At 36.4% G+C, this 576,716-nt stretch overlaps 1 long non-coding RNA gene across 1 annotated transcript in view; it reads left to right on the forward strand.

Moving 5' to 3' along the window:
• Positions 1-3,871, forward strand: part of LOC115525988 — a 16,675-nt gene extending 12,804 nt beyond the window's left edge. Inside the window, exon 3 of the long non-coding RNA XR_003972506.1 lies at positions 3,772-3,871. This is a non-coding gene — a long non-coding RNA (uncharacterized LOC115525988). The remainder of the gene's footprint in view (positions 1-3,771) is intronic.
• The last annotated feature ends 572,845 nt before the right edge of the window (positions 3,872-576,716 follow it).

Below are 576,716 nucleotides of genomic sequence, written 5' to 3' on the forward strand. Positions count from 1 at the left end.
CCATGCATACTTTCAGACCACAATGCTATGAAACTTGAAATCAACCACAGGAAAAAGTCTGGAAAACCTCCAAAAGCATGGAGGTTAAAGAAAACCTACTAAAGAATGAGTGGGTCAACCAGGCAATTACAGAAGAAATTAAAAAATATATGGAAACAAATGAAAATGAAAATACAACAATCCAAACGCTTTGGGACGCAGCGAAGGCAGTCCTGAGAGGAAAATACATTGCAATCCAGGCCTATCTCAAGAAACAAGAAAAATCCCAAATACGAAATCTAACAGAACACCTAAAGGAAATAGAAGCAGAACAGCAAAGACAGCCTAAATCCAGCAGAAGAAGAGAAATAATAATGATCAGACAGAAATGAACAATATAGAATCTAAAAAAACTATAGAGCAGATCAACGAAACCAAGAGTTGGTTTTTTGAAAAAATAAACAAAATTGATAAACCTCTAGCCAGGCTTCTCAAAAAGAAAAGGGAGATGACCCAAATAGATAAAATCATGAATGAAAATGGAATTATTACAACCAATCCCTCAGAGATACAAGCAATTATCAGGGAACACTATGAAAAATTATATGCCAACAAACTGGACAGCCTGGAAGAAATGGAAAAATTCCTAAACACCCACACACTTCCGAAACTCAATCAGGAGGAAATAGAAAGCTTGAACAGACCCATAACCAGCGAAGAAATTGAATCAGTCATCAAAAATCTCCCAACAAATAAGAGTCCACGACCAGATGGCTTCCCAGGGGAGTTCTACCAGATGTTTAAAGCAGAGATAATACCTATCCTTCTCAAGCTATTCCAAAAAATAGAAAGGAAAGGAAAACTTCCAGACTCATTCTATGGAGCCAGTATTACTTTGATTCCTAAACCAGACAGAGACCCAGTAAAAAAAGAGAACTACAGGCCAATATCCCTGATGAATATGGATGCAAAAATTCTCAATAAGATACTAGCAAATCGAATTCAACAGCTTATAAAAAGAATTATTCACCATGATCAAGTGGGATTCATTCCTGGGATGCAGGGCTGGTTCAGCATTCATAAATCAATCAATGTGATACATCACATTAATAAAAGAAAAGATAAGAACCATATGATCTTGTCAATCGATGCAGAAAAGGCCTTTGACAAAATCCAGCACCCTTTCTTAATAAAACCCTCGAGAAAGTCGGGATAGAAGGAACATACTTAAAGATCATAAAAGCCATTGCTTTTGTGGGCATGAAAAGCCCACAGCTAACATCATCCTCAATGGGGAAAAACTGAGAGCTTTCTCCCTGAGATCAGGAACACAACAGGGATGTCCACTCTCACCACTATTGTTTAACATAGTGTTGGAAGTTCTAGCATCAGCAGTCAGACAACAAAAGGAAATCAAAGGCATCAAAATTGGCAAAGATGAAGTTAAGCTTTCATTTTTTGCAGATGACATGATATTATACATGGAAAATCCGATAGACTCCACCAGAAGTCTGCTACAACTGATACATGAATTTAGCAAAGTTGCAGATACAAAATCAATGTACAGAAATCAGTTGCATTCTTATACACTAATAATGAAGCAACAGAAAGACAAAGAAATCCCATTCACAATTGCACCAAGAAGCATAAAATACCTCGGAATAAATCTAACCAATGATGTAAAAGATCTGTATGCTGAAAACTATAGAAAGCTTATGAAGGACATTGAAGAAGATATAAAGAAATGGAAAAACATTCTGTGCTCATGGATTGGAAGAATAAATATTGTCAAAATGTCAATACTACCCAAAGCTATCTACACATTCAATACAATCCCAATCCAAATTGCACCAGCATTCTTCTTGAAACTAGAACAAGCAATCCTAAAATTCATATGGAACCACAAAAGGCCCCAAATAGCCAAAGTAATTTTGAAGAAGAAGACCAAAGCAGGAGGCATCACAATCCCAGACTTTAGCCTCCACTACAAAGCTGTCATCATCAAGACAGCATGGTATTGGCACAAAAACAGACACATAGACCAATGGAATAGAACAGAAACCCCAGAACTAGATCCACAAACGTATGGCCCACTCATCTTTGACAAAGCAGGAAAGAACATCCAATGGAAAAAAGACAGTCTCTTTAACAAATGGTGCTGGGAGAACTGGACAGCAACATGCAGAAGGTTGAAACTAGACCACTTTCTCACACCATTCACAAAAATAAACTCAAAATGGATAAAGGACCTGAATGTGAGACAGGAAACCATCAAAACCCTAGAGGAAAAAGCAGGAAAAGACCTCTCTGACCTCAGTCGTAGCAATTTCTTACTTGACACATCCCCAAAGGCAAGGGAATTAAAAGCAAAAATGAACTACTGGGACCTTATGAAGATAAAAAGCTTCTGCACAGCAAAGGAAACAACCAACGAAACTAAACGGCAACCAACGGAATGGGAAAAGATATTTGCAAATGACATATCAGACAAAGGGCTAGTATCCAAAATCTGTAAAGAGCTCACCAAACTCCACACCCGAAAAACAAATAACCCAGTGAAGAAATGGGCAGAAAACATGAATAGACACTTCTCTAAAGAAGACATCCGGATGGCCAACAGGCACATGAAAAGATGCTCAACGTCGCTCTTCATCAGGGAACTACAAATCAAAACCACACTCAGGTATCACCTCACGCCAGTCAGAGTGGCCAAAATGAACAAATCAGGAGACTATAGATGCTGGGAACCCTCTTGCACCATTGGTGGGAATGCAAACTGGTGCAGCCACTCTGGAAGACAGTGTGGAGGTTCCACAAAAAATTAAAAATAGACCTACCCTATGACCCAGCAATAGCACTGCTAGGAATTTACCCAAGGGATATAGGAGTACTGATGCATAGGGGCACTTGTACCCCAATGTTTATAGCAGCACTCTCAACAATAGCCAAATTATGTAAGGAGCCTAAATATCCATCAACTGATGAATGGATAAAAAAATTGTGGTTTATATACACAATGGAGTATTATGTGGCAATAAGAATGAAATATGGCCCTTTGTAGCAACATGGATGGAACTGGAGTGTGTGATGCTAAGTGAAATAAGCCATACAGAGAAAGACAGGTACCATATGGTTTCACTCTTATGTGGATCCTGAGAAACTTAACAGAGACCCATGGGGGAGGGGAAGGAAAAAAAAAAGAGGTTAGAGTGGAAAAGAGCCAAAGCATAGGAGACTCTTAAAAACTGAGAACAAACTGAGGGTTGATGGGGGGTAGGAGTGAGGGGAGGGTAGGTGATGGGTATTGAGGAGGGCACCTTTTGGGATGAGCACTGGGTGTTGTATGGAAACCAATTTGACAATAAACTTCATATATTGAAAAAAAAATAAAAAAAATAAAAAAGAACTACCATTCTGGCTTAATGTGGGGATTAGGGAGCATTGAGGGGTTTGGCTGAGGTACATTGTCTGGATCTTCTAGAAGGTTGGATGCAAATAGGACTAAAATTGATGGCACTAAAATTAGGAATGAGGGTCCTAGGATATCTTTCACTGTATGATACAGGAGGATTAGAATTTTATCCATGTCAGATGAGAGTCCTGATGGATTCTTGGATCCTGTTTCATGAAGAAATAATAGATGAATAATCACTAGGGCTGAGATAATGAATGGGAGGATAAAGTCCTAAAAGGTAAAGAATCTGACAAATAGCCTTTGTGAACTGAAAGTCCCCTTCAGATTCATTCCACCAGGCTGGTGCTGATGAGAGCCATAGCTGAAAAATTTATAAGGACTGTTGAACCTCAGAAGGATATTTGGCCTCACGATAGGACAAATCCTGTGAAAGCTGTGGCTATTGCCATGAATAATAGAATGATTCTCATAATTCATGTTTCTAGGAAGATACAAGCTCCAAAGTGTAGGCCACATTCTACACGAATGAATAAACAGATAAAAAAAATATGGTAGCTGCATTCGTGTGGAGATACTAGATAATTCATCCATAATTTACATCTTTGCAGATATAAGTTTTAGATAAAAGACAGTTATGTCTGATATATAATGTTTAGTTAGGAATAGTCTGTTGGCATTCATAAAATTAAGCAGGTTCCTAAAAGGGTGCCAAAATATCATCATGATGAGATGCTTAGGAATGGTAAATGAGATAATTTAATAATCTGGAGTAGTGGGTAGGATAGTTGGATGTTGGTCATTTAATGTTCTTAGAGTTGAAATACAGTGGTGATTTTTAATTCAGTGGTCATGGTTAAAAATCCATGTGAGAATAATAATGACCTATATTGTATTTTAAGAACTACTTTTGTGATTAATTTTATTGGTTTTTCTTTAAAACCTTCACCTATTTATGGTGGGTTAGGGTTAATTGTTTAAGTGGTAGATTGGTTGTGGTATTGTAACACATTTTGGTGGATCTTTTTTACACTTAATTTTTGTTTTTGTTTTTCATTTAATTGGGGAGATATTGGTGGATTTTTTATTATAGAATGCTATGGCCACTGAGCAATGCCCTGAGGTTTGGGTTTGTATTATAATTGTCTTGGGGATTTTCTTTCAGGGTGTTGTGGGAAAAGTTATGGTAGTTTCAGGTCTTAAAAAATGAGGTGTATATTTTGTTTTAGTTTATTGGTTAGGGGACTGAGTCATTTGTGACACTGGGGATTCTGGGTGTGTTTATTTTTATTTATTTTTAGTGAAGAGGCTATAGAAATCATTGCATTATACAGTTGTGGTACTTGACTAGTAGTTGTGATTGGTTGATTGTTGCTAATTGGTGATTGTTGTTCTGGCTGTTCTAGAAGTTACTCATGGAAATTTAAGTAGGGATAGGTTTAAGACTAATGTGATGAGAAACATATAATTTAGTTTCTGACCAAAAAGGTCTAATTGGTGTGGAAATCTTTATTTGCAAATGGGAAATGGATTTTGGTAATACATTTTGTAGTCAAGTCTAGTAGTAATGATACTGGGTTTTTTGACTTGCCAATAAATTTCCTGAATGGTGAGAAGCAGCATATACCAGTTGGAAAATAGCTGAGAAGATTTGGGAATTGGGATATGTATGAAGGATGATCAAAGTTTAGAATTTATGTTGTAAAGTTCAGTTAAAGTGTCAGAATAAAACTTAAGATAGTCATGGCAAGGACTGTTAATTTTAGATAGTAAGTAAGGCAGGATTATTTGTGGGATAGTTGGAGTATTCTTGGAAATTAAGAATCTTGCCAAGATACTCCTGGTTAAAAGATATTTAATAGAATTGATTAGGAAGGGGTTGTTTTCACTAATTACAATTAAAGTAGAATAATGGGACTGTCCTAGGAGTGTGAAGAAAATAATTTGGGTGCTATAGACAGCTATTAGGGAAGTGGCAATGAGTAATTAGTAGGGCTCAGGCGCATTGGTATACAATGTGTCGACGGTTTGATAATTAAGTCTTGGGAATAAAATCCCGTGAGGAAGGGTAGTCCTGTTAATGCTTAGCTTTCGAGTGAGGTCGTGGTGAAAGTTGGTGTTTTAAATTTTCCTTCTATTTTCAGATGTCTTGTTCATTGTTTATATGTTCCAGATCCATTATTTATAATCTAGACAGTTTGGCTTTGAAGAATGCAAATGTGGAGAAATATTAAATGTGGTTGACTAATACCAATAGTTACTATTATGTCTAATTGCTCTGAAATGGAGAAAGCAATATTTTTTAAAATATCATTTTGGGTAAGAGCAAAGATTGTCGTGTATAATGTAGTGATAACGCCTAGCAAAAGTTGTTAATGTTTGGTTTTATTTTCTATCAGTGAGTGAAAATGTGTTAGTAGGAAGACACCTGCTACAACTATGGTACTTGAATGAAGTAGGGCTTAGACTGGGTTCGGGCTTTCTATGCCTAGGGAAGTCATGGGTGAAGGTCATATGGGCAAATTTGCCAAATGAGTCTAAAAGAAGTCTGATTAAAGAAGGATTATGATTGAGGTTGAGTATAAAAATTTGAGAATCTCAAGAGTTTATGGTAAATAGGAAGCTTGCTATTAATACAGTGACTCTACTCCCTCCTGTGTGGTTTGTACAATTACTTGGAGGGTGGCAATGTTAAATCTGCTTGTCTGTGTCTTCACCCAAACGGTAGGAATGATGTAATTCCCATTCCCTCTCATCCAAGTTGAAGAAGGTTGTTGGTGATAACTAAAATTAGCATAGTAATAAGGAATATAAATATTTGAAAAATTGGTTACTGTTGGTGAGAATTCAGTAATTGACCATGTAATGAAAAGTGCTACTGGTAAAAATATTATTGAGAAATAGTCAAATCTAAAGCTAAGGGAAAGTTTTAAGATTTGAGTGGTAATTAAGTATCCATTTGAAACAATTCTCTTGGTCTGAATAAATTAATATTGTTGGGATTAGACTGGGGATGAAGGCATAGGAGAGAATATTGTTTACACAGTGTGGATATAGATCACTTTTGTAGATGTTAAAGGTGGTTATTATAATTGGTAATGTTACCATAAATAGTGAAATTAGTATGGAAGTGATGTATAGATTTATTACTTTTATTTGGAGTTGTACCAATTTTTTGGTTTCTAAGGTAAATGGGTTGGTTCTATCATTTTTAAAAGTTTGAAAAAGCCATATTATATATGGAGGCATGAATTAGCAGTCGTTTTATATTTTCTTGGTGAATAAGAAGTTGAGTTTTTATTATGTTCACATTCTGTTTTTATTAAACTATTTATAGTAGATGCGTCCCCAAGTAATTTAAAGGATAAGTGTTATATTTGGGATATTTACATGGAAGTAAGATTTCATTTGAGCTGCATATTTCTTACTTTCTCTTCTGAGGACATGATTTCTACAGCTCTGAGATTTCAAACCGAGGCCTATTTCTTTAAGTAGATAACCATGCAATAAACACTTATATTTTTATAGTATTTATTGCAAGATAAGGTTTCTCTGTAATCTTTTATCCTACTATTTAAAGAAGGGATAGTTGTGCGGACAGTTGGAGGAAGGCTTTATCTTTTTTTTTTTTTTTTTTTTTTTTTTTTTAGCTAAAGTGCTATTGTAATTGTTATAGGCATGTTTTCCAGTATCTAAGGCATTTAAAGTTTTCTGGGTTTCAGACACAGGAAGAACCCTATGTTTCCATCTTACAGATTGAGTTTACAGTGCGTGTTTTCTCAAATGATTCACTACCTTGTAGCTTGTTGATTGTGTTTGTGTGTCTGGGCAATAGTCTCCAGCTCCACAAATGTAATGATTCATAGCCAATTTCACTTTTCCCTCTGATAACATTCCCCAAGTCCCTATTTCAACAAATTTAAAGGATATTTACTGATGTGTTTCAAGTTATTGGTTTCCTTGAATGTTGTACATTTGACTTTTGCACACTTCCTACTCTTTACTGAAACTTCTTTTGGTTCCAGTTTGACTTCATACTGGCTCATGCAAGATGGCAATAACTATGGAATCAATTTTTTAGTTTTGGTGGTGTTGGTTAGATTTTATTGATTATTGCATCTTGACTTTGTTTTATGAAAGTGAGAGGAAAATGGAAATGATAATCTAATAGCTAATATTGATGAAGTACGATTGAAATACAGAAGGAAGACATGTGGAATGATGAACGTGGTGGATTTTAGCCTCAACCTTATTCTGTTATGAAGACACATAAAACTGAAGAAGGTATTTGAGATGCTGGCTATCTATCATGAAAGACTGTGCCCAAAATGATAGAACTCTGTGGCACAGAGTCCTTCCTACCTACCTCTAACCATGCAGGTTTTTTTAGACATTTGTACTTTTGATTTGTGCATTTTCATGAAAAAACACCTAGAATGGAGTTCAACTCCTAATGTCTATTGAATTTAGTGGACTGTTGCCCAGTAACCTGTCTTTAAGGAAAAGCCTTAGAATTGTGCAGAACAACTCAATGGGTATTCAGCAACAACTATGTGTCCCAAACCATGATCTCCAGGCTCCAAAGTATGAATAGGAAGGTTAAGAGTGGCCAGGTAGTTTGCTGGTCAGTTTAGATTAAGGATCTCTCTCTTTCAAAGCTGTCACTTCAGTATTGTTTGTCACCATTCCACACTACCTTTCATTTGCTCCAGTGAGGATGCTATAAAGACAAAATATTTCCTTTAGTGAAACAAATGTTATCATTTTCTACCAGAATCTTTCCATAGTACCTGGGTAAAGGAAACGATGAGAAATATTTTTATCAATGTAACAAACTAACTTCATAGGTCACTATAAATTTTACCTATCAAAGTGACATAGGGTTATCATAAAGAAAATTCAGCCCTACACAAAATTATAAAGTAACAAATTATCCAAAATCCCACAGGTATTAATATTTGTTCCATATCCTTCCAGACATCTCTTTGTATGTATTTGTATAAAAACATAGAGATGTATAGAGATAGATAAATAAACTTTAATTATATTTGTTTACTTGAATTTTGCAAAGAAAAAAATAGCATTTGAAATGGAAAAATTAATAAAACTTACATTTGTTTTCCTTCAAAAAAAGGTTACTTTAGGGGTGCCTGGGTGGCTCAATTGGTTAAGCCTCTGATTTTGGCTCAGGTCATGATCTCCCAGTTCTTGGATTCAAGCCCCTCGTCGGTCTCAGTGCTAACAACTCAGAGCCTTGAGCCTGCTTCAGATTCTGTGTCTCCCTCTCTCTTTGCCCCTCCCCCGCTCACACTCTGTCTCTGTCTCTCTCAAAAATAAATGAACATTAAAAAAAAAGATTACTGTAAGTTTCCTAAATGAGTAAGAAAAAAGAATATTAAGTGTGATTTTTTAAAATACATCTTTCAGTTTTAGCTAGCATCAGTATATTCCTGAGCCTGAAGGAAAAGTGATTAGCATTCTTAACCTTTCCTTACTTCCCCACCCTTTATCTTTCAGTATTTGTTAGTTAGAATATTTTAAACTGTTATTATAAAATGTACCATCTCTTCTGCAAACAACATTCCCCAGATGTTCAGTCATAGCAAAGCAGTTAGTAGATTTAATGTCCACTGCTAGTCCTATACTGACCCCTTTGTCTTCATTATAGATCTCCTGGTTTGCTGCATTTTATCAAGCTTTCCCCCCTAGAATTCATGGATACTGTATTTTGGAATTCTAGAGTGTTTGATGTGTCTTTCTGCTATCACTGTATTTGTCAAGTTGAATGGGTAGAATATTCCTGGGTGAGACTGTTTTCTCCTTTGAGAAGTTTATGTCCATAACTTCCTTATGATCTGTTCTTGAATGTGGTTGTAGAAAAATCTGAGGCTGATTTCCCTTCTTGCTAGTGATTTGCTTTCCTCGATTGTACAGTGAAAGAATCTTGTCCATTATTCATGAAGTTGGAAAACTTACCTGTACATACCTGTGTTGCTCATTACCTGTGTGTGTGTGTGTATACATATACATATACATATACATATACATATACATATACTTATACAATACATATACATACATATATATATTTATATGCATATGTATATTTTCTGTTGTATCACATACTCTTTTGATGTGTTTACTACATTCTTCATTTTAGGGGATATTTTCCTGTAAAATGTACAAACCTAGGTCTTTTCTCCCCATTTACATTCTCTTTAATTGCTTTCAACTTTGTCTTTTTTCTCTTCATATACTATGTTCATCGCAGCCTTTTATCCGTAACAATGATTACGTTTTCATACTTACTGATCTTAAAAACATTTTTTTCTGATTTATTCTGTAATGGAGTTACTTTGAACATTTCCTTAGCTTTGCTATCTGTTTAGTGTAATTCCGTCATAAGTCACCTTTGTCTTCTTAAATTTCATAAACCTGTTCTTGAAATCTTATTTTTTTTAAAGTTCTAGAATTTTAAACCCTTACTGAAATATGTTTCTTTTTCTTGGGCTATATCTTTCCTCCAAATTGAGCTTTCCATCTGTATTTTTTGCACTTAATATTTCTCTTCCTTCTCCCTTTCCTTATCTCTCTTTTCTCTACTTCTCCTCATTCTTATTTTCTTATATTTCTCCTATTTTCCTCCCTCCCTCCCTCCCTCACCAACCCCAACCAAACCTCATTTTTCATCTCTACGTCTAGATCTTGTGTGGTTGTCGTATTATATCTTATCCAACTTTACCAAGAACATCTCCAGATCCTCAGTTTTACCTGACAGTCTGACTAAATTTTCCTTAAATGCTTTTTTTAAAACCTTTTTAAGGATCAATTTGTCTTTGGCCCTTTGAGTGCTATGTCTGTTCCTGTCTCCTTTTCACACAAAAGAGGGGAAAAAAACCCTTATTGGATTCCACATAGCTAACACTACTTTTGCTAATTGGCAGCTGACCTACTTTCCTCAAATATTGTGTGTGTTTCTCTCCAAGCTGAAGATAAGTTCAAGGCAAAACCAGGAATAGTCTTAAGGGCAATCAAGCTAGAAAAGTATGAACAATTTTTGCCAAGGAGTTAATCAACTTAGTGTGGCTGGTAGATAATAAGATGAGATGTAAAAACCATGCTTTCTTACACACATCTAAACAAAATGTGTTGCTATCACATTAATTATGCACTTGTATTCCTCAGGGAGCAGGGATGTCAAGAGAGTGTATTTGAATTAGTAATAACCATTTACAAGCCACTTGACCCCTTCTTCATAAAGTTAAGTACATATTTAGATGTCAAATGTAATCCCTTCCATTTTGTAGAATCAAAAGTCAGTTTGGTTCGCTAGGCTATTAGTTCTGGCACAATCAGTGCTGCTGATTTGATGCTATTGCTTTGCCTTTCCCCTCCCAAAGAGCTAAATGATTAGTTGTCACAATGATCTATTTTCTGTTACTTTTCTAAATCATCACAGAAATACCTTTTGCCAAATATTTAGGCATTACAGAATTTACTGTATTTACAGAGATAGTCTCTTAACAGTAAAATGCGTACATCAGCAAACTATTTATCAGATGTGCTTGAAAAAATTCTAGTCTAGCTATAGTCAGATTTAAGGAGATAACTCAGTAGACCTTAATGTAAAAGAGGAAGTTAAGTAACAGTAAGAAAAATCTGAGTGTGAAGGTTGGAAAAGAAAACTAAATCTAAAAATTAAATAATGTGTGATATTTGTGGAATCTCTTCTCTCATTCCTAGAGGAAGCGCTTTTGTGTTGGAATTTTAAAATGGCCTTTCGACACGCAGAGCTATCATGGAAGTAATCCCGAAAATTTTTGGTAGAAAGGAAAATGGCGCAATTATGTTCATGTTCACTGCTTTATTAGTGAAATTAATAAATGACAATAAATCTAAAAAGAGATTACGTGCACTAAAGCAGCTTGTCAAATAGAGCAGCAGATTTTTTTTTTGAAAAGAAGAAATTTTATCATCAGAATTTTTTTTTTAATAAAAACATATTTTAAGATCTCTTGTTGCATTTGGAAATAGGGGAACCTTTTCTACATTCACTCTATGAGAGCCTGTTGAAATCTAATTCATACTGAGTACTGATCATCCCTCGTACTGCATTGAACTGGTAGAGTGTATTCCCAGCCACAGTGCATCTTCCATTTAACACACTCCAAAACTGAATCTTTCTTCATTACTTAGTAGGATTACTTATAATTGCAGAGGGGCTCTCAGTCATTTTATGGAGAGCTGAAGAAGAAACCATTCATCTAATTAAATTAAGCAAAATATGCAGTGGCAAGAAAATGAGAAGAATTAAACCGAAAATGGATAGAACATTTTATTAATGCTGTGCATGCACTCTGGGTTGAGGTCACTTTATGAATGACACACTTATGGAGCAAGACATCATAAGTATGGGAAAACAGAATAATTGATTGCTTGAACACAGCTTTCATGGTACACATCCATGCCTTTGGGCTAAAAAGTAAAATTTTCTAGGGAAGGCTGGATCTTCAAGTGAAAGCAACATCTGGATCATTTAGCGCATAAGATGTCACATTCTGTGCATGGAATTCTAGGAGTCTGTTGGGGGTCAAGACTGGACTCTATAGCCTAAGTTTGAGCAGTCAGTCTTGAACAGTCCCTTTCTTGTGATTGCTGTGATCTGCCTTCAGTGGTAAGGTGTTGTGCAACTTTCTTTAATTCTTACAAACCTAAAAATGAAGTGAAGTTTTTATTTGTTTATTTTTTATTATTTTTAAAAAATGTTTATTTTGGAGAGAGAGAAACACAGAATGTGAGCAGGGGAGGGGCAAAGAGAGAGGGAGACACAGAATCCAAAGCAGGCTCCGGGCTCTGTGCTGACAGCACAGAGCCCGACATGGGGCTCAAACCCACAGACAGAGCGAGATCATGATCTGAGCCAAAGTCGGACACTTAACCAACTGAGCCACCCAGGTGCCCCCAAAATGAGGCTTTTTAACCAGTCTATTTTCTTAAAGGCACAAATGGAATGAGTATTTCTTTGACTTGTTTATTTCGCATATGCTTATTGACATCTACTATGTACTAAGTACTGTGCTGGGGACTAGGGGCACACACGTGAAGATTTGCTCTCCAGTTGCTCACAGTCTGTAAGGATACCTAAATTCTGGATTGCAAATCGTGTAACAGAGGCAAACTTAAGGCCTACAAGAGTGCAAAGGAACCTCACGGAACCAGCTTCAACCTGGACTGCTGCTCTGGTCTGCTTAGTCAAGGCCAAATGATTATGCAGTAATTTGACTTTATTTTTATACTCTTGTTTCTTGAATAAAACTTTGTTTAACCCCATTTTTGTGGAATAGCCTCTTCAAGGCTAAACTGAAGTCACCAAGGAGTGTAAGACTGCATACTCTAGACAGATAAAATGCACAATATGAGAAGTCCAATATAAGTCAGGAATGCATGTGAAGATACCTGCCCTGGCTCAGTGCTGATGCAGATGTTCCATTCTTTTTTCTACTTATTTTACAAGCAATCAGAATGGCATATTTAACTGAGTTCATATTTTTTCAGTTAAATAGAAGCCAGTTTAATCCTAAGCATAATTGAATAACCGTATTAGATTTGCCTTGTTTTTCCAGTAAAAAAGAAACTGCAAATGAGAGAGAATATAAGGTAATTCTTTTTTTTAAGAAGGATGGTTTTGGTTTTTTTTTACTTGAAGTTTAACATATAAGAGTAGACTTTATCCCAAAGTTAAAGTAACCATTGGAACGTGCAGTTACAAGTAGTTACAACATGGTGGGTGATTTTAAAATGTCTAGCTATATTATAATCAAACAACTAAGACATACTGCAAGTATCATGGGAATAAAGATGCATATCTAAGAAGCTGTAAGGTAATTCATAGTAAGCATTGGTCGGTAGGACACAAGGAAATGTGATCTTTGAGGGAAGGCAAATGTTAAATAATGTAACATTTGCTTGTGCTCTGCTTGGGGGCAGCCCTAGACCTGTGCTGTCCAATGTGGTACCCACCAGCCACCTGTGATAATTAAAGAAAATTAAGAACATGAGTCCAGTTCTGCAGTCAAACAAGCCACACACAGTCCTAGTGCTCAATAGTCACATATGGCTAGTGGTTTCCATATTGAATAACATCACAAAGTTCTTTCTGGCAGTGCTTTTCTAGCCATTGGTACAGGGAGTTGGAGTCTAAGCAGAGCACAGGGTGTACTTGGAGAAAAGTTCAAAGGTGGAGAGTTCTAGAGTAGAGAAGCAGCTGGCATTTGTGGGGCCTTGTACAGAGAGAAGAGAACTGTGTAGAGAAGGATCCTAAGACCTCTGCAGGGGAGAGAACTGCTTGAGTAATGAGCTGTGGGGAACGTAGATTGTGCAAGATACCATAAAGAGTGGTGTGTGTCTGTGATCTGAACAGAGACTACAGATTCCTACAATGCTGGGTGACCTTAGAGCTATATCTCAGCCAGAGTGATCTTGCTGAGAACCTCAGGCATTCAATTCAGGCTGTAGAAATTCCCCACTTTGAGAATAAGGACGACTGCCTAGAGTAGGGTCTATGCTTTCTTGATAAAGGGACAAAATCAATATGGATCCACTTAATAAAGAATAAAAATGCCTGACATGCTAAAACTTTGTAGGTGTGAAGGGTAGTGGTATTTGCCACTCAGTTTGAACAGCATCAACATGTAAGATGGATGGACAGATGAATATATATATATACATAATATAATCAAATGAATATAGCAGAGTGCTGACAATTATGAACGTAGGCTGTGGCTTATGGATTTTCATTGTACAGTTCTTTCAAGCTTTATGTTTGAAAATTCCATCATAAAATGCTGAGGAAAACTGAAAACAACATTGAAAGAATAGGAAAGATTTGTTGATACTATAACTGTATCAGACTAAAATACAATATCCTTTAAATGAAGACGGTATAATCCAGATGCCCCCAATGTATTATTCGTATTATTTAAGTATACTCTAAAAATTAAGAATGTGAAGCAGGAAAACAGAACAAAAAACATGAGACAAGAAAAATCATCATCAATATAAATAGACCAGCTGGAGAAATTAGAAGACTAGGAATTTAAAACACTGTAAGTATGTTTAAGGAATTCAGGGAGAAGAAACTAGAAAAAGTGTCCATCAATAGGGGAATGAATAAACAAGTTGTGGTATATTAATATAATGAAATACTATTACCTGTAACGAAAAGGATAAACTATTGATAGGCATGACACCATTAGTAAGTCTCAAGACCATGTTGACAGGAATAAATCATTTAAAAAGGAGTACATAATGTGTGAACTCATTTATACTAAATTCATGGACAGGGAAACTAAGCCATTGTGGTAGGTATCAAAATAATGATTATCTTTGTAGGGTGGAGATTGATGGGAGAGGGCTATGAAGAAACTTTCTGGGATGATGGAAAAATATTCTATATCTTCACTGCAGTATTATGGTTATGTGTTTGTCAACACTCAATCAAATTGTGAACGTAATATCTGATTGTCATATGTATACACATTTTATCACAGTGGGGTAAAACAAAAGCGCATGCATGCATACGTTGTCAGGTAGAGAATTGGCTTGGTTTATTAAGATGTTTTCAACCTTCACATTCAAACGCAATGGTATTTTCCTTGTTTAATACTTCCAGTCAAGCACTATGTTATAACTGACAAAGTGAGCTATGTAGGGAGATTCATATTGGTTGGCATAATAGTAATTATGACATTACTCTGCCCTTACTATGGGAAGTACTAGTAATGTTAAATGAGTTATCTCATTTAATCCCTCATGACAACTTTATAAAACTCTCATTTTACAGATTCAGAGATTGAGGTAGAGGTAAATTATGTTGCTCAACCTCACATAGTGATAAGCAGTGGAGCCAAAGTGAAATCCCAGATTTTCTGATCTTCAAATTTATACCCCTAACCTAATAATTTCACACTTTATAGAGGGTTATATTTAGCCCTCTACTAAGGCTAGATTTATTTTGATGTATGGAGTGAAATAAGGAGACTTTATATTCTTCAGATAAGGGAACTAGATTCATCATCCAAATTTTACATCACATTAATTTCATACCTGCTGAGGACTCCAGGTGACTTTCTTCTTTGACATCTATGTAGCAGGACTAAAACTAGTATCTAAACTGAGAGAAAATAGCATAATAAAAATTCAGTTAAAGATTGATTATAGTGATAATAGTGATATAAAACAATATCCATAATAACAGTAGGCTTTTAGAGGAAGGTAAGCATATACATTTACTCAGTGGCTATTTTTCTGTTGCTAAGAGCTATCGCAAGGTAATAAGATCTGTACATCTTATTAATCGATTCAACCAGATTAAATTATAGTCAAATTGTTATTTTTAAATTAATTGGGGGTCAATTTTCTTTAAATATTACAATATTTAGAAAAGATAAGCTCTGCACTACTGCTCTGACATTTCCCCTCCATTTTCTCTGAAAAAAAAGTTATACTTATAAGTTGGAATATCTTTGTGTAAAAAATGAGTCTCATTTTCTTCCAAGATCTGATGGAAAGTAAACATTTCTAATGACAGTCTTCAAGCTCTTTGAGATTTAGTTTATCTAGAAAATGTTTTAAGAACATGTAGCTGGTGAAATAAAACCCAAAACCAACAGAAGACAGGAAATAATAAAGATTAGAGCAGAAATTAATGCTATCGAAACAAAAAAAAAAAACAGAACAGATCAATGAAACCAGAAGCTGGTTCTTTGAAAGAATTAACAAAATTGATGAGCCACTAGCCAGTTTGTTAAGAAGAAAAAGGAAAGGACCCAGATAAATAAAATCAAGAATGAAAGAGGAGAGATCACAACCAACACAGCAGAAATAAAAACAATAATAAGAGAATTTATGAGCAATTATATGCCAATAAAATGGGCAATCTGGAAGAAATGGAAAAATTCCTAGAAACATATACACTACCAAAACTGAAACAGGAAGAAACAGGAAGAAATGGGCTAAATGGGTAAGGGGCATTAAGGAATCTACTCCTTAAATCATTGTTTCACTATGTGCTAACTAATTTGGATGTAAATTTAAAAAAAAAAAAATAAAATTAAAAAAATAAAGAACACTAGCTGGTGTTTAAGCATTCTGGTATCTGATTTCTTCTAGTTCCCGATATTGGTGTATACAAAGTAAGTAAATATTTGTTTAAAAATACAAATGCTTAAGTTATAGAAGTATCTTTAAATAGTAGGAAGGTTTTTGAGAATTTTTCTCAAGGAACCCTGTTTCCAAATCCTGTAAGTTTCTTTACTGATGTTAACTTGGGAAAATTATTTCCTCTTTTGGAGCCTATTTTCATATTTGAAACATAGGGAGCCAACATTATAGGGTCTTGTGAGGAGACAATCAAATAAAGTATGTGATGTAGTTGATGGTGAAGAATTTGTTACCATATATTAAAATATGCTATGACATTGTGTTCCCACTAAGGAAGCAGAGGGAATACAGTGTCTAAGGATGTAAAATTCACCCTGGAAACACAGGGTGTTATAAACATGTTATAATTTGTGCCCCCAAAAATCTAATGTCAACTTCTGTATTTTCTCATGTGCCAAGTGTCAAATTATTGGCTTGGGTTTCAAAGCTCATTGTACTTTACTCCTATCCCTCTATGTATTGACCTTAATTTTTCCTGTACACCGCCCCCCCCCCCAAAAAAAAAAGACTAGGCTACCCACCATTCTGTTCAAACCCAATGTTTTCCCCAGGTTTCTTGTATTTGTTCGTTTATTTATTCAAAATGTATGGACTTATTCACCAAAGCATCTGATTTAATCCAACTCTACTAAGCACTCTGGATAAAAATGGTAAAAAATATAAAACCTCTTTTTTATTTCTGTGCAACTTACACTGTTAAGACTGAAAAGAGATAGTCAATAATTATATGCAGCCATGCTGCAAAGAGGAAATACAGGATATAAGGAGTAGATCCACCAAAGAGAATTAGCATAGTATCAGGACCAGCTGTATAATTTGCAGGGTCCCTTACAAAATGAAAATGCAGGGCAACTTCAAATTAAGGCTTTGAAGGTTGTGACAGCAGAGCAAGCACAGGACTCTGCAGAGGCCACATGCCCTTGAAAACAGTTTTGCATACTATGGAGGACAGGGGAAGGCTTTGTTAAGGAGTGTAATTTTACTGGAGATCTGAAGGATGGGTGTGTGTTAGGTAAGCAACTTCAGACTTGCATTTTCATTTGCTATTCCCCTTTGGGCCTAATACTGTTAATTCCTCAACATTTATCAGCCTTCTGTGTTAATACCAAGAGATAATGCAGCTTTTTCAGTCTTGGTTAGGGTGTTGGTGAAAGAGGGATACAGATGTGTATTGCCAGGTCAGTTTCATCTCCATCTGAATCAAAAAGAAAAAAAAAAGGCCCAATTTTTATGACTCACAAGTTTTAAAAATCAAAATTTGTAAATTTCAGTCATTCTTTCTTAACTACTTATAGGAGTATACAGGCCTTGGAGTTTGTAGTCTTGGATCTACCATTACAAAGGTGCTCTTGGATGGAAGCTTTCTAGTCTGGGAAAAATATATTTAAGATGCCTTTTAGTTTGACGGTTTTAAACTACCAACAATAATACTTCCTAATTTTCTTTAGTAAAAAACACAATACATTTTATCTCAGTCTACTTTTTTGGAACATAAAGTCACAATGTTGGCTGAATTGCTGACAGCATAAATACACCAATAGCTGCCAAAGGCCACCTTCAACAGGCAATCTCTTTTCTTAAACAACCATATTAAATCCCTAAGGTGACCAGTGCTATTCCACTCCTCTGTTAGTTAAAGGTCACCTCTACTAGGAACCAATTTTTGTACCTCCCTGGGGTAGATGCTTAAGACTACATTCATTGTCTATATTAACTTCTCTACTGCATCTGCTAAATATCAAAGTAATTAAAGACTTTTATAGACACTGAGTCACTTTATTCTCAAGAGACTTTTTTTTAGACCAAGAAACATCAAACAGCATAGTCTCAGAAAGGTGAAACTAGAGTACATTCATATTTCTGAAGACTTTCTGCCTTATAAAATTATCTATCTATGCTATCTATCTATTATCTATCTAAGCTATCTATGCATTATCCACAGTTTTTGAAACCATACGCACACCATCAATAATTTGAAAGTGGCTATAGGGGTTAATAATGTACCTCCTCTCTGTTCTTTCATTTTGTATCTTTTGAATACCTACCATGGAGCAGGCACTCTGACAGGAATTCAGTAGATAATGGAAAATAAAACACAATTTCTAACTTTGGGGAACTTTTGGTCTGTTGGAAGAAATAAAACACAGCGTGGTAAATTCTATGCTAGAGCTAATAGAAGCTGCTACAGGAGCTCAGAACAGGAAGTGGAAGTGTGGGTGTATGTGTATGTATTTTGTGTAAGGGATAGTCATGGAATTTATAGAAGTCAGGCAAATTAATGAGACAGGAAGAAAGTGTCCATAAAAAGAAACTCATGAGAAGACCTTGATACATGCCAGAGTATGATATGGTCAGAAACGAAGAGAAATTCAGCAAAAAGTATAAAAAGTGAATGGGGAGGACTACAAAATGAGAACATGGGGAGAGACAGAGGCAAAAATCCCAAAGGTTTTAAGTCATTTGTAGTTAAATCCAAAAAGCAGTGGCCCTGACGATTACCTGAAAGTGCTGGAGGAGGAGGGTTACACAATCAACTGGGTTTTGGAAACCATGTTCTGGGTATGGCAGATTGGAGGACAGCAAGTTAAGAAAAGGAAATCAGTTGATGCACATTTATCCAAGAAGAGAATGATTACCCTGGAGGAGAATAGATGCTGCAGACAGAGAGAGTGAATGAATCAAAGAGTCCTTCGGGAGACAGAATGGGGAGCACTTAGTGACTGATTTCATGCAGGGGTAAGAGGAAAGAAAGGTAGAATTAAAGAAGGCTCCCAGATTCCTAATACCAGCAACTGGGTAATGGTAATGTGATTTACCCATGTGGGGATGATAGAAGTATACGGGGGTATGAGAAAGGGTGGGTAGATATAAGTTTTGTTTATTTTTAAGTTTTGTTTTTAATTCCCTCACCCAATGTTCACAAGTGTACTCCTTAATCCCTATCAGGTATTTCACATCCCCCAGCTCTAGTCTGGTAACCTCTATAGTTAACAATCTGTTTCTTTGCCTCTTTTTTCCCCTTTGTTCATTTGTTTTCTTTCTTAAATTGCACATATAAGTGAAATAATATGGTATTTGTCTTTGACTTATTTTACTTAGCATTATACTTTCTGGGCCCATCCATGTGGTTGCAAATGGAAAGATTTCATTCTTTTTCATGGCTGGGTAATGTTCTATTATGTATATATATCAGCTCTTTTTCATCCACTCACCAATTGATGGACACTTGAGCTGTTTCCATCTACTGTAAATAATGCTACTATAAATAATAAGTAGAATAAAGTAAAATAAGCCTTACTGTAAAATAAGGCTACTGTAAATAATGCTGCTATAAACATAGGGCTGCATGTATCCCTTTGAATTAGTGTTTGTGTAGTCTTTGGGTAAATACCCAGTAGTGCAATTGCTGGATTGTAGGGTAGTTCTATTTTTTTTTTTTTTTTTTTTATTTTTTCAACGTTTATTTATTTTGGGGACAGAGAGAGACAGAGCATGAACGGGGGAGGGGCAGAGAGAGAGGGAGACACAGAATCGGAAACAGGCTCCAGGCTCTGAGCCATCAGCCCAGAGCCCGACGCGGGGCTCGAACTCACGGACCGCGAGATCGTGACCTGGCTGAAGTCGGACGCTTAACCGACTGCGCCACCCAGGCGCCCCGGGTAGTTCTATTTTTAACTTCTAGAGGAACCTTCATACTGTGGCTATACCAGTTTACATTACCACCAAGAGTGCGTGAATGTTACCTTTTCTTCATATCCTTGCTAATACCTGTTGTTTCTTGTGTTGTTGATTTTAGCCATCTGACAGGTATGAGGTGACATCTCACTGTGGTTTTGATGTGCATTTCCCTGAAGAGTGATGATGAGCATCTACATGTGTCTCTTGGCCATCTGTACATCTTCTTTGAATAAATGTCTGTTATGTCTTCTCTCCATTTTTTTTATAATTGTTTGTATTTCTGTGATGTTGGTTGTTATTTTCCTCTCCCATTTGTGATTTTATTTATTTGAGTCCTTTATCTTTTTTTCTTGATATGTCTGGCTAGAAGTCTATAAATTTTACTGATTTTTTTTATTTTTAAGAAATAGCTCCTGGTTTCATTGATTTTTTTTTTTTTTTTAGTTTCTACATCATTTATTTTTGTTCTAATCTTTATTATTTCCTTCCTTCTGCTGGTTTTAGGTTTGGAGATTGTTTTTTATAGCTCCTTTAGGTTTTTTTTTGTTTTTTTTTTTTTTTTTTTTTTTCAACGTTTATTTATTTTTGGGACAGAGAGAGACAGAGCATGAACGGGGGAGGGGCAGAGAGAGAGGGAGACACAGAATCGGAAACAGGCTCCAGGCTCTGAGCCATCAGCCCAGAGCCCGACGCGGGGCTCGAACTCACGGACGGCGAGATCGTGACCTGGCTGAAGTCGGACGCTTAACCGACTGCGCCACCCAGGCGCCCCTAGCTCCTTTAGGTTTAAGGTTAAGTTGTTTGAGATTTTTCTTGCTTCTTGAGGTAGGCCTATATTGCTATGAACTTCTCTCTTAGAACCACTTTTGCTGCATCCCAAAGGTTTGGAACTCTTGTGTTTTCATTTTCCTTTGTTTTATGTACTTTTTTTATTCTTTTATTTCCTGGTTGACCCATTTATTCATTTTTTAGTATCATGTTATTTAACCTCCATGTATTTGTGGTCTTTCCAGACTTTTTCTTGTGATTGACTTCTAGTCTCATAGCACTGTGATCAGAAAAAAATGCATGGTATGATTTCAATCTTTTTTGAGGCTTGTTTTGTGGCCTAATATGTGATATATTCTGAAGAATGATCCATGTACACTTGAAATAATGTGTATTCTGCTGTTTTAGGATGGACTGTTCTGAATATAACTGTTAAGTCCATCTGGTCCAGTGTGTCATTCAAAGCCATTGTTTCCTTCTTGACTTTCTGTTTGTATGATCTATCAATATAAGTGGGGTGTTAAAGTCCCCTTATTATTGTTTTATTATTATCAAATAGTTCCTTTGTTATTAACTGTTTTATGTATTTGGGTGCTCTCATGTTGACTGCATAAATATTTACAATTGTTAGTTCTTGTTGGATTGTCCCTTTATTATATAGTGTCTTTGTCTCTTGTTATAGTCTGTTTTAGAAAATTTTTTAATGTTTATTTAGTTTTGAGAGAGACAGAACAGAGAGTGGGGAAGGAGCAGAGAGAGAGAGATACACAGAATCCAAAACAGGCTCCAGGCTCTGAGCTGTCAGCACAGAGCCTGACTTGGGGCTCGAACTCACAAACTGTGAGATCATGACCTGAGCAGAAGCCAGCCGCTCAACTGACTGAGCCACCCACGCACCCCACAGTCTTTGTTTTAAAGTCTAGTTTGTCTGATATAAATATTGCTACTCCACCTTTCTTTTAACATCCATTTGCATGATAAATGTTTCTCTATCTTTCACTTTCAATCTGTAGGTGTCTTAGGTCTAAAAATAGTCTCTTGTAGGCAGCATAAGATGGATCTTGTTTTTTTTCCCTCCATACTGCCACCCTATGTTTTTTAATTGGAGTGTTTATTCCACCTACATTTAAACTAATTATTTATAGATATGTATTTATTGCTGTTGTATTACTTGTTTTGTGGTTGTTTCTGAAGATTTCTCTGATCCTTTCTTGTCTTTCTCCCTTTCATGGTTTGCTTGTTTTCTTTAATGGTATATTTAGATTTCTTTCTCTTTCTTCTTTGCATATTTATTAGTGGTTTTTGATTTGTGGTTACCATTAGGTTTCTTCTGCTTATAGCAGTCTATATTAAATTGATGGTTGTTTTAGGTTTGAACCCATTCTTTACTCCTCTTCCCCTCATGTTTTAGGTATATGGTATCATATTTTGCCTACTTTTATTGTGTGAGTTCCTTGATTGATATTTTATAAAAATATTCATTTTCACTGCTTTTGTGTTTTCTACCTTATAATGTCACTTTTGGTCTTTCCTTTCCACTCAGAGTGCTGTTTGATATTTCATGCAGGGCTGGTTTAGTGGTCATGAACTCATTCTGTTTTTGTTTGTCTGGGAAGCTATTTATCCAGGAAGGCTATCATTCATAATAGAATGAGAGAGAGAGAGTATTCTTGGCTGCGGATTTTTCCCATTCAGTACTTTGAATAGATCATGCACTCCCTTCTGACTTGGAAAGTTTCTGTTTAAAAAAATCCCCTGATAGTTTTATGGGGTTTCCCTTGTATGTACCTATCTTTTTTTTTTTTTTTTTGTCTTGTTGCTTTTAAATTTTTTTCTTTATCACTATAGTTTGCCATTTTAATTATAATATGTCTTGGTATGGGTCTGTCTTTGGTGATTTTTGTCAAGGGTTCTCTGTGAATCCTAGATCTGGATATTTGTTTCCTTCCCCACTTTGGAAAGTTTTCAGCTACAATCTCTTCTAATAAATTTTCTGCCCCTTTTGTCTCTTCTTCTGGGACTCCTATAATGTGAATTTTTATTAAATTTGATGGAGTCACTTAGTTCCCTAAATCATTTCTCATTTTGTGTAATTCTTTTTTCTCTCTTTTGTTTAGCTTGATTACTTTCGTTTACTTTGTCTCTAGGTCATTAATTCGTTCCTCTGTTTCTTTCAGTCGATTCATTCTATCAAGCATGTTTCTCATTTTGTTTATTAAGTCCTTTATCTCTGCTATGTTATTTCTATTGTCTCTCTTATGGTCCTCACCCCTGTCTTCTACTCTTTTCAAGTTCAGTGAGTATCTTTATGGCAATTACTTTGAATTGTGTATCAAGCATGTTACTTATTTCTGTTTCACTTAGATTTCTGGCTGAGAGCTTGTCCTTTTATTTGGGACCAATTCCTCCGTCTTCTCATTTTGTCTAGTCACTGCCTGCTTCTCTGTGTTCAGAAAGTTAGATTGTTTTTGAGGACAATGCCTTATGAAAAAGATGTCCTGTAGTGCCCTGTAGTATGTGGTACCCCTTATTCCCCAAGGCCTGGCACTTTAGGGAATGTCTCCAGTGTGTGCTGTGTATGTTCTCCTGTTGTGTCCTGGCCACTTCATCCTTCAGGCCAGTCATCTGCAGAAGCTCTCTTTGCCTGTTGTGGGAGGTGCTTGGTCCCTGGCCTGAATGTGGTGAATTTTAACTAAGTGAGCTCTAGGCTGCTTATGCGATGGGACCTGTCATCACTGCCACAGCAATTGAGGCCCTGCAAAACTCTCTGGTTGGGAGATGCAATGTGGGAAGGTTCTTCTGGAGAAGGGAGCCCATTGCAACTGGGACTGAGGCAAACATGACTGGGTAGGGTGGATCCACTAGATGGCAGGAGCTGGGGGGGGGGATTCGGGGGGGGGTTGGTGTAAGCAAATTAGATAGTGAATGTAGGCCCTACACTGGTTCCCACAGATGGCCCGGTGCTTATGCTGAGGGGTGAGGGGAAGGAAATGGTGCATGCGGATTCCTTTATTCCTGGAGGGGTTTCTCCGTGAACACTGCATCTCTGGGATATACTCTGAGATGAGCAAATAACTTCCCCACTGTGTGCCTCATGTGCTCTTCAGATCACTGTTTCCATGCTATATGTCTGTAGGCTGTTGGCCCTGGCCTCTCTCCAAGAACAGCCCAAGTGCCCTCCAGGCTTTCTCCAGGCCAAGCCAGCTGACCTTTAGAACTCTAGGCTTTAAAGCCCCACTGGTCACTAGAAGTCATGAGATTCAGGCCTTCTCCCTTTCTAAGCCAATTGCTATAGGGATTATTTTTTCCTAAGCGCTCTCCTATGTATTGGTTTGTCTCTCACTCTTCTCTGTGACTGCTAAGATTTGGTAATCTTCAGAATGGTTCTAAAGTCTACCTAACATAAATTCCCACTTAAAATAAGTTTCCATTCCTGGTTGTTTTACAATTTTAGTACCATTTTCAATTACCATTTTATATTTTAATAACATTAAATATAAAAGTGGTATCTCTGTTTAGAAAACCAGATTAACCATCACAATAAATCTGCAGCCAGTAAAAATACATGAGCTATTCATAACTTACGAAGGTGTTTCTGAGTGGTATTCAGAAAAACCTTAAACTGGTAAGTGTTTTTCTTAGGGCAACATTGTCATTTGGACTCCTAAAATGAACTTTAAAAAGGTGATAATAACATAACCCTAGTACAACTGATTGTTACTTTCTACCAAATCTGTCAAAGAGCCAGAGGTTATTACTCTTTGCTGATTTAAAATTTTTTTTAGTTATTCCAATGGACCTAATCCTTGATGTCTCCAATATAAAAATTCTGAACAAAGTATTACAATTGACTGTTAATCGTAAATGTCAATCATAGAAATTTTGTAGGAATCACAATATCTTCTGAAAGAAATCTAGGAATAATGTCATAATAAATACACTAAAATGAGAAAATAAAACTTCTTTAAGCTTAATTGTCCTTGTCAGAATAAAATCTGGATTTCCTATATGGCAGAGTTCTGAACTATAGACAAGATCAGATACATTTTCCGTCAAAAATGTAACCAGAGAAAGACAAAAGGGGTCATTACCTAGTGATCCAATCTAACAGGACTTGTACATATGCTCAAAAGATATATTGAGCAACTGGTTTGATAGAGAGGTTTATTCAGTTATGTAATTTACATTTAGAGGAATTATTATCTTTCCCATTGGTCTCTGTTTGTTTGAAAAAAAATGTCTCTTCATGTTAATTTATGAAGGTTTTCAACAAGGTATGAGAATCTTTTAAAAACATGTTTTTAATGTTTTTTATTTTTGAGAGAGAGAGAGAGAGAGAGAGAGAGAGAGAGAGAGTGAGTGGGGGAGAGGCAGAGAGAGAGGGAGACACAGAATCCGAAGCAGGTTCCAGGCTCCACGCTATCAGCGTCAGAGCCGAATGTGGGGCTTGAACGCAGAAGCTGTGAGATCATGACCTAAGCTGAGGTCGGATGCTTAACTGACTGAGCCACCCAGGCGCCCCAATATGAGAATCTTTTTAAAGATGGCTATAGTTGGGGCACCTGGGTGGCTCAGTCGGTTAAGCGGCCGACTTCAGCTCAGGTCATGATCTCGTGGTCCGTGAGTTCTAGCCCCGCGTCGGGCTCTCTGCTGACAGCTCAGAGCCTGGAGCCTGTTTCAGATTCTGTGTCTCCCTCTCTCTGCCCCTCCCCCGTTCATGCTCTGCTCTCTCTGTCTCAAAAATAAATAAATGTTTACAAAAATAAAAAAAAAAGATGGCTATAGTTGATTTGGTAAGGAAAAATAAGTACATGTGCAACGATGGGTCCAAGTCTCTGACATGGAAAAATACAGGAATGAAAGGCCAGCAGAATCCAGGCTTGAGGGTTCCAGAATGCTCTAGCAGCTGCTGTCTCATTCACTGAAAATACATCATCTCAAATAACTTGTCTTTTGATCTTCCTGATCTCGTTATCAAGTTCTGTTTGGTGGTTAAAGTACATTTTGTAAAGAAACAGATTTAAATACTTGTGTTGATAGATATATTAAAATTAAATGCCATATAACTTTAAAGCCTGACCTGGCTGGTTGGGTAGGTTCTAGCTGGTTTTAAATTTAAGGTAGAATTTCATTTTTTTCATGACAGAAAGTGAAATTTGGATGAGTTGAATGCACTTCTTGTTCTCTTCCTAATGAAAAGTATAGCTCATAAATTAACCTATTCAGTGTGTTCTTTTTTAATAGTAGTTTCCTTTAATCAGTAACTGCAAGCTCAGACTGAACATTTTATAGCATATGACAAGACCCTTGCAGTACAAATTAGCTTTGAGGACTGAATCAAGACAGATGCTTAGGTACATTATTTAATAGTCTTGCTGTAGAGGGTTATGGTAATTGCACAATTCTTGATAAAAGAAGAGACTGATTCAATATCCTGTATAAATTAACCTTTTCTACATAAACTGTATCAAGAACATAGGACTTTAAATAACGACTATCTGCTCTTGATTCATTGAGTCAGCAGTTTGATCAGGACCATTCTTTTGCTGGTCTTTTTTGCCTTGCCTACTCCTGTGGCTTCAGTCTGCTGGCAGCCTGGGAGGAGGTAGGTTACTCTTGGATGGCCTCACTCACATGCCTGGGGTGGATGCTGGCTGCTAGTTAATGCTAGTTGTTGGCTATAGTGCTATTAGTGGTTCAACATCCTGTTTTTGCCTAATCCAGGCTTCATTACACAGTAGATGTTACAAAGTTCCTTTAGAGGAGCAAAACAATAATAGCCCTCATGTGTAATTGTTTTCAAGCCTGTGCCTTAGACCCTTTTTCTTAAATGTCAAATTTGACAAAGCAAGTCAAGGAGTGGAGAGACTCCAACTTTTGATGGGAAGAGCTTCAAGTTAACATTGCAAAAGGGCACCGCTACTGGGTGGGAAGACTTTGTGGACATTCTTATACTCTACCCTAGTCCCTGTTAGGGACTTGGGACTCTCCATACTCTCATACTTTGCTGACATACTGTTATTCCCCATCTTTTCCAGCACTCTATATTATTTATCTTTTAATTTCAGTCATTGTAGTGGCAGTTTAATGATATTTCACTGTGGTTTTCATTTACCTTTTTTCTGAGTTGAGAAACTAATGTTGAGACTCTTTTATATGTCTGTTTACCATTTGTCATGCTTTTAATTTTTTTATGTGTATGATACCTACCTACATACACATGCGTAATTCTGATGTATTGCAAATGTATTCATCCAGTTTGTGTACTGCCCATTTTCTAATTGCCTTTTAATAAACATAGGTTCTTAATTATAATGAAGTAAAATTTTTCAATCTTTTCCTTTATTATATTCCAGTTATAAAATCTTTGCCTACCCCAAAGTCACAAAGATACGTATAGTCCTGTTTTCTACAAATTTTCTACAAATTTTTCTAATTAACCTTAGGTATTTTGGCCTATAATTCATCATGAATTATTTGTTTTGAATACCAGGGATCATGAGTCATTACTTTTGGCCATAGTTATCTGTCTGATACAGTATTGAACAGGACATCTTTGCCATAGAATTGAAAAATTGCTGTGTCTGTAAATAGCATGTGTATATACATACATGGAACATTTTGATAAATTAAACACTTTAAAATAGGAAATGCAGATATTTTTGAATTGACAATGAAATTAGCATTATATTTTAAGATGATAATAATAGAAATTAATACAAAGCAGGATACATCAAACTTCAAGAAATATATTCACCATGAATATATTTGGATTTTTCTGCCAGACCCTGTAATGTGATGTTTCTCAAAGTGAGGCACAAAGACCATCTGCATCAGAATTATCTGAGACACATGTTAAGCTGTAAATATATATGCTATGGACATGTGTGCTCATTGTCAGGACTGTAGAACCTGTCAGAATCTTTGTGGATGAGACCTAGATGCCTGCATTTTAAACCTGTCCTATTGGTGATACCCATAAATTAAAAAAAAATTTTTTTTAACATTTATTTTATTTTTGGGAGACAGAGAGAAACAGAGCATAAGCCTGGGAGGGACAGAGAGAGGAGACACAGAATCTGAAGCAGGCAGACTCCAGGCTCTGAGCTGTCAGCACAGAGTCTGACATGGGGCTCCAATTCACGAACCACAAGATCATGACCTGAGCCAAAGCTGAACACTCAGCCAAGCCACCCAGATGCCCTGATACCCATAAATTTAAAAAAGAAGCCCACCCTTATGTTTTAACACTTCCCTGCTGTTGTGATACAGAGGCTGACACTTTCAAGAAACATTGGCTTCCCTATTACGTTCTTTAATGCACCATGTACACTACTGCCCATTCTGTGTACTCTTTTTTCTTTTATGGCTCAATGTTTAATAGCGTATGACTTATACTTTATGGCTTAGCAATCCTGGGCTATATGGGATTCCCACTCTCCACCACATGCCACAGTGCAGGATGACCTCTCTAACTACCTCCTCTGATTCCCTCCCATAGTTCTAGTCTCCCCACCCTGCCCCTTGCAGCTACTACTATTATCAATTTGCTACACATTTTTGTTTCCCAGGGCTGCTATGCCAAAAAAAAAAAAAAAAAAGGCTGACTTAAAACAATGAAATCTTTTGTCTCCCGTGTTTGGAGGCTTGCAGTACAAAATCAAGGTGTCACTAGGACCATGCTTCCTCTGAGACCGATGGGCGAACCCTCTCTTGCCTCTTGAATAATTTTGGTCATTTTATGGCATGTTTGGCACTCGTTGGCTATAGATGCATCGCTTCTATGCTTCTAGTGCTCATCTCTTTACGTAGTATTCTTTTCATAACAACACCAATTCTGTTGGATTAAGGGCCTACCTATCCAGTGTGATCTTCTTAAGTAATTATATGTGTAAAGGTTTTTTCCTAAATAAGTTTATATTCAGAGATATTTAAATTTAGGATTTCAACATACCTTTTCTTGGGGGACACAATTCAATCCATGATAGTCTCCTTCAAAATTTTTCTCATGGTTTGTTATGAATTCTTTAAATGACTAAAAATAAAAATAAATATAAAGCATGATGACATTATGGTTATTGTTGGGGAAAAGGAATTTTCTTTTGAATAAGAAAAAAGTCAAAATAAAAAGATTGATAAATTCGTATCAAAATTAAAATTTCAGTATGAAAGAAATTTTGTAAGTTTCATATGGAGTATGCTCTTTTCCAGGAAAAGACTGCCAACGATTCAATACAAATTAAGACAATTGGAAGACATGAGGGCAAAAATATTCAGAGAGGGGGAAATACAAGTGGTTAAAACAATGTGCTTTCTTTATAGTCCTGATTGTGTAGTCTTCCCTTGGCCTCAATGTCCATGTCCCAGCTTGTCCCTTCCTTGCTCTGACACCTGCAACCAATTCGTACTATCCTTAACTACATCTTTTTGATTTCTTTCAGACACCACTTCGTGAAGCTTCTTACTCCCCTGTCTTCTGCCTGCATGATGCCCTGTGCATATCTTTCTCATGCTTTTCTTGTTGTAACATGGTGTTTGCCTGCCCCCTTAGATTCCTAGTTCCATGAGAACAATGTAATTTGTACTTTAATGACCAGAACAGAAATTATACATAGATGAATTTAGAGGACCTTGTGCTAAGTGAAATAAGTCAGACACAGAAGAACAAATACTGTATGATCTCATACGTGGGAACTAAAAAAGCAGAACTCATAGAACCAAAGAGTGGAACGGCCGTTGCCAGGGGCTGAGGAATATGGAAAATGGAGAGATGTTGGTCAGATTTGCAAAGTTTCAGTTATAAGCTGAGTAAGTTCCGGGAGATGTAATGTTTAGCATGGTGACAATAGTTAATACTGTATTACATGCTTGAAATTTGGTAAGGGAGACGGTACATGTTCTTACCACACACAGAAAAGGTAACTATGAGAGGTGATAGATATGTTAATTAGCTTGATTATGGTAATCACCTGACAACATACACCTATAATTTTCATGCTATACACCTTTAAATATATACTACTTTTATTTGTCACTGATACATCATAAAGCTGGAAATAAGAAACAAAGTGCACAAATGAAGTAGGAAAAGACAACAGCACTTACACTCTTTAATACAATGTTTGGACTTATAAATCATTCACCGTGGTACTCAAAGTCTGATATAAGAATAAGTTTTATTCAGTGCCAGAAGAATATATAAGTTATTTATTGGACACTGAGAACTGGAGCATCTAGCTACCTATTTCCCCCCTATTTGCCAAGAACCTTCTGAATTAAACATGATACTGTATGCAGTAGTAACTACTAGATATATTTTAGGAACATCCTAAAGGAAGTGTATAAAAATATTAATTCGGATCTTCCTTCTTAAATTCAGTATAGAGTATAATTGTAATACACATGCCAGAATCCACATCTTCTTGTGTTCTGAGAAGGCTTCTTCTGAAAATAGGAATGAGAGAATTCATTAGTATCACCATGCATGAGTAACTGTGAGTCACTGCAGTAGCAATGTAGGTTAGTATCAGAACAATAAAATCAGAACATCAAAATGTAATTAATATTTCAGGTAAAGAGAATAACAAAAGCAAACACAGATGTGTTTTGCTTTTTTTCCCAATGAATTAAGCTGAAAAATATTATGATTATGAACTCCTTGTTCTGTGCTCCAAAAAGAAATGCTTCACAGACAACTTCTCTGTCCTGAAATTCTTTCTCTCCTATTCTGAATCTTGCATTCTAGTTTTGACAAGTTGGGCATAACTCCTGGTGCACACATAGGTGGGAAGTTGATCTCCTCACAAGTCTGTTAACCCTCTTGAAGTCATATTAGTGTCATGGATATTTATTCCCCTCTTTTTAAACAAAATAAGTTCCAGCTTGAGACTACTGGGAAATTAAGTTTTGTATTTTATAGTTGCTTTGAACATAAGTTGATAATTAATACAGAAGAAATACCTACCTAAAGAGATTTCTTCGTGATGGTGTTTCAGAAGGACTGTCAATACTCAAAGTGATACTACCAAATGTTAAACATTCCAAAAGAATTGAAGAAATGTATTTCATCCTAGCATGCACCAAGCCATGAAAAAAGTGAGGTGTATCATTTAGGGTCAGGTATGATAGTTACTGTTCCTGTGGTTGTTAATCACGGGCACTACTGCAGTTTAAGAATTTCCGTCCTCCATGGTTGTTCCTCAGGACTTTTTCTTTCTTTCTTCCTTCTTTTTTGGTGGATTTTTTATATCTAAGGGAAAAAATAATGTACATTTCTTATCACTAAGCTTCTTAATTTCAAGAACTCATTCCGGCTAAGGTATCCAGCTGGGCTACATGGATGATAAGGCTCACACTAATTCACCTGCAGCATCTTGATAAACAATCTTTAATGATGGATGAAGGAAATTTAGTTTTCACCTGACAGGGAAGCAAGTCTTCAGGCTGTTAATAAGTGCTATACAAACTAAAGTGCAGTTAAATAGAACTGTGAAAAATAACATTTGGTAATTTGCGTAAGAGCCAGCGTTTTCCTGGAGGCCTATAGAAAAAAATTCTCTTAATTCAGTCATTGCATCTGACTAAATATCTCATTAATTTGCACCAAGCAGGCAATAAATTTGTGAAAATAAAACTGATTGGTATGAAACTAAGAAAACCATCTTGTAGTATTCTAGTAGTATACAATAACTCAAAATAGACTAACAAAATATCAAGTATGTGTCTTCTAGAGATCCTGCTTTAATCAAATGAAACATTTGTAGCTAACATATGAAATACTTATGAAAGACAAGAAAGTTAGAGATAAATAACCTATCTCCTGATCACTTTTACCCTTTTATTTTGCTCGCTAAAAGCCTTTGTTAAGGAGAATGCAAAGGTAAACCTCATCTAAAACAGGACTTAATTATTTTTTTGAATCCAAAGTGATTATTCTTCATTTTTTGGGAGACTATGTAAAATTTTAATGTCATTTATTATAAACTAACACTCCTAAATAGTGTTTGAGATGGTTGACAAAAAAGGAAAGGAAAAGAAGAAAAGAAAAAAGAAAAGAAAAGAAGAAAAGAAAAGAAAAGAAAAGAAAAGAAAAGAAAAGAAAAGAAAAGAAAAGAAAAGAAAAGAAAAGAAAAGAAAAAAGAAAAGAAAAGAAGAAAACGCTGGCAACAAAGAGTTTTTGCTAGCATTGTAGTTTAAATACAAAAAACCAGATGCTGTGACCACAGGAGTATATAACTGCTACTGATTGACCTTAACACCTTTATTGACTTTGGTAGTTCAAGGAGATTCAGAAACTGTGATGAGTTGTAGAATAAATTGTAAGCAAAAACACACTGGTGGTATAATAAAGATAAATGCTTTTCTGAAGTAGGAAATAGGCTTCTAACAAGCAGCACTGTTGTCTAGGGCTTAGTAAGTAATAAAAGGAACATGCTGTTAGTTATACAACAAGTAGAGATAGAGATGTAGAAATGAGCATTCAGTGTATTTACCACTTATTGGATATCTCTCTGGGTCAGGCATATGTACACATATTACATTCTTGCTGGAACACCCTACATGGAACAATTTTGCCTTTATGGTTGCAGAAAGCAAGGTTCACAGAGGTTGACCTTTTCAGCTAGTGAAGGTTTTTTTTTTTGTTTTGTGTGTGTGTGTGTGGTGTGTGTGTGTGTGTGTGTCCTCCCACTGTCTTCCAAAGTTCACAATGATCCTCTGTGTTTAGAGACCCAGTATGGTGGAAAACAAAATGAAACAAACAAATTCTTTTATCATACCACTTGCACTTGTTTCCAGAAAAGTGCATCCTTGAGTCACCAGATAAGCTCTCATGGGGCTGGGGAGGCAGCTGTTGTGTGCAGAGAAGAATCAGATTGTGAAGTTGGAAAGATGATTCTATCTTGTACAGATGAGGGTAGCAAGTAAAAGGGAAGTAAAAGGCAACTAGAGAGATCTATGAGGGTAAATGGGGTTATTGGATGTCACTTAAACACCAAAGAAGGTACCTAATTTGTCAGCTTATCTTATAATTGGATCTTATTTGAATTGTACCATTGTTGCTTCTATGATACACAATGGTAATACTTTACCTTGATCTGTATATTTTAAGTTTCTTACTAAGCCAACATGCCAATTCATTGTAAAAATCTGTTTTTTCTACTATAAATTAAGCAATACTTTTCCCTAAAAACAAAACATCACCAATAAGCAAAAACAAGCAAAGAAAAGTAAACGCTAGATACCAATTTAGCATTTCAAATATTTCCATTAAATAGGGAAATGGACCTATGAGCATATAAAAAAATAGACACAATTTTAGTCATGTATGCAAAGACGTTCTTTGGCTATCTTAATAAAAATTACAAGTGAAATCTGTTACTCTTTCTTTGAACTAATTGTGATTGTTGAGAATTTTTCTCTTGAAAATTTAGGGGCGCCTGGGTGGCGCAGTCGGTTAAGCGTCCGACTTCAGCCAGGTCACAATCTCGCGGTCCATGAGTTTGAGCCCGCGTCGGGCTCTGGGCTGATGGCTCAGAGCCTGGAGCCTGGTTCCGATTCTGTGTCTCCCTCTCTCTCTGCCCCTCGCCCGTTCATGCTCTGTCTCTCTCTGTCCCAAAAATAAAATAAACGTTGAAAAAAAATTAAAAAAAGAAAAAAGAAAATTTAAATAAATGACTTTGTTGATTATGGGCTATTTCAAACTGGACCTTAAACTTTTTACAAAGAGTACCCAACTATTCATCATTCTAACTTAATAAAGGGAAGAGATATATTTTGAGTATCTTCTGTGTATTATATATATAGGCTTTCCATATGTTTGGACTTAACTACCATAAAATTATTTGTGTGATCCTTATAGATCCTAGTCACAAAAGATTATTTGTTTTGTATCTACTTTCAATTTAAATTCACAACTATTTATGTAGAAATAATTACATAAACACACACTTCCTAAAATATGAGCCTTCTCAAAACAATTGGATACAAGTCAGATTAAGAGCATATAGAAGATAAGATCATGTCCAACAAATATGACAAAGCTCCAGTTTTTTTCATGGAGCTGATGTTCTAGCAAGGTGGAACAGAAAATAACAAAAATTATAATATAATTTGCATATGTGTTACACAGAGGTAATATAGAACAATATAAAATGTAGAACAAGATGAGGTAGGAAGCTTTGAACTGTGAGAAATGGAGATGAGTCAACAATGATTTGGGGACTAGAGGTGGCACAACTACACAGATAGTTTGCATCAGCAGAGAGGAGGAAGGCTACAGCAATAGGAGAGAGAAGGTTAAAGTTCAGCATTAGGCATTTTATATTTTACCATGTCCATCAGAAATCAAAATGGAGAGAAGGTCACCAATTGGGCATATGAGATTGTAGTTGAGTGTCTTTGTTTTATCCCAGAAATAACCCCAAGTGTATTTGATTTATTTTCGGAAGTGAATCCAGGAAGCATTGGAAAAGAAGTGGGGAAGTGAGACTGAAAAGGAAAGATTGCCAATAAAGTATAAGTCATCAAGGAAATTAATGATGGTGGGGAATTAGGACTAAATGCCACTAGGGAACAATGGGAGCCTCTGTAAATCAAATACCCAACAGAAGAATGAGACAGATATTCCTATATTAATTCCTGGGAGTAATTTGTTGAGACTGGCTTTTAGGAAACATTTATTCTTAGGCAACTCTGGCCTGCTATATGTGCCGGCAGAATAGGATCAGAGGCCAGAGAACTTCCTTTGGTGAACAAATGCAGATTTGGGCCATTGAAGTTCTTAGGCAGTTGAATGTCCTAAAATAATAATACCTGAGTTGGTATGGTTACAGTGCAGACATCATCTTCAGGGAGGGAGAAAAGTCTGGGGGCTACCAGCAATCAGCATTTCATGTCATAAGACTGGATTACATCCATGAAATAGGGAATAAGAATGGAGACAAGGACTGGCATAGGAAGTATTTCAACCTTAAGGAATCAGGCAGATAGGTAGAACTTCAGAGGAATCCTGGAAGGAATGATCAATGAGGTAGGAAGGAACCAAGAAGAGGGTGCCTGTCCAGGAAACAAAATGAATAAAATATATGAGAGACATGGAGTTATCAGCTGCATCACTTGAACTGGATAGATAAAGGGAAAATGGAAAAGACTGGGAATTAACATGAAAGTCATTAGGGACCTTGAAAAAAGCAATGTCAAGTAGTAGGGGAAGCCAGAACAAATTGGTCTTAAAAAAGAATGTAAGCAAGAAGGGAGAGAGTCTCGCCAACTGATTTGAGGATGCTGATTACAAAAAAAGGAAATGAGGCTGTAGTTGGTGGTATTATGAGAAGGCAGTTGTAGTATCTGGCTACACTGGCTAGTGTTTTGGTGAATATATGGAGTAATAAATGGTGAGTTAAGTGATGACCTCTTTGCTAGATGCTTTCAAGAATACAGAGACAATATGGACACATTTATTCCTCCTGAGATACCTCCTCCCTTTTGCACAGTGAAGCTCAAGATAGAGGTGTATCATTGAGGGGTAGTTGAATGTGCAGTCTCTCAGGGATCAGAGGAGATGAGTGTAGAAAGGAATGGGAATGTAGGCATAAGCACAGCTTAGGTTCCTATGGAGGTTTGGGGTGACCATTATGGATACATGCCAGTGTCAAGACAATGAGGACTGAGGCCTGGAGATGGGAGTGTGTTTAAGTGGATAAGTCAATGAGGGAGTTGTTTCTAAAGGAAAGGAAGACACACAGTTTTGGTTGGGAGAGCCGTAGCTTTGTACCTGGCCAAGAGGAGTTTCCAGTGTCAAGCTCAGAAACAGATGCCCAGTTCTCTACTCATAGAGAACAAAGCCCCTTACTCCCAAATCTGCATACTGGACACATCCTGGCTGAGTGAGAGGCTGGCCTCTGTTTTTAGAGAAATCTAATAGTTGAATCAGAAAATCTCATCACATGGAAGCCAGGAATGCACAAATAGAATTAAAAAATGGAGTACTTTGGCATTTATATCTGGTCAAGAAGAGAATAGGCTTTGCAAGAAGGAGTGAAGATGAGTAGAAGAGGTAATTTTATCAGGTAGTCCTGTCCTGTTGTGTTGTTTTATTTTTAGAGTTAAAAAAAGAACTCCAGGGCAAAGAGACCCAGTTCTGGTGTTTAGTCTTCACCTAATCTTGTGTGGCCTTGGGAAGTCTTGTAACTTCTTTAATCTTTTAAGACAGAGGAGAGGGAGGAAGAGAGTTTTCTCTTTAATATGAGAGCTATAACAATATGCTTATATGGTGATGGAAATGATCTCATAAATATGACACTTGTTTTAAATTATCACCCCAAAGTGGTTACCCTGAGGAGGCAAGTTTAGAAAAATTGTATTAGATTGTTTCTTTTTTTTTTTAAGTTTTAATGTTTATTTTTGAGAGAGAGAGAGAGACAGACAGAGCACAAGTGGGGAAGGGGCAGAGAGAGAGGGAGACACAGAATCAGAAACAGGGTCCAGGCTCTAAGCTGTCAGCACAGAGCAGGACGCAGGTCTCAAACCCACGAACTGTGAGATCATGACCTGAGCCAAAGTCGCATGCTTAACTGACTGAGCCACCTAGGCGCCCCTGTATTAGATTCTTTCTTGAACTAAACATTTGTATTATCAAATTAGGCTGGTTAAACCTTGATTTTTCCAATTTTCTCCTTTTCCATCCTATCTTCCTTTCTTCTATCCCTCCTTCCTTCTGTAATAATGTATTGAGTACATACCATGAGGCAGGACCTTTACTAAGGACTAGTGCATAAAAAGATAGCTATACCATTTCCTTAAAGAGCTTTTGACATTCAAGAACAAGAATAAAACAAACAATTGAAATAAGTAATTTGTGGTCTGAAAGCCAGAGGAGGAAAAACAAGTCTAAAGACTACAGAATTTGTTCCTGGAGGCTATTACTTTTTAAACAATAATATTTAACACTAGATGAGAATTACTATTGATCATCTATCAAACCAGATTTCTTTCTGTAGTGTGTCTGGATAAATGGAACGTAGCTAATATAGGTTTTGCTTCAACGCATCTGCTGATCTCCCATTGTAATTTGTATCCAAGTTTAATGAAATAATCTGATTTGAATGACCTCAGCTTGCAAAAGGCTAATTTATCATCTTCCTGTGCAGCCTTGACTATAATGCCATCCTCTCAGGATGTGAAAGCATTCTAAGTAAAAGGATCAAATCACAACCAAACAACTCTTACAGAAGTCAGTCAAGAGACTGCACAGTGTCAATTTAAGAAAACCTTCAAACCCCTAGGTGTTTTCAAAAAACTTCCCAAATAGCACTTTTGTGGAGTGGGGATGATCTAAATGAACATTGTTTCACACCCAATTTGTTGTGCATAGTTCATCCTGCCTTCCATGCCTATTAGACTCCAAAAATGCTTCGTGTGCAGCCTGAGAGAGGTATAAACAAACTAAGTACAGGCTTGATTGTGCTATATGGTAATTGGAGCTTTGCACCTCACACAGCCTCGTTGTGGTGTGCATATTTTCTAAAAATTTAGTTTGAATGGAACTTTTCCTTTAGAGTTGGTATATACATGTACTTTAGTTTTAGATGTGAAATATGTTGTTTCGAAGAGAAGTAAGTTCAGAAAAAGATTTTTCAGAAATTCAATTGCATATGTAGGACAAATTGGTGATGTAGAAGGCTTGTGATCATGGCATAGATCATAACTATTGAATATTTTTCAGTTCCCACTTGTAATGATGTGGCCAGGAAATCAACATGTTGTTTTAGTTGGTGACATATTTGCATTTATGTCAAATGATAAGAAGTAATCTATCCAGGCATCACCTTAACTACATACAGTGATTAGTTAAGTTCTAGTACTTCTAATGAAAGTCCTATTTTATTACTCGTTATCAAAGCATCTAAATTTTTTGAGCGATAGGTCTTGTTCAATGCTATTTACTGCTGCTTTCCCAATACCTAGTACAATGTTGAATAGTCAAAAGAGTAGAATTACTTGCCTTTGGGCAAAAGCTTTCAATCCTTCAACCTAATATTAATATTAGGTTTTTCATAGATGTCCATGATCAGTGAAGGACATTTTCTTCTATTGCTATGTGCTGAGAATTGTTTTTATGAATAAATGTTGAATTATTTCAAATACTTTACTATAGCTATTGAAAAGATCATATGGCTTTTCTGCCTTACTCTATCAATATGGAAATGACATTGAGTGATTTTCAACTTATAGACAAATCTTGTATTGCTGGAATAAGCTTCCAAATGGTTATGTCTTTGTACAAATTGCCAGATTCATTTGCTACATTTCATTAAGGGTTTTGTGTGTATGTTCATGAGGTATATTGGAATGTAACTTTCTTATAATATATTTATGAAGTTGCCAAGTTTTGATATCAGAGATTTAAGGATAAGCTATCCTCTCTTTTCTGAGAGTTTTTATAAGATAGATGTTATTTCCTCCTTAAACATTGGGTGAAATTCACTGCTAAAGATATCTCGGCCTAGAGATTTTTTGCATGAAAATTTTTAATTACAAATTCAAATTCTTTAATAATTATAAGGACGTTTGGATTTTCTACTTCTTCTTGTGTCAGTTTTGGTAATGTCTTTTTCAAAGAATTTGTACATTTCCATGAAAGTTGTAAAATGTATTGGTATGAAGTTCACAATATTCTCTTATATTCTTTTAATGATTATAGAATCCATAGAAGTAAATATTCATTGAAAGTTGAATAAATGAGTAAACCGTAGAAATTTAGCCAACTTTTTTCCAACTTGTCCACTGTTTTAAAACTTTTTTTAAAGCAAAACAAAACAAAGAAACTTTTGATCAGACAGAAAACTTCCTCAGAAACTTTAAAACATTTAAAAAAGGAATATGTAAATATGGATGAAAGGAAAAGAATTTTGAGAAAACATGAGCTTCTTTAACTGGCTCCTCTTCCCTCCCCCCCTCTATTCCTAGTGTGACAACTCAGAAGATGGTCCCCCATTTATGAAAACCTAAGAGTTCAGCTGAATATGTTTTCATAAATCACTGAAGTGTACTGTAAGCTTTTTAACTGCAGAATGAAATATTATTCATCTTTGCATTCTTCATAGTACTTAATACAGTGCTTTGCATCTAGTGTTCAGTAAATGTTTCATTCATGAACTGAGACAAGTGTCTTTGACCCAGGTCAAAGAAATCAAAATAATCAATTAATCAAATAAACCATGCTTTCTGGCTTACATAAAATCTAAGTTAGATTTTTTTAATATAATTTCTAGAACTAAAAGACAGCCCAGCATGGTAAATCTACTTTGATATTTATATCTATATGAAGAATATTTGATCGGGTACAATATTTCCACCTTGAGGTATGACCCATATCCATGCTAATTTCAGACTCTATAACCAAGCAGTAATTAGACAGGGAGGGGGCCATTAGGAGGTAAATTTCTTCTTGTAAATTTCTGATGTGATCAGTTTGTTTATTGAATGGGAAGCCAGGGTTTGTTGCATTATTAATATCCTGACTTATGTTTTGTATCTCAGCATGAACCTTCTTTCCGTTAGATATTTGACAATGACTGAATAAAGGGCTTCCAGTTGTAATGGATACAATATTTTATGCTTACCTTTCAACATGGCCAGAAGTTTGGCTGTGTTCTTCAAGAGGGTTCATAAAAGTATTTCCAGCTCTAAAATGTTATAATTTCATTTGCATGGGGACTAATCAACTTTCCTTCAGTCTCTTGTCACCTTCTATAATTACAAAGAATTATTCTCTTTGAGCTCCAAAACCAGAGTCAAAGATCCTCAAAAATCATTCCCTTTCTTTTTCTTTTGAGTGTATTTTCACAATCAAAGGTGCAGAGAGATTTTCAAGTTTTTGTAAGTCACACAAATAAGCAGTTTAAGTCTACAAAATGTGTAGTTCTCTGAATTAATATATAAGGGAGATGTCCCCTCTGACTATTCTTTTATTTTAAGTTTATTTATATATTTTGAAAGAGAGAGAAAAGGCATATGAGGGAGAGAGAGGGAGAGAAAAAAGGAGAAAGAGGAGAAAGAGAGGAATAGAGAGAACCCTCAAGACAATCCTGACACAGGGTCAGTCTCAGGAACTGAGAGATCATGACCTGAGCTGAAATTAAGAGTCAGATGTGTAACTGACTGAGCCACCCAGGTACCCCTCCTCTACCTATTCTTTATTTTCCAGCTGTAGCCCTATTGCAATTCAAATATGTTGGAAAGAACTTGCTGACTCAACATTTAAAAACTGAACTCCAGAAAATATGTTGCTAGATTTTCTTATCCTTTCAACACATTTCTTTAAGAATACTAAATGTGAGGGAGGAATTAAAACATCTAGAGAAGACTTTTCCTTCTCTTTTTTCTTTCTTTTCTCTTTCTTTCTTTCTTTCTTTCTTTCTTTCTTTCTTTCTTTCTTTCTTTCTTTCTTTCTTTTTTTTTTTTTTTTTTGTCATCCTGGCAATAAATTGCTTCCATTAGACCAGTAGAAACAAAACTTTAAACAAGATCCATAAGCAGTGACAGAGTGGATTTGTTACAGATCTTAATCAATGTTATTAATGTCATGATTGACCTCATAATTCATGTAAATACAACTGTAGTAGAAATAGAATTTGCTACGTATCTCTACTCCTAACGAACCCCTGCCCTTCCTTTTTCATTCTCCTTCCTTGCTCTTGTCCCTCTTGTTTTCTCTTTTCCCTCCTTTCATTCCCATCCCCATTTTGGGAAACAGATGCTAATCACTGGAAAGAAATGCAAGTTCTTTAGAAATGCCAACAAGACTTTTGTCTTTGTAAACTGGAATCTTTACCTGGCTGGGAAATATCATGTTACTGGAAGCTGTGTTAATTGGTTTTACTTTGGCTGTTGATCATGGTTCTCTAATAGTCTTCCAAGTTCTATGAGTTTTCTCCAAAGAAAATCTGATTAACCTGAACCAGAGGAGTGCTACTGCATTTTTTAGCTCATATCAATAGGTGTTATCTGCACTATTACCTGGATTCAAACTTTTCTCATTTCTATTCCCCTAAAATATGAATCTCCTTAAAGGAGGTTTCTTGTTGCAGAGTCCTTGCTTCCTAACACAGCACTTCCAGAAAGGGAAGGTAAAGCTTTACTCAAGAGGTTGGTGATGAAATGTTTTAAGAAGAGTTAAACTCGTGTAATCATTACATTGTATATTAATTAAGGATTCACATTTTGTGACTAGTCATGTTCTTGCTGTAGGTCCTTGTGCAAGGTACTTAAACTTTCTGACCTTTAGTGTTTTCATCTGAAAAGGGATTACAGTTAACACTTCACAAGGGTGATGTAAGGAATAAATAACATGGTGTTGGTTCATAAGTGAATGCTAAAAAAATGCTCCCTATAATTACAATTTGCATCATTACTATTATAAATTACCTGCTGAGGTAATTTTTTCTGAGGAAACAGACCCTGAAATGGAAATTTACATGGAGAAAGTTTACTATGGAGTGCTTTCAGTAACACCTGTGAGAGAGTAAGGACTGAATGAGTGGACAGAAGGAGGATTTGCATTGAGATGCAGGTGCCCCTTGCTTCAGGTGAATACCTGGGGAGGTCTGGCACTGAGACAGTCCTTCAAAGTTGACCTCCAATGAGAAAGGGAAATTGGTAGATGTGCTTTCACATTGGGCAGTCATGGATGTAGGCTGCCCCAAGCTGGGTGAATGAAAACTGGGGTATGATAGCTTTCTTCACCTGAACACAAATCCTGGGGTGGCACTCATTTGGGTTGTGAGCAGCTGATACTCCATGCATCCAGGAATGACATCCATGACACTGAAGGGAGAGATTGGGTAGACCATCACAGAGTCAGTTACAGCTGTCCAACCAAGAATTTATCACATGTATGAATCCATGAAACTTCTGAAAAATAATGTTAGGCAATATATAAATGAATGAAATGATGAAAGTTTTGTAAAAGTCAAAAAGTTGTTATGTAAGGAGTTTGTAGTAGTTATGTTCACCCTTAAGGAAAGGTAAAGATTTAAGACATACCTTTAAGAGGTATGGAGAAAAGGCCTGGGAAGAAAGTTCAGATCAGCAGGTGATAAGAACAAGGTGTAGGGATGGGAGTAAGGTGGGCTAGTGGAATAGTTATTTTTAAATAAACATTTGCAGTTTTAATTTTTTTTAATGTTTATTTATTTTTGAGAGAGACAGAGACAGAATGCAAGTGGGTTAGGGGCAGAGAGAGAGGGAGACACAAAATCGGAAGCAGGCTCCAGGCTCTGAGCTGTCAGCACAGAGCCCGACGTGGGGCTCGAACTGACCAGCCGGGAGATCCTGACCTGAGCCGAAGTGGGATGCTCAACCGACCGAGCCACCCAGGTGCCCCAAACATTTGCAGCTTTATTGTGCACATTTAGTGACAAATATTTTGTTGATGGTAAGTTTCTAGATTCCCTGAAACTAACAGCTAACAATAACAATAACAAACACAACAACTAAATGAAAAGTTATGGCATGTCCAATTACATAGTAACTGAAGCCAGAGGCTGTAGGTCATTCTCTCTTCAGTGACGAGTAAAATGTCTTTTCTATAGATGGTAGTCAGGAAAAAAAGTTTAATAAAATAGGAGGAACTGATCCCTGCTTCGTACTTAGCATTGTAAGTGCTCAGAAGCTATGTGTCAAGTAATTAGAGTAATCAAGATGCAGTCACTGACTTTAATTAAACTTTACAGCACTGAGTAAGGAGTAATAAATTTATATGAAATAAAAGTGGAGAGGATTTAGGGCCAATCTGAATTGTATATTGATTCAGATGATAGTAAAATATATGTGTATGGACACATCAGTAATTAGCTAGTGTAAATCATTTCCAATGAGTCTTTTCTTTCAAATGCATATTCACAAAGAATATAGTGAAAAAAGTGCTCAAACATTTTGTTAGTCTCAGCCATGACACTAGACATCTGCATACCTCTGAATAGCTACAGGTGTAGCATTGTATGGCCATGCTCAGTCAGCTTAATGAATGATCAGAATACTTAATTAATTTTGACTTTGAATTAGAATTAGAAGTCTGAATCCAGGTAATAGGGGGCCAAGCAGACTCAGGATAAAGAAATTCCCTGGGAAAGGAATCAAGAGCTTTGTTCCAAGAGGACTGAGTTGTCTACTCATGTACTGGTCTACCATTTATCTACTGTCTGTTATATGCTAAACCTAGGAAACCAACAGCTAGGGAAATAGGAAGTGTTTATTCTTATGACCCAGAGTTTAACGGAGGGCCCAAAGCAGGGGAGGGAAACAAGTAAACATACATGCAGTTGTAAAGTGTTTAGTACCATGATGGAGTAAAAAAGTGTGCGTATGTGGAGGGCAGGGAGATGCTTACTTAGGGTAATGAGGGAAGACACCTCTAGAAAAATTACCTTTAAAAGATACTTAAAGATTAAGAACTTAGCTAATAAAGACAAGGAAACTGGTAGGAAGAGGATGTAGGTAGGAGAATGTTCCAGGAAGAGGGAACAACATGTGAGAAGGCCCTGATATAGGAAAGAGTTTGGCATATTTGTCACATGGCAAGCGTCCACAGGTTTGTAGTGATGTAGGCAAGAGAGAGATACAAGATGAAGTGGGAAGGAGGAAGGATACACAGCCTTGGCCAGGCATTTAGATTTTAATTTATGACATGGAAGCCAATAAGGTATTTTCACCAAAGGAGTGACATTAATTAATTCACAAATATTTTTTTCCTTGTATCCTTTTATTTATTGCATGAAAATTACCATAATATAAATGTTCTTTTTGTATTTTGATTCACAAATATTTACTGAAACTCTTAATATATGCCCGGTAAGGTCCTAGGTCCTTGGCATACATTAGTGAGATAAAACATATATTCTAGCTTGTGTTGGAAATAAGCTTATATCTTAGTTTGTGTATGAGGGGTGAAGACAGACAACAAACAATAGGCATAATAAATAATTTTTATGATGTATCAAAAAACAACAAATTCTACTAATAAAATGAAATTCAGGGCCACGTAAATTCTGGAATACCAGGGGTAGAATGTGGAATTTATCTTTGATTTTAAATAAAGCAGTCAGGGCTGTCTTCAGTGATTAGATTATTATTTGAAAAGATGTCTTTGCTTCGGATACTTGGGTTTTCTTTAAGGCTGTGACTCTGAACTAATGGAAATACATTTTGTTATCCTTATATGATACAAACTCTGCCTCTGTATCAAGCTTTTACGTAAGCATGACTGTAACTGTGACCATTGCTTTATGCTCAGGATCCTGTTGGATTCAGTATTGCTATGTTTCATTCACTGAGCCAGTGTTACGATTCTGTGTTTGTGTTTGACTCTTGTCACATTGTTTGAATGTGAGATGATTTAGAAAAATACACTTTCCATGTCTTTGTAGAGGGGAAAAATTTTGTTTTTATATCCACTGGGTTAAAAAAAACCAGATTTTTTTAAACAATTGGCTAATTCAGGGGCACTTGGGTGTCTCAGTCAGTTAAATATCCGACTCTTGATTTCAGTTCAGGTCATGATCTCATAGTCATGAGATTGAGCCCTGCATGGGGTTCTGCACTGATGGCTCAGAGCCTGCTTGGGATTCTCTCTCTTTCTCCCTCTCTGCCTCTTCCTTGCTCTCTCTCTCTCTTAAAATAAATAAATAAACATTATTTTTTAAAATTGGCTAATTCAGTGAAATAGCAGCAGAAAGGAAGTCAGTTGTCTGGACATTTCAGAATCTTTTCTTACCCTACATTAGCTGTATAGTCAAGAATTCAAGCCTGGATAAGAAATAGTAAGACTGCTCCACAGAAACTTTTAAGATGGAGCTAATTAATTATTTAAGTTAAGATCAACTATTGGCTTGATGTCTATGTCTGATTAAGAACTTAATTTTCCATATCATTCGGTTCCTCCTCCCCAATTACATGTGCTTATGATGATTTTTAGGATATAGCATGATTCTATGGATCTATTTAAAATATTTATATTGTCATAGTATTAGAGATGTTTAAAGTGAAATTCTTGCTAACAAGATTTGTCAGTTTAAGCCTATCTTAAATTTTAAGTCAAAGTGGCACACAGTCTTTCTTATTAATTCTTATTTTCATTTATTCAACAAACATTTATTGAATTTACCTTTACCTTATAGGCTAGGTGCTCTGGAATCAGATAAAAAAAGACAAAAATCTTACCTTGGGACCCCTACTTCAAAGAAGATGCAGAAAATTTTCTCTTCTAGAGATCATTTTCAATTGATCTGGTGAAACCCAGCTGATCCCAAAATTTTTAAAGTAATGAAGGAAGGAAAAAAGAAAAAAAAATGCAATCTGGGGTAGAGAGTAAGAACACAAGATCAACTCCAGGTCTAAAGCATTTGGTTAGACAAGTTTTACCCTGTACAAGCATTGTCAATTAAGAGGATGCCTGCATGCTGAATTACAGTTCATGCAATATAGAGAGTTCGTAGAGTTCTACATTTTGTAACAGGATTGCTTCTTCTGCAACAAAGGGTGCCTTTTGCTAATTTTCAAAAAGCTGTGAATGGATTAGTGGCAACAGTGATCAGCTCTTATATTTGATAATGTTGATAGCTAATATTTATAGCCTTAACATGTGTCCAGCATCATACTTTGTGCATAATATCTCATTTTATTTGAACCACCTAATGAGGGAGACATTTTACAAGTGAGAAAACTATGGCTTAGGAAGAATGTTAACTCTTCTAAATATACCCAGCTAGTGGAGCCAAGATTTGAATCTAACCTGTGTATCTCTCTCCATGACTCACTGATTTTAACAACCATGTTGAAGCATGATATATACAAACATACTTGTATACACACACATGCACACACTTGAATTTGATTATCATTTGAAGCTAAAGAGTATGCAATATCTATAGACTAGCAGAGAATTCAAATGTAAAGGAATCTTGTGTTTAGAATTCAGTAATACAGAGCAGGGATAAATTGCTGTTATGGGATTCTTGGTTATACTGTTCTATTAATTTAACAGCAGACTCTGACTTTATTACAGCAAATAACATATTCATTAAAATGTTTAAACACTCATGAATGAAGAGAAGAGGCATTAGAAATGCATTCTGGTAGCATAACAAAGCAGTGGAATCATTTCACTGCATTAGGGAATTCTGGGGAGGTGATCTGCATGTTCTCAGTTTCTGACTCTTTCAGTCTGCTTTATGTTTGGCATTCAAGCCTTTTCATATATACCACAGAGGCTAACTAAAGAGAGCTATTTATTTGGAGAGAAAAATCAGCAGTCTCTCAGTGGAATCAAGCAATTAAGAAGTAATGGAAGCCTTCACGAAGAAAAAGTCTGTTCTGGGTTGGTTTAGGCTAATCCACCCAGGGAAGAATTGAGCAGTCCTTCCTTCATTCACGTGGCATGGGAAAGACAATTGCATTTTGAGCAGGGGAATGAAAATGCAGGTGCTTTATGAATGTCAAGTAAGACTGGTTCTGCAGACAATTTTGTTTGGGATTCTACCTTCATCGATTTAAGATAATCTGCTCTGCGTGTTCCTGACATCAGCATTTGGGGAATTTATAAATACTGGTAATTTAAAATTTACAACGGAGTGATTTTAAGAAATAAAATTCTTGGGCACCTGGGTGGCTCAGTTGGTTAAGCATCCAACTTCAGCTCAGGTCATGATCTCACAGTTCACATGTTCGAGACCTGGTTCAGGCTCTGTTCTGACAGCTTGGAGCCTGGAGCCTGCCTGCTTTGAATTCTGCCTCACTTTCTGCCTCTGCCCCGTGCTCTCTCTCTCTCTCTCTCTCTCTCTGTCTCAGAAATAAACATTTAAAAAAAGAAATAAAATATCTGTAGCTAATTTTTAGTCACCCTTGAGGTCTTTGAACAAGATGGCTGTAGGTGCACAATGTGTTATATGTGGCAGAGAACGTTGAGGTTGTTGTAATGATGTGGACTATAAGAGCTCAGGTGATGACAGTGGTAACAAAGAGGAAAAGACAGATGGAGAGAAAGAACATTTCATATTGATAGGGCTTGACTACTCTTAATTGAATATAAGAGGCAATGAAGAGGAAAGAGTTGGTCTTTTTCTGCTACATCCATTCACTTATTTAAGCAGTAAGTCTCTGGCACAGGGCAGTGCTGAGGTTACAATGATGAAAAAATAAGACCTTGCTCATATGATGATGGCATCCTAGGTAGAGGGACACAGACTACACAGGACTAAGAGTCTATGATGGAGATATGAAACTAACTCATGCAATAAAGGAAGGTTTTCTTCAAATAAGTAATCATGAGCTGAGGTCTTAAATACGATGAAGAGTTAACTTGGTGAATAAGAGGAAGGCTGTTTTAGACTGGGAGAAGGTCCCATATCAGGAGAGAGGATGACATGTGGAACCAAGAGAATGGGCAGAGAAAACAACAGCAGTGTATAGGCATGGGTAGGAAGAAATGGTAGGTAGAAGCTCTTGGTAGTCATTAATACTCAAATACATCCCAGTTCTTCAACGCACCATGTATAATTTCCCCTGCTTTCCTTCAGTGTGGTGTGATAACTGCTTTATAAATAAAAATCGTACCAGAAAAGATTGAGGAATTCTTAGAAGAAAATGAGGCTAGAAGTCAGCATTGTGGCAAAGATCAAATCAAGCCATTATACCTCTCGTTAAAACTTCCAAAAAGATTGCAATTTCTCTGACTAAAAGTTTAACTGAGAGTGTGAGCCCTAGCAAATTCTTCCACTTGGATTAAAAATGGCTCAGAGCGAAGGAACCAAGGATGTTGTTCTTCCAGCTAAATCCTGATAGTTGCAAAACAATTACAACTAAATTAAAATGGTGTGTAAAAGAGGGAGTGAGAGAGGAGGAGGAATAGGCAGAGCTGAGAAAACAGAAGACTTACAGAATATTTAGAAAATATAATAGGTTTGTGGAGAAAGAACTACAGAATTTATTGGAATTAAAGAAATAAAAAGGTGGCACAAAAACCGACACACAGACCAATGGAATAGAATAGAAACCCCAGAACTAGACCCACAAACGTATGGCCAACACATCTTTGACAAAGCAGGAAAGAACATCCAATGGAAAAAAGACAGCCTCTTTAACAAATGGTGCTGGGAGAACTGGACAGCAACATGCAGAAGGTTGAAACTAGACCACTTTCTCACACCATTTACAAAAATAAACTCAAAATGGATAAAGGACCTAAATGTGAGACAGGAAACCATCAGAACCTTAGAGGAGAAAGCAGGAAAAGACCTCTCTGACCTCAGCCGTAGCAATCTCTTACTCAACACATCCCCAAAGGCAAGGGAATTAAAAGCAAAAGTGAATTACTGGGACCTTATGAAGATAAAAAGCTTCTGCACAGCAAAGGAAACAACCAACAAAACTAAAAGACAACCAACGGAATGGGAAAAGATATTTGCAAATGACATATCGGACAAAGGGCTAGTATCTAAAATCTATAAAGAGCTCACCAAACTCCACACCCGAAAAACAAATAACCCAGTGAAGAAATGGGCAGAAAACATGAATAGACACTTCTCTAAAGAAGACATCCAGATGGCCAACAGGCACAGGAAAAGATGTTCAGCGTCGCTCCTTATCAGGGAAATACAAATCAAAACCACACTCAGGTATCACCTCACGCCAGTCAGAGTGGCCAAAATGAACAAATCAGGAGACTATAGATGCTGGAGAGGATGTGGAGAAACGGGAACCCTCTTGCACTGTTGGTGGGAATGCAAATTGGTGCAGCCGCTCTGGAAAGCAGTGTGGAGGTTCCTCAGAAAATTAAAAATAGACCTACCCTATGACCCAGCAATAGCACTGCTAGGAATTTATCCAAGGGATACAGGAGTACTGATGCATAGGGGCACTTGTACCCCAATGTTCATAGCAGCACTCTCAACAATAGCCAAATTATGGAAAGAGCCTAAATGTCCATCAACTGATGAATGGATAAAGAAATTGTGGTATATATACACAATGGAATACTACGTGGCAATGAGAAAAAATGAAATATGGCCTTTTGTAGCAACGTGGATGGAACTGGAGAGTGTAATGCTAAGTGAAATAAGCCATACAGAGAAAGACAGATACCATATGGTTTCACTCTTATGTGGATCCTGAGAAACTTAACAGGAACCCATGGGGGAGGGGAAGGAAAAAAAAAAAAAGAGGTTAGAGTGGGAGAGAGCCAAAGCATAAGAGACTGTTAAAAACTGAGAGCAAACTGAGGGTTGATGGGGGGTGGGAGGGAGGGGAGGGTGGGTGATGGGTATTGAGGAGGGCACCTTTTGGGATGAGCACTGGGTGTTGTATGGAAACCAATTTGTCAATAAATTTCATATATAAAAAAAAAAAAAAAAAATAAATAAATAAATAAATAAGAAATAAAAAGGTTTTGAGAGTGTGACTGCCAAAGAAATCATGAATCTGAACAGCAAGAGCAACAACAACAAAACAAAAGCAAATAGCCCGTTACTGTTGGTCCTAAATTTTGTGGAAGGAAATGTGCTAGGAAAACAATTCCATGGCTAACATGAGTTTATCCAATTCCTTTGAGTGTGAAACAATGGAAAAAGAGAGTTCCAATAGTCAGGGCCAAGGCAATAAATAATTGTGTGCTTAATAGTTTCTCCTTGTGTTTAATCAAGGAATATTTCTATCACCAGGATAAAATTCCTTGCATTTTCTCAGCAGCAGATTTCAGAATTGCTACGAACCAGTGATTTCCACATAACTCGCATTCTTCTACCTTCTAAATGGGACTGTTTACTGTGATTATTTTGTCTGTCTTGCCATTGCATTTTAGGTGTGTGTAGGTCAAATAACTTTTCAGTTCATAGGTCTTTGGACTAAAAGGACCCATGTCCAAACATAATGAGAGAATACTGGACAAGAGTGCAAGGTATTTGAGTCTGAACTGGAGGCAGTGATTGTACGGGATTCTTGGGTTATATTCTCTGGGAAGTGGGTTTATACAGATGCAGGAAAGAGAATGAATTGAATATCTGATGATTAAAACAGTGTACTGTAGTAATTGTTAGTGCTATCCATTAAGTATTTCCAGTTCTGTTGGTCACATGGTGTGATTATATTTCTTTGTGAAATTAGGTCTGACCACGTGGTGTACCTTGGTTAATGAATTGGGAGTGATTCACTGTACTCTTCCTTTGAAGCAACCAGATGGTTGCTGATCCATCAGCCGAGGTCCTTCAAATCAGATTATGTGGAACCTGAGCCAGCCCTCAGTGAACCTGTATCATGAGGGAGAAAGAAAGCATTTTTTATTTTAAGCCTAAGAGGAGATTGATGGGATGCTTGATACTTCAGTGTTAACTAGATTACTCTGATTGATATAGGGCTACATTATGTAGGACATTTTAATCAATATTAATTACTGTTATCTTGGGGCACCTGGGTGGCTCAATCGGCTGAGCCTCCGACTTTGGCTCAGGTCGTGATCTCATGGTTCATGAGCTCGAGCCCCGCGTCGGGCTCTGTGCTGACAGCTCAGAGCCTGGAGCCTGCTTCCGATCCTGTGTCTCTCCCTGTCTCTGCCCCTCCCCACTCTCAATTTGTCTCACTCTGTCTCTCAAAAATAAATATATGTAAAATTTTTTTTTAAATTACTGTTATCTTTATCCTAAGAGCAATGGAAAACTATTAAAGAATTTTGGATAGGGTAATCAATATTATCACTGCCATCTTGTTGGCTAGCTTATCCTTGGTAAAGTCAAGTTTATGTATTACCTTCATACTTAATGCTCTGGATAGTTTGTATACAAGCTCACTGAACAAGTCTTAGGTGATGGAGAGAAGATATCCACAAAATTGATTTGCATTCTTTTCCCCCAGATTATTGATATCCATCCTTACAGCATGAGACCTCAGAAGAATATTTGTATTGGATGTTAATACCCTCACATAGTGCCCATTCTTAATACATTCTTATTCCCTAGACCTCCAGTTTTCTAATCTTGTCATTTTCAAATGCCTAGCCCTCCAATCATACCATAAACTGCTACCCATAGACTACCAACATTCTGTTTTCACTCACACTGAGGTAACCACTGTGCTTAAGCATAGCCAAGTTTGATATTTCATTCCAGATTTCCACTTTTGAGGAAAATCTCATTGTACCAAGTATTATATTGGTCATAGTGCTGTCAGGAAGAGGTAAACCATTTTGTATATTTCAAACTGAAGGAGAGTAAACTTAGTCAGTGTTCAGAAAGGTATTGGATGGGCTGGAGTAATAAATTGGAGAAGAATATTATTCCCCAAAGATCAAAAAATTGCAACTGTCCTTGATAAGAAAACCATTAAGGGGTACTTTTAGAAAAATATGCACAACTGATGTGGCTAGGAAGCTTGATGTTGCTGCTGAGGAGGAATGCAGAAGTATGTTCCCCTACTGAACTTTTTGAAACTTCCATAGACACAGCTGGAGACCATTCTGTGCTATTGTACACAATTTCTTTACTGATACTGCAGCTGCTGTTTTAATTGCCCCCAGAATCAGAATAAAATGGCTCTTCCTTTTCTATCACCTTCTAGTCATTCAGTGCATCTCATTAGAAGAATCCAACAAAAACCTAGATGACTAGGGAGTTTGGCATATAGCTTGTAGGTGTTTAGCCCTGGTGATGCAAAAGATATAGAAGAGAGAATATGAAATTAAAGTACAACATAATGTTCAACACAATGTCACCCTGTATCAATCAGTGGGCAGTGTTGGGCAAAAAGGGATTGTGATCACACTTCAAGTAAGTAGAGATCACCACTCTCTTAATTTTCTCCTACCTTGTTAATTATTCCTCCTTAATTCTCTTCATTAATTTTTTCCTCATACTCCTAACCTCCCACTATTATAGTGTCCTACATTTTAGGCCTCAGATCGTTATCTTCTTGAGAAACACTTATGCTTGAGGGCATCCTCTCCAATCTCATCATCTGTAGACTGACCATCTATATATCTTTAGTTCCAAATCTTCCTCTAAATTCCAAACTTCTACATCCAGTCAGTTCCTTGAACATTTTTCGCGACAGACTAGTTACTACTTAAAACTAGCATATACCACGACAGAACCTTTGATTGTTTTCCCTCATTTCCTCCCATAGCACCTCCAAAAACAAGGAACAATAACAACACAACAACAACAACAACAACAACAACAACAACAACAACTCTGATCCTCCCCCCGTCTCATACAGTGTTATTGACCGATAGTGTCTTCCTTCGGTTGCTAAGTCCAAATATCTGGTGGTTACTTCTGATCCCTCTATTACCCTAACACAGTGCATGTCTTAACATAGCACATGCTGCCTGCTCCATCTTCAAGATAGATAAAAAATCTGTTCTTGACCTCTCCACCATGAGCACTCTAGTCTCTACCATCCTCTTTTCTGGACTATTTTAATAGATCCACAAATGGTCTGTTTTCTTTCACCCTGAATTCCCCCTACAGAGTCTGTGCCATGAAACAACCAGAGTGACCTTCCAAAAATTTAAAGAAGTTAAGTAACTTTTCTGCTCAGCTTCCTGTAAAGGATTCCCATCTCACCAAAATAAATTCCTATGATTGATAATGAGGCCTATAAAGTTTTACACATTACCTTTCTGACTTAATGTCTTACCACTCTGTCTAATCACTCATGCTGAGATATCCCAACATGCTACTTTTTTTTCTGTTCCTCAACATAATAAACGTATTTAGAGTTTTTGCATTTACTCTTCCCTTTCCATGGAATGCTGTTCCCCTAGGTATCTATAAATCTTGTTCCATCAATTTTGTCTCTGCTCAAATACCATTTTAGAGAAACTTTTCCTGATTATCAAAAATACTTTCTTCCATATTGTTCTGTTTCCTTCCCCTGATTTACTTTTTCTATAGCCCTTACCACCCTGTCCTTTGTCTGTATAATTCTTTGTTTCTATAACTGTGTACAACTGTATTTATTGCCCATTTCCTGCTACTAAAATGTTTAGCTTCATGAGAGCAGTAGGTACTTCGTTTTATTCCCTGATGTTTTCCTAGTGTCTAGAAGAGTACTTGGCCCTAGGTAGGTACTCACCACATACCTGTTGAGTGGATGGATGGATAAATGACGAAGTGAATACAGTATGAAGAATGGATTGGTATGATTCTAAAATTGTTGTAGCTCGGGTTGGAAAGTTATTGATGCATGATGGTAGCTTGAACTAGGGTAGTAATGGTAATGGAGGGAGGGAAGTATATGCTTTTAATAGGTACTTACATAATAATATATAATAATTTATATAATAATAGCATTTGGTAGGTGACAAGGAAGAGTTCAATGTTAAGGATGCCATTTAGATTCCTACATTGTGCAACTGAATTAATGATGGTGCTATTTTCTTGAGAAAAAGGAATAGAAGAGGAGCTGATTTTAAGGGGGGAAATCCTGAATTAATTTTGAGTGTTTAATTTTAACCATGTACATCCAGACTGACCCTTTGTATCTGAGGAACAATTCTCTGAATAATTCAAATCCCTAGATTAATCTCAAAATACTTATAATGAAGAATTTATTTTGGAGACAGAGAGACAGAGAGAGAGCATAAGTAGGAAAGGTGCAAAGAGAGAGGGAGACAGAGAATCCCAAGCAGGCTCTGTGCTGTCAGTGCAGAGCCCCATGCGGGGCTTGAACTCATGAGTTGTGAGATCATGACCTGAGCCAAAACCAAGAGTCAGGATGCTTAACCGGCTGAGCCACCCAGGCACACCATGAAGAAGCTACTTACGTTGTTGGTCTCCAGGGTTCGTGAAGAAAGTTTGTTTAGTTACTAGAGATATCTTCTTTACCCCTACTCATAGAAACTATTTTTCTTTTAAGTCACCTAAAACCCCTTCTGCTCTCAAAGTCTGCTGCAAGAAAGTATCTAACACAAATCACTTATACCATAAAGTGAGTTTGAGTCCATGAGACATGCTAATGAAGTTACCTCATTTCTGACTATACAATTAAAGTCTCTGCTTCTGTCCTCACTCAGATTTCAAGCAAGCATAAGCAGGTAGGCAAGATCATCGTAGGAATAGTAACCCATCTGTTTTATGTGATATTATACTTATCAAATAATAACTTAAACCTATTTTTTATATATAAGGTAAATTCTGGATTTATTTTGATCATGTCAGAGAGATGACTAGCTGAAGCATTTTTAGCCTTCTTTCCAGTTGTGAAATAAATGGATCGTCAGCTCCAAGAATTCCAAGTCAGAATAAGCAGGTAGGGAAAATCATTGTAGAAATAAAGACCTATCTACTATCCAGGAGATTATATCGATCTCAGGGTAATTTAAACTCACTCTTTCTACATAGGATAAACTTTAGGTTTATTTTAATAATCTCAGCGATGTAAATGGATGGTTGCCTAGGAGACATATGATGGCTTCTTCTGTAGGCATGTCAAGAAAAGAAATCGCTTGGTGATAAAAATTTGAAAAGGATGAGGACTGGTATAGTAAACCTTTTATGATAAATCTACTTTTGCAATGTCTTTCTGAAATGAGGAGTTGCATCCCAAAAGAGGTATTTATGTTCAATATAAAAACTACCACTCTGATTAAAATAGCAGATTAGAGAAAATTGAGTTATTTACATGTTAATTATGTCCAAACTGAAGAAATGTTCACATGACAAAAAGCAAAGAATCTCCCCCTCCACTCTCAGCCAAAGTGTTTATTTATGTATTATAGTAATATTCCTCATCATTTACTCATTTGACAAGTTTGGGGCTGATGCTATGGGCTATAAAGAATGCAAATATACTATGTTGCTTCACTTGAGAGCCTCTTAGTTTACTATATGATGGAATATATTTCTGTAACTTCAGTGTGATATGTAATAGAATACATGTCAAGGGAGTTAGATTCTTGAAGGAATTCAGAAGAGAGAAATTACTTCTGACTCGGTGGGGGAAATTGAGGTGAATTCTTAGAGAAGGCAGCACTAGGGTTGTGCTTTGAAAAATAGACAATACCACAGGCAAGCAGTCATGGAAAAGACACAGAACTCCTGATGAGAGTAATATAAACAAAGGTCTTAATGCAGGAAGTCATTGCACACATATAGACTTATGCAAGCGGTTCAGTTTGGCCAGAGCACAGAGCACGTGAAGAAGAATGCCAGAGAAAAGACTGCAAACAGAGATTAGGGTGGAATCAGTTGCCTTGCATTGCAGTTTAGACATTTGGGCTAATTTCTGTGATGACTGGAACTGAACAGAGAACTTAGATACCAGGTTATAATCTAGACCTACTGTTAACTATTTGTGGGCAAGTTGGTAAGACCTCATCCTTTCCAGACATCAGATTATTTTTCTACAAAATGAAGAAGCTGATGTAAATATCTAAAGTTTCTTCCAGTTCTAAGAATCCTTCAAAAATTCAAATTCAGGGATGCCTGGGTGGCTCAGTCCGTTAAGCGTCCAACTTCGGCTCAGGTCATGATCTTGCAGTCCATGAGTTTGAGCCCCTCATCAGGCTCTGTGCTGACAGCTCAGAGCCTGGAGCCTGCTTCACATTCTGTGTCTCCCTCTCTCTTTGCCCCTCTCCAACTCACACACACACACTCTCTCTCTCTCTCTCAAAAATAAATAAACATTAAAAAATTGCCCAAAATGCAATGGTAACAGAACACCTGCCTTGCGTATTCATGCTTTTATAGCAATGCTCATACTATTTCTGCTTAGAATGCCCTCTCTGTCAGTCTCCTATGCTTGAGGAAGTCCTTATCTACTTTCATAGATCAGTTCAAATATTATTATTTCCCTGAAGTCTTTCCCCCTGACTTTTGCCTTTTTTGGGGGGGGGGGTGTTTCTTCCCAGAACACTTTATTTTACAACTACCATGTTTAGCTTTGCCTTATAAATGCTTGTGTTTTCCACTAAATTATAAATTGTTCATAAATTTATCCCTCAAAGTACCCAGTTCAGTAATGTGCATGAAGGAGGTGCTCAAGCCAATGCTTGAGTGCATAAAGAAACGGCAAATAATACAGATTGTCAACATTGAGACTTTACAACCACGACACAGAATTGGCTTATAGTATGTACTAAGCAAGTCTATCCAGCCGGTAACAATACTCTTTTAGGGGTCGCTCTGCACTTACAGCCCAAGAAACCAGAATTGTAAAGGGTGTGATCTTTCAAGTCACAAATGATTTGGACTAGAGTTACACACGAAACTCAAGCTGAGCCAGTCTCTTTTCACTCTTAGGTTTTAAAGTAAAAACATCAAGAGAAATGGATAAAGACGTAAGCCTGGAAGCACAGAGCTGAGTCAGATTTTTGGCAAAATGATAAAGTGCAGATGTGGAAAGTTCTGCTGAAGATTCCGGAACCATTCTACCACTTGCTTTTCCCTAACGCCCATTTCTTCCGTTTCATCTTGAATTTCATGATATCTGTAATAAAATTCTGTCTTGAGGCAGTTTGAATGAGATTTTATTACTTGAAATCAACTGTGTCTTCCTGTTAACACTGCTTAATCCTCTGGCACCTCTTCTAATCCAATGAGAATTTCTTGAAATTGAGTAATAGATGTCAGGTTTCACTAAATAGTGACTTGCTAAAAAAAAAATCCATATGGGGCACCTGGGTGGCTCAGTCAGTTAAGCATCCGACCTCGGCTCAGGACATGATCTCATGGTTCATGAGTTTAAGCCCCACATCGGGCTCTGTGTTGACAGCTCGGAGCCTGGAGCCTGCTTCAGATTCTGTGTCTCCCTCTCTGGCCCTTCCCTGTTCACGGTCTGTCTCTCTCTGTCTCAAAAGTAAATAAACATTTAAAAAAATCCGTATCTGATTTATTTTTTCTAAATGTCTGTTTGTTTGTTTAGAGTGCAAGAGTGTGCCCGAGAGGGCCAGAGACAGAGAAAGAGAGAGAATCCCAAGCAGGCTCCTCACTGTCAGTGCAGAGTCCCATGCAGGGCTCAATCCCACAAACCATGAGATAATGACCTGAGCCAAAATCAAGAGTTGGAATCTTAACTGACTGAGCCACCCAGGTGCCCCCATATCTGATTTATTATATCTCACTCGACTGGTGGTTAATGGGTCCAATTTAGCAATTTGGCAAATATAGATTAAAATACAAGGACATTGAGGTGACATGATGAACATGGCAGGGTTCAAGTCAGTCTGCCAGGAACTAGTGTGTGGGGTTCTGGGTGGCTCATTGAGCCAGTTATTCAGTGGGGTTTTACTAGTTGTTGACTTGAGCTAGAATTCTTGAGGTAGAGCTGAGAATCCAGAGTAATAAAGACCAGATACAAATGCCCATGTAAAAAGAACTACAAACAGAATAATATTTCAGGGCATGCTGGCTAACATATGGAGTTGTACTGGTGATACCCAAGTAGGATATGTTTTCATTGTAAAAAACACATAATAGGAAATCTATTCTCTTTCTGTTCTCTTAATATATGTTTAAATGTACAGTATGGCATTAACTATATGCATGTTATCATAAGCAGATCTCTAGAATTTTTTATCCTCTATGAGTAAAACTCTATACCCACCCAACAGCAACTTCCCATTTTCTTCTCCCCCTAACCACTTGCAACCAACATTCCACTTTCTGTTTTGGACACTGACTGATTTAGATGTCTCATATAACTGGCATCATGAAGTATTAGTCCTTCTGTAACTAACTTATTTCCCATAATAAGTGTCCCTTCAAGATTCATCCATGTTGTAGTATATAACAGAATATCCTTTGTAAAACTTTGAAATGTAGTTGATATATGGTATTAGTTTCAGGTGTACAACATAGTGCTTCAACAGTTATATACGTTATGAAATGATCACCACAATATAGGTAGTTATCATCTATCATTATACAAAGGTGTTACAATATTAACTATATTCCCTAGGCTGTATATTACATCCCTGTGACTTATTTTAAAACTGGAATTCTGTACCTTTTAATCCTATTCCCCTATTTTTACCATTTCCTCGCCATTCCTCTCCTCTGGCAACCACCATGTTCTCTGTACCTATGTGTCTAGTTCTGTTTTGTTCATTTGGTTGGCATTTTATATTCCACATATGAGTTAAATAGTACAGTATTTATCTTTCTGACTTAATTAACTTAGCATAATACCCTCTACATCTATCCATGTTGTCACATATAGCTAGATTTCATTCTTTTTTTATGGGTAAGTAATATTCCATTGTATATTAACGCTGAATGATATGCCTTTCTGTGTACTTACCACATTTTCTTTATCTTCTCGTCTATGAACATTTAGGTCGTTTCCACCTCTTTACTATTGTGAATAATGATGTAATAAACATGGGAGTGTAAATAACTCTTCAAAATACTGTTTTGAAATCTTTTGGATAAATACCCAGCAGAGGAATTATCGGATCATATGGTAGTTCTGTTTTTAATTTTTTTGACGAACTTCCAAACTAGTTTCCATAGTAGCTACGCCATTTTACATTCCCACCAAAAGTGTACAAGCATTTCAATTTCTTTACATCTTCACCAAAACTTGTTATTTTTTGTTTTGTTGATCATGGCCATCGTAATAGGTGTGAGATGATATATCATTGTGGTTTGGATTTGGATTTTCTTGTTAAACAATGGTCTTGAGCTCATGTAAAAAATCTTGCCTTCTGTGGCCATTTGTATATCTTCTTTGGAGAAATGTCTATTGAAGTCTTTAGGCAAGTTTTTAATTGGGATATTGTTTTTTCTATTGAGTTGTAGTGGGAGTGTCTTCTATATATCATAAATTAGCTCTCTATCAGACATATGATTTTCAAATATTCTCTGCAATTCCATAGGCTGCCTTTCCACTCTGCTATTCATTTTCCTTGCTGGGAGCATGTTAGTTTGATACAGTCCCACTTGGTTGTTTTCACTTTTGTTACCTGTGTTTTTGGTGTTGTAACCAAGAAATTATTAAAGACTAATATTATGAAGCTTTTCTCTGTGTTTTCTTTGAGGAGGTTTATAGCACTGAGTCTTAAGCATAAGTCTTTAATGTATTTTGAATTTATTTTTTATGTATGGTGTAAGATAAGGGTCCAATTCCATTCTTTTACATGTGGATATCTAATTTTCCTAACATGCTTTATTGATGAGACTATCTTTTTCTCATTGTGTATTCTTGACATCCTTGTGGAAGATCAGTCGACCTTATATGCATTTATTTTGGAGCTCTCTATTCTATTCCACTGGTCTATAACTCTGTCTTTAGGCCAGTTCCATACTGATTTAATTACTGTAGCTTTGTAATGTGTTCTGAAGTCAGGATGTGTTAGGCCTCCAACTTTGTTCTTTTTTCTCAAGATTGTTTTGGCCGTTTGGGGTCCTTTGTGGTTCCATATGAATTTTAAAATTAAACTGAGGGTTGATGGGGGGTGGGAGGGAGGGGAGGGTGGGTGATGGGTATTGAGGAGGGCACCTTTTGGGATGAGCACTGGGTGTTGTATGGAAACCAATTTGACAATAAATTTCATATATTAAAAAATAAATAAATAAATAAAATTGTTCTGTCTATTTCTTCAAAAAATGCCATTGGGATGTTGTAGGGATTACACTGAATCTGTAGATTGCTTTGGATATATTAGGCATTTTAACAATATTATGCCTTCCTATCCATGAACACCAAATATTTTCCCATTTATTTTTGGCATCTTTAATTTCTTTCAGTGATGTTTTATAGTTTTTAGTATACAAATCTTCTGATTTCTTGTATAAGTTTAGTCCTTAGTTTTTTGTATTTTTGTTTTTGTGTTTATTTTGGTTTGGATGCTAATGTAAGTGGGATTGTTTCCTTAATTGCCTTTCCAGGTATTGTTTCTTATTAGTTCATAAAAATGCAACCGATTTTCGTATGTTCATTTTGTATTCTGAGATTTGTTGAATTTGTTTAGTACAAACGTTTTTGTATGGAATCACCAGGGTATTCTGCATGGGATCATGTCATCTGTGAACAGAAATCATTTCACTTCTTCCTTTCCTATTTGGATGCCTTTTATTATTTTTCTTGCCTAATTGCTGTAGGTAGGATGTCTCATACTATGTTAAACAGAAGTGGTAAGAGTATCCCTGCCATGTTCTTGATGTTAGAGAAAAACCTGTCTTTTTTTTTTTCCCAGTTAGTATAATGTTAGCTGTGGCTTGTCATAGATGGCCTTTATTATGTTATGTCCTTTTAATACCCAATTTGTTGAGTTTTTATCATGAAAGGATGTTGAATTTTGTCAAATGCTTTTTCTGCATTTATTGAGATGACCATAGGATAGTCATGTGACTTATTATGTTGAGCATGCTGGAGTCCTCTTAAGGACCTCCTACATGTGAGTGGAGAGACTTTGGAGTGGAAGCATCATGAGGTAGGAAATATGGGGGAAATAAGCAAAGTCTATGCAATAATCTCTCTAACCTCGTAATCACAAAATGCTGTGACCTAGATTTAATTGGTATGTATAAACACAACACAGAGCCAAGAATAAGATGAGGATCATATCAAATGTAGAACAGGTACAAAGAAGAAGGGTCAATGATAATTCTTCAAACCCTGGTGGATATACTTGCATGGTCTTTATTGGTCAACAGATATATAAACTGAAGGTTATTTTGATGACTTCAAGACAAATATAGAGAAGTAGAAATTTAAATTCAAGAATCTTGGTAGGAAATGCTCAGATATGTTCCTTCTAGGTTTGTAAGCTGAATTGAATATCCCCAAAAGATGTTAAAGTTCTAACTCCCAGGACCTCAGCACTTAAGCCTATCTGGAAATAGTGTTGTTGCAGATATAATTAGTTAATAGGATGTCATACAGGAGTATGGTGTGCCTTTAATCCAATATGACCATTACTCTTAGAAGAGGAAGATAGATACAAAGAGACCCAAAGCAGAAGATGAGAATGTGATATTGGAGGTAGAGACTGGAGTGATGAATCTCTAAGCCAATGAATGTCAAGGATTGCCTGAAAATCCAGAATCTAAGAAAAAAAGCAGACCCTAGACCCTTCGTAGAAAACATGGCCCCATGGGCACCTTGGTTTTGGACTTCGAGCCTCCAGAACTGTCAGATATTAAATTTCTGCTGTTTTAACCTTTGCTGGTTAGTGGTTCTTTGTTGGAGCAGACTTAGGAAGCTAATAGAGGATGGCTGGCTGTGAATTAGGCAAACAAGGTGTAAAGCAGTTTAGGGAGGAGAAGTCAGAAAAGAAGTGCCATGGACAAAACTTACAGGACAACTGGTCACAAACTATTTTCAGTGAAATGAATTCTATCCCAATAGACTAGTCACTAAAAACACAGTGCGTGTCACTCTGTGGGCTGCTGAACACAAACCAGCTTGTGAAGTCATCAGTCACTCTCAAATGTGCAGTAATGGAAGCAAAACGCAACGTGTTATTTACTCAAAAATGCTCACTTTAAACTGAACAATGGAAGAGTGAAATAACGGCTTATGTGTTCCTGCTTCCCACTCTTCTGCCTGAGTTCTCATCTTATGTGACTGTAAGATAAAGAGCCTCCTGGACGCCATCAATGGTGGTAAAATGGCTCAGGGAAAAATGCCCAACTATGAAATAGGAACAGAAAAAAGGTAAAAGCACTGATACAAAATAAGCTCCAGTGGAATTTATCTGAGTTTGTGATCACTAAGTCTGTTAAAACCTCTCGTTAAATAGCCCAAAACCAACTGGAAGAAAAATAAAATATGCCACCGTAAGATGGGAGTATTTTTTCTCTGCAACACCAGGTATGAGTGTCTGATGGTATCTATTAAGTTTTTTGTACTCTTCATTTATTAAGCTGGCGTCACTAAATCAAGTCCTAAAAAGTTAATTCCTTAAATATAATTTCTAAATGTATAGCAGGGCTGCTTATGTAACTATGTATATATGAATACACCCATTATATGTGTACGTAGTGCAGCATATTTCTGTCTCTGTTTCTCTCTGTCTCTGTCTCTCTCACACACACACACACACACACACACACACACACACACACATACACATATGTAGGGATTGTAATTCGGGAATCTTGGCAGGAAATTCTCAGATGTGTTCTTCCTGGGCATGTGCTGCGGGTTGCATTATGCTGGCTGCTTCATACATGTATCAGTCTTAATGCTGACCATACCATTTTGGTCAGATTTCCAAACATCTCCTAGACCTGTGTGGCATTTGTTCAGATTACAGCTCCTGGCCATTCTTTTTGGCCTTGCTTTATAGAGACTCCCTGTTAATGCACAGGCAAGAATTCAGGTAAAGTTTCAATGTGACACTTGTGCAGATCTCTGTAGTTTTTTCTCTATATATCTCCATTTGCTCTGCTACCCTGCTCTTCAAATTCTAGCCATTCTTATCCATCCTGGACTTTGAGCTCTGTGTCCCTAACTCAGTGAGAGCACCTGTCTTGCTTTGCCTATACCTTGGTCAAGATATTGTCTTCAGGGAGAAAGGTTAGGTGGTCGGAAGTCTCCATTGTTTGTTTGTTTTCATTTTGTTTTGGTTTTGTTGATATTATTTGTAGGGAGCACAGTCATGCTCCTTAATGTCCAAAAGACTGAAAATTGTTATTTCACATATTTTACCCAGTGTTCTGGTTATTTATGGCGAGAGGTCAAATTCCCACCAGTAATTTCCTTGTTTCCGAAGTAGAACTCTGTAAGCTTCTTATTTGTATAAAATGTATCTATTCTCTTCTCAACTTTCTTAAAATACTAATATTTTGTTTCTTTGTAACCTCCAAATTCATGCACAATGTTTATTTTAATCTTCCTCCTGTTTTGTTTCATTTTTTTTCAGAAGTCAGGCTCATATTAAAAACAATAGTGTACTTGATATAAATGGCTGTTAGAGTTGTTGCTGGTTCATACCTGTTTTTTCCCTGGGTCTTTTGAGTGTGATGGCTGCATTTCCCTGATGGTATCTAGGCGGGAATTTGAAAATAGAATTGCGTATAAATGACACTCACACTATAATTAAAGAGGGCATTATTCTGTGACAAGATCCACACCAACAGTTCTAGTTCTTCTAAGACAGCTTTTTTCCATTTCTTTAGGGAGCAGCTTTCGTGTTTTGGCCTGAGGATAAACATTCTGCTGCCAACTCAAAATTTTAGAAGAGGTGGAAGGGTCATTTGAACAGCTTTTCTGTTAAATTAATAAAGGAAGGAAGAAAAGAAAAGAAGAGGAGAGTGGGGAGAGTCAGAGAGAGAGTTTGGGTGGTGTTTTGTGTAACCTCACGGAGCTAACATAGTAGAGCGTGGTCTTTAATCCATGCCATTGAGCACAATCACTTTGGGTATTCACTAGTGAGTGGTTGACTGCTATCCTGGAAATTCTGGAAGGGCTCTTCTCTCTCCTGCTTCCTGATGGTCTCTTGAACATGATTGTGTCATTTTTGGCAACATTTTCATATGAACCTGGCATAGGAGATAAGATAACTCTTCTCAAGAAAAGAAGAGCTAGGGAGTTTGTCTTTGTTTAAAAGTTAAGGTAGCTTAGCTTCTAAGGAAAACAATTCCTATTTAGATGAGCCCCTGTTTTATTTAAGTAGGTTACTGGTAAGGAAAAGTTTCCAGCTTCCACTTACGTTTCCTTGCAGTTACTGTCATGATTTCCAGCTATCAAAAAGCACCATATCGTTTGTACAAGCTCTGTAATTTTATGACACCAAAAATCATCATCACCAGTGAAGCGAGTTGCCTTTGGTTTAAGGTTTTTTGTTTGTTTGTTTGTTTGTTTTTGTTTTGTTTTACCTCACAGTCCAACTCCAGAGTTCAATTTCATGTGGAATGTTTCAAAACTCACTGAACCTTTAGGCCAGAATTCATGTTGGAAATGGTAATTTCTCATAACTTGTGAATTCATTTTTCAAACTTTCATGCTTTATCTGATTTTATTTTGTATGTTATATTTCTTAATATCCTATGAGAAATATTTAGTGTTTTTTTTTAAATGGAAGGATAGTTGACATGCAATATTACATTAGTTTCATGAGTACAACATAGTGATTCAACAGCATTATGTGTTACACTGTGTTCACAAGTGTGGCTACCACTTGTCACCCTACAACACTGTTACAAATTCCATCGACTATTCTGGGTGCTATACATTTTACTCTGTGCCATTGTTGATTTTAAATTAGTTGGCAAAAATACTGTTATATGCTATATGCACGTCATCCTCAAGATCCTTGCCTATCTTTATATGTTACAAATTCTGAACTCCTGGGGTGCTTGGGTGGCTCGGTCGCGACGTTAAGCATCCGACTTTGACCTGGGTCAAGGTCTCAAAGCTTCTGAGCTGTCAGCTTAGAGCCTGGAGCCTTCTTTGGATTCTGTGTCTCATTCTCTCTCTGCCCCTCCCCCACTTGTGCTCTGTCTTTCTCTGTCTCTCAAAAATAAATGTTAAATTTGTTTTTAAAGTTACAAAAGAAAAAAAATGTCAACTTCCTTCCATATGGCTTTCGAAAACTTTCAAGCTTAGAGAATTATAGAAAGGATAATTATTAACAAGCATATAGTCTCCAAGTTTCATGTTCTTCTCCTAGTAGTAGTGATTCCCCCCTTCTCACATCTCATCACAATACTTCTAAAAAGAATTTCAAATTAAAATCATGATATCATATATCTGTTACAGAACCTACTGTCAGGAAATTGAATGGTTTATATTCTGTTTAAAGAAAATGATTAAAAGGTACTAGCCAAGATGAATGCAAACTTGATTGGTAGTACTCTCCTCACCCAAGACTATTTTTGTCTATTTTGTCTATGTTTGTGACCCATTTCATTATTGGTGTCCTAGCATCTCAAGACCCTATTTGCAATGATGAGGAATTGTCATTGTGTCTGCAAAGGCTAGGAAATTCTCACCCCTCATTTTGACCACTAGAATGTAAAAATGGGACTAATCTTGTCTAGTTAGATCATTCCAAAGGAGTGTAGAACTTTTTATATTTTTATATTTGAAATATAGTATGCCGTTATAGAAGAGCATAAAATAAATGGTTTAATAGTAAGAATACCTGGGCAAACACCACTAAGGTTAAGAAATAGTAACATTGAGATATTTTAGAAGCCCCCCCATGGTCCTGCAGAATCGTTATCTCCTTCATCCTTACCAAAGGTAAATACTATCTTGATTATATTATCCCCTTGCTCTGAGGAACAGAGAGAGGGAGAGAGAGACAATCACAGTTAGGCTCCATGCCCAGCATAGACCCTGATGTTGGGTTCGATCTCATGAATCCTGAGATCATAAACTGAGGCAAAATCAAGAGTCAGATGCTTAACTGACTGAGTCACCCAGGCACCCCTAGAAATTTTTTTTTTAATTTTTTCATGATTATTTATTTTTGAGAGAGAGAGAGAGAGAGCACAAGAGGGGAAGGGGAAGAGAGAGAGGGACACACAGAATCCAAAGCAGGCTCTTGGCTCTGAACTGTCAGCACAGAGCCTGACATGGGGCTTGAACTCAGGAACCGGGAGATCACTACATGAGCTGAAGTCAGATGCTTAACTGACTGAGCCACCCAGGATCCTCCCCTAGAAATGTTTTGAAGTCAAATTCCTATTTAAGTCTTTTGACCTTTTTCAGATTGGATTCTTTGTATTTTCGGAATTGATTCATAGGAGTACGTTATATTCTTTGGAGGTAAATTGTTTTCAGGTATGTGTTTTAACATACTTGTCCCACTGTATGAACTGACTTGTTACTATTAATCGAAAAATTAATTTTAAAGAAAATGAGTTTATCTTTGCCTTTATGTTCGATAATTTTGTGTCTATTTCAAGGCAGTTTACCTCTTTGATTACAGCCGTCTCTGTCCTTTCTAGAGGTAACACTGGCTATTATGGTAATTATATTCCAGACTTTAAAATATATTTTTACAATCTCTTTATGTACCCCTACATAATTTTTTAAATTTTTACTTGTACATAATATAGTGCCATCCTTTTTTTTTCATATTTATGGATTACTTCTTTTGATCAGTATTTTGTATGTATTCATATATTTTCATTGATTGAGAGTATTCCAATATATGTACATGACCCTTTTCCTCTTACTTATAGCTAAAAAGGTCTCTTTCTATAATTTATTTTATTGACCTATTTGTCTACCTTTGCATCAATATCCCAGTTTTAATTCTTTTAACTTACAATATAGATTGATATCTGCGAATGCATGTCCTCTGACTTCATTGTTCTACTTCAGTATTACCTAGACTATTTATAGGCCTTTGCTAGTTTAGTTCAGATTGGCAATTTCCATGAAAAGTGTGGCCATATTTTGATTGACATTGCTTTGGTTCTGTTAATCAATTTTGGGAAATGGGCATCCTTTACCCATTTAGTTTTTTTAATTTGTAGACATTGATATTGCTCAATTTATTTTAACCTTTTAAAATTGCTTTAGGTTGGGGCATCTGGGTGTGTCAGTTGGTTAAGCCTCCGACTTCAGCTCAGGTCATGAAATCACAGTTCGTGAGTTTGAGCCCAGCATTGGGTAAGCTCGAGCCCTGCTTCAGGCTCCATACTCTTTCTCCCTCTCTCCCAAGCAGGCTCTGTGCTTCAGCACAGAGCTGGACATGGAGCTTGAACTTGGGAGCCATGAATCATAACCTGAGCTGAAATCAAGACTCGGACACTCAACTGACCGAGCCACCCAGGTGCGCTGTGTTTACTGATTTTGACCCTACTAATTGAGTTTCCAGCCTTCTCTATTCAGGTTCTGCAACTCTACCTTCTTCACATGATTTCTGAATTTTTCTCTTATGTTTAACATTTAAATGGAAAGGAAACAAGAGGGCTCATAACTATATCCAGTGAACATTCCCTGACTTATGAAGAAATGGATATGGGACAGACTTGGCAAGTTACTCAGATAAATGTTAGGCTGGAACTATTGTCTGATTTATTAAGATTTTTCTAACAGTGCTCGAGTTATTTCTCATGCCTTTTGTTCTTTTAAATGGAAAGTCAAAGTTTATATAAACTCTTCTTTTATAATTTAAAGGTTTTTCGGAGATCAGTTCCATCATAAAGAGCCATATTCTCAAATAAAATCAATGCCTTAATCTATTAAAATGAATAAAACAAAAAACTCCTTTATTGATTCTGAAAAGGACTTAAAATACATCATTCTGTACCTCCTTATATTCAGACCCTCACTAGTGAGAACTGCCAAAGTGATTCTGAGCAGACAGTAGGTCATTTTTCACAACAATATTTAAGAAGTAGAATATGCCTCTAGCCCTGGGAGCAGAGAAATTTCAGAATGTACAACTTGGAATTCTATCACTACTGGTGCAGTCATATCCTCTAGGTCTGAAGAAAAATCTAGAACTCCATAGTTACATGCAAGCATGTTTGTCACTTTCAGCAGCCCTTCCCCCCCCAAAAGAAGAGAAAGAAGAGCCAGAAAATTAAGGCTCGTACCAATAGAAGCAGTAATATCTGAGAACAAAAAATTGCGATACCATATAGTTGAATGAACGTTCTTTTATTCTGACGCTTTAAGATATTTTATAATGGGGCCGTGCTTCAAACACCAGACTTCTCTGTCATTAATGTCACCGGGTATAATGATGATTCCCAAATAAGTCTCAATCAGTAAAGTGAAAAATAAGGAGACGTTTCTGTTGTTTTGAAACAACGTAATGAAAAAAATCAGAAGAATCTTAATCCAAAACTTAGCATGCCAGATCTTATCAGGTTGATTGCCTGACCTGATTTTCCGTCTCTGCTATGAAATGCTGCTTGCTCCTTGGTTCACTGGGGCTGCACCTGATTCAGTCTTCTGCTGAGTCTTTTGCTACCAAAAGTGAAAAGTAGTTAATACAGTTTAATAAGTGCCATTATAACGAACAAGCAGTCTCCAGATCCTGTGCTTGAAAAATCCAATAGGCTGACTTTGCACTATTTTAACTCTCTGTTAATTCAAGTAAGCACTATTGGAGGGAAATGAGAGGTGGATGATGGAAGTAACTGTGTCTTTGTGTTCTTTTTCCCTCTCTCATTCACACCCTGACCTGTGTGAAAGGAAGGGAGGCCGCAGCTGTAACAGGGATGCAGGCCACTTAATAAATGTTTAATTACATTCAGATCTGTTCACTTAGCTTAGGAGCTATTGTCAGCTAGTTAATGGGACATTAATTAAAAAGCATATTCAATGAGGTAAGGGTCATTTACACCTGGAAGGTCTCTACCTGCCTTTGGAGCCCTGATGGAATCTCAGCTAATTAGCTACATTTCACAGAAGACCAAACCTTTGTGTCATTTAGTAAGATATATTTCATGACAGCAGCATAATGTATGAAGGTACAAAACTGTAGGGGCAGCCACCATATTGGCAGTGTGGATGAAAGTTAAAAAAGAAGGTATATAAGAAAGCTTTAAAACTCTAAGTGCAAGGGGAAATGTGCAAGCTCAAATGTTTTTTTTTTTTTTTGTATTTTTAATGTATTTTATAGAAAGTGAGGCTGTAAATACTAAGCAGTTTTTTTATTTGGTTGGTAGAACAATTCCTCTTCCTTTATATTAATTTCCCAAGACATTCTATTTTACTATATATGTGATTTCAGAAATTCAACAAAAATGTTACTTGCTACATTTTTTAAGGTTCTGATATTGAAAGGATAATACATTTCAGTAATGTTTTTAAAGCTTATTTATTTACTTTGAAAGAGAGAGAGAGAGAAAGCACAGGCAGGGGAGGAACTGAGAGAGGGATAGAGAGAGAATCCCAAACAGGCTCCTTACTGTCAGAGTAGAGCCTGATCAATGCTGGGCTAGAACTCACGAATCTCCAGATCATGATCTGAGCTGAAATCAAGACTCAGATGCTTAACCGACTGAGCTACCCAGGAGCCCCTGCATTTCAATAATTTTTTTAAATATTTTGCATGCCTACCAAGGGACGATCACTGTTCCAGGGACTAAATTTTAATTTTGTTTATGAAATTGTGCAGCTTGCTTATTGCAGAAATAGAACAAGATCCTCCATTTTGTAGTGATTTATACTCAGTGTTGTGGAACATACACATTTCATACAGGTGCACTAAGTTAATAGCAATGTTAACAACTCTTAGTTTTTTAAGAAAAATATGCTTTTAGTAGTTCATCCCTATTCAAGGTACTATACATTTTTAAGAGTGATTAATACTCATGGTAAAAATAAATGCTAAAATTTAGCTGTACATATATATCAGATAGTTATTATGTTTAATATGTGCCTGACACTGTTTCAGTGCTTTATAATCATTGCCTCTTTTGGCCTTCACAATGTCCCCCATGATGCTAATTTGCACATAGTTACATAACTCGTCCAAGGTCACAAAGGTGGCGCATGTCTCAGCCTGAATTCAGATCTAGACCTGTCTTTATTCTAAGCACACACTTTTAGTGACCCCACTGTATTACTTTAAAATAAAATAGAAATGAACACTTTTCTACAAAGGAACATTTTTTTTATAACCACTCTCTGACCAGTTACTGTTCTTTGCATTCCAAAAATTGGTGTAAAATGATGAAATACTTTTTTATAAGAAAGTGGAAGAACTTGAAACGGGTATGAGAAGAAAGCTATTCTAGAGTCAGATGTCAAAATCCTAGTGAGAGATTGTCAAACTGGAATATACGTCTTTGAAAGATGGAAGACAAGAAACACTACAAAACATGCAATTGACTGTTGCTCTACAAATAACCCAGAGATTTAAGTTCACTGCATACATATACTAGATTTAAAGCTCAGGTCTGTGTGGATTTAGAAGGCTCAGAGCTCTGTGTTCCTGGGTGGGCTCACCTCTCTCTTCCCTCTGGCTTTTAGAGCATCATCAGACCATCTGACTTGACCATATGGGCACCAATCCCATCATGCCCTTCAACCTTTCCTACATCAATCTAAGACACCAATGTCATGCACACCCCCAGATTTTCATATTCTGTACACTTCCTCTTATGACTCCATAGCAAAATCCTTTGTATCACCAGGCTCCTGTTTCCTGCACCTTCTTGCTCTAAGGGGATTCTGACTCTTTTCCAAGGTTATGGTTTCCCTTGTAGCTCTCTCAAGGTGTGACTATTGATCTGACATACTCCTTATACCTGGAATTAAAGTAAGTGTCTCATTGCTGTTTCTTCTTCCTTCCCAGATCTCTAGTTTTTAATCTCATAATCTTGTGCCCTCAGAGATTTCTAGCAACTTCCTTCCTCACTGCAGTCACCTTTAGATCCTTGGATTACCTAGCTTCGCTCCTTAGAGATTTTAGTTCCAGGCTCACAGTCACCCTCTCCAATACCATTCCAATATTGATTTAGGTGATTTCAATACATATGTAGATGACCCTTCCAATACCATGGTTTACCACGTCTTTATCTTTCTTTCCTTTGATTATCTTTGCTATCCCCACCTTACTTAACCATTCATTTCCATGGTGATAAACTAGACTTATCATTGACAAAACTTCAATTCCTCTGCAATCTTAATTCCAATCTCAATTTCACCTCACTCAATTTCAAATTACTACTTCCTGACTCTCTACTCCTTCAGGAAATCTAATTCTAACATTTCTTTACCAGAACCAGGGTTTACAATTCATTATTGCTATCTACCTTTCATGTTTCTTTCCACAACATCCTAATTTTTAAACCAGTTTAGATCCATGCTCCAGCATCACACACTTGTCCCTCTTGTCATTCATCATATTCACCTGCAAAATTCCAACCCTAATGAAAATCCCTACTTACATGCACCTGTTTCAAGTGGCTGATTGTTGGAGAGGAAGAAGTCACAAATGTGCTGACAGGTTTAGATTTATGACACTAACCAGAAATTGTCCGTTCATGAGCCCCATAATTCCGTTAAAATTTCCTACTTCATTCACTTTTCCATTATCTTAAATAACTATTTTATACTTTCTCCTCTCTCCTCAAACTTCCAAATCTTCCTACACTCTAATCCTTCTAAGAGTTTGTTTTTCCATTATACTGAGGGGGAAAAAAACATTTAAGCCCTTCCTTCTGCTCCCACTGTCACATCTACGTTCCTTTCTGCATCTGTAACCAAAATTCATGTCTTCTTTCTCATTACTAGAAACGGACTCTGTACTCCTAAGGAAGCCTCTTTACTTGAACATTTCTTTCTTTCCTTTTTCAACTACTCATGGCCATAGATCCAATAGTAAATCTGTTCCTTGTGTGATCAATTTCCTTTTTCAACTGGAAAATAGGATTACAGTTTCTAAATAAGCTGTTAATTTCCATCACAAAATCAAATGAAAACCCTAAAATATCTTGGCCATACCTTGCATTCCAGCTACCACTCCACATCTTGGTTCTCTTTTAGAACAAAATGACATAGAGATGAATATAATTATTATTTCCAATTCCTATCCTCTTTCTCTCTTGAACCTACTCCAGTCAGGTTTTTTTGCCACTACCATCCCACTGAAATGCCCCTTGTGAATATAAGCAGTGAATTTTCAGTTACTGAATCTGAGGACCAATTCTCAGATTTATCAGCGTTTGACACTTAATCATTCCCTGCTCCCACTCGAAAAGCCTTCCTCATATGGGTTCAGGGATACCCTAATTCTTTTTGGTTCTGGCTTCCATCTGGCCATGCCTTTGGCTTCCATTGCTAGATCCTCATCACGATTCTATGCTAGTAGTGTTGGGTTGCTCCATTTCCTATAGTCCTATGACTTTAACTATGATTGCTTTTATTTCTGAAATCAATGTTTGCAGTTTGAGCACCTACACTCAACTCTAGATTTGAACAGTGAAATTCCCAGTGTGGGTCCATCTCACTGCCCTTTCATACTTGACATATTTAAAACCAGATTTCTAATCCCTCACCCATCTCAGTAAATGGCACTGCCGACTGTCTAATAACGCAGGCCAAAGACTTTGAAGTAGCATCTGAAATCTGTAAAACTCTACTCTAAAAGCAACCCGTAGGTCTTCCTTTATCCACCATAAAAATGTATCCTTTACCTTCTCCCTTAATGTCTCCTCCATTAATATTCTTGTCTCAGCCACCACTATCTCTGTATTAGATTAACGTAGTAGCCCCCAACTGGCTTGCCTGATGGCTGCCATTTCCCTTCCCCAGTCCACCAATCAGCCAAGATACTATTTGTAAAATTTAAGCTCAGCGTATTTCCATGCTTAAAACTTTTTTTCTTGGTTTCATGTATCATTCAGTAAATAAAATAATATCCTTCCATGGCCTACTGAGCTCTGCATGACCAGGCCCTATGCTACCTCTCTGACCTCCCTCATTCCACACTCCTCCTGGATCAGTCCACACCAGCCACAATCCCTGATGCTCTTCAAATGGGCAAGTGTTTTGTTTTGTTTTGTTTTGTTTTGTTTTACTTTAGGGCCTTTCCACCTGCTGTTCCTTGGCTTAAAATGATTTTTTTTTTCCATATAATCTCAGGGCTTTATCCCTCATCTCCTTTAGGTATTTGTTCAAATATTTTCACATTAGGGAAGCATTTCCTGAACAGCATATTTAAACTTGCATTCCTCTTCCCATATCATTTTCTATCTCCTTTCCATATTTTAATTTTTATTGTACTCTACCAGTTCACTATCTGATATTCCATATATACTTTAGATTGTTGGTCTCCCTTCTACTGGAATTTGTAATAGGTAAGTCAGGTATCTTTGTTTTAAATTTTTAAAAATTAATTAATTAATTATTTTCTTAGGGAGAGAGTGCAAACAGGGGAGAGGGGGAGAGGTTCAGAGGGATAGAGACAGAGAGAGAGAGAATCTTAAGCATGCTTCACACACAGCACAGAGCCTGATGCAGGACTTGATCCCATGACCCTTGGATCATGACCTGAGCCGGAATCAACAGTCAGACACTCAACTAATTGAGCCACCCAGGTGCCCTTCTGTTGTTGTTGTTGTTTTAACTGTTCCATTCCCAGCAGATAAAATGAGTCCTGATATATAGTAGGTGTTTGGTAAGAATTTATTAAATAAATGCAATACACAAAGTGCAATTGTACCAGTCATTTAAAAATTCCTGTCTGGGTCTATCAATGACAGTACACATGGAGACGGGAATAGAAAAAAGTCTCTGACAGTAGAGAAATTGTCTCTTGCTAATGTTACCTAGAAAGAGAAATGAGTATTTACACACAAAAACACAGCTTTGTGGAACTGTGTTTTAATAGGTTTAATCACACAGAAATGATCAATAGAAAAAAAAAGTATTCCTTTTAACAAACTAGTTTTGGACCATCAGCAGTGTTTCCCAAGGAATATTCCATTTGAAGCTGTTTATAGGAGCTATTACCAGGTATAATCTATGAGAGGGATTCTATAACACACAGGCTTAAGAAAAGCCATAGCACATTTAAATAGGTTTTTCCATTACACGACTTCTTAAATTTTTTTAAAACTCAAATTTGTATTGCATATTCTATAAGAGCAATAATTTAGATACTGTTTTCAAAACTTGTTTGAATAAATAACACTTTTGTTATGAAGCTATTTATGGAGTTTCCTTAAACATATTGAACAATATTTAACACCTACTATAATTATTATTCTAGACACTGAGAATATAGGAGGAACTGAGTCCTTATTCTAATGGAGATTACATTTTACTTCCCATTAATAAAACCAAGAAGGTGCAACAATACACCAATAGATACAGAAGCCCAGATAATATAGGCTATTTCTCAAATATATGAGAGTGTGTTTTGCTGTTTAATTATTATATAATAGTACTTTTACTATTTTAAATTATATATCATGTTACTATTGTATAATAAGAATATCTATAACTTTTCAAATTGCTGATAGTCTAATACCAGCCTGTAGTGTGGTATCACACTTATTGTGAACTTTGTTAAAAAATGTATTTTTTCCACTACACACACATAAAAATGGACTAGGTATTAAGAAATTGAAATTCTCATGCAGAGCTTTGAATTTACTAAGTCCTGTGCCCTTTGGCAAGTCACTAAATGTCTTTAAACCTCACATCTTTTAGCTTTACATTGATGGAAGAAACCTTTGGAACACCTGCTTTATGCAGTGGTGATTCTTATCCCTGCATCATGTTCCTTCATGTATACAACATTCCAGGTGTAGAAAATTACACACACACACACACACACACACTTGTAATCACCATCACTGTTTTCTAGAGCTAGCCACTGTGCTATAATATAAAATATGTTATGGAAAAACATACGGAAAAGATGGCACTCCATAGTGGGGTTTGGGAGATATTTCCTAAAATATTTATCTTCTCACCAGTTCTTTTCTACCAGCCCTTCCATGAAGGAGAATTATACTTCTTTCCCTACTGATGTCATTCTTGGCCACATGACTTACTTTGTAGAGGGAAATATGAGAGAAAGTCATGTTACACTTCTCAGCAAAAGCCTTAGGGGCCATTATATGGTTCTGCCATCTCTCTTTTAACACTTCCATGAGATCGGCATGAACCAGGTAAGAGGTATTCCTTTGGTATTGGTCTTCGACTATGAAGCTGAGCCATAGTGAACCCACAGTCAACCTATGATGGACACAAACATGAGCACAAAATAAAGTTTTGCTATAAAACCCTAACCTGCGGGTTCGTTACCGCAGCAATACACAGATAAGCTCGCTGCTACAAAACACTTTAGAGATGTACTTACATTTTAGACATGATTTGATGTGTAGGGTGTTCACTATGTAGGCCTGGGGTATGCAGAAGAAGAGCTGGATTTCCAGGTAAAGAGTGCAAATGTGCAAATGTCTGCACACAAGATAAAGAGCGGTGGTTTTGAGGAATTGCAGGTACTTTATCACATCCACATTTGACTTAATATACATTTTTTAAAGTTTATTTATTTTGAGAGAGAGAGAGAGAGAGAGAGAGAGAGAAAACATGGGGGAGGGGCAGACAGAAAGGAAGAGAGAATCCTAAGCAGGCTCAGTGCTGTGAGCACGGAGCCTGACCCAGGGCTATATCAGGGTCAATTTTATATATTAAGGTCTTTGGACTTTATCATATAGATGTTAAGGATTTAAACAGTGCTGGTAGCAAAATTGGTTTTGTCAGTTAAAAAAGACCATTCTAGGGGCGCCTGGGTGGCGCAGTCGGTTGGGCGTCCGACTTCAGCCAGGTCACGATCTCGCGGTCCGGGAGTTCGAGCCCCGCGTCAGGCTCTGGACTGATGGCTCGTAGCCTGGAGCCTGTTTCCGATTCTGTGTCTCCCTCTCTCTCTGCCCCTCCCCCGTTCATGCTCTGTCTCTCTCTGTCCCAAAAACGTTGGAAAAAAAAAATAAAAAAAAAAAAAAAAAGACCATTCTAGCTCCAGGACAGGTGGTGTGCTGGGATATGGTGAAAGACTATTTGGGAAACAATTGCATTAATTCCATAGTGAAGTTTGAAAACTTGAATCATGGGGGTGACAGTGCTAGAGATAAAAGTATAAATTCCAGTGGCATTTGGGTGGTAGAAGCAGGAACGTAATGAACTACTGGGACCAAGAGGAATAGTAGAAATAGAAATAGAGGAGCAGAAGGAGGAAGATGATGTCTGTTGAAGGGCTCTAACAGCTCTTTATAAATGTGAGAGAATATCCTTTCTACCACACTACTAATGAGGAAGCACGAGGACGGGGCAGGTTGAGTGAAATGTGGATTTGATTCTTCTTTAGGCGAAGCTGTTTGCTGGCAGGAGCAATGTGCTGGCTGAGTGTCAGTAAATGTATCATCTTCAGAGTTCTACAAGTCTTTGTTTATGCTGATAGTACTTACCTGAAAAACCAGTATTCACAGTAGGCTGTGCCTAAAAGCACAATCCAGGATGGGTAATAGTCTTACTAGTTGCTTGCTTCCATTTTACCTCATTGTGTGGTAAATAAGTTTCTCTGCACGACTGGAATAATAAAAACAGGATGAGTGTCACTGCTCTCCTGACAGCCAGCCAGCCCTAGGGAAACAGCAGCCTGCCCTGGAGAACGTGGTTGTTGGAGTTACGCAGACAAATGCAACACTTTTGAATGACACGCTTTCATATATCATTTAAGCTCTTTCTCTAAAAAAGAACTTCTGCCAGAAAATAATCAGAAGAAAATTTATTGCCCTAAACTCCTCCTCCCAACGTTTGTTATCAAAGACATTGCACTAAGGCTTCTGGAGCATTCAAAGTTGTTTTGTTAATATCAAACTTTGGGAGCTCACCATTTTTCTGGACCTCATTTTTTTAAATTGTCACAATTATGGGTACTGGAAGAATTTTAGTTCCTTTGTTTTGGGCAGTGTCAAGAGCAGAATAGTACCTGATACTTCTATTTACTTTCAAACTGGAGGGACAAATTTAAAGCATCCCAATGAGGGGAAATGCTCTGCTTTTTTGATGAATAGATATGGATTTATTTTTTAAAAAATTCATGGTTGTTTACTTGAGACTGAACATGAGCAGGGGAGGGACAGACAGACAGGGAGGGAACCTCAAGCAGGCTTCCGTGCTGTCAGTGCAGAGCCCCTTGTGGGGCTTGAGCCCGCAAACCATGAGATCATGACATTAGCCGAAATCAATACTTGGATGCTCAACTGACTGAGCCAGTCAGGTGACCAATATGGATTTATTTTCAACGTGAAGCATTCATGAGAGGGAAAATCCCCAAATGGTGGTTGTGGGCTGTCAGAAGGGGATTTTCATATATATCTGAAGCAAGAAAGGATACGAGATCTCAAAAGTTATTTGATTTGACATTTAACTTTGAAAAGGGATTTTACCAGCAGAGAAATCACAGGAGGGATGAAAAGAAAAGGTAAGGGTTATCTGGGGTTACATGGTGAGTGTCAGAGGAATGGGAGAAAAGGGAAAAGGTGTTTTTAAAAAGGATCTAATTAACAGTGTGAAACAGGGGAAACCGGAGCAAGAATTGAGCAGGAAATACTATAGGGGACAGTGAGAGTAAAGAACTGTGATTTCCTCTGTTTGAGCATCTAGACAAAAATTCCAAAGTTGGCAGTCACATACCCTAGTCAATTGGGTCTGTTCATACCGTCTCTCCTTCTGTAACCAATCCTCTTTTCCTTTTAAGCTCTACCCCATTCTGCAGTTAAGACCGGCTCACTTTTCCTTCCAGCTACTACTTTTGCCCTCAGCAGATACCTAGTTTATTACCACTCCTGGGATGGAATCAACTTTATCTTCTCTTCTCTGACCTAGAATTGGGGACCAGTATCTGGGGGTTTTAATAGAATTCTTCTATCCCCATAATTTCTTCCAATAAAACATACTCATACCAACTTAGGAATTAACTCAGAAAAGGACACCTTTGTAATACGAATATACCTGGCCTTGTCTGTACTCTTATTCTTTAGCTAGCTCCAATTTTATCAGATTGGGTAACCTTCCCTGTGCAGGCTGCTGCAGTGGATTCTAGCACTTTCTTTATATTCTTATGTTCCTCTGGGTATAGATCACATTCTCTACCTAATTGCCAGAATGTGGTTTCTGGGGTTTGGACTATCCGACGTGTTAGTTTAAGCAGTGGAGGTAATCAATAGTTTAATCAGTCACTCCTTTTCTAATTCTGTTTGCATTACTTACATTATTCATCACGTGCACAACTAATGCCTTTCCTCCGGCTAAAGTCAAAATCGGGTCAAGTTGAACAATATGAACAAATGTGGAAAACATCAATATATACATCTTCATTCTTTTGTAAAAATTCTTTAAAGTTTTATTTTTTTTTTGAGAGAGAGAGAGAGAGAGAGAGAGAGAGAGCGAGCGAGCAGGGGAAGGACAGAGAGAGGGAGAGAGAGAACCTCAAGCAGGCTCCGTGCTGTCAGTGCAGAGTCTGACATGGGGCTCAAAATCAAGAACTGTGAGATCATGACCTGAGCTGAAATCAAGAGTCAGATGCTTAATCCACTGAGCCACCCAGGTGCTCCACATCTTCATTCTTCTTATGTGGATTTGGATGGTATAGTGCAGTGTAAACTCGCGTGAAAATGTATTTACATGGAAGTATCTGACTTCTGCATACGAATTTTTGGATTCTACTTGTTTGCTACTAAAATAGGCAAAATCAAACTAAAGTTATGCAGAGTTTGAATGACAAGTGTGTAAAGATACTAACATCAAGCTCACAGGGTTATTTTGAGTGTTAAATGTAAGGCATATGAAACAAAATAATTGTTAAATTCATAGCAGTAAAACGAACTCAGAGGAAGCTTGAGTGTCTTTGCAAAATGAAGAGTTCTTCATGACAGAGGTAGATTCTGTAGATAGGAGTTCCTGCTAAGTCAAAGCTGGAATTCAGAACTTGGGTTTCCTTTTGAGTGTTGACCTTTTGAGGCAGCTGTGTATCTCCTAACATGGGTAGATAACCATGAATTTTTTTGTTTCTTTTCTGGCTTTGTTGTGTTTGTGGCTACTATTACTGTGTAGTTTATTTTTTTTTCAACAAAGGGAAGATATATATTTTTTCTATTGGACAGGGAGTTATGCATGAGACAGAGAGACTTGTTCCTCTTTCATGGACCCAGGAATTATTGCTCAGTCCTTCCAAGAAGAAGGGTAGAGTCAGAAAGTAAAGAAATGGGTCTCATAAAGGACTTTGTGAGAACTCAAAGAAAATGAGTGCTGGCTTTGGTGCCTGGAAAACACCAACACTCATCACCCCAGGCAGAGCATTGCTTTTCTAGGTAATTAGGGTGACCAATGCAGCAGAACCTTTGCAGGTGACTGCAGATAGTCTAGGAGCACTGTACTACCCAATGGGGACAGCAGATCTCCAGTGGAGATGTGGCAGGACAACATAGTACCCAGATGGCATAGATCCATCATGGCCGGATGTACAATGTCCCCTGGGGCCTATGGGAAATATTAGAGAGCTGAGACTGTAGAGTGTGGCATTTTGGGTGAGAAAATGAGATCCAGGGCTGAACCAGGGCAGTCTGAGATGTCTGTCTAGCTGTATAACCTCATAGAAGTTAACTCTAGTGACAAGAACTAATTTTCTGTTACTTATTTTGCCCAAAGGTCATCACAAAAATCATTACCAATAAGTGTCATGTTAGTCCCTACAAGAACATTGCATTCGGATGTATCATTACAGGCACAGGTGCATAAATGTGCATAGGTTTATACAGAATTAACATTTTGTCTGAACTCCACAGCTTGAGAACTAAGAAAGAGCCTTTTGGTAAAATAATCCAAATATTTTCACATATATTTGGGCTGTAGAACTTTTTGTCAAAAAAGCTTTTCTAGGGGCACCTGGGTGGCTCAGATGGTTAAACATCCAACTTTGGCTTAGGTCATGATCTCAAAGCATGAGTTTGAGCCCCATATCGGGCTTTGCTGCTATCAGCACAGGGACCACTTTGGATCCTCTGTCCTCCTCTCTCTCTGTCCCTCCCCTGCTCTCTCTCCCTTTCTAAAAAAATAAACATTAAAAATGCTTTTCTATTCAATATACATTTACTGAGCATACCTGCATGTATAAATACAAACATCAGTAAGATAGAGTGCTTGTCTCAGAAATGTTTCTGTTTACTAGAGCGATCTCTCTCTACTCTTTCACTCTTGCACAACACAATGTTCCACAAATTTATAAATAGGAGGACATGATACAATGGACAGAGGGGCAAGGCTGGGAAAGAATGGGAGCATGTAGGAAAATGGGAAAGGGGAATGTTTCATTGGAACAAATATTTTTTGACTTGGGGCTTACTTGGGGGATGGAGAAAATCTTCTAAGTCAGAAATTATCAAATAAGTTATTCTTGACACAATTATAATATGAGCTAAGGCAGAGGTTTAAAACACTTGAGAAGTCTGGGCCATGATATACAGGCCTCAAGTCCCACCTTATTTTAAGAAGAGTGTGGGTCCAGGGGCACCTATATGGCTCAGTTGGTTAAGTGTCCGACCTTAGCTCGGGTCATGATTTCACTGTTAGTGAGTCTGAGCCCTGCATGGGGCTCTGCACTGCTTGGGATTCTCTGTCTCCCTCTCTCTCTGCCTCTTCCCTATGTGCTCTCTCTCTCTCTCTCTCAAGTAAATAAAATAAAATAAAAACATTAAAAAAAAAAAAGAAGAGTGTGTGTCCATTTTGTGAAGGCTGTTGATAATGAAAGCTGTGCTTTGGAGAGATTGTTCCTGCATCTGAAGAGGCCCTTTCCCTGGGAAGGATAGTGGGGTGGGGAGGGGGTGGGGTGGGCGAGACAAGGGACAGGACAGTGACTGGGGCCTCACCCAATGGCTCCTTCTCCACAGCCCTGCAGTGACCCTTAAGATGACTTTACAGGAACTAGAGGGCTCCACAAACAGAATTTGAAGGCTTTTGTTGAGTCCATCTTCTAGTTTTTACAACTGAAGACACTTAGGATTAAAGTTCATGAATGATTTGGGCAAGATGATATAGTAATCTGTTCCTGGGCTTTGTGCTCCCCAGCCCTCAGCTATAGATTGGTGACTGGAAAAGTCCCCAAGATATTTTCTCCTGGTTCACTTCACACCTTCACAATCTGCTTTTCCTGCAGATATTCTCAGTTTTCCATGAAATTAAAAGTCCTTTTGGGAAATCAGCATTCCTAGGCAAGAACATTGGCAGACCACTGGCTGTTGCAATCTCTGGACATTCTTTTTTATTTTTATTTTTTAAACTTTATTTATTTATTTTTGAGAGAGAGCACACAAGCAGGGAGAGGCAGAGAGAGAGAGAGAGAGGGAGACACAGAATCTGAAGCAGGCTCCAGGCTCTGAGCTGTCAGCACAGAGCCTGACATGGGGATCAAACTCACAAACTGGGAGATCATGACGTGGGCCAAAGTCGGAAGCTTAACTGACTGAGCAACCCAGGTGCCCCAAGCTCTAGATATTCTCGACCATTATTATATGTATTGTCATTGTTGTTCTTATTTGGGGGAATAGTGGCTGTGACAGAGTTTTCAGAGTCATGAAGGGGCTTGGCATTTAATACTTTTTAAGATTCAGAGGTTGGAATTGTACAGTTGAGGAGACATTTGGATTTTCACAACTCCTTTCAGAATGAAGTACACAGTAATATCCTATTTATATCCAAAGCAAATGCTACATTGCACTATGATGTATCTTTATAAGCATGTTAAATTCTCTAAAGATCAGACCGTCATGTGGTTTTCTTCATGCACACCTAACCCACAGATGATCCATGGATTGGAATTGTCTATAATCATTGGCATTGCAAGCTACAGAATCCTACATTGATTTGAATGAGAGACGTGGAATGTATGGGAGACTGAAAAAAATGGGAAGATCCCTGATCTTGCTGGCTTTTGCTTCAGTCTTGGAGGAGAAGGTTTTTTCTTGATCCTGTTAGTGTCCTTGGCAGGTCTGTTTTATTTACGCACGCACACACACACACACACACACACACACACACACACAACATATACTTATATATAGACACCTATTTCTTGAATATATACCTTTTTCCCAGTTTTATTGAGAAATAATTGACATATGTCATTGTATAAATTTAAGGCATACAGTATGATGGTTTGCTTTATATATATTATGAAATATATATATATATATATACATATATTTATATATATTATGAAATGATCACCACAGTAGGTTCAACTAACATCCATCTTATCGCATTTTTCTTTCAAAAGGAAAAATAAAAAATGAAAATATGGGTAGATTTTCCCTATTATGAGAACTCTTAGCATTCACTCTCTTAACCACTTTCCTCTATGTCACACAACAGTGTTAGCTGTAGTCATCATGTTGTACATTGAATCCTTAATATTATTTATTTTATAGCTGGAACTTTGTACCTTTTGACTACCTTCCTCTAAATTCCCCTCCCTCCATCCTCTTGTAACCCCAAGTGTGGTCTCTTTTTCTTCTTCAGTGAGTTTTGTACTTTATTGTTTTTGTTTGTTTTAGAGTCTACATATAAATGAGATCATACAGTATTTATCTTTCTCTGACCTACTTCACTTAGCATAATGCCTTCAAGGTCTATCCATGTTGTTGCAAATGGCAAATGGCAGTATTTCCTCCTCTTGGTGGCTGAATGATTCTTTATATATATATATACACACATATATACATATATATGTATATACATATACATATGTATACATATACATATATATGTATATACGTGTGTATATACGTGTATATATATGTGTATATACACGTATATACACACATATATACACATGTATATACATATATATGCATATATATACACATATACATATATATACATATATATGCATATATATGTATATATATGTATATATATGTGTATATATGTATACATATATATGCATATACACATATACATACATATACATATGTATGTATATATGTATATATATGCATATGTATGTATATATATGTATATATGTATATATGTGTGTATATATGTATATATACATATATATGCATATATATGTATATATATGTATATATGTGTGTATATATATGTATACATATATATGTATATACACAATTACATACATATACATATGTATATATATGTATATATATGCATATATATGTATATATGTATATATATGTGTGTATATATACGTATATATATACGTATTATATATACGTATATATATACGTATATATATACCACAACTTCTTTATCCATTCATCAATCAGGGGACACTTAAGATCGTTTCCGTGTCTTGGCTATTGTAAATCATGGAGGTGCAGAAGTGTTAGTGTTTTCAGTTCCTCTGGCTGTATTCCCAAAAGTAGAAATGCTGGATCATATGGTAGTTCTATTTTTAATTGTTTTGAGAATCCACCATAGTGTTTTCCTTAGTGGCTGTACTGATTTACGGTCCAAACAACAGTGCCCAAGTGTTCCTTTTCCTCCACATCCATGTCAGCATTTGTTATCTCTTATCTTTTTGGTGATGACTATTCTAAGAGGTGTGAAGTGATATCTATCTCATTGTGGTTTTCATTTGCTCTCCCCTAAGGACTAGTGATGTTGAGTACTTTTCATGTACCTGTAGGCCTTTTGTATATCTTCTTTGGAGAAATGTCTATTTAGGTCCTTTGCTCATTTTAAAATTGGGTTTTATTTTATTTTATTTTATTTTATTTTATTTTATTTTATTTTATTATTTTATTTTTTGCTATTTAGTTGTAGGAGTTCCTTATATATTTTGTACATTAATCCCTTATCAGATACATGGTGCAAAACATGTAGTTTTTCCCATTCTGTAGGTTGTCTTTATACTTTGTTGGGTTTTTTGGCTTTGCAGAAGCTTTTAGTTGGATGTAGTCCCACTTACTGGTCATTTCATTTTGTAGCTTGTGCTTTAGGTGGCATATCCCAAAAGCCATCACCAAGACTGTCATCCAGGAGCTGTATTCCTTTTTTACTTCAGAGGTTTCATAGCTTCAGGTTTTACACTTAAGTCTTTAATCCATTTTGAGTTAATTTTTGTGAGTGGTGTAAGATATGGGTCCAGTTTTGTTCTTTTACATGTGAATATCCAGTTATCCCAGCACCATTTATTGAAAAGACTGTCTTTTCTCCATTGAGTATTCTTAACTCCTTTGTCAAATATTAGTTGATGGTATGTGCTTGGATTTATTTCTGGGCTCTTAATTCTGTTCCATTGATCTGTTTGATGATCTGTTTGTTTGTTTTGCCAGGACCATACTGTTTAATGACAATAGCTTTATAATATGCTTTGGAATCAGGAAGTATGATGCTTCTTGCTTTATTCTTGTTTCTTAGGATTTTTTTATTCAGAGTCTTTGTGTTTCTATATCAATTATATAAGTTTTTTCTACTTCTATTTTTTAAAATGACATTTGACTCTAGATAGGGATTGCATTGAGTTTATAAATGGTTTTGGTACTACAACATTTTAATAATATTCTTCTGCTCTATGAATGTGGGATGCCTTTTCATTTATTTGTGTCTTTGGTTTTTTTCATCAGTGTCTTCTAGTTTTCAGAGTAGAAATATTTCACCCCCTTAAATTTATTCCCAAGTATTTTATAGTTTTTGATGCCATTGTAAATCTTTACCTCTTTTGCAGAAAATTCATCACTGTGTAGAAATGCTACTGATTTTTGTGTGTTAATTTTGTGTCCTGCAACTTTACTAATTTATTGATTAGATCTAACAGATGTTTGGTTGAGTCTTTAGGATTTTCTGTATAGAAAGTCATGTCATCTGCAAACAGAAACAATTTTACTTCTTCCTTTCTGATTCAGATACCTTTTATTGCTTTTTCTTGCCCGAATGCTCTAGCTATTATAGTAGTATGTTGAGTAGAGTAGTGAGAGTGGACACTTGTCTTGTTCCTGATCTTAAATGAAAAGCTTTCAGTCTTTCACCATTAGGTATGTGTTAGCTGTAGACTTGTCATATATAGCCTTTATTATGTTGAGATAGGTTCCTTCTATACCTAATTTATTAAGAGTTTTTTTTTTTATCATGAACGCATGTTGAATTTTGTGTAATGCTTTTTCTGCATCTATTGAGATGATTATATGATTCTTTTCTTCTGTTAATGTGATATGTCATATTGATTGATTTCTGTATGTTGAACCATCTTGCATCCCAAGGGTAAATTTCACTTGATCATGTGAATGTTCTTTTTAGTGTGCTGCTGAATTCGGTTTACTGGTTTTTTATTGAGAATTTTTACATCTGCATTTATCAGAGATATCGGTCTATAGTTTTCTTTTGTAGTAGAAAACTCCACAGCAGGTAGGGCTATGATTTAGCTCCTTGCCTGAACATGAGCAAACTAGGTCCTTTAGTAGCAGGAGAGTCGTGACCCCAAGGCTTTTCCTTCCAGGAAGCAACTTTATTCATGCCTGCACTGCTCAGTTGGGTTTATACCTGAAGAACTGAGACCCAAATGCCATGTGGTGTAGTTTTTTTATATATTTTCTACTTCTTTGTCTCCCATATATGGTAACACACAAACATGTAGTCTGATTAAGTGGTTTCATGTTACAAGGTCGTGAGGGATGTTGTCACGTACCTGTATAGCCAAGTTGCCCTGAGGTGTTTTTTTTTTTCTTTCCTTTGGGAGGGGACCCTACCACACTTTGGATGTCAAAACAAAACTACTCATTTGAGGATCTGAATCAGGCGGATGTGCATCCCACCAGGATCACTGGTCAGAGGGTACTTTTGACATGGTTCTGCAAATGAGCAGAACCGCTGGTTGAGATTCCTACTTGGGCACTGCAGATATCAACTAGGTCTGCCAAGATCAGTGTGTGGGTTGTTGCAAGCCTCCCCACTTTTCCATCAGTCAGATTCCCAGTAGTTGAGACCCGCAGATTCCCTTGTAATCTCTGTGGTGCGGGATTAGAGTAGGGGCTCCTCCAAAGGAACCCATGGCACTGGCGGTGAGCTAGATATCCCCTCTTTTCTCACTGGAGGCTCTGGAGGCTCAGGAGAGAGCTCTGAATGTAGTGCTGCACTGGCCTTGGGGAGAGGCAATGTGGTCAAGGTGGGGGTGCCTCTCTTACCCTTTCTAATGAGTCTGTCTTGGTCTCTGTGATGCAGGGGGTGTCTTGTATTGAGGAGTTGTTTGTTATTCTTGTGATGGCGTGCAAAGTGAGGAACAATTTATGTCACCTTCTTGGTGACCTGTTAGATCCTGGCTGGGTCTGACAATTAAGCTGACAAAGGTGGATTAATAGGAGAAAAGCATGCAAATTTATTTAATGTAAGTTTTATGTGACATGAGAAACTTCATAAGGAAATAAAGACCCAGAGAGACGAATCTGTGTGTGTTTATGCAAGTTTTATGAAGAGTGGATAGTTGTGGAAGAATGTGATAGGTTGAGAAGCATGAAGTAATCTATAGTAAACGGCGAGAGACTTAGAAAGGCCTATTTGTTAAAATTTGTCTTGGTGTCCCTGTGCCTCTCCTTCTCAGATAGGGAGGTGCCTTTCACATGAGGACTTTATGACCTGTTTCAGGGAAGAATGGCCTTGTGGGAAGGAGGCCAGAGTTGTCTCCCTGCTTTTGCCATTTTCTCAGACTCCTTCAAAGTATTCAATGTGCCAATATTTGAAGGTAGTGTGCCCTGAAAGCTATCAGTCTCCTCTCTATTTTTTTGATTCTCCTCCTTCTAACCGTGTTGCCCAAATGGGACTATGACTACAACTCCCCGGGAGTGTTCTGGTGCTTAACTGGGAGGGTAGTGGAAACATTCTTATGCCCATGCAAATCTTAAAGGGCTTCTCCTGTTAGACACATTGAATTTAATAGTGGTTACTGGTAGGCAGGAAAAAAAAAAGACAACTTTCAGCATATTCATTGTAATTAATTGCATTAGGAAAAACTGTAAGCTAGGTAGACATCTGTTGCATGGATAAGGAATAAAAGTGCTTTTGAGATTGTCTTTAATTTCTACCCCTCAGTGAGATCCTAAGAATCTACCTTGGGTTTTTGGTGACTCACTGGTAGCCTCTCAGCTCTGTTTATTTATCTTGGGCTCCTACTCCCCCCAACCTAGAAAACTATTTAAACCTATGTTTCAACAGTTTCCGTCCTGGCCAGCCAACATGTTGAGACAATTAAATGAAATTTAACCCTGCAGAAGTATCATCTAAGGACGACACTTATAATTTAAAAGTGGGGTTTTAGTAATTAAGATGCTTTCGAGACCTCAAGGAATAATTCCTGGAGGGGCACTTTGGGACTGTGCAGGTGGGAGAAAGAGATTTTATGGAGGGACCTTAATGGCATGCCTCATCCCACACACAGTCATCTTCCTGTCTAGAAGGTTAATTGTACAGGAGAGAATGAGGCTGAACCATGACTTCCTCTTGGTGCCTCCTTACATATTTTTCTCTTAGGCTGAGTCTTCAATTTTATGCAGAGCCAGGTGTTGTAGAATGGGGTGAAGTAACAAATCAACCCATTTGAGCTTTTGAAGATACTAATTTTCCTTTGCATATCTTTAATCTGGGTGTATATATCCCCCTTTCAAAGCATTTCTGAACTTAAACACTATCCAAAACAACATGTGGCAGTTTCTCTAATTACTTATGATTAAGAAAAAAGCAAAGTCAGGCCCTCAAGGCATCAACGCTTTGCCATTTTACTGGAGAAATGAATGCTGCAGAGCAAAGCAGCTTGAAAATTAATGTGCAGCACAACCAGGCAGTTCAAGATCGCATTTCTTTTCTGCGCTGTATTTCAAAAATGTTTTACACAACGAGAATAGGGTGGGGGAAGAGCAGATGGTTTGAGTTATAAAAGCCATTGAAAACAATGGTGCAAAGACATTTTTGTGCAGTAAAAACTTCATCAAAAGTGTCAGTCACTGAGTCCGTCTGTGGCAGAGTGAAGGAGAGAATAGAGGAAGACCAGAAATGGAAAACAGAGCTATGTGGATGTGGGCCTTAGAAAATGACAGAAATATGGTTGAAAAAATTAAGAAGGATATGTTAACTTTAGAAGGATAGTGTGGAATGTCTCCTTGAGTTAACAACAACAACAAAACAACAACAACAACAACAACAACAACAAAAGGTGGTAGACAAACACATTTATTTGGAAAAGATATAGTAATATTTTTCCAGATCTTTCCTTAGGAAGTAATTTGTAATTTATTCTCCCCTTAATGAACTAATTTATTCTTACTGAATGTAGAGAAACAAAGTATTTCTCCTACTTGGCGGGAAGAAGCTTATCTCATTAGTCTATCAAAAGCTGAAGGTATAGAAGTTAATGCCAAAAATCAGCCTGGCAGCTGATCCAGAGCAAAATGTAACAAGAGGCTTAAAATGGATGCTTAGTAGTTTTACCATCCCTAGATTGAGGGCTTTTGATTATTTTTTACTGTATAATTTCTCCAAATTCTACAAGATTGCTTTTGTAATTCTAGAAATTCTCTGTGTTGACCAGCAAGTTATTCCCCCTACCTTAGGTCTAAATTTTCTCTTTCTTTCTTTCTTTCTTTCTTTCTTTCTTTCTTTCTTTCTTTCTTTCTTTCTTTCTTTTTCTTTTCTTTCTTTCCTTTCCCCCCATTCCCCAATCACTTAGGAAAATTTTGTCCTTACATCCACAAAGGACCACACTCTGTCTTCAATGTGTATACTGCTATATGGATACCAATGGAAGACGTACCCCCAGAAACACTCTTCTCTAAGATATTATTTGCCTTCTGAATACTTTCATGGTCATCATAAGTTATGAGCCATTACTTAAACCATGGGTCAGAACCTTTGACTACGTTCAGCCACATTTTATATGATGGAAGGAAACAAAGTTTAGAGACAGAAAGTTCTCATAGTGTAATCAGATAAGAAATGGTAGAGATAAAGAAAAATCCCAGTGGCAGCAGCTAAACAGGTTTAGTTATATACTCAGGTATTATGTAATGGCTTCCATGCTTTTTCCCCCCCAATATTCTTATCTTTTTTTAAGGGGGGGGTGAGCCCCCACAGAGAGATAAATGTGACACAAGAAATGGTATGGATTATAATCTTCTGAATGTAAAATAGTGTTGATTGAGGTGGAAAAGGGGGTCCTTGACGTTAAGCATAAATATTGCCAAGAAATTTAAGTCCAAACAAATTGACCATGGTTGTTCTTAAGTTGCAAAGTGAAGAAGACTGAGGAGAGTATCTCAGAGAGATAAAAGAAATTGATTAAACTAGCACCTAAAGTAACCTTTGAGTCAAGGCTAGTGTAAAAATAAGATTTTCCTCAAATAGAATATCACTCTGAAATAAGGAAGGGTACAACCTGGCATGGATACTCTGAAAAAAATAATGGATTAGGACCATGTATAGCTGTAGGACTATTCTAGTGTGGGACACAGCAGATCAGCACCTGGAAGAAAAACTCAAAGGAGACCACAGGTTTTCCTTTGACCATCCTGACTGCAAGGCTGTATGTGACTGCATCGTATAACAGTTTGTGGTATGTTCATATGCAGACCAAACTGTACATTTGGTTTCATTTTACTGAGTCAGTTGGACAGTTTTTAAAGATCCCTTGCAGGCCTCAAACAGCACTAAATTAAAGAATTCATTAAGGTACTATTCTGTCTAATAAAAATAGCATTACCTAACATTTATATAGTACTTACTTGGCATTTCAGGGACTCTATAATCATAAACTCTCATCACAAAAACCCTTTTAGTATTCGATAAGCCATGTTTTGAAGATGGGAATATTGAGGTACAACCCCTGTATCTCGGTGTTTTAACAAAATAAAAGATTTTCACATGTCCCAGGTAGATTGGCAGGGTGCTCTGCTCATTATGGTCACTCAAGATTCAGGCTGATCAACACGCCTGTCTCATAGGAGGCAGGGAATTTGGGGAGTGGAATCATACCAATTGCCCAGAAGGTGGCTAACAAGAAACATTTGGTGAATAGCACTAATTAATACTCCAGGGAATAATGATAGTATGTATTCTATAGGGTTATTTTGTATATTTAATGAGATGGTGCTTAGAAAGTACTAGCCACCTAGTAAGTGTTGGCCATTAATGGTAATAATAAGCAGCCCTAATTTTTTTTTACAAGTTTTTTTTTTTGTTGTTGTTGTTCCTTAAAGAGGAAAAATAGAACACATTACACACAGCATGTCAAATTGGAGCTGTGGCGGATCAAATTTAATTTCTGATTGGAAGAATTAACCCCAGGCCTATTAACACAATTATAAATTGATTCTTGGCACCTGAAGACATTGTTTAGACAGTCTAAAGAATATAGGAATGAATGGACCATATTTACTTGATTTAAGGCTCTTTGTAATTTTAACATTTCTTAGTCTGTACTGTATTTTATAGCCAATTGAATGTAAATATGACATGCCTTTTTTCCATTTAAAAATTTTTTGTTCCCAAAAAGCTGCTAATAAATTATGTATCTTAAAATTTTTGGTGTTCTTAAGAAAAAAAAAGGCGAGTTGAAAAAAGAAATGAAGTGTCGTATCAAAAATGAAAGAGCTTTCACCACAACGCTTTTTAGGAAATGGTCAGCCCATACAGAATTTGGACTTGAGATGGATAACTCTTTGTGTTTGATCATTGTTCCCTCTCATATTAGGCTAAGTTTCTTTGCTTCACGAGAAGTGTGATGCAGAGATGGTTATTTTTGCCATACTAAGAAATGTCTCTTGGTGGGATTTTTTGTAAAAGGTAGCTGTTGCGTTCTGAATCATTAGCCGACAGCAATACAGCTTTGAATGCAGCAAGAAAACAGCTTCCTCTCACTGGTGTGCAAAAGGGAAACAGCAGGGATTTCATATGGGATGTCAGTCTAGGTAAATGACATCTGTTATAACATTGTAGCTGTGACCGAGACATCCATTAATGGATGCAGGCATACCTCAACTACAGAAGGCAGCTGCCTTCTATAGCAGCGGGGTTCACTAGCAACAACACAATAACAGCAATTTATAAATCACATCGAATTAAAATGGCAAACGTTGTGGCTGGCTTAGAAGCACTCTTCAACATCCCCTAGTCCAAGTTTCCTCACTGTCAGTTGATTGAGAAAATACTGAAGGGGCTGCCGTGCCCAAAGACATTCCAAATGCATGACAATGCATTGTGCTTGCACAGCCTTTCATGGAACCTGAAAGAGTCCAAAGTAGCTGATCTGCCCTGTGGGCACCTGGGTGGCTCAGTTGATTAAGCACCCTACTCTTGATTTTGGCTCAGGTCATGATCTCACAGTTCGTGAGTTCGAGCCCTGTATCCAGCTCTGTGCTTGTGGTGGGGAGCCTGCTTGGGATTCTCTCTCTCTTTTCCTCTCACTGCCCCTCCCCCTGCTTGTGTGCTCTCTCTCTCTCTCAAAATGAATAAAATACAACTTTAAAAAATAAAAGAAGAAAAATGCAAAGATTCTGACAAATGCCATACAAGAGATAATTATTAACAATCTTAAGATTAGCAATGTTAGTACCAAGTTAAAGGAGATAATTAAAGAAAGATCATTAAAGGGATGCATTATATGATATGAATAACTACAGGACAAGTCAGAAGACCAGCTAATATCACGGAGGCCTTACTGTTTAAAGGTTGGCAGCATAATGCAGTCACTGAAAGCCCTGGTGTTGGGGAACCTGATTTCCCAGGTTTGCATGCTGGCCCCGTAACTTTGTAGCTATGTGAAACTGACCAAGGAACTTCTCTGCTTTGCTTTCCTCATGTATAAAATGGGTATCACAGGGTCACTGTATTAAAAGTGTTAACCAAGAAAAGCAATTAGAACATATCTGTCCCAGGGCAGATGGTCAGTAATAGATGTTGTCATTACTACATGCAAGACACTTGAATATATCATTAAATGCACACAACTGTATAATATAGAAACTATTATCTCTCTCTTACAGATGAGGAAATTGAAACACAGAGAGATGTCACTGATCCAAAATCACACTATCAGTAGTACTGTGGGTTCTGTGCCCACAGCCGCTGCTCTAAATGTAGAGCTGAAGAGAATCATAGGGTTTCTTAAATCTATCCCACATCTTTTTCAACCCACCTTCAGTGGGTTGGTGGAGGTTGCAGGCAATGGTTGATAGTTGGAGGTGACTGTATATGGTTTTAGAGTAAGACAGGAGGCCCTCTTATCTATTAATAGTGTGACTGTGGGCAAGTTACTTGGTATTTCTGTGACTCAGTATATAAATATGCAAGAATTTTAGGATGATAATATTTGCCCCATGAGTTTTTTCTGTGGATTAAATAACAATGTGTGAATTTCCTAGTAGGTGCCCAATACATATTGATGTATTTCTATTTCTGCCAGCAGGGTTAGGAAAAAAAGCGATCATTATGTATACAGTTCTGTGCTAGGTGAAATAGAGAATATAAAAATGATGAGCGCTTATTTGTAAAACATAACATCAAATACAGTTCTTGCTTTACACCCATCAATTTGTATTAAGCACAGGGGTGGATTCTGGTGCTTCTGATACTTCACAGTTGGACAGTTGAATCAGTGCCAGGCAACAGGTACAACGGGTGTCAGATCCTCTCCCCTAGAATTTGGAATCAGACTCTGTATGGATTTTGAGGAAGTATCAATGTAAAAATTTGGGCCAGTCACATAAAATTGACCCTTGCACCACGAGCCAACCCCTGTGCAGTTGAAAATCTGCGCATAATTTTTGATTCCTCAAAAACATAACTATTGGGGCGACTCGGTGGCTCAGTCAGTTCAGCATCTGACTCCTGATTTCAGCTCAGGTCATGATCTCACGGTTGTGAGATTGAGCCCCACCTCAGGCTCTGAGCTGAGCATGGAGCCTGCTTAGAATTCTCTCTCTCCCTCTCCCCCTTTCCCTCCCCCATGCACTCTCTCTCTCTCTCTCTCTCCCTCAAAAAAAAAAAAAAGAAATAAAAACAAAACAAAACAAAACAAAAACTTGTTAACTACAAACCTTACTGATAACATAGTCAATTAACATATATTTTGGATGTCACATGTATTTTTTACTATTCTTATAATACAGTAATCCAGAGAAAAATGATATTAAGAAAATCATAAGGGAGAGAAAATACATTTACAGTGTTTAAGTGGACCCATGTAGTGCAAATCCATGTTGTTCTGAGTAAGATGTATATGGAAAGGCGAATAGATGAACTATACAGATAAAAGAAAACGAGGTAGACAGAAGCAGTTTGAGAACCTACTTGGCATCCATCAGAGAGAGACAATTTAAAAGTATCTGCTTAGGTTCCTGGTAGCCTGCTGTTTACTCTTCCCACTTGTCTTGAGACCTGGTTTATTATCTTTTACTTGGGTTGTTTGAGTTTGTAGAATGTTTTTCCAGTAACTTCCATTTCATGCTTAAACTAGTTTGAAGTGAGTTTCTGTACTTTTGACTAAGGCACTGAGGTAGGAAAAAGAGCAGGAAACTAATACCTGTTAAGCACTTCATTTAACTCCCAAACAGCCATGAATTATAGGTATTATTATTCACGTTTTAGTGGTGAGAAAATTGGGATGGAGATTATGTAACTCGCTTAAGACCAAATGTCTATAAGTGATAGAAACATAAGTCTGCATGACACCATATCCCATTTTCATTGCCACCTTACTATGCAGGAAAAATCCTATTCCATATAGATGATGATGCACTAAAATGAATAATTCAAGGTCATTTGGGGGAGCTGAGAGTTGACAAACTTCATGTACGTAGGAATGGTACAGTAAGGATCTTATTAGACAATAAAGAATATTTTGTAATGTAAGGTTTCTAATTAAAGAAGATGTCTAAAAAGTAAAACCATTTAACAAGTATATAAAGACAGTTTAGAGACCTACAATGACAGTTCCTGAACCTCATGTTGTTCCTGCCAACATGTTCCCTCATGTTGTTTTACTTTGTCTTCCTGTGAGGAATATGAATACCTGAAGATTTAATACTTAGGCAGCTTAAAAGTTCTTTTCTTTTTCTTTTATTCTTTTAAATGACAAATAATTACAAAGCACTATTTTGTTTGTTTGTTTGTTTGTTTTGAATTTAGAAGATATGTCTTTAAAACCAGCTATTTGGAGCTCTGGAATTATGGGTTGATTCAAAATATTTACTACCATGTAATAGTTATGAACATTTTCCTTTGAGATCATATTGCTCGTTTTTTGAAAAGAGCTTTATATATAATGCATGACACATGCTGCTAGGGTGTTAGCATGATCAGAAGTGAAAACGAATCTAGTCTAAATCTTCATTCTACTAAATAACTTTTAGATAAAAGTTGAGCCTCAGATTCTTTATGTGAATAATATAGAAGATATAGCCAGCAGTTGTACTTAATTCACAGGAGGTATGCTAGTTTATTAGATAATTCAGGTGAAGTGGTTACTAGGCAATGCAGGCTATCATTGTAATGGTTAAGCATCCAAGGCTTATAGTCAGAATGACTGGATTCACACGTAGCTCTGCACTTAATAGAAGGTCAGACCTTGAGCGAGCTATGTAACCTTGCATAGATAACTTTGCAAGCTATGAACCACGGCTTGCTGAAATGCAGGATCTTAATATCTGTATTACAGTACTGTTTTGAGGATTAAATGATTCTATCTATGGAGAATACTTAATGATTGGCACCAAGTAAATACTCAATAGTTACAGGCTATTTTTATTAAAACAATGTATTTGTGATCTCTACTACAAATGGAGTTAGATCTGTATCTGATGCCATAAAGGAGCCCATAGGTATGACTGCCTCTATGTGACATAGTGATTCACTGTGCAGGAGTGGAGAAATGAAGATGGGGGAAATATGAAAGGTTAAGACTATGGTCACAACTAAGATAACATCTTAGTAGGTCAGCCCTTGGAAATGGAAAGCAACAAATTGAGTAGAAGGAGTTTCCTACCATAACAAAAGCTGTTATTGATGTTAAACATCTACAAGGGGACGTGGGATTTCTAGGGTTAGTACTCCTGAGATACCTACAGAGAATGATCCTGACGTTCTGCTGCTCTTCTAGAACATAAGGAATAAAGCCTTAGGTGAGCATGGATCTCACCCAGTTTCTAAATGTCATTATAGCTGCTTAACTTAAAAGCAACAAGAGGAAAACCTTTGGAAAATATTGATTGTGAAATATGGCCAAATTACAGAAAATTACTTACTTTATATTTCTTTGTAAGTATGTCAAGTTTCCAAAACATGGTGAGAAATCAGTTTCACCTTCTAAGAAGTGGTAGGAAGAAGATAGCTGAGGAGATTCAGGGAGATAAAACAAACAAAAAGACAAATAATTAGGAAAATGCAATTTTTAAATCATGAGATAAACTAATATAATAGAAAAAACAAATTAATGCTAAATAGTTGTAGGTTCAAATTCTGGGTAAATTACCTCAGGTAAATTACCTCAGCTTTCTGATCTGTAGTTTATCTATAACATATGGATATATATATATATATATATATATATATATATATTCAGATATGATTACATGTATCACTATGTATACTTTTTTTTTTTTTAATTTTTTTTTTTCCAACGTTTATTTATTTTTGGGACAGAGAGAGACAGAGCATGAACGGGGGAGGGGCAGAGAGAGAGGGAGACACAGAATTGGAAACAGGCTCCAGGCTCTGAGCCATCAGCCCAGAGCCTGACGCGGGGCTCGAACTCCCGGACCGCGAGATCGTGACCTGGCTGAAGTCGGACGCTTAACCGACTGCGCCACCCAGGCGCCCCTTGTATACTTTAAATTATAATTTGAGGGGCGCCTGGGTGGCTCAGTTGGTTAAGTGGCTGACTTCGGCTCAGGTCATGATCTCACAGTCTGTGAGTTAGAGCCCCGCGTTGGGCTCTGTGCTGACAGCTCAGAGCCTGGGGCCTGTTTCAGAGTGTGTGTCTCCCGCTCTCTGACCCTCCCCTGTTCATGCTCTGTCTCTCCCTGTCTCAAAAATAAATAAAATGTTAAAAAAATTAAAAAAAATTATAATTTGATATCATAAAATTAAATGTATACAGATATATGGTTAAATATATTAATATGTATAAAGTATTGATCCCAGTGCCTGAAACATAGTTGGTCTTAAATACATTAGTTTCTTCCATCCCTCTCAAGGACTTTAAATACTGCAGTACTAAATGAAGGGAAAGAAACTCCTGTTAACTAAAAAAGGGAAAACACCTCTCTCTCTCTTATCTCAGGAGTTTATTTTATGAGTCTGTCAAGTCCCTGGCTTTATCATGAGGCAGCTATACAAGTCGTCATGGCTGATGCCAGAAAAGAGGTGGTGGTGCCTGTGGAGCTTGGCTAAGATACACGTCAACCAACTTGGATTGCCACAGTCTCTGTCAGCTTTGGCGTGGCAGCTAGAAGAAGTCTTTTCTCCTCACCTGGGTTCTTCTAACAGTGCTGCTCTCGGGAAAGTCTCTCCTCCCTTTTCACCACTGGGCTGAAAATTTCTTACTCGCTTTAACTCGTGTTAGTCACATTTCCATAATGTTCGATAATTGCAAACCACATAAAAACGTTTTGATGTACAGCCAGATATATATGGTAATCTCGCTGAGTGACATTTGTGTGGCGGTACTAAACTGCTGTTGATAAATAATACATGGTATTATTACATTTTATACACTGAGGCAGAAGAATTAGAAATGGGGAAAGAAAAGGCCCTCTTCACTTATTTCCATTCCAATCATGGCTCGCTATGATGTTCTGCTGAGTATTGCACACGTTTTAAAATGAATACACAAAACGTAGATATTTTGTATTTCTTTCAGATTATTATACAGAATGTATTCATAAAAATGCCATTACTGACTGTAGGGTGTATCTTGATGTATTGACGGAGGACAATGTAATGTTAAGATTAGTTGCCAGGCAGAGAATCTGCTTATCCTCATACATGAATGAGGATACATTGAATGAATATTACTTTCATTGCAGTACCTATGGTGGCCTCACTGAGTGACTGTAGCATGCTTTCAGACTGAATCTAGAGGTAGCTGTGGCAGAAAAAAGCCATCTTAATACGCAAAACCTCTCAAGTCACCAGGATTATGATGTGCTGGCACATCGATGTAAATTTGTACCTGAGTAAATTACTCTGTGCGTGTGTGTGTGTGTGTGTGTGTGTGTGTGTGTGTGTGTTTTAAGTAGGCTTCACTCTTAATTTCAGCTCAGGTCATGATCTCACAGTTTGTGAGATTGAGCCCCACGTAGGGATTTCTACTGACAGCGTGGAGTCTGCTTGGGATTCTCTCTCCTTTTCTCTCTGCCCCTTCCTCCTCTGCACTCTTTGTCTCTCTGTCTCTCAAAATAAATAAATAAACATGAAAAACAATAAAAAAAAATATCTGAGCTGAGATCAAGTCAGATGCTTAACCAACTGAACCACCTAGGCACCGCAAATTATCATATGGTTAAATCAACTCTCACAATTGATTATTACATTATATCATGTTCCAGAGTCCAGGAAGAGTTAGATGTGCACAAATAGGTAGGAATTTAGAGGGAGGAGTTGGTAAGAGAAAGATAAAGATTGGTATCCACCCTTGAATAAATTAAGTCATTTTAGTCTTTGCTTTAAACACTTTACAAATATGTCTCTCAATCTTATACAATATGGGAGCCATTTTTCAAAATAAAATAAAATTTAAATTTGCAAATAGGTATAGGATTTGAAAGGCACCCATGCAACTAAACAGACCTGAATCTTAAGCATCATTAACTTTATTATAAATCTGTCTCTTATTCTAGCAAACTAGAAGCAAAAATATTTATTTGCATACACATGAGTAATGGAATAAAAGGTGAGATCCTTGTAGTTGTCCTGGGGTTTTAGGTTCTGTCCCCCCAATTGGATAAATTGAAAGTATTTATACATTTTAACAAGAGAGGCTACAAACATCTCTGTTGGGCTAATTGAAGAGGAAACTAAATTTATCATATAGAAAACATCTGCCTTCTACATATGAGTAAAATGGAGAGTTTTCCAAATAAATTTCCTTGAAAAGGATACATGAGACAGGAGTTTTGTACATTTCCTTCCCATTCCTATTAGTGAACGGCTGTGTTTCCTTTTGTTTCAGGCCAAGTGATTAGGCCCAAGTGATAAACATTCATAGATACTGGATTGTCTACAAGCAGGGAGACTAGCGACTCACATCATGGCCACACTGGCAAAATTACCAAGACTTCTACTAGAGTTAAGTGCCAGAAAATTCTTGAGAGTATGCAAAAGAATGCTTTCCTCTTGCATGAAAAAGCCTAAAGGAATTAAAGCTAGTTGACACAATGGCTGATGGCAGGGAAGGAGAGAAAGCTGTACTGGAAACGGTCTGCCCTTTGAGATTTTGGCAAGATGCAGGATGGGTGTGTGTTTCTCCTGTAAGCTCAGGTGATGGGTTTGCCATATTGAAAGTGTTGAGGTGAGGATAACATGGGGGAAGGGACTGGGGATTTTGAGTGAAGTCAGCCATATAGTGCATCACCCATATCAGAATGGTGCAGAGTGAAGGCTCCAGTGAAAAGTCTCCAAGAATCCTCCAATGCACATTCACAGAAAAGCCAACATTGGGATCTCTGGCTCTGCAGTCACCAAAGGACTACAACCGGTATTAACTAAGTAGAAAGGTTTTGTTCATTTCCTTCTCATCCCTTTCTCTCCTCTTGTCTACTTCATAAAATCTGTCGAGTGGAGAGACACCATGCTAAAATCTTTCTTTCTCTTTGCCAGCTCCCAAACATTTGGTCAATCTTGAATGGGGGTGGGGGAAAAATATTTGAATTGTGTGAGAGGTTTAGTTTTGATTCAGATTAAACTAGACTTTTTAAATGCTGAAAAGTAATGCTCTTCTGACACCCACAAATTATCAGAAAAACAATCTATCTGTCAAAGATATCCAAGAGAGATAATGAAGACCTCAGGGCATATTTGAAGGTCCTGGTGGAAAAAAAATAGTATTCTCTGTTTATTCTCTGTATCCTACCAAGTTTGGTATGTTTATTAAACGTGTTAGACATCCTTATTTACTTTTTAAAATGTTTTTGCCATATAGCATTGAATTGCAACCAGTTTTCTTCTCCAATAGAGCTATGCTCTATTGTCATGCTGTTATGATAAAAACTCATTTTATAAATATAGCCTTATAAGAGCCACCTTTGAAACTAAAATATGTGAAATTTTAAATGGTTTTATTCACTGTGTGAAGCAAATCTTCTAAAAATTCCTCTATTAAGGAACTGAAGAAGAACCCTTTTCCTATAGTGTATTAAGAAATGATTAAATTTTCTGACAACACCAAGTTTCGTTTCTTTTCTTCACCTTCACTTGTACAAGTTTTGCCATTTTTGCTGGAATTATATTGCTGTGAGCCCCCAGAGATTACAGATATACTGTAGTGTAGTCTTAAACATATAAAGCTGTGTAGGAAGGGGTATATTAACAACAACAGAAGAATCTATTTTATGACAAAGGTTACAAAAATATTTACTACTGTATATTATTCTTGTATGTGAGCAGCATTATAGAAATGTTGCCTTTTATCAGTTGATATATTTGCTTCTTCATTCATTCAAGGAAAACAGATTATTCAACATTTCTGTTTTCTATTTGAAGGTTCAATTTTTTATAACATGAAAAGCAAAGTGGAATTTATTTTAGTAGTAACCATTATCCTTTAGTGTCATGAATTTTTTGTGCATTTAAATATTCCAAGGATAAAAATTTTATTGCCATTTTTAAAAAACCTTAAAATGTTGTCTTATGAGGAATTAGGATGATTATAATTACAAAGATGATGTTGATTCACCCGCAGTACTTTAACTGATAGTTTTATGGACCTTTTATTCATTAAAATTTCATTCATGTATATTATCTCACTTTACCCCCATGGGAACTTGATATATAGAAGTAGTTAGTCTTAGGTACCTATTATACATTTGAGATTTGATGAAAGGTTAGATAAATTTCTAAAGGTTTAATTTTTTTAATGCTTATTTATTTTGATAGAGAGAGAGAGAGAGAGAGAGGGAGAGAGTGAGCATGAGCTGGGGAGAGGAGCAGAAAAAGAGGGAGAGAGAATCTTAAGCAGGCTCCATGTCAGCACAGAGCCTGATGTGGGGCTTGATCCCATAACTGTGAGACCATAATCTGAGCTGAAATCAAGAGTTGGATGCTTAACTGACTGAGGCACCCAGGCACCCCAGGTTAGATAAATTTCTAAAAAACATGTAAGCTATATGTAAGTAGGAAATATGTAAGCTATATGTAGCTCAAAAATAATAGAGCTATTTCTTTTTTTAAAAATGTGTATTTGTTTTGAGAGAGAGAGAGAGAGAATAGGGGAGGGGCAAAGGGAGAGGTGGGGAGAGAATCCCAAGAAGGCTCCACGCTTATCATGGAGCCTGACATGGGGCTTGATCTATCTCACAATCGTGAGATCATGACCTGAGCTGAAATCAAGAGTCAGATGCTTAATGGACTGAGCCACCCAGGTGCCCCAGCTATTTCTAATACTAAATCTCATGAGCTCCCAAAACTTAATCCCATGTTCCCTCCATTTCACAATCACAAATACACCTGCCCTTGAGGAACTTGCTTTAAATGAGGAATATTAAGCAAGAACACACAGCCATGGCAAGCTACTAACTAAAGGGTATTGAGATTTAGGGAAAAAAAATCTGGGTGGGTGCTGGTGATAAAAGTTTTGTAGCATTTAAACTAAGCCTTGACAAATATGTTGATTTCTTAAAAGTGAAGGATCAACTAGTAACATTTTCCTGCTACAGAACAGTGAGATAAAGGCTAAAAAACCTTGTTTTCCCAAGCTGAGGATAAAACATTGGAATCGTGGACTGTTTAAGTACTTGGCATTTGCAGGGCATACATTGAAAAACAGCACTTCAAGAGTGAGCACTCTTAGAAAGAGTGAGCACTTCAGAAGTCTGTAAGGTCATTCATTGTGGATTCTTGGCCATGAGCTAAGCTACACATGGACAAGGTAAGATTTCTTTCAGGCTGCAGACCAGTAGAGATCTCCTGCTATGAGACTGAAAGTTGAATTATGACACCAAAGGTCTTGCAAGGCTGGGACTAGATGTACAGTTCTAAAAGACATTGGAATTCCAGCCCAACCAGAATGGAAAAACCTCACTGAGCACCTTGGACATACAGTGTAGGTCTTAGAAAGGTGCTTAGTAGTGAGGATCCCTTTCTACAGTAAGGGAATTCTTTAAGGCCAAGTTCTAAATGGCAAGAGATATCTCCTAACAGAATATAAGCAAGCCTAGCAAGTTTAACTGCCTGTGCAAAGAGTCTAAATACTTTTTAAAAGGTGGCATAAGTGAGGCTCCCTTCAATATATGACATGATGTGAAGCATAAAAATTTGAAAAATTAGTGTGTAACCAAAGAGGTAGGGAAATGTAACCCTTTGCCAATTTTTAAAAAAGGTAATAAACATGAATTATAGAATTAGCATACAAAGACTTTAAAGCAGTTATTATTAATATATTTAAAAACCTGAAATAAAAAGTAATTGGTCACAAAGAGTGAACAGATGGCAAGGGTCTGAATAGTAATAGAAGATAATAAAGAACCAAACAGAAATTTTAGAAGTGAAAGTATATCTGGAAAAAAAATTAAATGATGAACTTATTAGAACCAGAATCAGGAATAGGAAGGGATATTAAACTTGAGATAGATTCAATACAAATTATTCAATCTGAAGAATACTGCAGAAAATGTTAGAAAAAAAAATAAACCAACCGAACATTGACTCACTAACTTGTAGTCAATCTCAAACAATGTAAGCTAGTGTATTTTAAGTACCAGAAAGAGATGAGAAAGAGAATGCCTGTGAAAATATTTGAAAGTCTAATGCTGAATTTTCCCAAATTCATAAGAAACATCAAGTTATATATGAAGACCTATTGATTCCTAATCCCAAGAAGGGTAAATAAAAAGAAAATCATGTCATAGAACACCATACTTAAACTGCTGAAAACTGAAAATAGAAAATCTTAAAAGCAGAGAAAAAGAAACATATATAGAAAAGAACAATATTCTGAAGGATTACTGACTTCGCTTTGGAAACAAAGGAAGTAGAAGCCAATGAACCAACATCTTTAAAGTGCTGAATGTAAATCAATAGTCAACCTACTATTCTACAAACAATGAAGATACTCCTTAAAAATTGAGAAAGACATTTCAGCTCAATGACAGCTGAGAAAAAATGTCATTAGCATACCTGCTTTTCAGAAAATGAGGAAGTTTTTGAGACTGAAGAGAAATAATAGCAAATGGAAACTTAGATCTTCCAGAAGGAAAGAAGAACACAAGATGATAAATATGCATATAGATATAAAATACATTTTTTCTTTTTAATTTTTATGTAGAAAACTATATAATCAAATGTGTAACCTTATATTACAAGATTTATTTTAGAAGCAGATGTAAAGCATATTAAAACCATAGTACCAAGAATGGGAGTTTAATGGAATTTCACTATGATTCTAACATTTTACTCGTAATTTCACAATACCAAATCTAGGAAAACTTGGTAAGTTAAGATACATATCATAACCTCTAGACAAACTACTAAAAAATAGTATAAAGGGATACAGCTACAAAAGCTACCAAGAAGGTTAAATAATAAAACTTCTTTTATTAACTCTAAAGAATTCAGGAAAGGAGAAAGGGAACAAGAAAAACATGTAGTACCACTATAGGACACATTGCAAGTAGTTGAATTAAACCAAACCATATAAATAACAACATTAAATACAAACAGATTAACTATTCTAAGTAAAAGGCAGAGATGGTTAGACTAGATAACAAAAAGCAAGACCTAACTATCTTGTGGTCTCAAGAGTTAGTATATACTTTATACACAAAGACACAACTAGCTCGAATATAAAAGGATAGAGCTACATACTAAGCATAAGAATATGATATGGTTGTATTAGTATCAGACAAAGCTGACTTGGAGAGTATAGCAAGAGATAAATAGGAACCTATCAGAATCATAAAATAGTTAATTCTTCAGGAAATATGTAGATCCTAAATGTCTATAAATCTAATAACAGAACTGTAATATACATTATATACTATAAGATATATCTGGACACAACTAGATGGATAATAAAACCAATGCCGATTTTAACACCCTTTAATTAGTAATTAATAGAGAACATAGATAAAAATATCAGTAGTGATATGTATATAGAAGATATAGTGAGACATAGTGACATAGACAAATTGAACATGAAATTACATAACTTGGTTCAGTTTACTTATACAAAATTAAGCTCAATAATTATAAAACACATGTACTTTTCAAGTATAAATGCAAAACAGCAGGATGGACCACACAGTGGACCATAACATGAGTCAAAATATAGTCCAAAGTTATCTAGTCTGCCTAGATATTTCTGTGAACAAAACATTAGTCCGCTATAAATATATCAGGTCAATCAGACTGAGAAAAATATGGCAAGTATGCTAGGTCTTGATAAGACATGTATAATCTTTAGAATAGAACATAGGGGTGCCTGGGTGGCTCAGTTTCTTAAACGTCTGACTTCAGCTCAGGTCATGATCTCATGGTTCATGGGTTCAAGCCCTGCTTCAGGCTCTGTGCTGACAGCTCAGAGCCTGGAGCCTGCTTTATATTCTGTATCTCTCTCTCTCTTTCTCTTTCTCTCTCTCTCTCTGCCCTTCCCCTAGTCACTTTCTCTTTCTCTGCCCCTCCCCCAGTCACTCTCTGTCTCTCAAAAAAAAATTAAAAAAAAAAAAGGAATAGCAAATAAACCATGAAGATTCAATAACTTACACATAAGTCAATTTTTCTAGAGGCCCAGTGGTATGGGACATATTAGGATGTCTCCTTCAAAGTAAAGGGATACCTTTCACTGGCCTACAGAGTTGGAGCTAAATTTACCAGTAAGCAAAATGAGCTACCCAGTTGATATCAGCTAGTTTCTTTCATTGATCGCCTCAGTGCTACCACAATGGGTATATGAAAGAAACAGTCATGATGGCAGGAATGGATGCTATAGAAGGCCCAGTAGCATGGGCTTCAAGCCTGAGTTAGCTATTGCTGCTGCTAAATGTCTAACTGCCATTAAGAGAAACTTGCATTTAGCTTCCAATATGATACCACCCTTTAAGGGATGGTCACTTGATTCCTTTGGAGAGGATAGTGATTCATCTTGATTAGAATCAACACATATTCTAGGATTAGGTTTTTCTTTTTTTTTCATGGAGTTTTCCCTAGCTCCATTTTCTGAGGATTTATGGTTGGTTCACACATGAGATTACACATAAAATTGTATTAGTCTAATGTACCTGCCTTACAGCTTTATGAATTATCTATTGCTGAATAAAAATGCCCCCAAATTAAAATATCTAGTGATAAATGAAAGCAGAAATACAACATACCAAAACCTATAGGATGCAGCAAAGTGGTTTCAAGAGGAAAGTTCATAGCAATACAGGCCTATCTCAAGAAACAAGAAAACTCTCAATTTAAGTTCACACCTAAAGGAACTACAGAAAGAACATACAAAGCTTAAGACAATAAATATTTATTATACAATTTCTTTGGGTCAAGAATCTGGGAGTGGCTTAGCTGGATAGTTATACAAGCTACAGTTATACTCAACATGTCAGCTGGGGCTATAGTCACCTGAAGGATTGATTGCTTCTGGATATCCATTGCCAATTTCTCTCACTCACAGACCTGGCAAGTAAGTGTTGATTCTTTGTAGGGGATTCCAATTCCTTGTCACTTGGAGCCTATATAAGCCTGCTGGAGCTTTCTTAGAACTTAACAAATGCTTCCCCTGGAGCAAATGGTCTCGTGGGGAACAAGGTGGCTGATGTATGTTATGTGGAATAGCTCTGAAAGTCATACAACATCGCTTCTGCGATATCCTATTGTTTATAGAAATTAGGCACATTTGGTGTGACAGAAGACTGCACAAAAGGATGTGCACATGGAAATAAAAATGAATAGGCACCCTTTTGGAAGTTGGCCTTCATATAGGAGCCAATATGGTGATGAAGTTGCCACATGACCATGGGAGCCATTGGTCTGTCACTTACAATATTCTATAGAAATATAGGTCCACAGCAGTAGAGTGGTGGATGGAATGGTCTTTTGTAGGCACAGGTGAGGTTCCCACTTTGAGATTTTATGCTACCAGAATGGTGCTCCATCCAGCCATGATGCAGTGTATACCTTAATTCTGTGGTCTTATATGGTGTTTCCCAAATAAGTATAATCCATGGGTATAATTACCAAAGTATGAAGTGGTAGTAGCCCCATTTGTCATCTTTCTCAGTGTTTAGTGAATTTGTACTTCATGCTTCCACAAATGCAGCTTTAATGCATTTAGATTGTCTCTGTTGGGGAGATTTTCCTTTCCTCTGAATTGCTTTGTTTAAAAGTCATGTGTGGTTCTCTTTCTCATCTCTGCAATCCATTCAACTGGTCGGTGTGTCTATCCTTATAACAGTACCACCATATCTTGATTGCTGGCTTATGGAGTAAAACCTGAAATCAAGTAGTGTAAGTTCTCCATCTTTTTCTTCCCCAAATTGGCCATTCTAAAAAATTTTTTTTAATGTTTGTTTATTTTTGAGAGACAGAGACAGAGCATGAGTGGGGGACGAGCAGAGACACACACACAATCCGAAGCAGGCTCCAGGCTCCGAGCTGTTAGCACGGAGCCCGACGAAGGGCTCAAACTCACAAACCGTGAGATAATGACCTGAGCCTAAGTCAGACACTCAACCGACTGAGCCAGCCAGGCACCCCTGGCCATTATAAATCATATGCCTTTTTTTTTTTTTTTAATTTTTTTTTTCAACGTTTATTTATTTTTGGGACAGAGAGAGACAGAGCATGAATGGGGGAGGGACAGAGAGAGAGGGAGACACAGAATCGGAAACAGGCTCCAGGCTCTGAGCCATCAGCCCAGAGCCCGACACGGGGCTCGAACTCACGGACTGCGAGATCGTGACCTGGCTGAAGTCGGACGCTTAACCGACTGCGCCACCCAGGCGCCCCTCATATGCCTTTTCATACAAATTTTTAGAGTCAACTCGTCAATTTCATCAAGAATCAATTTGGATTGTATTAGAATTTTATTGAATCTACAGATCAACCTAGAGAATATGGACATCTGTCTCAGGTTGGATTCTCTGTGATATTGGGCCCTGACACTGATATTCGCACCCATGAGGATATTAGTGAGTCCTTGAGAATAACAGTTCTTCAGGGATAGAGAAGCAGGTCTGGACAATGAAATACATTCACCCATGATACTTCTTCAACAGAGACCCAAGTCAATTGCATGGGGAGCTCTAAAACAGGAACAGATATTCAGAATTTGCCTGTGATGGCATGATATCATACCAGGTCCACATTATTTCCAAACAAACATTGAGGAAGTTGTCAGAGTAATAAATACAAAATAAAATAATATGAACTAGAGCTAATAGATAGTATATATTTGTAACTACAATTAAAAAAAAACCTATACTTCCATATTTGTAAAAAGATAATTAACTGTTAAGGACTAAGCATCATTTCACCAGCCTTGTAATATATGTATTTTTTTCAAAATTCTTTCTATTTCTTTTCTCAGTTATCAGTCCTCTTTGTAGTTAGTTAAGAACTGACTAGTGACACATAAGTTTGCAGCTGTTTATGAGAACGTGCAATCTTCATTTTCAATGTAAATTTTCTTGTTCTATTTTATCAAGCTTCCAGGAGAATAAAACATACCATTACTCTTCCAAACTAGATAAAAATGTGTTGAGTTCAAACAGTTTGGAAAGGATTTACTAGGGAGATGATCACATAGTGTGTATTATGTTTTGCCATAAATTCTGTACTCACAGCATATTAGGGCAAAGTGCTTACTCAGCATTAGTAAAAGTTTGATGTAGTCACTTTGCCCGTTATTATAGAATCTAGTAGATAGAATGGTATTTCCCCATAGAGCAATCCATCCCAAGGATTGCATCATTGCTGATTTATTTCCATTTATGGTGGTGTTGTTTGTACCCAGGGCCTGCTTATTTTCACTTGTCAGAGTAGGAGGGGAGGCATTTTCTTTGCTATCTGTAATTGGAAAATATCCTGTCACTCATTCTTAAATGCTGAGCTCAGATATTACATCCTTCATGAAGTTGTCACTTTATCTCTTTTCCTCCAGTCTTTCTCTCTTGTGAATTCCAATACATTTATTTATAAATTGCCTTATTCCCTGTAAACCAGGAATATTGTTTTCTAATTATTATTCTTCCTGATGCCCAGGAAAAATACTACAGTGTGTCAATGAATTAATCTTATCCAAGGAAGCTAAATGAAGACAATATAAAAGAAGAAAAATGTAAATGAGTTTGATAGAGTATAGTTTTCTCCCCCCAAACAATGTGAAAAATGTTGGGGTAGATATTTTTAAATTGAGTATATTAAGATATTAAAATTATTTCCAAATATGTGACACAGGTGGCAGAGAGTCCTGGTTGAAGATTACAGAAGACATTAGTATTTTATGAAATAACAAATCCACGATGTATTTTGGTGCAGAATATAGCAAACAATATGTATTTATCGCAATATGTTCAAATGTACTCTAATCAAATGATGTAGGCCATTTGGTTAAAATATTAAAATATTGTCAGATGACTAAAAATGCAGCATCAGTTTTTTTTTCTTTCTTCTTTTTTTTTTTTTTTACAGGCAAAGATCTTGTTTATAGCCATTTTATTAAATGCCTAAAGAATAGTTAAGTCTTATCAGATTGCCACGCTTTTTCTAGAAGGTTGAATCACTAGCAGTTGCTGTATCCCTCCATGAGTAGAACTTCTGGACCCTGAGCTTCCTCCATAGTCTCAGCCTCATTGAATTGTAGAAACTATTTTGTCCACCCTCCCCTTCAGTCCTCAGCATAAAAGCAGCTTCTTGCTTTTGGCTAACCATGCCTTGTGTGTTCTCTTAATCTTCTCCATACCTTTGTAATTATTCGGTAAGTTAATGTCTTTCCAATATTTCCCTTGTATATCCTTCCGAGATCCTAAATCAGAAACCAATTTTACCTTACCTTCATAGATTGTATTTCTTGTTGAAAACTTTCTCCACCCTGGAGGGGGTATATTTCCACATTCCATGTTTTCTTTCCAATTTCTCTTTCCTTGTAAATACCAACATGGGAGCTACTTTTTATACAGTTTCATCTCCTATGCAAATAGACCTAAGGGCCAGAATTTGAATCAGTGAGTCATTTAAAGTTGGAAGACTGGTAGATTCACTACAGTTTCCAAATTAGCAATATATCTCAAATATTGAAACACACTGGAATAAAAGTTGTAGTTACATGAGAAAATTTCCAAGGAGAAGGTAATAGCTCATGGAAGCTCCAGAATATGACAGCTGAATGTCAGCAGTTTCTTAATCTTTGCAAAGATTGCAGATCTGAGCATAAACACTATTGTCTCTCAGTTACTTATTATTGTCAATGCTTACCTATGAAATATAAAGGTTTCACTGAATTAGGTATTTATTAAGCATTAAATTTTAGATAAATATGGGGTCTCCTTTCAAAAAGTTCATTTCTGGGGCGCCTGGGTGGCGCAGTCGGTTAAGCGTCCGACTTCAGCCAGGTCACGATCTCGCGGTCCGTGAGTTCGAGCCCCGCGTCGGGCTCTGGGCTGATGGCTCAGAGCCTGGAGCCTGTTTCCGATTCTGTGTCTCCCTCTCTGCCCCTCCCCCGTTCATGCTCTGTCTCTCTCTGTCCCAAAAATAAATAAACGTTGAAAAAAAAAATTAAAAAAAAATAAAAAAAAAGTTCATTTCTAAATTTGTTTTTAACATTTTATTTATTTATTTATTTATTTATTTATTTATTTTTAATTTTTTTTCAATGTTTTTTTATTTATTTTTGGGACAGAGAGAGACAGAGCATGAACGGGGGAGGGGCAGAGAGAGAGGGAGACACAGAATCAGAAGCAGGCTCCAGGCTCTGAGCCATCAGCCCAGAGCCCGACGCGGGGCTCGAACTCACGGACCCTGAGATCGTGACCTGAGCTGAAGTCGGACGCTTAACCGACTGCGCCACCCAGGCGCCCCAACATTTTATTTATTTTTGAGAAACAGAGAGAGACAGAGCCCAAGTGGAGGGAGGGGCAGAGAGAGACACACACAGAAACCAAAGCAGACTCCAGGCTCTGAGCTGTCAGCACACAGCCTGATGTGGGGCTGGAACCCACCAACCATGAGATCATGACCTAAGCAGAAGTAGGACACTTAACCATCTGAGCCACCCAGGTGCCCCCCAAAAGTTCATTTCTAAAAGGAAGCCAGAGCTTCTATTCTGCCTCCTACTTAAGCACCTGTAACTTGCTTTTCATACTAACCTTTCTGTGGTGATTCTTCTTTTCAAAACTCATTGTTGATGTACTTAGTTGCTAAAGGGAGACAGGATTTTCCTTGTCCTCTTGGATTTGTTATTAGCTCTGCTCCTTCTCTTTCATGAAACTAACTCCTTCCCTATTTCCTATCACTTTGCTCATCTTGGTTCTATCCTTTTCACTACTATCTCCATACACAAGTCACTTTGTCTTGCTCCTTTCTCCCCTTCCACTGCATAGTTCTGGCTGTTTCCAAACTCACATTTTCTTTTTTATTTTTTTTTAACATTTATTTATTTTTGAGACAGAGAGAGACAGAGCATGAACGGGGGAGGGGCAGAGAGAGAAGGAGACACAGAATCGGAAGTAGGTTCCAGGCTCCGAGCCAGCAGCCCAGAGCCTGACGCGGGGCTCGAGCTCACGGACCGTGAGATCGTGACCTGAGCTGAAGTCGGAAGCCTAACCCACTGAGCCACCCAGGCGCCCCTAAACTCACATTTTCAACTACTAGCTCAGTCTGAGTTATAGCATCATGGAAATGACTTTCAAAAAATATTTACCATTATTAAATCTTGAACTCTGGTTTTGCATTTCTATCTCTCTGCTGGGCAACTATTTTTGATGCCATAAAATAACCTCAGTGTACATTCATAAAGTAAAATGATTTCATTGCAGGATCTTGCTACTGAAATACAAGTTTCCTTTCTGACTGCTTGTTTCACACAGTTTAGTGTAGAGGTTGAAAAATTACAGCCCCTAGACCAAACCCAGCCTGCCACCTGTTTTTGTATAGCATATAAGCAAAGGATATTTGTTATATTTCAAATAGCTGGAAAAAAATTGAGGGGAGAATAATATATCATGACACGTGAAATTTTATGAAATTAAAAATTATGTCTACAAATAATGGGTTTTTTTTTTTTTTTTTTTTTTTTTTTTGGAATACAGCCATGCTTATTTGTTTGCATGTTGTCTATGGCTCCTTGGGTCCTATGATGACAGAGCTTAACAGTTGCATCAGAGAGAATGTGGGCTGCAAAGCTTAAAATATTTAATATTTGGCCCTTTCTAGAAAAAGTCTCCTGACCCCTGGTTTAATGGATGAAGCCTGAGTGTAAGACTATACTAGTGGAGCTGGATACAAATCCTAGATACTCTCTTCACCAGCTGGGATTTCAGAGAAAGCTACTTAGCACAAATAGGCTCAGTTTTCCTCTCTATGAAATAGATATGGCAACAGCCAAGTCCTTCCATGAGGTTTATTTCACCACAATATAAGACTTTTACTATAGGCATTAAATTATTTTTCTAGTTTCTTCTTTCAAATCATTCTGATGAAACAATGACAGACAAATCTGTATCATGGTATCATCTCAGGAATATTTCATAACATCTCTGTTGTTCAAGACTGTTTCAGACTCAAGTGAAAGAATCTCAGCTTGAATTCATTTAGCCAGGCAAACATTATATTATTTAATTGTATATAACTTTAGCACTTCCTTTCTAAATGTTATATATACACACACATGCAGTACATAAATAAGCAGACATGGTATATGATGCATTATCTATATAAAGTGTATTACACATATGGTGTTATAAAAATGGGTCCTATGAAGTGATGTTAGAAAAATTGCCTTACCCTCTATACTACTTACAAAAATAGACTTCAGTTTATTTAAAGGCCTAAATGTGAAAGTTACAACTACATGATAATAGAATAATGTAGGAGAACCTCTTCTCTTGCTAGTTTTTCTGTTTTTCATCCTCCTGAATCTCTTTCTGTATGAACACACATGTGCACACACACATATATATCTCTTTATATTATATATAATATATATAGATGCATATGTTAGCCATACTATAAAATAACTTACAGTAGCAAGAGACAACCAGTAATAAATTATGTAAGTGGCAACATAGATCTTAAAATAATATTCGAGTTAAAAAAGTAAGATGCCTCTCTTTCTAACTCAAAAAAAAATATTGCTTTGTGATCTCTTCATGTTGCCAATTATCTAATTGGTTGCTTCTTGCCATAAGGTATTCCATAGTATATATCTAAAATATTTATTTACCCATGTCCTTAAGATAGACATTAAGGGTGCCACCAAAATTTTTTTTTATTACAGAGTGCTACAGTGACCACATTTGACTTACCAATTTTTGTAAGTGTATGAATGTATGTATTTTTGTGATCCACCCTAAAATTCATATGGCATCTCAAGGGACTCCAAATAGCAAAATAATCTTAAAATAGAAACAAATTGGACATCTCACACTTCATGATTTCAAATTTACTACAAAGCTATGATAATCAAAACAGTGCGGTACTGGCACAAAGACATATAGATAAATGAAATAGAAGAGAAATCCCAGAAATAAACCCTCATATATAAGGTCAAATGATTTTTGACAAGGGGGCCATGACCATTCAATGTGGAAAGGACAGTCTTTTCAACAAACAGTGCTGGGAACACTGGATATCAATATACAGAAAATGAAGTTGAATCTTTATATCATGTGTGAAAGTTAACTCAAAATGGATCTAATATTTAAACAATTAGGTTTCTCAAATTAATATACTTAGTTTATGAAACTATTTTATATTTATTCTACATTTATAGAATGTTCACAATGTTTACTATATATAACTTGGTATACACAGGTTGATAACTCACTCTCTTTGTCCTCAAAGAGTTTATAGTCCAATAGGGAAGATGAGGGTAAAAACCAAATCAATAATAGTATTTGTATGTCTATTTATCACATATAGGATACATGAGGATAACAATGGATTTACGTCTGCAGGTGCTATGAATCACAACCAAAAGGCAGTTTCTTTAACAGAATTCAGAAAAAGCACATAGATATATTACTAGTGGTTCTGCCATGATATGTTTGAATTAAAAATAAATATGGAGTTAACATAGTTCATGTCAACTACATACATTGCGTGGTTTTAGGTTGGTGTTGAGTCCCCTGACTATCATTTTACCAGTTGACTTTTGACAACGTCTATGAAATTCATGCATTCAGAGGATGCAGAATTAATCTTTGGAAAAATTGAATAATATGAGATTATAGGAAAAAGATTTAGCTTTTAAATTGTCTTAAATTAGATGTTTATTTATAGCTTGCTTATTAGGTTTTTTTAAAGTTTATTTTTATTTAAAAATTTTTTTTAAGTTATTTATTTATTTATTTTGAGAGAGAGTGAGACAGAGAGAGAGAGTGCACAAGCAGGGGAGGGGCAGAAAGAGGGAGAGAGAGAATCCTAAACAGAGTCCATGCTATCAGTGCAAAGCCCGATGTTGGGCTCAAACTTAAGTACCCTGAGATCATGACCTGAGCCAAAATCAAGAGTCTGATGTTTAATTGACTGAGCCACCCAGGCACCCCCTTAGGTTTTTTTTTTTTAATTAATGTCCTTTCTTTTGTCCATTTAACTTCTTTGCTATAAGAAATGACCACTCTCTCCAGCCCCTTTCCCCAACCAAAAATGGCTATTTCTACCTGTGCCCACTTTTAACTGAATCTATTATTGACTTACCCTGCACTTATGTGATTTCTTTTTTGTGTGATTGGAAATCGTGTTTTATTCAATTACTATCAAAGGAATGATTTAAAGATGCAGGTTTTATGAAGGATACGTGTTTTAAGGGGCAACAATCTTTGTATTTAAGGTTCCTTTTAATATACTAAAATTCAAGATCTGTTATTTATTTATTTATTTATTTATTTAACAATTTTTTAATGTTTATTTATCTTTTTGAGAGAGAGAGAGAGAGAGAGAGAGAGACAGAGTGTGAGTGGGGGAGGGGCAGAGAGAGAGAGGGAGACACAGAATCCAAAGCAGGCTCCAGGTTCTGAGCTGTCAGCACACAGCCCGATGTGGGGCTCGAACTCACAAGCTGTGAGATCATGACCTGAGCCAAAGTCAGATGCTTAACCAACTGAGTCACCCAGGCGCCCCTCAAGATCTGTTATTTATTTATTTATTTATTTATTTATTTATTTATTTATTTATTTTTATTTATTTATTTTTCTCCTGTGATTTTTTAATTTGACTTTTGCTGATTATTTTATTATTTTTTAATATATGAAATTTATTGTCAAATTGGTTTCCATACAGCACCCAGTGCTCATCCCAAAAGATGCCCTCTTCAATACCCATCACCCACCCTCCCCTCCCTCCCACCCCCCCCTCCCCTCCCTCCCACCCCCCCCTCCCTCCCACCCCCCATCAGCCCTTGGTTTGTTCTCAGTTTTTAAGAGTCTCTTATGCAAGATCTGTTATTTAAATGAAGTTGAAGGACAACCGATTCAATGGCTGGTAATCACAGACTGAGAATTTGGAATTCTTGTGGCTTGATCTCATTGGATACTTTTTGAATAGAACACATTAAATGAAATATGGGGAAGTGCAAAAGAAGTAAAATTGCATACAGAATTCAAATACAAAGGTGATGTTTGCATCTTTTGCTTTCTTAAAACCTATCTTGTTTCTAATATGTTACAAATGTATTGAAGAATATGTTCAAACTATTCAGTAGTTTACGAATAATTGAGTGAATCAGAATAAAAGAAATGTTCCTCTCTAAGATAGTATCACTAACTTCATAAAAGGAAATTTCAGCACTTATAGAACTTTTACTAATAAAATATTGTTTCAGCTATATACCTTTGGATTATATACATTTTCTTGATGAGTGTAACCAGTGCTTTTCTGTGCATTATGAAGCAAGGTGTGGGGGTGGGTAAAGGCATTAAATTCCCTTCATGTTTTATAAAATGCTATTATATACATTTACCAACCATCTTACGTGGGTGTCTGGGCAGGTATTGTTAGTCTTCTGACTCCCAGTTAAAATTTCTTGCAGACACTAAATTATCAATCCTTTGCTTCTAAAAAATATAACCAAATGTGGTAGAATCATTGGAATTATCAAATGATCTGTAAATATAGGCCCATTCAACCCCCTAGTTTGTGATTAAAAATACTTCAAAGGGAAAAGAGAACAAATTATGTTACTCAGCTGCTAAATATATTTATTGAAAAAATGGTATATACAGCGATCAGGTGAACACTTCTGATATTAACCCAATTTCTGATTATGCCAGTTCTGTTTGAGAAGGAAAACAACTGATGTCATTTTCCAAGATGGAGTGTGGGTAGATAAGTTGCCACATAGATGTCCCCACAAAGAAATTTACCAGATAAAGACCATGAAAGGAAAGAGGAGACACAATGTTAATGGGTTCTTTAAAGTTAATGGGTAAGAGCTGGAATAAATTCTCCTTCACAGTTCAAACTAAACCATTCCGAGAGAGTGAGGCAAGACCAGCACTTTCTCAGAGCACTTAAAAATGTCAAAGGCAAGATGTGGAGATGGAGGTGGGAAAGGGTGTGAGACAGTGTACTTGCGTTTGGGGACATTTACAAGAGCAGGGGACTTTTGAGTCATATCTAGGTTTAAATCCTAGATCCACCACTTTTCAATGACGTGAATATAATAGCAGGTCAGTGTTAAACCAAGACTAAATCATACCAAACATAAAATTCTGAAGTGGTATGCCAGAGCAATGGGAAGTTTTCAAGGGAAATATTAAAAACAAGTTCAGAGTTCTAGAAAGTCACCAAGAACATAAATACATTGAGAGAGAGAGAGGATGGAGAGAGGATACCTGGGGGCTTTTTCTTTGGGGAGAGTTGTGTGTGTGCTGTGAGTCTCTGCCACTGCAAAGCAGAAGGTGCCTGTCCCCAACCTCAATTCTACTGAAAAGGGCTTCTATGGGACCCTTAGGAGTGCTTGATATACGTTTCTTATAATAGTAGGGGAGTAACACAGTCGAGTCTTACTAAGGAATATAAAGGCAAGAGGTTGTAGCTGTCAGCTTGAGATGAGAGAGAGAGAGAGAGAGAGAGAGAGAGAGAGAGAGATACTTAAAGTGATGAGTGGGGCCAGGGACAAGGAGTGGAAATGTTTCACCAGTACCAGATGTGTGTGACTTGGAGAAAGAGCCAACTGAAGTCATTTAAAATACTGACCAAGAGAACACATAGATGCATGATGGGACAGGAAGACAGAGATCCTGAGTGGATAAGCTGCTAAAGGTCAGGGTTTGCAGGAGTGGCAATCTAAGGAAAATCCTTGCTAGCATGCAGCACTGTATCATCGGCGGTATGGGGCAAGGTGGAGATGTGTTGATTCTGAGTAACATGCGAAGGTAATCAGGAAGGAAAGCATTCCGCTCGAATCCCAGGGGAAGGTATTATCAAGCCTCCCATAAGAAATGCCTTTTTTTTTTTTAATTTTTAAAGTTTATTTATTTATTTAGAGAGAGACAGCATGAGCAGGGGAGGAGCAGAGATGGAGAAAGAATCCCAAGCAGGTTCTGCACTGTCAGCGCAGAGCCCAATGTGGGGCTCGAACTCATGAAATCATGAGATCATGACCTGAGCCTAAATTAAGAGTCAGATGCTTAACTGACTGAGCCACCCAGGCGCCACAATGCCTTAACAAGAACTTGACTCCGCTTTTACCTGTCTCCCCCAACATACCCCATCCTGTGCACCACTCAGGAAACAAGTGTCTGTTTCCTGAGATTTTTAAAGTCGTATGTGTATGTAACAGCAGGCTGGCCCCTACTCGTTACTGGCACCAGAAGAGAGCAGCCCAGCCCAGGCAGTAGCGGCACAGCAGCCCTCTTGACTTAGAGGGCTGTACCCTGAATGGGCGTGTCTATACCAGCAGTGCGTGCCTAAGTGCAGCTCCGCCCCCTGGAGGTCTGGGCAGCGCAGCCGCAGTCCTTCATGTTCCTTTGGCGCGCAGCAGTTTGGGGAGTGTCTCTGCTCTGCCCGGTGAGTTACTGAGCCGCTCACCGCGGCCTGTCTATAGGTTCCAAAGAAAAACTCTCTGAATAATTTTGTGGCAGTAGTTGGGCCCCTCAGAGTCACGCACTTCCTAATCTTGAGTTAAACGGGGAGCAATATTTACTTTAAGCCCATGCAGCTTCCACAAAGCCTCACCTTGACTTTCTGAATCAACAAGTACGCGGTGGTTGGTGATGTCTCCTCGCCGCCGCCGCAGTGGCGCCGCATGCATGAGCAGCTGTTCGCCCGCCTGTCCCTCCTGGTGCTCAACAGTTTTGGCCTCCAGGGCATGCGCCTGAAGCTCATGGCCACCATGTGCCAGAGTCGGTTCCCCTCCATGAGCGCGTACTAGGGGAACCACAACGCCATGAAGCATCGCCTTCTCATCAGCTGCAACTCCACTCCCAGGAGCTGGATTTCCACCTTCATAGCATCAAAGTCCTTCCTGTGGGTACAAGTCGTGGGATGGTTATGAAGGGTCCCCAGCATGAGCCACCCGCAGGACATGGGTGATCTGCTGGCCACAGGCGCGGGGCTTCCAGAGAGTGAGGCAGAGCCCCAAGGTAAGCATATATCATGACTGAGCTGCCCCAAGCGGCCATGGTAGTGGCTGAGTGTGGCTCACTGAGGTCTGGTCTCCGATGGGGTTGCTGCTCATCAAGATCCAGAAGGGTGTCAGTTTCTTTCTTTCTGTTTTTGTTGTTGTTGTTTTGTTTTGTTTAAATTAACTTAATTCTTTTTATTTATTTTTTAAGTTTACGTCCAAATTAGCATATAGTGCATAATGATTTCAGGAGCAGAATCCAGTGATTCCTCCCCTACATTTAACACCCAGTGTCAGCTTCTGCACAAGAGGTTGGAGGAGCACCAGGTCACCCTCACAGCTGAGGAAGAGAAGCTGCTGCTCAAGGCCAGAGGCAGGCCCAGCAGGCCCAGCAGGCCCAAAACATCCAGTGCAAGCAGGAATGGGTGAGAGGCCTTCATGAGGAAGAGCCTGGTGGGCATGAAGAGGGCATGGGCAGAGGCCAGTGGGACAGTGATACCCAGGACCCTAGGGGCCCGTTCAGGAAGCAGAGGGGACTTGGCAGCAGCAGCAAGGGGAGGAAGAGGAGAAGGAGAAGGAAATGGTTGGGGGTGTAGATGAATATTTCCACCAGGTGGTGGGCAAGGAGCATGATGAGGATATATTCTTAAAAGATGGCCAAGAGGACACAGCCTGCTGGGCCCCCCAGTTCAGACGCAGCTGGTAAAGAAGTAGAGGCCTTCAAAGATACTACTAAGAGCATTTTTATATTTTTGTGAGGGTTTTTTGTTGTTGTTTGTTTAGTTTTGTTTTTAACTGGTGTCTATCTCCATTTGGTGACAGTGCACTTGGAGTGGGAGGTAAAATGACAGGTATGTAATTTATTTACATTCCACAAATTCTAATCCTACCTTGGAAAACATTTGTGAGACTAAAACAGATTTGAGCAAAAGCCTCTTTAATATAAATTAAGGTACAGTTTGGTGATTGTTTCTCATCCTCCTCCTTAACCAAGGTGTATAAATATTTGTGGAGGATAGTGGGATAAGAGGGGGAGAGGATGGCAAGTCCAGATGGAAACAAACACAAAAAGTAACCCCACTTTGGTGAGCACAGAGGTTAGGTGTGGGTCCTAATGGCCCTCTGTTTGCCCAGTGAATTATCCTGGGATGGAACCAATTAAAAAGATAACTTTCCAGGTGAACCTGTCTAACCATGGGACCTAGAATTATCACTGTGGTTATTTAAGTTATCAACTCTCACTTAATGGCTCCAAAAGTCAGCTGAATCTTAAGAGGATTTAAATCCTGTACCCCAGACTAGGATCTCTACCAACAGATGCTGCTTTTTTGCTCCCATAGAACTTTGTAGACTTGAGTTTTGAGGTCATACTTTGTGATTTATGGAAGGATTTTACTGTAGTTACAAAATAAATATGAAATAGAAAAGTCAGGTTTCAAACAGTTAAACTTTATAAGAAGGTAATTTACAAGGAAATAGATAAATAGCTGTAGGATGATTGGGTCTGTAAAGCATTTCCAGGAAGCTATGATTAATTGTGTGTAGGTATAAATTCCTGTTCTCTTAACAGAGTAGTAGTAGTATGTGTAGAGGTCTTAAAATATATACACACTCCCTAAGGGGGATAAATTATACTGTTCAATATTGAAACAGAAATAGAAAGTAGTAAGTCAATAGTGAATTTATATAGATAATTATTTTGTTTCCCATTTAATTTTTATAGAAGTGTTTGTATGATCTGTGAACATGTTATCCAGTGAATGACAAGTTGTTTTTTTTTTTTTTGCATGTGTGTGTTGTGTTGTTTTTATTTATTTTTTTAATGTTTATTCATTTTTCAAAGAAAGAGTGCGAGCAGGGGAGGGGCAGAGAGAGAGGGAGACAGAGGATCTGAAGTGGGCTCTGCACTGACAGCGAAAAGCCCAGTGTGAGGCTTGAACTCACGAATCATGAGGTCATGACCTGAGCCAAAGTTGGTCACTGACTGAGGCACCTGGCGCCCCTGTTTTAAGAGACAAGAGGATTTTAATACAGTCACCTGAGTGTGATTAGGAAATTGATTGCAATGTTATGTGTAGTTGCTAATGTTGAGTCAAATCATCTAAGGTCTTTATTCAATTTTAATGATATTTAATTATATTGAGGTATTGCCATCTATCATTCCTTCATTTATCAGACATTTATTGAGAGCCTACTATGTACTTGGCACTGTTGTAGATCCTAAGAAAACAAGAGTAAAGATACAAAGGACCTTCCTTCATGTTACTTATATTCTAGAAGGGGCAAAAATTATAAGCTGCCAGAAAAATTAATAGGTGTATTATTCAATAGTAAGAATAAAGTAAGTTTAAAGGTACATAGAGTGGTAGAGTTTGCTCTGTTAGAGGACTCAGGAAAAGTGTCCTTGAGAAGGTGTCATCTGTCTTGAGTAAAGTGAAGGAATAAATTATTTGATTATCTGGGGGAAGAATATTTCAGAAAAGTAAACAGGAGGGGCAAATACTTCAAGGTACAATTTGTTCTATAGTTTAGGGAGTTGTAAGGTCAGGTTATTCAGTGATCAAGGAGGATATTGGTAGGAGTGAAGCCAGAGACGTAAGGGGAGCCAGATTATCTAGGGATTTATAGGAGACCACTGAAGGATTTTAGAGCAAGAGAGGAACATAATCTTATTTACATTTTAGAAACTTCTGCCTTGTGAATAGTAGTTCATAGGAGAAAAAAGGCAGAAGCAGAGAGACCAATTCAACAGCTATTTTTATAGTTCTATAGGAGAGAATGATGCTATCAGGGCTAGGGGAATTATAGTGGAAGAGGTGAGAAGTGGTCCTTTTTCATATATATTTTGAAGCGTCAAAAACTATTCTAAGTTCTTTATATGTAACATCTCACTTAATCCTCAAAACAATTGAATAAGGAAGACATCCATTATTTTCATTTCTAGAGGCAGAATCTGTGGATGAAAGATGTCAAGTAATTTTCTCAATGTCGCTGCACTAGTAACTGGCAGGATTAAAAATGATTAAACTTGAACTTGGCTGTCTCTATAACTTGAGTTTTTGCCTATAACATTATGCTGCCTTTTATTTAACCTCATCTACAAAGTAGACCGTGACAGTAGGGCAACAATAGAAAAATAGACTCAAATGTCAGGCATCCTTGCAATGAAACAGAACTTTTCTGTTGATGTGGTTACTTTGTTGCTCACTGTCAAAGATGGATTTCCTGCATCATCTTTGAATAAAAGGTTTAGTCCCAAACTGGAGAAGAAAAGATTCTAGGAATTGCAGACAACAAGCCTATAGATAGAGAAGGAAAAAGATAATATTCTTCCTGCCCCCAACACTCCACCATGAGAACAAGGAGAAATTAGGTTTTATAAATTAATTAATTAATTAATGATCAGTTTGTAAGTCTAAATGCACCAAACTTAACAGTAGATTCTGCCAACTAACTTTATTGATTATTTATTTATTTATTAATGTTTGTTTATTTTTGAGAGAGAGACAGAGTGCAAACAGGGAAGAGGCAGAGAGAGAGGGAGACACAGAATCTGAAGCGGGCTCCAGGCTCTGAATTGTCAGCACAGAGCCCGACGCAGGGCTTGAACTCACAAACTGTAAGATCATTATCTGAGCTGAAGTCAGGTGCTTAACCAACTGAGCCACCCTGGCGCCCCCTCAACTAACTTTAAAAGTAATAAATTACAATTTAAACAAATTTAGAGTTGTACAACCTTTGCCCTAATCCAGATTTAGAACGTTCCATCATCCCCCAAAGTTAATCCCTGCTCCCACATCTAGCCTTAAGAAGCTATTGATTTTCTTTGATTTCTTATAAATCTGCCTTCTCTAGAAAATGCATAGAAATAACATCATACATTTTATTTTGTACATTTAGTTTGTGTCATTTATTCTCCTGGCTTTGAGGTCATCCAAGTGGTAGCATACATTGGTAGTTCATTACTTTTTATGGCTGAATATTATTATGTTGTATAGGTCTACCACATTTTATTTATTTTTGTAGGTTGATACACATTTGGGTCGTCTCCATTTTGGGGCTATTAGGAATAATGATGCTATGATCATTCACACACATGTGCATCTATCTTTTCATTTTTCTTGGATAGATTCCTAGAAGTGAAATTGCTGGGATGTATGGTAAATAAATGTTTATATATTTTAAGAAACATTTTCCAAACTGGCTGTATCATTTTAATCATCCCATAAACAGTCCTGATGGTTTTCGCTTTTTCAGCATTCTAAGACATAATATCTGAATTTTTTATTATAGCCATTTTAATGGGTGTTTAGTTGTATCTCTTTTTGAGTTTGGCGTTTTTCTTTTTTTTTTTTTTTTTTTTTTTTTTATTAAATTTTTTTTTTTTTTCAACGTTTATTCATTTTTGGGACAGAGAGAGACAGAGCATGAACGGGGGAGGGGCAGAGAGAGAAGGAGACACAGAATCGGAAACAGGCTCCAGGCTCTGAGCCATCAGCCCACAGCCTGACGCGGGGCTCGAACTCACAGACCGCGAGATCGTGACCTGGCTGAAGTCGGACGCTTAACCGACTACGCCACCCAGGCGCCCCAAGTTTGGCGTTTTTCTAATGATTAATAATGTAAGCATATTTTCAAGTGCTTATTATTCATATATCTTTTGTTAAATGTCTATTCAGATCTTTTGCTGATTTTTAAATTGGTTGTTTGTCTTCTTATCATTGAGTTGTTTTTTGTTTTCAAATATTTTCTTCCAGTATGTGGCTTGACTTTTTATTTTCATAATAATATTTTTTAAGCACAAAAATTTTAATTTTGATGAAGTTCAGTTTATCAATTGATTATTTTATGAATCACGTTTGAAGTATAAGAATTTTTTTTTGGCAAACTCAAGGTTACAGTGACTTTCTCTTATTTCTAGAAGTTTTATAGTTTAATTCTTAACATAAAGACCTATGAGAATACTAGGTCCATTAACATGGTTCTATTTAGATTTATTTAGATCTTCTTAAATTCCATTCCGTAATGCTATATATATATTTTTTTAATTTACTTATTTTGAGAGAGAGAGAGAGAGAGAGAGAACAAATAGGGGAGGGGCAGAGAGAGAGGGAGAGGGAAGATCCCAAGCAGGCTCCTTACTGTCAGTGCAGAGCCAGATATAGGGCTTGAACTCATGAACTGCGAGATCATGACCTGAAAAGAAATAAAGAGTTAAGCTTCTGCTTAACCAACTGAACCACCCAGGCACCCCAGTAATGCTATATACTTTTAAGTGTAGAAGTTATGCTCTTCTTTGAATAGTAAATATATTCCTAGGTATTTTATTCTTTGATGCTATCATAAATGGAATTATTTTCTTAATTTCATTTTTGTAATGTTCACTGCTACAATTGGCTTTAATATATTTATCAGCAATAATGAGTCTTGCAATCTTTAAAAAAAAATTTTTTTTTTAACGTTTTATTTATTTTTGAGACAGGAAGAGACAGAGCATGAACAGGGGAGGGTCAGAGAGAGGGAGACACAGAATCTGAAACAGGCTCCAGGCTCTGAGCTGTCAGCACAGAGTCCGGCGCGGGACTCGAACTCATGGACCGCGAGATCATGACCTGAGCTGAAGTCGGCTGCTCAACCGACTGAGCCACCCAGGCACCCCTGAGTCTTGCAATCTTGATGAACTAATTAGTTTTAATAATATTAGTGGATTCCATAGTATTTTCTAGAAGAAGATCATGTCATCTGCAAATAAGATAATTTTACTTTTAATTTTTCTTGTCATCCATGGTGGGAACCTCCAGTACAAGGTTAATAGATGTGGCAAGAATGCACATATTTGACTTGTTCCTTATTTTTGGAGGAAAGCTCATATTCACCACTAAGGGTTATGTTAGGTATGGGGAATGCATAGAGATTAAATCAGCTTCAAGATGTTGTTTCCTATTATTCATAGTCAGTTGGTATTCTTCATCCTTTTTTTTTTGTTGTTGTTTTTTTTAACTCATGGGTCCTTGGGGTGTGGCGCCTTGGTGGCTCAGTCGGTTAAGCGTCCAACCTTGGCTCAGGTCATGATCTCACAGTTCATGAGTTCGAGCACTGCATCAGGCTCTGTGCTAACAGCTCAGAGCCTGGAGTCTGCTTCAGATTCTGTGTCTTCCTTTCTGTCTGCCCCTCCCCTGCTTATGCTTTGTCTCTCCTTTTTTTTTCTCTGTCTCTCTCAAAAATAAATAAATATTAAAAAAATATTTTGTTAAAAATCATTGATCCTTGCTTTGAATTTTTCCAGTGCTTTTTCTGTGTTTAATGAGATGGTCATCTGTTTTTGTATTTCATTCTATTATTATGGTATATGACATTATTTCATTTTAATATGTTAAACCAATTTTACATTCCTAAGTAGCATCTGGTTAATTGTTATAGACTGCATGTTTGTGTCAACTCCAAATTCATATCTTGAAATCCTAACCCCCAACATGATGGTATTTAGAGATGGAGTCTTTGGAAGGTAAGTAGGTCATGAGATTGGAGCCCTCATGATAACATTAGTGTCCTCATAAGAAGAGACAGGAGAGATCATTTTTTCTTTCTCTGCTTTCTACCATGTCAGGATATAAGGAGAAAAATGCCGTCTGCAAACCAAATAAAAAGTGCTCTCATCAGGAACCAAATGGACTAACACCTTGATTTTGGACTTCCCAACCTCCAGAACCGTGAGTAATAAATTTCTGTTGTTTAAGCCACTTAGTCTGTGGTATCTTGTTATAACAACCTGAGCTAACTAAAACAATTCTAGTGCATAATGTTTTATTTATTTTACTAACACTTTATCAAGGATTTTGTATATATATTCAAGGTGGGTATTGTTTTGTACTATTTTGTTGAGTTATCCTTGTTTGTATTGAGTAACAAAGTAATGCCAGTCTTAGAAAATGGGTTGGTAAGTGTTTCTTCTTCTTACATTAGAAAAAAGTTTGTAAAAAAAATTATAATAATTCTGTCCTTTGATAGAATTCACCCAGACCTGAGCTTTTCTTTGTGGGAATGTTTTCAATTACCAATTTCTTTTTTTTTTTTTTTTTTTTTTTTTTTAAAATCAACGTTTATTTATTTTGGGACAGAGAGAGACAGCATGAACGGGGGAGGGGCAGAGAGAGAGGGAGACACAGAATCTGAAACAGGCTCCAGGCTCTGAGCCGTCAGCCCAGAGCCTGATGCGGGGCTCGAACTCCCGGACCGCGAGATCGTGACCTGGCTGAAGTCGGACGCTTAACCGACTGCGCCACCCAGGCGCCCCTCAATTACCAATTTCTTTACATTTATTTATATTTTATAAGTATATTAAGACTTGCTTTTTCTTCCTAAATCAGTTTTGGTCATTTCTTTCTGAATTTTCTGCTTCATCTCAGTTATATAATTTGTTGGTACAAAGTTATTTATCATAATGCCTTACAGGTTTTTATTTTGGTAGGGTCATTAATGATGCCTCCTGTTTTCTTTCTGGATTTTGATAATTTGTGTTTTTTTTAACTCTTCAAAGAACAAACTTTAGGTTTCACTGACTTCTCAATTATTTATCTGCTTTCTCTTTCACTCATACCTCCTCTAATAGATTTTAGTTCTTTGTGTCCAATTGTTTAGGGTTTAGTTTGCTCATGGGTATCTAGTTTCATAAGATGGAAGCTTAGGTCATTATTGAGACCTTTCTTTTTTTCTGATACAGGCCATATGGCTACAAATTTCTATTTGAAGTTTTAGCTGCATCACATAAATTACGGTGTATTGTGTTTTCATTTTCATTCATTTCAGGGTGTTTTCTATTTTGCCTGTTATTTCTCCTTTGGTCAATGAGTTAGTGAGAATAGTGTTTAAATTAATAATACTAGGAGATTACCCATATTTCTTCCTGTTGTTGGCTTCTAATGTATTATTGTGGTCAGATCCCCTGCCAACTCTTTTTGGGGTCCCAGATCCAATTCCCATATGTGTATGACTAAGTCCTTGGCCATTGGCTGGTTCAACCTGTATCCCCTTAAGTGGGACTGAAGGTTTCAACCCTCTAATTACATGGTTGGTCCTTCTGGCAACCAGCCCCTGCCCTTGGGTGGGGTCCAAAAGTAATCTTCATTAATATAACAAAAGATACCTGTTTCACTCTCAATACTTAGGAAATTCCAAGGGTTTTGGTAGCTGTAAGCCAGTAACAATGGATGCACACCAAATACATATGAAAAATATATTTTGGTCATCTGAATGACCAAATACATATTTCCTATAAATCACAGTATCACATCAGATAACATACTATGTATGATTTCAGTACTTTTCTCTCTCTTTTTAAAAAAAATATTTATCTTGCACGAGAGAGAGAGAGACAGAGACAGAGAGAGAGACAGAGGTGGGGGGAGGGAGAGAGAGAGAGGGAGGGAGAAAGGGAGGGGCAGAGAGAGCGGGAGAGAGAGAATCCTAAACAGGCTCCAAGCTGTTGATGCAGAGCCTAATGTGGGGCTCGATTTCATGCCCACAAAATCATGACCTGAGCTGAAATCAAGAGTTGGGTGCTTGGAGCGCTTGGGTGACTCAGTCTGTTGAGCGTCCGACTTCAGCTCAGGTCATGATCTCACAGCTCGTGAATTTGAGCCCCATGTCGGGCTCTGAGCTGACAGTTTGGGGCCTGGAGCCTGCTTCGGATTCTGTGTTTCCCTCTTTCTCTGCCCCTAACCCACTCACATTCTGTCTCTGTCTCTCTCAAAAATAAATAAACATTAAAAAAAAAAAAAAGAGTTGGGTGCTTAACCAACTGAGCCATACAAGTGCTCCTCAGTACTTTTAAATGTAGTATGACTTGTTTTATCCTGGAGAATGTGCATGAAAAGAATGTGGATTCTGCTGTTGGGTGGAATTAACTATAGATATTGGTTAGGTTGATACTTTTGTTCAGGTCTTCTATATAGTTTTCTAATTTTTCTGAGCAGTTCTATCACTGAGTAAAATATCAAACTTTCTCACAACTATCGTTGAATCACCTATTTCTTCCTTCAATTCTGTCCATTTTTTGTTTTACATATTTTGGGCCAGTGTTGTTGGTGCTTATATAATTGTTGTATCTTCTTGATGTATTGACCCTTTTATCATTATGAAATTATATAATATTTCTGTCCTTAATGTCTGTTTTGTTTTTTATTAATATAGCATTCTAGATCTCTTATGTTTATTGTTGTCATGATAAATCTTTTTGTATCATTTTATTTTAAATCTCTTCTTGTTTCCTCATCTAAGACAGATGTCCTGTAAACAGCTTACAGTTGGCCTTGCTTTTTTTTTTTTTTTTTCCCATATACAGTCTAACAACCAGTGCCTATTGATTGGGGTATTTAGACTATTTCTATTCGATGTAATTATTAATATGGTTGAATTGATCTTTGTCATTTGTAATTTACCTTCTAGTTTCTAATGTATCTTGTCATTTATTTTTTCTCTGTTACTCCAAGACTGCATTCTTTTGTACTAAATAAGTTTTTTTTAATGTAGAATTTCCACTTTTCAGTACGTTCATTTGGTTATTTTATGATGGTTGTTTTAAGGATTATAATATGCATATTAACTTAATCATAAGCCACTGTAGATTAATACTAACCCAATTTTGGTTAAATTCTCTAACCTTATTCCAAAATACGTTCATTCCCTCTCCCTTCCTTTTTGCTATTACTGTAAAATATATTTTTATGTATTATGAGCCCAAGCAATACAGTGTTATTAACACTTTATATAATCTTTGTCTTTCTATAAAAGTTAAGAAAGGAGAGAAAAACATCTTTATATATTTATATAAACCTATAGAAAACAAATTCAACTTTGTATTGTTTATGTTAACTCATGTTTTTGCCACTTCCTGTAATCTTAATTTGTTCCTGTGGCTTTTGTTTGCAATCTGGTGTCATTTTTTGTCAGCCTGAAAAAACTCCTTTAATATTTTTTGTAAGGCAAATCTGCCAGCAGAAAATTTTCTTTTTTAATTTTACCTTTATTTTTCTAGAATTGTTTTGCAATGTATAGGAGTCTTTGTTGGTCAATCACATTTTTTTCTACCACATTGAATGTGCCATCCCACTACCTCAGTTGTTCCTGATGAGAAACAGTAATATCGATGTTCCTTTGTATATGATGAATTGTTTTTTTCTTGCGATTTCAAGATTTTGACCTTGTTTTTCAATAGTTTGAATATGATGTCTTTAAATATGGATCTTTTTGTATTTATCCTGCTTAGATTTGTTGAGTTTCTTGGTTGTGTAAATTTTATTTTCATCAAATTTGGAAGTTTTTTGTTAGTCCTGTATTATGAAATACTTTGCTGCTTCTTTCCTGTTGCTGTGATCAGTCTTAGTACACAATATGAATACACAATATTGTGTACAATTGTACACAATAGTATACAATATGAAGCTTGTAGACATGATATACTGACCACCCACCCCCACTCTCCTACCTCTGAGAAGTCATATCCACTGATACTGTTGCTGGGCATGGGTGTTAACTCTCAAGCCAAATAAAGTGAGCCCCTTCTTCTTGCTGCAAAGACTCTGATAATCCTTGTGTCGTGACCATCCTAGCAGAACCACTGTGCAGAGTTGGGAGTGGGAGAGATGGGAGCTTGCCCAGGCCAGAATGCCATAGACCTCCACTATTCTTATTTCATGTCCACCCATTTTTAAACCATAAATACTTCTAAGATTATGTTTTGCTTTTGGTTGATTTTTGGAGCACTGAATTTTTTTTCCTCATTTTTGTTTTGTTATGTTTTTGGTATGTTGTTCAGCTTTATAATAGCTTTTTGGGGAGAGGATTTGCCAGTCGCTTCAATCAGTCATAGCCATAATTCCCGCCGCTCTTTAAAACAAGATAAAAAAACCAAAACAATCCCCCGCCACTTTATTTGGACCAGTTAATTAACTGGGTTACAGTGGGTCTGTTTATCAAAAAAATTTTCCTTCATACTGCATGACACACTGCTTTGTGAAGTGAAAGGGTTATCATGTAGGACATTTTGAGATGAAAAGTTGTATCTTCCCTCAATTTTTTTTTTTTTTTTTTTTGCTCAAGTACAATGCAAAACGTGTTTAATATATCATAAACTCAAAGCTGGCACCATATACGATGACAGCATAAATTCTAAAAAAATTTACCATTAAGGAGATCTTTAAATTTATCTTTAATACATATCAGTTCAAGAAGCAATTTGTTTTTGTTTTGTTTTGTTTCCCCTTACATCTCTTACAAGAAAGGAGTGTTCACGCCAGGCCAAATTGCACCTTCAGCTGTGCAGAACTTTGCTCTGCTTTCCTGCCTGCCCATCAGGGGATATCATTAGCTAAAGCAATTCAATTATGATACTTTTTACTCAAACCCTTCGAGAACTCAGAAGTGGGTTAAATTGGGAAATTTGATGAAAGAACAATATCTTAGAGATAATCACCTTGCTTCAACAAAATGCCTCTTTATTGAATGGGGCAGGATAAAAACTAACATGCATTTTAAATGCCTTCACCTGTGTCACTAATGGCATTGTAAGTTGCTTAAGTGGAACTATTCTACAGTTCTGGTTGACTCAAGTATGTCACTAAACTTGGCTTGGCAGAGCTTCCTCCTTAAACTAGGGTATTAAGATTGTGAAGCAGTAACAAAACAACCAAACACACAATAAAACCAAAAAAAAAACAAAACAAGCTATCACTTCCTGCCTGAAGATTTAAAACAGATAAAAAAAAATATAGTGTTTACCAAAAAGGCATTGTACCTTTAAAGTATTTTTTATTTGTAGGCTTTGTTTTTATTTAAATATTTTTGTGACAGACACTTCTACTTATATCTCGGTATGAATTTTTACCCTCCTTTTAGCAATAGTACCACTTCAGTTTTACCTGGGTTTATACCCGCTGAAGCTATCAACTACTGTTCCTATCTACTCTGCATACAGGAGTGGCCATGTAAAACTCAGCCTCAGAGAGGTTAACTGACATTCCATATCTTAACACACTAATTTCTTGTGGAGCTGGGACATGAAACCATATCTTTAGCATCTAATAAAATCTTTTGGTGCTAAATAACTCCCTAAGCCATCCTTTAGGGATAGTTTACACTCCAGATTAGCCAGTTTCCTCTTTTTTTTTTTTTTAAGTTTATGTATTTATTTTGAGAGAGAGTGAGTGAGTGAGAGTGTGGAGGGGAAGAGAGAGAGAGAGAGAGAGAGGATCCCAAACAGATTCCACACTGTCAGTGCAGAGCCTGGCGCCTGGGCTTGAACTTGATCATGACCTGACCTGAGCTGAGATCAAGAGTCAGCCTTTTAACGAGCTGAGACACGAAGATGCCCCTAGCCAGTTTCCTCTTAATGTGAATTTCATTCTTCATAGCCCCTGATCCTATTATTCATGTTAAGAATTTTTTTTTTCTTTTAGGTGTTTATGAACAAAATAAAACGATTCTCAATAAAGAGAGTTTGTTCCTATATACTTTATTATTATTATTTTTTACTTTTAATGTTTATTTACTTTTGAGAGAAAGAGAGAGAGAGAGACAGAGGTGTGAGCAGGGGAAGGACTGAGAGAGGGAGACACAGAATCTGAAGCAGGGTCCAGGCTCTGAACTGTCAGCACAGAGCCCAACATGGAGCTTGAACCCACAGACCATGAGATCATGACCTGAGCTGAAGTCGGATGCTTAACTGACTGAGCCACCCAGGCACCCTATATTCCTATATAGTTTAAACCTGACATTCAGATGATGTTATTATGATAATCTACAAATGGCCAAAGAGGACCCACTATTCAAAAGGTCATATTAATTCCATCAATCTTAAGATTGAATAACAGAAAATGAAGGTGCAACCCCAGTGTAATGGGTCATTCCAAATGCTGGGTATACAGTAGACTGAATAGACCATTAGTTCGGTTTTACCAACAATGAAAGGAAGAAAATTATGGGTTGTTTACAATGATCCAATATCGGGGCGCCTGGGTGTCTCAGTTGGCTAAGCGACTGACTCTTGATTTCAGCTCAGGTCAGGTTAGTGGGATGGTGCCCTGTGTTGGGACTTTCTCTCTCCCTCCCTTTCTGCATCTCCTCCACTTATACACACTTGCAAGTGTTCTCTCTCTCTCTCTCTCTCTCTCTCTCTCTTAAAATAAATAAATAAACTTAAGATGATCCAATATCTGGAGTGCCTAGGTGACTCAGTCAGTAAGTGTCTGACTTTGGCCCAGGTCATGTTCCTGGTTTGTGAGTTCTAGCTCCACGTTGGGCTCTCTGCTGTCAGCACAAGCCGGCTTCCAATCTTCTGTCTCCCTCTCTCTCTGCCCCTTTCCTGCTTGCTCTCTCTTTCTCTCTCCTCTCTCTCTCTCTCTCTCTCTCTCTCAAAAATAAACATTAAAAAAAATTAAAATGCCCCATTTTAGGAATCATGAAAGCGGACATTTTTATTTGAAAGTAATTTGGTTTTGTTGTTGTTGTTATTGTGAGCTTAGGTTTCTAGCTATGCCCTCTACCTTCACATACTTTAGGATGGAGGAAGCTATTTGGTGGATGAAAAATGAGGTATGGGCATTAAAGGACATGGGAGTGGAGACTTCTGGATGGAACTGTGACTAGGTCAGTCACTGCAGTGCAGTAAAGTCTTTTTTACTGAACCTGGTTGGATTTTTTTTTACTGGAAAATGAGAAAAAGTTCATATTTCATCAACTCTAATGCCTGCCCCCCTACCCCATTTTCACGTCTTTTAAATTGGAACACATCTAACTATAAACACCACCTTATTGGTGACAACATGTCTTTATTCTTACTGTACTTAAAACAATGTGTATCTTTCAGTTGATGGTACCATTGATGTGATCAAACCACTTCGAGTCTTGTAGAGAGAATCTAAAAAAAGTTGCCATTTTAATACATTTGTCACAAATACTTAGAAATATTAAAATTACTTCAGATTTTAAAAACTGTACCTAAAACAGATACTTAAAAACAAAAGTGACCATGGTATTTGTTTAATAATGCCAGAACTATATTCTTGAAATCAATCATGATTCTCCATTTCAAAAGTACATGTGATCTATTGGTGCATGTTGTGGAAATAAAACTGAAAGATAAAAATGAAGACGTATATTGGGGATGCTGATTTTCAAGGACAAAGAAGAAAGTGTCTAGGCAGAAAAAGGAAGTTACCAAGGAACAGGAAATTTTAAGCTTAAGTTTTCTTCAGCAATAGTATGTACCAAAAACTGTAGCAATGTACATTATCTTTTGCATGACACAAAGTATCACAAATAATTTAAACCTCAGCCAAATTGTCTTTATTATTTAAATAAAGCCAAGAGACAGACATTCTCAAAGGCAGGAATTCAGCAATTATAGCACCCATCCATTTTCTTGGGGGATAACAAATCTTGATAATGAAATCCAGCCCACAGAAGAATTAATTCATAATAAAGACCTTAGGACTGAATCTATGTGAAAGGGACTGGTAGTGAGCATTTAATCAATTTTAAGTAAATTTAAAATAATGATTCCACAAGATAATATATGTTAAGAACACTGACAGTTTAAAATTTCAATATAGTTAAGAAAAATTGGAAGGAGACTGTTCCTCCTCATCTTTCATAGCAGAGTCAGTTGATACAGTCTTTAAACTTGATTAACTTGTAAAGTGGAGTTAAAAACTAATTATTTCACCTCAATATTTCTCACGGTGTCTTAATTAAATGTTGTATCCAGATACTTTCGTAATACCTTTTACTGTTAAGAACACTTCTTTAATTTAGTAGCTATTTTAGTTTAGCTAAAAGGCAACATTTTTATTACATATTTTAATTTTATTGAAATTAATCTCAACATTTTATTTTTTAAAGTAGGGAGAATATGAACTCCATGTTCAGTAATGTCTTTTAGAAATAGAAGTCTTATGATTGATTCTGTCCTAGTTACCCTGAGTAGAATGATTTACAAGATCACCTTTATATATATACATACACATATATATATATATAACCATATATAATATACACTACAAGATCACTTATATATATAGAACCATATATATATATTCCATACATATATATTAGAAAAGCATCGCATATATTATATATATATATATTATAGATATATATATATAACTTGTTATTTTCAGTAGTAAGATTTAGGTAATTTGATACCTTCTTTATTCCTTTGTTATTAAAAACTTGAGAGCGTATCTATTCCCTTTTTTTTTTTTAATGTTAATTTATTTTTGAGAGAGAGAGAGAGAGTGTGAGCAGGTGAGGGGCATAGAGAGGGAGACACAGAATCTAAAACAGGCTCCAGGCTCTGAGCTGTCAGCACAGAGCCCCACGCGAGGCTCGAATTCACAAGCTGTGAGATTATGACTTGAGCCAAAGTCTGACCCTTAACCGACTGAGCCACCCACACACCCCCAAGAGCATATCTATTTCTAAATCTATAAATGACAACAAACTTAGATGAAGGTTTGTATTATACATTTCTAACTAAATCCTCTACACTGCACACATGCCTTGTGGCTATTACTCTTTGGAACTCTGCTTGTCTTTGCTGCATTATGCAGTTTCTTTACTCAGTCTTGAGGAGTCCATACCAAGACATGGACAGCTGTCTTGGATTACATTCTTCAATTTACTACCCCTAAAGAGCAACTAAAATGCATTTTAAAAAATCTGGCCATTGGGGCGCCTGGGTGGCCTCAGTCAGTAAGTGTCCAGCTTTGGCTTGGGTCATGATCTCATGGTTCATGGTTCGAGCTCCATGTCAGGCTCCGTCTGACAGCTCAGCCTGGAGCCTGCTTCGGATTCTTTGTCTCTCTCTCTGCCCCTCCTCTGCTTACACTCTGTCTCTCAAAATGAATAAACATTAAAAAATTAAAAACCCGGCATTAGTTTATCAACTGGAAAGCCAGTTTTACATAGTGGTTAAGATCATGTCCATTGAGGTCAAGTAACTCTTTGTCACTCAGAACACCTGCCAATTACAAAGCATGTGACCTTGGGCTACCTAGGTCACACAGACACATTTTTCATTTCTCTAATACTGACTTAATGAAAGTATCGGCTTACAGGGTTACTTTAAAGATTACATTATAAACATTTGCAAAGCACTTAGCATAATGACATACATGTAGAGCTTAGTCAGCAAAAGCCACACAAATAATCAATTGCCATTGTCCTGAATTCTGCAAAGGAGATATATAAGATGCTATGGGTGCACATAGCAGGTTTGAACCTGATCAGGAAGGTCAGCAAATATTTCCAGTACTCTGAATCATCCATCCACACCAGCATTTCCATGAATTCCCTAGTGTAGTAGGAGACTTCTGTGAATTTCTGAGGATGGTAAGGAAAAATGATTTCAGTGATTATATTAGATGTTTTCTCTTCTTTAAAAAAAAATAAAAAAAAAGAAAGAAATCAGGAGATGTCATATGAATTTGTAGGAATCACTTGCCTGAGAGTAGCTCATTAGGTAATGATATGTCAAGGAATCTTACCCATATCATAACTAATGATAACTTTAAACATAAAAGTGCTTTTCCTCTTTTTAAAATTTTTAATGAGAAGTGAAAGCATTTGAAGGAGAACTGAAATATACCCTGAAAATTCAATCTACTACCCAAAGAAAAAGGATTATAAAAAAAAAATACAGATACCAGAAACAGCACACATAAATATGAGCAGAAGATACTGACCTATTTAATTGTAAATCCTGATGGGTTTTCAGGTATCAGTGAATTTTATTTTTCATCATACTTTGTGAACTATGCCTTAGGTACAGCAGAGACCCTCTTCCCAACTGACTTGCTAGTAAACACTGATGGTTGTATTGATAACACCAAATAGATCTTGCTTAGTCCGGGACTAAAATGCCTGTTTCTCCCTCTTGCTGGAAAAATCTTTCTCTGCCTGTGCCACAGAGGGTCAGAGTGATATCTGAGAGGCTCTGCAGATCCCTTCCTAAAAAACTGTGTGGGAATGGCTGTTATAATAGGAGTGGAGAACACAGCAGACCCTCCCAGGCATTCACACGTCAGAAGGGTTGTCTCAAACGCCATGCTTTAGAAAAGTCTAAACGTATTGTGTCACAGTGACAGAGCAGTGACCTGGGAGGCAAGGTGGTTAGAGAAAGTTGATGAGATGAACTATGGGGGTGCTTAAACAATTTGAAAAATCTGTGAGTCCTCTCCACCAAAGCACTAAGTCTGCAGGGCAAACAGAACTACTCCCGCACCTTTTCAGACCATTCTGTATTTTGTTTTGTTTGTTTTTGTCTTCAGATCTTTGTTTAATGATATCTTGAACATAACTACCTTGGCACACATATGTTGAGGGAAATGAGGGGCCATAGTGGCTACTGCTCAGAGTGCCCTTATGTAAGGACTGAAGAAAGTTGCTTTACCTGGAGTGATACAAACTTCTTGCTGTATTCCTCTCTGCCCACACAGGTTTGTAGGTGTAGCAACTAAGCCTGTGTGTTTGAAGATTTTCAAAACCAGTTTGAAGAATCTATTTTATAAATACATTGAAAGAGCAAAAATACCATCAAGAGTCAGTTTATATCCACCCTTCACCCGCCCCAGATGGGACAATTGCTGTAATAGCTTCTCTTGCAAAACGTTTTCTAAGTGCCAAGTTATGCAGGGAATGAAGCGTTACCTAGCAATATGGCCAACTTTCAATTATCCATGGCAATGAGAGACAGGGATAGTAGAGAGAATTAAAATTCACAGACTGTCCCCAAACTTGAGCTTAATCACTTACATCCTTCTCCTCTTGCACTAAGTGTGTTGGAAACACTATCTGGAGATGAAGTCTTTTGATTTCAGTTTCATCTCTTCATGTCACTTGTCCTCCAAACAGGGAAAACAACAGAAATCCTTATTTAATCTTTCTATCTTCAAGAACTAATAACAGATTTGGATTATAGTGGATGTTCAAAAAATATTGAACTGTTAGCCTGGAATGAAATGGTCACAGTTTGGTATTGTGGGGTGAAAGGGTCTTTGTAATTCCTGAGCTGGGATACATTCCTTACTTATTTTTGTGAGTGAGACCAGCCAGAGTTTTAAGGTATTCGAAGAATGCAACTAGCTTCCCTTTTAAAGTTCTTATACTTAAACTCATTCATTCATTCATTCATTCATCATTCATTCACGAATGTTTATTAAATGTTTACAATGTGCTGGTCTCTGAGTATTGGAGATTCAGCAGGGAATAAGATAGATAAGGTTCCTCCCTTCATGGAGCTTAGATTCTAGTTGGAGAAGTCAGATTTAAAACAAATTAAAAATATATTAGTGGAATGTGTTAGTGCTGATAGGACGATGCAAAGAGATACAATACTGTATAGTTTGGGCGGGGAAAGGCACTAGTATAGCATGGTTAGCAATTCGTCTCTGTTGGAATATGAAATAGACCCTGCTATCCCAGAGAAAGAACGTTCCAGGTAAGAAGGATTTAAGTGGAGAAAGAATTTTGAATTGGGAACAAATATCTAGTCGTATAAAATCTTAACTCTTATATCAAGCTGGGATCAGCTGTGAGGTAGGAGAGTTTTCCTTCTTTCCAGATTCTCAAATTGGAAGCTTTACAAATGGTAATTTCTAGGTCTAAACAAGTGATTCTTCACTGTATTTAGGCCATAGATCCATTTGAGTCTCTAATTAAATGTGTGACACACACCGCGTGCGCGCGCACACACACACACACACACTATACTCTTTTTAAAAATATTTATTAATTTTAGAGAGCCAGAGCGAGAGCGAGAATGACAGCCAGAGCGAGATAGAGAGGGATTGAGAGAGAGAACAAGCAGGGGAGAGGCAGAGAGAGAGGGAGACAGAGGATCCAAAGCAGGCTCGCACTGTCAGCAACCCAGCGACTGAGCCACCCAGGCGCCCCAAGATCTACTCTTTTTAAAGTAATTCTGGACTTCAGTGACAACAGGTCCTTTAATAACTGGAAGTCTAGAATATTTTATTCAGTCATATATTGAATGCCACTTTTTATTAGGTACTGTTCTCAGGCACTAAGGTTAAATGCAAAGACCTACTTCTCATGGAGCTTTGTCTAGGGCATAATTTTTAGGTGACTTTACAAACGCCTGTGACCTTGTTTTCTGCTGTCACTTCTTTTCAGGCCAAACATTTCAGTAATTGCCCACTTCCAGGAGCCTACTAATAAGAGACATAAATACAGCGTTCTTCTAACTTTGAGCAGTTATCTTGCTATTTTATTGTCTTGACAAGAAAGTTGTACCCATCTCTGTAATTCTGGTATTCAAATTAAGGGAGCTGAGTTATTCCCCCTCCTTGAGTTTGCTGAAGTAAAATAATGTCTGCTTTTTGTCCCTCGTCCCTCTGAGAAGAAGCAAGTTCATCATGGAGGCTACCAACTAGTGACTCCCAAATGGTTTTCATGAAGTTCTCTCCTTTTTTCGTCCTTTGCCCACATCACCTATCCTAGCACATGTGAGAGCTGGGCTTCATACTAGCACAGAGAACAGTGACAAATGACCTGTTAACTCTAGGGAGCCTGGGATTTGGTGGTCTGGAGGAAGTTCCTCCATTTCCACAATAGGACCAGACCTGAAGCCTGGCTTGGAGAACCAGATGGAAAAGGCCACAGCCCTGCCCTATCCATAGGTAGAAGACAGACGCCGACAGCTCTCAACTGGTGGTGATTGGAGAGCTTCCTCAGGACACATGGTATCTCTACTCCACTGCAGACATGGCGTAGGCAACAGAGATCTTGATGAGGACTTCTTGGGATGAAATTCACTTTTTATTGTTACTTCTCCCTGTATCCCATCTGTGTGAAAATGGTGAAGGTTTGTGGAGAAGAGACGAGTCAGCACCTGGGGTTTTTATGATTGAACAGATCTAATTTTGAAGCTCATGTACTAGAGACACAAGTTCTCAAAAAGATTTCTACTCATCAGGTCCAATTTATCTCATCATAAAAATTGTATAAGCTAAAATATTAATAGTAATTTTCTAGGTTTGGGCCTGTCTCCTCCCAGATGATTTACTCACTACCAATAGATTCAGTATATATTTTTAAAAATCTATCCACTTTGTTAAGAATAATGGATGTTTAATAAACTGCACATACATAAAGTGAACAATTTGCTAAGTTCTGTCATAGGTATATAGCTGTGGAACCATCACCACCATCAAGATAATGTATCCATCCTTCCCAAAAGTTTACTGATGCCCCTTTGAAATTAGTCCCTCCCGTCATGCTTCCCATCAGGCAACCACTACCTATCTGCCTCCTATGACTATAGACTAGTTTGCACTTTCTAGAATATATAAATATTATATAAGTATGTACCATTTTTTGGTCTAACTTTTTTCACTCAACATGATTATTTTGAGGTCCAGAATTACATTGCTTAATGTATCAATAGGTTTTCATTTTTTATTACTGAAATATATTCACATACCATTCACCCATTTAAAATACACAATTCAGTGATTTTTTTTAGTATATTTAAAGGGTTGTACAATTTTTTTTTTTTTAGAAAGAGAGAGCATGCAAGACAGGGAGAGGGGCAGAGGGAGAAAGGGAGAAAGAGCAAAAGAGAGAGAGAGAAAATCTTAAATGCTCAGTGCAGAGGCCAATGCACGGCCTGATCCCATGACCCTGAGATCATGACCTGAGCCAAAATCAAGAGTCGGATGCTTAACCAACTGAGCCACCCAGGCACCCCAAAAGATTGTACACCTTCTAATTCCAGAACACCAGTGTATAATTCCAGAACAACTTTATCTGCCTCACCCCACCACAAATCCTATATGCATTAGCAGTCAGTCCTATATTCTTGTTCCCCCAAGTCTCTGGCAACCACTAATTTACTTTGTCTTATGGACTTGTCTATTCTAGAAATTTCATATAAATGGATCCCACAATATGTAGTTCTTTGTATGTGGCTTCTTTCACTTAGCATAACCTTTACAAGGTTCATCCTGGTTGGATTTATCAGTGTCTCATTCCTTCTTATGGCTATGTAATATTCTGTTGTGTGGATATATTATGTATCATCCATTCATCAGTTGATGGTCACTAGGGTTGTTTTCAGTTTGGGGCTATTGTGAATAATACTACCATGAACATTCTGGTATAAATTTTTACATGAAAATAAGTTTTCAGTTCTCTTGGGTATGTATTTAGGAGTGGAATTTCTTGGTCATAATGTAACTCTGTGTAACTTTTGAACTGTCAGACTATTTTCCAGAGGGCTCTACCCCTTTCACATTCCCATCACCAGTACCTAAGGGTTTCAATTTCTGTTCATCTTTGTCAAAACATGTTATTGTCTTTTTGATTATTGCTGTCCTGGTGGATGTGAAGTAGTATCTTATTGTTTTTAACTTATATTTCCCTAATGACTACTAATAGTGTTGAACATCTTTCCATTTGCTTATTGGCCATGTATGTATTCTTGGGGGGAAATGTATCAAATCCTTTGTCCATTTTTTGAGTTACTATTTTTTTTTATTTTGGAGCTCTTTATATACTCTGGATATAAGACTCTTACTAGATACATGGTTTGAAAATTTTTTGCTCCCACTTACTGGGGATTGTCCTTTCACTTTCTTGATAATATCCTTTGAGGCAAAAGGTTTTTAAATTTGGTGAAGTTTACTTTACCTGTTTTTATCCTTGGTTAGCTTGTGCTTCAGGTGCTGTCTCTAAGAAACCATTGTCTAATTCTCAGTTATGAAAATTTACATCTGTTTTGTTCTAAGAGTTTTTAAGTTTTATCTTTTACATTTAGGTTTTTGACTGATTTTGAGTTAATTTTGATTATTTTGGGAAGAGGTCCAACTTAATTTGTCTGTGGACATCCAGTTATCCCAGTACTTTTTGTTGAAAACACGATTCTTTCTTCATTAAATTGTCTCAGGGCCCTTGTCAAAAATCATTTAACTGTGCATATATGGGTTTGTTTCTGAAATCTCAAACCTATTCCATTGATCTGTATGCCAGTTCTTATCCCAGTACCCTAGTTTCGATTCTGAAAAATAAACGTGGAATTGCGATCAGTTGGTTGGTACAACAGATAAAATAAGTGGAACAGCAAGAAAAGTAGGAAGCAAATGAATGGCTATTCAGAATATACGAAAATACTTTTCCTTGAGGAAATAAAGCAAATAGTTTGCTGACAGAAAAGAGAAAGTTGTGAGAATGTGTTTGAAGTCTAATTCTATTTACAACTTTATTTTGTATTATTATTTATTTATTTTTATATATGATTTTTAAATGCTTATTTATTTTTGAGAGAGAGAGTGAGAGAGAGCAAGAGTGCGCATGTGTGAGTGGGGCAGGGGCAGAGAGAGAGGGAGACAGAATCCAAAGCAGGCTCTGCACTGCCATTGCATGTGGGGTCGAACTCACAAACTGCGATGATGACCTGAGCTGATGTCGGATGCTTAACTGACTGAGCCACCCAAGCACCCCAACAATTTTATTTTAGTATAAAGTTCCACCTTTTGGTGTCTAAACTGTAGTGGGCTTCAAAAACGGACATGTCAAATGTCAAGGTTAATCATGGACCCTTAACTTATTCATGGATTACATGTTAAGCACCTTAGTCACAATCCAGTGGGCAAACACAGAGATGCTTTCACCAGTGGAATTAATCAGCTTTTCAGAGAAAATGAGTTGTATCCATTTCCACATCCCACAAGTCAAACTAAAACGATGATGAGGAAATGCTGATTTGTTTACGGTAGTGTTATGTTGGGGAGGATGTGGCCGGGGATGGCAGGAAGCAGCCATGTCTGAATTTTTATGTGCGTTCTCTTCACTGGTTTTTTTTTTTTTTTTTTTTTTTTTTTTAATTTTGAAATAGAGCATGATAATTAAGTTCATGGGAGCTGGCTAAGATTGGGCAGCCAATTCACAGGTGTGGGAAACATCTGAGTCAACCCCTTCCAGGGGTGAGGGTGCCAAAGTGAACACCTGGCTGCGCATAGGGGTTGCTTCATCTGCCAAAATTGTTGCTGCGAAGTGATCGGCAGCGCCAACAGCAGTCCAAAGACCGAGCACAACTGAACTGCAGAAGAGGACCCTGAGGATGAGAAACCCAGGGTTGGGAGCTAAAGGTTGGAGCAAATGCTGTTTAAATGCAGCAAACAAAATAACTGTTTCGATTATTGTTAAGGATTTTTGGCATTGGTAGGACTGGAGAATCATTGACCCTTCATTAAAACATTTCAGGGGCGCCTGGGTAGCGCAGTAGGTTAAGCGTCCGACTTCAGCCAGGTCACGATCTCACGATCTCGCGGTCTGTGAGTTCGAGCCCCGCGTCAGGCTCTGGGCTGATGGCTCAGAGCCTGGAGCCAGTTTCCGATTCTGTGTCTCCCTCTCTCTCTGCCCCTCCCCCGTTCATGCTCTGTCTCTCTCTGTCCCAAAAATAAATAAACGTTGAAAAAAAAATTAAAAAAAAAACACACAAAAAACAACATTTCAAATCCTTGTGTTAATATGGTGCTTTGTTTATAATATTAGAGGAGCAAGGAATTTTAAAGATCATTTAGGTTAAATGGATTATATGATATTTGAATATCCCTATAGCCAGGGACTGAGCTAGGCATGGGAGCACAGAGGTAAATGTATAGTGCTCTCTTTCAGAGAACTCCTAAGACTCTTACGCTATTGATCATAGCACAGTTTTGACATATTAAATAATAAATGTATTATGATTCTCCACACATTCTATTATAAGGGGTAAATAGGAAACAAAGTTACATTGGAGAGAGCAAGGCAGGGCTTTGCAAAGGAGAATATCAATTGTGAAGGGCAGAGAATTAGGTAGAAGGTAGTGGAGGCATACAATAACATAGCATGTTCAGGCAACCATACGGAGATATTCCATTGGTGGGCATATCACCTTTACATATATTTTTAAAGTCCTTTCTGTCTTTGGGCAGTTGTTTCTGTATCACCCAAATAGGGCCAAATTTCTAGAATTTCCATTATGTAACCATATTTAGATCACTCCTAGTATTTTAGTGCTCAGTTTATAGAATTACTTTGTGAATACGGTAGATTATAGTATCTATTAAAAATTCTTCCTTTCCTCTCTGCCCTTGCAGTGGTTCATTAGAGTAGAATATTAATCTCCAGGGGCGCCTGGGTGGCGCAGTCGGTTAAGCGTCTGGCTTCGGCCAGGTCACGATCTCGCGGTCCGTGGGTTCGAGCCCCGCGTCGGGCTCTGGGCTGATGGCTCAGAGCCTGGAGCCTGTTTCCGATTCTGTGTCTCCCTCTCTCTCTGCCCCTCCCCCGTTCATGCTCTGTCTCTCTCTGTCCCAAAAATAAATAAACGTTGAAAAAAAATTAAAAAAAAAAAAAAGAATATTAATCTCCATCCCATTATGTAGGACTTGACCTTATGACTTGCACTGAACAATGGAATTTGGAAGGGAAGGACATGGTCACTTCTGAGCCATGTCCTTACTTAGCAGGTTGTCCCCCATGTCTCGTAAGCTGCTCTGATCCATCAAGAGATCAAAAGTCTGCCAAACTGTGAACATAAAATATAGTGTTGTAAGCCATTGAGATCTTGGGATTGTTTTTTATATATTGGTACTGCAGCAAAAGCTAATAAAGCAACTGTGCTCATTGTTAAAAAACTATTGGAAAATAGTTATTGTTGCTTCAGATGAAGAATATGAATGAGTTTTGAAGCAGCCTAATAGTATAAAGATTACAGGATTAAAAACCATATAAAATGAAAACATTAAAAAGGTTGCATATTTTTACAATATAAGACCATGCTATTATCTTGTGGGATAGACTCTTTTAATGGGAATATGAGGGTAATATGTAAGATTAAAATTATAAAAGGTGATAAGTAAAATTTATAGGATGATGGATCCACACAGTATATTGGGCTTTGTAATAAAATGTTTGTGGTGATATATGAGAAAACCTTAATTCAAAATTCTCTTTCCTGGCTACACTATATACATTTTTAACACCTCCTTACCATCAGCAGCACCTATATTTCTATTCTTCATTTTCTTTTTCTTAACATATATCACGCCCTAACACATTTAAAATAATTACTTATATATTTTTTCACTCTCTATCTCTCCACTAGAGTATGAGCTCCATGAAGTCAGGGCTTGGTCTGTTTTGTTTGTAGCTCTATTTTCATTTTCTAAAATAGTGGCAAAGAAAATTATATGCACTGAATGAATGTGTACTGGAAGTGAAAAAGAATAAATGGCTTGAGTGAAAAGGAAATTACATGTTCATCTAGAAAAAATGCACTTTACCTAATCAAAGAAATAATTACAAAGAAATAAAGTCCTCAGAGGAATTGGAAATTTATTAATGCCTCTAGAGTACCCTCTCTTTGTCCTTTTTTCAGCACTTCATATCCCTGCTTCTTTGTTGTGTATGTGTATGTACACATGTGCATGTGTATGTATACATGTGCACCTGTTGGTCTTATTCGCTCCTACTGTAAATGGTCTTCCTCCATGCAGCTAGGAAAGATGGCTGCTGGAAGTTCCCAATGATCTCACTGCAAATTCATAAGGGAAGATAATGCTTCTTCCTCCTGGACATCTGTCAGTCCCTAGAAAGGTATATACCTTGGGGTCATCTGTTCACTCTTTGTATGAATTGCTAAAGCGGGAGAACAGGTAGTATGATTGGAAGGCCTGGAACACATGCCCATCAATGAAGTTGGCAGGGTGAGGTGGATAGGTGTGTTTAATAGTGTAAATAGTGAAGTTGTAGCCAAATGAATGAGAGCAAGTTAGTTCTGTAAGTGAAAGGAAATATGCTATATGTGCACTATGGGTTCAATTCCATTTGTAGACAAAGGGAGATACTGCAACATGTATCATGGTTAACTAATATTAATTGATAAATGTGCCATTTCTCACTGAACCTGGGTGTGGTCCTGGAATCTCTCATATTGACCCTTGATATGACCTGAGAATTCATTTATGTGTAGACTTCCATACATCTCTACAAATTGATTTTGGACCTTCATATGAAGCCCATTTTGTATTAGGTCCTAAATAATTGCATACTGCGAGAAAGATGTACAGTATTAAGCGTGGAAATAAATGATGTGTCATGGCTAATAGATCTGTCATGGAAGAGGTGATTCTACCCTAGTCCAAGGAATATGGATAATACACCAGGCTGGACGTTGTTATTCCTAGGAGCTACAAGGAATAAAACTCTTCCTGAGGATGGTAATGTAAAACCTGAGCAAGAAACATAGCAGGGGATCACTTACCAATCACAGCTTGAACAAGAGTACCTAGTCAGATCCAGATCTAGAGATTTAAGAATAGGCGTGATAAAATTGAAGGTGAAATCAGGGAAGCCAGGAATCCACAGAAGAGAAGGAATTGGAAGATTAATAGGATACTCAGTATATTCTCATGAAATTGCTGTGGCACATTCTGGTAGATTTTTTTTAAAAACTGTGCCTCAGTGCCGCTGGTTGAGAGGCAGCTGAATCAGACATAGAATTCCCTTCTATCCATTGGTCTATGTCAGTATTTAGGTAGCAGTCGTTATCACGTAACCTCAGTTCAGGTATTTTTTTTCTACTTTCTAACTCCCTGAACTCCCAATAAATACATCATTTTCTTGATGGATTTGATTCAATTGATTTTTTTTTTTTTTTTTTTTGGGATGTCAGCTAAGGCCACTTCCAGTGCCCCACCCCAGTCACTATCATTACCATTTGGTAACTGTCATTGCTCCATCATTTTCCTTGCAAGCTCTTTCTACAGCCTCTATTTCATAGCTCCTAAAGAAGGAGCCCATTTGAGGAATTGGTTTATTTTTATTCTGGTTTACCACAGTCATTTTAACCACTATCAGGAGCCTTCATATTTAAACATATAAATTACTTACACTAGCAAGTCAATTTTAATTCATAATACATAAACATTATCTTATTCCTTTGTAAAATACAGAATTTGTAATTTTTTCCAAGTGTCAAACAAAAGTGAACATAATCTGGACAAATATAATTGTCCTAAAGGGCGCTGAGGGTATATAGTGACCTACATTAGTAGAAATGTTTCATCAGTTTAAATTCACTGATCTGTTTCAAAACATCAGTTTGTAGGGCTCTTGTTAGCCATATGCCTTTATGTTTCATGTTAAACACCATATAATAGATTCTGGTGATTGGGTTCTAAAACATTTACATGCATCAGTTAGTTAATAAACTTTTATGGAATGAATCATTAATTTCTTCAAAATAGATGGTTTTTATAGTTATATTCCACTTAGGACGTAGGACTTTCTCCTGGTGTGCAGGTTTTATCTCTCATTTAGTTAATTTTTTTTTCAAAAAAAAAAAAGAAAACCAGGGTTCTGTCTCTTTTTACCTTCCTAAAGCAGGGAAAATATGAGTTACACATTTTTCCTTGGCAGTGAGTATACATAGTGTAAAGATTGAATTACCTTTGGCTTAGATCCTTGCCCTCAGGGTTTGTAACAAATCTAGATTCTGTGGTCATTTGGGAGAAGGCTCTGCCTGGCCAGCTTGGCATGAGGGTTGTGGGGCTGGAGATGATTTTGTTAAGAGTCTTGGGCACCAATTAATTGTAGAAGTTGGTAGACCTATTGTCTTAGCAGCATACTGTGTTCCTTTGCCCTGACCTTACATTAATGATCTGGCTGGATTTGGTCAGTGGTTGCTCCAAGTCCAAATTTTGTAGAAAAACTTCGCAAAAATATTTGCGATTATTTTCCCACGTGCTTTGCACCCAGAATCTAATATAGGCATACCTTGGAGGGATTGTGAGTTTGGTTCTAGACCACTGCAGTAAAGTGACTCTAATGCATTTTTTTTTTTTTTGTTTTTTCAGGCCATCTGAAAGTTTTGTTTACACTGTACTGTAGTCTCCTAAGTGTGCAATGGCATTATGCCTAAGAAATGTATGTACCTTAATAAAAAAAATACTTTATTGCTAAAAAATGTTAATCACGTGAGCTGTTAGTGAGTTACAGTCTTTTTGCTGGTAGAGGGTCTTACCTCAGTGTTGATGGCTGCTGACTGATCAGGGTGGTGATTGCTGAAGTTGGGGTGGCTGTGGCTATTTTTAAAAATTACACAGCCCTAAAGTTTGCCACATCGATGAACTCTTTTTTTCATAAATAATTTCTCTGTAGCATGTGATGTGTTTGCTAGCATTTTACCCACTGAGCTTCTTTCAGAATTGGAATCAATCCCCTCAAACTCTGCTGATCCTTTATCAACTAATTTTATATAATATTCTACATCCTTTGTTGTCATCCCAGCAATCTTCACAGTGTCTTCACCAGGAGTAGATTCCATCTCAAGAAACTGCTTCGCTCATCTATAAGCAATAACTCCTCATCTGTTCAAGTTTTAACATGAGATTGCAGCAACTCAGTCACATCTTCAGTTTCTACTTATAGTTCCAATTCTCTTACCATTTCCACCACATCTGCAGTGACTTCTTCCACTAAAGTCTTGAGCCCTTCAAAGTCATCCATGCAGGCTGGAATCACTGTCTTCCAAACTCCTGTTCCTGTTGATATTTGGGTCTCTTTCTGTGCATCACAAATGTTCTTAATGGTATCTAGAATCTTTCTCAGAAGGTTTTTAAATTTTTTTTTTCAACGTTTATTTATTTTTGGGACAGAGAGAGACAGAGCATGAACGGGGGAGGGGCAGAGAGAGAGGGAGACACAGAATCGGAAACAGGCTCCAGGCTCTGAGCCATCAGCCCAGAGCCTGACGCGGGGCTCGAACTCACGGACCGCGAGATCGTGACCTGGCTGAAGTCGGACGCTTAACCGACTGCGCCACCCAGGTGCCCCAAGAAGGTTTTTAATTTACTTTGCCCAGATCTATCAGAGGAACCATTCACTCTTTATAGCAGCTATAGCCTTACAAAATGTAGTTCTTAAGTAATAAGACTTGAAGGTTGAAATGACTCCTTGATCCATGGGCTACAGAATGGATGTTGTGTTAGCAGTCATGAAAACATTAATCTCCTTGTACATCTCCATCAGAGCTCTTTGGTAACCAGGTTCATTACCAATGAGCAGTCATATTTTGAAAGGGATATTTTTTTTTGTGAGTGGTAGGTTTCAACAGTGGACTTAAAATATTCAGTAAACCATGTTATAAACAGGTGAGCTGTTATCCAGACTTTGTTGTTCTATTTATAGAACATAGAGTAAATTTAGCATATTTTTTTAATTTAATTTTTGAGAGAGAGCAAGCATGAGTGGGGGGAGGGAAGAGGGAGAAAGAGTTTTTTTGTTTGTTTTTTGTTTTTGTTTTTTTCAGAGACAAAGAGAGATAGAGCATGGGAGAGAGAATCTTAAGCAGGCTTCACACCCTGCATGAAGCCCAATGCAGGGCTTACTCATCTCACAACCATGAGATGAAATCAATAGTCGGATGCTTAACCGACTGAGCCACACAGGCACCCCAATCTAGCATAATTCTTAAGGGCCCCAAGATTATCAGAATGGTAAGTGATGATTGGTTTCAATTGAAAGTCATCAGCCATGAACAAGGGAGCATGATTTTTGAAGTTTTGAGGCCAGGCATTGACTTCACGTTAGCTATGGAAGTCCTAGATGGCAACCTCTTTTAATATAAGACTGTTTTGCCTATTTTGAAAACTACTGTTCAGTGTAACCACCTTCATTAATGATCTTAGTTAGATCTTCTGGAAAACTTGCTGCAGTTACTATCTCAGCACTTGCTGCTTCACCTTAGAGTAGAAGTTTCAGTTATGGAGAATGCTTCTTAAACCTCAGGATCCGTTTTCAAACTTTTCTTCTGCAGCTTCCTCACCTCTCCTTGTCTTCACAGAATTGAAGAGCATTAGGGCCTTGCTTTGGATTAGGCTTTAGCTTAGGCTTGTAGCTGGTTTTCTCTTCTATTCAGATCATTAAACCTTTCTCCATATCAGCAATAAGGCTATATAACTTTTGTATTGTTCATGTGTTTACTGGAGTAGCACTTTTAATTTCCTTCAAAAATTTTCCCTTTCATTTAAAACTTGGATAATTGTTACAAAAGGCCTAATTTTGGCCTGTCTTGGCTTTCAACATGCCTTCTTCTCTAAGGTTAATCATTTATAGCTTTTGATTTGAAGTGAGAGATGTGTGGGGCACCTGGGTGGTTCAGGTGGTTAAGCTTTAGACTTTGGCTCAGGTAGTGATCTTAGGGTTCAGTTCATGAGTTCCAGCCCCACATCAGGGTCTCTGCTGTCAGCTTGGAGCCTGCTTCAGCTGTCCCCCTTTCTCTGTCCCTCCCCCACTTTCTCTCTCAAAAGGAAATAAACTTTGAAAAAAAAATAAAGTTAAAAAAAAATAAAGTGAGAGACGTGTGACTCTTCTTTGCAGTTGAACATTTAGAGGACATTGAAGGGTTATTAATTAGCCTAATTTCAATATTGTATCTCAGGGAATAGGTACACCCCAGGAGAGGGAGAGAGATAGGGGAAGACTTGTCAGTGGAGCAGTCAGAACACCACAATATGTACTGACCTTGCCATCTTGTATGGCCACAGTTTGTGGTGCCCCAAATAAATTATAATAGTAACATCAAAGACCACCGATCATAGATCATTGTAACAAATATAGTAATAATTAAAAAGTATGATATATTGTAAGAATTACCAAAATTGACACACAAAACACAAAGGGAGCACATGCTGTTGAAAAATGGCACCGATAGATTTGCTGGATGCAGGGTTGCCAGAAACCTTCAATCTGTAAAAAATACAATATTTGCAAAGCACAATAAGAAGTCTATTGAAACAAGGTATGCCGGTAGTCAGATGTCAAGATCATGGGTAGCAGGTTCTGTTTTTGCTTTTATTTTATTTTTTTCTTTTTTTTTTTTTTTTAGATTCTCTGAGTTTTCTACAAACATCAAGAAGTCTGTGCTTTTTTTTGTTTAAGTTTATTTTACTTATTTTGAGAGAGAGAGAGAGAGAGAGAGAGCAGAGCACGAGCGGGAGAGGGGCAGAGAGAGATGGAAAGAGAGAATCCCAAGCAGGATCTATGCTGTTAACACAGAGCCTGATGCAGGGCTTGATCTCACGAACTGAACCATGAGATCATGACCTGAGCTAAAATCAAGAGTTGACTGCTTAACCAACTAAGCCTCTCAGGAGCCCCCAGAAGTCTGTGTTTTTATTGGAAGTGTGGCTTGGGCTTCCACTCATCCTTCTGTTTCATAGTGCTGTCAGATAAGAGTAGGTTACAAAATAGTGAATGTAATGGGGCAAAATGTGAGGCTGATTACTGGCTGTATAGATTGGAAAGCATGGGAAGGATTTGTTTTTCTTGCTTCAAATCCAAACCCTGGGATATATAGCTTTGTCTGTTGACTTAGTTATTTGTAGGGAGGAACTCTGGAAGAGTTAGAACATAGACCATGCCTAATATGCCTAGCATGCCCGGGTGTAGACAGGTCTGGGAGGACCAGAGACAGGCTAGATTGTACATTAAGACTGACTCTAACAGGGCTCCAGCCACTGGGGATATGGATCTTTTGGATTAGTCGTCTTTTTCCCCTGAGGAAACACCATAAAAGGGAATAAATAGAAGAACTAAGATTTATTTATCCCAGTGCTATCACACCATAGGTGATAAGAGGAAATATCCTGAATTTTTCAGGGAAATGGCTGTGTTGACTCTTTCTACTTACATATAGATAAGGCCTGGCATAAAACTTAATGCAGACAAAAATAAGGATGAGTTTGAGATTACATGACCTGAAACAAAGACATGATGTCCTTCTCTAAAAGTAAAATCCATAATGTTTGGTACTGATATTTGGGATAGCTGTATTGATTTTTGAGTCATAAATGATAATACCCATGTGTTGTTGTCATTCTTCATTAGTATAAAAATATGTGTGCACAACTCTCTAGAAACCTTTGCCTAAATTAGTATTTCCTGGCTGTTTGTTTAGCGTAAACCTCAGAAAACAAACCTTCACGTTTGAGTGCAATTGTTTTTCTTCTGGTCACCACCATTACTGAAATCGGAGGCAGAAAATGAAGGAGGTGCACTACCACCCTATATTCCATTGTGCCTCCAATAATTCTCATTTTTGAGAGGAATGTGTTTTTAGGTTTGAGATACAACTCCAGGCAAACATACTCAAATGTAGTAGCCATTTATTTTTATGTTTATTGGGAATCACATACCTGAGAATTGGTATCAGCTGTGGATCTTTTCCCTAAGAAAAATACACATTACATACATATGGAAGATTCAACATACGTTGTACAGGGGTTTATGGATAATCCAGGAGCTCGTTCATATTCATCAGTTTTAGAGTCCCTAACTGAAGAATAATCATCACTTAAATGAGTTATGTGAGTGGTTACTGCAGTGGAAAGAAATAATCCTTTTTTTTTAGTTTCTTAACCATCTGAAAGGTAGCATTTACTTATCTCTGCCTTCTATATCATATAGTTTGGAAAACATAAACAGTTATGACCTGGAGTAAATGTATTGTAATAATTTTATAGATGTAAGCATGAGGTAGTGCTGTCCAAATGTTTAAATGTAGTGCTTTGTACTGTTTGATTTCCTAAAGTACACTGTGGGCTTTTAGGGTTATTGCAATAATGAAAGACTCTTTGGCTTAAGATTTTCTTGTTTCTTATGTGAAACCCAATACAAGAAAAGATTCCCAAATTATCATATAAAAGGTACATTACAAATATCAGATAATGCATACAATATTAACACACATATATAGTACATATATATATGATATATTTATGTGGGCATATACATAAATATAAGCATATATGAAGAGAGAGAGAAAGAGAGAGAAGAAGCATGTATTGAAAATCTTCCCATACAGCTTTCCAAAAAGGGAAGCAAACACACTATTACCTGGTCCAAGAGATAGAGAAAAATTTTTTTATATTCTTCTCTATGGCAGCAAGGAAGTACTTTATTGGCAGTTCTTCTCAAAAGCATATCAAAACATTAAATGCATATGAAATGACATGCAGAAAGCCAATTTCATATATTGCCTCTACTTTTCGGCAGCTGAGCTCCCAGCCTCTTTCATTTACATCGTTCCCAAACAAAACCTTCCCAGCCTTAATCTTGTGGAAATGGCTGCAAGAAGGTATGACTGTAATGAGGCTGAGCCATATGTAGGAGCCTTTTCTCTTACCGCTCTTTCCACACACCATCAGTGGGCTTTGTTTGGTGCATATGGTTGAGGGGGAAGTTAGTTCGAGAAGTTGCACTAAAAGCTGAATTCCTTCTTGCAATAATGAAGGCAGTTACCTTCTTTACTTTTATTTGGGACATTTTCTTATGGGAGAAAAAAACACCTTAAGTTGTCATTGCCCTTTTTTCTGAAAAAGTTATTAACAATTATATTTGTTCTTATCCTTTCTTGTGTTGAATCAAACTGGTCCAAAAAGGAAGCCAGTGTTTATTTGAGGAGTAAGACTTTAATTGGCTTCTGAGTGCATTTGTCCATACTTTACTGCATTTCTTGAACATTATATCCCCACAGTAGAGTAACCCCTTGAAGTCCAGTTCCCTCCCCACTTCACACTAAACTCCAGGCCTAATTCTGATAACATTTAGATGAGGAGGTACAATTTCATAGTAGATTCAAGTAGATTTATTGAGGTCCCTTAAGGTACTGTATGAAGCATGTAGAGTATGCTTTCTTATTTTTTTAAATATTTATTTATTTTAAGAGAGGGAGAGCATGCACATATGTATATGTGGTGGGGGGGGTTGGTTAGGCAGAGAGAGAGGAGAGAGAATCCCAAGCGGAAGGAGGCTCCAAGCTGACAGCACACAGCTTGATGAGGTGCTTATTCTCATGTCAGATCATGACCTGAACAGTAATCAAGAGTCGGTTGCTTAACAAACTGAACCACCCAGGCTCCCCTAAAATAATGCTTTCTTATTGGGGCACCTGGGTGGCTCATTTGGTTAAGTCTGTCAGAGTTTAGCTCAGGTCATGATCTCATGGTTTGTGGGAACCACAAACCCTGCATCTGTGCTGACCGCTCAGAGCCTGGGGCCTGCTTCAGATTCTGTGCCTCTCTCTGCCCCTTCCCCAGTTGTGTTTGGTCTCTCTCTATCAAAAATAAATGTTTAAAAAAAAATATATATATATACATATATATAATATATATTTTTTTTTTTTTTTAATTTAATCCTTAAGCTGTCTCTACAGAGTAAGAATGCTAATGGTAGTTTAGACATGAGAAAACTGAAGTTCAGAAAGGCAAAGTAATTTTTCCAAGGTTACACAAATAAGAAATAGCAGAGCCAGAATTTGGATTTGGGTTTTCAGGTCTTTTACTTCCTAAAGGCAATGCCCAGAGGATTTAGAATTCAGGAACAGAGCTGCCGTCCAGCTCTGACCTTGTGGCCTACTTCTGTAATTTGAATTTCTGCCTCATTCCTGAGACAAAGCCACTATATTTCACCCTGCTCCTGGTAAAGATTTTGCTTGAATGTTGTTTGAATAACATGCCTAGATTTATAATGCCCCCCTTGTTCCCAGAAGTTTTCTTTCTCATGCACTTACTGAAAGGTGTGCTTTAGATCTACCTTCCTGCTGGTACAGATCCCTTAATAGTGTTTGGCTATAAGCCTTCTATTGCTAGGAGTATCTCTTGCTGGACAATCTTGATTTAATAATTAGCCTAGAATACTATTTACTGTCAGCCATAGCATTTTTTGGCATTACAGAATTTCCGGTTATCTGATCATGCTGATGTGCATAAGGTTAGAGAGTCATTTTGTTCATATAACCAGTGAGATAAACTATGGGGTAAGCAGGTGAATTTGTGGGAAAGAAACCCCTCAAACCAAAACACAAACCCTGAACAACAACAGCAACAACAACACACTTCACATGCACTTCACTGTTTGAGACTGAATACTGAGTTTAAATGTCTGGATTTTTCCTTATAAATTTTTTCTTCAATTTTTAAATTGAAAGATTTAAAAGATTTCCAAAGATTTCTCAGGTTTCCAAAGATTATCTATAACTGCAGGAATAGTTTGTATATTCTATATAAATCTAATATAAAATATACTCTTGGAAAAAATTTTCAGTTGTTACATTGTCCTTTCATCTGGTAAGTTATTCACAACAATATTGTTTCTGGTTTGTTTTCAAATGGGCTGGTATTACTAATAGGTAGCGCTGAGTAAATATTTATTAAATATTGCGGACTCAAGATAGCCACAAGATTTCACCAAATCAACTCCTCTCAGTTAGTAGTGGCTGCTTGTTTCACTAGGTTTCAAAGGAATTGAATGAAGCCTCTTCAGATTTATAGGAGGAAATGGGGATCACGATTGATCAGTGATGGATACCATGGAAATAGAAGAGGGAGGGGAGGTATCGTATGACCTGAATTTACCCAGCACAATGTTCTGCTTGTTCCCATTGCTTAGTCTGCAGTCTCTTCTCTCCTTCAGTGCATTGCCTTGGTTACAGGTTCTAACCTCTCTGATTTTTCCTGTCATATTACAATTAATCCATGTATATCGATTGAATCATTGGTCATAGTACCAACTTGAGAATTCTGAGATAACTTTCTTGTCTACACTGGGGAAAACCCAATTTTCATTCATCTGATATTCAGTTATTGGACACAACATTTAGTATTTGATAGGAACCAACAGAAATGCAAAGAACCAACAAAACTCATAGCAGAGATGCCATGCATTTGATTTTGACTGCACAAAACAGTTCATATACCTTGTGAAGGCTCTTGCTGTTCCAAATGCAATCTGTAGTCACAGCTTTATCTCCCCATTTGTCTTTATGCATACCTTAAGTACTAAACAAATTGAATTTGCTGCTTCTAGAACCTGCCTTTTTGTTTATTTTTAATCAGGACTTTCTGTGGGCTGGTGTCTAAGTTGGGTCCAAATGAGGCCCTTTTTATGGGACTGGAACTATGTTGGGGTCGTCTTGCAATCAGGTAAATGGTGTCTCTGCTGTAACCTCTATTGTTTTTTTGCTGTCTTTGGACTTTAGAGTTGAATTTTGGAGGTTCTAATAATAACTCTACTCTTATATGAATCCATGAAAATTATTTAACTTGTCTGAACCTCTATTAAATTATCTTTAAAATGGCTATAACAACAACTATAACATAGATTTGTCATAATTGATAACTGAGCTAATCTATGTTAATATACTAGCACATAGCACACAGTCATTAATGATTTATAAAATAAATGCAGTTTTGGGGTGCCTGGGTGGCTCAGTCGGTTAAGTGCCCGACTTTGGCTCAGGTCATGATCTTGCAGTCTGTGAGTTCAAGCCCCGTATCAGGCTCTGTGCTGACAGCTCAGAGCCTGGAGCCTGTTTCAGATTCTGTGTCTCCCTCTCTCTCTGACTCTTCCCCATTCATACTCTGTTTCTCTCTGTCTCAAAAATAAATACATGTTAAAAAAATTAAAAATAAAATAAAATAAATGCAGTTTTTATTATTGAATTAATTGAGTCTGTGAGTGAGACTGAGATTTCTGAAATGCAGTTGATTAGAAGACCAAAAAGTAGATAGCTTCAGGTATAAATGGTGAAATGTGCTTTATACTATCAACTGATTTTATGTATTCAACTTTTGGGGTATTTTATGAATAAAACCAGTAAAGCCAACTTCTGAGTCTTTATGACTATCTCTTCTTTTCTTAAATGTTTATTTATTTGGAGAGAATGCAAGTGGGGGAAGGGCAGAGATGGGGGGTGGGGACAGACAATCCGAAGCAGGCTCTAGACTGACAGCAGAGAGCCCGATGCAGGGCTTGAAATCATGAACTGTGAGATCATGACCTGAGCTGAAGTTGGACGCTCAACCACCTGAGCCACCCAGGTGCCCATGTAACTAATTTTCCCAAAGGCATTATTATTTTCCCTGCATTATGTAACATTTAGTTAGTGAGGTTCTTGTGTTGCTTTCTAGGTCTCAACTCCGGATCTGACAAATACCATTCTTGGTACTTCTCTGGTGAACACTATCTGCTAGGCCCAGTACATGACAATTCTATTCCTCATAACTTTAAAGGACAGATTTTATTATGTCAACATTACAGATAAGGGAACTGAGTTTCAGAGTTGTTAGGTTATTGGCACAGTTAAAAGAGAATTTTAGATTGATTTCTTTTGGTTCAAAACCTTACATTCACTGCACAACACAAAGTTAAACAGGAGGTTTTCCAACTCTGCCAGGTAGTCACTCATTAATACAATAGGTATGGTCATTATGAGAAAATCAGCGTGAAGCATAGCAAGTTTATTTAAAATTTAACATATTGACTCTCCTATCACATTCTCATTAGCAATAATTAGTGTCATTATGATTGATAGGAGTCCATCAAAACACTTTGCAGGAGTTTAGCTCATATATTTGGGGCCAGATAATGACTGCACAACAAACAAATGAATGCACTGAGCCCAAAATAAATCTTTTGTTTTCATAGCTACTCAGTTAACTTAGAATAGACATAAAACAGGCAATCTCCCCCTTCAACAAACATAACAACACGACAAAGGGACAATACAGCCTTAACATTAACTGTAAACAATAAATTAGTTATTTGGGAAACAAATTTAAGTTGTAGTGTTTGGATTGATATTCCCATTTCATAGGAAGAAGCTAATGTATATAAACGTGTGTATGTGTATATATATATATATGTATATTTTTAAGGTTTAAATATGTTATATATGTGTGGATATGTATACACATCCATACATATTCACACTTTCTGTTTTTATTTTATTTTATTTTATTTTTAACGTTTATTTATTTTTGAGACAGAGACAGAGCATGAATGGGGCAGGGGCAGAGAGAGGGAGACACAGAATCAGAAGCAGGCTCCAGGCTCTGAGCCATCAGCCCAGAGCCCAACGCGGGGCTCAAACTCACGGACCATGAGAAGTCGGACGCTTAACCGACTGAGCCACCCAGGCGCCCCCTACTTTCTGTTTTTAATGTCTCTCCATTTTTATGATGAAGCAACAGGCATACTGAATTATCTCCCAATTCATGCTTGCAGGAATTAATCTATGATTGGAGAAAACAATCATAATTACTCAAATAGCTCTGAACAACCAATGCATTGGAGTTGGAAATTGACAGAGTCAAAAAGAGCTCTAATAATTGCAATTAGGAGGAAGGAACGGTATCAGCAGATGCTACACTAACAAAATTCAAGCTCGTCCAATTATTGGTGGCACCTTACACCTGTAAGCAAATTATAGCACTTGTTGCAAGACATTTGGAAAGTTGCTCACAGTGAGTCTGTTACTCGTTTGGCTTTTCTGGGATGAGCATCAGGCTGGTGAAGCTGACTCTGCAGCTAAAGAAGATACTCTTTGCCAGTTATAATCTCCCATAATTGAAAAAGACTTATTAACTGATTTTAGCCAAGTGTTGGGTTATTTTGGTTGTTGTGAGGAGGAGCCGCTTTGAAATTTAAAGCACTGTCACAGTTAACAAGTTGTTGATGCCTATGAATTGGGCATTGTTTTTTTTAACTTTTCAGTATGTTTTAACACAGAAGTTAAGGAAGCTATAGCACCATCTTCCATATCCCCAAAGTAAAAAAAAAAAAAAAAAAAGAACCCCAAACTGCCAATTACAGTCAATATCCTATTTTATTTTATTTAACAGTTTTTTTTTTTTAAGGTTTGATTTATTTATTTGCTAGAGACTAAGACAGTGCAAGCAGGGAAGTGGCAGACAGAGAGGGAGAGAGAATCCCAAGCAGGCTCCGTGCTGCGGGTGGGGAGCCCAACACAGGACTCAAACCCAGGAAACCATGAGATCATGACCTGAGCAGAAACCGAGAGTAGGACGCTTAACCAACTGAGCCACCCAGGCGATAATAACACTTAAAAATTCCTCAGTTAATAATACTTTATTTCACTTCATCTTCACAACCCTGTAAAAAATTATTTTTAATTTCACTTTAAAGATGACAGAATTGAAACTTAGAGCTCTAAGTTGAGTGGTTTGCCCAACCTAAAAACTGAAAGAATGAATATTTAAGCTTCAAGGTTAGTGTTTTTTTAAATCATTACACTATACTGCTTTTCTTGAGGAGAGTCTGACTGTAATAACATGCAAAAGTTTTTATTATATATACATTCAACAGACATTCGTTTAGTATCTCGTGTTCCACAGATAAGAACAACAATGAATACGATGGTTTAAAGACATGCCTGTTCTTTTAAGAGCACAGACTATTGTATGAGAGGTAACACATGTCCAAATATAACAACAGCCATGAATGCCAAATATAAGATACAGGAAAAGCAGTGAGATTGCAGATATGAGAGCTAATACTGGTAGGCAGAAGTAGGTAAAGACTGTAATAGGAAAGGAAAACCCAGAGACAGTGTGTAGTAAAGTACCTGTGTTTGGAATTTCACTTTTGTTTTTTTTTTTAGTAATGTGTCTGTCTTTCATTGATAAAATTGTTCTGACATTTTGTTGTTATTGTTTGAGAGAGCACTTGATTTTCCTCCCAAGATATTGCCACCTGATTGCTACTCTCATTACCACTTGTATTGATTACATTTGCTAAAGGCAACTCAACTATGAATGTCTTTTCTTTAACAAGGGGTGGGTGAATACTTTTATAGTACTTCCTGAGGTGCAGTAAATCCCATACTTTCCTTTTATTTCTCTTTAAAATGTAGCCACAGTAGAAATGTTCATTGTATAGATACACAAAGTCTATGAGGAATGGTCCCCCATGAATTGACATATACTTATAGTCTCTGAATTATCTTAAATTGAATTGCTGGTTTGAGTGTTTTAAGACCTGTATTGGTCGGTTGGAAGAATAAGACCATGCCCAAGCTTGTGTCCAGATTTCTTCCTGTAGTAGGAGTTGGATTCCATGTAGTATGATTGGAAGGCTACTGGGAAGACATTTCTACCCACAAAATACCCCAAACTCTCACAGTTGCTGAAATTCTTCAGAAACATTCATCGATGTGGATTAAGCATTACCTTTGAATATAACCTCTCCTAAAACATGGGATTCTATTTTTTTTTTAAGTTTATTTATTTTAAGATTAGGGAGGGGGGGCAGAAAGAGAGGGAGAGAGAATCTCCAGCAGGCTCTTGGCCATCAGTACAGAGCCCGACACTCTGAGATCATGGCCTGAGCCCAAATAAGGAGCCCAACACTTAATCAACTGAGCCACCCAGGTGCCCCCTAAAATGTGCAATTTTCTGAAGAGCCTCTCAATTGAGACTCAGGAGTCAGCAAACACTTTAATATTCTAATGAACACTGAGGGGCAGGAGTAGAGATATATATGCATAATGTTTATGCAATGTGTAATATAAAGCATGATTCCTATTACCCTCTTAATCGTCCTTTATTCTATGGAACATTATGAGTAGTAAATAATTGACATCCATTAAATTCTGTTGAATTTAATCAATACATAATATAATGTGGTATGTAAAACAAAATATAACTATAATCATGAAATAAGAATTAGTTCCAGATGGGATGGGGATGGGATATGGCAATTTTATTTTATTTTATTTTAAAATTTTTTAATGTTTATTCATTTTTGAGAGGTAGAGAGAGGGAGAGAGTGAGCGAGCACGTGCATGAATGGGGGAGGGGCAGAGAGAGGGAGACACAGAATCTGAATCAGGCTCCAGGCTCCCAGCTGTCAGCACAGATCCTGATGTGGGGCTCAAACCCATGAACTGTGAGATCATGACCTGAGCCGAAGTTGGATGCTTAACCGACCTAGCCACCCAGGTGCGCCGGGATACAGCAATTTTAGAAAGGAGATATGACATGGAATATTAAAGAGGGAAGGTGAAATTTGGACTTGGACTTTGAAAAATGACCTGAGAATTTCTGAAATCTAATCAGATGAGTAGTACTAGGTAGTACTAGGATTCTGTTGGATTGTTCTAAATCCCAATTCTGAGTCACATGATATGAACCCATTAGTAATCTGCTGTGTGATTCTGTATAACTGGTTACTTCATTAGGTCCTTTTGAAGCCTGGCAAAGTAATCAATTTGAGCCTGATTATCCTCGTATTTTCCCCTTTTCATCTATATTTTGTCAATGAGAATAATGGCATGAACATCAGAAAATAAATACAGTTTGGACCTCACATTATGTCTGCCTAGTCCAGTAGAACAGATACTTACTGTAAGGAGAAAACATTCTAGATCAGCTATAGAATTTCCTGTAATAATTGAAATGTTATATAATCTGTACTACCCAGTATGGTAGCCAAGAGTGACATGTGGCTACGGAGCACTTGAAATATGGCTAGTATGAATGAGGAACTGAATGTTTAATCATTTTTTTTTAGTTTAATTTAAATAGCCACACATGGTTAATTGAACAGTGCAGTTTCAGGAGGAGTTAATGGGCTCAGAGAAAAGATTATGTGTATTTGGAAATCAGATAGTAATTTGTAAATGCTAGAGCATAGATGAATGCTGTAGTGTATTTGAAGATGAGGCTGGATAATAGACGAAGGTAAGTTGGGAAAGATTTCCAATAGCAAACCAAGTTGTAAGGTTGGCCAGAGACATTGAAGCCTGACAGTGTGACATGATGAATCTCTTTTAGGACAGTCTTATTGGCATATGAAAGAATAATACAAGATAGGTGAAAGGGGGTGGATAGGAGATGAATGTTGCAAAGAGACAATTTAAATGTAATGAAAATACAAATTAGAATTGTGGCTGTAGAAATAGAGTAAATAGTTAAATTTTAAAAATATTATCAAAGTAGAACTGACTCAATTTTTGATGATTTGGGGTGTGTGTGTGTGTGTGTGTGTGTGTGTGTGTGTGGATGAGGTGGGGAGAGACTATAGTTATGAAGATGATTTGGGGATTACTAGTTCAGGTAATTAGTAGATGATAATTATACACAGGGGCTAGAGGGAAATCTGGTTTGAGGGAGTGTATCAGTTAACTATTACAATAATGTCATATAGCAGTCAGCAGGCAACTCTGGCTATAAACACACATTTGTCATTGCTCATAGGTTTACAGGTTGATTGGCCTTTGGCTGAGCATTTCTTAGAGACAAGGAATGATGATATTTCTTAGGGTTATTTATCTGGTGATCAGATATGTTTTGGCCTGTTAAGGATACTCTCATCTTGTTTGACTGTCTCTATGAGACCTACCTCAGCCTCTAGCTGGCAAGTCTAAACATATTCTGATGGCAAACCAAAGGGAGTACCAAGTACTTTTTAATCCTCTGTTTGCGACAAGTTTGCTAGTGGCCAGTTGGCCAAAGCAACTCATGTAATCAAACCCAGAATCCACGTAAGATAGTACCACAAAGAACATGAGTAGAGAGAGACATAAAAACTTGAAGGCATAAACAATCACTTTGCTAACATCTTCCCTCTGGTCAGTTATTCATGTCTCTTTCACATGTAAATACGTTTTATGTATGCGCCACTTCCCTTTAATATTCCCTACAATCATTGATTAGACCAAGATTTGCTCCTTGGGAGTGGCTCCCTAAACCATTGTTCTCTACTGTTCTATGGGAGTAAACTCTCTTTTTGTTATTTTTAGCAACTTATGGCTCCGCATTCTGGGATATATCTTTCCAGGTCCATTGCCCTCACTTTTTAACTTCTGAAGAGGTCATTGGAAAATCACTTTTTCAGTTACTTTCTCAGCCTGATCCTTGCACATTTAAAAGTAGATGTCCCAAAGCCTTTTGAAAGGCTTTGAAATCCATTTTGAAATACATAGATTCTTTTTAACTCTAGGCCAATGACACTTTTACCAATATTGAAAAAAAAATGCTGTGGGTCATCTACAAAATAACAATAGATACTGTGGCTATCTAAAACATTTTTTGATTCCTTTTCATGCTTAAAGTGTCACACCAAGAATTTTCTTTATTGAGACATACGTCTCTCTAGACTTATTCAGTAATATTTGGGTATCACTGTCTGCAGTGGGATAATGCCTTTATGACTTTAAGAAGTCCTTTTACTTAGGTGAGTCTTTCTTGCTTTGATCTTTGCTCCTAGGTGTTTTACTTAGAGAATTATTTTTCCCAATTGAGAATTTGGAGAAGAGAAGCAATTTTATGCTCTATCCAGAAAAAACTGGCCCATCTATGTCCTATACATACACAACTTATAAAAGCCAGCACACTTTGCACTTTGTGCTTAGAAACTCTGTTGCTCAATTCTGAAGTTTTATTAGGTGCATTTTATATCTTCCAATTTACTGCAAGCGACAGTTACTTCAGTTGTTTTGCCACTATAAAACATTTTTTTAGGAATATTCTCAGCATTTTTCTAGTCTTTGTTCAATGCCCATTCCACTGTTTTTTGTTATGGTAGCACTCTTGTGTTCATTGCCCAGTGCCAATTTCTGTGTCTTTTAGGTTTTAGTGCAATAATGCTGCATTACTTGGATCCTTAAGTAATAGTGATTTACTAGTGTTTGTGAATCTGCAAGTGATTTTGGTATGGCTTGTCTTACCATTTCTTCTGGCCTTAGCTTGGGATACATATGTAAATGTGTCTTTGCTTTTGGCTGATGTAGGATTATCGGTACAAGTGTCCCTAATCCATGCTTTCAGCCTGCAGTAAGTAGACCTGGACACATATCCCCAGGGGTCCAAGAATGGGAGTAGGAATATGCAGATGCTTTTTCAAGACTCTGCTTGCATCAAAATTACTGTTGTCGTATTGGCCAAAGCAAGTCACATGGCCTACTGAGTCCAAAATCCATGAGAGAGCATTAATAAATGCATGGATACCAGAAGATACAGATACTGGGTATATCAGTGCAGTCAGTCTTCCACAGAGAGCACATGGTGAGTTTGGTTTTGTAGCAGAGAGGAGACAAAGAGGCCAAGACCTTGTCATGGAGGTTCTTTATTCTGGTCTATAAAGTCTGTATCTGTACTGAGGGGAATGAGAAAATAGTTGGGGATCAATATGATACCTTTTTTACCCAGAAAAATCATTTTGCAGAACTGGATAGGGATTTATAAAGATTATGGCTTGGAAGCAGGGGGACCAGTTAGAAGAATATTGTCTTAATTCAGGTGATAAATAATAAGTGTCCAATAAATTAATCACAGTAGGCACAGACGAAGCACTAGAGGGTATCTGATCAGGGGAGGGAGAAATTAAAGTTTGAAATCAGTACTCCTTCTCTTACTGTTTCAAAGAAGTGAAAGGAAAAAAAATAATGATGCCACTAATCCAAAGATAAGGTTGAATATTTTTTTTCATTAAAAATGATCCCCAATTCCTGTCTTTCAATTTATAATTCTTATTTCGGACAGATTTGGAATCTCCTCCAGATTCATAGTCTCAGCCTTAGATATTTGAGTATAAGATTTGTTGACACCATCATTTGAAAAAGACAACACAGATTTCAGAAAAGAAAGCCTGAATTTTTCCAAATAAAATTCCTCTAAGCTTTGATTATTAAATTTTATTTTCCCCTATTAAATCATACTTTAAGATATGGATTTGATTCAGTGGTGTGCAGGAGCTTGGTCACATTGACCTTAATCAACTTTGCTGTTGTGTCTGTGCTGTTTATACTAGGCACAGAGTGAGAGGCCCATTTCTCTCTTGGCAGTTAGTGTCGCAGGTGTTAAAGAAGAGAATGGTCATTTATCTCAATGAGGTTGAACTGACAAGCCTGAAGTGATTTTATTGTCCATGCTAAATGTCTTAGGGGATGTTTGCCAAATTGTAACAAAATAATACTGCAAAGAAAGAACAATATAGTGAGATACTTATGAAATAATTCGAAAGAGAGATATACAACACATGCATGTGTTTTTTTCTTTAATTAGGAATTTTATCTACTCTTTAACAAATGCAACAATTTGTGCGGTTGGAGGAGGAAGAAGTTAAACTCTTTTGGACATGATTTGAGAGCAAAGTAGTTCAAGAAAAAGGAATCCTGACTGAATGTCAAAATATTGAGTGAGGGCCATTACAAGGTAACTCTAAAAAAAACTTTACAGGAAAACAAAGATGGCCTCTTTAAAACTATTATAAGGAGCAACTCCTTATAGATGATTCCAGTGCCCACCTTAGATGCCTACAGTAAAATGCTTTAGGACTGTTTTTGGAATCTGTGCAACATAGTTCAGATTGTATCCCTCTATGTACTATTGGAAATTGTGAATATAGATGTATCCATTCAAGAAATACTTTTTAAGAGAATCCCTACTCCAGATCATAGCAGAGAACCCTACCTTGGTGTCCAATGAAATGATTGATAGTCAAATAAGAATTTGAATCAATAGTGCATTTGAAAAATAAGTATATTTATTAGGTAAATACTTATATACTATGATTCTCAGCCTGTTTATATTAAATGCATTTGGCATCTGTTTTTTTAAAAAAATAATGTTAATATGTTTTTGAGAGACAGAGAGAGAGTGTGAACGCTGGAGGGGCAGAGAGAGAGGGAGACACGGAATCCAAAGGAGGGTCCAGGCTCTGAGCTGTCAGCACAGAGCCCAACATGGGGCCTGAACCCACAAACCATGAGATCATGACCTGAGTCGAAGTTGGATGCTTAACTGGCTGAGTCAGACAGCCACCCTGACATCTATTTTTATGTTTATTTTCATTTTACATTTTTTTCCCTCCTGTGTAGTGCCACCTGTGAGTAGAATTTATGCTGCTCACTGTCCTGAATCTCCACTGATGAGGTTGAAGACATGACACATAGCCTTTAGTCTTTGCATACAAGAACTGGCAGTAAGACAAGTGTTGTCTTTGCTGGCCACTGGCCATGGAGAGATGAGCATGGGATGAGGATGTCTCCCTTGTTAGATGTTTCTCTGTTTCTGGTACATTTACCTTTTCCTTGTTTTTTTATTTTTATTTTATTTATTTTTTGTTGTTTTTTTAATCTTTATTTTGAGAGAGAGAGAGAGAGAGAGAGAGAGAGGCAGGCTGAGTGGGGGAGGGGCAGAGAGAGAGGAGACACAGAATCTGAAGCAGGCTCCAGGCTCTGAGCCTGATGTGGGGCTTGAACTCACAAACTGTGAGATCATGACCTGAGCCGAAGTTGGATGCTCACCGACTGAGCCACCCAGGCTCCCCTACCTCTTCCTTGTTAAACATGAGTCTCAGTAAACAGAATTTTCTTTTCTTTTTTTACTGTTTATTTTATTATTTATTTTGAGGAGAGAGAGAGCACGAGCGGAGAAAGGGCTGGGAGAGAAGAGAGAAAGAATACTAAGCAGGCTGTGTGCTGTCAGCATAGTCTCTCAAACTGTGAAATCAAGAGTCAGCCACTTAACCAACTGAGTCACCCAGGTGCCCCTAAACTGAATTTCTTAACTAGAAAGGAGGAATTACTTTGATTTTATCTCAGCGTACAACAAGGCTTAGGAGCTTGACACCTGTGCCTGTTCCTAGGGCACCAATGTGGATGAGAAGTCTCTAGACAGACTCGTTGGAAAAGGATTCCAGGAGACTGAGGTAGTCCCCCAAGCTCTTGGTCAGGTTACCACATTTAAAATCATAGTTGGCAGGCTCCTGGCTGGTTCAGTTGGTTAAGTGTTGGACTCTTGATTTCAGCTCTGGTCATGATCTCAGTTTGGGGATTGAGCCCCACCTGGGGCTCTGTGCTGGCAGCATGACGACTGCTGGGATTCTGTCTCTCTCTCTCTCTCTCTCTCTCTCTCTCTCACTGTCTCTTCTCCCCCCCCCCCACCCTCTCCCACTCACTCTCTCTGTCAAGATAAATAAACAAACAAGCATTAAAAAACAATAAAATCATGGTTGGAATAGAGAAAGATGTGTCAGAGGAGGAGAGATGGCAGCAGACCCATCACTGAATAGTGATGGATTTAAAATGGCCATGGATCCTTTGCAGTTCCTCTCATCAGGAATTGAAGTTTCTCTCCCCACTTCTAGAATCTAGACTGAAATTCACTGAAAGTAAATCTTAAGAGTTCTCACAAAAAACAAAAACAAAAACGAAGACAAAAACCCTCAAAAACAGTTAACTAACTAGAATTTAAATTAAAATTTGAAAAAAAAATCTATGTTTTGAGTCTTCAAGTAAAACAAACAACAACAACAACAGAAAACCAAACCCTAAATGGAACAAAACTATATGTGGTGATAGATATGTTAATTTGATTGTGGTAATCATTTCACAATGGTATATGTCTTGTACACCTTAAATATATATACTATTTGCCAATTATGTTTCACTGAAGCTGGAAAAGAACCACTGGATAAATGATAGAACTGGCCTCTGAACTCCTGTGATCCAGCTCCAGAGTTTGTGCTCTTAACTACCACACTGTACTGCTTTCAGCCAAGTTGTCTACAGTTGTTAGAAGGATTTGTCTTCCCATGGAATGCCTTTGAGAAGGCCTTGTGAAACTTCTGAGTGGATAGAGGACACAGCTATCTCATTATATTATAGTCATGCTGTGTATGAGAAAATTAGAGAGACATTTTTCATTAAATCTCTGGTGTGATTGCATTGCTACTTAAATTGCAATCTGAAAATGAAAGAGCATTTCTTTAGTCATTAAAATCACACCAAAAATGGATGTGTTAAAGGAGGATTACTATGCACTGGGTGGCAAGAGGGGGCTGATTTAGTAATGACATAATTTGTGTTTCATGCCTAAGCTCACTCTCTCTCTCACGTGTCCTGGAATATATTAGATGTGAGCCTATTAAACCAATTACGTTTATAAAAAAATTTATGCCACTTACTCTTTTTTACAAATAATTCATATCTTTGGTACAATTGACTTCCCATAGCGCTCCCTAGTAGTGTGTGCTTATTGTCAAATGTTAAGAAAGCTTTAAAAATAAGTAAAACGTACCGTGAAAGTAAATTAATAGAACTCATATTGTGATCCTAGATTCTTGATTGACTTTATCATCTTTGTTTGCTCAGTCACCACTGGGGAAGAGCCTGCCATTACCATGAAATTAACAATGTTCACCTATTAAATGAAACTTAAAGAGTTATGGATTCTGAATGTTACACGAATACCATTTTATAGCTAAAACCTTGTAATTCATTTCTTTTGACACTGTCTTATAAATAATCTCAAATTTGCATTTATTTAAGCAATCATTTGATAGGAGTAATTTTTTTCTTTTCTTTTTTTTTTTTTGGGTGGGGGGAGCTTCTAGACTGTAATATTAAGCCCTGCAATTTTATCTGAAATGTAAAAATCCAGTTGTAGTCTGATTCTACAATTTGAAACTTACTGTAGTTCAGGATTAGTGAATTTGTTTCATATTTTCATTTGCTGTGGGTGAAAAGAAGATAGACAGCATTGGCATGATTGAATTTTAGCCCTATTATTCATGATTTTGTTGGGGAAAATTTTCTTCATGAGATGTCTTACTGCTCCAAAATCATGTAACAATAATACAGAGCTTTTGAAAATGAATAAGTATTCCAAGGAGAATAGTCCTACCTTTGAATAGATGTGAAAAATTAATAACAACAACCAACATTTATTGAATACTTGCAGTATTCAATGTAAATGTTTGATGTAAATGCTTTCCATACCCTTCTGATGCAGTTGTTCAACAACCTAAGGTAATGTTGATGGGTGTTGGAAATCCACTTCAGATCCCTTAACTCTTGGGACTGTACCTCTACTTACCATTCTGAAGGAAAGGAAACAGATTATTTGTAATGGCCCTTCTAGTCTTAATTTGATACACAAGCACTGGCAAGGGAAAAAAAAATCTGACATTGTGTTTCCTAGACTTGTGGAGAATGTACAGGGAGTAGAAGAGACAGGGTTGTTAGTGAGAAAGCCTAACTGGTAGCACCTCGGTGTTCTCATGCATGGATGCTAGAGTTAAACATGTTGTATGTGCATTTCCATTCTTTCTTTGGCTTTATTCAATAACTATTATACAAAAATACAATAATAAAAATATTAATTACTCATACTGTGATTATAGTAGTGAAAGAAATGACTTTTAAGTGGAGAAATTATTATATATATTTAAAATTAAAGAAATATTACCTAGATAGGAAGACTGCTTGTGGTGCCAAAGCATGTTTACCATAAATATTAAGGGGAAAAGTGAAATGTAAAGTCAGTATGAACATTGAACTATATAAAATTTCTGAGGTGCCTGGGTGGCTCAGTCGGTTGAGCGTCCGACATTGGCTCAGGTCACGATGATCTTGCGGTTTGTGGGTTCAAGCCCTGCATGGGGCTCTGGGCTGACAGCTCAGAGCCCGAAGCCTGCTTCAGATTCTGTGTCTCCCTCTCTCTCTGCCCCTCTCCTGCTCACACACTGTCTCTCTCTCTTAAAAATAAATAAAAATTAAAAAAAAATTAAAAATTACTTAAAAATTACATTTGTACAATGCAAGTGTGGGTAACATGCAAAATTAGAATAGATTTTTAAGATAATGGAACTTTGGATAAATTTATTTCTTTTGAGAATTTACTTATAATATAAAAGTAAAAATCTGAAGGAAGAATTATTTCAAAAATCAACAATAACATCTTGTTCATAAATTTTCTCACTTCTGAGTCTACTAAAAATAAAGCAGATGTTTTCTAACCAAAATATGGTTTTGAGTGTACAAATTCACAATTACTCATTTAAATCTAAAGTTTTATTTTTAATGTGTTGCTTGCTATAATCCATCAGTCAAAGAAAGTATCCTTTGAGTTTCCAAGGTGGTTAGCACTGTGTGGGACACATGGCTATTTCCTTAGAACAGCTTTAGCTTAAATTAGGGCTTATGCTATTCAGAGTATAATATAATCCAGAGTACATCTTGCTTCCTGGTGAAAGTTCCTGTTTATTCAGAATTGCCCTAAGACATAGTAGATTTCTCTAGTCAATCTAGAACTTTCTGTCTTGGTTAATTGTGGCACTCTGTGGCTTGTCCTTTAATTGTTCAATACCACCTTAAATGTTACATAATTTATGAGAAAATGTGATAATCCTCTAGGAAAACAAGTTAGAACAAATATCAATATTCTGGCACAACTATGAGGCAAAGGAATATTTAAAAAAAATCAGAAAATCACTTAAATCTGTTACTCAGTAATCACGCTAGGGAGTGGCTCAATTCAGACAGTAAATAGCCTGTGTCTCCAGCATCTCCACACCCTGCAATTATGGCACATTTCGAAATCAACGGACACCTTAAAGTGTCAGAGATAACACTGTGCCCTATACAACTGCAGTTGCAGAGATGTACCAGGGTGTTTTAGCCTTCAGCAAATTTACCCTAATTCCACAAGGTGGGGTTGTTTCAGTGTGAAGGCTCAAACTGAGCTATGTTCTTACCCTGTGTCTGGACCAATAAAATATTTTGTCATTAAAGAGGAAGAAAGGAGAGAATTTTGGGAATGTGTAAGGCAGAAGTTCTTGGTGCACTTTATTTATTTTTTTATCCTAAGCAATGCTTTATCCCAATTCACAATTGAAATGATTTCATTGCTTATTCAATAATTAAATAACAAGAGTAATATTTGTTAATTCAACAAATAGTTATTGATTTTCTCCTATATGCCAGGCTGTGTTTAATGGCTGAAATGTAGGGAACGGAGCAAATCAGTAAGAGCAATCACAACAAAACTGTTCATGGAGCTTATATTCTATTAGGGCTGCGATGGGTCCTCTGAATTGAAGATTGAACACACAAACCAAACACATAACCCAATCACATAACATATTAGATGATAATGAATTCTAGGTAGAAAATAAAAGAATGGAGAATGCCCAGGGCTGGGGGTGAGGTATTGTTACAAGTGAATAATTTGGTCTCTGAAGATTTTTCTGAAAAGGTGATACAGCTTGCTAATGGATTGGATGTGGGAATAAGATAATAAAGATAAATGGTTTCTAGATTGCATAGTTATATTGGCAGAATTTTTTCCCCTTTCCTTAAAAACTACTTCTAGAAGTTTAGGTTTTGGCCTTTATATCTAGTTTGGGATCATTATAGGCTATCCAAGATAGCTTGCATGTACTTGAAGTCATGGATCCTTAGATCTGATCACATCCTTGCTACTATTTAGCTGAGTGACTTTGAGCAAATTACTTTTCATGAAAATGATGGATGGAAGTAGATGGCCATGGTGACAGTGACTACTACTGCTGATGACACGTCTGCATGTTCCCCTGCATTTCCCATCCTCATTTGCTGTTACCTGAGGCTCTCCGACTGGATGATGGCCATTGGGATGTATTAAAAGCAGATTTTAATACATATTAAATAACAACACTTTGTGACAGTGAAGCCTCATCATAGACTAGTTAAAAGCATTTTTTTCCATTTAAACACATAAAATAATGGTGCTTCCTACAATCAGTGGTATATTAAGATTATATGAAATGCAGGAGTATTATCATGAATATCTGACGATCCTTAACTTATCTCATAGAACACTGGGCTTTATGTTTTACATAGGACATTCTGACAATGTAAAGATAGAAAACTTTATTTCTAAAAGTGAAACTGGTTTCCTTTTCTTTATTGTGAGGATTTTCAAATGAAGAGAGGAAGGAAGCTCACTTTATTGAATATTCTTGTCCAGTCCTGGACTTGGTGTTTCCATACTAATTATCTAATTTGATTATCACAGTAATTTAGAAAGAGGAGATTGCTATGATTCTGTGCATTTTGCAGGGACAATGAGATTGAAAGGGTTATGAATCTTGTTCAAAGTCATTCAACAAGTATGTGGTGTGGAGCAAAGATCTAGCCTTGGTCCTTTGTCTCTGAAGTCCTACACCTTTTACATTTCCCAGAAATAACAAATAAAGGAGATTCATCAGGAAGACTTTTTAAAAAGATATTATCACCCACTCTTAAAGAGTAGAGACTTGGGAGCCGAGCATTTCAATTTGTGTCTCAGCTCTCCTAGTTGGTAATCTTGGGACATTAAGCATTTCCTTAACTAACCTGTGCTTTGAGCTTCTCATCCATAAGAGGTAGAAAATATTATTATATAACACATAGAGATATTGTGGGGATTAAATGAATCAATATTGTTACTATAGCTTAGATCATATAAGTATATACCATCATTATTAATATTAATTGCATTCTGAAGATCAGAGTCTACTTACTATCAGAATTTCTCAATCCATTCTAAAATGCCTAAGTATTCTTTGATGCCAGAATACACTACACAACCACAGTTCAAATAAAGAATGAGAAGTACTGCTGTGAAGACCGCATCTCCACAGCAGGAAACCATTTGGAAGGTGTGGGGGTGGGCAGGAGGGATGAGAAAAAAAACAAATTGGTGGAATAAGCAACAATTCTCCCTGTTTCTCAGTCACTCAGACTTGTCGCTTCTCCTTATTTCTGGATGTGGACAGATTCCCAGGAGGGCTGATCCTGCTGCAAATTGGACAGCATCTCTGAGAACTGGTTCTGTACTCACAATGGCAATATCAGCCTGTGGTCAGGACCTGATGCACATAGAGGGTTTCTGGTGCAGCTGTGACAGTACAGAGGCCACACAGAAGAGAGAGAGGGCAGGATGGAACGTCAACTTGCTCTGTGGTCTGTAGGCCAAGAGTGGCGAGACTTCTCAGAGTGCTGTATTGTCTTCTTCTGCCTCACACTGCTTCCTCTACTTGTTTGTTTCACTAATGAGACTGATTCTGCTACTGGAACTGATTGAGGCCCACGTGCTTCCAAATTGAAGAGATGGAAATGTCATCGATTGACTCCTAGTGAAACCGGTTCAATTGTGCATTTAAGTGCCTATTGTGTGACTTGGGTATTTGAGTACCTATTACATGAACTAGATCTTGAAATATGAAGGAAATGATGCCTCAAAGACAACAGAATAAAATATTACATCACGATAACATGTAGTGTCATAAAATAAGTGCCAGAAAGCACAAGTTCTGTGTGGTGTGGTTTGAAAGACAAAGACCATATCTGGCTTGTGGAATCACATGAGAGATTGAAGAAGGTGTGTTTGAGATGGGTCTTGAAGAATGATGCTATCTAGACAAATAGATAAGAAGGAAGGGACTGAGCTCCTTCCTAATCCTCACATCAGATGTGGTTTACGTGGGGTGGAGGTTGTAGTAGCTGGCTTGCAGGATCATTGGAAAATATACTGAATTCATGTTTCATCCTCAGAGGTGTAGAGTAGGTGACATTTTGATGGAAGTTCACGTGATAAGTTTTTGCAAAGATTTTTATTTGTTAAGATCTTTTTCACATTGCACTATATTTCCATAAATCTTCCTCATTAAATCTTTATTTTCTTACAACCACACACATATCATAATAGCATGAATATTATTTATTTAATGTTTATTTATTTTGAGAGAGAGGGACACACAGAGGGTGAATGGGAGAGGGGAAGAGAGAGGGAGACACAGAATCCAAGCAGGCTCCAGGCTCTGAGTTGTCAGCACAGAGCCCAACGCAAGGCTCAAACTCATGAGCCATGAGATCATGACCTGAGCCAAAGTCAGACCCTTAACCAACTGAACCACCCAGGTGCCCCACATGAATATAATTAAGAGGAAGTGTGAACCTGCAATTATAAAATCTTTATTCACAGTTTGGAGGTAGAATTTCTCAGGAGTCATGGTTGCCAACATCATTGGCCCTAGACAAGTAAACTATTCCTATTGAAGAGCCCTCTTCATTGTTGGGAAACTGATGTTTTGTCAAGAATGACATTGATCTGTAATGAAATGAAAATCATAAATAGATTTTCCAATGTCCAGTATCAATACTTAAAGCCTTCCTGGAAAATGTAAGGAAAGACAATAATCCAGATCTGTGAATATACATGAATGAGAATGAAAAGCCTGAAAACTATCTTTAGATAAAAAATACATGTGTGCTATGACCAAAGACACAGAATGGAAACCAGTTCTAGTTCTGTCTATAGACAGAAATGAAACAAATGATATGAAATGAAGGCCAAAGCAACAGACTTCTGCTTTTATGTGTGTGTCTCTCAATGCCTTCCCATGGATCTGTTGTGGAACATGAACTTGGATTTGGCAGGACACCAATGTGGAAAAATCCAACGTGGAATGGGAACTGCTTATCCAAATCTCTGCAGAGAGATCAAAGCTAGAAATGTAGATGTGAAAGTCACTCACACAAAGATGATAGTATAACTATGGGAGTGATTGGCATAAAAGAGAAAGGTTATATTGAGTAGATCAGTAATTACTAATCCTAAGTGTTTTTAGAATCACCCCACACTGAATTCTAAAAACACAGATCGCAGATTGTAGATGATGCTACTCGGATCAGAATTTTGTGGAAAGGGGTGTTACTTAAGAGAAGTTTAATTGTCTCCATGTACACATGTATAATTGTTTTTTAAATTCAGGAGGGGTCTTCAAAAAACTGTCACAAGTCTGAAAACAGACGCCTTTTTTCTCTTTTATATACAAAAGAAATCCAGAAGTATTTCTGTGTTCTGTTAGAATCAAAGAAAAATTGCAATAGAAGTGCTTTTGTATCTCCAGTATTAATGAATGCTTTAACTTGTGCCAAAGAATTAATTTTTTGTGTAAGCATTTCCTCATTCTGTTTTACCAAGTATCCATTAACTGTGGCCTCCACAACTGCTAATAATTCATAATTATTAATGTATAATTCATAAATACATAGCTTAACATGGAACCTTGTTTATTAACAAGTATCCCCACAAAGGAACTAATCACTCAACAATAAAAAAGAGTGTTTTTAAGAATTGGAAATCATTTTAATAAATGTAGAACATTTAGTTACTTTAAATGGTAGCAGTGTAATGCTTTCACTACAGCTCACCTCCTTCTTCTTCTTCTTCCTCTTCCCCTCCCCCCCTTTCTCTTCCTTTTTCTCTCTTTTCCTTCTCTTTCCTTCCTTTCTCCTTCTCCTTGATGTGGGTAGAACATTGGACTGAAGAATTCTATTTTCTGAATCCATATGACATGCTTTTATTATGAAACCTCTGTATTGTAAGGATTTGAAAAAGTCACATTTCTTCCTGAGACATTCTGAACCTGGAGGTAGCCACTTCCTCTAAATTATACAGGGTTTTACTCAGATGAAAGTAAAACCCTCTTGCTGTTCCACTTTCCATAATCGAGTTTCTTGCTGAAGTGTCAAGCTGTGCATGTTCTTCCTGACCTTCCCCTCCACTAAGGTAATGACTAGACCTTTGGTGTAATCATAGAATTTGAAGGATTGTGCTGTGAACTAGACCAAGTGAAACACTACTTTCTACGAAACTCCAGGAAATAGTTCCCATCCTCAAATGCATTTAAATTTGTATATTTTGATATTTAACTGCTTTTATATAGAATCCATCACCTGACCTTTTACCCTAAGAAATTTTCAAGATGTAGCTTTCATTCTCCTCAAGAAACACCATCAAATTCTCTTTATGTTATGGCATCAGCTCAGCCTGTTTCATTTGCAATCCTGCTGTAAAATACATGCTCACACTCAGAGTTCTAATTACTGTAAATAAAAAGAGAGAGAAAGTTGTATGAGAGACAAGGTGACAGAAGCTATACCCTAAACATAATCGTTATACATGATTGTATAAAAAACCTTTAGAGATCAGGGGTACCTGGGTGGCTCAGTCGGTTCAGATCATGATCTCGTGGTCTATGAGATCAAGCTCCACATTGGGCTTTGTGCTGACAGGACAGAGCATGCTTGGGATTCTCTCTCTCCCTTGCTCTCTGCCCCTCCCCTGTTCATGCTCTGTCTCTCTCAAAATAAGTGAATAAATAACAATAACAACAAAACTTTTAAGATCAAAAACTAATAACTCTAAACAAGGAAAGGTACAATGGAGGTGAAATGATTCCAAAGCAAAAGGCTGATAATGCCAACTGGACTGAGGTAATCAGAAAACTATACATCTGGACAAGCGATAACATTTGTCTTGGTACTGATGAAAAGATGTGGAATTACTCTCACATCAGGATTTTCCCTAGTGCTCTATTTTTACTTTTCCATTTATATAAAACTTTTAAAGAGGAAAAAAAAACAACCTAAATCATACAGTGATATAAAATATATGTTGGAAATTCTGGCAATGCACTGTCAAGAAATTGAAAAAGCAAGTTGAAAATTATTTTTTAAAATTTGTTCTTTCAATGAATACTTATTGAGTTCTTATTTTGAGCTGTGTTCTGTTCTAGATGCTTTGTGGCAGTCAGGATAGACTCAGCCACTATTTTTATCACATTTACTTTCTGGAGAAAGAAATAGACAAGAAACAAGTAATTCTCACAATGTCTGATGAGTGTTAGGATAAGAGACATAGAAGGTCCAGAGGGAACTCGTAGCAGTGTTGGAGTTCAACCATTCTGTGCAGCCAATGAAATTGGAGGGATGGCAGGTAGGCAGGAAGGCACATCCAAGGTTTTGAGGACCAAGAAAAGCTGTAGAGTTCCAGAGAGTGATGGAAGTTCCAAACAGCTGGCAGGTGGGTTACCAGCAGTGGAATCACTAAACGTGGTACAGGACACTGGGAGATCAACTGCAAGTCGAAAGCATGGAAGGAGGGCAGAGCCCCCGTAGAAGCAGGCTGACAACTGGAAAGCCACGGAAGGATTTTAAGCAGAAGAGTGAGCTGATTTAGATTTTGCAGCTTCTCTCTGTGCTGTGATGGAGGGGTTGCAGGGAGGCAGATGGAGATGTGAGTAGACCAGTTAGGAGCCTGTAAGGAGGTAAGAGAGTGGGTGGCTTAGACAAGCAGGAGTCATGAGGTTAGAGGTTAGAGGTATCATTAGTTTTGTCCTGCTCTGTTAGCCTGAGAGACTTATCGATATGTGGAGTCCTCATTTTATATTTCAAGAACATGTATGTCTTTTCCCTGAATTCCTTCTTCCATAAGAAGTCCATTCAGTTCAATGGGTTCGGTTTTGCTTTGAGCACTATTTCATCATTTTGTATTTTGGAAGTAGGTTATGAGCTAAAGGTGGTAAAACTAGTTTGTGGTTACTACTTACCGAGCCTTCTCTAGGTAGTCTCCCAAGTCTTTAGAATATAGGAGTGCAAAGTATTCCTAGTTCCCATATTTGTGTAGAGAGCCATAAACAAAGTAGGAAAACTCCCACTTAAACATAATAAGGTGTTGGGGCGCCTGGGTGGCTCAGTCAGTTAAGCGACCGACTTCGGCTCAGGTCATGATCTCACAGTCCGTGAGTTCGAGCCCCGCGTCGGGCTCTGTGCTGACAGCTCAGAGCCTGGAGCCTGCTTCAGATTCTGTGTCTCCCTCTCTCTCTGACCCTCCCCTGTTCATGCTCTGTCTCTCTCTGTCTCAAAAATAAATAAAATTTAAAAAAAAATTAAAAAAAAAACATAATAAGGTGTTAACATAGCAGGTTGTCTGTTGTGGTTACTACTGTCACTTGTGCAAGACCCTCATTTAAGTATCTTCCAGTTGACATAAAGAATGTAAAAGTAGATGGAGTACTTTATATTATCCAAATGTAGCTGTATAATATCTCCCATCCCTTATGCTTTTAGAACCTTACCACGCTGCCATCCACATGTGGTCCCTGATTACCTTCTCTTTGAATCTGAGCTGGCTTGACATTAGTTTGTGAACAACTGAAGTTGGCAGAAGAGATGCAACATGATTCTCAAGACCTGGTCATAAAAAGCAACAGGATTTCTGGCTTGTTAGCTGTGAAACTTAACTTTGGAGCCCTGAGAAATGACGTAAAGACCATCTTGAGGGTACCATGTTGTGAGGAAATGCAGGCTTCATAAAAAACAAAAAAACCATGTGAAGTAATCTGCTCAACCTCTCCAGCTATGGTCCCAGCCAATCGCTAGCCCTGACCATCAGGCACATTACATAATCCCATCCTCCTGTGTTTAAGTCACCTCATCTTTTGTACCTTTCCAGCTCAGGCTTCAGATAAGGGAATGAATACAAATTGTTCTTGCTATACTCTCCGCATATTACAGAGATACAGAATCCATAAGCCTCATTTTTTCAAATGTCATTGTTTTGGGGTGGTTGTTACACATCAGTAGTAACTGGAATAGTTAATGTGATTCCCAAACGTTGTGTTCACAGAGGACAGTTAATGTGCACCAATAATATTTAAATGAGGATGCTGTCTTAAGGCAATTACAATTTAATTTGAAAAATACAGTGGTCAGGAATATCAAATCCATTGGTTTTCCTATTGTTTGTATAATTGATTCAAGTTTTAAGATTAGAAATATAAGAGAAAGAGATTGTCACGAAATAAACTTACTTGAATTTAGGCATAAAGAAAGAAAAAAAACAGGAAAAAATATCTCCTTCTTAGAATTTCATTAAAAGGCCATCATTAATTTTCAAGCTTTTCCATTTGTTTTGCTGGACTTTGCATCAAAGAGAGAAAATTGATCAAACACTAGATAACCAGTGGATACTTTTATAATGCTGTGAAAGAAAAGAATAAATAAGTTGTAGGATCTGAGGAACATACCAAATTGTTCATTATAAAATGCAATTGGTTAATTTTTCATATTTTATTTCTGGATTTTAGAGGAACATAATTGTGTGTTATGTGAAGGCTTAATCAAAAGGAAGAGAAGCAGAGAGTCACATAATTTTAACAATCCAATTGTATTATTTTCCCAGGGAAGCAGAGGATCTCTTTAGATTTTATCTAATATTCTCTGTGTCACCCTTCCATGACACTGTGAAGTCTGTAGCTTCTAGTTACATAATGCGATTTACAATCATCAGGCTTATGTTGTGATCCTTTCTCATTGCATGAAGATTTACAAGCAGAAGATAAGATAAGTCAAAGTCATGCATATCGATTCAGCAATGATAAATGAGTCTAGGTGTTTCCTATTTACAAAGGAACTAAGTACATTTTTGATCAGGGGAAAGAAAGTTGAGAGGTTGCTTGTGTTTCTTGTTGCTCATTGCTATTGAGTAAGATTATGTAATGACTTAACTACTGCGAAGATTTTACAAAGCATATGCATGTCAAACATGCAAATTTAGTTCATTGGAAGCATTACAAAATTCTGTTAGTCTGGTATAAATATAGTGCTGATGAAATATTGCCAACATGGATAGTGAAAGGGTGTTTTCCTATAGAACCATGTGTTCAAGTAGCCATTTAATAAATATTCCTCTTTATGCTATTATAATGCATTGGTGATAGTCTGTGTTGCTTTGCCAAGTCATTCAGTTATGCCATATCTGTAATTTGGAAGACTTTCTATTCAAAATTATAGAGAAATTGTTATAAATAATAATAGAACAATAATTAAAACTGCCTTATTAAAATACATTAAAAACTGTGTAAATTCAATTGTTTTCATAACTGCTATTCTTCCAAGAAATATTTTGAAAAATCAAAGAATATGATAAGCATTGCAGTAGGTAAAAAAAAAAAATCAATCTGATATTGTGCTCAAGGCTATATAAATGTTTTAATATAGAACAGGAAGTTTGATGGGTGTTAACAACCATAAAACAAGGCAACATAAGAGTTCATGACCTCCACAGCCTTCTGGTTTTTTTGTTCTACTCTGAGATCAGCAGAAAGATCTTAAAGCACAAAAAATATAATGGCCTCCCCTTTTGGGACCCTTTCACTGGTTTCTTGGGTCATTCAGAGTAAACTCCACAAACTCTGATAGGAACCTCCCCCCGCCCCTCCCACAAAGGCCCTATGTAGTCTGGCTTTGTATCAGGCTGCTCTGTTGACCCTGTTTTAAGCCAATTCTTTCCATTCTTTCTTCTTGAGTTACAACTAGGTTCATGGTGTTCCTTGAACATTTCAACCATAGCCTTGTTCCTTTTTCCCAGGTTTCCCCATGGCAACATTGTATCTTAGTTGAGGTCTCTGTATATTACCCTTGGAAGGAGATGATGTATGTAGGCCAGACAACACACATTGTCAACACCTCAGGTGTTCTTCATCGTGTGAATCAAGGGAGTCAGTGTAAAATAAATAAGTGGGAGGCGCTTGGGAGGCTCATTTGGTTAAGTGTCTGACTTCAACTCAGGTCATGGTCTCAGGGTTTGTGAGTGCGATCCCTGCATGGGGCTCTGTGCTTATGGCTCAGAGTCTAGACATTCTGTGTCTCCCTCTCTCTCTGCCCCTCCCTCTCTCAGGCTCTGTCTCTCTCTCTCTCAAAAAATGAATAAACATTTTAAAATATTAAAAATAAATAAATAGGTGGGGAAAAATCACAAAAGGTGGGAGAGGGAAAGGTTTATATGGGATTGGTTAGTCCCACTACTTCAGAAACTGTTAGTATGGGTGTAGTGGGATGGCTGCAGGCATCTGAATTTCGTTTTTTTCTTGGCACTAGAGATTGGAGCTCCTTGTGTGACTGAATCACTGTGCATTTGCTTCTTGGTGAGTCAGAAACTGTATCAGGTTTGGTTGTCATGCAAAGAAGGTTTTACTTGCAGGAAATCAGGAGATTGTGGGGAATGACTTCCAACACCCTGACTTCCTAAGGAAGGGTGAATGGGTTCTTTTTATTTAGGATTAAGATTTAGGATTAAGATGAACATTTAGATAGGGAGCCTTGTCATCGTATGGGGGGGGGGGGCATAAGGCCACAATGTGCCTTAAGGAAACACTCCTATATGTACATTCATTGTATGTTATACAACTGAGGCTTGTGCTTCTCCTTAGGTGGAGATTTTAGTATTATAATGAGGTAAAGTAGTTGTCGATCATTCTAGAAGTCACTCCATGGTCCATCTGCAAAGGTGTGAATCAAGGGTTACACTCAACTGATCTTGGTGGTCTGGGCTGGCTGGAGGTCTTGTCTGTCACTGGTTTCCATTTTCTTGAGTTAAGAGAGAAGCTGAAAAGAAGAACTTAAGGAAAAATGTGGGACAGAGGTTGGTGAGTACAAGCAGGTGGACAGTCAAGGTGAGGTGTTGGAATCTAACTGGTGATACTTGTCCTAGTGAAGGAAGGTAATTTTCTAAAGAGTAGAATGTAAAACCTCAAGACCCTGCTTAGTGACTAGTTGTAGGTGAGAAGAATTTTATATATACATATATGTATCTCTAGCTATATCCATCTCTCTTCTATCTATAAGACAGCGTCAGACATAAGGTTCTTAATCTGTTCAGTGAATCCTAGTGCCTCATTAATATCAAATGGAAATGACATATATATTTTCTCATAAAATCATCATCCATTGGATAAGTACTTGATGAACACTGCCATGGCATCTAGAACACCATTGTCAGACTATTTTGTGACAATCCAGTGTGAGTCAGAATGAGCTCAGATAAAATTCATTGAATGCTTTCTTTGAGTTTGGGCTCATTCTTTTGACATTACAGCCATTATTCATGTGTCAACAATAAGCAATTACTATTGGTTTAGCACAGCTTAAAGAAGGTAAAATCCTTAAAGACAAAATAAATCAATGCCTGTAAAACCATTACTAGTTTACAAGAGAGGGTAAAATAATTTAAGCATAAAGGATGTGATATTAATGATCGAGACCCAAAGATGGTAGTGACGATATTAACACATAGTAAGTATTTACTATCATCTATGTATTTTTATTTATTTAATTTTTTAAAGCAAAATCACAGGTTTTTTTATATTTTATTTTATTTTATTTTATTTTATTTTATTTTATTTTATTTTTTAAATATGAAAGGTATTGTCAAATTGGTTTCCATACAACACCCAGTGCTCATCCCAACAGGTGCCCTCCTCAATGCCCATCACCCACTTTCCCCTCCCTCACACCCCCCCATCAACCCTCAGTTTATTATCAGTTTTTAAGAGTTCTTATTGTTTGTCTCCTTCCCTCTCTGTGCATTTTTAAACAAAAATTACATTCTCAAACAGTTCTGTAGTATAGATATAATTATCCCCATTTTACCGATGAGAAAAAAAAAGAAGCACAGAGAAGTTAAATAACTTGACCAGAGTTGCACAGGTAATGCTCAACAGAGTCAGTACATAAATTAAGGTAGTCTCTCTCCAGATTCTAGAAATTTTGACAGATTTATTCTGAATTATCAAATGATAGCACATTTATGAAGTTAAGTGACACTGGAATATACAGAATACATTTTTGATAGGAATATTTACCAGTGACTGTGTTGTATTCCCAGTAGTTTAATTAGGGAAACTATTAGTTCTGAGTGTGATTGATTTTATACAGAATAGTGATCATGAGGAGAAAGGTGGAAGGTGGAGACATGATTGGCTGACCTAAGTAATTTCTGGTTCCAATTACCATGAATTTTTAAACTCTCAGGAAAAGCATTTTTATTTGAACTAGCTGATTTGGAGTGAATCACTCTTTGGGAACTGATCCTAAAAGATAGTCTCAATCACTCTTGGAGGCAGAGGGACTGATGCTGTTTGACATACCGCTGGCATGTTCCAAATCCACACGCTTGTCAAGATTGTGAAAGACGTAAAAGTAGTTTTCAAGATTCAAACTGGGGGCCCGGAGGAGACTGTGAGTCTCACAGTTTGAAAGTAAATAGTGTCAAGTGTTTACTAGTCAAATCCTCTCAAAATTGGCAGTCAGATTTGCAGGAGAGGGTGGACCCTTCATGTCAGTTTCCAGGGCTAGTAGGGGAAGAGCATTTCAGACCTGCAGCACTTAACACACAGAAGGGGTGGAGGTTCTGGTGCACAGATTGGGTTGTCAGCACTGAAAGGGAGCAGGGCAGTGCCAGGAAAGTAATCCGATTTTTATAAATGTATCCAGTTTCTACTTTTGTTACTTCAGATGCTTTCAACTCTGAAGCTAACAGCAGGCATTTCACAAAAGAGTTAAACATGCACAAAGTGACTCCCAAATAATTTACTAATATGAGGTGTTATTTTTTTTAATGTTTATTATTTATTTATTTATTTATTTATTTGAGAGAGGAGACAGAGAGAAGGGATGGGACAGAGAGAGGGAGACAGAGGATCAGAAGCCGGCTACCGGTGTAGAGCCTGACTCAGGGCTCAAACCCATGAAGCACGAGATCATGACCTGAGCTGAAGTTGCATGCTTAACCGACTGAACTACCCAGGCACCCTTGTTTTCATTATTTCATATTAAAAATTATTACTGCATTTTCACATTGTGAATGATCCAAATACTACAGAGGCATGTAATACACATAGTATACAACCTCAAGACCTTGCCTAGTAACCCAATTGTGGGTGAGAAGAATTTATATATCAATATATGTATCTCTATCTATATCCATCTCTGTACAGAGAGCTTCAGACATAGGTTCGTAATCACTTATACTTTTTGAAATAACCATGCATTAGCAATTTTGAGTTTATCCTTGCAGTTTTCATTCTACAGTTTTGTGTTTATGAACACTTTTTTTTTTTTTAACAATGTGTCTTAGACATCTCTCTATGTCATTCATTTCAAAGGCAGGATGGAATTCAAAGATAAGTATTTGGCATGATTATGTAACCTATAACATTTTAATGAGTATTTAGTTTGTTTCTATTTTGTGTGGTGGTGCTTTTGTTCTTCAACCACAATGCTTTAAATATGGCATGTACTGGCCCCGGTTGGGTAACTGGTTCCAAACTTACCCTTCTGCTATAAGGACTAGAAAGCTTCACAGAGTGTAGGACACAGTTCTGTTCAGGGCCTTGGACAACCTGCAATGCAAGATGGTGATGCTTGGGAGAAATCCATACATGTGCCCTGACTTGATGCTGAGGGCACTTTCTGGAATACTGTGTAGTGGGCTATATCCCAGAAGAGCAAGGAGGTCTTGCTGAATTGAGACATTGTAGGCTGCTGAGACCGCTGGAATTTGGAAAGAAGGGAATTTTAAGGGGAGAAGTCTTCAGAGACAGGGTTCAGAAGCTTGATGTGTTCTCTGAGGATCACTGCCGTAGTTCTGAGCTCTAACAGACACAAGACCACGGACTCCAGAGACCTAGCAGAGTGGCTGCATGGACCTGAGTGTGGAGTAGTAGGGTACTGGAGGTGGGGAAATGCTGGTGGGCACCAGAGTTCCACCTCAGACAGCGTGGGGGAGACCTTGCTGGCTCTGTGCCTCAGACCCAGAAAGGACACACCTCATCAGTAAAGACCCAACCTGTTGAGTAAAGTTCAAACACAGAAGCAAATAGACCAGCAACGGCAAAACATTAAAGCCAGGCACATCTGCCAGTAGTTTTGTTCTGACAGCAGATCAAAGGTCAACATCCTCCAAAAGAAAGTGGGATAGTCTGGACTCCCTAGGATGTATCATCCATGCTTTTCAAAATGTTTATGTTGTCTTTCTAGACATGGGAAAAAATAAGTTCCAATCCATTATCATAAAATGTGTTCAATATAAATAGGTCCTGAGATGAACCAGGTGTTTGCAATTATCAGATACTTCCCTCCTCCCTCCCTCCCTTCTTTCCTTCCTTTCAGACATGCACTTTAAAACATATATAGCGCACCTGGGTGGCTCTGTCTGTTAAGAGTCAGGCTCTTGGTGTCAGCTCAGGTCATGATCTCGCGGTTGATGGGTTAGAGCTCTTATAGGGCTCTGCGCTGACAGTGTGGAGCCTTCTTGGGATTCACTCTCTCTCCCTTCCTCTCTACCCCTCCCCCACACACATTTTGTCTTTCTCAAAACAAATAAAGATATAATATTCAAGGACTTGGAGAAACAGATGTAATGAATAATACATAGGAAATATTAAGCAAGAAAAGGAAACTATAAAAAAGAACTGCTTAGTACCAAATGAAAGGACAATTAGTAGGATTACTCAATCTGTAGAATAGACAGCTGACATTTGCCGAAAATAAATGAACAATGATGCATGAAACCGTATTATGCTATCTAGCATATGTATAATAGGAATATTAGTATGAGAGAAGAGAAAGAGGGACAAGGAAAAATGAAAGTCATGTCCCCAGATGTTCCAAAGTTGTTGAAAATATCAACCTTCAGAGCCAACAGTGTCAGAAAAATCCCAAGCGGAATAAATACAAGAAAAGAGAATGGCACCTCGGTGGCATATATAACATTATAATGCGTGAAAGATACTCAGTTCTGTCAAAATATTTTAATACTTTTTATTCTGATTTCAGGGTAAATATGAATAAATACTTGATTCTTCTCATTTGCAGCATCCTAGGTTGAGGCAACTCTGTGTGGGTAGCAATCCACCCTCGTATAAGGAGGCCATATGCCTTTGTAAATACACTTTTGTAGGTCCAGTCTGGTCTCAAGAGGTCTGTGTGATTCCAAGTCTATTAAGGAGTGTTCTGTCCCAGGAAGATGGAAACAAAAATCTGGTGTTTGAGCAAAAAACCACCACGGACAGGGAACTACACATCCAGCAGTTTCAAATATGAGTGCCACAAGGACTGTGCTAAACATTTTAAAAACAAGTTTAGTTTTTCAAATGACCTGATTTTTGAGCTTCATCAGATCATTAGAAGTTTGGACAGTTTGATACCGTCTTTTCAGTTTCTCAGCATTCTCTCTCACTTCCTAGTGTGAAATTGTACCTCACATCCATATGTGGCATTTGGTTTTGTGTTTTTACCTGAGGTCTAAAAAAAGCAGCACTTACAGAAGAGAGATTACCTGCTGTTATTTTAAGGGATCCTAATTGCAGAGAGGAGTGGGAGTGTGGGACAAGGGAAGTGTAGAAAGAACAGAGAGTCGATGTGCACATTGTTATCTGGCTGCTGCTAAGTGGGACTTACAGATTCATTTCTGATATCATGCCTCTGAACAGCCTTATACATTGCCTATCTGTATAGCATTGCTGTGTCTAAGGCAGAACTAGGAGGAGAGTTAGAAAGGAGAAAGAAATTTGTCAGATTTACTGGATTCTGTTCCCCGTTGGTAAGAGTTCAACCCATGCCTGTGAACTTCCCTACACTTCAAGGTTTCATTTGCATCGGTGTCCAGAAAGATTCTACAACACTAACTCTGTTCCTCATGTTTAACAAGGAAGCCCCAGGACAGAGGCAGGAAGCAGACAAGCATTAAAGTAGGTGACAAGTATTGTGTGGTCAGCTGGTGGGCTCAGTTAGGTCCTGTCTGGGTACTCAAGAGCTACCAGGAATAGAAACGCAAAACGCCTTGATCATTTTCACTCTTAAGAATCTCTTGTTAGCTTGGATTTTGGACCCTGGAGAGAGTCCAAGTAATCATCAGAGCCATTTCGATCACAAGGTATGTGATCCTGGAGATACATAATGTAGTCTAGTAGATTCTGGTTTCATTTTCCTGTAGAGTACGTTTTTTCTTTCCTTCTCTCTTGATAACCGATCATCTTCCTCCGTGTATATACATGGATGGGTAGACATATTTCTAGTTCTTTTATTTTCATGGAGCTAGTAGCTTTTTATGCTCCAGGTTTTATGCTGAATGTCAAAATTCCAGATTTCCTGCCTCATCTCACACACAGGTACATTTGGCAGGCCATTGTAATGAACCAAGTGAGAGAGGATGACATATACATTTATGTATAAATTCCCTACCTCATAGGGAATGATTGAATAAGCAATGTAAAATGAGATGTGTTTGATTTTTTAAAATTATAGAATACTATGTACATCTTTCTCATTATATTGGTGTTTATTAATTTATGAAGTTTCAAATAGAGAAGTTTATATTTTTAAACACCCCTCAGTTCCAGTGACAATGTCTTGGTGCATAATTTTAGGCATTATCTCACCCATTTATAGTAGACAAATGTCCTAGCTCTATGGTTAATGTCACTTAGACATTTCTGGATATTTTAAAGTCATCTGAAGAAAAATACATAAATAATCAAGACAGTGTTATTTATTTAAAAAGATTTTATCTCGTTTTTTAAATTTAAAAGTTTAGTTATGTTTCATTCATGTGGGTCTCATTGCAGATACATCTCTGCTTCTGTTTTGTGTCAGAATTGGAATTCTTCCACAACTATCTAATTGTACAGCTTCCAACATTAGGGAACTAAGAAAAGTTTGTAAGTTTCTAAAGTGTGAATCAGCTAAATTAATATAAATATTTAAAATAGTATGCTGATGTGGAAATAGGACACAATTTGAGTAATTACTTCTATTAACTATCTATGTCATGGCAGAGAATGTAGCTAGGATATTGCTAGAAAAGACAAGATAAGTGATCTTTACCTTTAAGCCAGAGCTAAAACACAAAGTAGGAGTAGACATTATTGACCTTCAAGTAAGAACAATAAAGTGATTTTCTATTTAATTGCCTGTTTCTCTCCTTCACATCAAGGTTGGTTCTATAAGCACTGCAGATCATCAAAGTTCTTTGTATTTTTTTTTTTCTCCTTATTTAACCACATTGATGCCTTTGCAAAGTAGCCCCAGGGAGAAGGTCTTCCACTGGTAGTCTGGAATGAATAAGCAATTATGACTAATAAATACAGATTAGTGTGTATTGCACAGACAGTGCCTTTCTGAAAATTTAGGAATGGATAGCTTTAGGCAGTAAAGGACTTAAAAGCCTATGGACAGCAATTAAAAATAAGGAAATACTATTTCCTGACTATGGAATTGTAACAAAAAGACATGCCAGGATGCAAACCCAAATTTAGAACCGTGAAAAAAAATTGAAGGCGACTAAGTCTTGTTGGCTTATCAGTACATATGGCTAGGTTTTCTAACTTGTGATGGCACTTTGACTTTGAGATGAAGCCTTCCCAATTCACTTCTTATTGTCACCCTTCTGCCACAGTCTCACAGAATCTTCCAGTATCAAATTCTTTGTTTAATCCAGTGAGAGGAAGGGAAAAATAAGTTTGTTTCTGTGGTTTAGTTGGCAAGACGAACATTTGCTTAGTAGCTTTTAAGTTAAAGGGAGAGACCAAGCAGAGCTACCAACCAAGACTCTTCAGTTTTATTTTTATTTTTTAAATTTTTTGATGTGGGGTGCCTGGGTGGCTCAGTCGGTTAAGCGTCCGACTCAGCTCAGGTCACGATCTCACGGTCCATGAGTTCGAGCCCCACGTCGGGTCTGGGCTGATGGCTCAGAGCTTGGAGCCTGCTTCTGATTCTGTGTCTCCCTCTCCTCTGACCCTCCCCCATTCATGCTCTGTCTCTCTCTGTCTCAAAATAAATAAACGTTAAAAAAAATTTTTTGATGTTTATTTATTTTGAGAGAGAGAGAGGAAAGAGAGAGACAGAGAGAGACGAGAGAGAGAGAGAGAGAGAGAGAGGACAGACATAGCATGAGCAGGGGAGGGGTGGAGAGAGAGGGAGATACAGAATTGGAAGCAGACTCCAGGCTCCCAGCTGTCAGCACAGAGCCCAACGTGGGGCTCTAACTCTCACCAACTGCGAGATCATGGCCCTAAGCCTATGTCAGACGCTTAACCGAGTAAGCCACCCAGGCACCCCAGTTTTAATTAAATACAGTATTCTATGGAAGAAATTGATGGTCTTTGGGGTTATATATTTATGGACAATGACTTTTCCTCTTTAATATGAGTTAAAATTAAGTAACACTATAAAATTGGCTGTGTATTGAGCCAGAATTCTCACTCTGTCCTAAACAGATATCGTTGCAAATGAGGAGTACTCAACAGTGAATGTACTTGTCAGTGCTGAACTGTACACTTAAAAATGAGTAGGATGGTGGGGCACCTGGGTGGCTCAGTTGGTTGGGCTGCCGACTTTGGCTTAGGTCATGACCTCACATTCTGTGGGTTCGGGCCCCGCATCGGGCTCTGTGCTGACAGCTCAGAGCCTGGAGCCTGTTTCGGATTCTATGTCTCCCTCTCTCTCTGCCCCTTCCCCACTCGCACTCTGTCTCTCTCTCTCTCAAAATAAAATAAAACATTAAACAAATTAAAAAAATGAGTAAGATGGTAAATTTTATGTTATTATGTTTGTTATCACAATTAGAAAAAACACACGGATGTATTTATTATCCTGCACACGTTTTGAGGGCCACGAATGCAAAGCAACTTAAGTGAGTATTTCGCCTTTGGGTCTCTCATGAGGTTGCCATCAAGCTGTCAGCTCAGGTTGCAGTCATGCAAAAGCTTGACTGGGACTGGAGGATTCATTTTCTTTTGCTTAAATGTTTTTTTTTTTTATATGCGTATAGTTGACACACATTCATAGTTTCAGGTTTCTAACATACTGATTCAACTTCTCTACACGTTATGCTGTGCTCACCACAAGTGTAGCTACCATCTGTCACCATACAGTGCTACAACTCACTGTTCCCAGTGCGTTGCCTTTTATTCTCATGAATTATTCATTCCGTAACTGGAAGACATTGCCCTTCACCCATTTTGCCCATCCTGTACCTCCTTTCTTTCTGTATTTATAGGTCTGATTTTGTTGTTTGTTTATTCATTGTTTTTTATTTTAGATTCCACATATGGGTGAAAATCATGGTATTTGTCTTTCTCAGACTGACTTATTTCTCTTAGCATCTACTTTCTAGGCCCATCCACGTTGTTGTTGCAAATGGGAAGATCTCACCTTTTTTTTATGGCTGTGTAACATTCCTCTATGTGTGTGTGTGTGTGTGTACCACAATGACTTGGAGGGTCCATGTTTAAGATGACTATTCATCTGGCTGTTGACAGGACCTCATTTTCTCCTGAGTCTTTGTAGAAGGCCTCAGTTTCTTACTTACTTGGCCTTTTCACAGGGCTGTCTGTCCGTATATGACTCCTGGAGCAAAGATTCAGGAGGTGAAGCAGAAGCCATAATGTGTTTCATAACCTAGCCTCAGTGAAGTATCACATTTGTGCTGTATTCTAACTCACAGACCACAAACTTCATGTACTCTGCAGAAAGACAGTATAACGGTGAGAATATCAAGATATAGGGATCATTTGGGCTCATCTTAGAGGCTGGCTATGAAATCATTCAAACTGACATTTGTTTTTCTGTCTTTTTTTTTTTTAAATTTTTTTCTAACGTTTATTTATTTTTGAGACAGAGAGAGACAGAGCATGAACAGGGGAGGGGCAGAGAGAGAGGGAGACACTGAATCAGAAGCAGGGTCCAGGCTCTGAGCCATCAGCCCAGAGCCTGACGTGGGGCTCAAACCCACAGACCGCGAGATCGTGACCCGAGCTGAAGTCGGTACGCTTAACCCGACTGCGCCACCCAGGCGCCCCTCTTTCTTTTTTTTTTTAATGTGAAATAGTATATTATATTGGAGTAGCTTGTCCATCAAATATATTTCTAAGAACTACATACAATGCAAAAAATTATTTTTTTTTTAATGTTTGTTTATTTTTGAGAGAGGGAGCGTGCAAGCTGGGGAGGAGCATGGAGGGAGACAGAGGATCTGAAGCAGGCTCCATGGTGTCAGCACATGAGACTGATGTGGGGCTCAGGAAGTCAAATTTGAGAGGCCAGGATACCTGAGAGTGGAATACTTTGTGCTGAGACCTACTTTTCTCCTTAGAGCATTGCTGATTTGTGGCATTGAGCATAGAGGACAAGTGAGTAGCAATGATAGTTTTCCAGGGTAGAAGAGAAGAAAATTGGAGTTTGGGGCAATATGCTGAAGCAAGGGCCAGCATATATCCAGTGGGATAGCCATAGGCATGGAGCAGACAGTAAGACTTGGTCCTGTGTTATACATACTCTATCAGGATATTCACCCCTCTCTTCACACCTATTTCACTTCTTTCCCCGTGTATTGATAAGTATGATTTGGGAGACATTTTTGTATCAGATTGGAAATATATAAGAATTAATTTTGTGATTAGAAGAAAAAAGCACATAAATTTTATAATGAAATCAACCCCCAGGTAGTAATAACAATAATAATAATAATAATAACTATAATAGTATTAATATTACATAATATGTTACATATATATTTTAATATAAATATTATAGTGTTAATAATAATTAATAATATTATAGTAATAAAGACTCTAATTTTTATGTTGGTCTTATCCTGTGTAGTCCATTGGAGACCTCATAAGGAGAGGTATTGAAGTATGTAAGATTAAGACCATATACTGTCTTTATTTATATAAACAAGCAAGACTTTGGCTTATTTTATCAGGGCAACAATAACGCATGGGTTTTCATCTACTTTGGAAAGTATATTTGGTATTAATATTATTTATATTCTATATATAATGATTGATGTAAAATTCACGTTGGAGGACCTAGGTGACACTCATAGAGAATTTGTAATATTATCTATGTAATATATAAACATATCATTATATGATACTTATAAATATATGTTAACATTTATATGTAAATATATAATGTAATGTGTGTAATATATAAATATATAATTATGTATGTAATGTTATATATAACAGCACATAAACTCATACATGAAATAGTTATATAAACATATAACTAGTATATATATGATTGTATATATGTATCTATGTGTACTTGTTTTTTAATTAATTTATTTATGTGTTTACTTGGGGCAGGCACTTCCAGCACTTCATAGGAATTACATCATTTAATCTCTAGAAACATCCCTGAGAGGTAAATGTAGCCATCAAAGTCAGGCTTACCTGCTATATAGCACATTGAAAATGTATGTAGAAGGAGATCTCTCTCTAACATACTAGTTCTAAGAAGTGTTCCGGGTCAGAAAGTACTTGCACTTCATATGGTCATGAAGAGACCAAATTCATTCCATTTTTTCTCTTCTTCAAGTTACTGTCCTCACTTACATAAAATGTACATGGCTTAAAATTCAGGTTTCAGCTGGCTGAAAGAAACAATGTAAATTGCCAGAACATGGAGGAAGAATACTCTTAATCTTATAGACATAGGCCTATAAATAGCACTTATCGCGTTTACTCAATTTCAATGGTGAGAACATAGTTTCAGGGTTAACACCTAAATGCAGTGGGGCTTGGGAGTATACTCCAGATATCGGTGGAAAACTGGCAGTCTTTCCTATGATAGGTATGATACAGATGCTGGTGTTTCTCAATATATTCTTCCCTTTTACTGTAGTGATAGAATCCCTACTTGTTGGTTTTAGGGAAGTCCATCTAATGTAGATACCATATTTTCCAGCCTTTTTTGCAGTTGTATATGGCCACGTATCTAATTCTGGCCAAGGACATAAGCCCTTTGTGCCATATCTGTTTTTTTTGTTTGTTTGTTTGTTTGTTTGTTTTTAAGAATCAACATCTGTTTACCCTTTAATTCTCCATGTTCATTCACTCTTTTCTTCTTGGTCTTACATCGAAATGCTGCTTCCCTGATCTATAAGATAGTGGCCATGAGAGGTAGAACAAGATCAAGGGATTCTGGTCCCTTGATACCATTAAGCACTATATTAATCCCATCTGCTTGTTGAGTGTTTTATATGAAAGAGCATAAAGTTCAGTCTTGTTTAGCCCTTTGTTACTGTTTGGATTTCTGTGTCATTAACAGCTAAATATAATCCTAACTAATGTAATTTGGTATTATTATCCTTACTGTCATGACAAATGTGTGCCCAATGAGGTAAATGATCTTGATTTAGGTTATAAACCCAAGTTGTTTTGCTCCAGATTCAGTGCTTTTGCCCCTGCACCTGTAAGTCAAGACACAAATGAAAACAAATCACAATCTTTTTTTGGTAATAATGGGAGTATACATCTATCTCTCGAGGGGAGAATGTTAGCAAGCTATTTAGTCACATCTCTGTGTGCTGAACCAACTTTCTATGTCAGTGTGTCAAAACAGCGCTAGCTTTCCTTTCCTTAGCAAACCTCATCCAGGTAGCTCTGTATAAAAGCTCTAGAATTCTGAGCCTCAAAGGAAGGAATAAAGAAGAAGGATTTTTTGAGCAAATTAAACACCATATAAAAGCAAACAAGGAAATGCCATCAGTTCAGGGAAATAATAAACAGTGTATTTATTCCAGTCTGTGTCTCCAGTGTCTTAGGATGGAAGGATACAAATTGAATCTCTTCTCCCTTTATTTCCTTTGTTGACAACAAATGTTGTGAACATTAATCAGTGAGATGCTTGTGGGGAGATAGGTTAGCTGATCCTTCCCATGATTGACATCTTTGAGTTGCAGAGAATTGACTGATGTAGAGATGATCTAGTCTTTTGACCTGAGGCTGTCATATTGATAGTGTCATGGTGTTTGCACTGGCTACAAGTTGCTGGACTGAACTGATTTTTTTTCCCTATGAACTGGATTATGCAATAAATGGGGGCGGGGGGAAATGGAAGCTTAAGCTGCAGTAATAGCCTTTTCTCCTAATAACGACATTAATATTCTTAATGTGTCTGAAATGCACATTAGACATGTAGTTACTGATTAATCCATTATCTGTGTTATAAAATATCTCTTCTATACAATAAAAATAATATTGCAGAGACTCACTTTGGCAGTGTGGAAAGAACATAGAAGGATGAAGATATGAGTTCTAGACTAAGCCCTGCTGCTAACTCACAGGATGACCTTGGAGAAGGAGATCACCTGAACTTTCTGAATCTCATTTTCCACATCTATAAAATAAGAGCAAACAACCTCTAAGGGGTCTTTCAACTGTAAAATTAAAAGGGGAAAAATGTGGGCTTCCATTATCTCAATTCTAATATAAACCCTTTCTTGTGCTAATTTCTGGGTACAGGAATAACTCTCAATAGAACTACTTTGATCAGTATTTTACCATATGCAGTTATTTTTGATTGAGGGGACATGATTTGATGTCTAGTTTTTTTCAGTTTTTATAGCAGCAAACTATGTAATAATAACCAGAGTGGATTATCACAATATCTGCTAGGAGTTTTTCTGGCCCGTTTTGAGAAATTGAAGGTAATTATTTGCTTTAACCTTGAATATCATATAATTCTGTGTTCACAGTGTGTATAATTAGTCCCCCATACAGAAGACTTAAAATTTCTGGAAATAAAATCTTATTTTTTGACTGTTCCACCCCCTGATTCTGTGAACAAAGATGGGAAATAGAAATACCCTCAGAATCTTCTAGGACTGTATGACCCAGAATCTAATACTATGAAGCTCAGTTTATTAATTATTATTAATCATTATATGACAATTTATTACACTATAAATATAAATATATAAAATGTCAAATGAATGGAAAGTTATTTGAGTATAATTTAACCAAAGCAAATGTCCCCAGCACCCAGTTTATAAACCTTTGTATTTTTCTAGTTTTAGTTCTCCTTTTTTCTTTATTATGACTTTACTAATACAGTTGAAGCTTCCTTTTAAAAAAATTTTTTAATGTTTATTTAATTTTGAGAGAGAGAGACAGAGCAGGAGTGAGGGAGGGGCAGAGAGAGAGAGGGAGACACAGAATCCAAAGCAGGCTCCAGGCTCTGAGCTGTCAGCAGAGAGCTTGAGGCAGGGCTCGAACCCACGAACTGCGAGATCACGACCTGAGCTGAAGTTGGCCGCTTACCCAACTGAGCCACCCAGCCGCCCTGAAACTTTCTTTTAACACCTTATGTTTCTTATTCCCCTCCTCATCTCCCAACTATAAACCCATCCTAAAAGTGTTATGAGTTATTCATACCTACAAACAATATATATACTAGCTTTTTAATTTTTTCATTAAGATTATTGTTTTGGATGCATCTTTCCAATTATTGTTATTTAGTGGGTAGAAGATAGGGCTGCTGCTGAACATTCTCTATTAAAAGCCCCCGTGACAAAAAATAATTAGGGCCAAAATACCCCCACATACTGCTGAATTTGGGAAACCTGATTAACCGATTTAGGTATTTTTATCTTATTGTATTATATTAATTGAGTTAAATTGAATTGAAATACTAAGTGTGTATAGTTAGGGGAAAAAAGTAGGCATTCCATACTGTCTTGCTTCTCTCAAGTTCAGAAACACAGTGCCTCTAACTTGTGAAGAAAAAAAAAAGTATGTGAAAACATTTTATTGGTGAACTCTTCTCCATACATATCTTGGAGAGCATTCTAAACTTTAAGTTTGAAATGCTTCCTCCACCCCCCCCCCCCCACTCCTTGGTTTCAATATGAAAGTTGGGTTTTTGTATTTAACTGTCTGTTAAGTATCTATTTTAACTTAATTGTCAAAATGTGTTAATCACATAACAGCCAGAAATAATGTGTTCTTACATAGTACTAGCTATCTTATTTTTTTTTCCTTTGTGTTAACATCTGGATGTGTGAGGAACTAGATCCTAATTAAGAGAAGCACTGAGTACTTCACTACTCAAACAAAAAATTATATTTTATTGAGGTATAATTTACATACCATAAAAATCTACCCATTTTAAGTGTACAATTCAGTGATTTTTAGTAAGCTTACCAAGTTGTGCTATCACCAGAATCCAGTTTTAGAGTATTATATCATCCTAATAATATCACTCCTTTCTATTTATGGTTAATTCCTCTACTTCGCACCATGCTCAAATTAGGCAAGCGCTAATCTATTTCCTGTCTTAATATATTACCTTTTTCATATATTCCTCATAAACGGAATTGTACGTATGTGGTCTTTTGTGCTTGGCTTCTTTCTCAAACAGATTTTATTTATTTTTCACAATAAACAGCAGCAACTTAACTGTAATGGTTTTAGTATGAGTCCTTGGTGGAAGGCACTGAATTTTAGGGTGGGGTTTTTAATTGTGATGGTTTAATGAGCTGAACATGGATGGAGGTCACTGAATAATAATTGGAAGCCACATGTTGAGAGCACAGCTCCTCAGATCAAGCCCCATGTCAGGCTCTGTGCCGATAGCACAAAGTCTTCTTGGGATTTCTAACATTAGGCATTGATTTCTAATTCTTGTCATAATGTGACATTTAGGATCTCTAGTACAATTTTGCCTAAAAATTGTGAGAGTAAAATCCTTGCTTTTTCTTGATCTTACTAAAGAAATTTAAAATTTTTAATTGTTAACTATGATATTATATATAGGTTTTTTATAGATGTCTTTATCAGATTGGGGATGCCTTCCATGTAGATTTTTTTCTAAGAATTTTTATGAAAGTATGGAATTGATGAAATAATTTTTATGCATCTAACTAAAATGAATATACAGTTTTATCCTTTATTCTTCTAATGTGATAGATTTCATTGATTTATTTTCATATATGAAATTAAACTTTTATTCTTTAGATAAATCCCACTCTTACATATTTTATTTATTATTTTTGTGCATTTATGAGCTAAATTTTCCAGGATTTTATTAAGGGATTTTACAACTATTATCATTAGGGACATTGGTATATAATTTCTTTTGAAAATATCTTTTCTAGGTTTTGGTATTGGAAATGTGGTGGCACATGAAAGGATTTTTAGAAAGTGATTTATTTTCTATTTCTTGGAATAGTTTTTGTATGGTTTATGTATTCCTTAAAGTTTGATAGAATTTAACATTGAACCTGTCTATATCAATAATTTTCTTTGTTAGGATTTTTTTTATTCACAAGTTTTTAAGTAAATATAGGTATATAGAAATTTTTAATTTTTTCTGGTGTCATATTTACTGTTCTATTTTTCTCAAGAAATTTGTGCATTTCTTTTAAACTGTCAGCACTAATGACATCAAGTTCATAACATCTACATATTGTTGGTTTAATTTCTCTAAGATCTGTGGTGATAATCTAGTTTGTATCTAATGTTGGTAGTTTGTGTTTTCTCTGTTTCTTCTGAGTAAGTCTTCCTAGGGATATAAGGATTTTTATTATTATTTTAAAGAACCAACTTTCCCAACAAAGGAAAGTCCAAGACTAAATGGCTTCACTGGTGAATTATATAAAACATTTAAATTATTAATACTGATCCTCAAACTCTTATAAAAAAGAGAAGAGTAGAGAACATTTCCAAACTCTTCTTACCAGTCAAGCTTTAACCTGATACTAAAACTAGATAAAGACACTGCAAAAAAGAAGATTATAGGCCAGTATGCCTGGTGACTGTAGATGCAAAAATCCTCAACAAAATATTAGCAAAGGGAATTCAAGAATATATTAAAAGGATCATATACCATGATCAGGTGGCATTTATTCTAGGGGTGCAAGAATGGCTCAACATACATAAATCAACATGATATACTACATTAACAAAATAAAGGATAAAAGTCATATAATCATTTCAATAGATGCAGAAAAATTATTTCACAAAACTCAACATCCTTTTACGATAAAAGCTCTCAACAAGTTGGGAATAGAAGGACCTATCTCAACATAATAAAGGCCATATATGAAAAACCCACAACTAACGTCATAATCAACAGTGAAAAGCTAAAAACTTTTCCTCTAAGATCAGGAAGAAGATAAGGATGATCACTCTTACCACTGTTATTCAACATAGTATTGGGAGTCCTAGCCAGAGCGCTTAGCCAAGAAAAAGAAATAAAAGTTATCCTGATCAGAAAGGAAGAAGTAAAACTAATGATCTGTATCTTTTGTACAAGTATATTGCTTATTTTCCAAATATTCAAGGGGTTTTTAGATGTTGTAATGTTATTGATTTTAAATTAATGTTTTAGTAGTCAGAGAACATGATCAGAATGATTTCCATCCTTAGAAATTTGAGATATATTTTTCTAGCCTATAATGAGGTTTGTATAGGTGAGTATTCCATGCACACTTAAAAGCAATATGTTCTATGCTGTTGTTGGTTATTGTTTCTAGAAGTGTAAATTGGGCAGTCTTGCATATCGTTACTGAATGCTTCCTCCACTTGTTAGTTAATTATTTAGATTAGGTGAGATAGATGTTTCACCATGATTTAGGAATGGTTTGTTTTCTCTCTTTTTTCTGTCCATTTTGCTTATTTATTTGAAAGATCTGCCATTAGGCACTATATTAATTTTACTAGAGTTACCATAACAAAATACCACAAACTAGGTGGCTTAAACAACAGAAGTGTATTTTGTCAGTTCTGGAGACTGGAAGTTCAAGACCAAGGCTCTGGCAGAGTTGGATTCTTTTTTTTTTTTTTTTTTTTAGTGTTTATTTATTTCTGAGGCAGAGAGAGACAGAGCATGAGTGGGGGAGGGGCAGAGATAGAGGGAGACACAGAATCAGAAGCAGACTCCAGGCTCCAGGCTCTGACCTGTTAGCACAGAGCCTGACGTGGGGCTCGAACTCACAAACCGTGAGATCATGACCTGAGCCGAAGTTGGTCGCTCAACCGACTGAGCCATCCAGGCGCCCCAGAGTTGTATTCTTTGGAGGCCTTCTTAGCTTGCAGAAGAACAGCTCTCCCACTGCCTCTTCACATGGTTGTTTCTCTCTGCCTCCACACCCCTAGTTTCTCTTCCTCTTCTTATGAGGATGCCAGCCATATTAGATTAGAGCCCCATCCTAATGACCTTATTTAACCTAATCAACTCTTTAAAGACCTTATCTCCAAACAGAATTATCTTCTGAGGTATTAGGGGTTGAAACTTTTCAATGTGTGAATTTATTCACAGTTCAGTCCATAACATTGTGCATATACATTAAGGATTGCTAATCCTCTTGATGAATTGATCCTTTATCATTATAAATGTGCGTCATTATCTCTTGAAATACCTTTTATCCTTAAATCTATTTTGTCCAATAATGATCTGGTAAAACCATGTTTCTTATTCTTAGTGTTTGCATGGTATCCTTTCTCATCTTTTTGTTGAGACTGTGTATGTTTTTATATTTAAAATGTGTTTCAGGTAAGCAGTACATAGTAGGATTTTGACTTTTCTCATCTTGGTGGCCAATCTCTGCCTTTTCATTAGAATACCAAGTCTGTGTACCTCAATGTGATTACTGATTATTTTGAGTTTAAGTTTTGGCAATTGATATTTCTGGTTTCCATTTTCCTTTTTTTCTTGCCTTTTAAAATGTGAATAAAGTATTACAGTATTTTTTTATGTTTGTTTTTCATTTGTAACCTTTCTTAATACCATTTTTAACGGATACTCCAGAGGAACACTGTCTAATGCAACTTTCTGCAGTGCTCAGAATGTTCTATACCATTGCTATTAAAAACAGTAACCAATAGTCACATTTGGCTCTTGAGCACTTGAAATATAGCTCGTGTGGCTAAGGAATTAAATTCTTAATTATTTTAATTTTAACTAATTTAAATTTATGTTAAATAAACAATGCGGATATCAGTTACCATATTTGTCAGTGCGGCTCTAAGAGATTACAGTGAAATCCTTAAGTCATCAGTCTGCCTTCAGATAATATAGTACTGTCATAAACATTCTGCATCTTACAACAGTGTGATTCCACATACTGAGTCCCACTATTTGTGTTTTCTTGTCATTTGTTATAAATCATAAACTATATGAATTATAAACCACAATAATTGTATGGTTATTGTCTTCACTTAATGTAGTCAGTAGTTTTATATATACTGTATATATAAAACTGTGTTTATTAAAGTGTTTTGATTATAATTTAGAAAGGTCTTTTGCATTCACCTATATGTTCTCTTTTTCAAGTGTTCTTTCTTCATTTCTTCCTTTAGGGGCAAGTTGTATCTGGAATTATTCCCTTCAGTCTGAAGACCTTTTTCTAGGATTTCTTATAGTGCAGTTCTTTTTAAGAGAATTTTCTTAGTCTTTACTTATCTGAAAATATCATATTTTCTCATATTTGAAGGTATAAATGATGGCTATAGCATTCTAGACAGACAAGTTTTTTTTAATTTTCCTTTTTTAATTTTTTAAGTTTATTTATGCTGAGAGAGGCAGAGATAGTGTGAGTGGAGGAGGGGCAGAGAGAGAGGGAGAAGAGAGAGAATCCCAAGCAGGCTCCATACTGTCAGCATAGAGCCCCATGCAGGGCTCGAACTCACGAAACCATGAGATAGTGGCCTGAGCCGAAACCGAGAGTTGGGTGCTTAATGACTGAGCCAGCCAGGTGCTCTTTTTCTTTTTCTTTTTCTTTTTCGCACTCTAATGATACTTTCCCATTGTCTTCTGCCTTTATTTTGTGTCTGTGGGAATCACATTACCATTCTGTATTAGCAATCTGTTGTTGCATGACAATATAACTACTAATTTAGTGATTTAGAACCACACAAATTTGCATCTCACAATTTCTGTGGGTCAGGATGTTCTGCTTTAAGATTTTTCATGTAACTGCCATAAAGTTGTTTGTCCTGTTGGAGATCTCATGTGAGGTTCCAGCTGGGGACCTTCCCTTCTGAGCTCAGGAGGTTTCTTGTGCATTGTTAGGTTGAACACCTCAGAGTTTTGCTGGCTACTTGGCTGGATGCTACCCTCAGTTTTTTTTGTATGTGGTCTTCTCAGTATGCCTCTCAGAGTCTTGTAGCAGTACAAACAGCTATTACAATCAGGTAACACAATCACACAATCTAATCGTACACACATATTCACATATACGTTGTCATCTTTCCCGTATTTTATTGGTTAGAAGCAAGTTACAGGCCCCACCCACACTCAGGGGAAGGATTAGCAATTGCGTGCTTAAGAGGATATGGGATCATCGTTCACTACGTATTTTCTTATTGCTGTTTCCCTATATATAATTTGTCTTCTGTCACTATATACTCTAGTTTTCTCTTTGTCTTTGATTTTTTTTTTTTTTTTTAGCATTTGGACCATGTGTCTTAATTAAAAAAATATTTTTTTTAATGTTTATTTATTTTGGAGAGAGAGAGAGAGAGAGCGAGCACAAATGGGGAAGAAACACACAGAGGGAGACACAGAATCTGAAGCAGGCTCCAGGCTCTAAGCTGTCAGCCCAGAGCCCAAGGTTGGGCTTGAACTCATGTACCGTGAGATCATGACCTGAGCTGAAGTTGGCCACTCAACCAATGAGCCACCCAGGCACAACTCCCCCCCCCACCATGTGTCTTAATTTTGTTTAGAGATAGCTGAGACAATTATATTTGTGGGTTGTAGTCTTTCATGAATTTTAGAAAATTCTGTCATTTTAAAATACTTCTGTATTCTCTCTCTCTTCTTTCTTGACAGTGAGTCACTTTCTCATGCTTTTTCTTGCCTCCAGTAATTTGTTTTGTGCCACCTATTATGTAAATAAGAATGTTAGAGATTAAAGTAAATGGTTTTCACACTGAGATACCACCTCATGCCAGTCAGAGTGGCTAAAATGAACAAATCAGGAGACTATAGATGCTGGAGAGGATGTGGAGAAACAGGAACCCTCTTGCACTGTTGGTGGGAATGCACACTGGTGCAGCCGCTCTGGAAAACAGTGTGGAGGTTCCTCAAAAAATTAAAAATAGATCTACCCTATGACACAGCAATAGCACTGCTAGGAATTTACCCAAGGGATACAGGAGTGCTGATGCATAGGGGCACTTGTACCCCAATGTTTATAGCAGCACTCTCAACAATAGCCAAATTATGGAAAGAGCCTAAATGTCCATCAACTGATGAATGGATAAAGAAATTGTGGTTTATATACACAATGGAGTACTACGTGGCAATGAGAAAGAATGAAATAGGGCCTTTTGTAGCAACATGGATGGAATTGGAGAGTGTTATGCTAAGTGAAATAAGGCATACAGAGAAAGACAGATACCATATGTTTTCACTCTTATGTGGATCCTGAGAAACTTAACAGAAGACCATGGGGGAGGGGAAGGGGAAAAAAAAAGTGAGGGAGGGAGGCAAACCATAAGAGACTCTTAAAAACTGAGAATAAACTGAGGGTTGATGGGGGGTGGGAGGGAGGGGAAAGTGGGTGATGAGCATTGAGGAGGGCACCTGTTGGGATGAGCACTGGGTGTTGTATGGAAACCAACTTGATAATACATTTCATATTAAGAAAAAAAAATAAACTGAATATGCTAAAAAAAAAAAAAAAGTAAATGTTTTTTATCCCCAGAGAAGAATACATTCCTTTTACGTCAGGCCACTACTGTGTGTTCTGGGTTGGGTCTGGGCTGTGTTACAACATTATTTAGGGTGGAGTCATCACTGGTGGCAAATGTTATGAGGGCAGCATTTGGCCTTACCTTTTCCAATACAGACTCTAGTTTTCTGAGCTTGACAGATTTACCTTCACCCTTTTGTATGCTCCAAGCCTTTAGCAGCCACTCTAGTGTATTTCATGAAGACTGGAGTTTCTCTGAGGCTTTTCTCTCCTATTTCCTGCCACACCAACAGTTTTTGGTAGACACTTTCTTGCCCTCAGGAAAGTTTGGAGTGCTATGGAGGGATCTCTCTTAGCTTTTTTTCTTCTGTCCTCAAACTAAGCATATTATCCACATATACATAGTAAAGACTTGCCATGAACCTGTTGACCACAGTGTGTGAGACTCTGGGAATCTAATCCATTATTCTGGCCTCCTTGTGGTCATGAACATTTTGTGGCAAGTCCAGTGTTTTTTTTTTTGTTTTGTTTTTTTTTTTTGTTTTTTTTGTGTTTTTTTTTTTTGGTGCCTTCATTGATGGTAGATTTCTCCTCTACAGCAGTGATCTAGGAAGGGCTTTCTGAGTCTGAGAAGCTTACTTTATTAAGCTTCTTTGTATCTTTGGCTATCTAATTGTCTTAACTGTGATGTATTTTATCAGGTTTTTTCTGTTGTGACTTTTTTTGTGTGTTAAGCAGAAATTGAAATACCATAAACTAACTTCTGATATGCCCAGAATGGGCAACCAGAATGTCTCCAGACATTGCCAAATGACTTCTGAGGGGAAATATCTCCTCTGGTTGAGAACCTCTGAATTAGACACATGATACATAAATTCTTCTTAATAAATGTGTCAAATAAAAAAATTACCTCCTTCTAGAAATCATTCATTAATAGATGGCAACTCCAGTTCCCACCTTTCAAAGCTGTGTGATATAGAACAAGTGATCTAATCTTCCTCTACCTGTTTCCTCATCTTTAAAGTATTTAATTTTTCATAATTTTTTTAAGTTTATTTATTCATTTTTGAGGGAGAGTGTACATGCACACAAGTAGGGGAGGGGCAGAGGGAGGGAGTGAGAGAGAGAGAGAGAGGGAGGGAGGGAGGGAGGGAGGGAGGGAGGGAGAGAGAGAGAGAGAGAGAGAGAGATCTTAAGCAGGCTCCACACCCATCACAGAGCTCCACAAATTGTGAGATCAAGGCCTGAGCCGAGATCAAGAGTGAGGGACTTAACCATCTGAGCCACCCCTATGGCAGCAATTTTATTACGTGCCCAGTAAAATTATTTTTTTAAGTTTATTTATTTTGACAGATAGGGAGAGAGAGAGAGAGAGGGAGAGAGAGAGCACGCAAGTATGGGAGGGGCAGAGGGAGAGAGAGAATTCCAAGCAGGATTAACATATCAGCACTCAACCTGGTGCAAGACTTGATCTCACAAACTGGGAGATCATGACCTGAGCCAAAACCAAGAGTTCAATGTTTAACTGACTGAGCCACCTAGACACTGCCAAAATTCCTTTAAAAAAAAAAAGTCATTTAATTTATGTTTTTAATTTACATCCAAGTTAGCATATAGTGCAACAATGATTTCAGGAGTAGATTCCTTAATACCCCTTACACATTTAGCCCATCCCCCCTTTCCACAACCCCTCCAGTAACCCTCAGAGTCTCTTATGTTTTGTCCCCCTCCCTGTTTTTATATTATTCTTGCTTCCCTTCCCTTATGTTCATCTGTTTTATATCTTAAAGTCCTCATAAGAGTTAAGTCATATGATATTTGTCTTTCTCTGACTAATTTTGCTTAGCATAATACCCTCTAGTTCCATCCATGTAGTTGCAAATGGCAAGATTTCATTCTTTTTGATTGCCAAGTAGTATTCCATTGTGTGTGTGTGTGTGTGTGTGTGTGTATGTACATATATATGTATGTATATATATATATGTATGTACATATATATATATGTATACATACACACACCACATCTTTATGTGTTCATCTATAGATGGACATTTGGGCTCTTTCCATACTTTGGCTATTGTTGACAGTACTGCTGTAAACATTGGGGTAGGCACCCCCAAAATTATTTTTTTTCAATTTTTTATGTTTATTTACTTACTTTGAGAGAGACAGAGATAGTACAAGCGGGGGAGGGGCAGAGAGAGAGGGAGAGAGAAACTCAAGCAGGCTCCGTGCTGTCAGTTTAGAGCCTGATGTGGGGCTCGAACTCATGAAACGTGAGATAATGACCTGAGCTGAAACTGAGAGTTGGATGCTCAATTGACTGAGCCACCCAGGTGTCCCGGCACCCCCAAAATTCTTAAACATAGGAACAATTTAGGAAATTCTTGTCTCTTTAGAATGCTTTTCCATATTACAACCTCTAGAAATTTGATGCTAATAGTCACAGAAGGCAAAGCAATAAAGTAGACTGAAGTTAGGGAGATAAATACAAAGCTACAAATAAATGAACACAGAAATGTAAATCTTCTAAGACATAATAATCCAATGAGGTGGAAAGTTTCTTTTTTATGTATTAGTTGTCATTGGTACTCTTTACTATGTTTACAAATATATTTAGCTCCCTCTGATCTCATTTGTAATTGTGAAATATCCTTGTTCAGTTTGTTTTCAAACTGTGAGCTTTTAGTGCTCACTCTGGCAGCACATATACAAACTGTGAGCTATTAGAAATTATTTTTCTATTTACATTATAATGAGAGGAACTGAAAAATAGGTGAGCACATTTCCTAGCTAACACTGGCTGTTACTACACAAATTGTAGGCCTGTCTCCCTTCTTGCAGAGATCAGGATTTCCTCGTCTAAGAGTTCTTGAAGAACAAGTGGTGAATTGGCCAATGGCCTTTTCTCAAAACAGGTTCTCTCACTTAGGCCTTTTTGCATTTCTACTTAGGAAGAATACACAAATAAAATCACCAAATCAAAGGACCTCTTTAGGTTTTATAAACTTGGTCAACTCAGTCTTTTCGTACATCACTTTTCTCATCTATAAATAGTGTTTGTATCTCAAGGCCCATCTTGGTCTAAGAAATGGTAAATAATATATCATCTACAGCTTTTTACATGACTTAGTAACTTTGGGGGTTCTGCTCTGAATGCTTTGATACAGTACATCACTAAAGAATAATTTACTGGGTTGTAGCATTTTCTGTAATTGATACATATTAAATTGATTAAATAGTAACCTCTAATTATTGTCCATATATTTCACAAAGTAGCATATTGGGACATTATGTGTAAAGAAGTCATACTGGGACATTATTTTTATGTCACATATTTTAAAAATCCAAATTATTTGGGGGTGCCTGTGTGGCTCAGTCATTGAACATCCAAGTCTTGATTTCACCTCAGGTCGTGATCCCAGGATTTTGAGATCAAGCCCTGAGTCAGACTCCGTGCAGAGTGTGAAGCCTGCTTAGGATTCTCTGTCCCACTCTCTCTCTGCCTCTCGCCCTCTAAAAGAATTCCAAATTATTTTGACCTCATACATGTCATCCTCTATTGTGTCGAACATCCTCTTTGTATCTGTTTTAACAACTTTCTTTATCTACATCCTTTGTCTTCGCCAATTGCCCTGTTTTTTAAAACTCCTTTTTAAAAAAAATTTTAATGTTGATTTATTTGTTTTTTTAAATTTTTTTAACATTTATTTATTTTTGAGACAGAGAAAGACAGAGCATGAGCAGGGGAGGGTGAGAGAGAGAGGGAGACACAGAATCTGAAACAGGCTCCAGGCTCTGAGCTGTCAGCCCAGAGCCCGACGTGGGGCTCGAACTCACCGACTGAGAGATCATGACCTGAGCCTAAGTTGGACGCCCAACCGACTGAGCCACCCAGGCGCCCCAATGTTGATTTATTTTTGAGAGAGAGAGAGACAGAGCACGAGCAGGGGAGGAGAGAGAGAGGGAGACAAAGAATTGGAAGCAGGCTGCAAGCTGTCAGCACAGAGCCCGATGTGGGGTCTTGAACCCATGAACCATGAGATCATGGCCTGAGCTGAAGTTGGACGCTTAACTGACAGACACCCAGGCACTCCATTTTTTAGTATTTTATAGTTTTATTGTTGTTATATTATACTTTGATTTCTTTTTTTAAAAATTTATTTATTTAAATTCAAGTTAGTTAACATACAGTATAGTATTGTTTACAAGAGTAGAACCCAGTGACTCATCACTTGCATATAATACCCAGTGCTTATCCCAACAAGTGCCCTCCATAATGCCCATCACCCATTTAGCCCATTCCCCACCCAATAGCCCTCCAGCAACCTTCAGTTTGTTCTGTATTTAAGAGTCTCTTACTGTTTGCCTCCCTCTGTGTTTTTATCTTATTTATCCTTCTCTTCCCCTATGTTCATTTGTTTTGTTTCTTAAATTCCACATATGAGTGAAGTCATATATTTGTCTTTCTCTGACTGACTTGGCTTAGCATAACATATTCTAGTTCCATCCACATGTTGCCAATGGCAAGATTTCGTTCTTTTTGACCTCTAAGTAATATTCCATTTTGTGTGTGTGTGTGTGTGTGTGTGTGTGTGTGTGTGTGTGTACATATCTATATATACCACATCTTTTTTTTTTCCATTCATCAGTTGATGGACATTTGGGCTCTTTCCATAATTTGGCTATTGTTGGGGTGCATGTGCCCCTTCAAATCAGCGTTTTTGTATCCTTTGGAAAAATAGCTATTAGTGCAGTTGCTGGGTTGTAGGGTAGTTCTATTTTTAATTTTTTGAGGAAACCCCATACTGTTTTCCAGAGTGGCTGCACCAGTTTGCATTCCCACCAACAGTGCAAAAGGGTTCCTCTTTCTCTGCATCCTTGCCAACATCTGTTGTTGCCTGAGTTGTTAATTTTAGCCATTCTGACAGGTGTGAGGTTGTATCTCATTGTGGTTTTGATTTGTATTTTGCTGATGATAAGCGATGTTGAGCATCTTTTCATGTGTCTGAGGTGTCTAGAAACATGTCTATTCATGTCTTCTGCCCATTTCTTCCCTGGGTCAATTATCCCATTCTTACAAGTTTCATACTCAGCACTCTACAATCCTGATTTTCATGATTGATTACCTTATGCTGCCAAACAACTGATCATATTGATGTTTTTGCCTTATCATATCAATGCCCTTATCTTTTCTGACCCTTATTAGACATTCATTGTAGATGATCTGATCTTTTCCCCCACTGAAGACATGGGATTCAAAGCTGGAGGGATTAGTTTAGGAAGAAGAAAAAGTAATGGTGTACAAACAATAATTAGGAGCAAGGAGGACACATTAACATATCCTTGTACCGCCAGACAGGGTAGTACGGGAAACATGTTCAATTCAAGAGCGGAAGAAAATTCCACGGACAATCAGGGAATACCCATGTTTCAGTTTATACAAGGTGTTGAATTGAATATCTGAGATGTGGTTAATGATACAGGGCAAGTTCAAGTTGACATAGTTTAGATAAGGGAATATATCCATAGGAAAATTTCTGATGGGTCATTTAGAAATCCATGCTTTAATTTCTCAACCTATAAAATGGAAATTACATTTGCTTACATCTTTCTTCATGGGCTTATTGCTGGGTCTGTGTGAGAAATACTCCACCTAAATATATTTGTAAATGTTAAAGCAATAGACACTTATAGGCATTATTACTAATACTTGTTTTTATATTCATTTAATTCATCTAAGCTAAAGATCATTTTTTTTTCAATTTTTGAACTCTGTAAGCCAGAAGGTATGCGTGTGTGTGTGTGTGTATGTGGTAATTTGCTGCTGATACATGTTTGCTAAATCATTATTTTTCAAGTGAAAAAGATTTACTTATTTTTGAAAAGAAATTTTTGAAAATAAAAATAAAAATGATGAGAAGGACAAAAAGGACAGTCTTAACACTGAATGTATTAGCTTCATGAAAAATTCCCTTACATTTTCATATTTCTCCTCCTTCATCTCAGACCAGTGAAACCTTCATCATGGAACATAAGACCAAAGATGATTGTTTAGGAGCTACCACTTCAGATGCTGCCTTTAAGACTTATAAAATTTTTATTGCTTCAGATAGTAATATCATAGAAGATGATTTTGTAGATTCAGAGAACATTGAAACATTAAAAAGTGACTTTAGTCATGACCTCTGAAATGCCACAAGCAGTGAACTTTGAATGCAACCCTCTTGTCAAATTACCATTTTAAATACTAGTTTATTTGACCATTCGAAGTGTGAAAATACTCAGAGAATTAACACATATCCTTCTGCCTCTGTAGTAAATAATAAAAAGAGGAAATCTTCTCAGATTCTAGCTGAATCTGTTTACATTTGCCTCTGCCTCTGCACTTCCAGAAGAATAGGACTATATCTCAGTCTTCTGTGCTTTTCACAATAACAACTAGGGCATTTTTCTTTTTTCTCCTTATCAAAAAATGCACCTATAAGTGTTTTGGAGGCCAAAATGCGTCTAGGATCAAGTGTAGCTCGTTTAAAATTATGTAGTAAACTGATTCATGGCTCTCAAATAAACCCACATCCTAATCCCTAGAATCTGTGAATGTTACCTTATATGGCAACAAAGTATTTGTAGATATGATTACATTAAGGATTTTGAGATGAGGAATGTCTTGGATTATCCAGGTGGGCCCTTTGTAATTGTAACTGTCCTCATAAGAGGAAAGCAAGAGTCAGAGGAAGAAGGGGATGCAGTGAGGCAAGCAGTGATTGGAAGGATGCATTTTGAAGACAGAGGAAGAGGCAAGGAGCCAAGGAACACAGGTGGATACTGAGAGAGGAAATAGACAAGGAAGATTCTCCCTCAAGGCCTTCTAGAGGACCTCGTCCTGCCAGCACTGACTTTAGCTCAGTGAAAATCATTTTAGACTTCTGACTTCCAGAACCATAAAACAATAAACTACATTGTTTTAAATCACTAAGTTTGTGGTGGTTTGTTATCATAGCAATAGAAAACTGATGCAGGTAGTAAGCAATATACAAACTGTTTCAAAGTGAAAACCTAAGATACTTGTAAATGATGCTATTTGAATTTGTTCTTTTTCACATACTGACCATCAGAGAATATTTAAAAGCCAGTTTGGCCCACAGAGCCATAGCTCAGGGACTGACAAGGGTTTTTCTCTTGTTTGCTTTCTTGATTAATTTTTCCTTTTTCATTTCTGGGGGACACTGTATTCAAGTAATGGCTTAAATGTATAAAATATGCTTAAATATTTATTTAAAATGTATTTATCTATAACAGGCCTACCACTTAGTTCACAGCTAGCTGTTACTGGTTTTGTGTTTGTTACTTTTGCATTTCAAATGACAAGTGAGATTATCATGTTGATCAGCTGAGATAACTCTTCCATGAATACTCTAATAGACCTATCAGAAATATTTAAACTATATTTTTCTATAATCGTATCTTTCAGTTCTGTTCCTACTTGTTAAGATTTATTTTTTATCATGAGTAAATGTTGGTTTTATCAAGTGCTTTCTAGCATATTTTAAAATCCTAGTTCATTGGGGTGCCTGGGGGGGTGGGTTGAGCATTTGACTTCGGCTCAGGTCATGATGTCCTGGTTCTTGAGTTCAGGCTCCACGTGGGAATCACTGCTGTCAACCTGTCAGTACAGAGCCGGCTTTTGATCCTTTGTCCCCTCTCTGTGCCCCTCATCTTCTCTCAGTCTCTCAAAGAATAAAAAATCAGAAATCAACAAAAGCCTATTTATTTATTTATTTATTTATTTATTTATTTATTTATACATATTTACTTTTGAGAAAGAAAGAGGGAAAGAGATAGAGGGGGGAAAGGGGCACAGAGAGAGGGGGAGACAGAGCAGGCTCCGTGCTGTTAGCACAGATCCCAGGAGTTATGAGATCATGACTTGAGCCAAAATCAGGAGTCAGACTCTTAACTGACTGAGCCACCCAGGTGCCCCATAACATCCTGGTTTGTCTTTTAGAATCCATTAAGATAGTTAAATATATATACGTGTGTGTGTGTGTGTGTGTATGTTAGAATCACATATATATATATTCATATTCTTAAAAATACATTTACATTATTACAACAAACCCCAGTTGGTTGTGATTTATCTGTACATTACTTAATTTAACTCATGATTTACTTAAGATATTTTGTATCAATATTCATAAATAAGATAGAGTTATAATTTTCCTTTATTAAACTGTGTTTGCCTGGGTTTGGTATCAGTTTATAGCAGCCTCATTAAATACATTTGAATGTATTTTCTATTTTTATATGCCTTAGTAAGGGTTTTATAAAATAGACATTATCTGTTCCATGAGGGTTTGAAAAATTTAATTTTAAAACCTATGGATATAGAGTGTGTTTCACAAATGATATGTATAGATGTATATATAGATGTGTGTATGTATATCTACATCTATATCTATATATCTATATCTATATCTATACCTATACCTATACCTATACCTATACCTATATCTATATCTATATGGAAGAGAGAGAGAAAATATTGGTAGGTAAGTAGAAAAGGAGATTAATTACTACTGCAGTGATTGGCAAAATACAGCTTACTAGACATATCTGACCTGTAATCTATTTTTGTAAATAAAGTTTTATTGGTTATTGCCATACACATTGATTTACATGTTGTCTATGACTATTTTCCTACTACAATGGCAGCTTTGAGTAGGTATAACAGAGACCATAAGGCCCACAATATTCTGAAAATATTTACTGTCTGCCTTTTTACAGAAAAAGTTGATTCATTCCTGGATTATAGAATTGATATATTTCAGTATTGTATGTTTGTTCAACATTTCTATTTAGTATTGAGTCAACTTGACAATGTATATATTGTCTTGACAATTTTTCATACATCTGATTTTTTAATAAATACTTAATGAGTCTTTTCTAAGCACCAGATACTTTTCTAGACAGTGTAGGCATAACAATGGAGAAAGCAATCAAACAAAGTACCCTTCCCTTGTTGACTTTTTATTCTAGAGTAGAGACAATTAAAATATACTAATAAATGAATGCAGTAGCTTCAGGTAATGATCAGTGTTAGAGCACAATGGGAAGGCATAAAATGATGCTTTTGATAATGAAGTAGGAAAGGTCTCTTTGAGGAAGTTACATCTGAACAAACATGAAATAAATGGAGTAAATCTTTTGACTATCTTTGGGGAGAACAGTACAGGGAGAGGAAACTTCAAATGCAGAGCTCTTAATTTGGAAACATACTTGTATTTATTGTACTGGAGAAACAGCAAGGAAATCAGTGTGGCTGGAACAGAATGACTGAGATGTAGAATGTTAGAAGATGAAGTCAGAGAGTGACCAAGGTGCCAATGTCAAGATTCATTTGTCTATGAATAATGGGATGCTATTGGTATGTTTTTAGCAGAGTTGTGACATAACATGAAATTCATTTTTAAAAGAACAATACTGACCTTGTGTGGAGAACAAACCTTTGAAGGAAGCAAGGAGACCACATAGGAGGTTATTGTTTAGAATTGTCCTCAATGGAGAAGATGGTGGTTGGACCAAGGTATTAACAATGAAAAAGTTACATAAATATTCATTTGAGGTATATCTCAAAAATGAGATTTACTCATGGAAAATATGTGGATTATGAAATAGAGTGAGAAAAGATCATGACAACATTTTTGTCCTGAAAAACTGAGTGATATAAATTTTTGTTAATGTTTATTTATTTTTGAGAGAGAGGCAGAGTGCTGTGAGCAGGGGAGGGGCAGAGAGAGACAGACCCACATTCCAAAGCAGGCTCTAGGCTCTGAGCTGTTAGCACAGAGCCTGATGCGGGGCTCGAACTCACGGACCATGAGATCATGACCTGAGCTGAATGAAGTCAGACACTTAATCTACTGAGCCACCCAGGCACCTCAAAACTGGGTGATTTTAATGACATTTGTTGCAATAGATAATACTAAAAAAGAAACACATTGAAGATTAGGGGAGTTATGGATTTTGTTTGAATATGTGGACTTTATGATGGTTATTTAATGTCTAAGTGAAGGCATGTAGTAGACACTAAAGAAGGTCTGGGGCCCAGGTATTAGTCTGGGCTGGAGATAGTCATGAGATTTATTAGGTTATATTTTTATTTAGGTTACATTTAGGTTACATTACCTTACATTTAGGTTACATTTATTAGGTTATACATAAATAACCTTTAAGTCTGTACTTAAAGTCAACAGACTGGATGTGGTCATCTATAGAGGGTAGGTAAGAAGCCAACCCAGGATTCTAGAGTATTCCAACACCTAGAGGTCAGGAAGAAGAGAAAGGAACAATTAAAAGATACTGAGAAAGAGTGAGTTAAGAGAAATAGAAAATAAATAGAAATCTGTCTTGGAAGCAAAGGAAAGAAATAATTTCAAAAGGGAAATCGTGTTTGACTATGTCATATATTCTCAAGACACTTTCTAGGTGAGGATTGAAAATGACCATTGGATTTGGCAGCTTGGAGATCATTGTTGTCTATGATAACAACATTTTGTGGCATGAAATGGACACCATACTGTTAAAGAAGGATCAAGAAAAATGCTAGGTGAAGAAATGTAGGCAGTACATTTTCTTATAATTTTAAAGCTTCAGTCATATATGGACCTATTTCCTTATTTTTATTTTTATTTTTTTTTAATTTTTTTTTCAACGTTTATTTATTTTTGGGACAGAGAGAGACAGAGCATGAAAGGGGGAGGGGCAGAGAGAGAGGGAGACACAGAATCGGAAACAGGCTCCAGGCTCCGAGCCATCAGCCCAGAGCCTGACGCGGGGTTCGAACTCACGGACCGCGAGATCGTGACCTGGCTGAAGTCGGACGCTTAACCGACTGCGCCACCCAGGCGCCCCCTATTTCCTTATTTTTAAAACATAAGTTTGTTCAATTTTTCTTTCTTGATTTATCTGTCTTTACATAGGCTATATATGTTGCATTTTCTAAGAACCAGCTTTTGTTTTGGCATGTGTAATTAATGGCATATTTATGTAAAAAAACAAGTTACTCTCTTCTTTTGTATGATTTTCATTTCACAGACATTTTGGGTAAGGGAGTAGAGGTTGGGGATTTTTTATTCCTACAGCAATAGATATTTACATGTTGACTCTCCTCTTCTACCCACACCTATGCAAATCTATCATGTGAATGACCCATTAGTAAAAATGGATCTTCTACTTACTTGGTTTTGATCTTTTAGACCCTTTTCTTGAAATAATTTATACAACTGGAAGTTTTTAATGATTAAAATTATCATCTGTTTATATAGATGGGCAATATATCATGGCAGTCTTCTGTAATTATTTAACACAAATTCTTCGCCTGGAGAAGCATGGATTTATTGTGGTTTGTTTATGATATATGAGTTAATTTACATGTGATCAGAAAGATTTCATAATATACACTTTCGATAAAATTCCTTAGTGATTAAGATGATATATAAAGTATTTTGAGAAATAAAGTAATTACTACTTTATCTTTTCTGTATACAATAATAAAAGGTGTTCTTCTTAACCAGTACATCTTTTGATTTAAGAAAAAAAAAAGAATGAATTAAAAATAAGGGAAATAGGAAGATTTCTGATTCTGCCAATGAAGAATTAACTGCTATAGCAACTAAAATTAACTAAGCAGAATTTATGGTACTTTTTTATAGAAGCAAGAAGAGTTCCATGGCATCAGATCTATGGCACTGTTTGGACTGACAGCAGTCCGTCTCCTTATGCTGAAAACCTACACCTTTACTCTGTGCTAGAACATCTGAAAATATATATAGCATAGCTTTTACTTTAACCAAAAAGCATACAATTCCATAATAGTTATGGAAATACTGATAGTTATATCAGTAGTTAACAAACCACATTTGAGACTGAACACTACACCAAATAGATGCAATATCTGTTTCCAGGCATTAGAAAAACAATGCAGGGCTGTATTCCTGAAAGGAAAGGAAACAAATATGGTGAGCCCTATGATTATAAAGTTTACTGCCTGGAATCGTTTCTGGCTGCAGGTGTGAAATGGAGCTCAGTAGTCTTGCTTGATCAGGAGCAGGGATGGGAATTTGGGGGGACCAAGATAGCTAGAATTTGCAGAGCAGAATAAAGGAAAGAAAGGAACTATGCATAGAGCAAACTCAAGAGATTTTTGGATGGACTCCCTTGGGTTCACTTTTTTTTTTTTTCTGAGAACACTGATAGAACTGACTTGCTGAGCAATTTATTTAGCATCCTGTAGAACCCTTGAGTATAGAAAAATTCAATAGAACCGAATCTTTGGAGTTTGTATAGCTTGAATTTATAGCGTGTTAAATTCACCTCCATGTATTATAGTTTTGTTACAGAAGAGAAAACCATGAAAAGTATCAGGGCATCTTGTGAATGATCACTTAAGAAGAATACCTATTATATTGTCCAATGACATTTTCATTACCTTTAGATAATTTCTTTTAGAATTTGGAATCCCCAGGGTCAGTTACTCTCTCTACAAATTGATAGGCTCCTTCTTATCAAATAATAAGAAATATATCCATTTGGCCCTTCCCCCCCGCCCCCTTTTCTCTCTAAACTGCTTGGATCAGAGGCACTCCTGATGTGATATCTGTGGACCTTGACATCCTCAGCCTGTATGAGGAAGAGGCAGAAGGGCTCAGTGCAGATTATCTTCTGCTTCAGTATCATTTTATCAGTGGAAATTAACTTTTCATGTAGGATTTTTAAAAAAAAAAACAACTTTTTGTTTCTATTAAAATATTAGGAACCACTCACTTTATGTTCAGCTGTAAGTTGATTAACCCTCTTTTCTTGAGTTTTTGGTGACAGTGGAAGTTGGAAGTAATACAGTCCAAATCAGGATTACGTTACATATTCATCCCTTCGTCTCTTTGACTTCTGATAATTTATTTAACATTTGTATGATCCAGTTTTCCCACCATATAAGAATAATATCTACCTTCTAAAGTTATGATAAGACACTAATGAGATGATGTGGTTGGCACTTAGCAGTGATGCATTAGCTCTTTGTATAAATTTGGCCAGTGGGTCTCAACTCTGGCTATGGTTTAGGATCATCAGGGGAGCTTGTAAAAGTTAATGCCTGGGTACATTCCTTGATAGATTCTTTTGTAACTGTTCTGAGGAGTAGCCTGGGGAATGGGAGTTTTAAAACTCTCCAGGCAATTTTAATCTCTAGTGAAGTTTAAGAACAACTAAATTAGGAACATTATTTTCAAGAGAAGGAAGTTTACTCTGGATCTGTATGTCAAAAAGGAAATTCATTGGAAGCATATGATATGGCTCACAGAGTTGAAATAAAACAGTAGGGTGCTACCTTTGGGTAGTCCTAGTGATCCAGGTGCATGGGCTTGACGACTATTTCTTCAGAGGATTACTCAGCCCTGGGATATTTTTAAAAAAACGTTTGTCACTAAAGTTCAGTGTTTGAGTTTACAAACTCAAGAGAAAGATGGAGACTGTAATTAAACTGGCTTGAGCCATATGCTCGCTCCTTGGCTAGGAAAAAGTAGGATACTCTGGTAGATTCAAAAACCAGAAAGCATAGTGGAAAAGTCATTCCTCCAATGGGAAATGCTTTTAAAAGAAGAAAATGAGAATTGATGCTAGGCAACCAAAATAATGTCAACCAATCAATCAGTACAGACAAACACACACATTACTACTAAGACATAATAACCTCCTCTCTTTCTTAAGAGTTTTTAATTCTCTCTCTTTCTCTAATTCATTACTAGTTCATAACTCTTAGGAACAGTCCATATAGCTCCTATGGTACTGCTTTATAAACAGGCGCTAATAAATACAGCAGTGAACATCAGGATAGTGGCTCTCTAGGGCCTCAGTGGCTGCACAGATTCTGTGCTCTGAGTGCTGTTGTTCTTAGTGCATTCATGATAGATAATCTGGATTATAATCCCCATTTCTATGGCAATTAAGTTTTGATATCCATGATTCACTTCTGTCGGAGTCTGTGTCCAGAAGCGTTAATAAAAGATGGTATGAGTATGATGCTCCAGGAATCTTGGGAGGGTAATATTTTGTAGAGGAAGGCACACAGACCATATCAGGTGTGGCAGAGCCAGGCAATCATGATGTAAACCTCTTGTAGCAGATATTCAAGGCAAATAAACAAATGCCCCCAAAACCAATAATGGTACCCTGATTTATTCAGATATATAAAAGGGCAGACTTGAAATAAGTTTGTAAATCCTTAAAATATAAAAACACAGTGGTGCCCACTATTTTCATGGCCTGGAGAAAGTGAAGTCATAATACCCTTAGAAATTAAAATGAAATGAAAGCTACAAGGAACTCTAAATGTCTATAAAACATTTCCTTCCTGACCTTGGCACTATTCGATCAAAAGAAATAAAGAGGAGAAAATTAAAATCTGACTGCAAAATCAATTCGAGTACATCTTTTATGCATATCATGCTGTGGTTATTTACAAACACCAATAATAATATAGCTAGTAATTAAGCCAGGTAATATTTTCATCTTTCATACAGTGTGATAATTAAGCATTTGTAATTTAACAACATGCAGGTAGTCTTTTGTAATATGGTAAATAGATGTTGTTTTGCATGAGAATAAATTAAATAATATCAGTTTTATTACCCTAGATTTTATTTCACAGATATTCTTTTCAAAGATAAAAATCATATAAATTAGGAATAATTTGAATAGATATGATATATATTCAGAATAACAGAGAGTTAATAACTAGTCATATTGGAATAATGTTATTTTGTATCAGGACAGATTAAAGTTAAGAAACCAGAAACCATGGGGTGGGGAATATTATAGTCAGGAGAAAGTTGGCTCTGATTCAAATTTGAGGCCAACTCAATAAATAATTCTCTTGTGTTGTTCAAGCCATACATGAACATGCTCACACATAACTTTGTAATAGGTCATGTGAGACATGAAGTCCATTGGGGTTTTCAAATAAAAGAATTTGTTCCCACGATCAGAAGTCCACTTTCTTGTTCTGAGACATAAGCATATATGTTAGCTTCCTGAATTTCTTTTTCAAAACTGGAGTATGTGTGTATATATTTTCCATAAACAAAAAAACTTAAAAAAGCAATTTGTGTTCTAACTGAAATGGCATCCACTCTGTATATTAATTTTAGGAGATTTTACATTCAGTAATTTGTTTTTAAGTCCAAACAAACAATATTTTGAGTGTCAGATACTATGTTAATCACGGGGGAAGAAAAGAAGACTAAAATTCAATGTCTTCTTTCCTCTGCTCATGTTAAATACAGTTAAGCTATAGCACAAGGGATATTGAAATAAGCCTGTTGTTGGACAGGAAAGACAGCATAGAGAAGATGAGACTTTCCATTGATCGAAGATTAGCAGATTTTTTCTGTGAAGACTCAGATAGTAAAAACATTTTAATCATTGCAGGCTATGTGGTTTTGGTCTCAACACTCAACTCTGCGTCATAGTGGTCTGTTATCAACAATACAAAAACAAATGGGAAACACTGAGTTCTAGCAAAATTGTGTTTATCGAACTGTGGATGGGGTGACAGGGATAGATTGGGCTCACTGGCCATGCTTTGCTGATCCCTGATCTTGGTCTTGATCTTGAAGAACCAGATGGAATTAAACAGCTGGAGAAAAATATAAATATATCAGGTAGAAGAAATAGAAGAGTCAAAGCATAAAGTGGTATGATGTGTTCTGGGAATGGTGAAGAGGCATTGAGTGCCTACTTCCATGTTATGTAGCTGGAGGGTAAATTAATAGATTGCCCCATTCATTCAATACAACAGCTATTCTTACTGATGAGACAGAAGTACATATTAGGTCGTGAAACCAGGATTCAAAGAGTCAAATGTAGGCTTGACTTCAGAATCTTGCTATTTGCACCATAGTCTGCTTCTTTGGTCTGAAGAATACTAAGTACTGGCGTGCCTGGGTGGCTCAGTTGGATAAGCGTCTGACTTTGGCTCAGGTCACCATCTCATGGTTCGTGAGTTCAAGCCCCACATCAGGCTCTTCACTGACAGCGTGGAACGTGCTTGGGATTCTCTCTTTCTCTCTGCCCCTCCCTGACTCACACTTCCTCTGTCTCAAAATAAATAAATGAACTTTTTAAAGAAGTTTAAATACTAAATACTTAATAATTACAAGTTCTGCCTTTTATATGGGAATCATATTTGGTGGATCCACAAGTAATTAGCATGGATGATAAGCTCCACTTGCTTAGAATGCTGGGGAAGAAATAAATAAATTTATCTGTGATTGCATAGTTAGTTCCATGTAATTAACCTTCCTGGAAATACCAGCTAATTATGAATTAAAGGTTGCCAAACAGACTGAATTTGAAATAGAGTCACTTTTTAATTTTTTGTTATTGTTGTTGTTGTTCAACATTGTAGTGGCCATTCTGCTTTCCTTCACATATCATTGGCTGTAAGTGGAAATGAATCTATTTCCTTTAACACTTCCCCACTGCAAGGCCATACAAGCATATGTTCTTGTGAGAGTCTCCATTAATTACAAGAGAAACCGTGAATCACCCTCTGTGCTTCTTCTAGAGAAGTAAAAGCTATCAATCATTTTTGCCTGTTGCCTTGAGAAAATCAGTGATGTGGTATTTAGGCTAAATGATGGGAACGTTATTAGGCCTCTGTATTAAAAATAAATAGGCAAGATCACCAACAGGGGCTTTCAAATTGCAGGCAGTGTAAACATACAAAATGGGATAAAGTAATGACTTCTAAACATGTGTCATTCATATGTTTAAACATTTCATAAGATCAGTTAGCCATGTCGAAAGTGAAATCTGGAGCTGGTTATACTTCATTAGATCCATTAGCTGTGATGGCAACATCTTAATATAAATTAGTCTCTTATGAGTTCTCAAAAAGAGAATTAAACACTTTTCATAAAAGATAAAAAAGAAGAAAAATAATAGACTGCATGGTTTCCAGTCTTGTGATCATTAATGAGCCACATATCTTTTGTGCTGCGAAATCACCTCTAATTAGTCTGAATGTTACAAGAAGTATACTCCTTACCACTGATCTTTCTCCATGTAAAAAGCCTCCTCTCTACACAAAAATAGAGCTACAAAGAACTTGAAGATTAGTAGATTCTACACCTTCATTTTGCAGAGATGGAAATTGAGGGACCAAGAAGTACTCACGTGGTTGGTTAACAGCAGAGAAAAAATTACCTGAGTCCTAATTTAGTACCCTTTATACTCCAACATACTTCTTTGCTCCTCTTTCTTTGAAGGGTATTTTGAACTTGGATGTACACTGTTCTAGCATGTTAAGTATGATGTCATAGCAATGTTAATGTCTTTCTTAATTTTATAATTTATTTTTACCAATTTAACCTACTTTAATTTAGTCTTAATATATGAAATTTGCTCTTTTCCCTCCTAGAGACATTATAGTCCCAAATCTAGAAATCAGATACTATTCCCTTGATCTCAGAGTCACTGCTTTATATGATCAAATTGGATATGGGATGGGCATCACTCACAGGTGTTTTAACTTTGCATCAGTGTTTTAACTTTGACATTTTAACTTGGTACCTAATCATGTCTAGATATGTCAATCATTTGAGTCTACCGCCTAAATCAAATACGTACAATGATCTATGTTCCTTGCCTGGTGAGTGACCTCCAATTGGCTGCTGAAATGAATTTATACTTTAAAAATTCATAAACTACTTAGACCTACCTTTTTAGTTTTTTTTTTCCCTCTTACTGCTTCTCTCCCTCACCAACAAATACTCACTCTTCTTTTCCTATCTTTGTTCAAGCTGATTTCTCAATTTGTATTCTTCTCCTTAACCTCTTCTCTACATATTTGCATGGCTCAGCAATAAAAAATGTCCTTGTCTGAGCAACCAGTGATGATCTCCCCTAGCTCTTTGCCCCTTCAAAACCACACATTATGATGTGTCCGGAATTTGTTCAATGTGGTATTAGTACTGGAATTCTCCTAGTAACTCTAGCTGATTAGGCTTTTGAATAATACAGATTTTGGGTATCAGAATCATAAGGGGCATTATGAGAATGTTCCTTCAACACAGTGTCCCTGTTTGGTTCTAAGATACAGAAGAAAACTTATGTGGAAAGTTTTTAGGATTGCTAATATTACAACAGTGTTTCTATACTATAATTGCAGTATTGCAGTATATTATAAATAGTCTTTTTTTCTATTTTATCCCTTCTTTGTCCACCTTTATAATATGAACCAAATTACAAGCAGAACAAAAGAAAGGGTTTTCTGTTATTTTATCTTCCAGGATTATATCCAAAAGGATTGTTGGCACTTCGACTAGATCTCCGAAAATCAATAGTAAGCAGAGTTAGAGATGCCTGGACATTTTCTCTCTCCTTCTATAGACTTATCCAGTGACTGACCACTCTGGTAATACAATGTTGAATGGGACAACCGTGTGACAGCAGGTGCTCTAGTACCACATTGGTCCATCATAGGACAAGTCTGCATCCTTACTGCAGGGACACTGCTTGAAGTGGCTACCATGTTTGGCATCTGTTCCATTGCCAGGGTGTTCCCTACTTTCTCTTTAACACATCACTTGTCTCACTGTCCACTTTAAGGAAACTAGTCTGAGGTACTCCCTTTCTAAACAGAAGTAAGGCACATATTTTTTCAGGATTTATGAAGACATAGCCATATTGTGCTAGCAGTTATTACCTCAAGAGCCCATGGGAAAGGTTGGAAATTCATTGGATGTGAAATTTATTTGAAGTAAATTCGTAGGGACGAAGCACGCTATGGAATTTCCCTCCTTTCTCCATGAGGCAGCAGATGAACATACTTCCTATCTCCAAAGCAGGGAAAAGGATCCCAAAGAACTCCTTACAGAGATTGGGAGGGGACTTCTCACAAGAGGGGACTTAGACATCTTACTATAAATGATGGAAGTTTTCTGAATTACAGGGTCTCTGTGTTTCCTGAACACAGATTTGAAATAGTTTTTGATACATTTTGGTCTGGATGTAAATTTGGGGACAAAGATGCTGGTTAGTGTGTGACTCTACTCTGGGGAAGTTTTGGTGGAAGGAGTCTGTCTGGAGATCTTCTGATGCCAGGTGTTGGATAAAGCCCACCCTTACACTAATTGGTAGGGCCAGGGTATGTAAGTATTCCCAGTGCCAAAGTGGGCATGACAAAAAGTAGCTGACCTTGAGTCATCTGGAAAGGACCTCATGGAAGATGACTTCTGGCTGTGTTCTCTCAGGGGCACAGCTGGGAGGCAGTAGTCAAGGAGAAGTTGTAAGACATGTGTGGGGATTTCTACTGACCATGTCAGTTGAATGGTACAAAGAACATACTTCCTAGTGGGGAAGGGGGAAGTCCCACAGGAATGCTTCAAAGTGATTTTATTTGGCATGACAGGGGGCATGGGATAGCTAAAAACAACAACAACAACAAAACAAAACAAAACAAACCCTATAATGAGTGGGTGGTATTTAACGAAAACTTTGCTAGGTAAGTAAAATTTTACCTTTCACTCTATTTTCCTGCCCCCAAATTGGAAACACTAGCAGAACAAAAGGAAGTTGGGTAAGGGAGAGAGAAAGAATGGACCATACCTCACCTTCCCCACTTTGGTCAGACATGAGCTTGTAGGGTAGGGAAAAGGTTAGAATTGAAGGAAAGAATAAAAATAATATTATTTTACTAATTTAAAATAAAAGAGTTATAATGCCTGAGCACCCTGGTACTTTTGTCCCTAGAAGGCTAACAACCCCATCCAAATTATTGTCTAGTAACGAGCAAAAGGATTTATAACAAAGTACAGTTGAAGGCAGAGGTGAAAAAATATTGGGTTGTTATCTGATCCTTCCTGATCATATTGACCTCTTTCACAAGACATTTGCAGTCTCTAATATCAGTTGTTTTTTTCCAGAGTATCCAGGGCAAAAACCAACAATAAATGGAATTCTGTTTTTACTTTTGGAGACCACGTAATCTAAATGTAGAAAACATTATGAGAGGGAAGTTATTAGGGAAAAGAGCAGTTTAAAGTTACCTGTAGGGCACTGGTATTAAAGAGGGTGGAGAGAGTCTCCTATCCTAGTCCTTTGCACGGTCATTGAGTTATCTTCTGACTCCTAGCTGAAGAGGAGAGTCTTTGTAAGACAGAAAGCTGATTAAAGCTGTAGTTGTTTGTTTAATTGTTTTATTTCCTCTTTCTAAGTTGTAAGAAACCTGAAATGTATAATATAGCTTGTCTTTTATAGAGCAAGTCCTCAACAAATACATGTTGGGTTGAGTTGAAAACCAGCACCTTGGTTAAGATTTGGAATCCAGTCTCAGATGAGATGTGCTTCGTTAACTACTGATATAACTATCAGTATTTCCATAACTGTTATGGAATTGTATGCTTTTTGGTTAAACTAAAAGCTGTGCTTATATATTTTCAGATGTTCCAGCACAGAGTTAAAGGTGTAGGTTTTCAGCATAAGGAGATGGACTGCTGTCTGTCCAAACAGTCTGATGCCATGAAACTCATCTTGTTTCTATAAAAAACTACCATAAATGTTGTGTGGTTAATTTTGGACTTGTGAGTCAGAACAACCATAGTCCAAAGATGAGTAGAAGCTATTGCTAATAATTTTTAAATATATATCTGCAACTCCAGCTAGTAAAAAATAGAATAATTTACTTTGTAGTTGCAGTGTGTTGTTATCATACCAAGACTTGACATGTATAATCTGACCGAATATTCAAGATAGGAATAGAATAACAATGAGACTTAATGCCACAAAACCTAAGGATTAGACAGAGGTCAGTTGTTGCTTCCTCCTTTATTGCAGTTCTGCACTTCCCAGCTTGCTACACAATTTCCCCACTCAGTTCACGCACTGCACCTGCTCTTACAATTTTGTTAAACACCTCGTTCCTGTGGTCATTTGCTTTTTTATAATGCTCTACCTAAGAGCAGAGGGTGTTTACTGGAAGAAATTTTTCAGTACAGCCAGTAGTTATGTTCGGCCCCGCTCTCTAACATAAAGGAACATGCATATAGCTCTAGCCCTGCCCCAAGTGACAGCATGGGTCATTGCCCTTCTGAGAGCATGAAACACTGTTGCCACATCATAAGTAACCTGCCACAGGTCTCCGGGTTCTCTTATCTGCCAAGTAGCAGTATAGCTACAAGAGATCTTGTTTCCTTTCTCATCATTCTGTGTATTTCTTGGGAATTACTTATGGGTGCAAACATGTGCACACACCGTGTTTTTCATATTCCCTTAGTTATACTTTCTTTTCTTTCACGCCTGTGTATTGATCTATTAATTTGTCCTATAATCAAAAGCTCCTCTTCCCTTTCTTACAGTGTAAAATAAGGTCAAGTCCCCATTTAATCTTCTTTCTGCTATATTGTTCCTCCCCACATCCCACTTGGTGCTCAGCCAGAGGTGCTCTCTAAGCAAAATAACCTGGATGACTTGTAGAATCATTCTAAGGTTGTGTTTTAGGGTTTTTATCCAAGCCCTTGATATAGGCTCAAGCATTTGCCTTTATGGACCTATTTCTCTTCTATCTTTGCTGTCATGTATCTGAACTCTGTCAATTATTTCTCTTCTGCATTTCAAGTTAATTTCCATATAACTTCCAGAATAAGCAAAATATTTTAAGAAGGGAAAATCCTCAATGAATTGCATAATTATCTTCCCCCTTGAGTGGTAGTTGTTTCTAAGCATGTCAACATAGCAATAGTAAGGAAGAGGCTAAAATAACAAAATTATAATCAGTAACTAAACTTGAATGCCAGAAACATCACCATTCTGAGACTTTTGCATCAACACATTTGTGTATTTGGTATCTAAATTGTGCTGATGAAAACAGACCAGGAAGTTCCATTTGTTCATTGCACAAATCTGAAGCCAGAAAGATTTGGTTACTGCCATTACATATGTCAGGAATACTGATCTATTATGGAGGAAGACTGATTTTTTTAAGTTTATTTATTTTGAGAGAGAGATAATGTATATGCATGAGAAGGGGAGGGGAAGAAAGAGAGAGAGAGAGAGAGAGAGAGAGAGAGAGAGAGAGAGAGAGAGAGAAAATCCCATGGAGACTCCGAGCTGTTAGCCCGATGGGGACTTGATCCCACAGACCTCGACATCATGACCTGAGTCAAAACTAAGAATTGGATACAACAGACTGAGCCACCTATGCATCCCAAGACTGATGATTTTTTTTTTTTTTTTTTTTTTAAATCAAGCTCTGGAGGATTTCCTTAACCTGAGGCTTTGGAACAACTCTAAACACTTACAGTGATATCTTGTTAATCTTTTACAGCATTGATTATATTTGCCTTTTGGTATTAAATAAAATAATTTATTTGTTTTGCAAAAGGTCAGATGAATAGGTTTTCAATATCATCAATTTATTTATTTATTTATTTATTTATTTATTTTTAATTTTTTTCTTTTTTTCAACATTTATTTATTCTTGGGACAGAGAGAGACAGAGCATGAACGGGGGAGGGGCAGAGAGAGAGGGAGACACAGAATCTGAAACAGGCTCCAGGCTCTGAGCCATCAGCCCAGAGCCCGACGCGGGGCTCGAACTCACGGACCGCGAGATCATGACCTGGCTGAAGTCGGACGCTTAACCGACTGCGCCACCCAGGCGCCCCTATCATCAATTTTTTGAATTCACCCTTTCATTCTGCAAACATTTACTGAATACATACCAAGGCTTAGACATTAGGATACAGATTGAGCAGGAAAGCAAAAGTCCTTGCCAACAGGGAGCTTAGTTTCTGGTGGATAAGAAAGATGTTAAATAAGTAATTGCATCAAAATTTAGTTTATGGTGTGGTAGGTATAAGTTATCTAGGAGTAGTTTTTTATTTAAGGTGCCCAGTCATTAAATGCTATAAAATAGTTAAATACAACATATGAAGGGTACCATACTTTTTCTATCTGCCTGCAATGAGCTAGATGCTTCCTTTTTGCCAAGTTTTGACTTTAATATCATATTCAAAGGAAATCTTCCCTGTAAAAATGTCATCACCTTGTCATGTTATCCCTTCACTGTATTTTAATTCTCCGCCTTTCTTTCTCTTTCTTTCTTTCTTTCTTTCTTTCTTTCTTTCTTTCTTTCTTTCTTTCTTTCTTTCAATGCTTATTGCATAGATTTTTCTCCTGGTTGTTTGCCACCATGTTCTCAGAGCTGTGTTTGGATCAGTATTAGGCAAATGAGAGTTGTTCAACTAATATTTATGGATTAATTGAATAATAATGATATATAGATATGTGCCTTTGAACGTAAGTGTGGGTAATCATTAAAAAAAGCCATTATTGGTTTAGCAGTATGGTTTTCATAACCTTTAAAAACTGTATGTACAACTGATTCAAGGTTATAGGCCACCTCTGCCTATACTACTAGCCTGCTGAGCACCCATTCAACCTTACTTTGGTAATATCATTGTGTTTTTTCTTGGGTACTGGCATCTCTGAAATCTTATTTTCATTGTTTCTGGTTTACCCAGATTCTAAGGACATTAGCATTTGACCCAGATGTGGCCAATCAGAGCACCACAGAGTTTGGGACTTTATTGGAATTCTCAGAAAGTGAAATTCATCTTTCCATCTAAATTGGATCCATAAGGTCATTAAACCAAAGCCAGTGTGGGGCACCATGAGAGTAGAACCAGTCTAATAATGGCAAGCAAACATGTAAGGAAGCAGAAATACAGTAAAGCTTCCTGCTATAAGCGTTTTGGTGCCTGGATTCAGCTCTAAGTTAGAACTCCCCTGTGGACTTCTCCATTGTGTCAGCCAATTTAGATAGAGTTTGAGTCACTTGCAACTGAGAGTCCTTGCTGATAATATATCATTTTGTTGACTGATGTGTCTTCATACCTGTAGACTTCAGCTTCCATCTATTTGGTACCTAATGTCCTCCCATGTATTCTAAGGCTTCTTCTCACAGCTTTTGTGTACCACTTACCGCTGCTCACTCAAAACTTACATTTAAGCATGATCTCTCAGGTCTGCTCTAGCATTATTCCCCATGATGCCTTTCCAGCTCTGATTCTCCTGCCACTTGCCTCATTCTCATGCTATTTCTAAGCTCAATTTTATAAAACAGGGAGTATAGTTGGCATAGCTTTTTGTTCCCTAGAAGTGTTACAGATTAGGTATATAGTTTGTGAGTTGGCTGTGTTTGGATGAGGTGACCTTATTTTGCCAATCTACTAAAAGGATGGACATATTAGAATTATATATGATATGGCATAAAATTTGACTATGTAAAGGGTAGGTAGAGAGAAAGACTTAAAGATACAATGAATATGGTAGGCAATGCCATATTCAGTGATAATATTGATTCATGGATGCAACACAGCAGGTGATCAGTTAAATATTATTGTCATTGCTTGTCACTAGAAGAGAATCTTTAGCTATTATGTGAAATTATATATATAAAGTAAGCAAGGTGGTGGCACAAAGATTTCCTTGCTGCTTTTCTCTTGAGTTGATGTGTCAAAGTGAATAGCCAATGGCTGATCACTTCTTTTTCACCCAGATTTTTCTTACTTTCATTCCAAAGATCTCCAAAGATCTCTGTTTTTCTTATTCTAGTGGTCATACAACCAAGACTGCAGGGGAATTTGAGGAAGCTATCATTTCAGTAATGGGAAACTATATTTGCCAGACTTTTTATCTATGATGGTACTGCTGATAAAGAGCTCCCACATTTGTCAACTCATTTTATTTAATAATTTAAACTTTGAGGAAGGTATTACCTTTCATTTAATAGATGAAGACAAAGTGGGTTTTATATAATTATAATGACTTTTAAGTCTGTGTCTTATAGAGTGGTTAATGCTACTCTTTCTGTTGTTCCCCCCTACCCCCTTTTGGAGCCATAGGGTAAGCAAACTCTCCTACTTAGTTTAGGGATTCTAGGCATGATTCTTCTTTTCTACTTTTTTACTTGTGTGAATTTTTTACTCATAACAACTGATGACTAATGTTAATACACTTTTTGTAGGATGCCATTATAAAAAATATCACATTTTATTTTAATATGGAGACATTTCAGTGCAGTAGGAATTATAAAGTCACAAATTTTCACAGCCTCGAGAATATTTTTTGTTAGTTATCAATCAATCATTATAAAATATTAGTTGATCCTCTAGGATATATTTCTGTTCTGAATTATAGGATTTTAAGAATATGTTGTACAGCTGGAGGTAAAAGGAGGCTAATTTATAACTCAAATGCCAAGTAGACACTTCAACCTTCTCCTGTAAAATGAACTTATGTCTCTTTATATTTATTAGTGACAGCCATCCTTTGCTGTGAAATTGAATCACATAATAGACATCAATCTTTTGTTCTTTCCTGATTGGAAGGGAGACTTTGCTGTATCTAACACTCCAATTCTTTCCTTGGCATTTTGCAGTGGATATTAAAAGCAGTAGTACGATTCACATAATTAAACATTGAATTCTCCTGTGATCTCTGGTCTTTGTGTAGGTGTTTATACTACTGTAGCATGAAAAAAAAAAGTATTTCAGTTTGCGAGGAAGATAAATACGTGAAGATTACTGGTGCAAAAGTAGTTAGTAGTACATTCCTAGATAGAGTTGGGTCCCTATTCGTACAGTACAGACAAATCTGGTGAAGTTTTATAAGACCATTTTTCTTACGCTCTTTAGCCCTAAAAATCTTTAGATAGGGGCGCCTGTGTGGCTCAGTCGGTTAAGCGGCCGACTTCGGCTCAGGTCATGATCTCACGGTTTGTGAGTTCGAGCCCCGCGTCAGGCTCTGTGCTGATAGCTCAGAGCCTGGAGCCTGTTTCAGATTCTGTGTCTCCCTCTCTCTGACCCTCCCCCGTTCATGCTCTGTCTCTCTCTGTCTCAAAAATAAATAAACGTTAAAAAAAAAAAGTTTTAAAAATATTTAGATAAAAGAGCAATCCAGGGGCTCCTGGGTGGCCTAGTCAGTTGAGTGTCTGACTTTGGCTCAGGTCATGATCTCATGGTCAGTGAGTTTGAGCCCTGTGTCGGGCTCCGTGCTGACAGCTCAGAGCCTGGAGCCTGCTTCGGAGTCTGTCTCCCTCTCTCTCTGCCCTTCCCCTGCTCACACTCTTATTCTCTCTGTCTCTCAAAAATGAACAAATGTTAAAAAAAATTTTTTTTTTTTTAAAGAACAATCCATGGCATCTGCTAACATAGGAAGGTATGCAGAGAAGTACAGTATAAATGAGGTCACATTTGTCCCCAGGGCCACATTCGCCCTGCCGAGTGGCAGAGGAAAGAGGCTTCATTCCTATGGGAACAGACTTAGCCTTTCAATACATGGAAGGAAACAGCAATAGATAGATGGTACGTAGAGACAGATAAAGATCATGGAAAACAAGAGAGACTATGTAGAGAACATGCTTATTTCCCTGCTGTAGGTGGAATAGAGAAGAGCACCAGAGGAAGATTCAGAGAGTCTCCTTTGTGTGTGAGATCTTTTTCTGTGCAGTGACCTTATGCTCTAGCAAACATGGCCCAGTCAGTATTTGGAATTGAACAACAGAGGCTGACAGTGTCTCCTTGTGGTGATGATTTAGAGAAAGGTGGAGGCACTGCTAGAGATTGCGTCCTTATCTCTGCATTTCCATTCTAGGAAATGAAAATGATGCAGTCCTGGATCTTTCTTAGGAAAAGGGATGGTGACTGTCTTTATTTATTTATTTATTTATTTAATTTTTAAAATTTTTTTAATGTTTATTTGACAGAGAGACAGAGCATGAGCGGGGGAGGGGCAGAGAGAGAGGGAGACACAGAATTCAAAGCAGGCTGCAGGCTCCCAGCTGTCAGCCCAGAAGCCCGACGCGGGGCTCGAACTCACAGACCAGACCGTGAGACTATGACCTGAGCTGAAGTTGGACGCTCAACCCACTGAGCCACCCAGTCACCCCTGGTGACTGCCTTTTAGTATGACATTCTAGCTTTGCGATTGAGGAAAGTGATCAAGTAATGTTAAAAGCGTTAGAAGTCACCCACTGCTTTTATATTTTTATGGGTATGCATGTAACAGTGAAGTGCATGGTCATATTCCCACAGGATGCTTAAACTTAGATTCTCACATAATGACCTTCTGAAGAAAAGATTATTTTTTCAAGGAGTTAGGCACTAGAGTTCTTCTTTGTTCCCATGACTATATGGGTGAGAAACAGAGTTTCATAGTGGCAAATATGAAAAGATTTAGAGGCTTCTGGGTGGCTCAGTTGGTTGAGCGTCCGACTTCGGCTCAGGTCATGATCTCACAGCTCATGAGTTCGAGCCCCGTGTCGGGCTCTATGCTGACAACTTGGGGCCTGGAGCCGGCTCCGGATTCTGTCTCCCTTTCTCTCTGCCCCTGACCCACTCTCATTCTGTCTTTGTCTCTCTCAAAAATAAATAAACATTAAAAAAAATTAAAAAAAATGAAAAGATTTATGAACAACACTATTAATTGCAGAACTATTTGTAATAGCAAAAGGTGAAAAATATACCGAATCTATATCCATAAGGATTTTGCTGAGTAAGAAATAGGCTGTCCACATGCTGAAGTATGGCATGCAGCTGGAACAAAAGGAGTAAGGCCATCTTTACATATTCCTGCAGAACGATTGCCAGCAATTCTTGTTAAATAAAGCAAAGAGAGTATGGATGCTAACCTAGTTTTTTATCTGCCTGTGGAAGAAATGAATACATCTATGTATTCGTGCATACATTTTTAATGTAAAGGTAAGCCTTGCAATATAAAAATTGTTACCCAAAGGGGCAACAAAAATAGGGTAGGGGGAATAGGGATACAGAATATTTTTTACTGTATCTTCTTTTGTGTATTCTACTTTGGAACCCTGTGAAATTTTTACATCATTATAAAATTAACTTACATGGGCTTCACGCTGGGTGTGGACCCTGCTTAAGATTCTCTCCGACTCCTTTTGTGCCCTTCCCCACTGGTCTTCTTTGTCTGTCTCTCTCTCTCAAAAATTAAAGCAAAAATAACTTACGTTAAAAATCACTAAACTCAAAAGTTAAATGAAGCAAATGAACCTAAATATGTAGTTGGTAGAATTAAATGCAACTAATGAAAGGATTCATCAGCTAATTAAATAGTCTCCCACTAGCCAGAACTGAGACCATTTGAACATCAGTTAGGCTTATAATTACAACACATCATATGCTTCATCTCGTGAGTGGGAGTAAAGAAGACCTAAAAGTAGCCACGAGCTGATAAATTTTAAAGCTGAATAATGAGGAAATGGTGTTTTAATATACTATTCTCTTTGCTCCTTTATATGTTTGAGATTTTCCACAATACAGCCAAAAAAAAAAAAAAAAAAGGAAAGCCATTTAAATTTGCGGGGAACCCAATGCTAATTTATATCACGATGTTCAGTTACAAAACACTGTGTAATATTAACCACAAGTGATTTCTCTCACCTCCACAGAAGTAGAAGACAAGATAAAATGGTCTGTCAGGCAGATTTCTTTCCTATTTTGTTTCCACAAATCATTACAAGAGCTAAGCTGTTAAATTAAGCTATTTACAATGCTAGAATTGTTCTGTTTCCAGATGCAGAAATGCAAAGTATAACTTGAATTGCAGTGCATATGTTTGTAAAAGATGAATCGAGAGTAGGAAGGAAACTGCTGTCTTAAGGCTGTTCTGTGAGGTGATTAAGAGGGTGGCTCCCAAAATTACCAATATGGTAGCCACTAGCCACACGGCACTTTTTAAATTTAAATTAATTAAAATTAAAAACGTTCAAAAGAGTTCAGTTTCTCAGTCACAGTGGCCACACTATACATGTTCAGTTGCCGCATGTAAATAGTAGTTACCTCCCAGGAGAGTGCTAATAGGAACGTTTGTGTCATCAGTATAAGTTCTTTCAGTCAATGTTGGTCTAGAGGTCATCTCCCTGTATTCAAATATTGCTCAGCGTACTGACTGTGTGAACTTTCTGCCCTTCAGTTTCCTCATCTTTTAAATGGTATGGAAAATACGGTAGGAGAACTACCTTCAGAATGGCAGTGGGGATTAAAGATAAAACACAGAAAAATACCTTCTATAATGTGAATGCTCAGTAAATACCATTTCTTTGATATAAACCATCCCTTGAAATAGCTATTAGATGGATTACACAGCCTTGCCTCTGATCACATTGCACCCATAACCTTTTGGTAAGTGAAGCCTTCTGCACATTGCTTAACTGATTTTAGTTCAGTTCAGACAGAGCTCTAAATACAAATTTAAAAAAAAAAATTTTTTTTTCAACGTTTATTTATTTTTGGGACAGAGAGAGACAGAGCATGAACGGGGGAGGGGCAGAGAGAGAGGGAGACACAGAATCGGAAACAGGCTCCAGGCTCTGAGCCATCAGCCCAGAGCCTGACGTGGGGTTCGAACTCACGGACCGCGAGATCGTGACCTGGCTGAAGTCGGACGCTTAACCGACTGCGCCACCCAGGCGCCCCTCTAAATACAAATTTTAAAAGTTGAAAAAATCCACAGTTCACTTTTCTTACATTTTCGTGAGGCATCATTTTGCTTAGCTTTTGTGGATGAAACTGTGTCTGGTATTCAGACAACAGGTTCTGTCTGGAGAATCTAGGAGATATTTTATCAGTACATTTTACATCAGTGAAATAAGATGGAGGTAGAAACAGGTGTGATTTGAAGCATGAAAGGGACTCAATCAGCTGTTGCTAGCTTTGAAGACAGGGGAAGGGGCCACCAGTCGTGGCACGTGGAAGTCCTCTAAAATCTGGATATGGACTTCAGCTGGCAACCAGCAAGAAAACAGGAATTTCAATTCTGCAACCACAAGAAACTGCAATCTGCCAATAACTTGAGTAAGGAATCGGATTCTCCCTTAGAATCTCTAGAGAGAAACTCAGCCCTGCTACCATTTTGATCTTACCCCAGTGAGACCCATGCCAATATTCTGACCTACGGAACTATAACTGGGAATTTATATTATTGTAAGGTACCAATTTTTTGATAATCTGTGGTGGCAGCAAGAGAAAACTAATACAGTCAGGATAATTGAAAATGCATTTAAAAGCCGGCAAAACAAAAACCTTAATTTTTTAGTATGTTACTGCCATGTTCCCATGACAGCAGAATGTAAGTACTTATCAGTTAAGATCCTTATGAAGATAAAACTTGATAAAAACATGCACTATATTCTTAGAAAAATACCCATGAATTTCTCAAGTGAAACAAAGAGAAAACATAGAAAAGAGTAAGAATTGCCTGGGATAAATGTTAAAGATACTCTACAGTGTTAGAGTCAGGGGTGGGAGTATGGATAGCATAATGAAATCAAGTTTCTTTTCCCTATTATGTCACCAGACAAACAGAAATTACTAACATCTTGTGATAAGTTATGTCCCAAATTAACCCTTCAAAAGAGGAGGAACCCTAGAATATAATGGCAAGTAAAGTCAGTTTGTAAATTTTGATACATTCTTTTATGTTTTATTCTTTAACAACTTAGGACTCTCTTATCCAACTGAATTGTCACTTTCCTGACTTTTACCTTCATTTATGTGAAGTTTTAATTTCTTAAAAATTTCCCTTGCACTTGGGGAATAATTTCCACATGGGACACAGTAACTAAACAGTTTATTTATTTTTTTTAATTTTTAGAAGTTTATTTGAGGAGAGAGAAAGAGCTTTTGTGCAAGTGGGGGAAGGGCAGAGAGAGAGGGAGACCGAGAGTCCCAAGCAGGCTCCATACTTTCATCATGGAGCCCAATGCAGTGAACTCATGAACTGTGAGATCATGACCTGAGATGAAGAGTCAGATGCTTAACTGACTGAGTCACCCAGGTGCCCCAAGAGTTTATCTCTTTGTCTTCCATATGACTGTCCCTAGAATTCCATAAAATAGAGATCAAATGTTCAGTTTGGGCTGTAAGCTGCTGTTTCATATTTATAAATACTTATGCATATTTATTATTTATATGTATATTTTGCTGCAGGTATGCTTCTAAAAGAAATGTGTTCTTTTAGAATATGCTCAAATTGTAATTTGGAAGTGAGTTGTTCACTTGCAATGTTTGTAAGAATTTTTCTGATCAGATTTTGATATTTGCTGCTACTTATTTTCCTACAACTTGGAAAATGCTCTCTTTTTTTAAGTTTATTTATTTATTTTGAGAGAGACCGAGACAGCATGGGCAGGGGAGGGACACAAAGAGAGGGAAAGAGGGAATCCCCAGCAGGCTCCATGCTGCAGCACAGAGCCCGATGTGGGGCTCAAACTCAAAACTGTGAGATCATGACCTGAGCCCAAAACAAGAATCGGATGCTTAACTGACTGAGCAACCCAGACACCCCAAGGAGAATATTATCTATTTTAATAAACTTGATTGTTTTTTACTTGTTAAGGGCTTTTGAGAGATAAGAAGTCATGGTCTAAAGACAAATGTGAAAGAGTTTCATAGAAGACAGTTAGGAACAGATGATACATGTAAGTCTAGTGGTAGTTTGTGAGTGAGTATGTGGAGAATGAGGGAAGAGGGGAAATTGTGAAGTGAAATGATGGTTGTTTTTGTGTACGTGTTGGGCATTGTTGAATGCATATTAGAAAATCATCAGTGGTTACTGATTTACCTTGTTTGACACCATATTTTTGGTAATTCATTAGAGTGTGTTTTTGTTTTCTTTTTGCTTTTGTTTTTTGGAGGGTGGCAGTTAGTTAGCAGTTAGTTTAGGGAGTTTTAATTTCCTTGACCTCACATAGCTTTTATATAATAAAGTTAAGATTCAGGGGCGCTGGGTGGCTCAGTCAGTTAAGCATCCAACTTTGACTCAGGTCATGATCTCATGGCTCATTGATGGCACAGAGCCTACTTTACATTCTGTCTCTTTCTTTCTCTCTGTGTCCATGCCCCACTCATGCATGTTCTCTCTCTCTCTCTCTCTCTCTCTCTCTCTCTCTGTCTCAAAAATACATAAATATTTAAAAAATTAAAAAAAATAAAGTTAGGATTCAGATCCATGTCTTTGTGATTTCAAAATTTATCCCCTGAACCATACTATCAAGGGAATAATGGAACCAGCTAAGAGAGTTCAACTAAAATCTCATGTGCTATACTACAGAGTGGTCCTGGGAAGGTGTAAAGGCACATAACTTGGATTATTATAATGGCTGGTCGTAGAAAGTTATTCTTCTTATTTTTTCCTATCTTGAGCTTTTAATTTGTTCTAATTTGTTCTAACCAAAAATCTATTGAAAAGTGTGAATCCCATATAATACTCTGGGCTTTTGCAAGTTTTGTGTACCAAATGGTCCTTTCTCATAGGGTGAAATAGAGAAGTATCAATAGAGTAATCAGGATTCCACTGACAGAAGATCCAGGAGAGATGATTCTAGTATGGAAAGTCATAGTGCAAATTCAAGAGCCAGAATTTGTACACTGATAAAATGAAGATGCTAGGGATTAGCATCTCAACTAGCACTTGAACAAGGAGACAGTTAAATGCAGGGAGAGTAGGTGTGGCACTATTGGAGAAGGCCTCACACTGTCTGAGACATTTAGGGCAGTATATCTGACAGATGTGAATCCCAAGTCAGTCATCTGTCATGTGAATGTTTCTCAGTTATTCATTTCTTTCATTCAGGGATAATTATGGTACCTGCTTTATTGGATTGTTGTAAAGGATAAATGAGAGAGTAGCCATAAAACATTACATAGTTTCTGTCACGTAACATGTACTTGTTAAATGCTGGCCTCTCCTGCTTAAGCATTTCTTTGTCCACAAGTGAGAATAGGGGGAGAAACAGATAGTACTGTTGAAATCTAAGTATTGACTTGTAAACTAGGAGTTCCTGGGCCCAGCACTTGGGTTTCACTGTGTAATTCTGCCAAATATAGTCACTGCAGTGTAGTAATAAATTGACCTTCACATGAAAGCCATTATTATACAACTTTATGGTTCATTTCCTGTGACATCTACAGCACAGGTGAACAGTGACAGTATCATATGGGATGGAGACATTTGGAAGCAGGGATGTGAGTGCTGTCAGAAAGTGCCTAGTCTCCAGATTTATTTGAAGGAGATGCATGCAGCTTTGGGTCACATTTTGCAATAACCCACTACTTTGATATAATTCTTATTAAAATCAAGGGCACCTGATGCCTTCATTAATCTAATAAAGCCTTAGGGCAGATATGTATACAATTTCCATGAGGCTTTGAAAGTGGTAAAAATAACATGCAGCTTAGCATCATCTCTTTGGGAGACACCAGGCTGTAAGCACTGTTCCAAAGTCAGTAACTTGTGTTGATAATAATCTGATCTGCTCAGACTGAAAGGAAAACGAGGTACTATTTTTGCTCTGGTGGCCTGGAGTAAAGAATGTGGCCCTCCATGTTTGATGATTGTTCCAAAGGCTGAGTGTGGCAATAAGTAATGACTCTGAGCTACCTCCTCCTTGCCATTAGAACTGAAAGCATCCCGATTAAATTGAAGAACAGGGCTGTACTTTTCATTACAATGGGGACTGGCACTTGCCAAAAGGAGATTTCCTTAATTAATGAGCAAGTAGTCCTTTCAAGTATTACTCAATGAGGTCATTGCAGTACAACTTTCCCCGCAAAGGGCAGTCAGCCTCTGAAAATCAGACAGAGAAAGAGAGGCAGTTTAGAGTAATTGCTGAGATACTAGGCTTTAGAGTCAGAGGACCTTGCTATGAGATCCTGGTTGTCAACCAATTTTTCAGTAATCTTGAGCATGTTATTTCACATGTTGGTTTCCTTCTCTGTTAAAGTTGATATGCCAGTTCCTGTCTCACAAAATTATTGTTATGATTAAACAAGGTAAGCATGATAAAGGACTTAGCACAGAGCTTAGAACATAGGGGGTATTTATTAAGTGGTAACACTTTCCCAAAATTTTCATTATTAGTCTTCCCTTGATGAAGTAATGGAAGCTATGATTTTTCTCATGAAGTATGTGTGCGAGAAAAAATGGTCAAATCATGTTTCATTCTTTATCATGAGTTGATGTCAAACATTTCACTACCTTCTGCTTGGACCCCCACACTTTAGTTCCATAAAAATTATAATCTAACTAGTAGGGATGACAGATGAAGTATTTTTCTCACGAAATGTTGAAAAGGAATCTAAGACAACACCTAGACTCATTGAAATCAAGTACAATAATTAATAGTGATATCTACCAGAGTGGAAAGAATGAAATCTGAAGCTGCACATGCCACCCACTTTCTATAGCTGACCTGGACTGGCACAGCCTCCCCTCTTACTGGAATGAAAACAATGGAAAGTTGGCTCCGTTTCCCAAATGTCCTTCGACTAGTGAATAAAGAAGATGTGGTCCATATACACAATGGAATACTCAGCATCAAGAAGAACGAAATCTTGCTATTTGTAAGAATGTGGAGGGAGCTAGAGTGTATTATACTAAGCAAAATAAGTCAGTCTTTCTCTGACTTCTTAAATGCTTCTTTGCTTATGCTAAGCAAAATAAGTCAGTCTTTCTCTAACTTCTTAAATATAAGTGGGATTTAAGAAACAAAACAAATAGGTGATGGGGATTAAAGAATGCACTTGTGATGAGTGATGTATGGAAGTATAGAATCACTATATTGTATACCTGAAACTAATACAACACTCCATGTTAACTAACTGGAATTTAAATAAAAACTTAGAAAACAGGAAAATATGCTCTGTTTAATTAATATTAACTTTATGTCACTTACGTCTCTGATAATTGTTAACTCACCAGCTCTTTCAATTTGGGGTGGGGGGATTATTTCAGGTGATGATGGTGTGTTATAAGCCAAATCTGCGATTTTCAGTTTGAAAAACATTAAAATTTTTTTGACCAATATTTATTCTTCACTTTTTAAAGACATTTTGAGTAATTGACTTTTTTAAATGCTGAGAAAATGATGATAACTTGACCCTTCTTGCTGCAGCATCTCAATATCAAAGCACATTTGGATGGGAAAAATTTGCAAAGTTTGGAAATCCAGGTGGTTCATACTTGATTTGCAAATTAATTGTTTTCTCGAATCAGAATTTCACTAATGTTAGGCAGACCCAGTAGATAAAAGTATAGAACCGGTATATATTTACCTGCTTTTCCTAGTTAGAGATTAATACGTTATTACCAGACAGATCAGTTTCACATTTAAAAAAGTAATCTGTGTTCGCACTTATTTAAAATACATAGATTGTCTATGATCCCAGTGTGTATATATATGTATGTATGTACTTTATACATATGTGTGTGTGTGTGTACACACATATATATATATACATACATACATACATACACAAAAGTGAAGGTCTGTTATTCCTCCCTCCCCATTTCATTCTTTTGTTCATCAGTCAACATGTTTTAATAGTTTCTTGAGTTTCTTTCAGGAAAAAAAATGCAGAGAGACACATGGATTTGTTTCTTAGCTACAAAGTATTAATAGTATATGCACTCCTGTGTGCTTTATTACATGATCCTTTATTACAAAATTACATGGTTTTTTCCCACAGGAAAATGTAGCAAAATGCAGAATTGAGCTGGAGGAAGGGACTTCCTTTCTCTTTTATAGGGTAGATTTATTTTTTCTTTGCTTCTGTGTCCTCTGTTTTCATGTTTTTCTTTGTTGACACACTTTAACTTCTTAAATATACAACATGGAAGAAAGGAGCTCCTCTAGTAACAGCTTCTAAAATCAAAACCTAATTCCTTGTTCAAATTCTTGTAAAAAATAATGTGATTGCTTTTGCCTCTTCTCTGGCTTGGTTCTTCTTCCATTATTCACCATTTGAAGGTCAATCAGCTGCCCATCTCAGGGCTAGAAGGCTTGGGGAGAGGAGGCATCAGATTGTTAGTAATAGATTTTTTTTTTTTTCTAGATGGGTATAGACAAAACCTACAAAACCCATTCTCTCTGGATATAGTATCTTTCCTTTTTGCCCTTCCACCCCTGTCTGTGACCATGGCTGTTCCTTCCATGTGCCATTGCTTCAAGATAGGTGTTCTGTATTTGGGTTTCTTTGCCTTTCTATAAATTGATTTTAATCTTACATTTATAAACTTAGAATTTTTCCTGAATATTCATCCTCAGGGTCCATTCTGTTCTGTACTCTTAATTTTTTAAGAGCTTTCTAGGTTTTCTTTCTATACAACCCCCTCCCCCTCACACAGAAGCCTTACAACCCTGCTTCAAAAGCAGAAGAATGATAAACCAACTGAAAATTCAAGTACAGTTTAAAGAAATCATAATGCATCGTAGATAAAGGAGTATCTGTGTGTAAGATCTATTTTTTTAAAATTTCTTATTTGGCAATTTTTCCCATATCTAGGTCCTGCAGTTTTTCTCCTAAAAACTTTTAGTTTTTGATAAGTGTACTTGAAGTGAATAATAAACATATGGTTCAGGAAAACTATGTTAATTATGTTACAAAATTATAATAGAAAAATACCTATAAAAGGAAAGTGATAGAGGGTGGCCTAAGCCTCTACTTACAGCAGGAGTCCTTGAAGAGCAGACCTGACCCCTGGATTCTGAGTCCTTTGAATAGTGACAGCAGTGACATACAGCTTGGGACTTGATCGGTTGTATCTCTAGGAAACACAGTATTAAAGAAAGGATATGAGCCATGACACAGCAATAAGTCACTGCAGCCTGAGGCTGAAGCTTCAATATGTAAATCTGTAAACTCTTTAATATGTCTAGATAATAAAACTGGAATTATACACAAAGCAGTCATTTGGAGTGGCCATTTTCGGACAGCTGAAGGACACTAAAGTGTATTTGAGTTTGAAGAATATGCATTGCCCTGATTTTGGTGGATTGGAATTGTCAGTAATCCACTTTGTAATAGATTGTTCAAATGATTTTCCTAAAAGTTTCAGAGGCTGAGATTTTCTATGCATTTCTCTTAACCAGGCAACTTCCTTTTCTTTCTTACTGAAATATAACTGGCATATAACATTGTGTAAGTTTAAGGTGTACAAAGGGTTGATTTGATACACTTACATATTGTAGTTGTTACCGTCTTCGAGTTTTCTACCACTTCTATCACACAGGCAACTTTCAAAATTATTACATAAAGATGACCAAAGGTGTCTGACTCAGTCAATAGTTCTGACCTAAACTCCAGGCTTGATTGGACAGAGGAGAACAGGGCAATGATATGTGCTTTCTCTGACATCTTGAATAGGTGCTGCTTTCTGGAACTTTTATACAACCTCAGAAGAAACCTAGGGCATAGACAAAATCAATTGGTTTCCAAATTGAAACTGACCACTGACCAGTCCTGCAATATGAATGCAAATTAGGGAAGTAATTTTTATTGGATAGTTTCGTAAGTTTTGTATAGCTTTGCAGATTGGCACTGTGTTGGGGTACTTCTTTAGTGTTGTGCCCTAATCTTTACGACTTACTTGCCTGGACACTGAAAGTCAGCAAGAGCTAGGGTTTCTTGGGTCTTTCGGGAACATGCATCTAGTCCTGAACAAGCATGTGACCTTCTAGATTTCTTGGAATATAAAGGAACTTCTCAAATCCCTTAATTTCCCAAGTGTCTCCTCCCCACTATCTTTTCTTTCCCAGGCTTTTCAGTGTATCTGTTATTTGCAGGACTGTGATCCTTTGTCCCAGATGCACTTGCTAGTTCATAGCCTCCTGGGGAGTTTCCTGGGTGTGATTTGAAACCTGCTACCATTCAAAGAGGGTGTAGAGAAACTACAGAAAGAGCCAGACCACTCCAGATTGGTAGGTCACAATTTTAATTAGCAAGCGAACTTAAGAGGTTTGGGTGGTCTCAAGCAGAGTAGTTTTTTGCACCTGCCCACCAAATCTTAAAAAAGTTTGTATAGAGACCTTCACAGATTCAGTTACATTTGCTGTCTAGGTAGTCTCAATACCACTTTCTATCTCAAGACTATCTTTTGGGAAGCTTCTGGGAATGGGGAAGAAAAACAGAATCCACCTTCCAGAGGCAAGGGAAGGAGTGGGGAACCTCCAGTTGCCCTAGGTCCACCTCATGTCTAGTGGTCACCTCTTGAAGACCTCCCCCAACAACAACATCTAATACATTTGCCTTTTTTTTGCTTATTACAAATGGCACCTGTAAGTGTTTTTCAGCCCTGGACAAGTTCCAAGGTGGCTGAAGCAAAGCCAGGTCCTGAGCCAGTTCTTCATGGAACCACCATATAGGTGTTGAAGCATGCTAACACAGTTCTTCTAAGGTTATATTGCTCCCTCTGGCACCAGCAGCCTCGTCCAGGAGTTCAGACTCCTTTATTCAAGACCGCTGTGGAGCTGAGGAGTGGGGAGAGTAGTAATCAGATAAGTCAACATGTCCTGTTACTGAAATTCAGCATTTTTTTTCCTTTTTCAAGTATGTCATTCATGGTATTTTTTATTAGGTAACCAAAATCTAAAACAGCTGATTCTGGCAGTTTTTGCCAGCTTAATTGTTACTCTTGGGGAGTGAAAATGTTTGAAGTTCTCTAATTTTTGCTAATGTTTTCCTTCATATTTGAAGCACATTTTTCCTGGATGTAGAATTATAGATTGATTTTCCCCCCAGCACCTTAAATATAAATATTTCACTCCACTCTTATTTTGCTTGCATGGTTTTTGATGAGAAGTCTCCTGTCACTTCTTATTCCTATTCCTCTATAGATGAGGTGATCTCTCTCTCTTTCTCCCTCTCTCACATGTACATGTACTTCTTTTAAGATTTTCTCTCTCTCTTTTTTTTTTTTTTTTTTTTTTTTTTTTTTTGTAGGTTGAATAGGGCCAGGTGTAGATTTTTGGCATTTATCCTGCTTGGTGTTTTCAGAGCTTCTTGGATCTGTAGTTTGGCGTCATCATTAATTGTGGAAAGCAGTAGACCATTATTACTGTAAATATTCTGTCCTTCTCCCTTTGCTATTCCAATATTACATGTGTTACATATTTAGAAACTGCAGTAATTCTTACTTGTTCTGTATTTTTTTCCTTTTCTCTAGTGTGGGTTGGTTTTTTTTTTTTTGCCTCTCTTCTTGACTATGGCTTCCCTTAAGTATTCCTTCTCGGAGAAAGACTATCATGCAGCAATTTCAACAGTAATCCACTATTATACTGGAGCCCTATTAATCTGATTGTTAGGACTTGAGGAGAGGAAGCATTCTACAATCTTATGATTAAATCCGAGTCTCTTAGTGGACCTATCTCCCTGCATTTCAACCTTCACAATGTTTATAAGTTTTCTTTTTTTCTTTTTTTTTTTTTAAACAACTTAAGTGAGCGAGGAGGTCTAGAGACTGCAGTTTGGTAAATGTCTTTCCTGCAGATGGGATAAGGCTCTGATAAAGTCTTTTCCCTTGAGGAATACTTGAGGCATATTTTACAACGTTTACGTCTTCCCCTCCACTGCCAGAGCCATGATCTTTCTTGGCTCTTCAATACGAGAACCTGGCAGAGTGTTCCATGAAGTAAAACCCACAAAAGTATGGGATTCCCCCTAAGCCTCCATCAGAAGGAATTTATTATTTTCACACTAGGTCATGTCCAGCCTCCCGCCAGTTCATCAAAATTACCATGTAAGTGTCCTACCAGTTTATCACTCCAGATAAGTAGACCCCAGCTGTGAGTGTTCACCTGTTTCTATAGATTATGAGGTGGTGCTTTGCCCTACAATCTCAGTTCTCTGAACATCCAACAAAAGCTGGTTTTCAGTTTATTGAGCTTTTTTCTTGTTATAAGAATGGGAATGATAGCTTCCAAGATATTTGGATGTTGAAGTTCATCTTAACATTTTCTAAAGTACTAAAAAGGAGTCAAAATAGTCTGCACTGAACAGGCTGAAAAAAAAATCAAGTTCACAAGAAGTGTGTACAAAAATTAAGTATAAAGAAATCCTTTCCAAATATTAAAGAATTGAAAGCAGCCAGATCATGGTCACTGACCAAATTGCAACTAAAGTAGAAATCAGTGATCAGAGTAAATTAAATCTTAAAAATCTTCTTAAAATAAAAATTTAAAAAACTGCTTATAAATTTGCAATTCAAAGAAAATATAATAATGCAAATTAGAAAAAAACAACTGATACAAAATATTAAAGTATGTCATATGAAGTACAATAATAGAATGACAGTTTATTATGTGATTAATATTTGAATATTGATGAGTTAAGTGTGTAAAAGATTAAAAAAATAACTACAGTACTACATGCATATCTGGATTTAAAACATAAACAGTACACGATAAAATATTTGTAACATATATAAGTGTAATGAAGTCTTACAATATTATAAAGAAAAATGCAAATAACCCAATAAGGAAATAGGCAAAGCATATGAGTAGGAAGAATAAAGAATGTAAGTAAATTGTCCTAAATCCATGAAGAGTTTACTAGGAAAGTACACCTTCAACTTGAGCTCTTATTCTAGTTACAGGCTGTCAGTGGGCTTTGCTGATTTCTCTGATAATTATTCAGTGGAACACTATGCAACTGAATTTCTTAGAAATGAAAGTATGAGCCATTGATGTTGTCCTCTAATGTGGTGTTGTGTCATATCTAATAGCAAATATCTTAAAGTTTTGGATATGGAATTGCTACCATACTCAATTTCCATTCTAGTGAACTTTTTCCCTAATTATTTTCTGGTTTTTTTTTTAATAGGTTTTTGGACTTAATATAAAGATAGTTACTTCTCTGATATTTTCTTATCTTAACCAAACAAAATTTGATTAAATTAATGACTCTTTTTTATTGGAGTAAAAGGTTATATTTGGAACATACGCTTTTTCTAATTAATATGATACATAATGACAAATATTTTGATTACTTTGGTCAAATGTTAATTGATTCATTCAAACAGCAGGCCTTTTGGATGTTCACTGATTGCTTCATTGTCCATAGCCAGGGAACTACAAAAATTCTTTGGACTTTTATAACATAAATTATAGTTATGATAATCATTCAGATAATTCAAACTCAACCAGTAACTTGCATTTCTCTTGAAAGCAATTCTGTGTCTCTTGCCAACTTTATGTTTGTGTTATCTATGGTGTCTATAAATCCTATTTAAAATTTGATACAGTTCAAAAGATTTAACTTGTTATTAAATCATATAATGTCAAAATATTTAAGGTGTGGTTTTCTAGTTTAGCAACATTGGCAGGCTATTCTTTGACATGCACTTCTAAACTTATATACATAAATGTAATAATAGCAGTGATTACAACCTAAAGATGCTTACAATTCAATACTATTTCTTTTCAGATATAGTTGCTATGGAATCACAAAAGCGGCGTTATTGAAATTCATCACTTTTCTAAAGTAAATGTCATCAGTGTAATGACAGTAGAATCCAAACCTTTTGATCTGTCATACTTTGATGTTATACAATTTTTTACTCAAAAGAGAATTCGGTGCAATTCTTGAAAACAAAAAAAGAGCAATAATGTTTACTTTATTGTTTGTGCAGGAGAGATTAAAATTAGTGGACTGCAAATGGAATTCTCCTACATTTTCTTTTACTTTAACATTTACTGATCATTTACAAAGAACTCAACCCAAAGAAAAAATCAATAAGCCAAAGGAAACATCCAGTCGATAACATTGAAATTCACAGCTTAAAAGAGAGAACCAATGGAAGAGTTAACATCATAAACCTTTTGTTCAGGGTAATCAGTATATAAAATTCTACACTCATTGAATACCTGCTGTGTATTCAGTTCTTTCACCCAATCATAAAACTCTGAGTAGTATGTGTTACTATTAGCCGAATTTCACAGATAAGGAAATTGAAATGCAGAGAGTTTAGAGAATTTCTCTAAAATCTGAGGCTAGATTGTAGAGTTGGGATTTGAATTCTAATATCTCTAACTACAGAAAATTTTGTTTTTCTGAAATAATGCTGATAAACAAAATGTCTTTATTTTTATTTTTTTAAAGTTTACTTATTTATTTTGAGAGAGAGCGAGCACAAGTAGGGTAGGGTCAGAGAGAGAGGACAGAGAGAATTCCAAGCAGGCTCCATACCTCTCTCTCTCTGCCCCTCCCCCCACTTGCACTCTGTGTGTGTATATCAAAAATAAACATTAAACGATAATAAAATAAAATAATTTCTCAAGTAAATATCAACAGAAAAATCTGACTTGAATTCTCTAGCAAATACATAGATTAGACTGTCTTTGTGATGATCTCATGGATGATGATATCAACTTAGAACCCATGCACACATAGGAGAAAAATTAATGTCATTGAAGATATAAAGGAATTCAAAAACAACCCCAGGGAATAATGACCTATTCAAAAGTTATGCAACAATATGTTCAGTTTGCAATAGCTGCCTATGCCTATTTTGCTGAAAATTCATAAGATTAGAACAATCAAAGCTACTATATGTTAATGAATGAATAACTTGACCTTGTGCTAGTGAATTTTTATATATAATATTTGTATTCATCTTATTTTGTTAATATTTGAAGCCTGTACCAAATACTACTTATCTGGTCCCAGAGATGCATGAAGCAGTTATTTAAATAAAATAATAAAATTGGATATCAGGTAATGAAAGGACAATGACCCCTAAGAGTTAGGAAACAAAACAGGTGAGTCCTATGATTGCCCCAACTTATTTCCTTTTTTAGTTTCCAGTCTGTGGCACAGGGAGGGAGAAATGAGGTGAACCCAGCAGAATTTCTGTGTTAAAGAGGTGAGGATGAGGACAGAATACCAGTGATGAGACGAGGCACAGAGAGAGTCCCAGGTTTTCTTTCAGAGGGCCTCCATTTCCATATTCAGTTGTCTGCTAATCGGCAGATGAATGAAAACATATCCACACAAAGACTTGTGCAAGTTAAAGATATCCCAGGACATGTGGTAAACTTCAAGATTATGTATATATTTGAACTAATGATGATACTGTATGGTTATAATGCTTTAAGGTTTATAAAAAAACCCTATATGTTATTTTATTAGAACAACTAAATATAGGTTAGAAAAACAAACCATCTATCTCTGTAATGTATTTTTGTACATATGCTTTGATATTTGAAAAATCTAATCGCTCAATGTTTTTTTGTATATCACCCTGGTAATTCTTTAATCACTTCTTATTTAAGTTTGTTAAACTAAAAAAACTTTTAAGTGTGTTGGCTTTGTTGAACTGTCTTTTCATTCAGCAGTAACCAAAAGCACAGACTGAATCTACCTAAGATGCATTTATTGACAGAATTGGTATTTTCTTTTTTTAATTTTTTTTTTTTAAATTTTTTTTTCCAACGTTTATTTATTTGTGGGACAGAGAGACAGAGCATGAACGGGAGAGGGGCAGAGAGAGAGGGAGACACAGAATCGGAAACAGGCTCCAGGCTCTGAGCCATCAGCCCAGAGCCCGACGCGGGGCTCGAACTCACGGACCGCGAGATCGTGACCTGGCTGAAGTCGGACGCTCAACCGACTGCGCCACCCAGGCGCCCCTTTTTTTTAAATTTTTTTTTAATGATTATTTATTTTTGAGAGAGAGAGAGAGGGAGGGAGGGAGGGAGGGAGGGAGGGAGGGAGACGGAGCTTAAGTGGGGAGAGAGACAGAGAGACTAAGACAGAATCTGAAGCAGGCTCCAGGCTCTGAGCTGTCAGCACAGAGCCCGACTCAGGGCTCAAACTCGTGAACCATGAAATCATGACCTGAGCTCAAATCAGGCTCAACAGTCTAAGCCACCCAGGCGCCCCCCCCCCTTTTTTAAACTTTTTAAAGTTTATTTTTGAGAGAGAGAGAGAGAGAGACAGAGAGAGACAGAGAGACAGAGCACAAGCAGGGGGAGGGACAGAGTTGGTATTTTAAAGAAAGTGAGATATATTCAGGAGTAACCTATGACTCGGGTTCTAATCTCATTTCTGTCTTTTACAAGTTATATGGTTATGGAAGTCCAAACAACTTCTTTTCTGAGCTTCAGTCTCCTCGAGTGTAGTATGAGCATAAAAAAATCTACCTGCTGAGGATGTTATAAAGACCAAAGGCAATGCTAGGTATAAAGCTTCTGACTCAGAGTTAAGTGTAAATAACCACTCTTATTATTAGGACCATGTGCTTTCCTTGCTTCTCATCTGAAAAACTCTTCTATAATTAGCTCAAACATCATTGACACAGGATCTTGTCACCTGTGACCTCCTCTTGGCTCACAGCTCATTTTGCTCCAGCCACCCTTCTGCTGTTGCTTTTGAATGGATCAGAGTTACTCCCATTGCCCAGAATGCACTGTGCCTAGGTATCGCTTGGCTGACTTACATCCTCTAAAACCCTCTTCATATATCGCCTCCAAAGTCAATTTATAATCACAATTTATAATCGTAAACTACCCCTTTCCTTTTTGTAGCATTTATGTACCAAAGGTAGCATAATCCACTTGTTCTATAAATAAGGAACAAATGGACACACCAGGTTTTTACTCTCTCTTACTTCAATCAGTGAAATTGACCTTCCTGTGAAAAGAAAGTAAGAAACATATAAGATGTGAAGCTTAATGTGTTAGTTCAATATGAACATTAATTACCCTAAGGGACTAAAAAATCATTATCTAAATGAGTAATTTTGTTTAGGGTGACCTCAGAGCTTAGAAAAACCTCTGATTGACCAAATCTTACACTTACCCAGTCAAATAATGCCGCTAACTGACCCACAACTTTGAACCATGGAACAAGATATCCTAGGGATAGCAATACATTCCTGTTCTGTGGTTCATACCGACAGCAGGGTTTATGACCCTGGTGTTGCATCTCAGTACATCTTAATAGCATAATAGCTGTTTAGGGCATGTTGTTACAAGTAAAGTTGTATGAGATGTGAGTTCGGACTGGAGTAAGTGATTTGAATGTATACCACATTCATTCAACAAAAGACATAAGGCCCCGTTTACAACAGCACCATACATTGATTAGATGGAATTATCTAAATTTGGTAGATAAAGAATAGGACTCATTAAAGCAGCAGAGTCAGATAATTGGTATACAAGTTAAATGGTAATCCCCAGAGCCCTCCACTCCAGCTCTATATCTTAACAATTATGTCTTTTCTCACTTTCGCTCCTTACTATCCCAATAATATTTGCCATAGTTTTTCTAACACTGACTGAATAAAAAGTAATAGGGCTGTGGTTGGCAAACTGTGACTCACCGGCCAAATCTAGCTGTGTTATTGTACAGTCTGTGAGCCAAGAATGTCTTTTTTTTCCTTTTTTTTCTTTTACATTTTAAAATGGCTTTAAAAATCAAAATAAATGTTTTATGTTTAGTAAAAATCATACAAAATTCAAATTTTGGTATCAGTATAAAATTTTGTTGGAATACAGCCATGTCTGCTTGTGTACATATTGTCTGTGGCTACATTTGTGATATAATGGTGGAGTTGAGTTGTATTAGACACTGTATGGCCAGCGAAGTCTAAAATATTTACTATCTATCTTTTTAGAGAAAATGTTTGCTGATCCTCAGTTTAGGCTAGATACAACTATGAAGAGAACCAGATACTATAGGTCCATACAGACTATTGCAGCCCAGCAGATGCCATAAAATTATATATTCATTAACTACTTTGACCTTTAGCTTCATTAAAATTATTAGTCATTCGCATCTATTCTATCACTTACTTTAGCGTTAACCATTAGAGTACTAATCCCAGCACTGAACCATTTGATAGGCTATTTTCCTTCTATTTGTATTGATTCTAGCTGCTGATTTGCATCCTATGATTGGAATAAACTTCAAATTCAAGGTATGTTTCCATGGAGGTCTTACAAGTAGTGATACAAAAAAAACCAAAACAGTTCGTAGAAGATTATATTAGCAATTGTTTTATTATCAGTGATACTAATTAATGGGTGGTCATTCAGTTTCTACCCTCATCATCATGACTCATGAAACCTTACCTTAATATGATTTATTTCAACCCAGACAGAAATGTATTTCTGATCTCCTTTGCTGTGTGCAGATTTCTATAAGGCAAATTTCTTCTAACATGCTACATGATTTATTCTTTATTATCTTCATTATCTACCATTTGTTTCTCCAGGCCCTAGATTGTAACCTGTATGAGGGTGAGAATTTTATCAGTTTTTGTTGTTGTTCTTCATTGTCACTGATACCTTAGTGCTTAAAATAAGGCCTGACACATGTCAGATGCCAACTATATATTATTTAATAAATCTCTCTTCTTAAAGAGATTATCTCTGAGAAGAGATATGAAGCTTTCCTTTGTTCTCAGAACATATTCTGTATTAGAAGTATTTGTTTATATGTTGACCTCCTCAGTATATCGTGCAGTTTTTCAAAATAGGACTTCTTTTCTTTAGTCTTTGTTTTCTAGTAAATGTTTGCTGACACAAAGAATAAATGAATAAGTAAAATCTTGAACCACCGAATTAATTGGCTTCTAAATCTAAGGTCAGAATTAATTTGTACCTTACGGCTTCCTGAATAGTAATCATAACTAATTAGTAATAATTAGTAACTAATTAGTAGTAATAACTAATCAATAGCAAAAATTGTTCTGAAGAAAAATAAAACTTCCAGATGAGTCTCTATTTACCCTTATAAAACTTTAGGTTGGCTGATAGCATTTTGAGTAAGGAAGCTGGTTTTACTTTCACATATACTTTGGAGCACCTTTTGTGTGCAAGGCTGTAGCTGGGACTAGGGTCTTGCATGGCCCACACGCTCAGCTCAAGTTGAAGTCCACATAGGTGGTGAACAGAAGAGTGTCATTTTCCAGCAAGTAACTTGTTTTCAGGAACTAAATTAAATCCTGGGAAACTGGAATATATTTTAAAATGTCCCTGCGAATTTTAGTTTGATAAATTAATACTGGCATTTTCTCCTCTAAAATGTCAGCAGTATCACTTGAAGCTGAGTTACTGTTTCAGTGCGAAAGCCCTCTACCCTCTCCTTGGCAGCTACCTTTTCAGAGTGAAAAGGTGGTAGGAAAATCTTGATTTTTTATGATAATTGGAGCTATTTATGCTGCCTTGTACTCTTCTTGAGAAAAGGAGAGAAATAATTCAAGAAGTTATCATTTTCCCGGGAACAGAAAACATATTGATTGCATTTGGTGAATCAAAGTCACTGAAGCTGCCAGAGTGTCTGCGGGGGCTATCTTTGTACAACCCACATTACAGTCACCTAGTCGTCCTTGATTTTGAGTACTCTCACAGTTAACTGTGCACAGCTAATCATAAGGTAGAATGAACAGCCATTTAATGATTTGCTAATAGATCATGTCACAGACCAAAGGAATAATGCCTCAGTAAAATAAAAATGCTTCCCTGAATTCATCTTACTAGAGTCTGCAAGCTGCAGTGTATCTACTTTGACCACAGGAACGGGACCGGTCCATCTGGTTATTGTTTTAACTCGGGTGCTGTAACAAAATACCATGGACTGGGGGGCTTAAACAACAGATATTTATTTCTCACAGTTCTGGGGCTGAGAAATCCAAGATCAAGATACTGACAGATTTATTTTTGGTGAGGACCCTTTTCCTGGTTTGTAGACAGCTGCCTTCTCCCTATGTCCAGGTTACATGGTCTTTCCTCTATGTGTGCTCCTCTTGTAAGGGTGCTAATCCCATCATGAGGTCCCACCTTTATGACTTCATTTCAACTTAATCATCTGCCAGAGGCCTACCTTCAATAACATCACATTGGGGGTTGGAGTTTCAACATGTGAATTTTGTGGGGGGATACAGCCATTTTTTCTGTTGCAACTATGTAAACTGTGCAAGTGTACAAGTCTAATAGGATGCAGGAGTCAGCAAATTATAGCCTGTTACCCATTTTAGTAAGTAAAATTTTATTAGAACACAACCATACTCATTTGTTAATATATTAATTGTGACTGCTTTTACACTTCAGTGGCAAAGATGACTACTTATGGCAGACTGTAAGGCCCACAAAGCCTAAAATGTTTGCTGTGTTATTTTATATATTTTTTTTATTTTTTTTCAACGTTTATTTATTTTTGGGACAGAGAGAGACAGAGCATGAACAGGGGAGGGGCAGAGAGAGAGGGAGACACAGAATCGGAAACAGGCTCCAGGCTCTGAGCCATCAGCCCAGAGCCTGATGCGGGGCTCGAACTCACGGACTGTGAGATCGTGACCTGGCTGAAGTCGGACGCTCAACCGACTGCGCCACCCAGGCGCCCCTATAATTTTTTAATGTCTATTTATTTTTGAGAAAGAGAGAGGCATAGCGTGAGTGGCGGGGGAGGTGGGGGGGCAGAGCCAGAGGGAGACTCAGAATCTGCAGTAGGCTCCAGGCTCTGAGCTGTCAGCACAGAGCCCAATGCGGGGCTCGAACCCACAAACCGTGAGATCGTCACCTGAGCTGAATTCTGATGCTTAACTGAGCCACTCAGGTGCCCCTGCTGTTGCCTTTTAAATAAAAGTGTACAACGCCTATTCTAGATTAACAATTACTGGAGACAATCCTATGAGCATACCTATAATTCTGCTACTCTAGTTCAATGCTTCTCAAAGTCAAACATGCAGAAGGATTGTCTAGAGAAATGGTTTACAGATTCCTGGGCCTGAACCCCCAGCTGTTCTGACTCAGTAGGTCCGGGTTGGGTCCCAAAGATTTGCATTTCTTGCAAGTGTCCGGGGATGCTGCTGGTCCAGAGTCTACACTTTGAGGAGCACTGTTCGAGAAAATCATTGTCAAGAAAACTGATATTCTTCAGTGTTTGCGCAGTTGAAAGAAATTATTGGTGTACAAAATATTAAACTGTGTTGACAGACAGGAATATTTAAGATAAATACCATAATGCAATAACAGTTTCAAACGATTGTTTTAATAGGAGCGAGGCACAGTGCTTTGCATACATTGTTTGATTTAATAATTCTCATGGTTTTGGTTTACTTCTCACAATATTTCAATAAGGTGTAAGTATCTTGATTCACATTTTATGTGAATAAATTGAGGCTTGTAGTGTTGGAGAAATGTGATAGAAGCTACAAATAGAAAGTGGAGAAAGTCGATAAAACTGCTTCAATGCAAGGTCTCTTCACCCCAAATTCCATACTTTCAATCCCTTTTTTATATTAAAAAACTAAACTGTGATTCTTGGGCAGCTGACAAATTTAGCTAAGGAAAAAAAAAAAACAAAAGAACATTTTTGGCAATTGCAATCTTGAAACTAATGGAACAGGTGGAAATTGAATATTTTACCCAAGTAACTGTAGATTTGTTTTTATTTTCTCTAAGCCAGTAATTAATTTTTACTTTTTATGAAGTATACTGATTTTTTTTTTTTTTTTTGGTGTGGAGAGGAATATGTAGGAAGACAAAGACCAACAAAAGTATCTAAACTAGTTTGAATGACATGGTCCAGTTGATTTTGCTGCGCTAATAATGCCAAACCAAAAGTCTATTTCTCTAAGTTCACTGAATAATCTGCCTTCAGTCAGCATACTTATCAAATTTATCAATAAATTCAGTTCAACATATTTATCAATACACCATAGGAACACACACACACACACGTATATACCTTGAGGACTTACTATTTGGCAGGCATGCGTTTAAGCATCCTGCTGATGAGAGAGTTGGTGAAGCACAGACAGTACATGTGTTTTGACCTAGCCCATGCTACAAGAAAGTAGCAGTACCAGGGTCTGAATCTTTTCTTTTGACCACAGTAGTTACGATGCTGGCAGATTTCAACATGTTGGGAGAGGCAGGTAAAATACTCAATATCAGATTTAAGGTGGTCTTTCATATTTTCTAATTCTCTCCAAGACGGTTGAATTATTTTCACTCTGATAGAAAAGGTTTTAGGTTGAACTCTCTATACCATTTCCCCTTGACATTGTAACTATGCCTACCAGGCTCTCAGGACTCTTATGTGGAAGGTCTCCAGTGACTTAGGGGGCTTTCTTGTCTAATGTCCTCTTACAGCTTTTGTGATCTGTGACTTGTTTCGTGGTTTGTTATATTTGTGGAATGATACTTCTGTGCTAAGTAAAATACCCTATTATTTGTCCTAACTGCTAACTGGGTATTTAATGGATCCAATTTAAACAAGGTCTACAAAGTTTCCAATAAATATTTTACAGGTTAAGAATTATATACATTGATATTTACATGATAATAATGGTTTTAAAAGCTCCCAATGTGCAAATGCATGATGTATTCTTAAATTGCCTGACTGCTTGTGTTTTGTACATTGTCGTTTGGTTAGATAGAAACTGTAGATAAAGAATTTTTATGTGTTTAAAATGGTAGAAATTAAAGCTGAATGGATTTCAGCTTTTAAAATTTCTAAGCTTTACTAATTACATTATTAAGAATTTATATGGTACTTCGTGTTTGCAAATACTTTATGGGAAGCATTTAACTATCTACCTGGGATAATGGTTGCTATTATTTTCACCATTTTCTATGTTTGTAAAGCTAACAAGCAAAATTAAATCTTTTTTGTGATGTGCGTGTGATCATGTGTATGTGTACTTTAAAGACATGTCAAATTCCTGATGACATTGATACTATAACAAATTTTCTGTCCCCTCAAATCACTGTGACTTTCATGGAAATTGAAATGATAGTAATTTGATCAATAAACAATTTCAGATTTCCATGGAATGTATTCCTGGAACACTCAGTGACAGTTTTAGCATGCATTCAATATCTGGAGGCATATACATTTTGTCTAATTCTTCAGTCCTATAGGGGAGATACTACCTCAGTAAGTGTCATCTGTGGCTAGTCCCCTCATTAGTGATAAAATGCTATGATTTGGGATACCTTTTGGGGATTTTTATTTTATTTTTTTTTAATTCCCTTTTTGGTTTCTGGCATTGCTTAGGGGACAGAGGACAAAAAACTGAAGAAGCCCAGAGGAGCCATTTCTTTCTTAGCATACAGATTCATAACAACTACAGTTAAGGATCGTGAACTGAATAATAGAGATAAATGCATTGGGCAAATCAAAAGTTGCTGTAGGAGTCTAAGCAACACAATGACTTTTTTCCAGACCACAGAAACAAAGTTTGTATTTGATAGCCATGTATGTAATGCTTATTGTTTATTTTAAGCAGTTTACTGATATTTGCTCATTCTCTTCTCTTAACTCTTCCTGAAATAGGCACTGTCAGTATCTCCATTTGTATTTGGGATTCCAAGACACAGATTGACCAAGAGACTTGCCCAAGTCACAGAGTTAACAAGTAGCAGATCCAGGACTTAAACTCAGGCTGTTTGATTTAATTGTCCTTGCTTTTAACCACTACTCCATGTAACCTAAGTATTTGTGAGGTGAACATAAGAATATAATTTAATTTCAAATTTCCCAGCTATCGATGTAGGATAGATATTTATATTTTCTTCTGGTTTGAAATAAAATCAGTTCCATTTTTGAATATTAATATAAATGAAGTGGATGATCTAAAGATACTCCCAGGATAGCCTCAAATAGATTGTTAAGCATCAGTAGAACAAAGTTGATAGCTTTAATGTGCCCTAGGCTTAGACGAGTAACAAAAATGAGTGAAGCAGTTCAGGTAGAAAAAAATTCATCTTCACATCCACAAAGAAATATGGTCCTTCTCATTTTTCTTGAAGCCTGTGGCCTTCTTGATCACTCCTTTAGTTTCACATTTCCTGCAGAGAAATGAGCATAAGGAATATTTCACCGTCCTCTTGATGCTACAAGAAAAACAGCAGCTCAAGCATGGTGATGAATGGCAGCCAGTGATTAGCATCACTGTCAGGGAAACAGTAGCATGGCAGGGGCAACGTGACTCTGCAGATCTTCTCAATGGGCAGATACTGGCCCAGATGTAATAGATTTCCTGGTTTTTAAAAGAGGACACAGAAATGACACCCATAAACACACTCTCTCTCTCTCTCTCTCTCTCTCAATACAAATACATACCTTGAATCTTGATTTTCTTTATTTAGCCAAACCCGAAGAAACACAGAAACAACAAACCCACTGTTCAAACCAATCCTGTGTGAACTGATATAAACCTGACTGCAGGCTGAATGTCAAAAGCTGGACCGTGTTCAAAAGCAAGAGTGAAATCAAGGAAGTGATATTGAGGCACACACCAGGGCATCCGAGGTTGAAGTAAGTGAAATGAGTGAGCATATCTGCTTTCTCTTCTGCCATGACACTCTGAAGAATGGCACAGCCTTCAGGGTTTGAAAAGTCAAATACCTTCGCTCTTCATGTCAGCGTCTATATCTGGCGGGATGTGCTAGTCTGAGTGGCAAAGAAAACAGTCTTCCAAATTGTCACAACAAAGGTTCGTTTTTCTGTTGTCTGTCCATGGCCAGTCAGCTTGGCATTATGTCCAAGACTATGGAGCAGCAACTGTCTCAAATATTGCTCTGCCACAGGGAGGAAGATACATCTGGAGGAGCTTTCTCCTTAATTAAATGTTCTGGCATTTCCTTGATCCAAACTAGACACACCACATTCTCTAGCTATAAGAAAACCTAGGGGAAGGGGAATTGTTATACCCAGAATGGAGAAAGCGAGACATATTTGGGCAAGAACCCAGTCACTATTAGACTTTCCTATTACATAATTGAAGGGCAGGCTGCTCCTGATCAATTAACAAGCCAAACACACTTATTGAGTATTGATTATGTTGTGGTTTTCAATATGAGTGGTTAGATTAATCTTAAGGCACGGAAGGCCACGTGCAGCTTCTGGTTCCCATTAATAGACAAGATTTTTACTTACTCTAGTAGCAGTTAATCTATCATGATGCTTATAGTGGGAATGAGAGGGATTTTTCTGCAGTGCTAGTTGTTAAAAAGAAAAAAAAAAGTGGTACTCTCAGAACTACAATATATTAATCACTTTCTAATGTCATTCCAGGTCATTTATTGACATATCTAAAAAAAGAAATGAGAAAAGCCTCATTCTAACTAAGTAAGAAAGTTTTTAATATTAGAAATTACATTTAAATAGGGTTTCAGAAGCATTTACTATTGTTTATAAGGGATTTATTAGGTGTCCATATTTTGCATACAAAATAGCCTTATTTATTTAATGATAGAGTTAGTGAAAGTCATGTCATATTCAGAGCATATTAGTGCTATGAACCCCATAAAATGAGATACATACACAAAAAAATAGGAGAGAAAAATAAAAGAAAGATTGTTATACAATGGTGTGCAGACCCAGAGATGGAATAGAAGAGAGAAATTAAAATTTTGCCTGATATAGCAACAGCAGGAGTAAGCTCTTGTTATACGTTATATTACGAAAAAACTCTCTTAAATACATAATGCATGTCTATATGGCAAAGGCAAACAAGATTTAAAAAATTTAAAATGTACTCAGTGTTCAGCTGACAAGACAATTTTACTTATCATTTAAGGCTCATTTCAGATGCCATCTCTAAGAAGCCTTGCCTAGAAGCCTTCAGTAAAATTTCTTAATTTTCCATTCCCTAGAGTAAATATTCTCTCTCTCTCTCTCTCTCTCTCTCTTTTTGGTATTGCCACAGCACTTGTGTATGTTATTACCAAAGCACCTGTCACATCTAGCTTGGGCTGTGGTTGTTTGTGCCTCTATCTCCTGAAAAAACACCAGCACTGAGAGCACAAGGGTTTACCTTATTTGTTTCCACATCGACTGTTACGTCATGTGCTCCAAGTAGCTGTTGGGAATGCAGCGAAGTATCTATATAATCTCCTCCACCAGGGGAAAAACATTAGTTTAGTGCTATGAAAAGGTAAACATGAATTGTTTCATTTAGTTCTAGGTTCATCAGCTGTTACAGGTGATGGGAATATAGCAATGAATGTAACTGAAAGGAATTGACCTCACATACCACACATTGTCTATTCATAAATAAATTCTAAATACAGAGGGAACAGCTTCTTCAAGAGTGTTAGCCTTTCCCAGTGAAATACACCCCGTGGAGTAATAAAGCATAGTTAGCACTTGAAAGTAGAGAAGAGTTGTGGACTAGTTTATTTTTCCTAGGGAATAAAGTGCTTTAATACATTTCTGAATCTTTAACAGGCTATTTTGTTAAAGAGTTTCTATAGCAGAAGAAAAATACATTGCTCTGGTTGTAAATTTTGTCTATCTTTAAAATATATGTATATCCTACATGGTTGTCAAAAGACTGACTTGTAAGAATCAATTTCCTGCTATGCATCAGTAAAAGTCGATGAAAGTCAAGAAATCTTCTCTCCTAATTATATTCACATTGATCACCATTAAAAAATAGAAATATAATATAAAATATACCTATTATATAACTTTTATGTTTTTGGTTTGCATAGTTTAGGGAAATTAAAAACTCTCATTTTGGTGGTATTCATGATTATCTGTTGCAAATTTTATTATAATCAAGGTATTATGTGCCAGTAGTTAAAAATTAACTTGTTCTGTGATACAGGAAATGCTATGACATATAACGAAAGGGAAGAAATGGAAGTGGAATTTTTAAACCAAATTTTTCAGTTGTTTCTACTGGATAAGGTTTATAATTTTAAATAATCATAATGTGCTTAGTTCAAGGTGGCTTTGATAAAAAAATGATATATGATATATATAATTTCTCTTGACTTCACATTTTGATAAATGAGATTTTTCTTTATATTAAATCTCTGCTTTCCCTCTTCCAATCCTGCAGTTAAGTTATATCATGATTTTGAAGCAAGTTAAATATATATATGATATTTATTTTTTTCCTATCTATAGTACCAAACACTGTTCATCCTGTTCAACATATAGCAATGCGATTTTCTAAATTCTTGCATATATTGGAAAATTAATTTGTTGACTTATTTCCTTGATTGGTTTGCCCTCATCCAACTGCTCTAAAGCAAACTACTCTCTGAGCCTATTGTCCCTTTTTATAGTGGAGATAACTTCCTTCATTTATACTTGTCCTCTGTGTTGAATCTTTTTCCTTGGTTCCATATTGTCTTTTTTGTTATTTGATTATTTTTCTTAGAAAATTCTTTTTTTTTAAATTTTTTTTTCAACGTTTATTTATTTTTTTTGGGGACAGAGAGAGACAAAGCATGAACAGGGGAGGGGCAGAGAGAGAGGGAGACACAGAATCAGAAACAGGCTCCAGGCTCCGAGCCATCAGCCCAGAGCCTGATGCGGGGCTCGAACTCACGGACCGCGAGATCGTGACCTGGCTGAAGTCGGACGCTTAACCGACTGCGCCACCCAGGCGCCCCTTAGAAAATTCTTAGTACCTTCTAAGAATGAAGTGTAAGAGTTTATTTTAGTTTTTTTTAAAAAAAATTTAAAATATTTATTTATTTTTGAGGGAGAGACAGTGTGCATGCACATGGGGTGGGGCAGAGAGAGAGGGAGACACAGAATCTGAAAGAGGCTCCAGGCTCCAAGCCGTCAGCACGGAGTCCCGTGCGGGGCTTGAACCCATGAATTGTGTGATCATGACCTGAGCTGAAGTCGGATGCTCAACTGACTGAGCCACCCAGGTGCCCCTTCATTTTAAATTTTAAAATGTCTTTTTCCCCATACTGTCATGCGTGGTTCATATTTGGACTGTAGCCGTGTTTGGAGTACTTTTCTTCAGAATTCTGAAGACAGTTCTTCATTGTTTTAAATATTTCCAAATTGCTGATAAGAAGTTCAAGCCATTATGATTACTGATCTTTTGCATTTATTTTACTTTATAGACACCCTGGTGATCTTTATTTCTTTGTGATGAAGTTCTTTGAGGAAGTTACTGTTTATTCATTGTGTGAGGGACTTGATGGGATTTTCCAATCCAGAATTTTTTCAGATCTAGAAGGAACTGTTTACATATGTGTGTGGCAAATATATTCTAACCATGGAAAAATGTCTATAATTACATACGTAATTTCAGCAATAAAAAAGTAACTTTCATATGTAATAATAAAAGTAACTGTTGAAAATAGCATTTAGTTGTGGGAAGAAATACTTCTAATAGTTTAGAAAAAGTCTCTCAGTATTCCAGTTTAGTCACATATCTCTCTTTCCACCAGAAAGGCTATTATCCTACTTTTTATGCTGACGATAGCTTTGTACTTCCTTGTAAGTTCACTATCTCTGTATATGGCAATAAACAATATATTACTTAGTTTTGAAAAAATTGGTGCTAAGCACAACCTAGATGTGTTAAGAAGTACAATGGCAATAGTGTTAAATGAAGTTTAGCAGGAAAAGATAAGGTAGGTGAGCAGAGCCTCTTTATTGTGGTGGCACTTTCTTGATAGTGTACAAACCTTTCCCTGGAGAAGTCGGTGAGCAAGGACAGGAGTCAAACCTCATACACAAATGATTCATTATGTTCATATTTATTACTTGCTTGGATATAGTGTATTTGCAACTTCCAGAAGTAAGTCACAACAGAGTGCTTCTGTGGAGTAAGTGGGGTGTTTTCAACCTTTCCAAAAAATAAGGCATAGAGGGAAGAGGAAAAATTCATTTGCACATGGTCAAGACAAACCAAATGTAAATAAGATTCTGGAATCAACTAACCAGGATATTCTGAGCTCAAGCTAAAAATGATACAATGATGGCTTGCCATGTGTGTTTCTCTTGAGTTCCTTCACATGACTTTCTCTTTCTTACTTTACTAATTCATGCTATTTGAACTTGGTCTCCTGTAGTATCTTGAGAAAAGAGTATATGGAGCGGGTGGGGTCATGGATGAAATAGGTGATGGGGATTAAGGAGTGCACCTGTCATGATGAACACTGGGTAATGTATCATTTATCACTATATGTTAACTATACTGGAATTAAAAATTTTTTAAAGTCAAATCCAAAAACAAACAAAAAAAGTAATGGAATGCGAATTTTGAGACTTGCTGGTTTTTTGTCTTACTTGCCCGATAATGTCAGTAGGTGGAAATTAATTTTCCTTCACAATAATGAAGGCATTGCTTCTAGCTTTATTGTTTATAATTCCGAAGACTATTCTGCTTTTGATTCTTTTATGTGATTGATTCCCCTTTGCTCTATGTAGGTCAATTATATAAAATTTCATAATGATGGGCATGGGTGTTGGTTTGTTTAAATCTGGTTTTCTGTACACTCTGTAGGCCTGTTAAATTTGGTAACTTTGGTTCTTATGTCCCAGGACTTTTTAAATTTTTTTTTCAATTATTCCCCTCCTCCCCATTTATTTTGTTCTTTCTGTCTGGAATTCTGTTATTTCCAACTTGGATATCCGAAAACGGTACTCTAATTTATTTATATTTTATATGCTCATTTTAATAATTCTCTCTTTGTTAGTTTTATGCTTTATGAAAAATTCCCCTATTTAGTTCCATGCAGGTTTGAATTTTGATCACATTTTTAATTTTCAAAAGCTATTTGGCAAAAGTCACTCCTTTGGAAGTAGCAAAGTTAAAATTCATACTCTCATCTTGCTGATTCCTTTCTCTGAGCCATAACCTCAAAATTAGGTTTTGTATTACTTGTATATTTGCTTGAATTTATTAGTCTATAGATGGTAGACTATAAAAACATCACATAATGTTAGTATTATAGAATGGTGTCACAGATTTTATATGACGTCTGGGAAGGACTCTCATTATTAAATATGCTATTGGTGAGTTTATTAAACTGGAGGACTATTTCAGGCAAACAGACAATATCATACATTTCACTTTGCTTTATTGTACTTTGCAGATATTGTATTTTTTTACAATACAATACAAGATTGCAACTCTGTGTCCAACAAATCTGTTGATGCCATTTTTCTAGCAGCATTTGCTCCCTTTGTGTCTCTATGTCACATTTTGGTAATTCTCACAGTACTTCAAACTTTGTCACTATTAGTATATTTGTTATGGTGATCTGTTATCAGTGATCTTTGATGTTACTATTGTAATTTTTTTCTGGGGGGAGCAATACAAACCATAACTTTTGAAGACTGTGGACTTAACTTATAAATGTATTTCTTACTGCTTCACCACCTGGCTATTCCCCTGTTTCTCTTCCTCTACTCAGGCCTTTCTATTCCCTGAGATATAACAATATTAAAATTAGGCCAAATAATAACGCTGCAAAGGGCTGTAATTGCTCAAGCGAAAGGAAGAGTTGTGTATTTCTTAACTCAAAAGCCAGAAATTATTAACCTTAGTGAGGAAGGCATGTTGAAAGCCAAGAAAGGCCGAAATGTAGGCCTCTTCCATCAGGCAGTTAGGTTATAAATGCAAAGGAAAAAAATTCTTGAAAGAAATTAAAAATGCTACTCCAGTGAACACACAAATGATAAGAAATTGAAATAATCTTATTGCTGATATGGACAAAGTAACAGTTGTCTGGGTAGAAGATCAAGACAGCCACAGCATTCCCTTAGTCCCAAGCCTAATCCAGAGCCAGGCCCTAACTCTTCAATTCTTCGAAGACTGAGAGAGGAGAGGAAGCTGCAGAAGAAATGTTTGAATCTAGCAGAGGTTGGTTTATGAGGTTTAAGGAAAGACTTGCTGCAAGGTGATGCAGCAAGTGCTGATGTACAAGTTGTAGCAAGGTATCCAGAAGATGTAGTTAAGATAATTCATGAAGGTGGCTACACCAAACAACAGATTTTCAGTGTAGACCAAATAGCCTTCTATTGGAAGAAGATGCCATCTAGGACTCTTCATAGCTAGAAAGGAGAAGTCAGTGTCTGGCTTCAGAGTTTCAAAGGACAGCCTGACTCTTTTGGTAGGGGCTAATGCAGCTGTGGCTCGCACTTGAAGCCAGTGCTCATTGACCATTCTGAAAATCGTAGGACCCTTAAGAATTATGCTAAATCTACTCTGCCTGTGCTCTAGAAATGGAACAACAAAGCCTTGATGTTCAGCACATCGAGTTTACAGCATGGTTTACTGAATCTTTGGAGCCTGCTGTAGAGCCATACCACTCAGTTAAAAAGGCTGGTTTTAAAATATGACTGCTCATTGACAAGGGACCTGGTCACCCCCAAGCTCTAATGTTTTGAGGACCACTAACACAACCGCCATTCTGTAGCCCATGGATCAAAGAGTAATTTCAACTTTCAAGTCTTATTATTTAAGAAATACATTTTGCAAGGATATAGCTGTTATAAACAGTGATTCCTCTGATGGGCCTGGGCAAAATCAATTGAAAACCTTCTGGAAAGGATTCACCATTCTAGATGCCATTAAAATCATTTGTGATTTATGAGAAGAGGTCAAAATATCAACATTAACAGGGGTTTAGAAGAAGATTTTAACCCCCATGGATGACTTTGAGGGGCTTAAGATTTCACTGGAGGAAGTAACTTAAGATATGGTGAAATAAGAAGAGAACTGGAATTAGAAGTGAAGCCTTAAGATATGACTGATTTATTATTGCAATCGCATGACAAGACTTGAATGGATGAGGAGTTGCTTCTTATGGATGAGCAAAGAAAGCGGTTTCTAGAGATGGAATCTGGGGAAGATGCTATGAAGATTCTTGAAATGACAACAAAGGATTTAGACCATGGTATAAACTTGGTTGAAAAAACATTGGCGGGGTTTGAGAGGATTGACTACAATTTTGAAAGAAGTTCTATTTTGGGTAAAATTCTGTCAAGCAGCATCACATGCACAGAGATATCATTCGTGAAAGGAAGACCCAACTGGTGAGGTAAACTTCGTTGTTGTGTGATTTTAAAAACTGCCATGACCACTCCAACCTTTAACAACCACCCTGATCAGTCAGTAGCCATCAACATGGAGGCAGAACCCTCCAGAAGCAATAAGATTGCGACTCACTGAAAGCTCAGATGATGGTTAGCATATTTTAGCAATAAAGTATTTTTAATTAAGATGTGAACATTTTTTAAAGAAATAATGCTATTCCATACTTAATATATTATAGTATAGTATAGCATGACTTTTATATGCACTGGGAAACCCAAAAAAACTTACTGACTTGCTTATTGCAATATTTGCTTTATTGTGGTTGTCTGGAATTGAACCCACAATATCTCCAAGGTATGGTGATAATAGTATTTTTAAGTCTATTCACTGAGTTTGAAAAAAAAAATCTTTCTTTTTCTAAATTAAAGAAAAAAACATGTTCTGAATGACTCCTTTTAAGGGCAGCATTGGTAATGATCAGAAAACTTTACACAGAAATGTCATTGTATGTTTTATGTACTTGATGATAATTATAAATAATATGACATATTTTCATAGTGTATTTAATAATCAACATACAGAAAAGTTGAAAATAAATTGATTTATTATACTAGGTTTTGTGAACTGCAAATACAAAATTTCAAGTGTCTGTTTATATTACACCTCATTGAGGTTGGGGTTGGAAGTGGAGCAAAGCATCTGGCTAATTTCTTCCCTGATTATGCAAGGAAGAATCAATTTGAAGGCAATTTTAGCTTAACTCCACCTTCTTTATGGGAGCTTTTTCCATTGACCTCAAAGAATTGGAGAAAGGATTTCATTGTATAATATATTAGATTTCACTTCTATGTGCTGTAAAACCTATCTGGAATACCTTCAATTTTCCCTGGGTCTCAACCTACAAACCCATTACTTGAGGTTCTGTTCATTTTGCCCTATTGTATAACTCTGGAAGCTGATTACATGATTTTAGTTGAAATTTAGCAAGAGGTGGTTGATGCATAAATCACTCCTGAATCACCAAATTCCTCACCTAACAAATGTAGTAATTTCTGTCATGGCATATAGGTGTAGGGAATACAGACTGACTATATATGCATGATTATAAATCACTGAAAATCCTGAAATAAATATTAGCCCTTTGAGATTTAACTCACCCTGTTTGCCTAATGATTATGTTCTAAGAGAATTTGCACTACTCAACCTCAGTTGTGACCTGGGTCACAAAGCTGGGTAATTTATTTTGTTGAGGATAACATGTACACTTGTTGACATTTTTCTCCTATCTAATCCTCCTTCCAAATGTTCAATATAAAATAAACCACAAGCCTGTAAATTAAATTGAAGACTTAAAAGTAGTTCTGAATAGTTTCCATTGAGGAAAAGATAGGAAATAGAACGACGTGTACAGGTTTTATACACATATGTACTAGTATCAGAGGTATAAAATACACTATTTCCTTTTCCATCACTGCATGCATTAAATTATTTACTTGATAGAAATACCATCTACATATATATTTTATGTGTTAATGCTGAGCTTTACTTTCCTCAACTTAATTCTTAAGAAGGTATTAATTTTATAGTTGTTTCAGATAACCTGAAGTATTTTGTGGGTAGAACAGAGTAATCTCTCCTCATTTACTCTCAAAGGAAGATAGCAGCCTTTTGTATTCTTAAAGAAAAAAATGAAGAAAATAGACTTATTTACTTTAAAATGTCTTATGTAAAAGTTGGCATTCAAAAATACTTAGAAAAGATATGTGCCCATTTTGCGTTATTTGCAGAAACAGCCTAGGTCTGCCCTATTGTTCATGCGATTTGCTCTTTCTTCAACATGAGGAAACACAGTCTTGTGGGAGCTATATAATCTATCTTCCTCATCCTGCAGTCCCCCCATCTATAGATAATTATATAAAGTATTTCATTTCATTTCATTCATCATTTCATTATTTCATTATTACCACATGATGTATAGTTTCTTGCCAAAGCTGTGCTTCTGTCTCTCCTTCCTCTTACATTGCTTCATATTTCCCTTTGGAGGCACAATAGTTCTGAGTTTTCACTTTGGGGAATGAAAATTTTCCTTATAGTCTTTCAAGGGATACAGTACACATCTAGGAATGCAGACAACATATGCACAGAATATGCGTTGGAACATCTCCTAAATGTCCTTAAGAGGATGTGTAGGGTACCTCTTCACCTGTGTTCCAGCCCTGTGGCGATTCCAAAATCTCTGTCCTGTTCCAATTTGGTCTAATAAAGGAGAGAGCCACATCTGGTTTTTCGGACTAGATCCTATCAATTAAGAGGTCTCATACCAGCATGTCATTGTCCACCTCTCCCCAGTTTGTGGTCCTCAAGTTTATAAGCTTTCATCTGACATCATCAATGAGTTGACATACCAAGTGAGAAAGACCCAACATATACTACCAATAATTTCATCACACCGCAAATGTCCTGTACTCTGGCAAAATGGGAATACCTTAAGATAAATATAGCCCCACCCACCTTAATAACGTTGTCAGCCTTCTTCCAATCCATCATTCTTCTCTATCCCTCCCAGTTCCTGTTGCACTGAATGGAAGGAGTATGACAGAGGGGACCAGTTCTGTATTGGACAGAGGATACTGACCTTGTAATTCATCTATAGTATTGCAAACTAATTTTAATCTGTGTTGTTGGTATCTTGCCGTATTCCTTAGAAGTTTAGTAAATGTCAAAATACTGTTGGTTTTGAAAGAAAATTGATAAAACCAAAAGTTGTATAAGTAGCAAAGTTTGCCAAAAACACTTTTTCTTTATGCTTTAAAAAAATAAATGGTTAAAAATTAGGAAGGCAACATCAAACATAGCTTGCATATGCTCTGCCATGTTTTGCTTTAAAATCTTTTTATTTATTTATTTATTTATTTATTTATTTATTCATTCATTCATTCATTCATTCTTCAGTAATTATTGGGCACCTACTGTGTGCCACTCATCTAGGCCTTGTGGATGCAGTAGTAAAGAGGAGACAAATATCCCTTGTGGTTCTGTTCCCATGGAGTGTATATTCTAGTATGCCTCCCTTTTCTTTCTATGCTCCAAACTCTGGCATGGCCTATACCATATTCCAGAATCTGGCACAAATCTTCCACTCTAGAAGACCTGATATCAGATCTGGATTCAGGTATTAAGAAGCTGAACGTTAACAATCTCACTCACTTTTCTGAGCCTTGCTATTCACATTTATTAAAAGAGAATAAAATACCTAGCAGCATGGAAATAATTGAATGGAGTAACATGTGCAAAATAGTCTGTAAAAATACCAGTACCCCTCCTGTGATTTAATAATGACTAACATTTTAGATAAAGAATAACTACATTATTATCCTTCCTAACACCCTTTTGTGTAGTATGGGATGGTGGTTCTAATGATTCATATTTTACCTTTACCAGGATAGAAATTCTTCCCTCTTTTTAAAATTATGACATCTATTTATATCAAAAAAGAGACTTCCTATCTCCTTCCCTCTGTCACCCCCAAATCTCAGAGGATATGAAAGGAACTCAAGTTTAAAAGCAGAAGAAAGGGAAACATGAAAGCATCGCTTCATCCAACCAAGTGCATTGTATTTTCTCCTAAAACTAAAGTTACAGTTCATAATGGCCTTTTGTCTAGATTAATACAAAGAACTGTGACTTTGTAAGCACCTGCTAGGCAGGTCTGTAATGAATAGCAGTCCTGTAGTCAGAGTCAGAGACAAATAAAATTGGACAACAGAATTTTGCTTCTTCAAAGTTGCTTAACCGATTGGAAGTCTTTTATATGACAGTCTACAGCTGTTGACGCTTTCCTCTGAGACAGCCTTCCCCAAGTAGTGCAGAACTACCTGCTGGAGAATATCTTTCACAGCTGGTTTCTTCTCTCCTACTGCAGTAATTGTGTTCCAGGCAGGGCTACACATACAGATCCCCCAGCTGGAAGGGGAAACCATGAGAGAGAAAGAAGGAAATTCTAGTCTATCGATTGTGATTTTCCATGAATTTTTTTTAAGACCGGTGCCAAAATATATATGGGTGTCAGAGTCTTTTTAATTAATTTATGATATGTGATTGGGACCTATATAGAGTAAATGAGTTTAGAAGTGTTAGAAAAATAAGCAGAAGTGTCTTGGGGTTCTTGGCAAGCTGTTGCTTGTTCCAAACAAGTGGTCACAAGACAGGAAAATGAGTGAAAATGAGTCAGGGCCCAATGGAAATGCAGCTGCTGACCCTACAGTGCCCAGAGGTTAACCAAGTCATCATCCCAGTCTCCTTCACGGAATTTAGGAGACAGTGTGGCTTGTCTCATGACCAAGACAAAGGAAGGGCACAGTACCTTTTTTTTTTAAAGCAGCAAACAGACTCTCAGTTGTGAAATGGGCTGAGATGTGAAGTCACTCAAAAGGCAGAGGGGGTAGTCTCTTACAGGAAGTCTGATTCCACAGACACATTGGTAAGAACTTGTTTGCTTGTGTTCTCAGTGTCTGGAAAAGTAATTCAGCACAGCTTTAGGCATGACCTTTGATGATCTCCCTAATCCTTGCTTGCCCAAGACAGAGTAATAAAACTGCCCTTTGCAGAATCCTTATCTCCAGAAGAAACCTCAGATGCCAACTTCAAAGGTGAGGAAGAATCAGGCTGTGATAGAATTTAATGATCTGTGTTCACTCCCAAGTGGTAAAGAAAAACACCCAGAGGAAAAATGAGAGTGGAAATATTATTTTGGCTGTAGCTGTCCGCTAATTACTTTGCAAAGTGTTCTGAAGACATTAATATAAATACCGACCAACAGAACTTTTACTTAGCAGCAGCCCATGTATGAGACAATGTGGAACAAACGTTTGAATGTTTTTATTTATATTTCATATTGAAGAGTGAAGGACATGGCTGGGAAAACCTACTTATTTTTAAGAATTATGTTCTATAAAAACTATGCCATCTGATTTGTCCTGAAACTCTGATGAACAGGTTTGTTTTTCTCTCTTCACTGGTGAAATGTGAGGAAGATAGACAAAAGCGCTTGGTCAAGGGCATACCAGTAGCAAGGGCAAGAACCAGAATTTGAATATCATGCTGCCTATAAGCAAAAGGACAGAATAGTCAGTTGTGCAAACCGATGCTTCTCATCCTTTCTCATAAAGGAACCAGGACTCTTACTATTCATTTTCTAAGAGGGTTATTGAGAGACCAAAGAAGTGCATTGCTTCAAATACTGGGCTACATCCAGAGCCTAGGCATAATATAGTTGTCGACGTCAGGAGAGTAGTGGCCCAGTCTCAGATGACTGGTGTAGGATGGCTAAGAGAACTAACTGTGTAGTTTTGGGTTTGAATGTTACCATGAATAGCTATATCACCATAGGCAAATTTGTGTGTTCTGGGTTTGTAGACTTCTTATAGGGATTAAATGAATTAATACATGAGAAGAATTTGCATTATTCCTTGGCATGTGTGACTTTTTATTGTCAGTGCTGTCATAGGAGGAACTCAGAGAAGTGTTTAGGAAATCAGAAATCATTAGCAATACCTGGGCAATATGGCCAGTGGAAGCCAGTGGAACTGTCCAGTTAGACTAGGTTACAACTATACAGAGTAAGAGAAAGCCCTCACTTTCTACAATGTGTTCTCTCACCCTAAAGCATCTCATATGCCAGATCCTCTGACTTCTGCAGAAAGACTAACTGGCTAAAGAGTTCAGGGTATTAATATGCCAGATAACCAAGACTAGTGATATGCTGTTTTAAAACATAGCATGTGTGCATGTTTACTGATTTTATCAGTTATAAGTTTAACCTTTTCTGTAATGCGTGACTTTTCCCATCAGTTTAATTGCCTGCATCTTTTAATAGCAGGTCCTTTCCTTGTTTTTATTTTATTGTTTTAAATGTTTATTTATTTTTGAGAGCACAGGGAGGGGAAGAGAGAGAGGGAGGGAGACAGAGGATCCAAAGTGGGCTCTGTGCTGACAGCAGAGAGCCCGATGTGAGGCTCGAACTCATGAACTGTGAAATCATGACCTGAGCCAAAGTCAGACGCTCAACTGATTGAGCCACCCAGGCACTTGTTTTTTTTTTTTTGAATTTTTATATAGTCTAGTTATTTCTAATCCAGGCATGTGGATTTGTGTCTATTAAATGAGGTAAAATAACTTTCAGAAAACAATGAGAAATGTGTTTAAATTTAATTCTTCATTAGTGAGAAGACACTATAATTGTGTTATCAATGATGCAGTCCATTGAAACTGATGCCAAATGTTCCTATGATGAGTTTAGTCACATGGATAAATCATTCAGCATCATTGGCTGTTACCCTTTTAATTGTGAATAGTACTTATACTTCTTTAAATAATATATTGAATTCTTTTAATTCTGTGTTTTTTTGCATTAAAAAAAATTACTTACCTATGTTCACCAAAAGCTATGCTTTATGTTCTTAAGCAGAACTATTCCAGATGCAAATAATCAAATGTCCGTCAACAGGATGGATAGATAACTCATAGTATATTCATAAATGGAATGCTGTATGGCAATAAGAATCAGCATACTGCATACATAAATCTCACTGATATGTTGAGTGAAGGAAACCTGCCTCAAAGAAGTACATAGTATATAATTTCATCCAAATAAATTACAGGATGAGGAATGACTAATGGATGATTTTAGAAGTCAGGAAAGTGATTTCCCTTGGTATGAGTGGTTGGAGGTTCATCAACGGAAAGTAGTACAAAGAAGGGCTACTCTGGTGCTAGTATTGATTATTCTCATTATTGGTGCTGGCTACACAGATTTATTCAATTTATGAAAATAACTGAATTCTGCACTTACAGTATTTTTTCATGAAATAACAATTTTTAAAGTATATGGAATTTTAAGGGTGCTTACTGATGATTTAAGAATGTAAGAAAATTATTAGTTCTCTGGTGAAAAAAAATGGCTTTACCTTGATTATACTAAACAAGGTGAAAGTGTGAGGTCTCACAAATTAGATTTTGGAGAAAAAGAAAGGTTTTGGACAGTTTAATTGTGAAGGTTGATCATTTAAAAAGAAAGTGAAATAGAATAATATTTATCAGGAGAAATGAGACAAGTCAGTGGTCTATTTTACATTGATTACTTTAAATAGGAACTGAATTACCTACACTTGCTTGAAAGAGTGCATAATTAACTAAAGGTGACTAATTAGGAAATGTGTTATCAAACTTGATAAACAAGAAAGTTGTAGTTAGTTTGAAATTGAAATATGATTGTACTAGTTTAAAAACTGAATGCAATTGCTGTTTTTATAAGGTACACTATATATTTCATATTGACAAAAAAAATCTGAATCCAAAGGTGAATTTATATTGAATGTCAAATTGAAAGTTTAATTGTAATAGTTTAGGGTGCTACATTTCACTTTCATAATACTCATTACACTATATACTAGTTTCTTATTTACCATCCGTTACCAGACAGCCCCTAAGGTGAGTCTACCTAAGCCTACTTTATTTACTTTGATGCCTAGAATATACAATAGTATGCATTACAAATCATCAGTACACCAGAATGGTGGTTACTAGGGTCTGGGGGTGGGGGAAATAGGGAGATGTTAGGCAAAGGGTTTAAACTTCCAGTTAGTTATGAGTATCTAATGTATTACCATGGTGATCATAGTTAATAATACTGTGTTATATACTTGAAAGTTGCTAAGAGAATAGATCTTAAATTTTGTTAACACACACACACACAAAAGGTAAATATGTGGCATGATGGATGTGTTAGCTAACACTATGGTGGTAATCATTGTGCAATATACAAGTATACCAAATCAACACACTGTATACCTTATTTTTTTAATGTTTGTTTATTTTTTAAGAGAGAGAGATTGAGAGAGACATTGTGGGCTGGGGAGGGACAGAGAGAGAGGGAGACACAGAATCTGAAGCAGGCTCCAGGCTCCAAGCTGTTAGCACAGGGACTGATGTGGGGCTCAAACTCATAAACCATGAGATCATGACTTGAGCTGAACTCGGAGGCTTAACTGACTGAGCCACCCAGGAGCCCCTGTACACCTTAAATTTACACAATGTTATATGTCAATTTTATCTGATTTAAGCTGGAAAAAATTGTCATTACAAATAAACAGTAAAAAAGATTGGAGGAAAAGGAAGTTAGTTCAAAGCAAAATATCTCTAATAAATAATCATTAATATTGACTGGTGAGGTTATGAATGACAGATAACTTGAATATTTTCACATACAAAATTAAATATGCACAACTACCCTAATTCCAATAATCAGGTGACCATCAAGCTAATTGAGTAGAAAGTTTTGTGACTACAAATGACAAAGAATATAGGCTTTAGAAAATGCATACAAGATGGTACTGACAAAAAAAACCCACCACCACAACAAACATAGATAATAACAAACTTTTGGTAGGGGACAATTGAATATACAATATCTGAAATAAAAAATTTACTAGAAGAACTCTACATCATATTTCAACTGGCAAAGAATCAAGTAACTTGAAAATAGGTCAATTGATCTTATCTAGGCTGAGAAAAAGAAGGAATAAAGAATAAAGAAACAGAGCCTTGGAGACCTGTATGGTTACACCATCAAGTGTAACAATACATGCATACTGGTAATTTCAGAAAGAAAGGAGAGGTTTAAAAAATGTATAGATGTATTTGAAGAAAGACTGGTTGAACTTGCCAGATTTGGTGAAAGATATGAATTTACATATCCAAGAAGTCCAACAAAATTCTCACTGGATAAACTCAGAGAATTATTTTTTAAGTTTATTTATTTGTTTTGAGAGAGAGAAGGGGAGGGGCAAAGAAAAAGGGAGAGACAGAGAATCCGAAGCAGGCTCTGTACCATCAGTGAGGTGTCTAATGTGGGGCTCAAATTCACCAACCATAAGATCGTGTCCTGAACTGAAACCAAAAGTTGTATGCTTAACTGACTGAACCACCCAGGTGCCCCTAAACTTGAATAATTTAATAACTAGACATGTCATAAACTATTAAAAGCCAAGGACATATTTTTGAAAGCTACATGAAGAGATCCATAATGAACAAGGCATCTTTAATAGGTTAACAAATGATACCTCATTAGAAACCATGGAAGCCTGAAGACAATGAAATGACTTATTAAAAGTGCTGAAAGATGGGATGCCTGGGTGGCTCATTCAGTTAAGAGTCTGACTCTTGATTTCACCTCAGGTCATGATCTCGTGGTCATGGAATCTAGCCCTGCATCAGGTTCTACACTGCACATGGATCCTGCTTGAGATTGTGTGTCTCTCTCTCTCTCTCTCTGTGCCCCTCTTCCACTCCTGGACATGCACGTGCGCTCTCTCTCTCTCTCTCTCTCTCTCTCAAAATAAATAAATAAACATTAAAATATAGTGCTAAAAGAAAGAGTGTCACCAAAGATTTTATAAGCAGCAAAATTCTACCTCAACATGAAGGAAAAATTTGAAAATTTTCACATAAACAAAACATGAGAGAAGTTTCTATCAGATCTACCCTATAAAAATTACTAATGGGAGCCATTCACTCTGAAATGAAAGAAAACTAGGCAGCAACTGGAAACCACATGAAGAAATAAAGAACAACAGGAAAGAAAACTACATGGATAAATATTATTTAGACTATATAAATATATTTTGTTTTTTTATTTCTCATCTTCTGTCTGATTTTTAAGACTACTAAAGCAGTCATTATAAAACTGTATTTATGAACTTATGGCATATAAAGATGTAATTTATATGACAATAATTAATATGACAACTGTGTTTATGGACTTATAGTATATAAAGATATAATTTATATGACAATAATAGCACAAAGGAGGGGAATGGAAGCATGCTGTATAGTAGCAAATTTTTATATACAATTAAAATTAATTTAGCAATAATCTTTGTATATATTGTCATAAATCAAGATGTTTATTGTAATCCCGAGGCATTCACATTTCTGATTCAAGTAACCAGCAGTTAGAATGTAAAAGGATATAAAATTGTGTACTTTACAAACAAGCCAAAAGAAAGCTGGAGTGGTTATGCTAATATCAGACAATATATGCTTTAAGAAAAAAAAATTGTTTTTAAAGGTAAAGGCATTTTATCATTAAATTAGAAGCGTAATTCATGAGGCAACTATAACAAAATATGTAAGCACCTAACCACAGAACTCGAGACTACCTGAAGCAAATATCTGATAGAATTGAGGAAAAATAGACTAAAATATACAGGAATAGTTGGAGATTTCAGCAGTTCAGTTTAATAATAGATAGAACAACTAGATGGAAGATTAAAACAGAAATAAAAGAGTTAACAACATTTTAAACAAATTAGACATAATAGGCATTCATGTAGCACTTCACCCAATCACAGTACATTCTTCTCAAGTACGTATGTATTATTCTCCAGGTAGATCATACATTATGCTGTAAAACAAATCTCAAGTATCTTAAAGTATTGAAAATCACTCAAATGATGTTCTCTAATCACAATGTGATGAATCAACAAATGCAAGAATTTTGAGAAATTAAGCAAGATATGGAAATTACCTAAAACATTCCACCAATGAGTCACAGAGAAAATCACAGTGGAGATAAGAAAATACTTTGGGAGTACTGAAGAAAAAACTCCCACAATATTCCAGATACAGTGGATGAAGCAAAAAAAAAAAAAATTGCCTTGAGGGAAATTAAAAAGATAATTGGTAACAATTAACCTTCTATCTTAAACTGGAAAATTAAGGGCAAACTGTATACCAAGCAGGAAGAAAAAATAATAAAAATTAGAAGGGAAGTAAATGAAAGAGAATAGAAAAACAATAGAGAAGATCACCAAAACCAAATTTTAGTTATTTGAAATGATTAACCAAAGTTACCAAGCTCTAGCTAGACTGGTCAAAAGAGAAAGAAATAAAACTCAGATTGATAAAATCATGAATAACTGAGGTGACATTACCATTGAATTTATAGGAAAATAAAGATTATGAGTATACTGTGAACAATTATATGCCAACAACTAGATAACCTAGATGAAACGGACAAAAATCCCAACAACACACAAATTATAAAACTGACTCAAGAAGAAAGAAAATCTGAACAGGCCTATCACAAGTGAAGAGATTGAGTTAGTAATCAAAAATCTCCTAGCAAAGAAAATCCAGGAGTCTAATGGCTTCAGCAGTGAATTTTGGCAAAAATATAAAAAAGGAATTAGCAATAGTATCTCACACATTCTTTCAAAAAATGAGATGAGACAGGACCACTTTCCTAGAACTTTGATCATACTAGCATTATTGGGTGCCAAAACCTGACAAAAACGTCACAAGAAAAGGACAAACCAATACCACTTAATATAGAGCTCAAAATCCCCCAAGAGAACACAGTGGAGGTAGGGGGGTCTCCTAGGTAGCTCAGTCAGTTGAATATCCAACTCTTGATTTTGTTATAAGTGAAAGGAGTCAGTCACAAAGGTTCATATTGTTTACTTCATTTATATTGAATGTCCACAATAAGAAGATCCATAGCAACAGAAAGTGTACTGGTGGTTACCTAGGTCTGGCAGGGAGGGGAGTGACTGCTAATGGGAGTGAGTTTCTTTTTGAAGTTATTAAAATTTTCTTTGGTTACAAAATAGTTTTGGTTCCCCAAGTCTGTGAGTGATTTAAAAACCTCTGCATTGTATATTTTAAAAGAGTGAATTGCTATATGTATTGTATCTCAATAAAGCTATTTAAAGAATTCCAAAATTTTTGGCCCCATATGACGTGGAACAATTTCTTTATGAAAATTTAGAAAAATTGGTAGATAAATATTATTTACATATTTATGTAAATTTATGTAAATATGTATGTAAATCCACATGTTTTTCCATCAAGACACAAAGATTTTTTGTAGTTTCCACATCATATCTTTCCCCCTTGGAGTCCAGTATTCATCTCTTCCAAGTTTTTTATTGCCAAATGTACTATTCTTGGCACATTTCATATCTCTCAGGATATGAGAAAAAAAGGTAGCAATTGTTATTTTTGTGTCATATCTCTTCAGCAAACTGTTTTTATTAATAATGATCAATAAGTTAATACTGTTTATTAAAATAATATTAAAAATAATACTGATCTTGCTTCTTTTGTTTCTTAATACTACTTATTTACTGCCTGTTACATTATTATTCATGGGATGATGCTGTATCATCCTTTACTGGTACCCACGAATACAGGCTTCCAATGATTCTATCAAAGGTTGTTCTTTTGCTGTTTTGGTAATGACCAGAAGTGCAAGTCTTACTCAGAACATGCAGGAAAATGAAAGCAGTGGTTTGCTTTTTGGGTCATTTTGTTTCTATCACTTGGAATTTTACAACATAAATACAAAACAGCACATGTTCCACCTTCATCTTCTGTAGGACACTTCAGACCCTCACCACTGCATCCTAGAATGTGAACTTTTTCCAGTATTAACTATACACCAGTCGTCCCAATACCCCCATCAGGTGGCAGGACAGTTGAGCGACTCTGGGCAGAGGGAGAAGAGCAGTTAACATTTATAGTAATCCCTCCCTCATCTGTCTTGGCCTAAAATTAACCTGGCAGACTGTGATGCTTTTGTATCAGTTGGAGATAAGAGAAGACACCACTTGGAACCTTCTAAAATGTTCAGAAGAAGTAGGCATGGTGACTGCTGGAGGACAGCCTGACTGACATGTGTCCTAGAGCCTTCAGGAATGTGATGACTGTCCTTTGGCCAGAACAAAGGAATAGAGGTTAAAGACCTCCTACTTCTCCTTACTGCTACCCTTGAGTGCTGTGGACTAAAGTGGGTACTACACTAGCACTGACAGATGAGAGTTGACCAACCAGCAAAGGCAGATGCATAGACCTTCCAGTTCAAGTCCATGGTGCAGTGGATAGTTCCTAGCTCAAATCCCTGAACTATGTATGTATGTATGTGTGTGTGTGTGTGTATGTATATACACAGAGTCAACCAAAATCAGGATGACAGCAGTGTTCTGGCAGCCCTATTTTGTGCGGTCTCACACACAAAATTACCATGTACGTCAGAGGAACTTAGTCACTTGCCAGGCCACCCTCTTGGAACTGAGCATGGCTTGAGGTTTCAGGGTGATCTCATAGGTGTGAGTCCTAGAGATTGTTAGAGCATTGAGTCAACTCTACATGTGGAATTGAGGGATGAAGAGTCTTGGAAGGAGTTCTCAAGGAATGACACAGTGACTGGGGCCACGTAGTGCTGATCTGGACTTGGATTTTCCAACTTAAATGGCAGAGCCACCCCAGTCCATCTCAGGCACTGGAAGAGGACTCAGAAAATTTTGAGAAAGTCAGTCCAAAGAGTGAGATACTGAAGTGTTGGGTCATGAACAAGAGTTTTTGTTTAGGTCTTAGAGCAATGTTGTCTAAAGTATTACCAAGTCCTAATGTGGCTATTTTAATCTTTTACTTCCTCTTAGAGCAGTGGAAAAATTTTTTGTTTTTTGCTGACTGGACAAGAATAACTAAGATTGTGATGGCAAAGTCTATGGCCTCTGTGCCTCAGATTGTAATACTTCCCTCTTAGGTGTTGCTTAGGTTTGCCTGTATTATAGGCCTGATGGATAGGTGGAGTGCTGGGGGAGATTTGCACATTTAATACAGAGTTCTAAACTTTTCTGTTTCAGTCAAGGGATTATTTTGGTCAAGAATTTATTTGTGGATCTGATAAAAATAAAAATAGATGTTCTGGAATAAAATAAGTGTCTGCTGGCATAAAGTCTCAGGAGGGGATTGAACTCTTAAAATCTCTCCTTGGACCCTAAACTGTAAGAATCTCAGTATTTATGTAATGTTGTGATATCTTTTACACAATATTTGTGTCCAACACTTGTCAGTGAGTAACGTAAATTCTTTGTCCCTCAATAGCTTGACTTTTCTTTATTTCCTTACCTTTTAATCAATATTTTTGCCTATGTTTAGAAAGGATGGTTTTATCAGACTGGTTTAATGTTAAATTTCTTCTAATGTATATTGAAAGTAAATGAGAAAAATTGTAACTATCTGATAAGTCTGGTTTCTTTCCCTGTCCTATGACCTTTGAATTCCGATCAATATGTGGTTACCAGGTAACCAGGACAGCTTTAAGTTATTCCTGTTTTGTGTTGTTTCTATGTCAACGGTTTTGCCTAAATCTATTAAGTGTGTAATTTGCACATAATAGACTCCTATATTTGCTAAAGATTACCAAATAATTTTTTCTTTATTGCCTATTTTAAGAAAAAAACCACAATTTTTTATTATAGATGATTTAAGTTTAAATTGACATAAGAACCACAATATCTTTAAATAGTTTACTTAATGACAGGGCAGTCTTTCAAAAGTTTAGAATATTTCTTCTGAGTAGCATCTTTCACTTAGACCTTGGAAAATAATATTAGCTTATAAAAAATGGTACATGTGGACAAAATAGAAGAAAGGCAGAATTGGTGAAAATAAGGAAGTGTACATATTGAGTTTGTAAGATTTACTTCAAGGGCTTGGAGGTGAATAAGAATGGAGAAGATGGAGTAGAAGATCAATGATAAATTTTAGTTTTAACTAAACTAAGCCCTATGCTAACAGTGGGGGACACAATATCATCATGGGAATTATAACCTTACACACAAGACATAGTATTTATAAAAAAACTGAAATTAAAATTTTAAATATGCAAAGTGAAATTTTTTAATGTAATCTCTTCCCCCATAAGGCTCACACTCATGATCCTGGGATCAAGAGTTGCATGCTCTACTGACTGAGGCAACCACATGCCCCAGTGGTAAGTGAAATGTTGACAAGTTTCACAATCTTCATGTGAAAGCGTTTGACATGGGTCTGGCACTACTACTGTGGGATGGGCATAAAAATCTTCCACGAAAATGTTACCCAGGAGCTTAAACTTGATTGATGAGAATGGAAGACGTAAGTCTGAAGGGAGGTGGACAGTTGTTCAATTATGAGTAATGACAAAGCCTACATAGGATATGATCTCGGAAGTGGGTAAAATGAGTGGAAGTGCTGGTCTTTGGATAGTTGACTCACAGGGGCAGTGAAAACCCAGGATAATGCCGGATACTAAGGTGAAGATGTGCCATTTCCCAAAGACTTCCCTAAGGAGGATGTGGTATACAAACTCTAAAGGTGACTCCCAATTATCTCTGCCTCACTCAAACCCTTGTATGTTTCCTTTCCCTTCTGTGTTGGCAGGACCTGTAACTTGCTACTAACCAAGGGAATACAACAAAGGTGAAGCTATCAATTCTATTCTTTTTGAAGAGGCTTATAACATGGTTTTGCTATTACCTCATGTATCAGCTTTGTTGAGACAAACTGCTGTGTTCTGGGCTAGTGTATGAAGAAGTTCATGTGGCAGGGAAATGAGAGTGGTCTCCAGCTAACAATTAGCAAGTAGCTGAGTTGCTTGGTTCTATATTCTATAAGGAATTGGATTCTGGCCAAAACCACATAAGTTTGGAAGCAGACTCTTCCCTAGGCATGACTTGAGATGGGACAACTGACACCTTGATTGCAGGCTTGTGAGAAGTGTTGAGCCAGAGGACCCAGCTAAGCTGTGCCTGGGTCCTCTGATCCATCCTGATCCATAGTGAGATAGTAACTTTTGTGATCATTTGTTACACAACAGTAGATAACTAATATAGACGGTACAAAGTGAGTGGATGATAAATACAAGAACGGTGAGTCTAGGCATAGCTTTGACACTAACATGTTTTTTGATTTTGGAAAAAAAAATGGCTTAACTCTTTTAGACCTTACCAGATTCCATGGTTAATTGGTGGCAGTAAAATACTGTTTTTAGACTAAAATGAATTCATGGTATGGACTGGTTTTTGAACAGGCCTTAAGAAATCTGTATTAATAGTATTAGTGTACTATTGATCATCATGATTATTATTCTGTATTGTGTTTCTGGAACAATATGGTTTTTATATAGCCATAGCACTGTTAGAAAATGCCTGGCACATTGCCTGGATCTCATCTGATGAAAACTATTATTAGTTCCAAGTGGAAGGAATTAGTCAAATCTGAATGCTATTAGACAAACTACAATATAAAAATTGTCTGAATCCTTGCAAGGCTCACAATACCAGGTATGTATATTGTGGCAAATGCTATGCTCTTCATTAAGAGGTAAGTCTCTCTAACATCTACTTCCCATAAACCTCACACATCACATTGGAACATGTTAGCAACTAAAATTATTAACACAACCACAATTTTCCTAAATGTTTATCATCTCTAGTAGAACTACTGTGTAATTATTACCATTTCACAGCTTAAGGTTAAGGAGCATTTGCTGATTTTGCTATTGGGGTGATTTAATGGTATGTCAAATCTCTAGAATGGTAAAATACCTCAGGTAGGCAGTATCTTTCATCCACAAATCCCTGCTATTTACAGCTATCAAAACACATCATTACAAGCAAAAGGCAGGGAGATAGAAGTGAACAAATACATGCATTATTCATAAACTGTTTTTTTTTTTTTCTTCTGCCGGCTTTCTCAAAACCTTCTTTTCTTTAGGAGATGGCCCGGAAGCATGCATTTAGATTAGTTTATTAACAAGATTGTTAATCAGGAATCCATGTTTTTAAAAATGTCTTGTTGATCAGCAAGTGAAGAAAAAACAGATACCTATAGGAAGATGTGGAATTTAGTATGTGGTAATATATTAGAAATTACCTCACTCACGATGTATTAATACAATAATTCAAAAATAAAAAATATAATTTACATGTAATTCACATATACTTTATAAACAAAAGTAATTATTTTCAAAATCATAAAGCTTTGCATGTGTTCATCTCAGGAAAAATTAACAGTATCATTGACATCTCAATGTGATTTTACATTTATGATCATTATATCTCCTATTAATGATTGGCAGGTAAGACAGGGAGGTATTTTTAATCCTGGTTTATGGATAAGAAAGCTGAGACCAAAAGATTTGCCAAAGACTGAGAAAGTCTTTCAGTCCCATTTTTAATTGCTAACAATCATCTTTTCTTAACCACTGTTTTAGAATGCTTCCTACCTCTTGAAAACTTGACTTGAACTTGGAAACACTGTACTATTTTTTTTTTTAATTTTTTTTTCAACGTTTTTTATTTATTTTTGGGACAGAGAGAGACAGAGCATGAACGGGGGAGGGGAAGAGAGAGAGGGAGACACAGAATCGGAAGCAGGCTCCAGGCTCCGAGCCATCAGCCCAGAGCCTGACGCGGGGCTCGAACTCACGGACCGCGAGATCGTGACCTGGCTGAAGTCGGACGCTTAACCGACTGCGCCACCCAGGCGCCCCAACACTGTACTATTTTTGAACCTCAGTTTCCATGTCTATAGGTTGAAAGTAGAATACCCATTATTGAACTGATCGCAAGAAAACATTGGACCTAAAGAACTTCAGAGAACATACATGCTTTAAGTATTCGTATTACTGATCACATAATCCTAATGTTATAGTCGCAGTGACCTTCATTATTACTATTCCTTGCTGTAATATGTAAAAATTTCATCAAACCTAACACCTTAAAAGATATGTAAGTTATTAGTTTTATAGGTCACTTCACATCATAATCCATGTTAAACTCAAACCTTCTGGTTCCAAGGAAAGGTACATAGAATTAAAGAAATATTTTGTTCTAATGATGCTGTATAATTACATTTTCTACAGTAAATGTATTATCTGGAAAGTGAAATTATATGGTATACATAAATCATGAGTTTGTATAATAATATGAATGTGGAAGAATGCAAAAGCTCTTTGCTTTCAGTAAAGAATATAATTGATTTCACATCTTTCAGTAAAGAACCTAAGATTCAAAATGTATTAGTGATGTTATGCTGTGGTTGCTTATAAAAATTTTATACTAATTATTTGCAAAATACTTGGCAATTATTGCATAATAGGAATTACTTGATAAATTTCTGCAAAGACATATTTAATCATTGTAATAATGGTTAAATTCTTATTTATGAACTGCACGTTATAGTTTTTGTTTTTAGTTATAAGAAAAGTCTTTGCAGTTTCCATAGCAATTACAGACTTCAAAGAACTAGGAAAGGACTGAAAAATGTCCCAGGAGCTGATATAGCCAGAATGATAGAGAGATGAAAGCGAATAAGTTCTTCTTATTATTTTCTATTTCAAGACTGCCTGTATATGAGTTACTTTGCCAAAATTCAGTGATATGATCCGATTCTTATCCAGACACCTGCAAAGAATTTATTCCAACAGTAATTTTACATATATCCGAAGTATGCCTATTATTTGTCCATCTGTGAATTACATTTTTATTATTTTTATTGTTAGTAAAAAGAAAATATGGGGGTCAAAATATCCATGATGAACATCTTCCTTTAGAGTAATAAGCAAGACCAGCGGCATTGCCGAGAGTCAGAAGACCAAGATTTGGATCTGAGACACGAGATAGCAATTCAGTATGTGAAAGGACACAATTTCTAAAGGCTTCAGTGTTTGCCTTTAAAATTGGATACTTCATCTCTAATGCCATTTCAGGGTTGAAGATTCTGTGATCTAAAACTTAATTAGAAGTATCTGTCCAGAAATGTCAACAACTAAAAAAATTTTCAAGTGTCATTGCAGATACCTTCCATATGATACTCACTAGAAAATATTTTTTTTCCTACTCACTGAAAAAGATATCCACCTCCTATTTCTTGGAACTTGGGAATATGTTACCTTATGTGCTAAGGGACTTTGCAGATATGATCAAATTTCAGCTATTGAGATGGGGAGACTATCCCAGAGTATCCAAGGTAGGACCAATGCAATGATCAGTGTCTATAAGAGGGCTGCAGGAGTATCATAAACAGAGAAAGGTATTAAAGATGCTATGCTGCTGGCTTTGAAAATAGAGGAAGTGGCCACAGTCCAAGGAATTGAGATAATTTCTCTACACTGGAAAAGGCAAGCAAATGTGTTTCCCCCTGAATTCTCTGGAGAGAATGCAGTTCTGCTGACACACTGGATTTAGACTTCTGACCCCCAGAACTGTGAAAAGAATAAAATGGGGTGTTTTTAAGCCATTTAATTTGTGGCAGTTAGAGCCACAATAGGAGATACCCTCACCCTAATAGAGTGATATAGACACTGAAGATGGGTGCATTTAGTGTCTTGAAAAATGTTAATATCCATTTGGAATATCTAGCTCTGTAAGTGTCCCAGCTGTGATTTTTTAACTAATATTTTTCTACAGTAAATATTTATTTTGTGAGATTTTGAAACAGAGGCAACCAGAAGCAGCCAAACAATTTCTTAGAGTTTACTTTATTTTCAAACTTATTTTCCAAAAAATATCTATTCATGTTTTATAATTTGAAGTGTGAAAAGTACATGAATAAAAGGGATTCAGTCATGTTGTAGAATAATTTCTCCAGTTTTTGAGTTTAGTGTACATGGTTTCCTGAGTGTTATAGCGTGCAAAAATATTTTTAAAAAGGGTATATACAAAGACCATAAACCATGTATTGTTTGCCTTAAAGGAACTATTGATATTTTGTCTGTTTTTAATTTTTGGTAGGAAATATATTCTGAAAGTACCATAATTCTCATTGAACAAAAGAGTTGGTACAAGATACAGTATTTATTAGAATCTTTGGCAACATAGATTCTGGATGAGACTGTCTATCTGTCACCAAAATCTACCTCTGCCATTTACTAAGTATGTAACTTAGGAAAAGTTATTTAAGTATTCCAAGCGGTATTTACTCTTCTGTAAAATTGAGTTCAAAACAGTATGTTGTTGGGAGAATTACAAGAATTAATATATGTAGCACTTTGATTAGTATCTGGTACAAGGGAAATAAAATTTAAACATGTTAGTTATTTTTATTGCTGCTGTTCTTATATAATCCCCAGTGGTCCGAGTGGCTGCAAGTTTTTACTATTTAAATTTTTTTTTTTCAACGTTTATTTATTTTTGAGACAGAGAGAGACAGAGCATGAACGGGGGAGGGGCAGAGAGAGAGGGAGACACAGAGTCGGAAACAGGCTCCAGGCTCTGAGCCATCAGCCCAGAGCCCGACGCGGGGCTCGAACTCCCGGACCGAGAGATCGTGACCTGGCTGAAGTCGGACGCTTAACCGACTGCGCCACCCAGGCGCCCAGTTTTTACTATTTATAGAATGAAGTATTGTATCCCATTTTAAGATTATCATGTGTTCCATTTTAAAATGAATTAATTCTTTAGTCTCTACGAGGGTCTGCAGAACCCCCTTCAATTGCCATCTCACTGTGCCTAAAAGAGCTTTTTTTAAAATGTTTATTTATTGTGAGAGATAGAAGTGTACATGTGCAAGCAGTAGTGGAGGAGGGGCAGAGAGAGAGAGAGGGAGAGAGATAATCCCAAACTTAACCGACTGAGCCACCCAAGGCCCCCTAAAGGAGTACATATGTATGTGTATATATGCATGTATGTATGTATGTATATATACACACACACATACACACACACACATGCAGAAACATAGTTGCAAGGATTGAGAGCTTTTACCCTTTGTTTTATAGTAGCTAGTACTAAAAGAGCAGTTTTAAATCATCTGATCTGAATTCTTGAAATAGGATTTCACTTTGAAACCAAAATTTCCTGACTACACAGATTTCTTACTTGGTAAGTTATTAAGTTGAAGAGAGTCCATGAGAAGCTCCTTCAGTCAGTTTAAATTGAGATTTTTTTAGTGAACAATTATTTTCAGATATTTTTAATATGAGGGTTTTCAAGAATTTCATTCAAACATTTCAGCTTCCATTTCAAACAAGTCATATTTTTGTTGCATGTTGGTCTCAAACTAGAAGGTTCAGTTTCATCACAATCATGTAATGACATGGACATCATAATAATGATGGGCATTATTTTGAAATGTTAACCATTATTTTCTTATAATCTCTTATCTACGCTTGTCCCTTTCTGCCAGCTAATGTATCTGGATTCCATTTTCCCAGAAGTCATACCTTCCTGTTTGAGCTTCATATCGGTTGGACTCACTGTGTTGTAAAGAAAATAAAAGGGAGAATGATGAAAGTCTATGTGTCTCTCCCCCAGAATGTTCAACGTTTTGTATACTGAAGCATGGGGAGATTCCGAGGGAAGCAGGAGATCTTAGAACTTGATGATTCTCCCTTCCTCTTCCTCTACTTTGCAGCACATTCCTGGGTTGGAGAATCATATAACACTCAGACAATTGGGGGATCTGAGAGCAAACAAAGACTGGAACAAACACAATATCCAGAATGTCTCGGGGAACCTGAGTGATATGGGATTAAAAGAAATATATGTTTGGAGTGTCTTAAATCAGTCACTCAATGCAATGGTAGAGAAAGCAAAGAAATCATTGCTTTTTTTATTGTATTTTATTTTTTATAAGGACTTTATCTTTGCATAATATTAATCTATATATGCCTACGCAAAAGAAAAAAAATATATAGTCTCATTTTGTTTTTAAATCAAAACCACCTGCAACTCTAAAGGTTTTTCACTTTCAGGCATTTATTAATCCATCACAGTAATTCTTTGTTGGCGCAGGGAAAGCACGTACAAGGGCTGGACCATGAAAAAAAAATGTGTTACATTTTGACCACTGAAAGCAGTTGTCAGAGCAATGCTTTTATACCTCCTTTCATGTGGCTCCATGTCTGTCTAAGGCTACTGTTCTCTGACAGGGAAGGAGTGGCTTAATTTCATTTGTAAATTAGGAGGAGGTGCTTGACTTGTGTATCCAATCATCTTGTTTCTGCTCCCGGGAAGTCCATATTCTGCACCACTTTTCCAGGCTGTTAAGTTTTTTTTTTTTTTTTTAATTTTTTTTTTTTTAAGTTTATTTATTTTTGAGACAGAGAGAGACAGAGCATGAACGGGGGAGGGTCAGAGAGAGAGGGAGACACAGAATCGGAAGCAGGCTCCAGGCTCTGAGCCATCAGCCCAGAGCCCGACGCGGGGCTCGAACTCACGGACCGCGAGATCGTGACCTGAGCTGAAGCCGGACGCTCAACCGACTGAGCCACCCAGGCGCCCCTGGGCTGTTAAGTTTTGCAGTGGTAGATACTGATGTGTAGAGGTGGGGAGTGATGGTTTTCCAGTGCAGCTTATGGCTATCTGGGGTTCTTTTTTAGGAAATGTCTTTATCTCCTCAAAAAGGCATTTAATAAGGGTGATATTTAGGCATCTCTCTGGTTCCTCTCTATCCTCGTTTTGTTGCAAACTCATGCAGAAAGTATGACCATGATAATATTTAACCTTATAGCATATAGACTACTATGTGACAGGAACTGTTCTATGTGCTGTAATATAACAGCATTTCAATCCATAGCATTATCCCAATTTTTCGCGGGAGGAAGCTGAGACACACACATGCTAATTGGGGTGCCCAAGATGACACAGTTAGTGACCAGCGGGGTTGAGATTCAAACCCAGGGACCTTAGCTTAAGTTTGCACGTGTGCTGTAAGGCTTGTAAGTGTTCCGTTTAAAGTCCCCTCGAATTCTAGTACTACAAAGCAGTGGACTTGTCATAGACAGGAGGGGCAGCCCAGATGTGACCTGAGTAACACTGTTCTAGAAAAAGTTTTGTGACTGTGAAAAAGAATCTGGAAACAAAGTGTCCACACCTGCCTCCCCTTGCTTTTGTATTAAGAATTCTCTCCCAAAATTAAATGGAGCTTTTGGGGAGGTGGTAAGAACCCCTGAAATTCGTGGGAGTTTGTTACAGGCATTAATATGGTTTACAGAAAAATACACTTAACATTTCTCATCCATCTGGATTCACAGGCTGATTTGTATCTGCTCCAAAGGGTGGTAACTCACAGTTCTTCAGTATTGCACTGGGCTCATTTAGCCAATTAAACCGCTCAGTAAGCCATGCATGCATGCATGCTGCTATAACCATATTTAATAAGGTAGACATTTAGCTTTGTTGGTAAAAGATTACTGCTATTGACTCTTTTATCTGAAATATTAATCATAGACTTTGATTTGCTTCAATATTTCAGTAAAAATAAATAAATACATAAATAAATGGAAATCCTAGACCACATTACCTACTTGATTACACATGAGTATAAATACCGAAATAAATGTGGCATTAAGTAAAAGTCATTTGAAAGCTATTGGAATCTTTAACAGCTAGTACTTCTCAGTATAACAAAAACGACATGACTGCATTTTGACAACCACTTTTATGTGAGCTTTTCTGTTTATAGTTTTCTTGCTATTGCTATCAGGCATCATTGCATACTTAATAAATAGTAGGTTAGTAAATGACTTAAGCACACATTTATCTTCTTTTGTTTATCACATTGTTTAAGAAGGTAATTAATCTTTCTCATATTCATCATTACACATATATTATGTGAAACATATGGAGAGAATCAAAATATCTTTGTATTGAATTATAACTAATTTAAATAAATTTAATCTTTATTTCTTCCCACCCTCCAAATTATGTATTTTGCATCATTCTGCTATCTAGTGTATTCATGAAACTAATATTTGTTTTTACATTATTTCATGAAAATTAATTAACTACTTTAAACCAGGGGTCGGTCGTTCTAAGTACTGAGGACACAGAGTTGAGAAATTCCCTTATATAATGAAGTTTGTATTTTAGCCCCGAGTCAGTAAGGGTAGACTTCCTTGTCTTATTTCTGACCTTAGGGGAAAAGTATTACACTTTTTATCAGTAAGTATGCCACTAGCTATAGGATTTTCATGGATCCTGTTTATTAAGTTGAGAATTTTCTCTTTAACATTTTTAATGTTTATTTATTTTTGAGAGACAGAGACATAGCGTGAGTGGGGGAGGGGTAGAAAGAGAGAGGAAGACACAGAATCCAAAGCAGGCTCCAGGCTCTGAGCTGTTAGCACAGAGTCAGAAGGGGGGCTAGAATTCACTGACTGCACAATCATAACCTCAGCCGAAGTCGGATGCTTAATTGAGGTACCCAGGCGCCCTGAAAATTTTCTCTTTTATGCCTGGTTTGTTAGTTTTTATCAGATATTGGACTTGGATTTTGTTCAGATTTTTTATTTTACAACTATCGATAAGATCCTATTTTTCATTTTTATTCTGTTAATATGGTAAATAAGAGTGATTATTTTTTTATTTTTTAAGCCACTTTATTGAGGTATAGTTGACATGTGAAAAGGTATACATATATATATTTAATATATGCTGTTTGGGGATGAGAATATACTTAAGAAATCATCACCATCATCAAGGCTGTCAACATGTCCATTACCTCTCAAAGTTTCCTTCCACTACCATTTTTGTATTATTATTATTATTATTATTATTATCATTTGTGAGTGTGTGTGTGTGATAGGACCATCTAATATAAGATCTGCCCTTCTAGCGAGTTTTACATATACAATGCAGTATTGTTACCTATAGACACTATGCTGTGTACTGTATTTCCAGAATTTACTTATGTAACTGAAAGTTTATATCCTTTGACCATCATCTCCATTTTTCCCCTCCCTCTAATCCCTCGCAACTACCATTCTGTTCTCTTCTTTTATGAGTTTGATTATTTTAGATTTCACATGTAAGTGAGATCATACAATATTTATCTGTGTCTGGCTTATTTCACTAAGCATAATGTTCTCAAGATCCATCCATGTTGTTGCAGATGGCAGGATTTCTTGCTTTTTTTTTTAAGCCTAAATGACATTCCATTGTATGTATATGTCACATTTTCTTTATCCATTTATCTGTTGATGGACATTTAGAAATGTTAAATAGACTTTGCATTCTTGGAATAAATTCTACTTGGTTATAATTCATTATCATTTAAAATATTTTTTTATATTCCGTTTACTAGTCTTTTTGTTTTTATTTTTGCATCTCTGTTCACACTGAAATGTAGTTTTCCCATCATCTCCGTCTTTTGTGCTAGGGCAACGTGGGAATGCTAAAAGGAGGTAGAGATATTTTCTCCTCTTCAGTTTTCTGGAAGAATTTACATAAAATGAGTGTTATTTCTTACCTAATGTAGGTTAAGACTGACCAGGGAAGCCATTTAAATCTGGACGTCTCTTTATGACAAAGATTTCAAGTACACATTCAACCATAAGTTTTTGTTGAAAATATGAAGTCTTATCTTTTGATTTCCTGTGTTTTGTTTTAAGATGCTTTAATTATAGATAATATAAAACTATTTTTGCAAAACCATGCACTGAAGCACATTAAGTCGTAGCACAATTCTTTGGACATTTTGTGAGAGTTTTGACAGATTGCTTTAATCCCATTTCTGATTCAAGTTTGTTTGATATGAGTTCAGATGGTGATTGTTATTTTATGATTAGTCATTTCTTCTGTATGATGAGTTTACAAGTAAAATATTAAAATATAAAAGGTCCCAAATTTCATAAATATAAAGTCAGACTCTACTACTTAGCATCCTCAAGTTATTAAAAGCCCTGACTGAGCATCCATTGAGTGATAGAACCATGACAAGCACTGAACAGATATATCTAAATCTTATCTGCAATAATACAGCATCTCCCAAATGTTTTTAGCATAGCTGAAACATATACTCGTTCATTTTAAAAAGCATCTTAGGGGCACCTGGGTGGCTCAGTCGGTTAAGCATCTGACTGGCTCAGGTCATTATCTCACCGTTTGTGGGTTCAAGCCCCACATCATGCTCTGTGCTGACAGCTCAGAGCCTGGAGCCTGCTTTGGATTCTGTCTCCCTTTCTCTCTGCCCCTCTCCCACTCATGCTCTGTCTCTCTCTCAAAAATTATAATTAAAAATTATAAAAAAAGGCATCTTAGACTAATAGTGTATTAGTAGTAAACCAAGTATTATGTAAACCAAGTTTACATGCAAATGCAGACATAGCTTGAGAAGGTTAATTCTCAAGCCTGGATATAAAATAAAATAAAATAAAATAAAATAAATAAAATAAAATAAAATAAAATAAAATAAAATAAAATAAAATAAAAAAATAATTTTCATCCAAACTTTATAATATTTGTGTTTTTTTTAAATTAAAGCCTGTAAAATAGGGGCACCTGGGTGGCTCCGTCGCTTGGGCATCTGACTTCGGCTTAGGTCATTATCTCTTGGTTTGTGAGTTGGAGCCCAGCATCGGGCTCTGTACTGACAGCTCGGAGCCTGGAGCCTGCTTCGGATTCTGTGTCTCCCTCTCTGTCTGCCCCTCCCCTGCTCATGCTCTGTCTCTCCCTGTCTCAAAAATAAATAAAAAACATTAAATAAAACATTTAAAGCCTATAAATATTTATAAACTTAAAATATAACTTACATCACAAATTGTGAGTAATCTTTGAAACACCTTGGTGAGATCCTGTGATTCCACAGAAAATAGGTAATAAAATCACCAACCTTGGCAATGGAAGTCAGTTGCATAATGAGTTGTCAAAAAGTTGTAGTAAATATCTTGAATACATTCTGTTGTGTTTTTTTTTTCATTATGTTGTTTTTTAAACAGAATGTCACACATTAGAATGTGTGACTTCAACATTTTTGAGATGAGAGAAACAACAATTTGGTCTCAGAAATATTTGAATTAAAGATAATTATTTATAAAAAATAAAAATAAGGGAGTTTTGTCAGGAAATTCTTCTTAATGTTGGAAAGCTAACATTAATATTTTTACCTAATCTTTTATATAGATTTAGTTTTAACATATTTGAGAGTTTTCTTTTTTCATAAAGGTTGGTGGAGGGGAAAGTATTAAAACCAACATCTTTGCACTACTGCTGATTGAGTGGAATAAAAATTTCAGATATTCCTTGGAGACACCTGTCTCATTAACTTCAGTATGGATTTTGTCAGCATGAAGACCGTATGATTAGGCATTAAAATTAATTTCATAAGAAGCTCAAGTGAAATTAGATTTCACATGGGTTTAGTTTGGCAAAGTATTTTTCATCAGGGCTAAAGGGTCATTTACAAGAAGTATATGGATTTCTAAGTGAATATAACTGATGTACAATGTGAAGATTTTTTACTAAGAAATTGTTGCATGCTCATTAAAACCATCACTAGATACTAACTAACAGATATTACCTATTCAGCTGAGTACTTGTTGGTCAAAGTTCTTTTTTTTTCTCTTTCTTGAATGAGTTTATTTTTTTCCCGCTTTTAAAAAAGATTATTTAAAACCAAGTTAGTTAAATATAGTGTAATAATGATTTCAGGAGTAGAATTTAATGATTCATCACTTACACATAATACCTAGTGCTCATCCCAGCAAGTGCCCTCCTTAATGCCCATCACCCATTTAGCCCATCCTCGCACCCAACACCCCTCCAGCGACCCTCAGTTTGTTCTATTTAAGAGTCTCTTGTGGTTTGTCTCCCTCTTTGTTTTTATCTTATTTTTCCTTCCCTTTCCCAATGTTCATCTGTTTTGTTTCTTAAATTCCACATATGAGTGAAATCCTGATATTTGTCTTTCTCTGACTGATATATTTTGCTTAGCATAATACATTCTAGCTCCATCCATATTGTTGCAAATGGCAAAATTTCATTCTTTTAATTGCCGGATAATACTCCTTAGTGTGTATGTGTGTGTGTGTATAATTCACACACAACATCTTCTTTATCCATTCATCAGTCATTGGACATTTGTGCTCTTTCCATATTTTGGCTATTATTGATAGTGCTGCTGTAAACATTGGGGTGCATGTGCCCCTTTGAATCAGCATTTTTGTATCCTTTGGATAAATACCTAGTAGTACAGTTTCTGGGTCATAAGGTAGTTCTATTTTTAATCTTTTGAGGAAGTTTCATAGTGTTGTCCAGAATGGTTGCACCAGTTTCCATGCCTATGAACAGTGTAAGAGGGTTCCTCTTCTCAACCTCCTCACCAACATCTATTGCTTCCTGAGTTGTTAATTTTAGCCATTCTGACAGGTGTGAGGTGGTATCTCATTGTGGTCTTGATTTGTTATTTCCCTGATGATAAGTGATGTTGAGCATCATGTGTTTGTTAGCCATCTGGATGTGTCTTCTTTGGAAAAGTGTCTATTCTGCCCATGTTCTGACTGGGTTGTTTGTCTTTTGGGTATTGAGTTTTATAAGTTCTTTATAGATTTTGGATGCTAACCCTTTATACAATACGTCATTTGCAAATATCTTCTCCCATTCCGTCAGTTGTCTTTTAGTTTTGTTGACTGTTTCCTTTGCTGTTTCTGAAGCTTTTTATCTTGATGAGGGCCTAATGGTTCATTTTTGCTTTTGTTTTTCTTGCCTCTGGGGACATGTTTAGTAAGTTCTGCAGCTGAGGTCAAAGAGGTTGTTGAATGCTTTCTCCTCTAGGATTTTGATGGCTTCCTGTCTTATAGCTAGGTCTTTCATCCATTTTGAGTTTATTTTTGTATATGGGGTGAGAAAGGGGTCCAAGTTCATACTTCAAAGTTCTTAAGGAAAATAAAACACTATTTTTTTCTATCTGCCACCTCTAACTTCTCCCTCCATATTCTAACAATGCACATATACCTAAAATAGCTTAATCTTTTGTCAAATTATTGGCAAACTATTATAACTTGCAATATTATTGGGTCATATAAGCATAAAATTGGACTATGTTACTGCTTAAATGGAAATATGATAAGTTTGGTAGGAATTACAGAAAACAGTAAATTAAAGGCATAATCTGTACCTTGAAGTAGTGAAATAATTAAGAAGTAATGGGTTTTGAGTATTTATTAACTTTGTTTTATTATCATTTGAACTGTAATTTTTTAACGGCTCTGCCAGAATTTGCTTTCAGAATTCCTGAAAATGTAACAGCCATTTCTCAAAAGTTGATGTCAGCTGTTAGCAGCATACCAGCATCATGTAAGATGGATGTTTTATTGTGCCAAAGGATTTTGTCTAGAAATTCAGAGAGGACATTGGTGGATCAGCTTTCCCATGTTCCACTGTGTCTGGGTCCTCAGGTAGGGAGCCTCAGATGGGAGAGAACTAGAAGAGTTTGGGTTGGAGGGTCCAATTCCAAGATGGCTTCTTTTCTCACCTGTATGTGACATGGGCTGGACTCAGTCGGCACTGTCAGTCAAAGTGGCTTCTCCATTGTGATAGTCTCAGGGTAGTCTAACTTCTGACATGGCAACACAGGAGCATGGTCTTTTCTGACAAGTCTCAGGGGTCATATGGCATTATTTCCTCCACAGTCCATTGGTTGAAATAGTTAGAAGTCCATCCAGATTCAAGAGAATGGGTTTTATAGACCTTCCTTCCTAGTGGAAAAAAATATTAAATAATTTGAAGCCATGTTATAAAATCACTACACAGTGTACACAATTTTGTATTCTGCTTTTCCATTTAACATTATACTCTAAGACATAAAATACTTCTCTTGTAAACATCATTTAAATACCTGTTTGACATGATCTAGGTCTCCTAGCCAGCTTTTTTATTGTAGATACAAATATCAAGTTATAGTACTATTGAATGATTTAGCTAGGAAAAATGTAGTGTCTGTTTATACAAGAGATATCTTCATAATAAGGAATCATGAGAGAATAAAACTAATTCATGGAAGTTTAGCCAGGTAAAATTATTCTGAAAGAGCATCTGCATATAGAAATGCCACTTTTAGCATTTTGTTGAAAATTGCAGGGCATATTTAATTTCATAAGAAATATTAGATGTTGTGTGTGTATTTTAGCAAGTGCAATATAATAATCTCAGAACTACTAAACTGCAGAATTTCTGCTGCATCAGCCAATCCATGTTTGCATCTACAACTTTGTCAAAAGCCAATAAAGCAAAAAAGCTTATTCATCTCGCTAAGGGGTTGTAAGCTCTATTTATTTAAAATGGAGTTCGGAGATTGGTTTTTTCCATTTTGTTATGAGTCGTGTATCACTTTCATTTAGTGACATCAAATGTTAAGCCTCAGTAAAACTGCCTTATAGAAGAAAAAATATGATGTTGATTTGGTGATAACTCCAGGTGAAAGAGGATGCTAACAGTGAGATGCACTGATTTAAAAAAAAAAAATTAAAATATTCAGGCAACATGTCTAGTTTAGAAAAGCTTCCGTTCAGTAAAAAATAGTTCCTACTTTGGGATGCTATCTATGATACTATACCATCTCAATTAAAAATCTTGGCTGGAATACATGTTATAACTGGTAAACTGGAAGGACACAAGAAACCAAAACAGCCTGCTTAAATTGACCTACTTTTAATGGTTCTTCCTCCAATCCCATCATTTCCCTGCAATCCAAGTTTGGAAATGTTGCTATTATCATTGATCCATACATCATTCTAATTGTTCTTACATACCCAGTCCATACTGATTTTTCTCTAAGATATTCTTTGTATCCATTTCCTCCTTTTCACATTATAATTGTCATCTTGGCCATCTTAGAAGATAGGAGGGGGTCGATATTAATTTTCCAAGTCTGAAACTGCCTTTTTAATTTTTTAATTGAATGTAAATGCATTTAGGTAGGATAGCTCCCTTGTTCTTGGTTTTCTCTGTGTTTTAATAATTATGGTTGTGTATAGTGAGACCCATAGAGACATTTGCATTTGTGAAGCCTTACTGTCCAAATCATCTCACATATGGTGAAAGCTACCTTTACAAAATTTCCTGCTTCTGCCTACTCACTCCTTCACACTTTTGGGAACAAACATTTTATACTGATTCACACTATAGAAAAGGCTACCATAAACTTCTTTGTATACCTACACTCATATGGCATCCCCCTTTTGTACCTTTTTTTGAGTCCTAATAATCCAGTATCATGTCTGTGTTATAATCTAGTCCTATGGAACTTCTGCAAACATATTTCCTCTTCTATGTCATCATGGCCCCTCCCCTCAAATCAGAGCAGTTGAGCAGATGCTTTATATGTGCTTCAATTTACAGTTTTAAAGTATCTAATTCTGGGGGTGCCTGGGTGGCTCAGTCAGTTAAGCATCCAACTTTTGATTTGGGCTCAGGTCATGATCTCAAAGATTTGTGAGGTCGAGCCCCATGTCAAGCTGACATTTTGCTGACATTTCAGAGCCTGCTTGGGATTCTCTCTCTCTCACTGATTCTCCCCAGCTTGTGCTCTGTCTCTCTGTCTTTCTCAAAAATAAATAAATAAACATGAAAAAAATTAAAAATAAAATAAAATATCTAATTGTCTTAATTTAAAGGAGTCAAGATAGGCGTATCTACCTCATTTCAAATGGTGTTCCAAGCACCAGGCACAGGGAAAGCCAGACAGGGATTGTGTAAGTTATTTCTTGTAGTATAGGGTCACAGGTCAAATCTTAGAGTGGAAAAATAATAATAACAGGTTACACTTATTGGGGACTTACAATGTGCTGGTTTCTATACAAAACAAAACAAAAACATTTATGTGTGCTATTTATTTAGTCTGTATGACAAGCCCCTGAAAGAGGTACTATTATTACCTTCCTTTTATCGGTAGGGAAACCGAACACACGAGGTTTATGGAGCTTGTCCACAGCATCAGAGCCAGTAAGTAGCAGAATTGAAATTCCAGTTCAGGTTGTTTGACTTTAGATAGACATTCCCAGTCACTATGCTCTATCACCAAATAATAATAATAATAATAATAATAATCCAAAAAGGTGTGAAGCTGCATAGATACTGAAAAGGAGAGGCAATTTTATTTTATTCACTCAGAATTAGTTGACTGCCTAGGAGTACTGTGTAATGGTCCACAGTAGAATATATTGACACACACAACAAATAGTCTTGACTTCGTAGAGCTTGTATGACAGTGGAAGAGGGTAGAAAACCCAGTGGGACCAAAGGATAGATACATCTTATGTTAACAAGGACATTTTTTTAAAATCTCTGAACATGCTGTTAAGTGAATGGTTCAACCAGGTTTAAGTACAGAGCCATAGCTGAAACCATTATGTGAAAAGTTCTTCAACTTTCAAGTATTTGGTTAAATTTGGAGTAGGTTTTTCCCACTTCAATGTAAACTTACTAGCAAGAATTAACATTACTCTCAATTTCTTGAGAAAAGATGGTGCCTGTTTCTTTTTCAGTAAGTTATCACATTTGTTGTATATTTTGTGTTCAATAAATATTCACAATGACTGAATGGATTGTGTCATAAATATCAGTTATATATATGCATGAGTGTATGTTTTTTATCAGTTACAAACATAGCTAACCTCTGATTGGACTTTTTAGTTTTATTGAATGGCTTTTCTGAGAATGTTCCTATTGTCTTGAGAAATTATAATTTTGCATGACTATCAAATGTTCTTGAGAGACGTTTTATCAATTTTTCCACTTAAAAGTATTCTGAACACGTGTATGAACAAGAACACTAGATGGAATTCTCTAGAGTGGCCATTTCATGATTTTTTTAATCAGGGTAATGACAGGCAATGACAGCTTTAGATATTGTTTTGGGCCAGAAGAAGCTCTTCAGCCTCAGTCCGCAATTTATCTTTCATAAAAGTAATGATCCCTGAATACCTTCAGACTTAAAGAATTCTCCAGTGATTTGGTGGAAGAGAAAACAGAATGATAAGAGGGATCTGAGAAGACTAATGTCTTGTATTGAGATATGGGAGATGATCATGTGTCTTGAAACACACACACACACACACACACACAGTTTTTCTTAAAGCATTTGAACTTAGCTAGCCCATTTAATGTGATTATATCAGTTCAATTCATTGGGAAACTATTATAGACTTGTAAACAGGGTGACAAATTTAAAAAAAAAATAATTAAAGTCTTAGTATTCTCCCTCCCCAACATTTTATCATAGTGTAATTAAAAACAACAGTAGCAACAACAAATGGCAGTATTTTCTGTGATTGGGAAAGGAATTTAGTGAAGGGTTACATGAATAATTTGAGGCCTAAGATTACATCACCTACAGACAGAACAGTAAGTTGTAACAACAACAACAAAAATCTAAGTTTTTTTTTTTTTTTAGTAAAAGAACTATAAACTGAGAAGTAGACACTATGAGATTTTTCTGCAGTACTCAGAACAATACTGCAAGTACTCAGTACCTTGAGCTCAGTGTATGCCACTAAGGAAAATATGCTCTGAAGGTACAGTTTTTGTTTATAGGTCTGAATAGTACTGGGATTATGTTTGATGACTATTTGAGAGGTTGATTTATTCAGCTTTTTGGTGAGGTTATATTGAAAGAAAACAAATAAGCTTTTTCTTCCTTATTTCTTATTTAAATATACAGTGATACTTTTTGAGCCAAAGGAATATAGCAGGGTTGTTTATGGTGATGCATATCGTCTTAAGGCATCCTGAGTGGAGTCAGTGCCAAAAAAAGCAGTTTATAGAATTGGGTCGGTTCCAGTGATTCTGCATTTGGGCTTTAGATTTTTACTTGTATGCACAAAAGTGTATGATTGGCACTGGCTACACCATAAGTTCCTAGTCTGTTTCATGCACATGCAATACATTTGTATTGAGTATATTTGAAACTTAGACATAAAAAAAATATTTAATACAGGAAAAGACCCACAGCATATTTCAGCTGTTTGCATTTATTTACCAAACACTTAGGTTTACAACATATCAGACACTATCCTAAGAGTTGTTCAAACAGAAATGGTTTTGGTCATTATGGCAACAATTAATGGTAGACTGTATGATATCTCTGTTACGAAGGGGAAGAAACTGAAGCATCAGAGTTGTTATCTATCCAGAGTTTCATAGCTAATGAATAGCATAGTTGGGACTTTGTAAATATAGAGTCTGGTTCCAGAGTCTGTACCTCTAGCTTTCATGTTCATCCTAATTTCTGCTAAAGAATGACACTGAATACATTCCAGTGTAGTAATTTCATTACTCATTATTATGGTTAAATAAATTAAGTAGCTGGTAAAGACCTAGAGATCCCTGGATATGTTTAGATGGAAAAAAATCCTAGGATAGACATGCCTAATAGCAATATCCTGTATTCATTGTTTACTCTACCACAACTACTACACTAGAACTTTTCATATAGCCTGTCATTTCTTCTTTACCACAAACTTAAGATAAATGCTGGTATCACTTCTAATGTATAAATTAGAAAATTAATTTTTTTGAGACATTAATGTGCCCAACGTCTTAGAGCTTGTAAGTGCTAGGGGTAGATGGACATTTAAACTCACACTCTCCTAGTCCAGAGTCTGCATGACACATATTCATTTTTTGTAAATTAATAGTGAAACTTTTGGAAATTCAGTTGTCCTACTGTTACTAGTTTTAACTAAAATATATTCCTTCAAGAAGAAAAAATAAGTATAAATATCAGGATTAAACATTACTTTAAGTTTTTCCCAACGGTCAATTGAGGAAACAGGAAAAAAATTTGTTTAGATGCCGCTATAATTGGTCCTCCTATTTTATATGTCCCTACCCCTTAGAAATAGTATAGTACACATCACAGAAGGAAGATGTCTCCCTCTGTGACTGATCTCTCTGGTGCAAATAGCCAAAAGAATTCAGCATTACATCATTTTTAAGTAATAGTGTCTCTAAATGTAGTGAGACTAAATTCACATATATTAAATTTCTCTTATTTTTCTTTCAAAAAAATTTTTTGGGCGCCTAGGTGGCTCAGTTGGTTAAGCTCCAGACTTCGGCTCAGGTCATGATCTTCAGGTTCATGAGTTCAAGCCCCATGTCAGGCTCTGTGCTGACAGCTCAGAGCCTGGAGCCTGCTTCAGATTCTGTGTCTCCCTCTCTCTCTGCCCCTCCCCCACCCATACACTGTCTCTTTCTCTCTTTCTCTCTCAAAAATAAATAAACATTAAAAAGTTTTTTTAAAAAAACTATAATATTTACATTGAATCAGTGCTAAAAGTAAAGAAGTCTTCAAATTCATCCCACTTCTTCATTGAAAATATGATTGAAGAGTTCCCAATTTAACACATTTCTTAAGTTAACATCCCTTTCAGCATTCTGTGTATAATCATGCCCGTAAACATGTTAGTAGGAGATGACAGAATGCCAGATAACTGGCAATCTTACTTTTTTGTTTATAACCTTAAACTGTTAACAGTCACAATTTGGAATCCCAAGTCTGTTTTCAAATTAATGGCATTTTAAAGATAAACATGTGTTTTTACATAGTGATCGTATTCATTTAGAGTACCCTACATGCACCAAGTGGGGGAAAACCTTTGAGATTTTCCCATGCCTTTTTGTGGAAGGAGAAAGTGCACTGTCAAACCTAGTGTGTGTGTGTGTGTGTGTGTGTGTGTGTGTGTGTGTACGCGCAAGCTGGCTGGCATGTGAGCATGTGTGCATGCTAATAATTTTACCTCCATGTGCCAGTGCCATGAAACACAATCTCTAAAACAGTCTGACACACTTCTGTGGGTCTGTTACAACACTGTAATTCATGTGAATCACATTAATTAAGTTATGGCTGTTTCCCACCTCTGGATCTCTGTGTCACTCTTAGAGTTAGCCAAAATATATTTTCTGATTCTGTTGATACTTATCATTTCCTGTAATATGTCATATCTTCTGAAGCAGAATCAAAGCAATTATTTCGCTGTGTATTTAATGGGAACTCAATAAACATCCTTAATTAAAAAATAAATTCTTTTGCTCTAAGTTTGAAATTTTCATAATGAACAACTGGGGGAAGAAATAACAAATCTCCTTAGCTGATCTTTGGGGATACAAATACTGGACTAAACTTAAGTAAATAAATATGTGAAAAAAATATATATAATTTGTTTAATATTGTAGCTCAGAAATACTAGTTATTGCTTTTTATTTTTTATTTATTTTATTATTTTTAAAGTTTATCTTTGAGAGAGAAAGAGAGTGAGAGAGTGGGGGAAAGCAGAGAGAGAGGGAGATACAGAATCTGAAGCAGGCTCCAGGCTCTGAGCTGTCTGCATAGAGCCCAACGTGGGGCTTTAACTCAGGAACCCTGAGATCATGACCTGAGCCAAAGTTGGACCCTTAACCGACTGAGCTACCCAGGTGCCCCAGTATTGCTTTTTTAATGGGTAAGAATAGAGTTAGCTACTGACAGACCATAGGCAACTTAGACCTACATTAGCCTATACAAAAAAATTCTCAAAATCCCTACATCTTTAGGAATAGAACCTCCTATTGGAGAAATCTATTTTCCACAAACCATGACAATCACACTTTTTTTTTTCCTAAGAGGAACTCATTTTCCTTCTTAAAATTTCTAGGGTGTTATTCTTTGCCTAGGATATGTGAAAAACCATGTGTATTACACTGAAGAGATGTTCCAGGTTGCATTTCTGAAATGCTGGAGAGTGTAAGACCCTTTGGAATTTGCAGAGCCTAGCTCATGATTCCAGTGAAACGGGGATCTGCATCAGAAGGCAACATGCCCTGAGAAGGGTGATGTAGAGGATAATGTGGCTCACTTCTTCAGGGTTTTATGTACTAAGTTCCCCAAATAAACCAGAATGGGAGTAGTGGGCCTTGCCAGTTTTGCAAAAACCATATAAAGTAAGTTGCTTCCCTTGACTATTCTTTAAAAACATCATCGGGAAAAATAACAAACAGGAATAGAGTCCCCAAGTGAACATATTTTGACTTCAAAATTCTGGAAGTGTTATGATGAGAGTAGAGTTAAGGGAAAAGTCTGCCCCCCTCCCACCTCCTATTTAAGCTAGTAAATGCTTAAAGCATTTATTCTGGCTTAGTTTCTGAAAGATGTAGGATAACATAAATTTGCAGCTGGATGAATTTTTATGTCTCTCTGTTCTGACACATTGGGGTTTTAGGTAAGACACAGCAAGGGTGCCAGATAGTTCTTTTCATAGTATATTAGGGCTTCTCAACCTGGAGCGACTGGACGAGCACCTAAAATTATATTCTAAATTATACCTGTATATATGTCTTTCTGATTAGAAGTGTCTATGTCTTTCTTCAGATTCATTAAGGGTCCTTGACTCCAAAACATTTAAGTCTTTGACTGTAAAAAGTATTAAAAACATATAAACCACAGCTTAAATGCTTAGCAAGTTAGTAAATATACTTGACATCTCTAGGATCTCTGCTTTTTGACTGCATTCTTATAATAGGCCTTTAGAAAGCTTTGATTTCTTAGCATTAGTAGCTTAATACTCAACAAAGTAGTTAAAAATAAAATTCCACCAAATATTTTGTGGGATTATGGATTCAGTTTGTGGCTTCACACAGAATCAGTGCAATTATTCTGATTTTAGTTAATTCTGATCACCGGTACCTGGACAGAGGGAGCGTTGTGGCAGGTAAGAGAGTGTTCTCCAAAGCCCGGTGCCCTGGATGAAACCCAGGTTCTACACTCACTGTCCATGCAACTTCAGGCAAAGGATTTGGTCACCATCAGTAAAGTAAGAATGAAAGCAGAATCAATTTTGTAGTTGTATTCAGAGAATTAAATGAGATCATCCACATGAAGTTCTTAGAAACATCGTAAGCACACAGTGTTAGCTAATAGTGAGGGGTCAAAACATGTATACCTAATACTATGAGGTAAGCCTCTGAGCACTTTATGTTAACTACTTTAACTTTCATGACAATCCAGCAACACGGGTTTTATTGTTATGCCTATTTTGCAAATGAAGAAACTGAGTCATAGAGAAATCAAGTACTTTGTCCACAGTTACATGGCTGGTAAGTGGTAATATCAATTCAGACTCTGGTAGTTTGGTTCTAGGTACCACATTTAACTACTACGATTTTCTCATATTATCATTACTACTATGTATTTTTTAGAAATTTCACAGTCTGGCTGCCTATTGTAATTGACATAATGTAGAATATCACAGTATGAGAATTCTTAGAAAAATGTACATATAATGGAGATTATACAAAGGCATGTTTCTTGATAGTAGTACCTAGAGAGTTGCAATTTTTTTCTTTCTCCTTTTTTTTCCCCAGAGAAATAAAAAAATGCCATCTAATGACATTTATAGAATGTCAGTAGCAAATCTGTTTTCTAAAAAGAACAGAGTCACATTCACATCCACCCTCTAAACACTCATGTAGGGTAAAATAAACAACTAGTGTCAGTTTCATGTTAATGATGAAAGAAAACACAGTTTATAACTGATGAGTGATAGTTACGGATTATTTGCAAAAGAGAACTAGAGCTAATATTCAGCATAGCCAAAGTTAGAACTGAACTGACTCCTGTAGTGTTTTAATTACTATATTAAATGTATCTGCTTTGCAGAAAATAAAATAATGTCTGAAAAAAAAATTCTGGGTTTTACTTCTGAAGGAATTATACTGAAATGATCAATCCATTTCCCTTTGAGATGCAGAAGCACAAATTGTATATTTTCTTATTCAGCAATTGCAGACAACAAAATATGATGAAATATATAATCCACTGGTTTTTTTAGAAAAGAATTAAAAAGAGAAGAATGTACAAATTGAGTACTTTTTAAAGATCTGCCCGTGCAAAATGAATCCAGAGAGAAATTTATAGCACTTCAATGACTGCTTAGGAGGAAAATAATGTGAATATACAACGAAAGATGCAAATTATTACCTGTTTTCTAATGAAGAACATCTTATTCATATGGAATACATGGTGACACCGTTTTAAAAAAACATAGAAAATATGTAAGTGTGACATATAAACAGGCCACAAAACATTAAGCACATTTAAAGCAAAAACAAAACACACAAAAAAACAAACAAAAAAAAACCAAAACCAAAAAAAACTATCATATCAAAACCAATTGCTTTTAAAACATGTTGAAAGGACATTAAGCTTTGCTCTTTCAAAGTGGAAGTGTCCTCTCCTGTGACAGGGGTTTCTCTCCTCACTTGCATTTGCCCACTACCCTTGTTTCTACTTCATAAAATAATATTATTCTAACCATATTTTCTTCTCTCATGCCTGCCCCATTTTTGTGTTCATTCCTTTCTGAAATCTTAAGGGGATATTTTACTCTCACTGGCTTGTCTTCCAAAGTCCAGACCCTGCTGCGGGCCTCTTGATGTCTGCACTGGCCTCATCTTCAGGAAGTTATCGAAACTGCTCTTGCCAGCACTTCTGTAGAGTGCTACCTAGTGGCCTCCCCTTTCTCGACTTTTCTGCATTATCTGGTGTTTTGACTATTAAACTTTTTAAACCTGTCCTCTTTGCAAATCCACTGCCTGTGATTCTTACCTTCTTCCCTAACCACCTACCAATTCTGTTACTTTTGCTATGTTCTCTTTTTCTCGTGTTATCCTGGAAGATTGACCTCAGTTTTTCTCATTTGTATTCTCTCCTTTGGTGGACACACTCATACTTATGGCTTGGATTCTCTCAGTTACTACAAAACTCACAAACACCCCCATGTGGACCCGTCTTCAAGCTCCTAAGTGGTATTTTTCATCTTCTCCTTAATACTGTCCTAAGAAAGACCTACGGACACTGTCAACTCCTCTTCCAGAAGATGGTAGTGGTTAGTTTAAGGTTAGCCATATGCATTCTCCTGATAGTCAAATTCAAATCATTTGTGCTATTGTCTTATTCACTGATTTCCCTACCGCCTTGCCAAATGGGTCTGTAGCAGGAAGGGGAGTACAATAAAGTAAAATCCTGTCAGCCTGGGTCTCTGTGTGGCTCTATAACCAGAGCCCCTGATGGTAAAAAAAATAAGTATATAACTTAGTATATAGTATAAATATGTGCAATACTTATATTTGTGTTACGTAACATGCTATACAATCTACATTATTATATTTCATAATTATGCATATAATGAACATATATAAGCTTGATAACTGTGAATACATATTTATTGTATTTCGGCCATGAAAACCTCAAGATTGTTACTCTAGCATGACCTTTCCTATTCTCACTAAATGTGCCTTTCTTAAGCCCATATTACATTCCAGCTAGTACTCCCTTTCCCATTTTCTGCAGCCTTTAGTAGCAAATGTCCTTGAAACTGTGGTGTACATTGGAAGTTCCAACTTTCTCAATTCTCATTTTCTACTTAGACTGAGTTTAAGTGCTCTTTCCACTCAACTGAATCGACTGTTCAAGTGACTTCTCTCGTCTAACTTGATGGTCTGTTCTCAGGGCTCACTGTACGGAGACGCTGGGTAGCATTTGGAAAATACCATTCCCTCTGCTTGTTTTCTTCTGCCTGGATGGGCTCCCACCTTTCCATCTCTGTTGGGGGTGCCTAGTCTTCCTATCATCATATTAGAGTGATATGAAACCTTTGTCCTGTTCTGGCTGTGATTCCTCTCCAAATGATCTCAACACCTGCTGTTATAACTACCCGTTATAGGTACTGAGTGTATATCAGTGAACGCAACAGACAAAAATCCCTGTCCTCATTGAGTGGCCGTTTTAATGGGAGGAAAAGACAAGATAAACATGATTTTAAAAAGTAAATAAAGGAGGTAGAGAAGGTATAGAGTCAGTTAGTGTTAAGTGCCTTTCTGAAATTGGATTTCTACACTTCACTGGACATTTTAATTACCAAAATGTTATTCTTCCTGGCACTGAAATTCAGCGGAGGACTGAATTATTTAAGAGTATCTGAAAAAAATTGTGGACTATGTCTGACATTAGGGTTAGGGAAAGAGGTAGAACAGGTAAACGTTTTGACAAATACAAAACCGAACCAAAACCCTTTTTCCTCTGCTTGGAGCTCTTGATTTCAGTGCTTTCAATAAATGATTATAAGTGTAATAAGTATTGCTGTAATAATACTGGCATTTTTATGGTCTTTCGTGTTGTTTGTCATTTTGTTGCTTTTGGTATGATGGTGTGGTGCTTATCAAGTGACTCTAAAATGGCTAATCTTATAATGTCATTTTGCTCTAGTTTTTGTCATTATATATATATATTTTTTTTTTTAATTAATTTATTTATTTTGAGAGAGGCAGACAGAGACAGAGAGACAGAGACAGGGAGAACACAAGGGAGGGGCAGAGAGAGAGGTAGAGAGAGAGAATTCCAAGCAGGCTCCACACTGCCAGCGTGGAGCCTCAAACTCACGAACTGTGAGATCATGACCTGAGCCGAATGGGTAACAGACTGAGCCACCCACAAGCTCCACCATCATTATATTTTGAATAAAATCCAATTCCTTACTATAGCCTACACAATCCCATGTGATATGGCCCCCTGATTGACTCTTCAGTCTATTACCTGTCATTCTTTTTCTTTGCTCATTGTGATCCACACTGACCTTTCTGTCCTTCCTGAAATATCCCCAATGCCTTCTGTTTAAATAAGCCCCTGCCTCGAGGATTTGGAATTCTGCCTGGAGCATTCTTTTTACAGATATACCCATGGCTCATTTATTCAGATTCCTGCTCATTTGTCCACTTCTCAGACAAGCTTTTTATACAATACCACACCACCTCACCTGATTCAGTGTTATTTTCATTCTGATACCTTTTCTTAGAGGCTTTTCTGGAAATAGTGCATGGTCAGTTTTACATCAATGCTAACATTCAAGAGTAAGAATAAGGAAGACATTGATTGAGGCATCTCATATAAATGGTAGAGGTATTACCATGAAGGAAAGACAAATGTTTATTATATACTACCAACTATTGCTTTGGACCTTCCTTTTTTTTTTTTTTTTTTTTTTTTTTTTTTTTTTTTTTTTTTTTTTTTTAGCTTTGCTGTCAGGAAGATGGAAAGCCTTAGTAGCCTTAGTAGCGCACTGGAAAGAACAGGACATATTCTTCAACTGTCTGACCTCTGGCAGGGTAGCAGATCTGATTCGCCCACTGCAGTTACACAGAAATCACACTCATCTTGAGATGAGGGCTGGAAAGGTGTCTCTCCTTTCTCTCTGCTGACGTGTCCTTGGGTTCTGCATCATCCTGATGTGATGGTCCCTGAGTATAAGCATAAGTGGCATCTTCCAGGACATTAAAACTCTTTTTTTTTTTTAATTCTGCTCATGATGTCCCATGATAACTTGTGACTAGGAAGAGGATCATGATGTTAAGCAAATGAAGAATGGTCAGCACTATACACAAAGCCCAAGCATAAACGAAATCCTGAATGTAGAGACCCTGCTGTTTCTAGCATTTTGTTTAAAAATAAGAAAAAGGGGCTCCTGGGTAGCTCAGTCGGTTGAGAGTCCGACTTCGGCTCAGGTCTTGATCCTGCGTTTTGTGGGTTCAGCCCTGCGTTGGGCTCTGTGCTGACAGCTCGGAGCCTGGAACCTGCTTCAGATTCTGTGTCTCCCTCTCTCTCTGCCCCTCCCCTGCTTGCACTCTGTCTCCCAAAATAAATAAATATAATAAAATAAAATAAAATGAAGAAAAAAGAAGCAAGGGAAAGAAAATTGTCCATAAGGGGGATCAGTAGATTTTTTTTTCTAACAGATTGGCTTTTGAAAAAACTGTTTTTAAATTCTCTTTTTAATTTTTGAGATATTTCTGTCCTTTATTCTGAAAAAATAATTGTATAATAAGTGGCCATGCTCCACGACAAAGTGAAAACTTCTTTTAGCAAACTCTAAATTTGCATTTCGTAGTGCAGGCTAAGAGCTTAAAACCTAATTTCTTACAATAAACCTTTCCAGCAATCCATTGTTCATGTCACACTACAAATTGTGAATAGTGATTTCAGGGAAGGTGGATGTGAAGGTGTGAGAGTAATTTCAGACTCTTTGACTGTAATAAAAACACTATCTGGAATTACAAAAACAACAAAACGACAGCAACAAAACACCCATACACATAGTGTTAAAACAAAAGTAAGGATTCAGAGTTGGCAAAAATTGTTGTTATTCATCAGATTTTTGTTGCTTTGTTTGAGTGTCTGCTAAATGATAGTGCTTAAAGCTTTAGAAAAGTATCATGATGGTTATAAATACAATAAATAGTTGTGCCACCCTCAATTTAGAGAGATGGCGAAGGTACAGGGGAATAAAGTCCACCTTACTATGATATCATTGGAGTGTGCTTCTGTTAATGTAAATGTGAAAAAAAAGGGACCCAAGAGAAAATTATATAATTACTATGTCTTTCCTTTTGTATTCCATGTACTCCAGTTTTCAATCAATTATGGTATCTACAGTTACTGTTTATAACAAAGTAGCAATTATATCAAATAATTGATGCTTTAATGCTAAAATGCCCAGATCCAATTTTTCACTCCTTATTTCTCAGTCATTGTTCATGCCTTTATTCTTTTTGAGAACAAAAGCACCTCCTGAGTTTACCAGCTTAATCTCATCAGAAGGTTGAATGAATAAAAGAATTGCACAGATCTTATTATTTGTGTTAACTTTAGTTTCCTTACCTGTACAGCCAGAAGAATGGATAGCAAGATCTGTGAATTTCTTTAACAACCTATAATCTGTATTTCTGCAATTTATATTTTCCTTCAGTTCATCTCTTGGATTATGTGGAGAGTCCCACATTAAATGTGCCCATCAAAAGCAGTGAACGACAGCTTTGGTGAGCTTCTATTCTATCTGTTCTTTGTTTCCCATTTCAAACTCAGTAGGTAATATGAGTCTACAAACTATGGAGTCTTACTGATCTCAAGTGGCATTTTCCCACTTTTTTTCATTCAACAAATATGACTTTGTATTTGCTAGGTACTGCATACACTAAGTGCTTTGGATACGATGGTGAGCAAGATAGCTCTGCCCCTGGAAAGATGACATTTTTTTCTGGGGGTCAGGCACAAGTAAACAGGCAATTCCACAGAAGTATGCCCAGGTTAAAGATGACTTTGGTGTATTATTGGAACACATAGAAATACTTCCATTTTTAAAAGCTTCTTGAAGGATAGGAACCATAAGCAGAATTTGTAATTTTGATTAAGAGCTGGAGAGGGTGGGGCATTGGGAAATGATATAGGGCCCACACTTATTAGCTGTGCAATCTTAGAAAAGTTGGTTGACCTCTCTGTCCCTAAATTTAAAAAAAAAATAAAAAAATAAAAACAAAAACTAACAGAGTGTTGATTATAAGGATTAAATAAGACTATTAATAAGGACATTTTAAAAATCCTGGTATATATTATATTAAATACTTCACATATATGCATTTTCGTCAATAATATTAGTTTCATAAGAGAAAATAGCATGAACAAAGGCTTGGCACCAAAAGAAGGGGCATAATTAATTTCATCTGACTATATGATCTTAGTTGAAATTTGTGGGATAAGAAATGATACTGGATAGATTAGGAGGTATCAGCCCATGAGGACCTTATATGTATCCTTATATGTATCCTGAAACTTTATCCAAATTGCATCACAAGACCCATAAAAGTCTCAATGAATGAGCAAGAGCATAGGAGCATAGGAATATGACATGATTAAGCATAGGAATATGACATGATTAGGCCTGAATGATAGAAAGGTTCCTCTGGTCACTGCACGGATAATTAGTTGGGAGCAGAATCAAGTGGGCCAGAAGTATAGACAACAATGAAAACACTATTGTAGTGATCCATGTGAGAGATGAGAATGACTCAGATTAGGCTAGTATCACTGGAGTATTTTGAAAGTTATTAAAGACAAATAAGTAATAGCAGATTTGGTTAGTGATCAGATGTGGAGGATGATGGTGAAGAACATATCAAGGATGACTTCCAGGGCTCTGACTGAAGCAAGTAAATGAGTGGTAGTATTAACCATTGAGAAGGAGAAAGCTGGGAGAGAAGAAGATAATGAGAATTGGGTTGGGACATACTGATTTTGAAATTTCACCACAGCCAAACGATGTCTAGTAGTCTCTATGGTGTACTGGAACCAATTCATATCAACTTGCAAAAAGCCAATTGCTGATATTCAGGAACTTTGTAAGCTAGTTATTAAACTATTGGTAGCTTGAAATTGGCTATAGGGGGAGTATTTATTCCAACAGACGTCGGCAAATGTTACATATTGTGCCTTTTCCCCTACACAAAGCAAGTGGACCAGTTTACCACTGTGTATATTGATGTCACAAGAGAGTTCTGGCCTGGAGACGTGAATTTAGTGGTCACCATTATGTAATTAAAGTCATGAAAAGGAACATCATAATTCTAGAAGAACATGCCAGATGATAAGAAAAGATAGCCGAGGGTGATGTTCTAAAGAGCATCCCAAAGGGAGGGGTCCTGTGCAGGAACCAGTGAAGGAAGAACAAGAGACATGAGTAACTCAGCAACTCCTGGGACACAGAAACCTAGGAAATAAAGCATTCAAGATTGAGGGAGTAGGAAGGTAAATCAAAGTATGCCTCTTGGAATAAATTTTCCAAGAATTTGTTTTGGGTGTCAACTTAATATATGAAATAAACAACAGCAATGCAAACAGAAAACACAAATAAATTGGCTAACAGAAATAGGTCCCTTCTTTATACTTCATACTTCATATAAGAAGAGGCCTTTTCTCCCTAAAATAACATTTAAACGTTGCTCATGTTACTTTGGTATATAATGGTGTTACTACGTTAAGCTGTTAGAATCATTTATCACAGCCGTGTTGATGTGCTAATAGTGGTGAGGGTAGACGGCAAGCTATTAGTTGCTTTTGCCAGTGTCACTGAGGTAGGAGTGATATCCTTCCTGTGGCATAGGGGTGTATCAGATAAACGTAATTTCTTCATTTATAATATAAAAGACCATCATTTCCCCATACAGAGCCCATAAAAAGAGACTGAAAGCATAACTATTATTTGAAAAGTCAGAGATCTTATCACCAAATTTAGAAAGGATTTCTTATCTGAGAAGAATTTTAACAATGCTTTAATTACAACTAACAAATAAATTTACATTCACTTGAAAATAGGGACTTTTTCCTCAAAAAGAAGAAATCTGAAGGCAGATATCTGCTGATAGCGATCTAGGGCTCTGGATTTCTCTTTCCCTTTCCCTCATGGTCACGCAATGTCTGCTGCGGTGTGACTAGGTCTTCATGAGATTCCAAGAGGAAGAAAGAGACAGAGATAGGGCCACTCCAGCCTATTTCTGCTTGTGTTTGTTTGGACACCACTGCATCACTTAGCCACTTCCCAGGATAAGTTCTCTCAACTTCATATCATAAGTATTCAAACAAAAGGAGAGTTATTTCAGGGCATCCTATGAGCCACTGTACAACAGTTTGCTCAAGTTTCTTTCTTTTTTTGTTTTGAAGCAAAAATACCACAAGCTGGAGATGGGGATGGTGAATACGGAAATCAACAAAAAGACAGTAAGAAACTCATGCCATTAGTATCATGGAGGGCTTTCAGCTAACTCAGAAAGCTATTGTCCAGAAAGATACATGTGACATGTGGAATGTGCTTTGTACTCCAGGGATAGGGAGGAAGTCGTGAGGGGTAAAGGCCACCTTTGACTTGTATTGGTAGTCATAGTGAGGTGAGCCCTTTGCAGAACCCTTCTATTCAACCTGTTTAAATTATTCAGTGCTATTCAGCACTACTCCAAGTGGATAGCAGCAGGGACTAGCCACTATTCAGGGGGAAGTCTGAGGACATGATATGATGGAAATCACGAGAGAACTTAAGGAACAAAAGGCTGATCCTGTAAAGTTACATCACTCTGCTCCTTTCACATTGGTGCCTGCTTTTCCATTACAACCGGAGAAAAGATGCTTCAGATGATGCTGTATCCTGCAGCTGACAACATCTGCTACCTACCGTAAGCACAGCCATTTATTTGGCTAAATAAATGTGTGACCATGGGGAAATCACTCTGGCAAATTTACTGACATTGCCAGGGCGTTTCAGGAATAAACCAGGGAATCAACTTACTTTAGGATACAGATGGCTGCAGCAGGATTATGCTACAGTGGGCTCTTGGAAATGAATTATCCAAACAACTAGTTGGGTTTCTAAAATGATTCGACTTACTCGTGGTAATTGACTAGAACTTAATGAGAGTATTATCCCTTACACTTAGTATGGCAAAGCCTCTAAATATGTCTCAAGTAATTTAGGGTTCAGACATAATTGCAGCACTTGTATTTCTCTTAGGGGATTTCACAAGGCAATGGGTTCACTATTTTGTGACACTTAAACTTGGTCAAAGCTGCTCTTCCTGAACCTGGGTATAGCAATTTATGTGCCTTGTCAAATTGTAGCCATTTATTTACCAATGTTTAATTTTCTATTTATTTACTTCATTAAAGGGACTTAGCACCACATAGTTTCTTATATTTATAGTATCTCCCCAGGTATGCATATGGAATAAAACCACATTAAATGAATATATTAAAGTGACATGCAAATAAGAATAAATTTCCCATTTCATTTGAACTGATACAGACACTGCGTAAGCATAGTTTTTCCCCAGTGGTTTAGAAATATGCTCCAAACCACTATATACATAATAAATATAAGACACATGAATATGACAGTGAAAATTCTGGAATGTTAGTGTCTTATTAATATTTCTTGCTTATATGAAGGGTTAGGTAATCAATATTAAAAAAATCTATTGCACTCTTTTGTAAACATTCATCAGATCGATAGATATATCTATTTATAGATATACAGATATAGATATATAAAATGAACCAGGCATCTTCCTAACAAGGAGGAATATTATGCTTATTTTTGAGAACCAGAAGCCTGAATTGATAACTAAAAACTGTGTGAAGGAAAACATGAGGGAGAGCACAGGTGTTGTAGAGAAGTGATCTGGTTTAAAAAGAACTCTTCTTTTAAGACACCAAGCTGCACTGTCAGTCTGTAACAGCTTGGTTGATCTCTGTAAATAGAAGGTCATGAGCGTCAATATGGTATAAAAATGCTTCAGAGTTACCTCTGGATCAAGAGGGGAAAAAAAAGGACACAATGCAAACAACCTGTAGAACAGTAGAACATACAGGGCACTGTGTAAATTTGGAATAGTCTCAGTATCTAACCTTAGTCAATACTTGTTAAACTCATTGGGTGGTTGATACGAAGCAGGATTTTCTGCAAGTTCCAGGAATGAAAACATCTAGTCAGACATTGCATTTTTCTAAATAATATACCTATCATTCACTTCTTATTACTCTAAAGTGAAAGTGAAGAAAAATAAATGTGTGTAGCCTTATGAGCCTCTCATTCTTTATTAGCTCCAGACATATGCTGTACATAGAAGGAGGCATTTAGGTAATTAAAATAAGCTGTAACTGCATAGCATACATGACATTGTCTAGGTATCCATGCCTCATTGTACCACAGCTTCCAGGTTTGTTCACCAGAAGCAATCCTACATCAGTGACACCGTACCAACAGCGCTCCTTAGAGAAGTATTCTCTTTCTATTGAATATCATTACTCTGTTTACTAGGTGGTCCAATTACCAGAATGTTCACAAAGAGATTATTCTAGACTCTATACCTTGTTTCTTTCTCCAGAGTCCCCTGTAATTGGAAGAAGAATGGATCACTGCTTTACCTTCTTTCCCCCAACTTTAGTAGATTTTTAGCCTTTTATCATGAAATTGTGAATACATCTGATTAGTGTGACCCTCTTTTTATAAAAAAAACTTGTGGATGCATTTCATATTCATTTGTGATTTGAGGGTCATTTAAATAATGCTACGTATAAGCTCTGAGTCTTTTTAAGGAAGAATTCGGTAGTATATAAAGGAATACAGAGGGAAATTCCTGGTTAACCCACATAAAATAAATAATTTGGATATTATGCAAGGATTGAGGGAACTTTACTTTTTGTACATGCTGAATAATGTACGGTAGAGACATTTTATCTAAAATATTTATATGTAATTAGATATATTGGTACAAACAGTATCAAGGTGCAGGGGTGAAAGTAATTATGATTTATGCATGTATGCTATAAAGAATACAGTTTTATAGTGAAAATAATTTCAATTCATTTTATATTTTGTTATTTGTTTACATTGTAGTTCAGTATATAAGTGTTTGATGCAGTTTAGTGTTAAAGAAATTTCCATGACATAGGTGGGTATCAGCATTAGCTGACACATCATTAAAATCTAACTATGCAAACAACAGGAGTGATATAATTATATAGATTTGAGCATCAGTTTCAGGTCTGCTAATTATTAGCTGTGTGGCTGGAGGAAAATTATTTCTCCTCTCTGAACAGAAGTCTACCATCTGTAAAAACATACTTAATCACTGTATTTATTTATCATTTTTTTCATGTAAGAGATAATTTTGGAACATCAATTTTGCTCCAAACTTCGTACTAGACACTGGAGACAATGCAGAGAATAAGAGAGATTTCCCACCTTCACAGACATGTATAAGTCACTGTGATGATCAAATACTATAATATATATATATACCTTTGGTAAACATTAGCTTTAATTTTTTATCTTCAAAATAAAGTTGTCTTTTTTCCTGTACATTATTCAAAGAGAAATCTGTTAAATTGTCATGGCAGGAATTCTGAAGAATCTGAGATTACCCTACTTGAAAGTTAAACAACTTAACCTGTCATGTGTTCATAGTTACTGGCAGAAACACATGAGGCCTCTGGGTCAGAGATGAAAGATTATTACTCATATCGATAGCCCTAACTGGAATATGATCTTGACACTTGTTCCTCAAGCCCCAATTGCCACAGGGCAATGCAATGAAAGAAAGGTCTTGCCTGACCATGCAGTAGGGGTGCATTATAGGAGAAGATCACAGATACTAGAAATCCCCATTCTTATATAAGTGCTGCTGATGAATTTCTGGGAGACAGAAATTATCTTTATTGCCTGAATACAAGCAAATCTACTCTGTAGCAGAAAGGGAGATGTCGTGATCTTTATAGGTTTGGAATGTCTCCAAGGGAAGCAGATGTTTCTATCTTTACTATTCTAGATTTTAAGTTAATCTGCTCCAGAGGACAACACTGTCTCTTATCTTTCCAGAGTGATTAGCTTAGACAATCTTTTTTTTTCATATATGAAATTTATTGTCAAATTGGTTTCCATACAACACCCATACAACACCAGTGCTTCCATACAACACCCAGTGCTCATCCCAAAAGATGCCCTCTTCAATATCCATCACCTCCCCTCCCCTCCCTCCCACCCCCCATCAACCCTCGGTTTGTTCTCAGTTTTTAAGAGTCTGTTATGCTCTGGCTCTCTCCCACTCTAACCTCTTTTTTTTTCCTTCCCCTCCCCCATGGGTTTCTGTTAAGTTTCTCAGAATCCACATAAGAGTGAAAACATACGGTATCTTGTCTTTCTCTGTATGGTTTATTTCACTTAGCATCACACTGTCCATTTCCATCCACGTTGCTACAAAGAGCCATATTTCATTCTTGCTCATTGCCACATAGTACTCCATTGTGTATATAAACCACAATTTCTTTATCCATTCATCAGTTGATGGACGTTTAGGCTCTTTCCACAATTTGGATATTGTTGAGAGTGCTGCTATAAACACTGGGGTACAAGTGCCCCTATGCATCAGTACTCCTGTATCCCCTGGGTAAATTCCTAGCAGTGCTATTGCTGGGCCAAACGGTAGGTCTATTTATAATTTTTGAGGAACCTCCACACTGTTTTTCAGGGTGGCTGCACCAGTTTGCATTCCCACGAACAGTGCAAGAGGGTTCCTGTGTCTCCACGTCCTCTCCAGCATCTATAGTCTCCTGATTTGTTCATCTAAGCCACTCTGACTGGCATGAGGTGCTTTCTCAGTGTGGTTTTGATTTGTATTTCCCTGATGAGGAGCGACGTTGAGCATCTTTTCGTGTGCCTGTTGGCCATCTGGATGTCTTCTTTAGAGAAGTGTCTATTCATGCTTTCTGCCCATTTCTTCACTGGATTATTTGTTTTTCGGGTGTGGAATTTGGTGAGCTCTTTATAGATTTTGGATACTAGCCCTTTGTCCGATATGTCATTTGCAAATATCTTTTCCCATTCTGTTGGTTGCCTTTTAGTTTTGTTGATTGCCTTTTAGTTTTGTTGATTGTTTCCTTTGCTGTGCAGAAGCTTTTTATCTTCATGAGGTCCCAAGAGTTCATTTTTGCTTTTAATTCCCTTGCCTTTGGGGATGTGTCAAGTAAGAAATTGCTACCGCTGAGGTCAGAGAGGTTTTTTCCTGCTTTCTCCTCTAGGGTTTTGATGGTTTCCTGTTTCACCTTCAGGTCCTTCATCCATCTTGAGTTTATTTTTGTGAGTGGTGTAACAAAGTGGTCTAGTTTCCTTCTTCTGCATGTTGCTGTCCAGTTCTCCCAGCACCATTTGTTAAAGAGACTGTTTTTTTTCCATTGGATATTCTTTCCTGCTTTGTCAAAGATTAGTTGGCCATACATTTGTGGGTCTAGTTCTGGGGTTTCTATTCTATTCCATTGGTCTATGTGTCTGTTTTTGTGCCAATACCATGCTGTCTTGATGATTACAGCTTTGTAGTACAGGGATTGTGATGCCTCCTGCTTTGGTCTTCTTCTTCAAAATTACTTTGGCTATTTGGGGCCTTTTGTGGTTCCATATGAATTTTAGGATTGCTTGTTCTAGCTTCGAGAAGAATGCTGGTGCAATTTTGATTGGGGTTGCATTGAATGTGTAGATAGCTTTGGGTAGTATTGACATTTTAACAATATTTTTTCTTCCAACCCATGAGCACTGAATGTTTTTCCATTTCTTTATATCTTCTTCAATTTCCTTCATAAGCTTTCTATAGTTTTCAGCATACAGATCTTTTACCTCTTTGGTTAGATTTATTCCTAGGTATTTTATGCTTCTTGGTGCAATTGTGAATGGGATCAGTTTCTTTATTTGTCTTTCTGTTGCTTCGTTGTTAGTGTATAAGAATGCAACTGATTTCTGTACATTGATTTTGTATCCTGCAACTTTGCTGAATTCATGTATCAGTTCTAGCAGACTTTTGGTGGAGTCTATCAGATTTTCCATGTATAATATCATGTCATCTGCAAAAAGTGAAAGCTTGACTTCATCTTTGCCAATTTTGATGCCTTTGATTTCCTTTTGTTGTCTGATTGCTGATGCTAGCACTTCCAACACTGTGTTAAAGAACAGCGGTGAGAGTGGACATCCCTGTCGTGTTCCTGATCTCAGGGGGAAAGCTCTCAGTTTTTCCCCATTGAGGATGATACGAGCTGTGGGCTTTTCATAAATGGCTTTTATGATCTTTAAGTATGTTCCTTCTATCCCGACTTTCTTGAGGGTTTTTATTAAGAAAGGATGCTGACTTTTGTCAAATGCTTTTTTGCATCGATTGACAGGATCATATGGTTCTTATCTTTTCTTTTATTAATGTGATGTATCACGTTGATTGATTCGTGAATGTTGAACCAGCCCTGCATCCCAGGAATGAATCCCACTTGATCATGGTGAATAACTTTTTTAAATGTTTCACTTATTTTTTAGAGAGAGAGAGAAACAGAGCACAAGTGGGGGAGGAGCAGAGAGAGAGGGAGGCACAGAATCAGAAACAGGCTCCAGGCTCTGAGCTGTCAGCTCAGAGCCCGATGCAGGGCTCGAACTCACAAACTGTGAGATCATGACCTGAGCCGATGCTGGACACTCAACCGACTGAGCCACCCAGGCGCCCCTGAATTATTCTTTTTAGAAGCTGTTGAATTCGATTTGCTAGTATCTTATTGAGAATTTTTGCATCCATATTCATCAGGGATGTTGGCCTGTAGTTCTCTGTTTTTTACTGGGTCTCTGTCTGGTTTAGGAATCAAAGTAATACTGGCTTCATAGAATGAGTCTGGAAGTTTTCCTTCCCTTTCTATTTTTTTTGAATAGCTTGAGAAGGATAGGTATTATCTCTGCTTTAAATGTCTGGTAGAATTCCCCAGGGAAGCCATCTGGTCCTGGACTCTTATTTGTTGGAAGATTTTTGATAACTGATTCAATTTCTTTGCCGGTTATGGGTCTGTTCAAGCTTTCTATTTTCTCCTGTTTGAGTTTTGGAAGTGGGTGGGTATTTAGGAATTTGTCCATTTCTTCCAGGTTGTCCCGTTTGTTGGCATATAATTTTTCATAGTATTCCCTGATAATTGCTTGTATTTCTGAGGGATTGGTTGTAATAATTCCATTTTCATTCATGATTGTATCTATTTGGGTCCTCTCCCTTTTCTTTTAGAGAAGCCTGGCTAGAGGTTTATCAAGTTTGGTTATTTTTTCAAAAAACCAACTCTTGGTTTCATTGATCTGCTCTACAGTTGTTTTAGATCCTATATTGTTTATTTCTGCTCTGATCTTTATTATTTCTCTTCTTCTGCTGGGTTTGGGGTGTCTTTGCTGCTCTGCTTCTAATTCCTTTAGGTGTGCTGTTAGATTTTGTATTTGGGATTTTTCTTGTTTCTTGAGATAGGCCTGAATTGCAGTGTATTTTCCTCTCAGGACTGCTTTTGCTGCATCCCAAAGCATTTGGATTGTTGTATTTTCATTTTCGTTTGTTTCCATATATTTTTTAATTTCTTCTGTAATTGCCTGGTTGACCCATTCATTCTTTAGTAGGGTGTTCTTTAATCTCCATGCTTTTGGAGGTTTTCCAGACTTTTTCCTGTGGTTGATTTCAAGCTTCATACCATTGTGGTCTGAAAGTATGCATGGTATGATCTCAATTCTTGTATACTTATGAAGGGCTGTTTTGTGACCCAGTATGTGATCTATCTTGGAGAATGTTCCATGTGCACTCGAGAAGAAAGTATATTCTGTTGCTTTGGGATGCAGAGTTCTAAATATATCTGTCAAGTCCATCTGATCCAATGTATCATTCAGGGCCCTTGTTTCTTTATTGACCATGTGTCTAGATGATTTATCTATTCTGTAAGTGGGGTATTAAAGTCCCCTGCAGTTACCACATTCTTGTCAATAACGTTGCTTATGTTTGTGAGTAATTGTTTTACATATTTGGGGGCCCCTGTATTCGGCACATAGACATTTATAATTGTTAGCTTTTCCTGATGGAGAGACCCTGTAATTATGTTATAATGCCCTTCTTCATCTCTTGTTACAGCCTTTAATTTAAAGTCTAGTTTGTCTGATATAAGTATGGCTACTCCAGCTTTCTTTTGACTTCCAGTAGCATGATAAATAGTTCCCCATCACCTCACTTTCAATCTGAAGGTGTCCTCAGGTCTAAAATGAGTGTCTTATAGACAGCAAATAGATGGGTCTTATTGTTTTATCCATTCTGATACCCTATGTCTTTTGGTTGGCGCATTTAGTCCATTGACATTCAGTGTTATATAGAAAGATATGGGTTTAGAGTCATTGTGATGTCCATAGGTTTCATGCTTGTAGCGATGTCTCTGGTACTTTGTCTCACAGGATCCCCCTTAGGATCTCTTGTAGGGCTGGTTTAGTGGTGACGAATTCCTTCAGTTTTTGTTTGTTTGGGAAGACCTTTATCTCTCCTTCTATTCTAAATGGCAGACTTGCTGGATAAAGGATTCTTGGCTGCATATTTTTTTCTGTTCGTCACATTGAAGATCTCCTGCCATTCCTTTCTGGCCTGTCAAGTTTCAGTAGAGACATTGGTCACGAGTCTTATAGGTCTCCCTTTATATGTTAGAGAATGTTTATCTCTAGCTGCTTTCAGAATTTTTTCTTTATCCTTGTATTTTGCCAGTTTCACTATGATATGTGGTGCAGAAGATCGATTCAAGTTACGTCTGAAGGGAGTTCTCTGTGCCTCTTGGATTTCAATGCCTTTTTCCTTCCCCAGATCTGGGAAGTTCTCAGCTATGATTTCTTCAAGTATACCTTCAGCACCTTTCCCTCTCTCTTCCTCCTCTGGAATACCAATTATGCGTATATTATTTCTCTTTAGTGCATCACTGAGTTCTCTAATTTTCCCCTCATACTCCTGGATTTTGTTGTCTCTCTTTTTCTCAGCTTCTTCTTTTTCCATAATTTTATCTTCTAGTTCACCTATTCCCTCTCTGCCTCTTCAATCCGAGCCGTAGTTGTCTCCATTTTATTTTGCAGCTCATTGATAGCATTTTTTAGCTCCTCCTGGCTGTTCCTTAGTCCCTTGATCTCTGTAGCAATAGATTCTCTGCTGTCCTTTATACTGTTTTCAAGCCCAGTGATTAATTTTATGACTATTATTCTAAATTCACTTTCTGTTATATTGTTTAAATCGTTTTTGATCAGTTCGTTAGCTGTTGTTATTTCCTGGACGTTTTTTCTGAGGGGAATTCTTCCGTTTCGTCATTTTGGATAGTCCCTGGAGTGGTGCGGGACTGTGGGGCACTTCCCCTGTGCTGTCTTGAATAACTTGAGTTGGTGGGAGGGGCCACAGTCAGATCTGATGTCTGTTCCCTGCCCACTGCTGGGGCCACAGTCAGACTGGTGTGTGCCTTCTCTTTCCCTTTCCTGGGGGGGGATTCACTGTGGGGTGGCTTGGCCCATCTGGGCTACTTGCACACTGCCAGGCTTGTGGTGCTGGGGATCTGGTGTATTAGCTGGGGTGGATCGACAAGGTGCAAGGGGAGGGGGAGGGGCAGGCTCAGCTGGCTTTTCCTTGGGAGATCAGCTTTGGGAGGGGCCCTGCGGCACGGGGAGGGAGTGAGACCCGCCGGAGGGATGGGTCAGCAGAAGCACAGTGTTGGGTGTTTGCGAGGTGCAAGCAAGTTCCCTGGCAGGAACTGGTTCCCTTTGGTATTTTGGCTGGGGGATGGGCGAGGGAGATGGCGCTGGCCAGCGCCTTTGTTCCCCGCCAAGCTGCGCTCTGTCGTCCAGGGCTCAACAACTCTCCCTCCTGTTGTCCTCCATCCCTCCGGCTCTCTGAGCACATCTGTTAACTTATAACCTTCCAGATGTTAAGTCCCCCTTGCTGTCAGAACACACTCCATCTGGCCCCTCCGCTTTTGCAAGCCAGACTCGGGTACTCTGCTTGGCTAGCAGGCTGCCCCTCCGCCCCGGCTCCCTCCCGCCAGTCCATGTAGCGTGCACCGCCTCTCTGCCCTTCCTACCCTCTTCTGTGGGCCTCTCATCTACTCTTGGCTCCAGAGAATCTGTTCTGCTAGTCTTGTGGCGGTTTTCTGGGTTATTTAGGCAGGTGTGGGTGGAATCTAAGTGATCCTCAGGACGCCATGAGCCCAGTGTCCTCCTACGCCGCCGTCTTCCGTAGACAATCATTTTTGAAAAGATACTCTGAAATAGGTTGACTGTTAACATCTAGGTATGTAGAAACATGAGGGATTTATACAGAATTATTTTCTAACATTATGTGTTCAAATAGATTACCAGTTGAGTACACCTCCTTTTATTTAATTTTTAAACATAAATTTTGTCAATGGTATTTAGTTATGCAAGAATGGACACATATTTGCCATGCTTTAACAGAAGAGATGGGACTTTCACCTTCTCTTCTTATGGGGAAAGTGTCTGGGGAAGGAGCTGTTTCATCTTTAGTCTGTCCTTACTCCCTGGGGAAGTAAACAATCTTGTTTTGCGTATGACAAGTATAGGATCTTATTTTACTGGGGTATAGGTTTTTGGTTTTCTTAGAGCAGGAACTCAGCTTCTGTGTCTTTGGTCTCTACTCTCGTATGGCAGTTCTGCTCTCTCCCTTTTGACATCTCTTGAACTTCTGTTTCTTTGTATTAAGGAAACAGCATTTCCCCACAGAGGGAAGCTTATACTCTGACTGTCCATAGGCTCTTCTTCTTATAACGAAATCGGGAAGTCAGATCAGTCTTGAATTATAGGTTGTTTTCAATTTCAGGGTGAGGAAATAAGAGACCCTACTTTAAATTTAACTCTAATCTGTGTTTTATAACTGGATTTTTACTAAAATGTGCATTTTTAAACTTAATAGGCAATTGTTGTGCTGCTAATAAGCTGTCACTGTTTCGGTTCCGTTTTTTGGGGGTTGGATGCTCTATCAAACAAAACCTTGCAAAGTGTAAAAGGGAAGAAGGGTAAGTCTTATGTTTGGCAATAATGATTCTATGTGAGTTGTTTTGAGTTTATCAATAGCAAGAAATTCCCAGGGTTAAATCTAGGCTAACTAGCTACAAAAAAAAAAAAAAGAAAGATTGTAAAAAAGGAACTTGGAGTCTGAGAAAGAAATCCTAAAATTATTGGTTTTAAATTTGTTGATGTAAAAACCCTTGTTTCCTATTTCAGTTATTATAGCCAGTGATGATTTCATAAACTTATATATAGCTTCAAAATACTTTTCTTCTGCACCAGTGTGGGACCATTTATCAACCCTAAGAACACTGTCAAGAGAAAATAAGGAAGTATAGCTGTAGTGATACTATTGACATCCTAGATGATGACCCAAGATGTAGAACATAAGTTACGATGGGAAAAAAGGTCTGTCACTACAAAGACTCCCCCATTTCTGATCTCTCAGACATAGATGCCTTGAGAAATATAGTCATCCTGGAAAACTATCAGATGTCAGAAAAAATAAGTAACAATGACAAAAATTACAAGCTTCTAAACACAAAAGATGGAGAAAGTATCAAGAACACTTACACAGCAGGGAAAATTATATTTATGCAGTGCACCTGAAATCTTGTGATTTGCATATCATTTTTGTCTGACTTATTAATCCTAATGAATGCTTATTAAGCACTTAGTGATGAAAAACATTATTTGAAGTAATAATAGAGTACAAAGTATTATGCAAATGTGCATGTCAGGGTGTACAACTGCAAATTTTAGTTCTTGCTGATTTTCCTTCTGCAGTATTTTCTTCTTGAATTTATTCTGTCTTTTCTATTTCCAATACTATCAACCATTAGTCTTCTGGCCTCCATATCAACTTAATTTCCAAAATGCTCCAGAAGTAATTTTCTCAAGCTTATCATGTCATTCAAGGTTATCTATTTGTTCATCCCAATCTCTTTTTAGTCTTATTTTTCAATACACATTCCATCTATCATACCTCAGTCACACCAAGGTTGGACCTCTGCTCATTGATGTCTGTTGAAATCCACTCATTTTTCAAGGCCTAGAACATCTGTCATCTTTCCTGTATTTTTTTTTCCTGAATATCTTCTCAGTATCATATCTCTTCTTTCTTTAAGGGCCTCAAAACTTTACTTGTTCCTTTTTTATATACAACATTTATGTGATCATTGCCTCTGTGAGTTAATCTTCTATTCAAGTGACTATATTATAAATCCTGGGAAGTCAAGAATATGCCATGTTTGTATACCTTTTAGAACCTAGGAGAGCATGTGCACAAAAATATTTTGTTGAATTCAGCGTTAACAGTTTAATTACCTAATTGCCAAAAGATGATCTGGTACCATATAGGCATTCAGGGAAGATCAGGAAGGAGAATTGTGGCTTCAGTTTTGAAGGGTAGTGTGTTTGTACTTTTCTGTTTCTACTCTTGATTACTTCCAGTGCCATCAGTTAATCCTGAATTGCTTATTGTAAGCAAATCTAAAAGATGGCTTTTGGATTTACTCAAATGTGTAATGAGGAATTATGGCAAATTCTAAAACAAACAGAAATGTTACTTTATATGTAAATTACGACTCAATTAAGTGGGGAGAATCTGCACAAATATGCATGAAAACATTGAGCATCATCTTGTGTGTATGAAGGGCATCTGATGTGCATAGTGTGGAACAATATAAGAGTAGTTGGAACAACTCTTCCTTATTGCCAGGTATTTTTCACAATACAGTCCAGAGGAGCCAGCTCTTACCCTTTGATGACAGTAGGGTCAAATCCAGTCCCTCCAGTCATATAACGTTTTGAAGGGATAAGCTAGGCTCAGGTGAGTTTAAATATCAATGAGTATAGGATAGTATGATGAAATTCATAAGCAAGGACACATCATTTCCAGTGATCGAGTCAGAAGTCTCAGATGAGTATTTCTGTGTGTTCTATTTCTTACATAGTTGTTAATATCTGACCATAAACTGTCAACAGCTAGACTCTAGAAATGACCTGGTACAATACAAACCTGTCATTTCACGGTTAAGAAAACTTGTGATTATTTGAGGTAAAGTGATTTGCTCAAGGTCACACTGATAGCAAATGATGAATTAGTATTAAACCTTAGTTCTTCTTACTCTTATATCCGTGTGTATTTTATTTTGCACAGATAATAAGTTGTATTACATTTTCCACAAATAGCTCACATGGGGGCACACAATAAATAATTTGTTACATTAAATTTTATTTTATTTTGTTTACTTGTATTCATTTATTTTCTTCATCCATGTTTTTTCAAATATGAACTATGGGCTTCTAATACATGTCAGTATTTGTCAATCAATCTCAATATCCATCACATTTTTGCCTTCACTTAGAAGAAGAGTTAAGAGTAGATATCCATTAAAGAAAATAATGTCATTGAGAGACACAAGGATAGAAAGGTATTAGGGATAGGCATTGATGAACTCATTTACTGAGATACAGATCAGAGAATTGTAGATAAAACTATGAGGTCAAGAGAAATTGAGTTGTGCTATAATAGAAATAGATGACTCCTGAATCCAGAAGATTGATAACCTGGAAACACCAAGGAAAGAAAACATATAAGAATGAACGGCCTCAAAACCAATAACTGGCACACGCAGTGTTGTTCTAAGACAATATGTCAGTCTAACAACAGACTGTAATATCTTTCAGTGTCACGAGGGTCTTAAAGGGAAATTTAGGGAGTTCAGTATCTTTTCCCACACAAAAACCCACCTGTCTGACTTCATGATCATTTTCCATTTGTACGAGTACAAATTATTTTATGAGACACGAGCAGATGTTCATGCATCAAAGCAAAAATCTGTTCCACTAACGGAAAGCTTTTAGAATTCTCAGAAAATAATCTCCTAGCGTAATCAAACCTGGATATAATTTTATAGGCTCAATTCTTTATAAGAGCGCCCTGAAGAAGTTACAACATACAACATAAACATTTATAGTGGGTCAAATAGTGGCCCTCCAAAATGATACATCCAACCTGTAATCCTCATTACCTGTGACCTCATTTGAAAACAGGGTCTTTGTAAATGTATTAAAGATCTTGAGGTCAGATCATCCTGGCTTTAGGGTGATCCGCAAATGGAATTATCTGGTGTCTTCATGAGGAAAGAGAGAATGAGAACTAAGACACATGGGGGAGAGACATTTGTGAAGTAGAAGCAGGGACTGGACTTAAGGTGGAACACCAGGTGTTGCCAGCAGCCACCAGAGCTAGGGGAGAGGCACTGAACAATTTCTCTTCTTCAGAGCCTCCAGAAAGACTCAACCCTGACATTACCTGGATTTTGGACTTGTGGCCCTCCATCTGTTGGAGAATAAATTTCTATTGATTTAAACCATGTAGGTTGTGGTAAATTGTTATGACAGCCCCAGGAAACTAATAAGTTACATAATCTCATCTTTTAAATATTAATAGCCATTTTGGGGTGAAATGATAACTTTAATCTCTTAAAATATTTATACATGCTAATTTGAAAGTAACACAATTTAACTACTATGTGTGAAAGGTTTTGATTTTAAGTAGGGGTGTATATCAGCAGTGCTTGGTGACAACCATTCTGATGTACACAACTCACATCATGATGCAGAATAATTTCCTACCAGCACTCAAGTCTACAGATAAGATGTTCACGATATCAATTTGATATATTTATATGTTGTAATATGATTACCATTGCAGTGATAATTAGCACCTCTTTAACATTACATACTGTCCTTTCTGTTTAGGGAGTAGATAAATAAATTCTATTTTTTTATCAAGTCTGGTGATTATAATACAATATTTTTGTCTGTATGTATTTACTCTTAAGAGAAATGATGGCTGAAACTGCTAACTAACCCTAAATATAGGCTTCCAGGCAGGTAAAGCCAGAATGAAAGGCTCTAAGCATTGTATCAAATATGGAAGTGGCCACCTACTTTGGAATGACCAGAGGGCTATTGACATCTTGCCACTTGCTTCTGCACCTATGGTCAGAGCTATGAATGGTAGTGTCACCAAGGTAAAAGAATTTTCTGTTATTGGGAGGACAATACAACAAATAGTTGTACATTAGTATCATAATCACTACATTGGATATTGCCAATGACTTCTGGATTATTCCATGAATGTGCATTCTGATGTATTTATGCTCTTCATCAGAGTCCTATCAAGAAACACATGGGTCAAATGAATAAAACATAATGTAGGAATGTGGACAGATATGGAGGAACGCCAGCCAGAGTAGGGTGGGGACAGACAAGAGATAATAATGATCATCAGGAGATCATGTCATCTGCAGAGCCTCCCAGAGTCTGCACTTTTAGAAGACATGAAATGATGGAGCCCAGGTGATACAGTGTGAGGATCAGATCACCAGAACATAGAGCAATACAGAGAAGGCCAAGAAATTGATCTGAGGGGTGGCAGAGGGAGAGTTTTCTTTTCTCTAGTAGTTGTTATATAAAGAAGAGAATGTGAAGAAGGTAGAAAGTAGGTTAAAGGTTATCTAGTTAAACCCCTGTGGTAATAAGTATTGGTAAAATGAGTTTGAAACTTAGAATAAATGACTTGCTTATTGTCCACAGTCAATTAGTCAATAAAGAGAAGGGAATGCCACTTAGAGGTAGGTTACCCATACCCAAATATCCAAAAACCTAATTGCCTTTAGTTTTCTAAAACTTAACTTTGACATTAAGCACTCATTCCATTCCACCTGATACCTCACTTGTAATCGTTCTAGGCTTAAATTCATAATACAAACCCAGCAAGTGTTGTCTCCATATCATTGTCAACTCCTCATGTCATGTGTTTGTTATGAATACACATAACATAAAACTTACCATTTTAACCACTTCAAAGTATACAATTCAGTGGCATTTGGTATATTTACAGTGTTGTGCAACCAGTACTGCTCTCTGTCTCAGAACATTTTCATTACCTCAATGCCAATATTATTTTGATTTACATTACTGACTGGGGGGGGTTGTTTATTTGTTTGGCTTAAAGGTCAAAAATGCATTAGCATCTTATGCAAATCTTTTGTTTCTTGGTTCAAAGAAAGGAATTTCATGGGAATAAAGGTAAATTTTTGAAACAACCAATTAGCCATTATAAAACTTTCCACATATAATCCTGTCACATTTATTTCAGTCATTTCATGGGTACAACAATTGAGGCTTAGAAGAATTAAGAAAACTAGGGGCACCTGGGTGGCTCAGTCGGTTAAGCATCCGGCTTCAGCTCAGGTCATGATCTCATGGTTTGTGAGTTCGAGTCCCACATCGCCCTCTGTGCTGACACCTCAGAACCTGGAGCTTGGTTTGGATTCTGTGTCTTCCTCTCTCTGCCCCTCCCCTGCTCTCTCTCTCTCTCTCTCTCTCTCTCTCTCTCAAATATAAATAAACATTAAAAAATAAAAATAAATTAAAAAAGAATTAAGAAAATTACCCAAAAAGTCATGCTATTTTAGGCCAACTAGTTCTTGTTTACCATAGTATGAAAATCATCTGTCCAACAGAAGTTCAGGAGCTATCCGACACATGTATTTAGTTTCTTAGTGGCATATCAGAGCTATAAATTCATGTCTATCTAACTCAGAAGCTTACTACTTACTAACGATGGCTTTGTCTCTCAAGGGTGCCTCTACTTTAGTCAGTAATGTCACTTTGGGATTGATAAATGTTAGGTGACTGGGTTTTGATCCCACCCACCAAAAAAATAATAAAGCCTATAATGCAACATAGAGAAGATTCTGTGGCTTTTTATTTAAAACCATTATGGTTTGATAAGTATGAACTATCTTGCATTTGTGAAAATTCTCATTGTTAACATTCTAGCAACCACTTAAACTACTGACGTTTAGACTGCACAAGATGAAGACTTTTTTAGCTGGCTTCTCTTCGATTCATCACCAATCAATGAACATTTTCCCTTCCCAGTGGAGCAGGGCCTACAGGGTTTCCTTCAAGTCTTCCTGGACCATTTTGGGTTCACCAGTTGGGTTGTGTGCTTACTTAAAGTCCCTTGAGTCTTTCCCAAATGTGTTGCAGTTACCATACTCTGATTCAATATGGATACAGAAAGAAAAATAGCTGTTTTTTTTTAAGTTTTCTTATTTATTTAGAGAGAAAGAGAGTGAGTGAGCATCAGGGAGGGGCAGAGAGGGAGAAAGAGAGTGAGAGAGAGAGAGAGAGAGAGAGAGAGAGAGAGAGAATCCCAAGCAGACTCTGCACTGTCAGCACAGAGCTAGATGCAAGGCTTGATCTCACAGTTTGTGAGATCATGACCTGAGCCGAAACCAAAAGTTGGACGCTTAACCAACTGAGACACCCAGGCTCCCCACGAGCTGTGGTTTTTATGCAACCTGAACTAAAGGAGCTTGACTTCATAAAGTTAAGCTACTAAACCACAATTGCTATCAGAATGGGTAGGAGAAAGGAGAGTATAGAAGATTAAGAAAACCAGTCCTAAAAGTCTATAAATATTTTGTACTGGAACTTGTTTATAAGTGTTTTAAAATTTTAGCTTCACCTTATGAGACTCATGCTGGAAATTGCAGAAGACACAGTAATAGTGTGGGTTTTTTTTTTTGGAAAGAAAGGTCATACAAATCTCCACTAGCAAATTCATTTGAGGAAGAAGGCTTGGCTCTACATCAACAGGTTATATAATGAATACACATTGTTTTTTTCTGTTTTAGGCTAAAAAGTATTTGAACGACACATATATCATTTTTTTTAATAATTCTTTGCTTCAACTGATTTTTCTAATAACTTAGCAACTGTTGTTACTGATCTTGTCAGGTGAGAAATCTACTGTATGTAACTACAAATGCCCAGCCACTGGATGTAGATTTTACGTGGATCAATACTGAATACTTCCTCCATTTTTCTTTGGGGCTGTTTGCCAATTTTTTTAAGTAGGCTCCATGCCCCGTGTGGGGTTTGAACTCACAACCCTGAGATTAAGAGTCTCATGCAATACCGGTTGAGCCAGCCAGCTACCCCTTGTTTGCCATTTCTACTTATGTTAGTGCTCAAACTCTTTGTGTATGACTTTTAAATAATTATAGTAATTGTAATAGTAATAATAATAAAAGCAACTAATATTATTATTAACAAAAATACAATAATTGATGGGTGTCTGAATGTACATTATCCTTGTAGTATGAAAAAACCTGAGTAATTACATGGAAGAATCATGATGGAATCTGTTCAGTTTGCAAAACTGGTTTCAGCCGCAACTTTGACAGGGGCAGCAAAAGAGAACGTTTTCATTCTCTACAAAGTTTATTCTGTATAGGCTTGGCCCCAGGGTACGCATCTAAATAACTTGGCCATTTTTTTTCTCCCCTGGCTTTTCCCTTTCAAACTTCTGAAAAGGGGATTAGTTATGCTATCTCATTTCTTTATCCCTTTCTTCCTTTCTTCAACAAATATTTATAATGCACCTACTATATTCAAGCCATTTGGGGGGCTCTAGTGAACCAAATAACAGTGTCTGGCCTCAGAAATCTTATATCCCAAGGAGGAGAGAGATAGTACATAAATAATTATACAGATATTAATTAACTATCATTATTGTAATTGCTGTAAAGGAGAAGTGCAGAGTGGTATAAAATGCATAAGAGGGACCTAATTAAAGTAGTCTTTGGCAGTAGAGAGGACTTCATTGGAGAAAATGACATTAAAGTGCACCTGAAAGATCATCTAAATGAGCCAGGAGAGAGAGTGGTCTGTGTAAGGGCCCTTTTGAAGCATACCTCGGCTGGGGAAGAAATCAAAGAGGTAAAGGTAATGATCAGAATTCTTGTATTTTTATTTTTTTTAATGTTTATTTTGAGAGAGAGAGAGCGAGAGAGAGAGCGAGCAACTGTGCAAGGGAGCAGGGGAGGGGCAGAGAGTGAAGGAGAGAGAGAATCCCAAGCAGATTCCACGCTCAGCACAGAGCCCAATGGCGGGGCTCAATCTCACGAATGTGAGATCATGACCTGAGCTGGTAAGATGTCAAGAGTCAGATGCTCAACTGATTGAGCCACTCAGGAGCCCCCCAAAATTCTTGTAATTTTAGATAAGAGATTTACAAATGAAGTGTAGGAAAAAGCTGCATCAGACTGTATTAACTAAAAATGCAGATTACTGAGACCCACTTATGACCTCCTAAGGAGAACATCTGGAAATGGAATCTGGTACTCTTCTTCCAAGGAAACACCAAGTGGTTCTTATGGATGATACAAATAGTTTGAGATTTGCAAAATTAGATCAACATACTTTCCAAATGTATTACTACATCAAAATGAAGAAGTAAACATATAATGTCAAGCTTTATAATCAGACTCAATTCTGGAAATATTTAATCCTTTCTTTTTCTTTCTTATATTCTTTTTTTTTTCCCTCCAAGACGGTAATAAAGAATTACATCTTGGGAATGTAGTAAAAACTCTACTTTTACCTAATGCTGCCTTATTTCTCCTCTTAGACTATCAAAGGACTAGATGGGAGCATCTATTTCTCTCATGTTACACATCAGAAACGGTGGCCCAGAGAGGTTAATTGCTTTTCTGGGAATCACAGTTTGTCCAAAGCAGTGCAAAGGTCTTCTGACTCCAGCGTCCACTCTCTTCTTTCCTAGAACCCCTGTGTCCCTTTATCTCATCTGGGGGTCATTAGTACTTGCTCTCTTCCCCAAGTGGCACTTTTCACATAAACTAGATCCATACTCATAGAAAAAATAAAACAATAGGAAATGCTAAATGTTGAACTTTTCACAGGTGATGTTTTCAAAAATTGATGTCAAGAATAAAATAGCTGTTGGCAGTTACAACTGTTTGGATGTCATTTTACAAAACAATTGCCTGTGAGGTCTTTGTGGATTAAAGTTTTCACATAAATTGGGGAAATCTGGCTGCCTGCTCTCCCTTCTGACCTCCTTTCCCTTGCATTTTTTTTACATAGATACATAGAACAGTTGGTCCCCAGATCTGCCAAGCTCTTTTTCGCCTAAAGAAATTATAACTATCAAAGAAGAAAAGCTTCAAATGGAGGAGCCATAAAAATCACGAGGGCTGTTCTAATTTATTAACAGGTGTTGCAATTACAGCATCCCCTGAGCATGGGTGATTCTAATTAATTGTGAAGTGGGACTGACTTCCTCTCTAGAGATAGTTCAGACATATCAGGTTCAGCTGTATGTGGGGATAAAGCATGGTGCAGTTTTGCCTAGAGATTTACCACTGAATTTTTTAATCAGCAACTGGACTATGTGATGCTGTTATGGACTGCATGCTGTGTCTTCCCCAAGCCCCCAAATTATTATATTGAAATCCTAACCCCCATTGTGATATTAGGAAGTGGGTCCTTTCAGACGTAATTAGGCCATCTCCACCCTATGAGGATAAATTGAGCAGACAGCCTTTTGCAAAACAGGAAGAGTGTTCTCACTAAACACCAGATATGCCAGTGTGCCAGTGCCTCATTCTTAGACTTCTTGACTTCCATAGCTGTGAGAACAGATGTTGTTCAAGCCACTCAGTTTGTGGTAATTTGTTATGGCAGCCAGAGTTGACCAAGAGAAGTGGAGTTATTCATGCACTCCCTTCATGAATGATTAGCAGATGCCACATTGGAGTTTAAAAGAGAAACTTCATGTGGCAAACTCTTTGGTGATTCCCAGGATCCCCATCTCCTGGTATTCACGCCTTGTGTATTTTCCTCCAATTGAGTGTGTGCTGGGCCTGTGACCTGCTTCGAACGAAAGCATATAGCAAAGTGACAGGGTGCGCATGATTTCACTATGTGATTATTTCACATAACACTGTAATGCTCATCTTGCAAGGAGACTGTCTCTCCCTTGCTGGCTTTGAAAAAGCAAGCTTCCATGTCATGGGTAGCCATATGGAGACTGCCACATGACCAGGAGCTGAGGGTTACCTCCAATCTACAGTCAGTAAGAAATTGAAGCCCTCTGTCCAGCAACTTGCAAGGAACTGAATTCTGCTAACAACTGAGTGAAATATTAGCCTATCTTTTCCCCAGTGGCTATTCATATGAAATAGCAGCCACAGCTAACAGCTTGATTGCAACCTTAGGAGCCCCTAAGCTGAGGAGTCAGGTAAATCATTTCTGGATTCCTAATGCCCGTGAGATAATAAATGTATGTTGTTTTAAGCCACTAAGTTTGGGAATTTTGTTATGCAGCAATATATAACTAATACATCTCAGTAAATCTTTAATTTGTGTATAAAGTAGATTTCTCAACAGAGACATTGTCAAGGAGTCCATTCTCTGAAATACAATAATTAAGTCCCAAACCAGAAAATCAAGAATTAAGGGAGGATGGTTCAAGATATTTGGGGGTCAGTTTCCTCTTTTCAAAATGTGTGAGGTTGGAATCTTTACTAAGGCCTCAATAAAACCAAAGGAGTTGTGATCTTCTTTTTTTCTTTTTAGCCTTTGTCCTACTAGATGGGTTCCTGCTAGCAAACATATTTATGACCTGGCTTCTGCTTATCTCTTAGCCTGACTACTGGGCATTTTTCATTTTGCACCACTTCAAACCAAACTCTGCTCTATTTTCTCTTTAATATTTTTGCTGTTTTTCCCTTATTCATTCTTCATGTCTCTGCTTAAAAATCACTTATTGTAAGGAACTTTCCATAACCCCTTAAATCTAGCTTAAGAATTTCTTCACTCCTATCAATAAGAATTCAACAGGCCAGAGTATGCTTGTCTTTTATTGAAATTTCTTCTTCATTATCCTGTTTCCTTCACTAGGGTGCAAACTGAGCATTGAAGATAGTATTTTAGTCACCTATTTATCTCCTATTTTTTAGTCCCTGGCTTGGTGTTTAAGTGTGTGCTTGCTCAAATGACTTTATTTTAAATAAAATAATGTGTTAGTAAAAAGAGCAGAAGCATTGGAGTCAGATTAAATCTATATTCAAATTTCAGTTCACCGTGTGACCTTGGGTAAATTACTGAGTCTGTATTAGCCTTGATTTCCTATCTGGCAAAATGAGGATAAATATGCCATTTCTTCAGTGAGTCACTCACACATTAATCCATTTTTCCAACAAATACTTATGTAGCTTTTATCATGTGTCAGACCTGACTCTAGGGTTGAGGGATACAGGATTATACAAAACAGACAAAAATCCCTGCCTCCAGAAGCATAAAACATTTAGTAAACAAGACTGATGAAATATACAGTATGTTAGGTAGTGATAAGTGTGAAGGAGAAAAATTAATTACAGAAGAGGAATAGGAAGAATTGGGCGGATTGCAATTTTAGATAAGGTAGCAAGGGAAGGCCTCATTGGAAGGTGACATTTGTGTAAAAACATGAAGGAGGTGCTACAGCAAGATAAGCCAAAAACTAAGGAAAGAGCATTCCTGACAGAGGGGTTAGGGTGGTTATAGAGATTAATTTGCTGGAATAATCTATTGCACATTACCTGGCACATAGAGGTTCTCAGGAAATGTTTATAATTCCCTCATACCCATTCCCCCCCCCCCACGTTGGCATTTGTTACTATCAAACTACATACTTGTTAATTTCATAGCTCACTGGTTGTCCTTGAAAATGTCTAAACCATATAGCCTACCATCAGACTCAATCTATCAGGTAAACTATAGAAAAAATATCTCTTTTGATTTCTCTAAATGGTAAGTGACATGTTAACTCTGCAGATGCCCAGGTAGGCACCATCACTTCTCAGTTTTCCAGGTGGAATGACAGAACTTTGGTGTTTTCAGTCAGGGGTCCTCTAGGGAAACCTTAAAGATGCTTTAAAAACAAAAACAAAAACAAAAACAAAAACACCCTCTTCATTGGGAAGGTGCATAATGACCCCCTATGGAGGCATGTCACATGTAGCACTTTGAAGCACAGTTCACAAATATCTATATTTTTAAATCTTTTATAATTTGATTTAACATTGACTTTGAGTTCTCATACCCCTAGACTTACAAGATTTCAACCTCAGGCCTTCTTGGAGCTCTGGCACCCTGGAAGTAAAGAGAGTGTTGATGTCTTGGAGAGGTCCCTTTATAGCCCCAGTCCACATTCTTCTTAAGGTCCGCTGGATCTACTTCTGTGCCACTCTTGGGGCACATGGAGGCTGGGAATTCCAGTGCCCCAGATTTGAGTCCTTGAGTCCATCACATCACTCAGCCCTCCCAAATTAAGGCTGGGCTCCCTCTCATAGGCACTGTCCTGGAACAATATTTATTATTCTTGCTTAGATGTCTGCATTTGTCCTTAAACATCTCCATGCATGGAGGCACATTCTTCGTAATGGGTTTGCGCTTTTATAAACACAACAGCCAGGGAGGAGTATCTTGTGTCTTTTTCCTACAAGTCATTTATCTTCCCCTAAAGCAAGGAAGTATGGAGATAGTCAACTACTTTCAAAGGAAAGGGGAATGGTGAAATACAAAGAGAAATATGTAAGTTAATATTCTAAACTCTGTCAAACAAAATCTGGATGGTAATTATCTCCAGGAGTATTTATACTTAGTGGAAATCAGTAGAAATTGCAGTTCATGTGATATCAGTTATAAGTTGAATTGCTGCTGTCTCCATCATCATATGATTTTCTTTTGCACAAATATGTACTTCATAACTGTTCTTAGAAAAACCTGAAGAGAATTCCATGTATTTTAAATATATTCTTGAATGTTGAATCATAAACATTCTTTGTGCATCATCAGCCTCAATTTCTTTTAGGTCAGTAAGTCACAATTTGGGAAAAGATGAAAATAATTCGAAAAAATATGAAAATAATATGAAAATAATAAAAATGAATAAGAAGATCTATTCATCTTCTTTTATAATAGTAGTATTTCTGGTTTCCTCTAGGATATCTATCAGAACATGGTTGAAAATAAATGACCATAAATAGATAATAAATGACTCTCTGAGACTGTAGTTACTAAATGCTTTTGACATTGATTGCAGTGCTATTTGTCTATATCGATTGATAGGACTTTAGCCAATACAACAAAGGCACTGCCCAAAGGTGATTAGTCTAATGTGCTTAACATCAAAATATCCCACTCAGGGAAAGAAAAAAAAAAAACATAGGAAGGGGTTTTACAAGTTCTTTTGTTTTGGTATTATATTTTAGTGGCTCCAACTTGTGTTTCCCTCTTCCTGCCAAATCCCTTGTGTGAGTCCACTCTTACAATTTTTTTGCACGACCTTCCATAGCTAAAAGGATTTCTGTAATTCATATTTTTTCTCCTTTCTCTGAACTCCTATAATATCACAGTCTAAATCATGCAATATGTTTTATAGTTAAACTCTGTGTCATATTTCTATGTCAAGCAAGTTTTAGTTCTCTAGTTAGACTATACATTTCTTGAGAAAAGTAACATGCATAAATTTTTTTTTGTTAGATCTCACGAATACTCTCAGCCTCATTCTGGGCAGGTGGTGGTACATAGATCTTTTAAAGTACTTGAGTACTGACTCCTTGAAGCTTCGCTAGTAGTCTTTCATATACATACTTCCTTTAATGCTCAGGTTAATAAAGAAACATAGTGTCCCTTTTTCTTGACAGGTAAGTTTATTTTTCTTTTAATGTTTATTTATTTTTGAGACACAGAGAGACAGAGCATGAACGGGGGAGGGTGAGAGAGAGAGGGAGAGACAGAATCCGAAGCAGGTTCCAGGCTCTGAGCTGTCAGCACAGAGCCCGACGCGGGGCTCGAACTCACAGACCGTGAGATCATGACCTGAGCTGAAGTCAGATGCTTAACCGACTGAGCCACCCAGGCGCCCCTTGACAGGTAAGTTTAAGTTCAGATAGTTAAATAACTCAAAAGCATGTTCCACAATAAAGACACAGCCCAAAGTCATGGAATGAGAATTTGAACACATCTTTCTCTGTCTTCCAACTTTGCATTTGAAGTCAATATACTGTAACGATTCTGTGTAAGTTGAGTGTTTGCTGAAAGGTAATGGAAGATTTATAAAATAACCATAAGTAGAGGTGGAATTTCTTATGAACCACAGGAAATATGATTTACTAATGTTTGCCCCCTTGAGGAATATGCATTCTTTTAGATATTCCATGTGATGGCCTGTTACAATGAAAACTAATTACTGTACCTAAGCAATCTTACAAAGAAGCCTGGTGATTAGATGCATAAGCTATCTGTGTAGAACAATGTACATACCCTAGAATGGCAGTATTTCAACGGTGATAACATGGATTAATTCAGTAAGCATTTATTGATACTAAATCCTAGACACTGTGCTAAGTGTATTGAATACAAAAAAGAATGGCATGCTTCTTAATCTTTACAAGCTTTCAGTCTAGTGACAAAAAATTTTCATGTATAAAGAAAACAGTAAAATTCCCAATGCAAAATAGACTCTCATTAAATGATATGTACGGAATGTAAATGCCACAATGCATTCGTGGGAGTGATCTGGAAGTGTGATTAATTCTATGTAGCATGATGTGGGAGATTCAGGATTCCCAAGAAAAGGTGATATTTTATCTATAATTTGAAAGCTAAAACATTTTAACCCTAAGAGGACTAATGGAGAGGGGCATACCAGAAAGACAGAAAGGTGTTTTTGTATGATACACAACATGGCTTATTCAGCATCATCCTACATTGATGCAGTATATAAAAAGTAGAAGGATGAGATACAACAGTGGGAAGTTAGATGAGAATAGATATTGAAAGGTGTGTGTGTGTGTGTGTGTGTGTGTGTGTGTGTGTGTGAGTGTGAGTTTCATCTCAACTATTTTCAGTGTTATAGATTTCCTAGTCTCACCATTCTGGTAACTATTCAGAATCTCATCCAGAGCACATACAAAGATTTTTTTTTAAGTTGGGTGTATTCCAGCAATCTGGATTATCCAAAGATAAGAATCTTGTGATTTGCTTCAAGCATAAATTGTAGGTTTTCCGAATAGTTTAAGTGTGTGTATTTTAGTACCTTCACAATATCCTTAATTGTTTGCATCTCAATTTGGTACTTACTGTTGACACCTGTGGCCATATCAAAGTCAATAGCAAGTCAATTTGAGGCACAGTATGGAAGCTCAATAAATATGGATAGAAAGTAGGTGAGCAGGGTGGTCTCTTTTTAATAACCTTCTAGAGGAAGATTCATTTAAATCAGTTAATTTCATGGCAATCATAAAATGTTTGCAAAGGAAAATGAGCTCTCTGGAGGGATCAAGCCAGACTCATTTTTCTAACTTTCATATTTTTTATTTTTCTTTCTAACTAGTTCTGACAGCTGAGGAATAGTTCTCTCCATTTTTTCCCACTCTGTAACCATCTTTTCACTGTATTAAAATGCATTGCTTCTTATATCATTTAGGACTTGGTGGGAAGAAAATGAACAGAGACAGAAAATTAGGTCAACTCTCTTTTACAAAGTTAACAAACTTTTGTTTGATCTTAAAACAGATAGGGGTTTTTCTAGTTGCATGTGTACAAGCAGACAAAGCTGTTTTTTTCAACCCAAGCAGATAAGCTTGCACATATTCTCTGTGGAAAATGAAATGTTAACATGTAGATAAATAGGTATATTGGATAAGTTATAGCAAAATGGTCTCTGAGATCGGAAATACCCTAGGTCTTCACAGATTGCATGGAGCAGTACTATTGGTTTTAATGTAACACTCTCAAAACCATCTGAAAACAGGTAACCTTAAATATGCTTAACATATTTGCCATGCAATCGTTTTTATTTAAAAGAAATTTATTGTGGGGCACCTGGGTGGCTCAGTCAGTTAAGCATCTCACTCTTGATTTCAGCTTAGTTCATGATCTCACAGTTCATAGGTCCTCGACAATATCTATTCCCGTCTAACTTCCCATTGTTGCTTCTTATCCTTCTACTTTTATATATGCCATCGACATAGGATGACTCTGAACAAAACATGTTTTTGTATCACAGAAAACACTGTGTCGGGCTGTGCGCTGACAGTTTAGAGCCTGTTTGGGATTCTCTCTACCTCTCCCTCTGTCACTCCCCCACTCGCACACTCTGTTTCTCTCTCTCTCAAAATAAATAAATAAACTTAAAAAAAATAAACGGTTGAACATTAAAAAAAAGAAGTTTATTCTTCAACGTTTATTTATTTTTGGGACAGAGAGAGACAGAGCATGAACGGGGGAGGGGCAGAGAGAGAGGGAGACACAGAATCGGAAACAGGCTCCAGGCTCCGAGCCATCAGCCCAGAGCCCGACGCGGGGCTCGAACTCACAGACTGCGAGATCGTGACCTGGCTGAAGTCAGACGCTTAACCGACTGCGCCACCCAGGCGCCCCAAAAAGAAGTTTATTCTAATAAAACATGTGCTGAAGTGTACCATTTGATGCATTTTGATATATACGTACACCTATAAAATTTGTCCCCTTTATTATTGCCTGACTTATCCCTCCTTGCCTTCCCAATCATGTACGTGTACGTTTATTTCTGTGTTTTGTTGCATTGATCTCTTGGTGTGTCATGAAGCCAAAATGACACTGTGTAGTTATTGTAATTTTTTTTTTAAATTTTTTTTTCAACGTTTATTTATTTTTGGGACAGAGAGAGACAGAGCATGAACGGGGGAGGGGCAGAGAGAGAGGGAGACACTGAGTCGGAAACAGGCTCCAGGCTCTGAGCCATCAGCCCAGAGCCCGACGCGGGGCTCGAACTCATGGACCGCGAGATCGTGACCTGGCTGAAGTCGGACGCTTAACTGACTGCGCCACCCAGGCGCCCCTGTAATTTTTTTTTTTTTTATGAAATTTATTGACAAATTGGTTTCCATACAACACCCAGTGCTCATCCCAAAAGGTGCCCTCCTCAATACCCATCACCCACCCTCCCCTCCCTCCCACCCCCCATCAACCCTCAGTTTGTTCTCAGTTTTTAACAGTCTCTTATGCTTTGGCTCTCTCCCACTCTAACCTCTTTTTTTTTTTTTTTCCTTCCCCTCGCCCATGGGTTCCTGTTAAGTTTCTCAGGATCCACATAAGAGTGAAACCATATGGTATCTGTCTTTCTCTGTATGGCTTATTTCACTTAGCATTACACTCTCCAGTTCCATCCACGTTGCTACAAAGGGCCATATTTCATTTTTTCTCATTGCCACATAGTATTCCATTGTGTACATAAACCACAATTTCTTTATCCATTCATCAGTTGATGGACATTTAGGCTCTTTCCATAATTTGGCTATTGTTGAGAGTGCTGCTATGAACATTGGGGTACAAGTGCCCCTATGCATCAGTACTCCTGTATCCCTTGGATAAATTCCTAGCAGAAGACATCCAGATGGCCAACAGGCACATGAAAAGATGTTCAGCGTCGCTCCTTATCAGGGAAATACAAATCAAAACCACACTCAGGTATCACCTCACGCCAGTCAGAGTGGCCAAAATGAACAAATCAGGAGACTATAGATGCTAGAGAGGATGTGGAGAAACGGGAACCCTCTTGCACTGTTGGTGGGAATGCAAATTGGTGCAGCCGCTCTGGAAAGCAGTGTGGAGGTTCCTCAGAAAATTAAAAATAGCCCAGTAATTTTTTAATAAAACTTGAAGACAGGTATTACGAGTCTTCCAGCTTTGTTCTCAGTCTTTCAAAGATGTTTTAGCCCTTCTGGTCATTTGCATTCCCTAAGAGTTTGAGAATTGACTTAACAGTGTCAGCAAAAAAAACAAAAAAAACAAAAAAAAAAACAATCCTCTTGAGATTTTGATTAGGAATTTATTTAATTTACTGATCAATATTGAGAGAATTAATATTTTAACAATTTTGAGTATTTATACAATGGACAGGGTATGGCTTAATTTATTTAGAACTTTTTAAAACTTTTCTTGGCCATCTTTTATAGTAATCAGAGAACAGGGTTTACAATGTTTGTTATATTGATACCTAACATTTCATATTATTTGATATTATTGTAAATGGTATTTTTATTTTAATTTCCTTTGTATGTTGATTTGTATCCTGCAAACCCATAACTAAGATATTAGCTCTAGCACCTTTTTTGTAGAATACATTGAGTTTTGTACATAGATGAAAATGTTATCTGTAAATGTTTCACTTCTGTTTACTTGGGATATCTTTTGTATATCTTTTGCGTGCTTCAAGATATCTGTAGAATCTGTTGCCATGTAACTTCTCAATACTCTCTCTCTCTCTCTCTCTCTCTCTCTCTATCTATCTATCATCTATCTGTCTTAGTCTTTGCTATTTTTTCCTTGTTAGTCTGGGTAGAGTTTTGTCAAAATTTGCATAATATTCTTGACAAAGTAACTTTTGGAATAATTATTTGTCCATGTAATTATTTCCAACTCCAATCTGTATTGTTTTCTTTTCTTTACTCTGACACCTTTCATTTTTGGAGAAGTATTGCATTCACAGCTAATTTGAGCAGAAATTAGAGTTCTCATATACCCCTGTGTCTCACACATGTATAGCCTCCCCCATTATCAGCATTGAGCACAGGAATGATAGATCAGTTACATTTGATGAATCTACATGGACTCATTGTTATCACCCAAAGGCTATAGTTTACATTAAAGTTCACTGTGTTATACACTCCATAGGGTTGATAAATATATGATGGCATATATCTACCATATAATATCATAAAGAATGCTTTCATTGCCTTAAAAATGCTGTGATCCACCTTTTCATTCTTCCCTCCTTCCTAACGGCTGACAATCTCTGATCTTTTTATTGTCTCTATAGTTTCGCTTTTTCCAGAATGTCATATAGTTGGAATCATATAGTCTTTTCAGATTGGCTTCTCTTACTTAGTAACGTGCCTTCATGCCATTTTATGGTTTGATGGCTCATTTCTTGGTAGCAATGGATAATATCCCAATGTCTGAATGTACCACAGTTTATTTATCCCTTCACCTACTGAAGAACATCTTGGTTGCTTCCAAGTTTTGGCAGTTATGAATAAAGCTTTTATGAACATTTGTGTGCAGGTGTTTCTGTGGACATATGTTTTCAGTTCATTCGGATAAATACCAAGGAACACAATTACTGGGTCATATGGCAAAATAACATTTTTTTTTTTGCATGAAGTTTCCAAAATATGTTTCAAAGATGCTGTACCATTTTGCAATCCCACCAGCAATGAGTGAGGGTTCATATTGCTCCACAATCTCATCCTGGCCAGCATTTAATATTGCTGTTATTCTAGGTCTTGGCCATTTGAACAGACATGTGACGGATACCTCACTGCTGTTTTAATTTGCAGTTTCCTAATAATATATGATGTTAAACATCAGTTCACATGATTATTTGCCATCTTTATATCTTCTTGAGTGGGGCATCTGTTCAGATTGTGTCCCATTTTTTAAATTAGATTTTCTTATTGATGAGTTTTATATTTTCTTGGTATATTTTGGGTAACAGTCCTTTATCAGATGTATCTTTGGGATATATGCTCTCCCAGTTTGTGCCTTGATTGCTTAGTCTCTTGATAGTGTCTTTCAGAGAGAAGAATTTCAATTTATTAAAATCCAGTTTATCAACTCTTTTCTTAATGGATTATACCTTTGATGTTGTATGCAGTTAAATCATCACCATACCCAGGGTCATTTAGATTTTGTCCTGTGTTATGTTCTAAATGTTCTATAGTTTTGCATTTTACATTGAACTCTGTATTATCCATTTTGAGTTAATTTTTGTGAGAGGTATAACATCTGTGTGTAGAATCACTGTTTTGCATGTGGTTGTCCCAGTGTTCCAACACTACTTGTTGAAAGACTTTATTTTTCTCCATTGTATTGACTTTGCTCCTATGTCAAAGATTACTTGATTGTATTTATGTGGGTCTATGTCGAGCTCCCAATTTTGTTCCATTGGTTACTCTATTCTTTCACCAGTACCACAGTGTCTTGATTTTTATAGCTTTATAGTAATTAAATTCTTTTCATTTTTTTTTAATTCTTTTTGAATTCTAAAATTGAAAGAGAAAGCCATTGATTTGTGGCCTTTCCTACTATCGGCAGATATTGCTATAATTTTCCCTCTAAATCCTGTTTCCAACTGATTTTCATATGTTGTATTTACATTTTCACTAACTTAAAAATACTTTCTCATATCCATTTTAATCAACACATTGACTTACAGGTTGTTTAGGAGTGTATTAGTTTTCAAATATTTCAGGATTTTTAATATTTAAATTTTTGTATTGATTTATGAATGCCAATTGACCTTCTTTATCTCTCTGTGGTGATAGTGTTTATCCTGTAATATTCTTTCTCCAGTATTAATATTGCCACTCATCTTAGCTTGTTTTGATTAGGCTTAGCAGAATTATGTTTTTTATCCTATTAGTTTTAACCTATTTGTGTCTTGAAATTCCAATTGAATTTCTTGAAGGCTTTGTAGAGTTTGATCTTAACATTTTTATGTGATCTAACAATTTGTCTTATAATTGAATATTTTTATCACTTGTATTTAATTTTATTATTAATTCGGTAAGGATAAAATATATTTTGTCTTCCTATATTCTCTTTTTCCCATCAGTTTTGTTCTTTGTCCTTTTTCTTTGCCTTCTTTAAGATCATTTTTTCTAATCATTTCATCTCTCTTTTTTTAAATGTTTATTTTTAAGAGAAATAGAGACACAGAGCGTGAGCAGTAGAGGGGCAGAGAGAGAGAGAGAGAGAGACAGACAGACAGACAGACAGACAGACAGACAGAATCTGAATCAGGCTTCAGACTCTGAGCTGTCAGCACAGAGCCTGACACAGGGCTCGAACCCACGAATGGTAAGACCATGACTTGAGCCAAAGTTGGATGCCCCTCTAATCATTTCATCTCTTGTTGACTTTAGCTACAACCATTTGGTTTTCTGTTACTGATTGCTTTTTTTAGTTTTATTTTAATTCCAGTACAGTTAACATACAATATTATGTTAGTTTCAAGTGTATAATATAGTGATTCAACAACTCTATACATGATTCAGTGCTCATCCTCAGTGTACTCTTAATCCCCATAACCTATTTCACCCATTCCCCAACCTACCTCTCCCCTGGTCACCATCTGTTTATTCTCTGTAATTAAGAGTCTGTTTCTTGGTTTATCTCTTTTTTTCTTTGTAGATTTGTTTCTTAAATTCCACAAGAGTGAAAGCATATAGTATTTGTCTTTCTCTGAGTGACTTACTTCATTTAGCATTATACTGTCTAGGTCCATCCATGTGGTTGCAAATGGCAAGATTTCATCCTTTTTTTGTAGGTGAGTAATACTCCATTTACACGTGCGTGTGTGCGCACACACACACACACACACACCATGTCTTTATTCACTCATCTGTTTATGGATACTTGAGTTGCTTCCACAATTTGGCTATTAGAAATAATGCTGCAATAAACATAGGGCTGTATATATCTTTTCAAGTTTGTGTTTTCATGTTCTTTGAGTAAATATCCAAGAGTGAAATTATTGGATCATATGATAATTCTGTTTTTAATTTTTTGAAACTCCATACTGATTTCCACCCAGCTGCACCAGTTTGCATTCCCACCAACAGTGCACGAGGGTTCCTTTTTCTACACATACACATCCTTGCCAACACTTGTTGTTTCTTATGTTTTTTAATTTAGCCATTATGACAGGTGTGAGGTGATACCTCGTTGCGGTTTTGATTTGCATTTCCCTGATGATGAGTGATGTTGAACGTCTTTTCATGTGTCTGTAGGCCAACTGATTGCTTTAATGTTCATGGTATACCTCTTAAACTTGTCACTGCTTATCTTCAAGTGTTATGAGTCCAGTTCATATACAGAATAAGAACCAAAAATATTACACTTTTATATCTCCCCCATATCCTTTGCTATCAATGTACTTGTCAATGTACTTAACTTTTACATATATTATAAATCCAACCCTACCTTGTTATAACTTTTATTTAGTCAAGAATCTTTTGTAAGGATTTGAATAGTAAGAGAAGTTCTTGGTTGTACATTTATCCAAGAAGTACCCATTTCTATTGATCTTCATTCCTTTGTGTAGATCCATGTTTCCATTTGAGGTTTTCCTAAGAAGACTGGAGATCTAACTTTTCTTGTCATGTGATTGTTGATGATCTATTCTTTCAACTTTTCTGGGTATACATAGGTTTTTGATGTACTTTTATTTTTGAATGATAAGTTCATTGGGCAGATAATTCTAAGGTGACATTTTTTTCATTAAGTACTCCAAAGATGTTGCTTATGTTTTCTCAGATGCATGTTTCCTGTGAAAAATCTGCCAACATTCTAATCTTTGTTACATCTATATATAACATGTTACTTTTGCTTTAACTCTTCTTAAGATTTTCTTTATTATTCAATTATAGCGATTTGATTTAATATGACTTTTTTTTTCATGTTCCTTGTACATGAGGTTATTTGAACTCTTTGGATGACTTTTGAACATTATTACTTCCCAGACCACTTTAGGCACTCCAGCTACCCATATATTTGGCTGCATAGCTGTGTAAACTTTCTTCCAGATCATTGATATGCTATTCATTTTCTTCATTCTTTTTTCTCACTGCTTCATTTTGGATTATTTCAACTGCTACCTTCTCAAGTTTATAAATCTTTCTTCTTATATATTTCATTTTCTTTAATCTGAAATTAATTTTATTGAATAAATGATCACATTTCATTACTAATAATGCATCATCTGATCGATTAACAAAAGCTCCTCCACTTAGCTACTCTTTTTACTTAGTTTTTAGACACACTTCTCCATACATTTTCCAAGCAGGCAGGGACATATATGTTTCGAGTTTTCTCTTATATTGTTTGTTCCTCCATTCTCTAATGTTAAAGTTTAAATTGGGATGTAAAATGTATGTAATGTAATAGCATGTATTACATGCTATTTTTGAAACTGATTTTTCTCTTCATTTTTTTTATCAGAGTTATTCTTTAAGAAAATATATTCTCTTCAGTATTAAGTTTATTCAGGTTCTGCCTTCCATTGTATTTAAATATTTAGGGTTTTTTTTTTCTTCCCCTCTCTTACATTGCTGTTGTCTGGAGGTCAAGATCTGTATTCTCTTGATATGTTAATCCACTCCTCAGCTTTCTCAACCTGGTGCTCACTATATTAGTCAAAATGAAACATCTTTGCTATAGCAATATTTCACTTGACATTTCTCTGTATCCCATTATCCAGACATTTAAGTATGTTTTCTATAGACCTTAACTGTCTGGCAGCTATGAATCACTTAGAGGTTTTATAAAAATAATTAAACTAAGAAGTTGTTATGGTTCAGGATGTTTCATCATTGTAGCTGTACCTTCCCAAGGGTCCAAACATACCTAGAAAAGGCAGAAACAAAGTCAGTCCACAATAGCTAATGAATTTTTATTACCCTCCTGAAGGCACAGTTTTCAGACAGGTAGAGCAAGGCAATATCTCAGGTTCTCTCAAAAGGCTATAGTTTGACCCAGGTGTGTGTGTGTATGTGTGTGTGTGTGTATATATATATATATATATCACAAAAATCCCTTTTCTCCAATATATGGTTAGAGCAAGAAATTTGGTGTCTAGCTTTCCAGAGTCCATATACTCTTTGTGATGTCTAGGTCAAATGCCATCTCTGGGGTCTTTTTGCCATGTCACATTTTTGGAGGCAGCGATCTAGTTATTAGAAATTTAAAGTTATAAAACTTTTATAGACAAGATTACTATATGCAAGAGAGTTATGGAGAAAGACCTGAGTTGTCTTAAAACAATTAGCCAGACATATGGCATTAATGAAAGGAAAAGACTTTCTGTAGATGTTTGAACCTTTAACCTGTTCATTCTGATCCATTCTGAAAATGACTGGGGCATAGGGCGCAGGGTTCTGAAATTACTCTGTTTTCTTGAATAATGCATTCCATTCTGTTTAATATGTAACATTCATAATCCTAATAAACAGTTAATAAGGCATGTCTCTTTTTTATTATAGCTCTCATTCACTCATCCTATGAGGAGTCAGGAGACTGGGTGATTAATTATGCTGCTTGAATAATGAAGGTAGCTGATGAGTCTGCTAATCAGTGTTTCCTAAATTTTTATGTGCATATGGATTACTTGGAGAGCTGGTTAAAATGCAGATTCAGTTTAGTGTCAATGGGGTGTGTGGCCTGAGATTCTGCATTTCTAATAAGCTTACCAGTGATATTCCTGAAGCTGGTCCACACTGACTGTACCATCAGCAAAGTTTTTAGTGTTGTGAATTACTCAGTAGAAGTTTGTTTACATTCTGTGGTTGAGTGCTATTCTGCTGGAAAGAGAGTCTCGAGTTTTGGGTTTGAGTCAGAAAGTGAATGGCCCCAGCATCAAGATCTAGTTGTTACATCCTCGGTTGCCCAGTATGCTTGCAGCTCTCATCAGGGTCACAGACCCTTGACATGCTTCTGTGTTTGGGTCACAGACCCTTGACATGCTTCTGTGTTTGGGTCACAGACCCTTGACATGCTTCTGTATTTGGGTCACAGACCCTTGACATGCTTCTGTGTTTGGGTCACAGACCCTTGACATGCTTCTGTGTTTGGGGCATACTGCCTTGCATGGCCTGGCTCTCACTGCCTGCCATTGCTTCATGGCACTGTTTCTTAAAAGTCATCCAGTGACCACATAAATCAAAAGCTGTTGAGATACTCATTAAAATGCAGATTCCAGTAGCCACTCTAGAGCACAATATCTGTAGGTGATTCTCTGCAGTGTGAAATATGATCTCTGGAACAAGCACAGTAAAACTGAGAACCACTCTCATACTGTATCCCTTGCACTCCATGACCAAGTTGTGTGTGCCCCTTTGTGGTCCATCTACGTTTATGTTTGTGTCTTATTCTTATTTGTGAAGAATTCCATCCAAGAATGCTTGCATGGCCCTAGGTACCTAATTCTGTCTTGAATTATGGCCTAATATGCTTGCAAGGCATAGTTGTTGTTGTTTTTTTTTTTTTTTTTTTACCACATAACTTTTGTTTGCTTCATTTTCTGCCCGTTTCTGTCATTTTCAGATTTATCTTTCAAACTCTGTGTTTGACTCTTATTCACCATAATGCTGGGGGGAAAAGCACAACAAGAAGTGTTACTGTCCTTTTCACTCTAGATGTGATTACCTAATGCCACATCAACTCAATTCAATATATATTTAATGAGCATTTATATATGCATGACCATGGGCCAAGTTGCTATAGGGGATGCAAACATGATAAGGATATAGTGTCAACTCTTAAAGGGCTTAAAATTTATATATGATTATGGGCAACTTAGAATTAAAATCATTTTGTCAGACAGTCAAAACATAAAAGATACTCCCAAAATTTAATGAGCACATTTTTTAAAAAATTTCTGCTTAGTATCTTCTAGAAGAACTATCTTTATTAGGCTTTTTTATTGCTGCTGAAACCAATTACAACAAACTTAGTGGCATAAAACAAAATTATCTTGTACATATGAAGGATGGAAGTTCAAAATAAGTCTCAATGGACTAAAATCAAGGTTTTGGTTGGACTAACTTCCGTCTGAAGGCTCTGGGGGAGGATCTGTTCCTTGCATTTTCTAGCTTCTGGAGGCTTCCTACATTCCTTGGCTCACAGATCCTTTCCAGCATGGTATCATTTTGGCTAATTCCATTATGATATTTCCATCTACAAGTCTGCCCCTCCTACTTCCCTTTTTGTATGAATCTTTTGATTACATTGGGCCCATCGAATGTAATCTCTCCATTACAAGACCCTTAACTTAATCAAATCTGCAAAGTCCACTTTGAATGCAAAGTAACATTCATAGATTCTGGACATTAGAACATGGACAGCTCTGTAGAAGGAGAGGGCATTATGCAGCCTGCCACACCGTCCTTCCCCAGATTAGTCTCTGGAATATTGTGGCTGGCTCTATTGTAATAACCCCGTCTCTGGATAGGATCTGTAACATAGACTGAGAAGTTAGAGGTGTCCACCATGATGATCACAGTGATAAGTTCTGCAGTGGGTCTGTGACCCAAGCTAAGTGAGGGTGATTACATCTTGTTACTTTTGTCAGAACTATTTTTAAAAGATACTCTTTCTCCTGGGTTTACTAAGTTTGTAAGATATGATTCTTGTTTTTAATTTTTTTTAATGTTTGTTATTTTTGAGAGAGAGAGAGAGAGATGGGGAGTGACAGAGAGAGAGAGGGAGACAGAGGCTCTGAAGCAGGCTCTGCGCTGAGAGCGGGGAGCTTGATGTGGGGTTTGAACCCATGAAACACAAGATCATGCCCTGAGCCAAAGTCTGACATTCAACTGACAGAGCCACCCAGGTTCCCCTGTAATATATGATTCTTAAGTAACTGGTAGGCAATAAATACATTTCCATATGGAAAGCTTTTACTGTAGAATAAAATGAAAACAGAGAAAAACTGATGAGAGATGGCAACGGGAAGAAAAACTTGTGGTGACCTTTTCAGAGCTCAACAAAGAAGATGATAACCTCATTCTCCTTTTTGTTCTTCATCACATGTGAGTTGTTTTTAGCTACTTGAAAGCAAATCAAGCAGAGTGAATATAATTATGGTGGATTATCCGAATCACAGATAAAAGGAAAAACAACAGGCCAAGTCTAGAAAGCAAAGTTTCGCCTTTTGTTTTGGGTGAAAACAAAGGTAGCTAAGCTGGTGAACAGGAGAATTATTAACACTAGACCAGGGCAAGTGATTCAGAACTTTTGGACATTCTATGCATAGCCTGGAATGTCCTTTTTACGAGATGGCCGCTTTGTGCCACAGAGTGGACTGTGGTAGGTTGAGTAGCCACATCAGGTTGCCCCGTGGAGGTGTTATGCATGGACACAGTTCACTAGGTCCTTACTAAATGATTGTGGGTAAACTTCTATAAGACAGAGTGAAATAAAAAGTGCTGGAGTAAAGTGGGTTCTATTTTAGGGAGGAAAATGACCCAAGCAAAAGAGGGACCATTGACTCAACTCCATGACTGAGTTTATTGTAAAGAGTTCATTGAACTAACTGGGGTTATTGGTATGAGTACAGACAAACCTAAAACTTTTTTTTCTTATTATGACTTCTGAAGGTGAAATATTTCCATTTAATGGTCAGTTATTTTTCCTTCTTGTCTTAAGAAAGCAGCTCTAATAGGCAGATGGCTCAGTTGTTGCTCTGACTCGCACAGTTCTATGTGCCTTGCACACACTAGGATGCCGTGGATTTCAAAGGAGATTCCCAGCTATGTGGAGGAGATGACAACAGAGCAGATCCAAGCCCTAAACAGCGGGTTTTATGGCATAGCCGTGGGAGAGTCATACCCACCAAGATTAGAAAACATCAGAAAGACCTGCCTGTGAAAATCTGAACTGACCTTTAATTAAAGCTATAAGGGGAAAAAGTACCTTCCCCCCCTCCTTTTCTTTTTCAAAGCTGCTGCAAATAGATGACAGATGCAAGACTTACTGCATCGAGAATTTAGTGAGAAAAGCATATTTTCTTTCCTAGGGTTGTAGGAAATTGTTTTGTTACATGGAGGAAAAATACAACACTCCTGTGCACTGTTGCTTATTTCCAAGTCCTGTTTTCCTGCATGTTGTGAAATATTTGGTTCTTCTCCTTTTAATCAGACATCTAAATACTGGAATCAACTGGAATGTGTAGGTGGATCTAATATATTGTGTTCAGGTTCAGTTATGTCTAAAAAAAAAATGTATGTTTTCCCAGTGCCATTTAACAATGCCGTTATTATTCAAATTGTTCATGAGAGGCTGATCCTCTGGCATTCTCCAAAGCCTACGTAAATAAATACTGAAAGCCCTAAAAAGTAAAAACAAACAGAAAACTCCTTTAACAAAGTATATTAGAAAATACATAATATAAAAATAGCCCTACTGATAGGCTTTGTCTAAAATAAATAAATACATTAAATTTACCAGTAATCGAGTGGGGTACTTTGTAACTATTTAGGCACTAGCCCTGCCATTTGCATTTAATGCCATATATTGCTTTTAACAGTAAAGTTGATTATGAATTTAATAAACTTCAAGATACTTTTCTACCAACCACATCATGGCATTTCTGGTTGCCTCTTTTAGGGAGTCTGTATCCTAATGAAAAATAAAGGAGCCAATATTTCAAAAGCCAATTTCATTTTTAAATGCCATGTAGAAATAGGACAAGGGAGAGAAAGCACAGGAGACAACAATGGTAGTAGTAAAGGGTGGCCCAAAGCCACGTGCAGGGGGATGCACCCCCTGGCCCTAATTTATGTGAACATAACCTCAATTCATAATGCGAAAGTCAATTCACAGGATTATAAACAGGCAGTGCAGTAACAGTAGAATAGATGAGGCAGCCCTTCAGATTCAACCATTCCCATCCGATCATTGTCAAAAGAATAAAATTCACGCCTTGGCCTCATCTGTTCTTATTACAATCTTTGTCACTGGAATGAGGCGCCAGAATGTTAATAACCATCGTGGTCCAGGATAGCTTGTAGTCGGCAGCACTGCTGTAACCTTTTCAATATTCCATATTTGATTGGCTTCTCAATCCACCCTGATTTCTCACATGAAGCAGAGGTTGTAAAGGGTGATAACAGAGGCAGCCATCCAATCAAACTGCAGAACCTTGAAAAGGTCAAACACATATAGAGTTGCCTCCCTGAGAATGTATCAGAGAAGTGAAATACAGGCCCCTTTTCTTACCTGAAATTTTGTAATATCAGTCTTGGACCAGAGCAATTCAAATCATGGAGTTAAAAAGGAAACCATGTGTCCATCTTCTTGAGAAATAAAACTGTAGCTGTGGAGTAATTTTCTTGGTTTTGTTTCTAAATGAGCCCTACTGTATTTAGAAGGATATTATGTGCATATCCAAATAATGAAAACTGTATAGAATTTTATTTAAGATAATAAAAAATAATAGGAGGGATCTGAATAATAGGAGTTCTCATCCCCAGTGTAGCATTTATTAGTTTAGTCACTTTGGCCAACCAACTTAGCCACTCTTAAGTCTCAACATTGTCATCAGTAAAATATGAAATCAGTGTGTTTCTGGAATAATTATTTTAGGGATGGGAATAATGTAATCATTCACTCTAAACTAATCAGAAGATGGCAGCACATAGTAGTAGCAGCAAGAACAGTCATGGTAATAAGAAATAGTATCAGTGGTAATTATAATATTACTAAGCAGACACACTAATAGATGCAGTAGCAGAAACACTTATTTTAATAAATGTAATAGGGGTGGAAGTAAATTAGGCAGTTTTTTTTTTTTTTTTTACCCAAATAGCTATGCACCCAGAGGCATATTTTAAAGAAAATGTATTTTGATAAAACAAGGGATCAGGAAGTATGGCCAGAGCTTTGGCTTGCAATCCCAAGAACTCAGACTTCTACACAAGAAAAGACAAAGGGGTAAATAAATTTAATTTCTAATGGTTTAGAGAGTTTAATTAGATTTATGCTTCCTCACCCAAACTGTCTCCTAAATTAGAATATTTCTTACATTATCTGCCTTAAACTCTCTTAGGAGAACAGACTAGAAAGAAGAGAGCAACCGAGCTGGGGGCAGTTAACTGAGGAGTGTATTTTACCTATGAACGTACCAGAGGGTTAAAAGTTTTGGCTAGAGACCAACTGAAGGCCTCACATAATATTCCGTAGGTTGTGCATATTCCACAGTTGGTCCCCATAATTTCCTTTCCTTTTCTTCTGTTGGGCCCCACCCCTCAGATTGGGGTATAATTTGCACCGCCTAGAAATTTAGCTTAACAGAGTTCACTTACAAGAACAACAAATCAGTAGGGTCAAAAACTTGGAGTGTCTGGCTTTAACAAATTTGGTTGAAAATGTAACTTTAGGGATTCACAGAGTGACACTGCTAAAGAGAAATCCCATGCCTGGGGAGGGGGGGAAATGTAAATAACAAGCGATGTTGTAATTTGCTGGATTATTATCTTCTATGGAGGAATTATTTCAGAAACTCATTAATACAAGTTAAGGACCTACTATTCATAGTGCAGTGCTTCTCTGTAGGACTGGATGATTGCTTTACCAGTGTTATTTTTAAAGATATTTCCAGTAACTGCAGAGCAGCTTTTCAATGTTGAGAAAAGTGCATTCTAGAGCTAGATGAAAGCCAGTTTGGTGGAGGGCATTATTTGTAAGCTCTGACTTCATAAGATTTCACTCTGAAAGGAATATTCAAATATGTAAAAATAAATTAGTATTCTGGGACTTCCCAAGTAAGGAAAATATACTAATGACCCTTTTTATCACAATATTTTAAATTAAGTGAAATATGGAAAAAAGTCTAATAAAATCATTGAAAAGACAAATGACAGACTCAGAACTTTAGGAGAAATAGGAATCTTGAAATATCGTAAAAATCTCTTTTTCATCACCTCTCTGTCCATTTCTGTCTCTCCCTCTTCTCCCTTACGAGTACGCATCCATGTACACATGATAGCATGGTGCAAGAGACAGAACGACAAAGTTATTTAGTAACCCAGGGAATACCTTTTCATCAACAGATGTTTTATTGCCTATTTACTGTGTTAGTTACTAAGAATAAGAGTATTGGTGATGATGGATATAGTGTTTACCTTCATGGTAATAAAGTAGACACATTTAACAATGTAATTACTCTCTCCCCACCTCAATCGGACAGATTTAGTAAGCATTCTTTGAAAACATGCAACCAAAGGATTTGCCATAGTCTGAGATCCCAAGGAATAATCCTAGTAGATTGTGAATATTTGAACTGATATCTGACGATGAGTAGAATTTGACTATGAAAGCAGGTAAAGGATGGAGAATATTATATGCAATTGAGACAGCATTTGTCAACATCCTGGAAACGGAAAGAATTGAGGAGGAAAATAAAAGCTAATTTTGCTGAAATTCAGAAAGGAAAGTGGTGTAAGTTGCAAGAGGTGAGGCTGGAAGGATAGGATATGGCTAAACTACACAGGCTTTTGAGGTCATTTTAGGTGTTTGTTATCTTAAGAACATTAAAAAGGCTCTGAAACTTTTAAATGGAGAAACAACATTGATTTGGGTTTTCAAAAGACCATTCTAGGTATCATGTATCAAATAGAATGGAAGAGATTAGAGTAGTTTGGAGAATAAAAGGCCATTTAAGAAGATAGAGCAGTAATCTGGATGAGAAAGAAATCTGTTTAGAAACGTAATTGGAGGGACAGATGGATGGCTCAATCAGTTAAGCATCTGACTTTGACTAAGGTCATGAACTTGTGGTTTGTGAGTTCAAGCCCCCAATCAGGCTCTCTGATGTCAGTGGGAGCCTGCTTCGGATCCTCTGTCCCTCTCCCTCTCTGCCCCTCCCCCTCTTCTGCAGGTGCGCTCTCTCTCTCAAATATAAATAAACATTAAAAAAAATAAAAAGAAACTTAGGGCGCCTGGGTGGCTCAGTTGGTTAAGCTACTGACTTCATCTCAGTTCATAATTTTGAGGTTCATGGGTTTGAACCCCACGTTGGACTCTGTGCTGACAGCTCAGAGCCTGGAGTCTGCTTCAGATTCTCTCTCTCTCTCTCTCTCTCTCTCTCTCTCTCTCTCTCCCCCCCCCCTTCTCCCTCCCCTACTCATGCTCTGTCTCTGTCTCTTAAAAATAAGAAAATAAAACATAAAAAAAAAGAAACTATGGAAGCAAAAATGGAATGTACACAGGTATGGATAAGATGGGACTCTGAAAGAATAGACGCCAATGGATACACCTAGCTTTTAGAAGCCAAATGGATTCGATTTTGAATGGGTGCCAACATCAGAATGCCATTGGAATGGGGTAACCTAGAGAGAGTTATGGAGTTGGTTTATAAAGCAGTGACCCTAGGGAAAATCAAAAGGTAGACAGACCTCAAAAACACTCCTCTGTTAACACAAAGTTAATTAGTGTGTATGATCAGGGAATTGAGAAGATTTGCCCCAATAAAATGTCCTAATCCCTTGCCCGGTTTTTAGTCCTTAATGAGATAGTTTTTGGAGCCTTAATAAGGTGTATCATTAAGCGTTTACTGTGGAGAGAGGAATATCAAACATTCTGAGGATTGTTGGAATAAGTTCCAAGTAGAGGTTGGTAAACAGTGGTCTGAAGAATCATTATATGTCCCCTGTTAGCAGTGAGGCAAGTGGGAGACGATAAATAGAGGCCTGGTCCAGGTATAGTTCACAGTGGCTTAAATGACAATTTCCATGCTGTCTGAATGTAGAATTGAGTAAACATATTTGATTGTTGGTGGAACCCCCACATTGGTTTAGGGCTGTCATCCTGGGAAAGGCTGAAGGAAGACTATGAAACTGCTCTCTTCCCTAGGAGCACTGACAAAAATAATGCTATCCTTTTCTTTTTTTTAAGTTTATTTATTTATTTATTTTGAGAGTGAGCAAGTGGGGGAGGGGCAGAATGAGGCAGAGAGAAAGAGAGAATCTCAAGCAGAGAATCTCTGCACTGAAGGAGATTCCCAGAGGGGAACTCAAACCCACGAACATATCATTACCTGAGCCGATATCAAGAGTCAGACGCTTAACTGAGATACCCAGGCCTCCCAAATTAATGCTCTCCTTAAATAACTAAAGGATGCATGTGTATTAGTTCACATCTTCCCACCTAACTCACCAGCCTGGGCTCTGCACAAATAAGGCAGATATTGAAGGATAAAAGAGAACTAATACATACTAAACCAAGGAGTAGTTCCAATGCCAGAGGAGGTATTTTTGATAGAGCAAGTTCATATAGCCTCAGGTGGGAGGCTATAGTTAATTTGAGATGTATTCTTATCTATCTCTATCAAAATAAAGGATCAAAAATTATTTGAACTTAGTTGGACAACACAACAATATAAATTTACAGTCTAGTTCCAGGGCTTTATTAATACTCTTATCCAGATATAATATATAAACCCCTGGTACAGGTGGACATTCCACAGAACATCATACTGGTTCATTACGCTGATGACATCATGCTACTTGGATTGAGGATGTGGTGAACATATAGGGCCTGGTAAGACATAGGTAGTCAAGGGGGTGATAGGTTAAAAACTAGAATCATGAAAACCTGCATGAGTATATTTTTTATATTTGAATTTTTATCTTAATTTTAATTGACTATTTTTAGTGGTTTTAGGTTTTAGGGAAAAATTGAGCAGAAAGTACAGAGTTTCCTCTGGGTCTGTGCATTTTTACCTGTTATTAATATATTTCATTGGATATAATTTATTACAATTTATTGCATCAGGTTATTGTAATTGATGAATCAGCATTTATATACTATTGTTAACTGAATATTAAGTGAAAGAGTAAATTTTAGAGATTAAAAGTCAGCATAATACACCATTTAAAAATTTATTAAAAAATTTTTAACGTTTATTCATTTTTTGAGAGAGAGAGAGTGAGAGTGGGTGTGAGGGAGGGGCAGAGAGGGAGACACAGAATCCAAAGCAGGCTCCAAGCTCTGAACTGGCAGCACAGAGCCTGGTGCGGGGCTCGAACTCACAAGCCGTGAGATCATGACCTGAGCTGAAGTCGGACACTTAACCAATTGATCCACCCAGGCATCCCTAAAATTTAAAGGTAGGGGTGTCTGGGTGGCACAGTTGGTTAAGCCTCTGACTCTTGATCTTGGACCAGGACGTGATCTCACATTTCGTGAGTTAGAGCCCTGCATCGGGCTCTGCACTGCTGGTGCAGAGCCTGCTTGGGATTCTGTCTTTCCCTCTCTCTGCCCCTCCCCTGCTTGTGCTCTCTCTCTCTCTCAAAATAAATAAATACACTTAAAAAATTATAAAAAAAATTAAAGGCAATAATATTAAGAAAATAAATGTCTACAGTTATAGTAAACTATACAAAATGGAAAGCAAAAGCATGATGCAATGAATTCAGGATTATAGTTCTCTCAGGTTGAAAGTAGGTGGGGTATGGAGGAGCTGTGGCTGACTATTTTTTATAGTTGTCATCTTTCATTTTACCTTATTTGAAATATGTATATGGTAAACATTTACACCAATATTGCATTTGAGCATCTGTAAAATATTACTAAATATTTCCGTTGTAACAAACTCATTTATTTATAGGAAAGTTCCTTAACAAAAGGTGATAATTAACAAGGAAAGAGAGATGAAATTAAAGCAAATCATACTCCCAAACTCAAATGTAGTCAATTTGCTGCCATTTAGTAGAAGGGCACTGTCTTAGCATTTAAGAACATTTCATTTTTAGAGGACAGCAAAATAATTAGTGATGACAAGAAGTTATCAAGAACCAGTGAAATTGTCTTTGGTGTACTCAGTTAGATAAGTCTAAGAAGCAGGAATTCTTTTTTTAAATAATTTATTGATTTTTTTTCACTTCAAAGGCAATTTGCACTGAATGCAGAAAACTTGGGAATCGGAAAAGTATGGGGTAAAATAACAGCATCACAACTAACGTTAAGAAGATATTCACTATGGCTAGGTCCTGAATAATACATATGTTAAGTTTATATATAATACATATGTTAAATATAAATATATACATATATATACATAATATATATTTGTGTATATATTTGGTACTTAGTACCAACTATATATACATTTATATAGAGTTGTGTGTGTGTATATATATATATATATACACACACACACACACACACACACACACAACTATATATATATATACAACTCTATATAAATGTATATATAGTTGGTACTATAGTGATAATATAACTTTTACCCTAATATTTTAAACTTAGCAATGCACTCTAAATATATTCTACTTTTATTTATTTAGAAAAGTTTTAATGTTTTATTTATTTTTGAGAGACAGAGACAAAGGGAGATAGAGTGTGAGTGGGGGAGGGGAGGGGCAGAGAGACAGGGAGACACAGAATCCAAAGCAGGTTCCAGGCTCTTAGCAGTCGGCACAGAGACTGATGCAGGGCTCAAACCCATAAGCCATGAAATCATGACCTGAGCTGAAGTTGGATGCTTAACTGACTGAGCTACCTAGGCGCCCCAGATTCTACTTTTAAATGATGGTTTTAAACCTGTTTAAAAGGTTGTAATGTCCATTATATAATTTCATTTTAATATTCCTCTTAAAAATTATATATGATAAACTCAAAAAGATGTTTATACTTAAAATGTATTAGGGAAGGGGAGTGACTGGGTGGCTTAGTCAGTTAAGCTTCTGACTCTTGATTTCAGCTCAGGTCCTGATCTCACAGTTCAGGAGTTTGAGCCCTGAGATGGGCTCTCCACTGACAGCTTGGAGACTGGTTGGGATTCTCTCTCTGCCCCTCCCCTGCTCTCTCTCTTTTTCTCTCAAAATAAATAAACAAACTTAAAAAATGTATTCGGGAAAGAATATCTTTAAAATAATTTCTGACTGAAAGGTAAACACATTATTAAGACTTTTGTTTTATATTTCCTTATTGCCCTATAAAAACCCTTAGCAATTGATAATATCACCAACACTTTTTTATCATCTTTTCAATATTGTTCTTTTAGGAAATAAATCAGGTCTTATAACTGTCTTAATTTACATATATAACATTTTATTTTAAATACTTATTTTTGACTTTATATTAGGCTTCTGCGTGTAAATTGTTCATACCCATCTCTTTATTTTTCTTCTCTCTCTCTTTTTTCTATTGCTGTCTTTTTCTTCTCAATGATTTATTTAGGTATGCATTTCTTCCTTTGTATCCAATAAAAAAACTATCCCTAGAGGGGCGCCTGGGTGGCGCAGTCGGTTAAGCGTCCGACTTCAGCCAGGTCACGATCTCGCGGTCCGTGAGTTCGAGCCCCGCGTCGGGCTCTGGGCTGATGGCTCAGAGCCTGGAGCCTGTTTCCGATTCTGTGTCTCCCTCTCTCTCTGGCCCTCCCCCGTTCATGCTCTGTCTCTCTCTGTCCCAAAAATAAATAAATGTTAAAAACAAAACAAAACAAAAAAAACAAAACTATCCCTAGATACTGATAGAATTCTGTATTATTAACATCTTACCTTCGTCTCAAAGACCACTTAAAAATCAGCAATAAGAAACGAACAACCTGGTTAAAGGGTCAAAGTCCTGTGCAAACACCTCACTAGAGAAAATACACAGCTGGTAAATAAGCATATGAAAAGATGCCCCACTTAATGTGTCATCAGGGAGATGCAAGTTAAAACATCAATGAGATACTGCTCCACACTTACTAGAATGCCCACAATCTGGAACACTAACACCACCAAATGCTGGCAAGAATGTGGGCTTAAAGGTCTCTCATTCGTTATTGGTGGAATGGAAAATGGTACAGCCACTTTGCAAGACAGTTTGGAGATTTCTAACAATGCTAAACATGCTCTTCCCATGTAATCCAGCAATGTCACTCCTTGGTATTTACATAAATGAATTGAAAACTGGTGTTTATACAAACACAAGTGTTCAGAGCAGCTTTATGTATAATTGCCAAAACTTGGAAGCAACCAAGATTTCCTTCAAGAGGTAAAGGGATAAATACACTGTGATAATCCAGACAATGAAGTATGATTCATCCCTAAAAAGAAATGAGCTAATAAGCCATGAAAAGACAGGGAGTTACCTTAAGTGTGTGTTACTAAGTGAAAGCAGCCAATATGAAAGGGCTACGTATTATGTGATTTCAATTATATGACATTCTGGAAAAGGCAAAACTAGAGAAAGAGTAAAAAAAATAGGTGGTTGCCAGGAATTGGTGGGGGAGAGGTATGAATAAATGGATTACAGAGGAATTTTAGGACAATGAAAATAGTATATGACACCATGATGGATACATGTCATGATACATTTGTCCCAGCTCATAAAATATGCAACACCAAGAGTGAAACATAAGATAAACTATGGACTTTGGTTGATAATGATGTCAGTGGAGGTTCATTAGTTGTAACATAGGTACCACTCTGGTGCAGTATTTTGATAATGGAGGAGGCTATATATATATGAGGGGGAGGAATAGACAAGAAATCTCTGTACCTTCTCCTCAATTTTGCTGTAAACCTAAAATTGCTCTAAAATTTCTGTCTTATTTTTTTTAATCTGGATAAAAACAGATTTTTAGATGCTGAAAATTATAATCAAATACTTGGAATAAAGAACCTGATGAACATTCTAATGTATTAAATCAGTACTAGAGATGACATAATTGAGTGGTTCTCTGAGAATACAAAAAAGAACAAAGAGAATATAAAAAGTTGATAGAGATGAAGGGTCAACAGATATCCAATATTTAGGTTTTGACCATACCAGAAAGAATAAAAACTAAGCAATATTTGAAAAGATAGTACAAATAAAGTGTCATGGGCTGAAAATAAGATGAAATCTCCAGTTGAAAAGATGGATAGTTAGAAAGATTGGCTCACAATAATAAACTGAAGATAGTACAGTTGTATCTAATATAAATTGAGTGCATTAAATTTGGATAACACAATGCTATGATTCCTACTTACCATTATAGCCATGCTGTAAGGTAGATATTTTGAAAAGGAAGACACAAATTTAGATATTTTGCCTAAATTCACACAACTAATACAGTGTTATTCGCAGATTCAAACATAGATCTATCCATTTCCAAATCACATATTTATATTTACCAGATATACTGGGATGATAATTTGAAAGTGAACAAAATGAGCAGAAAAGTCACACTTAGCGAGTTTAAAAAAAAGTAAAAACTCAGATTTCTCTACATTAGTACAATGAGAGGATGCATCAGTCATGGGGATAGTGCAGTTTTTAAATGAAAATATTTTCATTTAAAATATAGTAGTACTATATTGTACACCTGAAACTAATATTACATTGTATGTTAACTAACTGGAATTTAAATAAAAACTTAAAAAAATAAAATATAGTTCTCAATTCTATAGAATATTTCATCCAGTTAATATAAGTGAGAATTATTCTGTAAATATCTTTAAAAACTCCTTGATAGAAAAAAAAAAGTTTAAACCTAAAAAAATAAATAATGCTATTTTTATCCCTTTTCAACTCTTACCCATTGCATTTTCGTTTTCACTTTGTTGGTTTTTTTTTTTATGATTATTTAGTTTTTTTGAGAGAGAGAGAGGGAGAGAGAGGGAGAGAACATGCAAGGGTGGAAGAGGGGCAAAGAGAAGGAGAGAGAATCCCAAGCAGGCTCAGCTCTGTCAGCACAGAGCCCAGTGCAGGGCTCGAACTATGAGACCATGATTTGAGCTGTAACCGAGAGTTAGATGCTTAACCAACTGAGCCATCCAGGAATCCCTCACTTTGGTATTTGTTATACAATCTGTTCAAAGACAACAGGAAACACTGACAAATTAAAATTATTCATAGTATGAAATCAATATAAAATAGTTTAATAAAGCTTCTATGCCCCTAAGAGTACTATGAAGAAGACAAATCATCAAGAGAGTCTAAAGGGGCAAAGTTAAAAAAGCATATATTTTAAATATTGGAAACCAGTGTATTAGTTTCCTATTACAGCTGTAACAATTTACCAGAGACTTGGTGTCTTAACACAAATTTATTATTGTACTGTTCTGAGGGTCAGAAGTTCAAAACTGGTATCCCTGGGCTGAAGTCATCATGTTGTAATGGCTGAGTTCCTTCTGAAAGCTCTAAGAGAGAATCTGCTCCTCTGCTTTATCCAGCTTCTAGAGACTGCTGGCATCCCTTGATTTGAGAGATCTCCTTCCTCCACTTTCAAAGCTACATCTGGCCAAGTTTTTCTCACACTACAATCTCTGGTTTTTGATCTTGCTTTCCTCTTTTATTTATGAGGACCCTTGTGAAAACTTCGAGCCCACTTGAATAATCTAAGATAATATCCCATATCAAGGTCAACTATTTAGCAATCTTAATTCTATCTTCAACCTTAGTTTCCCTTCACCACCTACCTGTGTACATATTCTGGGAATTATTATTTGGACATCTTTGGGAGGTTGTTATTATACTTAACACCCCAACATTTGGCTTCCCAAGATCCATATCTATCCCACTTGCAAAATACATTTACTCTATCCCAAGACCTCCCCAAATCTCAGTGAATAACAGTGTCAACTTGGGTTTCAAGTATCATCTAAATCTCAATAGCTTAAAAGCCCCAAATTTCATTATCTAAATAATCAAGAACAGGTATTAGCAAAACGCTGCATATAATCCATCTTGGAGCCCAGTTTTTCACTTTTTCTCTATTATGTTTCTAGATTATCTGTAAGTAGAATTATTTTAATTATTTTTTAAATTTTATTATGTTATATTTTATTTTTTGAGGTTTTTGCTTATTTAGTTTCAGAAGTAGAATTCCGTGATTCATCACTTGCATATAACACCTAATGCTTATCACAACAAGTGCCCTCCATGGTATCCATCATCCATCTTGCCCATCCTGCCCCACTTCCTTCTGTCAACCCTCAGTTTGTTCTAAATCCTTAAGACTCCCTTGTCATTTGTTTCCCTTTCTTCTCTTCCTTCCCTTCCCATATGTTCATCTGTTTTGTCTCTTAAACTTCACACATGAGAGAAATAATATGGTATTTGTCTTTCTGATTGATTTATTTCACTTAGCATAATACATTCTAGCAGTATTCATCATTGCAAATAGCAATATTTCATTTTTTTTGATGGCTGAGTAATATTTGTATGTATATAATATATATATGTGTGTGTATACACACATATATATATTATACACACACACACACACACATACCACATCTTCTTTATCCATTCATCAGTTGGTGGACATTTAGGCTCTCTCCATAGTTTGGATATTGTTGATAATGCTGCCATAAACACAGGGGTGCATGTACCCCTTCACATCTATATTTTTGTATCCTTTCAGTAAATACCTAGTAGTGCAATTGCTAGATTGTATAGTAATTCCATTTTTAGTTTTTTTGAGGAACCTCCATACTCTTCTCCAGAGTGGCTGCATCAGTTTGCATTCCCACCAGCAGTGCAAGAGAGTTCCCCTTTCTCCACATCCTGGCCAATACCTGCTGTTTCTTGTGTTGTTAATTTTAGACATTCTGACAGGTGTGGTGGTATCACATTGTGGTTTCCCTAATGATGAGTGATGTTGAGTATCTTTCATGGGTCTGTTAGCCATCTGGATATCTTCTTTGGAAATGTGTATTTATGTCTTCTGCCCATTTCTTAACTGGATTATTTGCTTTTTGGGTTTGACTTTGAGAAGTTCTTTGTAGATTTTGGATACTACCCCTTTATTAGAAATGCCATTTGCATATATATTCTCCCATTCCTTAGACTGCCTTTTAGCTTTGTCGATTGTTTCCTTCACTGTACATAAGCTTTTTATCTTGATGAAGTCCCAGTAGTTCATGTTTGCTTTTATTTCCCTTGCCTCCAGCGATATGTCTAGTAAGAAATTGCTCTAGCTGAGATCAAAAAGATTTCTGTCTGTGTTCTCCTCTAGGATTTTGATGATTTCCTGTCTCACATTTAGGTCTTTCATCCATTTTGAATTTATTTTTGTGTATGGTGTAAGAAAGTGGTCCAGATTCATTCTTCTGCATGTTGCCATCCAGGTTTTCCAACATTTGTTGAAGAGACTCTTATTTTCTATTCAATATTCTTCCCTGCTTTGTTGAAAATTAGTTGACTCTATAGTTGTGGATCTGTTTCTAGGTTTTCTATTCTGTTCCATTGATCTATGTTCCTTTTTATGTGGGTCTATTTCTAGGTTTTCTATTCTGTTCCATTGATCTATGTGCCTTTTTATGTGCCATGACCATACTGTTTTAATGATTACAGCTTAGTGATATAGCTTGAAATTGGGAATTGTGATGCCTCCAGTTTTTTTGTTTGTTTTTCTTTTTCTTTTTTCGTGATTGCTTTGTCTGTTCAGGCTCTTTTGTGGCTCCATACAAATTTTAGGATTTTGTGAGCTAGCTCTGTGAGAAATACTGGTGGTATTTTGATGAGGATTGATCTTGGTTTTGTTTTGTTTTGTTTTGTTTTGTTGTTGTTTTTAATCCATTGTAATACCCTATGTCTTTTGATTGGAACATTTAGTCCATTTACATTCGGGGTAATTATTGAAAGACATGAGTTTAGTGCCATTGTGTTACCTGTGAAGTTGGTGTTTCTAGTAATGTTCTCCGTTCCTTTCTAATCTTTGTTGTTTCTGGTCTTTTTCCCCTCACTCAAAGAGTCCCCCTTAATATTTCTTGCAGGGCTGTTTTAGTGGTCATGAACTCCTTTAGTTTTTTGTTTGGGAAACTCTTTATCTCTCTCTCTTTATTCTGAATGACAGCCTTAATGGATAAAGTATTCTTGGCTGCATATTTTTCCCATTCAGCACATTGAATATATCCTGCCATTATCTCTGGCTTGCCATTTTTTGTAGACAGATCTGCTGCCAACCTGATCTGTCTTCCTTTTCTGTTTTTAGGAATCTTTCCTTGTCTGTGTATTTTGTGAATTTACCATGATATGCCTTGGCAATGGCCAGCATTTATTGAATTTAATGGGAGTTCCCTGTGCTTCTTGGATTTAGATATCTGTGTCCTTCCCCAGATTAGGGAATTTTTCAGCTATAATTTGTTTGAATAAATCCTCTGCCTCTTTTTCTCTCTCTACATCTTCTGGGACTTCTATGGTAAGAATATCACATTTTGGTAAGTTACTGAGTCTACCTTCATGATCCATTACCTTAGTTTCCCTCTTTTTTCCAGCTTCGTTGTTTCTCAGAATTTTTTTCTTCTGTATCACTAATTTGTTCCTTTGATTCATCTATCCTTGCTGTTATGACATACTTTGGGTTTGTATCTTGGTTGTTATAGCATTTTAAATTTTGTCATGACTAGATTTTAGCTCTTTCATCTGTGAAGTAAGGAATTCTCTAGTGTCTTCTATGCTTTTCTCAAGCCCAGCTGGAATCCTTATAATTGCTGTTTTAAATTCTAGTTCAGACATCTTACTTCTATCTCTGTTGATTAAATCTCTGGCCATCATTTCTTCCTGTTCTTTCTTTTTTTTTTTTTTTCCCAACGTTTTTTAAATTTATTTTTGGGGCAGAGAGAGACAGAGCATGAACGGGGGAGGGGCAGAGAGAGAGGGAGACACAGAATCGGAAACAGGCTCCAGGCTCTGAGCCATCAGCCCAGAGCCCGACGCGGGGCGCGAACCCACGGACCGTGAGATCGTGACCTGGCTGAAGTCGGACGCTTAACTGACTGCGCCACCCAGGCGCCCCCTGTTCTTTCTTTTGAGTTTAATTCCTCTGTTTTGTTATTTTGAAGGGAAAAAATAATAAAATAAAATTAAATTAAAAAAATAAATGAATAAAGGAAGGAAGCTAGATTATAGGTGTGTTTTATTTGCTTGCTAAGAGAAGCTTGATAGAAAAAGGAAAAAAAAGATAAAAAAAAATGAAAATTAAAAAAAATTAGCTGGCCATTTGCAGCAATGTGAACAGAACTGAAGGGTATTATGCTAAGTGAAATAAGTCAGTCGGAGAAAGATACCATACGTTTTAATTCATGTGTGGATCTTGAGAAACTTAACAGAAGACCATGGGGGAGGGGGAAGGGGGAAAAGTTACAAACAGGGAGGGAGGGAGGCAAACCATAAGTGACTCTTAAATAAAGAGAACAAACTGAGGATTGATGGGGGGTGGGAGAGAGGGGAAAGTAGGTGATGGGCATTGAGGAAGGCACTTATTTTGATGAGCACTGGGTGTTGTATGGAAACCAATTTGACAATAAAGTATATTAAAAATAAATACATAAAAATAAATAAATAAAATAAATTTAAAAAATAGCTGTTTATCCAAGAAAAAAAAAAAAAAACAGAAACAAACAAAAACCCCAAAAGAAGCTGTATCCTGTTTCCCCTAGAGTTGAAGCTGTGCAGCACTCTGTGATCAATAGACTTGTGAGCAAGGGGTTTGTGATGGTCTTTTGAGGGAGGAGCCTGCTGCTCTCATTCTCAGGTCCACTTGCCCTAATGGAGATATGCCTGGAGGGTGCAGGGAGGGGCGGGGCTTAGCATAGCGGCTCTCTTCTCCACTTGGTGGTGCTGTTTGGTTCACTGAGGTCCAACAGTGCTAGTGGGCTAGGGATGAGAAAAGCTATACCCGACTCTCTAGTGTCTGGAGCAAGTTGTTCCTGCTGTCACAGATGTGAAAACAATCACCCCTCCTGTGTCCCCAGCTTCTGTCAGATTCCTACCTTTACCATGTCTTTGATGGAGCTGCCAAGTGGTACAGCACTCCTATATTTTATCTCATGTGTGGCTGTGTTTCAAAAGCCCACATTTCAGAGACCCCTAGGCTCAGACCCATATTGATCCTCTGGGGGATGGTCTTGCCACATTGTGGCTGGTGCTGGCTTATCCCAGAAAACAGTTTCTTGACAGAGCAGTAATAGCAGCTTGGAGTTTATGGTAAATCACAACACATAGCTGTTACTAGGATTTGCTGCCCTCAGGTGGTGTCTTTGTTCCTGTACTGCTGAACAGGGAAGCTTTATGGTGCCTACAGAGTCTTTTGTGTGTGGAGAGGCAGTATCACCTCTACCAAATGCACTGCAAGCAGGGAAACCACTTCTCCTCCTCTGACCCAGGGGTTCCTCAAGCTGTTGCCAGCACCCGGGGATCTGTCTTGCTTCCTCACTTAGGAAGGGGCCAGGGGCTGAGATCTGTACTCCACTGTTTATAAAAAACTGGTGGTATTGAAACCTTCTCCTTTTTCCCAGTGTTTTTGGGGAAAGCTTTCTTATGTAGTCCCCTGTATGTGTTTTCACTTTTTTCCCCTCTCTCTGTCTGTCTCTCTGTCTAGCTACTCTATGTGATCAGGGCTTCCTGCGGTGCCCATGGCCCTTTTCTCCACCAATCAACTCTCTGTAGTGTGTACCTTCCGTGGGTCATTTTTTCTGTTTGTAGATGTGCAGCTTTGTTCTCTAAGACTTCTGGTTAATTTCTTGGGTGTTCAGCATGATTTGATATTTATCTAGCTGTCTGGGGGGAGGAGCCATCTTAACCCTCTCTCTTAGTTATTTAAATCTATATTCTTTTATTGTCAGATGCTGTTTCAATATTTATAATTTTCTTATGGATGAAATACAAAAGCATGAAACTGTTTTTAATCAAAGATAATGTTTACATAAGTTTACAAAGTTTACATAAACTTATAGAAATTAAAGGGAGAGTGGGCTATTTCCAAATCATTTTATGTGATCAGTGTAACATTAATTCTAAAACCTAGCAAAGGTGATGCAAGAAAGATCTATGATGCATGAGAAAATATTAGCCAGTGAATTCTAGCAATATATAGAAAGGAAAATAGGTTGTGACTAAATCTTTTATATATAGAATGCAAAAAGTTAAATAGTTTGGTTCAAGGAGAGACAGTTATAACAGTGGAATACAACAGAGTCAAAAAATAGACCCTCATATATAGAGTCAATTAAATTTTGTTTCTTAAAAAAAAACAAACACAGTTTATTAATATATAATTTATATATCATATGAGTTAGGCTGAGAAATAGACCCCAAAGATGTTGATATCATAATACCTATGACTTGTAAATATGTTACTTAATTGATGAAAGAGATCTTGTTGATCTAAATTAAGATGGATTATCCTGGTGAGCCCAGTGAAATCACAAGGGTCCTTAAAAGAGAAGGCAGTAGAGTTAAAGTCAGAGAGAAGAGCCTGTTACAATGGAAGCAGAGATTGGAGTGATGTACTCTGAAGATGGAGACAACATCCGTAAGTTAAGAGATACAGATAGCTTCTAAAAGGTAGGGAATAGATTGTCCTGTAGAGTCTACAGAAGAAATGAGTCTTGTCTACACTTTGAAATTAACCAAGTGAGGCCAATTAGCCAGTTGGCCTCCATGGCTGTAAGAGAATAAACTTATGTAGTTTTAAGCCACTATATTTGTGGGCAATTTGTTAAAACACCATAGTAAAGTAATGCAGTGTATATAGTTCACCCATTTAAAACATACAATGCATTGGTTTTTAATATATTCACATAGCTGTGCTGTCATCACCACAATCAATTTAGGAACATTTTGATTATCCCTAAAAGAAATTTTGCTCCCTTTAGCTATCACCTGCAATTACCCCAACCTCCCTAAACAACTACTTATTTATGAAACTTCCTATCTCTATAAATTTGCCTATTCCATACACATCGTACAGATGTGTATAATTTTTGAGCCTGGCTTCTTTTACTTAAAGTGATGTTTTCAAGATTCATCCATGCTACAGCATGGAATAGTACCTCATTTATTTTGATTGCTGAATAACATGGTGAAACCTTGGTTTGCAAGCATAATTCATTCCAGAAACATGCTTGTAATCCAAAGTACTTGTACATCAAGGCAATTTCAAGAACCATTGGCTCAGTTGTGATCATGTGATGTTCAGCATCACGTACTATTGTATTGCAAGACATGGCTCATTTATCATGTTAAAATTTATTAGAAGTGTTTGCTCATCTTGCAGAACACTCACAGAACAAGTTACTCTCAATCTAAGGTTTTATTGTATTTCCCTGTATGGCTATACCATGTTGTATTCATTTATTCATTGATGGACATTTGTGTTGTTTTCAGTTTTGGCCTGTTATAACAATGCAGATGTGGACATCCATGTACAGTTTTTGTGTGTGTGTGTGGATATATCTTCATTTTCTTGAATATAATTAGTAATGGAATTGCTAGGTCGTGCATGTGGTAACTCTTGTTTTATCATTTGAGGAATTATAGTTTGTTTTCCCAAGTGGCTGCTCTATTTTACTTTCCCACCAGTAGTATATGAGGACTCTAATTTCTACACACCCTCATTGTCTTTTTTATTTTAGTTATCTTGTTGGTGTGAAATAGTATTGTGGATTTGATATGTATTTTTCTCTGATGGCTAAATATGTTGAGAATATTGTATGTTATTTGCCATTTGTTAATCTTTGTTAAGGTAACTGTCTATTCATATCTTTTTTACATTTTGTTTTATTTTTTGTTTTTTAATGTGTTTATTTTGAGAGAGTGCACATGTGTGGGGGAAGGGCAGAGAGAGGGAGAGAGAAAATCCCGAGCATGCTCTATGCTATCGAGTCGAGCCTGATGGAGGGTTTGATCTCACAAACTGTGAAATTATGACGTGAGCTGAAATCAAGAGTCAGATACTCAACTGAACAAGCCACCCAGATACCTTCCTTTTTCCATTTTAAATTGTGTTTGTTTTTATATTATTGAATTATAATAGTACTTCATATGTTCTAAGTATAAGCCCTTATCAGGTATATGATTTGCAAATACTTCCTCCTATTCTGTAGTATATCTTTTCACGGTCTTAATAGTGTTATTTCAATCATAAAAGTTTTTACTTCTAATAATGTTCAGTTTAACCTATTTTTTCCTTTGTTGCTTGTACATTTGTTGTCATATCCAGGAAACAGTTTCCTAATCCAAGGACATGAAGATAAATGCCTGTGTTTTCTTCTGTACCTTTTATAGTTTCAGCTCATATATTTATGTCTTTGATCCATTTTTATTTAAATTTTGTACATGGTATGAGGTAAGGTTCTGGCTTTGTTCTATTGCATATGATATTCAGTAGTCCCAGTACCATTTATTGGAAGTCTATTTATTCCCCATTGAATTGTCTCGGCACGCTTGTCAAAAATCAGTTGACCATATGCATGAGCGTTTGTTAAGCTGTAATAAAGGTGTCAGGGGTACTCAATGGGAATGCAAAGACTTTTTTTTAATGTTTATTTACGTAGAGAGAGAGAGCATGAGCAGGGAGGGGAAGGGTGAGAGAAAGAGAGAATCCCAAGCAGGCTCCATGTTGTCAGCACAGAGCCTGACACGGGGCTTAGTTTCATGAACTGTGAGATCATTATCTGAGCTGAATCAAGAGTTGAGCGTTTAATCGACTGAGCCACCCAGGTACCCCAGGGAAAGTAAAGTCTTTTTTAACAAATGGCATGGGCATAATAAGTAAATATTTGGGAAAAGATGGGTAAATCTTGAAGCTTACATCATGCCACATACAAGTATTTATCTAAAAATAATATATAGAAGCAAAAGATTTTAGCTTTACATTCATAAATCATATATAGAACACTGAAATTAAAAAAAGAAGGAAAAACATTGTGAAATTGAAATCTGTTAGTGTAAAAATGTTTTGCTCAGGATAATGCATCTGACCATAATGTAATCAGTGGGACTGGACTGTCTTTTTAATCACAAACAATTATAGAACTGGAGTAAATACAGGAAGAATTTATTTTCAGAGCTTAAATAGCAGGCAACATAAAATAGGTCTCAACAAAGTATTAGAAAATAGAACTTAGAATGTGTTAGAAAACACATTTTAGAATGATGCATTGTGACCAAGAGGGGTTTATTTCAGAAATGCAATGTTTAAAAGTCAGTTAAATTTATTTTTTATATTAATAGGCTAAGGAAGGAAGTGCATGATTGTATCATCAATACAGAATAAACATTTGACAAAAATAAGCACCTGTTTATGTTTTAGGAAATAAATAAAAATAGGCAAGAAACTTCCTCAAATTGGTAAAAAAAAAAAAAAGTGTAAAAAGTCTACAACCAGCATTTACTTTCTTGTGAAGATTGAATGCTTTTACTTTGAGATCTGAAACAAAGCAAAGATGTCTTCTCTTATCTCTTTTATTCATCACAGTGCTTGCAAGTGTTAGCAGTGCAATAAGGCAATAAACGAGTATTATTGAAGTTATACTTCCAGCCACCCCTCTGAAACACATGTCTGAGGACTCCTGAAATGTCTGAAGGTTGGAACTTAAATAATTTTACATGGGAATTGATTAATGATCCTAATTTTCAGGGTACAAATATGAACAAAATTTTCCTTTGGTGATAGCCTCACCAACAAGTACTTTGCAGCAACACAGATGTCCAGTGTGGATGGAAATGCATAGCCATTTTGAAGAAATGTAATAAAGCATACCCATGGCAATACCAACTCCGTGTAAAACTCAAAACAATAATTGTAAAGCACAAAAACATATTGTAGGTGTAATTGATCATTGAATCTAACAAAATTTGAGACAAAATCAGTGTAATATTTGAACAATAGGACCTTTCTGATACTCACAATTATTTTACTTAGTTTCATGAACATGTATAGTCTGCATTGCTTCTATAATCCTAACATCCCTAAGGGGTAATTAACACACTGGGAAAAAAATGTGTGAAAATTTAAAATAACCAAAAATGTAACTATAACAGCATTGGTTTTTCTGTTTAAGAATCCTTTGGGGAGGAAAATAAAGATAGCTTGTTGAATTTATAATTTACTTCCTTGACACAAATATTTGACTGTTAGAGTCTTAAAAGATTATTAGAAATGATCTTCTAGCAAACAGCTGTTAGTAAAATATTTCATCCTTCACACACAGTAGTTACTGTGGAAGGAGGGTATTTTTCTAGCTATCAGGATGCAAAAATACATGTTAGAAATTATATTGGTTTAGGATTCATTTAAGCTACACAGCACTGAAAACCTTAAATATCAATACCTTAAGCATGAGAGGAACATGTTTCTCTCACAGAAGATTCCAGATAAACTCCATGTCTAGGGCTATTATTGAGTTATTGCTTTCAGATCCAAGTTGCTTCTAGCTTTGTTCTGCTCACATGCCCCCGCTCACCAGTTATTCTCATGTCCAACATGGCTGCCCTGGCTCCAACCATTATCTCTGAATTGCAGCCGCCAGGAAGGAGAAAGGCAAGTCACCTCCTTTACAAGACACTGAATGGAAGTTGTTGCATAGACCATTTTCAATTTCATCTCATTCGCCAGAGTTTGGTCATTTGTACACACTGTAAGGTGGGAAATAAATTTTTTTATGTTCTTTTTTTCCCAGCTAAAATTCAGTGGGTTCTAATTTTGACAGGAGGTAAAGATTTTAGGGTAAAATTAACCATCTCAGTCATGGAATAGAATAAAAAACTTTATATGAATAACAGTTTGCAACAACTAAGTCTTGTAACAAATATAGATGAAAAATAGTCAGTGTGACACAGCACAGTGTTTCCTCAAGTTTGTTCTGTGTAACACTGACATGAAGTTAAAAAAAAAAAATATGTTGAATCTCTTAGGTTAGAAGAGGGATGCCGACATAACAGAGACAAGAAAAAAACTACTTATATTTGAATCCTACATCTGCCCCTTATTAACTAGAATTCCCTGAGGAAATTATTTAATTTCTTTGTGCCTAAATTTCCATTTCTGTATAAATATCATGCTTTATGTACTACAGATTTGTTGGGCATCAGCTATGTGTCATTTTCTTGGAGCTGAAGATATAGCTGTAAACTACACGAAACCTTTTGGTCTCAAAGAATGTGCACATTATAGGAAGGGGTGGGATGAATATATATTATACACAAAAGGAATAAAATGATTTGTTGTTGTTGCTGTTGTTATATGGTAGGAAGTGCTAAACAGAAAATAAAGGGGGAAAGAAGTTAGGATTGTGTGGGCATGGAGGATGCTTTATTTGCATATGGCAAGTATGAAGTGCTCATTGGGAAATGAGCGTTTGAGAAATAACCCAGAAATGAGCCACTTAGCCTTGCAGAGGGGTCCAAGAAGACAAAGGATCAAATGCTCTTGATTTGAGACAATACCTCAGCTTTACTTAACTACCAAATGAACATGATTGTCAGCTAACCAATGTCTATCACTTATCAGGTGCTTTCTATAGATTAGATATTCTGAGTAGGCAATATTATCCCTATTTTATGTATGCAGAAACTAGACGTCATAGAGATCATATAATTTGCCCCAAATCATAAAACTAGGATGTAACAGACAACTTCAAACCCAGGCTGGAGTCCTGGGTTTCTGCTTATGCTACTCCTTCAAACACCAAGTAGGATGATGTCAGTAATTCAACCGTATGTATGTATGTATGTATGTATGTATGTATTTTAAATATTTATTCATCTATTTTGACAGAGAAAGAGCCAACAAGGGAGGGACAGAGAGAGAGAGAGAGAGAGAGAGAGAGAGAGAGAGAGAGATTGAGAGAGAGAGAATCCCAAGCAGGCTCTGAACTGACAGTACATGTGGGGCTCCATCTCACGAACTTTGAGATCATGACCTGAGCCAAAATCAAGAGTCCCATGTTAACCAACTGAGCCACCCAGGTGCTCCTCAACCAGTATTTACTAAGCACAGAACTGAGATTTGAGACACATCAGTAAAGAAAACAAAAAACCTGACATTTTTGAGCCTACAGTCAGTCTTCAGGGAAAGGAGAATAGAAAATAAACAGTATGTATATAATTAAGTAAATTATACACACACACACACACACACACACACACACGTGCGCACATACACTCACACACACACACACACATGCACATGCACACTGTAATTAGAAAGTGATACATGTTCTGAAAAAAAATGGCAAAGGAATTTGGGGTTATTTCCTGGGGCTACAATTATAAATAACTTTAAAAAATGTTTATTTAATTAGTTTTCAGAGAGAGCCGGAGTGAGTGGGGGAGCGACAGAGAGAGAGGGAGACAGAGAATCCCAAGCAGGCTCTGTGCTGTGAACACGGAACATGATGTGGGGCTTGAACTCATGAGCCATGAGATCATGGCCTGAACTGAAATTGAGAGTCAGATGCTTAACCGACCTAGCCACCCAGGCGCCCCATAAACAATTTTTTAATTTGGTAAATTTCCACTTAATATATCTTGACTAAGGCTAGCTATTCTTTTTTTTTTTTAAATTTTTTTTCAACGTTTATTTATTTTTGGGACAGAGAGAGACAGAGCATGAACGGGGGAGGGGCAGAGAGAGAGGGAGACACAGAATCGGAAACAGGCTCCAGGCTCCGAGCCATCAGCCCAGAGCCTGACGCGGGGCTCGAACTCCCGGACCGTGAGATCGTAACCTGGCTGAAGTCGGACGCTTAACCGACTGCGCCACCCAGGCGCCCCTGCTATTCTTAAAAATCAGGATACACTAACCTTCAGAAAATAAGGAATATTCTCTCACCATATGAGGAAGAGTAACTGTAATATATGACTGTACATATGACTGTAACATAATTCCCTAGATTATGTTACAGTCATACATTTTTATACAGTTCTGAGAAATAATTAAAGGAAATGTAGATTTCTGATTATTCAGTGAGGTCCATGGTCCTTGGGGAAGGGAGCAAGAGAAATCTACCTTTGAAAATAGCATAACTAATTTATGTGTGTGTATGTATACAAATACATAAATACACACATATCCATACACATATATACATACTCATGCATGTACACATATAGATATATGTACAAAAAATGAAAACTTAGAAAAAGCATGTTTAATTAAGGTAGGTAAATATTTCACATATATATTTATTTTATCATATTTAATAAATGAACACCTGTCTCCTCCAAAATACTTAAGAAAAATATCACTTCAAAGTTAGTAAGAAAATTTCACCTAAAGTTAACTCATACTGGGGGAAACTGCAATTCAAGAAAGAAAAAAAAAACTGAATTGCTCTGAAATTCACCAGTTAAATGATAACTTTCTGGCTTTTAGAATTTCAATAATAGGTTTCTTCCTCAAATAGAAAAACCTCAATTTAAAAGAATTCTCCCCTGGGTAAAATTTACCTTTCTTAAGCAGAATAGAATGTGTCAATGACAAAATGGTATAAATACAGTCTCAAAGAATATGGTATACTGTCAAAGCCTATTTAAAAAAAAATCATTTAAAAGGGAGGAAAAGGCAGTAACATTAATGATCAAAAAGCAAGGCTTGTGTTCAATTCTTTCTTTGTCCTTTGGTTTTCTCTTAATTGTGGCCTCTTCACCTGCCTCAAAATAACATATTCATAAGCTCTTCCTTACTCCAAGTTCAGGGCTGCCTATTCACAGGGCTTTGGAGAAAAAATGGCAGTGCAGTTCTTCAGCTCCTTTCACCAACGCCAAATGCCAAGGGAAATCAAGCCAGTTAAGGGAATTTATTTAAATGAATAGGCCCATGGTTGTTAGGAATGACCTATATATTTCAAAAATTCAAATGGAAGTGGTAAGAAGTGTGAGGAAGATATGGTGTAGGAAGTGTTGGAATTAAGGTTGCATCTCCGTCCCTCCTCAGTGTGTGGGTATTTTGTAAGACAAATCTTTTTAGAGCACTCACTGAGAGATTGAGACCATTCTCTTTAAATCCCCCTACCTTTAACCTTTTTTTTCTCTTGATTTTTTTCAGTTAAATGATATTTATAAATTTTGATTATTCTAAAATAAATTTCTTCTTTCACAGTTTATTGGGCATTTGCATTTCTTCTGTGAAATATCTGCTCCTATATTTTGCCCACATTTTCCATCAGGTTGTTTATTTTCTTCTTGTTGATTTAAATGATTTATATTAACTTGGCTTTTATTATGTTTTATGAATATTTTCTATCAATCTATGGCTTGTGTTATGACTTTTTTTAAAGGAGTTGAATTTATTACTTTCCTATCTTATGTGTTTTGTTTCCTCTTTTGCATTTTGTTTTAATAGGATCTGCCTTTATGCTTACTTGTGCTTCTTAAAAATCAGGGAAATTTAAAACACAAAGACATGCTATTTAACATTGATGCAGTTGGCACAAATGTGAATTTTTTTACCTTACCAGGTATTGGCTTAGACATGGATGAATAGTGTCTCTTCTATTGATTTAAGACATGTAAATTTTTGCAGTTGCTCTGGAGAATATTTTAACATATCCTTATAAAAGTGAACATTTGACTACCTTAAGAAATAGCAATTACATTTTCGGCTTATACCTAAGAGAAATCCTTGGTCATGTTTCTCCAGGTGACGCATTGTTTGTAATAACAAAAGCAAAGTCAGTAAAATGCTCATTATTAGGAAGATGGGGAAATAAATCGTATTGTAGTGAAAAAGCCCAGAATATTATAGTGCAATGAAAATGTGCAATAGCATGGTTAAATCTTACGTAGCATAATACTGTGCAAAAAAAGTTTAGAAAACTACCCATACTGTGATACCCTTTGTGTCAATTTAAGAAATTCAGAAGTAAGAAAGACAAACAATATATGGTTGTTAAAACCATATTATGATTACATCAAGGAGTATATAAGATTCAAAAGAATGGTGTTTTGGGTCTGGGATATTGAGGGTTCAGTTAAGGAGTAGTACATAAGTGGAGGTAATCTTTGGGTAACATTTTATTAGTGTAGTAAGTGGCCTCTGTATCCAGTACATTTGAAAACTGGCCATTATGGACCAGTTATAGTAGCCTGTGATGAACCAAGTAGTATGATAAAACCAATTTAAGTCTCAAAGGAAAAATATAGAACACATTCCAATATAAAAACAATTGTAAAAATAATATGTAAAGAAAGCTGGAAAGCAATATGTAAAAGTTCTTTACTTATCTTGCCTACTTGGCCTCACTTCCTGGAGATATTCCACTATTGTTTCAGAAATATTTCAATGCATAAACATACATGCCATGGTATGCCATGACCATTCCAGAAAATACTTGAATAATTTAAAATTAAAACCCTCACACTTAGAATGTATCTTTCTCTTTTTAATAGGTACATGTCTGTGTATCTATATCTGTGTAGAAATCTATATCTATATATCAGAGAAAGAGAGAGAGAGAGCAGGAGAGAGTGTGCACACAGGTGGGGACTATTCCACATACTATTAAGCTGTTTACAATTGCCAAGCCTTCTCTAATCTATTATTCAGAAAGCCACTCAGTTGAAATATTCTGCTCACTCTCACCGAGATGCAAAGCAGCTATATACATTTCATAGAACAGTTACAGAGAAACTACATTAATATGTTCCGATAGTTATACAAATATTTATGCAAAATGTGATTCCAGTATATTTTCAAATTACACGTGTTATAAGTAGATGAATATAGGTATAAAAAGATAGATACAGCCATAGATCTAGGTATAGACATACATAATATTTGGTGAGTTAGAAGGATATGCTTCACAATATTCACAGTAGTAACTTCTGAGTAATAGGATTATGGGAGATTTAATTATTTTTGCTATAATTCTCTATATCTTCAAGTTTTTCTCTCATTAGTGTGTATTGAGTTTATAATAAAAATGAACTATAAATATTACTTAATAACACAGCCTTGCAAGCAATCAAATAAATTAGGAAGTACTGTTTTTCATCTCTCAAATTAACAAAGATTAATACCCCCAGCTGTAAAAGGTGCTGAAAAATTCAATATTCATTTATTACTAATGGCTGTATCAATTGGCCCAATTAAAAGAGAAAGCAATTTGGCAATATAGTAAGGAGCCATCAAAATGCCTTATTCTTTGCCACTGGATAGCAGCTTGTAACAGGTAGTCAGTCCCTTATCCCCAAATAATACAAGATAGAACAATCAACTACAAATAAAAACATATTCTGAATACATGAAGTATTTATTATGAGTAGTTAATTGGGCAATATTCTATGTTCTTGAAAGGAGGAAAGTGTTTAGTGTGGGACAATTATGTAATGGGTTATGTGATCATTAAAAATGGCAATGAAGCCATTAATATTTTAAAATATATGTTAAGTACAGAAAGCAGAATATATCATTGAACTTACATGATTGCTTATGTAAAAATGTGTGAGGGAGATACAAACTGTTGTGACATAATCTTTATGGTCAAGGAGTTTAAAATCTAATTTGGCTGACAATAAATAAAATATGGGAGTCTCTCAAATTTAAATTTCATTCCATTTTACTTTTTTATATGATGAGTTGGGAAACAGGATTTGTGACATTTACATCATGACTGAATGTGCACTGAACTCTCTAGACATGACCTTTTGGAGACCAATTGAAAGTCCTTTAAGAGATTATTTCATTCAAATTGGAATAATAATGGTATAATTTTTTAGTTACATAGCTGACTCTTAATGCTATCTCTCCAAACTGCACAAAATAGAACAATGCTAATTCCAGTAATTTGTTCTTCAAGGAAATGACATTAAGTCACAATAAAAAAAGGCATACTTACCATTTGTTATTGTACGTCCTTGAACAAGTCATATAAGTGTCCTGAGCTTAGTTTTATGTGTGTGTGTGTGTGTGTGTGCGCGCGTGCGTGTGTGCGCGTGCATTTATGCACATACCTGTGTGAAGAAGAGAGATCTTAAATTACTCATATAAAAGCCCTTGGCCTGGTACCGAATAAAAGTATTCTATATCATATCTATTGTGGGTAATGTAAAAATGGTTTTAGAAAAGCATTTTAAAAATATATATGGTCTAGAACCTGAACTTAGATTTTTATTTATTTTTTATTTTTTTTATTTAAAAAAAATTTTTTTTAACGTTTATTTATTTTTGAGACAGAGAGAGACAGAGCATGAACGGGGGAGGGTCAGAGAGAGGGAGACACAGAATCTGAAACAGGCTCCAGGCTCTGAACTGTCAGCACAGAGCCCGACATGGGGCTCGAATTCACAGACCGCGAGATCATGACCTGAGCCGAAGTCGGCCGCTTAACCGACTAAGCCACTCAGGCGCCCCTGAAATTAGATTTTTAACTTAAATAAGAAAATAAATAGTGAATGGAATTTTGTTTTTTATCTGATTATATTTACAATCATTGATTTGTCTCTTATATCAGTATGGTTAAGTATTTTCTTTGTAGCTGTTTCTAATGTTAATTGTAAAAGTTTTTAACTCCAAAAGACAAAATTCAAAAAGGAACCCTACCATATTTTCTTTCTCTGACTCATGTTTTTTTTTTTTTTTTTTTTTTTTTTTTTTTGATGCAATCTGTGTGTTGATTTACTTGGCCAGAATTCTTTGAAACAACATGTTGTTTTGTTATGGGAACTGGTGTTTTCTCTGTCATATAAAATTAGAGCAGTGTAAATACTAAAATGAGGGGAGCCTGGGTGGCTTAGTCAGTTAAGCATAGGACTCTTGATTTTGGCTCAGATCACGATCTCCTGGCTTATGGGACTGGGCAGCATGGAGCCTGCTTAGGATTCTCTCTCATTCTCTCTCTCTCTCTCTCTCTCTCTCTCTCTCTCTCTCTCTCTCTCTTTCTCTCTCTCTCTCTTTCTCTCTCTCTGATCCTCCCCTGCTCATGCTCTCTCTCACTCTCTCAAAATAAATGAATAAACTCAAAATACATACATACATACTTACATACATACATAAATAGGAAAATGAAAAATTCTATCACGAAACTTAAAACAACCCTTTCTTGATGCACTTATTGAAAGACTATTGCAAAGCTTTTCAAGAGATATAGACATTTTTAAAAATTAAATTTTTGGTATGGAGTTATAAACTATAAAGCAATTTCACAGAAGAGTTTGGACAACTTTGAGTATTCTGAGACTTCCTCTCAAAATTGGTATATCTAAATTCTCCTAACCAACATTTAAGTTTCTTTTCCAGTTGGGAACCTGATGATTGTATTCTGTAAGTCATTAATCTTTCACTTCTCACTCATTTATTTATTCAACAAATTTGGAAGGATTGTGTCTAAGTCAGGTGTAATCATTGATAGTACAGTAGGGTATAAAATAGCAAAATCTCCCCTTTCATTGAGCTTGTATTAATTTCTCATTTCTGCCATAACCAATTACTATAAAAATTGTGGTTTTAAAATGCACAAATTTAGTGTCTGAAAGTTCTGGAGGTCAGAGGACTAAAGTCAAGGTGTTGATAGGGCTCCGTGTCTTCTAGAAGCTTCAGGAGGTAGTCCTTTTCCTTACCTTTTTCAGCTGCTAGAGACTGCCTGCATTCATTCGTCCATGGTCCCTTCCTTGCCTCACTTGAAGGATGAAACCTCTTGCTTCCATCATCTCATTTACTATTGGGAACTCTTACCCTCTCCTCACCCTCTTTAAGGACCCAAGGTGATTACACTGGGACCACACAGATAATCCAGAATGATCTCTTCATTTCAAGATCCTTTACTTAATCACATCTGTAATGTCCTTTGACCAATTAAAATAATGTATTCACTGGTTCTGGTTGAGAATTAGGATGTGGATATCTTTGAGCAGCCCATTATTCAGTGTATCACACAATTTATTGATAAAAATCACATTTAAAAACTTGTATAGTCCCATTTCTTGAGGGACTTGAGCATTAATAAAGGAGAAAATAAATGGGCGATTCTAATGTTGCATGCTTACTGCATAGCAGGTAGCAGGATACTGTAGGATAGAAGTTCCATGTTTAGACAGATGTAGACTTGAATCTGAGCTGTGGCATTTTCTAATTGTGGGAGGTTGGGAACTTTATTAACCTCTCTGCATTTGCTTCTGCATATGTAAAATGGGAATATGAATTAATAATACCAATGTCAAAGGTTTTTTCAAATAATAAAATGAAATCATACATATGAGGTTTAGTGAAGTTTCCAGTAAATACTGAGAGCTCAACAAATGTTATCCAATATTATTTCTTATCATCTTCATTAATATAATTATTAGATTGGGGAAATGCAGGCCAACACTAGTGCACAAATGATGGACTTGTCAAAGGTTGAGCTGTCAAGTAATACTTTCTAGAAGAAATAAATCTGGAGTGGATGATCAGACATCCAAATATACTCTCTATACAACCGCACAGAAAATGTGAATTTCATCTTAGAAAAAAAATAGATTATTAAGAAAATAGAACAGGATGAAAATAAAAGAAAGGAAAGAAAATTAAGGAAAAATAAAAGAGGTTCCTTGAATTGTTGGCAATTACTCTCTGAGGTAGATTGAATCGTTGGCCTGCATTCTTTTATCTTTTCTTGTTTCTATGCCCTTTTTTATGTTACTTTTCTTCCTTCCAGAAGCTGAGTGGACTTCCCTGACCCTTTAGTCTGGGGCTCAGCTAAAGTGTGCCATCTGAATCCAGGTCCTAGTAAGCAACACATTATTTTTTCACCTGCTTTTTTTTTTCTTTTTTTTGGCCTCTGTTTGTACCATGAGAAGAATACGCTCCAGGGATCCTCTTGGCCCAAATAGGAAGAGAAACACATGACACAAACACAGAAGCAACCTGCAGCATAGAGCCATCCAACTGAGCCCACTCTAAATTGAATAAATGCCCATTACTGTAGGGCACTGAGGTTTTTTGTATTGCTTGTTACACAGCAGTGAATCACTGATGCTTTTCATAAAATCACAGTAAAGCACTTCTTACTCTTCCCGAAGCCTATTCTAACATGTTTGGATCAGGAGGATTAGGACACAATTTACACAACTGTTTTATTAAGGAGTCAACACTCCCCTTCCCCAGTGACACACTCAAATAAGTTTGTATCTATTGTAGAACAAAGCTATTTCAGAATGAAAGAATTATAATGACTGAAGTTGACTTTACTGTCTTCCAGTATTACAAAACTGATAGTTACTAATTATCTGTCATAAACAAGTGGGTAAAAAAAGACTACTTTTCAGAAGTGAAAGGAATGAGAAACTCAAGTTACAAAAATATAATAGAACCCACTTAATCAGCCCCCTGCTCAGCAGAACATGCCTTGCATTATGATAATTTCCAGCAAACACTTTTAGGATGGCTCAGTGCAGCTTCGTGGGAATAAATGGGGGCTAAGTAGGCACCTGGAGATGCCTGCAGCTGATTCACAGTGGTTCATAGATGTAAATTGGTGTGTGAAATTAAAAATATTTCCATATATTCAATGAAAGGTGTTTCATTTTATGTTGTATATAATAGGCAGGGTCTAGAGGGCCTTCAGTAGTTGTCTAAAGATAAAGATTGAACTCCAAGTTACCATTACACATTTAAAGAAGTTGGAAGAGGAAAAAAAAGTAACATATAACATAATGGTATTATTTCTTGTGTGTTTTAAAATGTAGTCTTCTTTAATGCTTTGTTTAAAATTTGCTTTAGATATAGCTGCTATGATTCAAAATGAGCTAGAATTAGTTAATAAGTTACTTATGTATTTGAGTTGAGTGGGGCTCTAAGTTAGAGGAAGGGAAATAGGACTTGGAGAGAAAAATACCAGGTATTTAAATATTTTCTTCTCTGTGTTAGTGACATTACTGGGCATATGTAATGTCGGTGATGATGATGATGATAATAATAATAGTAGGTAATGTTTTTTATATATGCCAAATACTGTGCCAAACACTGTACATGGACACTATATCAGTATAGTAATGCCCATAACAAAGAGGATCTACATTAATATAAAAAGAAGCCAACATTTATTGAATACATACTATATTCCAAGGATTGGACTAGGTACATTAAATGCTTTATGTCTTCTAATTCTGGCAATAATTTTGAGAACTAGATATTAATGCTGTGTGTATGTGTATGTGTATTTAAAGTGGACTTTAAGTTGGATGCAAAAACTATAAAATACATGATTGAAAAACCAAGTCTTCTTTTAAAAATGTTTATATATTTTGATATACTAAGTGAGCTAGCAGGAGAGGGACACAGAGAGAGAGAGAGAGAGAGAGAGAGGGAGAGAAAGGATCCCAAGCAGGCTCTGCACCATCAGTGCAGAGCCCAATTCTAGATCCCACAACTGTGAGTTCATGACCTGAGCTGAAACTAAGAGTCAGATGCTTAACCAACTGAGATACCCAGGTGCCGCGAAAAACCCAGTCTTGACTGAGGAAGGTTGGAAAGAAAAAAAATAAAAATAAGGATAAAAGAAAAAAACCCACAAAAGTTCTCAACTATTGGGGTATTAGTTTAGTAAAGAATTATTGTGCTGTACAATGCTCATATCAGTATCTGTGTAAAGAAATTCATAAAGAACATACTGTACACATACTGATGAGACTAACATCAGAAATGGAAATTGATATTACCAATGATATAATAAAAGAGAGGGTGTTTTAATATTTTTTAAATGCTTCACTACTATTTTATTATCAATTAGTGCAATAGGTGGAAAATTGTAAGTATATATGGATTTTTGTTTAAATGTGGAAAAGAAAGCCCAGACAGCACGAATGATCATATTGTTAAGTAGGTATATGGGTTTGAGCATCCTAGGGCTGCTGACTGAAGACTGTTGCTTTGAGGATGACGTCTTCACCATCTTGTAACCTGAAATGAGAGCAACTGCTCTAATGTGCAAGACAGTCCATAATGGATGACTGTGGGATCAGGGATCTGGAAGAGATACCAGAGAAGTGAAACACATTTTGAGCATGTGTCCCAGTATATGTAAATGTATTTCTGAGAGTTATACTTATTGTATACAAAGATTACATACAAAGAGTTGAAATAGTGTAAAAGTTAAGAGTGAAATCTCTAGACCCAGGATACAGAGGTTTAAAGTAGACTCTGTGCCTTTGTTTTCTCACTTTTAAAATGGTTAAAAAATATGCCTCACTTGAAAATTTGGTATAAAAGTTAAATTAGCTATGTAGGTAAATAACCTAGAATAATATTTATTGTGTAGTTAATACCGAGTAAATACTGGATATTATTGTTATTACAAAGGATTCAAAATGAAAGTTTAAAATGTGACTATGTATATATATACATTCTATTATCTATTTTCTTCCGAAAACCCAGTGAACCTTCTTAAGAACCCCTTGGATTTATGTGCCTCAGTCTGAAAGCTACTGCCCTATTGCATGTAGTCAGAGCATCCAAGTATTTGTGGATTTAGTAAGGATAGGACTTCATGGTCCTAGAAAATTTATGGCTGGGGGGAAAAATTCATGTAAGTCATCTAAGCCTTGTGGAAGCTGAGTTGTTGAATCAATAATCACAATTATTTGACATCATCCTGGAAGCACTAGGCAAATGGACAGGAATAAATAAAAGATATAAATATTGGCAGAAGTGAAATAAAATTTTCATTATTTACTGATAAGTTCATATGTTTGGATGTCAGAATCAACTGAAAGCATGAGAGGGGAAAGAAGCTTCTGTAGGTTGCTTGCAAAAGAAAATATAATAAAAATATCAGTAATTTTAAGCTAGAACAGCAACAACAAGTTAAAAAACAAAATGTACAAAGAAAGTTCTGTTCACAGAAGCAACAAATACTTAAAATCACCAGGGACAATTTTTAGAAATCACATCACCTGTATAAAGAAAACATTTGAATTCTACTGACGGATATAGGAGCATTCAAAATAAATGTAATATGGGCTTGTTTTTGGAAAATTCAGTACTATTAAGATACGAATATTTACCAGATGGCTATTTCATCATATTGCCATCCCATTTGAAAACCTATTGGATATTTTAAACATTTTAGACCTGATTAAAACATTTGTATGATAACTATATACAAAAGTATGAAAGAATAACAGAAAATCTTAGAAAAGTAAAGGGAGATTATTTCTCTACTGGACTAAAACATTTTATGAAGCAATGACAATTTAGACTGTGTTGTAATTATGCACAAAGGGACAGTTTAATGAAGTAGAATCAGTAGTTGAGAAATATACCCAGCATGTATGAAAATTTAGTATCATATGAAAAAAAGTTTATTTATATTGGTTAGGATAGGATAGGATAGGCTCAAAGACATTTCTTTCTTTCTAATGGAAAAGTGCAAAGAAGGATTTTTTTCATCAGCAGACGGCTTTTGCTACAGGCTGTTGTAGCCAGTTGAATAGTGTCCCCTCAAATTTATGTCCACCTGGAACTTTAGAATGTGATTTTATTTGGAAAAGATCTTTGCACATGCAATTTTTTAAAGATCTCAAGATGAAATTACTCTGGCTTTAGGATAAGCCTCAGTCCAATAACTGGTGTTCTTCTAAGAAGAGGAGAGCACCAAAAAGGAACACTAAAAAGAAATATTGTGTGAGGAGTGAGGCAGAGATTGGATACCCCCACAAACCCAGCAATGCCAGGGATTGTGGAAACCACCAGAAGTTAGGAAGAAGCAAGAAGACAAGAAGAGATTATATCTATAGCCTTCCCTGCCAGTGCCTTGATTTCAAACTTCTAGCCTCCAGAACTGTGAGGAAATAGATTTCTCTTGTTTTATGCCACCAAATTTATGGTTATTTGTTATGGCAGCCCTAGTAAACTAATATAGCTATTAAAAATTCTGGCCCATGAATGGCATACATCACTTCCCCTTACAAGCCTTAGGCTAGAACTCAATCACATAATTTTACCCAACTGCGAGGAGACTAGAAAACATAGCATAGCTGTGTGTCCAGGATGAAGAGAACATAGCTGTTGGAGGATATTTGCCAGTCTGCCAAAAATATTTCAAATTACTGGAAAAAAATACATGGTTTAATAAGTTCTGTTGAAAGAATTGGTAAGCTATTTAAATGCCCATAATAATAACAAACACTTCAATAGGGCCTAAAAGAACGCATGCCTGATTTACAAAAATTAAAATAAAAATGAAAAAACCTGGTATTTGTGAGAAATAAGCAAAACAAGAACCTTCACATTTTGTTGGTAGAAGTGTATACTCTTCTGGTGAGCAGTCTGGCAAGGTATGTCAAAATGCTCACTAGCATATTCTTCTGAACAATCTCAGAAAGTGTTTACCCTAAGAAGTTAAAATAAATAAGTGTAGGAATTGCTTGACCAAAATTAGTGTCAATCTAGGCTGTTTTGATTGTTGAATCATAAATGTGAGTTATACACAGAGATTGAGAGTCCCCCAGGCTTTGGGCTACATGCGGGAGGTTATCTTAGGTTGGCCGTAGGCACTAACCCAGTCATATAGGCTGAATCCCTTCATCAGAAACTCTCAAAGTGCAAAATCGAACAACATCAGATCTAATGGCATGCCCTGAGAACTTCTTGTGAAGTTTTAGTCAGCACATGCTGTTCAAATACTATATGCTAAAAATAGTGAGGGAAGAATTTTATTTATTATAGCCTTTTTTTTTTAAGAAGTCAACTGTAGAACACACTTTGGTGGAAAAGAGATCTATGGAGATATATCCGTTCCATTTTAGATATCCAAAGAGTACAGGTAATCAGTAATCATCCCAAAGAAGGTTGGGCATGGGCTCTTGTTGAAGAAAGTTTAGAAGTTGACTGAAATGGCTGTCTTCTAATACATCAGATACATCTGTCCATTCTGTGTTTGACATGCTATTCTAGTGGTATGGAAGTCAGCTTCAAGGTGGCTTTGTAATGTTCTGCAAATTGGAACTTCATTAACTGTTTGATATATTTAATATAAAAAATTTCTATTGAATTTAAATTCAGTTTTCATTATCACAAGAACTTCTGACATTATATATATCCTGAAAGAAAAGGCAAGTCTGTTAGATTTTTAAATTTCTAATGATCTAAATTTCTCAGAGATTATGAAAAGAGTATTAAATATTTTATCACCTTTCTGTTTGAGCAGAGTTTCTCCTTGATGGTAACTTTTAAGAAGTAGAAGAGATTATCATTAACACTTTTAATTAGGATTTTCTTGTGAACATTTTGAGTATAAAATCATATGTACAAATTTTATGTTAACAGAAGTATGCTCAAGTTTTGTATTTAAATATTTTTACAAGTTTTATAAAATATATGTTTTAGTATTTCCTAATACTTCATGATTATCTTCTTATCATAATTAATTGCTGTAACTGTAACTTATTTTTGCAAATCCCATATGAAAGCACATGTTTTTGGTTTTCCCTAGTATCTTTGCAAATATTATCAGTTTTTCTTTTTAATTTTTTTGTGTTTATTTTTGAGAGAGAGCAAGAGAGACAGAGCACAAGCAGGAGAGGGGCGGAGAGAGAGGGAGACAAAGAATCCCAAGCAGGCTCCAGGCTCTGAGCTGTCAGCACAGAGCCTGATGCAGAGTTCAAACTCACAAGCTGTAAGATCATGACATGACTGAGCCACCCAGGTGCCCCACTATCAGTTTTTCTGAATGTTGTTGTGGTAGATAGACAGATACACCATGAAGTGATACCCAATGATCCTTACTTCTGGTATTCATGTTCTTGTATAATCCTATCCCCTTGGATGTATGTGGGAACTATGAGTTGCTTCTAATCAATCGAATATGGCAAAGGATGCCACTTTCGTAGTTATATTACATTATGTGGCAGAAGTGATGGGATGCCATTCCTGTACTTACGCAAGATTCTATTTTGCTAGTGGACTTGCTCTAGAGATTTTTCTTTAATGACTTGATGAAGTAAGCAGTGATGTTGAGGAAGCTCATCAGACAAGTAACTGCAGGTAGCTTCTGGGCACTATAAATAGTCTCTGAGAAATGCAGGTGTACTCTAGAAAATGCCTAGGAGCTGAGTGTGGCTTCTAGCAGATAGCCAGCAAGAATCCAGGCCTTCATTCCTGCAGACACAAGGAAATTAATTCCACCAGCAACACTGGAAGCAGATACTTCTACAGTTGAACCTCTAGATAAGAATGCAGTATGTGAGGGGAACCTGGGTGGCTCATTGGTTAAGTGTCCAACCCTTGATTTGGCTCAGGTCATGATCTCATGGTCTTGAGATCAAGCCCCATGTTGGGCTCCCTGCTGGAGTGGAGTCTGCTTCAGATTCTCTTTTTCCCTCTCCTTCTGCCTCTTTCCTCCCTCTCTTAACCTCTCAGAAAAAAACAAAAAAACGAAAACAAAACAAAACAATGCAGTGTGTGAGAACCCGAACAGGGTACCCGGATAAGCTGTGAAGTAAGTGTGTGTTGTTTTAAATGCTATGTTTGTGGTAAATTAAAAAAAAATAATGTGTATTTATTTTTGATAGACAGAGTGTGAGCAGGGGACGGGCAGAGAGAGAGAGAGGGAGACACAGAATCTGAAGCAGGTTCCAGGCTCTGAGCTGTCAGCATAGAGCCTGATGTGGAGCTTGAACTCATGAACTTTGAGATAATGACCTAAGCCAAAGTCGGACGCTTAACCGACTGAGCCACCCAGGCACCCCTGTGGTAAATTTTTATATAGCAATAGAAAATGAATACAGTTATGGTGTGAATATGGTTAGGAAGGTTTTTGCTAGATGAATCTTAGTTTCCTATAGACTAATCATGTTCATCAGTATCAGTATTGAGTAGAATTACATTCACTAGTGTTCTGTCCTTTCTTCCTTATCATGTAAAAACTTCAGCGGTTTACAAAACAGTGTCTATCAAGTGGTATATGTTAACATCTCTTAGAATTGTGTCTCAGTAGCATGTGTATAATCCTGGCTGTTCTTCTTCACTGATCCCTGTTGCCCCAAATTCTAACACTCTTGCTGTTCCCCAATCATCCTTCAGTCCAAATACTTCTTTGTCATCTCTGCTGATCTTTACTGATCTGAACAATCCAGTTCTATCACCACTGACCTTTGCTGTTCTAAAATGAATATCACTGAAGATTATGGCTCATCTTGATGCATATTTTCTAACTTGAGGTATAAAAAACAAGCAATCTCTTATTAACTATGAAGCAGGGTGACTCAGTGTTACTATATTAATTTAAGGAAATCCCACAAGCTAACTGCCTTGGCTATTTACTTTCAAGTAATAATGCATACTTTAGCTTATGCCTATATACTTTTTGTTCTTTGTGCACAGGCTACCGTTGGAATGGTTGGCATATAATCAGATTCTAGCTACCACAGTAGGTTCAGTCTACCAAACGTGTAGGTTGGGGACTATAGAGAATCCAGAAATCATTCCAGGGTCCACATGGCTACAACTGTTTATATGATAATATTAAGGACTTACTTACATTTTATTCTCTGATGAATTCACAATATTTTTGTGCTTTAAAATTCCTCAGTTTAATTTCTAATATATAAAATACAGAGAACCATAACCAGTGATATGTCTGTGAGCTGGATCTCAAAAAAAGCCCCAAATTTTAACATTTTCAACTCAGTTTCCATGTGTGAACCTTACCATCATATCTGATTTGAAGCTACCAAGTAGCATAACTGAATAAAAATTTTAGAAGAGACGCACACAGCGATTGTCTCTTTGGGGTCAGTATTAGCCGGGTCCAGCATTGCACTGACCATGAACCTCATAAACGAAGGATCTCCGGGCCCTTCAATAACTTTGAAGAGTCTAAAGTGGTCTGAGATGACGAAGTGTGAGCAGCACTGCTGTAGAGATTCTGTTGGAAGCAACGTAGCAGACTCCTTCATCTCTATTACTCTCAGAGAACTTTCCACTTCTGTGAACTTCTCTACAGACTTCCAAATGTACTTACATCTGTTTTTTTCCTTAATTTAAATTCAAGTTAGTTAACATATAGTGTAATAATGGTTTCAGGAGTAGAAATCAGTGAATCATCACTTACATATAACACCCAGTGCTCATCCCAACAAGTGCCCTCCTTAATGCCCATCACCCATTTAGCCCATCCCCCCACCTAACACCCGGCCAGCAACCCTGAGTATGTTATGGTTTGCTTCCTTCTCTGTTTTTATCTTAACATCCTACTTCTGGTTTGAACTATTTTTGCATTAAATACCGACAATAAAAGTCAGTGAATAGGAAATGTCAGAGGATGGGGATATTACCAAACCTCACTTCTAGGATATACTTAGATCTTACTTTCAGCTAAGAAACATCCCTATAGGGGCACCTGGGTGTCTCAGTTGGTTAAGCATCTGCCTTTGGCTCAGGTCATGATCTCACAGGTTTGTGAGTTGGAGCCCCACATCGTGGTTCTGTGCTGACAACTCAGAGCCTGGAGCCTGTTTCGGATTCTGTGTCTTCCCCTCTCTCTCTGCCCCTCCCACACTTGTGCTCTGTCTCTCTCTCTCTCTCAAAAATAAATGAACATTAAAAAGATTAAAAAAAGAAAATCACTCTAAAATATTCTTGAATATGAAATTTTAATAAACTCATAATAAAAATTTGCAAATCTATGTAATAATTCCTTCTCATAGAATAGAAAAACAAACATATTAAAGTAATTTTTATTGAATGGTTACTATGGGATATGCGCTATATTCTTTTTTTAAGCATTTTTTTAACATTTATTTATTTTTGAGAGAGAAAGAGAGACAGAGTGCAAGTAATGGAGTGGCAGAGAGAGAGAGGGAAACACAGAATCGGAAGCAGTCTCCAGGTGCCCTGGCACTATATTCTGAAGACACAGCAGATGACAAAATATAAAAAGTCTATGACCTCTTTCAACTTACATTCTAGTGAGAGAAACAAATTGGATACATACACACACTTACAGATAAAATAAGGAATATATCCAATAGTGATAAATGTCAAGCATGAAAATGCTGGATAAGGGGCTAGAGAATGAGGGTGACGAAGGGAGGACACAGGTAGAGTGACAGGTGAGCAGTGACCTGAAAGAAGTGATGGTGCAAACCATGTAGTTAATAGAAGAACAAACGCAAAAGCCCTGAGGTGGATTTAAGCTTGGTATACTGAAGAGTGCTCAAACAAGGAGATCATGTAGATCTAAGGGAGGGGTGGTTATGTTTAGGTATTTAGGACATTTATATGTGGCTAGAAGGAAATTGGCCTTCAGAGAAGCAGAGAAATGGCTCCAGGGCCACATGGTCTGAGGTGTGCATAGCACAAGTAAGCACTGATTGCCATAGCATTGCCAGGGCAAGGCATGATAATGGATTCCCATGTGCAAGCCTCTCCCAGGTGGCCCCATTGCATTGATCATATTCCAGGTTCCACTGGGATCATATAACTGTTGAAACTAGGATGCTAAAAGGCTGGGTGAATTATTCCTGCTTATAATACCCCTAGAGCAATACAAGTGAACTGGACATTGATTCTAATTCTGGGTATGAAATCCACATGTATGCTTCCATATCTGGCCTTTCTAGTACTGTTGCCTTGACTGGGATGCTCTATCCTCTTCAACTAGTTATTTCCTTTTTGTCCTCTTGGTCTCATTTCAGAACTTGCATCCTCCATGGCACCTTCTTTCCTGCTCCATGAAAAAGTTGTCTACAGTTTCTATTCACTCTCCTAACACTTTGTACTTATACTATTGTTATAAATATAAATTATAAATATAAATATAAATATAATTACATATTTACATTCTTTATCTCCCATCAAGTTGTAAAATATTTAGGTAGGTGCAAGGAAAGGCATTTTAAAGATATGCTTAAAGAGTGGGTGCTTATAGGGGCGCCTGGGTGGCTCAGTCAGTTAAATGTCCAACTTCAGCTCAGGTCATGATCTCACAGCTTGTGTGTTTGAGCCCCGTATTGGGCTCTGTGCTGACAGCTCAGAGCCTGGAGCCTGCTTTTGATTCTGTGTCTCCTTCTCTCTCTGACCCTCCCCTGCTCACACTCTGTCTCCCAAAAATGAATTATCATTAAAAAAATTAAATAAAAAAAGAATGTATGCTTCCATATCTGGCCTTTCTAGTACTGTTGCCTTGACTGGGATGCTCTATCCTCTTCAACTAGTTATTTCCTTTTTGTCCTCTTGGTCTCATTTCAGAACTTGCATCCTCCATGGCACCTTCTTTCCTGCTCCATGAAAAAGTTGTCTACAGTTTCTATTCACTCTCCTAACACTTTGTACTTATACTATTGTTATAAATATAAATTATAAATATAAATATAAATATAATTACATATTTACATTCTTTATCTCCCATCAAGTTGTAAAATATTTAGGTAGGTGCAAGGAAAGGCATTTTAAAGATATGCTTAAAGAGTGGGTGCTTATAGGGGCGCCTGGGTGGCTCAGTCAGTTAAATGTCCAACTTCAGCTCAGGTCATGATCTCACAGCTTGTGTGTTTGAGCCCCGTATTGGGCTCTGTGCTGACAGCTCAGAGCCTGGAGCCTGCTTTTGATTCTGTGTCTCCTTCTCTCTCTGACCCTCCCCTGCTCACACTCTGTCTCCCAAAAATGAATTATCATTAAAAAAATTAAATAAAAAAAGAATGGGTGCTTATTATATATTTAATCATTATGTATCATTATTTATGATTTTAGAGGTAAACAGACATTACATTTTATTGAATTTAACTTTATTGAATTTTGTTGAATCTTTGGAAATAGAGCTTTGAGAGATAAAGGGATTTTATCCTAGGTTGTTCCTTGAATTTGTTTAAAAAATTGGACAGTGACCAAGGTCATGGGGCCAAACTGTATCCAGTATTTTTCCACATTTTATCAGGCTGTTTCACATCAATAAAGACATAGTATAAACATAATTTAATCCTTTGGTACTGCCCCTGTTTTTTTCAATATTGCACATTAAACTATTTGAGAATAAAATAACAAATGTACCTTTTTATCATTATGCTTCTAACAGAAGAAAATGCAATATGCTTTCATAAAATGGTTTAAGATTTTTCATGAAAAATGCTATTGACACATTTATTTTAATTGCTTTATTTCTACTTATAAAGTACAGTAAGGAATACTTTTGAACATGTATTTTTCTGAAAATATTTTTCCTAGCTCATAAATTTTGATTTTTAACATACTCACTTTTCTTCTATTAGTTATCATCTCATCTCTTCAAAGTGTTCCCTTATTTACTACTCAATATCCTGGTCAAAGCTTTTTCATATCTGAATCACAAAACCCTACTTTGTATTCATAACTATGTAAAATCATTATCTGTCAAATTGATAAATTCACACACAATACCACATTCTTCCATTAGCAGATATTTTCTAAAGACAACTCAAATATATATTTCAGCTAGGAGTTGTGAAATGTGTTAATTATAACAGTTTTGTTACTTTTTTTCTGGTCAATTTTCAGTTATATTTTATTTTGACACAAAGGGATTGACTGTACTCCTTTACACTAATATATAAAACCATTAATTACATGTTGCCATTATATTAGAATATACAACTTCAATACAATCAGCATGGAGTCATTGACAGCTAATAATGTGATAGAATTTACACATTTCTTACCAGCTTGCTCAGTGATGGCCTCTCTTTGCTATCAAATAAATTAATTTTTTGCTTGAGATATGTGTAGAATTGATAATGTCAGTGATCGATATGGAGTTTGCCAATCATTAGACCACTGAATTGGTATTCAGGATTGACTGGGTAAGTCATTTTCCTCTTTTGATATCTCAAACTACTCACAAACTTTGAATCTCATTACCAAATGAGGTAACATGTGCAAGGAATTTAGTGTCCTGAAAAAGGTAGAGGAGAAGTAGGGGAAAAAAAAAAAAAAAAACTTTTATATGTACGAGATTGAGTTGATTGAATGAAAAATTGGTAAATATTTTTTCTATAATCGGAGAATATTCCTGTCTCAATCATTTTTTAAATTATCTTGCCTAAAAGTTTTTCACTTCTGCTTCCCGTGACATGGCATTACCCAGAAACTTGTGTTCCAAGATTAATTCATATTTGGATTTGACCTATAACATGTATTTATGGACTTTCTAGGATACATGATACATACAGGATTAATGATAAACCAGCTATTTAAAAAAAATTAATGTTTATTGTTGAGAGAGAGAGAGCATGAGTAGGGGAGGGGCAGAGAGAGAGAGAGAGAGAGAGAGAGAGAGAGACAGGATCTGAAGCAGGCTCCATGCTCCTTGCTGTCAGCACAGAGCCGGATGCAGGACTTGAACCCATGAGCTGTGAGACCATGACCTGAGCCAAAGTCAGACACTTAACCAAGTGAGACATCCATGCACCCCTGATAAGCCAGCTATTATTCACCCAATCTAATAATGGAAATAAGACATGACCATTAAAACCCCTCAATACCCAGACTCTATTCGTGGAGAGTTCTTGGAGGGTACAAAGGAAAATTACATTGAACGTAGGAAGAAGAGACTTTATCCTGTTTGGTAGTTGCATAAAAAATTCATGGAGAGGGGCGCCTGGGTGGCGCAGTCGGTTAAGCGTCCGACTTCAGCCAGGTCACGATCTCGCAGTCTGGGAGTTCGAGCCCCGCGTCAGGCTCTGGGCTGATGGCTCAGAGCCTGGAGCCTGTTTCCGATTCTGTGTCTCCCTCTCTCTCTGCCCCTCCCCCGTTCATGCTCTGTCTCTCTCTGTCCCAAAAATAAATAAACGTTGGAAAAAAAAAATTAAAAAAAAAAAATTCATGGAGAGGAATAGCCATACTAAATGGACTGGCTATTTTACAAATTAAAAGGAATAATCAGAAAACATTTAAAAGTGAATAGCATAAATGAGGAGTCTCAGCAAGATAGTGCAGGCAAGCTCAACTAATTATTAATTGTTAAAGTTCAGTAAAGCAACGACTGTTAAGGGCAGAATGCAAAGTTAAAGAAAGATCAAATAGAGCCTACAATTACCCACTAAGGATTTTGGATTCTAGTTGGTAACCAAATGTCAAGTATTGAATTTTTTGAGATAAAATAGACATAATCAAAGATTTGTTTTATGTAGTGGAGTATTCTACAAGTAATATATGATAACTGACAATTAGGAATCCCAGATTATAGAACACATGTCATTCTGATTAGATGAGTGCAATTAGATAAGTCATATAATGGTTCAGTGTACTTAATGTACTATAATACCCTATACCTAGGAGTTAAGTTGTAGAAAATAGGGCAAGAAGATAGTATTTTTAATATGGATATCTATTTACATCAGAAGGCAAGTTAAATAGCTGTTTTAATGGAAACACCTTAACATGTTAGTGGGTGTATCTCCTTCAACTTTGCTGTGAAAGCCAGAATCCTAGGAGTGACTCCTCCCAGCCAAAGATTATAGAATTCGTCCTCCTCTCCCCATGTATATCGCCATCACCCTTGTCTAGTGTTTTTGTTCCCTGAATAAGCATAATTGGGACCTCCGAACTCCTCTCCCAGTAGCTACTCTCTTCCATCGTTGAATCCACTTATATTTCATTCCCTTATGTAAATACTTGAGTGATTTGACATTTTACTTGGAGTGCATTACAAAATTCATCAGATGGCCCCAAAGCCCTTCACATTGTACCCTCTGCCTACTTTGGTAGATTCATCTTGCACCACTGAATTCCTTCTCTGGACCCAATGGCCTTCATTCAGCTACTTAAATATAGTGTTTCTTTTTGGCTCATAGTATTTACACATACCATTTCTTCTGACTGTCAGACACATACATTTCTTCTGTGTTTGAAACCAAGTTGAATAGGTAAAGGCATCTGACAGGGATTTTAAAAGCACGGCAAATCAAAACAAACTATTTTTGCAAAAATAAAGGTGATGAATGACATGGCAAGAACTATTGACCAAATGAACCACTTCTCTGCCTCTCAAAAGCACAGTTTTAACTGTCTGTGCAGGTCCAGGGAGATCAGTCAACCTCAGAGCCCTTTCCCCACCACCACCCTGCGAAATCATGCTGGTCTGGAAGGTATGATCTGGTAGAGCAGAGCAGAATGCTTCCTACAAGGAGGCAAATAGCTCTTAAAAAAAAGAAAAAGTAAAGGAAAGAAAAAGAAAGGAAGAGAATAGAAATGTGTTGAATCGTAGATAGACATATCATAGATAAGATGCTTTTTCTCCTGTTGGTTGGATTGAGTAGGGGGCTGGGTAGAGATCAAAATGATTATTTCAATGCAGTGTTACCCCCAGGGCTTTCAGAGCTCAGTTCTATGCCACTTCCTCAAGGAATTGCTCTCCAGTCCTCCAGTGTGTCAGTACCTTTATGTGAAAATCTCAGAATCCCTAATGTGCCCATCTGTGGTGTGTATTTCTAGTAAGATGATGTAGCTGCATTGTTTCTGACACTCTATGATAATCAAACAGTTTGTTCACTGAGGGGTCTATGTGATTAACGATACAAGGAATACAGACTGAGAAGTGCTGTTTTGTGATAACCAGACATTTGAGCATATTGCCAGTATTAGTCTGGATAGGCCAGATAGGCCATGGAAACAGTAAGCCTCAATATTTCTGTTTCAATCACACAAATTCTGATGAAAGTCTGAGCCACTCTCCATGGGACCTGACTTCTCTGGAGTGGCTGGATAATTCAGTCTTTGGCATGATAATGTAGAGACTTTTGCATACACTGCGGAATGAGAAGAGACAGGAGAAGTAACAATGCCACAATTAAATATTTTGACCTAGAAGTGACACATACCTCTTTTACTCACAAACTATTTGGCAGATCCATCCATGCAGTCTTTTCTATTTTCTTTTTTTTTTTTTTTTAATTTTTTAAATGTTTATTTTTGTTAGAGAAACACAGACAGACAGACCGCAGGTGGGGGCGGGGCAGAGAGAGAAGGAGACACAGAATCCAAAGTATGTGACATGCTGCAAGCAGTCAAAACAGAGCCTGACCAGGGGCTCAAACCCACAAACTGCAAGATCATGACCTAAGCCGAAGTGGGATGCTAAACCGACTGACCACCCAGGCACCCCACTATTTTCAAGGGATATAAGAAATGTGTTTTTCTGTGGGCGCAGGAGATAGAGGAGATAGGATAGTGGGGTATTTTAATGATCAACTGTTACTTAACAGTGTCTTTCAAACTGTCAGATTTGTAAGATAGAGATCCAGATTTGATCCTGTACCATTCTTGATGTTTTACAACTGAAGATGTCTCAATTTTAATAAATATGCCTAACATATTTTTTCCCATTCACAGCGTAGGACAATATTAGACACAGTCTGAAATAGCTGCCAATATGTATTTTTCTCCTGGCCTTGTTTTTTTTTTTTTTTTTTTCTTTTTTTTTCTTTTCTTTTTTCTTTTCTTTTCTTTTCTTTTCTTTCTTTCTTTTCTTTTCTTTTCTTTTTTCTTTTCTTTTCTCTTTTCCTTTCCTTTTCTCTTCTCTTCTTTTCTTTTCTCTTTTCTTTTCTTTTCTCTTTTCTCTTTCCTCTTCTTTTCTTTTCTTTCTTTTCTTTCTTTCTTTCTTTCTTTCTTTCTTTCTTTCTTTTCTTTCTTTCATGTTTATTTACTTTTGAGAGAGGGAGACACAGAATCTGAAGCAGGCTCCAGGCTCTGAGCTGACAGCACAGAGCTGATGCAGGGCTCGAACTCACAAACCATGAGATCTTGACACGAGCCAAAGTTGGGTGCTTAACTGAGACTGAGCCACCTAGGCGCCCCGTCTCCTGGCCCTGTTTACTATACTTAGCAGCATTTGAAGTCTTAACTTTTAATGGGTATATAAGTGCTTAGATATGAGAATGGATCACCCCACCCTGGATGATTAGGTCAATTCTCAAGTAGTTGGTTTTTGATATATATAAAATATAGTATAATTAGATTACTACTGTGGTGATTGCAACTGCATTCTAACGAGGGTGTTTCCTTTATTATAAGATACCATTGTTTTACAGTTCATCATATATGTAACAATAGTTTGTGAAAAGAAACAGTCACAATACATTTATTTATAAAAAGCACAATGATTTCAGAAAGTTTCAAATGCAGAAATATTATGTTTTAAAATATAGAAAGTAGTCATATGAATTTTAATTTCTCACACAAAACATTTTAGTTGCATTATATTTTTATGCATTTTTTTGAATCAGTGTTAATTCATATGACTATTGAAGCAAATAAGATGGGAAAAAAATAAATAGGCATATATTGCCTATATAAGCGAGGAGGTTTGCCTCCATTTGATTTTCACATTTATTTAAAGAGAACAGTGTCATTAATAATCTCACTTAACAGATGAAGTTGTAAATTTGGAGATGAGTCATTTGCCCAAGTTCATGTAACTTGTAAATGGTAGGACTGGGGTTTTAGCTTAGTTGAGCCTGATTCTCTAGACTGCTCTGGGATCTTTCCATTAACCAGGTGAAATGATGGCAATTTCCAAGAAATATCTTGTCTATGTTTTCTTGATATATATGGTAGTACCCCACAGATCACTGCCCTATATCTTAAGGACTGTGTGTGTGTGTGTGTGTGTGTGTGTGTGTGGTGTCTGTATATTCAGTCAGAATGGTAAGAATAATAACATTTTGTTCTTATTCAAACCAATTTGTTTGACAAAAGTTCTAGGGTGAAAATGTTAAAAACTGACAGTATCTTTAGGTCAAAGGATAATTATAGTGAGAGATTAGTTTAGTCACATCAGAGGGAGTTCACTTCAGACGTTTTTCTAATGTCAGCTACAATATTTTCTACTCACTAATGGGAATCTGAGCTTTCTTAAGAAATAAAGAGATACAAAATAACATTACATCAAAGGAAAGAACAATGTTCTTTTGGTTGGAATGGATTTATAATTTACTTCTTTCCATTGTCAGAGTAAAATCTAAAATGTTTTTTCTTTTTTCTTTAAAAAAATAATTTCTTCACTAACAGTGCTTATGCATTACCATGTAATTCAGACATGCTCTACAGAAGTACTCCACTGGGTAGAGATGCCATCCAGACTGAGAAAGTGGTCACATTTATTTTTTCTCTGGCTTTCTCATTAGGATAATGGTTCAAGAGCATTGCTAGTGTCATGATTATGGGTAATGATTATTGTCCATAAATTTCTCCACATTTCTTAGTTTCACCTTGGAGCAAGTTAAAATGGCACAAACTATGTATTTGAACCACATTGTTTTGATGCTCATAGATATGAAAAACAGCCATGTTGCACCATCGTTTTACAACGTAGTGTATTGCAAGAAACATAGGCATTAAAATAATCCATGGAAAGAGATTTTTTATAGTATCTTTTAGTATCCTACTTACAAGGGCCTGAGGGAGATATTTTCACATCACTGTGTGGAAGGAGAAACCTTTGCCTCAGATTGGTTTTCTATCTTTTGGATTCTGTCCATAGGAAACATTTTAAATTATTTAGTCTTATGAATTGATGTAGTTGATAAGGGTTCCTTCTCTTGGGCCCACTCAAGTGTTACCTTGATGCTATGCTCAAGGGTGAACTCAGAAGAAACATATTTCCTGGTCACTCATATAAAGTAGTACCTGCACTCACTTTGTCCCAGACTATTTATTCCTCTTATACTACTATTTTTCTCTTTATTGTATGTAATTAATTAAATGTTATATATGTATTTGTTATCTCTCTTCTTCCACTAAACCTAAGCTCCATGGAACCGAGGACTTTATCTGTTTGCTCACTATGGGAAGCATAGTTCCTGGGATGTGGCAGCAGCTTACTGAATAAATGAATGCATGAACAAGCATGTATGATTTTTTTTTCTATCTGCCTGTAATCTCTAACCTAGCTCAGATCATACTTACTAACTCTACCACTGTCTTTTTCCTCAAAACTTTTCATTCCACTATGCTGTTGCTCAGTACATTGGAGTATCCATACCACTGTTGAATCAGATTGGAGCTCTTCAGCCCTCTCCATTCCCTATATGTGGCATATTTTTGAACAGTTTCTTTTTCCCACTTACCAGGCAACTTCCCTCAAAGAGAAGGAGAAGCCCCAAAATGTATTCTCATACCACCTTTTTCTCATTCTGATTTCACTTTGAGTTGGTTTTCCTGCCTTGCTACCTACTCTTCTTGTCTCTATATTCTGCTTCTCTTGGGGGTAGCTTTCCTTCTTAGCTCACTGCTTCTGAGTCTGATGGAGAAGGATGGATAGACAGAGGTCAGAAGGTTTTAGATCAGTGAAAACTCTGTATAGAGCCATAATGATGGATACATGTCATTCAATATACATTTGTCCATGAACTACAATGTAAACTACAGGTTTTGGATGATTTCAATGTGTCAGTGTAGGTTTATCAAATATACTAAATGTACCAATCTGATAGAAGCATGTTGATAATGGGTAAGGCTATACAGGTGTCAGGGTAGGGAAATCTCTATACCTCCCCCTCAATTATTCTGTGAACCTTAAATGGGTTTAAGAACGAAATTCTTTAAAAAAAATTCAATTGGTGAATAATAGTAAAATTATTTACAGCAAAGCAGAGATATAAAGAAAAATAACACCCAGGATGTTTTCAGGAGACAGGTTGCTAATGAGGTTCAAAGTAATGATAAAAATGAGTTAGATAGAATAGGAAAATTAATGACAGGAAAGCAACTGTGAGAAGAAAAATACAGTGATCAGCATGAAATGCAGCACATTGAGAATTCAGCACTTCGTAATCAAATTTGCCATATTTGTTGACCTGTGTGCTAGAACTTAAATTTTTTGAAATAAGGAGAAGAGGTGAGATATTAGGGATACAAGAAAGAAGGGTCATAAAGAGCAAATACCCACCAGAAACAATTCTCTAAGTTACATTACATGTATCATATTTAATGCTTTCAGTCACATAGTGTAACAATTTATTTTCCTGGTGGAAACTCTGTGTTAGTATAGTATACCCTTTCCATATTTGTCGCCTTTCTGGAATCGTTAAGATTATGCATCAACCTAGACATTTTAAATGTCTTTTAGGACAAGTTCATTCATGATTTGGTTCAAATGAGGGGGCACAGATTCATCATTCTGTCCTCGATTTTCTTCCTTTATTACTCTATGTGCATTTCTTGGGTGAGTTTGTCTACTCCCAAGTTTTTGAGAAGTATGTATATGCATATAAACTAACCTAGACCTCTCTCCTGAAATCTAGAAATCTGTGTATATCTACTGAACACGTCTTTTTGCTCCCAGGTATTGAAACCCAGTACTTCCTAATCCAGTGTCCTTTTCCCATTATGCTCTTCCCTGTTGTCTAAGTAAATGGAGCCACCATCATCTAAGTGTTCAAATTAGAAATGTGAACATTTTTCTTGATTATTCTCTCTGCCTTATAATCGAGTCTAATAAACTATAAACTTGTACCCATTCCCCGCCCTGCATGTGTCTCAAACAACAAATTTCTCTCCACTTTCATTATTATTTTCCTTTTTTATATCAATATCTATGTAAAACCCTTAAAAATCCTCCTTGGAAATTCTAGTGTATCATATATTTCTCCCATTATTTTTGCTTGTTTGTTTTGTCTCTCCTTTACCTTACCTCCAAAAGAATCTTTCTAAAATAACAATCTGATCTTTTCATTTTCCTGTATAAAACCTACACATGGCCATCCATTTACCTCAGGATAAAGTGTATGGTTTTCTATGTCCATTTTTTAAAAAAATGTAAGGTAATTATAGATTCAGGGGCACCTGGGTGGCTCAGTTGGTTAAGGGTCCCATTCTTGATTTTGGTTCGGGTCATAATCTCACTATTCCTGAGTTAAAGGACGAGCCTTGGGCTCTGTGCTCACAATGAGGACCCTGCTAGGGACTCTCTCTCTCTGTCTCTCTCTCTGCCCCTCCCCTACTTGTGCTCGCTCTCTCTTAAAAGTAAGTAAACATTTTTTTTTTAAAGGTAATTATAGATTCATCTACAGCCACAGGAAAGAATACAGAGGGATCCTGTGTACCCTTTACCCAGCTTACCCCAATGGTGACTTACTGTACAATGACAGCACACCATCACAATGAGGAAGTTGATATTGATGTGGTCCATTGACCTTATACTTTTTTTATCATGATTTATCAAGCCCTTTATGATATGGCCTCTGCTTAACACCTCCATAATTATCTTCCATGAAGACAACACTCAAATGTTTATTTGAGTATGACAAATAATAATGACACCCAACTTAGAGATTGTTTTATAACTTTCATAAAGCTTTCACATCTGTGATCTTATTAGACTCTTAAAGGAACCCTATTATGTAGGAAAGATATATATCCTCACAGACAGCATTTTATAGGTTGAGCTAACTATGCAAAATACAATGTTTAATTTGAAATCATAAACCAAGTCAATGGCACCTGAGCAAAGTGGTAAAATATAGAGAATTGAATGTTTGTTACGTACTAGAACTGTATTTTATATCATCTAATCTGTAAAACTTGTCAAAAGGACCACCCTATTATATGAATTATATCATCTAATCTGCAAAACACGACAGTTATTTTATAGATGAGGTTCAGTGAAATTACACACTTTTACATAAAATCACAAGACTATTAATTAATGAACTCTACCTTGACTACCATCTGGTTTCAAACTCTGTGAGAGCTTTAGCCCACCTATGGGCTAGTTACAGAAGATTAGAATTACTCTTTCAAAGTTTCTGTAAAAAGTTAATTGTTACTACAAAATACTCATTTTAGAACATCTAAGAAAGTAATTAAGGACCTGAAATTTGAAGACGTTTGTTGTTTTATGAGCCTATTTGGTGTTCTGCCCCAGTCCTTCACGTGGTCATTTAGAATAAATACAAGTGCTTGAGACCAATTTAATTTTAAGTTCTCATTTTCACTCTCATGGAGAGATGATGATGCTGAAGTCCCCATTTGCTTAGTAAGAAATTGTTTCAAGAAAGTAAGAATATACCAAAGCATCAATTAAAAAGGTATGTCAAGATGTAAGCTGTGGATTCTTTCCTTTTAATGGCAGTTTTACTTCACAGATTCCTACCACTGAGCTGTAAAACTGCTTACTTATGTTGGAAACTGTTGCCTTTTGTGTGGGAGGCAGATGGCATTTTCTTGGCACGGTGCAGAGTGGATTTGCAGAACTAGCAAAAAGGGGGAGGCAGCAGAGGAGGAGAGAGAAAATGTTTTCTCGTGATACTTCCTTCAGCAGCAGCTGTTATGGTGTGCAGTTGACTTGGCAAGGAGGGCTCTGGCCAGGTGGAGGTCTCTCGGGACTCCATTAAAACTTAGAGTTAAATCACAAACAGAGACACCGTCCAATCCCATCTGAAAACTGTATGGCATTCAGGCTTATTTAGAATATGGTAAAGGTCTGTTCTGCCTGCCATCCAGTGCTGAGGTGGGAATTAAATATAGCCACCTATGAAAGTATTAATAATACAGATCTCTTCTATTTTGTATCATGCTTTCATCATTTTAACCAAACGACCTGGAGGAGACTGGAAATCCTAGAATTGCATCCAAGTTCTAGAATTTCTTTTGTTTGCTCCAGATAAAATTTGAAAATAAATTAGTGAGTTTTCAATATTTTAAAATAAGGAGGCTTCATATAAACATCTCAAAAAATCACGAAGGTTAGCCCCCTTCACTGTCAAGTACCTATATGCTGGAGCAGAGGAGGAGGAGCAAACACTTTGCGGAGAGTCTCTCATTTGCCTTTTTTCCCTCATGTATTCAGACTAATTTTTCATCTTAAGTCTGTGAATATATAATCACCTATTTTAAATTTTAAATTAAAAAAAACACAAAACGCCATGTAAGGTTAGACTAAGCTCATTTTTGTTTTGGAGAATACTAAAGAGTTTCTAGACTTCAGTAAGGAATTGTGTGGTTGTTTGGTATATTTTCTACAATTCAAAGTCACGTGAAGGATCCGGTGACTTGTAGAATGTGGCCCCCAGAATTGCTGGTATTTATGGAAATGGCCCTGTCACTCCCTAAACCTCTTTTCTAATCAGACCAATTTCAACTGTACGTGTGTTTTCTATGTGGCATGGGTTTACATATCTTAAAGATTTCACTCTTAGAAACAAGAAAATAATTTTAAGGGATGTCTTAAGTATAATCAGCTTGCTTTGTAGAGAAGAACACATAAACCAAGAATATATATTTGTCCTAAATCATCTGGTTTATAAGGAATTTGTGTGGAGGGTTGGGATTCTGTCCTATAACCAGGAATCAAGAACGTTTTATATTCATTTGAAACAAATCCTCTGAAGCTATGTCCTCTAGCCAGACTTTAGGTGCTTGAGCTGATGGGTCAGTGGTTCTCAGCTGAAAGGACATTTATTGCATTGCTCTACCCCAGAATTATTCAGGAATATCAAGATTTGATGTGTGTGTGTGGGGGGGATACCCACCCATGCCCTGTCCCATGCCCAAAGCACACACATGCACATAAATGTCTCTGTTGGACATTCTTCTTCTTCCCACTTCATAAAGACTACTAAAGTTTCCCCTTTAATTAAAGACTATTCCAGGTTTCCTCCGTAACATTGCTTTTCAGCATTTCTTTTTTTAAAATACTTTTTTTATTGTTTATTTACTTTTGAGAGAGGGAGAGAGGCAGAACGCAAGCAGGGGAGAGGCAGCAAGAGGGGGAGACACAGAATCCAAAACAGGCTCCAGGCTGCAAGCTGTCAGCACAGAACCCGAAATGGGGCTCAAACTCACAAACCACAAGATCCTGACCTGAGCCGAAGTCGGATGCTCAACGAACTGAGTCACCCAGAGGCCCAGCTTTTCAGCATTTCTTAAAGCCTGCAGCCCTGCTGCCATTTGAACATCATGGCCCCGCTCATTTTTCCCAGGTATGCTGTGAGGGGGCAAAGTAGTGAAAAGATTAAGTGTTTGGACTTAAAATGACTTATGTTCCAATTAGTCTACACAAATTTGAGCACATTATTTAAGCTCACTGAGCCTCAGTTTTCTCCTAGAATGGAAGCAATTCTGTGTACTCTATATATAATCACTTGAATTAAAGAGGATGCCTTTGAAAGTTTCTAACTAACTGTATGACACTTAGAGGTCAATACATCTTCCCGCTTCCCAAGTGATTGGCTAATCAACTTAAAATATCCTTCTCAAATGACATTTAAATTTTAGCAATGGCCTTTCGTGCCTTAAGTCATGGGACTAAGTGTATGAGAATTTGAGTCACTGCCAAAGAATTAAATGAAGGAAGAAAGCACCTTGTTTTCTCTGAAATTGTACCTGAGCAGACCTTTGACTTGAGCTATTTAGCAAAATCTGCAAAACAATAACTTCCCTCCCTGCTCCAAACTGAAATCAGACTATTTGCATCAGTCTGTAATTGTATATAGGGTATATTCCAAGCAATTTCCAAATACATCGATTCTTTCTTTCCTTCAATATACAATTACTTTTAGGAAACAGGTAGAGCCACCTAGGTAGCTTAGAGAAACTTACTGATATTCAGAAACACTGTTTTGTTTGGTTTTGTTTTCCCCAAGATCAACCCAGCTGGAAGAAGAATCTTAAGATTCCTTAGTGTCTTGCTCTATCCCTTTCCTGTGGGGTTCCAAGGAGCCCTAGTATCAGAGCTGCTGAAAAGACATGTGTCCCAGGGAGTAAATATGAACTAAATAAAAACACAGCTACAGGGAACCTGGATTCATTTGTGCTCTTTTGAAATGTAAAAATAACACCCAACATAGTCGGGATCCCTGACTGCTGATCACAATGCATAAAATAAAGGCACCATCCAAATGAAAAGCATCTCATTCCCAGGGACATATTTCTTAAGGTTTGGTTTTGCAGTCTGAACAGTTACTAAATGTGGTGACTCCTACTTCCTTTTTTGCCTCTGTCCTCTAGGGGTAACAGAGTGCTGCTCCAAATACAACTTTAATTGGCCTGCTCTGGCTTAACAGGGCCATCTGCTGTGGCTTCTAAGACTGTCTCTTGGGCCTCTGTTCTCTTCCCCAAGCATAGCAGGGGTCCTTCACTCTATTTTGCACTGGCTGCATGCTGAATTTCTATATGTGTTCGTTTCATTTTATAGACACTTTTTTTCTAAGAGAAAGAGTTTTTTGTTTGTTTGCTTGTTTGTTTTTAAAGTCATTTAGGTCTCCTTGAAGGCATTCTTGCTTAACTTTTCTATCGGCAACGTGGAGCAAAATCATTTTTTAAAAAAGCAAACAGACAAGCAAAAAAATCAGGCGACAAACAAAAAGTCCTCTTTATATTTGTGAATAAAACAAGATACATAAGAACACATTTCGCTCAGAATAGAATTTGTATGCATTAGGGAAATGGGTTTATGATGTGTTCATCTCCTTAGCAAACGCATTGTACTGCCAAAATGAATATTGTAACTATCAGTGCCTGGCTTCCACTACTGGAATCCGTATCTTACAGTAATCAGTTTCACTATATGTTATTTTGGCTGAGGTGTGCCTAATCTCGCTCTCCTTCCAAAGTCATTAATATTGTCAAAGTAATCATGGTGCATTCTGCAGAGTGCACCTACAAATATTCTTTTTGTGTTCTATAAAATGTTGAATACATGCAGATTATTGAGGGCAAGAACTCACTTTTTCATGAATTAAACCTGAATAAAACTGTAGTGTTGTTATCTCTACATTGCTCTGGCATAAGGAGAATGATGGAATTATAGATACACTTAGGAAGGTTTTACTCTGTTATAGTCATTGTTCCAAGTGCTTTGTTTGAATTAATTCATTATGTCTTTTACTTTAACACTGTTTTTTGAATATTCATAGTTATGAAGAAAGAAACCACAATAGGATGTAGGTCAGACTCGGATAACTTTGAAAGCTACAGATTTGTTGTGGTTACATTTTTTATAACCTCTGAATAGCCAGAAGCTATCATCCCTTCTCTGTGTCATTTAAAAGATTGCCTTATGCCTAGCCCTTTGATGATAGGGATATCACTATGATCAGCTAATTCTTGTTAATATATTCATATTCTAAGCAATAGTTTCTCTATAATCAGCTTACCATGAAGCTTTGCCCACATGGAGAGATTGTGCCTGCCCAGCATGTCTAGCCGAGACAGTGCACATCAGGCATATGTGATGTGAACACGGGTGGTGTGACTTCATCCTCAGGAGACAGGAGCATACTCATTGAGTTGAGAACACAAGTCTATGTGGTATTGAGCAATCTTGAGAACCACCAAATCCCTCTCAAAGTCATGTAATGAGTGCATAATATTCTTCATGTTTTGATCAATAATAATACACAATTATGTATATTTTAAAGTTTCTACAAGATTCCTCTCAGGTTTTGGCCAGATTTGTGCTTTCTCATTAGAAACATGGCTTTATACTGTTGTTAGTGGCAAAATAAAATGAAGTCTTCACGTTTTGAAGAGGAAATCTAATTGCTTTCAGTGTTTCAGTTGATAAACCTGTAGTTATACAATGAGAGCCACTTCTATTTTTATAGAAAGAGATAAAATGTAGAAATAGAGAAGTAGGAGGTAGTATTTAGGAGGATAATTTGAAATTTCCTATCACCATGCTTTTATTTTGTTACTCTTATTCCTCTGATTGAAATTCAGTAAGTCATGCTCTTGTTTGGAGATGTACAATTCCACACCTTCCTCCAAACAGTTTTTGAAATGCACACTTTCCACCATCAAGGGGAAAAATAACCCACTATATCCCACCTGCTCTTCCATATGCTGATTCATGTGAAAAAAAAATGTTGGTGTTCATGTATTCTTTTTGAGAAAATGTAATTAATGGCTAGGTTAATTGTTTATTTGTTGCATGGGTAAATCAGAAAATTAGACTCATAATAATTTCACAAAGAAAAAACCTTAAGAGGAGAAAAGACTAACCCAGTCAAAATGCCAGGGGACTAAAACTCAAGCCTTTATATTTCTGTTCTACTGAGAATTCCATAGAACATGAACATAGATTATAGATAGATAATCTATAGATAATCATAAGATTGAAAGAAAGAAAGAGAAAGAAAGAAAAAGAAAGAAAGAAAGAAAGAAAGAAAGAGAGAGAATTGGTCTATTGTGGTATAAAAGTCAAAGATCTTGTCAGTGGTGTTGTTTCAATTGTTTCATAAACCTTCCTACATTTGGAAGCTGTTTAGTAACTGTATTTCAGGTGACCAAATGATATTGAACAGTGGGTGATGTTTGCTTTGCCTACCATTAGGGATAGACTGGAGGCAATAAAAATACAAAGCTAATTGGTAGAAATCTATCATAGTGACATTTTAAAAAAGAAATCAAATAACTTTTTTTTTAAAAAAAATCACAAATTCACCTTGGAATACTCCATTTTATTTTTCATTAGTTTCAGGTCCCAGTTAAACCTCTCTCTTTAGGGGAACACTATTTATTATCTATCTTTCATATCTCTGTTTCTAACTGTGCCTGCGGAACTGATCACACCACAAATAACAAAGATCTGCAATTATTAGTGTTTTCCTTCCATAGTAGGTTTCAATTTGCTTTTTTTGTTAGCAAAAAATGAAAGATAGTTTTAAATAAAATACCTTATTTTAGAAACTTAGAGACTATTAGATGAATGTTTGAATCATCAATAAACCATCATGATTTCATTCTCTAGTACTTAATTTAATATTTACTCATAAATTATGTCTGTGATGCGTGATGCTATATCACAGGCAGGGATAAAGACATGAGGCTTTGGATTTCTCATTTGTGTCTGTTCTTTGTTTATTTAGCAGGGGTTGCTCTTCACATTCTAAATGTTGTGGATAAGGAAGACAAGGAATGACTAAGTTAAAATCTAATTAAAATGAAAATATGGGGGTTCTATTACTTTTCACTTCATCATTAGCTATTTTTAAGTCAGTTACTCTAGGCAGTGACAAAGAGTTGATTTCAAATCTGTCAAATGCCACACAGTCTTGAGAAAAGATGCGTCTAAATTTATACAAGAATAAGTTTTTATTTCATAGCCTTGAACAAATTTGGAAAGTAAAAACAGTAGTATTTCTTATGTTATTTTAAGTATTTCTTCACTAAATAATTTAAGCGAAGATTTGATTGGTTTATACATAGTATCCAAACTACTTGGGTAAAAGTTTTAAAGCTGGGAATTACTGTTCCTTTACCATCGTAGTTGGGTCTCTGTCAAGGTTCATATGCAGTTTTATTGTCATGTGATCAATGTAGTCTCATACTCTTGAGATTCAGTTAAGGATTTATATGCAGAGAGGGGCAGGTATTTACCTGAAGGCTGTCATTACAAACCTGCTATTTAGTTGCAGAAGAGTTTTCCTTAAAATAGCAAATTAGAACAGTTAGAACTAAGTAATCTATTGGCTACAATGGAAGGTTGACATTGTGCCACAGGTACAAATGGGTCCTATAGAGACAGAGTCTCATGTTTGTTTGTTTTTAATTTGTGTTTTGATTTATTTTTTCCTTATAGAGAAAACTATTACTATGAGAGTTCCAAAAGTTTTTAGGCAAATTGCAGGAAAATTATTAAAGTAATCATAGGGACATACTGGAGAAGAAGGTCTTTGTAATCTCCAGCTGCTCCTTGATACTCAGTCAAGATATATCAGCATCAAGATAATTAATGTCATCAATAGCAAGGCATATTGAGGAATAGCTAGGAAATTTAATGAGACATATTAATTTAGTCATATATCAAGGGAAGATTTGAGAGAGAGGGTTAGAGAGAGAAAGAAATGAGGCAGATATATAGAATAAAGTAGAGAAGATAACTGTTATCAACCTCCATAGAGAATGGGATATCAAAGAGTATCCAAGAGAAGATTCCATATTTATTGATATTTCAGCTTATGCTTTATCAACGTAATCTTAAATAATCCAAATTGAATTTGTATTTCCATATAATTAAATAAGAAGTATTGACAATATGGTTTTCTGGTTATAACATCATTCTGTAGTTTTCCAATGTGATATTATTAGGGGAGGCTTTATAAAAGGTGTGCAGGAACTCATTTTTATATTTTTTGTGAGTCTATAAATACCTCAAGAATTTTTTTTAAAGTTTAAGAAATTATCTGTGACTCAGATCTTGGTTTCCAATACAATTCTCCAATAAAAAAGTCTGAACTCTTCAGATAAATGACTGATAAAAAAGTTTCACAAAGATAGGGATATGCTAAAAGGACACAGAAGCCACCTGAAAGAACTCCTAGTGCCCAAAACTGGGGGGGGAAATGAGCAACACGATAAATAAGGTAGTATTGGATTGGAACCCAAAGTATAAAATAAATATCCATGAATCTGGTATAAATAAATAATTGAATAAATAAGTAAGCAGGGGAGAAAATGCCCCATACCAAAGAGTTCCAAATAATGCATATAGGCACTTTGCCTTCAGTGGGGTGGAGAATAATTCCTTACTCCTCAAGTGAGGGCTGCTCATATTGATTTCCTTCAGAAGAGCATATAAAATGGAAAGGTAGAAAAAACAGTAAGTCTCCAGTGGAGAATTCTGACAAATACTATCTTAGGTGATTTGTGTTAACATCAAGAGTTGTAAGTCATGTTGTAATAGTATGTGCCCTTGATATGACATGATCCAAAATGGCACTTTACCACTATGGTATTCCTCTCATAAGAGAAATATCAGATCAATGCAGATTGAAAGACACCAAAAAATAGCTGACCAGTAATCTTCAAAAGTGTCAGGATCATTAAAGCAAAGAAAGTCTGAGGAAATTATCACAGCCAGGAGGAACCTAAAGGGTCAGGATGGCTGGATAGGATCTAGCCCTGGATAGGATCTTGGAAGATAAAAAGAACATTGGGTAAAAACTAGGAACTATGAATAAAGTATAGACTTTAGTTCATAATCATGTAATATTTGTTCATTAATTGTGATAAATGTACCACGCCAGTATAAGATGTTAAATTTAAAAATAACTGGGTGAGGAATATATGGGAAGTCTGTGTACTGCCTTCAAAATTTTCTGTAAATTTACAACTATTTTTAAGTTAAAAGATTACTAAAAGATGTACTGATAATAGTTTTCACCCTGATTGGTGAGTTAAATTTATAGTTCTATTTAAAAAAAAAAAAACTATCTCCATTTAGACTTATGTCTCTCTCTCTTAAAATTTGTTTGAGTACAACCTTGGCTATTATTGTGATCTGTCTGAGCCAATGTGATATTTTCATTTTTATAACTTTACCATATATTTTATTATCTGATTGTATACCTGTTTTCTCATTTCTAACACCAGGATTTATCAACTCACTGGATGGCTGTAAAAATACAGTCAAATTATATTCAAAGGCACTCACTGACATTTATGGCCACAGAATAAATTTTACATGAACATCTAAATTTAACTTTATAAAGATGGACTGCATATCATGATTAGAATGCATCTTCTCTGGAAAAGTTTGTATTAAGTTGATACTATGCCTTTAAACTTAATCATCATAAAATCAAGGAAATAAATCCCCAGTGATTGCTAATATTATATTTAATTTGGTTTCATGTTCAGAAACATTACATATCTGTAGGAGATTGTATTGTTTAAGAATAGCCTCAGCAATATCTCCCATACCACGTTCTTCTGCAATTGACCATATCCTTCCCCTTTCAAGAGTTGGAGCCATATTCCCCTCCTCTTGAATCTGGGTGGGACTTGGTGACCTGTCTGTATCAGATAGGATAAGTCGGATGTGAAATTGTGTGACTTCCTACTTTGGCTCAGAGAAGGCCCTCCAGCTTCCATCTTGGAACTCTTGTGCTCAGATGCAACCTCTCCTAACTCTTGGGACCCAGACACTGGGAAGCTCAGGTTACAGGGGAAAACAAAACAAAACAAAACAAAAAAACAACAAAACATGTGGATGTTTTTTGGTTGATAGTCCCAGATGAACCTAAACTTGAAGTCCTTCCAGTCCAGGTACTAAACATATGACAGACATATGAATGCATACACCTTCAGATGACTTTAGCCCCCCATCTTCCTGATATCCCCAACATCGGAGATTTTCTAGCTGAGGTTCCAGATATTGTGGACCAAAGACAAGCTAAAATCCTTACCCACAGAATCTATGGTTATTGTTAAGCCACTAAATTTAACGTGGTTTATTTCGCAGCAATTCATCACGTCAAACCTTTTATATTTATTTCTTATAAACTGGAAGAAGGGAGCAAATGCTTTTAGCTCCTATAGTTTTCTTGGATGAAATAAAATTATAAGTTTTCTCCATAAATTCTTAAACATAAGAGGGTACATATCTGTCACCTAGACTTAATCTGTGAATCTCACTGTGCTTAGAATGGTCCTATATAGAATTTTTCTTAGGTATTTACCATTAGTGTGAGCATTAAATCATTTACTTGTCTGACTCTGAGCTCTGGCTGTCAGGTGCTGTAGGTATTGCTGACACTTCCCTCTGGTTGAGGTCACATAAAACCAGAGAGCCAATTTCTCATGATAGATATGGTCTGAGAAGAAGGTTCGACTGACCCAACTGACTCTGAGTAACTAAATCATTCCCCTCACCATCTCCATCATTTAGTATAACCCCATCATCTCATTTCAATTCCAGGATGCAAGTTAACTTAGTGGCTTCTGGTTAGTTTCTGATATTTGCCAGTTCCAACTCATTGATTATCTCTGAGAAAAAAATATCTGTTGAGGGGTAGAGGAAAGGAGAGGGAAAAGTAAACCCAAAATGCTACTGATAATTACTAGCATAATATTATATTTACATGCTTGTCTCTTAGAACCCGAAGTGAACCACAATATATCTCTGTAATCCTTCCTTCTTTTGTAACAGTTACCTTAAAATTCCTATAATTCTTTTAAATATTAGTATTTTATTGACAAAACACTCCTAGATGTTATAGCAGAATTAAATAAGTAAGAAGGTTCTTCCATCATCAGTAAATACCAAAAAGTAAATACTTTGTTGATGGACAGGAACTGGGTAAAGCTTATAAGTATACACCTATTGATTGAAATTGAAATATTCTTAGAGTGGGACTCTCAGAGTTCAAGTTTCTTCTCCCTCCACTTTCTCATTCCTGCCTCTTTCTCTTTGCCAGGTAATGATACATTCTATACTATATTGCCATTTCTAAATCTGTTTTTTTTGGGGGGGCACCTGGGTGGCTCAGTTGGTTAAGTGTCCAACTTTGGTTCAGGTCATGATCTCACGGTTCACCCTGTAATGGGCTCTGTGCTGACAACATGGAGCCTGCTTCAGATCTTCTGTCTCCCTCTCTCTCTGTACCCCGCCCCCCAGATTGCTGTCTGAATCTCTCTCAAAAATAAATAAACATTAAAAATTGTTCAATCTTTTTTTGAGAGAGAGAGAGAGAGAGAGAGAGAGAGAGAGAGAGAGAGAGAGAGCATGCATACACACACACACGAACAGGGGAGAGGCAGAGGGAGAGAGAGAGAATCTCTGCTCAACATGGAGCCAAACATGGGCTCGATCCCATGACCCTGAGATCATGTCCTGAGCTGAAATGAAGAGTTAGGATGCTCAACCAACTGAGCCACCCAGGCGCCCCTGTCTTTTTTTTAATGCTACTTATGAAAATGGTTCAGTTTTCTTCATATAATCATTCTGTGTGTGTGTGTGTGTGTGTGTGTGTGTGTGTGTGCTTGTGTCAAGTTTTTTTCCTAGGAATTTCATTATTGCATTGCTATAAAAATTCTATTTTTAGTTGCTGATATTTTATATTTTATACCACATAAAAATTATGACTTTTTGTGTATTTTGTCACACACATATTGCTTACTATTCATAATAGATTTAAATCCATTTTCCTTAGATTTTCAGTTTGATAATAAGTATTCTACAAATAATGATGTTACTTTATATTATTTAAATCTTTAAATCATTTTTCTTATTGAATTGGCCAAAACTACGCTCATATTTGTGAAAAAGTGGTGATTATTATATGCAGTCTCTTCCTTCACATCTGTGCAAATGCTTCTAGTTAATTTCACTGTTAAAAACAATACTGTTATTTGTTCAAAATACTCTTTATATTAGCTTTTAACAATTCTGCATTCTTATAGTACTCTCGTACCTCCCAGCATCTCTTTAAATACCTCCACTTTTCTTTTTAAAACAACATTCTCTGATTTTCTCTTGATCTTTGAGTTCTATGAGAACAGATTCTACATCATTCCAGATAATCATAATTGTATCACCAAGTTGGTGTATATTTAATGACTGATGGAATTAAAAAAATAATTAAAAAATATTTTATTTATTCATTTTGCTCTTGCAAAGGATTGATCTTAACTGGGTTATAGACCGTATCTGTAGTGATTAGGGTAAAACATCCAGATATGGGTAAATCTTTGCCAGCATTCCTAGTTTTCAAGGCTTGTGTGGTTAAAACTCTAGATAGTGTTTTCTTAGCCATTTCAAAAGGAAAATGTGAGAAGACAAGTGGGTGGGCACCACCACAAAGTAAAAGAAAACTTTAAAATCTTACAACTAACTATGAAAGTTGATGGATGTTAACTGGACTTATGGTGGTCATTTTGCAATATATACAAATATCAAATTATTTTGTTGTACACCTGAAACTAATGTCATGTCCAGTATTACCTAACTAAAAGAGCAAGAAAGCAAGAAAGAAAAGTTATCCATAGGAAAGTAACTATGAAAGAAAACAAAACCTGAAAAAAATATTTCTTTTTAATTCTCGTCATCTTACGAAAGATAAATTCATGTAATCATCTCTACTCCATGCTTAAAATCATTGATTCTTTCTTCCTCATGTATTTGAAATATATTCCAACTACTGACCAACTATTCTGTGCTTGTGACTAGGCTAAGTGCAATGTTATAATACGTAATTGAGTGAATTCTTGCCCTTCGTGTATGTCAGATAGAACAGACTTCTAGAATGAGTCTTTAAAATAAAACTATGAGATAACCTGCGTGTGCATGCTGTTTTAGTCTCCAAAATATTAGAACTCTTAAACAATATTAGAGTTTGTGTTTCTTTTGTCTCGTTCCTGGTTTGAGCCCCTTTGTTTGGTGATACTTGAAACTTGAGTTAGAACACATTGTTCATTGATCCTGAAACTTCATATCTCATTGACACTGTATTGCCCACCAGATCTAAATTAAATTGTAGTGTTTTAAACTGTTACTGTATAGTGACAAGCCCTACATCTTTCTTCTTGACCTTTGTGCAATAATAAAATATCCTGTCTCCCTGGCACTTTTACTTTATAGTTTTCTCTTCTTTTAGCTCCTGAGGGCACTTTTCCAGACCACCTTGAGTTTCCAAATAGAATTGCATGATTTGGGCATAATAGCACCTGACAGCAGTAGAGAAACAGTCTTTCTTAAAGAATTTATGGATTTTTCAGAATGCTATCTGGGATGCCACCTCTGCCCACATCACTGATTCATGAGTTCATCTTTAGCGAGACAGCCACAGAATTACTTTTCTGCAGAGAACTGATAACTTCTTGGGGGAGAAGAGGGTCAGCCCGTCACAGGGTGAATATCATACAACATAAAGCCCAAGTGCTATAACGCTATAAAAAGTCATCAAGTATTTTACAAAATGAGGTTCTTGCTGCTTGGATTCCATCAAGCAGCAATTTTTACTCTGATTACCTAAAGTTGCTTCATCTGTCTCTCAGCATTTCCCTGCCTGTAGCTTAGGACTTTTCCTCCTAAAAGGGATTTGATGTTCTGTCAATTTCCCCGTTGTTTATGGCACCGTTTTGTGCAGACAGTATCTTAAAACAAACAAAAAAACTGAACAACAAAAACAATGTCAGTCTGTCTTTGCCTCTGCGGAATATCCTAAGGTCTGTAAAACCTTCCAGCAATCGATGACATTAGAACAGATTCAGATCTCTGTGTTTGCATCTCATACTTTTGTAAACTCTATTTTTACTGAAGCTCTTAAAAAAATAAGTTTCTCTTTTGTTTAGAACTTGTGTCACAGGTACCAAAATTCTTCCTGACATTTGTATTTCTATTCTAGTTTTAATTCTTGACACAGGTCAGTTTGTGAGAGCTACTGAGATACTACTGAGAGTAAGGAGCAACTTGTATAAAAATGGAGGAGTTTGTTGTTTGCTGTATAGAATGAGAATATTTTGGTCTGTCCAGAAAGCAACTATTATAAAAGTAGAATAGATGCATTTCATGGGGACCTTCTAGGACGTGGCTCATCAAAAGGGCAGTTTGATACTGTCAGGGAGCTTTTCAGGAATGCAGAATCTTGAGTCCCACCTTAGACCTACTGAATTAGAACCTACATTTTTCCAAAATTCCCAGGTGGTTGAATGCAGAATGAAATTTAACTTTTGAGAAATACTGTTCTAGATATTCATATGGACTTTAGCTATTTTGTTTTCTATAAGCCTCCATTTAGTATTTCAATGCACGTATTTTCAATCTCCATTGTTAAGATGAAAAATCTTGCTCAGAAAATCTTAATTTCTCAAGATCCCCCAGCAAATAAATAAGAAAAAGCGTGGGAAGGATTTTTCAGAATTTGAACCCAGCATATACCTGACCAAACCTGTGCAATAACCTGTTCTTCACTTTGTGTTTTTTTATACATTAACCTTTGTTAAATCTGATATAAGGGCTGTCAGCATTTTGTGTGTCTTTGGGAGATTAGTCTGGGACTTAATAACGTAACTGGAAAAACTGAGAAATTTTCAACTTCCTGCAACGAGTTACAAGTTTGATAAGAACGTTGTATAATATACAACTAATGCCGCTAGCACTGAAATGTGTTCAACAGAATTTAGAACTTGTGTTCTACAAACTTCATTTCAAGTGTGTAAATATGATTTCATGCTTTCATTTATGTGCTGCTTGAGGAAATACTAATGAAGGTAGTTTTTCTAAAATACCATGTAGAGCCTAAGTTAGAATAAACAAGGGTTTCAGTAATCAAATTAAATAAGTAAAAGGGAGAAAAGTATGAAAAGATTAATGCTGAGCTGAAGCATCTCCTTGTTTCTTGGTAAAGATTATAGAAATGCTTTAAAATTTGCAAACTACTACTACGTGCTGAGCTGTGAAGCACTATAAATTCTTTTAAAATGAAATAAAATTGCATAAAATCCTTTAGAAATAGTCAAGAGAAATCTATGCTCATGACTGATGCAATAATTATGCTGATTGCTCAGACGTGGCAGAAAACTAAAGGCATGCTCAGCAGGTGCCACTCGACATAAGAGTGAAATATTAATGTAGGGAATGCACATTAGCAAATGAACAATCAGGTGACCTAACCAAGATTTTAGTAAGAGATTCAGATAGGTACTGTAATTTGAATGTGAACATATTTTAATTTCCAGGACACTTTGGAGTGGTTTATTAGGACAACAAAAGCACTCTCAAAAATAAGAGATACATGCTTCCTTTATTTGTTAGCTATTTCTCATAACAAAAGTTCCAAGGCTAGTTATTAAAAACAAAACACACACACAGAGAAATAATGAGCTAAGGGGGATTCAGTAGAGGTTCAATGATTTTCAATTTCTTAAGAGACACAAAAAATATGAATCTTCAATTCTAGACATTTATCTTTCAGAGTCTTTTTGTTTGTAAAGTGTGGCCAAAAATGTTTATCTTTCTACATTAAAGTCATGGTTTCATCAGAGTATGTCATATATAAATAACGAGTTTTCATTCTTTTTCTTTTTGTGATAAATAGCATGATGTTTTGTTCTTTGATGGACAGTCTTTATCAGGGACTTATATTTCAAAGTCATTTATAAGAACCCATTGAAGCTGATTATCAAGGAATCTATTGAGCTTGTGTCTGGGATATCTGCAAGAAGCATCCTTTTTTAATGTGTGTTTATTATTGAGAGAAAGACAGTGTGAGTGGGGGAAGTTCAGAGAGAGAGGCCACACAGAATCTGAAGCAAGTTCCAGACTCTGAGCTGTCAGTACAGAGCCTGACGCAGGGCTTGGCTCATGAACTGTGAGATCATGATCTGAGTGAAGTCTGATGTGTCACCGACTGAGCCACCTAGGCACCCCTGCAAGAAACTTCCTTGTGTAACAGTGATGACATTGTATTATTTACATATTAATTGAATGTTAAAAAGAGGCTGTTTTGATATCTTGCTTTTGGGCTCCAAATTAAATATAGTTAAGTATCAATAGGCCTTATTTTAGTTTTTTTTTTTAATCTTTATTTACTTTTGAGAGAGAGAGACAGAGCACAAGAAGGAGAGGGACAGAGAGAGAAAGAGACACAGAATCTGAAGCAGGGTCCAGGCTTTGAACTGTCAGTGCAGAGCCTGACGCGGGGCTCCAACCCACAAACTGTGAAATCGTGACCTGAGCTGACATCAGACACTTAACCAACTGAGCCACCCAGGTGGCTCTCAATAGGCCTTCTTTTAAAGTAGACATATTTGCTTACCTATGAAGGACTTGCTATTAGGGTGCCTCTTGGCTTTCCAGACCTCTGACCCTTCACCCAGACTTACGCCTAAGATGGCAGTGGGACAGGAACAAGATTGATTATGAGGAAGGCCCATGTTGAGGATTTCTTGGGAGAGAGTTATTGAGTGATTGTCAAGTTCTCCCGCTCTGGTAGGATGGGAACGGGTAGTGTCCATCTTAAGCCATGGAATGGACCTTCACAATATCTATTAAATGTTAAATGATGTTAAATCAGCGGGAAAGATCTCTACTAAACTACATCAAAGATTCAGTCTTGATGCATCATTTAAGGAGAAAAAGAATTGTAAACCGGTAACTGTTTAAAACAAAAGAAAAGCTGTCTGGTTAAAGTCCCTAGACTTGAATGACAATCACTTGACACTCATTGCCATTCCTAGGGGTTAATGAGTAACTAGTTCTCCAGAATAAGCCTTAATTCAAATAAAGTTCATCAGAAAATCACTGAAGCATTTTATCACAAGTAATAATTTATCCCAAAAAGTGGTATAGAATTAAATTTCTTCCCACATAACATTTGCATTTGGAAAAAATTTTTTTCCATCCAGAGATTGTATCCTCGAATACCCAAAAAGAGGGTAATGAGAGAGTCCACTGCAGGATTGAAGGTGTAAGAGAGTATTTTACTCAGTATGTAAGTATGTATGGTGGCCGCAGGAGGTGGGGAAGGGTCTAAGTACCCCAAAAATGCAGCCCCTGAGAAAATGGCCAGCAATATAGGCATTTTCAAAATGGAAGGTGCCACACCAGATTAGTCATATATACCTGGGCCTTTTTGCATCTGTCCAGCCCTTGTGAGAAGGCAGAAGCTGAGGACAAGCCTAGCGTGTGGAAAGGAGCGGAGGGCTGATGTGATGTGAGGAAACTAATGGTGAAGAGAATCAAATTGTTTTTCCCATTTTGCACCCTTTTTAGTTCAGGCCTTAAAACCCAATACAGAATTCAATAATTCTGTATACATATACAGAACAGAGCATGAAGAACCATAACACTTACAAGAAGAGGACCCAAATTATATAATTTTATGAAATGTGGGAAACATGATTAATCAATCATGCTTTAAAAAGTATTTCTTTTAGGTCACTGGTGGCTCGTCCAGTTAGTTCAGTGTCTGACTTTGCCTCAGGTCATGATCTCATGGTTTGTGAGTTTGAGGCCTTGCATCAGACTCTATGCTGAACAGTGCGAACCTGCTTTGGATTCTCTCTCTCTCTCTCTCTCTCTCTCTCTTTCTCTTTCTCTCTCTCTCTCTCTCCCTCCCTCCCTCCCTCTCCCTCTCTCTGCCCCACCCCCACTTTCTCTTGTTCTCTCTAAAGAAATAATAAATAAACTTATAAAAAATGGATATCTTGGGGCGCCTGGGTGGCTCAGTCAGTTGAGCGTCCGACTTCGGCTCAGGTCATGATCTCATGGTTTGGTTTGTGAGTTCGAGCCCTGCATCAGGGCTTTGTGCTGACAGCTCAGAGCCTGGAGCCTACTTCGAATTCTGTGTCTCCCTCTCTCTGCCCCTCCCCCACTTGCTCTCTGTCTCTGCCTCTCAAAAATAAGAATGTAATAAAAATTAAAAATGTATATCTTTTTTCTTTTTCTTTATTTTTTAACAGACATTTACATAGAATGTTTTATATGCCAGGCAATTTTCTAAGCATTTTACAAATGTTAACGCATTTAATGATTAGTAGATCTTTTTTGCATGGCGGAATCAAATTCTGAGAGACTTATTATATCTAATTCTCTGTTTTGAAATTTGTTGAAAAGAAATTAGAATAAAATATAACAGTAATAAACACAGATACACACACACAGACAGACATAGACACACACACAAACTTGCCCTGTTACTGTCACTATTTGAATTTTCTATAACCACAGAAATACTTTTGTAAAACCACTGTACCTAATGCTTTAATGTGGGGTAATTGCCAATTATACAAAAACCCAGGGAAATTTAACTTATAATAGAAATTCACTTCTCTAAGAATTAGGAATATGAAAATAGCACATTGTTGAGACAAAATTATACTTAAAATACTTATTAGACCCTTTTTAACACTTTTCTGGAATGCTAATTAAATCTATGCATTGCTGGTGGCTGATGAGAATTAAACATCTATAAATTTTATGCCTTGATGATCCGTAGGAAGATCTTGTATAAAAATAGTGGAGTTGAAAGCAATTTGTTAAGTTGTGTAGATTGTGAAAACATCTAAGCCTTGAAGCCCAGCCCCAAATAATTTGGAGAAGCTTAAGAAACAAACCTTTCTCTGTGCACAAACTACTCTATATTTAAAGGATAGTGGATGATTCATGTGAGTAATACACAGTCCATTCTCATCACAAGATACACAAAATAAAACTTTTACTAAAATTGAAACATGAAAAATTTGTGAGTGGGCTCTTCAAATGACAATTACATGAACATTTTCTCTGTTTATAACAGCTTGAGGTATAATTGTTACCTTGTGAACTTGATGTAGGTAAAATGTACAGTTTGATAAATTTTGATATGTATGCACATTAAATCAAATTATTAAATATGCATTCATATGTAACTTATAAAGCTTATAAACACATAAATATATAACATATGTAAGATATATAACTAATATATATATAATATATACTATAAAATATATAACTATATAAATAAATATAACATAAATACATGTAACTTATCCAATATGTGTATGTGTATTTTTAAAACCATTACCAAATCAACATAATGAACATATGAAGCATCTGCAAAAATTTTCTCCTGCCCTTTTATAATCTCTCTTTCTCACATTTTCTACCAGGCTTTTTGTATCCAAGCAAAGTCTTTGTCTTACTATAGTTTAGATTGTATTTACTAGCAATTTATATAAATAGAATCATACACTGAATACTCTTATTCTTTGGTTCCTTGTACCCATAACCATTATTATTTGAAATTCATCTGTGTTTTCATGTGTATTTGTAGCTTATGCTTTTTTACTTCAGAGTAATATTGTATTGAGTGGATACACTAGAATTTGTTTATTCATCTATGACAATCATTTGGGTTATATTGCCTATTACAGAGAAAGCTGATGGGAGTATTTGTGTACGAGTCTTTGTATGAATATATAGATTTATTTTCATGTGCATATTACTAAGGGTAGAATGGCTGGATCAATGATCAATGTATTTTTAACTTTTTATTTTGAAATAACTTTAGATTTAAAAAGAGTTACAAAGATTGAACAAAGGATTTTAGTGCATCCATACCCCAGTGCTTCCTAATGTCAACATCTTACCCAACTTATGCTTAACTGCTTTTTTTTTTTTTTTTTTTACTTTAAATTGACTTTATTGTTTAGAGCAGTTTATGTCACAGCAAAACTGAGCACAAAGTACAGAGAGGTCCCATATACTCCCTACCCCCAAACATGAACAGTCTTCCTAACTATCAATATCCCTTACTGGAGTGGTACTTTGTTACAATTGATGGATCTACATGGACACATCATAATTACCCAAGGTTTATGGTTTATATTAGGGTTAACTTTTGGTGTTGTACATTCTGTGGGTTTGGACAGATGTATTATGACATATACTCACCGTTTATATAGTATCATATACAAGAATTTCACTGTCCAAAAATCCTCTGTGTTTTGCCTGTTCATCCCTTCCTCCCCTCTAACTCCCAATCTTTTTATTGTCTTCATAATTTTGCCTTTTGTAGAATGTCATTTAGTTAGAATCTTAGAGTATACAGCCTTTTCATATTGGCTTCTTTCACTTAGCAATATGCATTTGAGATTCTAGTATATATTTTCAAGGCTTATTAACTCATTTCTTTTTTGAGGTGAATAATATTCCATTGTCTTGATGCACCATAATTTATCCATTCACCTACTGAATATTTGTTACTTCCAAGCTTAAGAACAGGGCAGAGAAACAAGAAAAGGGCTAGATTTCAAAAACTAGAAAAAGAAGTAATAAAGGGGATGAAATTTCCTATAAAAAAGAGATGTTCAAGCTGCACTTGTAGGACTCATTTAATAGTGGTAGAGAATAAGAGGTGGTGATAATAGCTAACATCTCTGAGCACTTTATATATGCCAGCCTCTGTTCATAGTGCTTTACACATCTCATATAATCTTCACAGCATTCTTATGAAGAGGATGATGTCAGGAAAATATATTGACTCTACTGTGGGCCAGGCATTGAACTAATTGTTTTATATATTATCCATAATTCTTATAACAGCACTCATGGCAGTTAGATTATTATTCTCATTTTTAAAATGAGGAAAGTGAGACACAGAGAAGTTTAGTCACTTGCTCATTGGCATATGTCGAGTAAGATTGGAGCCAGGATTGACCAGCTATCATGAACCCCAAGCTCTAGCTCTTTATCACCCACTACACGAGCAGTCTGAATGCTTTTTCATTTTTGTAATGAGCTCATTTTAAAATGTACTTGAAAACATTTGCTGAGTGATCTATCATGTGGAATGTAACTTCTGAGGATATAATATGTGTCTTCTGGAGAAATCCAAAGCACATTTAATGTAACAGGTATGCAGGATCCCACCCTTAAAGAGACATCCTTAACTTTGTTTAATTCAATGTTTTTAATCTTTATTCTTTTAAGGATGCTACTTTGTTTACTATACCTATTAATATGATACAAATATAGGAGGTAAAATAGAGGAGGTACATATTTGAGGAAAAAGATAAGACTTAACACCTTTAGCTCAGGACAAGAGGCACTCCTCGCTGGGGCCCTATCTGCTCTTCAGAGTGCTTCCTTCAAAATATTTAAGTCCATTGTGGTGCTGGGACTCACTGGGGCTGCAGTATAGTCTGGGCAGAGATAAGACTCCTTTAGTCCCTAGTGTCTCTTCAACCCCTTCAGGGTGCTTTTTGACCCCTTATGTCCCTTGCCATAAGCCAGGTTGACCAAATGTGTTGAGGAAATACAGAGCTTGTGCTATGAGGGTTGTCTCAGGATCTCTTGGATGGGCTAGGTTCAAAAAGAGTGGCCTAGTGAGTCAGCACAGTAATGCTTCCGTGGGATCAAGTGAGGTTGGGCCTCCACAGTGGTGCCGATTTGCTGATGAGGGGTGATGCTCGCTTTCATCACACTTAGGGTGAGCTCAGGGTTCTGGCTATGATGGCACTGACTTGAGATGCATGCATGGGCCGGTGTATTAGGTCTCACCTACTTGTATTCTGATCAAAATGCCTTCTCTGGTTTACAAAATCAAAACACAGTGTAAGTGGTGGCAGGTGCCCGCCTGCTATGTGCCCCTTGCTGTTGGTACACACCAACCCCTTGATAGGGTTGATATGTGAGAAAGTCCTGTGAGGTTGTCACACCTATCTGCTAAGAGGAGTTTCCAGAGTGATCATTGCACCAAGCGTCTTTTGAGATCTGTGTATTTTCTCATGTTCCATCAATGTAGTGATGGTATTTTCTCTTAGACGAGTCTGAAGCCCAGCCCGAGATGATAAAGACAGAATTTGTGCATGTGCACTGCTCTTTCTGCTCATGTCTAAAAGAACCTATCATGTTGTAGAATTGCAATGATGATGGCCTAAAGAGTTCAAGAAGGGACACTGTTGGAAGGTGTGCTGTTTTAGATTTATATTGTAAAATTCCAAGCAGCAAATTTAACATGACTAGAAAATGAATTTTCATTCCCATTCTCTTGCATCCTCTGAGTGAGATACATATTTATGTTCAACCTCAAAAGCACAATTAGAAATTTTGAGAGAGTTATCAGGAGTTCACACTCATGGACAAATGATGCCATGTCATAAGTATCAGCTTTAAATAAATGTGTACTTAGACAACTGCAGAGGCAAAAGATCTATATTGTTCCAATACAATGAAGTGCTAAGGAGCGATGGTATTGTGAGAAATGACAGCATTTCTGCCTTTTTTCCATGGTGACAGATTTACAATGCGCTAGGAATAATGCATATGATAATAAAAAGCACGATGAGATAGTTCCTGGCCCTGAACAGAAAGAACTGATGCTTGGAAACTGTGAAGAATCTTCCATGCACTAAATAAGGCAATAAACAATTATGTTAGCATCTCTTCTTTGCCCATTTTTCCAAATCTTCACTGATAAGTTACTAAACCTCATATGGGCCAGTGTATTTTGGAATAACTTTTTAAATCAAATTGTCTTTAGAGCAGTTGGTCCCTGAAAAAATCCTTTGTCCAGGGCCCTGCGTACTGTAGAGGTGACCCAGATAATATTTCCAATGCTTTTAACTAATTGGGGGAAAATATTTCATGCCTATTAACTTCACATTGCTTATCTACAAGAAATATTAAGAGATGTATTACATTTACTGATCTCTTCTTTGTTAAGACATCATGTCTAAGTTCAAATTTCAGATTTGCATTTATGCTTTCCTATGTATCTCCCACTGAACTATTATCTTTACCATTCAGTAACTCTTAGGAACCTTATATCTTATAATTATGCAATATATCCTGCTTGTCTGCTCCCTGATATGCACATTTGATAGGTGGATGCACATTTATTATCATATTTTGCTTAAAGTCAGAAGTCAAATTTGAAGAAATTTACATGGAGAACTTATGCTAAACGGAGAGCTTATGCCCACTGGTTACTCATGTTTCATCAGGTCTGTGGCCAGACTCAGCCAGGAGCTTCCAGTCTGTGACTCCTGTAACCTAACACTTGTGCCACCTCCCTGGCCTGCTGGTCACTTCCTTTGAAACCAGTAGCATGTGCTCACATTCTTCATTACAGTATTCATGGAATTGCAGCAAACATACTGGATTTGGGCTTGCCTCCCTTTATTTACCCAGTTTTCTAAGAAACGGAAGTCTTCAAGTTTACTTTTTAGGATGAATACCTAATATAGTCCTTGGCTCATAAAAGTGCTCAGATAAATATATTGTCCTCTTTGCTTAAAAGAAACATGGTTCCAACTTTGACATTTTGTCCCACAAAGTTTTTCATGTGAGCTAACCATATGAACAAGTAGGATCCTTAAGAAGCGTCAGCCTTGGTAGTACAAAGAAGGAAAGTTAAGGCAGATTGAGATTTCTACATTCCTGGGGAAAAAAATTAGGATAAAAACTACCAGGGAAGAAACCATTTGCTACCTGATATTTAGACACTAGGGAACATTGCCTTAAACTTGAGTCCGTGAGTATATAATCTGTTCCCTAGAACAGTAATTGTCCAACAAGCCCACAAGACTTGATGTCTCCCAGGATGCCCAGCCTACTATGGGGATGTTGCTTTGATGCTGAGAATATCTGGTTTATTGGAAACATTTCTACTTTACTCTGTTTTGTGCTTCTTAGATGATCCTGGACAGTGAAACATAAGAATACTAGTAAATATAATATCTAACATTTTTAGGCCTGCTTCATTGATTGATTGATTGATTGATTGATTGATTTTAGGGAGAGAGAGAGCATGCATGTGCAGGAAGGGACAGAGAGAGAGAGAGTTCAAGGGGAGGTACAGAGAGAGAAGAGGACAGAGGATCCAAGGCAGACTCTGTGCTGAAAGCAGAGAGTCCCATGTGGGGCTCGAACCCATGAACTGCGAGATCATGACCTGAGCTGAAGTCAGACGCTCAACAGTATGAGGCACCCAAGTGCCCCAGGCCTGCTTCTTAAGTGTCAGTAGTTGCAGGAAGATGTGATGTCACTCAGTCCCCATGACAATCTTATGAAATAGGTGCTAGGAGAACCCTGGTTTAATCAGTCAGGAGACTGAGGCACAGAGCTATGTTACACTGCTGATTGATCATGGGTTGGGTATCTCAAGTTCTGGTGCTCTGGATTCAGGATTTAGGATCCCAAGTCCTGGATTTTAGTCTCAGCTCTAGCCTGACTTTTTTTTCTGTGAGTTATAACAAGTTGTTTATACTTTCTGAACCTCCTATTTCTCCTGTTTCTATTTTTCTATTTCTGATTGTTCTGTGGGAATCAAATGAGATTGTTTCTTTTGAGAGAGAGAGAGAGAGAGAGAGAGAGAGAGAGAGAGAGAGCTCAAGGGGAAGGGGCAGAGGGAGAGAGAGATAGAGAGGAGAGAGAATCTTAAGCAGGCTCCACGCCCAGTGAGGATCCCGACTCGGGGCACGATCTCATGATCATGAGATCATGACCTGAACCGAGATTGTGACCTGAAACAAGATCACGACCTGAGCTGAAATCAAGAGTCAGGTGCTTAACTGACTGAACCACCCAGGCACCCCGAAATGAGATTTAAGATGAAAAAGCTTTGTGAACTTTGTTATTATTTTTTTTCATGTTTATTTACATTTTGAGAAAGAGAAAGAGAGCATGAGCAGGGGAGGAGCAGTGACAGAGGGGGACAGAGGATCTGAAGCAGGCTCTGTGCTGAAAGTAGGGAGGCCAATGCGGGGCTCGAACTCATGAACTGTGAGATCATGATCTGAGCTGAAATGGGACGCTCAACCGACTAAACCACCCAGGTGTCCCAGCTACATAAACTTTAAGGCGCTATACAGACTCATAGTGTTAAATACCACATCAGACTCTCTTGAACCACCCACAGCTTTCTGAAGGTCTGTAAGGCCCACTACGTTTGTAGTCTCAATCATTGTCTATGGAAAACATTATAATACTTTCATGTTAGAAATTTCTTTTCAAGCATTGCATACAATGTAATTTTACAGAATGAATATAAAACACCCTTCTCCTCTTCTCCCTGCCCCATGCTAATACTCTCCTTTTGGTTAGATTAATCTGTCTTGCATAATAGAACTAGATTATACAAATATTCAGCTTAAACATACTGTAGAACTCAGTCGTTAACAGAATCCTAAAAAAGTAGAGAACAAAGTGATACTAGACACCATTTAATTATTATTATTTAAATATTAATATAATATTTTTAGAAAAAAGAAGTCATAAATTGCCTCTTGCCCTTTTTCCATGCTGGCACACTTTTAAAATAAGTTCTGCGAATCAAGAAGCAAAATGTTTACAATTAGAACCCTGCTTCTCTAGGATATTGTTCTATGTAAAGCGAAATATTGCACACTTGTCAGTTTTACCAAATAATAATAACTCTGATTTACAGAGAATTGGTGCTGTGTTGAATGCTGTGTATGAGACACTTCAGATTTATTTTCTCCTTGAATTGTCACTATAATGCTTCAAAGTGGGTGTTATCCTGATTTTAGTGATCAGGGAATGGAGCCTCAGAGAAGATAAGTGACGTTTCCAGCCTCACAGAGCTATTAATTATCCACTCTTCACACCTAGCTTTTTACTCTACAGTCATTATTCACTTGCATCTTTGACTAAGGGATTACATTTATTAATAATTAATAACTAATGTCTAACGTAGCTTTCCATAGGGTAGGAGAGTGGGGGTTGTAGGATCCATCAAAATTCCCTCCCTTTTTGATGCCACATGATATTGTCACTGTATGTAAATGGCAATTTGGCTTATCCATTCACCATTGGTAGGCACTTGGGCTGCTTCTTCATTTTAGCTATTGTGAGCGTGGGTGTACACATATCTTTTGACACCTTGCTTTTGTTTCTTTTGGGTATATACCTAGTGGAATTGCTGAATCATATGGTAATTCTGTTTTTAACTTTTTGAGGAACTGTACTTCTGATCAGAAGCAACAATTGGCTCTCAGAGCACAGACCTCTGAAATTTGAAGGACAGGCTCTCTTTGGGCCACCCTAGCTCTTTCAACTGCTCTAAAAACTGGTACACGCTGCCTTCCATGGGGCTGAGGGATAAGAGGTAGCTAGCTGCTACTCTGCTGAGAGCTGAAATTGACTAAAATTAACTGCAATTTACCATGTAATTCTTCCCCTGGATGTTGCAGGCCTGCAGTAGACTCCAGAGTCACAAAATAGTTACACCAGATTGTGCTCCTGTACTTGTGTGGGCAAAGAGAAATTTCTGGCTTCTACTCCACCATCTCCCCCACCCTAATTCCTTTTTAAGGTGAATTCCTTCTCCACTGGGTCATCAATCCGAGGTTTAATCTAATTTGTCAGCAGATGTGCCTCTGGACGACCTTGCCCAGCTGTCAACGTTTTCTCTCCATTTCATTTGTATGTACTCTTATAATGAGAAAAAAATTCTAATTCTGCAGCCTTCAAATCAATAAGAAGCCCTGTCTTAGCAACAGGTTTCTTACATGTCATGTACATACAAGTCATAAAATAACCTATATCAGTGACCAACTGATTCTTTCTATCCAAATATTAGAAGAAAACAACTCAACTTGCTTGCCTATACAGGCCAGTTCATTGGTTATGAATAAACAACTTAAATTAATTTGACTATATTGGGTAAGTCTAAATATAAAACAGTTTCTTTTATAAGAGATTTTGCTCTTTTGGGACATAAGAATGTAAACTACTTCTGAATATCATCTATCCTCACACCTGAAGGATCTATAGTGCTTTTCCCAGAATGTTATTAAATAATTCATTTTCAAAAATACCCAAAATACTTGATGTTTATGAACAGATATTTTGAAATATTTTATTACACTGTTATATGAATCTACTTCCAATGCAATATTTTTGAGCAATTTTGAGAACATTTGCCTTCTGAAGTCTTCTATGTAAAAACCATTTTATTGATTTTAAATTGTTATGTGTCTGAAATGCTTTCCCTCAAGTATTTTGCCCATGAAATGCAATAATGATATGTCTGTGTTTTACCACTGTGTAAATTTTCATATCTCAGAACTCCAATTGGAACATTATTTCTCTTGGAATAAAACCCATCATATTGAATGCTACAGAAACTAATTGGTTTCTAAATGAATTATGGTGTTAAAGTGCCTCTTTATGTAAAATATCAAGATAAGCAAAAATTTAATTAACATTAGAGCAATTTAATTACAAACTTATAAATATCGGTATGTATACATATGCACACACATATAAGCAAATGTGTATATATACCAAAATGATCTACCTGAGCATTCACAAATTCTTAGTGTATTAATAGAGTACCTATACACCTGCCATAATGTCGCTGAATACAGACCATCTTGAGGTTTTTCTCTCTGGCTCATTTCTGACAGAAGCTTTAAGTGTGATTCAGACCTGTAACTTTTACTGACTAGAGAGTATTATCACTATTTCTTAGGATATGATCTTTCTGAATTAGGCTCTTTGAGTCTAAGAACCAGAAATCTACATTGATAAATAAACCAGATGATCCTCCCATCTCAATAATTCTGACATTTAAACAAAAGTTAGCCGGTTTTTTAAGTAAGGTTTTTATGATGTTTATATTTAAGGAGCAAAAAGCTGTGGCATTTCTTTTCCATCTCAATAAAGTAAATACTATGATATGATTGATATTCATATTTCTGTCTTTATCAATTACATTATTGATAGAAAATAAAATTTTGTTCTGAAAATAAAAGCAAAGAGGAATATGTTGAGGTTTATAATCCTCCTCCACACAGCTGACTCAGAATAGAAATAGGCATCTCACAGGAATAGTTTGAGACGAGGAGTTTTGGAAATGCTGAAATAAACTATTTTCAACATGTATTTTAGTCTCTTTCCAGTGCATTCTAAATTTCATACAAATTCCCCTTCAACTAAATTCCCAAATGAGCCCACAATTTTAAGAGAAAAGAAGTTGGATTTGTTTGGGTGTGAAATAATGGGTGTTTCACATCTACTCTAAGTCATTTTATTTACTACACTGAAACAAATGTTACCTGTGCACACCCCTCATCAGAAAGGCAAGATAAAAGCCAGAAAAAAGAGGACAGCACGGTTTTACAGACAGGAGTCATATCAAAGTTAAAAATCTATAACTTGTTAACCAAAATGTCTGAAGGTATATCTGGAAAGATTCTCACAGAGGTAAAATGAATTTGGGACAGTGTTTGAGTAGAGAGGGATTGCCGATATGTGGCAGAGACAACTGGCTTAAGGAGAGAAACACATTTTCATGGTTAATATAGAAGGAGAAAAATGAATGGCAACAAACCTGTGAATTGAAAGTAGGTGAACAGCTGTTTACAGAACAGATGACTTTGTTATCATTTGAATTGGTCTCTTTAAAAAGTAACGGTTTTATTCGAGAAAAATAATATGTAGCAGAAATTCTACCCGCCCTTGAATGTGAGAGATCATACCTTTACTCATTCATTTGTTCTGTTACACACTTTATGAATATATACTGAGTATGTAAAATGTGCCACTCACTGCTCTCAGCATGCCAGAGACAAAGTTGAATGAGAACCCGTCTTTATCCTCAAGGAGAATACAGATGCATAAACAGAAAAGTATGATGCATTGGTTAGATGTGGAGATACAAAAATGTGCAGATAATTAAGAAAGCAGTTAATTTATGAGGTGAGTGTCTATGTGTTGGAAGAAAATAATCCTGGAAGAAGTGAGACCTGAATTTCTCTGAGCTAAGAGAGAACAGAAGCACATTTCATAAGAAAACAGCAGTAATTACACACATAAGGGTATAACCACACGGATTGTGGAGAACTGCACAAAATTTGTGGTTTTAGAACCTGGAATGAGGTGGAGCCTGTGAAATGTTAACCGAGAGAGAGAAACATACCCATAGGGGGCACTGTAGGACATGTTACAGGATGTAGAATCTATCCTGTATGTGTGAAGTCCTAACAGGGATTTAAGTGGATTCAAGTTTATTTTAACTAGAACCCTTTAGGAAGACTGTATTTGAAGATGGCAGGACTAAAGACAGATTTGTCAGGAAACTACTGTTATTCCAAGAAAGACATAATAAAGGTCTGAATTATGGCAGCAAGCAGTAACGGTAGTAAATATTGAGGGAAGTCAGATTAGAAGTTATTTAAGAGATAAAATGCCAGACAAGAGGTGAGTGGGGGCCAGTGAAATTAATAAATGTGATTACAAGTTACAGACTTCCAGTTATAAAATAAATAAGTCATGAAGGTGAAAAGTACAGCCTAGGAGATATAGTCAATGATAATATATTAAGGTTGCATGGTGATGACACTTATCATTGTGAATATTGAGTAATGCATAGACTTGTCATATCAATATGTTGTACACTTAAAACTAATATAGCATTGTATGTTGATTATATTTAAATTAAATAAAACGTGTATGATAGAATTAACGTAATCCAAGCCAAAATCCCAGCAAACTGTTTTATGGATGTTGACACACCAATTCTTTTTTTTTTTTTTTTTAATTTTTTTTTTCAACGTTTATTTATTTTTGGGACAGAGAGAGACAGAGCATGAACGGGGGAGGGGCAGAGAGAGAGGGAGACACAGAATCGGAAATAGGCTCCAGGCTCTGAGCAGTCAGCACAGAGCCCGACGCGGGGCTCGAACTCACGGACCGTGAGATCGTGACCTGGCTGAAGTCGGACGCTTAACCGACTGCGCCACCCAGGCGCCCCTACACACCAATTCTGATGTTTAGAGTGGAGAGGCTAAAGACCCAGAATAGCCAGCAAAATACTGAAGAAGAACAAAGCTGAAAGACTGGCACTGCCTGACTTTAAGACTGAACATAACGTTAAAGCCATTGAATCAAGGTAGTGGTGGTGAAAGAATTTACACATAGTTCAGTGGAACAGAATATAGCCCCAAAGTAGACCCATCCAAATGCAGTCAACTAATCTTTCACAAAGGAACAAAAATAATTCAGTGGGAAAAGGATAGTTCATTCCCTACTTCTTCTATAATAAGAGAACTTTGAGCTTGGTGATATGGACATGCAATTAAAATTATATTTCCCATGGGGCGCCTGGGTGGCTCAGTCGGTTGAGCATCTGACTTCGGCTCAGGTCATGATCTCACAGCTCGTGAGTTCAAGCCCCACCTCAGGCTCTGTGCTGACAGCTCAGAGCCTGGAGCCTGCTTCGGATTCTGTCTCTCTCTCTCTCTCTCTCTCTCTGCCCCACCCCCCACTTACACTCTGTCTCCCTCTCTCAAAAATAAATAAGTGTTAAAAAAAATTTTTTTTAAATTACATTTCCCAGCTCTCCTAGGTGTAATTTTGGTTATGTGATTGGGTCCTGGTGAAAACAACAGTAAGGAAAGTGCTGCATTTAACTTCTTCATAGCACCTTAAAAATAAAAGACGTTTGCTTTCACCTTCTACTTTCTGTCTTACCACCAGCTGAAGTAGGGATGTGCCGCAGGATGACACAATAGTCATCTTCGGTACATTGTTGAAAGCCCTATGTTTAGGAATATAAAACAGTGAGAACAAATGGTCTAGTAACCCTGCAGCATGGAACTAGCATGCTGTTTCTCCAGGGCTTAAACTTAGACTTTCAAAAGAGAGACAAGTACACTTCTATTTCACTCAAGCAACTGTTAGAATCTGGTCCTTATTATAGCAGGTGGAATTTCCATCCTAACTTTATATCCTGCAAAGCTGACATGATCTTTATGTCTCCACAGCTCTGAACTGAGCTCATCCTGTTCTCCTCCTTGCTCACTCCACCTCACTCCACCTCAGCCACACTGGTCTCCTTGCTATTTCTAGGATACATCAAGCATACTTTCAACTCGAGCTTTTTAAGTTGCTGTTCCCTTCATCTAAAATGTTCTTTCCTTAGAAAATAGCTGGTCACTTTCTTTATTTTACTTATGTTATTGTCGGAATGTCACCATATCAGATGGTGTGCTCTATCAGTCTTAATCCCCCTGCACTGCTTTTTTCTTCGATTTAAATATAATTAGCAGGACACCTGAGTGGCTCAGCCAGTTGGGCGACCAACTGTTGATTTTGGCTCAGGTTCTGATCTTGGTTCATGAGATTGAATCCTGTGTCAGTTTCTGTGCAGAGAGCACAGATCCTGCTTGGGATTCTCTCTCTCTCTCCCTCTTTCTCTGCCCCTCCCCTGCTTGTGCTCTCTCCTCTCCCTCAAAATAAATAAACATTAAAAAAAAAATCACACCTGGCAAAGTATTTTTAACTATTTGTACATTGTCTGTATGTACTGACTAGGACCTTAGCACAATGGAGGCAGAAATTTTGTTCAGTTCTCCATTCTATACCCAGAATCTGGAGTACTGCCAAGTACATAATGAGAACTCCATAAATATTTGTTGAATAAATGATTGACTGAGGGAATGAAGTACTGCAAGAATATAGCCCTGTTGATGGAGGTTGTGTAGAGTGAGAGCCAAGGGCTGTGAGGGCTGAGGAAAGGAAGAGTAAGTGGGCTCACAAAGAGGCAGTCCTAGACAAATAGGTAACCAAGAGAGAGCATACCTTGACAAGCACAGAGATGAGAGCTTCCTGAAGAGTGACTTGTAAATACACCGGAGAGATTCAGAAGGATATTGGCTTCCAATATGGTGTCCTTCCAAGGACACCATTACTGAGCTTGATGAGGATGGTTATGACCCAGTAGTGAAAGCAGAGGGCATAATGCAGTGGCTTGAGGAGGGGTTGGATTGAAATTTTTGAAAAAAAAAAAAAGTATAAGCTACTCCTTTCAGGATTAAAAAAAGAAAGAGTAAGAGAGACAGAGAGAGAGAGAGGGAGAGAAAATAAACAATTGATGGAACAATGGCCTAGAAGGAGGACAGGAGATGGTGTCAAGATAACATTTATTAGTTTCATGGTGAAAAGAGCCAAATATCATCCTCTGCAACCCCCAGGAAGTAAGTGTAGGGATGAGTGCAATGTAAATATATACTGGCAAGATGAGAAGAGCCTGAAAGATTTCAAGATTGAAAATGCAGACTAGAACGTTGTTTGGAGGGAAGGCTCAAGGAAATGAGGAAAATTTCCAAGAGTCACTGAGGTAAATGAATGAACTGTTTGGCCAAGAATAGATAAAAAGCTTTCAGTTGGCACGAAATACCTCTATGAAATTAGAACCGTAACTATTATTTATTCTCCAAAAGGAAGATTCTGGTGCTTTCTGATTTGGATTAGCCCTACTGAAATGCTGGTGGCACCTTAGCAAACCCTGCCTTAAAACCCAGATTCCACTCCCTACCTCCTCTACTTATGTTTTGTTTTGGGGGTAGGGTGGAGTGGGGGCAGAGCTACTTAACTTTCTGATCTCTGATCTTCCATCTTCTAAAACAAAGATACCCAACAAAGTCCTACCTAACTCAGAAGGATATTATATAATTTAACTTTTCAATATTTTGAGTAGTGGAATTAAATGCATTATTAAAAGGGACTTGGAGGGGCACCTGGGTTGCTCAGTCGGTTAAGCATCAGACTTCGGCTCAGGTCATGATCTCAGGGTTTGTGAGTTTGAGCTTAGCATCAGGGTCTATGCTGACAGCTCAGAGCCTGGAGCCTGCTTCTGAGTCTATATCTCCTTCTCTCTCCTTCAAAAATAAATAAACATAAAAAAAAATTAAAAGGAATTTGGATCTCCGAACTCTGGGTCATCATCCTGGAGATGAACAGATATTTTGAAATCCCCAGATGCTCTGAGTTTTAGTGGAGCTCAAGGGCTTGGGGAGGCAAAATGAGAAATGACTAAAATAGAAATGACCTCTTATTATTATTTGTCCTGTGTCATAAAAAGATGTGTTTTACACAGAAATGTGGTATAGAAGACAGAACATGGCTTTGTGGTTTGCCAGACCTGGGTTCAAATAAAACTGTGACAAATACAAGCTGCATCAAGTTGGGACAGTGTATTTAATTGTACTAAATGTTTTTCAGGGAATAAACTAGTTAAATCAGTGCTTTGCTCATGGTCCATCTCAGTAAACGCAGGCAGCATAGCGTTGTGTTGGATGCATCGTGTTTAGCTTAAAGATTGTGGTTTCCACGCACGCTCTTTCACTTTCTAGCTCAATGAACCTAGACAAGTTTTTTAACCTCTCTGTAAACCTCATTTAGACATTAACAGTGCAACCTAACTTGGTTGTGAGAATTTAATAGGAATGAGCACTTAGCTCAGTGTTTGACACATAGAGGATGCTTACTAAGAGTTAGCTGCTATCGTTATTACCATAGGGTAATTATTATCATCATCATCAATGAAGGCAGGAAGAACAGCCATTTTTTTTTCACACATGCAAAGCCCAAAGTGGCAACACTATGTATTAATATGGTATAAGGTTGCTGGGATAAACTTAAATTATAAATCCCCACCCCCACCACATAAAACTTAGTAATTGCAGTTCCTTTCACTCTATAACCTCTAATTCAGGTCAGCCAGCATTTATGGGTCATTTACTGTGGGTAGGCCTCTCACACTACTTTGCAGAGAAAGAGGAGAGATGTGGTATATTTCTTTCCAAGCTCTCAAGAGCTACAAAGGCTTGTTAGTAGGAAGCTTTATCCATGCTCTGATCCATTTCATCCACATTATTTCCTCTCATATTAACTTTAGTGTACCATCATTACCCTGGGTCTACTGTCCACTCATCTAGTAAACAGATATTAAGATGCTAATTAGGTAGCCATCTCACTGATGTCCAAGACCAGCTTCATTATCTCAATTAGGGTTTGATTTATCAATTAGCTGTACAACTGATAGTTCCAGAGTCACTTTGCATGGCAATGTGGTAAAATTTAATTACAGCAGAAGCTATTAAAAGCATTTGGAAAAATGCTATGGGGTTAAATAATAATAAAATATCTTGAAATTTAACTATTGTGAAGCCTCTAGTATTACTTTTTAAGTGTTAAAGCAGTAGAGTTGTTTATAGTTAGGAAGAATGGGCCAATTAATGCAAATCATCTCCCAACTCTTTTACAATCAATTCCTGGGGCATTGTTGAGTTGCTTCTGATGATAAATACATAAAGAGAAAGTACAGAACAAAGACATGTTCTCCACATGGAGTTCTGAGTTATTGTTACACCTCAAACACCTGAAAAAGCCATTCTATGAAAAACCTAATTTATCTTTGAAAAAAATGATCCGATTAAAGAAAAGGGAAATCTGCATTGCAGGTAAACAGATGGACCATGCCTTCCTCTGCAAGTGATGCCGTAGGGTAGGAACCACGCTTGCTTTTTACAGCAGAATGCTGTAAACATTGTTTCTCTTAAACTCAGAAGAGTAAATCAACTTGGTTCCTTATACCAGTGGGTTATCACCTACAGGTATAAATAAGTACAGATTTAGACATAGATGCAGATAATTCTAGGGAGTGTCCCTCAGTGCTGGGAAAGGATGGCCTAAGAGAGAAGGCTTGTTGTACTTCTGTAACATTTGTCCTCTTGCAGGAGCTCCGGATATCGGTGTTCCCATGCTGAACAAGGACCTAAGCTGTGGTGACTTCCACAAAGTGGAGGCTGATCTGAGTCATTCTGTTATGCTTCCTATCAAATAATACAGTCGACATCACAATTTGTGACCCATTTGTCTTTAGGTAACAAACTTACAAGTTATAAAGCGGTTAATTAAATGAAGACAGGCTTTAGAAGACAAAATATTTCATCAGGCTGCCTAGTACCACAGTCACTTCCTCCTACAACCCTGTAAGTGAAACATAAAGGGTTTCCTCAGCAGTTTCACACTGGATCTATCCAGTGTGGCAAGACTGGCCCACTTAATTTCTACAATTACCTGGAAGCCTCATAAGTAAATGACTCTAAAGGCAATCTTTGAGGAAGTATGAGAAACTCAGGAATGGGTGATTGACTGAAATTATTATTTTATGTTTTCTGCTCATTGTACCTTTAAAACTATAGTTTCGGGACACTAAAAAATGCTGCACTATATTGTTCACACGAAGCAGCTATAGTTCTGATGTCTTTTCATCATAAACAGGCAAGTTGCCATTTGTGAGCATTTCACAGTCCCTTTATGTTTTTATATTTCTTATTCCCATACTTAATTGGTTATTAGGCTTTGTTAATTCTATTCCTAAAATGTTGCTTAATGTCAGCTTTGCCCCTTCATTCTTGCTTTTATCCCCCTAAACCAAATATCATCTTTTGATTGTAGTATTGTATATCTCCTACCCATGTGTTTCCAACTATTAGGTTAATAAGATACAGACTCTGACTTCAGAAACTTAGACAAAATAATAAAATTGGTGAAAAACAATCTTATATGAAGGAAAACCTTAGCACAGTTTACAAAGAGAGACATTGGGGAAACAGCTATCTGGCCTTCCAGTGTTTTCTTACAACATAGTATCAGTATGATGTCTTCTTTCTTGATGTCTTGGTACACATAGATTTTAACTTATGATCTCTTGTAGTTATACCTATATCTAGATACTCCTTTTTTTTTTTAATTTTTTTTCAATGTTTATTTATTTTTGGGACAGAGAGAGACAGAGCATGAACGGGGGAGGGGCAGAGAGAGAGGGAGACACAGAATCGGAAACAGGCTCCAGGCTCTGAGCCATCAGCCCAGAGCCCGACGCGGGGCTCGAACTCACGGACCACGAGATCGTGACCTGGCTGAAGTCGGACGCTTAACCGACTGCGCCACCCAGGCGCCCCTATCTAGATACTCCTATATCACTGCTCCACATACACGATGTTATAGATTGAATATTTGTGTCCCCCCCGCCCCAAATCATATCTTGAAACCCCAATGTGATAGAATTTAGAGCTAGACCTTTTGGAGGTCAGTAGCTTTGGATAAGGTCATGAGGGTGGAGTTCTCATCATACTCTTAGTGTTCTTATAAGAAGAGGAAGAGACCAGAGTGCACTCTCTCTTTCACTCTCTTTCTCTCCCTGTCTCCCATTAGGACACAGTGAGAAAATGGCCATCTGCAAACCTGAGTGTCTGCACCAGAGCCCCACCATGCTGACAGCCTGGTTTTGGACTTTCAGCTTCTGTATCTGTGAGAAATGAAGTCTCTGTTGTTTAAATGACCTAGTCTATGGTATTTTGTCAGCCTGAGTTAACTAAGACACATGACATTTATAAATACATTTATTGTATAATTTATCTTATGAATGAATATACATTATGCTGTGCCTTTCCATCTCCAGAGCTTTGAAAAGAGAGATTCTATAAAATACCCATCCTATTTATGGAACATATTGGAGATTTGATTATTATGGATAATTGATAGAAAGTATTTTTTCCTGTATTGGACTCTATGTGGGTATTCAGGCTTAATAGTCAATTGCAGAGTAGTGTATGACTGTGTATTATTGGGTGGCAGTGAGAGCTAAGAGAAGTTATTGGAGACTCTTGTAAGTGAATGATAGCTACATTAATTGCAGTAGCATGGGCAAGAGCTTCACAGTTTGTAGAGGTGGGTCAAAAAAGCATCCTATGTGGAGAAAATGGAATTTGTGCAAGTCCTGACTTGATACAGAAACAGCCGATTTTTTTTAGTAGAACTTCAGGATTGGTGTGGCTTGGGGCTCTATCATGAGGAAAAAGTACACCAATGATGAGATCAAAGAATAGGTAGGTTAAGGACCTGGTGCAAGAGCAGATTATCATGATTTCAAAAATAATGTATGTCCTTTGTAATGTGTATCACTGAGGTTAGCCTATAAGATCTCTGAAGGAATAACAACATTTGCTCTGTACTTACCATCTCCTATATACAATGCTCATGCGTATTTGATGAATGAATGAATATGTAACTGAATGATAATGAGTAGGATTGCAAATAGATTACACTAAAGTTCAAATCCTATAGCGGTTGTTAGAGTCAAAGCCCATACATGGAATCCAACACAAGTTGTCAGTGAAGATGGTCTAAATTAGTGTTACTTACTATGTGCTGCTTATTAGATACACCTGAGGAGCTTTTAAAAATTTCCACACCCAGGTCAACCCTGCAATAAGTAAATCAGAAGTTCAGGGGTGAGACTCAGGCATCAGGATTTCACTGCATATCCAAGATTGAGGGCCAGACAGATGAGCAACAAAGAATCAAGGAGCACATTCAAATGAAGGTGTCAGAGAAAGCACAGAAACCACAATGAAGGACAGTTGGATTAGATGCACGAAAAGTCATCTGAATTAATGCTCCTGCATTTAATCTGGATCTCTCAGAAGAGATTAGCTGAACTCACCACTCTGTTGTTCCCTCCGTTAACCACCGAGGAAGGCATATTAGGCATTTTCTCATCTAGGTCTTCTTATTTTATATTAGAGAATGGTATATTTTAGTTTTTTATTTTATTTTATTTTATTTTATTTCTTTTTTTTATTTTTTTTTATTTTTTATATATATATGAAATTTATTGACAAATTGGTTTCCATACAACACCCAGTGCTCATCCCAAAAGGTGCCCTCCTCAATACCCATCACCCACCCTCCCCTCCCTCCCACCCCCCATCAACCCTCAGTTTGTTGTCAGTTTTTAACAGTCTCTTATGCTTTGGCTCTCTCCCACTCTAACCTCTTTTTTTTTTTTTTCCTTCCCCTCCCCCCATGGGTTCCTGTTAAGTTTCTCAGGATCCACATAAGAGTGAAACCATATGGTATCTGTCTTTCTCTGTATGGCTTATTTCACTTAGCATCACACTCTCCAGTTCCATCCACGTTGCTACAAAAGGCCATATTTCATTTTTTCTCATTGCCACGTAGTATTCCATTGTGTATATATACCACAATTTCTTTATCCATTCATCAGTTGATGGACATTTAGGCTCTTTCCATAATTTGGCTATTGTTGACAGTGCTGCTATGAACATCGGGGTACAAGTGCCCCTATGCATCAGTACTCCTGTATCCCTTGGGTAAATTCCTAGCAGTGCTATTGCTGGGTCATAGGGTAGGTCTATTTTTAATTTTCTGAGGAACCTCCACACTGCTTTCCAGAGCGGCTGCACCAATTTGCATTCCCACCAACAGTGCAAGAGGGTTCCCGTTTCTCCACATCCTCTTCAGCATCTATAGTCTCCTGATTTGTTCATTTTGGCCACTCTGACTGGCGTGAGGTGATACCTGAGTGTGGTTTTGATTTGTATTTCCCTGATAAGGAGCGACGCTGAACATCTTTTCATGTGCCTGTTGGCCATCTGGATGTCTTCTTTAGAGAAGTGTCTATTCATGTTTTCTGCCCATTTCTTCACTGGGTTATTTGTTTTTTGGGTGTGGAGTTTGGTGAGCTCTTTATAGATTTTAGATACTAGCCCTTTGTCCGATATGTCATTTGCAAATATCTTTTCCCATTCCGTTGGTTGCCTTTTAGTTTTGTTGGTTGTTTCCTTTGCTGTGCAGAAGCTTTTTATCTTCATAAGGTCCTAGTAATTCACTTTTGCTTTTAATTCCCTTGCCTTTGGGGATGTGTCGAGTAAGAGATTGCTACGGCTGAGGTCAGAGAGGTCTTTTCCTGCTTTCTCCTCTAAGGTTTTGATGGTTTCCTGTCTCACATTTAGGTCCTTTATCCATTTTGAGTTTATTTTTGTAAATGGTGTGAGAAAGTGGTCTAGTTTCAACCTTCTGCATGTTGCTGTCCAGTTCTCCCAGCACCATTTGTTAAAGAGGCTGTCTTTTTTCCATTGGATGTTCTTTCCTGCTTTGTCAAAGATGAGTTGGCCATACGTTTGTGGGTCTAGTTCTGGGGTTTCTATTCTATTCCATTGGTCTGTGTGTCTGTTTTTGTGCCAATACCATGCTGTCTTGATGATGACAGCTTTGTAGTAGAGGCTAAAGTCTGGGATTGTGATGCCTCCTGCTTTGGTCTTCTTCTTCAAAATTCCTTTGGCTATTCGGAGCCTTTTGTGGTTCCATATGAATTTTAGGATTGCTTGTTCTAGTTTCGAGAAGAATGCTGGTGCAATTTTGATTGGGATTGCATTGAATGTGTAGATAGCTTTGGGTAGTATTGACATTTTGACAATATTTATTCTTCCAATCCATGAGCACGGAATGTCTTTCCATTTCTTTAAATCTTCTTCAATTACCTTCATAAGTTTTCTATAGTTTTCAGCATACAGATCCTTTACATCTTTGGTTAGATTTATTCCTAGGTATTTTATGCTTCTTGGTGCAATTGTGAATGGGATCAGTTTCTTTATTTGTCTTTCTGTTGCTTCGTTGTTAGTGTATAAGAATGCAACTGATTTCTGTACATTGATTTTGTATCCTGCAACTTTGCTGAATTCATGTATCAGTTCTAGCAGACTTTTGGTGGAGTCTATCGGATTTTCCATGTATAATATCATGTCATCTGCAAAAAGCGAAAGCTTGACTTCATCTTTGCCAATTTTGATGCCTTTGATTTCCTTTTGTTGTCTGATTGCTGATGCTAGAACTTCCAGCACTATGTTAAACAACAGCGGTGAGAGTGGACATCCCTGTCGTGTTCCTGATCTCAGGGAAAAAGCTCTCAGTTTTTCCCCGTTGAGGATGATGTTAGCTGTGGGCTTTTCATAAATGGCTTTTATGATCTTTTATGATGTTCCTTCTATCCCGACTTTCTCAAGGGTTTTTATTAAGAAAGGGTGCTGGATTTTGTCAAAGGCCTTTTCTGCATCGATTGACAGGATCATATGGTTCTTCTCTTTTTTTTTGTTAATGTGATGTATCACGTTGATTGATTTGCGAATGTTGAACCAGCCCTGCATCCCAGGAATGAATCCCACTTGATCATGGTGAATAATTCTTTTTGTATGCTGTTGAATTCGATTTGCTAGTATCTTATTGAGAATTTTTGCATCGAGAATGGTATATTTTAGTGCGAGAATCAAGCCTCCATGTTTAATGATGCAAAGATGGAGAGCAAGTCCAATATGTGCTCTTTTACAAGAAATTAAATTCCAATTTTATAAAATTTCTCAGAAGCATCCTCTATCACAGTAGAAAAAATGAGCCCCATTCATCTTGATAATTAATAGGGATGAACTGTTTGGAACTGGGCTGACAAGGGAAACATACCAAAAAAAAAAAAAAAAGGTGGTTGTGAATTCATACTTCTCTGACTCTAATTATTAGTTTTTTTTCTTAAAGTAAGAAAATAGTATTATGGGCAGTTTTGTATGACTGTTTTATTCAAGTAAAAGAAAAAAGAAAAATTTCTGAGGCTTCTACCCAATGCATAATACCATTAATGAGAATAGTTTATACTCTTCCAGTTTTATATTGTTTTTCTGAGATTTAAGAGAAGTGACCCTGGAACATCAAACCACCTTATTCTCACCTTGACATTAGAATTCCAACAGAGATCAGCAGTAAGAGTTATTTCCCTGCAGATCTCTAATTGGTTGTCCAGGTTTGTCTTCTCTTTAACAAAACTAAAATCAGCAGTTCATATTTGGACATTGCCTTTTGCCTCAAAATAGAGTCAAAGTATTCTGTCCATATTGCTCTCTAGTTTTCTTCATGTGCCATTTGAAATATCAGTGTTCAAGAGAACAACCTAAAATAATCAGCTATACAATTATATATCATGCATTAAATATGTTTTGTTTCTTTCTCTCACTGCTTTGCAGAGAGGCTGCTCTCATGGTCGCTTCTGTGGGGATACTGGATCATGAGACTGGGCTTCTCTGGCCCAAAATTCTTGAATGAAAGTTATTGCCACACCATAATGAACCCAGCTAGGTTTTCTACTTAGAGAGAGAAAGCTTGTTCTAGTGCATCTCTGTTGGGCTCTTGAATTTAGAAATCATGTTAAATGTCGGCTGAGGCAGTCAATTTTGGCCCATTCATAAATGATGCAGTCAAAGCTGTTCTATAAAGGAGCAGGAGAAGGAGGTACATGGTGACAGTCCATGTGTCTCAGAGAATATGAGATGGAGAGACTCTCTCTGTGAATCATTTATTGATTCCAGTCTTTGATATGGTCATGATACACTTCCCTGCTGAGTTCTAGGAAATGCTCTTGAGTGTTCCCAATACATTTACTTTTGTCAAAAAGTCATTTATATTGGTTGACCGGGTCACAAGCCAAATTTTATTTCAGAATTTGGTGTCCTTGCCATGAAGATTTTTATTATGCTACTGGAAGGGAACTAAATAATCTGGATCATGTTTAGTTAAGTTGTCTTCAACAATTCTTTTAAAACCGTTGATTTACGAAGCTCTGCCCTTTCTATAGACAAATGAAGACACATTTGAATACCTATAAAAGCCCCATAGTGGGATGTCGATTAATTAAGCCACTGGATTGAATGCCATGCAGCATTAAGAGATATGACTCTGAGAGCTACATTGTAACATTAAAAATGTTTGAAATAACATTTAATTAAATGCATAGTCCATTAAAACGGATAGAAAAAAATCCTTGAAAATAAATTCATTGAAGTGAACACACACAAAAAAAAACATTGATTTATGTGTTTTACTTAATGGTAGTCAACTACTGTTTTGATAAAAACCCACACAATCTCCACTGAACAGAAGAGGAAACTGAGGTCAGAGAGGATAAATATTTTCTCATGGGTAGAGCCTGTAAGTAGTTCTCCCAGCAAAAATAATTTTGAATAAAAGATAATGAGAAACACACTAGACAAAAATGGTGATTTGAATAAAAAAGTAAAATTTGGGAATCATGATTTCTCTATTTTAAAAAAGAATTTCACTGCCATTTTATTTTATCACTATCATAAAAAAGCATAGTAAAAATTAAAAATGTTTCCAACTATGCAGATTCTTTCCTAGATTTGAAAGTGAAAATAGAGTTTACAACTTAAGAAATCATGAAAGATTTAGAATAAAATGTTAAGACTTTGAAGGTTAAAAATATTCATAGTTTATCATTTATGCAAATGAAAGAGTGGTCGCAACCATTGTTTCTGTCTAGTGCCATTCCCACTGCATGGAGTTTATGGCTGTACAAGTTAGGGGAGGCACACCAGTCTCCCCTGAACTCCCTTCTCAGATGCTGGAGCACTCTCTGCTGGAAGGGCTAGCTCCCTTCTGGGTGGCTGCATCCTTTCTGCCGCTCCCTAAACTGCATAATCAGGAGTCAATTTAACTTAACCTTCTCTGATCAAAGATGGACCCCTGGGAGGATTATTGATGCCCTTTAAGGAAGTTTAAGTAAATGGCTAGTCAATTATCTGGTCTTCAGAAACGAAATGATTAGATTTAGCCTGGGAGAAAAGTAAGGTTAAATCCAAAGAGAGAGAATCCATCTTCCTCTCAGTTTCCTTCTGCTGTTAGCAAGTCTTCATAAGCTGATTAATCATAAATTATTAATGTCAGTGGGACTGAGATACATTCTGTCTCCGTTTATTGAAATGTATCTCCCAGGCATCCTGGCGGTGGGTTTGACTGCTAAGCCAATAGGGCTGGTATTTGCATAATCACGTTGGCACCTTGCTGCCAAGCTAACTTGCTATATTGTTGACAGAGTAGCTCGTGATGTATTTGCACTTGGCGTAATCTTGATGGCCCAATCAGTATCTTTAGCTGAGAAGAGTATAAGTAAATCATTTTTAAGTTGTAATTTTGCATCTGATTAATGCATATGTCTAATGATAAACACTTTGGGGAGAAAATGATCTGTCTCTAGGTGGTGGAACTGTGGACTGGACAGAGCTTTGCTTTAAAATAGAGAAGGTTGGATTGTAGTGTTTTTGGAAACTGCTAGATATCTTGAATAAACTGGGTCACTCATTGGAGACAGTTCCTACAGTACATGAAATTTAAGATTGTATTTCCTGTAATATTACCCCCTTTCAGAGCCCAGAAAATTTTATAAAATTCAGTGTGTCGTATGCAATGCTTAATCAGTAAGCAAAAATAAATAAATAAAAAGAAAGAAAGAAAAAAGCCAAATTTCACTGGGTCACAGCAACCTAAAACTTCTCTAGAGTTAGATGGAATTTTCCTTGACCTGGTGGCATTTGAGGGACAGTCTGACATGAAGTAACTGGAACTTTCAATGAGCTAATGGACTGCAAGTTAAAGTAGACTTAATGGATCTACCAGTGTTCACTGATATTATTAATTTCAGAGATTATTTAAAGAAAACACAATTGAAATAAACTGGGAGATCTATGTCTTATCTTATTTTTAGAATACCTAATTTGTATGGAATACCTAAAATGGTATATTTGGCCCTCATCGTTTTAAAAATACCCAAAAAGGCTAACTGCTCAAGATTTCATAGTTGGTTAATCCTGGGGCTAGGAAAGATCTGGGCAAAGATCAGACAACTCTGGTTCTTTTATAAATATCAGAAGTTGAAAGTCTAATATAGGCCTTGGAACCATATGTGTCCCAAATTGAATTATCAATATCACTCCTGGGAAATCTGATTCTTCACATTTCCCCATATTATTTAATATCACTAGACTCCACCAGGATAAGTTATGCTATCTTCACCTCCAACCTCACACCCAACACATCAAAAGTTAGAACTTTTCTGACCACTCCATCTAAAATAGTATCTGTCATCAGTCTTTACCTACCTGCTTTATTTTGTGTGACACTTATTGGTATAAAAATCATATTATAGATATCCTTACTCTTTTTGTTCTATCTTTTCCAACTGAAAGTTAGTTAGTACCGTTCAACCCCTGAGGGCAGAAAATTTGGTTTTGTTTTGTTTACTGTTCTACTTGCATTGCCTGGGATCACACCTGGTTAAGAGATTTTCAATAAATAGTTCTTGGGTCAATCAATCAGTCAATAATTAAGCAGTAAATAAGTGAATGCTATACCTCACTATATTTCATACTGATCATCATCTTCAGAAACATAATTTTCCTTTACTCTAATAATATCTCAAACTAGTATTATTTATAGTATGTTTTACAGATTCTAAAGTGATTTTGAATATATTACTTAGCTGAAAACTCGTGATAGAGCCTTTTATTCTGGCTGACTCCTTGTCCCTTTGGCCTCAGCTTGAATGTCAACTTTTCCATGGCCGACCTAACTGAAGTGTTTGCTCCAACATTATGCCTTTTCTATGAGCCATGTTTATATTTTATCCTTCCTAATTATCATCACCACATATTGTTTATTAGAACTACATATCTGTTTCTTTGTTTGTTTCCCTTCTGATTCCTGATGCCATAAATTAGATTTTTCATATTCAATGCTTTTTACCCAGTGTCCATAGTAGGCGCTCAACACTTATTTATAACATATAATCATGAATATGCTCTGAAAGAGATAACAGGGTGAGGCATCAGTTCCCAATGGGTGATAACCCATTTGTAGGGGTTATGAGCAATGTGGTTATAGAAAGGGTCTTCAGAAGAGATTGAGCATGAGGTGGCTTGAGTTCAATTCAGAAAAAGTGAAATAGGGCATCATGTTCAGGAAGAATGTGTTCTGATAAGCAAAGGCATGCCAGTTGGAGATCATGGCTGGGTGACCAAATCCTAAGGGGCAGGTCTGGAAATATTTAACTTACTCCATGCCAAAAGTGCTGTGTCTTTGGTAACCTCCTGCTATACCTTACCAAGGTTTCAATGTATGTGTATGAAATAGTTGAGAATTAGCAACACAACCAAAGTGCTAGCTCTCTTGCTAAGTTGTACAAATCACTGAGCCAAGCCGCTTATCATGTTGGGACCTCAAATTTAAAATGACAATAATAATAACCACTCTAACTCAAGAGACTTGTTTAAGAAATGAATCAACTTTTTAATTCTTGCAGGTAACAAATATTTACCTAGAGTAAGGCACTATCCTGGGCGGATGAAAAAAAGCAAAAGCCTCTAATCACATGGAGTTTACATTCTACTCAGGGCAGACCCAGATAGGCAAACAAATAAGGTAAATAAGTGTGGTGTTATTTTCGTCAGGGTTGTTGGGAGACACAAAATAAATAGGGTGTGTGTGTGTGTGTGCGCGCGTGCGTGCGCATGCCTGCCCGCACATATGAGGGGGAGGTTATTTTAAGGAACTAGGTCATGTGATTGTGGAGGCTGATGAGTCCAAAATCTACAGGATAGGTTATCAGGCTGGATCCCAGGGAAGAGTTGCAGTTTGGGCCCAAGGTCAATCTGCTGACAGAATTCCCTCTCACTCTGGGAGGTGACAAAGATCTTTGCTTGACCAAAGTTTAGTCATGCTCCCTTTGAACTGTCCCATAAATAAGGCCTATCTGTGCATTTATTTAAAGAGTTCAGTTTTAACAAGAATCCTGCTATGTCAGTTTGGTGAGAATTCTTCATTTTTGATATCTGATCAAATTCTTCACACCTGCTGTTTCTCTAGGAGCTATATGATCATGCTGGCCTGTCTTCAGCAAAACTCCTTTTAGGTTGGCTCAATCAGAATCCCCCAGGCTTGCTATCTCCTCTTAGTAAATTTTCATTCATGAATGCCCCTCCCCTAAACTTGCTCCTTGGCTATAAATCCCCACTTGTTCTGGTTGTATCTGGGATTGAGCCCAATCTATATTGGATTGGAATCTCTCTTCCTCTATTGCAGTAGTTTTTTATTTGCAGAAATATTAATATCATCTAAAAAAAAGACATGGAGTACCTGGGTGGCTCAGTTGGTTAAGTGTCTGACTTCAGCTCAGGTCATGATCTCACAGTTCATGAGTTCGAGCCTGGCCTTGGGCTCTGTGCTGACAGTTCAGAGTCTGGAGCTTGCTTCAAATTCTGTGTCTCCCTCTCTCTCTGACCCTCCTTTGTCTCTCTCTCTCTCTCAAAAAGAAAGAAACATTTAAAAAATTAAAATAAAGATAAAATAAAACTTCACATAAATATCTAGAATAATGTTTAACTAAACCTCTGGGTATTCTGGACCAACCAAGCTGACACATAAAATGAATCATCATAGATGTTTATTTTGCTAGATGGAGATAAATGCTAAGGATGTCCATAAGTCAGGGAAGGGAAAGAGCAATTAATAGGGAATAGACTTAAGTCATTAGGTAGAATCACCAGATTTCACTAAAACAGTGATATTAAATAATGGCTGAAAGGAGGTGAAAGAACAAACCATGGGACTATATGCTGGAAGAGCCAGTAAAAGGACCACCAGGTACAAAAACTATACAGCAGGAGCCTGCCTACTGTATGCCAGGATAACAAGGAGATCAGAGCTTTTGGAACAAAGTGAATGGGGTAAACTGGATAGGGACTGGGAAAGTGGAAGAGAGGCCAAGACCCTTGGGCACATGTAGATCTTTGTGAGGACTTTACTCTTTATTCTAATGGGCTACAAAGCAGAGGACTGCCATGATCTAACATATTTTTAAGTAGGCTATCTCTAGCAAAAGTGCTGAAGTTAAACTGAAGGTTAACAAAGCTGGAGACCTACTAGGAGGCCACTGTAAGAATCCATTTAGGAAATAACAGTAGTTGTGAGAAGTGTGAAAATGGTAGCAATGGTAAAAGAAATCATTGTACTGTGGACATACTTTTGAAAATAGAATTTAAATTTGTAGTTTTCTACAAATTGATTGTGTAGTGAGAGAGAAAGAAAGTAATTAAACCAAATTTGAGCCTATGCAATTGGAAGAATAGAGTTGCCATTAACTGGCATAAAGAAGTCTGAAGGAGAATATGTTGTCTTGTTGGGAGGAGCCATAGAGTATTTGTCAACATGTGAAGTTTGAGAGATTTATTAACATTTAATAATACATAAACAATATCTAATTAATTTATGGAATATGCTTGGCAATCTATCAAGTGTAGTATCAGTTTAGAAGAATGGACTTATGGACTTATCCCCTTGAAACTCTACATTATACCATAGACCATTTGGAATAGATACCTAGTTTTATATATTATTTTGACATTTCTATTTCATTAAGTTTTTTTTGTTTGTTTGTTTAGTAGATACAATTTCATCTGTATTTACCCCTCATTCACATTTTCTTTTCAGATAGTAAATTGATTAACTTGCACAATTTAGTATAGGTATATATGGTTCATCTTTATGGGTTTTGGTCATTATGATCCAAGAAGTCAATCATGGCAGCCAATTAAGTCAATCATGGCAGCATTTTTTACAATAATTAAGTTTAAATTTATTGTAATTTAAAAGGAAAAATTGCTTTCTAAAATTCTCGGTGCCAGAGAAGAAACAGAAACAATTTTTAAGCTCAGTAATCTGTTTTGATGTTTTCAATATGGGAAAACTTACAAACATCCAACTTAGAAAAAGCACAGTCTAGCCAATGAAATTAATGTAGATCAGATAAAGTTTATTATCAAGTAACTTATTTATTTAAATTTTTCTTTGAGTATAGTTGACACACAGTGTTACATTAGTTTCAGATTTTCAACTAATGATTCAATTTCTTTAACATTATGCTATGCTCACTGCAATTGTAGCTACCATCTGTCACCATACATTATTACAGTGTCATTGACTATATTCTCTATGTTGTCTTTATACCTGTGACTATTCATTCCATAACTGGAAACCTGTATCTCCTACTCCCCTTCACTCATTTTGCCCATCTCTCTACCCCCTTTCCTCTGGCTACATGCAAAAGAATGAAACAAGGCCACTCTCTAACACTATACACAATAATAAACTCAAAATGAATTCAAGACCGAAATGCGAGACCTGAAACCGTAAAAATCCTATAAGAGAGCACAGGCAGTAATTTCTCTGACATCTGCCGTAGCAACTTTCCCTTGATATGTCTCCTCAGACAAGAGAAACAAAAGCCAAAAAGTAAACTATTGGGATTACATAAAAATAAAAAGCTTTTGTGCAGCAAAGGAAACCATCCACAAAATGATAACATCAACCTATTGAATGGAAGAAGATATTTGTAAATGATATATATGGTAAGGGGTTAATATCCAAAACATATAAAGATACTTGTACAACTCAACACCAAGAAAACAAGCAATCTGATTTAAAAATAGGCAGAGGACCTGAATAGACTGAGCAGTTTATATCAAAATAAACTGATTGTAGGAGGTGAAAGAAGAGGACTGTATACCTGAGAACGTTGAAAAACACAGACTGGGTGTTTAAACTGATGACGATGATTAGTCGGATGAACAAGTCACACAAGCTTTGAGGTACTTCGGAACAATATAAGGAGTCGTTGTCTAACCAATACAAGTCAGTAGAATGCATTCTGGTCTTTGTAGGAAAAATAACATCAAAAAGAATTGTTTTAGGATTCTAAGGAAACAGATGGGGACCAATATATGCATCTCATAATGAAAAGGCAGTAGAACTTCAACTGAGTAGTTTTTAAGTGATTCTCATTGATTAAAATTATCCGCCATTCTTCTCTTCCTTTTTGAGTGACTTTTCCCTTGGCTTTTTGTCATTAACACACAGGAATAAAGAATTAATATGCATTTAAATCATTGCTAAGGGAAATTTTTTGTCCGTGTATACAACCTTCATTGGCCATGGCAATGAGGCTTCTTGGCTACAAGTTTCAGGCTAAGTCATATATCATTCCTATTAGATATTTCAAAATTGAGTAATTGACCACATTTTTTAAAAATATTTTTTAATATTTATTTACTTTTGAGAGAAAGAGAGAGACAGACAGACAGAACATGAGTGGGGGAGGGGCAGAGAAAGAGCAGACTTCAGGCTCCCCGCTGCCAGTACAGAGCCCAATGTGGGGCTCAAACTCACAGACTGTGAGATGACCTGAGCTGAAGTCGGATGCTTAAGCGATTGAGCCACTCAGGCGTTCCAGCACATTTGTGTGTGTGTGTGTGTGTGTGTGTGTGTGTGTGTGTGTGTAGAGCTTATTTAAATTTTTCAGAAAGTGGAACTTTTAAATATTATTAATTAAGTGCATTCCCTTCCTAGTTTATATTTTCACAATAATGCAAAATAATTTTGATAATGTAATGTTATGTAATGCAGATGATATTAAAAGCAGTATATTCAACTGAAGATCTTCGAGTGAGGGCAATGATTCCCATATTTTAGCATGCATTACAATCACTTAAGGGACTTGTTAAAAGTCGGTATTACTGGCCTCATCCTCCAGAATTTCCTATTTAGTAAGGCTGAAGCAGAGCCTGGAAATTAGCATTTCTAACAAGATGATACCCATGCTGCTGGTCTGGGGATGGCAATTTGAGAACCACTGAACTAGAGGAAGAAAAGAATTTGGCAGAAGTCTATAGTTGTCCAGATATCTCATTAAACATATTTATCATATATGAGCTATCATTTTTATTGTTCTATATATACATGCATAAAGAGCTAGCTGCTCTTGAGTAGCCAGTGTTTGCATAAGTGGTAGCTTGTGTCAAGGCCTGATTTAAAGCCACATGGATACATTTTAAAGAAGGAGTTAAGTATCTTAAAGTTGCAAGTTAAATATTTATAAGTTGCAATTTTAATCTCTCGTAGATTGGTGTGGTGGCCCCATAGTTAGGAGGAATTCTAGTCGTGGAAGGGAGAAGGGAATGCCTGCTTTTGTACAGCATGGACTGGTTGACAGTGGACTCACTGAATATCGAGGAGTCATCCCACCCAGAGGCATCTCATAGATCATTGAGAGGTCAAGATTAGCTGATCATGAGTGAATCATTTCTGGAGATGTGAAGGACATAAATCTCATGTCTGTGGTAGACCCTGGAAGACTTGGGACCTTCAGGAAGGCTCTGCTGCCTTGTTGGGAGCATTAGTTTTATAAGAAACTTTTTCTTCTGCTACTGCAGAAAAGCAGCTGGGACAGAGCCCAACCCAAGCTCCCAACCATTTATTTAGTGTTTATTTTTCTTTAGCTATAAAGTTGTCATTCAACCTACCCACAATGTGTAGTCATACACTTAAATTATCATAATAATTATCGCTAATATTTAACTGTTATGTGAAAAATGCAAACATATATTATAATTGATATCTCTTGACTCTTAATATCTCATGGGTTTCTCTTAGATATGAATGTAAACAAAATACCTTCTATATGCTGTCATTCCTGTATGTGAACTGAGTAAGTGATAAATAAGCTGTTTCACAGGAAAAGTCAGGATCTGGACCCACACTGTAACATATCACAAAAGCATAATCTTTATAAGCCACATTTTCTAAATATGTATTTTATTACAATGAGGAAGCCACTTTCTAGGTGTAAGGAAACATATTTGGTACAAATAGGTAGATAATTTTGTCATGGATCTGCATGTTATGTTTATAACTTCAGACAGTTACAGCACTCAGATTTTATAAACAAATTATATACTTCCAGAGAGATATATTGTTGCAAAGAAATACAGAGTCATAGAACTTTACAATTAAAATACAAATAATAACAGAAAAAACAGATTCCACTTTTATAAATTATCTTATTTTAGAGCTTCCAGGTGATTAGTCTGTGGCTGGGTTTTCTGCTGTCAATCTTAATCGTACTTCAACTCACCATGTTTCATGCCTTCTAATAAATGTGATGACAGCATTCATTTCATGAAGATATATGTATATAATTTAATTCCTAATGTAATGGATTAAGAAACCTGAAAAAGAAAATACAGACTTTCATTTTAGTCAACATGGCACACTAGATAAGATGTGAACAGCCCTCCTGATTTAACAGCTAAAAGTCTGGATTAAACAACAATTTTAAAAATTGCTTGTAGGGGCGCCTGGGTGGCTTAGTCGGTTGAGCATCTGACTTGGGCTCAGTTCATGATCTAACAGTTCGTGGGTTCGAGCCCTGCTTTGTACTCTGTGCTGACAGCTCAGAGCCTGGAGCCTTCTTTGGATTCTGTCTCTGCCCCTCTCCCACTCACTCTCTGTCTCTGTCTCTCAATCTCTTTCTCTCAAAAATAATAGAAACATTAAAAAAAAGTAAAAATTGCTTATAAATGTTGAGCTGGTACACAAAAAAGGGAGAAATCTGCCCAGGAAATAAAGATAGTCAGGTAAAACCAGTCTTTGCCCCTAGGATTTCCACTGTTCAGGGTTAGTCAAGTTGTGTTTCACTGAGTGCATGGGGTTTAGGGACCAGGAGAAAAAGTCAGAACCCGATGAATGTGGGCGTCCAATAAGAAACCTGTGCAAGAATCAGTAGGGCTACATGATTGCCTTTGTTGTAAGGACGAGATAGAAATAAATTATCCAGGAAAAAAGGGACTGCAAGGAAACTTCTCTCTCTTTAAATGAGGCTGGGTTTAGCCGACTTTTTCTGTGGAGGGACAGAGAATGAATATTTTAGGTTTGGTGTCTCATAATTACTTAACTCTGCTATTGTAGTGCTAAGGCAGCCATAGGCAATATGGAAGTGATTGGGCTTGCTGTGTTCTAATAAAACTGTATTGATAGACCCTAAAATTTAAATGTTATATAATTTTACTTGCAATGAAATATTATCATTGCTTTGAATTTTTAACCATTTGAAAATATAAAAACCATTATAAGCTCACAGGTTGAACAAGAACAGATGTCCTGTGTTGGACCCGCCAGCCATAGTTTGCCAAAACCTAATTTCAACAGTGTGATATTGGTATACTGATACAGGAACTAACAAATGAAATAGTGTAAAAAACCCATTAATGGACCCACGCATAATGAAAGCTATTTAAAATAAAGTGGCCTTTGCATATCTGTGAAGAAAGATGGGCTATTTAACAGGAGAACTGTTAATTTATACAGAAAAAAAATTACAAACACCTTAAATTAAATCTGTACCTTACATTATGAGGAAGAAAATAAATTCTGTATAGGTGAAAAGATTATCAGGGAAAATGAGACATTTCAGAATTAATGTAAGAATATATTATTTTATAGCTTTATGTTAGGGAACAGTCTTTTTTGGGGAGGGGAGTCTTAAACAGGACATGAAATGTACAACTGTAAAGCTGAACATCAATACATTTGGTGATGATGACCTTACTATGAATAACTTCTGTACATAAAACATCGAAAAGAGAGTTAAATATGTCATAAATGGATAAAGATATCATGTGTTTTCAGCAAAAAGTTAATGTCCTAAAGATGTAATCTGCAATTTAATAGAAAAGAAAAACAACCAACAGAAAAATGGGAAAAATAATAGGAATTTCATAGGAATATGGAAAAGATGTTAAACCGCATTCATAATGAGGCAAATGCAAATTAAAGTCCATGAGATACCATTTGGCAACTGCCGTGTTCACAACATATAAAGGTCTGTTGGCACAATAAATTGGTATCTTCAATCACTACCTGGGTAAATGAAATGTGTGCACAAGCTATAAGCCCATCAGTTCTACTCTCAGTTGTTCCAAAATTGTGAACAAGCCTATTCATGGAGCTTTATAAATAAACACTCAGACACGCACTCTCACACAAGCAAACATATACTCAAACCTCAAAAACAATTGTTGAAAATCTGGAACTCCCTCAAACATACACTAATTATAAATTATGATTCATTCATACACTGAGATAGAAATCAGTGGCCGGTGGGGCACCTGGGTGGCTCAGTGAGTTAAGCATCCTACTTCAGCTCAGGTCATGATCTCACAGTTCATGAGTTTGAGCCCTGCGTCAGCCTCTGCGCTGACAGCTCGGAGCCTGGAACCTGCTTTGGCTTCTGTGTCTGCCTCTCTCTCTGTCCCTCCCCTGCTCATGCGCTGTTTCTTTCTCTCAAAAATAGATAAAGATTAAAAAGTTAAAAACAAAAAATTAGTGGCGAGTGATAAATGAGCAAACACTTCATCAATCAATATGGATGTGGCTCTAAAACATTTTTGAGAAAATTAAGCATGTTACAATAAAATATATAGATTCCAGGTTTATAAAGTTTAAAGGCAGGCAAAAATCACAATGCATATTATTCAGGATGTATATAGTAAAAGTGTAAAGAGAAACAAAGAAGTGGTTTTCACGAAATGAAGTAGTTACTTTGTGTGACTAAGAGAAAGAGATGTAATCCAGGGGCAATATTTAGGCCTTTCGTAGCTGAGTGATAAATATATGGGATTTTCTTACAGTATTTATTTCATTTTTAGTACTGTTTTGTATGTACACCAAGTCCATAGTAAAAATGACATAGTGTTATATTTAGTCAGTGATATTAAAATTACTTATTTATTCTTCTATTATAGAACCTAAAACTTGAGTTCAGAACACAAAGACCAAGAATTACAAACGCTGTTCTGCCCATTAATGATGAGCAGATCTTCAGATAAAAGTTGTCTATGTAGGGGCGCCTGGGTGACTCAGTCGGTTGAGTGTCCGACTTCGGCTCGGGTCATAATCTCACAGCTCGTGAGATCGAGCCCCGCGTTGGGCTCTGTGCTGACAGATCGGAGCCTGGAGCCTGTTTGGATTCAGTGTCTCCCTCTCTCTCTGTCCGTCCCCTGCTCATGCTGTTTCTCTCTCTTTCTATCTCTCTCTCTCTCAAAAATAAACATTAAAATTTTTTTTTTCAACGTTTATTTATTTTTGGGACAGAGAGAGACAGAGCATGAACGGGGGAGGGGCAGAGAGAGAGGGAGACACAGAATCGGAAACAGGCTCCAGGCTCTGAGCCATCAGCCCAGAGCCCGACGCGGGGCTCGAACTCCCGGACCGCGAGATCGTGACCTGGCTGAAGTCGGACGCTTAACCGACTGCGCCACCCAGGCGCCCCTCAAAAATAAACATTAAAAAAATTTTAAAAAAATTTAAAAAAAGTTGTCTATGTAGAAACTTGATTATTACTTGTTAGGCATTTTTATGTGCTTTGTTTTTTATTGTAAATTTCAAATTCTTAATTTCCTCATGCACATAATATTAAAGGCAAATCTCTAAACTTGTGTTTCTTATAAAAGTCCAATATCTTGTGTTTATCCACTTCTCCACTTTATTTTTAGAGATGTATTTTCAGAGCCCCTAGACATTTGTTCAAACAGTTCAATGTCCTCCAGATTCAATAAATATACTACTATTGGTTCCAAGTGTATTTTAAACAATTTGGATCTTATACATTACAAAAGTTGGCTGGATGAAAGGTAACAGGGTTCATATCCAAAAAGCAATGCGTTAGATCAGGACAACTATAAAATAGACTGACCATCTAGACATGAAACATTTTGAAAGGACATTTGCTATCAGTCAGCAGCACCTGCACACCAGCAAACACAGACCCTCAGAACCAGACACACACAACAACACACAAAAAATTAAATGAGCTAATGATTGAAAATGCTTTAAATGGTGCTTACTACTTAGTATATACTCTGAATTCTTGCTAAATAAATAAATCTGCATTTGAAAAGCATATTCGGTATCCAAGATCCAAATCCCAAAGGTCATATAGGAGGGTATACCAGTAGTTTGCACTTCAGGGAGAACTATACTTCAAACAACTGCATGACCAACTTTCTACATTGGTCTTTCCTCAAGTCCAGAGAAAAGAGGAATACTGATATTTTACTTTTCAACCAACAGAAGCAGCAGTAGTTTAGTAAAATGATTTACACATGCGTAAAGAGAACCCTTGTGATGAAGGTGTTAGAATATTGTTCAAGATACTAAAATGCAGTGGCATATTTCAGAATTCATCTTATTACCTTGACAGCTTTTGAGAATATAAAAAATTGGGCGAATTGTTCATATGCAAAAGTGCCGGCCACGTTTTACAAAGATGAATGAAAAAACTGGAGGGTATTATGGTAAATGAAATTAGAGAAAGACAAAAATTATGTGATGAATTTGATCAATGTACTCTTAAAATTAAGAAAGGTCATGCCAAACCTTGCCTTTTTATGTTCCTGCTGCCTACATCTACTCCCCCCATAATTTTCACTGCCAGCAGAAACAAAAATAAAAGACGAGTGAATTTATGCCTAAGTTATTGAGATAAGTTATTTCAGTTTTCCCTGCACAATCAGGTAGTTTGGGAGAAAATAAAAATGGTTTAATGCACATTGGAAAGAATTCAACACTTGACTCCCTTCCCTTGTCTTTCCAAATATGACTGCACCATTGAATTCAGGCTGTCTCCTAGGGGAAGCAGTTCAAAAACATAATTTAAATGTGTTAGATTGTTTCCTTCTGAAATAATTTTATTACTTGATAAATACTTGTGTGTTACTACACCCCAACTACACCAAAAAATAAGATAACTTGACATAATTTTGTTATTCTGCCTGGAAAGTAAATCATTTCAAATAAAGAAGTTGAAAAATATATACTGATGAAATCTCCTGGAAATCTATAAAAAGAGTCTTTTTTGTTATTGTTAGAAAAAGAAGAACGCACTAATAATTATCATAGGGAAGACATATTGATGGATTCTAAAATTAGTAGGCATTAAGGAGAAAGAAGATATGTGTGGAGCTTCAAAGCATCTCCCCCTACCCCCAATTACTAATTATTCTGGTGGTTTTTAGATAAAGCCACACATTCTTTACCCCTTCTTCCTCCAGGAAATACAGTTTAATGCACTTCTTAAGTGGGGCTGGATTATGTGAGTGGCTTCTAATGAACACGTTGTAGAAGAGGAAAAACGATAACTTTACAGGCAGAAAACTGTCAGATACCACCTTAATCAAGGTGAATACCATCAGTAATAAGTCATTCTGAGGCCATATGCCTTCTGATGCAAAAAGTGAGGCTTCTCATCTCTGGAGTAAACTTCCCCAAATCTATAACCTCCAGCTATTATGAGAAAACAGAAGACAAAAATTGAGAGACTTTATAGAAAATACCCAACCACTGTTTTACAAATTGTTAAGATCAGGAAAAGCAAATTCCTTGACCGAGAACTGTCACAGATTGGAGAAGACCAAGGAGGAATAATGCCTTGTACTATCCTGGATTGGATACTGGAACAGATGAATAGCAGATTTGTCGGGGGGGAAGGACTGGGGAAAGTGGAATAAATTCTCTCGTTTAATTAATAGTAATATAACAATGTTGGGGTGCCTAGATGGCTCAATCAGTTCAGCATCAGACATTGGCTCAGGTCATGTTCTCAGGGTTTGTGAGTTCTAGCCCCTCATCAGGCCCTCTGCTGTCAGCACAGAGCCCGCTTCGGATCCTCGGTCTCCCTCTTTCTCTGGGTCTACCATACTCTCATGCTGTCTCTCAAAAATAAATAGACATTAAAAAAATGTATTAGTATAACAATGTTAATTTCTTGGTTTTGATAAACAACCACGGTTACATAAGAAGTTAACATTAGAGAGTGTTGGGTGAGGGGAATATGAGAACTCTTTACAAAGTTTCTATAAATCTTGGGTGCCTGGGTGGCTCAGTCGGTTAGGCAGCCGACTTCGGCTCAGGTCATGATCTCATAGTCCGTGAGTTCGAGCCCCACGTCAGGCTCTGTGCTGACAGCTGAGAGCCTGGAGCCTGCTTCGGATTCTGTGTCTCCCTCTCTCTGCCCTTCCCCCGTTCATGCTCTGTCTCTCTCTGTCTCAAAAATAAATAAAACGTTAAAAAAAAATTTTAAATAAATAAATAAATAAATAAACGTTAAAAAATAAAAAAAAAAAACCAGTTTCTATAAATCTAAAATTGTTTCACATAAAAGATTGCTTAAAAACTTTAAAGAACACTCATTGATGTACACCAAAACTAATATATGTCAATTATACTTCAATAAACAAAACAAAACACAACACAACAAAACAAACAAAACACTCGTTGTGGCAGTTGGCTTGGTTGCTATAACAAAATGCCATTCACTGAGTAGCTTAAACAACGGAAATTTATTTCTCAGAATTCTAGAGGCTGGGAAGTCCAAGGTCAGAGTGCCAGCTCATTGAGTTCTTCGTGAAGATTCTCTTCCCGGCTTGCAGATGACCACAGTCTTTGTATCCTCACATCATGGTGGAGAGAGGACAATCTCTCCTTCTTCTTTTTTTATAAAGCCATTCATTCAAGCAGGAGCCTCACTAATTCAATCATGAGGCCCTACCCTGAAGACCTCTTCTAACTCTAAATGCCTCCTCAAAGCCCTGTCTCCAAATACCATCACACTGGGGGGTAGGGATTCAAGATATAAACATAGGGGAGGGGAACACAATTCAGTCCACAGCATTTCTGTCTCCCAAATTTCTTAGAGTAGAAGTGTTCTTTTTTAATTGAAAATGAGGACTTGTCTCTAAGAAACCTTATGAACTGACTGCCTGTTCTCTCTTTTGTTTTGTTTTCTGTTTTGTTTACTCAGCATCCATTACCTCCTCAGGCCCTCTTTCCAAACCCAGATATCCCTCTGAAGAGTCTCCCCTCTATAGCACTACTCCTTACTCATGTTGTGCAAGTTGAGTGGCTAAGAGGAACAAGAACCCACCTAGGTTTAGTAAGTTGAGAATGATGTTCACATCACTCCACCAGAACCAGTGAAACGAAATGAGACTTCTGAGATTTGTGATGGATAAGTGCTCTTTCCTTCTGGACTCGAATTTGTTAGGATGTGTGGAACTGCTGTAACCGACATGTAGCAAGAGGAACAGAGAGACAAAGAGATCCTAGTGACATCATGTGTGTGTCTGATCAAGCTGTACTTTATGTTCAGTCTACTTCTAGACTTTTCAGTCAAATAAACCAAATGAGTCACTTTCTTTCTTTATTTTTTTTAAGTTTATTTATTTCAAGAGGGAGTGTGAGCAGGGGAGGGGCAGAGAGAGATGGAGAAAGGGACAATCCCAAGCAAGCTCCATGTTATTAGAGCAGAGCCCGATGCTGGGCTCAAACTCATGAACCGTGAGATCGTGACCTGAGCCAACACTCCGACCTGAGTCAGAGGCTTAACTGACTGACCCACCCAGGTGCCCCAGTCACTTTCTTATTTAAGCCATATTGGATCTGTTTTGCTGACATGTGCAACCAGTGAATACAAATACTGAATTTAATTGACATGAATACACATTCACAAGATATTTATTTGAGCAAAAGGAAGTAGTAGAATGTATTCATAGCATTTACAACTAATCAGACAGACCTAAACTTTTACATAATATTGTCATCATTTTTATTTTTTTTATTTTTTGTTAAAACTACTATTAATAGGAATTTGATTATAACAAACTATATGTGCCCTGAGAAGTAATGCTCTTCTGTTACTACAGATTCCTCATCTGTCAAATGGGCATTAACAGAGAATTAATCCCCAAGTGTTCTTGTGAATATTATTTGAGATTATATAAATACATATACATGCTGGAGTTAAAAAAAACATATATATATGGTTCAATACATGTCATAAAAACAATAAGTAAACAATAAATAGTGTCTTATTCTTCTTTTGATGGAAAAACTAAAGTATTTTATTTTCTTTCTGCTATTGACACATTTTCTTGCGGTTTTTTCCTTCCAGAATGCCTATTTCTTGAGGGTTAGTCAACTTTCATAGAGGCACACATAAAAGATAATATTGTACAAAACAATTATTTATATTACAAGTTTCTCCTGTCTCAAAGTAGCCATATATATATATAGATAAGTTAGAGTGGTAATATCCAATTTGGTAGCTGCTAGCCTATATGAATAGTTGTGTTAGGTTAAAATTAAACAGTATTAAAATTTCCATCCTCAGTCACACTAGCCACATTTTAAATACTAAGTAGCCATACAATTCTAGTAGCTGCCACATTGGACAGCATGTTTGTAACATTCTAACAACATAGAGAGTTCTGTTGGAAAGTACTATGCTGGAGTTAAAAAAGAGAAAAACAAAAGTGAAGAGCAAACAGACATACTCCAAAGGTCCAAAGGTCAAAATTTAGTTGAGTTTTAAGAAATGATTGCATAATGACTGCCAATATAATAAATCCTCTGTAAGAAATTCCCTGAGGCTAATTTCTGGAGAATTCCCCATAGTGTCCAGAGCTGAGATTTATTGCTCTGCAGAGAAACATCTAATCATCAGATTTCATGCGCAGTGATTCCATATTCTGATAAAATCTAAGACCTTAATGTCATACTCATTGTCCACTAAAGGTCAATATTTCTACTGTAGCCATCTGCAAAGTAATATGCATCAGATACTAATTAAATTTTTATAGGTGTCCAATATCTATAACTATTTTCTTTGGTGTTTCCCTGTCCCAGTTCACTGTCTGTAGCACTGGAAAAGTTATCTTTCTAAAAGCAGTTTTGATGACATCATTTCCCTGCTTAAAAAGCTTCAATAATTCTTACTTCCTAGGCAGTCTATGTACCTTAGCAGATTTACAAAGCCCTTCTCAATATTTGCTTAGCCTATTTGTTTAGTTTCATTAGCCATTTCTTTCCTGTCTTCCCTCTGGCAACATAAGCATTCTTCATTGTGCATTTACTTCTTTTTAGCTCTCTAATCTTTTCCTAGAATGATTTTCCATCTCTTCTCTGCTTGGGATCTCCTCTTTTCTTTCCAGACACAGCTGAGACACCCCATTTGCCATTATATCCCTAGCACCTATTAAACACTTCACTGTAATGGTCCCTAGGATTTATTACACACTTCCATAAGAGGACTGTTCCCTTCTAGAGTAAGTATTTCTGTGTGCTGCTGTCTTTCCCACTAGACTCTGAACCCTTAAAGGACAGATACCATGTGTTATCCCAGGAAGTACCTCCCCTGCTATATATCCAGCACATATAGTTATTCAGTAAATATTTATTGGCTAAATATCCTTTAATACTTGCACTATAAATTTGTCTAAATTTTACTCAGTTTAGAATATTTATTTTAACCTGATTATTTTATAGATGGGGAAACTGACACTGAAAGACTATAGTTTTCCTCAAGGTCACATTACTAGTGGAGCTGAAGTAGCTAAGGGAAATTAGATAAGTTTCATGATGATTAAACATTTAATGTAGATAATGCCTCACTAGCTCCAGCTAAAGAAATGAAATAGAAGGGAATGATGTCTTCTAACTTATAAAGGGAAGAAAAAAGAAAATGATGTTGGATTTTGATGCACAAATCCAGGATTTTGCAGTCTGAGAGACAGACTGCTTCAATATCCGTTACTTGTCAATAGTCTGTATGAAGGGGTAGAGGTGGTAGGAAGTGGAAACTGCTGGAAAAAGTGATGAATGCAGGAATGGTGACTAATTACTATGTAGATATCATTTTTCCAACTCATTTCTTTTTGAAACTCTTTTTAGGGTAAAGTTTTTAAAACATGGGACTAAGAATATCATCAGCCTTCAAGTGTACTACAAACCATAAAAACATAAAAGGATCAGAAAACTGGCAGTGATGACATCAGTCCATTGTTCTCCGCCAAATTATATGGGAAGGTAAGTGCACGCTTAAATAATAATTAGTATTATGTTGACTCAGGAGTTTATAATAAGGACTGTGACCATCCTGAAAACATTAATTTAAAGAGCACTTAGAGTTCATGTGAGCCAACATTTTTCTTTTCACATGAGAAAAATGAGATTTAAGAGAAGGTGAGTAATCACTTGATTCATCACATGGAATATTGATATCCAATATTTTAATATTATAATTGTTTGCCATTTGATATTTTGTCAAAGAACAGTGTTTTTTTAATTTTTAAACATTTTTAATATTTATTAAGTATTATTTATTTAATAATGTCAAAGAACAGTGTTTTTATAATTTTTAAGAATTTTTAATATTTACTTATTAAATATTTATTTGGGGGGGGAGGGGCAGAGAGAGAGGGAAACAAAGCATCCAAAGCAGGCTTCAGGCTCTGAGCTGTCAGTACAGAACCCGACACAGGGCTTGAACCCACAAACCACGAGATCGTGACCTGAGCTAAAGTCGGACGTTTAACTGACTGAGCCACCCAGGTGCCCCAAAGTACAGTGTTAAATACATCATGGTAGAATTCCAAGTTATTTGCATCCTCTGGGACATTAGTTTCTACATTTTTCAAACTGCTGTCCATTTTGGCAACATTCCCTAAAAATAGGCCAAATACAAAATCTTCTGGGGAAAAATACAAAACAGGAAAGTGTTCATTAAGATTTACAAAAGAATGTTGAAATTATGAATTTGTGAATTATATAAATATCAAATCACATAAAGTAATTTTGTGATGTAATGTCAGAAAAGAAAATCCAGATATTGTCATAGGGTATCTACCTGTAAGTCCCATCATAATGTGCACTGCACATTATAAGATCTCTGTTATAAACTGTTTCTTCTTCAGTACAATTAAGAGATATATACTACAGAATGATACATACTATATTTCGATTCATAGGTTATTTTTATTATTATAGTTTTTAATCGTTACGGAAAAGTGTTAACATATACTCAGTTGACTTGGTGTTTGATTTGACTGTGCCTCTAATAAGATAAACTGAGCTCATTTCACATCAAGATGTTTATAATCATGATTTTGATTATCATTTCCTTAAGAATGTATTAATCTATTCAATATATACATGTTGAATGCAATCTAGGTAGGTAGTAAAAAGTAGAAGGACCATGAAATTTGTAATCTAATAGATCTGAGTTTTATAGCTTATTCTGCAATTTATTGGCTCTGTAACCTTTAACAAGTCATAGAAGATTTTCTTAACTATAGTTGTTTTATTTGAAAGAACTTTTTTTCACAAGATTGTGGCGATATTTAAATAATATGTTGGGTATAAAGATAATAATAGTAACTTTTCTTATTTGTCATTGCATTTCAAAGATGATCAGGAAGACATTCTGTGAACTTAAAAACTCAGTCATTAGGGGTGAGAATAAAATAATGTAAATCAGAATTCAATATCAACTCAGTACAGGCACAAGAAGTGAGCCAAATTCTAAATTATCATTGTGAAAGTTGAAAACTTTACTTGGGGATTTTCCAGCCTGGGATCTGATCTTCTATCTGGTTACAAACCCTGAAACGCTGTCTGCAGCTGGTATGCATTTTAAGACCAAACAGCCTTTATTTGTATTTGTACCTCTGGAATTCACAGATAAATAAAACATAATTATTATTAAAGAAATTGCTTATTACAGAATTTAGAAGGGACAGATAGAAATGTGTTTAGGCTGGTATTACTCCCTGGACAAGAAGATAAAGTTCAAAAAAATTAGTTTGTCTATATTTTACTACAAGAATCCATGGCTATTCTTTTAGTTTTAGGCCAGCCAAATGTTAATTTAAAATTATATGATATTTGTTTTTCATGAGTCATGTAGTTTATTTCCACAGCTGGACTCTAACAATGCAATGAGGATAAATATAACCTAAATAAAAGGTCCCAATTTTGGCCATGATGCCTGAGTCAGCACTTGAAAATCCTCAGAAACTTCTTTTCTAAATTTTAAGAAAAAACCACTATGATCGAGAATTGTTTTATCTGCATTTTAACACAAATATAAATCTCAGACTTACTGTGGGATTAGAGTCCATTTATATGAACAATAAGGCAATATTTGAAGAAAAAACAAAATATACTTGAGTTGACCTTGAATAACAAATGACTACAAATCAAGAACATTTCTTTATAAATTTGTATCACACTTAATATTCATATATGTGGATTTTCCAGGGACGCATTCACACCAAAGATAGAAATAACACCTAATCTCTTTGGAATGTGTAACCCATATGTACTATTACAAACACCAAATTGTGGCTTTTAGTTGAACTGACCAGAAATATGTTTACCATATGATCATCTTTTTCTTCTTAAACCTTATTATTATGAGGAGACATATATTGCGTACATAAATATTGTACACATCGCCTATTTCTCTTTGTAACCACAGTGTAAGAGGGAGACTATTTTGTATCCTCTAATTTAAAATAAGGTCAAGTAACTTCCCCATATCATATTAGTAGATGTCAGATCTGGGATTTGAACTCAAACATAGTGGCTGAAATATCTGTGTTCTACTCGTGTATATATATATATATATATATATATATATGCATATATATATATGCATATATATATGAATACATATTACTATATATATAGTAGTAACTGTATATAATTATGTATATATAGTAACTACTACATATATGTGTGTGTGTGTGTGTGTGTGTGTGTGTGTAGTAACTACTATATGGTATACTATATGTATATATGGTATATACCTATATATATTAGCTCCTTATTATAAGTTGGGGTAAATTACTTGACTTCTCTACATGTCAGTTGTGTCATTAATAAAAATGAGAAATTAATAAAAATGGGAATCAATAAAACTGGGAAGTAGTACCTTCTTCATAGGGTTCTGTCTGGCATATAATAAAACTATACAGTATGAGTGTTAGTTATTATCATGTTCTGTGTAATACCCAAAGTGAGACCTTTAACAACTCAGTTATGTGTCTTTAATATCTCTAATTCTACTCTAAATATATGTGTATGGGGGGAGGGATCTGGGAACAGCTCTAAGTAGCTAATACTGCCATATCCTTCTCTGCTATAGATGTAAGACATACAAAAAAAGTACAGAACAGATTCTCCTACCATTAATTATTCTATCAGCCACTCTAAGTCAATATAAGGGTAGTTGAAGAGGCTATTAATGAGGGTTTCTTTGAAGAATTTTCTGTGAGCTGTGCCCTGTATTCCCTGGGATTCGAGACTTGCAGGTCTGACATTTGTTGGAGGTAATGGTTAATTTCATGTGCCATTTTGACTGGCCACTTGGTACCCAGATTGAACATTATGTCTGGATGTGTCTGTGAGGGTGCTTCCAGATAAAATTAGCATTTGAATCAGTAGACTCAGTAAAGTAGATTGCCCTCCCTGATATGGGTGGGCATTTTTCAATTCCTTGAGGGCCTGAATAAAACAAAAGGTGGGAGAAGGGGAAAAATTTACCCCTTTTTCCTGCCTCACTGATTGATCTGGAACATCTTCGCCTCTTATGCTCCTGCCCCTCAACTGGGATTTGTACCATGAGCTCCCCTGGTTCTGGCTGGAGTCTTTGAACTTAGACTAAATTACACCACTGCTTTTTCTGGGTCTCTAGTTTGCAGCTTCTCAGCCTCCATTGTCCCATGAGCCAGTGCCTCATGCAGATTTTGATACTGACAGTGGTTCTAGAGGAATAAAATGTTAAGGATGAGTTTTCTGAAGTGGTTCTGGGGTATCTGAAATTGGCTCGCCATGCTGATTAGATTTAAGGACTCTGGTAACTCCATTTACAGTATTAAAGGGAGCACTGATAGTCCATGTTATAATCTGTTTGTAGAGATACACAAACTATCTGTATTGGATATTTCCTTCTTTCTTTTGTTTTAAGTTTATTTATTTATTTGGGAGAGAGAGAGCAAGCATGGGGGAGGGGAAGAGAGAGAGAGTGAGAGAGAGAACCCCAAGCAGGCTCTGCACTGTTAGCACAAAGCTCCACGTGGTGCCCAATCTCACAAATTGCCACATCATGACCTGAGCTGAAATCAAGAGTCAGACGCTTAACTGACTGAGCAACCCAGATGCCCTAGATTGGATATTTCTTTAAAAAAAAAAAAAAAAAATTACGTTTATTTATTTTTGAGACAGAGAGAGACAGAGCATGAACGGGGGAGGGTCAGAGAGAGAGGGAGACACAGAATCAGAAGCAGGCTCCAGGCTCTGAGCACAGAGACCTATGTGGGGCTCGAACTCACGGACTGCGAGATCATGACCTGAGCTGAAGTCGGACGCCCAACCGACTGAGCCACCCTGGCGCCCCTAGATTGGATATTTCTAATCGACTTCTTAGAAACCAGGAGCTAGCTGACTCTCTATTTCTATATGATACTTTCAAACATTTTTTGAAAACTAATGAATATAATTACATTAGCTGGTTGCTCCTAATGTCACTGGACAAAGTGGTGAAAAGAGGATGAGTTCAGTGATTCGAATTCCCAGCTCTAATGCAGTAAATGACCTAGGAGCTTTTAGGTGTTCCTGAAGGAGATCCTTACCTCCTGTAGCCACTGGGCTGAAATTGCTGACAGTCCATGTAGAACCTCATCTTGTGGCAGAATTACAGCCCAACTTGAACTCTCAGCCTCACAGGATATCTACTGTTAAGGTGAGGGCACTGACTGGGAAAGAATGAGATCTTGCAAGTAGGGATGGTGAAGTTTGGGAAGATCTGATGAAGCTGGGGACACTGGGCCTCTAAACTCTGATGAGTCTTCTTTACCAGTGGAAGAGGCTTTTCTATCCCTGATGGAAGCATCCATTGGAAAAAAATATATATAAGTAAAAGGGTGGCTCTACTTGGTAGAGCCAAAAGAGAAAAAGAAAGAAGGGGTTGAGGAGGGGAAAAGAGTGAAGAGAAAGAGAGAGAGAGAAATAAATAGGTTGGAAGAGCAGTCTACATCTCTATAAAGCATGAAACAAGAGTATCATTTTTTCTTAATTTTTTTTAACGTTTATTTATTTTTGAGACAGAGAGAGACAGAGCATGAACAGGGGAGGGGCAGAAAGAGAGGGAGACACAGATTCTGAAACAGGCTCCAGGCTCTGAGCTGTCAGCACAGAGCCCTACGCGGGGCTCGAACTCACGGACCGCGAGATCATGACCTGAGCCGAAGTCGGCCGCTTAACCGACCGAGCCACCCAGGCACCCCAAGAGTATCATTTTTGTAGTAAGACATGGCTTTTATAAAAGGGGATCAGCCTGGAGTCATTTTAAAAAGAAATCCATCCCAAAAGACCACTTATAATGATGTGGTGATAAATTGATTCTTTGAAAAATAAGAAAAAGAATACTAATTTCTATTATTTTCCAATCTCTGTGGTCTAAATAATCCCACCATAGCCAATTTTAAGATACCAATATATGCCATATATATTGGGGGACATAGCATAGAGGAGGTAAGCATACACTCAGCTCTCTAGCCAATATGAGCTAGATCCACCACAGCCCTGAAAGAGCCAACCATTGCAAATGTGAGGGGAGATTTGAACAGCAGCCCACCAGTGAAGACATTGCCTTCATCAAAGGAATTGCTATTGGAGACCACTCCTGGGGACCTCAGACAAACTATGAAAAGACCCCCAATTATGCATCCACCTTATCCAGATGGCACCAAAACTAGGCTACAATTGTAGTCTAATCAAGGATCTCCCTTCCTCACCCATCTTCTTGTTCAACTGGAACTCTGATGGGTCACAAACAGTGACTGGGGAGTAGGTAGAGGAGATCCAGAGAGGACATGAAAATTGACTATTACCTCTGATCCCCTCCCCACCTGTTGATTTCCCATCCTGTAGAAAGGACACAATGTTGGAGGCAGGGCGGGAAAACTCTGTGTTGGATAGAGAATCAAGTTTTATTTTCTACCAGGGGTGGACATTTTAATTACTAACCAACTAAGCAGTGACAAGAAAAGCTATGAGAACTGTCTGGGATTTCATCTAGGGAAGTTATAAGACAAAATAAAGTTTGTTTTTGATTGCACCTGCCAAATCAGTTATATCTCCACTGTATCTTCTGTGCCTGATCAATGCCACATGAGATTACGTTCAGAGTTCTGGCTTGTTTCTGCTCCCATTTGTAGATAATATGATTCCTTTTAATAATGAGGAATTACAGAGAGGGAGGCAAATCAAATTAGGACTGTGATTTATGTAAATGTGTCAAATGAAGAGAGCTTGTCTATGGGAAAGAAGGGACATCTATATGAATGTATGTAATCATATTTGCTCCCAAATTGCTCTGTAAAGCTTCTATCCTATTTGTATACCTCCATCCCAGTTTGCGTGAGAAATTACAGATACCTACCTGTTTATAGAATAAAGTATTTTAAATTTTGCATGTATTCTATTTGATGACACTATATTCAGAAGACATAGAAAGGGATTTGATTGGATGACAAGAGTGTCTTGTGAAACCTCGGGTATTTATACATAAAATCACATGCACATGAAGATTCTCAGCAGAGCCAGCATGTCTGTAATACTATCCCTTCAAGGTGTAAAAATCCAAGCTATATTCCCAGTTCTGCCACAGCTGCCACATGATTTAGGCAGCTCTCTTAACCGCTCTGAGCTTTCTACATAAAATGTTCCGTACTTTGAGAATTTCAGTTTATACACCAGTGCTCTCTAAAGGCCTTCTACAAATGTTGCTGTAAACCGTTTCATCATATCTAGTCTTATCATTAGAACCTATACCAAATGATCATAGGTTTAATTCTTCAATCAGCTGGATACCTGCTCACCTTCAAACATAATTAGAATACTTGTATTCTTAGGTCTCCGATAATTGACTTGCAGTATGTATGTATGTATGTATGTATGTATTTATTTATTTATTTATTTATTTATTTTTACAGTTTACTTATTTACTTTGAGGGAGACAGAGAGAGCATAAGCGGGGAAGGCAGAGAGAACAGGAGAGAGGGAGAATCTCAAGCAGGCTCCCTGAGGTCAGTGCACAGAGCCCGATGCAGGTCTCAAACTCATGAAACCATGAGATCATGACATTAGCCGAAATCAAGAGTTTGACGCTTAACCCACTGAGCCACCAATGTGTCCCTGACTTACAGCATTTAGTGCTTATATTTATAAAACTGGAAAGGGACTATAATATGCATAAAAATAATTATTTTTGAGTCTTAAAAAAAGTAACCAACTTTGAAAGTGTTAAAGGCAATGAGGTGTTTGTATCTCTACAGTTGCACCCAACCAGTTTGATTTCTTTGTTTCTTCCTTATTTTTTTTGTCACTGAAATTATTGTTTTCAAAAATTGATGATCAGAATTGACCTGTTGTTTTGATGTTATAAAAGTACAATCTATGTTACTCTAAGGGGGACTGTTTCCTATTAAGGACCATTGATCCACAGAAAATAAATCAACTGAAGGCTGCACAAGTATAAATATAGCTTATAAATAATCCATTTCTCTTCTTCTAAATTAAAAAAAAATAAATGAAATGGTTATTTATAACCAAAACATATATCATCTCTAAAATGTTATTTTAATAGCATGACAGTTAAAAGAAAGAAGTGTAAAAGAAAATAACTAGAGACAGAAAAAGAAAAATAAATTAACATATATGCCAAAGAACCCTACACAAAGGTCAGATGAGGGAATCCTGTATCTATACATAAATGTGAAGGGAAAAAAGAGAATTGCAGATACCAACATGTACACGCAGTGTGTGTGTGGGGTGGGGGTGGGTGTGTGTACCCACATTATGAGAGAGTATAAGAAAGGAGAAATAGATTTCTATATAGCAACATCATTTCCTAGAATAATAGCTCTTTACTACAGTTCTTATTAAATGCATGTTTTATTCTCATTCTTACAGGAATAATATAATAATAATAATAGTAATAATAATAATAATAATAAATAAAAGACTATTTCTTTTTTTTTTTTTTAAACGTTAATTTATTTTTGGGACAGAGAGAGACAGAGCATGAACGGGGGAGGGGCAGAGAGAGAGGGAGACACAGAATCGGAAACAGGCTCCAGGCTCTGAGCCATCAGCCCAGAGCCCGACGCGGGGCTCGAACTCACGGACCGCGAGATCGTGACCTGGCTGAAGTCGGACGCTTAACCGACTGCGCCACCCAGGCGCCCCAAAAGACTATTTCTTTACCCATGTGTTGTATTGTGGACTTTATTAAATTAAGTTTTAGGCCAACATCCCTCAGCTGTCACCTGCACTTGACAAGTAAGCCAAATTTGAATTCTGTTATCAAATGTGACTCTTCATGCCTTTAAAGCAGTTCCGGGAGCAACAGTATAACAATTGAAAACATTTCTTAAGTAAAAATGCTTTCACACATATTTTCTTTTGGATAGTTGGTTTCTCCCAATTACCATGTTTAAGAAACTATACTGGTACATGATCATTACACACTGACATTTTCTGTGGACAAGCATCTAAAGTTACAAGTTTACAAGTCAAATTTATTTAGAGAGACAGGAAAGAATTTGAAGTTTGGGTTTAGGCACAGACAGCCTAAAACTCAAGGTCTGTCACTTACTAAACATTTAATTTTAAATAGGCTTCTTAAGTAATCTGATTTATTTTCCTGTCTTTAAAATGAAGATAATGACATCATTTCAAGTGGGTCATTGTGAGGATTAGAGCTGATATATGTAAAATTCCTGCAATTTACAGGTGCTCTCTAAAAGGTAGTAGTAACACTTTACATTGTTATAGTTTGCATAAAATGGAACACAGGAATATTTTTTTCATTTTCATCTTTTGAAAATTATTAATATGAGTGCTTTTCTATTTATCTCTAGTTTATATCTAATTGTATGTGAATACATATGTATATGTTATATAACTAACATATATATGTTCTAATTATATGTAAGTAGAATATGTAATATACTCACTATATTACTTAGCAACTACTGGTAAGAGACATTTTTAAGATATTGTAAGTATTAGTTTACTATTCCTTTCTAGGGGTGCCTGGGTGGCTCAGTCGGTTGAGCGTCCGACTTCGACTCAGGTCATGATCTCACCATTAGTGAGTTCGAGCCCTGCGTCGGGCTCTGTGCTGACAGCTCAGAGCTTGGAGCCTGCTTCGGATTCTGTGTCTCTCTCTCTCTGCCCCTCCCCAACTCATTCTCTGTCTCTCTCTCAAAAATAAATAAACATTAAAAAAATACTATTCCTTTCTAAACATTATATACAATTAAATTTCTGGGTATTGGATGATACTTCATGAATTTATTATTGGTCTTTGACTAGAATGTATCATCAGAATCTCTAGCAAGACAAAACCACATATTATATTTTCGTTTTATTTTTTTAATTATCTTAGTAATTTTTTCTATCTGTTCTTAAATTTCCAAACTATATATTACATATATTTTCCTCTATGTAAGTTAAGCAATAATATAATTTCATGTTTCATTCAAGTGGATTTTATTGCATTTATATTTCTTATTTTTAGAGAAAATGTTTTCATGTAAAATAGGAATATCTAAATATCTTACCAGGTTTCTTATTGCTTTCCTTTCACCTGTGCAAGAGGACACTTGGTTGCAATTAAATGCTGTCTATACTCTTTCTCAGCTTTACATTTATCCTGTTTCAAGAAAAGAAACATCACTTTATTAGAACCTGATGTAAGGAGAGTATTGTCACTGTGGTGTTTGCACTACAGTGGCAGGAAATCTAATTCAATCATTTATGTCTAAACTAAGTATGAATATTCAGTCATACTTGTGTATGTACACAAATTTATAAATAGTCAACTCTTCAGCCATGGTACCAAGAATAGTTGGGCAGGAGCAAAGGTTTATGAAATCTGAGTTTAATTAATTTTATAATCTATTCAACTATGTTTATTTTTTAGTGGGAAAGCTTCCCTGAAATCTCCCGTTAAGTTAATGTTAAAATGCACTTACTCTCAGGGTGCCTGGCTTAGTTCGTTAAGTGTCAGACTCTTGATTTCAGCTCAGGTCATGATCTCAGAGTGTGTGAGTTCAAGCCCCACATAGGGCTCTGCACTGAGAGTGTGGATTCTCTGTCTCTCTGCCCCTCTCCCACTTATGCTCTCTCAAAATACAAATAAATAAACTTAAAAAAAACCCTAAAATAGGGGCGCTTGGGTGACTCAGTTGGTTAAGCATCTGACTCTTGATTTCAGCTCAGGTCATGATCGCTCCGTTCATGAGATTGAGCCTCATGTCACGCTGTGCACTGCCATTCTCTCTCTCTCCCCCTCTCTCTGCTCCTCCCCTGTACTCTCTCTCTCTCTCTCTCTCTCAAAAACATAAAAAATAAAATAAAATAAAATAAAATAAAATAAAATATACCTATTCCCCCCAAAGACATACCTGCTGATGGAAGAATTAATTTTCCCTATGTAATTGGGAATGTACTGTGTTTATGCATGGTTAATTCCATACATAAAGAAATGTCCCCAGCAAAACATGCCTCTTCTCCTTTTATCTTAAATATTTGGGCAGTTTGGCACCATTTATTTTATACTAATGGGGATTTGCAAATTTCATTACAGTAACATTGTGAAACCATTGTAATATCCATTTTCCCAGCCTCTAGCACCAAATTTTGATTCAGTCTGCTTGTTCAAATAAAACAAGCTATAGATCTTTTGAAACAGATGGTGCAGATTCTTATTCTGAAACAAGAAAGCAAAATTGCTGCATTTCAGAAATAATGCAGTGTTTTTACATTAGATAAAACAAAGATGCAAATATTTCTTAATGGGATGTACTATTCAATAAAAAGCTAATCCAGATACCAAGTATTGTACTTTGTGTCATACAGGGAAACTTACCATCAGCTTCAAAAATCTCAAAATGTTAGTTCTCAATTTTGAGTATTAAATTCATAGCTATTTTTTTGCTAAATAAAACAGTATTTATAGTATTTATTATTTCCATATTATATATCAGGAATTATGCTCCTTGTAAATATACTATCTTAGTTTGCTCAAGTTGCCATAACAAAATATCACAGACTAAGTAGCCTAAGCAACAGAAATGTACTGTCTTGCCATTCTGGAGACTGGAAAGTTCAAGATCAAGGTCCAGAAGGGTTTGGTTTCTAAGGAAAGCGGTCTTCTTGGCTTATAGACATCCACCTTCTGCAGTGTAGTCAAATGGGCTTTTCTCATGCATTGGCATAGAGTAGAGACAGAGAGAAGATGAGTTGGAAGGGAGTTTGCTAGCTCTCTGGTGTCTCTTTTTACAAGGACAGCAATCTTATCTGATTAGGGCCCCACCCTTATGACCTCATTTCACCTTAATTACTTCCTAAAGGCTCTGTCTCCCTATCGACTAAGATTAAAGGTTAAAGCTTCAACATAGTTATTTTAAGGGGACACAAACCGTGTCTATAACATAAACCAGATGATATAGAACCAAGTAGTGTAGCTAAAAGCAAAAGCTTTCAAATCAGAAAGACAGTTCAAATCATGGCGCTTCCACTGGTCTATGACTTTGGCAAAGTACCATTATTATCTTCTATGTCGTTATCTTATCTGAATCACAGAATTGTTCTAGGTGATTAACAAAATTCATGGAAACATAACTCCACAAGACTTCCATTTTCTGATTCCACAAGTAAGGAGCTTGGACATTTCCACTCTTTCCTAACAAGTAAAACATCAAAGAGAATGAAAAATCAACAACTCTTCTTAAATTTGTAAGAGAGGGAAGGACACAAGGCAGTTTCCCTCAAGATTGAAAGGACAGACAGGCAAATACAGGGAGTCATGGCTTATAGGAGCAGAGACTCAAAAGCAAAAACCTCTATGAAAACCAGTGACAAATTAGGAAAACCTGATATGTAAAAGTTACTAGAGGCTTATTTGGATAAGTCTGAGAGTTAAAAACTCCAGAGGGACACAGTTAAGGGCGTGGGGTGGTTATCTCTAGGAGTTTGGGCAAGTTCTGGCAGTAAATATTGGAGAAAAATCCCCTCCTGCTTCCATAGGGGGAGAGGGAAAAGGAATCATTATGAAATACACCAGAGAACTCTGTTCTTCTCAATAAACCTGCTCTAAGGGAAAACTACTTAACAAGAGCTTAACCTGTGGGGATGTAATGAGGACCTAACTGACTTGGGGGAAAGGCAGTACCAAACTCAAGCCAGTTTTAGCTTTTCACATGAGAGAAGGGAAAAATCCAACTCTATCCCACTCTATCATACTGTCCCAGAAAAGAACTGAGGAACACCTGTGAGGTTCACAGTCCAGAAGCATAAGCTCTCTAAAAGAGATTTGACCATAGGACCACAGAACACTTCTACTCCCCTTACACTTCACCACCACATTACTAACAGCCTATTTACAGTGGTTCTTTTTATTAAGTGTGTCATATCTGGCTATTGAGAAAATAATTCATTAATTAAAAATAAAAATCCCACAAGAAACAGAAGGCATACCAAAAGGCAGAAAACACAATTTGAAGGGACAGAGTAAGTATCTGATCCAGACATGATAGAGATGTTAAAATGATCAGACGGGGAATTTAAAACAAATACTATTAATGTCTAAATATTCTAAAGGATAAGGTAGCATGCAAAAACAGATGGACAGTTTAAGCAGAGAAATGGAAATCCAAAAATAGAACAACAAATGGTGGAGATGAAAAACTCTGCAACAGAAGTGAATGCTTTTAATGGGCTTATAAGCTGAAGACACAGCTAACGAAAGAATTTCTGAGATAGAGGACGTTTCAATATGAACCTCAAAAACTGAAAAACAAAGAAAACAAAGACTGAAAAAGGAATACAGAACAAAATATCCAAGGACTGTGAGACAACCATGAAAGGTTAATTTAACACATAGTTGGAATACTAGAAGGAGAAGAAAGAGAGGGGAAAAAAGGATCAGAAGAAATATTTGAAACAATAATGACTGAGAATTTCTCCAAATTAATGTCAGACACCAAATTATAGATCCAGGAAGCTCAAAAATCACCAAACAGGCAAATGCAAACAAAACAAAACAAACAAACAAACCGACACCTACGCATATCATTTTCAAAATACAACTAAATCAAAGATAAAGAAGCCCCGAAAGGAGCCAGAGCGAAAAACACCTTACCTATCTACAGAGGATCAAATAGAAGAATTGCATCAGCTTCTCCTCAGAAACCATGCAAGCAAGAAGAGAGTGGAGTGAAATGTTTAAAGTGTAAAGAGAAAAACTACACACACTTATTAGAATTTTGAATCTTGTGAAAATTTCCTTCAAACGTGAAGCAGAAATACTTTCCCAGACAAACAAAAACTGAGGTAATTTGTTGCCAGTAGACCTGCCTTGCAAGAAATGTTAAAAGAAGTTCTTCAGTGAGAAGAAAAACAAAAACAAAAATAAAAACAAAAAACCAAAAAATAGGTCAGCAACTCAGATCTATATAGGGTCCCCTGTGTGGCTCAGTCAGTTAAGCACTGGACTCTTAATTTTGGCTCAGATCATGATCTCACAATTGTGAGATCAAGCCCCACATCAGGCTCTGTGGTACACATGGAACTTACTGTAGATTTTCTCTCTCCTTCTCCCCCTCCCAACTCACGCACATGCATGTGTGCTCTCTCTCTCTCTCAAAAAGAAACAAATAAACAAACAAACAAAAAAGTAAAACACCCTCAGACCTTCATAAATAAGAGTATCAAAGAAAGAATAAGTGAAGGTAAAATAAAAACTTTTTTTTTCTTATTCTTAATTAAACTAACAGGTAACAGTTCACCCAACAATGATACAGGGAACAGACAGGAGGAATTAGGATAGTTTGTTATTACAACATACACTAAGTGGTATTGTTTGCAAATGGACTTTGATTAGCTGTAGATGTATATTGCAAACTCTAGAGCAACAAATAAAAAAATGTGAAAAAAAAGTATAACTAATATACTAAAGAAAAAATGGAATCACATAAAATGTTCAGTTAAAATCACAAAAGACAGAAAAAGTGGAAGACAAAGATAACAAAGACAAGAAACTTAAAAAAAAATAATAAATATGGAAGAGATTCAACTAAATAATCCAACCAAAATGATAACCATGATTACTATGATTCATTAATATAATCATCAAGAGATTTGCAGATGCTTTAAAAGATAAGTCAACAAACTCTCATATCTACATAGAAGTTAAATGATGAACTTTTATAATAAGCAGGAAAAAAGAATATAGAAAAAGGAAACTGAAATACATTAAGAGACAAGTATGTGTTTGGAGTAGTACTTTATATTTTAAGTAGTATCCATATAGCAAATTAAATGTAGGCTCCCAACGGTAAAGAACAGACTTTGTTATATTCATTTAAAACCTATAATCAGGGCACTTGGGTGGCCCAAGCATCCGACCCTTGGTTTTGGCTCAGGTCATGATCCATGGTTCATGAGATCGAGCCCTGCATCAGGCTCTGTGCTGACAGCACGGAGCCTGCTTGGGATTCTCTCTCTCTTCCTGTCTCTCTCTTTTCCCCTCCCCTGCTCAAAATAAATAAATAAACCTTATTTATTTATCTCTCTCTCAAAATAAATAAACTTTAAAAATAAATAAATAAATAAAACTTATAATCAAAATATGCTGTCTCAGTCCTCCATTCATTGTATTGGTAGGAAATAAAATCCTATTAATGTTGAAGTATCTCCTGTGACCCACATGATCATATAATATTTCAAGCTTATATGGGTTTGAAGATGCCTCTCGTGCCCCATGTCACATTGCTCCAGCTCACCTGTTATTACAGCCACAGTTGTGGTGGATAGTTATGTGGAATTTCAGACGAGTGTTATGCTGACAGTATCCCACAGGATACATATGCTGTGTCTCTATCCAGTTTTCTACCCAGGACCTAGGAGTTTCTCCCACATCTCAGAAGTCCATTTATAATGAGATACTAAATAGAGAAAGCAACAAGTTACTGAAAGAGTATTTTACCATTCATACACATACACACATGCTAACATGTATATATATATATGTATACATGAAGTAATTTCTTATTTTTGGGGTTAGTCATTGTTATGGGTTGAATATATACCCCAAAATTCACATGTTAAAATCCTCCAAAACCACAGAAAAAGGGAGATAATAAAGATTAGAGCAGAAATCAATGATATCAAAAACAAAACCAAAAAACAAAATGGATCAATGAAACTAGAAGCTGATTCTTTGAAAGAATTAATAAAATTGATAACCCCCTAGCCATATTAATCAAAATGAAAAAGGAAATGACCCACATAAATAAAATCTCAAAAGGTAAAGGAGGGATCACAACCAACACTGCAGAAATACAAACAATAATAAAAGAATATTCTGAGCAATTATATGTCAACAAATTGGGCAATCTGGAAGAAATGGATTAATTCCTAGAAACATATAAACTCCCAAAACTGAAACATGAAGAAGTACAAAATTTGAACAGACCCATAACAAGTAAAGAAATTAAATCAGGGGGTTGCCTGGGTGGCTCAGTTGGTTAACTTTCCACCTTTGGGTCAGGTCATGATCTCAGGGTTTGTGGGTTCAAGTCCCACTTCAGGGATCTGTGATGACAGCTTGGAGCCTGGAACCTGTTTTGGATTCTGTGTCTTCCTCTCTCTCTTCCCCTCCCCTGCTCACTCTCTGTCTCTCTCTCAAAAATAAATAAACGTTAAAAAAAATTTAAAAAAATTAAATCAGTAATCAAAAATTTTCCAACAAACAAGAAGTCAGGACTGGGTGTCTTCCCAGGGGAATTCTATCAAACTATAAAGAGTTAATACTTATTCTTTTGAAGCTGTTCCAAAAAATAGAAATGGAAGGAAAAATTCCAAACTCATTCTTTAAGGCCAACATTATCCTGATTCCAAAAATACACAACGACCCCACTAAAAAGGAGAATTACAGACAAATATCCCTGATGAACATGGATGCAAAAATTCTCCACAAGATACTAACAACTCAAATCCAACAGTACATTGAAAGAATTATTCACCATGATCAAGTGGGATTTATTCCTGGGCTTCAGAGTTGGTTCAATATCCACAAATCAATCAATGTGATATATGACATTAATACAAGAAAAGAACCACATTATTCTTTCAATAGACTCAGAAAAAGCATTTGACAAAACACAACATTCCTTCTTGATAAAAATCCTCAAGAAAATAGAGATAGAAGGACATCCCTCAACATTATAATGTCCATATATGAAAAACCCACAGCTAATATCATTCTCAATAGGGAAAAACTGAGAGCTTTTCCCCTAAGGTCAGGAACACAACAGAGATGTCCACTCTCACTACTGTTGTTCAACAGGTACTGGAAGTCCTGGCCTCAGCAATCAGACAACAAAAATATATAAAAGACATCCACATAAGAAAGGGAGAAGTCCAACTTTCACTCTTTACAGACAACACGATACTTTATGTGGAGAACACAAAAGACTCCATCAAAAAACTGCTGGAACTGATCCATGAATTCAGCAATGTCTCAGGATATAAAGTCAATATGCAGAAATCAGCTGCATATCTATACACCAATAATGAAGCATCAGCAGGAGAAATCGAGGAATGGATCCCATTTACAATTGCACCAAAACCACAAAATACCTAGGAATAAACCTAACCAAGGAAGTAAAAGATCTGTGTGCTGAAAACTATAGAAACTTAATGAAATAAATTGAAGACACAAAGAAATGGAAAAATATTTCACGCTCATGGATTGAAAGAACAAACCTTGTTAAAATGTCTATACTAACTAAAGCAGTCTATACATTCAGTTCAATCCCTGTCAACATTACACCTGCATTTTTCTCAGAGCTAGAACAAATAATTTTAAAATTTGAATGGAACCAGAAAGGACCCTGAATAGCCAAAACAATGGTGGATAGTCATAACTAAAGGCATCACAATTCTGGACTTCAAGCTGGATTACACAGCTGTAATTATGAAGACAGTATGGTACTGGCACAAAAACAGACACATAGATCATTGGAACAGAATAGAGAACCTAGATATGGACTCACAAATGTATGGCCAACTAATCTTTGACAAAGCAGAAGAAAATATCTAATGGAAAAAAAAAATGTTTCTCCAGCAAACGGTATCGGGAAAACTGGACAGTGACACACAAAAGAAACTGGACAATTTTTTTATACCATACACAAAAGTCAGCTCAAAATGGATGAAAGACCTAAATGTAAGATAAGCAAATGAACAAAAACCCATCAAAAGCCTAGAGGAGAAAACAGGCAACAACCACTTTGACCACGGCCACACCAACTTCTTACTCAACATGTCTCCAGAGGAAAGGGAAACAAAGCAAAATTGAACTATCAGAACCTCATAAAGTTAAAAAGCTTCTGCATAGCAAAGGAAACAATCAACAAAACTAAACGGCAACTGACAGTATGGTAGAAGATATTTGCAAATGACATTGGCTAAAGGGTTAGTATCCAAAATCTGTGAAGAACTTACCAAAGTCAACACCCAAACAACAAATAATCCAGTGAAGAAATGGGCACAAAACATGAACAGACGCTTTTACAAAGACACATCCAGATGGCTAACAGACACATGAGCAGATGCTCAACATCACTCATCATCAAGGAAATACAAATCAAAACCATGACCAGGTACCACCTTACCCCCTGTCAGAATGGTTAATACCAACAACTCAGGAAACAACAGATGTTGGCAAGGATGTGAAGAAAGGGGAAACCTTTTATGCTCTTTGTGGGAATGCAAACTAGTGCAGCCACTTGAGAAAACAGTAAGGAGGTTCTTCAAAAAATTAAAAATAGATCTACCCTATGACCCAGCAATTGCACCACTAGGTATTTATCCAAAGGATACAAAAATGCTAATTGAGTGGGCACATGCACTCAATGTTTCTAGTAGCACTATTAACAATAGCCAAATTATGGAAAGAACCCAAATGTCCATTGACTAATGAATAGGTAAAGAACATGTGGTATATATATACAATGGAATATTACTGGTGATCAAAAAGAATGAAATCTTGCCATTTGCAACAATGTGGGTGGAACTAGAATATATTATGCTAAGTGAAATAAGTCAGTCAGAGAAAGACAAATATTTAAGAAAAAAAATAGGTGAACATAGGGAAGGGAAGGAAAAGTAAGATAAAAACAGAGAGGAGGCAAACCATAAAAGACTAATAAATAACAGGGTTGCCAGAGGGGTATTGGGTTGGGGGATAGGCTAAATGAGTGATGGGCATTAATGAGGGCACTTACTGGGATGAGCATAGGGTGTTATATATAAACTATGAGCCACTAAATTCTACTCCTGAAATCATTATTACACTATGTTAACAACTTCAATTTAAATTAAAAAAAAAAATAAACCCTATCCCCCAATGTATTAGGACTTCCAGCCAATATCTGACTTCCAGCCTCCAGAACTATGAGAAATAAACCTTAGCTGGGAATATGTGCATGGTGCAGTTAAATTTGGGGGGGCGGGTATGTACATGCATATGTCCATGAATGACCTCAAAAGCACCACAAATATTAATTTTCTAGTGGTTAAATTTGAAAATGTGGAATTCATGAATAATGAGCAATTACATGGTCATATTTAGACATATTTTAACTTACAACTATAATAAATGAGTTTCTCTATCCACAGATATTATTCCATCCTCTCAATATATGTCATCCAGATCAATTGGGAAAAAAAAACAACAAATAATTGACCTCTTTATGTCATAGAAATAAATTGAAAATAGCTATCTTTGTTCCTTGTGGAATTATACTATATGGGGAAATGATTGTTCAACTGCCATGTACTATGTATCTAAACAATCAGAGGAATGTTAGAATCCTAGGTAGGTTTTATAGTGGTTCACTATAAAACATCATTGCCTTTTAATTTTTTTTTTTCAACGTTTATTTTATTTTTGGGACAGAGAGAGACAGAGCATGAACGGGGGAGGGGCAGAGAGAGAGGGAGACACAGAATCGGAAACAGGCTCCAGGCTCCGAGCCATCAGCCCAGAGCCTGACGCGGGGCTCGAACTCGCGGACCGCGAGATCGTGACCTGGCTGAAGTCGGACGCTTAACCAACTGCGCCACCCAGGCGCCCCTTTCATTGCCTTTTAAAAAAAAGCAATTATGAATAGATTTTGTTGCTATACTAGTGTCTCCTTTAACACAATCTGATTTTAAGATATATGAACCTTTTTTATTTGTACTTAATTTAGCCACTATGTGAAACCAAAGTTTGTGTAACAAGATCTTACTGTGTTGGTAAGACATCTTCAAAGCATTTTTACATCAATGTATCTCTTTCTTCCTTTTCACTCCCACATTCCTTTGACAATCTACTGTCCACGGAGATTAAAGTCTCTAGACAAGTTTACTTAGAAGAGCAAAGGATGAATAGAAATAGTAACTTCATATAGAGATCATTTGCAGGCTCACCAACTCCATTTCTTCTATTTTCTCATGCAGGAAATATATTTGAATTGTTAGACTATGAAGGCCCTGATTTTTTTAACTTTAATATGGAAATGAATTTCTGACTCGAGAAAATGCTGTCAATTTTTAAATTTATTTGGCTTCTTTCATATACATTCCTGTGAATCCTTCATAGTTCTGTTTAGTCCCTTGTGGAAATATATTATTTATATTGAACTAGGAACTGACACTATACTACAACTCTTTCTCCAAATCACTTAATTTTAAAAGATGGAGTAAAGACATGTTTACTTGAAAGACCGGTTTTTTGAGCTAAGCATTTACTTTTTGCCTGTGTATATTTTCTTTGCTTTCACCCCTGAAGCAAAATGAGAAAGGAAAAAAAAAAAGTACTACAGAAAAGACTTATTGCTCTATCTGGCATTTTTGCTGCAATTTAGACAAATAGTGGAAACTTAAAATTATAAAGATCAAAATATCTAAGTTCCTGTCTGAAGAGACTCCATGAACTATTTAGTGCAGTGAGCTTAGAGGAAATGAAGAATTGCTTAATATTCCCTTTCGTATTAGAGAATGCCATGGCCCTATAGAGCAAATTGTTCCATAGACTGAAATTTTTCTATCACTATTTATTATCAGTATCTCCCTGGGGAAAAAAATCTGATCAGCTATAAAATAAAGGTAGATGACTGGTGAGGTTAGATAATGTAAGGTGTTAGAACGGCCAACACTTTACCCATTATCTCATTTCCCCAAATCTGTCTACAAATAATGACCTATTCTTCACAGAGTAGAGTAACTAAATTCTGAAATTCTTCCATACTTTTTTGTGGTATAATAATCATAAAAAAACTACTAAGAATCAGTATTTTGTACCAGTATTTTGCACTATTAAATTTTATACCTAGAACTTAATAGCTGTTTGACTTTGGTCAAGTCATTTTCCTTCTCTGGCCCCAGTTTCCTTAACTGCTTTAATGGATACAGTAATACTTTCTCTTTTTATGGCATAGAATTTTGGTATTAAATAAATGGTGCTCTATAAAGTTCAAGCTGTTCAACAGGTATAGTTCTCTAGAATATTTGGGCAATATGATTTGAATAATTCACACCTGAGAAATAAAAACGTGTAACCAAATTTTAATTGAAAAAAATTTAAGTTTACTTATTTATTTTGAGAGAGAGAGAGAGAGAGTGGGAGGAACAGACTGAGATTGGGAGAGAGAGAATCTCAAGCAGGCTCCACACTGTCAGCATGGAGCCTGATGTGGGACTTAAACCTATCAGCTGTGAGATCATGACCTGAACCTAAATCAAGAGTTGGATGCTTAACAGACTGAGCCACCCTGGCATCCCTAAATTGAAATTTCGAACAACAAATCTGTGAAAGAACCTCCCCCCCACTAAAATCACCATATGTAAAATTTACAAAGGAAGTCAATCAAAAATGGTGTCATGACTTTTGGAACCTTGGATAAAACGAGGCAATAAAAATGGTTTGGAGCTGAAGATATCCTTCTGGGAAGAGTGATAGGCTTTAAGTCCTCATTTTACTTCATGTGGAAAGTAAAGGAGGAGGCTGACTCTTGGTTCTGTTGTAGGGATGGGAGCTTCTTATAGTTCCTATTTCCTGCAGCTGAGCACAATAGATTCTTGTTACCTGACCCATTCTTACAAAGCCAGGTAGGTTACAGAAAAGGGAGAAGTGATAGGGTGAGCTTGCATTTCCGGAATTTGTTGGGGACAAAGGATGTATTAGTGTGTATCATGCTGAAAAAAAAAAAAAAAAAAGAAGAATCACCTTACAGACATTTTTCTCCCTTTATAAGTGGGCTGCCTAGAGAGGTGGACAAACCCAGAATCAAGAAGCTGGAAATGAATATAGAATTCTTTGGGACTAAAAGAATAGGAATTGATCTATTGGAATAGATGCTATTCTGCCCAGGAAAGAGGACCCAGTAATTATGCCCAGTGAAAGTCATAGTTAAATATTAGCCATTCCCAGAGGATAAACTAAATTTTGAGATGAAACAGTTTAAGAAAACCTTATCTGTGCTCTTACTACTCTTTCTTCCTTTGCTACCATATTTGACCCAGAAGGGTTCACATTTGGTAGCAAGCCAAAAGGGAGGAGAAAAAGAGAAAAACAAGTCAGAGGAACAAAGAATCCAGCTTTTTAACTACATGTCATTTTCCTACTATGAGTTTTCATTTGGTATCAGTTTTAAGCTGTTCAAATGAAAATTTACTGTCAAACCAGCTTACATTTTATGATTCATATCTTTTAATGCACATCATATATATTGAATAGAGACTGTATCTGTGACACAGTGACTCTTAGCCTGCCATTTTCATGCACAAAGTGCATGAACTTTTTAAAGTTTTCATTTTATATCAAGGGAAAACCTTCCCCTACCAAAGGAAGTTTAATGGAAACAGTGGAAGACACAAGAGTGAAGTTGAATTTTGACCATGCCATGAGTAAAGTGTGTGCAGCATTTCTGTAATGATGGAATAAAAAACAAGGAAATCAAGCCCACCCTTTTTTCCCCACTCTTAAATTTTTTTTTCTTAATGTTTATTTATTTTTGAGACCAAGAGAAATAGCATGAATGGGGAGGGGCAGAGAGAGAGGGGGACACAGAATCTGAAGCAGGCTCCAGGCTCCCAGCTGTCAGCACAGAGCTGGATGCAGGGCTTGAACTCACAAACTGTGAGATTATGACCTGAGTTGAAGTCAGACATCTAACCGACTAAGCCACCCAGGTGCCCTGCTTTACTCCCACCCTTAAATGGGATTCAGTTTAGAAACCCTGCAATGCTTCTCATAGTCTCTTTGCCCAGTCACTTTTACCTTTTCCCATTTTTCTTACCATCCATATTGTCTAGAACCTCTTAATCACTAATCTCTTACCCTTCAGAGCTCATTTCTGCCCTCAGCACATAGTGTTTTACATGTCTTGTCATGTCATTGTTCTTTTATTTTTTCATTGTGTATGTCCACATAAATTCTTCAACAGATTCTTATTTTTTCCTTATAATTGTTTAAAGAATTTAGGGGCACCTGGGTAGCTCAGTCACTTAAGCATGTGACTTAGGCTCAGTCATGATCTTGTGGTTCATGAGTTCGAGCCCTGCATCGGGCTCTGTGCTGACTGACAGTTCAGATCCTTGAGTCTGCTTTGGATCTGTGTCTCCCTCTCTCTGCCCCTCCCCCTTCTCATTCTAATTCTCTCTCTCTCTCTCTCTCTCTCTCTCTCTCTCTCTCTTTCTCTCTCTCTCAAAAATAAATTAAAACATAATTCTTATTTATTTTTAATTTAATTTAATTTTTTATTTTTTTTTCTCCAAGATTTTATTTAAAGTCAAGTTAGTTAACATATAATATAGTACTGGTTTCAGGAGTAGAATTTAGTGATTCGTTAATTACATAAAACACACAGTGCTCATCACAGCAAGTGCCCTCCTTAATACTAGCACCCATTTAGGCCATCCCCCCAACCACCTCCCCTTCAGCAACCCTCAGTTAGTTCCCTATAGTTAAGAGTCTCTTATGGTTTGCCTACCTCTCTGTTTTTAATTGTATTTTTCTTTTCCTTCCCCTATGTTCACTGTTTTCTTTCATAAATTCCACGTATGAGTCAAATCATATGGTATTTGTCTTTCTCTGACTCATTTCACTTAGCATAATACACTCTAGTTCATCCACATCATTGCAAATGGCAAGATTTCATTTTTGTTGATGGCTGAGTAATATTCCTCTGTGTGTGTGTGTGTGTGTGTGTGTGTGTGTGTGTGTGTACACACCACATCTTCTTTATCCATTTAGCAGTCAGTGGCTATTTGGGCTCTTTCCATAATTTGGCTATTGATGATAATTCTGCTATAAATACGGGGATGCGTGTGACCATTTGAATCAGTATTTTTGTGTCCTTTGGATAAATACCTAGCAGTACAATTGCTGGGTCATAGAGTCATTCTCAATTTAACTTTCTGAGGAACCTCCACAATGATTTCCATTTGGCAGCACCAGTTTGCATTCCCACCAACAGTACAAGAGGGTTCCCCTTTCTCTCCATCCTCACCAACATCTGTTGTTTCCCGAGTTGTTAATGTTAGCCATTCTGACAGGTGTGAGGTCGTATTTCCTTGTGGTTTTGATTTGTATTTCCTTGATGATCAGTGATAGTGAGCATTTTTTTTCCATGTGTCTCTTAGCCATAGGTTTGTGTTCTTTGGAGAAATGTCTGTTTGTGTCTTCTGATCATTTCTTAAATGGATTATTTATTTTTTGGGTGTTGAGTTTGATAAGTTCTTTATAGATTTTGAATACTAACCCTTTATCCAATGTGTCATTTACAAATATTTTCTCCCATTCCATTGGCTGGCTTTTAGTTCTGTTGATTGTTTTCTTCACTATGCAGAAGCTTTTTACCTTGATCAAGTCTCACTAGTTCATTTTTTTTTTTTAATTTCCCTTTCTTCCACAGCTGACTAGTAAGAAGTTGCAGTGGCTGAGGTCAAAGGACTTTGATGGTTTCCTGTCTCACATTTACATCTTTCATCCATTTTGAATTTATTATTGTGTGTGGTATAAAAAAAATGTCCAGTTTCATTCTTTTGCATGTTGCTGTCCACTTTTCCCAACACCATTTGCTGAAAAGACTGTCTTTTTTCCATTAGATATTCTTGCCTGCTTTGTCGAAGATGAGTTGACCATATCGTTTTACATCATTTTTGGGTTCTCTAATCTGTTCCAATCATCTATGTGTCTGTTTTTGTGCCAGTACCATACTGTTTTGATGATTACAGTTTGGTAATACAGTTTGAAGTCCAGAATTGTGATGCCTCCATCTTGGTTTTCCTGTTCAACATTACTTTGGCTATTTGGGGTCTTTTCTGGTTCCATACGTATTAGAGAACTGTTTGTTCTAGCTCTGTAAATAATTCAGGTGTAATCTTATAGGGATTGCACTGAATGTGTAGACTGCTTTGGGTAGTATAGATATTTTAACAACATTTGTTCTTCCAATCCATGAGCATGGAATGCTTTCCCATTTCTTTGTCTTCTTTAATTTCTTCCACAAACTTTCTATAATTTGCAGTGTATAGATCTTTCACCTCTTTTGTTAGGTTTATTCCTAGGTATCTTACGGTTTCAGTGCAATTGTAAATGAGACTGATGCTTTGATTTCTCTTTCTGTTGCTTCATTAATGGTATTCATATGCAACTGATATCTGTACATTGATTTTATATCCTGTGACTTTTCTGAATTCCTTTTTCAATTCTAGTAGTATTTTGGTGTGGTATTGCGGCTTTTCCACATAGAGTATCATGTCGTCTGCAAAGAGTGAATGTTTGAATTCTTCCTTGCCAATTTGGGTGCCTGCCTTTTATTTCTTTTTGTTGTCTGATTGCTGAAGTTTGGACATCCAATAATATGTTGAACAGCAATGGGGAGAATGAATATCTCTGTCGTGGTCCTGACCTTATGGGGAAAGCTCTCAGTTTTTCCCCATTGAGGTTGATATTAGCTGTGGGTCTTTCATATACGGTCTATATGGTATTGAAGGATGTTCCTTCTGTCCCTACTTTCTGGAGGGTTTTTACCAAGAAAAGATGTTGTATTTTGTCAAATGCTTTTTCTGCATCTATTGAGAGAATCATATGGTTCTTATCCTTTCTTTTATTAATGTAGTGTATGATATTGATTTATTTGCAGTATTGAACTATCCCTGCATCCCAGGAATAAATTCCACTTGATCATGGCGAATAATTCTTTTAATGTACTGTTGGATTTGATTTTCTAGTATTTTGTTGAATATTTTTTTATCCATGTTCATCAGGGAAATTGGTCTGTAATTCTCCTTTTTAGTGGAGTCTTTGGTTTTGGAATCAAGGTAATGCTGACCTCATGGCATGTGTTTGGAAGTTTTTCTTCCATTTCTATTTTTTGGAAGTGTTTCAGAAGAATAGGTAGTAACTCTTCTTTATAGTTTGGTAGAATTTCCCTGGAAATCCACCCAGTCCTAGAACCTTGTTTGGTTAGGTTTGTCAGGTTATGTGTTTGAGACTTTTCTTCCTTCTTGATAAGCACCTGTATTGCTATATGTCTCCCTCTTATGACCATTGCAACCCAAAGGTTTTGGACTCTCATATTTTCATTTTCATTGCTTCCATGTATGTTTTTTTTTTAATTTCTTATTTAATTCCCTGATTAACCCATTCATTCTTTAGTAGGATGTTCTTTAATCTCCATGTGTTTGTGGTCTTTCCAAATATTTTGTTGTGGTTAACTTCAAGATTCATAGTTTTGTCGTCTGAAAATATGCATGGTATGATCTCAATCTTTTTGTACTTTTTGAGGCCTGATTTGTGACCCTGTATGTAATATAATCTGGAGAATGTTCCATGTGCACTCAAGAAGAATGTGTATTTTGCTGTTTTAGGGTGAAATTCTCTGAATATATCTGTTAAGTGCATCTGGTTTAGTGTGTGATTCAAAGTGATTGTTTCCTTGTTGATTTTCTATTTAGATGATCTGCCCATTGATGTAAGTGGGGTGTTAAAGTACCCTACTATGATTCTATTATTATCAATGAGTTTCTTTAATATATTATTATTTGATTTGTATATTTGACTTCTCCCATGTTGGGGCATAAATATTTATAATGTTAGATCTTCTTGTTGGATAGACCCCTTTATTATGATATGGTGCCCTTCTTCATCTCTTATTAAGTCTTGTTTAAAATCTAGTTTGTCTGATAAAAGTATGACTGCTCTACCTTTCTTTTGATGCCAGTTAGCATGATAAATGGTCTAGAAGGGTCTTGTGATTACACAGTTGGATTTAAGGAATTTTCACACTGGCTTTTTTTGTTGTCAATTTTTTTTCTCCAGTTTGAGGAAGTAAGTTAGTGTATCTCACATATGGATATATGTTTAGAAACTGTCAACCTGTTTTTCCCCAGATTTATTGAGGTATAATTGACAAATTGAAACTTTCAACTTTTTAAGTCCTGCAGATAGCTGTGGTTTGCATTATATTATTTTGTTCTGATCCTTTGTTGACCAACATACCTGCCTACCATTTTCTCCATCCCAAGGTTAGAGTTACCAACAGTGAGAATCTGGTTGTCCTTCATAGTATAAATTATTGTTTATTACAGTATTACTTATTATTTCTAATTGTATATTATGCCAATGTAATTTTAGGTTAAGTGATTCTAAGCTTTGAAGCTTCACTCGTGGCTTACTGACAGAGAGTCCAAGAGTATAGTTCTTCCATTTGGAGCACAAAGACAGAACAATTTTCCCTGGGTCACTGGCATTCAGTATTGAATTCAGAATATGAATTCCAGTCACTGTCCACCTTGTCAAATACTTGTTGTATTCCTATACATAAATGTCAGGCTTTATGGATTTCGGTCAAAATTGACCCTTATGACAGTCACTGTAAACTCTCACAAGCTGGCAGTGGCTTTCGCTTCATTTCTCCTTCTGTGATTTCCGAGGCATAGTCTAACCATAATTCAGAATCACTTTATTTGGCTCCTAGTTCATTAAATTCCTCCAACTTCTCAAGTTTTTCTATTACTGGTTCCTATGCCAGCAGTTCTGAAGCTTACTTTCTTCATAGGTCTATTATCTTTGCACTTGTCCCCCTAACAATGGTATTTGCAATAACAGAACCCAACATTGGCCTTGAATCAGCTTTAAGAAATCTGAGATTACATCTCAATAGTTATACAAAGAGACTCAATTTGTTAATGAACAGGGAGTGAAAATTATTTTTCAGTCTACTTCTTTTTAAAGTTTTTCTCTAAATTTAGCAAGCTTCTGCATCTCTGAATACATTAAGTTATCTGCATGAAACATACAGTTTCAAATAACACATACTGCATGATTTGCAAATTTGAATTCTTCATTCTTTCCAAAATACTGCTAAGATGTTTCACTGCTCCAATGCCTCATAATTAAAGATTCATTGCCATGTCCCATGTTCCACAATTTGACTCAGGAGAGTGTAGAGGAAGGTGTTAACCTGGGTGTACCTGACCATCACTTGTCTCAGAGAAGCCTATTGGCCTCCTCAAATCCTTCTTATTTTTCTTTCTTTCTTTTTTTTTTCTTGTTTGCCTTCTCAGATTCTGAACCTATTGAAAGAGACCAATGTTGCTTAATCTCTAAACATTATCAGAGTCACAAAACACTTTTTAAAAGCAAGAAACGAATTTTAAAAAGGTTTCTATCATTTATATTTATCCTTTAAACATTATAGGAGGGATCCTAGAGGTAAAGCCACAGAATACTTTTTCTTTTCTCCATTTCTTCAAGGCTTTTATTTTCTAGAGATTCTCATTTACTCACCCCTCCCACCTCCCTTATCCCCACCTCCTCTACATTTCCTGTGCAGTGTGTAGCTCCTTCTCTGGGGTTCTTCTTTACTAATTACTCCAGCCCTTTGCTATGTAGATTTATTTAGTACTTCTTGCTAAACTGTTCTAGTTCTCTTCCTTCTCTCAGATTCTGTACTTTTCTGATTATTCTTTGATTCTGCATCATTCTGCAAGGCAGGAATGAAAATCGTTACTTATTACAGTCTTTTCTTTCAAGAGCATTGTGAATATTTCTGCTTCCATGATTTTCTTTTTTCTTTTTTTAATTTTTAAATTTTATTTAAATCCAAGTTATTTTGGGATGAGCACTGGGTGTTGTATGGAAACCAATTTGTCAATAAATTTCATATATATATATATATATAAAATAAATAAATAAAAAAAAATAAATCCAAGTTATTTAACATATAGTGTAATAACGATTTAAGGAGTAGAATTTAGTGATTTGTCACTTACATATAACACCCAGTGCTCATCCCAACAAGGGTTCTTCTTAATGTCAACACGCCTCCAGCAACCCTCAGTTTGTTCTCTATATTTAAGAGTCTCTTATGGTTTGCCTCCCTCTCTTTTATTTTTCCTTCCCTTCCCCTATGTTCACCTGTTTTGTCATGAAAACTATACCAATAAAGAGATATAGATTATGTGAGAGTGTGACAAGACATTTTCATAGGATCAATTAAAATCTTTATGAAAATGGTCATATTACCAGATACCTATTAGGAAGTCTAAAAATTCATGGAATTAAAGTGATTCTATATCGAGTTAATTTTTTTACATCAACTTAAATTTAAATGGCAATATCATGGTGACGGCCCGTGCCTTTCCAATGCCTTTTTATTCTGATAACATTTCCGAAATGAAATACTTCTCTTTATTTCTTGGGTTACTCTATTTGTATACAATTTAGTTACATTCACATTTAGGGAAAGATAATAATATCTATAAACTCTCTTTCGGTCCACTGAAGGACATTCCCAAGTGTCCTCTCTACAAATATATCTGGAATTGCTCAGGAGGGCTTATATGTTTTTATATTTTCAGTCCTGGTTAAACTGTTTTTTTCCACGTAGGTGGAGAGAGAATTGAGAGGTAGCCCTTAAGTCTTAACTTTTCAACTCCTGGTCTCCCAAGATAGCTGGACCAAAGAAATAAAATGCCCTTCTTAGTCTATCTCACTGTTACCACCAGTGCCTTTTCAGATGTGAGAGATGTAAATTGTTTGTATTATATTATTTGAGAACACTTGAATTTGTTCTGGAGAACAAAAAAATCAAATAAATAGAACAATAGGAAAAACTTATGTGTTCAGTAAGGATAGTAATTAAATAAGTATTTTGTGAGAAACAAAATTCATAATGTATAAAGTACAGATAGTAAGTTAGTAAAACTGGGGAAATATGATTAAAAACAAAATCACCTCCCAACCTAGAAATCATCTCCACAAAGGTAGTAAAGAAAGAAAATGACTGTATTATTAAATAAGCATTAAATGATGATGTCATGCACATTTCAAGTAATCGGCTCAGAGATTACAAAGACCAAAAGCAATCTCATCCTTTGATATAGTTAAGCAGATACAACACATTACATACATGTTTTCAAGATAAACAAAAACTTCTCAAGAAAAAGGATCTGAGAGCACCATCCTAAATGTGTATGGTACTTGGGGTGACCACTGTGTTCGCTAATTGACTTTATCCAGAGGAGAAACAATTATACTATTTAAAAAAGTGATGCATGTACATACAATATTTCCATCCTTCATTTTGTATGTTGGGTAAAGTCAGTATTATCCGTTTTAGTTTGCAAACACCTGGATGCAGAGATTACATCTTCTGGACTTAGAACGAAGGATGATTAACAAATCTCATATTCCTGGCCATAGTTGAATACTCTCTTTAGTTCAGTTTCAATACCATATAATTTTTCCACATCTGAATTTTATATATGCCCTTTATGCGCGTGCACACACACACACACACACACACACACACATTACTCAAATGGTAATAGTGATTGTCTGATATTCTAAAAAAATTTTTTTAAAATGATCCAAAAAATAATGTAGGCTGTTCTCTAATATAATTTATTTCTGGAATGCATGCCATGAAATAGATTGCCATAAGATTTTTTATTTTTACAAATACATTGAGGGTTTGTATCTCTTATAAAGATGAAGGGATAAATTAAACCAAAGAAATGACTAACCATAAGCCATGAAAAATACATATAATTTTAAAAATGTTTAATAATGTCACACTAGATGTCTTATATAGGTTTGAATATATATAAATATGTTATATTTGTATATATATACAACATATATATTGCATATACATATACATGCATTTATATACAACATACATGTTATATATACAATATACAGATATATGTATTATTCAAACCTATATAAGACATATACTATTATATTATAAACATACATATATATACATATATAGTAAATGTCTTATATAGGTTTGAATATATACAAATATAGCATGTATTTGTAGTATATATATTATAATGTTGTTCTCATTGAAGTCCCCAATTATTTCTCTGCCCATTATGCTTTAACCAACAATAGTAATTAATTACCCATTGTCTTTGATACTTCTGACCAATAAGTCTCTTTTTCCTGTATGTTGGTTTTGAGAATAAATTCAGATTTTTTTTTGCATTGCTTTCCTCCCCACCCCAGCTTTATTGAAGTATGATTTACAAGTAAAAATTCTATACATTTAAAGTGTACAATGTGATGATGCAATATGTATTGTAAAATGATTATCACAGTCAAGCTAATTAATGTATTCATTACCGTGTGTGTGTGTGTGTGTGTGTGTGTGTGTGTGGTGAGAACATTTAAGATCTACTCTCCTAGCAAATTACAAATACATAATACATCATTATTAACTATAGTCAACATGATGTACATTAGGTCTCCAGAATATTCGTCTTTCAAGTGGAAGGTTCTACCCTTTGACCAACATTTCCCCTTTCTCCCACACCTTGCCCCTGGTAACTACACTTCTACTCTCTGTTTCTGTGAACTTTAACTATTTTAGATTCCACATAAGCAGGATCATGAAGTACATGTCTTTCTCTGACTTATTTCGCTTAGTGTAAAGACCTCCAGTTTCATCTGTGGTGTCGCAAATAGGGGGACCATTTTTAAGTCTGAATCCGTTCATCCGTCATTGGACACTTAGGTTATTTCCATATTTGACTATTGTGGAAAATGTTGCAATGAATGTGGGGATGCAGATATCTCTTTAAGATAATGATTTTATTTTCTTTGGATATACACCCAGAGGTGAGATTACTAGATCATATGATAGTTCTATTTTGAATATTTTGAGAAACTTCTGTATTGTTTGTAAATGACTGTACCAATTTACATTCCTGCCAACAGTGTATCAACGTTCCCTTTCCCCCACATCTCACCAACAATTGTTATCTTTTTATATTTTGATGATCACATTGGTAACAGTTGTTAGAATATATTAGGATATATCATTGTGGTTTTGATTTGCATTTCTCTGATGAGTAGTGATGTTGAACACCTTGCATATACCTATTACCCATTTATATGACTTCTTTTAAGAAATGTCTATTCATGTCCTTTGCCCATTTTAGTAATATGTATGTATGTATGTATGTATGTATGTATTGCTATTTAGTTGTATAAGTTCCTTATGTATTTCAGTTATTGACCCATTATCTAATACATATCTGATATCTGTCATTCTGTGGTTTGCATTTTCATTTTCTTAATGTGTTTTTGTTTGTTTTGCTTTGCTTTGTTTTTGCTGTACAGAAACATTTTAATTTGATGTAGTCCCACCTGTTGTTGTTTTGCTCTTGTTGCCTGAGCATTTGGAGTCATACGCATAAACCACCCCAAGACCAATGTTAAGGAGCTTTTCACCTATGTTTTCTTGTAGGAGTCTTATGGTTTCAGGTCTTACATGACCATATGAGGGAGCGTGTGGGTGGCATAGTCAGTTAAGTCTGGCTCTTGATTTCAGCTCAGTTCATGATTGCACGTTCATGAGACTGAGCCCTGCATCAGGCTCTGTACTGACAGCATGGAACCTGCTTGGGATTCTCTCTCTCTCCCTCTCTCTCTCTGTCAAGAATAAATAAACTTAAAAAAATGAAGAATATGACTCTCTTTTACATTGATTCAGTGTTCACTATATCAGGAGGATTTCTGGTTACACACATTATCTTGGGTGTTAGCAGGCTAACAAAGCTTAGTTCCAGGGAACTCAAGGGGAATGAGCCAAGGATTACTACTGTTGATAATATTCTAATCCCTAGCTCTACAGAATATGATGATAAATGTTTGGTTTTTTCAATGGCCCTTCCAAATGCACTGAAGTTAGGAAACCCATTTAGCCATCCAAGTCTCTCACTAATATCCATGATTTATAGAGAAAAACTATTCTAGCACTTTTTAAAAAATAAGTTGTTCCACTCATCAGCAAATTTATCAATACCTTGGTGAAAACTATGTCTTCTCATAAGTTTATAATGGAAAGACAAAATCTGCATTCATAGCCTCCAAAAATGATAGATTCTTCCCTGTACCTTTTACTAAATAATTTCTGGAATTTGAAATCTTTGTACCATGGACTACTGGTGAGTTGAGATCTCAGAAACATGTAGGAAGAAATTAGATTAAAACTAAAATATTTAATCCATGCCCTCTGGTGATTACATCTATATTAATAAATAACACATAATCTGAAAATCCTAGTCTTCATTTGGTTGGACTGTTTCTGAATTCATTTCCATAAATACTCTTCAGATTTATATCATTATGAAGTGGCAAACCTGTTCTTCTTGGTATTTAGGCCCTCTCATATATTTACTATAAAATACTCAAAGGTATACTTGTTATTTTCAAATGCCTTAATTGTTTTTATTAAATTTTCTAAATGTTTATTTTGAGAGGGAGACAAAGAGAAAGCAGGAGAGGGGAGGGAAGAGAGAGAGGGAGAGAGAGAACCCCATGCAGGCTCTGCACTGTCAACGTGGAGCCTGATGTTGGGCTTGATCCCACGAACCATGAAATCATGACCTGAGCTGAAACCATGAGTCGGACGCTCAACTGAGTTACCCAGGTGCCCCTTAAATGCCTTAATTTTTATATTAGAGCTGCATTAGTTGATATTAAATGCAACTGATGTTATAATTTGGCAACTCTAGAATTGAATAGCAAGAGTTCTTTCTGTGTTCTTCAACTCTGTGCCTATAGGTGATAAAAATATTTTTACCATGTTCATGGACGCTCCTTGCGCTTCAGTATATGATTTGACCTGAACGTTTTGGGAGTGAAGATTATAATACTCTTTTCTTAAGCCATCCAGTGCTGTTTGAAGTAGTTATTACATATAATAATTATTGAAATCCTCATGCCCTTTATACTATTGTGTATTATAAGTACCTCAGTCTCTCAAACTTTGTCTTTCTCCTAGCTGACACAGTGATACATGAACTTGTAGTTTCACATCTGCATGCTGTATGTTTAGAGTTTCCTATCACTAAATATGTAGGGATGTGGTTTTCATTGTCTTCCATATTCTTCCTGATTGTTGTGAACTTTGTTACTACTTCCAGACCCAATTCATGGTGTCATAAGAGTTTTTGTTTTCAGACAACAGAAATTAACTCTGATTAATTCAAGAAGACAAAGTATTTGCCAGAAAAATAGCAGATACTCACAAATTAATTGGATGTCTGATAAATGAGGGTTAAAAAATAGGGATGTAAGACTAGGCAGTCAAGAACAAAATCACATTGCCCTACAGAATCAGTCTTATAACAGTGTGTTCTCTGAAATAACTCCTACATGGTAGTAGATACCTCCATGGGAACAGAATGAGCATGCTGCTACCGTCAATTCAGAATTGATGCTAGTACTACTAGTGGTAAGGTGAATTTTAAACATCCCTGCTTCTCTTAGTCACTTTTTCAAGACTTAAAATCCGTTCTAGTTATACCAGTTTGGCTGAGATTAGATTAAATGTATTATGTGGATAGATACAGATGTAGAAATATATCCAAGTATGTGAGCATAAATAGAGAGATACAGGTAGAACTGATAGATAGATAGATGATAGATAGGTAGATAGATGAGAAAGTATGTGTGTGTGTATAATGCATTATATGCAGTATTTTTATAAATACAAAAAGTGCTTCACAAAGTACAGGCACAAAAACAGGGCTCAAAAAATTAGCTATTGTTTACTCAAAGAGACAAATGAACATTGTTTTCTTCCCTTAGATGTATTTATAATTACTCTTAACTGCTATTTATTCTCTACTCTGCCCACCTAAGAGAACTAGACATAAAGAAAGGAAAGGAAATAATTTTTACCATAACTATGGTCTACTTAGATCATGCCATTGTTATACATTATATGTACAAAAGTTATTAAACAAGAATACAAAATAATAAACAGAAAAAAGTATTTGAACGAAATAGAATGCACCATCTTATATTGACTTATAATAGTGCATTTAGGTGGCCTTGAAATAAATGTCCGTTCATATGATATGAAACTTTGAATTTTTGAATTAATCACACAGAATGTGTGATTAATATATATATATATATATATATATATATATATATATATATATGTTCTTAGGATATTAGAGGTAAAATTATGCTGCTTCTAAGCACTTAATCTTGTTCTGTTCCTCTTTTGATATCATTCTATGACATAAATACAATTCAATAAAATGAAAAATTAGAAGAGTAAATTCAACGCATTATTGTTCATTATTATGTATTTTTACTTCCCAGTCATTGAAAACAGTGACAATTAAAATAGGAAAACATCTATAATATAAAGAATTTAGTAATCATATAATAGAATAATGTTTTCAATGAGTCTTCAAGAAAACTAGAGGCTATAAAACTTTTACTAATCTTGATTAAGGGTAGCATCCACCATTAATGGCACTAAAACTAGATACTACATCCCTTCTCTGAGTCAATATTATTACAGCACCATCTTAGCTTGCTTGTTAAACAGCCATCATCATGGGAGATGAGCGTTGTAGTGGTTCATTAGTGACTGTCAGATGAATAATCCAGAAATGCCTATTTCAAAAATGTAATTTATTAGACAATTTATATTCTTTTCTTCAGATGATGTCTTTCCTTTCGTGTCTGTAGAGTTTAACTTTCAAATTCAGTGAACTGTTATTACGGGTATCAAGTTTTAGAACTATTCCCTGCCTTTATATTTTTAGACACTCAACTGGTTGGATTATTTTAATAGAATTAATCACATATATCAGTCAATATGGTAATTCAATCCAATCTTTTTTGTCTGACTTAATTCCACTGTCAAGACAGATAAAATGCCCCCAGCCTATTAACAAGGAAACTGAAAATAACTAACTATGCTTTGGGATTCGATGTTTCTTCTGGCAAGTCAGGTCACGCCTCAAAAAAAAAAATCCTCCTACCATATGAAAGTTAAAAAAATAATAAAACCCAGAAAAAAAAATTAAATTGAAAAATTCAGCAGCCTGGATTTCTTGGCTCTGAACAATGCCATAAATTCATTTCTGGTAGAGGCCATAGAGAGCAATACTTTATTTCTCCCTTGAGTTCCATAAAATCAATGAAAATGAGACAGATGTTTGTCAAATTTTTTTGGAAGGTAGATGGCATAGAAAGCAAAGATTCCAGGTGACGAACACAGGTGCTGAAACGTGGGTATTGCTGAAGGATTATTTGTTACATTTAAACATTTGGAACCTAAGAGATGTACCAGTCTAGGGTCAGATTCATAAAAGAGTTGAGGCCTTTCCCTGAATAAAAATAATAATAAATACAATGAAATAAGCTATCCTGGAAGCAGAAATAAATTATACATTGAATGATGGAATCATGTTAAACGCTAACACTGCATGAGGAAGAAACCTCCTAAATGAATGAAGTCATTTTTACCATGTTTTCTATAAATTGGTGGGAAGTAACACATCTGAGGTTGGATACTTGCCATTTTCTTTGTAAAACTGCCCCATCCTGTGGAATTTCAATTTTTGGATGAGAAAGATCAATAAAACAATGTTGTAATTCACAGCTATAAGCACAAAGAAATAATTCTATCAGAAAGTGAATCACGTGGGTAGAATATCATCATAGATTTGATAAATGGTAATGAATTTCCTTTCAGGGAAGTACCAAACACCAGAAGCAGAAAATATTACCTATGAATTTTGCACTATACAGAGAACTGTGCTTCTTTTTAAAAACCTTGGAAGCTAGAGAACAGAGTATTTTCAGGGAAATTTCACGCTATGTTGATTCAATGAAAGATGTCTGAAAACTTTTAGTTTGGAATATAAATAACTATAGTTATTATACAGTATCTTTTTTGACAAAATCTATTTTTTTAATGTACTACTTAGCTTTCTTTGCTTCTCTTAGAGAACTTTTCTGAAGGCCTTCTTAATTACAAAGTTTGCTTGAGGGAAGAACTTTATTTTTCTTATTTGGCTTCTACCATTGAATGCCCACAATGTTTGGGATGAAAATGAAAGCTTCTGACAACCAGAAAATAAATGTCTATCAGATGACATGATGCTGAACATTCCATAGTATCTATATACTTTTGTGTCTCCAGGTGATTGATTGTTACATATTGGGAATGTAGAAAAGCATTGTAGTTATAGAAATCACTTTTGATGCTGAAAGAGGCTACCGGTGGGAATATATCTGGGTTTCATGTAGCACAAAGATATATGTTGATACCTCAGGGCACCTGGGTGACTCAGTCAATTAAGCGTCCGACTTTGGCTCATGTCATGATCTCAGGGTTGGTGAATTTGAGCCCCGAATTGGGCTTTCTGCTGTCAGTGCAGAGCCCACTTCAGATGTTCTGTCTCCCTCTCTCTCTACCCCTCCCCCACTCCCTCTCTCTCTCAAAAATAAACAAACATTGCATAAAAAAATTTAATAAAATAAAAACATTTAGTAAAATAAATTTAGTAAAATAAAAAAATTAAATTAATAAAATAAAAAAACATTTAATAAAAAATGTTGACAGCTCAAGAAATTATTTTCATAGCAACAAAGGCAATAATACAAAGATAACCTTTGAAAATCCTGAAAATTAATGTTACCACCCATGTTCTAGGATGTAATTATAAAGTATGAGAATGGCAGCAGATTTTCAGAGATAAGATACATCTACTTGTTACTATTTTTGCAGGAAAGTTGCCAATGTGTCCCTACCATAAATAGGTAGATAGATAGATAGATAGATAGATAGATAGATAGATAGATAATGTGCTTATTTATGACAATGAAACCAACAAAATGGAACTTACTCTATGAATGGGTCAGTTTTTCTATCTGTTTAGCAAACTCACGTTATTAAAAATTCTACACATCTCAAATATTGGGAAACTAATATGCCTTTATAAATTAAAATATATTCTTATATAGTGAGTTTAGATGTACCCATTTTTTACATGGCATTGTTCCAACCCATTATCATGGCATTCAGAGTAAGGAAGCAGGACCTGGTGCTGGCAGTTCTGTTACGTGGTCCTGGAGTAATCATTTGAGTATACAAGGGTTCCGTTCTGAGTTCTTTGCTATATTAGTTGTGTGACAGGCAAATGTTTTAAATGCTTTGAGCCTTGGGGGCACCTGGGTGGCCCAGTTGGTTAAGGGTCCAACTTCAGCTCAGGTCATGATCTCAGGGTTCGTCGGTTAGAACCCTGCATGGAGCTCTGTGTTGACAGCCCAGAGTCTGGACCCTGCTTCAGATTCTGTATCTCCCTCTCTCTGACCCTCCCCCGCTCATGCTCTGTCCCTCTCTCTCTCTCTCTCTCTCTGTCTCAAAAATAAATAAACATGAAAAAAATTGTTTTTAAATAAATGCTTTGAGCCTTCAGAAAAAAAACAAAAACAAACTTTCAGGGGCGTCTGTGTGGCTATGGTGGTTGAGCATCCTACTTTTGATTTCTGCTCAGGTCTTGATCCTGGGGTCATGGGATCGAGCCCTGTGTCAGGACGGATGCTGAGTGTGGGGCCTGCTTGAGAATCTCTCTGTCTCTCCCTCTGTGCCTCTTCCCTAATTGTGCGTGGTCTCTCTCTAAAATGAGAAAATAACTAAAAAAAAAAAAACAAAAAAAAATAAAAAAAATAAAAATAAAATGAGAAAATAACTAAAATTAATAAAAATAAAAAATAAATTAAAAAACCTTTGAAACAAAAAGGTATTACTTTTTATGTTTATTTTAAGGAGAGTTATATGCAAAATGTTGTACATTATGGACTCTTAAAATGTTAGTTTTTTCACGTTTCTTTTATCCTATGGCCTGACATTTCATCAACGAATGATTCATTGCTAATAATAAACTACTTCATTTAAAATTGAAATGTCTCTGTGAAGGTTAAGATTTTAATATCATATTTTCAGTTAGTTTAATTAGGTTACTTTATGCTTTTATCTAAACTCAATCTCCAAAATAGACGATATTATGGAAACTAGAGTTTTTATAGGGATGGCAGGCAGGTGATAACTGTGATTTCTGTGTATAGAACTAGAAAGAAATTCCATTTAGCTTAAAAGAATTGAACTCAGAATTTTCAAGGTTGACACTGAAAAAGAATTTTCAAATTCAGAGTAGTAGCTGATCTATTTACTTATAGCTCTTTTCTGCTTGGGTTTTCACGCACTGGGGTTCTCTTATCACAACATGCTTACCTAATAGGAGAAAAAGGGAAGAAGTGTCGAGGGCATTTTCCCTTCAAACACTAGAAAAATCTTTTTCATTTCTTTTTTTTTTTTTTCAAAGTTTATTTTATTTATTTTTGGGACAGAGAGAGACAGAGCATGAACGGGCGAGGGGCAGAGAGAGAGGGAGACACAGAATCGGAAACAGGCTCCAGGCTCTGAGCCATCAGCCCAGAGCCTAACGCGGGGCTCGAACTCGCGGACCGCGAGATCGTGACCTGGCTGAAGTCGGACGCTTAACCGACTGCGCCACCCAGGCGCCCCTCTTTTTCATTTCTGAGAGCAGAATTGAGAGAGGTGAGTCTTCAAAAAGATTCCCTTAATAAAGTACAATTTAAGAGCAATATGTACAGAGTAGAGAACGAAGTGTTTTAAACATCCGGTTTGTCATCTCGTGGGTACTGGTCCAGCCCTATCTTCCTTGTTCTCTGGAACTCCCAGGATTTAATCCTTGTCACATAGAGTCCCATTTCCTAATCCCTGTACTGTAAGGACATCCTAGAGGATTTCCCTAGGAGAAATCTAGGTTCCAAATAGGTGCTTCCAGATCTGGCCTAGTGGTTGATACATTGTCACTGTGCCGGATGCATTTATACCTCACAATAACCCTGTGGAATGGGCACTGTTTTTTTCATCATTACTATTTTACAAATAAGGAAACTGAGGCCAGGCTTACTCTCCTGCTAACAAGTAATAGAGCTGGGATTAGAATTTCGGTATTTTATTTTCAATTCCAGTGCTTTAAAATACTTTTTTCTCTTCTCATAGAGTAGAACAACGAAAAATGGAAACCATACAGGTTACAGGAGAACAAATGACTAACAAACTGAAGGGTATTTTTTTTAAAAAGTATCAATTTAAAGAAGGGGGAACCACAGCTAAAATCTATTACTATGAAATATTATTGGTAATACCCTAATAACAAAAGCTCTCTAACATCTTGTGATTTCCCTGTATCTGTACTTGGGTGTGTGACCTTCAGTCTTGACAATGTTGCTTTGCTTTGACTAAGCAATTAAAATTTATGATAGAACAGGGGCACCTGGGTGGCTCAATCAGTTAAGTGTCCAACTTCGTCTCAGGTCATGATCTCACTGTTTGTGGGTTTGAGCCCTGAGTCGGGCTCTGTGCTGACAGCTCAGAGGCTGGAGCTTGCTTTGGATTCTTTGTCTCCCTCTCTCTCTGCCCCTCCCCGCTCTCTCTCTCTCTCTCTCTCTCTCTCTCTCCTCAAAAATTAATAAACATTAAATTCTTTTTAAATTTATGACAGCACATAAATGATACGTATTAGAATTTTTAGCCATTGAGTAACTTTGTCTTACCATTTTTTAATGTATCTATAAGATAGAAGAACAACTCACCAGTAATATGCCTGAGCAATGCATACAAATTAAAAATGGGTTGAGTGTGCAGGCTTTACGAACACACACACACACACACTCACACACACACACACACACACGTACACTCAGTCAGTTTTGGGGTCAGTTCTCAGCCTACCAGGAAGATGCCAGCAGCCTGCTAGTTGCCTATGGACCATGCATGAGAACATGTCTTCTCCTCTCCAGGGAAGACAAGGCCATAGAGAGTTACTTTTCGACTTTTTGGAGCTTAGTCTTCCCTCTCTGTGGAAGTCCATACTGCCAGTTAGGCAGGATTTCAGTTAAGAGACTGACCAGGGTGAGAAGATCCCCCTCTGTAGATCTCTTGGCAACAGATGACAGGGGATGCTGCTGGCACTGCCCTTCAGCCTCCCCACCAACACCACCCCCTCAGTGTGTTGGCGTTACATTAATTTGCAGAATTTAATCTGTGGAGCAGAGGAGCCTGGGGCTTTTCTAAAGCTTCCCCATTTTCCTATTTGAGAACTGTTGGAGAAGAAGTTACCCATTTTCATGCTTTATTTCTCTTCTTATAATAGATTTGGAAATAACTGGGACACTCAGCAACAATCCTTGGAAAATCTGCAGTTTCTTTCACAGAGCTCTGATATTGCCTTGGCTATACATCAAGCAACATCTGAAAGAAACCAGAGCCAATGGGCTGACAAAGTCAGAGGGAGGCACCTTAGCTCCTTTAAATCATGCATTCTTTTTTATTCCTGTCTTCTGAACACCATCTAGAATAGCTGGTATTCTTCCTGAATATTAAATCTAAAATAGACCGGGTTCACAAAATGCTAGCTCTAAAGAGATTTTAGAGTCACAACTGCTACTTACGTTCTTCTTGTAATAGAAGAAGAAATTGAGTCTTGGCCTAAAAAGTGATAGGACATTCCTAAGGTCACAAAGATACTAGCAAACCTGGAGTAGAGCCCTTTATCCCTGAGTCCTGTTATTGTATTCATGCTTCCAAATTGTTACCTCAGTAGAATTAAAGAGTTAGGCTTTATCATAGAACTAATGCAAGTGCATCCACCCTCCATATTAATTTTTTGGCAATGTTGCTTGAACACACACCATTAGTCAATTGAATACAGTCCTATTTTACCAGTTATTTATAATAATGCTTAATCACAGTGTCATGATTATTCTGCTGACAATAGTGTACAAGACACTTTGTTAAACATTCATATGCATCATTTATTTCCTTTAATCCTCACAAGAACTTTATACAAAAATAGTATTACTATTTGAATTAAAGATGAGGAAACTGAGACGAAAAAAAAAGGAAAACAAACAAAATGAAGTCTCTGAAGTCTGAAGCCCCTTATCTAGAAAACGAGTCTCTGGAGGCATGTATCTAGGATTGGTACAAGGAATCTAACACAACTTCCTTTTTTTAGTGTCCCTGTTATTTATTTTATTTTATTTTATTTTATTTTATTTTATTTTATTTTATTTTATTTTATTTTATTTTATTTATTTTTAATTCTAGTGCAGTTAACATAAAGTGTTACATTAGTTTTAGGTGTACGATATAGTGATTCAGCAATTCTGTACATTACTCAGTGCTCATCATGATAAGTGTACCCTTAACCCCCATTGCCTATTTCACCTATTCCACCCACCTCCCCTCTGCCAACCATCAGTTTCCTCTCCATAGTTAAGAGTCTCTTTTTTTGGTTTTCCTCTTTATTTTTTCCTTTGTTTATTTGTCTTGTTTCTTAAATTCCACATGAGTGGAATCATATGGTATTTGTCTTTCTCTGGCTTATTTTACTTAGCATGATACTTTCTCGATCCATCCATGTTGTTGCAAATGGCAAACTTTCATTCTTTTTTTATGGCTGAATAATATTCCAGTGTGTGTGTGTGAGTGTGTGTGTGTGTGAGTGTGTGTGTGTGTGTGTGTGTGTGTGTGTGTGTGTACCACATCTTTATCCATTCATCTATCGATGGACACTTGGGCTACTTCCATATTTTGGCTATTGTAAGCAGTGTTCAATAAACAACATAAACAACATAAAGATTGTATATATCTTTCAAAAGAGTGGTTTTTTATTCTTTGGGTAAATATCCAGTAATGAAATTAATGAATCATATGTTAGTTTTATTTTTAATCTTTTGAAGCACTGTTTTCCACAGTGGATGTACCAGTTCGCATTCCCACCAACAGAGTACAAAGGTTCCTTTTAGTCTACATCCTTGCCAACAGTTGTTGTTTCATGTGTTTTTTATTTTAGCCATTCTAATGGGTATGAGGTGATATCTCATTGTGGTTTTGATGTGTATTTCCCTGATGATTAGTGATGATGAGCATCTTTTTATGTGTCTGTTGGCCATCCATAAATCTTCTTTGGAGGAATGTGTCTTCATGTGTTTGCCCATTCGGTTATTTGTGGGGGGTTTTGGTGTTAAGTGGTGTAAGTCCTTTCTGTATTTTGAATTCTAATCCTTTATCAGGTATGTCATTTGTAAGTATCTTCTTCCATTCATTCGGTTCATTTTGTTGATTGTTTCCTTCCCTATGCAGAAGATTTTTATTTTGATGTAGTCCCAGTAGTTTATTTTTGCTTTGTTTCCCTTGCCTCTGGAGACATGTCTAGAAATATATTGCTATGGACAATGCCTATTTATTTTTTGAATAAGCCATCTCTTTCCCTCCATTTGCAGCACCTCCTTTATTATTCAGAGCTCTTCCCTTGTGTGGTGATGGTATTTTTTTCCAAATAACACTCATTCTTTTGACTGAAGTTTGCCCCTTTGCTTTTTAACCTGCTTTGTTTCAAATTTCACACTCCTCTAGATTCACTACCAAGTAGTTAAGGCTGTGAATTCAAATTCCTAAAAACATTAGAAAATTTAAACTGCTTCATGTCAGTGTTACAAAAAACGCAATGCTGTACAAACTCTTCTTGAGAACACTTTCCAGATAATGTAACAAAATCCACCAGGTGGAGTCATATCTATATAAATGCTACTTCTTGAAAAGCATATTCAGTCAAAGAGGTATTTGGTTTGAAAGTTAGACTGGTGATTACGAATCATCATCATAATCTCAGTTATATATAGATATATAGGTTGTATATAGTAGGTTGGTATAAAGTATAAAGTAGGTTGGTAAGGGCACCTGGGTGGCTTAGTTGAGTGTCCAACTGTTGATTTTGGCTCAGGTCATGACCCCAAGGTTGTGGGATCCTGCCCCACTTAGGACTCTGCACTGTGTGTGGAGCCTTTTTAAGATTCTCTCTCTGCCTCACTCCCATGCTCACGCTCTCTCTAAAACTAATAAAATAAAATAAGGTAGGTTGTAACCTCATAACCTTATAAAGTATTTTTTAAAGAATTGAGTAAGGAAATATATATAAAATACATGGTACAATGCCTGGACACAATAAGTGCTAAGTAAATGCTAGCCATGATTATTATTAGCATTCTGACTTCATTTTTTCTCCTATTTATTCTCAACCCCTGTAAACAGTTTATTTTCCTTGTTTGTTATCACTACTTCATTGATACTATTCTAAGAGAAGTACTAACAATCAGATTGATAATAGTAGTTTTTTAAGTGTTCTGCTTGTATTCTAAATAGTATTTATTATAACCAACTATCAACCTATTTTTTTAAACATGGATTTTTTCAGTTGCTCCAAAAATATTGTATATACGGTTGTCTTTTCTATTCCTCAAAAAACTCTATAGGGGAAGAAGATGTTAACTATTCTTGTTTTTTAGATTGTATCAGTTAATGTCAGTTATCTATCACCTTGATAATTCTTTATAACAAACAACCACAAAACCTCACTGGCATACAACTATAAACATTCATTGTTTAAGCATGTGGGTGTAGTTGCACTAATCTTGGCTGGGCATTTTCATGTCTAAGAATTTCACTGGTTATTGTAGCATCCAGACCCATGTTGCTGACATGGTTCTGCCCATAAGTCTTTTATCCTCCAGCAGTTTAGACCAGACATATTCTCATGGCAGTTGCAGTGGTACAGGAAGTGGAACTATGTTATGCCTTTTCAGGCCCAAACTTTAAATTTGTTCTTTTTTAGCAAGTCAGATGACCAAGCTTGGATTCAAAATATGAGGAGGTAGACTTGACCTTTTTAGTGGTCAGAAGTGCAAAATCAAATGTCCAAGAGCATGGTTACAGGAAGAATGAAGAATTGAAAAAAAAATAATAATTCATCCCTTCAAAGAAGAAACTGAGCCTCGAATGAATTTCCCAAGTTCAGACACCTAGTACATTGCAGAGTCAAATTTCAAACCAGGGTTGCCTGATTCCAGAATGATGATCCAATACGTTTTGACTTTTCTTTCCATTAAAACCTCTTTCTTCCCTTGTCTTCTAGAACACACTTTTCCTGGATCAACTCTCAACTCACTAATGATTAGTTATGTCTTTTTTGCTGATTCTTCCTCCTCTGTCTAATCCTTAGTCATTAGACAATGTAGAGATAATCTTATTACTTTACTGTAGACTTTCTTCTTTATCATTTCATTTGATGGAGGAAAAACAAAAAGATCTTGGGGCACCTGGATGGCTCAGTCAGTTAAGCATCCAACTCTTGATTTCAGCTCAGGTCATGATCTCATGGCCATGAGATCAGCCCCGCGTGGGGCTCTGTGTTAGGTGTGGAGTCTGCTTAAGATTTTCTTTTCTCCCTCTCCCTCTGCCCCCTCCCCAGCTGAAGCAGTCATGCATGCTCTCTCTCAAAAAAAAATTCTTTTTTCACTAGTCTCTGACTAAAATGTATCTTTCTTTTAAAGTTATAAATGTAGGCTAAAAAATACATTAGCATTAGCAAGATCCTAGAGTTTGTCATGAGTAGAAATAACTGATAATTTCACCTCACATTACAGTTTTTTCAAGCATCTCAAAATACTTATGCTCATCCAACTTTGAAATCATGACACTTATTAAACTTCAGATAAATCTTGATATTTAGTATTTTAATGAAGAAACATACACTTAATTATATTAAAATTTATTTACTTATTTTAATGTTTATTTTTGAAGAGAGAGAGGGGGAGAGTGTGAGTGGGGGGAGGAGCAGAGAGAGAGGAGACACAGAATCCGAAGCAGGCTCTACGCTCTGAGCTGTCAGCACAGAGCCTTATAGGGGGCTGAAAGTCACAAACTGCAAGATCATGGCCTGAGTCAAAGTCAGCGCTTACAGTCAGCAACTGAACCCCAAGGTGCCCCTAAAATTTATTTTTGGTAGTATATATTTTAATGCAGTTGACTTGCTACATAATTCATTATATTTTATTTATTGTATTTAAAACATTGATATGATAAGCGTTCTTAGATATTATGAAACTGGAAAAATCTACATAGTTTAAAAAAATATATTTATCCCAGAAATAAACCCACGCAAATATGGCCAGTTCATTTATGACGAGAATAAACAAAGGAGACAAGAATATACAACGGGAAAATAACAGTTCTCTTCAATATGTGGTATTCGGGTTATTGGGCAGCCACGTGCAAAAGAATGAAACTGGGCCACAATCTTATACTGTGCACAAAAATTAAAATAGATTAAGGGATTGATCATAAGACCTAAACCATAAAACCCTTAGAAGAAAACATAGGCAGAGGTGTATAAGTTTGGAGAAGTTATACATTACTCAGCTACACAGTGGGGACATTAATGGTTCTTCTTGTATGGTCATTTTGGGGCTTGCCTTAAATGTAATGCAATATAACATAACAACGTAACGTAACATAACGTAACGTAACGTAACATAACGTAACATAACAAACATGACCTAACATGACATAACATAACAACATAACATAACATAAATGTTGTATAATAATATAGCATGCCATATTATATAATATATATTATAATACAACATGTAAGACATTATATTATAGTATATTTATAGCTTATGTATATATTTAATATTTTAAGCACTCAGTGACTGTGGTATAATAATAACTATTTATCATAATTTATTAAATTTGAGACATCACTTTTATAAATCATACCACTCTTTAATGTACATTTAAGAAATAAGAAAATACTGCAAATTAACTATGATATGCCACTGATTACAAGAAGTATCCTGATTTTAATATGAAAAAAAATGTGCATTTCAGACTCAAAGAAATTTTAACATCTCTTAAATAAACATATAAGCTTTGTTTTCTCAGGAGGGAAACAAGCATAATCACATTCATAATTCACAAAATAATATTAATAAAAATATTTCAACTAAAAGGATGTATAATAATTTCATTCATTCATTTACATGTTCATCCAGTTAGTCAATAAATAATTACTAATTACCTGATAGTAATATTTTTTCATAATTTAAATGAATAAGCTTGATAATTAGGTGGCACTTCATATGCTCTATTCATATTTAAACAGAACATCTAATTTGTATCTGAAGAATCCTTTCTATTTCTTATGTATTTTGTGTCATGAAAATAATCAAAGTCAGTCTTCTGGATAAAGACAAATAAATACATTTCCTCCATATAAACCTTTATTGCTACTTCTGTTTTACTACCACCAATCTCAGAGTTTCTGTGCGATTTGGCCATTTGTAATTTTCACCATATGGGTTTTGTCCATCTCCACATATGGTTGGCACCCAACATATCATTTTAATTGTCACAATAATTTCTTCTTGACTCTGCATTTTAAGGTTTTATTCATGAGCAAATGTGGTCTTTAAATATTTCTAAGAATATCTATAGTGACACAGGATAAATTTTCCTGATCTTATAATTCCCCCAAATTTCCCAATCTAGCTGTTTTCTTTTCTTTGAAAAAAAAATCAGTATCTCTTGAATGTCTTTGAGTAGTTGATTGCTTGTCATAAATGATGATCTCACTACCTTGCATGGTATACAGAAATACGAAAATTGCCCTTAAGATGCTTAAATTTAATTGGGGAAGCAAGATTTACATGTACATGGAACAACAAAAAAATGTAGCATGGTAATGCTAAGATTATCAGAGAGAGAAAAAGAGGGAAAAAGAACTATGTGTGATACAAAAGGGAAGAAGGGAAAGTGCTTCCCATAGGAGGTAGAACTCAGGTTGGCTTTGGGAAATGGCCAGGTGTGCTATGGCCAGAAAGGATAAGAGGGCCAACCTCAGTGAGAAGAAAAATATATCAAAACCAAAATCAAAGTAAAGCTATGGCATATTGATGGTGAATTAAGAGGGTTGGTCTGATCAGGAATAATGCAAATAAAAGGGAAGAGTATGAGAAATGCACATGTATTGATAGGCAGCATGTTTCAGAGAGATTTCACTGCAGTGGTTTTCAAAGTGAACTGGAGAAATGAAACATGTAGAAAAGCAATAGAAAATTCATGATACTCATCCTGCCATTTAAACTCCTAGTCCATAGTCACATCTGTATCAATCACAGTGCCCTTTCCCCCCAAGCAATATGGGGTCTCAAAATCCATCACACATGACATCCCAAGTATTACTGCCAGTCAGTCAGACTTGGCAGTTGAAACAAAACCTTGAAAGGGTGTTGGACACGGATCAGAAAATCTAAATTCAAATCTTACCTCTCCCTCTACTTCTATCACCTTTGGCAAGTCACAGCTTCCACAAACTGCATTGTTTTCATTGGTAACCTGGGAATGAATAGTGGTTTCTGAGGCCACTTCAATAACAGCATCAAATAAACTGATAAATAAACATCAAATAAGCTAATGCATGTGGGACTATTTTGTAAATAAACAGAATTGTCATGCAAATTTAAGGAGACATTATTCTGTATCTTTAAGATACAGAGATACTACATTTTTTTACATCTTAATTTCCATATCTAGTTAAGTTTGGAAAGCACGTATTCTTTCTACTTTGAACTATGTATGTAGATTTGCCAAGGAAAGCAGCACTCAGACACCGATTTTAAAATACTTGTTCTTAATATTTTCCAGTTCTTAAGAAGGAGCTGTTGTTTATATACTGGTGACCTGTCTTGGTACATTTGGATTCATGCACATAGTTTATTTTTTTTCCTTGCATAAAACCTATTTATAAGTGGCCTTTTTTTTGCTAATTTACCAGAATAAAAAATACTTTTACCAGGATAAAAGATATTTATTTTATTCCTGTAAGTAATGAGCTGATATCTGTTAAGATTTGAAGGTGTTGATAATTATGGAAGTATGAGGTATTTTACTTTTTTCACTCAAATAATTTATGCAACTTAAGAACACAATAGGAAAAATAAGAGGTCACTTAATACATAGGTGAATATTCTGTATTCAGATGGATTAAATATTATTCAGCTGTTTCTTCCTGTAAATCATTTCGAAACAAAGTACACTGTTATTGTCCGGTCAGCCCTTGGGATGTGCTATATATTTTTCAGTCGCCTTCCTTATTCCATTCGCCAATCAAGTATATTATTTGGGGGATAATGCTCTGTAACTATTACTGCATAAAACATAAAATTTCCATATGTACATATGGGCCTTTAAACAAAGGCAAACCAAGCCCTGGATTACAGTTACACAGTCATGACACAGACAAAATTAGCAAAGGTGAAAAGAGACTGGTAGCCACAATCTAGTCATCATTCAGGACTGGTACTCAAAATTATGGAGGGGGGTGATTACATGTCTCATGATAGGAACTTCTGATAAACAGGAGTTGCCAGCTTTAGTTGTTATTCCTTTAAAGAGTGTCAGGGCATTATGGAGAGAAGCCATGCGATACCAAGAATGCCTGAGCCACAGTCAGTAAAAGGAAGACTAAAACACTAAAACAGGAAATTATGGCCCATGTGAAGGGGACATACATGCGAGGTGGAACAGATACAGAGAACCAAACTTCAACCAGACATTACTAATGAGCCTTTCTTGAGATATTTTGATGATTGGATGTGTCTACTGGTTCTTAAAAAATTTCTTTTTAACTACTGCCCTACATCAGTTTAGTCATGTCGACTTACCCATTCGAGTACATAATGATTTTTTCCTTTCTGCAGTGAGTGGGGGTCTGGTTGAAAATTAGCCCGGATGGATGGTCACATTTCCACTCAGTGTTGGCCCTGTTGTTACTGAAGATGAGGAAAGAAACACCAAAGTGATAGGATTGTCAAATTTGTTGAGCAAAATGAGTTAAGTCGACAGTTCAATGGGATAAAGTCAATTAATTCCACTCCAGATTTGTTATTTATCCAACACTATTAATCTGCCTAGCACGACCCCAAGAAATGAAACATAGTGAAAGTACTGTTACATATGTTTGAAAACTCTGTGGAATATCTCTGACAGCTTCCTTATACTAAATGTTGATTCCATTTAAGATGTCTAAACATTTTTTCTTTTTTTTCATAATATTTTCTAACTTACGAAAGGTACATTTAGAAAGTTAGATGTTTATTTAGAACATCATTCTACCTTCATCGCTCCCTCCCTCCCTCTCTTCCTCCTTCTTTTCTTTTTTCTCCTTCTTTCCTTCCTTCTTCCCTTCTTACCTTCTTTCCTTCCTTCCTTTTTCTTTTTCTCTCCATCTTTCTTCCCTCTCTCTCTCTCTCTCTCTCTTTCTTTCAAAAATATCAACCATATTTGCTGACCCAGTAGAGTGGAGTGAATAGGAACATTGACTTTGGAATTGGGCTGTTTGTGTTTTATTTACAGACCTACACATTTTAGATATATGACTTTACATAAGTAACTTAATTTCGCTGTGCCTTAGTTTTTCAAATATAAAATGGTGATATTAATAGTACTTATATTCTGTTTGTAGTTTGGAGTTAGTGCACTTTAGTTGCTGTGCACAGTGCCTGGCACATATACAAAAAATTTGTTTATAGCAAGAGCAGTAGCATAGTGATGGTAGTGACAGTGGTGAAGCTTCTAGTGTTACTGTGTAAGGCTCTGTATTATAAATGCAAAGATAACTTTCTCTTACCTCAAGGAATTACATTCCTATAATGACTTCTGTATTATCTGTAATGTTTCCCTGCGGGTCTGTGTGTGTATGTGTGTGTGTTTAATTCCTCATGTCACAGCTTTGTGTTCCTGGGAAGAGGAATAGCATAAAATTAAATTTACCTATCTCATCACCAACCATATCATCACTTTTTACTTATCTCATAGGTGGTAGTGAAAACCTAGCTAAATGAATCTTTCTGGAAAATAGAAACCTCATCCTTGAATAATGATTCCCTATATGTTTAATTTATGAGATTTAGAAGCAATTTTAAGAATGAATTTTATTTTCTAATTCCTATATATTGTAGTAAGTTAGAGCAACACTTCTATATTTAAGATCAGGATCGCTAACTTCTATTAAACACACGTTCCAGTTTAATGCAATGTCCTGTCTTGTTTATGTAATGTTATTTGACCATGACATCAAAGCCCCCAGTTTAGTCTAGTGCTTTTTTGTTTGAAACTAGTGGATAAGTGATAAATGCCTCCCATTCTTCTTCTGTCAAACTCTAGACAATTACTGACCGTACAACAAAAAAGAAAAGCAAAGATCACCAAGAAAACTGTGTTTCTCTCAAATCTCAGGATGATTGACATACTTTCTTCTTGCAGTCTGTAGACAAAGCACTTCTCTCTATTTTGGTGGGAGGCAGGGGGTTTCTGTCTATGATATCTGGCCTCAATGGGTTGGCGCTCTATCACAGTGGGGTCAGGATTAAAGACTGGTCTGCTGATGGCCAAGTTCCATACATACAAGGGTAAACAACACTTCTATTTGCCAGTAAGAGATGAACTTAATTATGCTCACAGCTGTGTCACTCATGAGGCCACTCATGCAACAGTCTGGCTCTGCGTCTCCTTTCCTAGAGTTCTGTACCATGGAGATGAAACATTCTATTCTCTAGTGCTTGAGCTCATGCTGACTTGACTCATTAACTGATTCCAGCTGTTCTTTCATAGCAACAGACAATTTCACATCTGCAGGGCCATTTGAATCTCAGATGTCAGTGGCAAAGATCACTGCTTGACTATGTTTTGAAATTTCAGGTTGTAGTTAGAATTGGAGTCAATTTAAAATGAGCAGTTTTGATTACCTTATATTCTGACTACATGTTGACTTTCAACAAGCGTATCTTTTTGTGGGTTGAAAACTAAACTCTACAATTTGAAACCCACGTTAAAATAAGTAGAGACTGCACACATATATAAACGATAAAAATCAGGGCTTAAAACTAAAAATAAACTAAGATCTATGGTTAACTGTGAATGAAAAAAAAAGAATGTTGAATTTCCACTAATGAGTTATCTGGCCCTAACAAGTCAACCAGCATCTTGTGTTGTTGGTGTTGTTGTTTTTCCATTTTTTTTTTAAATTTTTTTTTCAACGTTTTTTATTTATTTTGGGACAGAGAGAGACAGAGCATGAACGGGGGAGGGGCAGAGAGAGAGGGAGACACAGAATCGGAAACAGGCTCCAGGCTCCGAGTCATCAGCCCAGAGCCTGACGCGGGGCTCGAACTCCCGGACCGCGAGATCGTGACCTGGCTGAAGTCGGACGCTTAACCGACTGCGCCACCCAGGCGCCCCTGTTTTTCCATTTATAAAACGAGGTAGAGTTAGATGATCTCTAATGATATTTTGGTTCTTCTTTTTATGATATTACAATTTATGCTAAATAGGGAATAAGCATACCAAAATATTACAGTCATATGAGAAATGGAGTTTGCATTAGAAAACACAGAGTATATCGTAAGTAGAAAAGACAGTTCTGTAGATTCTAGAAAACCATGTGCTTTGTACAAAAAGTGATGAACAGCAGTGATCAATCAATAAATGGGAAGTGAAGCCTGCAGAGTAATGGCAACAAAATGCGTTATTTGGAATCTATTATTTTAGGGAAAAAAAAAAGTGAATGGCAAAACTAGTGAGTTTAGGAAGAAGGAGATGGATGGGTTTGCCAGACCAAAATTCTACTCAGTCCAAGGTCTCCAAATGAGTGATAACATTGTTATTTTTAAAAGAGGAAACCAGAAGAACAGCATGCATATGTTTCCATCACTAGTGAATGTTTTCTTTCAAGTTAACAACCTTGTCTTTGGACCATTTCCTTCATCAACATATTATCTACTTGAAAGAGAACTTTCAAAACCTTCTGTTGAGAGGATTGTTTTAAAGATAATGGATCTTCCTGAGAGGGTAAAATACTATGCTCTATTTGATTTCTGCAGACATTACCAATTCAGATACTTCTCATTCAAATTTGGATTTTCCCTTCCTCCCTCCCTCCCTTCCTCCCTTCTTCCCTTCCTCCCTTCTTCCCTTCCTCCCTTCCTTTCTTCATGTATTTTCACACTGTCTGAATTTACGAAAGACTTGATGTAGCTTCAAAACTGAATTATCACAATAGTCTCCCAACTGGTTTTCTTCTTGCAGCATTGCAGCCATTGAAATTATTCTCTTCATAATTGCATAGTTGAGAACATTTAATTTTTCTTCTAAAATTCTTTGATGGTTTTACATGTTCTCACACCCCTTGAAAATTTACTGAAACATCTCAACCTGGAATTCAAAGCTTGATTCATGTTAGCCCTGATTTACATCTCATAAACACACAGACATACAGACACAGACACACACACACACACACACACACACACACATGTTTTTACTGTAAAATAGTGTGAACATTAATTGCATTCTCCTCTAGAGCCAAATATTCTAATCACTATCATTTCAAAGTATCTGAACATTTCTGAATAACGCACCTTACCTCGTATTATTCATTATCCCTAAATTCCTCAGCTTATTTCTCTTCAGTTATGTCAACTCTTCCCTAGGAAAGGCTTATTCAAGTCACATAAAATACCAAGGAAGACCTGATTGCCAGGTGGAAACTCTATACAGTAGAACCTAATTTATATCTTCATTTGTTATATATGCCGAGGTATATTAATACACTTTGACCACCTCTTGGGGGCTGGTAGGTATAGGGGAAAGATTGGTTTTCAAGGCTTATAGACTGTTGTGCTGTAAATATGGCTGTAAATGTGGCTGATTACCAGTACAGCATCCTGAATGGAGAGTTACAAAAAGACGTGAACAATCGGTTCTTGTTCACCGGTACCAACTGCCTATAGCAAGCAGGACTTGCTTCTTCAAACTGATCATTCTCAGAACCTTGAGTGTAGGTGATAGTTTAAAATATTTGAGCTTTCCACCTCTCCTTAACAATACTCGAAATATATTTGACATCTATAATGTATATGCATTATTAGAAATTTCTGTAATGGCTTTTTCTAGTTCCCTGGGATGTATGAAGATAAATGTGATCAAATGCCCCTGCCCCTGCCCCTGCCCCAGCAGGAAGATCTGATAATTTGATTCTTCACAAATAATGGTCTTTTCATGAGCAGTTTACAATTCACATTATCTATTATAATTATTTATCCTCTTGGCATCTGTGTAAATAAATGACTATTCTGCGTTCACAGATAAGAAAACTGTGGGTCAGTTGAGATGAACAGTTGCCTCTAATGAAAGAGATAATAAGTGACAGAGTCAGGACTTACTCCAGATGTTTTGACTTCAGGGTAAGGAAAACAACAACAACAACAACAACAAAATCCTCTCTAACATCTTAGCAGAAGATTCTTGACAAGTAAGATGTTATCCTAACATCTTTAGATAATGCAGTAATGCAATAATGTGAATATATTTCTATCCCTTAATATCAGAATTTTATTTTGACTTCTCAATCCAAAAGTCCCCTATTTCTTCTCAATCCAAAAACCCACCATATAGAAAAAAAATTGATAATTTTTATAGTGACCTCTGATAACCATGTCTACTAGATTTAGATGGAATATATTTCTTTATCTTAGATTTTTTTTGGTCTTTAGAGCTGACAGCTTTTTTCTAAACTAAGAGTCAACAACTTAAAATAGGTAGAATAAGGCCATGCTACATAAATTCAGTTGGCAAAATCAATACTATTACTGGATGAACATTTGAAAGTAAGTAGTTGGTCTTTGACTCAGTTTCCAAAAGCTTCTTTCTTCTTCACTTCACTCTGGGAGTCTCTCCACCCATCTTAACTCATGGCTCTGTATCCATCCTAGTTATGAATTGCCTAATTTTGTCCAGCTCCTCCCTTTCACAGTTTTACCTGGCTAACCACTGCAGATGGGAAATTCATCTGAGCTTCAATCTCTATCAAAGGCATTTGGATTTTAGTAAAGGGCTAATGAAGATATAAAGGCATACAAGAAAAAAGACTAGATACTCAGTGATTATATTTTCAGATAATGTAGAATAAAATGTCTTAGTTTACTTACTCATGAGATCTGTCCAATTAATCTCAGTAATTCAAATGTTGGGTTGTAGAGAAATTCTTAATATAATGAAGGAGCTAGGTCTTTAAGACACACCGCACATCCTCACACCATTTCATCAATCTTCTGAAACAGGAGTCTGTTTGCATGAAACTTCAAAGTCTTTCAAGTTAAAAGAGTTTTACATGAATTTAGATATGGATATTGCCAGAGATCTCAAAGAACTTAGTAAGTGTGCCAGTATGAAAAGACAATTGAATCACCTGTCATCTTTGTCACTTCCACTCTCTTCTGTATAAAAGACATAAAGAAATAACATATTTGACCACAAATAAGGGCAGAAGATACATTCAGCTAGGTAAGACAATGATCCTATTTAAGGGTCCTTTCAGATAGTCATATTAAGTGCATTTTAGGAGAGAGAGAACTAGGCACATTTCACTGAAGAAAGCTAATGTAAACTTTTAAGGAAACTCTAAAATTTCTATCTTCTCTCTTGTAACTTCTATGAATACATTAATTTATAAAAAAATGAGTTTTATTGGTATATATTTTATTTTATGTCATTTGGTATATACAATACATAGTAATATGTGTGTGTGTGTGTGTGTGTGTGTGGATATATATACACACACATATACCTATACATATATACACACCCAAACTTTACATTTAGTAGTGTGTATTAATCATTCTTCTAAGCAACCTATTTCAAGCATTAATAGATAAGACCTGCTGATACTGGTTGGTGGCTAAGTATGTGCAGATTTTTCTATTATGGTTGATCTCATAAACCTTGCCCTAGATATATAATTGCTAATTTCCCAATAGACCTAAGTTTCTGTTTTATGGAAACCATTTATTGCCCTTATTTCATTTTGTTTTTGTTTTTGTTTTGTTTTGTTTTTGAGAGAGAGAGAGAGCATGAGCAGGGGAGAAAGGCAGAGGAGAGAATCTTAAGCAAGCTCCACACTCAGCGTAGAGTCTGATGCAGGGCTCGATCCCATGACCCTGAGATCATGACCTGAGCCACAATCAAGAGTCAAAGAGTCAAAAAAAAAAAAAAAAGATGGAACTTCTTTGTGGAATCAGGAAGAGTGTGTTGGTGGAAAGGAATTGCCTATCTAGATTGGATATTTTGACTGTGCCATATTTTCAAGAGTTCCTTAGAGATGGCTCAATGATAAAGGAATGCCTGGTACTTTCTCCTATTCTTGGTTTTATAATTGTGGAACATGGGGAGAAGACAATCACCATATAAAACCTGTAATACAGGCTCAATGACTGAGCTACCCAGGCACCCCAAGCCCCTGGTTTTACATTACGCATCTATGGATGCTGTCTAGTGTTTGTTTTTGATGTATAGTAACCAACCAAGCTATGCTAATCAGTGTGTGGATACAGTGAATTGCTTTTCCTAATTAGGGATTTTCATAATGAAAAGAAACATGATTCATCCACAAATTCTAAATTACTCATGGGAAAACATTTCTTATTTTCCTTTCTGTAAGTAGCAACTTGTCACATTCATTTAATAATTTTTTTCTCCATTTCATTAACTTATAGAATGCACATTTTATTAGAAAGGACCACAGACATTGAAGCAGGTCTATTTTCTTTGAGGGATTAGTAATAGAAGTGTGGAAAAGTCTTCTTCCCAACATTTTTCGGTCTACTTCTGAACATACTACTGCTAAACACCAGAGAACTTTTCAGAAGAAGATGCCAACAATGTCTTTTTTTTATTCTGACAATAAAAAATAGGACTTTTCTCTAGATTCCTCAGATGGTAAAGACTCAGCAATATATATAAACAGGACTAAACAGATTTGATTTCATTAATTAAACACCCATGCTTAAACATAAAGCCCATTGTGTCCTGAAAGATGCAGAAGAGGCAGAACTCAGAAAACTTTCCACAAACCTGCCCTGTCCTTTTCTTTATTTTTCTCCTAAGAATACTCTATATGTGTAAAAGAAAAAAAAGTTGAAATATCCATATATGTGAACAAATGAAGAGGAAAGGTATGAGGGATCAAATACATTTGAATTATTTTTTGAAACCCCTTGAAGATATTTAAACAACACAAGGAGTATGTATTCATCATTAGAAACACCATAGAAAATAGAATATCTAATTGGATTGGAGAAGCTCGTTTAATTTTTCATGCTGTGTTTATTGAAAATAATCTGCCACTAATAAGAAGGAAAACTCCACCCAAAACAAAATACACTAGAAATAAGTGGTAATAATGTATGTCTTTGAAATAGGTTACACACACACACACACACACACACACACACACACACACACATATGCAGGACAGTATGGTAAAAGTATCACTGAGTTATATATAATTCATTCATACTTAATGAAGAGTATTTCTGTATTTCTACTTTCTTTCTTAAATAAAATATCTCACCAATTATAGGTCAAAAATGTTTTACATCAAAAATTATTTGTTGCATCTTCTTTAGTGACAAAGTATTAATTAAAACCATAATCTATGATAAGCTTCTCAATATAGGCAGGATTTTGTTGTGATCAGTGACAGTTGGGCAGATAATAGATTTGATTAATTTCATTTCATTTTTTAGTGCACGGAACACTTCAGTGGCCTTAAATTCTTACATGGGAGAGAAAAAATGTTATTTGTCATTTTGGTAACTTTAAATTAGAATCAAATTCTTAAAGAATATTTTCTCACCTAAATAATGATTTCTTCATTTCAGACATCTTTTAACTAATTTTACTTTTTACTATATCTCAGAGGCTTACAATGTGAATGTTCTATTCACCATTTATAGTTATCACTAACACATATAATACATTTTCTTACAATTAATTCAGTTTTATCTTTTTTATTTAAAAAAAAATTTCATGTTTGTTTATTTTTGAGAGAAAGGGACAGAGCATGAGTGGGGAAGGGGGAGAGAGAGAGGGAAACACACAATACCAAGTAGGCTCCAGGCTCTGAGCTGCCTATCATCACAGAGCCTGACACGGGCTCGAATTCACGAAGATCATGACCTAAGCTGAAGTCAAACACTTAACTGACTGAGCCACCCAGGCACTCCACAATTTACTCAGTTTTAATGTGACTGCTAACATTTGCACATTTCTTTATGGGTACCAAGTCATAAATCCATTTTATCTTACTTACTTCTTAAAACATTCTGAGATGAGATTTTTTTTTTCTTTTATTGGTTTGCAGATGAACAAACAGACAATCCAAAGGACTAAGTAACTTTCTCATAATCATATGGCTAGGATGTCAAAATCAGACTTTTGGCTTTTTTTTTTTTTTTTCACTATAACATGCCATTATGTAGTTGGTTAGGAGCTTAAGTTCAAGGTATAACTTGAAATGATTAATTCATTTACTGGTTTACACATTGGTTCCTTCATTCCTCCAACAAATATTTGTTATGCACTTACCATACCTGAGGCACTATGCTGGGAGCAAGGATACCTTGACAAGGATTATAGGGACCATTTCCTCACTGATTTCAAGATAAATAAACAATTGGGTAATTTCAAGGCAACACACTAAATACTTTAAGGAGGGGTGTCTGTAAAATACATGGTTATATGGTGACAGACAGGAAGAAAGACCTATGTCTACCTTCTGAAGTCAAGACGGCTAATGGGAGGGTACCCCTTGAAATTAATCTTGAAAAAGCAGGAAAGTTAATACACAGAGAGTTGGCAATAAGGTTCTTAAGAGCGAGAAAATAACATATTCCAAGGCAGATTAATGTATAGTTGGTTTTATTAATACTTTTAAAATTCTCTTCAGAAAATACACTCATTATCTATACTTAAGGCAATTTCTTTCACATTTGGCACTCTCCATAATAGGTAGGATTTCCTTAACACTTACTACATGACAAAAATTGTTATAAATTTTTGTATAATTATATTTTTATTTACAAAAATCTCTTTTGTGCAGTTTCTATCCTTTCCCCATTTTACAGATGAGGAAATTAAGGAACAAAATGTCTAGGTATTTTATCCAAGTTAACAAAAGCAAAAGAAGAGTGGATTCCAGGAAGTTTGATTCCCAGATCCTTGCTTTTCATCTACCTTCTTTTTCGAGATATTGCCTTATGTTAAGTGTCACCCATCCATTTGTATTTTGAAAATCTAATCAAATTCTTAACACAGAAAAATATTTTATTTAAAATTACATGTATATCCACAATGGAGTACTACGTGGCAATGAGAAAGAATTAAATATGGCCCTTTGTAGCAACGTGGATGGAACTGGAGAGTGTGATGCTAAGTGAAATAAGCCATACAGAGAAAGACAGATACCATATGTTTTCACTCTTATGTGGATCCTGAGAAACTTAACAGAAACCCATGGGGGAGGAAGGTAAAAAAAAAGGCTAGAGTGGGAGAGAGCCAAAGCATAAGAGACTCTTAAAAACTGAGAATAAACTGAGGGTTGATGAGGGCTGGGAGGGAGGGGAGGGTAGGTGATGGGTATTGAGGAGGGCACCTTTTGGGATGAGCACTGGGTGTTGTATGGAAACCAATTTGACAATAAATTTCATATATTGAAAAAAAAATAAAATAAAATTTTGACATTTTGTTCATCAAAAAAAAATTACATGTATATCAACCTGACTTCAGTGTTGTATGAATTTATTCCTTCAAGTTTCTTAAACAGGCAGTGGTATGGCTACTTAAGAATGTAAGCCAAACAGGGGCTCCTGGGTGGCTCATTCAGTTAAGCATCCAGCTCTTGATTTCAGCTCAGGTCATGATCTCACAGTCTTGAGATCAAGCCCCACATGGGGCTAGGTGCTGGCTGTGGAGCCTGCTTAAGATGATCTCTCTCCCTCTCCCTCTGCCCTTCCCCCACACATGCATGAGCTCTCTTTTACTGTCTCTCTCTCTGTCTCAAAAATCAATCAATCAATCAATCAATCAGTCAGTCAGCCAGCCAGCCAGCCAGCCAGCCAGCCAAACCAAATAACTTAACTTCCAAATCTGTTTTTTTTTAATATAAATGTAAGTGTACCTCTCTTATTTTTGGCCTGATCAAAATCTTTTCTACATTCTAACAATTTCAGTGTTTCTTGACTTTGTGAATATTACTATCCTGAAGTAAAATTAAAAAAAAAATAATAATAAGTAAATACTGAGAAAATAAAGTGCTATTTTAGCTTTTGTTGTAGCAAGGGTAATCTAAATCAGCTCTGCTAAAAAGATAAATTTGGGGCGCCTGGGTGGCGCAGTCGGTTAAGCATCCGACTTCAGCCAGGTCATGATCTCGCCGTCCGTGAGTTCGAGCCCCGCGTCAGGCTCTGGGCTGATGGCTCAGAGCCTGGAGCCTGTTTCCGATTCTGTGTCTCCCTCGCTCTCTGCCCCTCCCCCGTTCATGCTCTGTCTCTCTCTGTCCCAAAAATAAATAAACGTTGAAAAAAAAAAAAAAAGATAAATTCATGAAAGACATTGGCTTGGAAGTGAGCCACTGATAGAACATGGTCCATTATGCTGGCAAATATGGTGATGGAGGCAACCTGGTTCTGGGGTCAGTAACAGAAGTCCACTTAAGTGGATCCCACAGAGCTCGTGAGTCTTCTAGGTAAGCTCAGCCTTCCTGGTATTGAAGATAAGATAGAGCCTATATTTTTCAACCCAGGGATCAACACACCTAGCTTTTAGGACTATTAGGAGGATTCAAAGCATGGCACAATATAAAGCACTCAATCTAATTGCTTCCCACGATGAGGGCTCAGAAAATTATAGCTATTTATATTCAAGTTTAAACTCCTGCTACTGTGATATGATAAACATCTGGCAATTCTGTTATTTGATAACTCAGGTTGTGAATTGTTCCAGCTATACTCAAAGTATTCTTTCAATTTATGTTCTCTGCAGATACCATACTGAGTCAATTTTAGATAGACCTAGTGCTCACTATTCATATTTTTAAAAATAACAAATTTTGGAATTTTTATAGTAATTACCTCATCCTCATTTTATCCTACATTTTGTTGAATTTTGTGTAATTCTTAATGTTAAAAACTACAAATCTGTGAAAAATCTATTTTCTCCTTTAAGATAGTAAATTACATTTAGCACTTTAAAAAACAATAGCATGTATATGAGCTGATTTTGATTTATTATGGCATTCATTTTCATTGGGGTTCCTAGTTCCAACTGATAATAAGCTTTCAAAGAATATTGATGATGTAGACATACAAGGAAATTCTAATATGATCCAAGTGATTTTCAACTATAGATGTCCAAGCGGCCATCATCTATTTTGTTCTTTTTTAGAAAGAGTTCTAGGTGAAAAGCTATTAAGAATATCTACCTCCTGAAAAATTCCTCTAGAAAATACAGCCATTTTTTTTCAGGCACACACTACTGGTTAAGAAAAAAAAAAAAGTCACATAAGGAATCAGAAGGTGGTCAATTTATATTCAAACATCTTAGAAAGGAAAAGTTGCATTAACAGAAAATTCTCTTTTCAACCCTCAGGTGCTAATCATTAGAATATGTAGAAAGACAGAAACTAGGAGAACTAAGATCCAGAAAGCCTCTAATGATCTCTATGGGGAATCTGTATATAACTTAGCCTCTGCAGATCAGGATGGGTTGGTTTGGGGGAAGAAACTTATATTGTTCCTTTCCTTCCCTTCCCTTCCCTTCCCTTCCCTTCCCTTCCCTTCCCTTCCCTTCCCTTCCCTTCCCTTCCCTTCCCTTCCCTTCCCTTCCCTTCCCTTCCCTTCCCTTCCCTTCCCTTCCCTTCCCTTCCCTTCCCTTTCCTTTCCTTTCCTTCCTTCCATTTGTGATTCTATTTACAAATATCTTAGACTTTGCACATTGGAGACTGGGGAGAAAATGCTAAATAATCACATGGATTTTTTTCTTAGGTTATTCTCCAGACTTTTACTATCATTTTTAGTGACTAGGTAGGGAAACAGAGTTTTGAGGTACCATTGTTAAAAACTAAAAAAAGGAACCACATTTGGAAAGTTTAACGGCAAAGCAAATATTAAACAACTATTTCTTCAGTGTAAACTGTATTTTCCAAGCAATGTGCTAGGAGGTGAGAGTTGAAAGAGCTTACCATATTTTGTTACCTTCATGAAATTTACTGAAATTGCTCAAAAACTTTAAAACTCCTCCCTCTACTCCCCCAAGAATGCCAACGCTAATCAATTTAATACTTTTATTGGTACAATACTTCTCTTAGAGATTTGTTAGTGTCATTACTTCTCTGGGACACGGCACTTTCCATGTTCCATGGTGCCTACATGAGCATTTTTTATGCCTCATGAACCCATTCTGCCAGGTACAATGCATTGTATCCAGAGTGGACACCTGTTACAAGGGCAGATAAGTTACTTGTGTATGGTCTTTCTGAAAAGAGATTTTCTGCCCAATTATATTCTCACCGGAGTGAATATGAATTGGGAAACAAATCAATGAGTGGAAATTGAAGCTAAAAAGTTCATGAAAATAAGTCAGGAGCAGCTAAAGACACAATGACAATGAGGGTAAAGTTTTGAGAAAGAAATGATGAAACTAATTGGAAGAGAGAAGGAGCCAAACATTGATGGAGAAATAAAAATGCCCCTGGAGAAAGACCACACAGATAAGACAAAAGGGAAAGAATTCCTATTATTTACATCTTAGTCAATTTTTAGTAACTCTTCATGTCCTGTCACTGTTAACCCTTAAAATAATCATCCCTCTTCCATTTCTTAAAGTAGCTTGGAAAAGATCCCTGTTTCTTTTAACACAAAGAGCATAATTAAATTCTGTGAATTTTCTAGATATTTTGTCACATATAGAATCTCATCATATTTCTATTTATCATGTCATAAAACAGAGGTAAGTAGGTGCTATCTCAGGCTAAAAATATGTTTATGTTTAGCAATACTGCCTGGATTAAAATAATATGTCTCCTGGTTTCTTGTCAATTATCCTTTAAGGTATAGGTATTTAATTGAAATATGCCCATAATCATTCAATGCTTGAGGTGAGCTAACTCTCTCTCTCCCCATATATATAATATTCTGTTTTCCAGGAAAATATATTTACCTCTAAAAAAATATGTGACTTTATTCTAAACAAATAATATCACACTGCATTAGCAATGTGTGTACCACCTTAGAACTGAAGAATAATATACATTAAGCTAATATACAATCTGTTCTCTGAAGACTATCATTATTTGACACAAATATAACTTCAAACAAAGATGAAAGGTATACTTTCTTTTTATGCAATAATAAATTAACTACATAACTTCCTCTGCAGAATTAATTGAATGAAACCTAGTTTGTTTAAATACAGTGTGGTGTTAAGCAATCGTCTTTGGAAAGCTTAAAACTTTGTTTTGAGTCCTTAGTGTTTATATACTAAATTCATCCATTAATTAAATTTGTTTGCTGGAGTCTTTAGTCCAATTCAGTGTGGTATTTGGTGATGGTAATATCAAATAGTCTAATGGTTCTCTGAAGGTACATATAACTTTTTGATATGCACAAGCATTGCTACTACCTTTCAGATCTGATACCAGCAAATTTTGTGACTCTGGGCCTTATTTGCTTCATGCATATAGTGAAGCAATTGAACTTGATGTGATAACAAATGGTGTACCTGTTGCCTATTTATTCCTAGGTAGGCTTCCTTCCATTTTTTAGAAAATGTATGCAATTTTTTTTTGCACTATCATTGGTGTCTTTAAATTCCACTGGAATGTATATATATTTTTAAATTATGTTCTTAGAATTTGGTAGTCCTATTCAATATGAAGTCTTCAATTCAGGTAAAGTTTCTTCTCATTTAATCTTCTGTTACATATTTTATAATGTATTACTAATGTTTTTATATTCTTTGGTTTTACTATTTATATCATACAAATGGGCAAATGAACATTTGGATATATCCTAAATAATATCTGTATTATGGGAAAGAACCTTAAAAATTAACATTATCTTAAAATAATCTTAAAATTATCTTCTAGATCATTAGTTTGGTATTAAACTCTGTTCAGTATATTTTTGTGTATTTTGTATTGAACTATATTTTGTATTCTGAATTTTCCAGAAATTTTTTCTTAGTCTTTGATTTTCCTTTTTGCTATGTGACCATATTTATACATAAAATAACCTCTTAAATATCTTAGGAGTATAAATTGTAAGAATTTTTCAAAAAAAATTTTTCTCTTTCCTAATTTTGTTTTTCTATTTACACTATGGTGAGTTATTGGATATTTTTATCTTGGCACTTTCATTTCATGATTTAAGCTTTCCTTAGATATCTTTCAACCCATCTTTCATTCCTGTGACTATAGGATGAAATGTTGTTAGTTTAGGATGATAGTGTGGGAATGATCTACAGTTATGCAACCAAATATGGGTTTACATTGATTTATTGTTAATGGAAAGTCATATACCTTTCCTTCTTCATAATCTTCCATACCAAATATACCCCACCTCAATACCCTTAGAAAACTCTGTCCTTTACTGAGATATCTCTAGCTGTAGGTGTCTGATTCAATGTAATTTATTGGTGGAGATATCTGAACCTCATCTAAGATAAACTACCCTATATGACTCCTGGGGCACCCTCCACATTTCTCTTGACTTCTCATATTTTAATTGTTTATCTGGTGCATATCTTCTGTAGTGGGCCAAGTGTGAACTCTGTGCCAACCTTGTTCATTTCTACATCCTCTTTTTCTCTAGTACTGTGCTTTCCATGTCCCCACATATAAATCTAAGCTGAGTAATTGAATAATTTGATGAATTATAAGGTCTGTATTTATAATGTAATGCATTGGATATTACCAGAAATGCAGAAGGTTATAGCTGTTATGTACTGGTGTCAAACTTCACTAGGTCTTAGACTTACACATATGTGATACTTTATATTTTTTGAGGATAGAGCTCCATGAAACCAGAGATTTTGTCTGTCATGTTTACCCTTATATACCTAGCATTTACAAGAATGCCTAGTACATCATAAGCAGTCAATACAATTATGAGAGCACTCTATTTATCCAAAAATATTTTAGTTTTGTTTCCCAATATGAATTTTTATTTTGTCTACTCATGTATAATGTGGTCCAAACACAGATGGGTGCCTGTGGGCTGATGACTGTCATTATCTATCACATAAATGTCATTTTTAAAAACAAAACAAAACAGAAAGCATTCTCTTTGGTTGCTAAGGAAGTGTTTCCTAGGCTGATTACTGGTGTCAGAGATGATAGAATTATTCAATAATTATTCAGTTATTAATGATAGCAAGATGCCCTATATTTAAATAATATCAGAAAATATTTTAGTCTTAACTGTTTCATAAATAAAAATAATAGGTGAGGCAGAGGAAAAAAGGGAAACAAATACATTTATTGCTCTTTTATCCGTAAGCTTCCACTCAAAGTTTTAGTTTTTATAATTTTATCTGAAGCTATTACTCTCAAAATATTTTCCTAAAAATACAGTCTTTGTGGGGACCTTGGTGGGCCAGTAGATTAAATGTCTGACTCTTGATGTCAATTCAGGTTATGGTCTCATGGTTGGTGAGCTCGAGTCCCATGTTGGGCTCTGTACTGACAGCACAGAGCCTGTTTGGGATTCCCCCCCCCCTCTCTCTGCCCCTCACCCACTCATGTGCCCACTCTCTCTCTCTCTCCCTCAAAATAAATAAACTTTAACAAATATACAGTGTATATAATCTTTGTTTTGATTTTATTGGGGGGAAATAAGGAAAAATAAGATGCAGGGCAATCATAAAATTAAAATTTAGAAAATAATATAAACATAATTTTCTCTTATTTAAATTCAAACTGATGATCACATGAATCGATTGAGCAATGTGATCATCTCAAATAAAACTTAAGGACTTAAGGTTTATTCATTTTTAGTCTGTTTCTATTAAAACTAGACAATGACAAAAGTCATTAAAATTTCTTTAGCTATAAGTACCACTCATCAGAATTCACTCATTTTCCAAAAAGATTTTTTTTTCCCTAGGCATCTAGCATTTCTTAAAAAAAATTTTTTTTTGTTTATTTTTGAGAGACAGAGCATGAATGGGGGAGGGGCAGATAGAGAGGGAGACACAGAATCTGAAGCAGGCTCCAGGCTCTGAGCTGTCAGCACAGAGCCCGACGCGGGGTTCAAACTCATGAGCTGTGAGATCATGACCTGAGCTGAAGTCTGAGGCATAACTGACTGAGCCACGCAGGCACCCTGAGGCATCCAGCATTTCTAATACAAACTGTAGGAATCTCAATATAATCTTTTTCTTTAATGAGCATTCAATGCAATTTTAGCAAATAAGCTATTAAGGGTAGAAACCCATCAACTTATGCAGAAAAATGTTCTAAATTATGCATGTTTCAGTCACTTCAGGAGAGCAAAAGAATGATTTTCAATTTAATCAAAGGCACTTGCCAAAGTTCACTCTGTTCTGTGCCGTGCTCTCTAAGTTTACAGTTATCTATTTGATTTGGATTTAAAGTTTCAACAGAACAGAATATGGAGAGAATTCCCTGACGATAAAGTTATTGCAACTTGCACTTCACCCAGAAGGCCTTTCTGTATTGAGTTTCCACTGCTTAATTTTGCCACCACCACTCTTTCTACTCAGAGGAGCTGACAAGAAAGTGCAGAAAAGAAAAAGACTAAATAGCTCCATTTGTCTTAGGCTCCCAGCACATAGTTGCAATGCAGTGATAAATGGACACTAATAAATCTGTTATGGACAAACAGCACTGTCATGTGAGTGTATTTTCTGTTCTTTGAATAATCAGGGGAGGAGGGTAGAAACAACAGTATTATTGACAACAAAACAACAAAATAGAAACACACCCATACACACAATTTTGACCCATACAGGAAATGATAGTCCCCAAACTTTCTTCCCATAATGTGTATACATCATCTTCACCCCTCAGTGTTGTTGACAGATAGTATTTCTTTGTTGTTGAGAAACACAAAGTGAAAGTTCAAAGTTCAAAGTTAATCTTCAGGAAGGTGCTTTATAAACCTGAGGTCTGAAAGAAATCTTATCTTTGAGGAACCATCAAGCTATAAATACATACATACATACATATACACGTATATACTTATCACTAATTGTATTCTTTTAAATGCTTAAATGTAGCTTCATGCTATTGAGTGAGAAGACACTAAACAATAAAACCATAATTCATGTGAATAGATCTTGCCAGAGTTATTTGAGGACATTATTAAGGAAGGGTTATGTCATTGTAAAATTTAATTCTAGTTCCAATCAAGAAGGTTCTGTTCATGACAAAGGAATAGGATGTATCATTTTCCCCATTCTAGCAGTGTGTTTGAAAACGTTCATGGCAGCAAATATGGATGCAGGACCTAGAGCTCAAGTTTCTGAAGAAGAGAAGTATATTCAAGAAAACAGACCAAAAAGGCTTTCATAAATTATTATCTAGATTTTTACGGAATGAAATGGAGGCAAACAAAGTGTATGTAGAAATTAATCTAACATTTCAGTACCTAAGGAGACTTTGGAGCATTTGAAAATGTTGGGTATTTATATCAGAAATTCATTTTGTATAAAGAGTAATTATAAAAGTTTTATATTCCCAGAGAGGTTGGACATGTTCATGGACGACATATGGACAATGGACATGTCTATGCTCCTCACAGCTCTAGAGTTTAAGAATATCTCTGACTACAAGAGACTGAATGAACAGCAAAGATTGTGATGCCTTCAGACACATCTGACCACTGGCAATAACAATAGACCTAAACTCTTTGTTTTGAATCTCGCAAATGTCATAATACCATACAAAATACCATACCATCTTGATTCATCTAAGTTGAACCTTTAGTAGCCTTGTGTTTCAAGATCCAAAAATAAATCTGTAATACCTATATCTCCATTGATTTTAGTTAACATAAGCTGCCCACTTATTCCAGAAAATATTACTGCATCAATGCTTACTTCAGTATTACTCAGTACAGTATCTATTCTCACTCCTTTCCCAATCTTTCCTGCTTTCATAAATGCTGTGCTGTTAAGTATTCTCAGAATCATATAACTAAATTCCTCCACAAAATCAATAATCTGAACTTCTTTCTTCGTCTTCACGTAGAAAATAGCACTTCATATTTTTTAAGAATATAGACTTTCTTGGTGCACTATCAAGTGGAAAACATTTTTCCTCCCACAGCTCATGTAATTAAAATTTTAAGGTCTGTTGTGATCTCTCTTTCTTGCTTCTCATTTCCCATTTCTGACTTTGCACTTCAAACATTCCATATGGAAATTTCCCCAGATTAATCTCCTTGAAATGTCATACAGATTAACTATATAGGAAAACACATACACACAAATGCACAAATATACACTCACACAACATTAATAATAGAACTAGACGATAGGATATACTCACAAAACCATATATATAGACAGGTGGAGGTAATCCACCAAGAGCCCAAAGACTTGCATTTTATCAGCATCTTTGTGGGAAGAAGCCGAGGGGAAAATACTATATCTGACCTATCTGGTAAAAGAAAAAGCCTATTCCAACCAAGAAGGATTCACAGGAAAGTATCACAGGCTAATTTGAGAATATCAGTTGAACTTAGGAAGGATTTTGCCCAATTCAGTATCAGGTAAATTGAAAATGTAAACTTTCAAATTGACCATACACATATTCCCTTCTAGTAGAATCAAATCGAGAGGAAAAGACAGACATAGGTTTCATGCAAGTGAGGGAAGGAAAGAGAACTGGAACATTCCAGAAAGCAAGACATTGTATTTTTAACACTACATGAACACCAAAATATTGAAAAGCTTTATAAAGAGCTATTTGAACTTCTGAACCATGGCTTCTAATTGAGCCACTAATTTTAAAATTTCAGAAAAACAAATTCACATTAACTTGAATTAGAGCAAAAGATCAAGCTCAAATCACACAAAAAATATTATAAGAAAAAGGAAGAATAAAGCATAGAAAACATTCCTGCATAGAAAATATGCCTACAGACAATGAAAGCATGCCAGAAAAGACCAAATTACAAAAAAAAAAAAAAAAAAAACTATTTCAAAAGAAGACATAAAAAATAGCAGTTAAGAGGATGATAAAATATAAGAGAAAAATAATCAAAATAAAAATAATAAAACTCCAAAATGAGATGATGGAACTCAGCAAAAAGTTAGACATAAAAATAAAAAAATAATGTTATATATGACTACATATCAGTAATTTCAACAGGAAGTGCAGATAAGCATGAATGAGATACACACACACACACACACACACACACACACACAAGATTGTGATGGTTACTTTTATACATCAATTTGGCCAGGCTATCATGCGCAGTTGTTTGATCAAGTGGTCTATATAGGTAGGTATTTTTTTAGATGTGATTAACATTTTAATCAGTAGACAATGAGTAAAGCGGATTACCCTCCACAGTTGGGTGGGTATCTTTTAGTCAGTGGAAGGCATTACAAAAAAAAAGACCCAGTTCCTCAGAGAGAAAGGATTTTGATTCTAGGCTGCCATTAGACTCAAGAGTGCTACATTAGGGTGCCTGGGTGGTTCAGTCGGTTAAGCATCTATTGGTTTTGGCACATGTCATGATCTCGAGGTTTGTGAGTTCGAGCCTGGTGTAGGGCTCTGTGCTGATAGCATGGACCCTGCATGAAATTCTCTGTTTCCCTCTCTCTCTGCCCCTCCCCAGCTCTCTCTCTCTCTCAAAATAAATAAGTAAACACACACACACACACACAAAGAGTGCAACATCAATGCTCATGGGAATTTCCAGCCTGCTGGCCTGCCCTGCGTATTTCATACTTGGCCAAACTCAGGGTATTTGGAGAACCCTAACACAAAGATAAAGGGAGATATTTGAAATGTGAAATCAGAACAAGATATCATTATGAAGTAATCAAATAGAAATATTCACTATGAAAAATATAATTTGATATAAAGGACACAGAGTGGAAAAGTGTGACTAAAGGGTGAATTAGCAGATTAGAAGATTGTTTTTAGAAGTTCTTCCAAAAGGTATCCATGAAGGATAAAAAACAGAAAATATGAAAGAAAATTTAATGGAGAGGAGTGATACAGGATTGCCAATATTTGAATGAGTTTCCTAGCACACATGAAAAATAAATATGGATAGGAAGAAGTATTTAGTTAGTGGAGATCTATTTTCCAGAATAAAGAATGGTGAATAACCCCAGGTTGAAAGAGCTCATAAGCTGTAACACAGATTATAGATTAGAGTCTGAGACTCTTCTTACCAACTAACTAGTTAGCATGGCAGCAGTTTCTTGAAAGCTGGCAATAGCTGGAGACTGAGTCAGAAACAAAGATACAGTGAGCAGCAGTGTATTTGTGTTACCTCTCCCTGGCTTTCAGTCTTAACAGGAGTGATGCAAATGGGTCCCAATGGATGCTTGAATGCAGTGAATTGCATCATACGGGAAAGATCCTGATAGAGGGGAACTTGGATCTTTTATAACAGGAGGTAAATATGCCCACCTTTTGCTCCATAGGAAACACTGTATCTGTCCTTCAAGTCTGTCCACTATATAAGCATACTTGAAAAGATAGTCGGGAACAAAGGACATCTATGTGTGTGGAATTGTGAGATACCTGTAGAGAATTATCTCCTGACATACAAAACATCCAGAGTAAGGATGTCACCTAAAAATAGGCAAGAATTGAATTGTTTTTAGACTTCTCCATAAAAAACATTAGATTGTAAGGTAGGAAAATAGGTACTAAAATATTGAAAGAAAATTTTTCTGAGCTCAGAATGGTAATATCAGGTGTGCTTGAGTGGCTCAATCAGTTGGGAGTCTGAGTCTTGGTTTTGGCTCAGGTCATGATCTCATGGTTCCTAGACTGAGCCCTGCATTGGGCTCTGCACTGCGAATACAGAGACTGCTTGGGATTCTCTCTCTGTCCCTCTCTCTCCCTCTGTTCCTCCTCTGCTCATGCTCTCTCTCCCTCTTTCTACTTCTCTCTTTTTCTCTCAAAAAAAATAAACATTAAAAAATAGCATATAATTTTTAGGTGACCTTAATGATGTGTAACTGACATAAAATAAAATGCACATAGTGTAATTAAATGATTAAATGAGTTTTGACATATATGAACACCCCAGAACAATCTCCACCATTCAGATAATGACAATAATCCATCATTTCCGAAAGTTTTATCCTGGACTTGTTTGCAGTTTTGCAGATCTGTGCTTTGAGTATATTATATCCTTTCTTCTTCTGCTTTCTTTGGGTTTAATTTTCTCTTTCTTTTCTCGTTCATGAAAGTAGAAAGTGAGGTCATTAACTTGAGTCTTTAATTTTTTTCTATTATACATGCTAAGTGCTATAAATTTTCTTTTTAGTACTTCATTAACTAAACTCTGCACATTTGCATATATCTTATTTTCTTTCAGTTCAGTATAAATTCTAATTTCCATTTTGATTTCCTCTTTAATCCATGGGTTATGTAGTAGTATATTATTTAGCTTCCATATAATTTTAGTTTTTCCAGATAACATTTTATTATTGATTTATAAGTTCCATTGTTTTCAGAAAACATACTTTATATATTTTGAATCCTTTTATATTTATTAATATTTGTTTAATGTCCCAAGTGAGGTCAGTCTTGGGAAATATTTGTGTACCACTGAAAAGAATGTATATTCTGTTATTTTGGGTGAAATGTTTTCTAAATGACAATTGTGTCAGTGTAGGCGGCAGTGTTCAAATCTATATACTCCATGAATTTCTGTTTACTTGCTTTATAAATTATTCCAAGAGTGATATGGAATATTTGAATGTGGGGAGTAAGCTTAGGAATTCCCTGGGCTTATACCAGTGGGTTAACAAGGTGTAAAGAAGCACAAAGCCATAGGATGGTCAAACCTGAGTTTAGGTAAACAAGATTAACACACTAGAATAGGGAGGTGCAAAGGCACCAAAAATAGGGAGGTTCAAGGGAGCCCAGACTAGAGAAGGGTGCAGAGCCCCCAGAATAGAGAAGGAAGGGCAAAGGCCCCAAAATATAGAGGGACACGAAGGCACCAAATACAAAGGTATATGAGGTAAGCAAGATTAGGCTTTCAGAATGGAAGCAACCCCCAATTTAGTACTATAGCTGAAAGCTGCTTTCACAGGAGGGAAGGACCAAGTTGGGCAAATAGGTAAATTGAGCTATATACCGCTGTGCTGCAGGTGAAGCAGTCCAGAGCAGAGATGATTAACAAAAGAGAAGGTACCTTGTTAACCCTGAGGTTATTCCCTCTATCTGTCTCATCCCCTAGGGTAGCTGAGATAAACAGACATGGTGCCTCCTGACTGCCGTTAACAACCATCTGCCCATCTACCCAGTGCCAGGATTTTGTTTTATATTGACCCAAACCCCAAACATTGTATATCTTCAAAACCCCCTTTCCCCTTATGTCCCCAAGTTAATGTTCCCAGTTTCTTTGTCTCTTTGTGCATGCCCATCACATTGTAAGCCTTTTGATCTTAAAAAATACAGGGCCAGGACCCTTATTCAGGGTTCTTGTCTTTTGCTGGATATTAGCCATCTTTTGCTTTTCATCCTGCATCCCACTCTTTTGCTGGCCAAAAGAGAACTTTGGACTTCAATTCTATGACATATGAATAATAGTATATTTGTGTAATTCTCCTTAAAATGCTAGCAATTTTTGCTACATTTATTTTGAAGTGCTGTTAGGTGCATAACAGTTGAAAATTACAATGTTCTTTTGATGAATTAACTACTTTATTACAGATTATTTCAATCTATCCCTGCTAATATTTTTGCTCAGAAATGGACTTTGATGTTACTACAGATGTCTCAGCTTTCCTTGATTGGTTTGGAAAGGTATATATTTTGCATCCTTTTAATTTAAATGATTTGTGTCTATTTTTCTTTTTTTTTAGTTTATTTTTTTATTTTTTAGAGAGAGAGAGAGAGAGAGCATGTGAGCTGGAGAGAGGGGCAGAGAGAGAGAGAAAGAATTGTAAGTAGGCTCCACAATCATCACAAAACCAGATCCAGGGCTCAGTCCCACAACCTTGGGGTCGTGACCTGAGCCAAAGTCAACAGTGGGACGCACAACCTACTGAGCCACCCATGTACTCCTGTATATATTGTTAAAATGAGTCTCTTTAGGCTCCATATAGTTGGGTCTTTAACTTCTGCCTTTTAATTGGGGTGTTAAGAGAATTTTCACTTAATGTGACTATTCATAGTTGTGTGTTTAAACCTCCCATGTTCCTGTTTGTTTTTTGTTTGTTCAGTTTTTCTGTCTTCTTTTGGATTGAGTATATTTTATGACTTAACTTTATCAACTTTGATTATTAGCTATAAGTCTTAACATTATTTTATGATGGTTACTTTAAGTGTTATACTGTAAACCTTTAACTTTTTTTAGCCTATCTTTAAATAATATTATGCCACTTTGTAGATAATATTGAAAGTTTATGAGCATGCTTCATTCCTGGTCTCTTTTTATGTTAGTGTTTTACATTCAGTTGTACAAGTAAATTCCACAGTATTTGTTGTTACTTTGATTTTAAACAAATTATATGTTTTATTTATACTTTATTATTTAGAATAATTTTATACAAAAATCAAGCAGATAGTACAGAGAATTTCCATATAACTTGCAGCTCCATACATATAACTTCCCCTATTATTATCTTGCATTAGCATGGTAGATTTGTTACAATGAATTTACTAAAATTGATATGTTATTATTAGCTAAAGTCTGTACTTTTTTTGTACAACTCCTTAGTTTTTACCTAATGTACTTTTGCTATTCCAGGATGTCATCCAGAATACCCTGTTTTCTTTATTTGTCATGTTTCCTCTTCAGTGTAACAGTTTCTTAGACTTTTTTTTGTTGATGATTTTGACAGTTTTGAAGGGTACTGGTCAGCTATATTGTAGGGTTCCTCTTCATTAGAACTTGTCTGATATTTTTCTCATGATTAGACTGGGATTATGGGTTGTGGGGAAGAAGATGATAAAGTGCTATTTTCATCATCATGTTATATCAAAGGTGCATGCCATCAACATGGTTTATGACTATATGTTGAACTTGATCACTTGACCAAAGTAGTTTTTGTCAGGTTTCCCAAGTGTAAGTTTCTCTCCATTCCATTACATGCTATACTGTTGGAAGGAAGTCAGTATGTGCAGCACAAATTAAAAGGTGAAATGATCTTCTTAAGAAATTTAGAAATTAAGTAAATAGTCACATACTTCCCCATTATTTACCAGTATTCTTCATTCTCTTTTGTAAATTCATATTTTCATCTTATATCATTTTCATCTTATATCATTTCAAGAAAGGTACAAATTAAGTAAAATAGCTCACATAATCCCCAACATATTTACCATGATTCTTCATTCCCTTGTATAAATTCATATTTTCATCTTTGATAATTTTCATATGGACTGAAGCTTCCTGTTAATGTTTTTGTAGTGCAGGTCTGATTGTAATATGTTATTTCGGCTTTTATATTTATTTAATTGTTTTTATTTCAACTTTATTTTTGAAAGATGTTGTCCCACTGTCTTCTGGCTTGTGTTGCTTCTTATGAGAACTCTGCTTCTGATGAGAACTCTGATAAAAAAATTATTTTTGTTCATTATGCATAATGTGTTGGTTTTGTCCTCATTTTTAAGAAGTTCTTTTGATCACAGTTTTAAGTCACTTGACTATAATGTACTTTAATGTTATTTGCTTCAGATATATTATATATATTTTTTAAATTTAAAAAATGTTTATTTTATATATTTATTTTGAGAGGGAGAGAGAGAGCATGCATTCACTTGAGCAGGGAAGGGGCAGAGAGATAGAGGGAGAGAGAGAATCCCAAGCAGGCCCTGCACTGTCAGTGCAGAGCCCCATGCAGGACTCGATCTCACAAACTGTGAGATCATGACCTGAGCTGTTATCACGGTTGGATGCTTAACCATCTCAGCCAGCCAGGCAGCCCTCAGGTATATTATATTTAGAGTTTTTTATGCTACTTGAATCTGTGGTGTATAGATTTTACTCTAAATTTGGATGCTTTTGTGCCATTATTTCTTCCTCTCCACAGGGCGCTCCAATTATGTGTAGATTAGGTTACATGGAATTTCTGCAGCTCATTCATACTTCTCTTAAAAAAATTATCATTTTTATTTCTATGTTTAACTTCGGGTAATTACTATTATTATGTCTTTATTAATATTTTTCACTGCATTATCTTATATACTGTTAACACTGTCCATTGTATTTTTAATGATAGTCATAGAAAAATTTTTTATTTCTAAAAGTTTGATTAAGGTCTTCTTTATGTTTTCCATTTCACTATTTAACATGAACATCTCTCTTCCTGTGCATGTAAAATATAGTTATAATACCTCTATCAGAGTCCTCATCTACTAATCATCTGTGCCATCTTGAGATCATTTCTGTTGACTGGATTTTCTCTTCTATGTGAATCCTTATTTCCTTCCTTTTTTTCATGTATGCTAAGTTTTGATTGAATGTAAGACACTGTAATTTTATGTTGTTAGGTGTTAGTCTTTTTTATACTCCTATAAATATTTTTTAGCTGTGTTCTGGGACATGGTTATGTAGAAACAATTTGATTCTTTCAAATCTTGCTTTTATAGTTTCCTAGATGAGATCTGAGTGACTTTTAGTCCAGGACTAATTTTTTTCCACTGAAGTGATAACTATCTGAGGTTCTTCTTGGTGCCCCAGAAATAAATAATAAGGGTATCTGCTTTGGCCAGTGGAAACAGGGACTGTTTCTGGCCCTTTGTGAGTTTTAAGATGGTTTTCTCTCTGGTGGGATGATCAGTACTCATCTAAGAAAGCAAGATCTCTCAGCAAATACCCTTTGTTCTCTCTTTGTACCATGGCCTGCAAATCACAGCTAGAAGACATCTTGATTACCCAGACTGCCAGCTCCATCTTTCTGACATTTGTAGATCCCCAATCTGTCTGTGACCTTCCATCACGCACTGTGGCCTGGAAAATCCTTAGGCAATCACCTGGAGTGATTACAAGGCTCACCAACTTTTGTCTTCTTTTCCTGGGCCTTCACTATATTGTACTTTTCTGATATTCCAACTTGGACTTAAGTGGTAGCTTTCAGATAAAAATTGTTTATTAGAGATAGAGAGGGATAGGTCATAAAATAATGGTTAAATTAAAAATCAAAGTAAACAAAAAATATCAAAGTAAACAATTTAAACATGCATACAACTATAATCTCTTTTTCCATTTATCTGAATTATGATACCAAACTGATCAGTTTTATTTTTTAATTACATCTCAATTCTTTAAAAAAGAAACCATTTTAAAGAAACTAACTTTCAAATTTTACTGAAAGTATTTGATATTTTTCTCCAAAAAGCCCTAAAAATTTATTAATAATCAGCCTAATAGAGGTTTTATATATTTTATCTCTTTTAAATTATACACATTTAATCAATTTCTCAAATATTCTGGTGTAAACCAATCATAAAAACGTATAAGCTAAAAGTAAAAATAGAAAAAAAAAGTTTCCCTTTCTAGATTTTGCTCTCCAAAATAAATATTCTTAATCTTTTTTTTTTTAACTTGGAATCCATTTACTGAAGAGACTAGTTGAAACATGAGGTACGGAAGGAGCTTTACAAAACAAGAAAAGAAAACAATAAAAGCCACAGGCAAAGTAGCATTCTAAAAGAGCCAAGAAACTTATAATAATTTTAACCATTTTGATACTATGTAATATTTTTATAATTATTAAATGTTTTTCTACTAGTATATACAAAGTAAATATATGATTGTTATAGAATTTACTGGACATATACAATAAAAAAACCTAGAAAAATTAATGTAATATATCTTAGTTTGTTATTATTAATAATATAGGACATTTGAAAAACTGGTATATAGGTTAGGAAATCTGAGTTTTTAATATTAAAAGAGATTTTTGTCTAGATCCTTTCATAATCCTACCTGACTGCTTTCTCCTGATGTTTTCTAATTGTTTATTGTTTATTTATTTATTTGTTTTTCTGAAGAGCAAACTTAACCTTGCTTTAAACTCAAAAATGCTATTTTGGAAGCAAATATGTAATCATAATAGGCAAATCTTTTGTGTGTATTGTATGTAAGTAATATAAACACATAAAAATCTTCAAATATTATTGCTAGAATTTTATTAAATATTTTTGAGCAAACAGGCGTAGTGAACACTTGTTCAGGAGTCTTGACAACCAAGGTAAAAATAAGACAATTCATAGTAAGAGTTGAGAAATCATAATATATTATAGTAATAATAATCACAATCAAAAACAATGACTTAACATTGTTAAGTCATTTTAAACACTTACTCTGAATTGTCAAAAAATCACCCATGAGGACCACCTATCATCATTTTACTAATGAGGAAACGAAGGCACTAAGCATCTTAAGTAACCTACTTTTAATGGTAAGACAGGGTGAAAAACAAGCTTCTGGTTGGTTCTGCCAAGGCTATTTTTCTCTAAACAGCTTTATTGCTACATAATTCACATACCAGGATGTGGAATTTTAAGACAATGGCTGAGACTTCAAAAAGATTTGGATTTACAGTGGATGCTTCAAGCTACCCAGCTCTGAGCTCTGGGAAACACATTATTTACTCTTTTATTGGAACCTTTGAAAAAGCATTAATTTAGTTCAAGCTTTCAAGTCTCTCATACGTTGCAGATAAGGAAATTGAGCCCCAAGAAGTGAAGAGACCTGCGTAAGAACATACAGCATATTAGTGGCAAAGCAGAACTGTAGGCTTCAAGTTCAATACACCTAAACATACTAATACTTTAACATCTCTCTTTTTCTGGTCCTCATCCATATTTGCATACAGGTTTTATGTTACTATCATTTTAATATAGACACAACTCAGGAGAATACGTATGGTTTAAAACATTTTTTCTTCTCTCATGATTCCATTTTTATTATTCTTTACTCTTTCTATCCATTCTTTATACCTAATGAATTTGCTATATTTGCCTGCCTGTGGAGTTTTTTATAAAAGCCCAAGAAACTCAGCAGTCCCTTTTGCTAGGGTTTGTTGAAATCTCTGACTGCATATTTATATTTAAGATGTTTTGTTTTTCCTTTTAAGTAAATTTGTTTTTTTTTTTTTTAGAACAATGTTAGTTTCACAGCAAATTTGAGCAGAAAGTACAGAGAGTGCTTGCTTATATAGCCCCTGTCCCTAAACAGGCACATCCTTCCCCATTTGTTACAATTGGGAAAGCTACACTGACACATTGTTATCACCCAAAGTTCAGAGTTCACATTAGAATTCACTATTAATATTGTATATGCTATGATTTTGACAAATATATAATGCCATGCATCCACCTTTGTAACATTACACAAAATTTTATATAGAAACTATTCTTTATGTTAAATAATTGTACTGCATAAAAATCCTTAGTGCTGTACCTTTTTATCCTCCCTCCCTCCTACCAGGGACAGAGAAATGTCTCTAAAATATTATATTAAAATATTATTGTACAATTTCAATGTTATATTTATGAAAAAAACAGTCAAGACACACAATATAAACATAAAACCTGCTTTACAACAGCCTCCTTTGTATATTTGCAGAGATAGTTTTGATCATGGTCATATAAGAAATTAAGAGCAAGGTGCTTCTTGATTTTATGTTCCTTTCCTTTATCATACCAAATTTCACATTTGGTTGGCATAGTGGGGGATATCAAAATGTGATGTTCCTTTTGGAAATGGAAAGGTCCTGCTATGTGCTTTCATACACAAGAATCGTATGATCATTGAGAGAGACCTTCTCAACCTTTCATGCCATCACTTCTCTTTAAAGTCTGCTTGAAATAGATACCAGGCTGGATGAAACATGGAAATTCCTATTATCTTATCCCAAGGCGTTGTTTTTTTTTTTTTTTTTTTTGAGCTCACTGGTTTTCTAGCTGTCTCCTATTTGTTAATGTGTTTTATTTCAGAGCACAGAAACTTTAAAAGCATTTACTTTTCACTATATTGTATAATGGAAATGGAATGACACATTTTAGGAAGTTCTTTGTAATTCAGGCAAGTTTTCAAATTATGACATTTTTTTTCTTAATTATTAGCCTTATATCTTAATTGGGTTATAGTGCCAATAAATGAAAATTCTTCATCTACATTTTTAAAGCTGACACTGGAAAGTAAAATTTCAGTTAGAGAAATTTCAAGTGGCTTTCTTAGTAGAGATAATAACAGGCCTCCCACTCAGTAATTTATTTCTTGAATGCTTAATATAAAAGGTTTTTGAACAGTAATTTTGTCAATGTGCCTTTTTCGGTAAGTGGTGTGGGGCAAACGTATGCTGAAAGTTACATGAGAAGAAGCAAAACTATTTTTTATTTCATCCATGTTAAAATTTCAGTTAATAATTTAAAGACTTTTGAGAGTAATAAGGAATATCATTGGATGTTTTTGAAAAAGAGCTATAGTTAATGTGTAGGTATTAGCAATAAGGAATAGTTGCTAATAGTTACTATTTTATACAAAATTTTATGTGCCAAACATTTTACATTCATTAATTTATGTTATTGTTATGGAAGCTATAAGGACATGTCTATTTTCTCTCCACTTTCCAGTTAAAGAAACTGAGGTTTGTTAAATTCACACACGGAGCTAACATTAAAGTGTGACTTGGCAGAGAAATATTTCAAAGCATCTATAATAAATATGTTTTTTTTTCCAACGTTTATTTATTTTTGGGACAGAGAGAGACAGAGCATGAACGGGGGAGGGGCAGAGAGAGAGGGAGACACAGAATCAGAAACAGGCTCCAGGCTCTGAGCCATCAGCCCAGAGCCTGACGCGGGGCTCGAACTCACGGACTGCGAGATCGTGACCTGGCTGAAGTCGGACGCTCAACCGACTGCGCCACCCAGGCGCCCCTATAATAAATATGTTTAAAGAACTAAAACAAACCGTGTTTAAAAGTGAAGAAAAAGTAGGACAAGTAGAAAGCATTAATAAAAGGTTTTTTTTTAAGTTTTATATTTTAAGTAATCTCTACACTTAACACGGGGCTCGAACTCATGAGCAGAAGTCAAGCGTCACATGCCCTTCCACCTGATTCAGCCAAGCACCCCAGGAAGTAGACGCTTTAAAAAGAGCAAAGGGGAAACCCTGAAGTTGAAAAATACAATTACTGAAATGAAAACCTCACGAGACACGTTCAACAACAGATTTGAGTTAGTATATGCATCCTTGCTCTTTTATGGTTATTGTTTGCACGATATATTTTTTTCCTATGCTATTACTTTCCACCTATTTGTGCCTTTGAATCTAAAGTATATTCCTTATATTCAGCATGTAGATGGATCTTGGTTTTCATCCAGCCGGACAATAGCTACATTTTCATGAGAGAATCTAGTTCAGTCACACTTAAAGCAATTATTGATTTAGTTCGGTGTATAGTTGCCATTTTGTTATTTTTCTGTTTTTCTTGATATTTTAATGATTTTTAAAAATTGTTTTCTTACTGGTTCTAGTAAATAAAAGATACATCTTAATTATCATACATTATTTCATGTTACTATCAACTTAAATTCTATTAAGAACAGGAACTTTGCTCCAGGATAAATTGATTTTCCCCATCCTTTATGTTGTGATTATCAAGTATATCACACCTGTCTTAAAACAAAACACTACAGTATATTCTTATTTTGTTTCATATATCCTTATGTTTTTTACAGAAATTAAGAGATGAAAAGAGAAAATATATATTAATGTAGGCTTTAATGGCCACATATTTACAATTTTTTTCACACTTCTTCCTCTAGGATTATATTAGTTACACTCTGGTATCAATTTCTTTTAACCCGAAGGACTTCCTTTAGTATTACATGTAGAGTATGTACCCAAATAGTGAATTATTTTAGTTTTTATTTTTCTGGGAATTGTTTCATTGGTCTTTAATTGTGAAGGGTAGTTTTATAGATACAGAATATCTTATTGACAAGTTTTCTCTTCCAGTGGTTTGACTATGTCATTCTACTGCCTTCTAGCCCTTATTTCTGTTCAGAAGTAAGTTGTTAATCCTGTTGTTATTTTCTTATACTGATTTGTTTTTTTTATTTCATTACTTTCATGTTTGTTGTTGTTGTTCTTGACTTTCAGTATTTTGGTTTATGATGAATCTAGGTGGGTATCTCTTTATGTTTACCTTTTTGGGAGTTTTATTGAGCTTTTTAAAGATCTTAGATTAATAGTCATCATCAAATTTGAGAAGCTTCATTTTTCTTCCCTTTTCTCTGTCACCAACCTAGTCTGCACCCTCTAACAGCAGGGATTCTGACTGTCACAGCAAAACCTATCTGGCAAAGCTACTTTTCTTGCCAAATGAGTGGAAGTATGGGGATTAGGGGCATTCCTGGGCAAGAAGACTGTAGACTCCCATTGTTTTTAACTCAGATTTCTAGCAGTTCTTCTCTAATAAGTGCTTCTCAATTTGTTGTTTTCTTTTGGTTTTCCAGAGCCCTACAATTATTATTTTTGAGACTTCTGTTCTGTTTTATACTTGTTTAGGGAGAAAAGGATTTACTTACTTCTTCTTGCTGCCATGTCTAGAATGCAGAGACTTTTCTTCTTTTTTGTATTTTAATTCAGCCACTCTCAGAATCCTATATAATTTTCCACAAAGCACAACTTTCTCTTATGTTATAACAAGAGTAAAAACCAGATATTCCCTACAATTAAATTTTTCCTGTAGAAGATTATTTACATATTTACATTTTACCTTAAAATCTGCAGAAAAAATGTGCACCTCCTATTATGTTTCAGTGACTTATTTTTTTAATTTAAAACATTTTCACATATTTTCATATATGGTGAGGTTTATATACACTAAGTTTTGACAATCACAGGATATGTGAATGGACCCTGTTTCTGTACTTTTTTTGCTAACATGCCTGGACTGCTTTCATCACCTACCCTCTGAAAAGCCCTAATTCCTTTTTTTTATGTTTATGTAGTTTAGAGAGAGAGAGAGAGTGAGCATGTGTGCACACATGAGTGGGGGAGGGGCAGAGAGAAAGTGGTACATGGGATCTGAAGCAGGCTCCGTGCTGACCATAGAGAGCCTAATGAAGGGTTCTAACCCACAAACCGTGAAATCATGACCTGAGCCGAAGTCAAGGGCTTAACCAACTGAACCACCCAGGTGCCCCAAAAATCCCTGATTCCTAATCCAGGATGACCTAGTTGTCTGACATTTTTTTTCTCCTTTATCTGGAAGCTGAATAACCCGCATCCACACACTTGCTTAAACTGCCTGTTACCAGGCTGATTCTTGCTGAGAATGGGAAATCGTTGGACCATAAGATTTTTTAAGATAAAAGACCTATGTGAAAAGCCATAATGGACAGCCCAATATAACAAGATTGAAAGAGAAAGGAATCATCAGTAATTAGGGAAGGGGATACCAAACTAACTTGAACCATTGATGAGATTTGTGTTCTGGTGGACTCCGCCCTTCCAAAGCTGGGAGAAAAGTAGTAAAACCAGTCATTTTCTTTACACCTGACATTCTGAACTCCTTCCCCTTCTTTCTTAGTCACTTCTTATAGATGACTGGCTCTGTGGTGAAGCAAGAGGTCTAAGATAGGTAGTGAAGAGCAGACAATGCATGGAGGTATTTTAGCTGTGCCAGTACAGCTGCAAGGCACATATATCATTTGGTATTTGTCACTGTAAATTAAAAAAAAAAAATCAAAAATCAAAACAAACCAACAAACCAAAACTAAAAAGGTACATACAGGGCCTCATTATTCTGTGGGGTTATCAAAATACATGCTGCCTGTACTTTGTTAAAGAAAATCATATGCAAAATGTATTGTACCCTTATAAAATGGTTTCTTTCAAACTAAGTACAAAAAAAAATTACAATGCAATTCAGACACTCAGCTAGAAGTAAATATGTATTCTTTACAATCTCAAATGGGCCTACAAGTAGTTAAGGTTCAAATGCAAGTCTGATTTCTTGGCAGAAAATTTGACTTCAACATCCTTTAACTTTATATTCATGCAAACTTCTATTGGGCAGCTATAAAAATGCTAATAGAGTCTCCTGCATTTTGGTTGAAGGTGTCCTAGACTAAAGTCACTGTTCAGATTTGCTGTTCTTCAAGTGAAAATGAAAATTTTAGGAGAAAAGGCCCCAGGGAGAGTTGATTCTGCTGTGTGGCCAAACCCCTCTTCTACGCTCTGCAGGACAGTCTTTCTCTTCCATCTGCCTCTCCACCCTACAGATCACTTTCTTGGGATCTGAGGAAATTGTGCAGAAAAGTATGGAAATAAAATCTAAATGTGGTCTCCCTGATCTGTCATGCTCTGTAAAGCATTAGAAACACACATAAGTTAATTTCACTCTCATCTGTTTGCATTTTATTTTCTATTTGAATGGCTAGTTGTTACACAGATATTTGAAATACATTAGAAACCCCAGAAGAATACCAATGCTTCTTCTTATTTGATTATAAAAAGACTTTATTCCCAATTTGGAGCAGCTAGGAGAAGGTTCATGTTAATAAAATATATTTTTCCTATTTGAGATATAGACAAAATAGTATTCATTAATCTACATTTCCTTTTAAGATGTAATACATTCAAACTAGAATTTTCAGGACACAAAATATTTTTTTATTACTGGTCAACTAGGACTGTTCATCGATTCAAAAGTTTATTCAGTGTCTCCTAAGCCATTCAGGGGAATTTAAAGAAAAAACAAAATGGCCTCAAAGCCAGTCTGGGACAGTCTAAATACCATATGTATGGTAATCATTCTAATTGATGTGGTTCGAATAACAATAAAACATTTGGTAAGAATTTAATCTCTGTGTCAAAGGGATAAAGGAATTATTTCCTGCTGTCATGAATGAAATAGATTTTATAGAGAGAAGGTCCTTGAAGAATAGGGCAGGATGTTTCCGTTAAAGGAAACAGCATTGGCAGTTGCAGAGAGATTGGAGAGTAGTTAACACATCTGAAGATCAATAAGTGTTTTTTGATGGGGAGAGAGTGAAGGATTTAATGTATGAAGTGGAATATTGGAAGAAAAGTCTGGAAAGTTTGGTGTCAGGTCCTATTGCAAAAAGAGAAGAGGATGAAGCATTGAGATGTTGACAATACACAGATACACAGAAGCTTATTTTCCATAATACAAATGAAGTTTTAATATTAAAAAAATTTTTTTGTTAATGTCTATTTTTGAGAGAGAGAAAGAGAGAGAGAGAGAGAGAGAGAGGGAGTGGGGGAGGGGCAGAGAGAGAGGGAGACATAGAATCTGAAGCAGGCTCAGGCTCTGAGGTGTCAGCACAGAGCCCAATGTGGGGCTAGAACCCATGAACTGTGAGATCATGACCTGAGACAAAGTCTGGCGCTTAACCGACTGAGCCACCCAAGCACCCTTACAAATGCAGTTTTAGATATGGGTTCCCAGGGGGCGCCTGGGTGGCGCAGTCGGTTAAGCGTCCGACTCCAGCCAGGTCACGATCTCGCCGTCCGTGAGTTCGAGCCCCGCGTCAGGCTCTGGGCTGATGGCTCAGAGCCTGGAGCCTGTTTCTGATTCTGTGTCTCCCTCTCTCTCTGCCCCTCCCCCGTTCATGCTCTGTCTCTCTCTGTCCCAAAAATAAATAAACGTTGAAAAAAAAAATAGATATGGGTTCCCCAACTATGCTGATACCTGTAAGGTCTAGAAGAGATTTGAGAAATATGTTCACAAAACCCTGTGAGATTTTTGTTAATTTACAGAGGTGCAATCTTTCGTAATAATTGGTTAAAATTGTGGACTTTCCACTTTGATTTTCCTCTATCTCATTTTCCCTTATGTTTTGTCATGGAGTTGTTGTGGGCATTTTTTTCTTTCTCTTTCTTCCTTCTTTCCTTCCTACCTTCCTACCTTCCTACCTTTCTTTCTTTCTTTCTTTCTTTCTTTCTTTCTTTCTTTCGAGTTTTAGCCAAATGCTTAGTTTCACCAGACAAGTGTGCTTTAAAGCAGGAGACAGAATATGACATATGACAGGTGCTGGAGCCTTAGGATCCGATAGGGATGTGAAAGATTAAGAGTGGGTGCTCTGCAATTAGGTATATTAATGCTAGGTCAACAACACTCGCATAAAGTTCTGATAATTCAAATGTTACAAAACTGAGCCATAAAGAAAGTCAGAAGCATAGCCAGCCTCTAGGAAGGTGGTATAGGTCTAGTGGCATCTAGATGGCTACAGGGGCCTCATGGCCTCTGTGGTGCACATGCTCCAGCTGCCTGAAGTTGGAGACTTAGTAGTTTGCCTACTAAAATCAGGATTTTCATGAGAGGTCATGGTTTCAACCACCACCAATGATCTGTATAAAGGGAAATTGAGTTGGGGATGTATTTACTTTAAATTCTATGTGTGCCTATGCATGTATGTTTATAATTCTATGCTGTCATGTGTGTGTCACTTCCATTACCAATCTATTTCCATTGTTGGGCATAGTAAGATTTGTGAATATAGCTGTATACACCTCTGGCCCTGTCAACTGTGTTTTGCCCTCCCTCAGCAAAATTCTTGCAAAAATATACATTAGAAGAAAGAATGAAATCTCTTCTTTTTTAAAAAAAAAATGTTTATTTAACTTTGAGAGAGAGAGAGAGAGCGCGCACAAGCAGGGGAGAGGCAGACAGAGAGAGACACACAGAATTCAAAGTGGTCTCCGGGCTCTGGGCTGACAGCTCAGCTCAGTTTGATGCAGGGCTCAAACTCACAAACTGTGAGATCATGACCTGAGCCAAAGTTGGATGCTTAACTGAGTGAGCCACTCAGGTGCCTCAAGAATGAAACCTCTTCTTAATCTCTCTATGGAAAATGATATCATAAAATCTTTGTCAAATGAAAAGGCGACCCAAGAATAGTCGATGAATGTTAGAAAATTAGTGCTATAGTATTGTGTCACTTTATAAATAAATACATTTATTTATATTTTGTGTATTTTTATATTTTTAAAGTTTTTTGAATCTGTAATTTATTGTGATTTCATGTTTCTTTTCAAAAACATAATTCACATTCATATCTGATTTTGCATTTGTTCATGTTATGTTCTTTTCCTAAAAGAAGACCCTCAAACGGTATAAGTTTCAGGTTTCCTAATAATATGTGTGTTTACTCATTTATTAAATTCAGATATTATTGCTAGTTGTTGATGGTTTGGTTGTTTTTGTTTTAAACAGAATAGAACATGATCAGAATTATTCTTTGTTAAGGTGTACAGTGAATGGGATTGCCACAATAACTACAAGTTAACAGAAAAATTAGGAAATCATTGGCCTTCCAGGCAATCAGTGTTGATGACATAAGCTAGGGTAGGAGTCATGGCAGTGCAATAAAGTCATCAAGTGAGTAATAAATTATTACATTTTAATAGCAATCACAAGTCTTAGTGGTACTATACTGAAATATCTTAGAAAATCTCCCAAACTCACTTTTCTTACTAGAATACATTATTAAAATAGAACAAAAAAGAAGCTTTAAGATTTTAAAATTTATTTTTAATAACCATATTGATTTCCTTATTGTTATAAATTGATTATTAACATTGCCATGATAAGAATGTTCTATCTCACCAAGTCTAAAATTTAAATAACGTGTTCAATAAATCAGTATCTTCTTGCCTTTATCCACAAAATGACCTTCTGAATAAAATTGTGGTTATTTTAATATAGTAATTTCAAAGTTAAAATTAAAAGATAACTAGGCCATATTGGATTATCAATTTAGTGTGTTAAGAATGTTTATAATATAAGTTTCCTAAATTAATGTTCAAACAACATCTATACTGTTTTGGATTTTGTGGTTTTGAATTAGATATTTTGGCACTTATGAATTCCAAGTGAGAAAAAAAGTATTAGGTTTAACTTTGCTTTTTATATTATACCTATCTTGAAATGATTTTCTGAATATTCACTTTTTTTTCTGTATCACTTTGGAAAATAAGAATATATCTCTAATTGAGAAGGATATCTGTATCGATGATTATGAAGTATTAGGAAGTGCTAAAGGGCAATGCATAATAGAATAATTTGCAGTCCTATAAAAATTTTATGGGAAAGCAGGAGAGGGGTCTGGTGGAGTCTCAGGAATATTTGATGACATATTTATTTGAAAGTTATAAATGCAAATTTAGGTTAATCGTTTTTGAAATGTATCATATCTAGTTGTTGAGTGTTGTATTAATGATTTCAGGAGGAACTTAGGACAATAAACTTAGCACAAAATCTACAGACAACACTAATCATGCCTGTTCCTATGGAAATGCACCCTGTGACATAACACTAAAAAATGAAAAAAAATTCCAGTGGCCAAGCATATTCTTTCTAACACTAATTATTGGCATATGCACACATGCACACATATATCTGTGTATATACATACACTCATCACATTAAAAAATTGTAGTGGATTGTGCTTTTTGAAAACTGAATGAAATAATTATATTGTATGTATGTATCTACAGGTAACCTAAAATTATAGGAAGTTAGCCATAATTAAATGGAAGGTCCAGATGTGTTTCATCAACATCGAGGGTTCATCATATCTAATAGTTAAATTTCATTAAATAAGTAAATTTGTTAACTTTAATCACATAGCAGCAAATATGTGAACTAAGCATAAGATGGCACAAATGTCTGTAAAAGAAAAAAGAAACCATGTCATAGTAAGCTGAGTTTAGTAAATGTTTTTTTTTTTTTTTCAAATGTTGGAAGTCAGAGGATTAAGCAGCAAGAAAAATTAGGCAATTGCTTCATCCAATATCCTTATTTTACAGATGAAGAAACAGAGGTAAACCCATTTATCCATGGGCACGTAGAGTTAATTCATTACTCTGACTCCCAGGGTCTATTTCCTTTCTCTTGCCAGAGATGGCAAATAAATAACACTCATGCCATTTACTGCCCCTCCCATATCCAATGTAGAAATTCACAGTGTTCTTTTCTACCAGATTCCAGCCTGTAGGTCATTAGCTTCGGAATACTCACCACAGTCCACTTAGCAGTTACTTCCAGTTGACCATATTTAGCAATCAAGATGAAACCTTTAAAAATGTAGCAGAAAAATCAGTCTCTATATAACAAGTTTTGTTCTAACCTCTTTGTAGCGACTCAACAAACTTTCACTGAACAATGAGTATAATGATTAATCAGTGATCCTATTCATTTCAAATAAGATCCATAAGCATTTCATGTAGACCTCAACATATCTATACAGCCTCCCTAATATCTGATACCAATATCAAATTCAATAGATATTAATTAATTGGTTTATTTTTGTAAACAGATATTTACAGTAATGGAGAAAATAATAATAATATTTGGGAACGTAAGCAATTTTGGTAACTAGTATAATAAATACACTTCTTCAGCTCTGACTTATGGAAGTTTTTAAAGAAAAAACATAGCTGATTTTCAGAGCTAAAGAGAGAAGTCAAATTTGCCTTTGAAGTAATGGTACTTCTGGCCTTCTACAGAGTAATTTTGAAAGATGTTGTGCATTGCCCTTCAAGAGAGCAGAAGGGAAATCAGAGTATGGCTAGGTCAGGCTTATGAAATACATTGCAGTGCTGAAATGAAATATTTGTCTGAGAAATCAAAGAAGCAACGAAAGGCAGGAGGGCATGATTGGCTGCTCACAGGGAAAATGTCTTCTAGTCTTCGGTGTTCTGCTTCAGTTCACCCACGGAATCAGAACAAGACCTTAAGTAGAATTCTCCATGAGTCGATGTGTGAAGTGCTAAACTGAAAGAAATCTGAATTGAAAGAGAAACTCATCTGAGAGCTTTTACAGTATCCCAGGGAAAAGTCATTTCCTTTGTTTGGGCTCCCAGAAAAAAGAAAATAAATAACATAAAATCTCTCATTTAGAATCTGCGGGGTTTTGTCATTGTGAAAAAATAAGGCAGGTTGTGCTAACGTGTCATGGGACAAGAGCTCATTAAAAGCTTTTAAAAACAAACAAGTGCGGAATGTAGGATTTGAGGATCTATGGTATAAGGACCCAATCCACCAAAAATAAGGTGCTAAGGTGTAAAGACGTAAGGAAAGAAATTAATACCTTCTGTTCTTCTGGTACATCAAGATTCTACTACTTTCAAATTTCATAACAGGTGTAGCAAACCCTCAGTAATAGTCTTCTCCTTTGTTATGGAAAGATTTAATAATGGTGAGTTAATAATGATTATGGACACCATCACAGTAATCATTTACTGTTGTGAGCCCTACTTTATCCACAAAAATCTATGTCTTAGTACATTTTCTGAGTACCTCATTCACCGTTCAACATAGACATGTTAAGTCTTCCAAACTGATTATTGACCAATGTAATTATGAAATAATTTGCTTTTAGGGTGGATAATTTAATAGTTTATGTATAAAGCCCAAAGTTTTTAGATTTTGAAACAGTAACAGAAGTGTCAGTATTCTATTCTGTATGTCAGAATAAAGATAGTTAACTGGTGGAATATTTTCCTTTACTGTTCAAAGAGAGAAATTAAAAAAAGGGATTTTTATTTGTACTTAAAAGCAATGCAGAAAATAAAGAAGAAATAACGCACGTATTACCTTGTGGACTCAGAGCTAACAGTGAAATGCTGTATTTAAAATATAGACTTGGAAATCTTAGTCAATACAAGAAAATAACTGAGATCTAAATATTGAGAAAAAGAGGCAATATTGTTATTATTTAAAGATTTTAAGCTTTTCTGCCAAAAAACATCAAAGGAATAAAATTATATATCATTTAGAATTAACAGATGATTTAATTAGGATAATCATTCAGAAATTATCAGTTTCCTTTATGATAGCAATAAGCAATTAGAAAAAATAATGTGGAGATACAAAGATCACAGTAAACATAAATACAAAAGTTATAAAGATAACAAACATATCACATAGGATAGCTTTGCCTGTATAAATCTGGCTCATGCTGCTTTACTTACAAAGGACAAATTATTGCTTAAAATAATTGAAAACACTAGAGTTAACATGAACTTCAGATGAAGCTTAATCCAATAGCTTGGTGATATTACCTAACAAATTATTCATGATTTTCTGTCCTTTGAATTCCATTATATTATCTTGATCCTAAGACTGAATCCTCTTTTGCCACCAAGATGGATGGTAGCAAATTCTCAGACTATATGTTTCCCCATTTCTGTCCAGAAGTGAAGATTAATGTCTTTTTCTCAGCATCCCTAGCAAAGGTCTAATTGTACTAATTTAGACCTATTATCCATTGTGGTAAGCATAATAACGACTTCCCAAAGATGTCTACCTCCTCCTTCCTTAAACCTGTGAATATGTAACATTACAAGGTGAAGAGGAATTAAGGTAGTAGCTGGATGTAGAGTGCTAAGCAGCTGACCTTGAAACAGGGTGAGTGTCCTGATTGTCTAGGTGTGCCCAGTATAATCACAAGGGTCCTTAAATGCAGAAGGGGGAGTCAGGAGAGTCAGTGTGAGGGTAACACAAGTGTGTAAATGACTCCATTGCTTTCTTTAAAGATAGAAGAGGGCCAGGAGTCAAGGAGTGCATTCTTTAGAGGCTCAAAGGCAAGAAAACATTCTCCTCTTGAGCTGTCAGGAAGTAATGCAGCCCTGAGGACACTGGTTTTAACCAAGTGAAACCCATTTATGATCTCCAGAGCTTAAAATAATAAATTGGTGCTGTTTTAAACCACTAAGTTTGTGATAATTATTAAAGTAGTAATAGAAAACTAATATACCCTTGTAGCCACCATTGTGGCAGGGGAGTGAAATGCCCTGACTGGTTAGCTGGTTACATGGTCCATCTCTGGATCTAGAGTTGGTGCTCACTTCTGAACATGAGTAGTCTTGAAAAAAAAAAATCAAGGCTGTGGGGCATTTATTTTATTACATATAATTTAAATTCTTTTGACCTAAATAGTCAATAGATATGTTTCTGTTAGCTTTGTCTTTATGCTGCACTTAGCTAAATATGATATCCCCTAATGAAGAATACACACTTCAGAGTGATTAGTTAACATTTTTCAAGACTCTAATGGAAGCTCATTCATCAATTCCTGATGCTTCAGTTAAAGTAGTGGATTTAAAAAAAATGGCAACACATGTGAAAGGGGTGATACTGTAGATACAGGGGTTGGTGAATTTGCTGTACCCGCACAATATTCCCATAGTTTGTGCAGATTAGCATGCCACCCCATGAGTAGGATTCTAGTCAGCACTGAGTTCAAGGACATATGAATCATTTGTCTTCATCTGTATTAAACTCTGAGTTTAGAATATTATTGTCTCTGAAGCATACTTCTATTATGTATGTATGTATGTATGTATGTATGCATTTATTTATAAAGTTTATTTATTTTGAGAGAGAGAGAGAGAGTGTGTGTGTGTGTGAGACAGCAGGGTGGTAGGGGCAGAGAGAGAGGGAATGAGAAAGAATCCCGTGCAGGCTCCACACTGTCAGAGTGGAGCCCCATGCGGGGCTTGAACCCATGAACCGTGAGATCGTGACTTGAGCTGAAACAAGAGTCAGATGCTTAACTGAATGAGCCACCCAGCTGCCCCTGAATCATACTTTTAATTCTAAATACAAAGAACAGGAAATTTAATATCAAGTTTTAGATTAGGAAATGTGGTTACTTTGATGACTACTTTCAAGTAAGTGTTTGGATATGTGATCTGGTTTAATTTTATTATGAGGTTCTGGGAGAAAAACTGCAGTTTCCACTTAATTCTAACTTTAAGAAGCCACCAATATCTATAGAAAACACAAAGGAAATAAATCCTTATGATTGTAAATGACACAAATGGTGTGGATTAGTGTGTTAGTTTCCCAGAGCTATTATCCCAAATTACCACAAATTGGGTGGCTTTCAACCATAGAAGTGTATTCTTTTATAGTCTGGAGGCTAGAAGACTAAAATCAAAATGTTGGCAGGGTCAGTTCCTATTAGAAGTCTGAGGGAGATCTGTTCCATAATTTCTCTTCTGGCTTCTGAAGGTTGCAGACACTACTTGGCATTCCTTGGCTTATAGTTGCATCAATTCTATGTCTGCCTCCATCCTCACTTGGCATTCTTCCTTTTGTGTGTCTGCTTCTATGTCTTCACATGACATTCTCTTCTCTGTGTACAAATTTCCTTTGTCTTATTAAGGATGCCACTCATATTGCAAGAAAGCCCACTCTACTCCAGTATGCTCTCACCTTAACTAATTACATCTGCAATGTCTCAATTTCCAGATAAAATCATATTCTGAGGTTCCATGAAGGACATGAATTTTGGATGGATGTTGTCCAACACAGTATAATTTGCCCAAAGAGGCAAACCAACCATCTTATATTACAGTCTTAGTTGGTTTGGGCTGCTATAACAAATTACCACAGACTGGGTAGCTCATAAACAATAGAAATTTATTTCTTATTGTTCTAGAGGCTGGGGAAACTAAGATCAGGGTGTCAGCACGGTCATGTTCTGGTGAAGGCTCCCTTTGTGGTTCATAGTCTGTGCCTTCTCACCATTTCCTCACATGATGGAAGGGCTAGGGAGCTCTGTGGGGCCTCTTTTATAAGAACACTAACTCCATTCATGAAGTCTTCATTCTCAGGGCCAGTTTACCTCCCAAAGGCCTCCTCAGCTTCTAACACCATCACAGTGGGTGTTGGGATTTCAAAGTGTGATTTGGGAGTGGGGGCGGGAGGGGTGCACAAATAGACCCTATAGCATACACTAAGAAATAGTAATATATCATCTATATGAAGGAAATGATTAGACTTTAATGAAGAACTTAAATAAAGATACAAAGAGATTATGCCATTATCCTGGTTAAGAGTATGCAGTATTATAAAGATATTACTTCTTTATAATTCAACTTAATAGAGAATACAATATCAGAATTGAAGGCACAATAGATTATTATTCTTGGAGGTAAGGTGAGGGTAATAGGAGGAAACTTGAAAACAATGAATTATAAAGCTTACTTGGAAGAATGAGTACATATAAATAGTCAAGAAATTTGGGGGAAAATGTAATAATGAACAGGAACTGACATTATTATTCATCAAAAATACCTCAAAGCTATAGGAATTAAAGTGTAACACTGCTGTAGGAATAGATAATAGTTTAATGCAATTTAGATTCCAAAAATAGGCACAGGTATTTTTCAACACTCTGAACAATATTATTAAAGATATATCGGGGCGCCTGGGTGGCGCAGTCGGTTAAGCGTCCGACTTCAGCCAGGTCACGATCTCGCGGTCCGTGAGTTCGAGCCCCGCGTCGGGCTCTGGGCTGATGGCTCAGAGCCTGGAGCCTGTTTCTGATTCTGTGTCTCCCTCTCTCTCTGCCCCTCCCCCGTTCATGCTCTGTCTCTCTCTGTCCCAAAAATAAATAAACGTTGAAAAAAAAAATTAAAAAAAAAATAAAGATATATCTTGCTATGTAACAAATAATGCCAAAACTGGATGGCCTGAAAAACAACACATTTTTTTTAAGTTTATTTATTTATTTTGAGTGTGAGAGAGAGCATGCACATGGGAGGGACAGAAAGAAAGGGAGAGAGAGAATCCCAAGCAGGCTTAGCGTTGTCAGCACAGAGCCAGACACGGGGCTCAATCCCATGACCATGAGATCGTGACCTCAGCCAAAACCAAGAGTAGGACGCTTAACCAACTGAGCCACCCAGGCACCCCCAAAACAACATATGTTTATATCTCACATTTACTTGGGTTGACTAGACTCAGTTGGGCAGTTCTCACTTGGAATCTGTTATGCAGTTGCAGTCAGATGGAGAATAGGGCTGGAATCCTCAACTAGGCTGGATATCCACAATGGTTTCTTCACCCATGTCTCTGTTATCTCAGTTGAGATAGCTGGAGAAACATGGGCGACTAGGTATCTGCCATGTAGTTAGAGACCTTCTTGGGGCTTTCTCATAGCATGGCAGTCTCAGGGTCGTTGAACATCTGACGGCATATTCCAGGAAATGAAGGTGGACCCTTTAGGCTTCTTATGGCTTATCTTCAAATGCCACACAGTGTTGCCTTTTCTGTGTACAATTAATTCCACATGACTAGCCTAAATTCAATTTAGGAGGAAACCACAGAAGGCCACTGGTACCAGAGGGTATGAATCATTGGAAAACCATCTTTGGAGACCAGTCTAGGTTCAGTCAAGGAAGCAGACCATTATGAAATACTTACAGAATAAACAACTAGGCTTATACAACTATGGAAGGATTGGGGGGAAATAAAGGTATAAGAATAGCAAATAAAGAACTAGGGAAAATTCACTCAGCAAGTCTTCTGAGGTGCTGGCATAGATTAAATAATCCAGAAATTGTGAGGAAATCTTAGAGCTACTTGTGTCCAACAGCTGGAGTGAGATCCCAAAGTAGGGTTGGTAATTATAATTATATTATGGTACACAGGGCAGGTACTAAAAAAGAAAACTTAGAGTTATATGTATGGACATAACATTCTGAAGTGAAAAGATCGCTAACCGAAATGTAAAAGATAATGCCCTATTATGTAAAATACATAGTATATATGCATAATGTGGTGTGTGCGTGTGTGTGTGTGTTTGAGAAAATGAGTGCATTTCTTTAAGTTTATTTATTTTTGACAGAAAGCACTAGCATACTCTGGAAGGGGCAGAAAGAGGGAGAGAGAATCCCAACCAGGCTCCATGCTTTTAGCACAGAGCCCAATGCAGTGAACTCACAAACTATGAGATTATGACCTGAGCTGAAATCAGGATTCAGGTGCTTAACCAACTGAACCACCCAGGTACCCCAGAAATGAGTGCATTTCTAATAGAAAAAGGACTAGAAGGATGAATGGAAAATATTGGTCTTTTAGCCTTCTCCTTCTTGCCTGCCTCCTTTCTTTTTCCCACATTCCTTTTCTCCCTGACTCTCTTTCTTTTTTTATTTGTTCAAAAAATTTCTTAAACACCTACTTTGTACAAGTCATTTTTATAGACATTAGAAGGAAGGACAATTGGGTAGGCATGAAACAGGGACTTTTTTTCTGTTTTAGGTCTACATCTAGTTTAAGTATTATTAAGAATGTATATTTATGTGTATTTACAGTCAGTCAATACATTTCAAGTTAGGTATTTTTTAGGTTAGTGTAAGATCTAGTTTTATGATTTTACCCAGTTGCTCTGCAACTATCATATTCCTGAGTATTTTCACATTACAATAACACTTCTCATTCCTATTATAGCTCATCTCTGTGCCCATCCCCAACCCCAGGCAACAACAAATCTACTTTCTATATCCATAAATTTTCCTTTTCTATAATCTTTATTATTATTATTAGTGTAATGAGGTCAGACTATTCCATCCATATACATTCTGAATATATGGAAACAATATATACTGTTATATTTTCAATAACTACTAATAATTTTTCTCTGCCAAACCCCACCCACTAGAGAGAAAAAGTAATCACACGTTCAATTTGTTTTAAACATAATCTCAACATACAATTGAAATAGCAATCTATAGAAAATAGAATTTCAGAGTTTCTCATCTGTATAAAATTGTACATTATTTCAGGTATCATTTCTTTTTTTCTAGTTGTAAGTGGTGTATATATGTGTGCATAGGGCAGGAGTATTATGTAAGTTTTTGCATTTGGCTGATGTTGGGGAAGAAAGGAAAGAAAGGGTCCTCACATGCTGCATACTCTCCCTACCTTGGCATTTATCATGATATGTATTGCCCAACCAGATGCTTCTTGCTGTGTCTGTGAGTTGAACAAATTTAACAACTCTGGAATTATTGGTGGGGGGAGATTTTTCTGTTGTTCATTGGAGTGAAACAATTGGCATCTCTTGGAAAAGAAGTTAGCGTTAGGGTATTTATATAATATTCACTCATGTTACTAGAATGGATTAACCTTGAGCATAATAAGCAAGTTATTTTCAATATGATTACCTTATTACATTCATCTGAACAGGCTGGGACTCTTCATTTCCACAGAATTTTGCAGAAATTAAAGATGGGTTAGAGAGAAATAAGTATGAAAATAAGTACAGAACAGGAAGTAGAATCTATAAGAAAGGTGAAAATAATTTATATTGTTTCATGTGGATGTGAGAAGCTTCCATGTGTATGAAAAGTTATTTCAAGCAGGAAGGTCAACAGCTGCCTTCAATTTCAGTGGAGTTTCTAACAAGAAAACAAAGTTTTATATTGTAGTGAATGACATTTACCTTGGAAGTCAGAAAAGTTTCTGAGTAATAGGAAAGTTCATGAAATATTTCAAAACTAAGACAATATATGGCCAGTGATTTAGGAGGTGGTCCTATTTAGGAAGTGAGGAATGAAGCAGGTGAACTCTGCCAACCACGTTTCAGAAAGATTAAAAACAAACAATAAAATCTCTATTTCTGTACTTGAGTGTGAATCTCCATTTCTATTTTTTAATCTTCTAGAATAAAAAAAATAATAAAATTTCTCAAATCTTGGTAAATCACTTAGACTCCTTGCATTTGAAGAACAGATTATTTTATTCATTTATTCACCCTCATAGGAGACTTTGCTTGAGAAAAGCAGAGGAGCTACGTGTAGTGAGATTATCAAATTGACACCATTGAATAAGAACACAACTTGGATAGCATATATATATATCATTATTACCACTTGGTAGGGCATTTATATAACAAAGAAATAATTTCTGAGTAAGAGCTTTTTTTTTCCCCCAACAAGAACTTTTTTTTTTAATTCTATGATGTCTGCATAGTAGGAACAACTAGGCCGCCTTTAGGAAAATAAAATAAGATTTTAAAATTATGCTTCTCTTGAATTCCCAATCGAGCTGAAATTAAATATTAAATGCAAAAAGGAATACTGTGAATGAGAAAAGAATGAAATTGCTCTAAATTGTTCAAAAGAATTTGTTCCACTAATTTACCCAAAGATGACTAGCTCTTAGCTGCCATAGTTATTGTAGGAGGCCCTTTATCATTATAAAATTGAAAATTTAGGCTTTTGGAAAAGTTCTGCTCATTATGCATTTTTCTTTGATTTCATAATTCAATCAAATTATGGATTGTATATTCATGTTTGTTTCTATAAATAAATTGGGGACATTGAACATTAATTTCAATTTTATTATATGCTGCAAATCCCACAAAACAGGTTTAAAGAAAAACACTGTTTTTGAAAAGGTACTCAAGGACAACACTTTATGAGTTTACTCATAATAGAGCAAGATAACATGCAAACCGTAGCCATTTTGTAATCATGGTTAAACTTAGACAGAATTAAGAACATTGTGGGGGTGCCTGGGTGGCTCAATCAGTTAAACATCCAACTCTTGATTTCGCTCAGGTCATGACTTCACAGTTCATGAGATTGAGCCCCATGTAGGACTCTGCCCTATCATGATCAGGCTTGGGATTCTCTCTCCCTGTCTCTCTGCCCCTCCCCCGCTGCTCATGCATATGCATGTGCTCTTGCTATCTCTCTCAAAATAAAAATAAACTTAAAAAAAAGAATATTGTGAACCCCCCCAATTCTAAACATTACTTTCACCCACATGTGTGACTACTATTTCTTTACTAATTATCTTCTTTACAACTAAGATACTCAGTAATAGAAATGCCTTCCTTTCTGACCATATCGCATACAAAGAAAACCCATACTTCCTTGAACTCTCCCTAAAATCACCCAACACAAGCCCAAATCCTATAACAAGTCTAACAGGTCCCTCTTACTGAGTCATCTCTGGTTCCCACAAATACCTGGTCTCCTGTGTTTCAACAATACCAAGAAGCCCAACTTTGTGCTGTTATCTGCATGTTCTCAGTGCTCTTTGACTGGTGGGCATCCAGTATACAAGTAGATAGAAATATAGAATGATACATACACATAGATAAATGTGTAGGGGAAAAAATAGATACAGATGTAAAAAAATTATCATCATCATTGTCACCATTGCAATATTCGGAATTCACATTTATAGAGCACCTATAATATATTCCAGAAAGTTTGTCAGGTAAATTATAGGTAAAGTTTGTCATGTAAATTATAGGGGTTTTTTTTTTTCATTTAATTTTTATGATAACTCTATGGAGTAAGAACTAATCCACTCTTAAAATATAGGAAGGGAAACCCAGGGGGCTTACGTAATTTTTCCTAGTACATATAGCATGTTAAGTGTAGAGTCAAATTCCCAGGTTATGTGCCATGTAAATTAGAAGGTTGGTATAAAGACATTTACCAAGATGAGGAGGGACTTGTCTCTTTTATCTTTAGGAAATATAAAATAATGGCATTTAAAGTCTGTCTTTATCATTCTCTGGCCATAGTTTCTACACATCAATCAGGTCCAGTGGAGTCTCTAAAGGTTCTGACTTTTCACTTCCAGATCAGCATTCAGCCACTAGCAGAGCCAATCAGAATGCCTGCTTGGAAATTGCATTCATGTTTTAAGCTACTCACATTTTGACGTTTGCCTCAACTCCTGTTTTTCATGGTTTCTACCTACTGGAGGCACTGAAGAAAAGGCTGTAGAGTCATTATATTTTATTGAGGGAATGAAGAAATTTGGCTAATTTTGTGAACTTATTACATGGAAGTTGGTTAAAAGAGATTCTATTATGGAAACAATGATAACACAGCTATGATTTGCAGTGCAGCTGTTGAGAAAAAATTCCAAATAAGTAATAGGGATATTAAGTGAAACAAAACAAATCAAACAAACCAAAAACCAACTAGATGTCAAATTCTAAATGACTTCAATAAATCAAGGGATGATGACTTGGGGAAACAGCCAAAGATCATATTCTACTCAGGGGAATATTTAGATTAACATGGATATAAAAACACAATTCTAAATATATTTATTAAAAATGAACTATGATTTGAAACCTAACTTACAGATTTCTAAGCATATGATGGTTTGCAGGAATCAAATCTCAAGTGAAATACAGGAATGAGACGTAAAAGATACAAATTGTACTTGATTTCTTAGACCAATAGTTCCCAAAGTATGGTCCCTAGGCCATAAGCAACAGTATCACCTGACACTCGTTAGAAATGCAAATGTTGGGCCTCACCCCAGGCCTCCTGATTCAAAAAGTTTGGGGTAAGGGGTCCAGCAGTGTGTTTTAATAAATCTCGCTCTTTATTCTGCTATATGGTAAAGTTTAAGCAATACTAAACTAGTCCTAGGTGATAACAGGTTAAAGTATTCTCATTTTGCATTTCCACAAGACCTTAGTTTGCACCATCAGTATAGCTGGGACTACTATAAATTCCCTGACGACGTGAGAGTGGTAGAAGATGTGGATTTCCCTTATGCAGTATCAAATCATCATCAAAACTAAACTAATGTTGGGGCTCCTGGTTGGCTCAGTTGGAAGAGCATGCAACTCTTGATCTTGGAGTTGTAAGTTTGAGCCCCACAGTGGATGTAAAGATTACTTAAGAATATAAAACTTAAAAAAATTAAACTAATATTTAAATTAATTATTTCTTTTATTTTATAAATGAAAGGCAGCTGGGTAAGATAAGCGATGCATGGGTTTAGTAAATTATCACAACTGCGTTAAGTCTTGTCTCTGCCTTCTCCCAATTGTGTATATGTGTGTTAATAGACTGAGTCATGGATTGACTTTATTATGGAGGAAATATTTGTCAGGTATCTGCTACAGGTTTGGCATTTTTTAGCTGATGCAGATACCATAGTTTAAAGTATGTCAGACATCTATCTCCTTTACCATGCTTCACATCCTCTCAGCCCATTTATTTGCTCCAGGCATTACTGTGACCATCAACTGCATGCTGATATTACCTGACAGCATGTCCTCATTAGTTGGGGCTCCAACTTGTCCTCATTAGTTGGGGCTTCTTTGGTGTTTGTTGGATTGTGCACAGTTCTTCTAGCCTGTGAATAGACCTGGAAGTATGAGGGAGTTAATATCCCCTAGGATAGGTCTTGTCCCACAGGGGTAAGGACTGATGCATAAATATTACCCTTTACTGTGGTTAGATGCACAATTCTGAGGGTCACCTGGTGTGATTCTTCAGCGTTCCCAGCGGGACTGAGCCTCAATTGTCCACAGCAAGAAGTAACTCAATCATATACCCTTTAATTGGCTCTCCCTGGATCTGTGGGATCCTGTTCCCTGGGATCACTTTTCAAAATAAACTATCTGCTTATTGTGCCAACTGGAAAGGTAAATACCCTGCTTTAATATACTAATGAATTTAACCTCAATCTAGATCTAGAGAGTGGATTTAGACAATAGACAACTGAACAAAGAACAAACACACAATGCATGACATCATTTTGACAATATAAGAGCTTTGTAAAATATGTGACGTGATACAGCATGACTGGTAAGAAGTGGATTCCGTTAGCTTAGGGTGCACTAGGTAGCTCACAAGTTTGAACATACAACAGAATCACCTGGAGGGCTTGCAAACATCAGAATCCTGGACTCTACCCTAGGTTTTCTAAATCAGTGGGTTCAAGCTGTGGCTAAGAATCTTCGTATCTAACAAGTTCCCAAGTGATACTGATAATGATGCTCTGAGGGCTACAAATTGGAAACCACTGGATTCATGAGGGAGTCTCTAAAATACCATTCAGATCTGAAGCATGGAAAGGGGCCAGCAGCACAAGGAAGACAAAGAGAGTCCCAGGTAAAGAAAGGATAAGCAGTGCAAATGTTCTAGAAAGAGAATGATTCATTGGTTCAGGCTTGAGTTTCAGGAAGGTGGTTGTTGGGCAGGCAATTGAGAAGGGAAGGTGGAGAGAGGATGAAGTAATATGAGATGAATCTAATGGGGTAAATAGACACCAGATTTGGTAGAACAATATAGGCCATATTGAACTATGTTAAGATTTTAGTCTAGATGGGATGTTAAAAATCAAAGGATTTAAAAGTGTTGTTATCTGACTTGCATTAAAAAAAACAATTGTGTAAGATCAATTGTACTAGAGTTAGAATCAGTTGTTGTTATTAGGGGAAGGCTAATAAAATTTGGGTAGTAACAAAATGCCAACCTCAGACATGATTTAAGAACATACTGAAATTGTGTGTGAGTGGGGTAGGCAGGTAGGATGAATGGAAGAAGGCAAGGTGGTTATTGACAGAAGACTAGCAGTTCTAAATTTGGAATTATAGGCAATATGATAATGGCTTGAGTTTTGAATTTTGGAGTGGAACAAATTTAAAAAAATCTTATATACCCTTGGTAATTTTAGATTTAATATTTAGAATATGGAAATTCACAAATATTTTTGAATGTCTTACTAGTCTCAGGCATGAACCTACAGTGGTCTTCTTATATGTGTAGTAGTGTTATGATATTTGGATACCATAAATAAATAGGTAAGTAGGTAGGTAGGTAGGTGGGTGATCGAGATGTGGGAAGAAGGGCATGGTTGTATGGTTGCCGGACTTTTATTTTGCTAGGTGCAGAATTTTTTAAAACACTGAGAGAAGAGCTAAATAGAAAAACAGTAAACAGACAGAGTAAACAGAAGACTAAATAGAAAGATTTAGAGAGGAAAAATGAAAATAATACAAAAATAAGCCAGATGTCAAATACTTTACAAAAGTTTAGAAAAACAATTGATGTAACTTGAAATCTCTTGTAATCTATAATAGGAAAAGTCAAGTAGCATAGTTTTTCCTATCACTGTTCATATATATCAGTCTGATTTAAATAAAGATGGTGGCCAATACGAGATTTTTTGCTTTGAATAACACTTAAATTTACATGCCTCAAGAAATTTTGCCTACTTTAAATTTAGAAACCTATTAGAAAGTAATAAGCCTCAAATTCTTCATGCATTTTTAATGCTGTGAGCACTGTGAGATAAAGGTTGGAGAAAACCATTTATAAATATATGATACAGACTATGGACTATATCTTAACTATTTTATTCAGAAATAAAGACCTTTTAGGAATATATTGCCCAACCTTAAATGTACAACTTAAATGTACATGTACATTTCATGTACATGTACTCTCTCTCCCCTCTCTCCTCCATTCTTCCTTCCCTCCTTCTCCTAACCACCAACCCCCATATATACATTATGCCAGCAAAAAATGCTAGTGACTTTCAATTTTTGCATCTTTGTATTTAGCCCATATCCACACATTTCATAAGCAAAAATCTCCTTGATAGAAGGAACATTAAGGTTATATTAATCAAGTTTAGAAACGTAAGAGGAGAGATCACACCTCACCTTCCCCCACCCATTTCCAATATATAAAATCCCAGGTAAAGTCCATAAGCTAGTTTAGATCATAAGCACCCTCCAGGCCAGTCAGTTGGGCCAGGGTCCTGAGGTGCTATTCATAGTCTATCATGGGGTCAGATGATCACTCCTGTCGCTCAAGGGTTGAGAATTGAAGGTCTATTAACAGTAGGAGGAAGCAGATTGTTTGATATTAATGAATGGTGGCCACAGAAGTGATCCTTGAAAACTGACAGCTCTATTCAGTTTCATGAATATCTAATGAGTACTTCCTAATTGTCACTTTCTCTGTTAGATAATTAAACAAAATTGATGTTGAGAAGAATTTCTGTTATATTAGTAATAGGAGCTGTTATTAATTGGATAAAAATAAAGACGTTTTACAGGTATTATGCTTAACATCAACAAATATGCTTTTGAAAAAACATATTTACTAGTGTTCTCAATTTTATACCTGGAATTTCTGAACAACAACATTAAACATGTTTGCAGTCACAAAGGTGATATCAGAACTAAAATTTTTCCAGTTACTCTGACTCCAAAGTCATGTAATTCCATTATGCTCATTTATTTCTCTATGTTAAAAACCAAATACAAAAAAAGAAAAGAAAAAAAATTAAAACGGAATGCATTAAGTTTTGTAATGGAAGTAAGAATTGAGTAGTGATGCATTCTGTTTGGGGAAACTGCCTGCCTAGAAAAGCAAGGAATTTTTTTTCTTTTTTTCTTTTTTTTTTTTAAGAGTCTCATGCTCTACTGACTGAGCTAGCCAGGCAGTTTTTTTGTTTTTTGGGTTTTTTTCAGATGAGAGAGGGAGATAAAAAATGAAATCATGATTCAAAACATGTGAATCTCTTGTCACAACTACAAAAATATCACAAAGAAAACAAATATTTAGTATGTAAAATATTTTAGGTAGCAGAGCAATAACAAGCTATCTGTACAAATATGTAGCCTGAAGAACTGCACCTGAGTGCAGGGATAGAATAAAACTATTCCCCTCCCACACGGTTACCATTACCAAGGTATTTTTTCAGTTTATATTTCTTCCCTTAGATTTAAAAAAAAATTCAAGGTTATTATAAACAATGCAAACAAACACTTTTTATTTTTGACATTACATTTATTTCCACACTTTTGTAAGTTTCAGGAAAGTAAGTGAACAAAGGCATATGATAATAATGATGAGTTTATGTAAATTGAAAGTATAAAAGTATAAATCCCGACATAATTTGAAAAAAAAATACATGTTAGACATCTTATTTCCATGATAGAAGTCCATTTTCCTCCTATAATTTAACATTTATCTGTTTTTTGTATAAGTTAAAAGGGAAATAACCTAGAGGCAAAGTAAATTACTAGTGAGACATGTATTTTGCTATAAGTTAGTAGATTAGCTCTGAAAGTGAATTGAAAGATAACAGTATTTTATTGAATAATGTTTATAAGTTCATATGTCTTAAACCTTATTATTCATAGTAAGGTGCCTTCCTTAAATAGCCACAATTGTTTACATTGAATTGCTTTAACTTTGAAGAAAATATGAAACTAATTTTTCACCATAACATCTGCTTAGCTTAAATCAAGGTTAGGCCAAATTCAGAAGAGCAAGGAATTTCACTCTATTTTCTCTTTTTTCTTCTATATTTGGGCTAAGTCTTCCTCTGTGTTCTCAAAATTTAGAACTTTTCCCCCACTTTTCAACTACAGGATTACTTCACAATGGTTAAGCATGAAGATTATTGTTACTGTTAAATACATAGGTTTTCTAAGTTGTTTCTGTGCCTATTAATTCATGCGGTTAAGTTTGCCTTCCACTTTGATGGACTATCTACTCTAATTTGAAAACCATCAAGGAAAGGGACTGCTTTAAATTGTCTTTCACAAAAGCCTGAAATTTGCATTCTTCTTTAAATCCAAATATCCAGGGAGTTTAAAGTATTTTAAGCTCTTTATAACCTAGTATGTCTGAGATTACTAATGTTGAGTAACAAGGAATGAGGATTCATTCTGTAAAAAAGAACATAGAAATAAAGAGAAAAGAGGTGAAGGAAAATTCTAGAGAAAAGATAAACCATATAGACTATCAGCCCTTTCTTAGCCCAAGCCTGTCTGTGTTGTATACACATTGATCTTTCATAGAGTGTGTCTTGTTTCATAAGGTTATGGTTGGTGCTAAATAAAAGTTTCATTCTTTAATGAGGCTGAGATGAGAAATTTCAGAATATATTAAGGAATTAAGGGTAAGAAGTGACATGTATATGTTAATTTCACAAGGCCACTGAAAAAGATCTGACCAACTGCCTGAGCTTTTACTGACATAAACATGCTTTCTGACTCCCTTTCATTGACTCCTCCACACTCACCAGTAAATTGCCATGAAAGAGCCCTAAGGGGTGATTTTGTGACTTTTCTATGATTTTAGAACCATACATAATGGACTTACTATACCTACTGGTTCTATTCAGATCTAAAATTAGATAAATGTTTTCTGAAAATAACACTCCAGCCTCATGACAACTGCATCATAATGGAAGTACATGTAGCATAGTAGATTAAAGAATTTAACATTTGGCTGGCATAAAGAGGGGAATAGAATGAGGAAAGAAGAGGGCAGTGATAAACCATGGATAATGGGTGTGACGGGGGTCAGAAAGTAGAGAATATAGGGGTGCCTGAGTGCATCAGTAGGTTGAGCGTCTGACTCTTGATTTCAGCTCAGGTCATAAACCCAGGGTCATGGGATTGAGCCCTGCATTGGGCTCCATACTGATTGTGGAGCCTGTTTAGGATTCTCTCTCCTGGCCCTCGCCCCGCTCACATGTATTCTTTCTCTAAAATAAAATAATTAAAAATAGAAAAACTAAAGAAAATAGGGAACATACATGTGTTAGTGTCAGATCTGTAAACTTCAGTTCTTACCATCTATGTAACACTGGTTCTAATTTTTTGTTTGCTCTGGTGATATTTATATGAACATCACTGACTTCAGGATGATAGTCATCTTGCCTAAAACACAGGACTGCAAGGAAAGTTAATCAGATCCTACATATCCTTTGACTTTCTGATTGGGAAAAGCTGGTGGGTCTAAATGTTTAATGATTATTGATATAGAATAAAATCAGACAGTAAACAATTAGGAATTAGCAGTTAGAAACCATGAAGAGCAGGTGTTGGATTTTCATTCATCTCCCAGTGTCTATCATCTTAAGCTATTAAAAACTACACACTGAAGCTTGGGTGAGCTTCTGGGTTGAAAATATTGGGGATATTGACACAGATCTATGTCTGAAGGATAATGCATCCCTGAGGATATAGAAGCTTCAGATTTAGAAGCCTTGCAGTTCAGATTCTACCCTTTGCATCTCTTCCTTGGCTGGTTCTGATTTGTATCATTTTGCTCTAATAAAATGATAATCATAAGTGTCACACTTTGCTAAGTTCTGTAAGTCCTTCTAGCAAATTTTCAAATTTAAAGATGATAATAGGAACCCCTAAATTTGTAGCCAGATAGTTGAAAGTGAGGCTGTCTCCAAGAACCCCTGAACTTGGGATTGATGCTTGGAGTTTGGGGCAGATTTGACTGTGTCCTTTACTTCAAGTCTGGCTCACTGAGCATTACCATTCACTGAATATCTACCATATCCCAGGCAATGTATTTAATGATTTAAAACATATTATCACTGTGAGTCAGCCACCCAGATGACTACCGGTAGTCATTACTTCCTAATATTTACTCACATATTCCCCTGTCACATTGAAACTGACTTCTTTTTTCGGACTTTTATAACCAATATAGGGGTGCAGGTGTGAAGAAGTATGGCTCCCAAGGCTTCTATCTCCCTTTTGGTCTCTTAAATCACTTGCTCTGTGGACAGCCATCTGTCTGTCATGATATGGGGACACCAAAACAGCCACATGGAGATTCACATGGGAAGGTCCTACAGTTTTGGCCAGGTGTCAACTCCAACTTCCTTTAAATGTGACTGAGCTACCTTGTTGGATCCCGCACCCTCATTAGACTTTTAAATGACTGTAGTCTCAGCAAAATCTGAGCGCAACCACGTAAGAGACCCCAAGTAAGAAATGCTCAGCTTTTCCTGAATTTCTGACCTGCAGATGCACAAGAACATAAGTGATTATGTTATACCACTAATTTCAGGGTAATTTGTTATGCAGCATTAGATAAACAAAGTAATCATTTTTTATATTTCACCTCGTTTAATCTGAACATGAGTCTCTCCAGTTGTTGTTGTCCACAATTCATTGATATCACCAACAATTTCTTTTGACATATAACCAGTTTCCTGGACTCATTTTTATTTATGTTCTCAGTGTGTTGAATAGTTGTCCATTCTCTACCTCTGCAGTCCTCAGTAACACTACATTTCTCTAGTTTGTTTGTTTGTTGCAATTTTAGACTATTGGTTTCAGTTTCCTTTGAGTATTTTTCTTCTCTCTCTACTCTGTTCATATATGCCAATGCTCAAGCATTGGCCGCCTTCTCCTTTCTAACTTCATTATTTTCAGAGTTATTTCACACGTGACTTTTAATATGAGGATGATTCCTATTTATTCATCTTATCCTTTTATCCCCTTCATGCCTCATCACAGCTCCATTTGAATATCTGATGGGTTTTTTAAAGATAATTTGGTCAAAAAAAAAGTGTTTACTAACATCCCCCACAGTCCACTCCAACAGAAACTTCTTCCTCACTCAATTCCCTGCATTCTTCTTAATGACCCCACTAACCACACAATTCCGACCAAAAGAATCCTACCAATGATCCTTAATTTCTTGTATCATTATAACCCGTGTTCAGTCTGTTAGTCTACCAAATACTTGTTGGCTTTGCCCCAAAATATATCCCACACTCTACCATCACCATGTTCACTATTCACCTCCTCCAACCACAATACCATCACCTCTCACTAAAACTAGTTCAGTAAGATCCTAATTTCTTCCTTGCTTTTTCCCTTCCTGAATTTAGTCCATTCTTCATATAGTAGCCAGAAGCATGCTAAAGTAAAGAAATAAATTGCATCAAATCATAGCCATCTTAAAATACTATCCTTTTTTGTAGCACTCCTAAGAAATTCCAAATCTAGTACAATGACTTCTAAGGCCCCATGTGATTGGATCTCAGATAGAATTTCCGACTTAATCTCATTTTCACTCTCACAAGACTGACTTTTGTAACCCTTCTCAAATGTGCCAAGTTTATTCCCACCTTAAGACTTTTTTCCCCCTATTACTTGTATATGACCCTTTTCCTAGGACTATCACTTGGCTGGCTCCTTCTCATTATTTAGATTGCAGTCAGATGTTACTGCTTTTGGGAGGCATTTCCTGATTACCCCTGATTTGTTCTGTTCCTGATTTATTCTTGTCTTACTTGCTAGTTACCTATTTACATACTATTTAATAGTAATAGTGATAGTTTTATAGTACTTGACACAATTTGAAATTATGACTTTAATTGATTTGTTTATGGCAACCCCTCATCCCCTACCCAAAACTAGTGTGGTAGCTTTCTGATGCCAAGAGACCTGTGTCTTGATGACAATAGTATTTTTGTGCTTATGGGTAGTTACTTAATAAATATTTTCAGAATAAATTAATGAGTTCAGAGGGCTTAAGTAACCTGTCCAAAATCACATACAGAGAAAGTACGATTCCAAGATTTTTTATGTGACTGCAAAAATGTACCAGCTTTTTAAATATCACCACATTAAACAGCAAAGGCATTTCCATTCTTAATAGCAGTTCCATTGTTAATGGCAAAAGGGTCATTTGCCAGATTTGTTCATTGGCATCACTATCTTTTGCCCTCCTTTTTATACCATCTCCTAAATCTGAAAGTTAAAAGCAGAGTTTGCAGTAAACTTAGATTCAAAAGATGGCTTTCTTCTTAATAGCTATGTACACTTGAGAAAATTCCTCATATGCAAATCTTATTTTTCTCAATAAAGTTGTTTTTAATAATATTTCTCACATAGAGTAGGGGGGAATCAAATGTAAAAATGTTACATGCCTTCTGCAATGCCAGCCACACAATAAACATTTAAATGCCTAATGCTTTCCTCATCATGGTTGATATAATTTCTGGCAGAAACAAAGACCTAGCTCTTTTCCTCATTTTTTGGGTAAATATCTCTCTAGCCAGCAAAACACAGCTAGGGTTCCAACATTCTGACATGGTGTTTGATGTGCTAATAATTGATGAGTGAATAGATGGATTAGTTAATAACATGTAACTTGCTAATACTTAGTAAAACGTTATTTGCTAATTAGAGATCTTTAGTCAAGGAATTACAACCATCAATGTCTTTACATCCCCCACTCTACCCTCAACAAACACACTTCCTTCTGTAACAAGGCTCAACACCACCATATATCTCTTCATTTTTCTACAAAGCCATTTGATTTTTTTTTCACTCCAGCCAAATCCCACAAATGTCGATGTTAAAGTCAAAGTGCATTTTTCTTACAATTTGTCTGTTTGGTTTTTACAACCCATAAATTGTTGGTTGGTCATCAAGGTGACTGACGGTTCATCTTGCTTTGAAGTGCAATATCCAGTTGTTGTTTTTTTGTTTTTTGTTTTTGTTTTTGTTTTTTTTTTTAACTGACGATATATTACTTTTTGGCATCAGCAAGCCCCAATTGATTTTAGGTACAAATTAAATGCCCTGATAGTTGTAATATGGTGATTTATCACCAGAGTCAGCAGTGATTTTGCTTCACAATGGGTTTAAGTAGAGGGTTGAGAGAAAACTCCACCTCTTAAGGTGGGGGGTGAAAGTCTCAAGGGTGCAGGCACTTAAATGTGAACATTTCATAAAGGTTCTAGACAAGAAAACTACCAAGTTTGGGGGAAATTGAGTTATTGAAAGCATAGGGCAACAACTATGTATGATTAAGCCAAGATCTATATTGTCAAAGTTGCATGTATGCTTCATTGCTTTGGATTTTTTCCTGTGACCACTGAAAGAGAAAAACACTGTTTTTGTCAACTTTCACAAAGTGTCTGCTGTTTGGGTCATGAGATAAGCTGTAATTTATTTTACAGGGTCCTAAATAAAGCAAATCTGGACAATTGGGGGAACAAAATAATTTCAGTGATACTGCATTCAGAAATAGCATGGGTCAGTCAGAACATTTTAGTTGTTGTTAATTGACAGGAAATTCTGTTTTCTAAGTGGCTTACATAAACAAAATAATTGGCTTCCATTCAGAAGAACATACCTGTAAATCCAACGTATTGGGAGAAGAGATTATGATTTTTTTCAGCTTGTTTCATCACTGTTAAAGTGATGAATATTTATTTCTCTATGGTAGTGATGGAGGCATGCATAATTTGTTAATGTTTATTTTTACTTCCTCAGAGTAAAAATATGGTAAGCTTAATTAAAGGTGTGACACTTTCTGAGTTACTAGAGATTAGGACTTCAACATATGAATGTTGAGGAAGATGTAATTCAACTCACAGCTCCAGCAACAACAGAAGAACGTGATCTCACTAAGAGACCATTATTTCTGAGACACTAGAGGCTTCTGGCCTCAAGCACAGCTTGATTTAAGACCCACATTATGACACCAGGATCTCTTAGCTTTCTTTCTGTTGAATTGGCTGAATTTTTCTGTTCAGCATCTGGTTTGCAAAAACTTGAGGCCTTTGATGAATCGATCATTTCTTGATTGCCAAATACCATAGATGCCTGTTCTCTTTGTGGAGTGGTATTGGCGAGGGTGGGGATGGGAGAGTTGGAATTCATAAACCTGACAGCAAACACAATTCCCAGAATTAGTTAGGATTATCCTAACTTGTAGAATGAGTTTGTCTTTTAAAAGGTATCATTATGGCAGAGAGTGTGTATGGAATTCTGTTACTAGTCATTTGTTACCTAGGTCCTTCGTGACTGTGCTTCTGTGTCCTGCTAGCAAAATCAGTTTTATCAGCAGAACCTACGTTGTGTGCGGAAAAGAGTTTCTTCCTCCAGAGTAAATTCAGAAAGTATTATAAAAGCAGGATTAATGGTTACATTGAGGTTTAAAAAAAATAATAAAGAAAAAAGAAAACGGGAATAAACTAAATTGGGGATGGTAATCACTGGTACCCAACGGAAGGACATGACACATCCATTTTACCTAATTTATTTACAGCATTCAGATGCTTCTGACAATCCAAATCAAGTAACAAGTGGTAGGGGAAAAAGACATTAGGAGGTCTGATAAATTTTTACCTCAAATGTATGTTCTCTTTGAAGTATTTGTTCTTAGATTTTGTAAAGGTTTAGTCAAATGTGATTACATTTTAGTACTTTTAAAAGCTTTTTCTCTGGCAGTGTTTCAGTATAATTTTATTTCCTTTTTGAGGAGCTTTTATTTTCCTCAGGTATGATATGAGAAGAGGTAATAGATAAAATACAAGTAACCGTGAGAATGCTTAAATACATACCCATTTCACAAGAGTTTGTTTGGAAAATAGGATGGAATATTAATTTTTTCAAGTTAATTACTGTCATGGTTATGAATATTTGTCTATATATTGGTAGTGGGAGGTAAAATGACTTGTGAACTTTTTTTATTTATACGTGAATCTCTGATTCCTCAGAATAAAATCACTGGCATTTCTTAAGAGTCAGAAAACTCAAAAATGACAGTTTTGAACTATCTCCTCTATTCATTGCCTTTTCTTCAGATAAGAGTACTGATCTTAGAGGCCATGACCACCCGAATGCAGGATGGTAAGAGAATATACTCAGCTTAGAGACAAGATATATTTGGCACAGTGGCTACTCATAAAAAAAAAAAAAAAAAAAAAAATTAGGAGCACCTTGATAGTTCTATTGGTTAAGTGCCCAACTTCTGATTTTGGCTCTGATCATAATCTCAGCATCATGAGATCAAGCCTTGAGTCTGGCTCCATGCCCAGCATGCTTAAGATTCTTTCTCTCTCTCTGCTGCTCCCCTGTGCTCACTTGCTCTCTCTCTCTCTTAAAACAAACAAACAAATGGAAAAAAAACCCACACATTTAAAAAAATGTAGGGGCACCTGGGTGGCTCAGTCGGTTGGGTGACTGACTTCGGCTCAGGTCATGATTTCACAGTCTGTGAGTTTGAGCCTGACGTCAGGCTCTGTGCTGACAGCTCAGAGCCTGAGCCTGCTTCAGATTGTGTATCTCCCTCTTTCTCTGCCTCTCTCTCTCTCTCTCTCTCTCTCTGTCTCAAAATGAGTAAATGTTAAAGAAAATTAAAAAAATATAAGATGTGAGATCCTACTACTACTTTGAAGACATTTGCAGAGGAAGACTGAGCTTGGTTTCAATAATGCTAAGCAATATGCAATTCAGTAATAAATGGAAATTGACTAAGTAAATTGAGATCAGACTTCACTGATTTCATGATTTAAATTGTGCTGTATCTGCATTAACATGAACTGCCTTATTAATCTGTTGCAATTATATTTATTTATGTTCGATTTGTCACATTTGTGGAAAATTGTCTCCCCTGTGGTAGCTTCTTCAAGTTTGCCTGAAACATCCTGCTTTGACCTTTGTTATCTTTGAAAGAGTTCTAATCTGGTGTGACGAGGTATTCCAGGCCCCTCTTGTATATATCCTATCCCACAGCTCCCAAAATGAGCTATTTCTTCAAGGAGCCCTTCAACTTTTAATGGAAAATGCTATTTAAAGATCACAGTCTGTGTTCAAGGAGGAAGGATACTCTTTTGCTTAGTGGAGATCTTGTCATACTAATAGATGATCTATTTCTAGAATGGTGATAATCAGAAGTCTGATTTATTAAAGGAAAACCTGTTAATGAGGTGACAGATTCTTTTTGAACTTTGCTAGAGAGTCAGACTTGAAGAAATTTTTCAAGGTTCATTTATTTGGAGAGTCTGAACTGGGACGGTAGTAGACCTTGTAGTTTTGGTATATCTCTAGGGTAAAGTAGATTTTCCTTCCTGTGAAACAGTGATCAGGAACCAAGAACCATCCAATTCACTTCTAACAGTCTTCATTACAGTACCTAGAATGTAGGCATGTAATCTTTCTTTGAGATGTTCCTGTTCATCAGTGTTCTAGGATGCCGTGAGGGGATATTCATCACTGCCTGTAATCTGAGATTTCCTAATCTACAGACCAAACTTTATCATTGATAGCATCAGGATCAAGTGTTAATTTCGTTTCCATGGCCTTTTCCTGTGGCCAGGAGTCTGCTTCTTAAGCATGGATTTGACCAAATACATTTGTTTTGAGTTGTTATTATATAGAATTACCAATCTCATGGGATTTTTAGACCAGTGTTACTTATACAACTGCAAAAGCTTTATATTTGAAGCTACATTACTTTCTGCCTATATATATTCCTATGTGTACATATATATACATATATATATATACACACATATATATACACATATGTGTATATATATACACATATATACATATGTGTATATATATACACATATATACATATGTGTATATATATGTGTGTGTGTATATATATATATATATATACATATATATATATATATATTCCTGTACTTCTATGTGGAATAAATTGACAAATATTGCACAAAAGTCCTGTGTTTAGGACTTTGTACAGAGACATGATTACCCCTATCCAAAATATACACCTATTCTTACTAACAACATTTTGTATATATTATTAACCAAGGAAGATTGAGCTTTTTTAATGACAAGACAGCATTTCGCATTATGTGGTGAACAGGGTAGCTTTCATAGTAATGTTAGGCTGCTTATTAATCTGGAAAGTGCCTGATACTCAATTATGTCAAGCATCACTGTTTTTATGATGAAGGAGCAAATATTTAACATGACCTGGTGGCCTTCTCACAAAGCCTTTTAAGTATAAAAGATAATTTAACAGTTTTATGGTTATGTTTCTAGATCCCAAATATTAAATAACTCGTATCAAAAATGTATCAGCATATGCAAGATCTGGACATCAGATAAAAGTGACTAAGGATAAGAATGGTTATATGCATTATTTAAAATAAACATAAGTAACACATTTCTAGGGTTCTAGCTTATCATTTAAATCAGAAGTGTTTATTAAAATATGGTTTCAGTGGCCAACAGGTACATGCAAAGATCCTGTACATCGCCAGTCCTCAGGGAAATGAAAATACCTGTCAGAATGACTTATCAAAAAGACCAGAAGTAACAAGTGTTGGTGAGGATGTGGAGAAAAGGGAACCCTCATACACTAGTGGTAGGAATGTAAGTTTGGTGTAGTCACTATGGAAAGCAATATGGAGGTGCCTCAGAAAATTATAGATAGAACTACCATTTGATCCAGCAGTTCCTCTTCTGAGTACTAATCCAAAGAAAATGAAAACACAAATTCAAAAAGGTCTATGTTAAACCTATATTAATTGCAGTGATTGATAATCAAGATATGGAAGCAACATAAGTGTCCATCAGATGCACACATGTGTGTATGCACACAATGGGATATTACTCAGCCATTTAAAAAATTAAGTAAAGGGGCACCTTGGTGGCTCAGTTGGTTAAGTGCCTGACTCTGGATATGGGGTCAGGTCATGATCTTATATGGAGCCTGCATGAGATTCTCCATCTCCTTCTCTTTCTCTGCCCTTCCCCTGCTGGTGCACATACTCTTTCCCTAAATGAATAAACAAACAAACAAGGAAACAAACAAACATTAAAAAAGAAAATGAAGTCTTGCCATTTGTGATGTGCATGAACCGAGAGGGTGTTATGCTAAATGAAGAAAGTCAGACATAGACAAATACCATATGATTTTTTAAATATGGAGTTAAAAAAAAAAAAGAACAAACAAAACAAAACATAAACAGACTCATAGATACAAAGAATAAACTGGTAGTTGCCAAAGGGGAGGGGATGACTAGGGGTGCTAGGGACTAGGGGTGCCAGGCAAAATAGGTGAAGAGGATTTAAGAGGTACAGAATTCCAATTTATAAAATAAATAGATCATGGGGATATAATATACAGCATAGGGTATATAGCCAATAATACTGTCATAATATTATATTATATGTATAGAGGGTAACTCAACCTACTGAGGTGATAACTTCATAATGTATAAAAATATCAAATAACTATCTTTATATACCCCAAATTAAGATAATATCATGTCAATTATAACTCAATAAAAACAAAATAATAAAAAGTAAAAATACACTGAAATTATTTGAAAGTAACAAAGTACAAAATATTTTAAAAAGCAAACTATCATGGTTTTCAGATTTAAGAATTAAAACAAGAAATCCAGTAGTGTAAGACACCTGTAGTATCCAAAGTACACATCTTTATTTTTCATAAATAATATTCTATGTACTAACATATCAATATTTTTTTAATTGTGATGAAAAAATTCCAACTTACTGTTTTGCTCTTTTTCTACACTATGTCTAACATAAGGATTTTGGATACACGTAGTTAATTAGAGAGAAGATCTCAGGAAATAAAAGCAAGGTAGTGGAAAGCATCAGAGGGGGAAGCAAGGGAAGCAAAACAGAGGTATATTATCAAGGTCACTGCTATAGGCAGTATGGGCTCAATCTCCCCAGACCTCTGGAAACATACGAAATGCCTTCCAGAATGCTCTGTTCAAAGGTTGAGGAATGGAGGCATACATCCACTAGTTCTGTTCCTTTTCTAAGGTTGTCCTCAGAGGCACCAACTTTTCAGTGCCCTGGGTTTACCTGTGTCCAGGTGTAACAGACTTCATAGCTTCTGCTTCTCTTGAAATGTAATGTGGAGATCTAAAAGAATCTGTTGTTACACATAAATCCTTTATAATTATTTGAAATAGAGGAATCACCTAAATTTGTCTTCTATGAATAAACCTATAATATTGTACTAGCCTTGTTGAACGTATTCAGCACATTTTGTTCTTTCCAACTCATTTTTTTTTAAGTTTCTTATACAGGAAAGAAAAAAAATCCCTTCCTTTCAGAAATCCACTTTTACTGGATATTCTAAAATTTGGTTCCTTATATATGTTTACATTGTAAAATCAGATAATTTTGCTTTACAGGATTACTTTTTTTGCTTGATAATCACCAGCAACACAGAGTATACAATAATTTATTAGTCATCTAGAACTATTATATACAACCTCTTATAATTTTTAAAAAAGAGGTATGCATAATAATTCAATTCAAATGTATGCAAATGTGGGTACCGTTTTCAACCTGTTAACTGATGACCATACTATAATATATAGATCACCATTTTTCAGGTTCCACTGTTTTATAATTTCTATCTTAATTTCTAGACACTACCAGATATCAAATTCTGATTTATTAATTAACTCTACATTAACTCTTAATTAATTAACTCTTAAAGTTAACAAAAGATACTAAAATTATAATATACACTGGTATATTACATGGAGACTAAAAGTGATTTTAATAATTTATTTGAAAGATAAAAATGTGAATATTTTTAAGATGGAGAAAACATGTAAATTTGACATAAATTGATAAGAACAAAGCTTTTATGAAACACACCAATTATTGCAACTTAATTTTGTTTAACATATAATTTTACTTGTTTAAACATTTTGTAGCTGAAGTAATTCATTTGATAAAAATGATATAAAATTTAGAAAGTCCAAGCTAAATGTTTTTTATTTAAAAACTAATTTTATAGAACTCTAATAGTGGTATGTAATATATTAAGTATATGGAAATGATTTCAATAAACATGACTCACTGAGATACAAAAGTGTGCCTATTGCTGTTCTGGGTGCTTTAGAACTTAGCAGTTTGGTCTTTATTTGCCCTTGACCCCTTCCCCTTCTTCTTCCATCCCCAATATAGTCACCTTTAGCAGCTCACTGTGGCTTTCATTCCATATGAGTTGTCATGTGACTCACACCAGGCTACAAACAGATCTTCCTATAAAATATCTCCTTGAACTTTTGGTAAGATTAGACTTTTTTTTTTCTTTTTTGAAATTGATAAACATAAAATGTAGATCCAGATTCGGCTGAGGTCATTTAAGGTGTTTGCTCTGCTCTATAGAGAAAGGCTACCCTTGATAAGCCAATTGTGAGAAACAGAATTTCAACAGCATCATTGGAGGACCTGGATATAGTTAGGCCTTAAGTCAAGCTATGTTCCTGGACATTCTAGTCATGTAGGACAATCCATTCTCTTTGTTTTGGCTTACTGGATCCTGATGTTGAATTGTATACTTTTTGGTTTTTGAAGTCAACTTTATTGTGGGAAATTATATACAAAATGTCTTTCTCATTCTTTAAGAATAGGATAACTAATTACTCATACTTTTATATGTACAGGCAAGTTTAAAATTTCATAATAAAGATATGCAAAACAATGAAAATTGAGAAATAAGGGATCTGTGAATGGGTTAGGGGAGGGAAATGTTAGGGGAGATAAAAATATCTCTAAGGAAGAGTATAACCTGCAGGTAGTACTATCATAATTCCAGCATCAAACAATATGTCATGTGGCAATGAAAACTAGATATCTGAACAAGCCAAATATATAGCCATATATATGTTAATGTGTATATATGTATGTGTGTATTTATATATGTAAATGTATGCCTATGTGTATATATGCATATTCATGCATATTTAGTTGATGATAATAGTTTACCTCAATTATCATATTTACTTATTTCTTTCTCACTAGTTTCTCATTTATCTGTCTTAGCGGCTATATTAGCAGTAATGCATGTGGTTTTTTTCTTTAATATATTTTACTTTAAAATAGAGAATGCATGTATAATAGAACTAAATTTTTAATGAGGAGAGAACAGATATAATCATATAACAATATAAAAATTTGAAATATTTTGGAAACCTAGATTTTTTTAAAACTCAGATTTGTACATGTATCTCATCTGGTATTGTACAATAAATAGTGAAATTAGTGGGATCAGGAGACCCCATATCCCATCTCACCTCTAATATTAATGAAAGCTATTACACTGGATAAATCAACTAACTATTCCTAGCCTCAAATTTCTCATCTGCTACGTGGTGGGGAACGAGGTAGATGAAGATATGGTTCAACTAGATTAATGACCGCCAAAATTTTTCAACCCCAAATTTCCTTTACAGTACTGTACTTATGATTTGAAAGATATGTCTGCCATATTACATAGATTAGGATTACACTGATTTTGTCTTTTTTTAATTTTTATTTATTTTTTTTAATGAATTGTGGATACATTCAGAACTCTGGGTAAGAAGGGATAACATCTATCTAAGACGCTTATGATTGTATTTATTTGGTTAGGCTTTATGACTGTGGTAATTTATGATTTCCATTAGGTTTCTGGAAATATTGAAAATAGCTTCTGAATTGCTGTTGAAACCTTTTAGACTCTAAGCAGTCCAGAGAAACTAGGTTAAAAATAAATGGTTTCTGGAGTGGCTGTGTGGCTCAGTTGGTTGAGTGACTGACTCTTGATTTCAGCTCAGGTCATGATCTCACAGTTTGTGAGTTTTCCAATATTAGTATAACATATTATGCTTCATATATGCTAATATACCACAACATAGTTTACGTTCTCGATATGGTTAGTTGAGGGCATTTGTAGGAAATTCAAGCAATTTGCACTCTAAGTAGACATAGCTCTTAGCAGTAGTTGCTCTACAGTGAATTATTTAGCATACCTTGAACCTTTGATGATCTTCTTCATTCAGTAGAGTACACCAACTTCCCCACTCATCCCCATTTCATTCTTGTCCCAGCAGGGGATCAGAGTTCAACCTCAGCTACCTCAGTTATTGTGATAAGCCTTCTTTCTGTAGAGCATTGAAGAATATAAGAAAGGCTGTGGAGAAAATAATTTCAGAATACCTCCACAGCCAGGGACAAATCACCCCCTCTGTCCCCAGTCACTTACACACAAGCGCATGCATACATTCAAGCACACTAGAGATTTTTGGTCCCTTTTCTTCTTAGTGCATCAAGTCAAAAAGAAGTCTACACCCAGGCAAAGAGGAAGTATTTTATTCTCTTACTGCAATCTACGACATGTCTAATGCTGTTTACTGTTACTAATTTACAGTTACTAATACTGTTTACTGACATTCTTTGAAGGAAACATCTACTTCCACCCTCAGGGGTATAATCGAGCACTGTGGCTCCAAGGACGCCTGTACAGTGATCCATTAAGTATGCGACCCAAAGTACATGATACTAGATAATAGTGGGTATTATGTACCAACATCGCTTAGATACCAACACCATAGCTCAAGTTAGTTTGTCATCCTCATGCCATTTCCTTGTTAAGCTTTCACTTACATAGTGAGGTCAGAGTTCAACTACAAATGTAATCACCTTTTCACATGATCTTTACAAGCTTTTTGTGGCCCTCGTTAATTTAGCATTAGTAAATATTGAAATGGTATAGCCTCAGCTAGAATTTCTTAGAGTACCTATCTTAAAAATAATTTTCTATGTTTAGTACTTATCTCTGCTGGAATAAAAAAAGAGAGAGGTCCTATCAACAGACAAATACTTTATATGGTGACTTCCTTTATAGCCAATGATAAATCTTAAATCCGTATTTAGCATTTTTATTCTTCATACCATTTTTCAATCATTCCTATGTACTTTCATTTTTCCTGTCAGCTCTGGTTTTGTCAGAAGAAAATGGATTATCTTTTGTGGTAACTCAGACATCAATTATAATTACTTCAATAGTGATAGTATGTTTTTCCTCAAGAAGAGCTTACAAGATGGGGAAAGCAAAAACTAATGGTCATCACTCATTCTTTTGGGCTCATTACTCAAGTAGCCATTTATTTCTAAAAGGAAAATAACATTTTCTGAGTATAATTTACATACCCAACAACTGTCGGCCTTGCATTTTGCAAAACTATGGAAAAACACTCCCTGTTTATCATTATTGAGCATGCTGGGAACTGCAGTGACATTTTATTGATTATAAATCACAAACTCCTGACGTTTAGCTCCTTTAACCCTGGTGGCTCCTTAAAAGCATGTTAAATACACTCAAGGATAGTGAACTGCTTGTTCTTACACCAAAATCTTTGATCTAAGAGACCGATATAATAAGAGACCATAAGAACAAGCATACCTCTCCCACCTGTAATCCCTCACATCTTTAAAGACTCTCACTAATAGGAAAGGCAAAGCTGTTTTTCCTGATAAGATCCTTCCATGTTGATGATGATGGCAGGGATGCCATGGATATGAGCAAAACTTCTCTTCTTTGACTTCCCTCATGGAGGAAGATCTTCCCTTTGATATGCCATGAACAGACATATGAAAAGAAGGGGAGTCATCATTTGTATTTTGCTTAGACAGGAGCCCATTCAGTTCTCTGCTTCCTCAGTTGTCATGACAAAAGGAAATACTCAGAGAAGAGAGTAACACTCTAAAATCCTAGGGACATGCCTAACCAGCTTATGCAAAATAAATAAATAAATAAATGTTTAATTGTGTGTACTTACTTAGATATTATCCACATTCATACAGATTATAGCAATTGATGCTATCTGTGGGTAAAAAAAGTCATGCATATAAAATGAATGAAGGAAAAGAGACTCAGAATTATAGTATCTTTTCTAGAAGACCCGTCTTTTATAATTCACTTTAATATAAATTTATTTTTTCATTGCCAAGGTAATATAAAATGATTGATTCTTCCAACATTTATTAGGTATTAAGTATGAGGGGATGTGTTCTTGTGATATATATCAGTGAATAAATGGGAGATCAAATCTCCTCCCCTCATGGAACTTACGTTGTAGTGAAAAGAGATTAATGATAAGCAAATACATGTTTATATATATGGAGTGTATCAGACCTGTCATGTTCCCTGGACTTCACAAAGATGCCATGCTTCTAATCTCTTCTTAAAACCATTTTTCTCTGAATGGGTGCAAGCCTAAAGCCCATTAACATATCTGTAAGGACATAGGTGCTTTGGCAAATATATCCCCTCAAGTTCATTGTATGATATAGCAATTCTGGTAATCAATTATTTATGCCATTGCCTACAGATATCCCCTGATGTGTTTTTTACACTATTCCTACTATTCCATAGTGATGTGGTATATATTCAATAATAGTGGTCTGTACAATGTGGAAAAAAGTGCAGTCGTAGGGACATAGAAGTGTAATGAGAAATTATAACCAAGTGGAAGAGAATCACAGATCAATACATAATCACCTTAAGGAAGCCACACAATTAATCATTTGCTCAATTGCAATAAGAACCTAAAGTAAGTAGTTTCATTTTGCTTACCAGAAAACTCTACAAATACAGCCTAAAAGAGGATCAGTCTAAAATAATGAAATGGGATTATAGATTATCTTTTTAAATATTTATTTTTTCTTTAAAATGCATTTATTAATATTAATGACTATGCCAAAAATCATGATTGTCAAAATATTTATATATTAAATTTAATTATTTAATTTTAGTACATTTCATTTAAAAGTAATGTGTTAGAACTGGGCAAATAAAAACGAAAAGCACTTTCCCAGGTAGCAGAAATGCAAAAGATGGAAATAGTGTGTAAGATTAACAGATATCTAGAGAAAAAGTGCTAAGTGCCATATCATGGCACCGAATGCTAGGGAAGTAGAGTGGGAGGGATCATTTCTGGTTGTTGAAAAAGGTAGAATTTGAGATTAAGTATATGATACTTACAGGCATTATCTATGATAACTGTTTTAGTTTTCTGTTGCCTTATAGCAACATAGTGACTTAACACACTTTTTAAAATCACATCATTTCTCTGGGTCAAGAATTTGGGCAAGACCAGCACATACATACAAATAAGATGTTGGCTGGTTACATTCTTATCTGGAGGCTCAATGGGGAAAGGATCCAGTTCTAAGTTCAATTAGGCTATTGGAGGAATCCATTCCCTTAGATCAGATGCTTGAGGGTTCATGTTTTTGCTGGCTACTGGGTGGAGGCTGCTCCTAGAGCTTAGTTTTCCTGAAATTTCTAGAGACCATCTGCAGTCCCTTGCCATGGAAGTTCTCCATCATGGTTGCTTATATTAAATCTCTTGTCCTTGTCTACTAAGGCACATTATATAACATGATATATAGCCTAACAAAGATGGCATCTCATCTCTTTTGCCATATTCATTCATTAGAAGCCAGTCGCTAGGACCAGCCTGCACCAAGGGCAGAGGATTACATAGGAACATGGGCACGAGAAAGTGGGAAATCACTGTGGGTCACAGTGGGATCTATTTTCCAAAGTAACAAATGACCTCCAAAATTTTACTAACTTACAAGAAACATTTATGTCTTGCTTACCATACATGTTGGTGTCTACCACAGCTGGTATGTGATGCCACTGCAAATGTCTTATCTCAGGATTCAGACTGATGAGGAGCCCATCTGTGGAAGGTACCATTTGTATAGTAGAAGAAGAACAAAAGACCTGATAGAAACTTTTGACTCATTCTTAAAATGACTAGTCAAGTATAATGTATAAGCCCATTCTTATCCCTTTGGTCAGAGAACATCACAAGATAATAGGAAGGGATATACAACACCCTTGAAAGCAAAGGAAGGAACATCTGTTTGAGAACGATAGGCCAATCTACTACACTTTGAAGTGAAGATATGAGGCGCGGTTTCAGGGCAGTCATAGAATTGGTAATCCATAGGGTGTGTGTGTGTGTGTGTGTGTATGATATATAGTGTATATATATATGGTATATATATGGTGTATATATATATATATATGTATATATGGTATATATATATATATATATATATATATATGGTGCATATATGGTGTATATATACACCATATATATGTGATCTGAAGGTTTCCATTTGCAAGAAATTTATAGAGTGTAGGTTGAAAACTGTGGTTATTTTGAGTCTTTGCATTTTCAGCATTTTTACATTCTTAGCATTATAACTGTTTCTCCCAAACCACCTTTCAAACACTGAATTTAAAAACATACACCTGCTGATGAACACTTCCAATTTATTTGGATGAAAATCCTGCCTTCTAGAGCAGGAGGCAAATCTTTTTTTTAATTTTTTTTAACATTTATTCATATTTGAGAATCAGAGAAAGACAGAGCATGAGTGAGGGAGGGGCAGAGAGAGAAAGGGAGACACAGAATCTGAAGCAGGCTCCAGGCTTTGAGCTGTCAGCACAGAGACTGACATGGGGCTTGAACCCATCGACCGCAAGATCATGACCTGAGCTGAAGTCAGATACTTAACCAACTGAGCCACCCAGGCACCCCTACAGTAGGCAAAACTTAAGTGTTATTGTCTTCTTTCTTTAATAGCATTTACCTATACAGTTATCTTAATATTTGTTGCTTTTTAAGGTTTTATATAAAATTAATACAAAAAAAGATTAAGGCAATCTTTGTAAATTTTGCACAATCAAAACAAAAATGGATACAGCTGGAAATTCTGGATAAGTCTAACCTTGTATTTATGTTGGCTATGTGGGCATTCAGTTGTGAAGGACAAGAACAAAATTTTAAAATGTAAAGAATAGGTTTAAAAGCAATATGTAATTGATGATTTCATTTGCATTTTTTTACGTCTTTAGGACCTTCTCACTTTTTGCAACTTATAATCTGGTTAATTTTTACAGCCATTTATTCAACAAGTTCACTGAGCAACTAACATGAAGTAGATACTGTTCTAAACCCTGGAGATAGAACAGTGAATAAAACATTTAAAAATCTCTAACTTCTTGGAGCTTAGCTCTAGTGGTAAATAATTATAAGTGCTCCATATAAATTATGTTGGATAATGTTAATTTATTAGAGACACATAAAATATGAAAGGGTAATATGGAAGGTTGGAGGTAGTTGGAATTTTACATCATGATAGAGAAGGGCTTACTAAAGTATATGGCATTTTAGTAAAGACCTAAATGAGGTGATGGAGCCATTTAGCTCTCTGGGGGAAGAGGATAGATGCAGAGAGTTCAGTGAATACACACTTAAATATGCTACATAGTGAAACGCTTGTAGAAAATCAGCAGGTGCTCCTAGACCTAAATGATTTAAAATGTATTGAAACTTTTTGAGATGGAATAAATAAGAGCTGTCCATTTGGAAAATGCATCTGGCAATATCATATGCAATGTTATCAAAGTAGAAAGTATAGATTAAAACAAAAAAACAAAAACAAAACAAAGCAAAACAAAAAACCCGGTAATAGAACTCTATAGCAATCTAGGCAATAAGTGGTAAATTGTAGCAGACACTGTTAGTTGGGTGCTAAAGAGCTTTATTCCTTTTTTCTCCTGAGATAATCAACTTTTTGTTGAGTGTTTCCATCTCCCCATCCCTTAACTGAAGAAAAGATGGCGCTATTCCTAACTTAAGGGTTAAATTCTGATTGGTTAAGTCTTCTGCCAATGGTTAATTTAGTAGTGGAAACGTGACCTAGTTCTGCCAAATGGGATTAAGACAAATTTTCTGAAGATTTCTATTTTACGAAGATATTCTGGTTCCCTGAGTGCTTAGGCTAGGGTAGACTGGGTTGTTCCCCATAACACGCCCACTCCCCTCCTAAAGCAGAGTGGCAGCCAAGCCTGTCCCCAAGCCAGGAGCCGCTTCCATTCCCTGGCCATGGTCCTTGCAGGTTCCCGGTTGCTCTGGATTCCTGCTACTACTAATGGTTCTTGGCAGCTGCCCACCCAGGGCTCTACTTCAGACCCACAAGTGTCCAGCAAGTGCACAGAGGGTAAGCAGCCTATCCAGAAAGGACCCATCAAAAAACATGCTTGTCCTAGATTCTGAAAAGCCTCACTTCC

Source organism: Lynx canadensis, chromosome D1 (assembly GCF_007474595.2).
Source record: "Lynx canadensis isolate LIC74 chromosome D1, mLynCan4.pri.v2, whole genome shotgun sequence".
NCBI lineage: Eukaryota > Metazoa > Chordata > Mammalia > Carnivora > Felidae > Lynx > Lynx canadensis.